Source organism: Artibeus jamaicensis, unplaced genomic scaffold (assembly GCF_021234435.1).
Source record: "Artibeus jamaicensis isolate MK-2021 breed Jamaican fruit bat unplaced genomic scaffold, CSHL_Jam_final contig_525, whole genome shotgun sequence".
Classification (NCBI taxonomy): Eukaryota; Metazoa; Chordata; class Mammalia; order Chiroptera; family Phyllostomidae; genus Artibeus; species Artibeus jamaicensis.
In genome coordinates, this window is record NW_026521874.1 from 4,517,392 (window position 1) to 5,089,758 (window position 572,367).

The 572,367-nt window shown below is 48.0% G+C and overlaps 6 protein-coding genes, 1 long non-coding RNA gene and 1 other non-coding gene across 20 annotated transcripts; 3 read left to right on the top strand and 5 right to left on the bottom strand.

The window, feature by feature from the left end:
* Nucleotides 1-50,272: 50,272 nt before the first annotated feature.
* On the bottom strand, nucleotides 50,273-54,076 carry LOC119040437 (uncharacterized). Of its 2 annotated transcripts, none has more exons than XR_005080862.2 (3): nucleotides 53,995-54,076; nucleotides 53,765-53,838; nucleotides 50,273-53,301 (listed from the first exon to the last, which is right to left on the bottom strand). It is a non-coding gene; the product is annotated as an uncharacterized LOC119040437 (long non-coding RNA). The 2 variants fall into 2 exon arrangements; XR_008392438.1 differs by having other exon boundaries at nucleotides 53,967-54,007.
* Nucleotides 52,618-82,201, top strand: CCDC63 (coiled-coil domain containing 63). The gene is made up of 12 exons (XM_037133439.2): nucleotides 52,618-52,646; nucleotides 53,525-53,619; nucleotides 53,999-54,168; nucleotides 60,375-60,564; nucleotides 64,971-65,090; nucleotides 67,503-67,684; nucleotides 68,510-68,691; nucleotides 69,419-69,639; nucleotides 73,358-73,432; nucleotides 77,091-77,283; nucleotides 79,899-80,102; nucleotides 82,042-82,201. Exons 2-12 carry the CDS (start codon nucleotides 53,611-53,613, stop codon nucleotides 82,155-82,157), a joined length of 1,662 nt encoding a protein of 553 aa, XP_036989334.2. The 5' UTR covers nucleotides 52,618-52,646; nucleotides 53,525-53,610; the 3' UTR covers nucleotides 82,158-82,201.
* Nucleotides 82,202-84,015: 1,814 nt separating this feature from the next.
* On the bottom strand, nucleotides 84,016-91,420 carry MYL2 (myosin light chain 2). The gene is made up of 7 exons (XM_037133500.2): nucleotides 91,349-91,420; nucleotides 89,972-90,061; nucleotides 87,687-87,762; nucleotides 86,661-86,765; nucleotides 86,034-86,112; nucleotides 85,889-85,937; nucleotides 84,016-84,364 (listed from the first exon to the last, which is right to left on the bottom strand). Exons 1-7 carry the CDS (start codon nucleotides 91,349-91,351, stop codon nucleotides 84,266-84,268), a joined length of 501 nt encoding a protein of 166 aa, XP_036989395.2. The 5' UTR covers nucleotides 91,352-91,420; the 3' UTR covers nucleotides 84,016-84,265.
* A 76,092-nt stretch (nucleotides 91,421-167,512) lies between these two features.
* CUX2 (cut like homeobox 2) lies at nucleotides 167,513-388,650 on the top strand. Its single transcript, XM_053669843.1, has 22 exons — nucleotides 167,513-167,596; nucleotides 305,723-305,833; nucleotides 309,273-309,320; nucleotides 339,464-339,542; nucleotides 355,862-355,996; nucleotides 359,151-359,274; nucleotides 361,052-361,128; nucleotides 361,969-362,035; nucleotides 363,264-363,312; nucleotides 367,149-367,253; nucleotides 370,074-370,265; nucleotides 370,359-370,417; nucleotides 370,893-370,941; nucleotides 371,035-371,134; nucleotides 372,144-372,818; nucleotides 373,595-373,696; nucleotides 378,160-378,941; nucleotides 379,705-379,864; nucleotides 381,586-381,855; nucleotides 382,757-382,945; nucleotides 384,258-384,531; nucleotides 387,248-388,650. Exons 1-22 carry the CDS (start codon nucleotides 167,513-167,515, stop codon nucleotides 388,047-388,049), a joined length of 4,533 nt encoding a protein of 1,510 aa, XP_053525818.1. The 3' UTR covers nucleotides 388,050-388,650.
* An 8,635-nt stretch (nucleotides 388,651-397,285) lies between these two features.
* PHETA1 (PH domain containing endocytic trafficking adaptor 1) lies at nucleotides 397,286-404,107 on the bottom strand. Of its 2 annotated transcripts, XM_053669891.1 has the most exons (4): nucleotides 403,918-404,106; nucleotides 402,385-402,472; nucleotides 401,563-401,706; nucleotides 397,286-399,813 (listed from the first exon to the last, which is right to left on the bottom strand). In XM_053669891.1, the coding sequence occupies exon 4, from the start codon at nucleotides 399,777-399,779 to the stop codon at nucleotides 399,111-399,113; it is 669 nt and encodes a 222-aa protein (XP_053525866.1). In that variant the 5' UTR covers nucleotides 399,780-399,813; nucleotides 401,563-401,706; nucleotides 402,385-402,472; nucleotides 403,918-404,106; the 3' UTR covers nucleotides 397,286-399,110. The 2 variants fall into 2 exon arrangements, with proteins under 2 accessions (XP_053525866.1, XP_053525867.1); XM_053669892.1 differs by lacking the exons at nucleotides 401,563-401,706; nucleotides 402,385-402,472 and having other exon boundaries at nucleotides 403,918-404,107.
* Nucleotides 404,108-418,199: 14,092 nt separating this feature from the next.
* SH2B3 (SH2B adaptor protein 3) lies at nucleotides 418,200-448,838 on the top strand. 6 transcript variants are annotated; one of them, XM_037133459.2, is made up of 8 exons: nucleotides 418,200-418,727; nucleotides 429,462-430,226; nucleotides 447,231-447,332; nucleotides 447,415-447,506; nucleotides 447,592-447,683; nucleotides 447,783-448,000; nucleotides 448,092-448,263; nucleotides 448,432-448,838. In XM_037133459.2, exons 2-8 carry the CDS (start codon nucleotides 429,489-429,491, stop codon nucleotides 448,725-448,727), a joined length of 1,710 nt encoding a protein of 569 aa, XP_036989354.2. In that variant the 5' UTR covers nucleotides 418,200-418,727; nucleotides 429,462-429,488; the 3' UTR covers nucleotides 448,728-448,838. The 6 variants fall into 6 exon arrangements, with proteins under 6 accessions (XP_036989354.2, XP_036989353.2, XP_036989349.2 ...); XM_037133458.2 differs by lacking the exon at nucleotides 418,200-418,727 and adding an exon at nucleotides 419,717-419,816 and having other exon boundaries at nucleotides 448,483-448,838; XM_037133454.2 differs by lacking the exon at nucleotides 418,200-418,727 and adding an exon at nucleotides 419,719-419,816.
* Nucleotides 448,839-450,554: 1,716 nt separating this feature from the next.
* ATXN2 (ataxin 2) lies at nucleotides 450,555-551,418 on the bottom strand. 6 transcript variants are annotated; one of them, XM_037133448.2, is made up of 25 exons: nucleotides 550,694-551,417; nucleotides 526,221-526,257; nucleotides 524,532-524,591; nucleotides 523,958-524,029; nucleotides 523,228-523,378; nucleotides 496,513-496,637; nucleotides 490,319-490,410; nucleotides 489,631-489,828; nucleotides 487,884-488,062; nucleotides 485,777-485,986; nucleotides 482,964-483,146; nucleotides 480,330-480,527; nucleotides 479,833-479,940; nucleotides 479,497-479,567; nucleotides 475,900-476,201; nucleotides 474,051-474,114; nucleotides 473,310-473,462; nucleotides 472,877-472,937; nucleotides 466,662-466,846; nucleotides 465,747-465,879; nucleotides 461,800-461,853; nucleotides 456,924-457,069; nucleotides 456,082-456,309; nucleotides 453,713-453,881; nucleotides 452,780-452,894 (listed from the first exon to the last, which is right to left on the bottom strand). In XM_037133448.2, exons 1-25 carry the CDS (start codon nucleotides 551,350-551,352, stop codon nucleotides 452,866-452,868), a joined length of 3,867 nt encoding a protein of 1,288 aa, XP_036989343.2. In that variant the 5' UTR covers nucleotides 551,353-551,417; the 3' UTR covers nucleotides 452,780-452,865. The 6 variants fall into 6 exon arrangements, with proteins under 6 accessions (XP_053525798.1, XP_036989343.2, XP_036989342.2 ...); XM_037133447.2 differs by having other exon boundaries at nucleotides 472,871-472,937; XM_053669823.1 differs by lacking the exon at nucleotides 453,713-453,881 and having other exon boundaries at nucleotides 450,555-452,894; nucleotides 472,871-472,937.
* Nucleotides 541,606-541,713, bottom strand: LOC119040483 (U6 spliceosomal RNA). The gene has a single exon (XR_005080866.2). It is a non-coding gene; the product is annotated as a U6 spliceosomal RNA (small nuclear RNA).
* Nucleotides 551,419-572,367: the final 20,949 nt, after the last annotated feature.

Genomic DNA, 572,367 nt, shown 5'->3' on the forward strand with positions numbered 1-572,367 from the left:
GGAATTCGAGGGTCCTGGAATTTACCCCTTCAAATAAACCTGGGATAGAGGTGGAGGAAAATAATAAAGAGAAATAGGTTGACTTATTTTATACTCAAATTTGCTGGGACTTGGGGAGAAGGGAAAGACCTCTCCCAGACAAATCAAAATGTTAAGTTATTCATTATGAGTAGTGGAGATACGGATATATATATATATATATATATATATATATATATATGTATTTCTCGTACATTCTGTAACTTTTACGTTAGGGAAAATTTTTTTAATCCACCCTCAATTTTTTTTCATTATCCACATGGTTGGATTATCCTTCTTGAACACGGATGTTATGTAGTCATCGAGACAGCTACCCTGATTTTAGCCAGAACGAAGGTGAACCAGCGTGGGCAGATATAGGGAGAATTTGCAGATTTCGCGCGTTGGAGCTGGAGGCCGGAAGAAAAGAGCAAGTTTGCAGGGGCGGGCATTGCGGGGCGGTCCTGGGTTCTGCGGACACTTTAGCCCGTTGCCCTCCACTTTCCAAGTTCGTCTCTCTCCGGGGGACCCCCAAAAGTTGCCACCTCCGGGGGCTGCGCGTTGCCTTTAGCTGGGTTTGGAAGTGCAACCCACACAGCAAACAAACACATCTGCTCTCTTGGATCCTGATCTTTTAATTTCTCTGGTTTTGTTTTGTGTGTGTGTGTGTGTGTGTGTTTACAAAGCCCTTTGCCTCCCCTGTGAAATTCATTTTGCTTTTCGAGGCACACAGGGAGCACGAATTCCTGTCCCCAAATGCCATCGATGTGATTGCGCCTCCCGAGCATCCATCCTCAGAAGCAGTGCCCTCTGGGGGCCCGAGCGGCGGCAGGGCACGGGCTCCTTGCAGGTGGACCTGTGGTCTTCTTCTGTCGCAGGACCTTTTGAGGCTGGGGGCTCCCTCTCCTCGGCACAGCTGCTCATTCTACTTTCCCCAGTTACCAACTCACTCTGCAGAGCTGTAGCCCATTCACCAGAAGACACACAAGTGTCGTTTGTCAGCCCAGGGAACACAGCCCAGTTCGTGACACTCAGAGGCGATGCCCAGGGCTGTTGTGAACAGCTGGACGTGGAGGTCAGGGTGGCTACTCCCCAAGGAGTCCAGACTCTGGCCTCCTCCAGGGCAGGGCATGTCATGGCAATACTAATTAGAGCAGGAATATGAAAGACAGCGATTCATTCAGTGGACAAATATTTATGGAGCACCTCCTCTGTGCCAAACATTGTTCTAGGCAGGGAAGCAGGGGTGAACAAGATAGACAAGGCCCTTCTCTCATGGAGAGTCATGTAGTAAGCCAGCCAGCCAAACAAAGATGCAAATAAAAATATCAGCGTCTGATAAGTGCAGTGGAGAAAAAAAAAGCAGGCACTGTGCTTATTTTCTTATTATGTGCTAAAAATCATGTCACTGAATCCCAAAAACAATCCTAGGAATTATGTTCTAGTCCTTGCGCACTGATTTTACAGATGAAGAAGGTGAGACACAGAGACTGGGTTGTTTGCTGAAGGTCATACAGGTAGTAATTTGCAGAGCCAGGGCTGGGACTCAGGACAGCCAGAAACCAAAGCTCTTCTATAAATCCCCACTGTGAACCCCCAGCGCCTAGCACAACCCTGGCACGCACTGAACAAAGCGAGTGTGTTAACATCTGCTGATGTCAGCAGGGCTGGAGGAGGACTTCAGACTGGACTGGGACATGGGGAGGGTCCCTGTCCACACGCCCATTCTCTGCTGGGCTACTCCCCTCCAGAGTCCAATTTGGCTGGCACATGTATATGAGAAGTAGCTGGCACTGAGCCTGAGAGTGGCATAAGCTTACAGAGTAGGCCTGAATGGCTCCCAGAACACAGCTAATAGCTCTGGGAGGAAAGAACGGATCCCCTATTGGCCTTTCTCTGACATTTTCAACATGAGTGACCTCCCTAAGGATCAGCAGACAAACACTTGCCAGAAAGGATACTAATGGGTGGTGTGTCCTTTCCTCTCTCCAGATTGCCTATTTGTAAAATGAGGAGAGTGGATGAAAATGTACTTTTCCAACTGTCTTCCTTGGATCCACAATGGTTTTTAGGGGCTCGCCGAAGACGATGGAGAGCTGATGGGGTTCTGGTCCCTAACCCCTGAAGTCAACCAAAGCAGAACCATGGCCCAAAGTAAACACTCAATCAAAATGAACTATTATTACTGTGAATTGTTTTAGACATTGAGCTTCCCTGTAAGATTTGAAGGGAGGGCTGTAGCTAAAAAAATATTTGAAAACCAGTAGTATTTCTAAGGATGCTGTAAGTTTTGAGGGAGGTCCCAGTGCCTAAAGGGGCCCCACTACTAAAACGAAAGAAGTGAGCCAGGTGGAAGGGTCTGTGGTGAACTGGAGCACATACGCCCCTCTGAGCAGTGGCCACTTCCCCGCTCTGGTCCGCTTTCGGAGAACTTGAACATATAGATTTTTATGTGAAATGTTCCAATTTTTACAAGTTGGTCATGAACTCAAATTCTTTGAAAACACTGTGGGAGACGACAAAGCAAATCTGTGGGTTACATTTGGCCCTAGGCCAACAATTTGGAACTTGGTTATAGAAGGTTGGGGGTAAACTCTTTGCTCTCCCCCAATTCAGTAAGTATTAGAATTATTGTTAAATGATTGAAAGAAATGTTGTGGATGGAACTCCCAGTCTAGTGGAAGTGATAGATAGGAAGAGAGGAACAGTCATAAGAAGATAATTCCAGAGAGTCATAAATTTTGTGATTGAATTGGGAGGGATCATGGGACCACACGGGAGAGAAACTCAGAGGATTTGACATTTGAGTCAAGATCGGAAGGATGAGAAAGAAAATCAGGGACGGACCATATAGAAGAAGAGTAGTCCTCACAAGGACCCAGCAAGTGCAAAGGCCCTGAGGCAAGAACAATCTCCCAGCATTAGAGGAATGAAAAAAAGGCTGGAGTGGCTGGAGTGTGAGGGGCAGAGTGTTACAAGAGGAAGTTGAAGTGGGCCAAGGCCAGATCACTGAGGGCCACAGGAAGGCGTTCAGATTTTATTCTAAGTCCAGTGGGGAATCGCTAGAAGGTTTCAGGCAGAGGAGTAGCATGATTGGATTCATTTTTATGTGAGCTTTTTATTTTAAAATAATGTAGGCTTACTGAGAAGTGGTAACGTTAGTACAAAAGGTCTCCATGTACTTTTCACTCAGTTTCTCCTTAAGGTTAACAGCTCGCACAAGCATGGCATAGCTCTGAATTTTTCAAAAGACCTAAGTCATAAACAAATGTTAGGTCTGGCTGATGTGGCTCATTCGATTGAGCGCTGACCTGTGAACTGAGGGGTCATTGGTTTGGTTCTAGGTCAGGGCACATGCCTGGGGTGTGGGCCAAGTCCCCAGTTGGGGGTGTGCCAACCGATCAATGTATCTTTTGCACATTGCTGTTTCTCTCCTTCTCTTTCTCCCTCCCTCTGCTCTAAAAGTAAATAAAATCTTTTTTAAGAAAGAAATGTTAGATCACAAAATATATAATATCATTACCCAGAGAACCTCTTTTAAATAAAATCAGATTTCATTTTCTTTTTAAGATTGCATTTTATTTACTTTTAGAGCAAGAGAAAGAGAGGGAGTGAAACATCAACTCGTTGCCTCTCACATGCCCCCCAGCTGGGTACCTGGCCCGCAACCGGGGCATGTGCCCTGACTGGGAATCAGGGCCAGCGACCTTTCTGTTTGCAGGCAGGTGCTCAATCCACTGAGCCACACCATCCAGGGCAGATCCAATTTCATTTTTAAAAGATCTCTTTGGACTGTAGGTGGGCAGGAGTAGAAACTGAGATCAGGAAGGGGGCTGATGAAAAATAGAGCGCCCATGCTCTGTGCCTCAGTTTCCTCATCTGCAAAACGGGGATGATATCGCCCATTTCAAAGATTGTTGTGAGCATGTACTTTCCAGGGTACTTAGGGAGATGACAGTAATAATGAGGACGATGACTGATGATGATGATGGTAGCTAGCATTTATTTACTGAGAGCTTCCTGTGTGCCAGTCTCCACTCATGACCTTTCACGCATGACCGGGGAGAGCAGATTCTTTGGGGTGCTCCCAGAAGTCTTCTCTGTGGAGGGGGGTTTAGAGGGGTCTTCCCAAATCTCTCGAACCATCCTTGGTTTCTTGTGGAGTCCACGTTGACGTTGGGTTGCCTCTCTCTGAGAAGGCTCCACGTGTACCTCCATCTGGACTTACCCAGAAGGGGAATGAGGATGATCAGCTAAATGTTCCTCAGCTTCACAAAATGACTCACTCCGTGGTCGGGGAAGCAGCCAGCTGTCCTGGTGTCTGGAGGGTGGATTGCACTGTCATTTGGAAAATGACAAGTGACAAACGGAGGCTCACTTTAAAGTCGGCTCACTTTAGAGCAGGGTCTCTCCACCTGCACCACTAGCGGCATTCGGGGCCAGGTTATTCTCTGTCGTGGGTGGCTGTCCTGTGCATTGTAGGGTGTTTAGCAGCTTCCCTGACCTCTATCCACTAGATGCCAGAAGCACACCCTGTTTTCCTAATCATGACATTGACAGAATGTCCCCAGGCACCACCACATGTGCCCCCGGAGGTTCAAAATCACCTTCCCCACCCTTGGTTGAAAACCGCTCTTTTGGAACATTTGGGGCCTGTGGCAAAGTGGCTTTGAAATTGTTTTGTTTTCCTGTCACTCTTAACACTTTGTTGTAAGTGCTTTGCCAGAGTAGCTTCTTTGACTACAAACACTAATGGCCATCATTCATTCAGAATTTACCATGTGCCAGGCATTGATGTAATCTTTACTTTAGATATATCTTCAGACTTCATTCCCACTTAACACATAGGGTCAGTCATTATTCTCATTTTATAGATGGAAAAACCAAGTTTCAGAGAGGTTGGGTGACTTGCTGAAAGACACACAGCTGAGAAATGACAGACCTTGGATTTGAACCCAGATTCTTCTGACTCCAGAGGCCATGCTCTCCATGGCCTTGCTGAGCCTTGGAAGGCACGGGTGTTAGAAAATCGTGTGGAGAAAAATATTTTATAAACAGTATAGTGCCATTCGAGTTATTAAGTAAGAGAAGCAACTTGAAGAGAACTTGTTCCGGACTCACAGGTTGGAAAAACCAAGTCGTAGTGCAGAGTCCATGTGACTCAGTGTGTGGCTTCTCGTAGTAAGTGAACTTGCTCAATAAGCCCCACCTCCCCCCCCCCCCCCCCCCCGTGGACTAGTTGGTAATGGGACCTTCCCAGCCAAACACAACACCAGGTATCTTGCATAAGTGCATAATTCAAGGAGGCACGAGCCCTCCCCCTTTTTAAAACGGAGATAAAGTTCACACAACATAAAACTAACCAGTTCAAAGTATATAATCCAGTACCTTCACAGTGTTGTGTAAACATCACCTTTATCTAATTTAAAAACATTTTCCTGCCCCGCTCACCCCGCAAAAGAAACTCTGCACCAATTAGCATCACCTTTCCTTCCAGCAGCGGCCACCACAGAAGAAATGAAACTTTATAGGACTTGAGACTGTGTTTGAACCCCTTTTCCCTCCTACTCACTTCCTCTCTCCCTCCCCAAGGAAGCTACCCTAAGATTGTTGTGTGGGTGATTGTGTTTTTACCAGTTTACAACCATATATAAACCAACCAACAATCAACATGGAAGAAAACCACCACCTTAACGCCCAGGAGCAGACAGAATGAGGGTTTTGTTTTGTTTTTTTTTTTTTATAAACTTAAAAGACTGTCTTTGATTCTCAGAGTAGGGCTTTCTGGTTTGATTTGTATTGAAATGTCCTTCCTAAAATAAAATGATGGTGATAGGGACAGATAGCTATTTTTAAACATGTTTTATTTGGCAAAAGAAAAACAATTCAATAATGAGAGGATGGAAAATGACGTAGCAATATTGGCGCAGTGATGGAATTGAGTGAGAGCTACATCTATCAATACGGATACTTCTAGGAGCTACAGCCAAGTGAACAGAAGCCAGCTGGGGAAGGATTGAGACTGTATGATACTACTTACATTAAAGTTTAAAATAATATCAGATATTTAGGGCAGTTTTTACCAAACTTTTGGGGGGACCACAGTGTCCTGTGGGAAAGATATCTTATAGTCTAACCCAGTACACATATACACAGATGTAAAACTTGAGGAAAAGTTTCACAAGACAAAACATAGACTTTACTGCATGTGATACACTTCGATTATTTTTATCCTGTCCTACCCTATGCTTATTTTTAAAATGCTGGTTGTGACCCTTGAGATCAATTCTAAAGGGCACAATGAGCAGTATAAAAAATACTGCTTTAGGAATATACACCAGATTGGAAAAGTTCTAAGACACAGGAGAAAGAAACATCCCATTCAGGAAAATGTTTCCGTGTAGCAAGAATCTAAAGACACATTTATGGAGCACATCACATTTAGGAGGAAAAGAGAAAGGAAGAGATTGGTGAGGGGCACACAGGGGGTGCAATTTTCTCTGTAATGTTTTATTTTCTAAATTGGAAGGTGATTCTGTGGGAGTTTGTTAGATTACGGTTTTCAAGATCAACTTTATTGACATACAACCCACACTGGATAAAATGTGCCCATTTTAAGTTTACAGCTCAATGAGTTTTAACCAATGAATACATCCTTGAACCAGCACCCCAATAAGATACAGAACATTTCCATCACTTCCAAAAGCTCCCCCCCGGAGCTTTCGTAGTCAATCTCCCTTCAAACAGCCCCCCCAAACCCAGTCCCAGGCAATGACTGATTTGCTTTCTACCATTACAGATTAGGTTCATTCTTTTTTCTAGAATTTTAGATAAATGACATCATAGAGAGTGGGTTCTTTTTGTGCCTGGGTTCTTTCACTCAGCATAACGCTTTGAAGTTTCATCCATGTTGTGTGTGTCAGTAGTCCATTTCTTTTTAATTCTAGTGGTAAACATAATGTGGATAGATATACAAGAATGTGTTTATCCACTCACCTGTTGGGAGGCATTTGGGTTGTCCATTGTCAGGACTATCTTTTTTTTTTTTATGCCCAAGATGGGTTATTAACAAATAAATAACATAATCTGAGATAGTTTCAAAAAATAAATAATGAAACACATAAAACAGAAATGATAATAAATACACTATGTGGCATCGCCTCCGCCCTGCACGCTCCCGTAAAATTCTGGGACTTGTTCCGGTGTCACTGCTTCCTCCGCACTGGATGCCGCCCACAGCGGAAGTACTGGGCAGAGACATTAGTGGTCCCTAGAGACCATCTGGGCTTCTGCACTGACAGGGCCTTTTCTCCCAGGAAATATCGATTGCAATAAGGGGCTGCTGGCTCAGCTTAGCCAGCTTGTGGATGCTGGATGAGTGTAGCCTGAAACGCCCGGCCCGCTGGCTCCTTTGCTGAGGATCTGAGCCACAGCGATGGTTTCTGGAAGAAGGGCTTCCCACCGGATGTGGTAAAGCATCTTATTATTGAATAATGGTTTTAAACATCAGGGATCCGAGGCCCAGAGAGGTGAAGTGACTGGCTCAAGATCACACAGTTAAGTGGCAGATCACGTAACCCGAACCCTCATCGGCTTGACTTTTCTTAGCTACTAGGCGGTCTTGTTTCTTTGGTTCTAGGAAAATGAGGACAGGTTATATGCAATGTCATCAGAACTAATGCTCATGGGAGCCCAAGTTCGTCCTAAGCATTTTGTGTGAATCATCCCGTGCAATCATCACAAAAGTTCTATGAAGTAAATATTATAATTATCCCAGTTTACAGACGTGGAAGCTGAGTCACAGGGAAGTTAAGTGAGTAGCCCTCGAATGGCTGAGGTAGGATTCAAACCCGGGCAGCCTAGCTGCAGCGCCCTCAGCAGACGCTGTCAGTACCTCCCCCACCTCCTTTCTGTGAAAGCCACTGTGATGGTTGAAACCTCCTACCCTGCACTTGCACAGCCCTGAGAATGAGCACCTCACTCCCCTCCCTCTAGTCTTGGACCTGCCAGCTTGGACCACACGGACTTGGCTCTGCCCCCCGGGGCTTGCTGGGCAAGTGTGGGGCAAATCAAAAGTGCCAGGGGGTTAACATCCCCCAGGAGCATCCCTCAACCAATGGCTGAGGGGCATTAGAGAATAAATACCACAGCTCCCTTGCAAGTCAGATGGGGTAACTGGGAGGCATGTTCCACGTGGTCCCTCCCCAGTGCTCCCTAGCAGACTTGAGCTCCAGCTGTCCACAGTGGTATTTTGCGTGATTAAGTGGACCCCTTCATTAGTTTCCTTCCCTTTCCTGTCTCCTTTCCCTACTCTCTTCTTGATATTTCTTGGAATCATCTCTCAAATAAACAATTTGCAATAGAATCTTTATCTCTTTGTGAGGAGCTCAAACTAAGGGGGGCCTAGAGTCCTAAGCTCTACAGAGGCTCCCGATACATAGCAACTTTGCTTCTAAGCGCAAACAAAACTAGCAACTTAGAAAGAACCTGGAAGTCACCTAAACAGGGAACTGGACAAATCAGTCTTTGTGTGCAAGTGTGTACACGTGCATGTGTGGTGCATGGCTATGAACTTGTGCGTGCACAGACTCCTTAGATGGGCTACTGGCACACCATGAAGACTTGCCTGAAAGTTCAAGGTCATCCAATCTGGCCAAGAGCAGGCAAACTTTGAAGAGTAAACCTACTTCTCTTCCCAAACAACCTAACAGGAAGGGCAACCCTTGATAAGGTCGGCACAAATGAATTTGAATTTGCTGTTCGTTGTGAATTTTTAGAGTTCATGCTAGAGTACCTCAAGCTGTGGGTTTTCTGTTGTGTGTGTGTGTGTGTGTTTTCATGCTTTTGTGGTTTTTCAGAGGCCTGGGGCTGGGGAGATGAGGGTAGAGAAGGAAGCTGACAGAGCTTCAACTGAAGGCCGTTGTGGGTTCCCGTCAACCTAAACGTTGCATCCATCTTCACCAGGTGAGTTACCAGTGCTGTGCCATAACCTGACTCAGAGAAGTTCCAGTCCCAGTTGGAGGCCTAGGATCAGGCCTGGGGACTGAAGTGTCAGCTGAAGGGGTCCTTCCACCCGAGGAAAAAGGGAGTGCCTCAGACTCTTCTCTCTCCTAACAGAGCCCCTTCTCTACTCCAAGCCCTTTAGGTCCATTGTCTCATCTGACCCTTACCTTTGTCCTGCGAAGTGGAAGCACTACTATTGTCCCCATTTTACAGCTCCAAGAGATACAGTGACTTTCACAAGGTCACCCAGCATTCGATACCTGGCAGAGCTGGGGTTTGAACCAAGGCCTGCCTGCCTGCGAACCTCTCCACCCTTCCCGGCAGCTGGGGGTAGATGTGTAAGTCAGCTTTGCTGCATAACAACCCCCGAAATCTCAGTGGTTTGTACAAGAGACATGCATTTCTTGCTCTTCCTAACGTCAGTGGTTCTGCGGGCTGCTCTGCTGCATCTGCGTCTTCACGTACGGAGCCCTGAGGGCTCTGCCTCTTCTCGGGCAGAAGGGAAGTGCAAGAAAGCAGGAAAAAGTTCCAGTGATGCCTCTTAAAGTTCGCACTTGGATGTGATGTGCGTCCCTCCCACTCACATCCTCTTGGCCAAAGCATGTCATTCGGCCAGTCAGTGGAGGCAGCGATGTACGATCTGTTTCCAGGGGAAAGGAGGAAGGAGTAAAAGACAGAAAACAATAATACAATCTACCACGCCTGTCCTCTTGGTCACAGATGTTTACTTCTCTCCCATCTGCACCTAAACTATACTTCCCCCTCCCCCCACTGCCACAGGAAGACACCTTGAAAAGTCACACCCAATCATGACAGGAAGCGTGGGGTCTCTGGCCTTGAGACGGTCTCTGTTACGTTTGCTAAGATATCATCGCCTTTGAAAGCTTCTCCTGCCAGCCCTCGGCTGTGTGGCAGGAATGAAATAGGCCGATTCAGCCTCCTGTGGGGACAACCTGGGAACCTGGTGCTTCCGTAGGAGGAGATGTAGAAGACCAGGGAGGCCAGTCAAAGCTGGAAATAACAATGACCATAGCTAACATACATTGTGGCCTTCCGAAAAACTGTTCCACTTCATCCTCACAAGCACACCTTTTTATCATTTTATCCTGTTCATTAGCCTCATCCGCCCATTTTATAGATATGGAGGCTGAGGCCTGGAGAGGTTTTCCCTGACCCCAGTTCACAGAATCACTTGCTTAACCGTGGAGAGAACTGCCCATTGCTTGCCCTGCAGAATGGTTTATTAACCTTTTGATCCCCACAGCGGCCAACCCCCCTTTAATGCCTCCAGGGCCATCTGAAGCAATCCAATGCCCCCGCTGGGCTCTCCTACCCCATGCCCCTCATCCTCCAGCCAGTCACTTTGAACAAAGGTTCCATATCATTAACACATTGATTTTAGAATATTATTAGTAATTTCCCTGATTTTTCTCACTGAGAATGTATACATGTTACTTATGTAAGTAAATGTCGAGAGAGAGAGGTAGAGAGACAGAGAGGTAGAGAAAATAACCATAATTTGGGGTAAATTCCTAAGAATTTGGACAGAAAACAGGGCAAGTGTGGGAACTGCAAAGTGGACTTTGGTGCCTGCTGCCTGCATTTGCACCCCAGCCCGGATGTCTAACTAGCTGTGTGATCTTGGACAAATTTCTTATGCTCTCTGGGCCTCAGTTTCTTCATCTATAAAATGGGAATGATAACGGGACCGACACCCCTGGGTCATTTGGAGGGTTAAATGGGTGAACACGTGTGTTAGGTGCTGTGATTGCGTTTGGCACCTAGAAAGTGCTCAACAGTATTTTGTGATTTTTGGTGGGGAAAAGGTAGCAGGAAACTCTCCTGGTTAAAACACAGGAGAGATGCCTGGGAGGCCTGGATGCTACGTCTGGGTCTGCTATTAACTAGTTTGTGTGAGCTTGGGCCTCAGTTTTATACTAATGCTAATACTCACAATAGCAACGTACACTTTTCTGAGTAGTTACCATCATCCTTGACCTCCAGGAACTTGACATGCTCTATTTCATGAGATCTTCACAACACTTCTCTGAGGTAGATGCTATTATTACTTCCCTTCCACAGATAAGTCTCAGAGAGCAAGCAGCTTGCTCAAGGCCATACAGTTTCTAAGTTTCAGTGGAGGAATTTGAATTTAGGGCTGCCTGCCTGATGCAAAGGCCCGAGGCAATGCCCACTGCACCACACTGCCCCATGTGTAAGCTTTGTGGTCCACAATGCTGGGAGTTCAGTTGCATGCTGGGAGCTGGGAGTTCTGGGTTAGAGTGCTAGTTCTGTTGAGCTTTTGGGCACCAGAGTTGGCCTATTGTTTTGATTTTTCTTTTCCCATCTGTAAAACAGGGCCAAGAATAACACAGTGCCCTGTATTTGAGGGCTTTCTTTCCAGGTTTCTCTAGGGCTTCCTTTAGACCCTCCTTCGTCATTTAATTTTATCTTTCCAAACTGCTCACTCAGGAGATCATGATGAAGATCACAGGATGCAGGTGGAAGGTCTCTGAGATGCTCAAACAGCACCGGGTTTCTAAGCCAGTCTACAAAAAAGGAGGAAAAAGAGGGAAGTTGCAGGAAAAGAAATCTGAATCTGAGTACATGAATGGATCCGCGTGGGGGCTTTGGGAGGCTGGTGACTTGTGCACAGCGTCTCACGAGGGAACACGTGGGTAACATTCACGTGCGTGTCCTCACTCAGACACTGTCTGAGACACCCAGGCGGCCGGCGTTCTGGGGAAAACAAGGGAGTCGTTAAATTATCCAGCTGTTCTGTCTAAAAACGTTACGCATCTGGTGGCCTGGAAACCTCTGGGTGACTTTTCACTTTATATTCACTGTCATGCTGTCTGGACCCAACCTCAGGCCTCTAGAAGAGGAAAAGGGGGAGGAAAAAAGAAACGAGGGTGCGTTAGAGGGGGGAAAATGGGGAGAGACTGCAGGGAGAGACAAAGGGGGTTGGGGAGGGAAGGGAGAGAGAAAGGGAGAGAGCGAGAGGAGACCCAAGCAGCGAGCTGGAGATAGATAAAGAAATTCAGACAGACAGAGGCACAAACACAGAAAGAGAAGGACAGACATGGGATAGACTTGCAAAAAGTCAGACGCAACCATACAGAGTGAGAGAGGTTGACAAAGATTGAGAGCAAGAGACCCACATACAGAAGTGGAGTCAAATACAGATACACACACAGAGAGAAATACTCTGAGAGACAGAGTCACATAAAGAGATGGGCTGCCGTTCCACCGAGAAGAAGAGGGGCAAAGAGATCGAGACTGAGAGAGACCGATACATATGGGGCAGAGACCACAAAGAGGCAGAAGGCAAGACGCAGAAACACAACAGCGATCCACACAGAGAAAGAAAACAAACCCTCTGAACAAAAAGAGCCATCAGGAGTTTCTGTTCTGCCAAAAAACCCTGGGAGTCAGATTGTTCTGTCAGGTCTTCATGCAAAACATTAATCTCTTCAGAGGAAAGAGTGGGCTTTAAAAAATGTTTCTGATATAAGTAATTGCTTCCCAATTATTTTACTCATTTTTAAATTTTCTCCTTATAACAGAGGAATGTCTGCAGAGTCCCCAAGACAGCATGCAAGTGTTTACCTACTTTGCACAAACATCAGGCATCCCTGGTTTCTCTTTAATGGAAGAAAACAGTTGTTCAGACAAGAATGAGGCCCTTTGATGATGCTGTGGGGCGCAGAACAGGCTGCCCTGTAGAAAGTGCTAGAACAGGGAAAGGAAATCCCCAAGCACCTCCCACGCTCCTGGGAGATTAGCGGTGGCTTCCCACAGCGCTGCCTGCGTGAGCCCGCACCTCAGGGGGAAGGAGTGCTGCGATCCATTACTGATGTCTGCCGTGGCCTGAGAGGGGGCAGTCCTAGTGGCCGCTTGCCATTCCTCTATCAGAATGTAGAGTCTGCCTGAGACATTGGCACAATATGGGATAAGTGTACAAATGGAGGCCCGTGTACCATGTGTCTAAAATATAAAAGTTAGAAATCAACTTGCACCCATGGCCTGGCCTGGGTTCTTGTTCACGGCCCTGGCAGCCCATGGGCTGAAGGAGCAGAGTGCTTTCCCTGCCAGACTTCCCAACTGCAATCCAGAGCGGGAGCTGGATACTCAGGCCAGGGCTGGGTGATTCCCAGGTGGTGCCTTGATCCGGAGGAACCTAGGATGGGGACTTACCCAGGGAATCTAACTCAGTCAGTTCTAAGTACCTCCAAAATAACACTTCGCAAGGAGAGGACAGGGAGGGATAGAGTTATCTAGGGAACGTGGTCAAAGACACTGATGGTGGGTGATTTGAGGAGGCCAGCTTTAAATCAAGGCTGCCACTTCACCCTCAGTGCCCAGCTCAATGTCTGGCACACAGTAGGGGCTCAGTGAATATTCATTGGGAAAAAAATGAATGAATTCTTTAACTATACTTCTTTGTATGCGAGTTCATGGAATCAGCATCAGGTCCCACAACTCAGTGATCCCTCCCAAAGGTGAGGGGCCAGGGAGAGCTAGGAGGCTGGGGGTGTTTGTGTTTTATAAAAGGTGGTTGGATAAGGACTCACAGGCAAAGTCACATTTGAGCCAAGACTGAGGGAAGTAAGGCGGTGAGACATGAAGATATTTGGCGGACAATGTTCCAGGCAGTGGAAACAGCCAGTGGAAAGGCCCTGAGACAGGACCACACCTGACATGTTTGAAGAACAGCAAAGAGGCTGCTGTGGCTGGAATGAAGTGAGTGAGAGCCAGAGCAATGGGTGACATGCTCAGAGTTGCCTGAGGCTAACTCCCATGGGGCCTCATGGGACTTCCTGACTTACATTTTAAGATGAGAGACCAGGAAGAAGTAGGGCACCAGTGAAGAGGTCACGACCTCGTCCAGGTGAAGGTGCTGCTGGCAGGACTGGGAGCATGGAGATGGGGAGAAGTGGGCAGATTCTGGACCTATGTTGGAGGCAAGAGATAACAGAATTTACTCATGAATCGGACATGGGATTTGAAAGTCGAGGATGATCCAAAGTGTTGGCTTGAGTAACCGGAAGGATGGAGCTGCCTGCTGCCATTTCCTGAGTCTAGGACAGACTGTAGGTTTGATGTCAAGCATGGATTCTGGGGCCAGATCTTGGAATCCAATCACAGGCGGTACTGCACCAGGATACCTTTCCTTCCCTGCTCCTGGGTCTTCTTGGGTTCTCTGTATTTTGATTCTCCCTATTCTCTCTGCAGATAGGTTTTCTCTGATATTTAGTTATTTAATCCTCACCCAAGCATGTTTACTGATTTTATTTTAATTTTTTAAAATTAAAATTTATTTTTATTTAAATTTTTTATTTAAAATGTATTTTTTAAAGTCTTTTTTTTTAAAGATTTTATTTATTTATCTGTAGAGGGGAAGGAAGGAGAGAGGGAGAGAAACATCAATGTATGGTTGCCTTCGTGCGTCCCCTGCTGGGAACTGGTCTGCAGGGAACCAGCCTGCAACCCAGTATGTGCCCTGACTGGGAATCGAACCGTGATTGTCTGGTTCACAGGCCCGTGCTCAATCCACTGAGCTACACCAGCTAGGGTCTTAAAATGTATTTTTAACATGTTATTGTTTATTCTATTACAGTTGTCCCAATTTTCCCTTTGCCTTCCTCTGCCCAGCCCACCCCACCCCCTGCTCCCACAGTAAATGCCCACACTGTTGTTTCTGTTCATGGGTCATTCATACATGTTTTGTCCAGTCCCTTCCTCTTTTCTTTCCACAATCATCCCTCTCCCCACTCCCATCTGGACATTGTCAGTCTGTTCCATGTTTCCATGCCTCTAGTTCCATTTTGCTCATTGGTTTATTTTGTTCATTAGACTTCTTTTACAGGTGAGATCATATGGTATTTGTCTTTCATTGGCTGGCTTATTTCCCTTAGCATAATATTCTCCAGTTCCATCCATGCTGTTGCAAAAGGTGGGAGTGCCTTCTTTCTTCCTGCTGTGTAATATTCCACTGTGTAAATGTACCACAGTTTTTTTGTCCACTCGTTTACTGATGGGCACTTAGGCAGTTTCCAGCTCTTGGCTATTGTAAATAGCGCTGCTATGAACATAGGGGTGCATAAGTTCTTCCGAATTGGTGTCTCAGGATTCTTAAGGTATATTCCCAGCAGTGAAATTACGGGTCAGAAAGCAGTTCCATTTTTGGTTTTTTGAAGAAATTCCATACTGTTTTTTACAGTGACTGCATCAGTCTGCATTCCCACCAGCAGTGCACTAGGGGTCCCTTTTCTCTGCATCCTCACCAGCACTTGTTGTTTGTTGATTTATTAATGACGGCCATTCTGACAGGTGTGAGGTGATATCTCAGTGTGGTTTTAATTTGCATCTCTCTGATGGCTAGTGATGTTGATGTTACATCCCGTCCTTGTGAGCAAGAAGGGTTGGAGACTGCTGGGTAGTCAGAGGTGTTTTATTGGCCAAAGTTTCAAAGTTTTACCTGCGCAGGGGCGAACTCTCGGGGTGCCTCCGGAGACACACGAGTGCCAAAATGGCTGCAAATGAGAGTCGCGCCTGGCGCTTACAGCCTGGGGTTTTTATTGGGGTGAGCAAGCAAGCAAGCAAGCAGCAAATACAGAAGCAGACGTAGCTGTTAGCAATTGGCTATTTTGAGAGGACACACACATATCTCTGCTTACTACAATGGATACTTTTCTGCAAAGACAAGGCCAAGTCTTGAGGTAAAAATTTTCCCCTAACGGGTGTCTGAGAGATTACTTCAAGGCCTTTGCTAAACTCCCTGGAACATCTGCCCACGGCCAGGTGTGGTTTTCTGCCTAAGTCTAAAAATAAACATCTAGTTTAAGCAAACATCTCGGCTCTTCTCCTCACCCCCTAACATTGAGGCTCTTTTCATTTGTCTATGTGCCATCTGTATGGAGAAGTGTCTATTCAGGTCCTTTGCCCATTTTTTAATTGGATTATTTGTCTTCCTAGTGTGGAGTTGGATGAGCTAAAACCCTTGTCTGATGTCTCATCGGCAAATATGTTCTCCCATGTTTATTGATTTTAGAGAAAGGGAAGGGGGAGAGAGAGAGAGAGATGGAGAAACATCAATGTGAGAGAAAAAACATCAATCAGTTACCTCCCTTATGTGCCCTAACTGGGGATCGAACCTGAAACTTTTTGGTGTACTGGACAACATTCCAACCAAATGAGCAACTTGGCTAGGGCTGATTATTTTTTTCAACATGCCTCAGCAAGAAAACAGTTTCTTGATTTCTACCACTTCTCTGAATCAAATGGTGTACCAAGGCAGCCTGGGGCTCTGCAGCAAACTCACAGGGGCACCATGGAACACTTCACATCTTCAAGGCCCCTAAGGTACCAGTTGACGTCTCTCAGGTGTCTTGTGAGCTGCTAGCTCAAGATAGTTCTGGCATTAGATTGCACGATGTTCCTTTCCATGAGATCCTGTCTTTGCCAGCTGGGTTTTCCATGGCTGCCATAATAAAAAACAAAACAAAACAAAATAATTACTTGAAAGCAATGACTTGAAAAATCAACGTGGCACAGGAAACGAGCTATTGTCCAATCTGCTTCTGAGATTTGAGAACTGGTGCGGTCCCAACAGACACACACATCCCATTAGACCGCAATTGTGGTCATTTAAGAACGGATTAGAATGTTTTTCTTTCAATTTACCCTTTCAACGTCTGCTACGGTGTTAGGCCACAAAAATTTAAGTTGTTTGCACCTGACAACTGAGTAAACCGAACTGTTAGGGATTTGTTTTGGCCTAAGGCCTCTCTGGGGAAAAAAAAAAAAAAAAAAAAGACCAAGACTCGAGGTCCACCACAAATTGGGGAAGTTTGGGAAACTGCGTGAGCGAGAGAGAGACTCTCATTGGTTCCTGGCCAGTCAATGGGTCACTTAGCTCGGGATCAGGTGACCAAGCCTGGCCAATCAGAAGCCCAGCTTCCCCAGCGCTCCGCCAGAAGAGGGTGTGGACCAGCAGGTGAGCAAAAGCGGCCAATGACTGTGAGGGTTTTCATTCAATGTGGCTGCTTTCCTTCAACGGTGGCCCGGGAGGGGAGTTCTGGGATTCTAGAACTCGGTCGTGTTTGAGAGCCTTCACGGTCCTCGCAGCCCGGGTCAGTGTTGGCCCGTCGTCTCCGCGCGGCCTTCGTGGCCGCACCCCGAATCTGGGACTTCCTAGGTTATGCCTTTCATTCGGGCAGGCGACGCCCACTCCCCCAAAGACGCAGAAGTTACCAGAAACTCGCTTTCTCGGAATTCCTTGCAGCCAAGTTGACCAATAGATGCAGCCATTGAGGATTTTTAACCTTGCAGTCTGTTGCACAGCAGGCTGGAGGAGAAATCTGGGGGGTGCGGGTGTCTAGGCCACTGGCTAGATTCTGGAGACAGGAGCCGCACCGAGGTCAGTGAGGCCACGGGCCCCAGCCGCCTGGGTGGGCTGCACCAGCCTCCGGGGCCGGGTTCTGCGGGAGGAACTGGGTCCCCAGCAAGCAGCCTGGTCCTGCCAGGTTTTTGGTGGAGGTGCCCAGCGTGTGCCTGTTTTCCGACCACCTAGTTCTCCGGACTTCTTGGCAATTCACACTTCGTGTGAACTTGCCACTTGCTCTCTCTGTCATAGATTCCGCTTCTGCTGAATTTAGTCAAAATCTGACTCTGTGCCCGGAGTTGCTACTAAAAATTGAGTAGATCCTGGAACTCACCTTGCTCCTCATTTATTGATTGAAAAACTATGACGAAATATATCATATTAATACATAAAAATACGTGTCTGGTTTCAAAAGCACAAATAAAACAAATACCCATGTTTACACCAACCAGGCCATGAAAAATAGAAAACTATCCCACCTCAGGAGGAGGTTATCCTATGTTCTGCTCTGTGTGGGACAGTTTTGGTTTGTAGTTGTTTTCTGCCGTGGATATTACCAGCACAGTCCTTTTCATGACCCAGTGAGGCAGTGAAATGTAGGGACACCTTACCCTGTGTGCACCCGCTCCCCATTTAGACCCTCCTTTCCTTCAGGTAACCACTATCTGGAAGTTTGCCTTAATCACCTGCTCCACCTTGTCTTTAGAGTTTGAACACCAAAAGTAATGCACTGCTTAGTTTTACCTATTTTTGAACTTTCCACAAATGTATTCACACTATTCATATTTTTTGTGACTTGCTTCTTTCACTGAATTTCAGGATTTGTGCTGGTTGTGGCAAATAATCGGAGTGTGTTCATTTTTCCTGCTATATAATATTCCCCTATGTGACCATAACCACAGTTATGCATTCTCCTGTGGGCGAACATTTGACTTGTTTCTAAGTTTTGTCATTATAAACAATGAAATGAGAGATATTCTCGTACATGTCTCCTGCTGAACATGGGCAAGTGTATTTTCAGGGCTTATACCAAGGCAAATTGCTGGCTCTTTGTTTTGCATATAGCCAATTTTATAATTCGGTTTTGCCAAACGGTTTTCCGGAAAGGAGGTACCAACTGTGTTAGTTTCTTAGGGCTGCTGTAACAAATTACCACAGACTTGGTGGCTTAAAACAGAATTTTATTCTGGAAGCTGGAAGTCTGAAATCAGCATCACCAGGCTGAATTCAAGGTGGGAGAGGGGCTGTACTCCCTCCAGAAGCTGCAGGGGATGATCCTTCCTTGCCTCTTCCAGCTTCTGGTGGCTCCAGATGTTCTGAGGCTTGTGGCTGCATCACTCCAATCCCTATTTTAAGGAACTCTTGGTGGCATGGGTGAGGTGGACAGGTGAGTCAACTGCTGTGATAGACTCAACTCTGAGGTGTTTCTAGAGCATTTGACCCTGGCTGGGAAGGTCAAGGGAGGCTTCAGTTGAGGTCTAAAGGATTAGACAAGTTAGGTAAGATGGGAGGAGTTGAGGAAGTGGGAGAGGGTGTCAGGAAGAGAGAGCAGCAGAAGTCAAGACCTGGGCGTGAGAAACAACATGACACATTTGAGGAACATAAGCAGTTGGATGTGGTTGGAATGAAGGATGTGAGCAGTTTCAGAAGTAGGAGGCTTTGTATGCTAAGCCCAAGAGTTTGAAAATGCAAATTAAAAAAAAATATATATATATTTCAAAAAGATTCAAGCTTGTGTGCTTATCCTGAAATATTCAGATATACATTGGAAATCAAGACTTCCCATAATCCCAACTGTCCTAGAAGAGGATATCTAATAAAATTTGGGGAGGTATATGTATTTTTTTCTTTAAAAGATTGAGATTAAATACAGGAAAGTGCCCAATCATTTAGTATAGATTGATTAATTTTCATTTATGTTTCCATCTGTGTAATTGCCACCAAGATCAGGAGACAGAATCAGCAAGTTTGGGGTCTTTCTATAAATTTTTCTAGTCATAGATTAATAATCATGTGTATGATACACATATATGAATATATATGGATATGCTTATATGCAATATAAGTTTATGTTCATGTAATTATTTTATTTTTCAAAAATAGGATCATTCCTGACTTAATATTCTGTGATATTCTTAACACATTTTTCTATCTCAGTACATAGAGATCAGGAGATAAAATGCATGGTTCATTCATGCATTTATTCATTTACTCATTCAACAAATACTTTTTTGAGCTTCTACAGCATGCTCAGCTCTGTGTCACTGAAGGGGTTCAGGGAGGAGTGGCATAAGGGGAACCTATAGAACCAGCTTTCCTTTTGTAGATAGATCATTCTGGGAGAAGTGTGCTCTCCCTCACTCCTTTGGTGGAAGAGGAGGGATCAAACCGTTCCCCGATGGAAATGCAGGGCAGCTGCATTTCCCTTTTCAGATTTTAAGCGTGTGTTTCCTCCACCACTTATTTCCGTTCTGGAGAGACAACTGCTGTCTCTAACTTCTCATGCACCCTTCCAGAGATAGTGACAGTCTACATTAGCAAACACGTGTCCATATTATTTCTATTTAGTCCTTCTAAAATTTATCTTTCCTTATTCAACAGCATCTCGTAGAGACCACTTATTTCAGTGCATAAAAAGCATCGTCCTTCTTTTTTAGTGGCTGCCGTTTTCTTTTGAGTGGAAGGACAACTTCTGTTTTTAAACTGTGCTCAGAAGCTTGGCGTCCTTCATTCCCTGCAGGACTCTCCTCCCCTGGCTGGTGGCCACCTAGGTGGGCTGGGTGGCAGGCAGGGCTCCGAGATCTGGAAATGTTCTTCGGCCCGACCGCCAGTCTTGGAGGCTGGAGCCTGGAGGCTTCTGGGAGACATCCCATGGCCCCAGGCTGTTTCCACTGTCTTTGCAATTTCAGGAAGCTGCCTTGGCTTGTTTATAGTTCTTTCCTTCTTGTTTCTGTGGCCAAGTAGGTCACCAATGGGCCTGAGGGTCTTCTTGTCCACATCTGCCCTTGATCTCTCTCCCACATGGGCATCCAGCTGTTCCGTGGCTGTCTGAGAGCCCCCAGGCTTGTGCCCCCATTTCTGGCAGACAGGGTCACCCTTGGTCATGGGCTGAAAATACTCATTCAGTGAATACCTACTGTGTACCATGCTGTCAGGTAGCTTTTTAAAAGTTAATTTTCTTTTTTTTAAAAAAAGATTTCACTTATTTATTTTTAGAAAGAAGGGAAGGGAGGGAGAAAGAGGGAGAAAAACGTCAATGTGAAAGAGGAACATTGATCGGTCCTCCCTCATTCACTACCTGACAGGGACCAAACCCGCAACCCAGGCATGTGCCCTGACTGGGAATTGAACTGGAAACCTTTTGATTAGAGGGAAGACACCCAACCAACTGAGCCACACTGGTCAGGGTTACAAGTTAATTCTTATGACAATCACACCAAATAGGTATTGTTCCCATTTTATGGATGAGGAAATAGGCTGGGATAGGGGGAGTCAGAACTGGGCAATGATGAATCCTGAATTTGAACCCACTTACATCAGACATTTTTAAAAATATTTTATTTACTTAATTTTAGAGAGGGGAAGGGAGGGAGAGAGAGAGGGAGAGAAACATGGACATGAGAGAGAAAAAATCAGGATCAGTTGCCTCTTGCATGCCCCCGACCAGGGACCTAGCCCACAACCTAGACATGTGCCCTGACAGGGAATCAAACCGGTGACCTTTCAGTTTGCAGGCCGGGGCTCAATCTGCTGAACCACACCCAACATGGTTTACATCAGCCATCTTGGTTATGCTTATACTCCTGTGCTTCTGGGTCACCTGAGTCTTTAAGCAGTAAGCACTCAACCAATGTGTGCTGACTGCCATGATCTGTGTAGCTCAGTGGGTTGGGCATTGCCCTGCAAACCAAAAGGTCACTGGTGGGATTGGCTTGAGACAGCAGTCTCCTGGGCAAAAACTGGGAGCTGTGGAGACACAGAAGAAAACATATTGGGGACACATTTTGAAAGCAGAACTTAAACGTTTGCAGATAAATTACGGTTGCGTGATGAGAGAAAGAGAAGAATCAAGGCCAATGCCTTGATTTATGACTGAAGCAACTGGGTGGATAGTGAAGGAACTGGTCATTGAAACAGAAGATGGGGGGAGTAGGTTTTGGTGAGGGCGGTTAGGGAGCCATAGGAGGACAGGAAGTTGCTATGCCCATTAGGCATCCCAGTGGACGTATCGGCAGGTGGATTATGAGTCTGGGACTCGGGCAAAGGCAGGCAGGAGACTGATGAGTCATATGGATGATATTTAAAGCCATGAGACTGGATGAGATTGTGTGGGGAGCAAGTGAAGACAGACCTCTTCCTCAGCAGATGGGGGTGACAAGGATTAGGTCACCCAGGGTAGGGGGCTGTCTGGAGCCTTCTGGCTTCCAGGATGCTGACCAGGACATCCAGCAGCTCAGCCTCAAACCCAGAGTTGCCCTGAGGGGCTGTGGCTAGGACAACGAAGTGTTCTGGAAGCTGGATCTTAGCTGGATCTTAGGTGCTGTCCGCAGGGCTTTTGACTTTCTGCTGCAGTGCTCTCATTCTGAAGGTCCTCAGACGGCATTACCTGGATTTGCTGTTTACCTAATTCCTTCTTCCAAGAACTTCAAAGGCTTGGCTGATGTCTCCAGGGAGCTGCCCGCCTCCCCTTAGAGCCTTTGCCAGAATGCGGGCTGGGAAACTGGGACAGCAAGTACCTCATTCAAGGTCACAAGGGCGCAGGGGCAGCTGCCTTGGAACCAAGGAGGCAAACCTCTCATCCATCCACGTTCACGGTGGTTTGGTGTCTCATGAGGCTTTTGTATTGCCAAGCAGAATATGAAAACAGGAAAGAACTTCCAGACTAATGAATATAATTAGCAGGGGAGGAGTGAGAGAGACACCCTGAACTATAGAGCCTGAGGAGAGAGATGTTTAATATAGAAGTTTCAGAACATTTGGCTTGTAATATGTGGAATAATACCACATATTGTCTCCACTTGGAAACTTCAGCAAAATCTGCTGTACATCAAGGCTCTGGAGGTTGGTTCTGTGGTTTGGGATGGAACAATGTGCTGAAACTGGCATCTGGTAGGTTCCAGGGTCTGATCATCACATGTGGGTGATGTTGAGAGTAATTTTCTGCTCCAGACGGGAGCTCCTGGAGGCCAGGGAACACAGAGGCTCAACTCTGTATCCCCAGTGATCAGTTTCCCCACATCTCTTAGACTGTGTCCTCAAAAATAACATTTGTGACCAAATGCAGTGACGCTTTGTAGATTGTGCTGCTGATGATATCAGAGATGGACATGCTTCTAGTGCAGGGGTAACTTGAGAGTGGGAAGTACTTAGGTAAAAGCAAAAACAAGTGAATTACCTGACAGCACAACTGTAAGGGACTCTCAGGCTTCTCCTTGCATTCCTGTATGTGGTTCTGGAGGCACTCAGGCATTAATGCAGTCTTTGCAACAACTGCTCATGGCGGCTGTGGGGGACAGACCCTAAAATGCCCCTCAGTGATCCCTGCCTGCTGGCATTCACACTCCTGTGTCATCCTCTCCCCTTGCAGGTGAGTGGGACCTGTAATTTGCTTTTAGCTAATAGAATATAGCAAAGGTGATGAGATTTCACATCTGTAATTTCCTCACATAAGATTGTAACTACTGCCTTTCTGGAAGACTCTTCTTATTAACACTCTCCTCTGTTGGCTTTGATGAAGTAAGTTGTCATAGGGAGAAGCCCACACGACAGGGAACTGAGGGTGACCTCCAGCCAACAGCCAGCCCATGACGTATTGACTCCTGAACCTTCCCCACTTGAGTCTCTGATGAGACCCGCCCCCCACCACAGCCAGTTTTCTGCTCGCATCTTTATAAGAGACTCGGAAGCAGAGAGTTCAGCTAAGCCCTGTCTGAATTCCTGGCCACAGAAACTGTGAGATAGTAAGTCTGTTTTATTTTAACCTGCTAAATTTATGGTAATTTGTTATACAACAACATATCATAGCAACAGAGGTTAACTTTGAAATATTAATTGATTCATGTTACTCTTAAATTTGAGTATATATAGATCCAGATGTAAAATGAAGTGTGTGATGTGTTTTTTTACTTCAACTATCTACATTGAACCCTAGGATAGTTAGTAGTTGTATTTTTAAATATTTATTAGAATTTAATTAAATTTAAAATGTAAGTAATTTATCGTAAATGTTATTTTAATGTTATATTTGTGTTTTGCCTTTTGATTTTCAAAAGTAATTTTAATTTAATAAGTAATTTAATTTTAACAGAAAAAAATAGGAGGAAAAATGACTTTTAAAAAACATATGTCCCTATTTACTAATTTTTACATTGACTGAATTTCCATTTCTGATGATAATATATTCAAACTTTGTATTCTTTAATATAATTTAACTTTTAAATTTTTTTAGATCATTGCTGTCAATAGCACAAGATGTAAAAATCTTGATTATAACACATGATGAATAATGTTGCTAAAATGAGGCATTTGGGCTTCATCATTTAGAATGATGTGTCTCAAATTTCAATCATTTGAAGTCCACTGGGGCAGAGGTAATGCTAAATGTTCACTAACCCTCTTCTTCTTGGGCATATGGCTACATCTCGAGCCTCCTTTGCAGCTATGTTCCAGTGTGGTGGTACACAAATAACTGATCTAAATCTATATTCAAAATTTTCCCTCCTTTATAAAATGTCATTTACTTGCTAACGACACTAGGTCATTGAGGATTGAGCGCGGGCCTGCGAACCATACAATCGGGGTTCGATTCCCAGTCAGGGCACATGCCTGGGTTGTAGACCAGTTCCCTGCAGGCCAGTTCCCAGCAGGGGATGCACGAAAGGCAACCACACATTGATGTTCCTCTCCCTCTCTTCTTCCCTTCCCCTCTAAAGATAAATAAATAAAATATTTTTAAAAAATAAATAAAGACACTAGGTCATTGGTTAATTTCTTATGTTCTAGATTTTTGTTAATTACATCCCATGTGTCATTTCATGTTAGTCCCCCATATTTCTTGTAATGTTAAAATTTACTTAGTGGGTTCAGCTAATACTTTTAGACAAGGTTGAGATACCCAAGGAGGCTTGAGTTGGATCTCTTCGAAGACAAGTAAGATTTAATTTCCTTTTTGATCCTCACCCCAGGACATTGTTTTCATTGCTTTTAGAGAGAGAGGAAGGAGGAGAGAGAAACATCAATGCGAGAAGAGCATCAGTTGGTTAACTCCCACACATGCACAAGGATCAGCGCCTGGACTGGGGGTCCTACGCCTCTTGACTGAGGGTCGCACCATGTGCCCACACCTGGACAGGGGATCGACCCATAACCAAGGTAGGTGCTCTGACCAGGAGTCAAAAACACACAACCTTTCAGTTCCAGGATGGAGCTCCCACCAACTGAGCCACACTGGCCCGGGCGACAAGTGAGACTTAGATGGGCCAAGAGAAGGAGAAAATCTTCCAAGTGAGGAGGGAAGAGTGAATAGTGTGAGTCGAGAGAGCTCTGAAAATCCAGAACAAAAACTGGTTAATCATCCTCATATCAGCTTTGTTGTTATCCCCTGGTCTGTAGAGGCCAGGGTAGGAACCAGATTTTATCTCAGGTTCTAATTCTAATGGATGGGTAATGAGTGCATGAAGAACTTTGCTGGGATACATTGTGAAGTCACATTCCTGCTCAGTGGGAGAGATTGCTGTGATCTGCTTGTGATCTCTATCATGGGTCTGGAATGCTGAGTGCTGGTACGATTACAACTAGAGGTTGGCCACTGCCCGCATCTCAGGGTCTTTGACGTTAGACCCTGACTTTGGAAGAAAATAAGGGCTGAATGGAATACCTGACCTGGACTCTGGCTGCCCCTGTTTGTTGCTTACCAACCTTCATTTGCTCTTTTGTCTTTGCTAATGGAACCTTAGGTATTGGATGACAGACATTGATTTAGACATGAACAATGACCCAGTTCTGGCCAATGAGAAATAAAGGGAAGTGTTTTTCCTGGGGCTTCTGAAATTTTTTTTTCTTTCTGCATTAAAAGAAATGTGTGAAGAGATGCTTCCAATCCCAATGTTCTTTGCAGGTGGTTGTATGAGGACATGATGCCTGGAGCAGTGGCAGCTGGTTTATGATTATGAGGAGCCATGGCCAACCTGTTAAGGAGGGTAGAGCAATTTGGAAAGAACCCGGGTCTTTGATGAGGTTGCTGAGTTATGAGCAAACTCTGAACTGCCTATTGCCAAAGCTGTTGTTATCTAAAAACTAAACCTTATTATTCAATCCATTCTTTTATTGGCAGGCAAAGACAGTCCAAAGAATACAACAACCATTCTCCATGCTTCATGGGTGTAGTCCATGCTAACATTTTCAAACTCTGGCAGAATCATAAAATCAAGTTAGTGGGTCATGACCAACTAAAAATAAAATGAGAATACACAACACAGAGAAAGATGAAATCTTGTTTTTGCAAAACCCCTTGTTTTAATTATGTGTGTCCCAGGTTAAGTTCTCTGAGGAAGCAGACCTGAGACAATTTGGTGTTTAGGAGATTTACTAGGGAGTGTCCTTGAGATCAACTCCTGTGGAAGGGAGGTGAAGGAAGCAGGAGTGGGCAGGGGTAGAGGTCAAGCCAGGATGGAGGCTCAGCAATGACCTTGTCTGACCCCACAGAGAATTCAGGATTGCCCTGAGTTGGGCCAAGATAGCTAGGCTTTTACCTTCCTCTCACTCATGAGCCACCCCAGGAAAGAGGTGTGACCTTGGGCAAGGTGACTCCCTGCAGGTGAGGCTGGGACTCAGCCCAAGGCACTGACAGCTGGAGGCTCTCTGCAGACCGCACTCCCAGAAGCGAGGACAACAAAGCCTTCCTTGGAAGAGGGGTTGTGTGTGTGTGTGTAAAACAACGAACCAAATTGTGATGCGGTCCTTATCGTGGGTCCTGGGTAAAGCAGTTTGCAAGCCTCTGGCGAGGCTGTATTACATTTCCATCCGAGTTTTCCTTCTGGTTGCCTTTTGGGGTGTAGTCACTTTCTCTGAGGTTCCATTTGCGAGAAGGCAGCTGTCTCTCGGTGAGATAGCCCCCTGACACATTTGAACACCAACACCAAGCTGAGCTGTTGGTGCCTCCCATGCATTAAGAAAAGGCAGCTGCTGCCAGTGTCCCAAATGAAAATGACTAAGGAGGATTAAAGCCAAGTGATGTCATCATTATTCCTGATGAAACACACACGCAGGAGCCCTCTGGTCCTCAGGGTGCCCCTTTAGCCTCCAGGGTGTCCTCTCGGCAGGCTCCTTCTTTACCCGAGTGAATTTCTATCTCCTTTCCCCAGCAGATTGTCTTTAGCAAATGTATTTTAAGTCATGTAATTATAAGTGGGTTAGAGGCTGGGAGAACACTCTGCTCTTGGGAAGAATCTGGAGGGATCTCTCAGGCTGTTAGCTTGCAAAACCCTCCATTAGTGGCTCCGTGATTGTTGCCTGAAACATCAGGGAAAGGAGGGGAGAAACCGCAGGGGCCGTGTCTCTGCCCTGCAATTGGGAAGGAAGGCCCCAGCCTTCTTCAGAGCTGGAATTACAGTCAGGCTTCCTGTGTGTTGGGATCCCCGGAGGAGCTGGCTGGAAATGCAGATCCCTGGGCCCTGCCAGAAATCCAGGGAGGCGGGCTCAGGAATCCAAATTTCAAAAACTTGTCACTTTGAAATAATTTCATTCTTGCTGAAACATTACAGGACTAGTGCAAAGGATTCGTGTATACCCTTTACCCTAATTCCTGCTATATTTGTCTGTCACTTCTCTCCTTCCATATATAAATATGCGTATTGTTTTTTCTGAACCATTTGAGAAGTTGCAAACATGATGTCTCTTTACCTGTGATTATCTTCTAAGAACAAGGAAATTCTTTTACATAACTATAGCATAATTATCAAATGCAATACTCTTTTTTTAAAAGATTTTATTTATTTATCTTTAGAGGGGAAGGGAAGGAGAGAGGGAGAGAAATATCAATGTATGGTTGCCTCTCATGCATCCCCTGCTGGGAACTAGCCTGCAACCTAGGCACGTGCCCTGACTGGGAATTGAACCGCGATACTCTGGTTCATAGGCTTGCGCTCAATCCACTGAGCTACACCAGCCAGGGCCTTGCAATACTCTTTTTTAAAAATATTTTATTTATTTATTTTAGAGAGAGGGGAAGAGAGGGAGAAAGAGCTGAGCCTCTCACGTGCTCCCTACTGGGGACCTGGCCTGCAACCCAGGCCTGTGCCCTGACTGGGAATCAAACTAGTGACCCTTTGCTTCGCAGTCAGGTGCTCATTCCATTGAGTCACACCAGCCAGGGCTCAAATGCAATACTCTTATCTAAGCCACAGTACATAGCAAATTTCCCTAATTGTTCCCTTTTTAAAAAATTTTTTTTTATTATATGATCTCACTTACATGTAGAATCTTTTTTCTTTTTTTAAAATTTTTTAGGGTTTTTTAAAAATTTAATTTTATTTTTTTATTTTTTTATTTTTTATTTTTTTATTGATTATGCCATTACAGTTGCTCTATTCCCCCCATTCCCCTCCACCCTGCATCCCTCTCCCCCACCATTACCCCCCTTTAGTTTATGACCAAGTGTCTCAAATTCTTTAGATTCTATATTTCCCATACTATTCTTACCCCCCCCCCATGTATTTTCTATCTACCGTCTATGCTACTTATTTTCTGTACCTTCTCCCCCCTTCCCCTCCTCCCACTTCCCTGTTGCTAACCCTCCATGAGATCTTCATTTCTATGTTTCCACTCCTGATCTAGCTGTCCTCTTAGTTTGCTTTTGTTTTAGGTGTGGTTCTTAATAACTGTGAGTTTGCTGTCCTTTCACTGTTCATGTTTTTTTATCTTCTTTTTCTTACGTAAGTCCCTTTAACATTTCATATAATAAGGGCTTGGTGATGATGAACTCCTTGAATTTGATCTTATCTGAGAAGCACTTTATCTGTCCTTCCATTCTAAATGAAAGTTTTGCTGGATAGAGCAATCTTGGTTGTAGATCTTTAGATTTCATGACTTGGAATACCTCTTTCCAGCCCCTTCTTGCCTGTAAGGTCTCTTTTGAGAAATCAGCTGACAGTCTGATGGGAACTCCTTTGTAGGTGACTGTCCCCTTCTCTCTTGCTGCTTCTAGGATTCTCTCCTTCATTTTAATCTTGGCTAATGTAATTATGATGTGCCTTGGTGTGTTTCTTCTTGGGTCCAACTTCTTTGGGACTCTCTGAGCTTCCTGGATTTCCTGGCAGTCTATTTCCTTTGCCATCTTGGGGAAATTCTCCTTTATTATTTGTTCAAATAATTTTTCAACTGGTGGCTGTGCCTTTCCCTCTTCTGGTACCCCTATAATTTGGATGTTGGAGTGTTTAAAGATGTCCTGGAGGTTCCTAAGCCTCTCCTCATTTTTTTGAATTCTTGCTTCTTCACTCTTTCTGTTTGGCCATTATTTGCTTTCTTCTGGTCCACTCCATTGATTTGAGTCCCAGTTTCCTTTTCATCGCTATTGGTTTCCTGTGCAATTCCATTCATTTCAATTAGTTTCGCCTTCATATGTTTGTCTAATTTGTGGCTATAATCAACCAGATCTGTGAGCATCCTGATCACCAGTGTTTTAAACTGTGTGTCTGAGAGTTTTGCTATTTCTTCATCGCTTAGATTTATATGCTCTGGGGCTTTGAGATCTTCTTGAGCCATTTTTGGTCTGTATGAGGAGCAGAGCCTTGGACTCCCAGGTTGCTGGGTTGTGACGCTGTATGTGGAGGCGTGGTCAGCCCCTCAGCAACCAAGGGCCACTCAGGCTGGAGGCGGGATCAGAGTGGGGAAATTGCGGTGCCCTCTGCTGCTGCTCGCCGCTGGGGCCTGCTGGGTCCCGTCCCTTGCTGGTCTACCTGTGCACAAATGGGTGACCACAGTCAAATCTCGGCCCTGCTCCCTCGCTGGTTCCCCGCGGTAGCTCGCTGGGTCGCTCACTAGGTCCACCTGTTGCACCCCTGCGCCTGGGATCCACGTGCCTGAGTCCGTCTGACCGAGTTTTCCTGTGCAACCCCGCTCCACCAGCTGCTGGTTTTGCCCCTCTTACCGGTCAGGCTGAAGAATTTGTTGTTATCAGACTTCCAAAAAGTTCAATTTTCTGTGTTCTGGCTGTGTTTTCTGTTGCTAATATTTAGTTGACTCTAAACTCGGTTGTGTGAGAAAGCAAGGTGTCTCCACTTATGCCTCCATCTTGGCGGAAGTTGTTTCCTTTTTAAATAATCCAGAATACACAGTGCTCTTCATGGTCATTTCTTCAGGGCTTTTTTTTTTTTTGGTGGTTTATGACCTTGACATTTTGAAGCATGTAGACCTGATGTTCTGAGTAATGTCCCTCCATTTGCATTTGTTCGGGAACCTGTAGTTTTACATTTCCCTTGACCTCGAGCCCTTTGAGAGGATTGGGCAGCCCTAAAATGCAAAATACTCAAAACTCTTACCTCTCAATAATGCTGATGGCTAAAGAACGTTCTGAAAAATAGGTTTGTGTGGCATTAGATTTAGCTCCTCGTGGGGTTTAGAGTTTGGGAATTTTTTTTAAAGATACTGTTTGCTTGGAACTCAAATCTGAGTGATTTCTTTAATTGCCTGGGTTGCTAAGCTGATGGATTCTGAAGGGATCCCGCTGGGCCTTTAATTTTTCCAACTTTGATCCTCTGGCAGGTGGGAGGGTTCCGGTGAAGTCTGCCAGATGCTGCTGGTTTGGGGTGGGAGGTGGCCCTGGTGGTGGTGCGGGGGGAGCAGAAAGGGACAGAGGAGTCAAAGCTGGTGGGAAGAAACGCAGTAACCGTTTCATGCAGGCAGCTGGGCGCTGGGGTGTATTTCCTTACGCCCAAGCGAGAAGCAGTTGTCAGTCCCATTTTGCAGATGTGGCCACTGAGGCTCAGAAAGATACCGTCATCACTTATCCCTCTTCGCTTAGTTAGGAAGTGGCTGAGCTGGCCTTTGAACCTAAGACTGTCTGACCATCAGGGCACCCCTCACCAGGGGACAATACACAGAGGCAACTCTGTGGTCCAAATGGGAATTTAAGAGATAAGCAGGCAGGAGTGGGTCAGCCCAACCCTGGTCTTGGGACCAGAAGCTGTTGGTGGCACTTCGTCTGCCTGGGTGGCAGGATGCCAGGTGTGTTGCTCTGACACGATGCCCAGGGCCACGGGCTCCAATCCCAGCTCAGCCACTTCTGAGCCTTGTCACCTTGGCAAGTCGCCTAACCTGTCCGTGCCTCGACCTTCCGTTCTGGGATACGGGGATAACCACATTACCTGCCCCGGAGGTTCGTCGTGAGGGTTGCGTTAACATGGTAAAGTGCTCTGCACAGCATCTGGTAAACAGTGTGTGTTACGTTCATGTTCATTCTTATCACCAACTCGCTATCTATTGCAAGCCCCTGGGTGTGTGGGGCTGAAAAATGGAGGGCCTTTGGTGAATTCAGTCTTCTCCCCGCTGCCTGGGTCTGAGCTGGTCCCTGCTGACTCATTTTACTTCTTTGTCCTCATCTGCCAAATGGGGACCTTTCCCCCACTATCTGGCCTTCAGACGCTCGCAGAAGGATGTTAACCTTGTCTGGCCTTGAGATTCCGAGTCCTTATGTTTCAGGATGGAGTCAAAAGCTCTTGTTAAACACCAGCATCTCCTGGAGGGCCAGCCTGGGTCAAGCTCACTGCTATAAGCTGCCCTAACACCCCAAGTTCTCATTCACTCACACACATACTCAGTGCCTTTATTTAGCACGTATAATGTAGCAAGGAAAATAGAAGACAAGGTCCCGCCCTCATGAAACTCATATGCTGGGGGCAGGGAGGTGATAGACAGCAGAGCTGTAAACAACAAAGAAATGAATATATAATAGCAAAGTGAAATAATGGCAGTGAAAACAAAAACAAGGCAAAGCAGAGAAAGGAGTAAGAGAGTGACCGTGAGTGGGGCAAGACAGGTGGTGTTTGAGTATTTTAGGCTCATGGAAGTGCCTCTTCCTGGGATGCTCTGAGGTGTTCTGAGATACCTGGGATAGCCAGGTAAAAATTCGTGCAAATTCGTTGCCGACACTGCCGTCCTTTCTAAAGTGTCTCCTGATCTCAGTGCTTTCTCCCCACTCCAATCCACCCATCCCACTACAGCCAACATGGTCTTTTCAGGTACAATCACATTGCCCAGTTGCTTCTCATTGTCCAGGATGAGGACTGAAGTCCTTACTGCAGCCTGTCAGACCTGCCTTGTCCAGTCCCTGTGGCCTCCAGCCTCAGCGCCAGCCCTGCACCCTCCCCTGGTGGGGCCCAGCCAGCGGGGCTGCCCCATAGCTCCCTGCTAGGAATCCCATTCCTGCTGTTTGCCTTGTTCACACCCATTCTTCATCTCAGCTCAAATGTCCCTTCTTCCAGGAAGCCTTTCATAACTAGGTCCGATTCCAATCATAAACTGCTACTGCCTTTGGGGCTTGCAATAAATCTGGCACATAGTGAATGCCATGTACGTGTTTTTCTGTTGAAAAAAATGATTCCTCTTTCCACCCTGCAGATTTAGAACTCTTGGAGCTGATCTCTGCCACCTGCGTTTTTAACAAGCCTCCAGTGCCTGCTATGTCATGAGACCTGCCCCCAACCCCCCCACCTCCACCCCGCAACGGAACTCCAGGGTACTCTAGGTCCTGTTAGGTTCTTGCTAGGGGGTTGGCATCCGAGCCAATTTGCTACTTTTGAAATCAGAAAAGTAAACTGCCCTCTTCCAAGAAAAACTTGCTCAGCTCCCAAGAGGGGATTTCTTGCCCAGGTTTGGAGCCCCGGCATTGAAGGTCTCCCGAAAAGACCCAGAGGCCAGTCCTGCAGAGGGTGTCCCCGTTGGCTGTTAAGGCTACTGGGAACCCCACCCCTATTTACCATCGTTGGACCCTGCCCTCTTTCGGAGGAGGCGAGGACAGGTTGGGGAAGCAAATGAATTGTGCAAGTGAATTCAAGGGCCACCTTTGGCCTCTTAGGAGTACAAATTGTTCTGAGCACAAATTGGCTCCCTTCCCAGAAGCAAAGGGCGACACTAATTTTCCTCTGACTGCTTTCTGGGCGTTAAAGCAGGTCCTCATGTTCTTTCTGGGCAGCTTCCTGTCATCTACCCAATCTGTGAACCGGCCTGAACCCAGGCACGTCCCACTTGGCGTAGAAAACAGACTTCTCTTTCTTCCCTCTTATATGCTGCTAGGATGTTTTACTAATCATTATACTAATCGCTAGCATTTAGTGCCGATTTACTAGGCTTTGTCTACCCATCAGCTTAATTCTCACAAGGACCTTAGAGGCAGAACTAGCGTTACCCCCGATTCACAGAAGAGGAAATTGAGGCCCGGAGAGCTGTGGCTAAAACTGTTTGGGTTCCCCAGTGTCCGTTCTAAAGCTTCCCTCTTCTAAAGGGAAAGAAACCCAATTTTTAGCAGGAAACATTAATAAGCTAAAAAGCATAGAATTGTACAGTTTAAATGGGTGAATTGTGTGATATGGAAACTATATGGCAGTAAAGCTGCTTGAAAAAAGTCAGTAGTGTGGAGGTTGAGAAATGCTGGGTTAATAGGTAATTATTGATAAGTTTGACAGGAGGAAATTGGGGACCAGTTTAGGTTACCAGGGCAGGCTAAGAGTTTGAACTTCATTACCACTGATGCGTGACAAGATCAGTAGGTTCATCCCTGGATAAATAAAGGTCCATATTTCAAATCCTTTGAACACCTCCTGTGTGCTGGGCATTTTCATGCTCATCATCCCATGTAATCGTCATGACGGATCTGTTGTTAGGCCTGCCACCTATTGTGGAGATGAGTATCCTGCGGCTCAGAGAGATTCACAGACTTGATTGAAATGACACAGCTGGTAAATCGTAGGGCTGGGGTCCAGATGCACTTGGGTTTGTCCTTGTCCCCATGGGCTTTCTAGGGCTGTGCATTGACTCTCAGCGAGCTGTCTGCCCTGGCTCTGTCCTTTCACAGCCCTGCTGGGGGGGCCCCAGCAGGCCCTCCCCAGGATGCCGAGGCTCCTTCTGGGCTGCAGTTGGCTGCAGGGGGGCTGGTTGCTTAGCAACATGGATGCAGATTCTGCTCTGTTCCAGGGAACCTTCTCTTCTGAGTCTTGACCGTGGGAACTTCAAGGAGAACTTCCTCGGGAGGGCCCAGGAAAGCAGAACAGCTATGCCCCTGGCGGGGGTGGTTTCTGGAGACTGAAACCCTCATTAAGGGGAAGACTTAATTTTAGGAGACCATGAATGAGAGTGGAGAGACTTGGTTCAATCCTATTGACATTATAATTTTTTAATATTTTGTTTATTTTCAGAGAGAGGGGAAGAGGGAAGAGGGAGAGAAACATGTGAGATTGATCTGTTACCACTCACACACCCTCAGCTGGGGATGTGGCCGGTAACCCAGGCATGTGCCATGACTAGGAGTCGAACCTGCAACCTTCCAGTTTGTAGGCTCAGTGCACTGAGCTACACCAGCCAGGGCTGGCATTATTATTATAACCACAGCTATGTTTCCTGAGCACCATCTATGAGCCAGGCACTGTGCTTAGTGCTTTATATTCTATTATCCAGCCCCAAACCTATGCAATTAGTTATTATTCCCCCTTTGCAAACAAGGAGTTGAGGTTCAGAGGCCAATTGACTTGTCATGCTGCACAAGGAGGGGAGATGGGATTTGACCCCAGGCCTCTCTGACACCCCCGGCTTGGCCCTCTTTGCAACCCTGGCTGGGCACTTGGTGGAGAAGATTTAATGAGTGGCTTCAAGACCCTGTGTGGCCTACCCTACTCTTCCTGCCACTCCGCTTGCCCCAGACATATTGTCCTTGCTCCATTTCCTCCAACACTTCAACCTTGTTCTGGCCACAGGACCTTTGTACTTGCTGCCTCCTCTACCTGGGAAACCCTTCCGTTCACTCTGTTTACTTGGTTTACTCCTATTCATCTTTCTGGCCTGCAGTGGAATGTCACTCATTAGTCCATTGATCTACAGCCATTGAGTGCCTCCCAATGTCAGATAAACATCAGTGAATAAAATATAGACGATCCTAGCCCTCTTCCAGCTTGTAAACTAGTGAAGGAGACAAGCCAATAAAGACGATTACAGACTCCCACTTCCACTGGGAAACATTCTGACTCCCTTGCCCTGTGGCAAGAAAAGATCAGAAACCCCCTTTTGATGCATTCATGGTCTTTCATAGTGTTTGGCCCACTGATAATTAATTAATCAATTAATTATATAATTATTTATTTAATGCTAGCCTCCTCTGCTGGCCTGTAGGTTTTGTGAGGCCAGGGACTATGCCGCTGTGCTGTGAGGGTTGTTACCATGTCGTCAGAGGAAACTGAGGCACAGAGAGTTTAAGCAGCTTGCCCAGGGTCACACAGCTGGTAAGTGGTAGAGCTGAGATTTGAACCCAAGTTTTCAATCAATAGGTTATGAGTAGATGAGAGAGAGAAAGGAAAGGAAAAGAAAAGAAGGAAGAAAAATAGGGAGAAAGGAAGGAAGAACTGAGATCCACATCAGGGTAGCCCCTCAGTTGTCATGCCTTCCCTGGCCAGTCAGATCCCCCTGGAAGCTGTCCGTTTCAGAGCCAGGCTGGGCCAGCTGGGTCCCTGCCTTCCCCGCGGCTGCGTGGCAGCCTAGGGTTGCACCACAGGCCAGAAGCTCCTTGTGTGCCACCCACCAGCTTGCTTTGGGCTCCAGGGAAGGAGCAGGAGAAGGCAGCTTTGAATGTCAGAGGGACCTTTTGGGACCAACATTCCATACTCTGCTTCTGAGTTGAGCAAACTGAGGTCTCGGGAGTGTGATCTCATAGCACCTGAGTCTAGCACAGGGCTCTAGAAAGCATTTGGTTACTCTGCTCCAGTGCTCCGGAGGGTGCCTTCTCACGAGACGGTGAGTCAGCACCCTGGGATTCCTGGAACCTTCTGTGTTCTCCTATCAAGGAAGGGCTCTGACCAGAGAGCCCTAGAGGACAATGTTATGCAAGGGCTGGGACCAGGGAACAGAAGTCTGACTCCGTGCGCCGAGCAGCAGGGTAGGAATTTTACAGGGCTCCGCATCTCCACTGGCATATAGTGAAGGAGGTCCTACTGCGTCTGTTTGACATCATTTTGTTCCCTTTCTTATCAGTTTTGTGACCTTGGCCTGCTCATGTTTCTGAGCTGCCATTTCTGTTTCACATTGGAAAGGGGAAGGCACTTACCCAAACACATGCTAGTGAGAAGGAAAGCCAAGTTTGTCCATCCACAAATTTCCTGAGTCCTTAATATACTACTATTATTCGTTAACTATTTCTGGGCAGGTTGTAGGCAGAGCTTATTACGACTCTGCTTCTACTCTCAAGGAGATTACAGTCTCGGGAAGGAATAGCATATTTTTTCCCCGGATAGTCTGAATCATTTGGTAATGGCTGCCTGCTGGATTGCCGCATCTTGGATCTGTGGGGGAAAGTGCCAGCATTGATTAGTAACGTTTGCCATATGATCAGACCTGGAGAATTAAGTATTCACCGGGTCTTGAGAGGGAGAGAGCAGAAGTGTGTTTGGAAAGGCCTTGGAGATGGCCAGACAGAGACTGATCAAGGCAAAGTGGAGGGTTCTACCTGGAACTCTGCAGGAGTGAGAAAGGAGGGAGGGGACGTGACCACCTGCACTCAGGGACAGCGTTGGACGTGTGCGCCGAGGGCGGGGAGTGGACAGGGGCTGGGAAGATGGGTGACGTAGCAGCCCTGCACACTGGAGGCCTCGGGGGAGACAGCAGGTTGGGAGCGCACTGGCTCTGGAGGAAGAGAGACTCAGTCCCAGTCCTGACTCAGTCACTTATTGAACATGTGACCTGGGACATGTCATTTAGCCTCTCTGACCCTTAGGTTTCCCTTCTGTAGAGTGGGGGACGGTTGCTGGAGCGATTGCTGAGTGAAGAGTGGCCACAGTGACCCAGAGAGGCGGCGCTGTCACGCCACTCCTTGTGGGACACAGGGGTAACCTTCACTCAGGGGTCTGTGTAAGGGGCACCCCCTGGCGCGCCCACGTGAGTGGTGTCTCCCAGAGCTGCGGGCCGGCAGCTTAGATAAGCAGACGGAGGCCCAGAGAGAGTAAGTTGTTGCTTAAGTCTCACAGCAGAGGTGGAATTTGAGCGGGGGTCTGCCTGATTCCACATGCCCTCCTGCCATATCCAGAAAGAGGTTTATCCACAACTAAATTTTGGGAGATTGCCGAAGCCCTGTAACTTCCCCGCGTGGATTTCCCTTCAGGGATACGCAGCAAACGAAGTCACACCAGCGCAATCCCAGACAGGAGGCCTGGCACAGAGTGAATGGAATTCAGAACGCTGAGGAAGCCAGTGGCTGGGAGATTGAACCCCGCTCTGAAGCTGAGTGCGAGAAGGCCACCCTGACACGCAGAGGGTCACAGCAGCATTTGCAAGGAAGGAAAGGCGGTGAGTCCTTGGACCCAGGATAAAGAGGTAAAGGGGGCTGAGAAAACAGATTTGGGGCCGAGAGGGCTGATCACCTCTTGCAAGGGCTGCGGGGGGTCTCCACCTCCAGGTGTATCTGTCAGTCAGGGTCCCATTGGAGACATGAGGGGACTGACGAGCATTAATGCAGGGACTTGTGACAGAGCTTCAGGTAGGGGCAAGGGAGCCAGTGGGGAAGCAGATGCTCTGGGACCGGCAGGAGCAGGGACCCTGGTCCTGCAGGAGTGAGGGGAGAGGCTGTTCTGGAATCCAGCAAGAGCCGTATAGCCTCGAGACAAAAGCTGGGCTGAAGGTACAGGAATTCGACTCCTGTTGGCCAGGCTACCTGCATCCCGACAGCACGCCCCCAAAACTCTCGGACTGAGACTGGGCTAGCTCTTCCCACAAGAAGGCAGGACCACTGGACAGATGTTTGTCATATGGCCCTGAGCAGGATGATTTCAGGACATTCTGGCCGCTCTCAAATTCTTTGTCGACCATTGACTTGATCAGCTTTTTTTTTTCTGGGTCATTAAATTATGTGGAATACGGTGGAACCTTCAAATGATGCAGATTCAGGCCGGGGTGGGTAGCCAATGACGGTGAGGGCAGGGTGGGGGGAAGAGGGTGGCGGGTGTGTTCAAGCCAGAGATATTCCCAGAAGATGGAAAAACATGCCGTTCCCAACCTCCCTGCTGTTATTAATCATGCAGTGTCTCAGGAGCAGGTGCGCAGGAGTGAATTTTGGGGTCACGGCAGATAATCCGGTCTGGCCAGGCTGAAGCAGGTGACCCGACTCTCTGCCTGATCCTGAGCCACTGGATAAGGGGATTAATCTAAATCCCTCGGAGGAGAGGATGATTTCTGAGAAAGCCCAGGACCCCAGAAACGGCAGCTGGACTTGGCAACCTTGGCGTGCTCACCGGGGTTACTCAGGAGAGCTGCCATTGTAGTCGAAACCCCCTAGAATGTGTGTTTGTGGGGGGAAGAGGGAACCCAAGGGGGCCTGGGAGGAATGGAAGTGGAAACTCAGTGCAGGGGGTGGGCGCGGAGAAGTGGGCAGCTCACTCCCTTCTCAAGGGGGCAGTTAGGACCCGGTGCTGGCTGGTTGTCAGCGAACAGAGCCAGCTGAGCTGCATTTGGGCCTGACTGCCGCTTACTGTTGTGACCTGGGCACCTCACTTCCCCTCCCCGAGCCTCAGTTTTCTCACCTGTAAAATTGGACAGTACGAGAGCCCACCTCGTGGAGACATTCTGAAGGAACTAATGTTTGCACATGCCCAGAAGAGTGCCTGAAATGTAGTGAAAAGCACTACCTGTGAATATTTACTAAATCAAAGGTAAATAAGAATGTAGGTCCTTTGTGGCCAGATCTTCCAACCTTTCAAGGGCAGTAAATCTGGAAATCCAAGTATTAATGATCATATTAATGGCAAATCCTCAGGCAGTTTAGAAACACCTCACATATGGACACAGCTTTTCTACTCATTCACACTGGACGGCTACTGTTGTGTTGGCTGCTGTCATTTTTTTTATTTGACCATCTAAGGGAAAAGAGGTCAGGGGTCCTGACCAAACAAACAGTCAGGTATTGCATGTTTTACAAATTCTGTGGCACACCGGTTGAAAATCACTGCCCTGGGCACGACCTACCATAAACTCCATTTCCGGCCCCTCTGAGGAAAATGGGGGTAGGGTGGGGGGACGCTGAAAACGCCAAGCTTCTAATCATGGCTCGGTCTTCCTGGTGACTATCCCCAGTTACTTGCTTATTCAAAAAGACGGAAGCATTTGGCCCCGCTCCTGGTGCCAAATTGAAATTAATGCTGGCTTCCTTCCCAGGCTGGCTCCCGGCTCCTCCGGAGGGCCCAGTGTCTGCTGCACGGAATCCAGCAAGGTCAAGGCTTGTCACATGGGAAGGTAGGGAGGGGCTGTGACAATGAAAACCCTGGAAGAAAACTGAATTCAGCGCAGATGGTCCAAGGGACTTAAAGATTTAAAGAACGGACTTCTCTCAGAGGGTGGGCAGGGTTATGGGATCAGAAGAAGGGAGGCTGAGGCACCAAGTGGTTGGCAACAGAGGGAAGCCATTGCCACAGGAAAGGTAGGAAGAGGCAGGGGAGGGAGTGTGACCGAAGCCCAGTGGGGGCAGGAGCAGTGGCTGTCGAGGTACGAGGGACACAGCTACCACCAGAGACCCCGTGCTGAAGCCAGGAACTCAACCCCCCCACTACGAGGCCCCGGTGTTTCTGCTCGTGGGCTCTGTGACTGGACATCCACCCAGCACCTCCACCCCCATCGTGTTTGTCACCCCAAGACCTCAAATGGGCTCACTTTATGTGCTCACTTTTTACAAGATTCAGTGTTTTCCTCTCAGCTCTGGAACACGAATCAGGATTTCCCCAGCAAGGCAGGCATGAGGTAGGGCTTTGTGCGTGGCCAACTTCTGAGCAGGGTGTATGGACACTGGGGGAAAATCTCTGCTCCAGCCCCGACTCCACACAATCTCTTGGCTCCAATGCCCAGCCCAACACCTATTAATCAGTCTTTTGTTTCCCAGGGAATTTTGTGTCCAAATTCCATTTCCTGAGAAAGAGACTCTGATTGGTCTAAGCTGGATGAGGTACTCTCTTCTTGTCCAATCAGCCAGAGCAGGAGGGAGGACTGGGTGACGCAGCAGGCCGCCTACATGGAGATTGGGCCACCTGGCAGGGCTGAAGGAGATGGAGCAGAGCTGGCACGTGGGTGGCCTCCTTTGCTGAGTTCCCTAAATACAAACTACAGTAGCACCTTGCTACTGTAGTGAAGGAGGGACACCCCCAATTTTTTACCTCTAAATAATTTGTTATTTAATTTAGAAAGCATCATGGCAGAAGTCAGAAAGCTGTCATACTGGCTGACCTTTGTCCATGGGTCAGTACTGTTCTTAGCTTGAACATAGGTGGGGTGAAATATTTTATAATCTTTCCAGGCTGTAAAGTTCTTAATTTCTGAAAACATTAAAGCTCAGAGAGGTCAATTGACTTTTTAAAGGGCACACAGCATATCAGTGGCAGAGTCAGGGCTAGAACCTGGATATCTGAATATTGTGTCCTGTGTTCTCTTCATTGCACCACTGTGTCCTCCCTGCCTGTGTCCCATTTTTTTAGAATAATTTTCACAGTTTCTGCAGAGGGGCTGTTGTGCCACCTGATCATGGCCCCCTGGTGAGGGGGCCAGCAGTGGACATCAAATCCAGACTGGGTGAGTTGGATTCTCTTTCTTGGGAAGTTGAAATTAGGACACTGATTTTGAAAAACTGGGCTCCAAAATGGGAACTCATAAGAAGTAAGCTGATTGGGAGAAGGGAGAGCAGAGAAAATAGCTTTTAAAAATAAGAGGCCATGTTGAGAGAGCAGGTGGTTCCAGAGGGAGAGCTGGAGAGAGGAGCTGCCTTGGTTTCTGACAGCTTTCTAGTTCTTGGTTCTTGTTCCTCAGGGGGATCTGCCTCCAGCTTACATTCAGTAACCCTAGTCTTCATATAATTTAGCATGCTTTTGGCTGCAAGTAATAAAAATTGCAATCCAGGGTATCTTAAAAAATAAGAAAACTTATTCATTCCTTTAACAAGTATAGAACCAAGGTGGGATTCAGGCATATATGATCAGAGTTCCAGCTACGCTGTTCTGCAATTATCTCTAGACGCTTTCCTCCATAATGTGTAGGCTTTGATCTTACACTGGCTTTCCTCATGGTTACAAGAGAGCTGCCAGCAACAACAGGGGCAACATAATTCCTTGTTTCCATCTGTGGAGCCAGAAAAAGCATCTTCCCTTCAACCTGGACTGTAAGTCTTTTCTTTCTGTTTGATTAGGCCACTGTCACTTACATGCCCATTCCTGGACCAGTTGCAGTCTCTAGGAGAATGCTGTGCACATATTGGCTTAAACTTAGGTCTAGATCCAATCATTGGCAAGGGATGGCTGTGACTGGCTAGGAGTAATTGAGATCTATCTATTCTCAGTCATAAGGAGATGTGTGTGAAACTTCTGGTCATGTAGGCTGAATGGGGAGGGATGGTTACCTGAATAAATTGGGATCTTCTAGAAAGGAGGAGGGAAGAACAGATGCTGAGAGGGGAAAAAATCACTTTGAATTATTTTGAGTGAGTTTCTGATCTCTGTAGTCACAGGGTCCTTGGACAATCAACTTCCTGGTCTGTGGCCAAACGCCTTTGCTCAGCACCTCTGCAGCTTGATTCTAATTTTCTCCTCCATTCTGTAGACTCTGCTATCGCCAACATTTCTCACCGCTAGCTCATCATTTTGGCAAGCTGACATCTCATTCTGCTCCAAGCCCCACTGATGGAGCTAAAGATCCCTTTAGCAGAATTGATTCTGGCATGTTCTAATTTTAAAAGCCTTGCACTTCTCTGCATGTGGGATGCTGAGATCTATGCCCATAAAGGCAGAAAGAGTAAATTCTTCTGAGGAAATCCTATTTTTAACAAGGCCTGAACCTAATTGAACTTAATCATTTTTCAGTTGTTGACACTTGAAGTATGTGAGTCACTGGGCTATGTATGGAGCTGAGGGCTAGAGTGGCCCTTTAAATATCAGCGAGATGGTGCATATCAATCAGCTTCCAGAAGATGTTCTGAGGTTTGGAACTGCAGGTGCACTGAGGTTTGTGGGAAAGCATGGAGCTCTAGTGAGGGAGAGCCATGGGTTCAAATATTCACTCCTCCACTGACTGCAAACATCACTCTGTTTCTCTCAGCCTCAGTTTCCTCATCTGTAAAGTGAGATGGTTACACTTGTTCTAAAAACATCTGTGGACCTTGAGAAGAAAAGACTCCTTATTATTAACTGGGTACAGACTTGTAACCAGAGCCTACCAGCCATTGCTGACAGAGGCCTCCCATCCATCCTCCATTTGGGGGAAAAGCCACAGACCGAGCTATCAGCCTCAGGGCCCCGTGTTCCTGCCGACTCATAAGGGAATTCCTGATGCCATCTCTCAACCATTGGGCTGAGATGCACTCTTGACCATCAGAACTGCTCTGACCCATCAGGACAGTGCTGTTTGGACCAATCAGACTGTGCAAATTTGGATTCCTCATTTGCATAGCATAGACCAATCAGGAAACAGGGTGGGAACCTTCTGTAAAAATCGGGCTCCCCCTTGTCTGGAGAGAGCACACTTTTGGTTTCCTCCTGAAGTGGTGATGTTGCAGGAAAATGAAGCAACCAGACACCGAGGGTTTCTGGAGTACGAGGTTTTATTAACGTGCACGGGCCCAGAGGAGTCAGTATCCAAATTCTGAGCCCCGAACAAAGGATTCTTGGGGTTTTCATAGTTTACAGGGTCTTCTTGTCTACATAGCAAAGCGGGATACAGAAGCGGAATGCGGAAGTTAGTTCTAACTATGGGGCAGAAGCAGAGTACAAACAAAGGCTAAATACGAAGGTCAGTTTTTAACAGCAGGGGTGTTAATCTCAGTCCTAGCTAATGCACTGTTGTTTTCTTATCCTAGACAGCCCCATCATTCTCCCTAGGGCGCCTGGGGCCTGGGCAAATAAAGGTTAAACAGAGGTTCTTCAAAGTTTCTCATATCATTCCCCCCTTTTATGCTAAACAGCACTAGTGCTTGTTTAAGCATAATAATATTTTTTTTGTAGGAATAAACAAGTCCCCCCTTTTCCTGGATTCAGAGCATTGATGAGGTTTCCTTTCCAAGCTCTTATACAGCCCCCCTCTCAGGGGCTCAGTCCTTAGTTATATCCTGGGTAAGTGACTTTATCCCTTAGTTCCAAGCCTGGCCATACTACCTGACATATTTACGAAACCAGTTAAAGGCCATAGATGTGTCAAATAATCATTCTAGAGGTCAGCTGTAAAACTGTTGCTACGCAAAACAGCTCTCAATGGCCTCACTCTATTCATCCTTTCCCCCTGGGGGGGGGTGAGGATATCTTAATATTTCTTGGACACCCTGAACTTCGGACTTTATCCTAAATCCTTTCTAGCCCCCCCCCCCCGCTGCATCCTGTATCAATATTCTTCTTTTCAGATTTATATCTACTTTATATAAAGGAAAATGGACGAAGGTCTTATCTTCTTGTAACTGCTTCAGGCTGGAAATGGACGCTGTCCTACCTACCCTGGGTCAGAGGTGCTCTGAAAAGGGGGGGGCGCAGCACAGAGAGAGCCCTTCCTGTAAGAGGAAAGACCTTACAGGGTCCTGGTCAGTTGGCTGTCACCTGGACGTTGTGGGCTTGGTGTCCAAAGGCTGGCATTACTGGACTGTTGGCATCCTGGTCAGGTTGTATTCTGGAGGTGACAGAGTAGGCAAGAAATTGGAAGCACAATTAAATTGTAACTATTAAATGACAAAGGCAGGGACTTCAGTAAAGAATGGCCTATCTGGAGGAAGGTGTACAAGGCATGCTACACCTATCCAAGACTCTTGTGGCTCACTATACTTTACTCAGGCTGAGGGGAATACATTAGGATTTCCCTCCTTTTAAATTTTTGAGCCCTTTCTGTCTAAGCTATCAAGGCAGAAAGGGGAAAATCAGTTCTAAAGTGAAGCCTACAGACTGCCTTAACTCTTTATCAATTTAGTTACTTAGTTCAATCAAACTGTTGAGTTTAAGGGGGGGGGTGACGATAAAGATGGGCTCCTTAAGTGAGGCCTATATTGTAACTAATCACCTATAGTCATAGGCAGGTTATAGGCATGCGCTTTATGAAAACAGAAGAACACACAGGTTAATTTATACAATACTCCCCAAACCAGTCTCTGTGCCTATGAGACTGTCTTTTGGGATGATGTTCCATTGCAAGGTCCTTCCTGTAATATTTAACAGTGGCAATTTGACAGGTCCTTTGTACCTGTAAATTGTACATCTTCAGTGACATTACAAACCTGGTTTCAACTCTTAAATGAAAATAAACTTTTAAGACAGCTGCACCATTCTGATGTCTAATATTGAGCATTGTGATTTTCCTTGAACTATAATTTTTCTCCTTAAGATTACTCTCACTGTTATTACAGGGACTACTTTGGGTCCTGCTTTTGATTTTGACTGTTCATTTGCATAAACACACTAAGAGCAGTCTGGATCATTTCTGATCCTTAAGTCTGCTTTGCTGGAACTTAGGGAACCTTCAGATGGACTTCCCAGTCCGCCCTTCAGGGCACAGAAGCAGAGCCACACATCTGCCATCTGGCTTCGCCTGTACTAGTCGTTTCACTCAAATCTTTGAGCCTCTATTGTACTTACAGGTTCCTTTTTAGCCGTCTTTCAGGAAAGCAACCTTCGTTCCTTCCCTGGAAAGGCTGGCTGGAACTACACAACTAACCAAAGTACCAGGCTTTTCTTGTGGGCTTTCGCTAGCTTCACAGGTCAATCCCAGTTCCTCTGAGCTTTCTGGTAACGACCAGAACCTATACACCTCCTTCAGGCGTGACATTCCAGTCAAAGTCCTAGTTAACAAGTCACTATTAATGACTGGTCTTATTGGATTTATGCAAAGAAACCTTATGTCATCACTCATTCCTTCAGAGTGCTAAATTCTGGAGGGTTCAGGTAGGGAGAAAAACATAAAGCTTGAAGGAAAATCTTTTTCCTTCTGATACCCACTAAGATTGCATCTTTATGCCTTATACTTTCTATTACTAATTCTATGTAATTTTTTTCTAAAACTTTTACATCTCTATTTATTTTTATAATTTCTCACAGACTTTTTGCAATATTCACAAACTTTCTATAGCCTTTTTACCTATTTAGATTCATCTATAATTTACTTTTAATCTCTGTTCTTTTCCTACACTGGGAAGGACTGTCCTTAAACTCAGTATCTGGCAGCTAAAAGTCCCTAGTGCTATAGGCATCTCCTATAGGTATCTTCTACTAAAAGTCCCTAGATTTGCAGGGACATTTTTCACCTTTCTGAAGCTTAGACCTTGCAAACATCTTGTAAATCAGATGGTCAGCCTTGGACCTCACCCTCAGTTCATGACCTTCAAAACTAGAGCTATTCCTATCAGAACCAGTTATACAGAGAACCTGACTGCTGCAGTGTTCACACAGCAGCAGCATACAGCTCATAATCAGAAAAGAAGCCTTAGCCAGTTCTAAGATGGTGACGCCCATGAATGCTCTGTCCTCCAGGTGGTTCACTCACATGGCTCATCTATTTTACCTAAAATAGCAGTACCCTGACTCTGGTTCTTCCTACCTGCAAAGGTCCTAGGACTCCGGTTTAAGGAATCCCGGAAGCCCTCAAGGCCCCTTCTACTTGTGGGTGTAGAGGCACCACAAAGCCACCCTCCACCCATTGGTGTGGTTTACTGAGGCTGCAGTCACCAGTGGAGGCGGGGCAGAGGTCGCGCCGGACTCTAAGGTAGGGGCCCTGCAGCTCCGTTTTCGGGAGTCAAGGAAGACTGGGTTAGTCTCCCTCCCTGTGAACGACTCCAGATCTCTGGCCAGTCCCCCTCCCCAGGGGAGTGGGAGAGTCTCTGAAGCCCTGTGGCAGTCCGGTCTGGGTCCAAGCCAGCTAGGCTGAGGGCTGTAGGTGCCTGTAACCCTGGCTTTTGTCACCTGCCAGTGGGCTCCTTCTTTTTCCTTTCAGAGTAGACACAGAGCAAAATCCGAAACACAGTTTCAAAACAACACATAGGCCTAGGCACTCTCTCACACCAATGGGTTCACTGGTGCCTTGCAGAGGCATGCTGCTTTGCCTCTGGCTGAAGCACACAGCAGACCCAATTAACCCTTCCTGGGCAGCAAAGATTAAACAGTAGATAACGTTTCAAAGAGGTCTGTGGGAGTGTCTGTCAGGAAGAGAGTTGCAGAAACCCTGGGAGACACACCCATCCCCCCTTGGACCCTTATTATATCAATGAAAGCACTCCTAGCAGAGCAGATTTCACAGGTTTATCAGCAAGTTTTTGTGACGCTAGATTTTCCCCAGGACACACTCGAGCAAGGCATGGGGCTGCACCTCTCCCCAGCAGGCATTCAGGCCCAAGGGGATGAGAGCCAGGAAATGCCCCCCCCTCCAGTACATGGGGACCCAGGGCTTTGTCAAAGCCAGGGGGGCGAGAGTCCATTGCTCCCCGTTGCAGTCCTCCCGAGTCCCTCTATGAAGGCCTCCCAGGGGATCGAGCCTGGCCCAGGCCGCCCCTCGTGGTGAGGGGTCCCACCCGCCACTGACTTCCGACCAAGCTCTGGGGGTAGGGAGAGCAACCTGAGGTAGTGTTTGCTATTAGAGACAGGCTTTGTCTCTTGCGGCTGGCCTTTTAGAAGTTGTGTCTCGCCCTTAGCCCCAAGGGGTAGAGGTACAATTCCTGAAATCAGGCAGAGTGGTCAGCAATATCTCCCTATTCTTGTTTATAAAATTAAATCAAAATAGGCCTGTGAAATCTGCTATTTGCTATTCTCAAATGCGATTACAAGAAACAACTTCTATATATATCATAGAGTACAAACAAGAATTAGAACTAGGCATTCTCAGGTTGTTATAACTCAAACTCTTAAATTCAGTCAGTTGAAAAATGATATAATAAACGCATGGGATAGACAAAAGTAACAGGTCTGGTTACATTTCAATTTTGGGAAGAATTAGCACAGACTTTACAAAGTTACTTTAAAGATATGCAGCAAGGGCTAGTATCTGAACTTAGGGTGAGACAGTTCAGCATGAAGAATCTGAAAAAACTCCTGCTTGGTTAAGTGTGAAATGTCCTGCAGCATTAATTTAGTCCCTTTAAGTTGGTAGGAAAAGTGTCTCTTAGGTGACCACTCCAGGGGTGTTGGTTGGAATTCCACACAACTTGGAGAAATCTGGATCAGGAGTGTCTATATGTGGAGATCCCTCACCCCTTGGGGAAGCCTTTTCTGTGATATGGCTTCACTCTCATCACCTGCAGTTCTAAAGGTCATTCTGAAAAGCAAACAGTGTACTCTCTTCTCTAAGTTAAGAGTTAAAATGGCCAATAAAATTAAATTTGGGGGAAAGGCTCAAGACTCTTAAGAGTATGATGAGCCCGTTTTACAATTGCCAGACCAGTTGGATTGTAAGGTCTTTATTGGCAAATATCTTAGAACTAAAAATTCCTGGACTTCCGCCAAGATGGAGAAGTAGGTGGAGGGTCCACCTCGCCTCTGTGCACAACCAAATCTAAGAACAACTATTTTTAACAGCAGTCACAACCAAGCCACACGGAAAATCGACAATACGGAGTCCAAAGGACAACTAGATACTCGGCTGGACCGGTACGAGGAGCGAGGCCAGCAGCGGAGCAGGTTAGCAAGAAAAAATTCCCGGGGCGGTGCGCGGTGCGCGCAGGCAACCGAGGACGCTGATCGCCAGCGAGCTGGCTGCCGGAGCGCAGAGGGAAGAGGCGCGGTGGGTCGGTCAGTTGCGCGCATTTACGTGCGGAGAAACCAGTGAGAAGGGAAACCCGCGCAGTGCAGCAGGCTCGCAAAATTAGGATCGGATAAGCAAGCCCGAGGCGTTTGAGTGACTGGATGCGCTGGGCTAGCGGAGAGGAACGCCATTGCTCCCTCTCTGACCCCGCCCCCACACAGCATCACAAACCAGCGACCTGGGTCGCCCCGCCCTGGTAAACAACTAAGGCTTCGCTCCGCTTACTTCACAGCACGAATAAACCAAAAATGGCTCTAGAACAACTCAGAGCCCCAGAACCGATAGACCTAAGTGATGAAGAAATAGCCAGTCTTTCAGATGCACAGTTCAAAACACTGGTTATAAGGATCCTTACAGAACTGGTGGATTTTAGTCACAAATTAGAGAAACATATGGAAGCTAAATTAATTGAAATGAATGCTGATACAAAAGATACCAATAGTAATGGAAAGAAAATTGGGACTCAAATCAAGGGAGAGGACCAGACGGAAGAAAAAAAATGATTAAACAGAAAGGAATGAAGAAATAAGAATTCAGAAAAATGAGGAGAAGCTTAGGAACCTCCAGGACATCTTTAAACGTTCCAACATCCGAATTATAGGGGTACCAGAAGGGGGGAAAGGCACAACCACCAGTTGAAAAATTATTTGAACAAATAATAAAGGAGAATTTCCCCAAGATGGCAAAGGAAATAGACTTCCGAGAAATCCAGGAAGCTCAGAGAGTCCCAAAGAAGTTGGACCCAAGAAGGAACACACCAAGGCACATCATAATTACATTAGCCAAGATTAAAATGAAGGAGAGAATCCTAGAAGCAGCAAGAGCTAAGGGGACAGTCACCTACAAAGGAGTTCCCATCAGACTGTCAGCTGATTTCTCAAAAGAGACCTTACAGGCAAGAAGGGGCTGGAAAGAGGTATTCCAAGTCATGAAAACCAAAGATCTACAACCAAGATTGCTCTACCCAGCAAAACTTTCATTTAGAATGGAAGGACAGATAAAGTGCTTCTCAGATAAGACCAAATTCAAGGAGTTCATCATCACCAAGCCCTTACTATATGAAATGTTAAAGGGACTTACCTAAGAAAAAGAAGATAAAAAAAGATGAACAGTGAAAGGACAGCAAACTCACAGTTATTAAGAACCACACCTAAAACAAAAGCAAACTAAGAGGATAGCTAGATCAGGAGCAGAACCATAGAAATGAAGATCACATGGAGGGTTAGCAACAGGAGAGTGGGAGGAGGGGAAGGGGGGAGAAGGTACAGAAAATAAGTAGTATAGACAGTAGATAGAAAAAGATAGGGGGAGGGTAAGAATAGTAGGGGAAATACAGAATCTAAAGAATTTGAGACACATGTTCATGAACTAAAGGGGGAATGGTGGGGGAGGGGTATGCAGGGTGGAGGGGAAGGGAGGGGGGAATAGAGCAAATGTAATGGCATAATCAATAAAAAAAAAAAAATAAAACTAAAAAAAAAAAAGAACTAAAAATTCCTCACACGGCAAGACGTGGCCCTTGGTAAACCAGCTTCGATGCTACCAGCCCCACCCGCTCACTGAAATCTTACCTGTTGCTAGGAAACAGCTAGTGCAGTGCCGCTGCTCTGGTCAGCGCTCTCAATCTCTTTGGTAGTATTGCCGGGGCGGTGAAGTCGGGCCCTGCCCGGGGGTCCTGATGCCGCTTCTTTACTCTCACCTCTGTGACTCTACTCCTCTTCTTCCTCCCTTGCGGGCATATTGGAACCTGGAACCCCGCGCGGCAGTGGGTCACCACCGGGGACACGCATTTGCCGGGCGGGGCGCAGCGCAGGGGGGGTCCACAGTGCAGCGCGCGAAGTGGAGGGCACTCCCAGAGAAGACCGAGGCCTCGCGCCAGTGGGGAAACCTCCTCCCACTCTAGGCCGGACAGCGCGACCAGCCGGTGCGCACTGCCGGACAGTCCGTCCTGCCCCTAGCCACCGGGCCCCTGGCTCCCGCCCACTGACCTTGTCTCCGGGGCTGGGGAGGGGGAGTGGGCGGGGGTAGGAGAGCGGTCGCGCTGGGAGGGGCGGCCCAGCACTTCGGCAATTCCGAGGGTCCGGGCTTCTCCGGGTGCTTGACCTGAGGAGATAGCCCTGCTCCCGGCGGTGCCCAGCCCCCACCTCTTGGTGCGGATCAGGGGGAAAGAGAAGGGGTCGCGCAGCCCCAGCCGGGTGCGCGCACTTTTCTAATCAAAGAAATTCTTTTCTGAGTTTCGGGTTTACTTACACAGCTGAGAGGGCTTGGAGCGCTGGATATGCGCTTACCCGCCGAGCCCCAAGATAGGGTGTGGACACACAAAGGACAGGGGCACATTCACTCACACTTTCACTCTCAGGCACTCTGAATTTAAACAATCCCTCTCACCTAATTCCTGGTGGCTGGACTAGAACCGGCCAAATTCTCCGGCTGTTGGACTCGAACCAAATCAGCCCCCGTGGCCGAACTCAGTATGAATTCGACCCAGAGCCCTACCAGAGTGAGGGCCAGGCGGTTGGGCTCAGCATGAACCCAACCCAGATTTCTGATTTGAGGTGATCAGCCTCTGTCTTGATCTCTCGGGTCAGGTCGCTGGGGCACTTACTGATTTGGCGCCCTTACCGATTTGGTGCCCCTGGTCTCAGGTCAGGTCGTAGTCCAAAACCCTCGCTTGTCGTCTAGAGTGCAGGCTGGCGGTCATGAATCCCAATCGGATGGGGCCTGAGAAATCTCAGGGCATGTGCATCCCCATTTCTCTGGTTGGAACTCTGGCCACCGCTCGCTTATCCAGCTGGAGACAAGTTGCCCTGAATTTGTGAAAGGTCGCTTCCCGGTCAATGCACCAAATGTTGCAGGAAAATGAAGCAACCAGACACCGAGGGTTTCTGGAGTACGAGGTTTTATTAACGTGCACGGGCCCAGAGGAGTCAGTATCCAAATTCTGAGCCCCGAACAAAGGATTCTTGGGGTTTTTATAGTTTACAGGGTCTTCTTGTCTACGTAGCAAAGCGGGATTCAGAAGCGGAATGCGGAAGTTAGTTCTAACTATGGGGCAGAAGCAGAGGACAAAGGCTAAATTCGAAGGTCAGTTTTTAACAGCAGGGGTGTTAATCTCAGTCCTAGCTAATGCACTGTTGTTTACTTATCCTGGACAGCCCCATCATTCTCCCTAGGGCACCTGGGGCCTGGGCAAATAAAGGTTAAACAGAGGTTCTTCAAAGTTTCCCATATCAGTGACTCCCTGGGTTTCCAAACCTGAAGGAAGAGCCTCCATTTCCACACCTCAGATTGGGAACTGTTGCCGACAACTTTGTGTGAGTCGTCAAGGCCTGCAGTGAGGCTGCTCATAATCTTTATTTATTCTGTTGGCATTAATTGGTATATATGTCCTTGCAGAAATGTTAATGTGTTTGATTTTTGACAAGTTGCCCAAACCCCATAGGTAATAAATATACTTTCACATTAACATCCTTCATGGTCATAACATGGCTGCCAGCAACACTGGCGGCCACAGGCTTCCCCTGTACCACGTTTCCTTCCTGAAACCCAAACTCGTGGCTGTTCCAAGACACATTTGTTCCGAGGGTTTAGGGGTAAGAGAATGCAGATCTTCGTATGAGTGAACTACAGTTCCCTCAAGGGGCTGGGAGGCAGGGTGGAAGTCACACGAAATCATAATTACCCTAGGAAACCAACCATTTCCCTCCAGCAGTGTGGCGGCTTCTTGAGTTTAGCCCCAGAGGAAGCGGTTGGCTTGTATAATATTCCAGGGCCCTTTGTATTAAAAAAAAATGTTTATCTTTAAACTACCAAACTCAGGCCGGGAGTCAGAAGTGCCTTGGTTCAGACTGAGGTTCCCCATTTCCTGCTCACAGAGAGCAGAGCGGGGCGGTGGGGGTGCCCCTGAGGAAAACCGGTGGGCAAATTCCCCTGCGCTGGTGAAGTGCTCTTATTTCTCTTCTCACCCCCGCTTTCTCTCTCTCTCTCTCTCTTTTTTTTTTTTTTTTTTTGCAGAGCAAAAAGAATTGGGTTTCTTTGAGCTAGAGCAGGTAAAGTACACCTGGCAGGTGGGCGCGGGTGTGAGAGGGGGCGGGGTCAGGAGATGGTGAGTGGAGATGCCTGTGAATGACAACTGAAAAGGCGGTGTGATTCGAAGGGTCAGGGAAGCTGAGCGTCCACTGAGTCAAGAAGTTAGTGCCATGAGGGTCGAGCTAGTTTGAGGTTGCTGAGAAGTATGTGATCACCCCCCCCACACACACACACACAGAGCAAGAAAAACACCTTTCCAATCACCAGCTGTTTTACGATCCCCACCTAAGAGCCTTGTGCCCCTCCCAGTGCGTTCCAGGGGAGAACGCCCCATCTGTCCGGGTCACAAAGGCGCCTGTTCCAGGGGGTCCGAGAACACCAGGGCTTGCGGTGCGGGGGTTGGTGCAGCGCGGGCAGCGCGACAGGGAGGCCTCCTGGCGCGGTGGGACACGCGGTCGCAGTGCTTCTGCAGCCACCCGGGTAAATTTCCCCGCCTGTACGGTTGCACCTGCTGCTCCACAGCGTCCCCTACTGGGAAAAAGCAAAGATGGGGCTGTCCTCAGCCCATCACAATTTTGGGCTCTCTAAGCTTGGAAAATACATGAACCCCTCACTTAAACACAAATTACAATGGGTCAAATAACCCCAAGAAAGTCCAGCAAACTTCCACTTCACCCCATAATGATTTCCCCAATTTTGTTTTAAATTTGTGGGTGTTATGCATCCCTGCGAGGCTGGTGCCCCAAGTTTATGTTTGGCAGTCCACCAGGTTCTGCAGCCCTGGCCTTGTTTTCACAGGCGCCTCCTCCTCCAGAGCTGGCATTTATAATCCAGGCAGTGGCTTCTCCCACGAGTCAAGCTTTTCTTTTAAAGGCAGATTGCTCAAATTTAGCAGCAGAGGAGGCACCGGCCTCCTCAACCCCAGCTAGTTAACTATTAGGCAGTAAAGATTGGAGCAGACTTCATTCATGCTAAGAGCTTCTTACATGCCTAACACTGCAGATACTGTAGTGGGTAGACTGAGGCCCAGGGAGTGAGAGGCACTTGGGTGATTCCCCTTGACCGGACCTCTGGGTTTCTCTGCATTTTCTGTCACACACAACCGGAAGTGGACAGCTTTGAGATTCTTCCTTGGAATTGCAAACTCAGATTCCTACTGGCTCCAGGCAGCTACAGGAAATGTGGAATTGGGGGAAGGAGGAGTAAATCAGGAGGAGTGGAGCCTGCAGCCAGGGGAGTGAGTACATGACCCACACACATTTTAAAACACTGCCTGTCAGTGCTAGGCAGAACTGAAGGCAGCCTGAATTTGCCCCGTAGGCCTTGGGTTTGAGACCCCTGAATGAGATGCGGGGCGGGGTCCAGGACGTTTTGGGGCCTTCTGAAGGCCTCGCTGTGAGAGTGGGGGTGGATTTGTTCGCAGGGAACAGAGAGGGCCCAGAGAACTGAAGTGGCTTGCTCAAGGTTATAAGTGACTGAAGAGGAATTTTTGCTGAGATCTGATGATTGACCCAAGCAGTGCTTAAACTCCTGCACTGCAGAACCCCTCGGTGGGTAGCAAAGCTGAAAGTTCCTGCCTTAGGCATCTAGCCCCTGAGGTTTGGGAGCAGCGGTGCAGGGGGTCTCACAGCCCCAGAGGGTTTGTAGGGTTAACATTGTGGTCCTCTTCCTCTGGATACCCCCAGGCCAAACGAGTTTTAAGTGATGACCCAATAAAACGCCTTTCAGTACCAATGGCTCCCGCTTTAGAAGACAGTGTCCCACACAGCTGGGACTGGATGAATCTCGCTTTAACCCCACGGGGGGACACACTGCCCTAACACCATTCACTCTTCTTTGGGAACACAGGGAGCAGGAGGGTAACGGACACGTCGGAACCATCTGCCCGGCTCCTAATAATAAATCGAGAGAGGAACAGGTTTCAGGCAAATGTTGCTTAAAAAAAAAAAGCCTATTTTCACACCCGGGCAGCCATCTGCCGTGTCCTCCTCATGTGCCAAGCTGTGGGAGGAGGAAGGGACTGCGGGGGGCGGGGACGGGAGACTGCGCCCCTAGGTTCCTGCACCACCAGCAGGGGTGGCTCACCAGTTCTCTCCCTTTTGCCACTGTGAACAGGGTCCTGCCGAGAGGAAGGAGTGGTCGCTGGGTTGGACCCCCCTGGGTCCCGTGTCTGAGCAGAGGAAAAGCACAGTTCCTTCAAGATGCCGATGGTAGGTAATAATAGCTCCCGTGTAGAGAGAGCTCACTGTGGGCCTTCCAGTGTGCCCACGTCAGCCTGTTTAATCCTAACAGCCAATGTGTGGGAGCCCGTTTTGTAGGTGAGAGACTGGAGGCTCAGGGAGGTTAGTGACTCACCCAAGGTCACGCAACAAGTCTGTGTTGTCAGTGTGCAATGATGAGGCCTAGCCGCTTTTCCATCCTGGCAGCCTCTGCAGGGAGGTAGTAGATAAGCATTAGACATCGCCCAAGGGTAGTCTTCCACCTTCAGCCTTGCCCCAGGCACCTGCGCCTGTCCTCTGCCCTTGAGCTGAAATAGGGGCTTCTCTAGTCACCTGACCTGTTTGTTGCTCACACCCCCATCTCACCCAGTCGAAGAAGCACTGGAGAAAAGACTCCAACAGTCTCCAGGAACCTTCAGAAAAGGCAAAAGAGCAGCTGGCCGAGGCGGAGCTTCGGAAGCTGAGACAGCAGTTCTGGAAGATGGTGGAAGGTCGGAAGTCCTTTAACTTCCGCTCCCAGCAGATGATCACAAACCAGCAGTAAGTGGTGACCAGAGTTTTGTACTAAATGAGCTTGGAGAAAAGTTTGGTTTCGGTTCCTTGTGGCTGGCCTTCTCATGTGGCCAGCGGGCCACGGACCTACTTCTGAAATCAATCTGGGAACCACTTGGGATAACTTCAGTGGGGAGGGGACACCAAGGGGAGCAGGGCACCTATGTCTCAGGCAAGGACCCTATTGAGAAAACCACTTCTGGGTTTTGTTTCTTTACACACATGGGTTTTCTCTCCCTGAATCTCAGCTGTGGCTGGTTGGAGGTGGCTGCCTGAGCTACCAAGGGCCACACAGAGAGACTGTTGTGAATCAATTCCACTCCCAATATCGAGAGAGGGAGAGAAACTGATTGGGTCAGCTTGGGTCAGGTGTCTGCTCCTGGAACAATCGGCTGTGGCCAGAGGTGGGGCTGGAGCATGGGGCACACAATGGCTGTGGGTACCATTCCCACGGTTCTGGCAGTGGAGGTGGGAGTGCCGAGAGGAGGAGAAACCACCGGGCTATGGATACCCCAAAGGATGTTTCCTGCTTGTGCATCCTGATGGGACCTGCAAGAAAGAATATTCGAAGTTGGGTTGCCCTAGAATGATGGTGTGTAGAGTTTCTTTGGGCAGCAGGAAGGTGCTCCCAGGGTTGAATGAACCAAAAAAAAAAACAGGTTTTCTTAGATTCCCTCCAAGGGAACGTGCTTCCTTAGCTCCACCCATAATGTTTGTACAGGCAGAAACCATTGTTAGAAAGAAGATCCTACCGTTAGATGATGCGTGACGTTCAGAGGACAGGAAAAAGGGGATTCTTTAGATTTTCCGTGGAGGTGACTCACTCACAGCCAGTGCTAGTCCATATGGGATCTTCATGGGGGTTAGAAGGAGGCGGGGTATGTCTGGTTGAGATGGCAGTAAACACAGCTCGCCTTCTTGCACACCGACATCACGATCACAACTACACTACAGAACAGCCATCCTTCAGAACCATCAGAAATCAAGCCGAATGACAGTCCTGCAACAACGGAATTAAAGAACCAACTACATGGTGACTGGTAGGAGGGGCAGAGATGCGGAACGGGATGGTCCCACACCCACCTGCGGTGGATAAACATCGGGAGGGATATCTCAGGATCAGAGGGTCCCAGCCCCACAACAGGCCCCCCAGCCCAGGGTTCCAGTGCCAGGAAGAGAACTTCTGGCTGTAAAAACCAGTGGGGGTTGAGGCTTTGGAAGATGGAAACTGCTGGAATCCCTGGAGGTTCCTCTTAAAGGGCCCACGTACAGACTTAATCGGACTCACTCACTCTGAGCTCCAGCTCAGGGGCAGCAAATTGAAAGGCACCACAAACACAGGGGGAGACACTGAGTCACCTGGCATCGGGGCGAGAGCTTGGGAACAGCTTTCTCCCAGAGGGAAATGTCCACAGAGACCACTGTTCCTTTTCTGAGCCCTCCCCCTGATAGAGCCAGGGACCTGGCGGTCTGGCTCCACCAACCTGGCTCACATTGTTCGTCCCACCCTGCTGATTCTGCGAGGCCCTGCTCCACCCAACTTTTGGGCCAACCTAAGCTGTTTCCGGGGGCTTTTCTGTATGAATGGCTTGTCTTGGCCCATGCCTCACATTTTTCTAAATTCTCTCAAACAATCAGCATCTGGCTTCACCAAGCCCCAGACCTCTTGCTAAGTTGCCCCAGACCTGGCACTAGCAGCAGCTGGCCTTGGTAAACATCTTGACCTTGCCTGAGTCCCTCCAAGCTCAGCACAAGTGGCAGCCATCTGCAGATCACTTTGTAGCTTATGTTGTGTGACCCTGCACAGAACACAGGTGGTGGCTGACCTTGGACATGCCAAGAGCAACCAAGGCTCAACTACAAGAGGAAGGTGTACTCAGCCCACATAATGGGCACACCTCAAGTACCCAGCTTGGGTAATAGGGGAGTCTGTGCTATGGTCCCTACAGGACACCTACGATATTAGGCCGCTCTAGCAAGCTTGGGACACATGGCAGCTCTACCTAATACATAGAAGCAAATGCAGGGAGGCACCCAAAATGAGGAGACAAAGAAACAAGGCCCAAATGAAAGGAAAGAACAAAACTCCAGAAAAAGGACTAAACAAAGTGAAGATAAGCAAGACAGCTCAAAACACTGGTTATAAGGATGCTCAATGAATTAGGAGAAGAGCAAATGAGTTCAGAGAGAACTTCAACAGCATAAAAAAGGACATGAAAACCATAACAAAGAACCAGTTAGAAATGAAAGATACACTAACTGAAATGAAGAACAATTTACAGGGAATGAGCAGTAGAGTGGACGAAGCCAAGAATCAGATATATGATTTGGAATATAAGGAAGCAAAAACCAACCAATCAGAACAGCAAGAAGGGAAAAGAATAAAAAAAAATGAGGATAGTGTAAGGAGCCTCCGTGACAACTTTAAGCAATCCAACATTTGCATCACGGGGGTGCTGGAAAGAGAAGAGAAAGAACAAGAAATTGGAAATCTGTTTGAAAAAATAATTAAAGGAAACATCCCTAACCTGGTAAAGGAAATAGACATACAAGTCCAGGAAGCACAGAGAGTCCTAAACAAGATGAACTCAAAAGGACCCACCCCAAGCCACATCACAATTAAAATGCCAAATATTAAAGACAAAGAGAGAATATTAAAAGCAGCAAGAGAAAAGCAGTTAGTTACCAACAAGGGAGCCCCATACGACTGTCAGCTGATTTCTCAAAAGAAACTTTGCAGGCTAGAAGCGAGTGGCAAGAAATATTCAATGTGATGAAAAGCAAGGACTTACAACTAAAATTACTCTACGCAGCAAATAGAATTGAAAGACAGATAAAGAACATCCCAGACAACAGAAAACTAAAGGAGTTCATCATGACCAAACCAGCATAATATGAAATGTTATAGGGTCTTATTTAAGAAGAGGAAAATCAATGAACAACAAAATGTCAACAAAGACATGTCTATCAACAAGCAAATGTAAACAACAACAATAAAAAACAAGCATAACACAAACTGAACCATAGATACAGAGAACATTTTGATAGTTGCCAGATGGGAGGGGTGTGGGGAGGTTGGGCAAAAAAGGTGAAATAATTAAGAAGTACAAATTGGTAGTTACAGAATAGATATGTAAAGTACAGCATATGAAATAAAGTAGCCAAAGAACATACCAGGTCTGTCCAGGAGGTATCCAGCCATGCAATATGAAAAATGGAGACATTTGTTGAAGAAGATACAAGCTACGAGAGACATTTGTACATAGGACAATGACCCCTCAGTCCCCTTCAAAGCAGGCACCTTGAGACCTCACACAGTTCTCCCAGTCGCCATCAGCTGCCCCCTTGTATTTTCCTGAATCTTGTTGGTGGTTTGAAATCTCTTCCCTTTCAAGGTAATTTTAGTTTTGGGAAAAGCCAGAAGTTGTAGGGTGCCAAATCTGAGCTGTGACGGGGCTGAGTCACCTGGGTGATTTGATGTTTTGCCTAAAAACTCTGCGGGAGATACGATGCATGAGCAGGTGTGTTGTGGTGAAGCTGCCAATCACCAGTCGCCCACAGCTGCAGCCTCCTAAATCATCCCAGTAGTTTCCATGAAGGAATGTTCAAGCTTAACATAAAATTTGGTGCAGATTCATTGCTCTACTCTCAGTCATTTTGAGTACAGCAGCCACACAGTACACATGCTCACTCAACAGCGCCTACTGCCCCCACTGACTAGTATAGTGAAGTCATCACTGTTCACGCATATACATCCCAGGTCACTCTCCTTGGCTGCCAGGTTACAGTGATGTCATGCAAACCGTTCTCATTATATTACCAATGGCTGGACTTTTTCCAGACTGACCTTGTATGTGCATGACGCATGGACATGGACAGTGGACGGGGGACAACTGAGGCAGTGGGGGTGCTGGGTGGAGGAGGCCAGAGGGGGAAAATCTGGGACAACTGTAACAGCATAATCAATAAAATATAATTAAAAAAAAAAGTAAAAGGCACCCTTTCTCAAGACATTTTATTGCCATCTGTTGGAAACATTGTCATTACGTAGGCATTTTGTTAGAGCAAGACAAAGTGTCTCCCAGGAAAATGTAATAAGTCAACAGATCAATGAGGTTTTTTTTTTCTGACAGACAGGGCTGCTCTGGGCTGTGCAGTCCAACACCTGCACTTCGGAGCCTGGTGATCCTCATTCGCAGTGGACACTGGGAAATGCCTCTCTCCCAGTGTGTCTCTGACAGTTTTTCTTGAGTCACTCTTTTGCACCCCACACTGTACCCTGCCCCACTCCGTTTGGTCTGGCGTCGCTGTGATAGAGCTGGAAGGGAGAGGAGTGGAAGAGTTGAGGTTTTCAGTTCTTCAAAGCAGAGCCCCCTGTCAATAGTGCCAGAACTGGGGTGCAGTGATTGAGGTGCCTCAGTTGCAATAGCGAAGGAAGTGCTTTTCCGCAGTGCGTCTCCTGCTCCTGAACCACCCTGAAGAGTGAAGACCTCCTTCAGCTTCTATGTGCCTCACATCCATCCCCTCACCCTGCCTATGGTTCAGACAGACCTTCCCTTGGCTGTGACCCCTCCCTCTGAAAGCCTGGGTCGGGGAGACTCTTATGCTCCCCCTGTCTTTTCTCTTCCCCTTTCCAAAGACACCCCCCCCCCCAGGGGCTTAAATGGGAGAGAAAAGTCCCAGCTGCCGGGTTTGGAAGACTAGACTCTAGAACTGAGTGCACCCTCTGGTGGCTCCCAGCCGCGTGCAGCTGTTTACGTTTGCAATGAATTAAATAAAATTGACAAATCAGCCCTGGCTGGTGTGACTCAGTGAAGGGAGCGCAGGCCTGCGAACCAGAGGGTTACTGGTTCGGTCCAATTCCCAGTCAGGGCACCTGCCTGGGTCATGGGCCGAGTCCTGTGGTGGGGGGCACGCGCGCGAGGCAACCACACACTGATGTTCCTCTCCCTCTGTTTCTCCCCCCCCTCTAAAAATAAATAAATACAAATCTTTAAAAAAAATCAGTTCTTCAGCTGCACTAGGCACATTTCAAGTACTCAGAGCCACACTGCCTAGTGGACGCTATCACATGGAGCAGCTAGAGGCCACATGTGTCACTGCAAACTGTTCTGGTGCATGGCGCTGTTTTCGAACAGTGGTGGGCAGAGGCTGGCCCTCCGGGAAGTCTGGCCGGCTGCCTGTTTTCGTAAATAAAGTGTGCCTGGAGCACAGCTACACTCACTTGTTTACGCATTGCCTATGGTTACTTTGTTGAGTGGTTGCAACAGAGAGACGTCTGGCGGGAAAAACCTAAAATATTTATTCTTTGGCCCGTTATAGAAAAAGCTCTGCAGATGCTTACCCTAGAACATTCTTTGCTGTTCCAGTGCGGTACTTCCAAAATTTTAATGGGCATAGGAGTCACTTGAGGACCTTGTTACAAAGCGGATTCTGATTCAATAGGTCCCGAGTTGGGACCGTGCTTCTGCATTTCTCCAGGCCTCCAGAGGCTGTTGAGGCAGCTGGTCTGCAAACCACACTGAGCACTGGGTGTCGCAGGAGGGTGCCCAGAGTTTGCCAGAAACTTGGCCTCTGGGCCATTTTCTATTGTTGAGTCATGCAGTCTCCTGAACCTTTTCTCTTTTCTCTATCCCCCTTCACCCACTGTCCCCCACCCTCTCTCTTCTCCAGAGTAGACAGAGGGAGAGAAAGAAAGGAGGAGACGCATGTCCGCCAATTTAACAAATCATTAGCACCCCGAGTAGAGAAACTGGTGGAGGTTAGAGGTTACTGTGCATCGCTGCGTTGGTGCAGAATTGCAAAATTCTGTCTGATGGGTTTGCCTCTCATTATCGGAGATAATTGGCTGTAAAGTCTGGAAAGAAAGCTTGCAAAATCAGACAGATGCCAGTGAGCTGGGGGCAAAAAGAAACCGTGAGGCGTCCTGCTTTGTCTGGATAATGGGTTTTGACAGGCACAGCTGCAAATTGTTCCCTAGGGGGGAAAAATGCCCCTCAGAGAAAGGCAGAGCGGGGAAAGTTGCATTGGCTCTCAGGCGATCTGAGTTCTAGACCTGGACCAAAGACTTGGGCAAGTCCCTCACGGCTTGGGTGGGATGTACCGCTCCAGTCCCCCTTCGCAGTGGAGGCCGGTGTGTCTGATCAGGGTGAATTCAAGCATTCAAGGTTAATCACGCACTGCTTCCCCGACAGGAAGGAGATCAAGACCCTGCAAGAGGAACAGGATGAGGTCACCCTGCTCTTGAGTCTCATCAAGTCCTCCAAGAACTTAGATCGGAATGAGAAAAACTACATAGAGCTGCGTTTCCTGCTGCAAACCAAAGAGGACTACGACACCTTGATTAAATCGATGAAAATACTCCTGGCTGAACTGGATGAGAAGGTGTGGTCTTTCGCTTAAAGGGTTAACTGGAGCACAGAGCAAAGGGAAGGGCTGGGGGGAGTACCCATGATGCCTCAGGCCAGACCTGACTTTCTTATTCACTTTCCTAAACAGGGGCTTAAATGGGAGAGAAAAGTCCCAGCTCCCAGGTTTGGAGACTAGACACTCTAGAAGAACTGAGTGCGCCCTCTGGTGGCTCCTAGCCACATGCGGTTTTTTACGGACCCTGGTCACTGTCTGCACCACCTTGTAGCCCTGATCTCCTGGCTCTATTGATCCATTTCTCCACTGCGATGTGCAGTGCTTCCCACTGCACTTGGAATAAATCCCCAAATTCATACTGTGTCAGTCAGGAGGTGTTTGGTTATGCTGTAGTAACGAACATCCCCCCCCCCCCAAACTCAGTGGTTTAAAATAAGAAAGGTTTCTTCCTCATTCGTGCTTCCTGTCTATCAGGGATTGGCTAGGGGCTCTGATATCTTCTCATCCTGGGGCCAGGCCAATGGGATGGCCACTGTCTTGGCCATTGCCAAGCACTGTGGCAGAAAAAAAAAAAACAGCCTCACACTGTTAATCGAATGCTCTAGTGATATTTGTGTCACTTCTGCTCGTGACTGATTGATTGGCTCAGAATGGTCTACCAAACCCACAATGGCCCCAGATACCCATACCCAAAGCAGTCCACTTTACCCATCCTCAGGAGTCCAGAACATGGAGCCCTCCCATGGATTTGGAAGGCAGAGAGTGAGAAATGTTTACTGAATAGCATTAATGACTCTACCCCTTACAAGGGCTTGAGAAGCCCTGTGTGATCTAGGCCCTGCTTACCCTCTGGCCACATTCCAAATAGTATCCTCCTTACCTTATCTCACCCTACCTGAAAGACTTATTTTTTCCCCCAAGTATGAGAAGCCTTTTCTCACCTCAGGGCCTTTGCACATGCTGCCCCTGCCCCCAGTCACCTTGGCTGCTTGTTTTTTAGGTCTCAACTTAAACGTGACTCTCTCAGGGAGGACTTACCTGTGCCCTCTCTGCAGTTTGCAGCATATCCTCCTTGTGTTAGTCAGGTTCCTGGCCGGGAAGGAACAGCGTGCTTAGTGGGGCACGTGGAGAAGAGTTTTATGAAGGGATGATTTTCAGGGGTGTGAGCGCAAAGTAGGGACATTGAAGCACTTGAGGGTAAGTGACAGTAGACAGGAGGGTCAGTCTGGAACCTGGAGACAAGGAGCAAGCCAGGGGGAGCAAGTACCCCAACCTCTTTCTCTTCTTACCCTCTGCTCCCCAGGGCAAGGTGTCACTGTGGACTCCTTCCAGGCCAGTCTTTGGGGAACCAGGTTGGGCAGGTGGAGCAGGGTGGAGATGGATATTACCAAGGGGGGGGCAAACAGGAGATCCCAGCCCACCCCCTCACCCTCTTCATGATACCACATGGCCCCTCCTCCCTTGCCCTTCTCCCACTGGTCATTAATACCAGTGTCACCTAGTGTCTCCCTCACCTGTCACCTCCAGGAGTGCAAGGACCACATTGGGTTTGTTCCCTTGTGTCTATTCCGGTGCCCAGAACATAGTAGGTCCTCCGTAAATGTCTACTGATTGAATGCACCTGGAAATCCCAGCGCACCTTTCCTCTGCTTCAAACTCTTCAGTAATTTCTATTGTTCTGGTGATGGAGGCCAAGCCCCCCAGGGTGGTTTGCCACCTCTGTTGCCTTGTGCCCCTCCTGCCCCCTCCGCCTTCTCTCCAGCCCCCTCCTCCTCTGTGTTGCAGCCACACTGGCTGGCTGGCTGCCTTCGTGACCCACGGCGCTCTCTCACTTCAGGCCTTGGCACATGCTGTTCCCTCTTGCTTGGATGGTCCTTCCTCGTCCTGTTGGCTTGAACTCCTGTTTATTCTTCCAGTCTCAGCTCAGATGTGCTGGCAGCTACTATAGATGTGTGCCTGGTGTGGACGAAAGCTGCACCACAAACCAGTCACGCATATGGTTGGCAGTGTTTGGAGATGACTTTATCTGCAGTGTTTGTATGCAGAACAATGAAGTGAGCTCTCTGCAAAGGTGACAGGGGGTTTTGGGGCCCAGAGAACTTGGCTGGAGTTACAAGGATAGACAGAGACACTAAGGTTCTTTCTTGCTGGCTGTGGCAGGGTGTATTTTACTTACCTGAAGTCAGGATCCATTATCCTTATGGATAGTCTGTGGTGTGTCAGGAATGCTTTTACTTACCAATTATTTTTAAATAGACTTTAAAATTTTAAATCATTTTAAATTGACAGGAATGTTGTGAAGATAGTTCAGAGTTTTCACATACCCTTCACCCAGTTTCCCCTAATGCGAGCAGTTACTGTATCCATTTGAACTGAGAAGTTAACACGGGCACAGTACTGCTCACTGAATGGCAGGCTTGATTTGGTTTCACTGTTTTTTTTTCATTAATGCCCCTTCACTGTCCCAGGGGCCAAGGCCACATTGCATGTAGGGTACCACATCTGTTCTTTGCTTCACAAGAATTCCTGTGGACATAGTTGGCCTCAGGGTTGTTTCACCTGCTTTAAAAGACTGTGGTAGCCACGTCTTCCCCTGCACCCAACCCTGAATTCTTCATCTTCGTTCCGTGGGCATCCTCAGAGGAAGGGGTGCTGCTGCCCTTCTGCAAGGCCAGGCCCCTCCTGTGTTAGGTGCTCTCAGCATCCTTCCCCCATGAAGGCCTGGCTTCATCAACGACCATCCTTACTGTTCTCTTTGCCACCCTCTGTCTTTGTCTCTTTAATCTTAAAAAAAAAAAAAAAAAAAAAAATCTCAGAGCCAAGCACAACCAAAAAGCAAACTAAAACACAATGCATCTGCAATTCCAAATCACTGCCAGCTTTTCCTCTTTCTAGAAGTGTCTAGAAGGGATTGTCTATATTCTGTGTCCCTTTCTCAGGTAGCCACCGTCTCCGGTACTGCCCCTAGTGGTCACAGCAACCTTCCCCGCCGCGTTCCCCACCGAAACTGCTGTTTCCGGAATCACCGAAGCCAGGGACATCAAATCTGTGAATATACTCATCTTTCCCTCTGGAAGTGACCTGCCAAACACACACCCCATCTCTTAGGACAGGGGTTCTTAAACCTGTCACTCCCAACACCCATTTCTTTGCCTTCCTTCCTGAGATCACTTCCTTTCTTCCTCCCTTGCCCCTTCCTCCTTCCACTGAATTATTAATGATGCCCAGTCAAGGGCACATATTTTAAGGTACACCTGGATGAATTTTTACACTTTTATAGACCTGCATAACCATTTCCAAGATCCAGATATAGAACATTCAGCCCCAGAAGGCCCCCTGGGTGCCCTCCCGTTACCTACCCTTTGAGGGGCTTGTCCTCTGACCCCGAGAATCATAGACTTGCTTTGCCTGTGAAACTGCCCGTGAGTGGCCCCTTCTAGTAGTGCTCTTCATGTCTGATTCTTCCACTCAGTGCTGCGTCTGCCAGCGCCCCTTTCTTGACAGTAAATACTTTGTAACCCCTGCTTCACAGTCCTGAAATAAAATGCATAGACAATGTAACCTTTTACCTTTATTCTTTGAAATCATTATGATGCTCTGAGGATAGTATAAAGGAGAAATAAACAAAAGTGATTTATACTAAGATTATTTATTTAAAGATTTGTAAAGTTATTTATCTAAATAAATGTAGAAGTGTGTATTTTGATATGTGAGTGTTCTGGCCTGACTTACCTAGAACAGGGCCTCTGCAGAGGGAGGGGGAGCAAATAGATTGGCTTTGTGGGCCATGTCACAACTGCTTCACTCTGTCTTTGTAGTGGGAATACAGCCATGGACACTAGATAAAGAATGGGCATGGCGGTCAACCAATAAAACTTTATTTACACAAACAGGCAGTGGGCTGGATTTGGCCAAGGGACTGATCTGAAAGATAGAGTCAGAGGCCTGCGGTTGATACACAGACTCACGGAGCATCATCGCACGCTGCCCACTGGTTCTTGTCTCATCCTCAGTTCAAAGAACACACTCCAGGTTGTGCTGGCCACACGACTTCCCAAATGGTGGCCCACTCTTGGGGACCTGGGGGACAGGGGTGTCCTGTCGTCGCAGGAGTTCCAAAGGGCTTGCCGGAGCGTTTCCGCTGGGAAGCATGGCTTTGTTCGGGTCAGGTGGAATGTGTGCCCACAGGGAAATGTGCCCACGGAGGTGAGAGCAAAAACTCTGCATGGCCCCATTTTACCCGAGACTGGCCAAGATTAAGTTGAGTGGAGCAGGCACCGGAGAGAGAAATTAAAATTCCCTTTATGGGAAAAGAAAAGTTGCGGCTTTTGTTTTTAGCACGATCAAGATAGTAAGCGGTTGAACTTGGACCCATATAGATATTATTAACACAGCTGGGTTTTATCTTTCTTTTTTTTTTTCAGATTATTCAGATGGAAAAAAAAGTTATAAACCAAAAACAGATCTTCACAAAATTGCAGGAGGCCCATAGCCCCCGGAAACTGCAAAAACAGATCCAAGCGTTGGAAACTCGTCTGAATCTTGTACGTAGAGGGTTCCCTGCAGCTCCGCCAACAGCCCGGCGAACAGCTCTGCCTCCCTTTGCTCAGACTAAAGGGTGATGATGTCCGGGGTGCCCTCGGCAGAATACACTAGTTCAGTCAGTTGGCTCAGGAGGCGGAGACCTAGTGGGGCACGCCTAGACCCAGCAGCCTATGAGAATTCAGCATCCGCTCTCTGTGTCCCACCCACTCTGTCCCAGGCTTTCTGCTTGGCCCACAGTTACCCAAGGTGCCTTTCTCCTTCGCGCCCCCTGTACCCTAGCACATGCCGTTGTCCCCACACTCTCTACCAACCCCGCCCTTCTGGGACACTGACTGCTAGTTCCCTGCTTCGGAAACTCCTACTTGTTTTCAGGAAGCAGTTCAAATACTGCCCTTCACCAGGCAGCGTCAGTTAGACCTGCCTCCCCTGTGCCAGTCTGCTCGCGCCTCTATTCAGCTAGTACCTTTTGGTTGTCGTTGATGTTTCTGAGCGAGATTAGGCATAGGCACGTGCATTAGTCAATTGGAAGAAAAGTGGTGTTTCCTGACTGCCTGCAGTCTGCAGTGACTTTGGCATTAAGCAGGAATCAAGTACAAACTGGTTTTAACAAAAACAGGTGATGGATTGGTCATAGAAGTGAGAAATTCCAGGGAGAAGTGGTGCCTTCAGCTGTCGGTGGGCCTAGGGGCTCCAAGCGTGTTTCTAGGACACCGTTATCTGTCCATCTAAACTCTGGGTGGACTTCATGCTTGGGTGGCCCCCAGTGTGAACAAACACCAGCAGACAGGGAGCATCTCTGCCCCAGAGTTCAATCGCAAGTCCCAGGGCTCCCATTGGGCCAGCTTGGGTCATGTGCCCCTTCCTGACCCAATCATTGCGGTCTGAAGACTGGAATAGTGGACTGGAGTCATGTGACTGCCTTGGACTGCCCTCCCTGCTCCAAGCTGGGGATGGCAGCATTATCCAACTACCTGGTCTGCAAGTCGGGGGGAGTGGTTCCCCTATAATAGCAAAAAGAAAGGGAGGAGGCACGATGGGCAGGTACAAAGCACAGATTCTGGTCTGGCTGGTGAAATTACAGCTCCCAGGAAATGACTCAGAAGAGAAGGAAAATGAATTGGTTTAGAGGGAAGCCTGTTACGAATTCACTCCACAAAGCTTATAGCTTTGCCACAATGCTGACCCCCAAGCTTTAACCTGGAGTGGCTGAAGCAAATTTGATCTGATCTCTGTCCACCTGCCCGAGAAGTCTGGCAGCTGCGGGAGGGCAGGGCAGTGTGTCTTTCATATCCCTGCACAGTGATTTGCAGCCTGGCCTCCGAATGCCTGGGATGCAGGTTGCAACGCAGGTTCATGGGTCTGCTCTACAGTTGGTGAGTCAGAACCTCCCAGGCTTGTATGTAGGCATCTGCCCTGTTATTAACAGCCCGGGTGGGCCTGAAGGTCCCCGTGGTTAAGAACCATTAATGCCTGGCATGGTGTGAGGCTCAGAACAGGTGCTCACCAAACATCTGTCGATTGAATGAGTGAATAAATGCATGCATGGTTTAAGGATGGCTTATCTGCAGAGGTCGGCTTTTGTGTTAGAGGTCTGTTCAGATTCTCGACTTCTCCCTGGGCCAGTTCACTATTGCCTTGCTCCTGTAACGCTCTGCAAAGCACAGGACAGCCCCCACCACAGAGAGTCACCCGGCCCACGATGTCACAGTGCCTGGTGCGAGAAGTTCTGCCTTAAAGCAGCCCCAGCTTACCTCTTCCCACGTTGCCAGCTAGTTGAAGAGCCCGGGTCAGTCAGTCGTCCTGTAGAAAGTTCTACTTTCTCCACTCAGCTGCTTGTTCCTCACGGTGTCATTTACTTTGATCCCCTCTTTTCTGCAATTACTGAAAACTAGAAGGTAGGTGTAAAAGTAGGTGAGAAATTCGCTCTGGCTGGTGTGGCTGAGCAAACTGAGTGTCAGCCTGCAAACCTAAAGGTCACCGGTTCGGTTCCCAGTCAGGGCACATGCCTGGGTTGCAGGCTGGGTCCCCATGCGAGAGGCAACTGATGGATGTATCTCTTGCACATCCATGTTCCTCTCCCTCTCTTTCTCCCTCCCTTCCCCTCTTTCTAAAAATAAATAAAAAAAACCTTTAAAAAGTATCACTGAACACAGAGTATAAACACATTTAACAAAAATAAAAGGATGTGAGAATTTTGAAGTCCAGATAAAGTAACTCACCAAAGGCCACGAAGCCAGTTGGTGGGCCAGTTTAAGCCTCTCACCCAGCAGCCCAAGCCACGGTTCGGTGGGCCTACAGTGAGTGGTGGGGAGAAGACCCTCCAGCCCTGGCAGGAAGCTTATCTCAGGCCCAAGGGATGAGCCCTGATGAGCCCCGTTTTGAACTACTGCCTACCCACCCCCGCCCCTCAGGTCACCGTGCAGTTTGACAAGGTGCTGACCACCAATGCTAAGCTCCGGAAGGAGATTGAGGACCTACGGTACGAGAAGGCTGCTTATGACAACGTCTTCCAGCAGCTCCATCGGCGCCTGTCAATGCAGAAGAAAACCATGAACGTGGCCATCGAGCAGTCTGCACAGGCCTACGAGCAGAGGTGGGCTGAGGGGAGGGGCCCTGGGGCAACAATGCCTCTTAGCCCCCTGCCGAGCATCTGACTTCCGACTCCGGGCCACCCCTGCCCCCTGTGCTTGTAGGACCTTAAATCATCCTTGTAACTCTGAGCACTGAATGTGTGCCAACGCATGATGCCGGGTGCTTTGGGTAAATAGTTCAACCCCAAAAGTGCCATAGGAATTACACCCTCATTTTACAGACCAGGAACTGAGGGCTTAGAGAGGCCAAGATACCTGAGATCCAGGTAAATGGCCGAAGGGGCGGAGCTGAGGTTCGAATCTCCGTGCTGTACTGTCTCCTCCAGGTGCCCCTGCGTCTATCCTGGGGGTCTCTCTCAGTCCAGGCTGTCTCCTGGTTTGACCCTCACGGGGCAAAGACACACAGGGCTGCGGAGATCACAAGTTTTGGAGTCAGTGAGATGTGGGTCCAAACCCCGGCTCCAACGCAACAACATCATGATCGGACCTCTTTGGGTGGTAGTGCGGATTAAACAATATCTACGTATTCTGGAGCCGCTGGGACATAGTAATAGACAAGTGGTGCTGATGGTGATGGCGGTGATGCGGTGATGATGATGGAGATGTGTGTGCTGGTGATGATGATGATGGTGGCGGTGGTTGTAGCGATGATGGTGATAGAAAAAGAATTTCCTGGAGGTGGGCTAGAGCTGGGAGCTCCTGTCATTCAGGTAAAAGGGGCTGTTCCTCCACCCCCGTTGGCGGAAAGTCCCCCTGGGCTGGTAGGGAGAGGGGAGCGGGAGGGAAGGTCCTCCGGGCCCTCAGGCTCTGTGGCCACCTTCCCCCAGACTGGAAGCCACGGCGCGCATGGCGGCCATGAAGGAGCGGCAGCAGAAGGACATCTCTCAGTACAACCTGGAGATCCGAGAGCTGGAGCGCATCTACGCTCACGAGACCAAGCTCAAATCCTTCCTGCTCGCCAAGCTGAATGATCGTACGGAGTTCGAGGAGCAGGCCAAAAAGGAAGAAGGTGCACCCTCCTGAGGGTGGAGGGGACCAGATCTTAAACCATGCTCGGGGGGTTTAACTCGGTCCCAAGGACAGGGGGGAGCCTCGGCATGTAAAGGGGTTATGGGGCCAGGTGTGACTAGAAAGGTCTAGAAAGATCCTTCTAATGGCCACACGGGGACCAAATCAGAAAGGTAAGGCTGAGTTCAGAAGAGTTGGCTATTGCAGGGGTCCGGGCTGGAGGAAGTAGGCTGGGAGAACGTCCTTTGTTCTAATTCCATGGGTTTACCAAGTTCTGAGCCTGCTCCCGGCCCTTTGTCCCCAGGGCTTCCTTGAATTTCATCCTGCTCAAATGGCACCTCCTTTGAGAGGACGTCCCTGACCGTCCAGCTGCCCTGTCACAACACCTCATGGGTCTCCTCTGTTGCTCAGGCCACAGTGGCAGTCACTGGATTTCTTTTTCTGTTTGGTGTCTGTTCTTCTTTTTTCCTTTATGTCTGATTCCTCTACCAAATCTCCGTGGGGTAAAGATTTTGTGTCCAGAGACCCCCAGCTCAGTATCTGGCACATAGTAGGTGTTCAGTTATCTATTCACGAGGCAACGAAGGAGTGAAACCCCTGCCACATCTCCTGGGAAAGGGTGGCCTCCTCCCCAGGGCACAGAGGTGACGACACAGAGCCCGTCTCTCCGGGGCCCGCACTGAGCACCTGCCTGGTCAGACTCCCTGTTGCTGCTTTTCCCTTTCTAGCTCTCAAGGTCAAGAGGCCCAGGAAGAAGAGCAAGGGTGAGAGTTTTGAGAGCTACGAGGTGGCCCACCTCCGGCTGCTGAAGCTGGCCGAGAATGGCAACCTGAATCAGCTCATCAAGGACTTTCTGGACAAGGAGGAGAAGAACTTCGCCCGGTTCACGTACGTCACGGAGCTGAACAATGACATGGAGATGATGCACAAGAAGATCGAGAAAATTCAGGTCAGGGAAGCTCTTCTCTCCTAGGCCCGAGGCCCAGTGGCTCCCGGAGCCTCCCCCAGAGGGGGCTCCTCGGAACTCTGCCTGGTGTGCCCTGCAGACAGGAGGGCCTCCGGGTCAAACCAGTTTGGGAAACCCTACATTTCCCTGGGCTCCCCTTGCCTTTAACCTTCCCGAAGCTGGCATTTGTCTTTCAATGGATATACACACTTAATGTGGTCCTGTCCCCTCGCTGCAAGTGACATTCAGAATCCAGGGTTCAGGAAACTGTAGCCTGGGCCAGCTGTGGCCTGTGGCCTGTTTTTGTGCAGCCCATGAACTAAGGGTGGTATTTACAGTTTTTATAGGGGTATAAGAAAAAAAATAAAAGGGGACTATGTAAGGCAGACCAGATATGGCCTGTGAAACCTAAAATATCTGCATCTAGCCCTTCGCCTTCATCGCTTGCTGACCAACAGCTTCACGGGGCCGAGATGAGGCAGCAGGCCATCTTGGAGAGACACGATGGGCGGGAGCAGAGTAAACGCCCTGACAAGTTCCGTTGTGAAGGAACCTGCCGGCCTTGGTTGGTCTTGTTATCTCCCAAGCTCAATACTCTCCAGGGCATCCATAAAGGGCCTTTGGGATGTCTGCAAAGTACAGAGTCTAAACTCAGGGTGTCACTCCAGGCTCCTCAAAATTTGCCTTTGACCTGCCCCTGCAGACTCAGCCCCCACTGTGACCCCCAGTGACCCCTCTGCAGCTGCCAGCTGCAGCTGTCCTGTGCATTTCCCTCCTCTGAGGCTCTCCCTGTGCCGTTCCCTCCTCCCCACCCCACTGCTTTACTTCTGGTGAAATGCCACTCATTAGTCCTCACCCCACACAAATGTCACCTCCTCTGGGACGTTATTGTTCCTCCTTCTAAGGCCCCAGTGCTCTGTTTACATGACAAGAGAGGCCACTTCCTTTTGTAATGGCACTGTTTCCTGAGTGTTGGGTTTGTGTGCTGGCTACAGACAAGTGGACAGCAGCTAGAATGGATAGATGACACTTTTAATTTCCTAGTGAGGAATTAATTATCATGAGGACTAGGAAACATACAGCTCGAGAGCAAACTTGTGACTTGGATATTGTTAGTGTGGTAAGTAGTAATAGTAAACAAATAGTGATGGGCACAATAAAATGAAATCTGGCTGACTTAAAGACTATTCATAGATAAGGATAGATTGATAGATAATAATAGTGCAGGGCACACAGACTGGAAGAGATGGAGATGGTCGTAGCAGGTAGGGCTGTCACAGGAACCAGATGGCGTGCCCTCAATGGGCAGACTGAGGTGAGTTCTTTAAGAGGGACTGTTTACAAAGGTCTAAGGAAACTGAACAGGGAGAATGCAGGACCAGCGAGAAGAGAGGGCTTCAGACCTAGAGGGGGAGGCAGCAGCTTCTGGAGTCAGGAGAGTGGTGCGTAGAGAAAGTTGTCTGCATGTCCTTCCCGGAGGGATGTGGCCAAACTAGTGACCTGCCCAGGAGTGGGCAAGTACCCCCCAACCTCATTCTCCTTCTACTGTGTGATTCCTCACTAGTGTGTCTCATGGGCCAAGCAGAGGCAAGGATGCCCCTGCCCCGGGGCAGAGGGTGGGGTGGGGAGGGGAGGATCCTGGGACAGATGGAGAATGTCCAGCCCACCGTGCACTCCCCCTGCATCCCTGATGCCCAGGAAGGCCCTGCACACCATGGGAGGCACCAGCAGTGGCTCCCAAACGGTGACTGACCTTGACTCTCCCGTTCACCTTGAGTGCTCTCCTGTCCTCCTCTTGCTGCACAGCCAGTCTCTGGCATTGGGACTGACCACGATCTCGCCCTTTCTGGCCCTCAGTCTCCTTGTCTGTAGAGTGACTACTTGGACTAGAGCGGTACTTTCCAAACTTTTACCAAAAAATTCATAGAACATTTTTTGGTTTAAACCCAGGTCATGAGGAAACACCACTGTATAGAACGTAACATGCAGCAGTCCCGGATGAGGCGTTGGGGAGACACATGTCTGAGACCTTACTGTCTGCCTTCTTGTGGCACCTCTGCTCAAACTAGGGTTCCGATTTTTTAAAAAAGTTGAAAACAGTTAGAATTCTAACATCTGGCCTCACCCCTCCCTGGAGGACTGTGATCAGAGGCCCTCAGCTGGACACATGCAGCCTTCATTCTTCTTTTGCTGCTACTTCACCACCTCCAACATTTTAAATCGATTGGTTGCCAGCATTTAAAAACCAAGATATTGCACATGAAATTGTGGATTTCTGATTTCACTTGGAAAGTCAGATTTGAGGACTCCGGCCCGCTTTCCCACCCACGGGAAGCTGAGCGCCCCCGCCCATATAAGCTTTCTTCCTAGAGTTCGCTGGGTTTGAGTTTAGGACCTCGCGTTTCGGTGATGCGCCACTGCCCTCTGGTGGCCATATTTAGTATCGCAGGGATGGTCTGCAAACATCTGAAGGAATGATGATGGAAGGATGGTTTGGGAGTTCGCAGGACCCTGAATTCTCATGTTCCAGGAAGGAGCACTTGCTAGTCCCAGTGGAGTGACAGAGTCAAACCATAGAGAGGTATTTGAGGACCCCGTTTGTAAGTCGACCGGCCAGGAGATGGTTCCCGAATAGAATGCACCTAGATCTTTCCCATTCGCCATGATGGTATTTTTTCTCTCAGCTACACAGCCTGTCTCTGGCGTTAGGATGGCTGTAAACTCTTCTCCCAACAGTTCATCCCAGGTACCTCCCAACACCCGCTATGTTCTTTTTAGTGTCTCTGGGGATTCTGGATGCTCTGTGATAGAATCACAAGATGCTTCTTAAAAATGCATTTTCCCCAGGCTGTATCCCATACCTACAAACCTAGCTTCTCTGAGAATGGACCACGACTCTGCATTTAACCATTCTTATTTGAGACCCTTCCCCTTCATGATATGAATGTACCATCACTGACTAAACTGACCCTCTATCAGTAGACATTTAGTATGTCCCTAGTGGGGGCCATTATAAATAATAACACAGTGAACAGCCTTGAGCGACCACCTTTGCCCACTCGTCCTATTATTTCCACGGGGTGGATTCCTAGGGATGGACTTGATCATTCAAAAGGTGCGCACCTTCTAGACCTGGACTAGAAGGAGCTGTTTAGCCAGGGGTTCTCAAATCTGGCCCCTAAACAGCAGCAGCGGCAGAATCTACTGGGAACTTTTAGAAATGCATGATCCTGGGCACCCGCGAAGCTGCTGGATCTGAGCCTTCGGGAGTGGGGCCGGCACTCTGTGTTTTCACAGGCTCCCAAGGGACTCCGATTCGAGAACCCTGCTCTGGAGCCACCTGTTCATTACAGTAGCCACGATTTAAGTTTAATTTAAATATTTAAAAATTAGTTCCTCAGTGGCACTGGCCACATTTCAAGTGTGCAATGCCCATGCATGGCTGGTGCTGTAGTACTAAATGGTGCAGGCAACGTTGCTACCAACTCAGGAAAATTGTGTGGACCACACTGTTCTAGACATTTATCCAGAAAAAAATGAGCCATACTGTTGTTTTGGTTAGGAGACCTCCAGGGGCACAAGAGGGGGGCTCAGGGGTCCTGGGCTCCTTGGGTGGGATAATTTAAATCTTCATCAACTCCTTGAGGTCCAGGCTCCTTTCCAGGTGTGGTGGGGAGGGAAGCACCCACTTTTCCTCACGGTCTGCTTTCCTCCCAAACAGAACGAGATCTCCCTCCTGCAGTCCCAGCAGAAAATGTCCCAGGATGACAACTACTCTGTCCTGAGGCAGCTGGAGGTGAGACCAGGATGGGGAGGGAGGGACACTGGGGTTTCCGTCATCTGTTTGTCTGTCAGGCAGCCTGTCAGTTGGTTCTCAGAAGTAACACGCCTGCCCTGTGACTGTCTACTGGCCCGACAGGTTCAGACCCTTTGTCACAAGCGGCCTCTACAGCAGGTATTGCAGCAGAGTTTTGTCCCTAGGGCCTCTTTGTCCCTTTCAAAGGCTTTAGGGAGCTTAGCCCAGGGCTGTGCACCTGTCAGCTCACTCCAGGCTGGCGAATTGCAGACTGGTGTCTGCCTCGGGCTCTCCTTCCTTCTCCCCCTTGTCCTAGCTGTAGCCCATTCTCAGTCAACAATAGTTATCACAAACATTTCTTGAGCAGTTACTACATACCAGTAGTACTAGGCTAAGGGCTTTGCTTGCACTATTTCATTTAATCCTCTCCACAGCCCTGTGAGGCACCTGCTGTGATCTCTCCATTTTACAGTAAGGAAACTGAGGTTCAGAGAGGCAAAGTCTCTTGACCGACATCATGGATCTGGGATACTGTATGAGCTTTGCATTGTACTTAGCCACTAATAATAGAGACTCAGAATAGCCCTGGCTGGTGTAGCTCAGCGGGAATAACTGGCCTAATCAAGATAGAAGTTTAGCCCTGGCTGGTGTGGCTCAGTAGATTGAGCGCTGGCCTGTGAATGGAAAGGTCACTGGTTTGATCCCTGGTCAGGGCACATGCCTGGGTTGTGGGCCAGGTCCCCAGTGTGTGGGGTGTGTGTGAGCAACCGATCCATGTATCTCTTGCACAATGACATTTCTCTCCCTTTCTCCCTTTCTTCCCCTCTCTCTAAAATTAAATAAATAAAATATTTTTTAAAACATAGAAGTTTATTTACTTTGTTAAGAAATAAATCTGAAGATAGGCACTTCAGGGCTGGTCATGACATCATCAGTGAGCCAGGCCCCCCTTTTCTGTTTTGCCATCCTTAGTGTGTGGCTTACATTCCCAAGGATGCCTCATAGTTGTAGTATGGCTGCTGATGGTCCAGCCATAACATATACATTCCAGATAGGAAGAAAGCGGGAAAGGCAAGACAAAACAAAACTAAACTAAACTAAACTAAACTAAAAAAAAAAAGGCCTTGCTGGTGTGTCATTTGGCTTAAAGTTCTTTCCCTGAAATCCCTTCCAGGGACTTCTGTGTTTACACCACACTGGCCTTCCCCATTGTGAAGAAGAATTGGAAATGCCCTAAGTACAATCAGGGTTTTGTTATCCAGGTATAAAGGGAGAGTAGCAAACATCTGCCAAAGATGTGAACTCAGGGAGTTGAGTGCAAAGCCATTTTAATCCAATAGTTTCTGGCCCAGGAACGGTGCTCCTAGGTCATTTCCCTTCCCTTCTCTGGGGCTGTTGTTAGCCTGCACCTGGTACAGCCATGGCGATGCCATTCTCTGATAGGCCACTGGAGGGCAGCAAAGCACATACTGCCCATTGAGCTGCTGCAGCTCAGAGAAGCCTCCCGGAGGAGTCCAGGAATGAAGAATTAGATTTCCAGGCAGGGCCCAAGTTCAAGGAGACCCTCCTCAAGTGAGGCACGGGCCTGCGGTCCCATGTCCTCGGCTTAGGGTCACCCAGCATCCAGGTGCCTTCTTGGGGTTGGGGCTAGTGCTGCCCTGCATCTCCGGATTTTGAAGGTCTAAAGCAGGTAGCCTCCTGGGGAAGCTGACCAGACAACCCCAAGAATGCCTCCCACCATCAGCTCTTCCTTCTCTGGATTTAGCAGGACTCCTGGAAGCCTTTTCAAATGCAAATACGCTATGCAGGAGAATTTGTCTTAATAGCCATAGGCTCACAAGATGTGTGTTTAGCTCCTGCTAAAGGTCACTTCCTTCTGCTCTGTTCTTGGGCCCTTTCCACACACCTTCCATTTTGCCATCGGCTGCCCCTCCAGGAGAAGTGGGGCCAGTTTCTAAGTGGGTTTTGCATAGGAGGTAAGCAGCCAGGCCCTGGGAACCAATGCTCAGGTATGACTCTCAGTAAAGTCCCTTCCTAGCTGTGTGACTTTGAGAAGGTGGTTCAACCTCTCTGAGCCTCAGTTTTCTCACCTGTAAAATGGAGATTATAATCATTCTCACCTCATAGGACTGCTACTTTCCTCTCGCCCAAATAAAAAGTTGAGCCCAAGGTCAGGTAGTTAGATGACTTGATACGGGGAGCTAAAAACAAGTTCACTTGTCTTCTCTGACCTCAGTATTCCTCATAGGAAAACAGGGACTGTTGTATGGATAAATTGAGATAATGCATATAAAATGCCTGGAGCATTTTAGGTGTTGGACACATGTTATCACCGTCACATCAGGCTTTTTAAAAAATTTTGATCATGTCAACTTCTGATGCACTTTTAGAATGAGAGGGCAGCTCTCGCTGTCCTATGAGGAAAATGCATCTGGAACAGGAAGCTGCCTGGTGTGGTGCTTGAGAGACAGTTGGAATCCTGGCTCCCTTCTCCTGGCTGTTTGCCTCACAGCCTCAGTTTCTTCACCTGGAAAATGGGTGTGTGGATGAGGCCGACCCCTGGGAATCATGATCTGAGACAGAGCCCTGGGCCCTACTGGGCCCAGTTCACCTTTGCAAGGGGAGGACTCAGAAGGAGACGCAGGAGGCATTGGGGCACTCAGCCTGGAACAGTGGTTCTCAGCCCGGCTGTGAGTTGGGACGCTTCGGAGACTTTAGCATTCCCGATGACGCCCAGGCTGCACCCCAGACCAGCGGCTCCGAATGAATCTCTGAGGCTGAGGTCTGGGCAGCAAATATGTTAAAGCTCCTAGGTGACGTTAACTTGAAGCTAACATTGCAACCCAGTGGACTCACAGAGGTTCTTAAGCTTTATTGTGAGTTAGAATCAACTGGAGGTTCATTACAGCACAGATTGCTGGGCCGCCCCCAGAGCCTCTGTCTGAACTGCAGCCCCTAATGTGCATTTCTCACAAACTCTCCATTCAAGCTGAGGCTGCTGGCCCTGGGACGCCACTTTGAGAACCACCGGGCTGGAGCAACCAATGCATTTTAAGCTGCGAGTGCTGAAGTTGGTTCGTTGGATTGCAGCCAGCATTTAAAAAATAACAAGGCTGAATAGAATAGAACAGAATAGAAGATATTAGAACATACAATAGGAATATTGATTTGTGAGACTTTAATTTCATTTGATTAGATAATATAAACACACACATGTATGTAGGTGGGTAGGCAGGTATTAGGCTGCAAATGTAAAATGTATTTTTCCTGCCGACCACAGTTTTTAAAAAAAATGAGTCGTCAGCTTTTAATAAAAAACAAATGAATCCAGCACACATGTAGGCACACATACATGTATGTAAGTAAAATAAAACCTACCTTAAACAATATAAGTGTTGTTATCCTTATTACCTGCAGTGCATACTAGTATTTTTCTCTTCCTTTCTCTTCTGTTCTAGTTAAGTCTTTTTTTTTTTTAATGCCAATTGAGGCTCATTAAATTGATCTCCCACCCCCTTTGAGGTTTGAAAACCTGGAGTTTGGAGACCCTGGCCTCACAGGATCCCGAACCCTCATTTCCACTGAAAGTCTGCAAGGGTGGGCTGACCCCAGGGTGGCAGCCTGGCTGACCTGGGTGGGAATCGGGGTCTGCCTCCAGGAGAAACTGAGGAAGACCACCGAGGAGGCAGATATGTATGAGAACAGCTACAAGGAGATCAGCAAGACCTTGGAGGGTCTCAAGAGCTCAGTGGAGAATCTTTTTCAGAAGATAAACTGTGATGCCACCAAGATCCTGGTGCAGTTAGGGGAGACGGGGAACATCACCGATACCAACCTTTCTCAGTACTTTGGTGAGTCAAGCTGGTCCCGTTGAACTCTTAGAAACCATTTCCAGAGCTTTCTGTAACCAGGCATGAGGACTTGTTTTTTTGGTGGCAGTGAGTCTGGTGGTGAAGCATGTGAGCAGTAATGTCAGTCTGTCTGGGTTCAAATCCTGGTTCTACTCTTATAAGCTGTGTGACTTTTGGCAACTTCCTGAACCTCTCTGTGCTTTAGTTTTTTTGTACCCCCCCCCCAAAAAAAAAGGAAAGAAAAGATATAAGAGGTAAACCCAATACCTACCTTATAAGTTTGTTGGGAAGATTGAGTAAATTAATAGTTCTTAGAGAAAAACAGTATGATCATTACAACAGAAGCATTTGACAAAATTCAACATTCATTCATGATAAAAACTCTCAACAAAAACACCTACAAGTAGCTGCACACTTAACGGTAAAAAACTGAATGTTTTTCCTCTAAGATCAGAAATAAAGCGAGGATGTCTGCTGTCTCATCATTCCTATTGGATATTGTCTTGGTTGTCCTAACCAATGCAACAACACAAGAAAAACAAAAGAAAAGCTTACAGATCGGAAAGGAGGAAATACAAGCGCTCAGAGCAGTGCCTGGCATGTGGCCAGTGCTTATTAACTAGAACGCACATTTCTAGTCATAGGCCTTGAGCTCAGCATAGAGAGGGAGGGTTGCCCCTACACAGATGATGACAATTTGGAACAAGCGGCTTCCACTGCTCTTAAAATAAAACCTAAGGTTCTTAGTAATACAGTTTGTGTTTGGAAACTCCCTAAGGTGGTCCCCTCCTGCCAGGTTCAGTGAGTCGTGAGGAGGGCTCACACACGTAGCATATAGTTGTACTCATGGCTGGGACTTAGTACAGCGAAAGGATCCAAAGCAAAATCATCAAAGGGAAAAGATGCTCAGGGTGAGGTCTGGAGGAAACAAGGAGCAAGCTTCCAAGGGTGCTTTCCCAGTGGGGTCAGACAGGACACAGTCCCCCAGCCACATGCTGTGACAATACGTATGAAACGTGTCAACCAGGAAAGCTTATCGAGACTAGTAGACACCTAAATCAGACTCCCAAGGAGGAAAGCAGGTGTTTAGCATAAAGCACCACATTTTTTTTTTGCACACACAGTTTAGGCTGAGTGAGCCACTCTTATTGGTTAATGGCAGCAGGCACCTTCCTGCAATCCACGTTCCCTGATGCCAGGTAAGGGCCTTTGGAAGGATAGCAATGAGGACATCTGTGTTAACTCTTTCCTGTCCACAGCCTATCTGGTTCTTAGAACTTGGGCCCAACTTATATTTCTTATCTCCTGTCCTGCTTTCCCTCCTTGCTCAGCACCTCCACCGTTCTCCTCTCTTTACTTCCAACCCTCCCCACCAACTCAATCCCATCTCTGGGCCTTTGCACAGGCTGTTCCTGGAAGAGTTGTCCCATATTTGGTTCTTCCTCAGCCTCAGATCTCAGCTTAAATGTGCTCTCTCCAGCACGGCCTCCTTCTGCTGCCTTGTCAGGGGCCGGTTACCCCGTCCCTCCTATGATTTCCTCCCATGGTAGGCCTGGTTCTGAGTGCTCACCCAGTTTGTGTCTAGGTGGTTCCCACTCTCAGAATCTGCGAGGTTCTTGAGATCTGACAGCCAGTTCCTGATGCAAATGTTTGGCCCCCGATTTACAGCAAGAATAGCAGCAGTATAGGTACTGTGAGATTTATCCTTCTCAGCTCATCCAAAGCCAGTAGTTACCGAATTCAGATGATGAGCATCTGGGTAGTAAGGGGTCCACGTGTTTATCTGTTGAACTTGTCTTTCCATCTTCCCGTAAACACCAAAGCTTATGATGTTTATCAGGGCAGGGGCTGCCGGTTTGTTATTGGATTTTCTTCTTCTTTGTATCCACAATCTCCAGCACAGTGCCTGGCATGGGAGGCATCCAATAATCATCTGTGAAATGAATGAGTGAACGAATGAATGACAGACTCCAGGGACCGCATGGGACTATGTAAGACAGTGAGGATGACAGTTCCCCCAACCTGGGCAGGTCAGGGAAACTCCTGCAGGTGGCAAGGCCTGACCTAAGTCTTCAACCAGCAGTAGGGGTTACTCTGAGGAGAGTGTAGGGAAAAGCATTTTGGGCAGAAGGAACAGCATGAGCGAAAGCCTGGAAGCTGGGGACAGAGCGAGGGACAAGGAAAAATCAGTGGTTTAAAGCAGGGCAGCCCACAGCTTCCAGTTTTTACTGTATACCCAGTGATTCTCAGCCTTCTAAGGAGCCTTTTTAGATACTTTTTTCCTAATTGCCCCATCCTCATAAAAATTTCATACTGTTAATACACTGTATAGTTGTCTATGTCCTGTATGTCTATCTGCATACTTACATTTGTACCTTATAGAGTCAGTTTATTTTTTGCCTCTCAACAACTAACTTGTACCCTTTTGGGGTGGTACTGCCCCCCCCGAAAAATATATGGTGAAATCCAAGAGAAAGCCATTGTCCTGACAGGAGCTCACGACCCCCCACTTCCTGTCCCTTCCCTTCCTCTGCAGCAGGAAGGGGGGCACCACCCCGAGATTGCCCGCAGCCAGGTCTCCTGGCAGTGACCTTCATCGCCTTGGTGTTTCCCAGCTGTCATTGAAAGGAAGACCAACGACCTTCTGCTGTTGGAGTCCTACAAGCGGATCCTGGAAATGGAAGGGGTGGAGGCCGAGCACCCGCCGCACTTTGTCAACCCTTTCTGGGGTGGCACCACCCTCCTGAAGAGCGCAGAGCCCCTCAAGGTCCTCCCCCCAGTGCTCGGGGCTGACCCCTTCAGCGACAGGTTGGAAGAAGGTGAGTTCTCTTTCTCCTCTGATCCCCGCCCGTTGCTGGGTTAAGGGTTCATAGGAAGCTTTTGCTCTTGAGGGTCTGCAGTGTCGAGCCTCAGTTTGCCCCCTTTTAGGAACCCCATGGGCCTGTCACTTTCACTGGGCACCATCTTGGCTGTGGCCACATGACACGGTTCTCTGGGGACAACGTTCCCCCCCACCCCGTGGCCCTGTGGCCAACCCACAGATCCTAAAGTTTAGTTATCCTGGATATTTTTAATTCACAGCTACTTTGTGACCATTTACAATGAACCTTAAACTGTCCAGAAGTTTCCAAATTGGAAAGTTGTGGCCTCATAAGATTCCCTGATCTCATCTCTCACCCTCACCCTCTGCTCTTGAGTCTTATGCCATCCATGACCTCCCCGGGCCCTGTTCCATTCGAGGACCCCAACCCCATGGCTGAAGCAGCCGCACTGTGGTTCATGCCAGAAGCCTTCACTGTGGCCCTTCTGGCACTGGCCCACTGGCTGTCCTTCCCCTCTGAGGCAGAAGCTCATGACGCTCACCCGTCACAGGGGGCACCCAGCCCTGATCTCTGAAGCTGGGGGTAAAATCGGCCCCACCTGTCATTGGAGGGCAGTTTGGCAACATGCGTGGGAGCCTGAGAGACCACTGCACCCAGTGAGCCCGTAATCCCACCTGTGGGAGCTGGTCCTCCAGGAAAAACGTCTTCAGGGGTCTAAGATGGAGGTAGGGGGAGGTTCACTGTAGCCCCAAACTGGAAGTGTCTGAATTGTCCATCCGTTAGAGACTGGTCGAATAAGTTACGACTCATCCCTACGTACAGTGGAATATGAGGCAGCTACTAAACAGGATGCAATGTATATAATATATATGATATATATGTACATTCAGTGGTTCTCAGCCGAGGGTGAGTTCCTTCTCAGGGGTAGACTTGGCCAGGAAGTTGCTACAGTCTTGCAATGCACGGGGCATGCCTTCATAACCCTGATGTATGACAGGAGGAGAGAGAGAGGGAGAGAGAGAGACGAGGAGGAGGAAGAGGAGGAGAGCAGGAGGTATTGCGATTATTAGAACAAGAACAATGAGGGTGTATGGGCTGTACAGGGGGTAGTTCTGGGCGGTAGTTTGCAGAAAGCTTTACATTTCTAAACGAAACAGTTCTGTGTTGTTTGAATTCTTCTTTTACAATGACCTTGTGTCACTTTAGTGATAGATTTTGAGAAAGCTGCCCCTCTGAGCAGCATTTCAAGTATGTGGGGCATCGAGGGCGGGGGAGGGGCTGCCAACACACACGTGCACACACGCCTTCACGTTTGGTTGCGAAACAACGGAAACGTGGCAGGAGCGGAAGCCGGGTCCAGCGTCAGCCCGCCTTGGGACAGCTCCCCCTGGCCCTTCGAGTTCCTAAGGAGGAGACTGGCTGGGCAGGGCTCCCAAGGTCAGGACCTTACAGAAGAGGTCTTCTCTTGTGTTGAAGGGAATGCTGGTGAGCACTGGGCTCTCCAGGCTTACGAGCCTCTATGGCTGCTGTGTGTGAACTGGAAGAGGCAGCCCCTTTGGGAACGAACATTAGTTAGACAAAAGTGCCCCGTCTGGGTAGACATGGTTTGGCAATCAGGTGGGGGCTGGATTACAGCTGTTCATTCACCTGTCTCCACCTGGTCCTGCGTCCTGAACAACTTCACATGGTGGCCCTGTGTCCTGGAGCTTAAATCAAACTCACCTGGGAGAAAAAAACCCAGTTTTTGTCTGGGCGCTCCTGAGCCTATCCTCTTCTTCCCTGAACCCTAAGAGTGGTCACACTCCATCCCTCTGTGCTGTGAAGGACCCCCAAACCAGGCACGGACGTCCTTGCCTTGGGCCCCCGTGGATGGGGCCGGGAGGCTCTGGCCCTGGGAAGGAAGCGGCCTGGATCTGACGCCTCCTTTCTGGCGCAGTGGACCAGCCCCTGGACCACAGCAGCCTCCGGCAGATGGTGCTCAGCAACAGCGCCACGAGAGAGTCTCGAAGGGACTTAAGCTGGATAGCATCCATGAAAAGGGGGACGAGCTGAGGCCCGAGAAGAAGTTAGCAATCTGACATGGATGGGGCCGCATTTGCCACGACCAGAGAGAATAAACGTTTTGTTCTGTAACCCCAGTGCCTCTTCACACTCGCTACCAGGAGGTGGGGGCCACCCCGGAACAAGGCCGAGGAGCGGGAGGGGTTGCCTTCCAAAGCCGGCACAGGAGGCCCGAGTTGAGTGAGGTCACCATGGCCCCAAGGACCTGAGAGGGTGCCCGGCACGGGTCACCCCCGGACCACTCCCCTAGGGGAAGCAGGGATGAGTGAAGCCTAGGGGGCTGGGGGGGGGAAGGCAAAGTGTTGATCTTCATGCCCCAGAGTCACACAGGTGCTGCAGCCCCTCACAGGCAGGAACTGGGAGCCACGTGACCTCTGTCTGAATCTCTGTGCGTATTTGTGTGTGTTAAGGATGAACGTGTCACTGCAGAGCCGTGTCCAGGACGTCGTGCCCAGAAACACATATTGCACTTGACTGACCCAAGCTGGGGCCCCTCCAAGGTCTCCCAGGTGCCTGGCTAGGCTTCTGCAGGAGCCCCAGGTAGCAGGTTCTAGGCGGTGTGTGGAACGGGGTCAGTCACCATAGGATGGGGACCTCCGCATCCCTGCCTGTCCAGCTTGCCCTTGGCTTTGAAGGGCCCCAGGTCTAGGAAGCCAGGGGTGAGGTCATGGTTCGGGCAGAGGGAGCGGATGCAGAGTGCCGCCTCCAGGGCCTCTGCTGCTGTTCTTGAGCCTGGAGGACTTGCTCCAGCTCTGGCTCCCCCAGCCGCCTGGGCCCCATCGTGCCTTCTGGGTGACCCCAGCTGCTGCCCCCACCCCGTCATTCACTTTGGCTGTCCTGAGTTCTTGGGATTCTCTTGAAGACGTGTGAGTGTGATGTTCACTCCCCTTCTTCCTGAAAGGCATCTGGCTTTGCCTTTGGGGGACAGCCATGTGGTTGGGGAAGGGGCTGATTTTAGCCCCAGGATGAGGGTTCATCATGTGGCCAAGGTCTGCCAGTCAGAGCACTACACCTGTTTCAGGTTGGTGAGGTACCCGGGAGGCCCTCTTCTGGGACTGGCAGGGAGCTGGGGGAAACAGACAGGCCCTCTTTCCAGGAAAGTTGCTGAGGGGAGAAATGGGAGCTATTTTGCTGCTGCTGAGAGCAGAGCAACATGACAGAAAGTAAAGCAGTGGTGAAGCCTCCTCAGGGACTGGTGGCCCTAGCCAAGGTCCTGGATGTAGCTATGCCTGAAGGCCTTTGACTTCTTAGTTATGGGAACCCATTTGTTTCCTAAATTGGGGTTCTTACAAGCCCAGGTAGACCCAAATGCATTAACAATGACTTTGATCACTCAAAATCAAGAGTGAATTCAAGCCCAGTCCTAGTTCTCGGACCTCAGACAGGGTCAGAAATTGGTACTCCTCTTAATTTGCCAGGAGAGAAGTAGAGACAAGTTCTACTTTATCTAAAATTAGAAATTGACCTCCTACAATGAGTGGATGTGATTTTTTGGGGGGGAGGGACAAATGTGCCATATTCTTATGCATGCGAGGCCTCTTCCTTTTAAAACATCATGGGGCCTGTCGAGCGCATCTGGGAGGAGCGCTCCACTGGTGTCCTAGAGGAGAAGGTGTCGGGAAGCTGAGCTCCGCAAATGCTGGAGCTCTTTGGGAGAAAGGGCTGTGCTCCCCTTGTTAACATTCCCATAAAACGTGACCCTGGATAGCAACAGCCCTGAGTGACCGCAAAGGGTCTGCGTTAAATAAAGAGCCTCCGAGATTCAGCACTGAGGACAGTTGTTCGCTGCCTCCATGGGAACTAGCAAAGGGCCAACCTTACTCCAGGCACTTCGGTCAGAGAAACGCTGTGAACAGGTACACGACCTCTGGTTTATTTGAAGAGGCTTCTGCGTGGATTTCCACCTGCAGAGTGTGTGGCCTCATGGCATTGCTGAGCTGCCCAGGCTGCAAGGAAGATGGAGGTAGATGATGTACAAGGCAGCCGTAAGGCTAAGAGGACAGGGGCAGGGACGGTGACCTTTCTGGGCCAGGGGTGAGGAGAGCAGGGGCCACCCTCCCCACAAAGACAGGCCCAGGCCCAGCAGTGAGCCCCTCCCTTTAGTCCTTCTCTTCTCCGTGGGTGATGATGTGCACCAGGTTCTTGTAGTCCAAGTTGCCAGTCACATCAGGTGGGAAGGCAGCAAACATCTGGTCGATCTGAAATGAACAAGCAAGAGGTGCAGAGGATGATGGGAAGGGAAGTGGGAGGGGATATGGGATGGGGCATGAAGGGCCTGTGTCAGGGAGGTGTGGGGGGTCGTAGACGTGGAGATGCGCTACTAGATCCCCCCCAGGAAGTCCGTGTCACCCAGCTGCGGCAGAGAGCAGCAGGACCCAAGGTCACACCCTCCCTGGAGGAGCCCATAGCCACCTGGTCAGTGTGGAGCTCAACTTGGGCCCTCTCAGATGGGCTGCTCTAGCCCCAGGGAGTGCTGACCAGGGTATCCTTTGGGCCTGAATCTCAGGCCCACATCTCCCTTGAGCCCTTCTGCTCCCTCGCCCTTCCTTCCCAGGGGCTGAGCCCAAGGGCCACCTTGCAGGGATGCTTTCCAGAACCCAAGCTCTGGCAGGTAAAACAGATTGTGAGGTTGTGAGGGAGTCTGGTGGGCCTGGTGGGGACTGTGGCAAAATGGGGGGACACATGGGCCACTTACAGAAGTGGCAACGGCTGAGGGCCAGCTGCATGTGGCCATGTGGGCAAGGAGGTCAGACTCTGAGGGACTCTAATTCTAGGAATCTAGATGATTTTAATGTGATTTCCACATTTAAAAAATGACTGGTTATTAAAAATATATACAGACTATTAATAGCCAACACGGGATAACACTGCCCTGCTCACGTGTCAGCACTTTGTGCACATTACCTCGTTTCACCCTCCCAGTGTGCTGTGAGGTTGGCCATGTTGCTGGCCTTACTTTACAGAGGAGGAAATTGAGGCCCAGGGAAGTCAAGGAGCTGGTCCAAAGTCTCAGAGCTGGTGGGAGGCGAAGGCAGGCTCTTTCAACCGCCTCCGTGTTGGAGGGCAAATCTAAATAAAATTCTTAGTGAAACGTGGCACTTGATGGGATCAGGCCTGTGAAGGGTCTGTTTTCAACATTAACAGTGACAAGACTGTTGCTTGTTTATCCAGGACTCGTGGCGAATTATCAAGTGTCCCTTCTTCCAGGCACATCACTGCCACCTGCCAGAAAACTCATATAGTCTGATTTTAAAAAACAACAACTATAAAAGACACTTTGCTGCCATCTGCTGCAACACTACCGCAAAAACACATACTCTATGATACATATTACGAGACCGGCAGCCCGGAGAACCGTGCAGGGCGCAGCCTACACGACAGTGGCCGGTACTCTGCACACCACCTTTACTCCCTCAGATGCCTGGACCAGGCGCCCTGCATTGTGGGAAGGCAGACCTGGGGTCAGACAGACCTGCAGTCAGCATCCGTGATGCCCTTTCAGGCAAGCGACTTTACTTCCCTGGGCCTCAGTTTTGCATCTGTAAATGACAATCATACTCACTCTGGCCTCACGGGGTGACTGAGAGAATGAAACGCGGTAAGGGCCTGTAAACAACAGCAGGCTCTCTCCCAGCGTGGGGTCGGGAGCGTTTTAGAGAAGAGGGCGACGCAGCCCCTGGAAGGGAACTGGGGTGCAGAGAGCGCCCAAAGGGCTCTGTTACCTCCTCCTTGGAAAATCTCTCCGCCTGTGTGGTCAGCATCTCCTTAACACTGCAGAGAGAGGAGAACAGTGTTGGTGCCAGGTGGGCCGGGCTTGGGGGGAAAGCAGGGGAGCACCCACGTCCGCCCCCCACAGATGCCACTCACTAATCAGCCTTGAGCACCCCTTTGCCTTCGGGGTCAAACACTTTGAACGCGTTGAGAATGGTCTCCTCGGGGTCTGCCCCTGAAATAGAAAGCAGGGTTGAAACATGCCTGGGAACCTGTCGGACCCCAGGAGGCGGGACCCAAGCCCCCCAGGGTGAAGGGTAGGCCGCAGCCAGCCTATGCTGCTGAGACCCTGCCTTCCTCTGAGCGCTGAGCCTTGATATTTTAAAAGAGAAGGCTGTGAATCCGATTACTTTTGAGCAAAACCCAAGTTCAAACATGGATCTAGAGAATCCGGACTCGAGCATTTGTTAGGTACGTGACTTTCTGTCTCTGAGCCTCAGTTCCCCATCTGCACCCTGGGGACCAGAACAGAACCTGCCTCCCAGGTGCTATTAGGTGAGGTTGTGCCTGTAAATGCTTAGCCTGAGGCCTGGCTCAGGGCAGGCTTGGAGCACTGTTAGCTGCTGGTGGTGTTGTTTGGTTTTGTTTTGTTTTTCCTTTTTTTCCCCCCAGTGTCACTCTGCCTCCCTCTTCTGGCCATCTTTGTCTATTCTCCTAGGGCTCGAATTCATACCCAAAGATGAAGAGACATAAAGACAGACACACAGACGCACACAAACTTACCCTTAAGTTTCTCCCCAAACATTGTTAGGAACACCGTAAAGTTGATGGGACCTGGCGCTTCCTTTATCATGGCGTCGATTTCATCATTTTGCACGTTCATACGCCCTAGGACAGAAAGCACGCACTCAGCGCCCCCGGGTGGGGACAGAAACAGCTCTCAGGACGCTGGCATTTGCCCTTGTAATTCCACTCCGGGGCACCTGGTCTGAGAATCATCGGAGACCAAGTGGGTGGGCCAAAGATTCACGTGAGAAGATGTTCTTGACAGTGTTATTTATCCTAGACACCTGGAAGCAACCCAAACTCCAGTGTAGGAGGGGTTCGTTATTTTTAAAGTAGTGTCTTTAGAACCTGGGCATTGTATACAGATATTTGAACATTATACTCAAATGGGAAATGGTCATCTTGTAAATTAGCTCTTCCCAGCTGGAGGTGGGAGAGGCAGGTCAGAATTGCTGTGGGGAGCTTATTCGGGTTACACCTGCTGTAACCCACACAGCTGTGGGGATTCTGGTCACCTTCCTGTGCCAGCCCTTCCCACAGGCCTGTTTGGCACCACTGTGCAAATCAGAAAAAGACCCCCCTTCTTAAGACAATTGATGTTTTAACTATGAAAACCCACAGTGGCCCTGAGTTCAGGGAGTGGGGGGTGGGTTGATAAAACATCTTTGGTTGATAAAACATCTTTAAAAAAAAGAATGATTCCAATTATTAACTCCCCACCCCATTTACCTAGAAAACACTGGGAGGCTGAAATGTTACAGTGGGGAGTGGCCTAATGGGTAGTGTTTCTTCTTTATACTTTTCTAAAATTTCCAAGTTGTCTATAGTGAGCCACCACTGCATTAAATCACATAAAGAAAAAGTTACTAAAAAATGTGAAGACACACAAAGAGTAAACTCCCCTTTGCTATCCTCTGAAACTTGTCCTAAATGGCAGTCATGCCTGAGCAGTTTCTTGGGAAGATGACAAGCTCTTCACTTTTGCGACGGTCCCACCTCCCGGTCCTAGAGGGGGCAGCCTACCGAGAGCAGCAAAGGTGTCCCTCAGATCGTTCTTGTCGATGAAGCCATCCCTGTTCTGGTCCATGATGGTGAAGGCCTATGAAAGGGAGGTGGTTGGCTGGTCAGGGCGGGAGAGACTGTGGGGAGGAGCCCCAGAGGCTGGGCCACCGGGTGGGGGGAATGGGATTCTGGGATTTTCACGGAACACCGAAGGACATTGGATCCAGAGTCAAAGGCTTAAAGCAGCCTGGCTGTGCCTGCAAATGTTAGGCATAGAGTTACCGTGTGATCCAGCAATTCATTTGCCGAGTTTCTAGTCAAGGGAATTAAAGCATCTGTCCACACAAAAACCTGAACGTGAATGTCCATTGCAACACAACTCGTATAAGCCCCAAGCTGCAGACAGCCCACATGTCCATCGGCAGAGCGATGGATAAACCAAATGTGGTCTCTCTCTGCAGCGGGGTGCTCATCAGCCAGCACAAGGAAGGAAACAATGACATATGCTACTGTATAGGTGAGCCTGGAAACGGGATGCTAAGTGAAAGGAGCCAGGCACAAAAGGCCACCTATTGTGTGATTCGATTTCTATGAAATGCCCAGAACAGGCACATCCATAGAGACAGAAAATAGATCAGTGGTCCCCAGGGGCTGGGGGAGGAGGAAAGTATGGAGTGACTGCTAAAGGGCATGAGGTTGCTTTTGAGGGTGATGAAAATGTTCTGATAGGAGGCAGGGGATAACAGTCACAAAACCCTGTGATTATCCTAAATAGCCACTGAATTGTACACTTACCTAAAAACTGCAGATGTGTGGTATGTGAATTATGTTTCTATAAAGCTGTTGTTGAAAAAAACAAGTTAAAAACTAGGGTCTCATGTCTGCTCCCCAACTCGCCAGCCCACGTCATCTGGGGTGATCTTCCCCAGTCGGCAGGCACGGGAGACTCCCCGCGCTCTGCAAATGCCCAGGCCCTTTGCAAATGGCGTGTCATCTCGACATTTTCTGAGTTCTCTGATGCAGCTGATGTTGAAAGTATTTGTAGCCCCTGCCCACTCCACTGGGAGCTGATCTCTTCTCAGAGGGTGGGAGGGGGTGAGGGAGAAGGTGACTATTTCAGGGTCAGATATGATATTTCATCCCAGGAATTCCTCCTTCCCTGGTGGCCTATGGGGCATGACATTCCTATGATCTGAATGTTAGTGGGGACTAGTGGTGCAAGTTTGTGTGTCCCATTTGGAAGTCCCTATGGTTTCTCCTTTGCTATCAAACACACTGGCTACACATCTAGCGTAGCTTAGCATGCCTTCCTCCGAAGGGCCAGGTAGGAGTGTGGGTGACTCGGGGCGCACTCGTCACAGCTGCTGGAAAGCAAGGGAATTGTGTGTCCCCCCAAATCTTCAGGAGGTGGCACGCTTTCGCCCAGCTGGTACTTCATTTGCTTCAAAAGGCACAGTCCTGTAGCACGTGATAGGGTTTCAGACCCCACTGATTTTTAAGAATCAAGGACTGTAAAATTTGAAATCCAAGAGATGCTGCTTTTTACCTTTCAGACTGGCAAAAATAATAATTTAGACTATTAATGCCCAATGGAGAGAGACATGTGGGTGGGGGGGGTGGGAAACATGTTCTCCTCTTGGGGCCAGTAGGAGTAGGAATTCACACCTCGTTTCTGGAGGACAGTTTGGACCAGTGGTTCTAGTTGTGTTTTTTTTTAAAAAAAAATTCCTTTGACCGAGCAGGTCTGCTTTTAGGATTTTACTCCAAGGAAATAACCAGAGATACAAGCAAAGATGTGTTATGTATAAAAGTAAAGCATTCTAAACACATGTAACATCCCACCAGAGGAAGTGGTTTAAATAAATGATAGAGAATATTGCTACTGAATTGCTCAGAGAAAAACATCACGCACTAATCAGCATGTGCAGAAGGTTGTAACTTTCATTAAGAAATATATACACATATAACAAAAGTGATTTGAAGGGTATGTACCAAAATGTCAACTGATGATCTATCTCTGGGTGGTAGAATTACGGGTCGTTTATATTTTCTTTATGCTTTTCTGAAGTTTTCCTACATTTTCAACAACAAAAAAAGGCTTTACTTTGATGACTAGCAAAAGTTATTAAAAATAATTTCTTCAAGTGGGTCACACACATGTGCAGACTGAATCTGGGGTTGTTTGGAGGATAAAGACATCTAAGCCAGAGGTCCCTGCAGGGAACGTGGAAGAGGGGAAGGTGCTCCCAAATTGGGGGGGGATGGGGAGTCTGCCTCCAGGCCGATGATTCCACAGCTGTACCCACCTCCTTAAATTCCTGAATCTGGGTCTGCTCGAACATGGAGAACACGTTGGAGTTGGCTCCCTCTATTCTCTTCTTGGCTTTCTTGGGTGCCTAGTGGGGAAAAGCATCAGTTCAAAGGGTCAGAAGCTGGAAATGAGAAAATAGGGTCAGGCCCTATCTCTGTTCTGGGTGAGCCTCAGCTGTTCATCTGTGAAATGGGGATACAGCATCCACACTCTTCTCTAAACGGTGATGCTGGTGGGATGAAAAGACACCCGTGACATTTCCCAAAGGCCCCCTGGCTCTCGTGGATCATAAGAGATTGTGGATCTTGCGGCAGCTCCTTCTAAAAACTCGGAGAGGTGGAGCTGTGTCTCTGAGGATGGAGGCCACCCTTTCAGATCAGCCCTGGCTGGGTCCAGCTGCTTCTGTTCCAATGCACTTCACAAAAAGTTCAGCAATGCACAGAAGGAGAATTGATTGGTTGGGGTGGGTGGGGGGAGTCAGGCTCACAAAACCATGAGGAATGCAGAGATGAAATGACACTTTTTCAGGGTGTTACAGCTCCTCCACCCCTAGACATGATTTTTCCTTGATCCAAATGGCAGCGAAATCTCTCTAAATGTTCTGGCCTTGTACCGTGCAAACTGCAGAGAAGAGTGAGTTCACATTTCCCCCCACACTCTTCTCTCTGACTTTAAATAGTGACAGCAAATGCTTAGAAACTGTACATACATTACTTCATTTAGTCCTCATGACTGCTCTGCCCAGTGGATGCTATTGTTCCTACACCATTTTACTGGGGAGGCAACTGAGTCTCAGAGAGGTTGGGTCACTTGCCCAAGGTCACACAGTCACCAAAAAAAGCAGAGCTGGAGCTGAACTTGGGCAGTCTGGCTCCAGAATCTGTGCCCCTCTAACCCCTCTCCTATGCTGCCCCTAATTTGAGGGCTTCCTGCTTTGGGAGGGGGACACCCAACCAAACAACACATGAAGAAAGATTTTAATTTTGCAAGTTCAAAAGGTGAAAACAAAAAGATCTTTTCCCCAGCTGCCTGAACAAGAGAAAAGAATTACAATTTGATCCTTAAAAGCGTTCAATCCCATTTTGCCAGCCCTGGGAGTTATTGATTCCTCCAGAGGTCAGTAGACAAGCCATAAAAAAGCCAACTCTCTTATTTTGTTTTTGTAAGTCCCCAGGAGCTGCTGTTATTTGTGGCTTATCAGGGCATTGATTGGGGTTCCTCGGTGCACACACAGCAAGCAGCGCTTTTTCCACCAGGGCCTGGGGTCCTCGAAAGCCACCTCCCCCGGGTCCCCTTTGGTCCTTTGCTGGTTGGTAGCATCCCCTTCTCGCCCACTGAGCATCACTCCGCTCCCAGAGCCCTGTCTACTCACCATGGTGGAAAGGACTCAGCGCTGGTTCTCTAGAACAATCCCACAGGCTGCCCGCCCTCTGCAGCCGGAACAATAAATACTTCCTCCGCATGTTTAAAAATAACCCCATGACCACTTTTGGCAGTAATAGGTGGGGCAGACGCCACCTAAGGTCCCCCCAACCCCCGCCCATGCCATTCTTCTGAAGTAAGGGCAGCTCACTCACCACCTGGTGACACTTGAGACCCAAAAAGGCATGCAAGGTTGAAGAGGCAGGCGGCGGGGTCGTGGCGAGAGATGCTGTCAGCGGCGCTTGGGCGGGCAACACTTGTGCTTGTCAATTTTGAGAGAGAAAATGGCAGGGAGAGGGGACTTAAAATTCTCCAACGCTATCAGGCACAGGCCCCACCTCAGGGCCTTTGCACCAGCAGTTCCCTCTACCTGGAATGCTTTTCCGCCCGACACCCTTTCCCTCCTTCAGACCTTTGCTCCAAGGTCACTTTCTCAGTGAGCCCTCCTGCCCACCTTAGTAAAGCAGCCATTCTCACCCTGCACTCCAGCCCCCTTTTCTGTTTTTCTCTGCAGCATTTCTCACCCCCGATATACTATGGAATTCACTTATTTCTTTCGTTCCCAGCTCATGACCAGCTCAAGGCAATGGCCCCACAAATACTTGTTGTTTGACTGAAGAAATGACTCACTTACCAAGCACTTACTCTGTGTCAGTCACCAAGAACACATGTCTTGGGCTTGTATTGAATTTTCCAACCACCTGTGTGGGGTAGGGACCACCTCATCCTCTATGTTCCCATTTCACAGATGGGGAAACAGGCTGGGAAGGGAAGTGAGCTTCCCTGGCTGGGGTTGGGCAGCGGTGGAACTGGGAGTGGATCTGAGGCCTGTTTGCTTCCAGAGCCCGGGCTTCGCCTTAGTCTTGGAAAAGGCAGCTTGTTGTCAGAACATGGGGTGTAGTAGTTGTTGCTTTCTCTCCCAGGACTGGTTTCCTCCTCTGGCCTGAAGGCAGCCTTGGGACCCAGGGAGTGAGAACTCGGGGCTTGGCATCAAACTGTGGCCTTATTTAGTGGGTGTGGGTGCCAGGCCCGGAGTTCTTGCCTCTAAGGAAGAGAAAAACAAAACTTAGGGAGGCACAAGTGAAAACCAAAAATGACTTACTGGATTTTAAGACCTGATTTCTGAACTAGAAAATTAAGGAGATAGATTAACAAAAAGGGTGGTCCCTTTTGCAATCCATGTAGTGGCCAGGAAAACGATGTGCAGGGAATAATACCTCGGAGCAAAATCACAAAGAGAAGCGGATAATAAATAAACGGTTCAGAGGGAGAGGCCGAACATAAGCCCATACAAGTTGGCCCTTGAACAACGGCAAGGTTTGGGGTGCCAGGCAGCCCCCCAGGAAACCTGTGTGCAACTTCTGACTCCACAGCCCTTCACCTCCGCAGATTCGACAAACTGCAGGTGGAGCCGGCGTTCACCCTGCCGGTGGGAATCCGCCGCTGCGAATGCGAAGACACGTTTCCCGGCCGCGGTTGGTGGAATCCCCGGATGTGAAGGCCGCGGATATGAAGGGCCGACTGTACCTTGAGGGGAGAAACCCATGCAGAAGTGGACCCCTGCGTTCAAACACGGCCCGTGCAAGGGGAGAAGGACACCTGCAGGACCCCCACGCGGGGTGGGCCGCTCACCATGGCCTCTGTCCAGGTAAAATCCGCAAATTGTCGCCCTGCCTGGCGGAAGGACAAGGCTCCAGCCGGAGAACTATGACCAGCCCCAGGCTCTGCCTGGGTCACCATGGATGCGAGGAGGCAGCGAACCAGGGGGCTGTGGCCCACGGAGCCGAGTGTGTCCCACCCTCCCACTCCCCTCCTCAGCAGGAGGACAGCAGAGAGATTTCCTTTTGATTCTCCTCAAAATGACCCGGCGTGGCTGCCCCAGCGTTTGGGAATCGTATAAACCAAGGCGTGAAGCCAGGCCAGCTGTGTGGCCTCAGACAGATGTGTTCCCCTCTCTGAGCCTCGGTTTCTTCATCTGTAACGTGGGGATATCAGGAGGATGCAATCGAACGAATGCGTTGTGAGCACGTGATAAATGTCAGGCACTGGGATTATTTTGGGGTGCTTGACTGTTAGACCTGCCCCCCCCCACCACCACGTCTGAACTGGGACCAGGAAGTTACTAACCATTTCTCAGGCCTGGAAAAATGTGGCCCGACCGCGAAAATCCGGGACGAGCTCCTCTCCACCCACCGCGTGGAGCCTGCCCGGAGCGTCTCGGCACCGGTTCCTCCATTTGAACCTGGATCCAACGCCTTTGCCTGAGTCCGCAGTGTTTTCCGTGTGATGGAAGGAGGGCTCGGAAGGAGAGGAGAGGAGACAGGTAAGGAACGTCTGCATTTCTATACGCCTCCGATTCCCGCTTTACAGATCACTGCTCCTGATACTTTTCAAAAGCGAACATTAACATTTTCCGTCTCACAGTGATATGTGGATGAATTGGCAAAAACGAGTCTGGCTGTTAGGACAGTGGAAGGAAGTAGACACCAGGAGCCATTGGCGGTGGCTTGTCAGGCTTAGCACACACACACACAAAACAAGCTGTGTACAGAATGCCATAGCATTCTAAATTGGAATTTGAGAAAAATGAGGAGTAACTGGGGGCACTGGGATTGTATCTGGGTGTGGGTGCTGGCTGCCCTGATAGGTGACATATGGGAAGATTCACCGAGCTATGCTTCTATGATCTGCACCCTTCTCTGCATGCATGTTACATGTCTGTGGAATGTTGAATTAATACAATATAAGTGGGAATGCCTTCATAGCATAAAACAGTTTAAAACGTTACAGAGATAGTTTGACTGCCGATAGAATACTTCCTTTCTGTCACTTTGGCCAGAGCCTCCCCAGAGGACACTGGTGTTTGTGATTTGGTGTGAAATCTTGACCAGAGTTTTTATTCTTTGTGCTTAAAAAAAACAAAGACAAAGACAAAAACAGAGCTATGCCTGTAGTGAGGCGCACAGCTCTGAAGTGCCCAGTGTGGTGAACTTTCACATGTGCACCCACCCTGTCACCACCCCCAAGCGAGACGCAGGACACTCCGGCTCCCAGAGCTTCCCATGGTGGCCCATCCCCACCAGCAACACCCACAGGGAACATTTTTTTTTTTACCTCAAGCCTGTAGATTAGTTTTGCTTCAGGAACTTTATAAAATTCCTTCCAGACTTTTTAAAAATAAAGTTTTTATTTTAGAATTGACAGAAAAGTTGCGAAGTTCTCATACACCCCGCACCCAATTCCCCCAAGTGTTAACATCTGATGTTACTGTGGTTCATGGGACAAACTAAGGGATGGACGTTGGTATGTTCCTATTGACTGAAGTCCAGGCTTGATCTGGATTTCAGTTTTGTTTTTTCCCCCACTATTGTCTTTGTTTCTGGTCCAGGATCTAATTCAGGATACTACATTGCATTTTCTCACTCCTTCCCCCCTCTATTTGCCCATAAAAATATGCCTTGTCTTCACACGACTGTTATACCATGTGCCTACATACATGTACATAAAAATGTACTTTTTCACAGAGTAATGGCATCAGAACTCACGTACACACACACACCAGCCACCTGGGCCTTTTTACTCCATGACTGATGAACCTGTAGACCTTTCAAGGCGTCCCGAGCCCTCACCTCCCTGATGAGGATGGGATGTGTGTCTGGGATACATGTTCTCCTCTCTGGCCGAGGAGGTTGGTGGCAGAGCCAGCTCTCACAGAGGGCACGGCTCATACATGCTTAGAGCACTGGCTGAGCCAGGAACAAAACAAAAACCAAATAAACCTTTTTTTCAGAAGGGATTAGATACAGTTTTACAAAGGAGTGATACAGTCACCATCAGGAGATCGAGGGACATTGTGGGAAGATCTTCTGCTGGTTTGGCCATTTCAGAGTTTTCGTCTTTCATTTCATACAAGGAGGTGGGAATCCACATCTTCAGTTTTGGGGTTTTTAGAAGTTTTTGTCCAGCTTCAACTGGAGGCGTTTTTAAAATTCCTTTCTTCTGCATATACTTTTTCCTCTTCAGTTCCCTGAGTTCAAATTAAAGTCATTGTATCCTACCTTGTAAGGTAAAAAAGAAACCCTTCTCTCTATATGGTTGTTTTTATAAAATTCTTCGGCAGATCAAATGAGTCCATGCACTGACATCGGTAAATTAAAAGTTAACTTAGCAACATTCATATTTGGGAGAGTGTGCAGAGGTGTTCAATGTGACACCATTGGAAGTAACTACCTTAGTGGGTCTGCTTGCCTTGGAGTGTAATGCCCCTTTAAGGAGGGTGGGAAGTCAGCCCTCCCCCACGGAACGAAGGCATACCGGGCTCTGCCAGCCCCAAGCGGGGTGACTGATAGACTCTGTCGTCAAGAGATAGCGCCTATCTCCCTGTGTCAGGGCGCCCAGGCGTCAGCGAGAGCTGCCAAGGGGGGAAGGCTGCTTCTCCAGGAAGGGGACCAGGCCTTGTACCCGGGGCAGATGAGCCGGCCACCTTGATGGGGCACCCACTGTATACCAAGTTCAACTTGGCCAAGCGACATTAGCAAACCACAGCTCGGTTTCCTCATCTGTGAGATGGGGCCAGTAGTGGTTCCTGTGAGGGTCTGATGAGTTCACTCATATGTGTAAGGTGCTAGGGCACCGCTGGGCACACAGCGAGTGTTTGTTCAGTCAGTGTCAGCTTATTCCAGAGTGCTGGCTGTCACCTGTGTCCCGGGGGACAGGGGATAAAAGAGATAGCAAGTGCAGATTTATTTTCTTTCCTCTCCCTCACCCTTTTTTTCTATTAATGACTTCATGGCCCTCTTAGGCACCCAGATCAAAATCCTCAGCCATCTTGATTCTGTGCCATTGGTGACAAAATCTGTCTACTCTGCCTCTAAAATGTCTTGCAAATCCTTTCCTCCCCACCCCTCCCCATCCTGCCCTAGATCTGGCTTATAGTAGTAGCTCCTGATTGGTTTGGGGCCTCCCCTCTCTTGCCTCCAGTAGATTCCAAATACTTTCCCTGATACCCAGTTCTGATGATGACCCATATAATGTTCCAGAACACTCATTCAGTGGTTCCCCACTGCCTCAGAAAATCTCCCCTCCTTGGCTTGGCAGTTAAGATCTTTGGCCACTTGACCCTGGCCCACCAGAATGGTACAGTGATTGACAGCTGGGTGCCAGGTCAGCTCTGCTGCTTCCTCGATGGTGGGTCCCTGGACAAGTGACTTAACGACCCTAAGCCTCCAATTCTTTACTTGATAAATGGGGGAAACAATGGTGCTGACCTTAGGAGATTGTCTTTAAAGTCAGCCTAGATAATTGCAACACTAATGGTAGCAGCTAACGTTTATCGGGCGCCAGGCACTCTTCCAAGCGCCCTTCGTGTGCTGGCTCATGTGGTACGTCTGAGGGGCTTTGTGCAGTGCCAGGCACAGAGCACCCTCGCCACAGGTTCAAGTGCGCATGTGTACACACACGTGCCCGGCCTCATTTCCTGCTCCAGCCCCACCTCACCTTCCAGGTTGCTCATGCAGAGCTCCTGGGAAGATGCCCTGGGACCCTTGCTGGACACTTTTCACTTGTGGACATGTCCCTGCCTTCAGTGATGCCTTCACTGAAGGGCGGAGGAAGGATGCACATGAGCTGGCCGAGTCCGGGAGGGGATATTAAGGCTTGCGCCGGATCCCTGGGGGAAGGTAATGAAGACTGGGGACAGCCTGCCTGCCCACCATGGCCGCACCCAGCTGCCGCTCTGTGAGCTCAGCCAGCTGAAGTCCCCGAAGAAATCAAGTCGCCACTGTCCCACTTCTCTAGAGCTTCCTGTGTGACAGGCACTGTGTCCAGTGCTTTGCCTACCATCTACTTCATCCTCACAACATGGCGAGGAAGGAACCAGTATTAGTATCAGACCCATTTTTCAGATGAGGACCCTGAGGCTCCAAAGAGCAGTCACTCTGTAGGGTCCCACTGCCAGTGTCTGTCGGACTCGAACCCTGAATATCAGGCTCCACAGCTGCATGAAGGTTTCTGTACCCTGGTATTGGGTTTCAGGGTTCAGGGACTGGACACCAGCTCACGCCACTCCCAGGGAGCCCCAGGGGTCAGATCCAGCCCCAGGGAGCCAGGCCTTTTGTTCCTGGTATTTTTAGCCCTGGATGATCTGCTTTGCCTGTGTGGGGGGCAGAGGCACCCAGACAGCTCCATCCTTCCCAGTGCCCTTCACATGCCCGCCCCCCACCCGCCCACCCCAGAGGCTCAGCTGTCGCTGTGGTGTGCCTGGCATTCCGGGGACATTGTTCTTCTTGGTAAGGCTCCTATTCCAGCAACAGCTGCTGCCCCGGCCTCCCCCCACCAGCTTGTCCGCACTCTGCCTGCCTGTGGGTGCCCCTTTGCTGAGACAAGGCATCCTGACAGCTGAACCTGTCGCTAATGCCCTGCTCTGGAGCTGCGTATAGGTCGTGCTCCCGACTCATTAGTCCTGTGACCTGAGGTTCTCAGGTGAAGGATCTTTCAGCGTGTCTTCAGCTAACACACCGCACTGCAGGGCCCGGCCCCCTCTGCCTTCCTGGCTCAGAGGCTGGTGTTTCTGAGGCTGTGGTCCTGGAGCAGGAGTTGCAGCCACAGGTCTATTGACATTTTGGGCCAGGTCATTCTTTGTCACGGGGCTGGGGGTTGTCCTAGACCTTCTAGGACGTTGAGCACCATGCTTCTACCCAGTAGATGCCAGTAGAAACCCTTCTCCCCCACCAAAGATGTCCCCCGATATTGCCAACTGTGCCCGGGAGGGAGAAATCAGCCCTGGTTGAGAACTGCTGACTTGGGGAAGTGAAGGGAGAGACTGTTCCCTGCCAGGAAAGAATCGGAGACAGTCTAGGTGCTGAAGTCCACTGGGCACCTTTGCCTTTCCTGCTGGTGTCTCCTGGCCTGGTCCAGGGGAAGGAGGGAAATTTGGGGGCATGTCTGGGACAGCAGGCCACTGATGTCAACTGCTTGCTGAGGGCAGAGGGCTAGTGGCTTTTTCTTGTTGAACCTGCCTTTTCTCATCTGTGAAGTGGGTTGGGTAAGAATACCAGCTGCATGGGGGCTGCTGTGAGGCTGGATTGAGATGACGCTGAGCAAAATGCAGCTTTGCCTTCCACTGTCTTCATAAATCCTGTCTCCTCGGGCAATCTATGCCCGCCACTGGAGGAGAAGTTGAGACTTTTCTGCCTGTGGCTTTTCTGCTCACTAGATGGTCATTTAGTCCCAACTATAGCCTTACTTCAGTATTCTGAATGTCCAGCCCCGAATAGTAACCAAAATTCAAAACCTGTCCCTAGAATTCATGTTGAGACTTCTGTCCTCTCTCAGTGCAGGCCTGCAGGGGGCACACAGCTAATCTGATCAGACTCCTGTGGCTACCTGCCTGGGTGGCTCCTGTAGCCTCTCTAGGTGTATCCTGCATCCTGTCCTTGGCCCTCTGTGGTCTGTTGGCCCATGGCAGCCAGCAAGACCTTTTCAAAGCCAGTTGTCACTACCCATGCTTTTAAAGGGCTGCCCACTCTGCTAGGATAAAAGCTCTTCCGTCATCTGGACCTTTCTTCCTCCCCTCTTTCTCTAGGTCAGGGTTTCTCAGTGTCACCATGCATGGCTCTGGAACTTTGCTTCTACATCAGGTCTCAGAGGACCCCTACAAGGGAAGGATAGCACATACATGGCACCTGGCATGCACACACCACTCCTCAACCCACTGTCCATGGCAGACATTGCTAAGCAATCATGGATGACCATGCTGAATTGGAATGGGCAGGAGAGATGAATAGACATCCTTGACCTCTCAGGCATGATTAGGGGTGGGGTGGTAAAGAGTGAGCTCATCAGCACTATTGACATTTGGGGTCAGATAATTTTTTGTGGGGTGGCTGACCTGTGCATTGGAAGATGTTGAATAGCATCCCTGGCCTCTTCCCACTAAATGCCATTCAGTCATGCAATAAAAAATGTCTCTGGGCATTGCCACATGTCCCCTGGGGTGTAAAATCACCCCCTTTGGAGAACCATTGGCCTAGTTAACTTTTGTTGATTGTTTCCCAGCTCCTGAGAGGAAGGTCTCCAGCACCTGACTCCCTCTGCCCCCTCACTACCACAGCCCCATTTCTCATGTATTTGTCTGATGATTTGATGAGCATCTGACTCCTGCGTGGCTACAGTGCCACAGGGCAGAGACCATGCCCTGCTCACTCACCATCTTCCCCAGCACCCAGCACAACACCCAGCACGTAGTAGGCACTCAATAAATACTTGTTGAATGGCTGAGTGATGTTCTATTGCAGCGTTCACTGCACTCTGCCTTATTGTCTTGTCACCTTCTAGGACAGAGGCCAGGATTCATTCACCCCTTCAGGGCTCTCAGTCCTGATACACAGTAGGCAATTGCTATAGTCTTGTTTCATGGAACTGCATTTAAAAAGGACTGAGGATGGTCCCAAAGTGAGTCCAGAACACAGGTGGGAAAGGCCTGGGCAAACTGCCAATGCAGTGTCTCGGGGGCTGACATCACTGCTCCTCACACCCACCTGTCCAAGGCTTCAGGTTGGGCCCCCTGTGGCTGAGTAACAAGCATCAGGGTGACAGGCAGGCCTCAAAGAAATTTTGAGTTGAGTGTGGATAACACTCTTTATTCCCTCCCACCAATCTTCCAAGAGAGGTCAAGGATGTAGCTCATTTCTCCTGCAGCCCCAGCTGGGCTGTAGTTGACTAGCAATGTCTGCCATGGACAGTGGATCAGGGAGTGGTGCATGCATGCCATGTGCCATGTATTTGCAATTCCTCCTTTGTAGGGGTCCTATGAGACCTGAGACCGAAAGGAAATTCCAGGGCCATGTGTGGTGATGAGAATAGGAGAGAATTTGGGGGACACATGATGGAGAGTTTCATTTCCCTAGGAAAAGCCAGGCAGAAAAAGCTACATTTGCCCTGTTCTCCTGCGTGACTTTAGACAAAGGAACAGGAGCTGGGGGGTTAAGGGAGAGTGTGTACTAATACCTCTGTATCCTGGCCAGGGGCCAGGGCATTCTACAAAGAACAAAAATAGACTGGTGAAATGAGAAAGACAAAGAGGGGCGGGTCATGGGATCTGATCTGGAATGAAGGTGAGAGGCCAAGAAGGGCCTCTGAGGTGAGCTGTGCTTTCACACAGGGAGCGGCAGGGGGAGGGGGCGGTTCTGCCTGATACCACGCCCAGAGGCTGTGCTCAGAGCACATGAGGGGGTGTGAACACAGAAGGTGAAGGTGAGGCTCATCTAAATCTTCGGCAGGGAGCTGGGGCCCTGGAATCAGTAAGAAACCCTTTGGGCTGCAGTTGACAGAAATCCGTTAGTAGCTGCTTAAACCAGTGGGAGATTGTTGTTCTCTCATGACAAGGAGCTTGGAGTCACAGGCAGTTCTCAGGTTGTTCAGCAGCTGGACATGAGCAGGGACCCTGGTGTTGCCTTGTGATTCTATTGACTTCGTGCTCCCGAGATGGTGCCCACAGATCCAGGCACCCGGGGGTGGGGGTAGGGCAGTGCTGCTTTACACACACATCTGCTGTATGTGTGCACCCATGTATGATGCGCACCCATGTACTTGGCCCAGCCTTTCAGGGAAAAAAAAATCTTTTGGTTTAATTTGGTAATTCAATAATGTATTTATTTATATTTAGATACTTGTTTTTTGCACTATAAAGGAATATTAGCATTAATTTTGAACCTACTATGGTATAAGAAATTTTGTGCAATAAATAATTATAAAACCCAAGAACCAGATACAAGGTATTTCAGGTACTACCCATGTATAATGCACACCCTTATTTTCCCCCCAAAAATTTGGGCAAAAATTGCCCATACACAGCAAAGTACAGGAGTTTTTTTTACATTATTTTTCAATTACAGTTGACATATGTTATGGTTTTACAGTAGTTTCAGGTGTGCCACATAACGATTAGACATTTGTATACCTTACGAAAGGCTCACCCCAGTAGGTCTAGTCCCCACCTGACACCATGCGTTGCTATCACTGTATTGCTGACCGTATTCCCTGTGCTGTGCTTTGCATCTCTGGGATCATTTCTATGCCTGGCAATTTGTACTTAATCACTTACACCTTCTCCATCCGTCCTGCAACCCCCCACTTCTGGCAACTATTGGCTGCTCTCTGTAAGTTTTTTTCTGTTTCATTTGTCCAGTTATTTTGTTTTTTTTAGATTCTGCATATAAGCAAAATCATGAGGTGTTTGTCTTTTCCCATTTGATTTATTTTACTTAGCGTAGTACCCTTTAGGTCCATCCATGTTGTTGCAGATGGTAAGAATCCATTTTTTTTTATGGCCAAGTAGTATTCCATTGTATAGGTGTACCACCTCTTTACTCATTTGTCTATCAGTGAACACTTAGGTTGCTTCCATACCTGGGCTGTTGTAAATAATGCCACAGGGAATACAGGGGTGCATATGTCCTTTTGAACTAGTGTTTTGCAATTCTCCAGATAGATACCCAGAGTGGAATTCTGGGTATTACGGTAGTTCTATTTTAAAATTTTTGGAGGAGCACGTCGACTTCTCATCAAGGAGAAAAACATCTTTCCCAGAAGCCTCCAGGAGACTCCCCAAACGTTTCACTGGCCATTACAAAGTGCGGTACCCTTGTTTAGACCAAGCCTGGCTTATCTTCTTTGAGATCAAAGGCTTTTTAGCTAAATCCTGAACAGAATTCTGTTAGCAAGAAAAAAGATGGCAAATGGATTTGGGGCAGGCGACAAATAGTGTCTGCTTATCCCCCGCACCCAGTATTGCTAAAGTCATTTTCCCCAAAATATAGTGCTGTGCAAAATGTTCAACAACAGAATGTTTCTGTAGTCAAAGAGCAAGTCCAGTTAAATAGGTTCTTAGTTTTAGAACTTCTCAGAGCCTTTAATAATAATTAGCATTTATTGAGCGCTGACCCCTTGCCAGGCGTGTCCCAGTTGTTTCATCTGCATCATCTCAGTAAATCCTTACACTGTATCAGTGGGACGAGGAAGTGGAAACCAGCAAAGAGAGCAGAGCCAGGATGTGAACCCGGGACTGTGAACATAGACCACCATGCTACCATACCATTCCCCACGGAGCAAACATCTAGTAAAATGGACACATTATTCCTCTCTGGGTCGATACTTTGCCAAGGTTGCAAACCTGGAAGTTTCCTCTCTCCCCTCCACACTCCCCTGACCACTGGGAGGAAAATTCAAACTTAAATATGTCCTCGAATGGTCTTCCCAAAATGGAAGTCTGCCCCTGTTGTTCTTTTTCACAATACCCGGTTCTTCTCCCTCAGAGCACTTAGCACAGTTTTAAATTAGATACATATTTGAATGTATTTCTGTGCTAAGCATCTGTCCACCACATTGGAACATCAGAGACTTTGGTCTGTCTTTCCCTGCCGTAACCCCAGCACCTAGAACTATGCCTGACAAACAGTGACTGCTCGGTAAAAGTGCTGACTCAGTGAACAAACTTGGCCTGGCCGATCCATTGCACTTTCTGTAACTGAACTTGCACATTCATTTAAAAGTCTTGGTAAAAACCGGGTTGGAAATTTTTGTTTTGGGGAGTGATAGAAGACACAAAACCTGAGAAATACCTTAGACCTGGAATGACCCCAGGGGAGCCAGAAGTTCCAGAAAAGATCCCTGGAGAGTGGACTCTGAACTGCAGCCAGCTGATTTTCTTCCAGGTCAGTCTTGGCCAAACTTCTCAACAGGAGCAATCTACCCACTGGGACAGGCGAACTCAGGACCCTGCATGTGAGAGAGTGGGCCCCGGTTCCTTCTCAGCTCCTCTTCCAGCCAGAAGAAGCCTCCACAGATTTATCTGGTTGCACAGAGGAAAATATGGGGCCTCCCTCTCAATAACCTTCCTACTTGGTTTCTTTCCAAATTCCCAGGTTTAACAGTGTGCAATGTTACAGGAGGCCACAGCTGAACATTGCAGTTCTTCCATCTTCCCAGAAGGGGGCGGTGCTGTGTTAGGGCTCAGAACAGCTGTCTACTCCTTTGCAAGTGAAGGGAGAATAATCTGAAAAGGGAGAGGGACATCTTTTCTGCCACCTGTCCCTCAACAGCCTGCCAGATCCATTCCATCCACATCACTTCGGAAAATCGGAAAGGTGAGGATGGAAGTCTTTGTACAGGAAAACCATTTGCTTGTTTATATTCCATCCTTCCTTCCTTCCATCCATCCATTCATCCATCCATCCATCCATCCATGCCTCAGATACTTACTGCACTTCTGCTATGCGCCAGCCTCAGTTCTAGGTTCTGGGAAGCAACAGGGAACAAAGCAGACAAAAATCCTTGCCCTCCTGGGGCTGACCTTCTCTCTGGGGACTCTGGGGGAGGGGAGGAAATTACAGATGGTAAACATAGTAAATATGCAAATTATGTGTCAGGTTAAAAGTTGGTGAGTTCCCTGGAATAAAGGAGGGGGATACAGCTTGGGAAGAGAGAGGCCTGTGGTGGCAATGTTAAATAGAGTGGTGAGGGAAGGCTCCGGAGGAAATGACATTTGAGCAAAGACTTGAAGAAAGTGGAGGAAGCTGGGGAAGAAAACTCCAGGTGGAGGGAACTGCCGGGGCAAAGGTCCCCAGGTGGGATTGAGTGGCCATGTTATTTTGGTTTTAGTTTTAAAAAGTACAAAGTAATACTCACTCCTTGTGGAGAAAATCAGATATTGAAAAAGAAAAATATCATTTGTCATTCCTACAGAAAAATAACAACTGTTAACATATTGGTGTATATTTTTGCAGTCTATTTTTAAGAATACAAATGTATGCTTAAAAATGCACAAATATATACTATATATACACACATATGCAAAATAATTATGAAATGGGGCCATCCATACATATGGTTTTATATTATAACCGTTTATTTGCTTACTAATATAACCAGAAAATCACTTCTTGCTGATAACTATTCATTCACACCTTTAGTGTAAGAGCATTAAAATCCCATCATATGGATGTCCCATGTTTTCTTCAACCATCTCCCCCTTTAATGGGCTGTCTCCCTCTTTTCTCAATTACAAATGGTGACGCAGCCACCGTACTGGTAACAGTTTTACATTGTCCGAGTATCCAGTTCCTTCCCTCGGGAACGCTTCTGCAAGCGGGAAGGCTGGGCCACAGGTCGGCGCACTGTCAGCGCTTTCATATGTGCGAGCTGTGTTTCCTGAGAGAGCCTTTGGGACAGTCTCTGGCCCCCTGCAGTGGCCTGAGGGTGGCCTTCTTGCTACAAAATTGTCTTTTCTGAAGAGAAGCAAGTTCCCTACTGCAGACTTGCCTCTAGGGGCTGGCCATATGGGCAATTTTTATTTTAATTTTATTCTTTATGCATTTCTATATTAAATTTTTTTATTTTGGGGCATGCATTGCTTTTTATATTAATCTTTCTCACAAAAGAAATGTGTGCTTTTTATAAAAACCAAACACAAGACAAGTATGTAAAGTAGAAAGGAAGGTCTCCAGAAATTGCCCCTATGGATTGGTGTGTCCAGCTTTTAGACATGGTCCAACCCCCATCCACACGTCTGATTTTATTGACGCATCTCTCTCCCATGTACTGACTCTGCCCAAGCCACACTGGCCTTCTCCCTGCTCCTGGAACACCCCAAACTCATTTGGCCTCGGGGCCTTTGCACCAGCTGCTCTCCTTGCCAGGAGCCTTTCTCCCAGATCTGTACATGGCTGGCCATTTGTTGTCTCTCTGTCTCTACCCACATGTCCCCCCCCCCCAGAGAGGCCTCCCCTGGCCACTCGGAGGAAAGAAGTCCTTCTCTCCTGCCTTCCCTTCACCTTACCTTACTTTCTTCTTAATGCTTACTGTGACCTGAGTAGATTTTGCTTTATTTGTTTGCTTCTTCATTTTCAGTCTCCTGTTAGACTAGAAGCTCCCTATAGGCAAGCATTTTTGTCTGTTTTGCCCACCACTGTACCAGTGGCTGGTACGTGGTAAGTGCTCAGTAAACATTTATGAATGCTGTTGGGTGAATGACGTGCGCATACTTACAAAATCAAGTGGAGAACTCTTACAACAAAATGGCAAATGACCCTACTTAAAACGGGGCAAAAGACCTGAACAGACATTTCTCCAGAGGAGATATGCAAATGGCCAAAGAACACATGAAAAGATGCTCAGCATCTTTAGTTGTTAGGGAAATGCAGCTCAAAACTATAAAGAAATAGCGCTGCACACTTATTAGCATGGCTGCAACAAAAAAAGGAAATAAAATAAAAAGTGTTGGTGAGGACGCAGAGGAACTGAAAACTTTGCATGTCGCTGGTGGGAACAGAAGATGATACAGTTGCTGTGGAGCACGGTCTGGCAGTTCCTCAGCAAGATAACCGCGGAGGTCGTGAAAGGTCCGGCAGTTCCACTCCTTGATGGATGCCCCGCAGAGCTGAAAACAGGTGCTCAGCCGAACACTCATAGCAGCACTGTTTGCATTAGCCAAAAGCTGGCAATCACCCACATGTCCGTCAGTTGATAAATGGACAAGCAAAATGTGCTTTACCAAGACAATGGGATATTATTATTTAGCTAATTAAAAAAGAATGAAATCCTGATAACCTGCCACAACACGAATGAACCTTGAGATCATGATGCTAAGTGAAAGAAGCCAGACATAAAAGGCCACCTATTGTAGGATCCCATGTAAACGAAATACCCAGAGTAAGTTAACCCGTAGAGACAGAAGGCGGATTAGCGGTTGCCAGGGGCTGGAGGAGGGGAGAGTGGGGAGGGACCGTGTCACGGGAAGGGGGCTTCCTGTGGGTCGTGAGAATGTCTTGGAACCAGGTAGAAGTGGCAGTTGCACAACATCGTGATGTACTACATGCCCCTGAAGTTTTCACTTTAAAATGGTTAATTTTATGTTTTGTGAATTTTACCTCACTAAGAAAAGATACTGTCACAACAGTAATCAGTCAATCATCAATGAAATTAAGATCATGCTGTGCATTTTAAAACAACCAAATAGGCTCATTTGAAACATGTCTTTTGTTCTTGCTTTCTTCACTTAATAATATCCCTTAGATACTGCTCTCTAAGGCAGTGATTTTCAACCGGTGTGCCACAAGAATTCTTAGAACAGGCAATACCTGACTATTTAGTCAGGGGCACTGACCTCTTTCCCCTTCGATTGTCAAGTAAAAAAATGACAACAGCCAACACAACCATAGCCATCCTGTGTGAATGAATCAAAAGTATACTTATTTTTTGTCGGATTAGCAAAAAGTGTTTTTTTGGTGTGTCACAGAATTTTGGTAATTAGTTTACATGTCATGAGATGAAAAAGGTTGAAAATCGCTGCTCTAAGGGGCTGCTTTGTTGTTTGCCGTGGCTGCAGAGATCTCCGTTGTGTAGAGGTCACGTGACTTATTGTCCCCCCCCCCCCCCCCCCCGGGGACAGACAGCCAGTTGTTGCGCCATTACAAACAGTGATTCATGGACTATGTCTGAGCTCCGGTCTGCGGTTTCCTGGAGGGCAGGATCAGACTGAACAGGGCTGGGTGGACACACAGACTCTAATAGGCCCCCTCCTGCCCCGGCTGGTGTGGTTCAGTGGGTTGGGCATCATCCTATAAACCAAAAGGTCGCTGGATCAGGGTACATGTCTGGGTTGCAGGTTCGGTCCCCAGCTGGGGCCTGTATGGAAGGCAGCCAATCGCTGTGTTCTCTCTCACAATGCTATTTCTTTCCCTCGCTTCTCTTCTCTCTAAAATTAAAAAAAAAAGGTCCCCCCCCCCCTCTGTGTTCTCTGAATGCTGAGCACAGTACTTTATTTTAGGGCTTGTGCAGAAGGGGAGACAAAGGAAGAAATAAAGCAGAGGGAGGTGTGAGATGGGAGCTGGGAGGGAGAGGAAGGCAGAGCAGAACTGTGGTCCCAGCATGGGCTTGGGAGACAGGCCACCTGGGCTCCACCCTGCTCTCTACCACCTCCTGGCTACTGGACTGTGGGCAGCTCACCTAGCCTCAGTCAGTCTCCACCTCATAGCATTGTGAGGATTAGGTGACCAATGACTGCAAAAGTATGGGGTTGGGCACACAGTAGGCTCTCAAGAAGTAGAGTATATAAGCCCTGGCTGGTGTAGCTCAGTGGATTGAGCGTGGGCCTGCGAACCAAAGAATCATGGTTTAGTTCCCAGTCAGGGCACATGCCTGGGTTGCAGCCTAGTCCTCAACGGGGGACTCACGAGAGGCAACCATACATTGATATTTCTCTCCTTCTCTCCTTCCCCTCTAAAGATAAATAAATAAGATATTTAAAAAAAGAAGTAGAGTCTAATAGAATTCCTGCTGGTGTTGCTATTTCACCTCTATGAGTAGCTAGAGAGGTCCAAAGTTCCCATTTTACAGGTAAAGAACTCACAGGAAAAGGCCACCAGCAAGTTCACATAATCCATAACCTAAACATGGCAAATGGGGACCCAGGCAGGGATGCACCCTGTTTTCCTGCTCCCCCACCTCAGCTTCTCCTGCAGCATCTTTCCTGGCCTTGAGGAGATACCCTGGACGTTCAGGACGGGAATCCCAGCGCTCCCGGGAGCCAGCACACCACTATCCAGAGAACAGAGTCAGACTTCTCTAGGTGCGATCGGACCATTTCTGCCCAGGGCAGACACGCGCCACCAACTGGAGGCACGAAGAAGCAGCAGAGCACAGTGAGATGGGAGGGCGACACCTGGGCAGAGGCAGAGCAAGGGACAGCGGCTGAGATCTGGGTCCTCGGGGACCCCATCTCCTCCACATGCACCAGGTCAGGGAGGACTTGAGGAATGTCCATGTGGGAACTTTGTGGGCAGGACTGAGACCCAGGGCCCTCCTCGAAGGAGACCTTCCCGCGCCCTCCCCCCCCCCCGCCAGGGCAAGGGGACACTGACCAAGACATCTTCAGAGCCCGCCAAGACCTCGGCAGGCGTTTTGTGATGCGTTTTGAGATGTTCATGCGTGAACAGCAGTGGTATTCACGGCCGCATCTTCAGTTTCCAGCCACGTCCTTGCTGGACTGTAGGTAGTTGTAGAAAATGAAAGAGTCCTTTCTAAAAATTTTTGATAAGTAATATCTGCTCATAGCCCACAAAAATGTTAGAAAGCACAGACAAGTATAAAGAGGAAAAATCATCTGCATTTCTCCCACCCAGAAATGAGGATGGTTAACATTTTTTCTACACATGTAATGTATTCAGAAACATGCACTCCCCCCCCCCATACTGTAACATATTGCTTCTTATTCTGCATTTTTTACACTTAAAATATGTCATGAGCACCTCTGTGTGTCCGTAAATGTAGCAGAATGGCACGCTGTGTAGGGACCGCACAGCCTGTGGGTGTACAAGAGTTTCCGTGCAAACTCCCTCCAAACAGGCCTCTTGGTGGGTTCCAGCGTTGTCTGACGATGCACCGTCCTCTCCTGCTCTCCATGTGTCGGATCTGACTGCTTCTTTAGTATGTATTCCTAGTAGTGCCATTGTGGGATAATGGCACTTTCTAAAGAGATTTGATGCCTAGAACCAAACTGCCTTCCAAAAAGATGCTAATTCACACACTCACCAGCTGTATACGGTGCTATCCCACACCCTCACTGAAACTGCTTACTGGAGAGACTGAATGTATTTCCAAAGTGCTTTTTAGTCATTTTCATTTCTTTTCTGTTTCCTCAGCCTCATTCTTGTGTCACATCACATGTTCCTGTCATTTTCCCATGTTCAAACAAACTAGCACTATCTTAGTTCTCTTTGCAACTATGTTGCAACTATCTTTCCAGTTTTCCATTTGTCTGTAATAACTTACTTCATTTTTGTTGTGGCGAAATACGTGTGTGTGAAGTTTACAAGTATAATTGACATAAGGGCACAGCTCAGTGGTGTGAGCATGTTCACCTTGTTGTGCAGCCGTCGCCACCACCCGTTCCAGAGCTTCCTCGTTTTTCCCAAACTGAGACTCCGCACCCATGGAACACCGGCTCCCCCTCTCCCCCTTCCCCCAGCCGCTGGTGGCCTCTGCTCTTCCTCTGTCTCCGTGGATTTGAAGGCACTTCATATAAGTGGACCAATATGACATTTGTGCTTTTCTGAGTGGGTTATTTCACTTCGCATAATGCCTTCAAGGTTCCTGTGTGTTGTAGCAGGTGACAGAATTTTCTTCCTTTTTTTAGGCTGGACACTATTCCTTTGTGTGGACAGGCAACAGTCGTCCACGAGTGAGCACTTGAGTTCCCACCTTTTGGCTCTCGTGCATAACGTTGCTATGACATGAGTGTGCGGCGTGTTTGAGTCCCTCCTTTCAGTTATTTTGTGTGTAATCCCAGAAGTGAATGTCCTTAACTTTTAACTGTGTGTGTGACTCTTCTTTACACGCAGACATTTTACAGTTTAATGTATTTATCAGTCTTTTCTTATTGCTTAGCCTCTGAGGTCATTTCTATATTATTATTTTTAAAGATTTTATTAATTTATGTCTAGAGAGAGGGGAAAAGAGGGAGAAAGAGAGGGAGAGAAATATCAATGTGTGGTTGCTTCTCACACACCCCCTACTGGGGACCTGGCCTGCAACCCAGGCATGTACCCTGACTGGGGATCGAACCAGCGACCCTTTGGTTTGCAGGCTGGCACTCAGTCCACTGAGCCACACACCAGCCACGTATTATCCGTGAGGAATGGCCTTCAGGTCCTTAGAGGGGCTTTTGTCTACTCACAGGTTCTGCGAGGCCCTGACTTAGATCCTCCTGGTATCTAACAGGACCTCTCAGTCCCGCCTGCATTCGACATTTGATCTGAGGTTCTTCTTTCCTTAAGTATTTCCTCCCTCCCTCCCTTCCTTCTGTCCTTTTCTTTCTTCTTTTTCTTTTCTGTTTTCTTTTTTTGCTATATGTCTCACCTCTTCTTTTACTGAGTCAAATTGATTGAGGCAAAGTGTATACATAGTGCAATGCATCCTTTTCAGAGGTATAGTTCCATAAGTTCTAACAAATGCATACAATTGTATAACTACTACTGCAATTTAAATGTGGAATTTCTATCACCCCCAAAAGTTCTCTTGTACCCTTTGTAGTCGTTTTCATGGCCCACCCTGACCCCTGAAATCCCGCTTTTATTTTGTGTCCCTCTAGCTCTGCCTTTTCTAGAATGCCACATAAAGGGAATCATGTGGTATGTATGGTGAGCATCTCCTGCATGGATAGCCCATGATCTGTTTACTCATTCACCATCATGAGTAAACAAATATTCACCAATAAACCTGTTGGTGGATATTTGGCTATTATGAATAAAGTTGCTATGGACATCGGTGTGCAGGTCTTCGTATGGATATGTTTCATGATAGTTCCATATAGTTGCTATAACAAATTACTACCAATACAGTGGCTTAAAACAACACAGATTTTATTATCTTATAGTTCTGGGTGTCAGAAGTCCCCAGATGGTTCTCACCGGGCTAGAATCAAGTGTCAGCACACTGGCCTCCCTTCTGGAGGCCCTGGGGGAGAATCTGTTTCCGGGCCTTTTTCAGCTTCCAGGAGCCACCTGGCCCCTTCCTCCATCTTTAAAGGCCGCCGCGGCCAGTCAGGTGTTCTCACCCGGCGTCATCTGGTGCTCGTTTGCTTCTCTCTTTCACTGACAGCGACCTTTGTGATTACCTTAGGCCACCCAGATAACCCAAGACATTCTCCCCATCTCAGGATCTGTGACTTAGTTACATCTGCAAAGTCCCTTCTACCATGTCACTTAATAACATGTTTACAGGTTCTGGGGATGAGGGCAAGGACATCTTTGGTGGGGGAGGGGGCATTAGTTTCCTCGAAAACTGAGTTGTTTGTTTTTTGTTTGGGTTTTGAGAGTTCTTCATATACTGTGGATGCCAGTTGTTTATCAGATGTATGATTTGCAAATATTTCCTCCCAGCCTGTCGCTTGAGTTTCCTTTCTCTTAACAATGTTACTCAGAGAGCAGACGTTGTACATGCTGAGAAAGTGCAATTTACCAGCTTTTTTATGGCTGAAGCTTTTGGTGTTGTATCTGAGTAACACTGCTTAACCCAAGGTTACAAAAATTTTCTCTTTCTTCAGGAAGCTTTAGAGTTGTATTTGGTTACATTTAGGTTTACGGACTATTTTGAGTTAATTTTTGTACATGGGATAAATTATGGGGTGTCTGCTGTCACCATTTCTGTTCACTGTTGTACTAGAGGTTGTGGCCACTTTGATGAGGCAAGGAAAAGAAATAAAAGACATTATTATTAGAAAACAGGAAGTAGGATTTGCAGATGACATGATCATCTATGTAGGGAAATCTGATGGGATCTCTAAAAATGCTGATAAAATTAGAAAGTGAGCAAAGTTGCAGGACACAAGGTGATTATACAAAAATCAATTGCATTTCTACATTATAGGCAATGAACAATTAGAATTTTAAAAAGCAATGTCATCACCATAGGTCAAAAATAAGAAATATTTATTAGTAGATCTGAAAAAAGACATGGAAGATTTGTAGACTGGAAACTACAAAGCTGAGAGAAATTAAAGACCTGAATAAATGGAGCCGTATCTTGTTCATGGGTCAGAAGACTCAATACTGTTGAGATGTCAGTTCCTCCCACTGGAACTACAGATTCAATGCAATTCTGATCAAAATCCCAGGAGGCTTTTTATAGAGATTGACAAACTGATTCTAAAATTCATATGAAAATGCAAAGGACCCAGAATACTGAGAACAATGTTGAAAAACAGTAACAAAATGGAGAACAAACCCTACCTGATTTCAAGACACAAAACTACAGTATTCTGGACAGTGTGCGGTTGGTGTAAAGATCAATGAAACAGAATAGAGTCCAGAAATAGATCCAAACGTAATGGACAACTGATTTTCAGCAAAGGTGCAAAGGCAATTCAGTAGAAAAACAGATCGTCTTTGCCCATTCTAAATTGGATGGTTTGCTTTATAATAAAATTGAATTTCTTTTTAAAATTGGGTTTTGAGCGTTTTTATCTATTTATCCTGGACACAAATCCTTCACAAGGTATGTGTTTTGCAAATGTTTTCTTCTAACATGTAGCATCTTGGCTTTTCATTTCCCTAACAGTGTCTTTGAAAGAGTAGAAGTTTTAAATTTTGATGAAGTCCAATTTCTCAGTTTATTCTTTACAATTATTTTGTGTCCTATATAAGAAATCTTTGTTTAACTTCAGTCACAGAGATGCCCTCCAAAGTCATCTGGAAGTTTTACAGGTTTAGGTTTTACATTTAGTTCTATGGTCCAATTTAAGTTAATTGTTGTTTAGAGGGTTAGGTGTGGGTTGAGGTCTTTTTGCTTTTGTTTTACGTGTGGATGTCCAGTTGTTCTAGCATGATTTGTTGGGGGAAGAAAACCCTATTCTTTATTGAATTGCCTTTGTACGTTGGTTAAAAATCAGCTGGCCATTTATGAGTGGGTCTGCTTCCGGGCTCCCCCTTCTGTTCCGTTGATCTGGGTGTCTACCCTTTCACTGATACCACACTGTCTTGGTTGCTGCAGCTTCATAGTAAGTCTTGCAAATCAGGTAACAAAAGCCTGAGATTTTTTCTGAGTTGGAGTTTTTTTTTGTCACCTGGAGAAGCTGGGAATGAAAAACAGTTTTGTTAGCTGGCCCAGCAGGTCCTGGCTGCTTGATATTTAGTAGTTTGTTCTTTAGTCATCTCTCCCCTTTTACATTTTTATCATAAATAACAAGAAGAATCCAGATTACACTCCCAGGATTCTGCCATATATTGAGTTCATTACATACATTTTTTTCTTTCCCGCATTACTGCAGGTGACAAACTTTCCACCAGCACATAACAAGGCTTTGCTTTCTTCCAGTTTCCAGGAGCGTTTTTCTTAAGAGCCTGCTGACATCCTCCTCCCAGCTTCACAGGCTTTTAGTGACTCCAGGGCCCTGGGTCCCTCTCAGATGTGTGGTTGCAGCTTAGTCTCTAGTGCAGTTGTAGTTTCGTGGAGCTGGAGCTGGAGACGGGGGCAGCTGGACGCTGACCCAGCATCTCTCCCTCACATCATGGAGTCCTGGGGCCTCTCCATGTGGCCTCTGTGTAGTCCAGTCTGGCTTCCTCACAGCGTGTTGGTCCCAGGGAATCCAGGCTGCTTGCATGGGAGCTGAAGGCTTCAAGGGTGTGTTCCAACTCACAAAGAAGAAGCTGTGCCATCTTTAATGACTTAGTTTTGAAAGTGACATAGAGGTGGAGGCGACTCCTGCCATGCTGTGCTGATCCAAGGTGGCAGCAGGGCAGATGGGAGGGAGACGGCCCTGGGAGATTTCAAGGGGGTAGGACGGAGGGGAAGAGGGAGGGGGCGAAGGTGACAGCAGGGTTCTGATTCTTGACTGTTCGGTGTCAGCTCTGTTTAAAGAAAGAGAGATAATTCAGAACAGTATTTTTAAATTGATTTTTTAGAGAGAGAGATGAAGGGAGGAGGAAGAGAAGAAAGTGGGGGGCGGAGATATCTGTTTGTCACTCCCTGTATTCATGCATTCATTGTTTGACTCTTGTATGTGCCCTGACTGGGGCCACCTTGGTGTATCAGGATGATGCTCTAACCAACTGAGCTACCTGGCCAGGGCCCAGAAACATGTTTTTGAGGCCTTTATGCAGTGGCTTTATGAGAAAGAAAGGAGCAAGCGATACAAAGGAGCTCAGACTTCTGCTTCGTAGTCAGGCTTTGCCTTGTGTTTGTCCTGGAAAGTTAACTGAATTAATTGGACCTCAGTACAATTATCTTAATTTACAACATTAGGTAAAATCTATAAATGTCAAGATGTGAAGTGCAAGAATGTACTGGGGATTGTCAAAGAGACCACTACATCTGCAATATTCTCCCGTAACTGCCAAGGAAATGCTTGAAGACTCTGGGAGGACGTGGCCCATGAGCTATGGGGGAACTGCAAAGGGAACGGGGCCTTGACCAAAAATGATGGGGACTGTGTGTGCCTGGCAACCCCTGGGGCCACTTCCAAACAATCTGTTTACCTATTTTTTAATTTAATTTTAATGTTTATCAAAATATTGCAGATATGCTGATGAAACAGTCAAAGAAAAAAGCACAAAAATAAAAATTCTTGTATCTGCGATGGCTTGCATGTGACTACAACAGAAAACCCACATGCTGGTAACATAAGCTATGAAAGATGATTTTAATTTTGTTGTTGTTGTTGTTTACAATCAGAGGTCCAGAAGTAAGCAATTGGTTAATTTGTTCAGCAGCATTAGGTTGATGTTTCTTTCTTGGCCTTTCCCTCATGACCACAAAATGGTTGCTGCAGCTCCTTGAGTTATCAAGTAACATCTGTATTCCAGACAAGAGGAAGGTGGCAAAGTCTTTCCCAGAAATCTCCATCAGGTTTCTGATTATGTCATCTTCCAGAACTGTGTTTTGTGACCAGTCTCAGCTGCAAAGGAGTCTGGGTAGGTGAGAGGTTTTCTTTCTTTCTTTCTTTTTTTTTTTTTGCTTGCTAATTCTTTTCCTTTTTTTCCTTTTTTTAATGTATTTTATTGTTTATGCCATTACAGTTGTCCTATTCCCCCCTTCACTCCCCTCCACCCCCCACACCCCCTCCCCCACCATTCCCCCCTTTAGTTTATGACCACGTGTCTCAAGTTCTTTAGATTCCATGTTTCTCCTACTATTCTTACCCTCCCCCCATCTATTTTCTACCTACCATTTATGCTACTTATTTTCTGTACCTTCTTTACCCTTCTCCTCCTCCCATTCCCCTGTTTCTAATCCTCCATGTGATCTTCATGTCTATGGTTCTGCTCCTGATCTAGCTGTCCTCTTAGTTTGCTTTTGTTTTAGGTGTGGTTCTTAGTAACTGTGAGTTTGCTGTCCCTTCACTGTTCATCTTTTTTATCTTCTTTTTTTTAGGTAAGTCCCTTTAACATTTGATATAATAAGGGCTTGGTGATGATGAACTCCTTGAATTTGATCTTATCTGAGAAGTACTTTATCTGTCCTTCCATTCTAAATGAAAACTTTGCTGGATAGAGCAATCTTGGTTGTAGGGAGAGGTTTCCTTTTTTAGTTTCTCAGCCTCTACAGTGGAAAGGCAAGGAAAAGAAGGTTGGGATGGGTGTTGAGTGGATCAACCATCAGTGTCTACCACTGATCCCAGGAGCTCATGGGATCCCTGTCCCAACCCACCTTACCACAAACTCCCACTTCCCTGTAGCAATCACTTTCAACTCTTAGAATGGCCTCTCTTTCCCCTATGTATTATCTATCTTTTACTAAATAAAATATTTATTCTGTTATTTCTTGATTCCCCCCCATGCATATATCTATTGTCTCCCAGGCATGGAAGGTAAAGATTTATCTTTCCTCAGTCCTACCTCACCTGCTCCATACACATACACAAACTTCCTTGTTTCACATTCCAAGTGTAGTTTTGGTAGTACTTAATTTTTGAAATATATTTTAAATTCACATTTAATATTTAAAAAATCTTGAACCAACAAAATTATCTTAATCTGGTGATCAAGGTCAATATCAACAGTAATAAATCAGGTTGATAGTAGGTACCCTTGATACGATGGGATGAAAGTGCACTTGATCTCCCTGGTCTTCCTCCCAAATGCCCATGACCCAGTCTAACGGTAGGGGAAACATCAGCCAAACCCCAGTGGAGGGATGTTCTATGAAATATTTGACAGGTACTGCTTAAAACTGTCAAGGTCATCAAAAACGAGGACAGTCTGAGAAGTTGTCACAGCCCAGAGGAGCCTCTGGAGACACGACAGCCAGTATGATGCGGATTTCCCAGAACAGAAGAAGGCATTAAGTAACACTAAAAAAATCCGAAGCAACTATAAACTTTAGTTCATGATCATGTATCAGTATCGGTCTGTTAATTTTAACAAGTTTGCCATATTAATGTAAGATGTTAGTGATAGAACCTGGGTGTGAGGGTCTGGGAACTCCAAACTGCATGATCAATTTTCCCTGTAAATCTAAGACTTTTCTAAAAAGAAATCTGTTACAACACTGAGTTCATGTTCAGTGTTTTTACTGTGATGATCATTTACATCATTTGCAAAGCAGGCCTTGTGCACTGCAATTGCATCGTTTTGTTTTCCCAGGGTTAGCAATCGCCTCCGTCTTCCAGTCACACGAATCTCTCAATATAATCAAGCACTTTGAGTGATGCATCAGCTTAATTTACTTTTTAGCTCCAAGCACCACACCACTGTCCTCTTAATCCTCCCTCAGTTTTATATTTTCATCTTACCATTGCTGGTGGGGAACGACTCGTAGAGTTCATTAGAGAAGGAACAGGAAGCAGACGCCTCTCTAACCACTGGCCACCCTTCCTTTCCAGCACCTGGTTCTTCTCCCAGGGTCCTTTGTGAGCGGGGGTCAGGAAGTTGGCAGGGCACTCAGCTTTCTTGGGACTTGGCAGTCTTTGTCCAGGATTCCCCATTAGGCAGACAAACGCCACTCACGGCTCCTGTTTCTTGAGTGCCGCCCAGGTGCCAGGCACTGTGCTGAGCACTCACGTGCAGGAGCTCATGGGATCTGTGAAGCGGCGCCGAGTTTGTCCCCTTGGGTGGGGCACATGCCCACTCCGGTGAGGCACTAGTCCCGGATCCTCATTTCACATCTGCCCACTTTATGCATTTCCTTCCCTTTCGGGCCCCCTAAGAGCCACGTAAGTTTGAGACCCCTCCAACTCCCCTCCTAGGGAAGACTATGTCTCCAAGTCCCAGAAGGAAGATGACCCAGCCACAGTCAGTCCCTGTGGCCTCCCATAGCAGCTAAAAGCCCTCATCTTACAGGACTCTGTGGGCTGCCTCTTCCTCCCGTATACTGGGTGTGATGACAGCTGTCAAGAGGGGTCAGGCATTTGAGGTGGGAAACTTTCCAGGCCCAAAGAGGGGATTAGAGTTCGTTGCTGCAAGCACCAGGGCTTGCCTAGGACTGACTTCCCTCAGAATAATTTCCTCTGAGGCCCATGCTTCCCATTAAGGACCGTGGGAGGCACCTGGTGTGGGTCTGGCCCTTTATCAGGCATCCAAGCCTCTACTCCACAAGGTCACATTCCTCTAGCATCACACCTTACCTCTCATGTGTTTCCATCCGGTCATGTCCCAGCTGCCTGCAGCCAGGGGCAAATGCCATTCCAGCTGATTCTACACACTTTCAGTGAGCACCTACTATGTGCCAGGCATCAGGCATTATCTCAGCAAACTACATCCATTATAGTTTCCCATCACAGTTTTTGGAAGTTCCATCTGTACTATTTTTAACCTAATAGTTTTCTTTAAATTAACTCCCCTTTTATTTCAATAAACATGATTTGAAAAAGAACTTTAGAACACTGCCATCAATGGAAGACAAATATCACTTGCCAAAAGCAAGTAGTAACCTTAAAAATAAAAACATAACTGTTAAAATAAAAACCATGCCCTGACTGGTGTGGCTCAGTGGGTTGGGCATTATCCTGCAAACCAAAAGGTTGCGGCTCTGTTCCTGGTCAGGGCACATGCCTGGTTGCAAGCCAGGTCCCTCTTGTTGGGGGGGCACACAAGAGGCAACTGATGGATGTTTCTCTCTCACATCACTGTTTCTCTCCCTCTCTTTCTCTCTTCCTTTCCTTCTCTCTAAAAATTAAATAAAATCTTTAAAATAAATAAAAACCATTAATCTTTGTCCAACCCCTGATTGTGTACATAGCCAGGGCGATGGTACTTCCTCTCTTTACACCCCACCGTGTCCCCATGGGGTGTGTTCCATCCCTGTGCCCACTCTGCAGATGTGGGAGCTCAGGCTCAGAGGGGTGAAGGCACTTGCGTAGGAAAGAGGGCTGGGAAGTGGCAGGACTGAGATTCAATCCAGGTCTGCCTCAGTCAGAAGGCTTGAGGCCTGTGAGGCCCAGTCCTGGGCCTTGAGATACCTACATAGGTCTTTTTCTGTCTTCCCGGCTGTTGCTGTCATAGCAACTGAGACTCATCGGGGCCATGAGAACGTGTTTTTATACCCCGAGGGCATTCATCCACACAGGCAGAGGTCAGTGTCTCCCAGAGAGCTTCCTGATGATGTGGGAGACTTCAGTCTCACATCATGCGAGCCAGCCTGGTTCTCCACCCATCCCCTCAACCACCATCTTCAATAGTCTTTTCAGGGAACCTTCTGTCCTCTGGTTATTCCAAAAGCCTCCCCTTCATTAGCTTCAAGGGGATAGTGCTAGTTGAGGGTATATCGGCTGCTGGTGCAGGATGTATCAGATGTTGCATCATTTATGACTCCTTTGGTTGCAAAGTGGCAGAACCCTAACAGTGAATGGCTTACATAAAAAGGGGATTTTTGGACCTCTGCCAAGATGGAGGCATAGGTGGAGGCATTGCACCTTCTCGCACAACTAAGTTTAAAAACAACAAAGTTTTAGCAACAAAAACACAGCCAAACCACAGAAAATTGAACTACATGGAAGTCTGACAACAACGAACCCTTCAGCCAAACCGGTAAGAGGGGCAGAGCCAGCAGCAGAGTGGGATCGGGCAGGAAAGATCCACTGGACCGACCCAGGCGCGTGACCTATGTGTGCCAGCAGCCGTGGGCCAATCCCAGGTGTGGAGAAGCGAGCAGACCCACTGAGGGTGCAAGGCATTGGACCCACTGAGGGCGCAAGGTGGTGGACCCACTGAGGACTGATCGTGGTCACACATTCCCGCAGATAAACCAGTGAAGGAGCTAGCAGTGAGACGGACCACGCAGGCCCCAATGGCAGGAAAGGGCAGAGGGAACTGCCACGTCCCTCTCTGACCCCGCCCCCATACAGCATCACAAACCAGCGACTTGGGTGGCCCCACCCTGGTGAACAACTAAGGCTCCACTCATACGTAACAGGCATGAACAGATCAAAACAAGGCTCAAGAACAACTCAGAGCCCCAGAGCCAATAAATCTAAGCGATGAAGAAATAGCTAAACTTTCAGATGCACAGTTCAAAATACTGGTGATCAGGATGCTCACAGAACTGGTTGATTTTAGTCACAAATTAGAGGAACATATGAAGGCGAAACTAATTGAAATGACAGGAAATACACAGGAAACCAATAGTAATGGAAAGAAAACTGGGACTCAAATCAAAGGAGTGGACCAGAAGGAAGAAAAAAATGACCAAACAGAAAAGGATGAAAAAAGAAGAATTCAAAAAAATGAGGAGAGGCTTAGGAACTTTCAGGACATCTTTAAACATTCCAACATCCGAATTATAGAGGTACCAGAAGGGGAAGAGGAACAGCCACCAGTGGAAAACTTATTTGAACATATAATAAAGGAGAACTTCTCCAATCTGGCAAAGGAAATAGACTTCTAGGAAATCCAGGAAGCCCAGAGAGTCCCAAAGAAGTTGGACCCAAGAAGGAACACACCAAGGCACATCATCATTACATTAGCCAAGATTAAAATGAAGGAGAGAATCCTAGAAGCAGCAAGAGATAAGGGGACAGTCACCTACAAAGGAGTTCCCATCAGACTGTCAGTGGATTTCTCAAAAGAGACCTTACAGGCAAGAAGGGGCTGGAAAGAAGTATTCCAAGTCATGAAATCCAAAGACCTACATCCAAGATTGCCCTATCCAGCAAAGCTTTCATTTAGAATGGAAGGACAGATAAAGTGCTTCTCAGATAAGATCAAATTCAAGGAGTTCATCATCACCAAGCCCTTATTATATCAAATGTTAAAGGGACTTACCTAAAAAAAAGAAGATAAAAAAGATGAACAGTGAAGGGACAGCAAACTCACAGTTACTAAGAACCACACCTAAAACAAAAGCAAACTAAGAGGACAGCTAGATCAGGAGCAGAACTATAGAAATGAAGATCACATGGAGGATTAGCAACAGGGGAATGGGAGGAGGAGAAGGGTGGAGAAGGTACAGAAAATAAGTAGCATAGATGGTAGGTAGAAAATAGATGGGGGGAGGGCAAGAATAGTAGGAGAAATATGGAATCTAAAGAACTTGAGACACGTGGTCATAAACTAAAGGGGGGAATGGTGGGGGAGGGGGTGTGCAGGGTGGAGGAGAATGAAGGGGGGAAATAGAACAACTGTAATGGCATTATTAATAAAATATATTTTAAAATAAAAAATAAAAAGGATTTTGACTCATGTCACTGAGAAATTCTTGTATGAAGGACTTCAGTCATGGCTGGATCCAGGCTTTACACTATGTCATGTGTACTTAATCCATCTCTCTGTCCTGCTGTCATTCACTCATCTTTCTACCTGCTTCCCATGTCTGTTCCCTCTCATCTTCTGTATTGGTTCATTCTCCTTTTGCAATGCCAAAAGTGCCTACTGGCAGCTCCAGACTAACAATTTCCCAGCTCAACAACTCCCATAGAAAAAGAACACTTCTTTCCTGATAGTTTCAGCAATAGTCCCAGGACTACTCTTACTGGTCCAGATTAGATCAAAGGTCTCTCCCTGAGACCATTGTGAAACCAACCAATCCACATGGACCAAGAGTGGGAGAGGGGAGGTCTCCAAAGGCAAATTAAGATGCTGTTACCATAGGATGGAAAAGACACGTCCTGGAGGCCAGACAACACATAGCTCCTATGGACATAAAGTTGGCATTTGCAAAACAGTGCAAGACCCAGATGTTCCAGTTAATAGGACAACCAAGAGCATCGCCTTCTCAGTTCTTCCGGCACTGTGGGGTTTTGGAGGAGAGGCTACCAGAGCCCACAAAGGTGTGTTTTCTTCAGCTGCCCTTCCTGGTGCCTGAAAGCATTGGCCTGACCCTCCCCATCCCAACTGGGAGGCAAGCAGATTCTGTCCAGGCAGGCGAACCATCTTTTGGTTGGTTAATCCGGAGATCTTTAATGAGTTCTTTCTCTCTCACCACAAACCTTCAGCCAAGAAACTGTCCTCAGGCCAGAAGAATTTAGACACAGCAGAAAGAGGGTAGCTCAGGAGGGAAAGACTAAGAACAGGGATTGGCAAAGAGATGGTGACTCATTCATATTCATTCATCCCTGCCTCCCTCATCCCTGCCCCCCCCCACCCCTTTTCTCTCTCTCTCTCTCTCAGTCTTTCTCTGTCTAGGCCTCTCTGCAGCCCAGGCTCTGTCGCTTCCCATGCACATGGCCCAAGAAGTCTTTCCCAATTTCCTCTCTTTAAGATACCAGCACAACCTATGTAGCACCCCTGAATCTCATTCATAAACAAGAGAATCTGATTGGCCCAGCTGCAAGCCATGGAGCCACATCCTGAGCCAATCAGCTCCAGCCAGGATGGGCTCCCGTGATCTCAGGCCCCACCCCAGGGAAGGACCCAGGTCTCCTGCAGGAAAAGGTGAGACCTAGAACCCCATCTCCAAAGAACCCATTGACATCCACTAGCATTCAACTGAAATCTGGTGACTTTTTAATTCTATTTTAAAATCAGGGCTTTTGTGAGGTGGAGGGTATGAGGTTTGTCAGCCTAGTGATAGCAACGAGATTTAATTACATTGTTAAAATTTCGAAAATCTCTACAGTACGGACAGCCGCCCTTCTGAGAAGACAAGGAGAGGGAGCCACCATGCTCCCCTGCTGAGCACTCCGGGGCCTGATATAACATTTATTTGGGCGCTTGCATCACACATGTGCCGCATGACGGATTGCTGGACGTTGACAGCATGGCTCCGATACTAAAAACATATGACTCCATATGGAATGCCGCGGTATGGGGTGGAAATCCTGGACGGCTCGAGGCTGCAGATGGCCATGTATAATTCACGGGATTTGTAAGACTCTGCATCTGCTTCGTTGCTCATTCTTCAGTTGTCAGACAGACATAATCCCGAGCCTCTTATTTTATAACACAGATCTGCCAACGGGAGTGGGGAGGGGAGGTGAGGGAGGCTGAGCCGCTGCCAGGAGAACTCAGAAATAATTTGGGGAGAACATTCGGCTTGCCAGCGAGGACAGAAGCACGCACCGCAGGAAGCTCAGGCGAAGTTGGAAACCGGCTGCTGGTTTCCTGGTCCCTTGTGGAAGGCCAGGTTCCTGAGGAGACTTCTGGAAACGGGTGTGTTTTGATTTTGCCTCAACTGTGGGCCTCATGGTGGGATTTTCATTTAGCCTGGATCAGCCTTGATCATCCTTGTGGATGAGCCAGCAGGTCAAATGGCAAGGTATTCAGGCTTTTTATTACATTAAGTCAGCTTTTCATGTCACGTCACAGCGTTATGTGGCAAAAAGAGGTTCGATTTAGTGTCACTTCCTTCTGCAGCCTTTCCTGAACCCCCTTCAGTACATTAAGTACCTGTCTCCTTCACGGTTAGGGTACGAATCTCCTCAGCCCACGCGGGTGATCTGCACAGTTCTGGCGAGATCCGAGGCTTTCTTCCATCAGTCTGCCTGGGGGCTTTGCTTCAGAAGCCAGAGCTCGTGGACCTTGACTGGGATAGGCCACGGTGCCAGGGGGTTGACACCCCAGGAGCTGGTCACAACCAACAAGGGAGGGGCGGGGTGAGTAAATACCCCAGCTTCTCACCCCTAGCAAGGCAGCTCTGAGCTGCGTTCTGCACAGTCCTCCAGAGGGCCCCAGGGGCTGAGCCCCAGTGGCCCAGAGCAAAAAACTTGCTCCTCATCATACCTTTTATTAGCACATATTCTCTGTCTTGACTTCCCTCCTCTGCTGGCATTTCCTGGGTCACCTCCAGGAAGCCCATTTGCTTTCAAGTTCTTGCCCCAGGGCCTGCTTTGGCGGGTAACCAAAATTATGACATAGACCCTCTTTCATGATCCCTCAGACCCCTAGATTTCCTCTTTCAGAGCATTGTTCATATTTGGTTGCTGTCACTCATTTAATTGTCTCTTTTCCCTTCTACTCCCTGAGGCAGGGACTCATTTTTCATTGTAACCACAGTGCCTGGCACCCAGTAGGTGCTTAATAAACATTTGTGGAGGTTCTCCTGGCTTGTTCACTCAGCAGGTTGCTTAATACCTCTCAGCCCTCTCCATTCCCTCAATTGTAACCAGTGGACAATAAAGCTGTCTTGTCTACTGCATGGAATTGTGGTAAGGAGTAAAAAATAAGACGAGGGAGGAAAATATGATTAACTCCTGAAATGCTCAACCAAAGTAAGGACCTACTAGGTTGGAATTTCTAAGAAGTGTAAAACTCTCCTGGCTTACAGGAGTCAATTTCAGATGGTACCCCAAAGCAATTTTATTTGAATAATTGTATGTTTACTTGACTCAAACTAGAAAAAAATAAGAAGCCCATCAAACTCAAATGTATTAATTGTGGGTGAATTTGGTTTCAAATAACTGAAAATTCAACTAACAGTGGCTTTATACAAATAATGGGTTAATTTTTTTAGATTAAAAAATATTTATTTATTTTAGAGAGGGGAGGGGAGGGAGAAAGAGAGGGAGAGAAACATCAATGTGTGATTGCCTCTTGCATGCCCCCTCCTGGCCCACAACCCAGGCATGTGCCCTAGACTCGGAATCGAACTGGCAAGCCTTTGATTTACAGGCCAGCACTCCATTCACTGAGCCACACCAGCCAGGGCAGGGGCTAATTTTTTTCACCCAGCGAGATTTTCAGGCATCAACAGTCCACTGCTGGTGCAGCTATCTGAGGATGTTGCCAAAGACCCAGGCTCCTTCTAACTCCCTGCTTTCTTTCATCCTTGTCATGAGGCTTTTATCCTCCTGGCTTCAAGAGGATTGCTGTCCTCCAGGCATTGCATTCTCATTCCAGGCAGGGAGAGGGAACAGTGGGGAGGGAAAAGACTGTACCAGCTGAGTCTGTCTGTGGTCATCGTCATCAATTTTTCAAATTAGGAAAGCAGTAAGTTTTCTGGGAACTTCACCCAAGAGACTTCTGCTTTCATTTCGGTGTCCAGAACTAAGGTCCTTGATCACTCCTAGCTACATGGGAGTCTGAGAAGGAGATTTTAGCTGGGCACATTGCTTCCCTGACAAAATTAGTGAGGGCTCTGGGACTTCAGAATAGCTTAGTAAAAGAAAAGAAACAGGTTTAAAGAAAGATATCGAAGAAACAATAGTACTGCTGGAATCAAGTTAGAAACTTCCGCTCCCTGTGCTCCATTCTTCTCTTCTTAACTTTATGACTTAGAATTATACTTTCTCAGCCTCAGAAACCTGGCAGTGTCTGTCCCTCAACTTGATATTATGAATCAAAACACCTCGAAATTCAAACAGGAAGTGTGTCATTTCAGGAAGTGTATTACATACCCAGTCACCTGAATTGTTGCGTAGTTCCATGGGTCACCAATGTAGGCAGGGCTCAGCTGGGTGGTTCTTCTGTTCTGCATGGTGCTGACAAGGGATCACTCAGGAGCTTTCAGAGGGGCCGCGCTCACATCGGTGTCTCACTGCGGATGCCTGGAAGGCTGCACTTCTCCGAGGTCTCCTGACTAAAGCTCCAGCGCGTGGCCTTTCCAGCATGGTAACCTCGGGCTAGTCAGCCTTCTCCAAGCATGAGGGATCCAGCAAAATAAGATGAAAGCTGGTGATATTTGGTGACCCAGCTTCAGAATTCACAGTGGCACTTCCTCCAGACCCAGCCCTTCCAGATTCAAGTGCAAAAAAGAGAGACTCCACCCCCCACTTACCCACCTCAGTGGGAGAACTATGAGTTTGCACTGTCTTGTTTTAAACCACCAGTCTCCCACCTAGACAGATGGTGGTTTGCCTCTTATCTGCCTCCTAGCCTGTCCCTCTAAGCGAGAAAGAGAAAGAAGTTTCTCATCTCTGTGCGGACAAAGAAAAACGAAACCGGGGCCTTACTCAGAGAATACTTTGCACTGTTACCTGCTTTCACCCCAGGCAGCAAGGGCAGCCTTTGGCACAAGCTGGAGCTGGGAGAGCCGTCAGATGCCCTGTCGTCAAACTGGACATTGTTACAGCTGACTCTACCCCTCCTGCCCCATCTCCGTCCTTGACCTTTTGACTTGGAGTCACCCACTCTCCCTCATGATCTTCCCAACTCTGCTCAGCCCAAGCCTCCCTCTCTGTCTCAGGACTGAGTAAACCCTCTTACTTGGGGACAATGGAACCTTTGTTATCTTTTCCTTCCTCAGGTAGGCCACTGTCTGTATGAAAATCCAGATTACCCTCGCAGGCTGCGCTGGCGATTACCTCTGAGAATCTGCTCCTAGCGAGCTCTCCTGGCAGGCTGGGGCAGATTGGGATGCACAAAGGGAAGAATGTTATCACGTCGCACCAGGACGGGCCGGGCTCCGCTCCGTTGCAGAAAACACACTTCACTCATGCAGAACACGCCAAATTGAAAAGATCGTGGGTTAATCAAATCCCTTTCTCCTCTGTTTCTATCAAACTCAAGAGGGGCTGGCCTATTAATTAGAAACGCTTTTTTCATGTAAAACATGGGTGCTCTGGAGATAAGGAAGGAAGACCCCTGATTGTACAGTCACAGTGATGTTACAGTTATTTCATTACAAGGTGCCGCATTCACTGCCAGCCTTGTGGACACAGCACGGACCTCGACGCTCCCATGGAAAAACTCCCTGAGACTTGGAAAGTTTCCCCACCAGCCGCCAAGGGCGAGAGTTTCTTTTTCTGAAGTCAGGTTGCACTGAAGTCACATTTCTATACAAGGCTAACAGAAGAACTTAGCAGGCTTTGATTCTGTGTTGTCCAGTTACACCGGGCATTGGCCTCAGGGGGCTGCTTAAATGAAAAGTAATTAGAATTTAACATTTGGTTTCTTGGTCCCACTGGACACTTTGCAGGTGCTCAGTGCATGGTGGCTAGTGGCTCCTGCACCGGGCAGCACAGAGGGCGAACACTGGGCGGTCGGTGACAGAGAGTTCTGTTGGGCAGTGCCGCTGCCTTCAACAAGCTGACAAACCTCCCAGTTTTCACTAGGGAGAAATAGTCAAAGAAAGTCAGGATGGCCCAGTAGGATCTATTGCCTCCACTGGGAAAAAACCAAGAAACAAAACCCTACTCTGTTTCTATAGTGACACTGTTGGTGTGTCCTGCTAAGTGCCCATCCCCTTCTTCTGGTGCAGGTGGGGCTGGTCCCACTGCCAGCTCCGGGGCCAGGCCCAGCACCTAAGCCTGACCTCTCAGATATCCCTTGGCCATAGTGAGTGGGTCCATCATGTTGACCCAGCTGGAGTAAGCTCTTGAACTTTGTCTGGCATTGGTGGTGGTGGGGTGTCCTCTTCCTGTTGGGGTTGCCAAGGAGGTAAGATATGGGACTGGATCTGCTGTTGGCTGTCACATGTCATTCTGGAGAGAGTCAGTCTGCCAGTGACCCCATTGCAGAGGAAAGCAGAGCAGAGGGTGGGTAGGGAGGAGAGAGTCTGTTGATTCTTGGATCTAGCTGTGGCTGCTGAGGGATCAACCCCTGAACTTGCCAGTCATGGGAAGCTATTACCATGAACACCTTGGTGCTAATGACGCTCCCCAACGCTCCTGCTTAGGCCTGTTTGAACTGGGTTTCTGTCGCAGCCACAAGAATTCTCATTAGTCTATGTTCTGAGAATGGCAATCATTTACAAAGGAAAAGGAGGCTAGTTTTTCTCTGTTCTCAAACGATTATTAGGATTCAGTTTAGCTCTAGCCAGGTGCGTTGGTTGGTTGGAGTGCCATTCCGCACACCAGAGGGTTGCGCGTTTGATCCCGGTCAGTGCACATACGGGAGGTGACGGGTCGGTGTTTCTCTTTCACATTGATGTTTCCCTCTCTCTTCCCTCCTTCCTCTCTCTCTCAAATCAATATGCGTATCCTTGGGTGAGGACTTTTTTGAAAAAGAATTCACTTCATGCGATACGAAGGTGTCGATTCCAGATGGGTCCACGCTGCTCCTCCCTGACTCATGAAGCTCCCTGCCCCTGGGGAGCCAGTGGACTCGGCTGAGACCGCACCACGCAGACCCAGTTCTTGAGAACTGGGCTACAGTTGAAACAGAGACGGGCTGTGTTGATGGTGGAGTCGCATCAGTGGGAGCAGTAGGCTGAAAGACCACGCCGTTCAGCTGCTGAGAACCCTCTTCTCAGCCTTCACCCTGCCTGGGGCCCGTGTCCTTTTCAATTTTTGTCCTTTAATTTGCGCTGCCTCGAGTAGGTATCTCTTCCTGACACTCAAATATTCCTGGTTAAGAGAGTATCAAAAGCCTGCCAGGTGTTTTATTTGGACCAGGCAATTCTATTCCTGGGAATTTATTTCCAGAAAATAATTCAAGTTTACAAAAATGTTTAGAAGATTTCTTCTTTTTGCTTGTTTGCTTCGTTTTCACTTTAATTCCTGGTAATGTACATTGCTCTTACTGTAAGATACTCCCAGCCTTCTCCTCCCTCATATAAAAGTCAAATGGTAAAGTCCATGTCAAAACCATATTAAACCTTCAACTGAATTTAAATTCTGGGATTACCGAGCAAGGAATTTTACTTACTCTTGATAATTAATGAGTAGTACTCTTGGAATGAAGGTCATACCTACTTCCCTTCCATTTCCTCCTCCAACCACCACGCCATGTGATTTGGGAGGAAGGCTGCCTGTAGCAGAGACTCAGGAGTTCAAATCCCTGCTCCACTACTTAATAGGTATATAATTGAGGGAAAGTTGCAGAACCACCTAGGCCTCAGTTTCCCCAAATAGAAAGTGGGGGTAATAAATGCATATACTGCAGGGAGTTGCCAGAGGCTCTGATGAGCTGATGCAGGTAAAGTTCCTAACATGGCGGCCAGCACATAGCCAGGGCTCCACAAATAGTACCGCTGTTGTTTGAAGTAGGGGGATGGGAAAGGAAACAGAATTCCCATATGACCAAGTGGTTCCACTGCTAGACATGCACCCAAAAGAATGAAAAACAGGTGCTCAAACAGATACTTGTACGCCGATGTTCATTGTAACATTATTCATAATCGCCAAAAGGTGGAAACAACCCAAATGTCCATTAACTGATGATGGATAAACACAACACTGTATATCCACCCAATTAGACATTACTGGTCCTAGAAGGAAAAGAAGTACCCACACATGCTTCACTATGACCAAATCAACACTGATTGCCAAATGCAGCCAGCCATACCAATTTACCTCCAAGTCAGGCACGGGGGCCTGCCCAGGGTTGGAATGGGGTAGAAATGCATATTTCAGTTTTACCAGTCAGTGAGATGTTTACTGAGCATCTACTATGTGCCAAGCACTTAGCTAATTGTTGCAAATGCAGTAACTCACACTATCTCTGCCCTCCTGGAGTTTCTGTTCTGGGTAAAAATTACCAAATGATCATCGTGGCCTTGGAGGAAGTATCGGGGACTCTGATAACCTGGAGGCAAGCTACTGAACTTGGTAGGGAGGGCACAGGCACGGGAGGTTTCCTTGGTGGGGCAGGGGAGTTGCAGAACTGAATCTTTTTGCGATGGTCAGAAGAATGTTCCAGACAGGGAACAGCAAGTGCAAAGGCTCAGAGGAAGAGTGTGCATGGCTATTCAGAGGAGTTTTCAGTCCTTGAGTAGTGGAATCATAGCGTGGGAAGGGAAGTCAGACAGGTATAAGCTGGACAGGTAAGCAGGGCCCGGTCATGAAGGGCCTTGTAGGGCAGTTAGAGTTTCAACTTGTTATTCAAAGCCATGGGAAGGGCATCGAAAGAAATTTAAGTTGGGAGATGACATGTTATAGTATTTTTTAAAAGACCTCTCTCCAAGTTAACAAAATGAGATATTATTAGCCATAGTGGCTAGGGAAATTGCTTGTAAAAAAAAAAACCTCCCAAGCACAATTTTCAACTTGACAGTGTTTTGCAGACATTCTGGAACATTTTAAAAATTCGTTATGCTGACACTAACTATCAAACCCCATTCCCTCGAGCTCAGCTGTGTTGTAGCTGAAAACTTGCTCAGTGTGTTTACTCTACATAGCACCCAATTTTCTAAATCTCGGCAAATTTGCCCTTAACAGTAAAATACTGGGTACAGAGCATCTTGCCACTCCACCCAAATTATCCCTCTTGGTGGGTGCTAAGGGCCTGATGCTGTGACAGTTGTTACGACATGACAGGTCGGAGCCACATATTGTTTGTAAGCCTTTCTGGAGGAACTTGCGGGAGTTTTCCTGTTTAGCATTGTTGATATTGCAGAGTAGGGTCACTGGGAAATTCACTCGCCCTCTGAAACAGTCAGGAGAGACTGGATTATGCTGCTGTAACAAACATCTAGGTCTCCATGGTTTACATCAATGCAGGTTTATTTCTCACTTGTCACCTATCAGTCATGGACAGGTTGTGCCTCTGTTATGCCTCTGTCATCTTCTTGTTAGGATCCAGGCCAGTGGAGGGGCCTCTGTCTGGGTCATCACTGGTCTCACGACACAAGAAAATATGGTGGAGCGTGTGTTTGCTCTTAGCTTCTGCTGAAGAGAAAATGGAATTTCTCGCCTTCCTGTCCCTTCACTCTCCCTCTATTGGCTGCCTTTTAGGTATGTTTAATATTGTCCTGTACAATTATCAGGATAATAAAAATAATTACACTAAGTCTCATTGACCTACTGAGCCCCAGCCCCAGACATTACGGTATTGTCTTACGGGCCTCGTCTCATTTAATCCTACGCAGCAGGTGTTCTTATTACCACCAATTCAAAGACAAAGGTGTAAGTACAGACATGGCCCAAGGCCCTGGAACGGAGTGTTTTCTTCTTGGAGGCCCCAGCCACCTGCCTGCGTGGTCTCAGTGGAGGAAAGAAAGAAACCCTGCCCTGTAACCGGGTTCAGGGATAAGCTCCGGGCCAGAGGGGAACAGGCCTTGCAAAGCTGAAGTCTGACCCTGTCTCTTCTGAGGTTGCTTGCTTGTCACTGACCCTTCGAAAGTCCACATCACTGCTCCTGCTCACCAGCTCTTTTTTAAGTGTAAATGACAGTATTTCAGAGTTAAAATTACTGAGGAGGCACAAAGTTCAAAGGCCAGATTAGTTTTCCAGCTAATTTCATGTGATCGTGTCTGGAGGGTAATTATTAGCTTTGAAGAAATATGTGGTCTTTCTGAGGATCTGGAAGCCGCAGTGGGAGGCAGATGATGCAGCCTCCAGATCAGTGAATTGGGTCATGCTCAGGGTCTGGCCTGGCAGTGTGCGCACAGTAGGCACTCCCTACAAGCTTGCTGAGTGGAAGAGACAGAACAGGACAAAGAGAGAGAAGGAGAGAAGTAGACAGAAGGAGGAAGGAAGGTAGATGGGAAGGGAGAGAAAATGGAGGAGCAGAGAGCAGGAAGGAGTGAGGCAGAGAAGAAGGCTGGCGGGCTTGGCAGGCGGACGAGGGTCTGTCTTTGCCCATGGTGAGTAGCTGCAGACCAAAGAGGCCAGCGGCGGCTCCCACCTCCAGAGACACAGATCCTTGCCTGACTGGTGTGGCTCAGTTGGTTAAACTTCGTCCCTCAAAGCAAAAGGTTGATGGTTCAATTCCTGGTCAAGGCACCTGCCTGGGTTGTGGGTTTGGTCCCTTGTCTGGGTGCATACAAGAGTTAACCAATCGATGTTTCTCTCTCACATTGATGTTTCTTTCCTTCTCTTTCTCCCTCCCTTCCCCTCTCTTTAAAAATAAGCAAATAAAATCTAAGGGAGGGAGGGAGGGAGAAAGGAAGAAGGGAAGGAAGGGAGAGGAGAGGAGGGGAGGGGAGGGGAGGGGAGGGAGAAAGGATCTCTCCTGCCTCCTGATAGGGCTGGCAACCCAGAATGAAGAAGTCCAACCAATCGAGAAGGGATTCTTGCAGAAATGAACTATGGGAGGACGTTAAAAACTACAGTCCCCACGTGCGCTCCATCTCTGTCCCTCCCTCACCTGTATCACCCCTGTATCTAAGTACACAAAATGCTTTTGACACTCTTCCCTCCATTCCATCCCCCTGACCTATTTCCTTCTGGAAACTGAATGGTAAAAGTGTAGGCCAGCAAGAAGGAAGAATATTTTGCCTATAGCATTGCTCCTCATACAGTGGAGAACACTCCCTCTCCTCCCACCACCCCAGCTTTCTGGTCGGCATAGGCTCTGGGTCTCGTTACTGTCTGGGCTTGCAAGTGGGGGAGGAGTTGAGTGTTTTCCTTTTGCCCTGGAGGGTCACCCTGTTTCAGGAGATAAGACTTGAATAGGTTCCCAATTTTTTTCTCTCATCCCAGCTACATCTGACTTATATTTTATGGAAATTCCTCGCAGATTCTGGCATGAGGCACCTGTCAGTCTTGGGGGTCAGCACTGTGAGCTTTCAATTCCCACTGCTTTCTTAGGTATTTCAATGGAAACCTGGGAAAATCTATCTAAGGGGCTGCGACTCTGGGCCAATTTAAATCAACCACATCAAACCTCTTCCTTTTACAGCTTCACCCACTGTTTGGCTCCCTGACTCATTCAATCAACAAACACATATAGAGCACCCAAAATGTGCTGGGCACTGTACCATGCACCAGAAATATGAAAGTGAACTGAGGTCTCACCTCGCTCTTGAAAGGGACCATCTTTTGCAGGAAGAGATTCATAATTATAGCATTAGTATAAGAGTGGTGTGTGATGCTGAGACCTGGATAAACAGGGTAAGTGACCTGCGCAAGGCTGCACAGTAAAGATCCAGAGAACAGACTGGTATCCTGGGTCCCCAGTCCATGTTCCTGCCATTGTGCCCCCTGGCCTCCTCCTTTCCGTATCTTGCGGTCCCTTCTCCAGCTCTCCTGCTGCAGGGATAAGGCATAGCCATCGCTCCTTTCCCCATAGATATTTAAGGGTGCAGTTCTATCTCCTCCCAGTGTTCACCCCAGTCCCGGTCCTTCTCACCCTACAGCCTCTTGCAAGTCATGAACATCTCATCCCACGAACTAGAGCAGGTTTCCAGAGGTCTTTTCCACCTCCCTCTTTAGGTGTTGGCCTGTGGCTTAGTCCTTTTGCTTCTCTCTGACCAGGGAGTTCTCAGAACACACGATGTGAAGCCAGTGGCTTCAGCATCCAGAGAATCTGACTTGTAGCTGTACTCTGCCGCCTCTTTGCTGTGTGCCCTTGGCTGAGTTGCTTACTGTCTCTGCACCTCCTGTCCTCACCTGCAAAATGAGAATAATAACACTGATCTGCCTATTTTGGTATTTAAATGAATGTGTTTAAATATGCTTTTAACACAGTGCCTGGCAAATGGTAAGTGCCTAATAAATGACACCTGCTATTGTTATTATTATTACCATTGTTATTATTGCCAGTGTTCTCCCTATTAGACTATGTTCCCCTTGAGGGAAGGGACTACATCTTTCCCAGGCTGCCTGCCACGCATTAACAGAGTAAGTCCTTGATAAATGTTCACTCGATGTGTTGACACATTTAAGTCCAATCAGAATGATCAGGCTGCCCCTTCAGTTGTGAGGAAGTAAACTTGGAGAGGATGTTGTAATCAAGTGATTTCCAAAGTAAAACCCTGGAAACCCCAGTTCTGTAGGTGGCTCAGAGAGAAAAGGTCCCCTCTGCACATCAACTTGGGAAACTCTGATCTTCCACTCCTTTCTGGGAAAGTCAGATGACCCTCAGACTATAAAGGCTCTGACAACTTCTGCAGAAAGAAACCTCTGGAACTTTGTGGTCCCCCTGTTACCCAGACTTAATTGACCAAGGAACTCTTTTCTTATGAAACATCTATTATTAAACTACTAACTGTGTGTCCTAGAGGTTACTGTCTCAGGGCCCCTGGTGCACACCATTCCTGAATCCCATCCTGCAGTAATAGACCTGTTGTCCTGGGGGGATATACCACCAGTCTGACTGCCTTTAAGAATAATCAGTGGGGCTGAACACCTGAAACCAATACAAAATAATATCAAATGTAAACTGTAATTAAAAAAAATAACCGATGGGGGCTAAGTGCACATTTGATATAGCCTTTGCAGGGCACTGCTCACGAAAAGCTCTGCCAACATCCCTCATGAGGCCAGGAGCTGATGGGAAAGCCAAAGGCATCATAATTTCCTTTTCAACAACAAGAGTCATCAATATATATTTAAAAAATACTTCATTTATTGTACAAACAACAGTGCACCATTTCGTTTTCCATAGAGACAGAATAGAGGTAGTTCGTGTGCCCTGCCAAAAGTTTCTTGGAACAATGGGACATTTGCAACTGATCTGAAACCCTACTCTTGTCACAGTCCCTTTAAAAACATCACACACATTTAGGTTCCTGGCAGAAGGGCTGTTCTCGTTGTCTGGTAAGAAGTATGACCTGAAAACTACATATTTGTTTTTTGCAATACATGCTATGGTCAGGTGAACTCTGAGGACTCCTGGATTCCCTTCCATCATGTTCAGTTGGATCCAGAGAGAGGCCAGTCTCACCCCGCCCTCCTCACGCGCAAGGTCACCAGTCCACTTTGCGATCTCCATCCTGAGCCACATCTCCGCTTCACTCTGCCTGTGCCATTGCTGTTCCTCTTGTCTTCAACACCTTTTCCCTCACCGGTAATAACAACAACCGCCGTTCGCTCATCACTTACTAGGGGCCGGGTTCTGTTAATAGCTTCACAACTAGTACCTGATGTGATCCTTCTGGCAACTCTATAACATGGAATTTTATTACCCCCAACTGGCAGGTGAGGAATCTGAGGCCTCAAGGGTTAAGGACCATGCACCTCTTCACACAGCTGGGACTTGATCCCAGGAAGTTGGGGTCCAGAGTCCCTGCATTTGCCCTTAAGGGCCTCATGTTGATTTTTGTATTTATTGATGTAAAATTCACATCACGTAAGGTGAGCCATTTTGAAGTGTACAATTCTGTGGCGTTGAACACACTTACAGTATTATGCAGCCATTATTTTTTTCTGTTTTTCTTTTCTTTTTTTAAATTAATTTATTTTTTATTGATTATGCCATTACAGTTGTTCTATTCCCCCCTTCATTCCCCTCCACTCTACCTCCCCGTCCCCATTACCCCCCTTTAGTTTATGACCATGTGTCTCAAGTTCTTTAGATTCTATATTTCCCATGCTATTCTTGCCCCCCATCTATTTTCTATCTACTGTCTATGCTACTTATTTTCTGTACCTTCTCCCCCCTTCTCCTCCTCCCACTCCCCCTGTTGCCAACCCTCCTTGAGATCTTCATTTCTATGTTTCCACTCCTGATCTAGCTGTCCTTTTAGTTTGCTTTTGTTTTAGGTGTGGTTCTTAATAACTGTGAGTTTGTTGTCCTTTCACTGTTCATGTTTTTTTTAACTTCTTTTTCTTAGATAAGTCCCTTTAACATTTGATATAATAAGGGCTTGGTGATGATGAACTCCTTGAATTTGATCTTATCTGAGAAGCACTTTATCTGTCCTTCCATTCTAAATGAAAGTTTTGCTGGATAGAGCAATCTTGGTTGTAGGTCTTTAGATTTCATGACTTGGAATACCTCTTTCCAGCCCCTTCTTGCCTGTAAGGTCTCTTTTGAGAAATCTGCTGACAGTCTGATAGGAACTCCTTTGTAGGTGACTGTCCCCTTATCTCTTGCTGCTTCTAGGATTCTCTCCTTCATTTTAATCTTGGCTAATGTAATTATGATGTGCCTTGGTGTGTTTCTTCTTGGGTCCAACTTCTTTGGGACTCTCTGAACTTCCTGGATTTCCTGGAAGTCTATTTCCTTTGCCAGATTGGGGAAATTCTCCTTTATTATATGTTCAAATAAGTTTTCCACTGGTGGCTGTTCCTTTCCCCCTTCTGGTACTCCTATAATTCGGATGTTGGAGCGTTTAAAGATGTCCTGGAGGTTCCTAAGCCTCTCCTCATTTTTTTGAATTCTTGCTTCTTGACTCTTTTCTGTTTGGCCATTATTTACTTTCTTCTGGTCCACTCCATTGATTTGAGTCCCAGTTTCCTTTTCATCGCTATTGGTTTCCTGTGCAATTCCATTCATTTCAATTAGTTTCGCCTTCATATGTTTGTCTAATTTGTGGCTATCATCAACCAGTTCTGTAAGGATCCTGATCAGCAGTGTTTTAAACTGTGCATCTGAGAGTTTTGCTATTTCTTCATCGTTTAGATTTATAGGCTCTGGGGCTTTGAGATCTTCTTGAGCCATTTTTGTTTCTGTTCGTGCCCTTTAAATGTGAGGAGCGGAGCCTTGGCCTCCCAGGTCGCTGGGTTGTGACGCTGTATGTGGAGGTGGGGTCAGAGTGGGGAAATGGCGGCACCCTCCGCTGCCGCCTGCCGTGGGGACCCGCTGGATCCCGGTCCAATCGCCTACTCGCTCACTTGTCTATCTGCGCACAAATGCGCGACCACAGTCAACCCGCAGCCCTGCTCCCTCGCTGTTTCCCCGCGGTCACTCGCTGAGTTACTCACTAGGTCCAACCCTGCGCCTGGAATCCGCGAGCCTGAGTCCGTCTGACCAAGTTTTCCTGTGCAACCCCGCTCCGCCAGCTGCTGGTTTTGCCCCTCTTACCGGTCAGGCTGAAGAATTTGTTGTTATCAGACTTCCGAAAAGTTCAATCTTCTGTGTTCTGGCTGTGTTTTCTGTTGCTAATATTTAGTTGTCTCTAAACTTGGTTGTGTGAGAAGGCACCGCGTCTCTACCTATGCCTCCATCTTGGCGGAAGTAGCCATTATTTTTATATAATTCCAAGACATTTTCATCATCCCCAAAGGAACCCATACCCATTAAGCGGTCACTCCCCATCCTTCCCTGCCTCAGCCCCTGGCCACCACCAGTCGGCCTTCTCCCAGTCCTGTCCAGCATCCAGTTCCCTTTCTGGAACACCTCATTTTCCTGTCTGAATCATTGGTTCTTCACACAAAACAGCTGGAACTTGAGTTCATGAAGGGCTGGGGCTGGGTGTTGCTTAACTCTGCATCCCCGGCAGTGGCTGTGAGCGCAAGACATACCTGTTGAAAAAACACGGTTGGCAGTTTCACCTAGTTTTCAGTTGTTCTTTATTACCTATTCAATTTATTGAGGCCCTCCTGTATGCTACTCTGAGAATCATCAGAAAAATTCTACAAGGAGACAGAAAAGACTCCCCCAATACCAACGAGGAAACGGGCTCGGGAAGTACGTGTTAACCATCTTCTTTTCTTCCCTCTGTGCCTTTGTATCAGCTTTTTGCTCCTAATGCTCTTACCACCCCTCCCCTGTGTGCATGGAGTCTGGGTTCGTTCCTGTGTTAAAAAAGCAAAAACCCAGCACACAAAGGGAACTCACACATTTGCTTTCTATAAAGCGGCCCAGACTCCTGCCGACACCCAACCTCTCTGCTCTGGGCTGGATTCTCCGGCCCCGGAGCCTCCTGCTAATCAGAAGCCCTGGTCTGTAGTTCGTGGGTCTTTGATGAATAAAAAATGGGGAAACGAATTAATTATTACTTAATAAATTCAGTTTGGTTGACAAAAATCTCCCAAAACATAAGGCCCCCAAGTCGGAGCCAGCCCAGATGTCCAGCAACGGGTGGCTGGTGACACAAAGAAAAATGCCTTCATGTGGTGGCCAGGGAGGGGGACTATGGGGCATAGACACAGGAAGGCAGCCGCATGTGGCTTTACGGGGAAAAAATTGCAGGAGAATTTGGATGGCACAAACCCATTCTTTTGGGTAGAAAAGAATTGCACACCTGCCTGCATGTAAATATAGATGTATTCACGGAGGAAATTCTAAAAAGAACACCAATTTGTTTAATGGTGGTAAAAGACATGTAAAATCTGCTATCTTAATATTTTAAATCTGCAGTTTAATGGTGTTAGACACATATATACTATTGTGCTGCCACCACTACCTTCCATCTCTCGAACCCTTCTAGATTGTAAAAGTGAAACTCTGTACCCATCAAACACCAACCCTCCTCCCCAGTCCCTGACAGCACCACTCTCCGTTCTGTCTCTGTGAATGTAACTACTCTTAATACCTCACACAGGCGGAATTATACAGTGTTTCCATTTTTGTGACTGACTTATTTGACTTAACATAACGGCCTATTTTTATTCATGTTGTAGCATGTGTCAGGATTTCTTTCCTCTTTTAGCCTGAATAATATTCCATTGTATGGACAGACCACATTTTGTTTATCCATTGATCCACTGCTAGACCCCTGGGTTGCTTCCACACTTCAGCTGTTGTGAATAATACTGATAGACATGGGGAGAATACCACATTTTTTTAAGAAAACTAATCTCTGGGTAAGAGGATGGAATTATGAGAAAATTTTACCTCCTTTCCCTTACTGCAGACAATTTATTTCAGTTACAAAATGTACAAAAATACATTAAATCTAGAGAAAGCCCTGATCCCCATATACCACTTACAGAGGTGTAACCACAGTTCGGGGTATATTCTTTCACGTGTGAACAGATAATATGCATGGGAGTACTTTTCAAAGGTGAAAACTGAAGCGTAGAAAAACTCAGAGTGCTCTGACCATGGAATGCTGTTTCAAGTCAGTGTCTGTGGATCTGCTCCACGCTTTGTAACTATTTCCCGATATTCCATTGCCAAATGCATTTAACCAGTTCTCTACCGTGGACACTTAGCATTTAAGTTGTTTCTAGTTTTTGCTGTTATAAACTGTGGTGCAGTGAATATCCTTGAAGAGCTATCTTTGCAAAGATGTATAACTAGTTGTCAGGCAGATAAATTCCCAGCACTGGCTGGTGTGGCTCAATGGGTTGAGCACCGGCCCATGAACTGAAACGTTGCCCGTTTGGTACCCAGGCAGCGCACAGGCCTGGGTTGTAGGCCAGGTCCCCAGATGGGGGTGGGTGAGAGGCAGCTGGTCGATATTTCTCTCACATTGATATTTCTTTCTCTTCCGCTCTTTCTTCCTTCCTCTTCCTCTCTCTATAAAAAGAAATAAAATCTTAAAAAAAAATAAATTCTCAGAAGTGGACTTGCTATTCCAAAGGGTGTACCCATTTAAAATGTGGATGGGTGTTGCCAAATTGTCCTCCAGAAAGGTTGTCCTGATTTACCTCATCTTTTGAATGGGAATATCTTCCCGCATATCCTCAAGCAACACCAGGTAAGCTTCCACTTTTTAATTTGATAAAGGCGAAGCTTACAACGGTTTCAATGTGCCACTGTGCCACTTTCAGTTACAAGTGCAGTTGAAGGCTTTCCAAGTTTAGTGGCTAGGTGTTTTTCTTTTCTTTTTAAAGATTTTTTTCATTCATATTTAGAGAGAGGGGAAGAAAAGGAGAAAGAAGAGAGAAATATCAATGTGTGGTTGCCTCTTGTGTGCCCCCTACTGGAGACCTGGCCTGCAACCCAGGCATGTGCTCTGTCTGACTGGGAATAGAACTGGCGACCCTTTGGTTCACAGCCCACGCTCAATCAATCCACTGAGCTACACCAGCCAGGGCCCCAGTGGTTTTTCTTCTGAGCGTATTTAAATGCTTTGCCCACTTTTTGTTTAAGGGGGAAGCCTTTTATGTTTCTTTAAGGCTTTCACTTTCTACATTATGTCCTTTCACTTTTTTTTTTAAATTACAACCAGCAAGTTCAGGTTTACAGTCCCTTATCTGAAACTCTTGGGGAAGATGTGTTTCAAAATGCAGAGTCTGTTTGGCTGTTGGAAAGGCATCGGGGTTCACGTGCCTTATCTTACACTCCCAGCGAGGTCCAGGGCAGCCTCCCATCATCAGACACATTAATATTTCTGCAGTGAGAGGTATAAACATTCCCACACCGTGGGATGAATAAGGAATATAAATAGCCTCATATCTGCTTAAATCAGATTTTGCCACCAAATGTGTTAGCAGTAAAAACTCACAGTTTTCAGACCTTTTTGGACTTTAGAATTTGGCTAACAAGTTATGGACCTGTGTCACATTTGTTTGCAGGGTGGGGGAAAGCCCATGAGAGATAACTTTAGGATTTAATAAATAAGGCTCACACAAGGGAATGAACGGCGAGTGACAAGATCAGGATTCCTTCCTCCAGCTCCAGGCTCTGAGAGGACAGGGCGCAGACGTTTTCACTAACCCCAGCGCTCAGGGACGGGCACATACGCTCCGGTCACGGTGGGCTAGCTCGCAGCAGCCCTCTCCTTTGCCCGCTTTTCCTTTTCCAGCCCAGCAGCCCTGACCCCACACCACCTGCCCTGTATGTATTCCCGAAGTCTGCCTCCTACGCACAGCCCGGCCAGGACCGCCCTCTCGGCGGCCCCTCTTGTCTGACTGCTGGTGTGCAGTTTCCTTTGCTCCGTGCCTGATGCAGATGAAATTAGTTCACTCCCACGGAGTCCCCCAGGATGAGGTCCTCTCGCCTCCCCGCTGTCCAAGGACGGCAGTCAGTGATTTTCCTTGCGGAGACGCTGATGCTAATTCTTCCCCCAAAGTATATAAAACCAGGTGCTTCCAGGAACTGTAAATATGAATCTACTTTAGGCTTTTAGAGCTACTGTGGAATTGAATAATCATAAAAGATACTCCTTTCATGGAGATTTATGGCCTCCCCTCACCCCCACCTCCAGTTCTCAACCGATAAAAAAAACATATTTTACCAAAATATATCTCCCATCAGTGGTCCTGGAACACCGCCCTAACTGACGATATTTATTGGGAAATGATTCACATTAATTTCAGGCATCATCCTAATATCGTATTTATGACAGACTGTGTGAGCACCAGAAAGGGCCTGCGCCTCATTCCTGGCACACACCCTCTGTTTCTGCAGGTACATATTGTAAACACTGCCTGGAGACGGGATCATAAAACTAAAATGGGTTATCTTCGGAAATTCTGTTAATCCTGATCAAATCAGACAGCCGCTGGCCTAGTTTGAGAAGCGGGGAGGCTTTGCCCAATGTCTGTGGGAGTATTTCTCTTGGAATTTTCTCATTCCAACCCGGCCCCCCACTCTAAGACGTGATGGGACTTTTTTCATGCTGTGGAGACCCTCACAGCGAACAAGTCTGGACTGACAAATCCTGCCAAGTGAATAGTTGCTCAGTGTGCAGAAGAAGAAACTGAGGAGACCAGGGACATGGTAAGATGGAGGCAAGTTTGTTCAGTGAATCCATTTTGTGTGGCTTGAGGCAGCAAGCACAGGCAGAGACCCGGAGAGAGAAAACGCAGGCCGCCTGTCTCTGAGGATACTATTGCTTTGGACAAGCCAGAGGAAGAGAGATGAGCAGGGGCCATCCTGTGATGCTGGGAGGGAAAGGCTCAAGGGTTTATAGGAATAGACGGCCCTGGCTGGTGTGGCTCAGTGGATTGAGCACCAGCCTGTGAACTGAAAGGCCACTGTTTAGATTCCTGGTCGGGACACATGCTTAGATTGCAGGCCAGGTCCCCAGTCGGGGGGGGGGGGACACGTGAGAGGCAACCAATCGATGTGTCTCTCACACATTGCTGTTTCTCTCCCTCTCCTTCTCCCTCTCTTCCCCTCTCTCCCAAAGTAAATAACTAAGATCTGAAAAAGAAAAAAAGAATAGAGGGATATAATACTAATCTTTATTGTGTGTGTGGTGGGATGTAGTCTCCCCTGCCCCCCAATACCCGTACACCATTGCAACTGTCATGTCTGCTAAAGGCCACCATCTAGGACAGCCTTAAGTGGGAGATGTTCTGGGGGAAGAGGACAAAGGGCTTTGTTCAACTTTGAGCTGCTACAGTCTGAGGCAGCTGTTTTCACCTGCTTTCCATTCATTTCAGTACCACCAAACAGCACCCCTCACCCTCCTGAACCATAATCCAAGCACTTGGGTGAAGACCGCCTCAACCCTTGGATCCAAGGATGGGCACATGACTTAGACCTGGCCAGTCAGAGCATTTTATCCTTTTAGATACAATGATTGGTTCCTGATAGTCATATGACACAGACCTGGCTAATCAGAGCATTTTATTCTCCTACAATGATTGGTGTCAGGCCTGGCCAATCAGGGCTTGCTATCCTTCTGGCTACATCAGTTGCTTCCAGGATTGACAGGTAACCTAGAACTGCCTATTCAGAATAGCTCACCTCCGTGTTCTGAGAGGTTGGTACACGGAAGGGCAGAGCCCAAAGCCAGGCTGAAAAAGCCACTCCAGAATTTGTGCTGGTACTTTGGGGAAGGAAAACTCAAACTCTTTTAGGCTAGGACTTTTGAGGGATAGGATGTAAGCTTGAATGCCTAGCAGCATCTTCAGCCCTAGCAGACCTTCAAAAATGTCAGGGGTATTTTTAGCCCAGAGAGTTGGTGCATCCAGTGGCAGATTGGAGAAGTGAGACTGTGCTCTGGGGAGATGAAATGTGAAGCCACAAGAAACTCTATTTCAGAAGAGGGGCTGGGCTCAGGGGAGGCTTGGGGGCTTCAGGGAGGCACCAGGAAAGAAGCCTGGCTGCCAAGCATTTGGAACTGGGAGGGGAGGGACGGCACACTCAGAGGACCCAGGACCTGGAACCTCCTGTGGTCTCCTTCCAGGAGGGGGAGTAACACTCACAGTGAGATGGCCAAGTGAGCACAAACATGGGTAGGAGCCTTTTAATCATTCAACAAGCCCACAAGCTACTGTCCTGGAGCTTGACATACAGCATGAGGGCTCAAAATATTTTGTCGAACAACCGAGTACCCATGACTGAGCAAATGTCCACAGTGGTTCAGGACTACACCAGGAGCCAGGAAGACAAAGAGGAAAGCACTGCCCTTGCCTTCATGTTAGGTGGGCCATGGGAACTCAGCAGAGAGCCACTTCACCCATCTTGCAAGGTCAGGGAAGGCTTCCTGGAGGAGGTGACTCTTCAACTGGAGACTTGAAAGACAATCTGAAGTTATCCAGGAAAAGAAGGGAGTCAAGTGCAAAGCATAGAGGTGTATTGAGAAAAATAATAAATCAAAGTAACAGCTCCCTTATGTCAAACTATCCACGAGGGCCAGGCATTGTGCCAGGTGTGCAAAGGCCGGCCCTCATTTAATCTTCACAGCAGCCATAGAAGATAAGTGCTGTTATCACCTCCAGTTTGCAGAGAGGAAGCCTGGCCCCTATGTGTTAAAAGCATAGACTCTGGAGCCCCAGGGCCCAGGTTCAAATCCTGTTTTTGATACCAGCTATGTCACTTGGGCAGCAATTTCCTCTCCCAGGACCATAGGCTCCCATCCATAAAATGAAGATAATAACAGCACCCACCTCATTTAGGGCTGTTGTGGAAGCCACATAAATTGCCATGAACACAGTGCTGAAAACACTGCTTGGCATCTAGTCATTGTTCAGTAAGTGTTGTATGAATGAGTAAGTGAATGAATGAGCGAGTGAACGAACAAATGAACAGATGAAATTAGGGCTTGAAAAAGTGTAACGACTTTCTAAGGCCACAAAGAAAGGGACCATTTTTAAGTCCACTTCCCCAGACCTGCAGGACCAGACAGGCTGGGTGCAGGGTCTATAGACCGAGGGGAACACTGGACACCACGGAAGACACCCAAAAGCTCTGAAGAGCCCAGGAACTCCCTCCACACCCCTGTAGCTTAGTCCCCTCTCTGCACAATGGCTGTTTCCAAACTTGAAGGAACTTACTTGGTTCCGTGTCCCTGAAACAGCCACCTGAGTACCATTCTTCGTAGTGTTTTACTGTATCCACAGACCACTGCTATTGTCGCTTCATATTTCTCTTCAAATTGACTTGCTTATTTTATTTTATTTTTTATCCTCATCTGAGGACATATTAGTTGATTTTAAGAGACAGGGAGAGCGAGAGAGAGAAAGAGAGAGAAACATCAGTATGAGAGAGAAATATTGATCAGTTGCCTCTCACATGCACCCCAATCATGGACTGAACCTGTAGCTCAGCCCTGTGCCCTGACTGGGAATTGAACATGTGACCTTTCGGTTTATGGGACAGTGCTCCCACCAACTGAGCCACATTGGTCAGGAGTTGACTCATGTTTTTAAAAATTTTAAATAAAAACAACATAAAAACAAACAAAAAATAAAAATAACCTTTATGTGTTTTGGAGGAGGAAACTTTATGGTGCTATAGAATGTAATATAAAAATAAATACATAGCCCTAGCTGGGGTGGCTCAGTGGATTGAGTGCTGGCCTGCAAACTGAAAGGTCATGGGTTTGATTCCCAGTCAGGACACATGCCTGGGTTGCAGGCCAGGCCCCCAGTTGGGGCGTGTGAGAATCTGGTGTTTCTCTCCCTCTCTTTTTCCCTCCCTTCCTCTATCTAAAAATAAGTAAATACAATCTTTAAAAATATATATATATATATAAATATTAAATTTTTAAATGTTTTAATTGTCAACTTGACACAGTCTTATCTATAGCATCTTCCCCATGTATTTCTCACTAATTACAAAGGGAAAAAATTATAGTGCAGTAACCTGGCAGATACCACCCCAAGCAAGAGGACAGAGTTTCCCGCCCCAGAAATGGGGCAAACTGACGTCAGGCACCTCCTGATATCATGCACCAAGGACAGGGCAATACTTCAGTAGAGTTCTTGCCAAAAGTGCAAGAACATCAGACAAATTCAACCTGAGGGATGTCCTCCACAAGGACGCTCCAAAAAGGTCAAGATCGAGAAAGACAAAGAAAGGCTGATAGGCACTGTCCAGCCTAAAGGAAGCCAAAGAGACTAATTTCAATGTATGATCCTGGAATAGAGCCTGGATTGGAAAATAGAGTTCACTTTTGGGCCAGTTGGTGAATTGTGAACATGGAATCTAAAATTCAGATTCTAGGCCCTAGCCGAGTAGCTCAGTTGGTTAGAGCATCGTCCCAATAAGTCAAGTTTGTGGTCAGGGTGCATACAAGAATCGGTCAGTCAATGTATAAATAAGTGGAACAACAAAATTGGTATTTTTTCTCTGTCCCTCTTCTTTTATCTCTAAAATCAATTTTAAAAATTCAGATTCTAGAACTGTACAAATAATTGCTTCTCAGCCTTTTAGCTAAGATCAAGTGCAGAACTGTACCAATATTGTTTCCTGAATGTGATAATTGCACAGTAATTCCGTATGAATGACCTTGTTCTTAGGAGACACATACTGACTGTGTGTGTAAAGGATCGGGTAGTGATTGCATTAACTCACAAATGGTTTGAGGGGCTACATGTACTATACATACAGACATATATACACATATAGACAGAGATAAATAATGCAAGTGTGGCAAAATGTCAACATTTGGCAAATCTGGAGAAGTTCAAGGAGTTGGTTGCGCTCTTCTCGCAACTATTCTGTTACATTTTTTTTCCAAATAAAAAGTTTTGAAAAACGTCCATCTGTGGAGAGTAAAAGCAGCAGCTCACATGTCGCCAAGGGAGGTGCAGTTTCTCCATCTCTTCCCCTTTCGTGGTTCTTACCTTCTCAGGTTAGTCTCTCTTGAATAGGCTCTGCCTTCCTACTCATTTGCCTTTCAGATTCAGGACCCACACGAGCATATTAAAGGTTCTGAAAAGTCCTGCAGCCACAAAAATGTGTTGAATACTTTTTGTCAGGATGAGGGGCTATTGTTTTTTGAGCCCCTACTATGTCCCTGTTGCACTGAGAGCCTTAGAAGGTGGATGCTGCCAGTGTATCCATTTCACAGATGAAGGAACTGAGGTCACTTATCCAAAGTTCCAGGGAAGCAGAAAACAGGGATTAGATACCTCCCTTAGTTATCATGATATGCCTGCTTGGGGAGTTGCACAGTTAATGGGGACAATCTGGTGACTGAGAGGAAGCAAATCACTTGCTTGATTTTGATCTGGAACAAGTCACTTACCTAAACAGACCTGGAGCTGACAGAGTTGGGAGAGACAATTAAATATCACAGGGGTGATGACAATTAAACAAGTCAGTACATTGAAAGCACTTAGAAGCAGTGTCTCACACAATGCCTGGGAGAAACAGAGACTCAGAGAGGTCAGGGAACTTGGCCAGGCACACACAGGAAGTGGCAGGCTGAGTTTGAACTCAAGCCTTGCAGCCCCCCGAGACCCACCTATGATCCTGTGTCCTGTTGACCCTGAGCTCTGGGTCTAGCTTACCCTCTGGTTCTGGTCCCCATTTGCCCCCTTTCTGGCTTCCCCTGCCCTAGTCAAGGCCTACATCCATTGCCTTATCCTGGGGTGGTTCCTGTCAGCCCTCATGAGGACAGGAGACATTGCTCCTGGGCCCTTTCCTTGGGTCTCCAGCTCCTACCCAACACCCAACCTCCATGGGGAAGCTGAGCACACCTTACCTGCCACCAGGGGAGTCTTAACTGCAGCTGAAGCCAGCCCATCCACTCACACACCCAGGGGTTACCAGAATGTTCCTCAGGCTCACCCACCTGCCAAGTGGAATGGGCCACATGAAAGCCAGCAAGGGAGATATTTATTCAGCAAAGAGAATAAAACAACAACAACAACACCAAAAACAACAGGGTTGGAATCCATTTCAGCCTAACCGATATTTTACACGATTGGATACGTTTGACTAAACTAATACATATGTATGGGGACTGGTGCATTTCCATTCAAACCAATGTAAATTACCTTTGACCAATATATTTTCCTGGAAATCAATGCATTTTAACATGAGATAATATTTATGAAATTGAATTTTTTTATTGAAGCTAATGCAATTCTATTTTATTTTATGCATTTTTATTAAACTAATGCATTTTAAATTAATCCATTGTATATTAAGTACAACAGACATTGGTACTTACAGTAAAATAATATATGCCTGCTGAAATCAATAGAGTTTTAAAACTGGGTGTTTTCCATTTAACTGAGGGATGTTAAGAATATGCAGTCGTGAGTTCAGGGCATGTGAATGTGAAATTGTGTCTTTTTTTCCCCCAAATCATTATCACGTAAAAGATCTTGTGCCTGAGGATATGGCTGGAGGCCCAAGGATTTAGGATTAATTCACTATTATGACAGCCAACTCAATCAAACATCCTACTTGACCGACTTTTTGACCAAGTGGACTGGTGATTCTTAATCATGAGGTGTGACACAAGTCACTTGTCACTGCTAATAAAATACTGAAGTTTACAAATAATTTACCTCGAAATGAAAGCTAATGTTTTGAATCAGTCAGGATCCTGCAGGAAAAGATGATACACTCAAACTGACATTTTGAGAAGAGTTTAATAAGGAGGCTATTTATTAAGATGGGGGCAGGCTTAGAAAAAGCAGCGTTGCAGCCCCCTGGGGTTAGTAATCATGGGGGCTGTTGCCATCTGGGCCTCCTGGGACCTGCAGAGAGCAGCTGGCAGAGAGAGAGGAGCTGTGACCATCACAGAGCAACTCAGCCACCCTTGGCAGTCCCACCAAGAGGTGGGGTAGCATAGCCTCTGTCCTCCCTCCTGAGCTCTTGCTGATACTTTCCAGTGGCCAAATTAACCTGAGGCAGAGGATGAGGAGCCTGTTGTTGCAGCCCTGGGGCAGCAGGGGATAAGCTGGAGAGAGGTGAAGAAGGGTAAATGTGGACAGACGAGTGGAAGATACCACCACACCCACTAATTGTTCATTGCATAACAAGTGTTTTCTCATTTACATCTTACAACACCGTTTGAGGAAGGTGCTGCTATTATTCCCATTTCCAGCACGGGGAAATTGAGGCTTGGGAATGCTAGGGCTTGGACAGAGGTTTGTCCAACTTTGTGGATGAAGGGGACAGTTTTGGGGAAAAACCTTTCTCTTTAATAAAAGAAGACAAAGTTCTCTTTAGCCTCATCATACCCCCTTCCTTGCTGCTTGTAACTGTGACATGAGGGCCTGATGCCTGGATCTGCGGCAGCCATCTTGTGACTATGAGGAGAGTTGTCACCAACATACTGAGTAGAGTAGGGCAGAAAGAGCAAAGGAGTCCGTGTTCTTGTTGATATTATTGAGTCCCTAAATCAGGTGCAGAACCTCCTACCTTTGGGTTTCCTGGTAATTAATAGTAAACACTCTAGTCTTTTAAGCCAATGTTGGTTGAGTTTACTGTTATCTGTAGCTAGAAGCATTGCTAACTGATACACCATTACAGACAGATACATGACTTTAATTTTTAATAATAAATATGTTATCTTTGTAAAAACCACAAAATCAAATAACAAATAACAGTTTAACCACTCCAGCTCCACCAAACTGGTCAGTGGGATTTTTTTCCTTCAAGGAAAAACCCAGATGCACATGGTTTATAAGACTGCATTCACAGACACATTTTACTACATTTTTATACATTTTTCTCATCACGCACATTTGGCTGGCCGAACAGCCTGAGCATTGCCCCCTGTTGTTGAGGACCCTGTTTGCAGCCCTCACAGGGCATAGTTGCTGTTGTTGCACCTCCCGTGAAAGAACCTTAAAAACCTGCTCTCGCCCAACTCTGTCAGCTCCAGGTCTGTTTAGGGAAACTTCTAGGGTTCCTGGATCCAACCACAGAACTCCAGAAGCCTGGAGGGAGTTCAAGGCACTTCCTTAGAACTCTTTGCTGACAACAAACTCTTCCTTCTGTGAGAGGAGAGTTTTGTTCTAAATTTCCATCTTGCTCCTTTGTTCGAATATAAACTCAGAATATAAACTCGAATATAAACTCCAGGGTCTCAAGGGTTTGAGAGATTTACTCCTTTCTCGAAGGATGTACACTGATGAGATTTCTTAATTTCACTCACACCCATTGCTTTAGCTCTGCCTAGCCTTGGTTTTCTCATCTTGAAAATGAGAGTGATGCTGGGACCTACCGCATAGGCTTGTGTAGGGAAAGGAGTTAAAACATGTGCAGCGACTGGACAGAACACAGGCTCAACACTCTAGGCTCTTATGAATAGCAAATGTAACATCATTATTATCTCTGAGAGTCTAAATGCATCCACCCACATCACAGCCAGCTTCCTCAGCGCTGGCTGTCTTTACCATAATATCTAAACTTTGGTTGAGTATCTACTTTATGAATTTATCCATAGCACTGATTAGCCAAGGGAGTTTGATGGAAGTTAAGAGCTTGGGTGTTAAAATCAGAGAAACCTGGGTTCAAATCCCACCTCTGCTTCCCAGCTGTGTGATCTTAGGTAAGTCACTTTGCCTCTCTGAGCCTCTCAGCTTCTTCATTTGGACAATGGACTAATAATGGCTGCCTCATGGACTGGCTCGTGGAATTAATGAGTTTATACATGAAAAGCTCTGAACACAGGGCATTTAAGAGCATCTGCCATCTCTGTTTATAGCTATCATTTTTTCCCCTTGGTGTTCATGGAAATAAGTCTAAAGAGATAGATGCAAAGTTCTATAGTCTACGTGCTATTCTGTCTCTAGAGACAGATGGAGAGAGGAGGAAAGTGCAAGGAGGTTATTGGTTGAGTTGGAAGTTTCTTTTCTTAAATAAAAGTGATCTCAAAGTTTATAGAAAATATGGCAGAGTTTCTCTATTAATATTTTAATATCGTTTCTAGATTCCAAACTCTTTGTGGTCTGAGACCCAGCTAAAGAACCTTAGTATAGGGTCTAGTACAGAGCGAGAGTCCATCAATGCTGGTGGTCCTAAATTCATCCCGGGATTAGTCTCCTCAAGCTGCCATAACAAAATACCATAGACTGGGCGGCTTAAGTAACAGACATTTGTTTTTGCCCAGTTCTGGAAGCTGAGTCCAAAATCAGGTTACCGTCATGGCCAGGATCTGGTCGGGGCACTTTTCCTGGCCTGGAGGTAGAGATAGAAATAGAAAGAGAGGTCTGGTGTCACATCTCCTGAGAGTATTAATCCCACCATGGGGGTTCTACCCTCATAACCTCATCTAAACCTAATTATCTCCCAAACTCACCCTTTCAAATACCATTACATTAGGAATGAGGGCTTCAACATATGAATTGGGGATGGGGGATACAATTCAGACCATAGCAGTCCCCTAAAAGTTTGTGCTTCAGCTATTAAACATAGCAAACCTCAAGATGAGAAGAATGCGTAAGAATCCTTGGAGAAGGATGGGGGATAAACAGAAGTTTAGCATGGGCATTACAGGAAACCACAGGTCTACCCACTGTCTTGGCTTTCACTAGCAGGTGGTATACTGGCAAAGAGTTTGGGAGCTAGAGTTCATGGCTTGGATCCACTTCTGTGACACCTTGGGCAAGTGTCTTACCCTCTATGGGTGTGAGTCTGTCAGTAAAATTGGGACTGTACAAAGTAGTGGTGTACCGGCCTGCATACCATGCCCCTTCCTGGTGAAAGGAGCACCTTGGTTCTCTTTTAGCTGGCTTATGCCATAGTGGCTTGACCCCCCCAACACCACCCTGCCCAGCATGCAGTCTGGGTCTAGTCTAGCAGAGAGTCAGGGGGATTAGTTCTGGCATAGGCATATGCTGTGACCTGGACCAGTGAGAGAGTCTTCCGCAGGATTTCTGATGGAACCTCCAGGAAGAAGCTCTCTCTTTTCCCTGAGGATGTTAAGAAGAAAGTATGGAAGTACGGGCTGAGGACACCCAGAGGAGAGAAGTCTGACTGAGAAGAAACCAACACAGAAGAAATCAGAGCCCGAGGAGGAGAATAATAAAGCCTAAAATTCAACCGCAGAGGCTTCAGCTATGTCTGAAGCTCATAACATCATTAAACTTGCCAGTTAAATAAGCTGATGAACTGTTTTTGATTTAAGCCAATTTGAGTTGTTTCTGATCATTGCAACCAGAAGCATGTGACTAATTCAAATGCATTGGCTAGAACTGTTGACGTTAAACAAATAGACGACCAGATATTTCTCCGACAAAACGGGTTTATTCCAAACAACAAAGAATTGCATTAGACATGCAGTCTAATGGCAAACCAGACACACAAGTCCACAGAAACAAAGGAGTGGACCAGTCTTTAATAAACTTGGGAGCCGCTGTTCTCAACAGAGAGTCTATTGGAGGAAACGGAACTTTCCAACTATGGTGAATGCTCATTGGCTGGATTATGGTGGTCTCCCATTGGCTACGCTGTTACTGGGCTAAGGGGACTCTTTTCTTCCTCTCTTGGAGCTAATGAAGTAGCATAACTTCCGGTGGGAGACTCAAGTCTCTCACTCTGGGGTTCAGTAGGGTGTACCGACTGACCTGAGGTGATAGTTCTCTAGCCTCCAACAGCCATTTTAAAGGAGGTTTCTGTTTATGAATTTTTCTCAAGCTCCCTCAGTGTTTCTCCCTGGGCAGCTGCCATCCGAGTCTCTTGGGTGGGACCGTCTGCCCCATACTTGCCTGCAGTCTTCCAGAGCCAGAGCATGAGGGTGTGTCTAAATCTCCATAGACAACTGATCAAGGACAGACCCCTCTGTGGGCCCTCACGACACTTTTGTACAGTGGCTGAGCTATTCTTATCTTCTGGAAGGGACGCAGTGGTGCCAGCCCAGCATCCTTTCCTGTCTCCCAGCTCCCATTCTGCTCAGGTTCCGGCACCACTGCCCCTTCCCCACGGATCCGCTTGCCTTGGGGGACGCTGAGCCCTAACCCTCCAGTCCAGATGACTCCCCTCCCCTCAGCTCCTCAGTCTGCAGTGGGCATGTGACTCAGTTCTGCCCAATGAGATGTGAGGTAAAACCTGCTGGGCGTGGCTTCTGGCGGAAGTCTCCTGAACCGCGGGAGGAAACTGCCTGTGAACTTCGAGCTGGAGGATACGTGGCGCCATCTTGCTTTGCCCTGAGGTGCAAACCGCGAGGACAATTCTTTGAGGCCCATGGAGTGAGGAGCTGGAAAGTGCCCACATCTTGTCTTGAACTGACCCCCCCCCCACACACACACACATCACCCACCTGGAGGTCTCCACCTCTGCACTCCCAGGTATGTGAGATAACGTTGTATCTTCCAACCAATTTTGAGTCAATACTCACACTTAAAAAACCACCTTGAGTAATACACTTCCACTTTACAGATGAAAGAAGTAAATTCAGAGCAGGGAACAGGCTTTCTCTGAAATATTGTCGGGATTATTTTGGTTGCAGTGACAGAAACCTAACTCAAACAGCTTGAGAAAAGAAAAAGGAATTTATAGACATTCAAGTACATTCAGAGCACCAGAGTAGACAAATGTCTTTCAGCTGGTGAATGGATAAACAGGTACAAGCCTACATTGTAGTATTATTAGTCAGCAATAAAAAAGGAACTAATTACTGATATACCACCAACATAGAAGAACCTCAAATGCATTATGCAAAGTGAAAAGTCAGACTTAGAAAGGCCATATACTGTGTGGGTTATTTTATATGACATTCTGGAAAAGACAAAATTTTACCAACAGGAAACAGATCACTGGTTGCCAGGGGATTGAGGTGCAGTGGTGGTGGGGGGGCAAGGGAGCAGAATGAAAAGGAGGATGGGGGACTTGAGGGCTGAGGATAGAACTACTCTGGATCTTGGTTGCGGTGCAGGTTAAACAACTGTGTCTTTGTCAGAATGCATAGAACCACACAGTAAAAAGCGTGAATTTTACAACTCAAAAATAAAATTGAGAGCTCTGAGGTAGGATGGGGAGTCACTGCTTAATGTGTATATAGTTTCCATTGGGGTAATGAAAAGTTTTGGAAATAGTGGTGATAGTTGCACAGCTTTGTGACTGTAATGCCAATGAATTGTACATTTAGAAGTGGTTAAAGTGGCATTTTATGTTAAGTATATTTTATCACCATTTTTAAAGTAAAAAAAAAAGATAAGAATCAGGTATAGATTTCAGGCATGGCTGGATCAAGGATTCTCTCCATCTCTGAGGTGCTTTTTCTCCTCCTGCTTTGCCTTTATTTTCAGCAGGTTCTCCCCAAGTGGGGACAAAAATGGCCTTGGGCAGTTCCAGGTATATCCCCTCCCAGCTTAGCAACATGAGCAGCATGGAAGTGCTTCTTTTCCAATACTTCCTGAAGGTCCCACATTTGAGTCTCATTGGCTTGCCTTGGGTCATGAGCTTGCCCCTCAACAATCACTGGGGTCAAGGAGTTGCAATAATCTGATTGGCCAGGCCTGGATCATATGCCCACTACCAGGTCTGGGGGAAGTAGCCCTACTCAAACCCCTCAGAGGGAGAGTGGTGAGGGGAAGGATCTCAAAACCAAGCTAAATGTTGAATGGCCCAGCCCCACTTCTCTGCCTGACATTTATGCAGGCTGTGCCATTCTGTCCTTACATTTTCTACAGCAAACCCACGTAGGTACAACATATACTCATCATTTCATCCCTGGGTTTGCATAAAAACCCACGTCCACGAAGTAGCAACTGCAATGTTTTTCAGTCACACAGCAAAGATATTTAAAAATATCACCCATATGTGTTTTAAATACAGGCAAATAGCTGGCAAGGCAGCCGGCTTCACACCCGCGTGCCATTCTGAGTTATAATCTTCTCGCTTCCAATTCTCGAAATCACACGTTGAAGGCCAGACAAGCCCAGAACATGGCTAAGGCTGTGCTTCTACCCAGAATCTTTCTGATCTGAGAAGCCCAGCTTTCTTTTCTGGTGGGGGAAACAGCTATTGATCCTGGGAAGGAATTTAAGGGCTCCTGGGCGTGAGCTGAATAATTTGCCCTCTGCTGAGAATACAGAATTAAAGCTAGGACGTTTTTAAATGAAGTCCCAGGAAGTTTCAACCTCCTTCATGATACTGTCTTTCCATTCCAGTGCTCTTGCTTCTGCCTGCCCACAGTGTCACTTAACTGGTATTGAAGTCTTTCAAATCCAACCTTGCTTACATGTTATCTTATAACTTGAGACTCTTCACGTTTTTTCATCTTCTAGAGTTATTCTTCCCTTTAATATCCAAAATAATCCCCTTCTGCTATGAGTAACATGATTCCAATTCAACGTGGCTAAAATGATAACAGATTGCCTTACAAAAGATGTGCAAAAGTAGGTGAGTCCAAGTTTGGTGTAATCAGTGGCTATGTAACATCAGCTCTCTACCCCTGCCATCCTATCTGTGGCCTTTACCCTCAGCCTGCTTCTCCTCGTGGCTCCTTAGTGGCTGCCCCTGCACCAAGTATCACATCTAGGTACAGAAAAGTCCGCAGAAGCACTTCCGAAGATTTTCTAGGGAAGATCTCGTTGGCCAGAACTTAGTCACATATTCACTCTGAGGCAATAACCAGCAAGGGCAACGGGAAGAGGAGCACCAAGAAGAGGAGAAAGAAAAAGGGGGAGGAAAAAGAAGAGGAGGTAGAAGAGAAGGGGCAGAGTCACAGGGGAGGAGATTTCTGAGAAATCTTGGGTAGCTTTTGTAATACCCTCTTTATCATTTCTCTTGGGATCGATACGCATTTTGTTCTTGGTCTCCTGAACCCTTCTTCCCTGGCTCTGGCCCCTTTCTGCTCTCTCTGCCCTGGTACTGCATAGACTTGATTAAGGTGCTTTAAGTGTCTCTAGTCTGGTTCCAAGAGCTCTGGAATATGAAAGTTTTTATTTTCAAGTTTGTGGCAAGCTCATTTGGCTATAAAAATCTTCCCAGGACTGTGAAGTGTATAGACTTAAGAAACAAAACAACAATAACAACAAAACATTCTTAATGTGAACATTTTGCTGCAGAAATAGCAACATGCTGGGCCACATGGTCCTGGCTAGGCCTTGCATATAATATAAGGTATGTGGTATTCTAAAAGTCTGAATTATTCTCAAATCCAAAATACATCTGGTTCCAAGGAGTTTGGATAAAGTGGGTTATGAAGTTTGGCTGTTATCATCGTCTCCATTTTATAGAGAAGTAAACTGAGACTTTAGTAAGTTCAGTACCATGCCCAAGTTTATATAGTGAGTGTGGCCTGGATTTAAACTTGAGTTAAAGCCAAGGCTATCACTGAATATATCCCTTTATTCCTTTCCATTTACAGGTACAACTTTTGCCATAGTTGTGTACCATATATTATTATGTACTTGAGTTTTTTCTCTAACCTGGCTTACTTTTTAAATGTGTTTCGTAAAAGAAACTTTCTATCACTACCCTAAATGGAAAACTGGTACCAATTAACACCATCGCCAGCAGTGCGTGAGGGTTTCAATTACTCCACATTCTTGTAAACACTTGGTATTATCAAGCTTTAACATTTTGGCCAATCTGGCTCTGGCTGGGTAGTTTAGTTGGTTAGAGCATTGCCCAGATATGCCAAGGTTGTGGGTTCGATGTCCAGTCAGGGTACTTATAAGAAGCAACCAATGAATACATAAATAATTGTACCAACAAATCGATGTTTCTTGCTCTCAAATGAAAAATAATAGTAACATGTTGGCCAATCTGATGAATGTGAAATGGTATCACATTTTAGTTTTAATTTGAATTTTTCCTAACAGCTAATGAGACTGAGCAGCTTTTCAGGTATCTGTTGGCCATTTGAGTGTCCTCTTCTGTGAACTGCCCATTTGGGGCTATCATGTGAAACTTTAGAAAGGGATCTTTGCAGGCAGGGCCACTCTTGGGATATTTAAGTCTTTGTTTCTTCTGAAGCACCAACTTGCCAAAGAAGTTGACATTCAAGGCCTTACCAGAGAGGAGAAACAGTGAGAGTTAGGGAGAGGCCCAAGGCAAAGGAAGCAGGATTCTTCTCTATTTCTCTCAGGCCCTTAAAAACAAGTGTCGAATGATGGACTTCATGACAGCTTCTAGTTCTGGAAGACTCACAGTTTTGAGTTTGGATCTTCATATACCCCCAATGTGGGTAAAGAAGGGAGCAGCACTCCCCTTGAGGTAGGTGACTTGCTTAAGGCCACATGGAGTCATAATTCTGGCTGGGGTGCAAGACTAGCTGAGACCCCAGAACCAGTGCTGGAGGCCACCAGGAAGACTGGTTAAAGACCAGGGAACCTCACTCATGGCCCAACATGGGTCCCTTCAGGGCAGTTGGATGGCCTAAGGGTGTCTCAAGAAGAACCAAGGTCTGATTTCAGGGAGCTCATGGTTTTAGGTCAGGGGTCACACAGGCTGAGAATAAAAAGCCCCATGGTGCAAGACTGGGTATCTGTAGGGGGGAAATAAGGTTGATGAAGGTACAGGATGCTCTCATGTAGGGGTGCAGAGTCCAGCCTGTCAGTGGGACAGCACTAGATCCACCTGCTGCAGTAACTGATAGGCCCTTAGTGCACAGTGGCACATGAGAGGCGTGTGTTTTGCAGCCATGGGACAGCCTTTGGCAGGTGTTCTTGGGTGATGGAGGCTGTCCTCTGTGTGTGATCCAGGAAGCTGGCTCCTCCCTACCTTTGTGTCTTGCATCCTCCTCCTGAGACCAGTGGGCTAGCCCCAGCGCGTTCTCTCCATGGCAAAGGCAATAATAGTGAAAGAAGGCAAGTGGAAACATGTATCTTGAGATGTAGGCTCAGAACTGGCACACCAACACTTCCACCTCATTCTGTTGGCCAAAGCAGGTTGTATAGTGAAACCCAAGGTCCAGTGGCAGGAATGTATGCCCCACCTACAGTGGGAAGGTCACTGCAAAATTACATGGCACTGAGCATGAATAGAGGGAAGGGTGCAGAATTGGGGCCAATGACACCACTGACCACAGGTAGATATTATTCTTCCCATTTTCTGGATGAGGATGCTGATGTCAGAGAGGTTAAGCCTCTGGATCTAAGCCACGCAGCCAGACAGCCACAGATTGAGAATTTGAGCTCCATATTTGTTGAACCCCCAAGTCCAGGCTTCTGCACCACAAACGCCATGTGACATCAAAACCTGGCTCCCCTCTCGCTGGCATCATCATGCAACCATTTCCCAGTGATCGACTTTTAAATAAAATGTGGCACACACAATTTCCTGCACCTAGTCTCTGTTTTACATTTGCCTCTTGTCTGGGCCACCATCTGTCCCCCCATGCTGCGGTGATGCTTCAGCAGTGGGGCGAGGCCTCGCCAGCCAAGTTCCTCCACCTTCTTGCCACTGAGCAACCTCCAGCAGATGCAAGTTTTCTGACACAGGTTCCCATGATTAGCAGATGCTCTTTAATTAGTGTTATTTTCACTGAGTTGTTGCTTCCCTGAGATTATCTTCATTCCATAGCCCTCCAGGATACACATGTCGCTTATGTGCCATTTGCCTCCCTGGGGATTAGGAGGAAGAGTGGGACTTTTGGGAAGTCTCATGGTGAGGGACTTGCCCTCTAAAATCAGACTTTATCCCCTAGAGAAGTTTTTCCAGACTTAGGAGAAGCCAGGAGGTCAAAGATGATAGAACCGAGCTTAGTGGAGCAGGGAATGGGAGAAATCCAGAGGACTCAGAATTAGCCTGCCTGGGTTTTAATCCACTCATGGGCTCTGTGAGCCTGGACAAGTGACATTACCCCTGCGCCTCATATGTAAACTGGGAATACTAACAGTGCCTACTTCATGGGTTTGTTGTGATGTTAATTGGGATAATTCTTAGTGCTTAAAACACTGATTAAATTATAACTAATTATAATGATATAATTATTATATTGGGCTCCATAGGGTCATCTGTCACCCATTGCTCTAGGAAGCCCTTGTTCCCCGTGGACAGACTGATGCCAGCAGCCAGCATTTATAGAGCGCTCCCTGACACCAGGTTCTTTGCACGTGTCATCTCGTTTCATTCTCACCTGAACACTGAGTTCCCCATTGTACAGATGGGGTTCAGAGAGGTGGTGTGACTCACCCAAGGTCATGTTTATAAAGTGGCAGAGCTAGGATTTAACTCGAATTTAAATTGGGGTTCTTCTGACTCCAGCCCTGCTTCTCGTTGTCCCCTAAACTATTTTGATATTTAGTTTGAGAGAAATGGAGATAGAAGCAGCTGGCTTTGCTTCCGTAATATTGTTGGCTTCTTTCAACTACCTCGTTGGGGGCTTTACCCCATTTTAAAGTTGATGAAATAGCCCTGGCTGGTGTAGCTCAGTGGATTGAGCACAGGCCTGTGAAGTAAAGGGTCGTTGGTTTGATTCCCAATCAGGGCACATGCCTGGGTTGCAGGCCAGGTCCCCAGTAGGGGACACATGAGAGGCAACCACACATTGATGTTTCTCTCCCACTCTTTCCCCTTCCCTTCCCCTCTCTCTAAAAAATAAAGGAAGAAAATATTTTTTTTAAGTTGATGAAACAAGTTCAGGGGTATGGAGTGACTTGCCCAAGGGCACAGACCTAGGAAGGGGAACCAGGATTTGCACCTTCATTTGAACCCAGCTCTGAATTCAGCCTCGTCTAGGCTGTCTGTCCCTGAGACACATAGCAATTGATTTTTGTGCTTCCTTCAAACACCTGCTTGAGAATCTTAACCCCACTTTACAGCTGAGCATTCTGAGGCGTGGGAGAGAAGCCAGCAACTGGCAGAGCCTGTGCTTCAAACCCAAGCCTCTGGACCCAATGCTCTTTTTCCTGCCTTTGGTCAGGAAATTGCTGCTCAGGGAAGGGGATAGGAGGAGAGAAGGAGCTCTGAAGGACCAGGGGGAGCCCCAAAGTCTAGCTTTTGGTTCACTCACTTATTGCCAGCCCACCTGGGGGCTGCCCAGAGCCCTCACCCTAGTCCCAGGGGCACTCAGGCTTGGAGGTGTATTGGCATATACAACAAGTGTCCACCAGGTGGGGCTTTTGCCTCACTGCCCCACCCTAGAAAGGTAAAACCAGGCACATCCTCTCTCTCTCTCTCTCTCTCTCTCACACACACACACACACACACACACACACACACACACACACACACACACACACACACGTTGTGTGTCTGCAAAGGTATGTTCACCCAAGTGCACACACAGGCTGTGAAAATATGTGTGTGAGCACACAGATGTGTCCAAGAGAATCTATTTAGGCTTGCATGCAAACATTCATGAATAGATGTGTGTACTGGCCTTCCGGTGTGTGTATACATGTGCAAACATGTACACATGTGAATGTACAGAGAGGTATAGGTGAACAAAGTGAGCACATATGTGTAAGTATGTAGGTGTGCACACACGAGCAAATGTGTATGTGTGTGTGTATACAAAAAGGGGTGCAGCACAGAGGTGGTAGGTCTCCCTAGCCTGAGGTCCTGAGGATAGAGTTTCCTTCCTCGGCTGTTTTAGAGGCAGGGGGCTGGGACAGAAGGCCTCTCAGGGTCTCTGATGCCTGGCACATTTGCCAAAGACCCTGATGGACACCAAGGATTTAGAGGGAGAAGGGTCATAGGAGAAGGACTAGATTTGCTGCCTGGGTTGGGAGTGCTTTAACTGTGGTGGGGGGACTTTGCTCCCTTGACCCTGAGTTCTTACTCCACAGCAATTTCTGTGGTTGGAGGACTGGCGACCCAGCCTTCAAAGGACAGCACCTAGAATCTTCACCCTGTCTCCCAGAGCTCTGGAGAGTGCGGTTGGAGACTGTGAGTACAGGAATGTCGGCTTAGGGTCCTCTGACTCTGCCCCTCACAGCTTGGAAGTGAATTCAAAGCCCTGTGGAGTTAGAGGCTGTTGAGAAAGGAAAGGGGGTGGCATGCAGAGTTAGAACTTGAGCCCCGGCATCAAACAGAACAGGACTTGACCTCCAGCTCTGTTGCGTACAGGCTAGGTGACCTTGGGCAAGTCATTTACCCTCTCTGAGACCCCATTTCCTCAGCTATTAAAGGGAGGAAATGGCAGTGCTTACCTCCAAGTGCTGTTACCAGGAGGAAATTAGATAATGGGCAAAGCGAGCCTTGCTTATGGAGAGCAGGCCATAAACTAGCATTATTATTATTTTTCTGTCCTTTGGGGGCCAACTGAATCATCTTTTGGTTCCTGGAAACCAGGAGCTGAGGAATCAGAAGCTCTAAGAAGGCTGAAGAGAGTGGTAAATCAGGGACTGGTTGCCAGGGTGGCAAACACAGCCCCCGTGGCTCTGATATGTCAGAATGGCATCTTCTAGAAGCACCCTTATTCCCTTCTTTCCTGCCCTGAGCAGCCAGCAGGAAAAGCTAAAGCTGGAGTCCAGGCTTTTGCAGCAGGACTACCAAACAGTGTGTGCTTTCCCACACAGCGTCCTAAACATGCTCAGTAATCATTGTCCTGTTGAGGGAACTTGGGAGATACTCTGTCTGTCCAAGCCTCAGTTAGCTTGTCTATTAAATGGACACGGCTGTGAGATTTGAAGAGCATGTTGGTGAGGGCCCTGGTGCATTGTAGGGAATTATTAGGGCAATGATGATGGCAAAACGATTGGGCAGGGACAAAAAGAAAAGTGTAAGTACTTATATTCACATCTCCCCATCTTACCAAAGGAGGAAAATAATTCCTTTTGTGTTTGGTTACCAGTGGTGTTTTATTGACTGGACAAAATGTGAGAGCCTCAGATTTGAAGATGAAGAAACGGGAGAGAGGATGCAGAAGTAGAGAAAGAGGAGAAAAGTCTGGGCAGAGACAGAGAAACAGAGTGAACAATGAGTGAGGGAAGATGGATGGGCAGTTCGAGAGAGAGAAATTAAAAATAGAAACCAGAGTGGTACTTTGATGAAAGAGACTTTGGGGAAAGAGAGAAGCAAAAAGGATTTTAAGGCATTAAGCCCTTCGTGTCCTGCCCCTTAGGAAAACCTGTAGTAACAGTCTGTACTCTCCATTGTGGTCCAGTCTGTGGAGTTTTACTCAGGTGGGTGGGTGGAAGGTGCTGGAGGTCTTGGTGGTTCTGAGAGCACGTAGCCCCGGGAGCCGATGGAGGAATGGGCATAGAGCCAAATTCAGTCTCTCAGGCCAGTCGTGTGGCATCTGGGAGAGGTGGAGATGCCTCTGCCTCTGAATGGGTGCTCTGGATTCCATGGTGGTCATTTCTGAGGACTTAGGTCACTGTCTGGTTTGCTCACTCGGCTGCGAAAATGAGAATGCAGAACCAAAAGGCAGGTTCTTGATCAGGGGCCAGTTTCTTAGGGGCTCAGCAGAGCTGTGTGCTGAAGAGCCTGAGCCAGTCTGGAGTGGAGTTCTAGAAACTCTAATTAGCTAATGTTTCTAAAGCTCCTGGAAGTTGTCAAGTGCTAAGTGGTGTTTTATTCCAGGGATACTAAAAAAAAAAAAAAAAATTCAGTCCTGGTCTGGCTCTAAATTTAGCTCTGAAAGGGACCCTGGGCCATTACGTGACCAGAGTTGTTAGGATGACTTTTCAATAAATAGACGTGTAAGATGAGCTTAATAAGGATATAATTTTTACTTCAGATGTTCTCTGCTGTTGAAATAGAAAGGAACATGTTGAGTTTCTTTGCTTCAAGTCCATGGTGTGCAGGCATCTCCACCTAGAGTTGATTGTTACATGTGGTGTGAGGGTAGGGATCTAATTGTACTTTTTCCCGTATCACAGCCAGTTGGCCTAGCACCGGAGTGGGAATAAAGCGTGTCCTTCCCCACTAGTGTATAATGCCAGCTGTGGCATCTATTTGTGTTCTACACTTGCGTGCATCTGCTTCCAGGCTTTTGATTTTGTCCCCTGGTCCTATTCGGCTGTCCTTCAGTCTCACTGTCTTTATTATTATTACTTCATATAATTTTATAATTCTTCAGACTTGCCCTGGCTATTCTTAGACCTTGCAGTGCCATAAGAACTTTAACATGGGCTTGTCAAGTTATGTGAAAAACCTTCTTGGGATTTTGATTGGAATAGTCATAAATTTTTTATTAATTTGGAGAGAAAGGACATCTTCACCACACTATATCTTTTAGACCATGAACATACTATAGCTCTCTATTTAGTTAGAGCTTTTATAGATATCTTAGATGGATGTGCTATTCTATGCTATGTGTATCAGCCAAGAGCCCAGGAGAAAATAGGTCCCCCACCCCAACCAAGTGATAAAAGTAATTTGTGTTCATAAAAGAAATTAAGATGATGTGGGAATTATAAGAGCTCTCTAAGCCTATTTTTCGGAGCTAGTGTCTGTTTACCATTTGATACATTGTTTTCCTTAACTTTATCCTAAGTATTACGTTTTAAACAAAGATGGGGTTATTTCATAATACTGTTTTGTAACCTGCTTATGTTCATTTTACCATACATCCCAGACATCCCTTCACTTCAATACAGAGAAACAGCCCTCATCTTTCCTAAGAGTTGAGTAGTACTCTGGAGTAAGTGTATTGGTCAGGGTTCCAATAGGTACACCCACCTGGGAGGAATGTACACTATTTACAGAGGTGTGGGCAGGAGAAGGTTAAGCCACCTGGATGCTAACAAGAGGGGGAAGTTATTTTCAACCCAGATAGGAAAAGGTCGGGGGGAGGGAGCCGTACTGGAGACCAATGAGAGCAGGAGGACAGCTTGACAGGGGCTGTGGCTGGCTGTAAAATGACCCAGGGACATCCAAAACTACAGCGAAGTAGAGAGGGAGCTGGGGAATAAATACTCTGACTTTTTTCTCCTCCTGCTTTATCTTCTACTAGGGTCAAACCCAACTGGAAGCAAGGGAGTCTGGGAAATACAGTCCATAGCGGTCAGGTTCTAGGGAATGGGGGCCGCTAACCAGGGCTGAGTAAATGGGGAGGGAGAGCAGAAGGAGAGTAATCAGCACAGTGGGCACGCATGATTGTACATCTAGCTGGTCTCCGACACTGGGAGGGAATCAGGCTGAGGGAGCTGGCCCTCTCGTCTTGTTCCTTTTCAGTGAGACTGGTCATTGAGTCTTGGCCTGTAGTTAAGGCAGCAGGCCTTGCTTTCTGGGCATGTGCCTTTCTACTCATTCTTCTTCCCGATTAGAGGCAGGGCATGCTCAAGTGCAAAGAGCCTCATTCTTGATGTGAGTGAACCCAGGCATTTGTCCTGGTTTTGCTCATTCGCAGTCATGTGACCATGAGCCAACCTCTTCTTCTTTCGGGGCCTCAGTTTCTATATCTGTAATATGGGAATGCAGATCCCTGTCCTGTCCATCGTGAGGCCAGTAATCATGATACCTAATAGATAAAGCAGTTATCATAGGGCTTTGTATAGACTAACACATTTAAATCTCATTGCTTTGTGCAATTATTATCATCATTGTACATAAGAGGAATATAAGGTAGAGAGAGGTAAATAAACAAAACAAGACAAAACCCCCAAAAAACAACTTGTGCAAGTTTACAGAGCTAGTTAGTGGCAGAGCTAGAATTTGCATTGAAACAGTCTGGCTCCAGAGTCATGCTCCTAACTATTATGTTTAGCTAATGATTTATTTGTAAAGCATCCAGCAGCTAGTAGGTGCTTAATAAGGGTAGTGGTTGACAACATTGTGTCAGGTGTTTCACACATAAGGAATTGCTGGCTTGGTCCTTGTAACTCTAGCCTCTGGATCTGGGACCTAACCATGGGCCAGCCTCTGGGAGCACACCTCTGTAGGTGTCTGCCAGAGACTCCCATATCCCTTACTCTCCTCTTAGAGTTGTTTAATACTTCCTGGTGAATTTGGAGTCTCTAGTTGTCTTTTTCCCTGTCTGCAGCTGCGGTGGGCAATGCAGAGCTATGGAAGGACATTTTCTTTTGTTTCAGCTTTGGTGCTGGGGATTTTGCATATCATTATGTTCATGGTTAAGGACCTGCCATTATCTTCCCTGGATTCTCGCACAGTTTATGAATTTCCTAAAGGACCTGGCTCTCTGTCTAAGCAGAGGGTGGCTTGGGCAGCTTTCGAGATAGGCTCCCAGGCTGCCCGCCCTCTGCTTCCTCCTGGCTCAGTGGGGAGGGCTTATTCTTTTTCATTGTAATTTTTTAATACTCACCTTGATCCATGTGTCTTTACAAATCCAGAATCAACCAGGAACCTGCTTAAGTTTTTGCATATCTTTGTATGTGTGTGTATTTGTGGCAGGGAGAGAGTGCTAAGAACATATAAAATAGCTTTTCACAAAAGTGTTTAATATTTTAGTACTTTAGTCCCCAAATCCAAAGCTGACTGTTGGCTGAGAAAGCCTGAATTTCTTGGTTTACTACTTTTCATTAAGGACCACCCATAATAATATTATATCCCTGGCTAACTCTGTTTAGGGGGTAAACGCTCAACTGCTGAATTCATTGTTGCTGAGCCTGAGATGGTAACAGATGCCTTTGGAATATAAGCCCCCACATCTAGTAAGGCACAGGCTCATGATGCTCTTGGAAGATGGTGGGGAGAGATGGCTGAAATTTATTTTGTGAATAAAGCAATAAGCCACTAAGCAAAGCTAATATGTCTCAGCCCAGACAGAAAGACACGATCATTCAGTATTTATGTAGCAGCCCGTTCCTCAGTGGGACTGCAAGCTCTACCATTAAAATCGTCAGAAGTCTTCAGAGACCCACTGCATTAAGTCATTTAAAAATATCACAGACTTAAAACAATCTGAATTATTGGATTTTCCCGCTGCTTCGAGGTAAGCATGTTTGCTGTGGCAATTTCCTGCTCGGTCAAAGGTGTAGCCTGTGTCAGTCAGGAAAGCAGGAAATTTCCATGCAGAATTTTTATTCAGGAGCCCAATAGTCCATGACAGTTAAACAAAAGTCAGACATAAATTTAATTTCTGTTTTTCTCAAACTTTTCCTTTTGACATAACTTGATATTCCCAGAACTATTGCAAGAAAAGTACAAAGACGTTCTCTGTAGAATGCATCTAGAATCTTCAAATGTTAACATTTGTTACATCAGTCTCTCTATATAAGTAGATATAGGAAAAGGCATATTATTTTTTGTCTGAACTGTTTGAGAGTTAGTTGTAGACATGACGCCTATCCCTTTGTCCCTAAGTACTTCAGTGGGTTATCTAAAGAGGGTATTTTGTTATATAACCACAATACAATAATCAAAACCAGGAAATTAACATTCATACAATACTATTATCTAATCTACTGGTTTTATTTTATTTGTGTTGTTGGCTCTAACGAATACACCTTAGAATTAAAAAAATCCCGGGTCATACATTTTAATCACTTGTCAAGTCGACTTTGCTTCCGTTAATCTGAAATAGTTCCTCAGTCTTTCTCTGTTTCATGTGAAATTGACATTCTTAAAAGAACATGCTGTTTATTTTATAGCATTTCCCCTTTGGGTTGGTCTGGTGTTTCTTCACAATTAGACTCAGATGATGCACTCTGAGCAGGAATACCACAGGCGGTGTTACTGTGTCTTTCTCAGTATGTCGCATCGGGAAGTGCATGACATCAGTTTGTTCCATGCCTTCAAAGTCAGACGAAATTTGAAATAATCTTTCATCAGAACCTTGGTTTGTTAAGAATTGCTTTGAAGGATTTCAGACTCATTCCACTTTTCCCATCACAGGTCTTTAAAAAACAGACCCAAAGACAAGGAAGCTGAAAGCTTTACAGATGCTCAGGAGAAAATGTAGCCGTTAAGGAAATTGCCATGTGAGAGTTATGAAATTTCCCTAAATTCATTTTGCAGAATGAGAGCTGTAATTTAAATGTGAAGTTATCAAGAGCTGAGATAAACCACACATCACGTGCAATTTAATCTGGCAAGAAAACAGGCCACTCGGAATTGCTAACTAGGCCTAATTCATTACATCTTGTAGAATGCTGTACTTTTGGCCTTACGAGTCTTTCAACTTGTACATTAATGTATTTACCCACACCTCATGGAAAATGTATGGGGATGGTAACAGAAATACTGCATCCTTGTTTAAATCACATTACATTTTTAAACAGCACCAGTGATTGCTCAGAAAGATCACACCTTCTTCTGAAGTATTTATGAAACAATTATTTACATTACATTAATAACTTTAATTGCCCTGAAACACGTGCTCCAAGACATAGTATTGAAAAATCATCAAAAATACCCATCACAATTCTCTCTCCTTTACAACTCTTCTAAACTTTATCTTCTTTATAACCTTCTGTATTGATCTATTGTCCCAACCAAGAGTGATGTCAAAATTCCAAGCTAGGCCATAAAAAGGGAATATAATTTCCATTTGCTACTATAAAAGCAAATCTTTTTAACCAGAGAAAAAAAAAAGGAAAATGCCCCCCTTTTTGGGTGGGGAGGTGAGTGGAGTAGGATTTGGCAGAGAAATATACCAGAGAGGGAGAGTGTCCCCAGGGTGTGTGTGTGGAGAGGGGAAGTGGGTTAGTGATGGAGGAGGATGGGAGTGAGTTCTTCCTGGGTGTGTGTGGGGGGAGGTGGGTGGGGGGCACTGGCAGGGGACTGGGGACCTGTGTCTTGCACAGCGGAAAAAGAGGGAAAATGTAGAGGAAGAAACCTGGTTAACTCTATTGCCCAGCGTCTGAGAAACAGCAAGATAGGAATCTCCCTCCACTGGGCTGAAGACCTTCTGCCAAAAGACAGTCATGATAAGGATCCTTATACTGCAAAGGACTTGGGGTCTCCAGCTAGGTGAAGGACCCCTGAATAATAATGGTAAGAGCAATAGCAGAAACCTCTGCAGTTATTAAGGATCCAGAGCCCCTGCAGCAGGGCTATAGCCCCTTCATAAAAGCCAACCCTCTGTTTTGTATTTCGGAAAAAGTGCTCCAGAGGTTTTTCTAATAACCCCCTCCATTAATGATCACAACAGTAAAAGGGCTTCCCATTTTAAAGTTGTGAGGAGCTCTTATAATTGGGCTGAAGACTCCCCCAAAATAACAGGAATCCCAACTGCAAAGCATCTGAGCGTCCCCCGCCCCCCCTCCGCTCCCGCGAAGAAACCTGAGCTCTGGCTAAGGAGCTCCACGCCCCCCCCCCCATAATAATAACTATACATATAATGGCGTGGAAAACTGTGTGCAGGCAGTGGTGACATTTCCCACGGCCCAGTGGCGCCCCTGGGCGGTTCCCACCCGCTCGCTGGTCTGCTTCCACAGCCCACCAGCGAGTCAACACTGTCGGAGCTTCGGGCTGCTACCCTCGGATCTGTGGCATAGCTGGCGGAGGAGCGGCGCCAGCCCGAGGCACGTGTTGTGTGTGCTCCGATTGCAAAAGAAAAAAATGCGATACAAACTATTAACTTTTTTTTTTAAGTATGCAGTGCGGGGGGGGGGTAGACAGGTGCGGGGAGGAGGGTAGGTGCCCCGCGCGTTGGCCTCCCGAAGCCCACCCTCTCAAACTTCCCTTTGCATCGATCAGCACGTTACGTCAGTATTGATAAGTTTGCAAAAAGCCAAAGTCAAGTGCAATCGCGCGGCACACCGACCCCAGACTTGGGGAGGGGAGATGCAGCGAGCGCTTCTAGGGCCCTGGAACCGGCTGCAGGCAGGGCAGCAGCGGCGCCGGCGCCTCTTGAAGAGGCTGCCTCCCCCCACCCCTCCCCTCCCACCCCATCCCGACAACCTCCCCCGGGCGGGCGCCGAGCTCCCCGCCCGGCGCGCTCCGCCCGCGCCCTCCGGGGGTCGAGGGGGGGGGCGCGGCTCCCGGCCCGGCAGCAGCGGTGGCGGCAGAGCAGTGGCGCCGAGGGGCAGCCGGTGGCAAGAGGCCGGGGGGCATCGGAGGGGCCCCGGGCGTTGGCGCGCAGAGCCGGAGCGGCCGGCCGCGGCCCCGGGGCTGGGGGGAGTCCAGCCCGGATATTGAGTGCAGCCATTGAGAAAAGCCAAACTCTTGTGTGTGTGCGTCTCGAATAGCCCCCAAGATGGCCGCCAATGTGGGATCGATGTTTCAATATTGGAAGCGATTTGATCTACGGCGACTCCAGGTTAGTGCGGGCAGCTCCGGCCGCGCGGCTGTGGGGAGCCCTCGGGCGCGCCCTGGGCGCATTGGGGAGGTCTCTGGGAGGGCGGGCGGGCGCCCCGGGGCGGCGGGCGGCGTCTGCGGGGGCTCGCCTCGGCTCCGCTGCCCGCTGCCCATCGATAGGTATTAGGAATTGATCTCGCCGCTGCTCTTTGTTCGGTTCAATCATCGATTAGCCGCCGCGACCATGGAGAAGCGCTAGTGAGCCCTCGGCCGTGGGACTGAGCCGGCTGGCAAACGGCCGAGCAAGGCGCGGGGAAGGCAAAGACTGGGGTTTCGGGCAGGGGGCTGCCGGCGGGATCCCCGGCAGCCCCCCTCACGCCGCACTTTGCGAGCCTCCCAACTTCGCTGCCCAAGGGAGGCCGCGGAGCGCGCCGTGTGCTTGTCTGCGCCCAGCTGGGGCTGAGGTGAGGTGGGAGGGAGCTGGCGGGCAGGGAGGAGTCGGAGAGAGGAGGAGGCAGCAGGGGTTGGCGAAGAGGCGGCTCCGCGCCCCGCCGTCCGTCTGCACCTCCGCCGCCGCCCTCCTGTCTACGCAGCCCGGACGTACGGTCACCCGCGGGCCGCTGCTGCCTCCCCAGCCATCATCGCCGGACTGGTAGCCTGCACCGGCAGACCTCTCCTCGGGCAGAGTTCTCGGGGTTCGTCTTTGCTTCTTGCCTCTACCCTCCTTTGCCAAGTCTAGATGGGGACGGGCGATGGAGATGGGCTCGGGCCGCGCGCAAGTTTGCGCTTCTGCCTCGGGGGCTGTGGAGAGCCCGGAGCGCGCTGCGGAGGAGCAGGTGACTCCCGGCTCTCGCGCCCTTGGGAACTTTTATATAGGAGATTCCCTCGCTGTCTTCTCCCTCCTGTTTTTCCTCCCCGCCGCTCCCTGCTTTTTTTCTCTTTCCAGTCTCTGTTTGTCTTCTCCCATTCTCCTTTCCCCCTCACCTTCTCTAGAATGCTCCCGCCCAAACCTCCCACTTATCCCCCCTCCACCTGTCTCGAGGAGTCTCCCCCAGATTTGGGGCTGTTCTCTGCCAACCTCCTAGTAGGCAGGGTTGGGGTGGGAGCTCAGAGACCCCTGCTGGAAGCCCATCTCCAGCCTCTGCTCTTTCCCGGGTACCCCAGGACACTCAGGATAAGCCCTCCAAACCCCTGGAGTCTGGCAAAGCCTGGGCAGACACAGTGGGAACAAGGGGCAGGGAAATGGTACTGATAACAGGGGATTACAGCGTCCTGTCTTGGCCTTGACATCCTCAGAAAAAGCGAGAGCATCAGTCTGGAGATAAAAAGGAACCCACTTAAAAAAAAAATCCTTCGGCAAATCTCGTTAAGTTTCTTCTGATAAGTGGTTCCAGTACTCCCCTCCTCCTGGCTTCTTCCCAGCCCCCCTTACTCCCCGCTGGCCCCCCTTTCCTAAAGCCATTGAGCTGGAGAGAAAATCGGGGCACTCAGGCATGCAGTTAATAACAGTGAACGCCTTGCAATTCCAGGTCCTCACTCAAGTTGGGGCTCAGTTAGATGGCCAACTGAGGCAGGCAGGGCTGCGAGCTGTCCTTGCTGCTTTAAAGGATGCTAAAGTGGCTTCTCTGGAAGAGTGGTGTGTGTGTGGGGAGGGGGGAGAGAGAGAAAAAGAAGGGGGGAGAGAGAGTTGGGCGGCCACATTGAGCTTGGCACGAAGGCCAATGGTAATCGTATTCCCTGCTAATGTTTGTAAATGAGACCCGGGCATGGCTGGGGGACAGCGTCTTTATTTATGATTGATGTTCTGTAACATAAGGAATGACAAGAACGTGGCAGACAAGAGGAGAGGAACCAGAAGGGCTGGCGAAAGCCCTGTGCGGGGTCCTATTGTTATTCTGGGCTGGAGAAAATTTCTGCAGCGAGATTTACAGCGCTGGTATTTGCTCCCGGTTGGCTGGAATGTCAGTTAACACAATTTTCATTAGATAACTTGTTTTCAATCTGAGGAGCTCAGCCTGCAACGGGGAGGGCGGGGTGGGCTGGGTGGGCTAGGGCTGGGTGCTGAGGGGTGGAAGCAGCGCCCAGGGGCTGATTTCTGAGCTGTGGTGGGAGGAGGGTTTAAACCTCACTCTCTTCCTTCTCTGGTTCAGGGGTCTTTTGTGGGGCTGTTGAGGTCACCCAAATCTTGATTCTATTTGGACTGCCATTGATTTGGGACCCTTTGTTAGGGTTTTAGAAGATGTGGAGGGGGAGAAGCAGCTTTGAACTGGAAAGGATGAAGGTGGCAGGGTCTTGTTCAGGTGATGGGGAGCCGGGGCTAAGACCTGTCTTCTCCCAGAGTGTATACATGGGGGGGACATTCATTAAGACAATGGCTGGTGTGTCTAAGCACAAAAGGAGAAGGCTCTAGGGAAAGGGGGTAAGCTCATTTACATGGATATTAAGTGGGGAGGGGCTCCTATGGGACTTTGAATGGCTGTACACTTCTAGAGAGCAGAGAAATAATTGTGGCAACCGTGGCTGTGTGCAGACATTTAGGCCTTCACATCTGCCATGGTCCCCACCCTCATCCTGAAATGTTCAGTTGTTCCCCCACCCAACAGACCTGCACCTTCCCCCCCCATATTCTCACTGATGGCATTTTTGTTGGAAACGGATTATGAGCCTAAGCACTTTCTCCCAGGATCATCTCTTGTGCATAATGCTAATGACTCCTATGCCACACTTTTATTTTTATTTTTTTCCTCTTCCCATTTTCCTCTTATAGGGAAGATAACCAGAAACAAATGCTTCTACTGGCTCATTCTGAGATCCAGGTAGGAGAGATGGGCCCCCACCCCAGGTCCCATATGGACTGAAAGCTTTGGGCCCACTCATCACACGGCCCGGCTGCCTGTGAGTGTCAGGAGGTGCTTTGCTTCAGTTCTTGGTTGTTCAGGTTGAGCGGCTTCACGCAGCCTGGTTGCTGAGTGTTAAAGTGGCAGAGGCAGCAGAGACAGCCAAAGCAGCTAGTGTCCCCAGGCCAGACCATGCTGCTGACGCTATCCCGATCTTGGCAAGAAAGGTGACCTTGTGCTAGCCCAGCGCACAGGCCTCTGGAAGTATATATTTTTCAAACATGGAAGCAGTCCAGTTATTATTCCTTCCAGCGTGATCTCTAAACACAATAGGGCTATTGTCCTAGGATGGAAGTGAGTCAACAGACTTAGTGGCTTGTGGGCTGATGGTAAAGACCCCTGACACATGGTACCATGTTTCAGGACCCCTGCAACTACTTCCCCTCTTCCTTTTCTTCCTTTTGCTCTGCTGCTAACAGTCCAGGAAATGAGAAGAAATAAAATTCCATCCCAAAGATAATGCTGGACATATTTCATTTGGTTATAAGATTGCTTTATGGTGAACATTACTAAACGCAGTATTTTTTTATGACTTTGCTGTGTATAATCGTCGTAACTGGATTCATACCTTTATGGCTTTCTTTTTCTGCTTTAATTTGCCACTTTTTTAAAATGATGCTCTGGGTCCACTCTATTTTTCCACTGGAGAGGGTTAATCAAGCTAATAAGAGTTGCAGATGTCCAATCAAAACGAGGGCGCCTGGTCCCAGTGCATGTCCGTTCCTTGGGAGGAAGAGGATTGGCTGGAGGGATCACATTGTGTGAGTTTGGGAGGAAGAGGCAAATCATGCTTGAGGTATGAGCCCTTAAGGAGGGAGACTGACAAGGCTGGTGAGATAGGCTTGACTTCTGTAAGGAGTTTGGAGAAATTTCTGGGCAGGCTCAATTTTTTGGCGCACAGGAGATGGGACTTGATGGAATGTTTTTTTCCTGCCCAAAGTTTAGAAAAGAGCGTGGATGTGATTAAAATATTATAACCTTATGATATTCTGAAGTGCATAAATTTTACATATCAGCCACAGAGAGTTTAGACATCCATTAGAGCCTCTGACAGCTTGACTTATCTAAATGTGCTATCATTTAACAATGTGTCAAAATTCCTCTTTCTGTAGATGACAGCAGTAAATAAGCCATCAGCCCTGTTGGCGGAATCCTAACTTTGGAAACTTCGCTGTAAGAGAATCACTGCCAGGGCAAGGAGCAGGAGCAGCCCAGGCTTGGGCTTGGCCTGGTCCACGCCCACGAGACTGGTTGGCATTAGGTGGGGGGCTGCGGGAGGGGGAGGACAAGGAGAGGTGGGGCACGTGGGGTGAGGGGAGATTTCTAGCGGCAGCTCTATGGATAAAACACCAAAGAATCGGCCAGCTTCCTGGACCCTTACAAGTCTAATCAGTGGGTGACCCCATTCCATCTGTTTCTCCAGTTCATCAGAACCCACGTCTGGGGTCCTTTTCTGCAGAAGGAGCTAGAAACAAGTGTTGAGAATTTATTTAAAGAATCCCTCAGTCTTTTCTGGGTGGCCCCAAATTCTGGTTGCTCAACTCAGCAGAAGTTTCTTCCCAAAGGTGGGCTTTGTCTTTGAGTGCTAGAGGAAAAACAAGCAACATCTCATCCTGATCCCCTTTGCTATTGGAGGTCTCGAAGTCTCTTTTATTAATACCTGAATTCACTGTAGAAAATTAAGAAACCACAGATAGTGTCTTGGTGGGTTATTTCAGATGAGCACTGTGCTTTTTTGGTTAGAGGGGACAGCTTTTCTGATGGCGGTAGTGATTTTTCTCCTCCCTCCCTCCCTCCCTCCCTTTCTCCTCTACCTTGTCCTCCTTCCTCTTCCTTTTCTTCCTCCTCCTCCTCCTCTTTCTTTTCTCCTGTCATAAAGAGGATTCTGTCTTTGAACTTGACATTCTGTTGTGGTAACCCTGCTTCCAGCACATGGGATTGCAAACGTGAACATCTTGGCTGGTGCTAAATTTGGTCCTGGATAGTCGTGGCCGTCCAGAAAACCTGGTTTTCTCTGCTGCTTTCTGAAAGTGCTGAGTTTCTGGCAGCTTTTCCATTATCTAATTCAGAGGCCGAGCCTGGGAAAGGGACTGAAGTGGGGACCTGCCTTTGTCCCTGGCTTTGGAATTCAGGGTCCATCTTCTGTTTGATTTTTTTCTCTCCAAGGGGTGCTCTTCACTTATGACAGGTGTCAGGGAAGGTGGTGGTAATGGGCAGAGGGCAAGGGCTGCATTACCTCTAGTCTGTGTGCCTCCAGCACTCTCAAATGACTCACACCACATCCCAAGTCTCTGTTTCTGAATCCACCACATGGGCTGGCTGTGCCACGTGGCCTGCCAGATTGGGTTGTTGTGAAGGTGCTGATGTACTCTGTGGGTCAGTGTCTTCTAACGACCTTGGACCCTGTGGTGGTGGTGGTGGGCTGCTACTGACCTTTTGAGCAAATTTTTGACATATGAGAGGGAGTTATTTGGTTTCTAAGCCTTGATGAGTCCTTTACAAAAATGGTTTGTAGTGTTTCATAGGATGTGGACAATATATTTCTATCATACTTGGATTGAAATCTAAAGTCCTTTGTGGATTTCAAGGTTGCACATGATCTGTCCCCCAGGTACCCTCTGGCTTTATCTCCAGCCTCTCTCCTCTGAGTCACTCTGCTGCAGTCACAGTGGCCTTCTTTTTGTACTGCGAATGGATCTGGCACATTCCTGCCTTAGGACCTTTGCACTTGCAGTTCTATGTCTTTCTTTCCAAGAATCTTTTCCTCCAGATCTTCCCATGCAGGCTTCTTCATTTCATTCAGTTTCAGCCCAAATACCGAGACCCCTCAGCATCACTAAGGATGGTGTTTCACCCGAGGGTTTTGACCTCATAGCCTTCTCTGGGGGTGACATTCTAGGAAACCATTAGGCCTATCATCGGGGGCAGCAAACTTTTTCTGTAAAGAGTCATAACAATATGATTCAGGCTTTGCAGGCTATATGGTCTCTTTTGCTAGTACTATGTTCTGCCACTGTAGCATGAAAATAATAATCATAGACAATGAGAATGAATGGATGTGGCTGTATTACAATAAAACTTTATTTAAAAGACAGAGGGCCAGATTTTGACTTGAGGGCTATCTTTTGCTGACCCTGGCCCATTGGTCTATGTGATAGCTGTCGTGTAGGCTGGGGCATGGCTGAAGTTTTTCACTTTTCAGTTAAAAGTAAGAAGGTGGATCAAACTTAGTTCCAGAAACTTGTTGTTTACTCTTTCCCTCAAGAGGGATATATCAGGAACCGGGACAGTGAGGGGGCCCCTTCATGGCTTCCAATCCTGTTAGCTGTGTCATTTTGAATAGGTCACTTAACTTCTCTGAGCCTTGCTTCCCTGGTCTCTAAATGGAACTAATAGTAGTCTTCATCTTTTATGTTATTCTTGAGGATTAAAGCACCATGAACCTAATAAATGTACTTAGTACAGTGCCGGGCATCCAATTGCTGTTCTGTAAGTTCTTTTCTTCTTATTACTGTGATTGGTATTTGTGGAGAGGAGAGAGGGGTAAGAAAATCAAATTAACAGCAGCTCCTGGAGCTCGTTGACCTTCCAGTCTGTTCCAGAGCTTTCTGGGCAAGTTTTCTCTTTTACTCCATTGGGTCTTACTCTATTAGTATATTACTAATATTGTATGTGATGTCTTATATTTTGGGAGCTTATATTTTGCAACCCCTGTCTACAGAGGTTGCAGACTGGGAGCTATGTCTGGCCTGTGGATGTGTCTGTCTAGGTTAGTGAAATATTTTTAAATGCTATATATAAGTTGTCAGCATTTAAAACACAAGAAATGTTAGCTATGACATCCCAATGGCCAATGTCCTTAACAAATCGAGAGCTCTGACCACACTGGGTGGGGAGTGGAGACCTGGGAAGCATGTGCCAGGCAAGGGAACAGTCAGTACAAAGGCCCTGGATTGAAGGTCCTCAGTGGGTCAGGCCATCTGTAGGGGGTCATGAAGTGGGTCATGGGGAAGGTAGCCGTGGAGCCCATTGGCTGACACTTTCCCCAAGTGCCCAGTGTCAGAAGAGGCTGGATTTTCAGAAAAAAGAAAGGTCCTTGAACAACTCCATGAAGATATATGGCAAGTGGGCACAGAGCCCACTGTCTCTGCAGTGGCTAAGTCACTCCCAGCGTGGGCTTGCGGTGTGCCCCTCTTCCTTCCCAGTCTCTTTACTGCGCCCTCCACCTCCAGCCTCCGCCATCCTTTAGTTCAGCCAAATGAAACAGCAATTTCAGGATACGCATTTGTCATTAAACAGAAAGAAAAAAATCAATCCTTTGGCCTCTTTGGCTTGAGCTGGTCGTCTGCCCGCGACGCCGGGAGCCGAGCAGTGCTTAAGACTCTCTGAGCCGACGTTGCTCCAAGTGGACAGGGTAAATGGCTCCCCGGGAACCATTATGGTCGATTGACTTGTCCAGCCAGCTGTTTGGAGCGTGGGTGCTGCAGATGGGGAGACCACAGGGGTCACTTGGGTGGCCATTCAGGGGCAGCTTCTCCTGAGCAGGGTAGTCACTCAGAGGCCACTCTGCTGAGGGCACCTATTTGGGCTACCTCTTGTCTCTTATGTGTGTTGATGAATCCATATATCTGAGGGGGTGTGTGTGGGCTGCAGAATCAAGGCCTGCACTCTCCCACTCCCAGAGACATTTAATGTCTGGGTTCAAGTCCCAGCTCTGTCACTTAACAGCTGTGTGACTTTGGGTAAGTTGCTGAACCTTTCTGAGCCTCAGTTTTCTCATATGTACAAAGGGATAATACTACAATTACCTCCTTAAGGTTTGTTGTGAGAATTAAATGAGTTAATGCATGTGAAATACTGAGTTCTGTGCCAGCATGTAGAAATGCTAAATAATGTTAATATTAATAATTACTGTTGTCCTTCATTCTGGAAATGTATATTCATCACTCACAGTATAATTATATTTACAACTAGTAACTTTTATATTGCTTTAAAAATAATATTTGTAGCCCTGGCTGGTGTAGCTCAGTGGAATGAGTGCGGGCCTGTGAACCACACAATCCCGGTTTGATTCCCAGTCAGGGCACATGCCTGGGTTGCAAGCCAATTCCCTGCAGGCCAGTTCCCAGCAGGGGACTCACTAGAGGCAACCATACATTGATATTTCTCTCCTTATCTCCTTCCCTTCCTCTCTAAAAATAAATAAATAAAATCTTAAAAAATAATATTTGTAATTAATGGTTATAGAAACAATAAGTAGCATAAATATTATAACTAATAGTCATGTACTAGAGATACGGTGAATGAAGAAGGCAAAGTGCCATTTCTCACTGAGCCCACAGGTAGTGGGGAAGTGGATGCACAGAATGAACAGCTGTGTAGTCACATGTTGGGATTAGATTCTGAGATACTTCCTGGAAAAAGTGACCCTTCAGCCAACATCTCAAGGGTAAGGTCAGGGAAAAGCATCCCAGCAGAGGGAATAGCATGTGGTAAGACCCTGAGGTGAGTGGAAGAATAGTGCATGCGAGTAACTGAGGAAAGGCAGATTCTGAGTGGGCTGTTGAACCCACCTCCATCTTCACTCTTGCCATCTGTCAATTTGGAGTAAGGATGGAGCATAAGATAATGTTATTTAGCTGGCACATGCATAGCTTGGAGTGAATGATCTCTCAGTGGGCACTTTTAAAAAATATATTTTGTTTATTTATTTTTTTGAGAGAGAAAAAGGGAAAAAGAGAGGGAGAGAAACATCAGTGCGTGGTTGCCTCTCGCATGCCCCCTACTGGGGGCCTGGCCTGCCATCCAGGCATGTGCCTTGACTGGGAATCAAACCAATAACCCTTTGGTTCAAAGACTGGCACTCAGTCCACTGAGCCACATCAGCCAGGGCTCAGTGGGCACCTTGCAAAGTGTCAACCACCATAAAAGCCTTAGGTGTTAATTTTATTTTGTAACAGGATACTGAGCCCAATTTTTGACCTGTTGCGAAGTTTGCTTTTTTCCTCTTTCTTATTCTTATATAAGAAATAAGAAAGCCTTTTTTGGCTTAAATAAGCCTCTTGCTTATTTCCTCTTTCTGTCTCATAATCATGCACCAGGGCAGCCAGGGTTCAAATCCAAGTTCTGCTCCTTCCTGACTGCACATGTCCTTCAGCAAGTTATTTCCCCTTTCTGAGACTTGGTTTTCTTGTCTGTAAGGTGGGTATAGTAATGGCACCTCCTATCGGTGGTGCCATTAGAATGGTTTTGCAGATCCCTGACTATAGGGAGTGTGATTGGCCAGTGGCCCCAGAGTCTGCTCTCAGAGATGCAGTCCTGGCAAGGGATTGAGTGTAAGTCTAAAGAGATCATATTCCTGGGACACACAGGACTACTTGAATGCATCTGGACTCCTCAGCCATGTAAGACGCTTCTACCAACCACCCTTCCTCCCTCCCTCCCTTCTTTTCTTCCTTCCCTCCCCCTTGCCTTCCCTCCTTCACTCTGGTTCTCTTCTGTGAGCATAGGCATTGACTGGCTTTGTCTCTGTGCGTTTTAGTCCTGGTTTGTGTCTGCTTCTCAGAGTAGACTCTCAGACACCTATCTAAGGCACCCAGTGCATAGGAAGCACTCCGTTTAGGTGCCTGCTCTGTTACTGGGAGCTTGGGGAGCTGTCACTCTCAGCATTGCCTCTTCTGAATGGCTGCCTGTTCTTACTTGGCCCATAGGCTGTGCATGATGAGGTGCCTCCTTCCCTTTGTCAGCCCCCTATTATCTCTTACTCTCATCTCCTGCCACTGTCCCCCTTTTTATTCAAGCCACCCTGTCCTCCTCACTGTTCCTTAAATACGCTAGTGCATTCAAATACTAGGGCCTTTGTACTCGCTGCTTCCTCTACCTGGAAAACTCTTTCCCAGACATTCTGCAGATTTTTCTCTCTCTCATCAGTGCTCTGTTTAAATGTCACCTCTTCAGAGAGGCCCTCCCTAATCTCCTTCCAGCATAGCCTGCCCCAGCTCCTCACCTGCTTCACCCGGTATAATAATGCATATTTATTTGTTCATTTGTTTACTCTCCTCTCTGCCTTCCTAGGGAGGGCAAGGACATAATAAGTTTCCAGTAAACGTTTGGGTGGTGAAGTTGATGAGTTCCATAGGAAGGGGAAGTGGGGCAGCTGCCTTTACTTCACCTTAGGGGGGTGGCCCTGGGAGACCCCGCTCCTCCCAGACCCCCAGCCACTTCAGTCCTCACTGGCTCTTGAAAGTTGCTCACTCCACACCTGGGAATTGGGTCCCAGCCTCAAGCTCGTGGCGGACGAGGGTTTATCTTTAGCTCTGCTAGTCTCTCTTTAGAAACTGGTGACCCCAATTCCAGCCTGGGAGGTGGCTCCCCTCCTAATTAATAAATCCATTAATTAATTGCCGGCAGGCTGTGGGCCATTAGCAGTGGTGGCCTCAGTTACAGCTCAAAGCAGGTCCCTGCAGCGTGTGGGTCAGCTGATGTGGGGGACAGGGACAGCCAGTTAAGGTTTCTGAACCCAGATGACATTCTTCCGATTCGGGGTTCACAGGCCCACTTGATCAGCCCCGCAGGCCTTTAAAGAGGACAGAAGGTCTCTGGACAGTGACCCCAGAGTTGAGGGGTTGTCCTCCTCAGCATGTCCTGGGGACCCTAGTACAAAGCAGGGCAGGACAGCAGGACAAAGCCTCCCCTTTCCTTCGTGGCTGAGACATCCTTTCTAGGCATCCATGTTTCTGTCCCAAATGGGGTTTCCCTAGGTTGTTGAGACAGGTCATTCGTTTGTTCACTTAATGAACATTATTCAGCACCTGCTATGCATCAGGCGTTGTGTGAGGTGGTGGGGGTGAAGCAGTGAACAAAACAGACTGAGTCCCTGCCCTTAGAAAGCTTCTACTTTGTAATTATTTTGAGGTGGAAGGACTTTTCCTTAAGGGTGTGAGAAGTAGAGTGACAACCCAGTGTATACACTTAGCCTAGGGCTGGGAATGCTGTAAGCCTTCCCTAAATGGTGACTGTTATTATCAACAACAATAACGTATCTTTAGATCTTAATAAGAATCATCATCGAAGTGTGGGGCTGTCTCCTTTGAGTTCCCGCTGCTCTGGGAGCAGCACCTGAACTGGTTTGGAGGGTGGAGTTGCAGCCGTCAGGCCTGCCTTTCTGTGTTGCTGCTGCCTCACAGGGAGGCCTTCGTCAACTCCCTAGACTTTGCTAAGCCTCAGTTTTCTCACCTGTAAAATGGGAACTGAATATATGCGTCCTGTACCTCATAGGGAGACGGTAAGGGTTTGATGAGATCCTTGGCATAGCGCCTGGAACCTGGGGCCATTCTGAGGAAACAAGGCCATTATGTTATTATAATCGCCATCATCAACATTGTTGTTTGTCATTCCCCTCCTGGGCCTCACCTGTCATCTCAGAGGTGCCCAATGCTGAGTGGACCTTGGAGGTGTGATTTGTTTGCAGTGCTGGATACTGAAGTATCTGATGAGAGAAACTGGCGTAAACTTCCGCCAGGCGCAGGGGCCTCTGCTGCATCCCACAAGCACAGGAGTCTAAACACCAGCCTTCCTTGGCAAGTGCCAGGGTCTCCCAGCCCAGTGCACCCAAAGCAGCGGCCAGGTGGACAGCCGGTCTGCTAGTCTCCGCTTCCTTTCAGAGAAGCATTGAGCAGGGGTGAGGTCTCCCCCGATGCCACTTAGCTGGCCCCTGCAAGGCCAGGCCTGAGTTTTACAAGCTTTGGAAGGTAAGAAGGAAGCTCTCTGCACGAGGAGGCCTGGCAGTCCTTCAGCAAATAGCTATTGAACCTTTAATGCATGCCAGACGGTGTTCAGAGCCCTTATCACACATTGTGTTTAATTTTCACAGTAACTCTAGGCATGGGAAACCACTACCTTCCCATTTTTCTGCTGAGCAGACCGAGGTACAGAAGATCAGGGCCAAGGCCACCTTGTCAGCAAGCTGCAGAGCTTGGACTCAAACCTAGGACCAGACTGTTGGCTAATCATGTCCCTGCCTCTCCTCAAGGGCTCCCCCATAGGTAGTCACTGTGCTTGTATTTTTCTGTTTAGGATGTTTAAAAATCTCTTAAAACACTTTGCCACTGTCAGCTAATGGGAGTGAATCCAGACCCACGAGCCTGAGAGGCCTGGGGTGGGGTGGTTAATTAATAACACAAGAAGGATTCCCGTCCGCTGTTCTGGAGAATGGGTGCTGTCCATCCATCCATCCCGCCCTGCCCACCCGCCCGAGTCTGGAGCCACGTGGTGCGCCCTGTCGTCGGGCCTTCGTTCCGCAAGATGGAATTCTCAGCCCGGTCTGATAATAAGCAGGTATTGATTGCAGCCTTGGTCATTATCAAGATTTATTTAGTCAATATGGCCTCTTCGGTCAATAAATCGTGTCGTTGATAAAGAGGGAAGGGGATAGACTTGTAGAGTTTATTAAAAAAGTTTTTTAGATTTTTTTAAGCAGCTGAGTCCAGCCCCCCTTCCCCTGTCTCTGTCAGCTCCGCTCCATTTCATATTTGGCTGCATAAGCTCTTTCCTTTCATGGAGGAACTGCCCCTTATTGCTCTGGTTTCTGGAAGCAAAGACTCAGAGCCAGGGCTGGGTCTGCAATGGCTCCTGGGACTCAGATGTCCCCTCATTCTTTTGTCCTCACTCCCTGGCATATCCAACCCAGTCTAGCCAGAGTCTTTGCTCTGAACCTGACATATATATTCAGCAAATCACAAATATTTACTGAGCACATGCCATGGGCCCAGCATGATGCCTGGTGCTGGGTATAGAGGAAGCTGAGACACAGGGTGTGTGAAGTAGGTGAGACGTGGGTTCCCTTTCCTAAGAAGGCTGAAGAGAGGAGCCCCTCACCCCATATCCTCCCCCCATGACTTTTCTAGACCAGTCTGGCTCACACTCCATCTCCATTTCTCTCTCTCCTGCCTGTACTCTAGCCAACCTCTCCCCCACTTCCAAAGGAGCTTCTTCAGTTGGCTCCCCCCGGCCCCTGATGCTACACTCTATTTTCTGCCGACCTGTGGCCACCATTTCTTCTCTCTCCATGGCCATGCTCCTCTGCTGGCCTCTAAATATGTTAGTCCCTCTAAAATTCATGTCTGCTCTCTCCCCGTCACCCTGTGTGGCCTCACTGGTCTTTTTAGCCCCACTATCCCCCGTCTCTCCACTTTCTACCTCAGGGCTCCAGTCCTGTTGACTCAACACACTTCCTGAATGCTTGTCTCAAAGATGTGTCCTACTCACGATATTCAAAACCTAACTCGTCTCCTACCTGGTCTTGAGTCAGGTCTGCAGGACAGAAACCTGGGAGCTGCTCTGACCACCTCCCTCTCCCCATGCCAGTGAAGATTTTACCTCCTAGATGCCTCGCACATCCCCTTCCCTACCTCTATCTCCACCACTGGCTCTCGGGCCCACATCCCCGTCAGTTCTCCCCTGGACTCTGGCCTCCCTCACTCTTTCTGACACATGGCAGCTGATGAGATCATTTAAAACCCGCTAAGAACCATTTCCAGGGGCTCTCCATTGCCTTCGGGCAAAGGCCCCTGTGTGACCTTCCAGGCACAGCAGTGCCGTGGCCAGGCCTCCGTTCTTGGCTTGCAGTGTTGCTGCCTAGTTGTTCACTCCACTCTGGAAAGGAAGATGCTAATCCATCTGTTACTGTTGAGTTAACTATTTCTCCCCTCACTTCTGTCCATTTTGACTTATGTGTTTTGGTGCTGTTATTAGGTGTATATATGTTTTTAACTCATATTTTCCTAATCGATTGACCCTTTTATCATTATAAAGTGTTTCTCTTTATTTTTAGTGACTGTTTTTTTGTCATAGTCAGTTTTGTCTGATAGCTGTAGAGCCACTCCCACTTTCTTATGGTTGCTGTTTGCATGATACATCTTTTCCATCCTTTTGTTTTTGGTTTGTGTCTTTCAATTTAAAGTGTGTCTCCTATAGACAGTGTATAATTGGATCTTGGTTTTATTTTTTTAATCCAGTCCAGAAATCTCTGCCTTTTGATTGGATTGTTTAGCCCATTCATGTTTAATATCATTGATACAGTTGGATGTACATTTGCCATTTTGCTTTCTGTATATCTCATCTCTTTTTTGTTCTTCAGTTCCTCCTTTAATGCTTTCTCTTGCATTGAGTGATTATTTTCTAATGTAACCCTTTAATTTTATTAGTGATTTTTAACTATATTTTTGAGGGTTTTTTTTTTTTTGTAGTTGCTCTAGGGTTTGCCATATACATCTTGACTTAGCAGAATTGACTTTGGATTTATATTAGCTTAACCTTGACCTTGAGCCATATTTCCTGTGCCCTTCATGTCTCAGATACATTGTTTCCTTCATTTTCCAGTGCATCACACTCCTGTATGCATGACTTATGCCCTCCCACTTGGGACATTCTTCCCACATGCCCCCCGTGAACTCCTCCTAGACCCTGGGAGTTTACTTAGTGTCCTTACCTTGGGGCAAGGCGAGGACCTTACCTGCTCCCCTTGGAGACAGTAAGCTGAGTCTGCATTGCCTTACCACAGTGAGGATGAGACATAGTCCTGTGGATTATTGATTAGTGCCAGCCTCCTTCTGCAAACTTGGAGCTCCAAGAGGGCACACGGCAACTTGTACCCAGAACCCAGCAGCAGAGAGCTGAGCACATGGTGGGCCCGCAAAAAGTCTCAGTCAAATGAACAAGCAGGGATGGACGTGAATGTCACACAGCTGTATTTATGTATTTATGTTAGCTGCATCTTTTTTTAAAGATTTTATTTATTTATCTTTAGAGGGGAAAGGAAGGAGAGAGGGAGAGAAATATCAATGTATGGTTGCCTCTTGTGTGTCCCCTGCTGGGAACTGGCCTGCGGCCCAGGCATGTGCCCTGACTGGGAATCGAACCGCGTTTGTTTGGTTCACAGGCCCGTGTTCAATCCACTGAGATTCACCAGCCCAGGCCCTATGTTAGCTGCATCTTTGTGTGTGCCTATCTTTGAGTGTGTTTGTGGGTCTTTACACATACATGTGTGTGAGTCCTTGTATTTGTATCTCAGTGTTTCTGCGTGTTTGTGTGTCTGCGTGTTCTGAGTGTCTCTGAATGTGTGCCTGCGTGTCTGCATTCTCGTGTGGGTGTCCGTGAGCGTGTCGTGCTTGCATCAGTGTGTGTCTTTGTGCGTGCACCTTGGCAGCTCCTCCTGACTTCTCCTGGCAATGCAATTATTTTTTGATTAGTTTGGTGTAGCACTTAATGATTTCCCCAAAGCTAAACACGACCCCCCAAGTATTGATCTCACTGTGGTGGAGGTGACATGGGGTAATGCAGGGCTAGCTGGCGGGTGCTCCTACCTTAGAATTGGCCTCTGCACCTGCCCATCTCTCCCAGCTCTGACTTGATTCCTTAGAGGGAAAACTCAGGTTGTTAGCTTGGTGCAGGGGCAGAATGGGGCTCGTTTCCCTCCTCTCATCTCTGTGCGATGTAGACAGGGGACTGCTCCTTTGGGTGCCTCGGTTTCCTTATCTGTGAAATGGGGGTACCACTTATAGTTTTCTCATAGTGGGGTAATAGTGTGGAGGAAATGAAGTAATTCACGTGGTGGGCCCAGCACGGAGCCTGGCATGCCCCAGGCGCTTCATAAAAGTCACCCTGCCACCTGCCCTCATGCCTGCTCCCTCTTACCTCTGCCTTGGCAGTGGGAGAGATGATTTCAGGCAATGGAATGGAGGCAAATGGCTTCAAGGGGGCCCTCTCCAAATGGCTTCTCTGGGGCCGTCCAAGGGATTTGCACCTGCTTTATTGAGAGCAGTTAACCCGCAGGTACCCAGAGAAGTTCATGAGCTGCCCATAGATACACAGCTTTTTCACCGTAGAGTTGGGATTTTGCCCCAGGAGTTTCCGGCACATGGAAACCCACCAGGGCCTTTCATAGTCTCTGGCCCCAGCTCTGTGCTTTACTCCTCAAAGCTCTGTGTCCTCCCTTAACCCCCAACTGCTGTACTCCTCACGCTTTCCAGCCCTTGCAATTGCCATTCCCTCTGTCTGCAACACTGTTCCCCTTGTCCTTTCCCGTTCCCAGCCCTCCTTCCCTTACTCTGCGCTGCATTGGGCACCATCCTGTCTCTCCCACTTGTACATCCCTGGCCTGGGCTGCTTTTCAAGCCACCGGGTGAGTCCTTGATTCTTTGTTGATCTTCCCAAGGTGGTGAGCCCGTCGCCATACACTGCAGCCCCAGTCACTGGCGTGGCACTCACTGAGTGCTGAAGGCCCGGTGCTCTGATCAGAGGTCACATTAAAAACTCGGATTCCTGGGTTCTGGGCCTGCATTTCACGTGGGACAACAGTCGTTGAGCAGGGTGATGGAGGTGGGAGTGGAGGATGGGGCTTCCCATTTTGTACAACCTACACTGAGCCAAGTCATCCCATTGATGCTCGCTCTGTGGCCCCTGTAGGCCTGTGTTAGCTGGTGTAGAAACTGGATCCGCCATCTTTGACTAGTGGCCTCAGTGTAGCCATTCCATAAAATGGTCAGAATTGACATGATCATTGAGGCATTAGAGGGGCTCTGAAGGTTTTGTTTTTTATTTTTGTTTTATTTATTTTTCATTTACTAACACTCATCAAGGGTGGCTCTGTGCCAGGTATAACTCTAAGTGCTTCTGAAATACCATCATTTAAAGGATTTAATTACCATAACAACCCTATGATGCTGACACTGTTCATATCCCCACTTAGTGGAGGAGAAAGCCCTAGGACAGAGGGGTCAGTGACTTGCCCAAGGTCACACAGCAGAGCCAGGTAGTCTGACGTCAGGGTCTGTATTGTAGGCTGTCTTGCTCCTTATCATTTCTGTGAATATGCAAAATACAGACTATGTATGGTTGGGAAGAGGCAACTGTGCAGGTTTACCTTGTAAAGGTCTTATAGGATGGGGTTTTGCTCACATTGGTCAGTGTGGCTGGCCGGAGTGGGAGCCTGGGCCAGCATTCCCAGAGTGGGCACTGACAAGTAGCTGGGGTGTCGATTCCAGGAGCCAGGGCTGGAGCTGGTGACTGGTCAGAGACTCTGGGAGGACCCAGGCCTATTTCCTGCCCTTCACTTGCTGGCATGGCTGGACCCTCAGCCCTGTGGACCAGCAGCCTCAAAGCCTCTCTGAGCCAGCACCATCCCTTGGAGGGCATCCATCTCAGCCTCTGTGAGCAAGAGGGTTGGTCCCCTGGCCCATGGCCTACTTTGTGAAATTCATCTCTGGAAAAAAAACTGATACTCCAAGCAGAGCAGAACATCTTGACAATTCATGGTAGGTGAGGCCTTCTGAGGCCTTCTGCCTCCTGGGAGCCAGGAGGGGAGAAACTGAGGCCCAACTCCTGTGCCCACTGACCGCCCAGGCTGGGCAGTACAGGAAAGTGGCTTCCCCAGTCCTCCCCCGTGGCCCCATGAGTACCTGCTCCCTTGCCCGGGATGCCCCTTTAAGTGGGTCAGGGCAGGCCTGGCCACCAGCAGGTGAGTGGGTGCGAGTCTGAGCATAATGCGTTTCTCGTTGAGCTGCCCTAATTAAGCACCTTGCTAAAGAGAATCAAACCATGTTACCGGTAGTCGGGTGAGCCTGGGCCTCACTCCGCCGTGAACCAGGATGGGTCTGGGCACGCTACTGAGCTGCATGGGGGTCTCAGCCATACACGGGCCTTCCTGTGCTCTCTCTCCCCTGCACGCCAGGCCCCAGGGTGGTGGCTTGCTGTGCCCTGCCTGCCGCTGCACACAGCAGGCGCTCGGAGAACTTAAGGCTATGGAGAGCGGGCTAAAGAAGCTGATGGTGGCTTTCTTCGAGAGAAGTTCTTGCCATGGTGGTCAGGTCTATTGGCCCGTGTCCTGTGCTGGGCCTCTCTGATGGGTCTGCGAGGAGTGGAGGGTGTCTGTGGTAGGACGTTTCTTACAGTGTGTGACTGTGTGTGCCTATCAGTACAGCTGTCATCTCTTTCTGTGTAATAAACCACCCCCAAGCTAGTGGGGTGAAACAGCCGTTTATACTTACAGAGTCTGCAAGCCAGGAAAGAAGACAACCCAACTGGGTGAGCTGGTCTTCATTTCGTGATATCCAGGGCTTCAGCTAGCTGGAAGATTCAAAGTTTGGGGTAACTCAAGGACTCACACATCTAGTGGTTGATGCTGGCTGTCTCCTGGGACCTCGGCTGCCAGCCAGAACGCCACGGGGCCTGTCTGGGCGGGCTGTTCTGTGCTTCCTCACAGAGTGGTGGCTGGGTGCCAGGGGCAAGTATCCCAAGAGAGCAAGGTGGAGAGGAAGGTGTTTTCGTGATCTAGCCTTGGAAGTCAAGAAGAGTCACTTTCTTCTCCTGTGCTGGTCAAGGCCTGCCCAGGGTCAAAGGGAGGGGCCCACGGGAGGGACCACTCCTTGGGAGGAATGTCAAGGTCATGTTGCCAGGAGAGCACATGCGATGAGAGAGATTGTGGTGGCCACCTTTGGAGAAAAAATCTGCAGTGAGGGTGGTGGTGGTGATTCAGTGCCGAGTGTGACAGGCCGTGAAAGGAGTGAGTGTGACAAGAAGTAGCTGAGTAGAGGAGTAGGTGTGACAGGAGTGTGTGAGGAGAGTAGATGTGACAGAAATGGTGTGTCAGGGGAGTGCGTGTGGCAGGAAGTCCCCAAACGGGGAGATCTGGGTTTGCCTGAGTCCAAGGGGGTGGGGATGGGCTGCGTGGTGACAGCACCCAGGATGCCGGTGGCACCGTCTCCCCTCACTTTACAAGCCGTCCCTTTGACGGCCTCAGGGTGGCTGGGCCAATTCCGCCTGGGGACCCAGGCCTGGCCAGCTCCCTCCCAAGGCGGCTGGTCTTGCTCCCTGTGCCAAGCTCCACCCTCCTCCTCTCTTCCTGGGGGCCCCCAGGCACCCCACTCCCACCAGCAGCTTTCTCGTCTTCCAGAAAGAGTGACTCCCACCACTACAAGCTGGAAGCGCTCCAACTGCCGTACTTTTCTTCAAATAAAAGCAGCTAATTAACATTATTTTTTAATTATTGCCTTTATCAACAAGGGGTCTGATTTGTACCAGCAGGATAGTTGCTTTCCCTTCAACTACCCAAGTGAATGCTTCAGTTCCTGGTGCTTTTGAAATGAATTTGATGTCATCTGCCCAGAGTCACTTAATGGGAACGCCTGGGTAATGACTGAACACGCTAACTCCGTTAGCGGCCCTGGAAGCATGTAATTTGGCCCCTCAGGCAACAGCACTCTTGAAATCTCTGGATAGTTTTGAACTCTCTGTTCTTAATTAAATATGCAATTTTTCACGGTAACCAGGTTAATTCTTTTGTGTTGTGTTGTAATACTGTTAGGAATTTTCATAGTTCTTATTAAACATTATTCAGGCATTGTGAATTCCATAATTAAAAAAAATGAAAAGAACAAAGCTTGATTCACTTCTTTCTTTTCCCTGGCTAATTTATCAAATGAATTTTGCAAATTTTTCTTTCTGTCCCCAGACAGTGTGGCAAGTGTTTTAAAGGGGAAGGATTTAATTGCCCTGTAGGGATTGGCTGGTTATGAAGGATTTGGCTGTTTGATTAGTAAACCCAGTTGGGAACGGTCTAATGCTCCATGATCTTAAAAATTGTCTGATTGTACCCTCTCCAAGGAGGTCGCTCTTTTTCGTTGTGTAGAGCATCAACTTCACACAAGTGTAGTTACTAGGTAGTGAGGAAGGGGAGAGAAAAAGATCTGACTTTATTTTAAATTGGGGGTCTTGGGAGATTTCCCCCTCCCCTTGTCCCTGGCTGAGGAGACACAGGGGAGAAGCAGAGAGAAAGACAGAGACAAAGCATCTCTCAAATCTCAGGTGCCAGAGAAGGTGGGCAGCCACCCAGAGGAAGGGGCCCAAGGGAGTGCTTTACTGCATCCTTGCAGGGGGTGGCACCAGGGGAGCCAGCGAGCTGCAGAGAGGGGGAGCTCATGAGCTGAGGAGGCCCCTCTTCTCGGGGTGTCTGGGGCAGGAGGGTTACTTTTTCATTTCCAGAATTGGGCCTGGTCTCTGAAAAAATGTGCGGACCCTCACTGAGCGTGGCAGTTAATGGGTGGAGAGGATCATTTTCCCCAAATGTCTTGATAAGACCAGGGCCCCCTGTCAAGGGAGGCTGGCAGAGATAGCCAGGCTCTCTTAGCGAGGGGAGTAGGACCACTGGCTGATTCCTGGACCTTTCTGTTTCCATGAGAGCCACATTTATGCCTCAGTTTTCCCCACCTGCAAAATGGGGCACACTATTGCCAACTTCTTCTTACTGGCCTGGGTCCCCCAGCCTTATCTTTCTGTATCCTAGAGACTGGAAGGTGGGAGCTAGGAGAGATGGCACGGTCAGATCATGCAGGCTCTTGAGGGCCACTCCATGGAGCCAGTACCTTTTTTTAGGCCAGTGCCCTATAGCTGTTGGAGGAAAGGAAGGATGACTTGGAAGGGATGTTATCAAAGAGAAGGTAGTTGTGAGGGTGGGGGTGGGGCTCAGGCCTGGGTGGGGGTGAGCAGAGGGGGCCGTTGTGCCTGAGTGTGGGCTTTGCCACACAGCCCTTCTCTCCCCCACTTGCCCCTTACCCTGATTTAGCATCTTCAGCCCTGAGCTTCGGGAAGCTCCCCACCTTGTGGTCACCCTCCACTGGTCTGACAGCTGGAGGCTGGGGGTGGGAGACCTGGCTGACTCCTGCGGGGGCACCTGAGGGGCAGCGCAGCAGTGGGTTTCAACAGGTGGCTCAAATGTCCAGGAGAAGCCAGAAACGGGACTTGTGAACATTGAAGATGAAAATGTAGGGAAGAAATAGAGAAGAATTGAGTGCTGGGCACACAATAAGTGCCAGATTGGCCCCATGGCCCCTGGGCCCCCTTGTCCACCCCAGTGCTTAAGGCGGCTCTCTACTGGTAAAAAGAATCGTGTTGATAGTGATTATTTATTGAGTGCTTTCCCAGCACCAGGCACTGTGCCAAGCCCCTGATGGGTGTGAACTTGTTTAATCCACACAAATTGAGGAGGCAGGTGGAGTTTTATGCCCATTTCTCAGATGGCATGACTGAGGGTGCGAGAGGTGACTCATGGAATGTGGACCCTGGGCCTTGATCCCAATTCACATGGTCTTTTTGGCTGGTCATAGGACCCCGTGTATTATAGAAGGCAGTCCTGGGAATCATGGTAGGGAGGTGGCAGTGACTTAGGTCACATGGTCATGCCCTTGCTTGATTTTGAGGTGAAAACCCAGTGTTGAGAACCATGAACTCTGCCTTGAGTGATCTTTACTGAAAAAGTGAAATCAGGTCACCATTCCCTCTCCTCCACTCAGAAATTGTCAGTAGCTCCTTATTGCTTGCTTATGGGATGAAGTCCACGTGTTCCCCTTCGCTTCACAAGGCCTGTTGTGATCACCTCCTTCCACCCTTACCCGCCTCTACCATCTCATCTCTTACCAAACTCCTTCACCTCTGACTCCTCCAGCCAGACTTAAACTATTACCTGGTCCACAGGCTAAACTATGATGTGGTCCAGACCCTGGCATGTGCTGCCCCCCTTCCTGGAACTCTTTCTTCATCGCTCTGCCTGATAGCCTTCTCTCATCCTTCACGTTTCTGATCTAGGAGCCTCTCCCGAACCTCCTTGTGCTGGGTCAGGAAGTCTCCCACCATAATTGGATCAGAAATCCCATCACAGCTCATGGGGATTTCTCGCCTTGTCTCTTTTAAGACCTACGAGGGCAGGTTTGGGTCTGTCTTGTTGACTCATCTCAAGCACAGAGCTTGGCACATATGAGATGCTCAGTCAATATCTGCTGAGGACACCGCAGTCTCGCTGCTCTGAGGAGGAAGTATGGGACAGGGGTCTCCTAAATTTCTGGAGCTGCTGTGACCATGTGGAGTCCGACTCTGTTTGGTGAGCGGCAGGCCCACAGCCTCCTCAGCTGCACACTCGCACATGCGTGCAGGAAGGAAGAGAAGCACCTCTTCCCAGTCCTGTGTCCCAGCAGGCAGTGGCACCACGGCCTCCTTTGCTCTGCCTTCTTCCTATTTTCATTTCTGTTTGAGTTGTTAGGGGACCAAGAGTGGTCAAGGACAGCTTTTTGGGTTGTGGTGGGGAGGGAGGCAACAGGCCACAGAGGATTATCTGAGAATCCTGTAACTGAGAGGAAAAGAAGGGGTTTTAAAAGCATTTTATTGTGTTTATGTATCTGGTCCTGGTAATGTGAACATAGATAGCACTTTGTAGTGGACAAAACAGGATCATGTGGCAAAGGCCTGAAAATCTACGGAGCCCAACTTAGCTAAGAGGCAGCTGGTTGACAAAGCAGAGTGGGCCTGGGGTGATGGGATACATTCATTCAGTCAGTCAATCAGTCGTCTGTTCAGGGAGTATTTCTCCAGCATCTACTATGTGCCAGGGCCTAGACCATGTGCTTGGAATGCCCTGGTGATCAACACGACATGCTCTCTGCCCTCATGGCCCTGCTGGTCTCCATGATATTTAGAAGTAATATCCCTTAAGAGACAAACATTAATCAAATAATCACACATATTTGAAATGGCAAATCTTTGTCTGCTAAGGGCTGCAGAGAAAATGAGCTAGGATTGATGAGATTGTATAATAAACTGGAAGTCAGGGAAGGACTCTTGAGTTAGTGAAGTGAAGAGGGGCCATGGTAGTCCAGAGTGAGGAAGGGAGCAGCTTGTGCAAATGTCCTGGGGTGTGAGGAAGTGAAAAACAGCCAGTGTTGCTGAAGCACAGGGCAAGGGGCCTAGAGGTGGGTGTAGCTATGGAGAGTAGACAGGTCTGGCTCAAAAGGGGCTCATAGGCCCTGCTGAGATCTTTATCCTGAACTCAGGGCATGTGGGGAAGTGGGGGTTCAATGGATGAAAGAGGAGGACAATTGGAGGGATTTGAAGGTCAAGAGCCTGAGGTGTAGAGAAGGGGCTCTACAAGGAGGCTTGGCTGCTCTCACCACTGTCCACTGGTCTGAGACTTCATGCCCAGCCTCATCCAGGAAATTCACCCGTCTACAGGATGGATAAAGCCAAGGTAGGGACCGCAATAAAGCAATTTCCCTGGACAGAAGGGGAGGGGGGGCGAAGGAGAACCTCACCATATTCAAATATATGCTTCTTTTCTGCCATTTATTATTTACCAAGGGGCTATGAAAAGAGAAAGATATAAAAGGGGGGAACCCCCCCACCAAATCTAACATTGCTCCAGGCATGCAGCCTGAGAGAACAAGTATTTTTCCTCAATATTTGTGCATGTTAGAGTGTGTGAAATGCCATGCAAACACTCGAGGCCCCGCCAGTACTGGGGGCTCTGGGGCCTTTGAAGCTGTCAGGAGGGGGGCACTGTGGCCCTCCACATCCCAATGAGGGCTGGCATTGTGGAGCCAGTGCTCTGCAGAATGGTGGGCTTCTGTTTCTCATCTGTGTCTTGCCTTGGGAGCTAGCGGTTACCAGGCAGGCTGGTTTCGGGGGTAGTGGAATTCCCAAATGCGAGGTTGGGAGGTGCAGAGAGTCCAGGGAATTTGGCGGCTGCCCTGGCATAGTGATATTCTGTGCCTCACACATTCTTATTAGCATCGTAATAGCTCCAAAGTACTGATTCATTATTGCACTCTGAGCTACAGACTGAGGCAGTGGGGTTTAATAGTTCCATATGAGCCATTCTGGGCTGTTGAGTAAATACTGCTCATTCTGAAAAATTGGGTAAATGTGTGTTTATGCTGGCAATGAGCAAGACATGAGCCGAGTAGGTAGTTGGGGTCTGGGCTGGCACTAGGCAAAGTGGTGGGGGATGGGGGATGCTCACACCCTGAGAAATGTCCGATTCATGCCTGGCAGACCTTGGAAATACTCTTCTGGACGTGGAGATTGGGGTTAAGAAAGGGACTTTGCCCTGAAATGAGAACAGAAGGACCCTCATGTTTTCTGTGCATGTGGCAGTGGCTTTGAGGTGGACAGGAAAGACACAGGCCCGCTAAGCTTGTATAGGCATGTGATTGGGTTAAGAAATGGAGGGCTGGCTACTGAAGGCTGCAGAGGTAGTGGGGTAGGAGTTAAGAGTACAGGTGAGTGGGTTCCACTCTGGTATCCCTGTTCTGCCACTTGATAATCGTGGGATCCCAGGAAGGTTCCTTGGCCCCTTTGCATTCTCAGTTTTCTCCTCTGCAAAATAGAGGTGGTAAAGATACTGTCTTTGAGGGGTGTTGTGCGATTTAAACAAGCACAGACTTACAAAATTCACAGCTACTTGGCATTGTGCATAAATGGCCTGCAGAAAGGTTTGCATTTGGTTCTGTGTCGGATTCTTTGACTTCGAGAATCTTGTAAAAGCTATGGATCCTCTCTTTAGAAACAGGATAGAGAGAACGTTTTTTGCATTTAGTTTCAGGGGTTGTTGGATCCTCTAAATCTAGCCATGAACTCTAAGAGCTCCTGATGACTATTGTAGATCACCTCGTTTTGGAGTAGAAGTGAGTCATAGGCTCTGGAACCTGCTACAGCTGGGTTTCAGCCAAGGCCTGGGTTTCACCCTGGCTCTGCTTCATATTTTCTGTGTAAAGTTAGGCAAGTGAAGAGACACATAGGAACCCAGTCTCATACCTGATGTGGAGTTCTTTACATGAAGAGGATTTGGACCATGTAAAGCATTCCTAATACCTTGCGCACAGTAGGTCCTCAGTAAATATCATCATCATCATCATCATCATCATCATCATCATCATCATCATTCCCCTGGATTGAAAACCTAAAAGTTGCTAAGTGTAGAGTCTGCACTCTGTTATGTTTATAGAATATGTATAATGATCCCCTTACCTGAAATTCCTGGGCCTGTTGTTGAGTCTCTTGATTCTTGAATGTAGCAGACTGTTTCTCTGTGTTTTATAATTTTGGGGTGAGAGCTCGTCTTTAGTAGGATGCTTTCTCTTGGAATTTTGAGTGGTTGGGTTACTCCTAGGGTAGAAGTTGGCAAACTTTTTCTGTGAAAGGTCCTATAACAAACATTCTTGGCTGTGCAGGCTGCAGTCTCTGATGCAGCTAGTGCACTGCAGTGCACCAAAAGCAGCTGCGACACCTGCATGTTATAACGGGTATGGTAGGATTTGACCCGGCGATCACAGCTCGCTCACCCCTGCTCTGGAGAGGCTTTGCGTTTGTGTTTGCTTAATGGCCAGGGGTGTTACCAGAGGAGAATGATACTGCTGTGTTCATTTCTTGGCTGAGAACAGTATTTCTCAGAGTGTGGTTGCTCGACCAACAACATCTGGGAACTTGCTAGACAGGCAGATTCTTGGACCCTGTTCCAGATCCTTTGAATCAGGAGCTCTCAGGGTGGGGCTCACCAGTCTGTGTTTTAACAGGTGATCTGAGGTACGCGAGTCTGAGAACCCCAAGGGTAGTATAAAATTGAACTTCAGATCTACGTGCGTGCAGGCCCATGCTTGCAGATTCTCTGGGGAGGCTGCTTTTTGGTTTTCCCGCCTAGAGGCGAGGAAGGCTGAGACAGACCCAGTGCCTTCTGTCCTTCCTGTGTTAGTGGACAGGTGTGTTCTGACCCACACACACTGAGGGGGAGGGCTCTGGACTACCAGGATGGGCGCCTGCCTTACCTCTTCCTTGCCAAGTACCAGTTCACATATTAAGCAGTCTGATTTTGAGTTTCCTCTTTAGTTTTGGCCTTTGGGAATTTCTCTTAATTTCTTACTGAACTGACCCATATATTTAAAGGGATGTTGGTATATTTTACCCAGCCTCTCTGGGTGTTTTGTAGTGGGAGCGTTTTTAGGTTATCTTTCTCCCATGTTACTAGACACGGAAGACCTTTCAATGTAGTGAAAGGTTGTTTCTCCTCTAGAATTCTTCTTTAGAATGTCTGGTAGCCCACTGCTTCACAGTTGGCCTTGTACTTGTCACTTGCCCTGGGGTCCAGGCCCACATTGTCACTTCCAGGGACCACAGGCCACATGTCTTATTGGGCGAGGGTGTTCTCCACCTTACCTTTGCCCAGGGCTTGAGTCCAGTTTGTATTTGTGGAGTACCCACTGGTGCCAGGCCCTGGGTGAGGGATGAAGGGGTTCAGCTCTGTGCAAGTGACAAGAGTCTGTGCTAGAGGGTGGTGCCCCATGGTCATCGTATCTGCAGACCTTCCTCTATCCCAGCATGTAAACCCCCTTACGTTTCTCGAGGAGAACTTGACTCCTTTAAATGTCTTTTTCTAAGGGTCAGAACAGCACTGACTCTGAAGTCCACTAGAATCAGGTTCAGCTCCAGCTCTGCCTCTTAGAAGCGATGTGATCTTGGGTGAGCTCCTCTCTGAGCATCAGCTTCTCTACCTGTAAGGTGGGATGACAGAGAGTTGCTCTAAGGACCCAGTGAGATTGTGAATGGAAGGCACTTGGCAGAGTACCTAGTACCCAGTGAGTGCTCAGTGGATGTTCCTTTTTGTGACACAAATGACCATTGAGTCTGTCTCTTATGATAATCAACTTGGAGAAGTCAGACCAGGGAGGTGGCAGGGCCCTCAGGCACATGTAGAATGGGAAAATCAGGTAGCAGGGCAGATACCACTGCCCACAGCGTGTAGCAGATACACCTGGAGGTATCTGCCCTGCTCCTTACCATTCTTGTAGTGGCCTTCTTTCTTCTTACCTCATCCCTGGAATCTTGTGACTCAGCCCAGGGAGGAGGCGGAGCTGCCAATCATAGTACTCCATCCCCCTGGCTACTACAGTGATTGATCCAAGAGGAAGTCTTGAGTCTATCTTGAGCTGGGCCAATCAGAGGACTTCCTTGGGATCTTTCAATTGGAGCAGAGTGAGGTGTGTAGCTGAGACGCTAGGAAGAAGGGAAGCCTGCCGAGGGGCTGGGCAGTAGTGACTCAGCCACAGTCATATCAGTCACCCACCCAGAGAGACCACTCATGGGAGCATAAGTAGATGTGGGATGCTCCCATACTGTGGGTCTCAGATTCTCTTCAGAGAAGCCAGTGGAGACCCCCTAACAGGGTCAGAGAAGCCAGTGGAGACCCCCTAACAGGGTCGTCATTTACCCTCCTTCCCAGTCACAGCCAAGCCCAGCCCAGCAGGGCCGGCTCCTTGGGAATGGATTTTCCCATTTTTAAACATGGCCCACAGATACCCACAAAATCTCACACATCTCCCTGCGCCTGCTGCACCTGCTGACACTCAGCACAATCCTTCCCCCTCATCTTTGATCTTAAAAAAAAAGACCATCTTGAAAGATTGTTGGGTGTGCAGTTTACCCAAACACCACTTTTTTCTCATTTTGCCAGAGTTGCTCTTTTCCCCTCCTTCCTTTTATTTCTTTCTTGGATTCACTCTGGGGTTGGCTTCCTCAAACCGAAATAACTCTTACAATGCACGGGGAAAGCGTTTCCTGTGGGTGAATGACGTCCGTATGAAAAGACAGCAAAGCTGCTGATTTCTGTCCTTTGAAAACACTTGTCAGCCAGTGCTGTGGTGGAGTGTCAGACGTCACCCGGGGTGACTGTTGAGATGCAGGCAACAGTGAGCTTTTTTTCCAGAAAGCCTCCAGCCCAAACTTGGGGCTCTCCGGGGACCCAGGAGCAGCATCCATTTTCTGAAGAGATTAAAGGCGTTGCTGGCTGGAGCAGCTGGTATTTTCTGCTGCACTCCCACAGGGCCCTGCAGCAGCGCTTTGTAGCTCACCTGCCCTGCCTTGCCTGGGCTGACTTGTGTGCCTCTTGAGGGGTCTGGTAGCTCCAGGCAGACTCCTGGGAAGAGAGAGGAAGAGAGGAGAAAGGGGGCTGGAAAGTGCCGCCATGGCTGTCCTGTGGGAGGGGAGGGAGAAATCTCATGGTTAATAAAAATGTGGCTCTGGAGTCAGGTTCGGTCTGGGTTCAAATCCCAGCTCTACTGTTCTTGCTAAGCAAATCTTGTCACTTCTCTGAGCCTCGGATTTCCCATCTAAGAAATGGGGTCATTGGTTTCAGTAAAAATAATATAGGTAAAGCACTTCCTTAGCAAGGTACCTGGCACATAGTAAGTGCTCAGTAAACTTTACCTGCTGCTCACCTCTTCAGATGCACCCTAGGTGATCCTGCCACCCACCCCCCTGCCCACGCACCAGCCATGTTGAGGTTCTTGCAGCTTCCAGAGGGCAGCCTCGTTCCCCATTCTGTGCTGTTCCCCTGGCCACAGGAGTTTTCCACATCTGGTCTATCCAGTGGATTCCTGCCGTCTGTCAATACTGGCTTGGGAGTTAACTCTTTTTAATTGTTTGTGGTCAGCCACCCCTAAACTAAGGCTGACCTCAAATAAAACCTTGCTTTAGTTATATGGTAGTATTTTTGTCTGTATGTGTTTCTGTTCCTCTGAGGAGCAAGTCTCTCTGCCTCTGGGTCTCCTTTCCCCTACACAGTTTTGCTTCCTCTGTTTCTATAATCCTCTGTCCATCTCTCAGAGGACAGTGCTGATTGCAGTCTCCACTTCAGGGAATGGCAAACTCCCAAGGGCACAGGCGCGGGCAGTGAACATCAATGCTAGATTTAGCCCTGCATCAGGAAGGGGAAGTTTGGTGGGGCAGCAAGGGTGCAGGATGGCAGGGGAGACCTGCCCCTGCCCCCGAGAAAGCAAATTGGTTAATGCACTGGGCTGGGCAGATAAACTACCTGACTGTCCATGGCTGCGTCAGTGGCCATGGCCTGGCCCCAGGTGGTTACATGCCCCATCCCACGCCCCCACGAAGACTGTAAGCTCCTTGAGGACAGGAGTGCTCACTCCCTGCCCTGCCCCCAGTGTCCCATGCTGAGCACAGTACATCCCGGTGGGGGAGAGGGCAGCAGATTTTTGATGAAGAAATATAAATGCATTTGCTGATGGCCTGTTCATTCACTAAAAAAGTAAGACATTCTCAGCATGGCAGTTGTAGAAAAAACAACTAAGAAAATAAAACCCACCCACTTTTGAGATAAATCTTTATCATGTCTTTAGACTTTTTGTCAAAATGTAAGAAACATCCAGAAAAGAACACAGATCAGACAGGCTCAGCTGATGAATTGTTGAGAACTGAACGTGCCCACAGAACCACCATTAGGTGAAAAAATAGAACATCCCCGCCCTCCACCCAAGCTCCACATGCCCCCTCCAGCCACTGCCAGCCTGCCCAGCAAGCGTGATGCATCCTGACTGCTAACTGCATTCGTTATAGTCACCTGTTGGTGAACTTGATGTAAAGGGAATCTCCCAGTGTGTGCTCTTGTGTGTCTGACTCCTTTTGCCAACGTTGTTATTGGGATTCATCCGTGTTGCGTACAGTATGGCTGCAGTGCATTCGTTCACATTGCCATCTAGCATTCTACTGTGTGAGTGGATCGCAGTTTATTATTCATCCATTCTTCTGTTACGGCCATTTGGGCATTGGCTTCTACGGACAATGTTAGGATTGTTTGGTACCTGAGCATCTCTTGGTAAATGGGTGCACACATTTTTCTTGGGTATAAATCAGGGTTTCTTGATCTTGGCACTGTTGACATTTGGGGCTGGATGATTCTTTTGTGGTGGGGGCTGTCCTCTGCATTGTAGAATGTTTGGCAGCATCCCTGGCCTGTCTAATAGATAGATACCAGTAGCATCCTCCAAGCTGTGGTAATGAGAAGCATTTCCAGGGATTGTGCAGTGTCCCCTAGGGGTCGGGCACAATTGCCTCTGGTTGAAACCCACGGGTGTCTATTAGGGTGTGGAATTTGCTGGATTATGGGGAAGCGTGTGCATAGCTTTAGTTTAGTGGTTTCCCAAGTGGTTGTACCAGTTTACACTTTTGCCAGTTGTGTGTGACCTTCTAATGTTTCTCATGCCTTCATGTATAATTTACACATACATTTTATGAAGTTAAGTCATGCTGTATTTTTCTACCCCTGTGCTAGATTACCTGGTCTAGTCCTTTATGTCTTTTATTGTTTATTCTTCCATTAGAGAGCAGTAAAGTGATTAAGTCTGTACTTAATTCTGGAATCTGATGTCTTGTAGTTTAGTACCTGGCTCTGCCACTTTCTAGCTGCGTGGCTTCAGCCAAGTGACTTCACCCTCTGTGCCTCAGTTTTTTCTTCTGTCAAACAGGGGCAGTAATGCCTGCCTCTGCTATTTGGAGGATTACGTGAGTTCATTGATATGTGTGAGGCATGTAGAACAGGGTCTGGCATGTAGCTAGCGCTGTGTAGACTGTTACTGTCCATTCAAATGGCTGAGCTATGTCAGTAGTCCTTCGGTGTGGGCTGGTAAATGGTTTTCAGTTTCGGTTGCCAGATGTAAAAAATAACAAATAACATGGGATGCCTATTTAAATTTTATTTTCAGATAGACAGCAAGTAATTTTTAATATAAATATGTCCCATGCAATATTTGGGACATACTCTTACCAAAAAAAATACATTGTTTATCTGAATAACTAGGTGTCCTGTATTTTTTACCTGGCTATCCTTTTAATTCCAGTTCTTTTCTCTTCGGAGCATCACAGTGATTAGCATCTGGGAGCTGCATCTTTGCACACATACTGTGTACTTCAAACTTGGCTTCTTACTTGACTCATCTAGGGGGCTTGTTAAAGTGCAGAATCCTGGCCCCACCCTGCATCTCGTAAAACTGAAGAATCTCCAAGGCTGGGTTGAGAACCTGATTTTTTTAACCAAAGTCTCAGGTGGTTCAGACAACCAAGATTTCAGGGTGTGCTACTGGCCCATGTTTGTTCTGTGCTAAGTGTAAAGAAGGGCCAGGAAGACTCTCCCTTTGCTGCTCTCTACCTGGTCAGCTGTCTCCCGGGGGGGTGAACATAAAAGGCCTGGCCTGGCTTTTCCCTGGATCTGCCTGGACAGGGGGCTAAGGTGGTGTCCCCACCTCGGGCTGCCCCTCAGCTCCACTCAGAGCCTGCCCAGCTTTATAGGAAGCAGTGCTGAACTTTGGTGGTGGGAGGGAGAGGTGGTGGGTGTGGGCACCAGGACCAGCGCATTGATTTCTGTCTACAGTTCTTGGAAGGCCTGTCATGAGGAAAACAGGCAGAGGATGAGGCAGCCCTCAAAGCAGGGAGGGCCTGGCTGGCCTGAGAGCCTGTCTCAGCTCAACATGCACTCCAGGTTCTGGCCATCACTGTAGGGTTTGTGGTGCTCCTTGGGCCCCAGCCTGAGGCCTCCTGAGACTCCACCCTCTAGCCAGGTAAGGTCAGGCTTGGCCCAGGTATAGGGCTTGGTGTCCCGGAGCTTCCACCCTTCCTCCATCCCTGCCTGGCCATGCATTCCCCACCATCCTTCTCTGGTCCAGGAGATGACCACTGTCAGCTACTCTCCCCACCCTGAGCCCTGCCCACAGAAGCAGCCACTCTCTCCAACTTTAGAGGGCAGATTTGATTTCTTGTTCCAGCTGCTGACAGGTACCCCTGGAACTGCCAGGCCATAGCCTACTGGACAGGCCAACCCCGCCTTTTTAACTCAAAGCCACAAACTTACAGCTTAGACAGGATCGATACGATCAGGTCCAGGGCCCTTCCGAGGCTGCTGCTGCTTTGAGGAGAGGTCACGGGGGCCTCAGACTTATACATAAATTATTATTTAAGAGAGGATTCCTAGTGGTCTGTAGGAGTTTGTTGTCAGCTTCTCTCTAGTCTCCTGTGTGCTGTCTGGGGCAGAGCCAGAGTGTCCAGGTGGTTTAAGCTGGGGCGGACGGGATTCTTCCCTCGGCTCCAAGGGGTTCCTCAGGGTTTGGGGCTGGGGAGGGAGATGTTCACCTTCTTTCCTTGTCCGCCTGCTACTGATAGCTTGTTCTGGGCACAGGCATTTTCTGGGGAAGAACTCATTGAATATGTTTAATTTTAGTGTTTCTTTCTTTACTAAACTGTTTATCGTAGGCTGGGCATTGTTCTAGATGGAGAGAATAGTGTCATGACTAAGCCAGATGGGGACCTTGCCCTTCGAGGTTTATGGTTCTTATTATCTACCCTTTTTGGAGAGGAACCCAGAGCTCAGAGAGGAGGAGTGACTTACCCAGAGTCACTCAGCGAGAGGCTCCTGCCAGTTTCAACTCTCACCAGTAAATGAACAAAATAATATCCACTTCATCAAGTGGGAAACTTAGTCTGAATAATTATGATTGTAATTGCTATAATTAATTGAGGAGTTACTATGTTCCAGGTGTTGTGCTAAGTGAGTTTTATGGGGTCTGTATTATCATCCCATTTTTTTAAACTTGTGAAAGCTGAGGCTCAGAGAAGTGACTTCACTTTCCCCAAGACACACAGCTAGCTAGTGGCCAACCTGGGATTTGAACTTGGGACTTGGCTTTGAAGCTCAAACACATATTGTGTAGGTGCTTTCTGGAATTTCCACTAAAGCCGTATACACTAGAGAGGAAGGTTGGAGTCATCATTTTTATAAAGGTCAAGCATTTGGGTTGGGAGTGTACACTTCAGGAGGATACTAATTCACCACTAACCTTATCAGACACTCCTCTAAGGAATGCAAAACACCTGGTGTAACAATAGCAGTAATTTTAACAATGACAGCAGATGCCATTTATTCAGCATTTGAGTAATTCCCATGAAGGGATTACCTTAAAATACATATGGAAGCTTGAAATACATGCAGCTTTATGGTTCCCATTTGATGGACCAAGGCTGAGAGAGGTTGAATCACTTGCTCAAGCTCACACAGCCAGGAAGTAGCAGAATTGGGTCTGGGACTCAGCTTGCCCAACACACAGGGCCTTTCCCCACCTGCTGTTCCGAGAAGCCCATGGGAGGACCTGTACTCCTCTGGGGGTCCCCCAGAAGCTCAGAGCAAGGAAGTGGCTCTCTTCAGTCCCCTTCATCACTCAGGTGACAGTCCACCTTCCCATCCCCTTTCAACTATGCCTGGGACTCTTACATTTTTCCCTCCTAAATTCTTCTTTCTAATCAGGTCAGCTGTGGAATACGTACTCCAAAATAATAATGCGAAGTGCAGCCTTTGCTGCTGCTTGATTTCCTGCTTGCTTAGCAGCATGGAAACCTTTATTTACTCTGCTCTTGTTTTTATAAGATATGACTCTTAACGAGGCTTTAATTCAAGGTCAAAGAGCCTAGAAGTTGGCAAGGAAGCCCATCGCCCCTCTGGGCCCTGCCAGACACATTAATAGCCAATGGTGGCTTTTTTCATCTCCTCTTTTAAACACTTCCCTTGCAACAGAGCACTTCCTTGCAGGAGGAGGTAAAATATTTGAGCTGGCTGTATTGCTTGACCCTGTTTGCAAAATGCAGCCAGGCCCCCCTTCATCTTTGCTTATTTTTTTTCTTTTTTGTAGTTCAAGGAAAATAATTTATTAACTTGGGAATTAGGGATAATATGGTTCCCCAGCCCTCAGCACCCCCCGAATCCCCCACCCTCCCTCCCAGGCCCTGGCCTGCCTGCCTGCCCGCCCTGCCCCGGGAGTGGAGAGAGGCTTTTCTATCAAAGGCACAGCCGTGGCGAGGCCCAGGCGGATGCGGCTAATGTATTTGCAGTCATGATACGAAGACCCAAGTGTCTGGAACCCCAGCCTCCCGGGACTGGCGAGGCCATGCCATCGACCTGAACCCCCTGGACTGTGCCCCCTTCTAAATCCATCAGGCCCCGTAGCCCTGGTCTTGGACCACTGAATAATTTACGGTCCCGCGGAGCGGCGAACACCGGGTCACCGGAGTTCATGGGTTAATAACAGGTTTGGTTTTCGATGTCAGCAGCTCTCTTGATAACGTATGAAAGAATCCTATTCTGTTGATTAGATTTTGAAATGGATCAATTTTTAATCAGCCAAACACCTGACTCACTCAATAAGAGTTGCATTGTGGAGAAAGGATGGAGGCCGGCTTTATTTACAAGAGTGTTTGTTTTTTGGGGGCCATACGCAAATTCCCACCCAGATCCCTCCGCCTGGAAGGAATTGACCGGATTATCTGCCACCTCAAATGGCAGCGTTTGATTCACCTTCTGATTAGTTGGGAAATCCATGGGTCTGTTTAAGAGATAAGAACAGCAGCTCAAGGTTTGATTTAGTCATCTGTGGTTATTGATGGAAAAAGCATTTATTTGCCAATGGAGAAATTTTGCTTAATGTAACAGCAAGGAAGAGGGGAGGAGACAAAGGGAGTCCTGGCGGTGGTGGGGGGCGGGATGGCAAAGGCATTTTAACTCTAGAGGGGAGCGGGGGTTTCCAGCCCCGTCCTGGGAGATTTTCAAGACAATGGTATGGAAGTGGGCCAGTGAGCAAACGGAGTGCGTAGGAGACTCATTGCAGAGGGGTGTTGCTTCTGGTCATTTTATTTACTCATTCAAGAAGCAGTTGAGCGCACATGGTGTGCCAGGCACTGTGCTGGGCATCGCGGATGAAGCCGTTGTTGAGACAAGGTTCCTGCCCTCATGGAGCGTCCCCTCCGCGTGGGGGCGGGAGGGCAGGCAGTGAAGAAAAAGCAAGGTGCGTGATTACCAAACACTGAGGTATTGTTGAGGAACCTCTGAGAGAAAGTAACAAGCATATCGGATTTCAGTTGTGGCCAAGGAAGTTCTCCCCAGTGAAGAGAAATGGAAAGAGAGTGTGGGGCAGGAGGGACAGCGAAGGTCACAGCCTGGAGGCCCGCGTGCTGGAGGAGCCAGGTAAGGCCAGGTGGCAGGGGAGTGCATAACCAGGGGGAGCTGGACGGGGAGGCCGGAAGATAAACAGGGGCCAGGTTAGGTAGAGGAAGGACTTTGTTTTTTTTCTGCAGTGCTGCAGGGAGCCCTGGGAACGTTTTGAGCAAGGGTGTGGTTTGTTCAAATTTTACATTAGAAAAGGTCTCTGGGAGGAGAGTGGGCTGTGGGTCTGGGAGACTGCTGAGGGGTCTCGTGTAACCATAGGTAGTGAGGGGGGCATGGACCACAGACAAGCATGGAGTGGGGAGAAGGGGATGGATGCAGCAGTCCGGGTCGGTGGCCAGGTGCTTGCACCAGCTGGGGCTGTGGCCTGTAGCCCCAAGCGTGAAGTAGTGGTCTGAGAGGAAGGGAGGATTCTTTGGGTCAGAACATCTGTCTGAGGGCTGGGGACCCTGTGGCACAGAGGTTGAGGACATGGGCTGTGAAGTCAGAGTGAGGTGGGGGCTTCTCAGCACAGCCTTTTATAAGCCAGTGACCTCAAACAAATTGCTCTCTGCATGGACAAATGAGCGAGAACGATTTTTGATGTAGAAATTTCCAGAAGGACTTATAAGAAACTGCCACCGGTGGATGCCCCTGGCAAGGGGGACCTGGGGTGGGTGGGAGATTGACTTTCTCATAACCTCTTACTTTATGCCACAGGCATGTGTTATCTAGTGAAACTTGGCCATACCCTTTGTGACTTTCTGTGGCACTTGCCAGGGTGCACCTTTGGTTGCCTGGAGCACAGACTGGTTACCACCCCTGTTTACAGGTGAGGCTCAGAGAGGCGCAGTCACTTTACCTCAGGGGCTGCAGCCTCTTCTTGGGCCCAGAACCCTCTCTCCCTGGCTCAGCTTGTCTTCCCCGCTGTTATTGGTTGAAGTCGTGGATTTGGTGGGACTTGGAGGAGCTGGCACGAGGAGCGATTTCTTGTTCCCCAGAGCTCCAAGAACCATTGATTGGGCAGCTTTATTTATTAGCTTAATCTTTGCACACCCCTCAGTGATGCTGTTCTTGTACCTGCTCTGTCAGGGAGCGGAAGGGCCTGCATACTCACCTGCTGTGTCTGTGAGCCTGGGAGTGTCCCTATGGCTTTGGGACTGTGTGGGAGGACACCTCACTTCCCAGCTCTTCTTGGTGACAGGCTGGCTCTTCCAAGCATCCTAGTCCAGGTGGCACACAGTAATTGCTCACTGAGATCTCAGTGGAACCATCTGGTCTAGTGTCAGAAGTCCCGGGTTCTAGTCCTGGGACCTTTTCTTTCTTGCTGGGTGACCTTGAGCAAGTCACTTCTGTTCTCTGATCCTCGGTTCCTCACCTGTAAAATGTGAATAACAGTATCCAGCCTTCTCCTTTGTTGCTCTGAACGGGTGGGGCACACTCCCATGTCAGGGCCTTTGCACTTGTGGTTCCCTGTCTTCTCACAAGTCGGCCTAGCTGGCTCCTTCACTTTGTCTGGTTGTTCCTTAAAAGCGACCCCTCAGGGGAGCCTCGTCTGGTCACCTGAACTAAAATTTCACCGCACGGCAGCACGTGGGCATACGCACCATTCTTTCCTCCCCTGCTGTATATTTTTCATCTTTAGTACTGAACATGATTGATCATATTATATCTTTTAACTATTGATCCTGTTTACTGATTTCTTCCATTAAAATGTCAGCTCCAGCAGGGCAGGGATTTTTGTTTTACTTACTGCTGTCTTCCTAGCACCGAAAATGGGACTTGGCATATAGAAGGTGCTCAGCAAATATCTGTTGGAGAAATGAATGAAATACTGTAAATCAATGTAAGGCACTTAGGATAGTCCCTGGTACATAATATGCTCTCAACAAATATGAGTTATTATTAGTACTAATATCACTGCCATCAGGCTTTTCTGAGCCTCAGTTTGTTCACCTGTATATTGAGTTGCTGTTGATAATAACCACCATACCGTAGAGTTGTGAGGATACGATGATGAGGTGTTGAGTTCTTGGTACAGCTGACACAGGCTTCTTCAATAAATAGGAGCTATTATAGTTATAAGTACAAAATGAATGATAAAGCCTCCCCACCTGGTTATGGGAGCATTTCTGGGAAGTGGGGGTGGTGTCTGGGGTACAGGGAGCAGCCCACACCGCCTCACCACGGGGCCCCAGTGAGCTGGGGCGGCGGTGGGCGTACGGTGCCTTGGTTCGCCTTCGGCTGCCATCCACCCGGAGTGTGCAGCCAAGGTCAGCAAACGCCCTCTGGCATACCAGCTTCCTCAGGGTGGGGCCCCTCATTCCTCCAGACAGTTCTTTTGATTTTGCTTTCATTTTTTTAAGTATGGGAAGTTTTAATTTTTTTTAGAAGGGAAGGGTCAATTGACAGTTACTGTCTCAGGGTTTTTTTGACATTTATTATTCTCTGTGTATTACTATGTGGATAAAAGCCAGACCTGAGAAGCACATAGTATGTAGTTTTTGTAAATCAAAAGACCAGAGCCTCTCTCAGCCAGTGAGATTTGTTCATTGGCCTAGTCCAGTCCCGAGCTTCCCTCTAGCGTGTGAGAGGACCCCCTTCCCAAGGACTCTTCACTGCAGGCAACAGAAACCAACTCAGCTTCCTGTCCGGACTTCTGTGAGGAGGGCTTCCCCACCCACTAGGAGATTCTGATGCTGGCCGGTGGAAGAGGCATGGCAGGTGTCTCCGACGGTTGGGAGGGAGCGGGATGGGACAGGATGGGGATCCCCAAATCACAGTAAGATGCAGTGTGGGTTGGCGCTGGGGCAGTGGTCGTGCACTGTGCAGCCTGAGACAGAAGAACAACCAGATTAGCAGGTGCTGTCATTACAGTCACTGTTCTTTTGAAACTCTTCAGTGATCTTCGGCAGGCTTTTTCCGCTGGCTGATGAGGTTGGTCTGTGTCCTGGGGGCTTTTGTCCAAAACCACAAGGCCACTTTCCCTGAAGCTGGGGCAGGAAAGAAGTGGTGGAACATAACCCTTGGGGACAGTCCCTAATCCCAGGAGTTGGTGTGTGAATACCCCAGCTCCCCACCCATGAGCAGGGTGATTCTGGGGTCTCTCTTACATTTTCTTGGGTGGTAGAGATTATAGGCAATTTTTGTGTTAGGCTTTCTTAAGGAGATTTTAGGTTTTTAGAATTCAGAATGTGTTATTTTGTCATTTGAAATCAGCCTGCTGGGAGAAAAACAGGAATATCGCCAGGAAGGTTGGTGGTGTCTGTGTGCGGACAGCAGGTGATTTGGTAGCATCTGTGTTTCTGCTCACATTGTGGATAAAGCAGTTCAAGCTTTTGTATCGAGCTGAGATGAAGGGGAAAGAGAAGGCGAAGTGTGGAAATCACAGTACACCGTAAGGCGAAACTAAAGGGATTGGAGTCAGTCCAAACAAAATGCCAATGGCCTGAACTGGCATTCATCTGGGGAATTTTCTGGACTTGAAACTTCAGTGGGAAGAGATGTTTGAATTAGCACAACAACTCTTGAACACCTACTGTATACCAAGTACTGTGCTGAGCTCTTTTGGGGGGAGAGATGAGTGATACCAAGTTTCCTAAGCAGTCTTGGAAAAACCCACAAGCAGCAGTGACTGGAGTGGATGGGGTGGCAGGTGGCCTTGGGGGGGGTGAAGCCCAGGACGTGGGAGCAGAAGAGAGACAGCTGTTAGATCAGCTGGGGAGTCTGAGAGAGAGGATGGGGCATTTGCAACAAGCCTTGAAAGTTGGAAGACCTGACAGGCCATGAAATCATTCTGGGCAAGGGCCACGCCTGGGCAAGGGCCATACTTTGGAAGCCCTGAGCAGGTGGCTAGGCTCACCTGTGGAATGGAGATGTGGGAAGTAGGTAGGGAGAATATGGGGTCTCATTGTCATGAAGAGCATCACTGAGTGGCTTGCTAGGCCATAGGGAGCCATAGAAGGCATCAGAACGGGAGAATGAGATATTTGGAGCTATGCTTTAAAAATTCTTTTACCACAAGGTTTTTCAACCTCCACACTCACTAACATTTTGGGAAGGGAAACACAAAGGGGTTTGTGTGTTGGGAGCTGAAGTCGGGAGGGGAGGCCCAGCCACCAGTTGAGGGCTGTCCTCCATAATGCAGCCCATGTTTGGCCCAGAGAACCTACTCATTCAAGGTCATTTTATTGGGGGCAGGATGACAGGCCACCCCTTGGCACAGCAGAGTAGTGAGAGCAGACCAGACAATAGGGCAATTACCTCGATTACTGGGGTGGGGGGGGTGTAATCAGGAGAGGCTTCTTTGAGGAGGTGACATTTGAGCTAAGAATTGAAGGGTGAGTAGAAGTTTGCAGGGGGAAGTGTGAGGGAAGAGCAGATACAAAGGCATCATGGCCATTTGACAGAGACCGGGGTGTGTGGGGCAGATAGAGCCTTGACTCACCTTCTTGCCAATAAATTTGATTTCCCTCCTGGCCTCCACCAGTAAGACCTAACTGGGGCGGTGGGCATTCTCAGAACCCTCAGGTGTTAGGTTTTGCTGCTCCCTTTCCCTTCCACTCCTGTCCATCTGTTTCCAGGGGAGCAAGTTCAGGAGCCACAAATGCCCCACCCCCTCAAGTCTCAGCGGCTGGCAACCTGTGGATATTTTGAGAGTGTGATTTTTTAGTTCCTTCACTGCACCGCCGGAGAAAGCAAACTTAACTTTTTCCCTTTTTTTTTTTTCCTTAAAGCCAATTAAACAAACCAAAAAAATTCCCCCCACAGAGCAGGCTACCAGCTATTACGGAAATAGTAAACAGGAGTCAGCGCCAGGGCATAAGTGGTCGGTTTTAATTAGAACATTAAAGTATTTTAACGCTTACACTTTATATTTTTGCGAACTTGATTATATAGCATTTTAAATACCTGTGAACATTTTAAGGACTCTCGGCAATGAATTATTTGCAATTTCACAGGGAACTTCTATTTTAAAAGCAAAACGGTATGAAAGTGGCTGCGCAGGCTTGGCAGCAGCGACTACACTGTATAATGAGGCGCCACGTGGTGGGCGGGTTGGCAGACGGCCCACAAGGCCCAGCGTCACTCAGGCTCCCTGGCGGACCCCCTTCTGGAGAGGCTCCTGCTGAGTGTAAGGGATTTGGGGAGGCTTCTGGATCCCGCTGGGGTCCCCGTGCCCCCTGAGGACTGAGGAGTGTGCCCCTAGGATTTGTCTCAGGGGTGTCACTTGGTCTCTTTCTCCCTTTGCTACTTGGAGCTGCCATAGAAGTGCCTTCAGGGGGCCCTCCTGGCTTCAACTTTTGTCCCCTCCAGGCTTCTCCCCACCCAGCACCCAGAGGGGGCTTCCTGAAACGCGTGAGTTTCGTTGCTCAGAAGCTTTCTGGGAGAAGGTCAAAGCTCCACATTAGAGTCTACCAGGCCCTGGGTGATGGGCCTGCCGACCTCGAGCCGTCTTCTCCTGCTCTCCCTCACATCGCTGCAGCCCAGCCACATGGGCCTCCTCATCATCCTTTTATGCTCTGAATGTTTGAGCATCTGCTGTGTGCCAAGCATTGTTCTGGACACTGGTGATTTAGCAGTGAATGGGCCAGCAAAATTTCCTGCCTTCGTGGAGCTGCCGTCCTAGTCAGGGGAGACAGGTGGTAAAGGAACCAGTGAGTTGCAGGTGTAGAAAAGTAAAACGGGGGAGGGGACAGTAGGGGCTTAGAACAGGTTTCTCCAATGAGGTGACATTTAAAGGCCTGAATAAAAAGGGGAACAAGCCGTGGTGTGCTGGGATTGGCTTGTATAAGGTGCTCATGAGAGCCAATTGCGCCCATCTCTCCCTAGCTCCTCATTCAGTGACGTCTGGTTGGCAGCTTGAAATCAGCCACGGTGGGAGAATTTGCACCGTGGAAATTGGTAAATGCCACAAATTAGGGTTTCCTTCCCAGGGAGCTGGTTGTTAAGCATTTACCAGCACACATCTGGGGCAGGTCACGCAGGAAGCCGTGGGAGAGCTTTCCAGGCATTTCCCGAGGAGGGAACGTGTTTGGGAGGTTTGAGGAACATTGTGGAAGACAGTGTGGATGGCATTCCGGTCTCCCCACAGAGAGGCCTTCCCTGACCATTTTTACTACAGCACATTTTCCCTTTATTCTCACGTGATGCACCTCTTGAGTCCCTTTCTAGCAGTTCTCTCCATTTGTAATTGGACATGGAGTTGTTTGGTGCCTCGGGATCTTTCCTCCCCATTGGATGTAAGCCCTGAGAAGTCTTCCTGTTCCTTGCTGTCTCCCCACCTTCCTGCAAGGGCCTGCACAGGACAGAAGCTCCAGGCATCACTGTCACGCGAGTTCATGTTAGTGGAAAGCCTTCCCGGTGCTCCTGCACTGGCTTGGGAGTTGTCGTTATGGCATGAGATCAGAAATCAGGAAGAGAAGCAGCCAGCAGAGAGTCCGGAGGTTCCTGCTTGTGCCAGGCTGATTTCAGCAGCGTAACTCCTGGTCCCCTTCGAATTAATCTGGATGTGACATGGCAGCGATCGGGGCCCCTCAGATAATGGCACAGGAATCGTCCCTTGGCTGCCGGCCTGTGTCAGTGAGAAAGCGCAAGCTCTCTGTTCCTGCTGAAGACGTCAGGGACATCAGAGGTTAAATATTCCTATTATATCATTTCTGGCATTTTTATTGTCACAAGAGCAGTGGATGTCAGGAGTTTAGGACTTAAGACCAAGTCTGTTTTATGATGGAGAAAGTCCTTAACCCACTGGCATCTGGGATGGTGGGGACAAAGGTGTGTTGAGGAAGGAAACATTTTGGTCACAAGGAACAGGTTTGGCCGACCTAATTATATTTTTTATAATGATGAAAGCTTAGAACATATTGATCGAGGTGATTGGCATTTAGATTTCTCACAGTTAATGAGGAGCTATGCAATTTATATTGGAAATGGTCACCGCCCAGGGCCTCTAATGAGGTGTGCGGTGTGCGAGAGGAAGACAGCCGCAAAGGAGTGGGTGCCATTTTGGGGCCATCAGGTCATCTCCCCCTGTGATTGGGAGTTCAGATCCTGGCTCTACCTTTCCAAACGTATCTCCTTTGGCAGGTGGCTTTTTAGCCTCTTGTAACCTCAGTTTCCTCTTCTGTAAAATGGGCTCCTGGAGGAGTGGTTTATGAGGATTAAAAGTGATGATGCAACGTCAGAGATGCTACATGTCAGGAAAATGTTTATCCAAGCTGCCAAGCGATGGTGCCGGTGCTTTCTACAGCCAATGACATGGGAACACCGTAGACTCATTCCGGTGTGACAAGGTGCTTCCTGAAGAAAACACCCTGAGTGGAAAGTGGCCACAGCATGTTCTGTCCCTTGGAGCTGTTGCATGCAGGTTAACCAGAGGTGATGGTTTTTCCTCGAGAAGATGTACTCAAGTGCTCAGCACTTGACCTACCTCATGGGAGCAGCTGCTAATTTTATCATTAATCAGAGAACTCTATCCATGCCTGCGTATTGCTGTAGAGCAGACTTTGCTGTAATTGTCTGCCCAATAATTCAGTTTTGTGTTACCCGAGAGGGCAGGGGTCTTTGTTTGCTTCATCTGCTGCTTCGTCCTTGGTTCCTAGAACAGCACCTGCACACAGTAGGTGCTCAATAAGTATTTATCAAATGAATGAAATTACGTGCCTATAGGGGTTTAAAAATGAGAGACTGTGTGTGACCTAGAGAAATGGAAACTTAAGTTCACATAGAATGTTCACAGCAGCATTATTTGTGATGGTCAAAAAGTGGAAACGCCCCAGGTGTCTTTCAGCAGGTCTGTAGTTAAACTGTGGTGCACCCATGGAACATTACTCAGCAGGGAAAAGGAAGGAACTGTTGCTACACTAACAACTTGGATGTATTTTGAAAGAATTATACTCAGTAAAAAGCCAGTCCCCAAAAGAATGACATGTTATATGATTCCATCTATGTAGCATTCTTTATTTTTATTTTTGCTACTGGGAGAAAGTGGATGAAGGTCCCAGAGATCTCTCCGTATTCTTTGTTACCACTGCACAGGAACCTACCATTACCCTACAATAAAAAGCTTGATTCTAAAAAAATGAAGGACTGAAGCACTTCAGTATCTGTCCTTAGAAACACGGTGGACTGGATTCCTATTCTGCAATATATTAATTCAAGTCTTTATAGCAGCTGTTTGAAGTAGATGGATGTGACGTCACCGTTTTCTGGAAGGAAATAACCTCAGAGAGGTTGTTTCTTCAGATGAGGTTGAGAGCAGAAGTATCCTTTTCAGTCTGAGCTTTGTTTGGAGTTCTGCGGGGAAGAGAGAGAGGGGTGACTCCCTCTGTCAGGGGAGGAAGAAGGGCTCCAAGTGTCAGCCTTGGTGCGGTGGAAAAACAGAGGCTTGGGTCTTGGCTGCCATAGGGAGGAACAGCAGAGGCTCCTGAGCAGCGGAGCTGATGCCAGAGGCTGTTTGTGTTCCTTAGTGTTTGCCAGCTTGCTTTGCCCTGAGCTTCAGTTTCCCTTTCTGTAATTTGGGGATAATAACAGTTCCTTCCCTATGAGACGGTTGTAAAGACATCACATGCAGATTTTCATGCTAGAGACTGATGCGTCTGAGGAACGGGAGGATGGCCTTGACTCGAAGGGACAGGTCTAGACTCAGGATGGGATGTGCTGTTCCAGGAACTGTGCTCCCTCCTCTCACACCCAGGCCTATTCCTGGCAGTGATTGGCTAGAAGGGTCTGAGCCTTTTAACAGCAAAACTAACAAGTATGAATTTAGAGGCTGATCTTTGCAGTGAGCCAGTGAGGTAGAGATGGCCACAGTCCCCATCTGTACATCAGGAACCTGAGGCTCCAGCAGGTTTAAGCTGCCCACCCAGGGCCTCGAGGCTCAAAGGTGATGGAGCTGAGATCCGAATGCAGGTACATCCCAGTTCATGTCTCTGGTTCTCTCTCCCTTCCTTAGGCTCCTCTGTGCCTCAGTTTCCCCATTTGCAAAATGGTGTCTACTCCAGGTTTGCAGCAGCCGTGGAACTGTGCTGAGTACGAGACCTGGAGTGTTACATAAACCCCGGTTTGCCCAGGAGCGGGTCTCGGCTTCCTCATCTCCTGCCCCTCACACCATGGCGACCTGAGATTTTTACAAAGATGGGAACTGTGTGTGGGGTGCTGAGTGAGGGAGTGTATGTGCGTGTGTGTTTGCAACAAATATTTTATAATAGACAAACCTCGTCTGCCACTTCTAAAAGTAGTGGGGAAAAAACCCACTTTGAGAAAGTAAAAATAATCCAAAGCCTGAGTCACTAAGTCACTGGACTCAGCTGGAACCAGCTTCTCTGAGCTGCGGCTGCTTCATCTTGCTCAGGGACCATGGTCAGGGCCAGAATTTGAGGGGACAGACACCTGGGCTTTTAGGGGGAAAGTCCCAGTGATGAGTGTGCCAGTGAAATGACTGTCCAACCACCTTTTATTTGTTTGTTTGTTTGTTTATTTTTTTATATGGCAGGAGGAAATGTCTTCCAGAAATGCTGCGTCCTCCTCTTTTAAAAGTGATTTGACAATTGATAATTTTGCCTTGGCGACGGGTACCTTAGAGCCTTTATTTCTTGGAGGCCAAACATTGATGTTGTGTGAAATGGGAGCTTGGCGGAGCCTTTGTGCGGATCTCGAGCTTCCTGAAAAATTTATTTACTGTGACTGTGATCTGCAGGAGCGGATTGATGTTTATCTACAGTCGTTTGCGCCAGCAAGGAGGGGGAAAATGCATAACTGCACTTCCCTCGGAAGCCTTGCGAGGCTGTTTAAATAAGTGTATAATAGTGAACTTTCAGTAGCAGGCAGCCAGCTTGATGGACAGGGTACAGTGTATTATGAACCATAAGCAGGTTTAATCTTTCCCCCATGTTTTAGAAGAAGCGTTATAACCTTCTGGCCGAAGAATTCATGAGAACCAGGTATTTAAAGCTAAGCAAAATTATCTTGGCCGTTCCAGTGGCAGAATCAATAATTCTGAGAGCCACACAACAGAGGAGAGGCAGGGACAGCAGCTGGGTCCCCCTGTGGGCAGCCCCTGCCACCTCCTTGTGTCTGGAAGGTCAAGAGACGTCTTACAGGGACCCCAAGCTGGCAGGGGGAGGTGAGGGTCGTGCCAGGAGCCTGTTTGTCTTGGCAGGTGGGCAGCTGCTTCTGTTGCGTCCAGCTTGGAGAGTCTCTGGGGACAGGTAATAGGGAGGAGTGTCGTCCTGCCAGGTCTCGGCTACAACAGTGCCTGGCCCTTTGGTGGCACTCACCACTGTAAGCAGTACAAAGGCTCTGTGTTCAGTTGTTCAATGAATACCTCTCTTGCCCATTTGGACCAGAATTGTTATGCAGTTTGGGAAATGCCTTGTTCAACCTGGGGGCTCTCTTCACCTCTGGGATGAACTCCTTTCCTCATCTCTCAACCGGCCCTCCTCACCCTTGGGAGGATGGAGCCTTCAGTATCTGTCTTTCCCCCATTAGCTGGCCAACCATGAGAGCTCTCAGGCTCATCACATTCGCCACAGCTTCCCCAGCCGTGAACAGCTGCTGGAGTTTCTTATGAGCTTGGCCACTGTTTGTGGAAGGACTGGCAGTGGTTTTGCTGGGGAGGAAACAGCTGTGGTTAAGAGCATGAAGGTCAGTAAGCCTGAGATCCGATTCTCGTCTGTTACCTGCTCCTGGTCCTCGGGCAGGCAGCTTGCCCTCTCTGGGCCTTTGTTTCCTGATCTGTAAAATGGGGTAATCGAGGATGTGACGATGCTGCCTGCCTTCCTGAAGGTCCATGCGGAGGGGTAAATGATAGGGTGCTGTTGGAGGAGCCTGCACGTGGTCTGGCATAAAGCTGGTCTCAGTAAGTTACAGCTGTTATTTTTTTTAAATATATTTTATTGATTATGCAATTACAGTTGTTTTATTTCCCCCCAGCCTGCATACCCCCTCCTCCACCATTCCCCCCCTTTAGTTTATGATCACATGTCTCAAGTTCTTTAGATTCTATATTTCCCCTACTATTCTTGCCCTCCCCCTATCTATTTTCTACCTACCATCTCTGCTACTTATTTTCTGTACCTTCTCCCCCCTTCTCCTCCTCCCACTCCCCTGTTGCTAACCCTCCATGTGATCTTCATTTCTATGGCTCCCTCCTGATGTAGCTGTCCTCTTAGTTTGCTTTTGTTTTAGGTGTGGTTCTTAATAACTGTGAGTTTGCTGTCCTTTCACTGTTCACCTTTTTTATCTTCTTTTTCTTAGGTAAGTCCCTTTAACATTTCATATAATAAGGGTTTGGCGATGATGAACTCTTTGAATTTGACCTTATCTGAGAAGCACTTTATCTGCCCTTCCATTCTAAATGAAAGCTTTGCTGGATAGAGCAATCTTGGTTGTAGGTCTTTGGATTTCATGACTTGGAATCCTTCTTTCCAGCCCCTTCTTGCCCGCAAGGTCTCTTTTGAGAAGTCAGCTGACAGTGTGATGGGAACTCCTTGGTAGGTGACTGTCCCCTTATCTGCTGCTTCTAGGATTCTCTCCTTCATTTTAATCTTGGCTAAGGTAATGATGATGTGCCTTTGTGTGTTCCTTCTTGGGTCCACCTTCTTTGGGACTCTCTAGATTTCCTGGAAGTATATTTCCTTTGCTAGATTGGGGTAGTTCTCCTTTATTATTTGTTCAAATAAGTTTTCCACTTGCTCTTTCTCTTCCCCTTCTGGTACCCCTATAATTCGGATGTTGGAGTGTTTAAAGATGTCCTGGAGGTTCCTGAGCCTCTCCTCATTTTTTTGAATTCTTGTTTCTTCATATTTTTCTGTTTGGTCTTTTTTTCTTCCTTCTGGTTCACTCCCTGGATTTGAATCCCAGTTTCCTTTCCATCACTATTGGTTTCCTGTGCATTTCTCTTCATTTCAATTAGTTTAGCTTTCATTTCTTCCTCTAATTTGTGACTAAAATCAACCAGTTCTCGACTTCCACCAAGATGGAGGCATAGGTGGAGACGCCCTGCCGTCTCACACAACCAAGTTTAGAGACAACTAAAGATTAGCAACAGAAAACACAGCCAGAACACAGAAAATTGAACTTTTTGGAAGTCTGATGACAACAAATTCTTCAGCCTGACTGGTAAGAGGGGCGAAACCAGCAGCTGGCGGAGCGGGGTTGCACAGGAAAACTCGGTCAGACGGACTCAGGCGCGTGGAATCCAGGCGCAGGGTTGGACCTGGTGGGCAACTCAGCAAGCGACTGCGGGGAAACAGTGAGGGAGCAGGGCTGCGGGTTGACTGTGGTCACGCATTTGTGTGTGGATAAACAAGCGAGGGAGTGGGCGATTGGATGAGAGCCAGCAGCCCCAGTGGCCAGAGGCAGCAGAGGGAGCTGCCATTTCTCCGCTCTGACCCCGCCTCCACATACGGCGTTATAACCCAGCGACCTGAGTGGCCCCACCCTGGTGAACCACCTAAGGCTCTGCTCCTCACCCAGCCTCGAGAAACTGCAGAGGGGCCGCCATTTCCCCGCTCTGACCACGCCCCCACATACAGCATCACAACCCAGCGACCTGGGAGTCCAAGGCTCCGCTCTTCATACTTAATGAGCGAGAACAGACCAAAAATGGCTCAAGAAGATCTCAAAGCCCGAGTCTATAAATCTAAGTGATGAAGAAATAGCAAAACTCTCAGACACACAGTTTAAAACACTGGTGATCAGGATCCTCACAGAACTGGTTGATTATAGCCACAAATTAGACAACATATGAAGGCGAAACTAATTGAAATGAATGGAATTGCACAGGAAACCAACAGCGATGAAAAGGAAACTGGGACTCAAATCAATGGAGTGGACCAGAAGAAAGCAAATAATGGCCAAACAGAAAAGAGTGAAGAAGCAAGAATTCAAAAAAATGAGGAGAGGCTTAGGAACCTCCAGGACATCTTTAAACTTTAAACGCTCCAACATCCGAATTATAGGGGTACCAGAAGGGGGAAAGGCACAGCCACCAATGGAAAACTTATTTGAACAAATAATAAAGGAGAATTTCCCCAATCTGGCAAAGGAAATAGACTTCCAGGAAATCCAGGAAGCTCAGAGTCCCAAAGAAGTTGGACCCAAGAAGAAACACACCAAGGCACATCATAATTACATTAGCCAAGATTAAAATGAAGGAGAGAATCCTAGAAGCACCAAGAGATAAGGGAACTGTCACCTACAAAGGAGTCCCCATCAGACTGTCAGCAGATTTCTCAAAAGAGACCTTACTGGAAAGAAGTATTCCAAGTCATGAAAACCAAAGACCTACAACCAAGATTGCTCTATCCAGCAAAACTTTCATTTAGAATGGAAAGACAGATAAAGTGCTTCTCAGATAAGATCAAATTCAAGGAGTTCATCATCACCAAGCCCTTATTATATGAAGTGTTAAAGGGACTTATCTAAGAAAAAGAAGTTAAAAAAACATGAACAGTGAAAGGACAGCAAACTCACAGTTATTAAGAACCACACCTAAAACAAAAGCAAACTAAAAGGACAGCTAGATCAGGAGTGGAAACATAGAAATGAAGATCTCAAGGAGGGTTAGCAACAGGGGAGTGGGAGAAGGAGAAGGGGGGAGAAGGTACAGAAAATAAGTAGCATAGACAGTAGATAGAAAATAGAAAATAGACGGGGGGCAAGAATAGCATGGGAAATATAGAATCTAAAGGACTTGAGACACATGGTCATAAACTAAAGGGGGGTAATGGTGGGGACGGGGGGGTAGGATGGAGGGGAATGAAAGGGGGAATAGAACAACTGTAATGGCATAATCAATAAAAAAATAAATAAATAAAAAAGAAAAAAATCTTCCAGTTCTGTGAGCATCCTGATCCCCAGTGTTTTGAACTGTGCATTTGAAAGTTTGGCTATTTCTTGGTCACTTAGAGTTAGGGGGTCTGGGGCTCTGGGTTATTCTTGAGCCATGTTTTGGTCTGTTTGCACCTATTATGTACGAAGACTGGAGCCTTAGGTGTTCACCAGGGCGGGGCAGCCAGGTCGCTGGTTTGTGACGCTGGATGTGGGGGCGGGGTCAAAGGGGAGAAATAGCGGTCTCCTCGGCTGCTTCCTGCTGCTGGGGGCTGCATGGTCTGTCTCACTGCTCACCCCTTCGCTGGTTTATCTGCGCGTGAATGTGTGACCGCAGTCAGCCTGCCGCCTTGTGCCGTCAGTGGGTCTGCCTGTTGCTACTCCACACCTGGGATCCACCCACGGCTGCCTGCGCACCGAGGTCCCACACCTGGGTCAGTCCGGTGGATCTTTCCTGCCCCATCCAGCACCACTGCTGGCTCCGCCCCTCTTACCGGTCTGGCTGAAAGGTTCGTTGTTGTCCAAGTTCCATATAATTTAATTTTCTGTGGTTTGGCTGCGTTTTTGTTGCTAAAACTTTGTCGTTTTTAAAGTTGGTTGTGCGAGAAGGCACAGTGTTTCCACCTACTCCTCCATTGTCTACAGCTGTTATTGTTAACGTTTTGTCAATATTACTAATACCGCACTACTTTTGCTCTTCATGACCCATAAGAACTCACAGTTCCTGTCCATTTTGTCTGCTTTCGGTTCTTGTCCTCCTTTCAAGGTCTCAGGGCCATCAAGGGGAAGACACATGGCACAGGAACTGGCCCAGAGTGAGCCTCCCACACACTGTGGCAGCTCTCGAGGTGTGCTCACGCTGGGAACTCATGCCCCCAGAGCTCAGGCCCTGAGCCCTGCTCCCACCCTTTCCTCCAGCATGAGCTCAGGGACCAGGGGGTGACCTGTCCCCCAGGACCAAATAGAGCTGGCAATGAGTGCAGGGGGCAGGGGCCAATATACAAGGGGCTCGGACACACCTGATGAGAGTGGCTCATGGATGAGTGACGGCCCCTATGTTATCCGTGCCACTGAGGCTCCACTTGGTGTGGAGAACCAAGAGCTGCCTCGCACTCAGAGCATTTCCACTACCAGAACCTGATTCACATTTCTGCACTGCCCAGAGGGTCCAAAATGGAGCCTTTCTGGGAGGCTGTTGACCTCCCAGGTCTCAAGTTTCCTAAGTGCCCAGGCTCTGTGTCTGCCCTGAGCCACTCTCTTCCCCTCTGTCCTTCCTTCCTGCTCTCCAGAAGCCAGTTGGGTTTGCCCAAATCATCATCGTGATGTCCCCCACATGTGGAGCAGGCTGGGTGCTCCACTGTGTGGGATCTCAGGAGCCTTTATTTCTTAACACCCATTTCCAGGGGAGGAAACTGAGGCTCAGATAGGTGAAGTCACTTGCCTGAAATCACATGGCATTTGTTTTGCCTGTCCCTCCTCTCTGATGCTTTAAGTCCCCTCTTCCAGCCTCGCAGGGTCTCCAGCCTCCTCTTCCCCTCCAGAGAGCAGGGCCAGTGCAGCTGCTGGTCGGGTTTGTGAGTCAAGCTGGTTGGGGAGACTCAACCAGAGGTTGGGCAGCAAAGACCTTGGCCGCAGAGCAGGATGAGTCTTTCCTCAAGATAAAGGGTTACATCCTAACAGTGGGGTCAGCCCATTGGGCAGAGCCCAGCAACCCTGGGGACTAGCCCTGCAGTCTTTGCCATCCCTTCCTCAGGGTCCCACCTGTCTTTAAGAGCACACAGCCTGCCTCGTGCCAACCCTGTCCTGACTGCTGGCAGGAGCCCCAGGAAGGTGATGTGGGGGGCCTCAGATCCATGCACTCCCTCAGACCCATGTTGTTCTTGGCTGAGCCTGAGGGTCTCAGATACTTAAGTACCTGTCTTGGGGCGGTTAGTCCCATCACTCCCCCTCCTTCTTATGTCATTTCTGAGGGAGCCTTTCCCCCACTGCCCACACGATGATCCCCAAATCCTCTACCTCCAGACTAGATAGAGCATGGGGACTCAGAAGGGAAGCAGAAGCATCTGGATCTTTCCTTTTGTCTTGATTTATTAGAAACAAACTAATATGAGAACTTACATTCTTGCTGTAAAGCAAGGCACCAGGCTTAGAAAGAACTTAAAAATTATATTCATCACAGCAGTAGTCACTAACACACATTAATGTGTCTGCTCTGGGCAGATCTGGAGAGCCCCTGGGTCAATAAGATGGGACTCCTGCTCTCCAGGGGGTCCTGAGGAGAGAAGACCACCCATGGCAGCATAAGGTGGTGGTTTTCTTCGGGCTGGGTACCTGCCATGCAGGTGTTTAGAGCCAGGAGCTGCAAAGAAGCCACATAGGGATCGTTTGCTACAGGACCAGAAGGATTAGTTTGCCAGCAGAGAACTATGGGTGGCCATTTTCCACCAAGGAACAGTGTTAGACCCAGGGAACAGTTTGGCTTTGGCACAGAGGACGAGAACCAGGGGCATGGGGGACTAATGCAGCATTTAACTGGGGGTTGAGGTACACTCAGAGCAGGTGTGATCAGGCAAGGCCTCTGGGGCCGCTGGGTAGAGTCTGGACTTTTCCTGGAGGCTCAGGGTGAGGATTTGGGGGTTTAATTCTGAGAGCTACAGCAAGGCATGCGGGAGCTGGAGCCTGGGGTGGCAGTGACAGGATCTGCTGCCTTGGCCTGGAGCCCTCGGGCAGCCCTGGAGAGGAGGGGTGGTGAGGAGAGACCAGAGTTGGGAGGGGGGATGAGCTGCTGCACATGTTCCAGCCTGCCCCAGCCTGCCGTCTGGGGTGCCTGGGCCCTGTGGTGGCACTGGGGCTGCAGGACTGATGGAGGGGTCCTGCAAAGGGAGATTCAAGAGGCCCCGGAGGGAGGCTGCTGAGGGTGCTGTGAGCCATCTGCTGACGTTTATTTTTCATCCAGTATTTTTATGCTTGGGGCCCGAGGAGCTTCAGTTGGTTATAGCAATGCGTAAACAATTGGGAATGGCCGAAGGCAGCTGCAGCTTCAGCTCCTGGGCTGAGCAGACAGGAGCCAGGACCCTGTGTCCCATTCTGTCTCTAGCAAGGGCTTATCTGAGTCTCCCTTTCCTGGTTTCTCTGAAAATCCAGAGGAGGGAGACTGAGTTGAGCTTCCTCCTGTGTGAGCTGTTTGTTCATTTATTTACTCAGCAGCCATCTATTGGGCTTAGAACTGGGGGAACATGGCAGACCGCTCCCTGTCCTGGGGGACCCCTCCTCATAGCTACTGGAGACAGACAAGGACCAGGCAGGTGGAATGAGCCTGGGAAGAGCTATTCCCTAAGTAGGGAGCCTAAGAGGCTGTGAGAGCTAAGGAGAGGCACTCTGCACACAGTCTGGGAGGCTGAGGAAGCTTCCAGAAGGAGCTCACCTACTTTATGGCTCGAATGTGGCTTCCCAGACCCCCAACACTGTGGGATGAAGTGACTTGGAAGTTGACACCTGAAGGATGACCAGGCATAGCTCGGGCAAAGAGACAGAGAGTGTGTCCTAGGAGTAGGGAAGATCTTGCGCAAAGGCGTGGAGGTGTGCTTTGCAGAAACCACCGTGAAGGTGAGCAGGGTGCAGCAAGAGCTCAGGCTGGAGGGCTTTCATTTGGGGGTCTAGGCTTCTGAGCTCATAAAATAACCCACTCTGCTTTCCCAGACTGGTGTGTGGTTTCCCTTTCCCTTCAGTCCTCGCCCAGAAATCCCCATGGGGTCACTACTGGGAGGTGTGAGGGGAGACTCAAGTTTGCAGGCTGGGCGATTTGTGGGGTGGGGGTAGGGAATGGTGCCCTGGTTCACCTGGAGCCCCCATTTGTCCAGGACAGACCCACCATTTGAAAACTGCCTTCCCTTTGTATGGTGCTGATGTTGGAGGATGGAATTGAGTCTGCAGGGATTCTGGCCAGAGGGAGACAATTCTCTGGGAGAAGTTTGGGGGTATCTCTTTGCTTTATGGGGGCCTGCAAGGATGATGTAAAATGTGCTCAGGTGGCCAATAGGTCCCTAGGTTAGGATGCATCATGTTGGGTGACCTGCAGGCTTGGGGTGGAAGCCTGGGACCCTGTATCCCCTTGCTGCCCAGTGTGGCCGGTGGGCAGCCTAGCAGGCGGGTACCGTCTGGCTGGATTGAGAGCCAAAGAGGTAATGCTAATGTCTTTTAAAATTAGAATGAAATGTTTATTGCAGAGAGCAGAACCTGCGTCAGCGCAGAGTCCTGTGGGAAGGGGACTGCTTTATCGCAGCCTTTCGGTTTTATTTTTGCACATTCGCTTTTTATTTGCTGGTGGTGCTGCTGACAGGCCCTCAGAGTGGGCTCAGGCTGCTGGGCCAGGGTTGGAAGGACCGTGTTGCCTGTGTCTGGACAGTCCTACCCAGGGTGAGTGCCGGGACCTGCTGTCCATTGGGAGGACTTGGGGGTGTGGAAGCAGGAGGTTGTGACTTTGCGTGTGTGTGTCCCTCAGTCTGTGTGTGCATCTGGCCCACTGTTTGTGGCTCCCTTTGTGTCTCGGTGTGCTCTGTGGCTTTAGTGGCTGTCCATACTCAAGACTGGGTGTGGATCTTTGTATGTGTGTATCCTTGAGTGATGTGTGTGTTTTCTAGGTCTGTCCACGCATGTCTCTGGGATGTGGTCATAGGTGTGGCCAGCTGTGTGGATCTGGTGTGTTTCTTTGGGGTTGTCTTCTGTCTGCATGGATGTATGTGAGCCTCTTGGGAAGGCATATGGGTGTCTGACTGTGGGTCTGTATACCTATGTGTGTGCATGTAAGAGTGTGTATATGTGTGAGCATGTGCATCAGAACATGTGGGCACACGGGAGAGTGTCGTGTGTCACGTGTAAGAACATGTGGGTGTGCATGGCATGTGAGTGTGTAAGGCACACTGTGTGTGAGTGCATCTGTGAGAGAAGGTATGAGCACATGTTGAGTGTGAGTGTCCTGCGTGAGCATATTGCATGTGAGAATGTGTGCAGCTCTCTCTTCCTCTTGCATTTGGAACCCCAACACAGTCTTGCGTGACTCTGGGCCAGAGAACACAGTGTGGCCAGCACTGTCGAAAGGCACCCAGGCTCCTGCCAGCCCCATCTCCAGTCAGAGATTCTGGAACCTTCATGCTGCTGAAGGTGGCACTGTGGTCCACCTTGCTCCTGCTGAGAAGGTTCTGTTGAGCTTCACGTCTCTCTGGAGCTTGGGCCCTATAAGCAACGGGTGTCTTGTTTCTGGAGGGGTGCTGCTTTCCAAATATACAACTATTTTATAACATACAGATGTGCTTTTCCAAGGCCTGTCTGCCCCTGGTGATGGAGCCCCTGGTGGACAGTAGCTGATCTGACCCGGGGAGACCAGCACCCTGGGTGAGGTTCCCGCAGTTGAGCACTAGGGTTGTGACTTTGGCCATGGCACCAGTAATGGTCAGGGCTCCCCCAGATAGCCACACCACAGCGGTCCTGAACCCCACCAGCCACAGGGCATGACCTGCACAATTGCCTCTGTAGGGCAGGAAACCCATGCCCTACAGGGAATCTGCTGGCTGCTGGGCCTCTCTATCGGCCAGAGGCCCCTCGTCCCTGTCCGGCTCACCTCTCTGTCGTGGGGATGGCTGGGGTGGGGGAGTCAGAGTCTACAGAGCAGAAACCAGCCGCTGTGCAAGGTTCAGTATGGTCAGGAACCAGTGCTGAACGTCTCTCTGAACCTCGGTCTTCTTTTTTTTTTTAAGGTTTTATTTATTTATCTTTAAAGGGGAAGGGAAGGAGGGAGGGAGAGAAACATCAATGTATGGTTGCCTCTCATGCGTCCCCTGCCCGGACTGGCCTACAACCCAGGCATGTGCCCTGACTAGGAATCGAACTGCAGTCCTTTGGTTCGCAGGCCTGCACTCAATCCACCAAGCTACACCAGCCAGGGCTGAACCTCAGTCTTCTCATCTGTAAAATAGGAGTTTGACGGTGACAGCCTCGGGGCTGTCTCTCACTTGTCACCTCAGGGCCTTTTTTGAGCACAGCAGATTTGCACAGGCAGCCCGGGCTCAGTGTGGCCTACCTCGGTGTGATCTCAAGCAAATCATTTTGTCTGTTTCATTTCATTTTTATCTGTAAAATTGGGCTAATAATAGTACCTACTGCAGAGGATGTTGCGAGGGTTAAATTCCGTACTTTACAAAAAAGGTTAGATAGACTGAGCTATTATTGTTATTTCTGGAATGCCTGAACCCAGATTAAAACATTATATTAGCACACAATATCATTAAAAAAACCCCACCATTTGTAATCCACTCTTCCTGCAGCCTTGCCTGCTCTGTGCTGTCAGGCAGCTGCTCTGCACTGGGCACCAGGCTGGGAGTGCCCAGGCGTCATGGCACGGGCTGTGGGGCGGCTACTCTGCATGGGTGGGCCGGGCCAAATGCTGTGCTTTTCGCTGCTCCAACAGTTTGTCAAGGCAGCTACAACTCAGGTTAAGTCACTCTGGGCACTAGCCAGGGGCAGGAGCCAGCCGGCAAGACAGCCACCTCGCAGTCCTCCCCACCGGGAGGTCCAGGAAGCTTGGGCTTATGGTGGCTGTGGGCACCCAAAGCTGTTCTGTGCATTTGTCAATTAGTGACTGACATCCAAGCACTGGTGGCAGACGGCAGAGGGGAGAGCTGTGTGTACAGAGGGGTGTTCCCCCGAGCCTGGCACATGTCGTGCCCTGAGCCCACCCGCCTTAAGCCTTGTTAGGGCCACTTTGATGGTGGAATGCTCAGTCTATTTGAGTGAAGCCCTCCCCATGGACAGGGTTGCATGCAAAAACATTTTGCATGCATATTATCTCATTTTGTCTTTGTAGAAACACCTGCAAGCACATCCTACTTATTTTTATTTTGCAAAGGAGAAAATTGAAGCTTGGAGAAGTTTTGGAATCTTCCAGGGTAGAAGTCCTGACTCCTCCAGTTGCTGAGTGACTTTGGGCCAGTTACTTAACCTCTCTGGGCCTCCAGTTCTTCACTTCCCAGAGTCGTAGCATGAATTCAGTGGAACAATGTAGCTAAAACATTTAGCCTTGGCAGATGGCACAGTAAATGGTTTTTTAAAACGTTGTCGTTACTATTATTTTATCTTTTTGCAAGGGAACGTTCCTTGCCAGTTTAACAGATATTGATAAGATTCAAATCTGATGCCTTGATATCTACAGGGGGAGGTTTGTTTTACAAGGAGAAAAACATTCATGTTGGCGTCAGGTAAGTTTGCAAGCTCCCTGCCCAGCAGGGGCACTACTCTTATTTTGAGGATCTTACTATCTTCTGCAGGCAGAGCCTCTTCTACTTCACATAAAAGAAACTCCCCTGGGTTTTCACCCCTGTGCCCAGTCCTATGACCAGACTCATTTGGACACTTGGAGCAGAAGGTTGGGTGTGTAGTAGGTGCCCCAAAGATGCATCAGGGATGAGCGATGGGTTAGGGTTAGAGCACTCCATTGGATTCAGGCGCAACCTGGAAGCTGCCCGTGGAAGAGGGGGCCTGCTCTGGGCACCACTGCTCCAGCACTGCACACTTTGCAGAGCCATGGGGGCCTGGAACGTCTCCTGAAGTGAGCCGCTTAACTACGATTGTGGTGACCAGAGGTAGGGGAGCTGGTAGAAAACTCTGATAGTCACACACCTCGAAGACCACGGGAATGGGTCTGAGGCAGTGAATGTGACCTTGGTGTGTACTGACTGTGAGGGGAACTTCCTTCCTCCTTCTCCCCCCCTCCCCTGCTGCACCTCCCTCCCTTCCTTCAGTATTTCTGTGCTCAGTGCCAGGGTCAGGGATGTGGGGCGAGTGGCTTCATCTCTCTGTCATGGGTTCCTTATCTATAAAATGAGGTAATTTGAGTAGTGCATTTAAGGAAAGGGTTTGGCACACAGCAGGTGCTCATTGGCGGCTCGCAGCTGTCGTTGTTCTCAGAGTCCCAGGTAGAGAAGGAGATCGTCAGCTCCATTCCTACTTGACAGAGGAGGAATAGCAGCCCAGGGAACCTCAGAGACAGTCCCAAGATCACTGAGTGTCGGAGTGGCCCCACCCCATCCGCCTTGACTCCTGCTTCAGTCTTTGCTCTTCACCTTGGCTGTCCTCACTGGGGCCACCTGGAGGGCTTGCAGCCCACTTTGGCCCTCAGAGAATATTTACATTCCTTTATTTATTTAAAATGTTTTTTAAATCCTCACCAGGAGATATGTTTCTTGACTTGAGAGAGAGATACAGAAGCATCAGTGTGTTGGAGAAGCCACCCCCTGTAGGTGCCCTGCTGGGGATTGAGCCTGTAACCCAAGTATGTGCCCTGACCAGATATGGAACTTGCAACCCTCTGGTGCAGGGTGCCAATGCTCCACCCAACTGTGCCACTGGGCCAGGGCTGTTGACAGTCCTTTAGAAGGAAGAAGGCGGAGGGGGTGGTGCCTTGTGGCTCACTCAGAGGATAAACGGGACCTCAGCTTCAGGCTTTGCCCAAAGTGCCATTTTTCTCCAGTCAGATTTTTGCTGCTATGTGTTGAGATCTACTCTCCTCTAAGTAGCTGGTATTGGCCAGTCTATCCGGCAAGTGAGATTCATTACTGCTCCCCAGATAGACCTGGGAGCCACGCCGAGGTGCCGTCTCTGAGCACTGAGCCGCGCCCCTGTGCTAAGTTAAGGTGCATCGTCTGGACTGCTCCCCGGTCTCTCCTCCTTCTTTCTGCCTCCTCAGAAATATTTGGGGGCGATTATAAGGAGATGTTCTTTTAATGGTAATGAAATAGGGTTTGGAACTTTGGGATGATCAGGAGTGGTCTTGTGGGCCGATGCCAGTCGACTTGATAATCGGGTTGATAGGCAACGGGTATTGATTTCTGTATCCCTCCTCCCAAGAAAATGACTGTGCAGAGGGGAGATGTTTGGAAATTCAGGATAGGGCTACTGTGGGAAAGCAGAAAGCTCTGTGCGTGTGCATCTGTGTGTACACACACACACACACACACGCGCACGCTTCTCTGCCTCTCCCTCCAGGGCCCGTAACTCTCAACCCCCAGGAGATGGGGATGCGGGTCCCACCTCTTCAGCTGCCTTTCCAGCCCCCATGAGAATAGCAAGGACTTGGGACCCGCACAGACCTGAGTACAAAGCCTCTCTCTGTCACATCCTGGCTAGGTGGCCTCACACAAATGCCTTCACCCCTTTGTGACTTGGTTTCCTTGTCTGCAAAGTGGGGAAAGCAGTAATGCCTGCTGCATGGGGCAGTGCAGAGGATTAGCAGAGAATTCCCCTTGATGTGGTAATCAGTGGCAGCTCTGGTTGCAGTGATGATGTTGATAACTAATAATTGGTATTACTTGCCGATAGGTGAGGAACACAGTGCTGTGGGAGTGCCAGGGTGGGGGTGATGGGTTTGTGATGCCTCTGGGACGGAGTTATCCTGGAAACTTTCTGAGAGAAGGGCCTCGAGTGACAACACTTACGACGTGTGATAGGGGAAGGGGTGGGAAACACTTTTCTGTTTCAGGGATTCAAAGGCAAGGAGTCAGGGCTTCCGGTGAGATGAGGGAGCAGCTGTGGTCCTGCATGGCTGGGGAGGGACGGGGATGCCGTGGAAGTAGTATTGTTCTGGCAGCTCGGGCGCAGTGGTGATGGAAGAGCTCTGTGCTGCAGGGCCACGTGTTCCGTCTGAAATTCAGAAGCAGTGACAGAGTGCGCAGTGCCACGTCCCTTGGTGGAGCATTAGTGACATGCCAGCCACTGTGCTCAGCATATGCTGACAGCACCTCACTGAATCTGAATCCTATCCCCACTTTACAGTCGAGGAAACTAAGGCTCTTTGCAACATCCGCAGCTGCACCCAAATGCACAGTTTTCTGTGACAGCCCCCCATTCCCTCAATCAAGGCCTGGCGAGACCAGGCTGTCCTTCTGCTCTGTGGTCGAGCCCACAGATCCCTCCCGTAGCCCACCCACCTGAAGTGCGTTGTACAGATCCTTGGGCCACTTAAGTATCTCTTTTGTGGGAATGATTTTGACATTTGTGGGGGCACATACTTGTTTCCTCAAGATTCCCTGCCTAGTTCTGAATCAGGTAAAGGTGTCATGTAGACGTCATGATTCTTTTCTGCATGGTCTCCACTGGCTTTTCTGTTGCCTTGGGGAGTTTATGGGAGTTGCACGCCTCCCCTGGGCAGGACCTGATGTCCTCCCTGGCTCAGGGGAATTCAGAGGAGCAGGGTGTCTGTCCTGGCAGGCAGGGAGGATGGAATACTCATTCTTTATAGGTGGGGTCCTGAGGGTGCAGGGACAGCTCTGGGATGGGGCCTATAAGCCACAGCAAGAAAGCACATGCCTGAAATTAAAAATGCATAAGGAGGAGAAACGTCATACACACAGTCCCTTTGGGTCAGGCACTGCCCAAAGCGGTGACAATATGGGGACGTCCCAGGCAGCCAGGTCCCTGCCCTGGGGAGCTCCTCTGCACAGACACCCTGTCCAGAGTCCACCTGTTTCAACTCCAGAATCTTTGTCACGTGCCCCACTCCTCACCCCCACAGGTACCCACAGTCCAAGAAGGTCCTAGAAGGTGAGAACTGGGCAGTTTAGATAGGAGTATCGTCTGTGTGTCACTTACTTGCTCTCTGACCTGAGCACTTTTCAGCCACATTCCCCAATGTATTCATAGCACAGCCAACTCACATGTGGAAAACTGGGGCAGGGAGCTGTTCGATACTTGCCCACAGTCTCTGAAGAAGTGGCCAAGCTGAGATCTGAACCCAGGGCTCAGATCACACCACCCACCTTCCTTTACAAATGGGGAGACTTTGGCCCAGAGAAGGGTTGGACTTGCTTGTCTTGTAGAGGTGGAATTCCCCCATACTTGGTGGGGAAGAGGATTAAGTTGACTTCAAACCCATGAAACAAATAGAGGAAAATGGAAGATAAAGTATAAAATAGTACCGGACGCCATGGCACAGCCAACGGCATGCTCTCCTCGGTCCCTGTTTCAGGAACTGCCTGGGCATTGGAAGCAGATTTGTGCACTGTGCGGCACTCCTGAGTGTGAGGCCACTTTCGTGTAAGTTTCTTTGCTCATCAGTACCTGGGCACAGTTGCTCAATTCTGAGGGAATGTTTCTATGCCTGCCCCTATGGGTTCCAGTGAACCAGGAGAGGGGGTGTTCAGGAGGGTCCATGTGCGAGTGAGGTCGAAGGAGGCCCAGCAGTTGTCTAAAACTGGGCAGCTGTTGTAGAAATGTCTCCTCTCCTCGGAGACAGTGGGGCCTGCACAGGGCTGAATGTCAGGGGACTGGGCTCTGTCTGCGCTCTAAGGCCCTTTATTTCTTCATTTCTAAACCAAAAGCTAATCAAGGCTTTTTTCATGTGTTTAGGCAAAGGCATTGTACACCTGTTTGGCTAGAATCAATGGGAAAGAGTTCTGGGACCCATTAGCCATGTCTGCCATAGGTGTTGGAGGAGGTAGTGGTGCTGAGTATGCCATTCATCCCTTTATTCATCCAGTGAGCACTTTTTGAAGGCCAACTTGTGACAGGCACTGCAGACTGAGTACGAAGCAGCAGGAGTGCACTCTCACCCCTGGGGTTTTGGTCTGATGGAAGAGATGGAGTAAAGCTGTGTGAGGGTGGAAGTTTTGTGTCTTCAGATCAGTGCTGGGTTCTCAACACCCAGTGTTGGTGCAGCATACCTGTGCTCTCAGGTATTTATTGACTGGAAAGATGGATGAATGAGCCAAGTGGAAATGGATATGTGATTATGAAGAGTGATAAAAACTGCGCAGGAAGGGAAGGCGATAGTAAGAGAGAACAGCAATTCTCTCTGATAGGAAAGTGCCCTGTGCTCAGAGGGTCATATATAGGCATAAGGCAAAGACGCCACAAGTGAATTTATAATTCGAATGCTGTGAATTGAGAACCGTTGTAAAATGTTGTGTGGGGGAACCTCTTCAGGTAGGGCAGTTAGGGAAGGCTTCACATTTAATTTATTTAAAATTTTTATTTTTGAACTTTTTATTTTGTACTAGTTACAAAGTGATTTACAAAAACTTGCCAAAATAGTATAAAGAATTTCTCATATTCCCTTCACCCAGATTCCCTAAAATGTTAACATTCAGCATGACCACAGAACAATTAAGAAATCAGGAAACTAACATTGCTATGATGCTGTAACCTACTGGGCTGATCCTATTCAAGTTCTGCCAATGGCCCGCTATTGTCCTTCTCTGGTCCAGGGTCCAGTCCCGGGTCGTGCACTGCTTTGGTTGGCATGTCCCTTTAGTCTCCTTTAATCCAGAACAGAGTAAAGTGTACGGATGCAAGTTAAGTCTAAGCAGAGTGAATCCTGGGGCTCCTGCTAGAGCTGTTGGGAAAGAAGTGCTTTCTTCTCCTGGGGGCTGCCAAGCTGGGGAACAAGAGGTGCCAGGGGAGAGAGCAGAGCTGCCCGTACAGAGGAAAGCTGAGCCAGGAGATGAACAGGATGAGGTGACGTCATTCAAGTGGCTGGATGCAGCCCTGTCCGAAACTGTAACCTGGAACTTCCAGGTCCTGCGAAACAAAAATCCTTTAGTATACGTTTAAGCCGTTTTTTTCTTCCTGCACTCAGTGCCAGGATGCAGGGAGATGCCCTGGAACCAAGTGAAGAAGGAGGATTGTTTGATGTATGAATGAATCTCAAATACACTTTTTAGGAACTGGTCTCAATAAGGGAGAATTAGGAGCCACTCATTAGGAGTAGTAAGGGGCAGGCTCTTGACGCTTTTGATGAGAACTCACTGTTTATTTTGTAGACCGCCCCTTGAGTTGGGGATGCAGGGTGTTTACTCATGATTAGCTGCAGGTTATGCATTTTTGGCAGAAATGCTACTGGAGTGATATTGTGTCCTCGGTGCGTCATGTCAGAAGGCGCATCATGTCTATCTGTCCCATTATCAGTGATGTTAACTTAGTCACCTACTGAAGAGAATGAATGTTTGCTGCTATTCTGCACTGTGCAGGTATTATTTTTCCCTTTGTAATCAGTACATATCTTGTGGGGGAAACACTTTGAGACAAATGTAAATACGATGGTAGTTATCATTCTTTTTCCCACTAATTTTAGCATCTATATTGACACTTCTTGCCTGAAACAATTACTGCTGTGGTGTTTGCCAAATGGTGATTTTCTCTTTGTCTCATTTCTATATTTATTAGTTGAAGAGCTTTTGCTTCTCCCCATTTACTTACCTATTCAATTATTTATGTCACTATGGACTCTTGGGTCATATTTTATCATCTCCTCTCTTCCCCTGTCTTCTCTCTCTCTTTGTTCACCCTGTCTTTCTGCCCCATCCTGTTTCTCTCCCTCTCTTCCTCTTTTATCTCTCTTACAGTCATTTCTCTTGCTGAAGAAGCCAGGCTATTTGTCCCATGGAGTTTCCCTCCATTGGCCCTGGCTGAGCGTGTCCTCGAGGTATCAGTTAGCACTCTCCTCTGTCCCCTGGGCCCCGCTGTGAACTGGTGGTAGCCCCAGGGGCTTGATTGGATGCTGGTTTGATATTTTTGGCAAGACCATATCATAGGTGGCGGTGTGCCCTTCTGTTCAGAGGTACACGAGGTCTGGCTGTCTCCCTTTCTGTGACATTGAGATTGGCCTGTGGGTTCAGGAGCTGCCAACCTGATTCATCTATGGTCAAGTTCCCCATCAGCTCTTTGTCTCTGGGTTTGGTGCCCACTAATAATCGTTGCCTGGGTCCATTAATTCACTAGGGGTTGCACAGTGTTTACATGTTGATTTTGTCCCTCCTTCTCTCTTTCTTAGCTGGACAATTTCTCTACAGAGAAACCACTCCTCATCAGTTATTTACTTACCCTGTATCCAGGAAAGGGAGGATAAATGGGTAATTCTTTCTCTGTATTAGCTGGTTTCCAAAAATAAAGAGTTGGTTCCCTGGCACCCTCCAAAAGTGGCCCATGAGAGTCTTTACAATATTGTTATAAATCTATGGATGCAAGCTTCATTGGAGTGTCTTCATCCATTCAGCTGTTGTGCTCATTGTTCCTGCTCAGATGGTCCCATCCCTGCCATCTCCAGTAGCACAGTGGCCTTGGACACCCTCCTTGCTTCCCAGGCAAACTTACTGTGTTTGTTGGCCACCACACCTTTGGAGCCCTGGCCCCTCTTACTGGGAAATGGCGTTTAAAGACTACAGTCTGGGTGCTAGATGAATGTATGTACAAACACATCGTGAACAGTGCAGCTGGGGATATTTTCAGTGTCCACGGTTGAGGGGATGGCAAGGAAGGGGGCAAGGCAGTAACTCTGAACTTGGAGCTCATCTCTTTCTTCCTCCTGTTCCAGGTTAATGATCTTCTAGGAGCCATTTATTCACTTTCACTACCCACCCCCAACAACTTCTTCATTTAGAAAGCAAGGGTGAAATTTCCCCATCTCCTTTCTCTGGTTTGACACTTTTGTGGGGAGGTCTTTGAGGTCCAAGAACCCCTGGAAAAATGAAGCCACTTGTGGTCCATTGATCCCCATTTGGGTCCTGCCATGCTTCGTTTGGCCACTCGATGTGCAAAGGGGGCTGTCCCCACCGTTTGCCTTTTAGTATTTCGGGGGGCAGGGTGCAGTAGGAAAGGTCGCTGAGGAACCATCAAATCTAGACCAGACAAACGACAGATAATGTCCCTTCACCAGAGCAAGTTTAGAATTTATAGGAGCCTCGGAGTGTTACCCCCGCCTTTATTTGAGCAGCCTGCATGTCTCTGTTTGAGATTAAAACTCACATTTCATTTTTATATGCTGTGCTTAATCCAATAATGATTTCATGTTACAAACAGCAATAATATCTTTCAGCATAGTTAATCAGAGTAGACTTAATGCTGTCACTATTTATTAACCTTTGTTGAAAAGCAAGAAGTTTCTCTCTAATCTGTGATTGTTGGTCTTGTCAGGCTCTATCAAGTAAAAAAACAGTTTAGGCATTCATTAAAACAGTGCGGATCCTGAAATGACAATTGGAGCCGGATGGTATTTGGTGCATGAAATCTTTGTGTGTTCACCAGGAGATCTGAGAAGGCAGGGGGGCAGGGGCACGAAGGGGGGACCCACATGTTCAAAAGACCAAGTGTTTCATCTCTGAGTTCCTCTTGGATAAAGAAACTGCTTATGTGAATTGGGAGGGTGGGCCAAAGGGAGTGGGACAGGTGAGGTGAAGGGCTGGACCTGTTGAGGTCTGTAGCCGAAGAAACACACCAAATACCATACAGGGCAGTGGATTTGAACCTGGATCCCAGATACCTCATACTTTCTTCACTTTTACTGCTTTCCCCCAAGTTCTTCATTTAGAGAACAAGGATCTGTCTCCCCATCGAACACCAGCTTGAATTTCTGGATTTCCACTTCACTGGAGTCCTTTTGGGAAGAGGTTGCACTCTGTAGTCTTCAGACTTGAGTGTGCACGAGACTCTCCCAGAGAGTGTCCCCGGTTCCTGGGGATTCCTGGGGACTCAGTACACCTGGGGTGTCCTGCAGGGCTGCATCTCTAACCACTTCCCAAGTGATGCTGGGGCTCTTGGTCTGGGGACCACCTCCTCAAGGGAGTTGTGCTGAAGGCTCTGTGGTTTGGGGTTTTCTGACCCCTGTCATGCCAGGACATCACTGCTGGGTCAGTGGCCTTGTTGGAAGTTTGGTCTGAGAGCTATAGTGGTCCTTGGGATGGCAGGGCTGGGTACCTCAAGCAGGCAGGCTTAAGCCAGGCAAGCAGAAGGCACTGTTACTCTCCTAACAGCTATGTCCACAGTCCCTCCTCGTTGTTACCTCCCTAAAACAGACCACCTAAGCCAGTTCTTTGCAAACTTTAATACCTCAGGATCATGTTTAAATGCAGCTTCTGATTTATTAGCACTTGGATAGGGACCAGGATTCCACATTTCTGACTCCAGGTGATGCTCAGCTACCTTAGCAGACCACACTTTGAGTAGTAGTGTTCTGTCAAATTACAAGAAAGCCCAACAGTATACTTAGTCAATTCTTGCATCTTCATGGTCTTGAATCACAGAGTTTGAACCTTGCTAAATCCAACAACTCCCTTAATGGGAAATTTACCTGTAAAAAAGAAGGAAAAAGAAAGGTTTCAACTTGCACAAGCCTCCCACAAAGGAAAACACTCTCCCAAGGGGCCCCCCTTTCTCTTTTCCATCTCATAGAACCCAGACATCTTTTTCAGAAAGTCCCTGTTGGGTTTTTTCCTCCAAAAGGTGATTTGGAGAAAAATCTAATCCAGCAAAGAGGTTCCAAAGCTGGGAGGCATGGAGGAATATTCCACATAGCAAATACTGGTTATTCAGGGTTGGGTGGGGGTGGCAGAGGTCAGTGGCCGGTTGATCTCTCCTCTCATAAGGAGAGTCCACTTGGGCATTGAGAGGCATGGTGAGCTTTACCCATATAAATGGGGAGGTGAGCAGGTGCTGTTAATTATTTAGGAAGAATTAAGCAGTCTGGGTGGGTGGGTTCTATGCTCTGTTTGTTAATAAAGGTTGTGGCAGAAAGGAATTTTAATATTCAGTATTCTCATTTGCCTCATCTTGCGAAGAAGCTGAGCCTCGGTTTGACTGGTGGGAGCATCTGGAATTAATGAACCAGCTTCTTACAGTGCAGAAATCAATGTTTGCTGCATTAATTGCATGATGCTGAAACCCTGCTTTTTATTCCTGACTCTCAGAGCCACAGCCTAAGAAATTTCTGTTAGGAGGTACTGTCGGGCTTTACTTTTGCCTTCACCTGTCTGGGTGTGGGGAAGGAACTGCTTCTTCACCATGAACTTATGACATGGGAACATGGAGAAATGGGGACATGGGGGAAACTTAGGACAAGCTGTGTACTTTGGATGCCCCAAAGGGGTAGGTCTGGCAAAGCCTGTAGCAGACCTCAAGGATCTATTCCCTCTTGAGTAGCTGGACACAGTCTGCATTTCCATCTCCTGAGAGTTTCCAGCTTACTGTGTTTCTTCAGGTTAGAATAAATCTTATGAAGAAAGTCTGTGTTGTTCAGCTGGACACATGTCGTTTGCCTCTCTTGCTTTCTCCACACCATAACCCTTGGAATGTAGACACCTGAACCCACGATGTAGCTTGGCCACCATCTCCTTTGGTACCGGGGCACTGGACAGCATCAGTCTGCCTGCCTTGGCTGGGCTTAGCATTTCTGCAGACCATGCCTTAGTGCCAGGTACTGTGGACGGACTCCCAAGGAGGTGACACTTGAACCATGTTTAGAGGAATGAATAGGAGCTTACCAGGGAGGGAGAGAAGTAAGGACAGTCCAGGCAGAGGGAACAGCATTAACAAAGGCTCCGAGGCAGAGAGGTTCTGGCCCGGAGCCCTGAAGTTTCTGCTAGCTGGAGTGGCAGCAGGAGTAAGGGAGTATGGGTGAGTAGAGAGTGCTGGCTGGAAAGGAGCCTTGGAAGATGTTCTGAGCCCCTGAACATCTGGCTGGGAACTATCGATTCTCTCTAGTAGGTGGTAGGGAGCCTGGTAAAATGCTTAAGCAGAAGGTGAGATGCCTGGTGAAATTTATTTTTAATTAACATGCAGTAATTTGTTTTTCAGTTTAGTGTACAGTTCTGTGAGCTTTGACCACAATCAGAGTATGGAACAGTTCCATCACCCCCTCAAATGTCCTTGTGCTACTCCCTTACGGTCAAACCCTCCCCCCACACACACATACCTGGCAGCCACTGCTCTGCTTTCAAAAAGCTTTGCCTTTTTCAGAGTGTTACATAAAAGGAGTACTGTATATGTGTGTGTGTTTAGTTTTTAAAATCTCACTTCTTCCATTTAGCACAACACATTTAAGATCCCCCCTGTGGTGTTGCATGCATCAGTGTTTTGTTCTTTTTCATTGCTGAGTAGTATTCCACAGTGTGGTTATACCACAATTTGCTTTTCTAAAGTAGCTGTACCATTTTACATTTCTTTTTTTTAATATATTTTATTGATTATGCCATTACAGTTCTATTTCCCCCCTTCATTCCCCTCCACCCTGCACACCCCCTCCCCCACCATTCCCCCCCTTTAGTTTATGATCACATGTCTCAAGTTCTTTAGATTCTGTATTTCCCCTACTATTCTTGCCCTCCCCCCTATCTATTTTCTACCTACCATCTCTGCTACTTATTTTCTGTACCTTCTCCCCCCTTCTCCTCCTCCCACTCCCCTGTTGCTAACCCTCCATGTGATCTTCATTTCTATGGCTCCCTCCTGATGTAGCTGTCCTCTTAGTTTGCTTTTGTTTTAGGTGTGGTTCTTAATAACTGTGAGTTTGCTGTCCTTTCACTGTTCACCTTTTTTATCTTCTTTTTCTTAGATAAGTCCCTTTAACATTTCATATAATAAGGGTTTGGCGATGATGAACTCCTTGAATTTGATCTTATCTGAGAAGCACTTTATCTGTCCTTCCATTCTAAATGAAAGCTTTGCTGGATAGAGCAATCTTGGTTGTAGGTCTTTGGGTTTCATGACTTGGAATCCTTCTTTCCAGCCCCTTCTTGCCTGCAAGGTCTCTTTTGAGAAATCCGCTGACAGTGTGATGGGAACTCCTTGGTAGGTGACTGTCCCCTTATCTGCTGCTTCTAGGATTCTCTCCTTCATTTTAATCTTGGCTAATGTAATGATGATGTGCCTTGGTGTGTTCCTTCTTGAGTCCAACTTCTTTGGGACTCTCTGAGCTTCCTGGATTTCCTGGAAGTCTATTGTATTGCCAGATTGGGAAAGTTCTCCTTTATTATTTGTTCAAATAAGTTTTCCACTGGTGGCTGTGCCTTTCCCCCTTCTGGTACCCCTATAATTCGGATGTTGGAGTGTTTAAAGATGTCCTGAAGGTTCCTGAGCCTCTCCTCATTTTTTTGAATTCTTGTTTCTTCATATTTTTCTGTTTGGTCATTTTTTTCTTCCTTCTGGTCCACTCCCTTGATTTGAGTCCCAGTTTCCTTTCCATCTCTATTGGTTTCCTGTGCATTTCTCTTCATTTCAATTAGTTTAGCCTTCATTTGTTCCTCTAATTTGTGACTAAAAATCAACCAGTTCTGTGAGCATCCTGATCACCAGTGTTTTGAACTGTGCATCTGAAAGTTTGGCTATTTCTTGGTCGCTTAGAGTTATTGGCTCCAGGGGGTTGCATTCTTGAGCCATGTTTTGGTCTGTTCCAACCCGTTACATATGAGGAGGGAAGCCCTAGGTGTTCACCAGGGCTGGGCCACCGAGGTCGCTGGTTTGTGACGCTGGATGTGGGAGCGGGGTCAGAGAGGGAGCAATAGTGGTCCCCTGGGTTGCTTCCCGCTGCTGGGGGCTGCACGGTCTGTCTCACTGCTCGCCCCTTCACTGGTTTATTTGTGCACGAATGTATGACCGTGGTCAGCCTGCTGCCTTGCACCTTCACTGGGTCTGCCCATTGCTACTCCACACCTGCTATCCACCCTCAGCTGCCTGCGCGCCTGGGTCGGGGGATCTTTTTTGCCTGACCTGCTCTGCTGCTAGCTCCGCCCCTATTACCAGTCTAGCTGAATGGTTCGTTGTTGTTGGACTTCTGTATAGTTCAATTTTCTGTGGTTTGGCTGCATTTTTTGTTGCTAAAACTTTGTTGTTTTTAAAGTTGGTTGTGTGAGAAGGTAGTGTTTCCACCTGTGCCTCCATCTTGGCGGAAGTCCTCTTCATTTTACATTTCTAACAGGAAAATTTAAACATTCCAGCTGTTCCATACATTAGCCAACACTTTGTAATATCTTTTTTTCTTTTTTAATCTTAAACACCACACAACATTCTAATAAGTATGTAGTGGTATCTCATTGTGGTTTTCAATTTGCATTGCCCTGATGACTAATAATGTATGGTTGAGCATCTTCTCATTTGCTTGCTATTGCTAGCTAAATGTATGTCTGTTTTGGTCATGTGTCTGTTCAAATATTTTGCCCATTTTTTAAATTGAGTTGTTTGTTTTCTTATTGTTCAGTTCTGAAAATTCCTTATATTTTCTGGAGATAAATCATTTGTCAGATACGTAATTTGCAATATTTTCTCCCAGTCTGTGGCTTGTCTTTTCATCTCTTAAAATGCAGGTTTTTAAATAAAGATCACTGCAACAGGTGGTATTTTTTAAAATTTATTTATCTTTAGAGGGGAAGAGAAAGAGAGAAGGAGAGAAATATCAAATGTATGGTTGCCTCTCATGGGTCCATGCTGGGAACTGGCCTGCAACCCAGGCATGTGCCCTGACTGGGAATCGAACCGTGATCCTTTGGTTAATAGGCCTGCACTCAATCCACTGAGCTACACCAGCCAGGGCAGCAGTTGTTATTTCAAACTCTGCTTTCCTCATGCCAGCCATGTTGTAGTTCCTTAAAAAAAAAAAATCAAACCACTTCCTTCTCTAGGGTCTTGCCCAGGCTGTTTCCTCTCTCTGGAATGAATATTCTTCCTCTGTGCCCAAAGGAATCTTTGCCCCAAATCATGAATCTGTTCTCATGTGTTTTCTTTTAGAAGATTACTTGTTTTAGCATTTATGTTTAGGTCTCTGATTCATATAAAATTAATTTTTTGTGTGGTGCAAAGTAGAGATTTAAGGGTCATTTTCCCTCCACATGGGTAACCAGCCAGTTGTTCCAGTGCCGTTTTTGTTAAAGAGATTTTCTGTTTCCGTCTGTATTGCTTTGGTCCCTTTTTTCAAAAGTCAAATGAGCATCTATGTGTGGGTCTATTTATGGGCACTTTATTCTGTTTCATTGATCAATATGTCTGTGCTTACAGCAATGCCACATTTTATTGATTACTGTATCTTCACAGTAAGTTTTGAAATAAAAAAGATTGTCCTTCAACCTTGTTTTTCTGTTTTAAGATTTTTTGGATATGTCCTTTGAATTTCCATATAAATTTTAAAATTAGCCCTGACCAATGTGGCTCAGTTGCTTTGTGGAACATCATTCCACAAAGCAAAAGGTCACTGGTTCAATCCCCAGTCAGGGCACATGCCTGGGTTGTAGGTTCAGTGCCCAGTCAGGGAATGTACGAGAGGCAACTGATTGATGTTTCTCTCTTACATTGATGTCTCACTCCCTCTCTCTTTTCCTTCTCCTCTCTCTAAAAGTAAATTAAAATAAAAAAATTTTTAAATTGGCTTGTCAACTTTTATAAAAACAAAAACTGTAACCTCCTGACATTTTAATTGAAACAACATTGAATCTGTAGGTCAATTTGGAGAGAATAAAATTTCTTAACTCTTCTGAGCCTTCCAGTTCATTAACATGGTATGTCTTTTTTTCATTTTCTTCCCCTGGCTTACTCTTACTTCTCTTTCAGGTATCAGCGTAAGTGCCATCTGCTCAGGAAGGTCTTTGTTGCCTCCTGACAAGATGATCTAGTTCTGTTATATCCTCCGGTGCCCCTTCTCTTCCTTCTTGGCACTTAACACAACGGTAACAATCATTTGTGTGATTATCTGTGTCGTATCTTCCTTCTTCCTCAGAGACTGAAAGTTTCATAAGGGCAGAGATCAGGTCTGGCACACAGAGATTTATGCATGAATGAATGAATGCCCTCTTATTTTGGCGTAGGTCCGCAGGTCACTGGCTACTGTGATTTACAGTGTGATAGACACCTTGGTCTCTGCTTGCTAAGGGAGAAACCACGGCCTAACCCTCCCACTCCTTCTTGGCCTTCTGCCTAACATTTAGATCCTGCTGACATGCAGTATATGCTGAGAACCCTGTTCACTTGAGAAGTAGATGTGGGTAATTACAATTTTTAAAGTGAAATATATCTACAGAGTATTTTAAGGTAATGATTATAATACAGACGTTTGATTTATTTGGGGGAAAAATGTGTTGCTTTCACTGCATCACTTGGAGCACTTGAAAACCAGTGGCAAAATCTTGATTGAATTAGACTGTGCTCATAATTAGAAAATGCTAAGCCCTGCAAAACGTTGAGAAGTGAGTGTGGACAAAGTGATGAAATTAGGAACCTCTTTTTTTTTTTTTAAAGGTTTAAGAAATCGGTTGTTAAGAGGCATTGTGGTGTTAACTAATTGGTTTGTGGATGTTACTTGGATGTATAGATTTCATTCTGTATTTTGATTGTAAATCAATGTATAGGTCCCAGCATTAATTAAATTCCAGGGTAAACATTTCTAAGGAAGATTTTAGAATACTTTCCAAGAGGAGTGGGATTGTTGGGTCAAGTTGCCAAGGGACATGATAGAATGTTAGTGATTCAGAGAGAGAGAGAGAGAGAGAGAGAGAGAGAAGGCGCTCAAGAATGTAGATTCCTGTGCAGGAGCCCTGAATGGGAGACCAGAGGTATTGTTTCCTCTGAATTAAATCTCGAAGTGGTTAATACCAAACAAGTAAAAAGTTGACAGGAATTTCTTTGGCGCTTGATGAAGATCAATGGAAATAATCTAACTTTATCACAATAAGAGATTGTAATTTCCTTCGATGATAGTAGCTATGTTTTATATAACACACTATCATTATAGTTGTGCAATAGCCTGGTAAAGCGAGAGAAACATGATCATCATTATTATTCCCATATCACAGATCAGCAAACAGGCTCAGGGAACTGATGAGATTGTCCTGAGATTGTGGGGTTAGCAAGTGGCAGATTGAAATACAGTCTTTGGAAAGTTAGTACGTGGTTTGTTTCCTACACCTTGTCAGTACTAGTTAGTTGAGGATAAGGTGGGAGTATAACATTGGTGGTTTTAAAGACTAGTTTTTAAAAGATTTTATGTATATAGAGAGGGGAAGGGAGGGAGAAAGAAGGGCAGAAACATCAATGTGTCGTTGCCTCTCACACACCTTCTACCAGGATCCTGGCCCGCAACCCAGGCATGTTCCCTACACTGGGAATTGAACCAGTGGCCCTTTGGCTCATAGGCCTGCATTCAATCCACTGAGCCACACCAGCCAGGGCTAAAGACTATTCTTAATAGTAGCAATAAATGTTATTTAATTAACAATGTGTCAATCAATATGGACTATATTATACTGCAGTAACAAAAGATCCCCAGTTTCAGTGGCTTAACCCAACAAAGGCGTATTTCTTGCTCCTCCAACAGGTCCATTGACGATATGTCCATCGTGAGCTCTGCTCATTGCTTGTGAAAGTTACTTAGGAACCCAGGCTAATGGAGCAGCTACAATAAAACGTCTATCCTGGAAATGACACATCACTTCTGCTTTCAGCTCATTGGCCAAAAGTAGTTATATGCCCTCACTTGACCACAAGGAGCCAGAAGTGCAGTCCTACCTTGTGCATGGTAGGGAGAGAGTCAGAAATATATGGCAAATGGAATTAATGATTGCCGTTGGCACCTGATAAACAACAAGTAGTTCATGTGATCCTACAACAGGCCTGTAAAATAATAATGAAAGCTAATGTTTATTGATTGTTTACTATGTGCCATCTTCTAATTACCTGGAAGAGCACATTTAACTACCTGGTACACCAAGTAGTTAATGTAATTATCTTCAATTTACGGGTGAGGAAGTTGAAGTTCAGAGAGGTCAAGTTACTTGCTCAAGGTCACACAGGTCGGAAGTCGTAGAGTCAGTATTTGAATCCTGGCCCACTTGACCGAAGAGCCCATAGCACAGTAATCCCATTTAAAAGATGAGAAATCTACAGGCTCGGGGAGTGAACCCCGTTGCCCATCCTCATCCTGCCAGGAAGTAGCAAGCCTCAGTGCCTATACCTGATCACATTTTCTGTGTAAATTTTCTACTAACTACCAGCCATTCCTCTCTGCATTGCTTTCCTGTTTCAACAAGTGCAAAGTCTTGGCCTTCTGAGCCCCAAAGTGACAACTGTGCTAAGGCCAACTTATACCAGCTCAAGTGCACCCACTGTCAAATTTCCAGGACTTTTATTAGAAATTACAGATTAAGTGATATAAACTTGCTACAGTTAAGTAAATTATATTTATTTCAAACCAAGGTAATAAATGCTCAAAACTCATTGCTTCCTAATTGTTTTACTATACTGTTATATGCTCTCGAGGTTATTTGCATCTATCATAGCAGGGTGATGGAAATACTATATGGCCGTGTGCTACTGTACATCTCTTTCTGGCTCTGAGCACAGTGACGTCTCTTTCTGGCTCTGAGCTCAGTAGTAGATTGAAGTTGGCTGTGGTAGAAGTATTTACACCACAGAAATTGGCAAGCACTACCAATTAGGACTTTTTCCCCTGGAGAGTCCGTCCTTAAATATTTACCAACACATTGTTGCTTGCCCTCCACCTGCTTTCCCCATTGGGCAGCACCATCAGTGTCCCTCCATTACAAAATGGGCCTCTCAGTGGACCTCACTGGTCCTAGAGGTGGGCCAGCTCCCACAGGGCTGCTACATTGGACCAACTGTCCACATTCATCCTTCAAAACTTAACACAAGACTGGCTCCCTTTGTTCCTCCCTTTGAGCCAGTGGTTTGCAACCTTGGTTGCCCATTGGAATCACTTGAGAGAGCTTTTCAATATACAGATTTTTTTTTAGAGGACCCATCACCAGAGGGTCCGATTTATTGGTCTGGTATGTGGCCTGGACATGAGGGTTTTTAAAAGCTTTCTAGCTATAGCCAAGGTAGAGAGATACAGCTCTAAGCAAACTCAATGTGTTAAAACCAGGCCACCAAAGAAGGTAGATTGGGGGTTGGTGACTTAATGCACAGAAAACTTTAAACTTTTCCTAATAATATAAAAAAAACTATAGGGCAGGGAATGATGAACTTTTTTCTTTAGAGGGCCAGATAGTAAATGTTTCTTACTTTGTAGGGTACGGTCTGTGCCCCAGTACTCAACTCTGCCGTGGTAGGGTGAAGGCTATAGACAAGACGTTAAAGGATGAGCATGCCTGTGTTCCAGTAAAACTTTATATAAAATTAGGTGAGCTGGACTTGGCCCATGGGACATAGTCTGCCAGGCACAGTCTGTGGTGTCCCTTTAACCGGTGGCCATGGCCATCCAGAGATTGTTCTTCAAAGCTACGCACACAGTCACCTCACCTGTTCCTGCTGAGCTGACAGGTTATGCTGGTCTCTTAAGTGTCCCTCCAGTGCCCCCAAATTCTTAAACAGTTTTAACTGTTCTCACTCATTTGATAGGTGAACATCTACCATTGCCAGAATGACTTAAAGGCACAGAGGCCCCTCGCTTAGTGCCTGACTCCTGGGGCTCCTTTAACAAATATTTGTCAGTTGAACAAATTGATAAAATAAATAGCATTTACTTGTTTTCTTTAAACTGTGCTATGGAGAATTTCGCATGCCTACAAAAAGAGAGAATAGTGTGGAAAATCTGTACATACCCACTTACCCAGCTCCAGGACTGTATTGAAGTTGCTTGTTTGGTTGTACTTCTCTCAGTTCCTTAGGGACTGGGACCCTCTCCACTGTCCTGTATTTCTTGATGCTGTGAGCAGGGTCAGGCATGTAGATGGTGCTCAGTAGTCATGTGTTGGATGAATGAAGGAATAAAGGAAAGCTCATGCATTTTGATGGGCTTTATAACTTCTGCTGGGTTGGACACTAGCTATGATTACATTGACTTGGAAATGTTGTGGGTTAAATTGTGGCTCCTTGCACTTAAAACCACAAATAAACATGAGTTGGCATCTGCAGGGGACATCAAAGTCCCTGGAGACATTCTTATTCCTCTTGGTTCCCAGGCCTCACTTCTGGGAGTTGGGCTGTTGAAGTCAGTCATTTGGGGAACCGGGTAGAATCTCACAGGTGAAGGAAGATCTAGCTCCCACCCTTCCCACAACTGCCCAGGGCTATACGGATGTCCCCTGTCCTGAAATCCTTGATACCTTCTCTTCAGTGTCCTGGTAAGGAAAGAAGGTGAACACACACACACACACACACACACACACACACACACACACAAAATCTGGTCTAATCTAAACCCCTTTAAAGTTGCCAAGCTGCTGCTGATTAGCTTAGAGAAAATATGTCAGAATCTTCTTTGATTTGCAATTTGAAATAAATGTGGGAAACGTGTTTTTGCTTCCTGGGAGAGGATTATGTTGCTTTGCAAGTTGGGTCTTTGTCACTTTTGATTTTAGAGTACTTGCTTGTGCTTCCAGTAATGAACAAAAACCCAGACACACTGAAGCCAGCGCAGGAGGTCCTGCTGTCTGTATACCCAGAGAGAGTATCCTTGTTTCCCCCGGCTCCTGTGTCTGCATTCCTGCCCGCCACCCCTTAGACTCCTGAGGGTTCTGCTCTTGGGCTGCACCAACACCGATGTCTTATTTCAGACATTAAAAGAATACCTTGTTTAAGTTGTTTTAAAAGAACTAACCTGATATCTTTTATTTTGGGGTGAATTGTTCTTTACCATATTGACTTAACATGTAGCCCGAACTCAACCTTCTTTATAAACCACCCAGAGTCCTCAACCAGGGATTGCAGTAAACATAGTCAAATTCCAATTCAGTGAACATTATCACGGAGCTTAAACTAGGAGGCAGAGAATGAAGTAAACATATCCTATAAATAATTCCTTTTTCTTTACTTTATCTACTAATTGACCAGCTAAGAGACGCAGGGTTTTAAGATAATTTTTCCAATTGGAAGACATCTGTAGACGTTATAACTAACCCATAGATGCTTACAGCAGAGGTGTCGTTATAGGTGTGACTCTGGCACCCCTTGAATGGTGGGGCATTTGGAGTGAGGTCTCGCTTTCCCAAATTCTTAGGGTTACTCTCCACACAGCTCTGGCTCTGAATCTCTTTCACTGACACTTAAAATGCATGCTATTTCCAGGTGCTGCATGCGCCTCAAAAACAAATCGCTCTTAGGTGGTTAAATCCCATTTCCGCAGCCAATACCGAAATGCCAGTCTCCAGGCTGCGTGCAGTCCCCTGCTGGAAGTTTCTGGTTGGGCTGCCTGAGTGCTCTGTGGTCTAAATATAGCCATTTGAAAGAAGATTACTGCCCGTCCACTTGGGACTGCTAAAAAGCCTTTCAGGATAACTCTTGAAAGCCTGATGCCTTTAATCCTTAACTTTAATTTAAAGTAAAGAAATCTTCTCGACTCATTCTATTTTTCACATTCTCTCCCCCTACCCTTGTCTGCCCATACAAATCTTTCTTAATTCCCCTCCCCTCTCTGCCATTATTGAGGAATAAGATTCTTTACAAGGAGCTTCTGTAGCAAGTATGGTCTAAGCTGTTTTAATTTCTTGTGAGGATGTTTTTATGGAAGAAAATCAAGTCAGCACTCAAGAGTATACACAGCCCTTTACGGAGTTGGGAAGAATTAATCAGGCCAGAAAGTTCGGAATATAAAAAGGGAGGGGGTGGGATATGGGAAGGACGTTTCATCAAACTGAACTGCTCTGGGAGATGCAAAGATGAAAGGATTTCCCTCTCTGAGTGCCTTAAATATTGGCAGGCAGTGGGGTCAAGACTTTTTCTTTTGTTGTTATGGAAAGCCATACAGATAATTAATGCTGTTGAAAGAAGATTGTTCTGTTGGCGTCTGCGAGGCTGTCTCCCCCCCCCCCGCCAACCCCAGTCTGGGATCTTCTGGAAAGAAACAAGTCAAGGAAAAAGTTATGCACCGGGGGAGATCCTGCCAATTTACACCAGCCATAAATAACGTCGGGAGAGCAAACAGCCACTGGCTGCTTCCTCGTGGCCGCAGATACTTGATGTGGAGGGCACAAGTCAGTGCGTGCAGTGAACTTGAAGTAGAGTGGGAGACCCACCCATCTACTTGCCCCCAACCCCTCAGCCCACCCCTATTCCAAATTTCTTTAAACAATAATTATTAAAGAAAGGAACAGAAGCCCAGGAAGCTTATGCATTGGCTTTGATATTTACAGTTTTTATTTCTTGCTAGATAAATGGCTATTGCTTTAATTTAATGGGCAGGAAATGTTTGATATCTTCCCTGGATGTCAGATGTAGCCACGGGGTCTGGGACACCTGGCCAGCCCTTCTAGGCCCCCAGGCGCCTCTCGGGCCTCTGGCTGACACCAGTCCCGAAGGAACTGATGATACTCAGCATCCCTCGATGGTTAGCATTTACCACTTTATTTTTTACTTACTGATTTTTGAGAGAGAGAGAGAAAGAAGCATTAATTTTGTTCTACATTCATTGGTTGTACCTTTTGTATATGCTCTGACCGAGGATCCAACCCACAAGCTTAGCATGTTGGGGATGACTCTCTAACCAACTGAACTACCTGGCCAGGGCCTACGTTCACCACTTTAGAATGTGCCAGATCTCATGTACTTTATATGCTTTGGTTCACTTAATCCTCATAAAGCCCATGAAAGGTGGTGCTATTTTTGGTCCCATTGTACAGATAGGGAAACTGAGGTTCAGAGGGGTAAAGCTCACACAGCTATAAATATCAGAACTGGAATTTGAATCTGGCCCTAGTTGATACTGTTTTAAAATCAATGTGAAATTCACATAACATAAAATTAACCATTTTTAAATAATTTAGTGGCATTTAGTACATTCAAAGTGTCGTACAACCACCATCTCTGTCTGGTTCCAAGACATTTTTATGACCCCACAAGGGAACCTCATACTCATTAGCAGTCACTTGCCATTCCCCCTCCCCCTAACCCCTGGCAACCACCAGTGTCCTTTCTGTCTGTGGATTTGCCTATTCTGGGCTTTTCCTACACATGGAATCATATACGTGGCCTCTGTGCCTGGCTTCTTTCGTTTGTCATGATTTCAGGCTTTATCTGTGTTGTAACATGTGTTAGTGCTTCATTCCTTTTCATGGCTGAATTAGACTCCATTGTATCCCTACAGGTTCCCAGTGGGTGGGACTAATGAGGAAGGTGGAGCAGATGCAAAGCTTTAGTGAGTGGTAGAAACTGCCACTAACGTTAATGAGAGAGGAGCGCAGGTGAACGGCTCTAGATGGTGATTGTCAGGAAGAAGTGCAAGCACAGTGTGGTCAGACAGTCCCTGTTTTAAAAAGGAAACCAGAATTTTGGATATTTGTATAAAATCTGTGATATCTCAGGTGCAGCAGAAACTAAATAAGACACCTAAGGGGTAAATGAGCCATCAGGTTACAAGATGTATTAGACACGATTCTCCTGAGAAGCGGGAGACCCAGGAAAGCCAGTGATGTAATTCTAGTCCAAGTCCAAAAACATGAGAATTAGGAGAGCCAGTGGTTAAGTTCCAGTCTGAAAGCTGGCAGGCTCAGCACCCAGTGTTTCAGTTTAAATCCAAAAGGGGGATGATGATGATGATGATGTCCCAGCTCAACAGTCAGGCAGGAGGAGTTTCTCCTTGTAGCAAGAGGGTCAGCCTTTTGTTCTGTGCAGGCCTTCTACTGATTTGACAAGGCCCCCCCACGACGGAGGGCAAACAGCTTCACTCAGTCTACCAATTTAGGTGTCAGTCTCACACACACACCCAGAACAGTGTTTGACCAAATATCTGGGCACCCTGTAGCCCAGTCAAGTTGACACTCAATATTAACCATCACAAATCTAGCCCTTGTCAATGTGGTACCCATATGCTTCTCTTTAAACCCTGCTTAATCTCCAAATACAGATAATAACAAGGCCGTAAGTCCACCTAACAACCCAATCATCCTGCAAACCAAACTGCACTAGCTCCTTCCGTAGAAGAGGAATTAAAGTCCTTGAATGATGCTAAATGAAGCTACTTACTTTAGAAGGGATAAAGTCACTTTAGAAGGGATAGCTTCACATGACCTGCACTACGGGACCCCTGAAATTTAATGAGGTAGAAGACGCCTAATTTTTTTGTCAGGTTTATTTTCCACCCTCTGTCACACAGGTCTTACCAGTAAGTCCAGAATAGTTGCTACTCCTTGCTCACTAGGTCTAGTCAACATGATGTCATCCTCTTGATGGATGGATGTCATCACTTGTAGAAAGGATAGGAGATCAAAATCCCTGAGAACTAAATTGTGAGGTAGGGCTGGAGGCTTGATTTGCCCTGAGGTAGGATGGCAAAGGTATATTATTGGCCTTTCCAGCTAAAAGCCACTGCTTCTGCTGGACCTTATCACTAGGTATAAAAAAAGAAGCATTTGCCGGGTCAATAGCTACATGCCAGGTACCAGGGTGTGTGTTAATTTGCCCAAGCAATGTAGCCGCATCTGGTACAGCAGCTGCAGTTAGAGTCACCACCTGGTTAAGCTTACGATAATCCACTATCATTCTCCAAGATCCATCTGTATCCTGCACAGGCCAAGTGGGCAGACTGAATGGGAATGTGGTAGGAACCGCCCCCCTGTGTCTTTCAAGTCCTTGGTGATGGCATCTATCTCTGCTCTCCCTTCAGAGAGCAGGGTTGCTTTTGATTAACTGGTCTCCTAGGCAGAGGCAGGTCTGGTGGCCTCCACTGGCCTGTCCCACCCTACTGGCCCTCCCTGCATAGGTCAGAGTGCCAGCATGGGGATGCTGCCAGCTGCTGAGTTCATTTACTCCAATTATGTGTTCTGGGATTTGGGGAATAACCCCAAGACGGGTTCTGGGACCCATTGGGCTCATTGTGAGGCAGATGTAAGCAAAAACTCCATGGGTCACCAGATGTCCGTGAGCCCTGTTATGGTGAAATGCAATAGGTCCCTTTGGGAAGCCTGGGAGAAAGATTTCCCAATGTAAGATTTCAGTAGTACTCCAGAGTCCTCCCTTAGGGGACCCAGCCGCCTCTTCATTCAGGGGGTTCTGGGTCTGTGAACTGGCTCAGCTCTGGGAATTGACTGAAGGGCTGTGACACTCTGTTTTTATGGTTCAGATTAGACTTGTTCACTTGACATAGAACTTACAACTTCCATAGATCAAATATGAGTTTAGTAGGTTCTCCATCTGTTTCATGTCTAGGAATGATTGATCACCTAGCCAGCACCATAGGTCTGGGTGAATCAGACAGTTTTGCTTGCTGCTTTGACCCTGCACCTTGCCCTCCTTGCCTTTAGTGGTTGAGCACCACCACTTGGCTTCCGGGGTCCAGTTACTCCCACTGCATTTAGGATTCCCAGTTCAGTGAATGCGGTTCCCACTGCGAGGTCCAGCCTATGGAGAACTGCCATCACAGAGCTCTTTGAAGACTGCCGGGGCCCCTCCGAGTTTATTTCACAGTTGTGGTGAAAGGTCTGTCTTCTGGATCCTCCCGGGTGGGGGGTGTTGGTCTTAAATGAAAAATCCACTCAGTTCTGGCTGGTGTGGCTCAGTGGATTGAGTGCCAGCCTGTGAACCGAAGGGTTGCTGATTCGATTCCCAGCCAGGGCACATACCTGGGTTGTGGACCAAGTCCCTAGTGGTGGGTACACAAGAGGCAACCACACATTGATGTTTCTCTCACTTTCTTTCTCCCTCCCTTCCTCTCTGAAAAACAAATAAATAAAACCTTTTTTTTAATCCACTCTAACATTCCCATCACCCTAAGCCTTTGAATCACTTCCTCGACATTAAACTAAGGCAAGTCCACATTTCCAGTTCACTCACCGTAGCCACTTTTTGGTCCACATTTCAGCCAACCAACCAACCAGCCCCTGTTGGAGTCCTTTCTGACTCCTTGAACTTGCACGTTAAATGCCGATGGTCTGCTTAGTGAGCCCATATCCATCCATTCTGCCCGATCCAGCTTTATGTTCTTTCCACCATCATCCCGCATCCTCAATATCCATTCCCACATATATGCCAGGTTTTCTGTCTGTATAAATTAGAAAACTCAAGTATTTCTTTTGGAGTGTCGCACACCTCCTCAAGGGCCATACTTAGTGCCTCACCTTACGGGCCTGCTGGGACTTGAGTCTAGTTGCACATCTAGCAGCAGAGAGGCTTGGAGAGGTGGGTCCCGAGGAGGGTCAGCTTTGCCTCAAACGGCAGCTGCCTCCAGGGGAGGCTGGCCCGGTTTCCTCTAGGTGCAGGGCTGATCACACCCAGACGGACGGAGAAGCCCGTCTCACGGGGGTGAGGAGGCTTCTTTCACTGGCAAAGAGCGCAGATTGGGGGTCACCAGGGGCTGGGTGAAAAGGGAGTGGGTGGGGAATGAGTGCTTACTGGGTTTTGGGGTGATGAAAATGATCTGAAACGAGATAGAGGTGATGGTTGTACCACGTTATGAATGTGCTAAATGACACTGAATTAAATGCTTCAAAATGGTTGCAGTGTGAAATTTTACGTGATATGGACAATGAGTACCTGTCGACTGAAGAAGAGTGAGGAGGCCAGTGTGTCTGAGGCCTGGGCCAAGACTTCAGCCATGACAGAACAGTCTGGAAGGGAAGACACCGAAACATTCCTAGAGTTTGTTCCTGGGTGATGAGATTTTTAAAAGCTTTTTATTGTGGAAAATTCCAAACCTTCACAGAAATACAGAGTACAACACAATGAGCCCCTTGTTCTGGTCCCCCAGCACCAGCTGCGGTCAGCATCCCGCTGTTCGGGTCCCACTTATCTAACTTCTCACTGCCCCTCGCCACCTTTTTTGTTTGTTTTAAGGAAAACCTCAGAGGTTGTTGCACTTGTCAGTGTGGTGGGAATTTGATTGATTGTTATTTTTGACTCACTGGGTTTCCTAGTTTGTGTACAGAGATGTGTAATTTTTGTCTGACTTTAAAAATTGCTACAATTTCATGGTGCTCAGCTCTGGGCACCTCTGTTGGTTCATCTGTAAAATGGGGCTGCTAATAAGAGTCAGTGGGCTCATCTTGGTAACAGGCTGGCGTCAGGGCTGCCACAGCGTGGGTGCAGTGTCTGTGTCATTATTTTTAAGGTGTAGATTCTGCTTTCCGGCTCTTGCCCACAATTTGAGCCACTCTGCTCGGACCTGTCAGCCCCGCCGCCCTCTGAGCGGACCCCATGGCAGGTATGCGCACATTTCACGGTGAGAGCCCAGGCTCTGTGCTGTGCTGCGGGCTGGGAGACCATGGGCTGTCCCCTGGCTGGCCTCTCAGTTTCCACGTCTGTATTTCGAGATCATCCTGGCACCCACCCCACAGGGCTGTGTTGTGCAAATGGAGTAAAGTAACATGAATAAAGGCACAGTACAGTGCTAGCACAGTGCCCCATAATTGTTGACTGGCACCTTCTCTCCAGAGTTTGCTCAGTGATGAGCATGAGACCAGGGCTGAACCGAGGTATAGGGCCACCATCCCCCTGCTCCTGACGGTAGCCACTGGCCAGTGGAACAAGCTCTGGCCACGAGTGTGTCAGGTCATCTGCCCTGCTGTGGGGCTTTGGACACGTGTCTCAACCTCTCTGGGTACCCATGTGAAGGGCTGTAGTCTGGGCTATAGAAATATGCAGAGGTTGGGGCTCCAGCTGTTGGGGCTCCAGCTGTCGGGACTCCCACACCCCTTTTCCCTCTTTCCCCCTTCCCCCAGAGCAGCAGCCATGGCCAGGCAGGCCGGCAGTGGGAGGGGCTTGGCATGAGGACCAGCAGATGCCAGTCTCGCTCTGTGCACAGATGTATCTGCCAGTTTCTGATGGGGAGAAGCGATCTGGGAGTCGCTCACTTCATTGATAATTAAATTCAAATTAAGAGAGATTTGCATTTATCAAAAGCCTATTTGACAAGGTGTCACTGTTCCCATCCAGCACCCGGGCTCTGGAGAGCCCGCAAAGGGAGGTGCAGCTACGTGAAGGTGTGGGGAGGGTATGGGTGGGGGCAGGAGAGGAGGGAGGCCCCAGCAGAGAGGGTGTCTGTCAGCCCTTCATTATTGCAGGGTGTCGTGACTCAGTGGTAAACAGGTGAAGCGCTGTGTGGCCTCAGTCAGACTGATCAACCTTTCTGAACCTCAGCTCCCACAGCAGCCCCTAGGGTCTCCCTCCCAGGAGATGGCTGCGACTGTTTGGCTTCTGGTTAAGCAAGGCATTCCAACCTGCCTCCCTTCTTGGCTGACTTCTGGGAAGAGGGAGGGCCCCAGTCTGCTGGGGATGTCGTTGGTGGCCCCGCAGGTCCCTTTGCCTGCTGCTGTGAGCCTGTGGATAGCAGCTTCCCACTGCCACTTTTTCCAGGGGAATCTCAGTCTCCAGGAGCTGCCTGTGCAGAGATACTGCATCCCAGCTTAGCCCACTCTGGAGAGGCCTCCAGCCATTGACAGGCCAACAACCCGGTGCCCTTCCCTCAGGGCAAGGACCCCCCTTCAGACCTGCCCCTGGGATCAGCAGGGACTAGACTTCTGCTGAGCCCACCTCACTGCTCACCTCCCACCCCTGACTGTGCCTGCTGGCCACACCCCCTCCCCTTCCTCCCGAGTGCCTTCTCCCCATGACTCAACTGCACCAGAATCCCCTCGCCCTCTCGGGTTCTGCTTGTGGAGTGTTCTACCTAAACCAGGACCCTGCCTGGACTCAAGTCCCATCTTCTGTGCTGTGTGATTTCCAGCAGGTTGTCAGTGTCCCTAAGTCAGGGCCCTTGGTGGGGGGCCCGGGGAGTCACGGGGATGAAAGGGGCCCCACTCTTTTGGGTTGCTCACAAGGAGGATTGGGGAAAATCGTGAATGTGACATCCCTCTTTGTCAGCGGGAGGCTTTCCAGAGCTGAGGCAGATCCTGCTGGTCTACCTAGTCTGAGTCCCTTGGGGAGAAGCGAATGGAGAGGGTTGGGAAGCAGAAAGGTGTGAGGTATGTGCTGGGAATGTTTTCTGCCTCCTCAGCCTGGGATAGGCTGCGGTGAGTGGACATGCAGGGTCAAGGAGTGAGGAATAGCTAGTGGCATTTGCGGCCAAAGCAACAGCATGGCAGAGCCTGGGATGTGAATGATGCCCAAAGCAGGCCCATGGGGTGGAGCCAGGACAGGGACAAGCCCAGTGGCAGGAGGAGTGGGCAGGGCCATGGGGTTGTGGTGAGGGGCCAGGCTTTATATCTGGTACAGGGTTTGGGTTCGGACAGGAAGTCCTTTATATCTGGGCAGGTTCAGACAGGAAGTGCTGCGGTCTAAGTTTTGAACAGGTACAGCATTCCTCCTTATCCTTGGGGGTTCCATCCCAAGACCTCTGGATGCCTGAAATCACAGAGGGTGCTGAACTCTCTATGTACTCCTATCATGTTTACTCCTGTGCATACATACCTGTAATAAAGTTTAATTTATAAATTAGGCCCAGTAAGAGGTTAACAACAGTAACTAATAATAAAGCAGGACAATTATAACAGTATACCATAATAAAAATTATGGGAATGTGGTCTCCCTCTCAAAATACCTTATTTTGCACTGTAATCACCCTTCCTGCGTTGATGGAAGATGATTTAATGCATCTACGTAGAAGAGATGCAGTGAGGTGAATGAGACATGATGAAGTAAAATGAGGGTGACTCAAACCCAGGTACTGTGATACTGCTCCCGCCCCTTGGAGCCCTCCAGGTGCAGAGGCACGTGCTTGTGTTGGGGAAAAGTGTGACTCTCACTTGCTGTGTGACTCTGGGCAAGTCAGTCCCCATGTCTGGTCCTTAGTTGGCTCATCTAAAACATCACAAGAGTCCCTCCTGCCACTACCAGTCACGGTGTAGGCTAGATGAAGTGGTATTGTCATCACCAAAGGTATTTCTCCAAGAAAGGCCTGGCCTCAGCAAGAAACACTGAGGTCAGATTCCATAAGGAATGGTGCGTGCAGTGGGTCTCTGGGCAGTCGTGAAGTTCACCTCCCTGGGAGACCCAGTGAGCCAGGAAAGCAGCCCCTGAGCAGTTGTTTCAGGAAATGGGCTTTTATGTTCGGCAGTACTGGCGGTCGAGGTCATGGTTACTGAGTTTGTTGTTATCATAGCTCTGCCCTGGGGTGAAGCCTCCTGGATCCTCAGGGGGTGCTCTTCTAGGGCAGTGGGACCTCCTGGCTTTATCTGATCCATTTCCCCACCTCATCTCGGACCCAGCCGATTGCTTCCCCTGCCTTGAAAGGCTTTTTATATTGTGGCAAAGAAAACCTGATATAAGAAAATCTATCATATAAAGGAATGAACAAAGGGATGGTTATACACATTGCACAGGCTTTTCCACTCCTTCCACGGGGCTTAGCTTCCCAAGGTCATTTCCAGTAGGATAAGATTTTAAAAGAACATTTCCCATCCCACACCCCCCCCCCAATTAGCTGCCTTTTGTATCATAGGTGTGAGCCCACCTTTACTGTACTGAAGGGATGTTCCTGTTCATAGGTCCTTGATGTCAAAATCAGACAGACCTGGATGCAAATGTCAACTCTGCCCTGAACTAGCCGTGTGACCTTGGCTAAGTCACTTAACATCTCTGAGACTGCACTTTTTATCCATAAAATGGGCATATGAGTGGAGTGATTGGGAAAAGCAGTGAGGTCATGAAGCCTGACCCAGAGTAAATGTCAGGATTTGTCATTTCCACTAACTTCTCTGTTCTTTTTCATCTCTGTTTGGATTCAGCTCCCTACCCCCCTGCCTTCCTCCTTACAGAAATGTTCCCAGTGTTGGGACCTTCCAAGTTAACTGTACTTGACAAATGGCAGAATTGTTGAGGGGAGCTAGAAGCCTGATTAACAGCTTTCCAAGCATCAGTGTACCCAGTGGCCTGATTTCCTGGGCAGAGGAGTGAGAACCGCAGCTCCCAGAGCCTGTTGGTATGGAGGCATGTCTCACTTTTCCATCAGTACTGTAGATCGAGCTGGCAGCAAAGAGATTTTTGGAGTTTTATTGAGGGTTTTTTTAATGAGTTATAATTATTGAGAACCCCCTCTCAGTATAGAAAAATGTGTACAGAGGGTAATTTTATTTTCCTGACCACGGAGAAGGCAGGTCTTCGAAAGCAGTCAGCTTCCAGCTTCGTGGTTGGGTGCACCCTTCTCTTTTATATTAATAGGCTTCATCCAGTTGATGTTCTCCATTCATATAGAAAACGGGAAAAAACGCGACAACTAAATATAGCCCCAGCACAGGAGGGCTGAGGTGGTCTGAGGTCGGGGGAACAAGGGTTATGTGTTCTTTCTGCATAATCAGAATTGGGAGAATCTGAAGCCCTCTTCACACCAGGATGGGACTCCAGGGCTGCAGCAATCCTAAAGTGACCTCCAGAGCTGTGTGACCTTGGGCAGGTTATGCCACCTCTCTGAGCTTCTGTAAAGTGGCATCATAGCTTTTACTTTTCCGTGGCTGTTTTTCCACCTGGGGACAGTGCCTGAGAAGGGAGTGGGGAGCCACGGGACTCATTCTCTGGTTTCATTTTTGTGTGTGTGTCATCTCAAGGGATGAGAAGAGACAGTACATGAAGGTGCATTTTTGTTGACCACTGAGCCTTTATTTCTTAGTCCCTTAGAATTAAGATTATAATTTAAATCTACATTTTAGGTACAAATTAGGGGCTCAGAGGCTTAGCTCAACATCCTCCCCCCACCACACACAAAGACACACACACTTCTTGATAGAGGTGCCCCGTCTTCTTTATTCAGAGGGGATGCTCTTTTGTGGTTGTTAAATGAGAAGCTCTAGACACAGATACCTGTGCCTGCAACTTCCTTGTTCAGTAATCTGGGTAAAGTGTTTTCCTTCTCCAGGCATCAGTTTCCCCATCTGGAAATGGCATGGTGCCATCTCCTTGGGCTAAACAAAATGATATAAAAACAACTGGCATTTATTGAGCACTTATTTTTTATTCAGCCCCACCCTCAGCATCATCTAACTATGTAAGCATCTAAGAAGAGTTCCATAGGTGGATACTGATATTATCCCCATTTTACAGGTGGGAAAAACTGAGGCTTAGAGAGACAAAGTGACCTTCCTCAGGTCACACAGCAAGTAAATAGCAGAGCCGGGCAATTTCAAAGCCCGTGGTCTTGAATCTCTCAAGTTATGTAACTTCCTGATGAATGTCAAGGTCTCAGCTCCATGCTGGTACCGAGTAAGCACCCAGTAAGTGCTGGCTACAGTGACCATGACAACAGTGGAGATGCTTGGGCAAACCTTTGCTTGGGGGCAGAGGAACAGAATGCTGGATGCATTTCTTGGCGAGCTCTGTCATGGATTCATAAATTTCCATCAGATTTCCAAAAGGGAAGGCTCATGCTGAGATGAGCCACATGCGAAGTACAGCCTTCCCATCCAGAATAAAAGGGATACATTTATACATGCACAGGCTCACACTTTGGTATCTCAGAAGCCAGGCAGAATATTGTAAAGCAATGTACAATGGCATAAAATATCATCCCAACTTAATCCATCTATCTAGTGTTCCATCTAATTACTATATTAGAAAAGTCTTCAGACCATGTATTGAACATTATAAATGGGAATAAAATGATTCTGGTAATGGCTTAATAAAACAGGTGAGGTAGCTCCGTCTGTCTGCCTGTATCCTTGGACCATGGCCAGATTGATTTGTCAGGGAAAGAAAAAAAGAAAGAAAGAAAGAAATGGGCTTGTGTTGTTGCACTTTGGAGATTGTCTCCATTAGGAGCCTTTGATTTTATTCTTGTTTTTCCTTATGAGAAGTGGTTATCGGTTCCTTTTGTTAACAGCAAATATGTAGAACTGATGGAAAAACTGACAGCAGTCGTTTCATATTTTATAAAGCTGCTCCCGGCTTGCAATTTGCCAGTTGGGATGAATCAAGGAACCCTGAAACTCCTGGAGAATGTGCAGCCGCCGACTGCAGTCTCGTCTGAGGGCATGTTTAACCACGGGGATTTAGCTGCTCTGAGAAGCTGCAGCTGGGGGAGGTGGCAGGAGGGTCAGGAAGTTATATTCCAATCCCCTGGGGCTGGAATTGGGAAGGGATCTGAGCCTTTTGTGCATCAGATCCTCTTTCTTCCATGTGCCTAGAAAGGTGCTTGCTTTTTTGGCATCTCTGAGGCTTTCTGTATAGATAAAAATGACTTGTACCCTTCCCTCTCTCCCAAGGCTCAATGTCTTTATACCCAGGGTTCCCGCCCCCTTTCCGTAAAACCTGCCATTGCTGCTGAGACTTGATGCATCCCTGCCTTAATTTGCTCCTGTCTTGAGAGATGGTATCCAGCAACTCGAGACAGGCTGGCCACACAACCCATAGGTGTACATCCCTCCCGCTTTGGAGGTGCTGCACGTGATGGAGAAAAAGCACCCCTTTCCGAGTGCCATGCATTTCTTCAGCTCCAAAATCTAATTTCTTGCACCGAGTAGACTAATAAATGGGTGTCGAAGGTTAAATTCCAGCATTCCAGCACACCAAGGAGGTGCCCATCCTTCACGGAGCCCTAGTGTTCACACTAGGCGTCGTCCGCGTTGTCATGGCTACGTGGGCCCTGGACCCTAGAGACGAGAGAGCAGAATTAATGGCAGTCCTGAGTAAAGGATTCCTGTCTTGGCGAGGTTGATGGATTACATTGATGTACCATTTGTCATACTGTAATTGTTCTGGCAAATGTAATACCCACTAGTATAAACATTGTACTGCTTTGCTAATAAAACCCAAAATAGGAAGAGAAAGGATGATACAGTGCTATGCTCACTTAAAGAGACAATGCCTTCTTTCCAAGTTGGAGCCCACTTCTGCCTGAACCTTGGTGCCGGACTTCTTCCCCATTCGTGTGTGTGCGAGGGCTAAGCAGCTGTCCAGCACCCACCTTCCCAGCATGGGTGGCCTGGGATGTGCATGCAGATATGTTCTCTGATACTCCTGGGACTCAGTTTCCCTCTGTCAACATCTCCTGTGATTTCTCTTCTTGAGGGTTTCATCCAGTTGGGCTGGGGGTGACTAGTCAAAACATCTTTTCCTGGATACCTACTTGGTGTCCTGATGGAGCTGTTTGTCCACACCGACTTGGCACGTAAGACTCTGCTGTAGTGTGGCCTCTGCCTCCCAACAGGCTTTCCTGGCTGGCCCTGCACTCTTGGAACTCTCGTATCTCCTAGGCTTGTAACTCAGAGTGAATCTACTGCTACCTGGTGCCTGTACTGCTTTAAGTTTCCTCCCCATTAGATCATGAAGCCCTTGAAGGCCAGCACTGGGTACTGAATGTCTCCCACACCCACCCCCGGTTATGCCTAAAATGGTATTTGGGGCAAAGAAGGTACTTAACAAATACTCTGAATGCCTGACTACTAGTTTCTCACTGGGCATGAGAAGCTTAAATAAACAACCTCATTTGCCCTGTCTCAGCCTTCCAGAACCCCCAGACATCCCCCCGCCTCTCCCTCAGCCCCCCTTGAGCCTCACTCTGTGGAAGCACAGTGCACACATTGGGAAGACCATGTGCACTTCCCTCTCCTGTGCTTCTCTGAGAACACCTGTAGGTTGTCACGTTCCATCCTGTTCACCTCTGGAGGCCCAGCGACCAGTTTGAATCCCTACATGCTTAAAGAGGAGTGAATGAATGAATGAATGAATGAATGAATGCCCTAACTCGCCACCACCTCCATGGGTTGAACTTGACTGCCCTTTTGCAGGGAGGAGGTTTTTGAAGGCAGCAGGTGGGGTTGAAAATCTTGGGCCTATCCAAAGGTATGTATTTGTCCAGCTGCCTGAATGTGGGGAAATCGTGGGCCATGGAAGCAGCTTTCTCCTGTCACTGAGTCAACCTGTGAGTAAGCTGAGTCCCGGGCTCTCCGATTGCACCATTTCCCAGTGGGAGTTTCTGTTCCACTGGGGCAAATGAGGCAGGGCTTACCACTGGGATCTTGGGAAAGGATGACCTTGGGGGGAGGCCCTGGGGGCAGCATGGTCTCCATCTTTAATCGTGCCTTCTGACCTTGAGTTTGAGTTCCAGCTCTCCCAAGAGCTCTTCTGAGCCATCAGTGTTTATCTCCTTGACCACCCCTTGACCACCCTCACCACCTTCCCCTGATTATCAGGGCAGAAGGGCCCACACAGGATTTGCAGTCTCATATAATGTTTGGCCAGGCTCTGATGGCTTCCATGCCTTAACAAGTGGGTTCCTTTGGTCTGCCCAAAGCCCCTCTGTTTTTACAGGGTCCAGCTAGTGGCCCCGGGTCCCTCTGAGGTTCTGCTCCTATAAGGAATGCAAATAACTGGAGACAGAGCCTTAAACTCATTAAGTTTACATTTTCTTTTAAAATAGATTTTATTTTTAGAGCAGTTTTAGGTTCACAGCAAAATTGAGCAGAATGTACAGAGAGTGCCCTTTGACCCCACATATGCACAGTCTCACACATCAACATCGTGCACCAGAGTGGCACATTTGTTGCAATCAAGGAACCGACATTGACACATCATTGTCTAAAGTCCAGAGTTTACATTAGGGCTCATTCTCAATGTTGCACATTCTGTAGGCTGGACGAGTATGTACTGTGGTGTACCCATCATTAACAGTGCCATACAGTGCATTTTCACTGCCCTAAAACCCTCTGTGCTCTGCTGAATTCATTCATCCCCACCCCAACCCCTGACAACCACTGATCTTTTCACCGTCACCGACATTTTTCCAGAATGTCATGTAGTTGGTCATACATATGTCGCCTTTTCAGATGGACTTCTTGCACTTTATAGTATGCATTTAAGTTTCCTCCATGTTTGTCATGGCTTGATAGCTCATTGCTTTTTAGCGCTGAGTAATGTTTCATTGTTTGGATGTGCCCACGTTTCTTTATCCATTCACCTGCTGAAGGACGTTTGTTTTTCTCACGTGACAAAGTTCAGGGCAGGCGATTCTTCTGTCTTTCCATTTCAGCACCTTGGCTTTCATCTTCATAGCTGAAAGATGACCGTTCCTCCTCTCGGTCTCATGTCTGCAGGCCAGGAAGGAGTAAGAAGGCAAAGCCAACAGGGGCAGAGGGCAAAAGCTTTACTTCCAGTGAGGACTTTGCCTTTTAATTCATGAAGCAAAGCCCTCCTCAGGGATATCTGAGCTTCACCACATTGTCCAGAGCTCTCACTGGCCACTTGAAGCTGCAGGAGAGGCTGAGAAATCAGACCCTGTAGTTTTCCAGCCTCTGGTAGAAGATGGTGCCGTGGGATGTATTACATCTCTTCAAAATCCCTGTGTTGGATTCTAACCCCCAGTCCCTCAGAATGGAGCTGTATTTAGAGATAGGTATTACTTTTACCTTTGAGGTAATTAAGTTAAAACAAGGTCATTGGGTTGAGCCCTGATCCAGTATGGCCAGCATCCTTATAAGAAGAGGAAGTTAGGACACATACACATATGTACAGAAGGAAGACCATGTGAAGACCCAGGGCAAAGATGGCCGTCTATCGCAGTTCAAGGCTAGGAGAGCGGCTTCAGAGGAGTGGACCCTGCAGACACCTTGATCTGCAACTTCCAGCCTCTAGAACTGTGAGAAAATAATTTGTTTTTTAAGCATCCTAGTCTGTGATACTTTGTTATGGAAATCCTAGCAAGCAAATGCAGATGTAAGTGAAGAGGGAGTTGGGATAGTTTCCGATGAATTCTCTTGTTACCCCATTTTACAAAAGACTTATCAGAGTCGGAGAGGGTTAGTAACAGGTCTGGTGCTGCAAGGCCACCTACGGGATTGTCAGAGCTCAGGCTCCTGAGGCCGGCCTCCAAGTGCCCACTGATGAATGAATGGATAAACAAAATGTTTTATACCGTGGAATACAATTCAGCCTTCACAGGGAAGGAAATCCCGTCACATGCTGTAACATGGATGAACCTGTATGATTCCACTGAATCACATGGTCTGGTTGGCACCTAGAGGAGTCAAGTTTGTAGCAACAGGAAGTATAACAGTGGTTACTCAGGGCTGGGAAGTTGGTGTCCAATTCGTCTTGTGTTTCAATTTTTCAAGATGCGTGATGGTAATGTCACTGAATACTGCTACTGCTGATGATGATAATTAACACAAGTTATCTTACGTAATCCCCATGTTGATACTTTTAATAATAAGTAGGTAAGGACACAAAAGAATACCAAGGTTCAGAGAGGTTAAGTCATTTGTCCAAGTTCACTCAGCTAGCCAGTGGCTGAGCTAGGCCTTGAACGTAGCTGTCCAAAACCCAGTCTCTCAATCATTCTGCCCTAAACTGGCTCAGCCTTTGGTGAGAGCAAGGTCTAGCTTGATACTGTTGACATTTGCGGCTGGGTAATCCTTTGTTTGGGGCACTGTCCTGTGCATTGTCGAGTGTTTTACAGCATTCCCGGTCTCCATTAGATGCCAGTTAACACACACTGTCCCCCGGAAGTGAGATGACCAAAACTGTCCCCCAGGAGGCGGAATCACCCTGGTTAGACCCACTGGTGTAATGGAGGCCTCCTGGAAGCACAGAGGAGGTGGGCAGTTGCTGCTACCCTCACCAAGGTGGACTCGCTAGCCTGCAAATAGCAGATGTTCATGCTGCTGCTGCTCGTAAGCTTGTGAGGGCTCCCAGTTTAAAGCTGCGCCAATCCGTGGAAATCAGCTTGTATGCAAAAGACCATTGAGGGAAGGGTGCAGGGGCACAGATGCTTTCTTTGCCAGGTGAAACGGCTTCCCACAGGAGCACCGCCACTCTCCACACTCCCTCACCCTTAAAATGCCCAAGTACGTGAAACATCCTTTTTGACTTAAGGCTGTGCACACCCTTACTTGTAGCCTGAATAATAGCCATTTGTCAGATGGTTCGTGTTAGCAGGAAAATGGCTGTGCAGGTCTGGGTAGTTACATGGTCTCCACACACGGTAGAACTGTAGCCTTTCAGTTAAACGTGTCCAGCACACTTTGCTGGGGAATAAAAGCAAGCAGTAGAATGGGATCCCATTTTTGAAAAAACTCTACAAATGCACATACGTGTTAGTTGACACACAGAGAAGAGCCCAGAATGGTTTTGTTTACAGCTGTAGCCCCGGGGTCCTGGCACACATTAGGTGTTTAATCATTTTTGGTTGATAGCTGAATGCAAAGTGGAAAGATAGGGCCGTCAAACTTTTTTTCTTTGTGTGCTTTTCCATCAATTGAATTTTAAAATTATGAGCATATATTAACTTTGTGGTTACAGAAGGGGGAAAACATTTCCCTCAAAGAAAGGAAATTTTGGAAAAAAAAAAAAGAATCATGCCTTGAACTTGCCTAGCTGTTCCTACTACAGAGCTCAAAACCTGTGTTCCCATCTCGCCAGAGCCACACAAAGAAATGAGGTTGGTGTTTTATGGTCCCTGTTCAATCATGCATTGATAACATTGGACTCCGGGAGAAAACAGCTTCGGGTTTTCCCTTGGGCTTTGCTTCGGGGGGACACCAGCAGCTGGTGGGCGTGGACAGGAAGGCAGTTTAGGAAAGGGAGTAGGAGCCTGGAAGATTCTGTCTCACTGCTGCCCCAGACAGGAGTCACAGAGCTAGACCAAATGACCCTTTGGTGGGGAGGCAACGCCCACTCCTTGTGACTTCCTCCTACTGTGGCTCCGAGATCCTTCCAGAGCTGCCCGAGCTCTAAGAAAAACTTGGGGGCATGTGAAGGTCAGAGAAGAAAAATATGGACTAAATAGATCATTTGAGGGAGCAAGTTTCAAGACCACAAGGATTCAGTGAGGGAGGATGGTGAAGCAACACCCCCACACCAGCCTTCTGGTTCCTAAATATCCCAAAGCCCTTTGAGTTTGTACAGTCGCACCTCAGATGTTTTTTAAGTTTACAACTGACCTAATCCGTAGGAAAAGATAAACACCCTTTCTATGTTTGGAGTCATATGTAATTTTTATCTCTTGACCTTTAAATGTAAGCAGCAGTAAAATGAAGAACTATTGCAGTCATTTAACACTCCGGCTGTACTAACTGGTTCCTGCCTGAGAACCGTGGTTTTAAATTGGCTAATGCAGAATACTTGCAGAGCTAATAATAATTCAGATTACTCCTGTCAGCTATTCCGGTTTCATGGGTAATTTAGTAGTTGAATAAATTTTTAAAAAAATTCATTCGTTACCATGCACTGTTATGAATCAGTAGATGGTTTACCATTGGCAGCAGTAACTGTAAGAAGATTTAAATTGCTACTGAAAAGGATTTGAGTGAAGGTAATGTTTTATAATGTTCTAAGCCATATGCACTACTTTCAGGCCTCATCAGTTTTACATTGATTCCTAGTGAAGTGTTTAATTGCATCATGAATGCAATATAATTCAGTTCTTTCTGCTAATATGGTATATATCTCAAAGTGATATACAGCACTGACAGGGAGAACTCGCAGTTTCGTCCAGATTTGGGAGGGCAGTAGGAACTGGGCGCCTCCTGGATGCGTGGAGGGCAGGCGGCGGGGGAAGGCTGGGTCTCAGTGTCATCTTGCTGAGACTGATGGCCCGGGGGTGTCGTGAGCATGTGTGGGGAGAAGTGGACTGTGTCCGTCACCATCTCTCAGTGTTGACGGCCAGGCAGAGCGGGGACTGGTGCTGTGGCCTCCCCTAGGAGCGCAGGCAGATCTGTCAGCTGGCTGCCGAGCTGCCGAAGGCTGGCTGGGCCCACTCCCACCGTCACATGTTCATGGATCAGGTCTGGCATCTCGCTGGCCATTTCTAAGTGATTATGCAGGGCTGGGCTTTCTGTTGCCATTATTTAGTAACTTGATGGATATTTATTGAGCACCTAGGAAAATGGTGGTGGAGGGGCCAGCATTCTCTTGCTTTTCTTCTCTGCATCTCACAAAGCATCGGAGGTGCAGGGGTACGCTTGCTGGGGCAGGCCACTGCAGTCTGTTTTAAGAGGCATCTCTGGCTACCACCCTCCCGGGCAGAAGGATGCGTCCTTCCAAATTGCAGTGTGTAAAGACAAACTCATTCTTTCTGGCATTCATTCACTTACTCCCTTATTCATTTAACAAATTAATGTTACGAGTTGGTCACTATTCTATTGCTGGGGTTACAGCAGTGGACAGATACGCCTGACCTCATGGAACTTCTGTTCTAGTGGGGCCCGACTGACCATAAGCAAATACGTAATTCAGAACATAAAATTAGCTTCAGATGCCAGTAATAGCCACATTCCAGTAGGATCCACTTGATAGCTTGTTTCCTGCTTTTAAAAATGTGTGTCTTCTGTATTCCTTGGCTCAGGCCGCCATAACAAAGTACCGCAGGCTGGGGGGCTTAACTGACAGAAGTTTATTTCCTCACAGTTCTGGAGGCTTCAAGTCAAAAGCAAGGTGTCAGCAGGGTTGTTTCTGAGGTCTCTTTCCTTGGCTAGGAGAAGACTGTCCTCAGCTTCACAAGGCATCTTCCTCCCCTGCATGACTGTGTTTTACTTCCCCCTTTTTAAAGGCCCCCAGTCTTACCGAGTTGGGGCCCGACATAACAACCGAATTCTAACTGGATGCCTCTGTAAAGACCCTGTCTCCAAATAACGCACATTCTCGGGTCCTGGGGATTTGGACTCCAACATATATCAACTTGGGGGGCACAATTCAGCCCACTGCACCCTGTGGGAGAGAGTGTGTATGTGTGTGAGGGTGTCTGTGTGTGCATGTGTGTATGTGATTGTGGCGGGCAGGATAGGTGCTCTCGGTGAAGGGACCAAGAAAACAGTGCTAAATGCGCTCTAATCAGAGGGCTCCTTCTGTCAGCCGTCACGACCGATGTGAAAGTCAGACCTGCTTGTCACATCAGTCCCTTCTCCAGCAGGACCTTAAAATCAGAGTTCATGCATTTTCAGATATCTGATTGTCATGCAGCCACAAAGCAGAGGCCCCGGACCCAGGTCTCCCCCCTCCGCCTGGCGCCTTAATGTAATCAGAGCCTCTTTTTATCCCCACTCTCGAGGAAGGCCAGCCAGGCCACCTTTTTGATCAGCGTAACCTTGATGCAAAAGAATAATTTATCCATGCCCCCAGATGAGGAAATTGCAAAATATTATTTATGAAGGCAAACTGACGTGTCGTAATTCTGGCCCTGCATTTCTGGATGTGGCTGACTGGGACAGGGAGATGCTGGTGCTGTTTGATGATAAAATGGGACATCGTACCCATGAGATGGAGGTGTTGGGAGTCAAGAGACTCCCAGCTCCCTCAAAAGAGAGTCCAGAGAATGAGAATTGTTTCAGAAGCTGACCTACACTGCCCTTCCAGTGACTTCCAGGGCAGAAGTAGGAAGAGAAGTCTCCTGGACGGTACAGAGCAGCTAGAGTGAGAGGGCCCGATGAGCAGAGGTATGGGCACCTTCCTTTGATGATAGCGGCCTTGGTTTGGGGGACTTGGGAGGTTGTATAGTACAGTGGTTACCAGCCCTGGCTTTGGAGCCAGCCAGCCTTGGGTTTGAGTCTTGGCTCTGTCACTTCCTATGTAGTATGTGATATTGAGCAAGTTAGGTCAGTTTTTTGAACCTCAGTTCATTCATCTGTATAATGTGTATAATAATAGCAAATCTACCCAAGAATTGCCTCACGACTAATGTGAAATAATGCAGTTAGAGTGTAGTTGTCTGGTAAACAGGTCCAACTCCCTACCTAGGTAGCAGTTAAGTTGAGTGATAAATGCAGCTCTGTATCCAGATGGCTTGGCTTGGCTTCCCAGCTCTGCTCCTCAACAGGTTGTGTGACCTTGAATGAGTCACTTTACCTCTCTGAGCCTCCATTTTCCTCCTCTGTCAAACAGGCATAAATAAAGGCTCCTACTTCATAGGGTACTCTTGAGGGTTAAGTGAATGAAAGGAAAGAAAGCATTTACCAGGCACCTTTTTCATAGTAAATGCTCAGTAAATGTGGGCCTTTAATATTAACTTCTTAGGACAGTTCTTCACGGTCTGCCTTCTAAGAAGCCATTCCCAACCTTGACTCTGATCTGCCAACACCATCCTATTGAACAACATAGTTAGTTTTAAAACCCAAAAGGATTTGCAGTCCTTGTTTTGAAAAATTGTTTTGAGCATCAAGAAGTCTCTCCTAAGGGGACCGGATGTATGTCTCCTGGGAGGACCAGCCAAGCATCTGTCCACCACAGGGGAGATGACAAGCCCCAACATCTCTGACTACCCAGTTCACTAGATCGGATCCACCAACCCCTGGAAACGTCACCACACTCTCAGGGACCAGCCGGGAAGTTCAGCACAGTGAATGTTTTGCAGCCTCTCAGCAATTTGGGGTTCTACTAAATTAGTGTTTGGTATTGAATTAGTATTCATTTTCTCTAATATGATATAAAAGTATAATCACATTAGTGACTTTTATAGCACATTAGATTATACATTTGGAACATGTGCCTGCCTGAAGCAGCTTAAAAAAAAAACAACCAGCAACAATATTCAGGGAACCGTCTTCCACCCTGGCTCACAAGCCCTGGCTTTCCAGCTGGGTTGTAGCAACCTGGGTAGAAATTCTTTGCTCTCTGCCTCCTGGTCCCAACAGGGAAAGAATTTTCATTCCACCGACCTGATCTGTGAAGCATTGAATCTAAGAATCTAATAGTCATTCCAAATGAATGTTTCTTCAATCCCGGGGCAGAGACATAGGCTGTGGTTGAGATGTAATTAATAGCACTAATTACTCTTCTCTCCCTCCATCTCCTTTTCCTTCTGCCATCATCCCTGTTCCCCAAGAAACCTGGCGAGAGCAACAGAAATATTCACCTTTAGCTCCCAGATGTCCCTGGACGGAAAAACTAGTCAGTGAAACTCAGAGCCCTCCCCAACCCCCCTGTTTGGAAAGGTTTTCTCTCTCCCTTCCAGTTCTGAGACTCCTGGGCTTTCCAGAGTTTAGATTTTCTAGAACTGCTTTCCAGCCGTCTTGATGACTGACTCAGTGAGTTGTGAAGAGTGGTGTCCTACGGCGGCGGTGGCAGCAGCGTGTGGCCTGACTTTCCTGAGCATCTCCTTCTGCGGTGCAGCCTCACTGATGTTTAGTTTAAACACAGGTGGAGCTCCTCCGGAGCTCCTCACTGAGTCGCCAGGGTCAGGGCCAACAGATGCCCAGCACTGAGGGACCCCATCCCCAGCCCTGTTGAGCTCGAAGCTCAACCCACCAAACCATTTTCCACTAAAAAGTTTTCTTCATAGAATGAAAGTCAGTCGGTCGAGAGGGCTAAAATGATTTACTTATACGCTCATTCCCAAGTAATTAGAGGTGTGTAGACCAGCCCAGACAGGCTTTGAAAGTAGGTTGCATTCGGCATGCAAACTCAAGAACTCAGTGGTAGATTCCTGGGCTACCACCTTGAGAAGGATTCCCAGATCACATTTTGGCTCAGCAAACAAATCTCATTCGGTCGACAAGCATTTGAAGTGCCAGGTACAGCTCTAGGCACTGGGGCCACTGAACTGGGCAGCCAAAACTCCTCCCATAAAGGGATTTGCATTCCAGTTGGGAGGGGCTGACAATTGAGACCAACGAGGTGAGGCAGCTTACGGGGCAGCTCACAGAAGGCCTGGCTACAGATAGAGTTGGCATCCTGTTCTAATTGCAGTGGAAAGCTATTGGAGGATTTTCAATGGGGAAGTGTTAGGATCTGGTTTATGTTCAAAAGATTGAAGCTTTAAAAAAAAGAAAAAACACTCTGGGAAAGGAGACAGGAGGAGAAGTTAGAAGATACAGTTCAAGGTTATTGTAGGTGTCTGAGTAAAGAATGTTGGAGGATGGAAAATGGGTAAGAATTACTTGATTTGAGATCTACTGTGTAGGCCTAACTGAATTCATCAGTGGGTTGGATTGTAGGGCAGGAGTGAGTGATCTGTTAGTAATGTCTGCCATGAGTAGGAGGTGGCAGTGGCTGCATACATGCATGCTATATATTTGCCATCTCTGTCTTATAAGTCATTTTTAACCTAATAGAGGGAGTTGGGGAGGGTGAAGTGTCATTCACGGATAGTAATTTGTGGCTTTTGCAACAAGCACAGATATTCCACGTGGTGCATTTGAAGGAGAGGATTCACCAGCTCTTCACAGAGACAGGATGGGGAGGGGGTATGAGATGCCACATTGTCTTAACATTGTCCAAGGATCAGTAAGGCCAATGGGACCCTCAAAAGACATAGAAATTAGACCAAATTCCCAGAGAAATGTGCAAAGGGCCGACATGATTCCCGACAGGCAGAGTCAGGAGGGTTCACAGAAGAGAGGCAAGGCAAGACAGCCATCGATGGAGCAGGTTAATGGAAACCAGTTTTCAATCATGTCAGGTGAGAACAGAGGATCAGAGACAATCCCCTCTGCTCCCCACTCCACCTACAGGAAGGACCCAGCGGGGTGGAGGTGGAGGCAGGTGTTTAACAGCAAATGACCAACTGGAAGCACCTTTGGGTTTTTTTTTCTATAAACCCTTATTTTCTCTAAGAAGATTGGCTGTGTGCAGACACTTGGAGGAAGTACATCGTGTGATTAGGCTGGGGAAAGACAGCCTGCACTTGGAGAGGGAACAGCCACTTGGAGTGCCTGGAGCACCCACCAGAGAATGTGGGTTGGGGCCAGTGAACCTTGTTACTTGTTTTTTGATTCTTTCAAGATAGGGGAAATACTGTGAGATTATGACTCAGGACTGGGATAGCTGTGTAATGTGTAACTTTCTATTTTTTTGAAAAAGCTGTGAGGACGGACTTTGGGATTACAGGCCAATCTGCTCAGCTTCCATTTCTGCAAAGAGTCTAGAAAAAGCTGTCAAACAATAAACTGCAATCTCCGCCCTTGCACCTCGGTTCTCGCAGCCAGCCCTGTGTTTCAGGAACACCCAGCCCTGGACAAACACAATCTCCTTCACTGACAGACAGGCTTGCCACAAGGATGGAAGGCATAGGAAATGAGGCCCGTGTGAGGCTCACACCCAGGCCCTTCCCCTCCCTCCTGGGGAGGGCCGTGCAGAGCCCCGGTCCTCAAACCCAGCTGGTGTTTGGACACTTCACCCCCATCCAGAACCCAGGTGTTGACAGCATCCACCTGGGAGCCCAACCTGCTGTCTCCTGCCAGGATGCTGCGCCGGCTTGGAGAAGTGCTGGGGTAGCCCATTTAAAAATAGTAAATTTTAAAGATGCATTATTCTATAAGCAATAAACGTGTCGTTTTGAAAAACAGACATGAAAGATGAATGTGGGATGAACAGTCTCCTGAGCATCCAGCCCTGTCCCGGCTCTTCCGCAGTTCTTTGTCCAGCGCATTTTAACCCATCCACAAGCATGCAGGTGCAGCCCCCTTTTTAAAATAGAAAGGGGATGTCTTTCTTCCTATAATATTAAGCACCTACTGTATGCTGGGTGCTGAGAGTACAGCGAGGGACATGGGAAAATGTCCCAGACCTCCTGGCACAGACAGGCCAGGAGGAGGCTGGGAAGGTGAATGTGAAGCATGGAAACATATAGGGTCACAAGCCTACAAAGAAAATTAGCAGTGTGCTGTGGTGGAGCAGCAGGTGGGGTCGGGGGTAGTGCGTGGACCACGAAGACTGAGGAGTCGTCCACAGAAAGAGGCACGCATCCCTGTGTGAGGTGTGTGTTGATGGTGTATGTGCATCTGTACAGTGCAGGGTGTGTCTGGATGCATGTGTTGCCATCTCTGTGTGTCAGGGTGTGTGCCTCTTTGCCTCTGTGAGCGTGAGTTTGGACAACACACACATGTGGCCTGCCTTGGGAGGGTTGCTCTGGGGTCTGAGAGCTCCTGAGAGTGTGGAGGGGTGGGGAGAGGCAAGTGGAAAGCAGGGTGGCACCCAGCCCTGCAAGCCCCACTGGCCGCACAAAGGGGTGCAGGCGCTCAACTCAGTGCCCTGGGAGCCAATGAAGGTCAAGGAGAAGAGCAATGCTCTCCTTCAGCGTTGTCATGGTCCCTGTGAAACAGCATCTTAGGGGGCCCAGAGAAGTCTGGGTGGTGGCAGAGGATGGCTTGGGCTTCGATAGCTGTGGAGCCAGTGGTGCTGGTGGATGGCTTAATGTGGTGGAATGGAATGAGTGGAAATGCCTCCCAGGCTCCTGGCCAGAGCATCTGGGTAGATATAGTGCTGCTTCCCTGGATGGGGCAGATGCTGAGAGTAAGGCTGGGGAGCAGGTGGAGGCCCAGGGCTTCCTATTGACCCTGGGAAATCTGAGGTGACTGTGGCCTCCCTGAGGGAATGTCAGGTCTGCAGTGGGTGTGCAGGTGGAGCTCACAGTCTCGTGGGCTGAGGGTGAGACTGGAGCAAGACCCCCAGAGGTCCTGGCCGTGTCTTCAGACGTGGCTCTGAGTCCCTGACCGGAGCACTGAGGGCCCCCATCAGTTGTCCCAGCACAGCCCCAAGACTAGTGTCAGAGGCCCATTAGGGGAATGTCTTCTGGGGATTCAGCCCAGACCACTGCGGCAAGGGGGTGCGTGGAGTTTGGGTGTCTGCAGGGCTGGCTTGCTGGGACAGTCTGCCTGAGGCCAGTTCATGTCACCTTTAGCTCAGAAATTGCATTGCTGAGAGCATCATTTCCTGCATGCTTTGGTTTGTGGTCATCTCAAAAGCTAAAATTACTGAGCATTTTACTGTGTTGGCCCTGACCACCTACAGGCTCGGTTAATCCTCACGGCAACCCATAAAGCAGGTTTTACAATGATTCCCATTGTGCAGATAAGGAAAGTGAGGCACAGTGAAGCGGCAGCACAGCAGTGGAGTGTAGACAGAATCTGAGGCCAGGCCTTTCTGACTATAAGGCTCTGTTCTCTTAGTTTTCACATTCTTTGCCAAATACTTGTTATACGTTGTCCCTTAAAGTTACAGCTACCCTTCATAGAGGTGTTGCCATTACACCATTTTACAGACAGGGAAACTGAGGCTCAGAGAGGAAATGCCTTGCTCAGGGTCACACAACTGGTAAGTTGTAGCACCAGGATTTGAACCCAGGCATGTGAGAAGCCCTGATTCCCTTTTGGGTGTAGGCATGCGCCTGACACCAACCCCTGCCTCCCTCCATTGGCAGTAAAAGTCTGTCCTTTCAGTTACCCGCCAAGGGCAGGAGATGGGACCCTATCTTTGGGGCTGCCCAGCAGCTTCCTAGGCAAGGCTCTTGAAATTGAGAAGCATCTCAAAGGTTAATGGGCTTCTTGGAGCCCTGTGGCCAGAACTGGAGAGAGCCTGTTCTGAGAGGCCGGTTTGTCACTAGAGCCGGTGCCCAGAGCTGGTGTTCACATTGGGCTCAAGTGTCATTAAGGCCCCACTTCTGGGACAGGCAGCCTTGGTTAGTTCATGAGCGTTGAAGGACAGCACTGAACAGCTCCATAGCAGAGGGAGCTGTGTAGGATTCAGTGCTTGCTTCAGCCAATGTGTGTGTATGTGTTTGTGTATTTCTTGAACCATTCTTTGGAAAATCATACCCTGGTTTAGAAACTTACCTACTGAAGCTTCCTGAAGACCTGTGTTTGGTTAGCAGAACTGATATGGGTATGGAATTTGGGGTCAGGCTATTGAATTTGAGTTCCGTCTGTGCTGGTGGCTGCCTGAACTTGAGCGTGACTACGCTTAACCTCTCCACTCCTCAGTTTTCCCACTTCATAACATTAGTGTAAGAAGCAAGCAAGTGCCTAACACTGCATCTGACATACAGTGTGTACCCAGTGTCTGTTAGTTTAGCTAAGCGTTGTTGCTGCTATTATTGCTGTCTAAAATAGGTTTTTCTGAAAAGGGCCAGATAGCAAACATTTTATGCTTGACGGGCCACATGGTCTCTGTTGTAACTACTCAAGTCCTGCTGTTGTAACAGGAAAGTGGCTGTGGACAGTACATATATGAATGAATGTGGTTGTGTTTCAGAACTCCCCTATGTCTTACACATGAACACAGAGGGAGAAAAGTCCTCTTCTGGGAGAGTGTGACCCTGGGGCTGCCAGCAACCATTTTCCCCAGATTACTAGGGAAGATAGCCATGGTGAGAGCGAGCAAGGACAGGTCAGAGGGAAGCAGAGCCAAAAGGAAGAAGGCAAACTCTGTCAGTACTGTTTGGGCTGCTGAATCCAGCCATTCCTGAAGCTACTTTTACACTGTTAAGATATATGAGCAATGGTTTCCCTTTTATGGCTAAGCCACTTTGAATGGGGATTCTGATGCTTGCAACCAAGAGCACTAAATAATATTAGCCTCCTCCCTGTTCACGCCAGCTAGAGCCACTTGCCAACTTCCATCTGGTGCTCATACCCACCCCTGCCTTCGTGGGATCAAGTGCATGTTACTACCCAAGAGCATTTCTTAGTCCCCAGTATATAAACACATGCCACACTTTCTTTTCCTGTGGGGGTTTAAATAGTTTCTTTTTCAAGTGTGGATAACTTTGAGCAGGTAGGTGACTTCCTGCTCAAATGTTTTTCAATTCCGTGAACCTTAGTTCTGTCTTCTGCAAAGTGGAGTTAATCATTAGACCTACTGCGCTGGGTGGGTTATAAGGTTAACATTTATAAAGCACTCAGTAAGCCCTACCTACATGTTTACTGTTACTCCTACCTGCAAACCAAGCTCACAAACCCTCTAGGCATTTTCTGTCCAGTGGAGGAAACCATCCACTCTCTGTGGCAGGGACTGGGTCTTTTCTTATTCCCAGCAGCAGCCTGGGCCTGGTATTGAGTGGGCATTTGGTGTTTGCTGAATACAAGTTAGAATAAGCCAAAGACAATCACAGAAATTAACCATGAGGGAACCACAGGGATTGGGGCTGATGCCAAGGAGTTTGTGGTTGGCAGTCAGGCTGTCATTGCTTTGGGGTTTATAGAAACTTGACACACACAGGAATGAATGTGAGGGGTCCCACAAGCAGTTTGGGGATTTGGATGTTTGGAATTGAGACCATTGCTACTTTAAATGTGGTCCACCACACACCATTAGTATCAGTGTCACCCCCATGCCTGTTGAAGTGCTGGTGCCCAGCCCATGTGGGGGCCCCAGAATCAGAATCCGTGCTCTGACAAGACGCTGAGTAATTCTTATGCACACTAGAGTTGAAGAAGCCAAGAGAATGTGTAGATGCTGCCAGTAGGGCCCCTGTGTCATGAGGTGCTACTTACAGAGGTAGGGACATAGGGGGTGTGGGCGTTTCAGCTGTTTTATCAGGAAAACGTGGGGTTCCAGCTGTCTGGAGTGTGGAGGTGCGTCCCTCACTGCCAGGGAAAAGAGAGGTGGGAAGGTCACTGAAGTCACAGCAGATGGGACCTTCTGCTGTAGGAGGGTCTGCAGAGCCAAACCAGAGTGACCTAGCTGGGAGAGTGGCCCCCAGACAGAGAGCAAACAGAAGCGGGCTCACAAAATGCAAGGGCTTGGGGAGGAAGAAAGTCAGTATTGCTTGCTAACGGGGAAAATTTGGGCCAAGTGCAGAGTGTGAGCTTTAAAACCCACACAGGCCTAGATTCAAAGCACTGTGCTGCTGCTGCCTTCTCACTGTGCCACCTTGGGCAAGGAAGCAGGTGTCTCTGAGCCTCCCCATCCTCATCTGGACAGTGGGCCTAAAGTAGCACTGATGTCACAGGGACATGGGAAGGTTAATGCAGTGGTGACCAGAGCTGACAGCCTTGCTTCGTAACTCCAGGTATAGTGACGTCACAGTGGGAGTTCGTAGTTGATGGCGGTGGGGGATTTGCACCATGGAAACACTGCCATCAGAACTTTCTTTTTCTCCAGAGACCTGGTTGTTAAGCATTTTCCAGCACATCACTGGTTAAATCACAAGATGTGTTTGGATCGTCAGGTGCAGTGTTTGGGGGTAGTGGTTACTGATTACTGTATTGCCATTATATTACTAATATTGTATACAGTGTTTTTCATGATTGGACTTTCTGTGTGTTGGTTCTGACATTCATTTTAACTGCTTGGAGGCCTTTTCTGCTAATCCTCCGGTCCCCGGCCCCAATTCCGGATAGCTGGTATTGTCAGCAGAGTTCTAGGTAGATGAAGCATCTTTGAGATACTGGGCACAAACTAAATGCCAGGTGCTGGGAAAGCACTTCTCATATATGATCTCATTTAATCCCCCTAAGAAGTCTGTGAGATATGCATCCCATGGGGTGGACACAGAGGGGGCTCAGAAAGGTCAGGGGGCTTGCCCCAGGTTGCACAGCTGCTCAGTGGAGGGCTGGACTTCAAACCTGTGCATTTTGAGTGCAGAGGCCTGCTCTCACCAGGCGGATCCATGGAGGTTACACGTGGAGGGAGCAGGTGTTAGGGTCCTTGTGGCACGGACCTTCCTCCTGGCTGGGAGATTTGGGGAGTGGGGGGCGGGCATTGGGCAGTGCCAATGAGTCCTGACAGTGTCATCTGCTTGGCGGATGGCAAACAGTCCAATTTTCCGGGTTGTGCGCTGGCTGCATTCTGATTGGCAAGGGGATGTCTCTCTTGGAAGGAAATCTTGGCCACTTGCCTCTTGGCAGCAGGCTCTTGGCTGCTACGTGGAGCACCGTTTGGAGGCAGGGGAAGTTATTCCACAACCTTGTAGCTTCAAACAGGCTGAGGGCTCTGCCGGTCACTCGGGTAGGCAGGCAGAGAGACACCCATACTCAGTTTCTTCACTGCTCTCCCTGGCTCTCTGTCTCTTGCTGTCCCTCGGGCATCTCTTTTTCCTAGGACTGAAGGAACCGGTAAGATGACAGGTGGTTTGGCAGCGAGAGAGGCAATGCCTCTTGTCCTCACAGGCGCTACTAAAACTTGGCTTTGGCTTCCACAGCTCCCAATTTTTCTCAAGACCAAGTTCAGACTCCTTGGTTTGGCCTGGAGATCTCTTGTGATCTGACCCCTGCCTCTTGACTGTGTATCATGTCTCCTCGAGAGGGACTGTACTGTACTCAATTTTGTTTTTGCACAGGGTCTAGAGTAGAGCTTACCCAGAACATGGGATGCACTTGCCTCACTTTGGGATTTGCAGTCATTGCCATTACTTTGTCTCAAGGCTGATTTACCACATGCCAAGTGCTGTGCAAGCTTCTACGTGTTTTCTGTTCTCTCATTTATTCCTCATATCAACTCCATCGGTAGGTCCTGGGGGAGTAGGTTTTCCCCATTTTACAGAGGATGAAACTGGCACAGAGAGGTTAAACTGCATGCCCAAGATCACACAGCTAGGACATGACAGCGATGGCTTTGAGCCCCAGTCAGTTCAGAGCTGGCTTGAGATGGGTTTTCCTTAAACTACTTTGTGACTGCCTGTCATCAGCTGTGGCACCTCCCCCACCCCAGGGCCTTGTCAGCACAACAACCCAGTTTACCGGCTCCTCACGTCGCCTGACTCCGCTGTGTCCACACATCCGTGATGAATCAGCCTTGGCAACACTGCCCTGCCCTGTCACGCCAATAAAGTCCGTGCGGCGAGGACTGAGCTGCAGAAGGTGTAATGGGCACTCTCTCTGTCTTGTCTCCTTTTCCCTGCAGATTCCAGGGTTGGAATGTTCCTTATGGGGGGCAGAGGGAAACGAGAGACCCCCTAAGTTGGTCCACTCTAAGGGGAACCTTTCTCCATACTCAAACCTCATCCAGTCTGTCCAGGGTGGCCCACGCGGCTCTGCTCTCAGGGGACTCCTCATCCCACTGTGTCCCCGCTTTGCTCAACAACAGGCCAGCATTCCCGTGCCGAGGTACAGGAGAGTCAGATGGGGTTAGCTTCTCTCCGTCCGGCTGTGTCACGATTGGACGGCACTGTATTAACAGTTGTTTTCGCTAATGTGATGAGAAAGTTGCTAATCTGAGAAGACTCTTGCATTGTATTAGGGAAAGCAAATATTAATATGATTCGATGGGAAGTGGCTAATAAGAAACTAAGTTGCTAATATGACGTGATGGATTGGTGAGAGGAATTTGGGTCGGGTGCCTGAACTTTTCTGGAATGTTCAGTGGTGGGTGGTTAAGGGGGAGGGAAGAGGGCAGGAGCTTTATGTTACAGTCCCTCACAGTGAAACCTTCACATCAGTGTGGATTGCGTGTCTCCCAAAAATTCACACCCACCCAGAACCTCAGAATGTGGCCTCGTTTAGAAACAGAGACTCTGCAGTCATAATTAGTGAAGGTGAGGTCGTGCCAGGTTAGAGTGGGCCCGAAATCGCCTGACTAGTGTCCTAGTGAGAGGGCCACGTGAAGAAGGGGATACATGGCGGGGGTGAGCTCTGATGACAGACGTGGAGATTGAAGTGACGCAGCTACAAGCTACAACCCAAGCAGTGCCGCGGATTGTCAGCAGCCACCAGGGCTGGACCAGGCGAGGGAGGATTCTCCCCTGGAGCCTTAGGAGGGAGCAGGGCCCTGCCGACCCCTTGACTTTGAATCTGTAGCCCCCACAGCTGTGGGAAAACACATTTCTGTTGTTTCAAGCCCCCCAGTTGCAGCAGCCCCAGGACACTGCTCCACCCTCTTCCCATCACTCCCTGAAGAGGAGAAGCAGGTTCGGCAACTCCCATCTAACTCAAAGACAGCATGTCAGCTTTGGGGCATCCTTCCAGCTTCAGGGGTGGCCCCACTGCTTGACCAGACCTGAGGATGCAGGCCCATTCTCTCTCCCCACCCTCACCCCCAACTTTGTTTTTGTTCAGAAGGAAGAAGCCTCCCAGTGTCAGAGCTGCTGGCATATGGGCTCCGCAACCTGCTTTGCAGCATGTTAATATGTGATTAAAGGGGCCTTAAAATACCCATTAGTCCCCCTCTGGTATCTAATAGTGCCTTTGGATTTAGAACAGAATATTATTTACTCATTAGCTGATAATAGACCCTGAGTACTTGTTGTATATATTGGGACAATTATTAGAGGGTGGGTTCCACATAGAAACACGCTTCCACTGGTGTGGCTGGTGGCAGGGCAGCATGGCCCACAGGGCCCAGGAGCACAGAGTGTCCAACCCATGTACCCTACGAGGAAAGCAGGGGTCTGCTAAAGATGGTCTGCCATTGGAATGCCCAGGTAGAGGGTGGGTATGGTGGGGATAGAACTTGAACTGACCACCATTAGCAATGGGGATGCCCATAATAACGGCCCCACAGTGGTGAGGGGTTGCACCTGTGTGTCATCATCCCAGGCCTCCCAGGACAAGCCGCCATAAGGATCAAAGGGATAGGGTGACTTGCCCAGGACACAGCTAGCAAGTGGCCAAAGCCAGGTGCAAACTCAGCTCTTTTGATAAGACCTGGATTCTTTTCAAAATTCCTCTTGTGCCCTCTGGGGAAACTGCCTCATGATTCCAGTCTTCCCTTTCTCCAACGTAAGGAGGAACTTCAACATCATTTCCTCTTCTGTTTCTTTAGTGTGTTGGAAAGACAAAAATAGCAGCACATTGCCCCAGCTCAGCGTCTGGGTCCTAGACCTCCAGCCCCATGTGGTGGGGAGGCCAAGGTGGAGGGAGCAGGAATAGAAAGAAGCATAAATGCCATAGGAATAGTTCGTCCATCTCCCAGGAAGCGGGAGGAAGCCCTGGCGGAGTGACGGGACAGGCCTGTGTCTGGGATCCGTGACTCCAGTGGAGGTCTGGGAATCAGGGGAGAAGCAGGGAGAGTCCGGTGAGTGTCTGAACTAGCCAATGACTTGGGCACCAGGAGAAGGGAACGGATGCTGGTGATGCCCCGCGTCACCCTCTCAGGCATCTGATTCAGTGGAAGGTGAAGACGATGTGAAGGTAGGGCTGCCCCGGTTTGACGGACGCAGTGTGGGGTGTGGGAAGAAAGTCTCCAGTCCACCCTTGCATGTGCCTTGATTTTGGCCAGCTCAGTTTTCAGTTTGCAGTGATTTGGGGAACAAACTCATGGACCTCTTAGCGAGATGAGTGACACTTCTTAAGAGTGTGACACCACTGAACTTAAAGGAGGAGCAGCACCGAAACCTCACCTTTATACTCAGAATCTCCCCTGCTTGTCTGAGATGTGACACAAGCAATGACAAGAGGGGCTTCTTGTGTGAGGGCAATTCTTCTTGTGGCTCTCCCTCCAGCCAGTGCCAGCAGCTTACCTCCAGGTGCCCAGGGTGTGCAGCGAAGCCTCGGCCCGGGTTGCTCTCGTACGCAGGTGGCCAAGCAGCTTCGTGGGCCTCCAGAGCACGGCACCTGTTTGTTGCGAACACAGGTAGGAAAGGCACGAGTGCCCTCTCTGGTGCGTCATTCCAGCATCTGGCCACAGAGACACTGAAAAAGCCAGAGCTGTTTGCCGAGACGCAGGCCACAGGCAGAAGCCAGATGTTACTTTTGTCTGCTGCCCAAGTGAAGAACACGGCTCCCCCGTGAAAAGTGAGCAGGGTCCCCCTCCACATCCCTGGAAAGGAGCCAGGAGAGAAAGCAGAACTTGGCAAACGTGCCCTTCTGTCCATCTCTCACTCTGGATGTGTGGGCCCACGCCTCAGCCAGGCCAAATAAAGAGACCACTTCCCAATGGGCATGTGGCAAATGGGTGAGTGTGTGTGTTAATACAGCTCACCATGGGCCAGATATCAATTTCTGCCAGAGAGATGCAGAGCATCTGAACCAGAACTAAATAAAAATAAACATTAAACAATTATTGGATTTAGGTTTATTTTAAAAATCAGCAGGGCTGAGGGAACAAGCCACCCATTAGCAAGGCAGAACTATCGGGCCTTTTAACAACCCGCTGGTTCTTGGCTGCCAGGGAGATTTGGGCTGTACAAACCGTGGAAACTCCGGATCCTATTGATTAAAGATGATGCAGTAACAGGCCAATTATATCGTCGTGGCTGCTTGTGGCGCTGGCCGATGCCCGCTACCCATTTGTCTTTATGGAAGCAGTGTTGTTTGGGGGGCTGCGGGAGGACAGTGCCGTGTCCCCGTCCTGGGCAGTGCGTTCCACCCCCTCTGCTACCTGCAGTGAGGGAGGCCTAAGCCGTCCTGGAGTCTTGCGCTTTTCTCCTCCCTGTCCCCTCCACGGACATCCGTAGTTCATAAGGAACCTGTGTCTTGTCAACCAAATCAATGCAAATAACCGGTGAGCGTTTCTCGACTTTTCAGTAATAATTGATCTTCCCAGAACTGATACCGTTTGGAAAACGTAAGTAAGGAGAGCAGCAGCGAGCCAGATGTCCGCGTTTAGAGACTATAATTGCTCTGAGTTATAGGAAAGGAAATGATTTCCTTCCAGCTTTAGCTCAAAGAGCTGAGCAAACTGCCATGGAACATCAAGAAGTTTCCAATACACTGGGGCTTAGTACAGACTTGGTCTCTCAGCCAGAAGATACGAAGGCTGCAGGGCCGGGATCTTCTGAGCTGACTGGCAAATCTGCTCCCGCTTTTGTCAGTCTGCAGGTTTTTATTTGGAATCTTTCTGCACAGCCACTCGCTGTTAGGGGAGGAGAGGTTTGGGGGATGATCAGGTTTAGTTCACCCACTGGATGGGATTCTCTACTCTGCTGGTTTGTCTTTTTCTTTCTAATTTAATGGTCATTTTCATGCACCACCGTGATTGGCTCCTGACCTGACTGTGGTGATACTTAGAAAGTTGGACAGGGATGCTCTATGGATTGGCGGATGGAGAATAGGATTCCGGGGAATACGTTCTTTCTTTGTTTTTGTAATTTATTGAAGAGATTGAGAGAGAGAAACATCGATTTTTGTTGTTCTCCTTATTTAGGCACTCATTGGTTGATTCTTGCATGTACCCTAACTGAGGATCAAACCTGCTACCTTGGCATTTTGGGATGGTGCTCTGACCAACTGAGCTACCCTGCCAGGGCCCAGGGAGCACTTTCTTTTTGAACATCTGCCATCCTTCCAATGCTCATTTATTTGTTCTGTATTCAGTTATTTGCTCATCCAGCACATAATTACTGGACACACATTCTTTGTCTGGTGTAATTAATTCGGTGCTGGGGCACATTGGTACCTGCCCTCATGAGGCTTCAGTCTAGTCAGTAAGAGACACAGACATGTAACAATTATTACATCACAGTTGCCATAATCCTTCGCATAAATGAGGAGGGGAGAGTATGGGCCCACGATACCCAGAACCTGACCTTGTCTTGGGGTGCTGGTCTTATGGAAGCAGTTTATTAGCTGAAACTTGACAGGGGGCGGGACTGAGCCAGACCAATGCTTCTCAAACTTAAACGTACATTAGAATTACCTGAAGGACTTGTTAAAAATATTGCTGGGCACCCTCCTCAGAGTTTCTGATTCAGCAGGCCTGGAACAGGTCTAAGAATTTTCGTTCCTAACAAGTTTTCAGGTGACACTGATGCTGCTGGTCCAAGGACCACACTTTGGGAACCACCAAACCAGGCCAAGGACTGGAAGGAGAGGGCTTCCAGGTGCACGTGCAAAGGCCCTGGGGCTAGTATGGGCCTGGCAGTTTCCCAGCACAAAATAAAGGGGCAGAGCAGCAAGAGCAAAGTAAGGGAGTCTGTGGGAGAAGATGCATTGGAGGCAAGGGCAGGGTCCGGACCAGGAGAGCTGGAAAATTCAGTCTATCTGAAATGGGTGGGGAGCCTGGGAGGATGTAAGCAGGAAAACGTCAGCATCCCATTTGTATATTGAAACACTCTCTGGCTGCACAGGGGAAATGGGATGTTGGGGGCATGGCTGTGTGGACCTGTCTGAGAGTGTCTGAGTTCAGGTATCCACTTTCTGGAAAGCCTGCCTAATTAATTTGGGTCCACTCTTCAATCCCTGAAACCCAGTTTCTTACCTGAGAGGTCACACATTCATAGTGACATTATCAGTTCCTCGGGGGCAGGGCTATGTGTGTCCTATCCACCTTGTATAGCCCACCTGCAGCCCTGTGGTTGGATGTACAGCCAGTCCCTTATACTACCTGGTTCTGAACATGTGACAGTTTCCTAGTTAAGGTCACATCTGTTACCTCCTTCGATTTTCCAGATACCCTGAGCAAAAGGTGGAGTTGTACCTATTTACAGATGAGGAAAACTGAGGTTTGGAAAGGGCAGGAGGTAATCCCAAACTCACCCAGCTGGGCTGGAGGAAAGGCAAGATTCTCACCCAGGCCCAGAGCTCCCTCTGGTGAGCAGACAAAAGGACCTGTGACACCTCCATCTGGAATCAACAGCCAATGAATCTTCCTTTATGTTGTCATTGGCCTTCCCCAAGTTGACAAAGCCAGTCCCCAGGAATATTCGGATACAGATGAAACTGTCATTTTTTTGAAAGTCCAAAATAGTCAAGTATCAGCAGTTCCTTATGTTTCAGTCTAAAACAAAGTATGGGCAGAAAAGGTTGCGTTTCTAGAAAATTCTGCCACCGCCTTTGGAGGAAGAGCTGCGACGAAGTCTAAACTGTCTCTGAAAGCAGCTTCCCACACACACAGCAGCTGATGAGGGGGCCGTACAGGGATGCAGCATCTTAGAATCAGTCTATAATGCAATCAATTTTGTATATCCCTGGTGAAACAGCAACATTTATTTAACGTCTTTTATAGAGCAGCTGAGTTTTATCACAAATCACATTCCATTTCTATTCAGCTGGGACTCCTTGAAGGCTAAAATGCACTTACTTTTCTCGGAGGAAATTTACCAATTCCTCAATAAAGACCCATTTGCCTCTGTATGTAAAATTGACACATTTATTGAATATTAAACATTTAAGGTCTTTTTTCCCCCCCAGCTCCCCACCCTACTCCCCCCACCCCCGCCCACACATTTTGGGACTTTTCAACAAAGCTGCTCAGTCATTAAGGGAGACTTTCTCGAAGTGGTGAGAAATACACATTTTTGTGCAGAAATGGCCAACATTTAAATTCGAGGCTTTCTTATCACTGAGAAGTGGTCAGGTTGTGGCATAAATTCATAAAGTGAAATTCACTGCCTTGGAGCAGCCTCTTTGAGCCTTGTGCTTTTCCCATCTCTTTGTGGCGGGTTCAGCTGTCTTGGTCACACAGCGACACCGTCTCGGGTTCACGACAAAAGTTTTTTGTCCCCACTTGTAACGTTTACAGAAGGCAGGGGCGGCCTCTCCGACAATAAATTGTGCTAATTAGCATGAGGGCCTATTAATAAAGCGAGTTTTCTTTCATCCGTGTTCCTGAATGGTCGGGGACATCAATTAAAGTGTACGCTGGGGAGAATGTCTTTTCACTGCTGGCAGCAATGTTTTTGTTTAAAAAAAACAAGTGGGGGGCTGAGCGATGTATGAACATGTTTTTGTGTCCTTCACATGAGAGAGGGCTGAACTGTTGAACTTAGGTCTCACATGTCGGTTGGGTCCAGGTTTTTTAACCGATTCTAAATCAGAGCAGTGACGGACAGGGATGGGGGCTGTGGCTTATCTTCAGGAGAATTGCTGAGTTTGAGGGGAATCTTCAATAATTCCAGCCCTCACTTCCTTCTCCCACCCATTAGGACCTTTGTGATATCAGGCAAGCGAGTTTACTTCTCAGAGCCTCCGGCAGGGTGAAATGGGATAATCCATGGAAAGTTCCAGAAGTAACCTCAAACTGCATTGCTGTTTTTCTGAGGGCTTTTTTATTTTATTCAGCGTAAGGATGGGACAGGCAAAGGTCGCTGTGTCCAACCCCTTGTTCACAGGCTGCCTAACCAATTGACCAGTTTATGCATGGACACCTTTGGGGACAGGGGAACTTGCTTCTGACCCTCAAGACTGCCTTCCTGATGTTGACTGAAACCTGTTTCTGTGTAACTTTCTTTGCCCACACAGCTCTGAGCTCCTCGTAAAGAGTCTCCCCTCCCAAGTCTTTTCTACTCTAGGACAAATGTCCCCAGCTCTTTGCAGATCTGGGTCTCTCAACCATGCACAGTGTTGACATAATGGACCAAGTAATTCTTTACCGTGGGGGCTGCCCTGTGCATTGTCAGGTGTTTAGCAACATCCCTGGCTTCTACCCACTAGATGCCAGTAGCTTGTGACAAATTCAAAAGTACCTGTAGACATTGCCAAAAGTCCCAAGGGGCAAAATCACCCCCAGTGGAGAATCACTCTTCCACAGTCAGGCCCTCTGCATCCCGAACACCTTCAGCCACGAGTGCTGCCTGTCCTGCGAGGATCCACATCCTTTCATTGCTGCCCCTCCTGGCCTGCCAGCATCCTGCTGGGATCCTGAGAAACCAAAAGCAATTATTATCTTGAGAAACCAAAATAAAATTGCCTATTTTTCTTTCTGTCTCCACAAAAAGCAGACACTCCCAGGACTGGGAGGAGGCTGGGGCTTCCTCACTGGAATCTGTTTTCAGAACAGTAGTGATGAGGTCTGAGTTTGTCCCGTAGCTTTTGTCTAAACAGGTAGAGCTAACTTCGCAGAGCAGTAGGTCAGTGAAGGTTTCTGACTGGGGCTGGCTCCAGGTTAGCATTCTGACTTTACTGGACTATCTGCGTGAATATACTTCTTTGAGCCTCGGTTTTCTCATCAGTATAATGGGGATAAAAATAGCAACTGTCTCAAATGGTTGTCACAATTCAAAGAATTGGCCCATACAAGGTGTCCAGCATATAGCCACCAACTGATAAATTATAGCCTCTATTTCATGTTACTGTTATTGTTGTTGTTTGCAAATGAAAACTTCGCATCCAAGGAATGAGAGTAATTCACTCAGGGTCAGCCAACAGGTCATTGTGAAAACAGTGGGTTGAGCAGCTTCTTTTTCTGGAAACCCCGGGGGGGTTTGCAAAGGTCTCTCTGTGCGTGCACAGGAAGAGATTCGAAGATGATCCATTTTATGTGATTCTCACCCCATTAACAGCCCGTGGCTTTGCCAGAATATCCTCTCTTCACTTTCATTTTAAAAATCAGCCAGGGTAATAAATCTTGCCCTGAAATCTCGGCAGCACATCTTGGCTGGAGTGTATGATAAATCTAATACACTGTGGCCTCTCCGTGTGCAAGACCCCTGCACAGATCTGTCCTCTCGGTGGACAGCCCCGTGATCAGGCAGGATTATAATTTGCTCCCAGTTTGACAGGCTCGGCCCTCTGACTGGCTAGCCTTTGTTGCACAACTTCCTTGGCTCGAAGGTGGAAAGATGACTCTGTCCCCTCTCTTTACTCTTTACTGGGTTGTTTTCCTCACAGAGCCACAGAGTTAGCCACCCTTTCTCCACATCTAGAACAGCAACATGGCTTAAAACTAGGACTGAGCTGATGGAGGTACCATTGGTGGGGGGTGAGGGGAAGGCTGCTAGAAACTCGGCATGAACCTGGATTCTTTTCATGGGGAGTTTGGGTTCTGCCACATGTGGACTATGTCACCTCAGGGGACCCCACTTTGATCGTTCAACAAATATTTCTTAAGCACCTGCTATGCGGCTGGGTATACAGCCCAGGCGAACACGACAGAGTCAGGTTCATTGGGACAGACATCTATGAGATGGCTACGTAAAGTGACTTCAGATTGCCTGTGCCTGTGCTGAGAGAGCTCCAATGGGGAAATGCAGAGGCTGTGGCGGCCCAGGTCCATTCTTGAAGAAGTGGCATCTTGGAGCTCATGGAGGACAGTGGGTGTTTACAAGATTTAGTGGAGGACAGTAGGGAGGGTAGTGGTCAGCTCAGGGCCAGGGGAGACTGAGAGGGAGGCCGAGCAAAGACCACCCAAAGGACAGACTAGACAGGACAGTAGTGGAACCCAGGAGCTCATGAGGGGCCATGGACTCCCCTCCTCATCACAATGATCAGGGAGGCCCCTGGGAGGCCAGCAACAGCCCCCAGCCCCCAAATGTGTCCAGGACTTTGGAATGGATTCTCGTCCCAGCTCCACCACTACTGAACTGCTTAAATCACTTCTCAGAGCCTCAGTTTCCTCACCTGTAAAATGAAGGTAATAACAACACCTACCTGGGAGAGGTGTTTTAAAAATAAGTTGAGAATGCATGTAAGATGCATGGAACAGGAAGCAGTTTCTGGCTCTCAGTCATCACCCAAGAAATGATCAGTTCGCCTAGAAAGACTAATTTTACTACTTTGGGCCTCAGCTTCCTGATCTGCAAAATGGGTGTAATAATTATTCTACCAGCTTAAGTAAGCTAGAAGAGTGGCTGGCACCCAATCTGGGCTTGCAGGCATCAGCTGTCACCACTGGTACTACTATTTGTTGCCGTTACTGCCCTGTTCCCTGTGGCTCCTTGCGCCATTGTCAGGGGGCCCGTGGTTTCTGTCCCAGTTCTGAATCCACCACATTAGACATGGTTAATCCTCCCCAACCATTCCCCTCCACCTCATGGGTTCTGCCTTCCAGACCCCTGCACCCCAGGTAGAGTTTGGGCCCCCAGAGCCCCCTGGCCTTGGCACAAGCCTACCGTCTGCTTGCCCAGCCCTGCCATTCAGTGTCCTTTGTTCTCTCAGAAAGTAAGCTCAGGAATCCTCGTCCTCACTCACTGAGCCCCTTTCTGTGCCTAGCATCATCTCTGCACTTCACAGCAGATCCCAGGGTGGGTATCATCAACCCCACTCAGCAAGTGGGGAAACCAAGGCACAGAGGGACTGGCGGTGTTCTTGATCTTTCTGGTGTTCGCAGGCTGTTCTTCACTGCAGAGGTGTTCAGTCCACTTCTTTTTCTTCTGCTGCTTCCACGGAGGTCCAAATGCCCCGACTTTTCCAGCTCAGGATGTGAACAGACACTTTTAAAGGGAGGGAAACAAATCTTGCAGACCTTTGAGAATTGCTGCTCTCAGCCCTGGAGTCTGCAGACCTCCACCAAAGAAAGATTGACAGATGACATTCAAGTCGTGGGCTATGAAATGATCTTTCAGCAGCCGCTATTTCCAAGAAAGAGAATCAGGCCTTCACAACAGGCCAAGGAGCAATTTCCCTGGATTAGTGTCAGCATAGAAATGCAAAAGGAAAGGTTCAAGGGGCCCCCAGTTTGGGAAGTGCTGCCTTTGGCTGGCCTGTTTTCTGTTGGTGTATTCCGGAACTTTCTTCATCCCTGTCATACAAGACTTAGAACAAAGGGCTTGTCGGCGTCTGATGGGATTGAGGCCTCCTGATGCAGTCCTCCCTGGACCGGTCAGCTCTGCAGCTGAAGTGGCCCCATGCCTGGGTCCCAGGGGAAACGGTTCTCTGCTGGGACCCTGGGGGCTGCTGAAGTGATAAGGCCACAGGGTGAGGCTCCTGCATGTTATTGAGGGAAGAAATACGGCCTAGAACCCTTTCTGTAAAAATAACCTCCTGGCTCCTCCTTTATGGGTGAGGGAAAGTGCTTAAAATGCTTAGAGGGAATAAACAGCTTTTAATGAAGTTACATTGCCACATAATGGGTATCATAAAATTGCCTTCATACTACAGGGTCCCAGGATGGCATTTATTATCGACTGCGCCGGAATAGTCTTTGCAGAGCTCTGGCAGCTGCAGAGAGAAGAATGCAAAAGTCTCCTTAAATTACCTGATTGAAATAACCGGCGGAATATTCCGAGGGGCGGCCGCGTGCCAGGGAAGCTGCCTTTGGGGTGGTCTGTCAGAGGCGGTTTGCGCATTCTGAAGAACACAGGAGTTTCATTGCAGCAAAACAGATGTTCATCTTGTTTCTCCATCGGCTGTTTGATGAGAAATTTATTGCTCTTCCGCTGGGCAGGAGCCCCTCTCGGCTGTGGAGTCTATTAGGCAAGCCATCAGCTGGCGGGAAGCCAAGGTGAGGCTGTTTTGATGAAACCCATGAAAAGCCTTGGCTTGGAGGCGCCGGTAATAATGCACTGGCTAGACTCTCCTGATTGGGCGATTGATTGGCCTGATTTGATTTATTGATCAATACCCTCAAATTTGGCGTCTGAGAAGCTGCACTAATCTTTAACTGTTGTGAACATCTCTACCTGCTGGAGAATTAGACCCTGATAAGGAATGTATGAAAGGAATCGGGGCTTATCTTAATCACACACCGGGCCCCAGCACTGCCCGCGCCGGCGAGGGCCCCCGTGCACCGCGCCCCATCGCCAGGCAGGCCGGCGCAGATCTATAAATTGATGGAATTCAAAGCCTCCAGCATCGATTACCGTTATAACAAACAGTGGTGCACAGAATGTCTGATTATTTTTAGACAAAGATTCTGTTCTCTCAGCAGCAATTTTGCTGAGGCTGTCACTGTGTCAGATGTCTACTGTTGATTGCAATTAGATGCAATACAAAAAAAAATTAAACTATCTGTATCCTTAGTCTTATTTCCAGTTATTAAATCTCTCTCTTTGTTTGCCATTTCCTCATGATATCTACAGCTGGATGAAATATTTGGTTGGCAGGAGAAGTCCTTGTAATTCAGTGGGGGTGCCATGGCCCACTGGCTTGTTGGATTAGCTCTGATGGGGTGCACAGAACCTTGGTGGGAGGGGCATTGAATTGGGAGGGTATCTGTTTAAAAGTGTGCAGGGTGCTGGCTTGATGCAAAAATGTTTCAGGGAAGGATGGGGGGATGAAAACCAATCTCCAAGGCCCTGCAGAGGGCCGGCTTTCAGTCTCCCTGTTTCCTTTCACATCGGGCGGGACCTAGCCAGGATGTGCCCCCATCACTGGGTGAGGGAAGTTATCCAAGCAGCAGAGCTCAAAGATTGGCACCCCTTGAAATAATTAATTCCTGTAAATGCAGACCACACTTGGGACTCTTTTTGTACTCAGTCATACCTGAGGAGCAGGCTCCAGGTAATTGTGACACTGAACAAATTAAGCATTCCCTTTTACATGCGGTCCGGTGGCCAGCATCCTGGCGTTGGGCACCCACATCCATCATCTTGGCGCTCTCCAGTTGATCTCTCATCTCAGAGCCATTAGCCCCAGTGTCCTTGATGGTGGAACAGCTGTAAACACAAGACCATTGGTGGGGTGTCCAAGACTGACCATTCATTACTCGTTGGGACAGAGACGAAGGCTCCCAGCTCCCAGAAGCCAGCTCCTCTTGGAATCTGCAACTGCTGGCTAATTTTAGAATGTTTATAATGGAGGATGGAGAAGGAGGAGGTGGCAGCTTTGACCTTGGGGTCACCCAAGGTCCTACTGCAAGAACTGGAAGGCAGACCTTGGTCCCCACAGCAAGAGTGGGTGACGACCGTGGCCCATGATCCCACCCAGGCACACATCAATACCCCTTTAAGGACACTCCGGGGGAGCTGGTGAGGTTGACTTGAAGCTCCCTGAGGGCAAGGAAGGGGGGTCAGCCTTGCTCAGTAATAATCAGAATAGCACCTACCACATACTCATCATCCATTGCTCCAAATCCTATGCTGAGCACTTCAAATGCTCCTTCCTTCCTCAACTGCCTGGTTACCTTAGGAGGTTCATTATAATTCCTGTTTATCAGATGCGGAAACCAAGGCTCACAGGCGTTGAGTGTCTTAGCCAAGGTCACATGGCTAAGTGGTGTAGCTAGAAGTTAAGTTCAGGTTGTTTTCTGGAGTCTGGGCTCTTAATCTCAATGGAGAATGCTCAGTAAATACCTGCTGAATGAATGAGTGAGTCCCCACCTCCAGTGGGGACCCAGCTGGGCTCCTGGGTGGCCAAGGCTGGCAGCACCAGGCCATCTCTGCAGGGGAGGAAGAGAAACCAGAAAGAAAGAAATTCCAATGACTTCCATGGGCAAGCCTCCAGGACTGCCGGAGACAGCTCCTGCCTTGTCTTCATGGGCATGGAGCTGTGCCTAGGCTCCAGTTCCCTCAGAGAAAACAGTTTGAGGTCACCAGGAAGCTTCCATGCAGGGAAGTCTCAAGGTTGAGGCATCTGGCAATAGGAGAAAGCAAAAATGAGGTCTCAAGGATGGGTGAGCTCATTGGTCACCGGCCTGGGAGCAAGACAGCCCTGGACTGGGATAACCCAGTGGTTAAGGCTTCAGACCCTGAAGATGGGTGACCTGGGGTCACCACATTCTTAGCTCTGTGTGTCCTTGGGCAAGCAGTTGATCCTCTCTGGGCCTCACTTTCCCAGTCTGCAGATAGCACTAGTAACAGCACCTTTCCCTCAAGGTGACTGTGAGGTGATACATGTCTGCCCACACACAGTGCCTGGCACATGCTGATTGGTAGCAGCGATCATTGGTCCAGGGCACTCAGGCACACCCAGCACCTCTGCCGACATTTTGACTCCCAAGCTCATATAGCTCAAGGAGAATTTCAGACCAGGGAAGGAGGTGTCAAGTGGCTTCTCTGACATCATAGAGCAAGTCCTTGGCACATTCAACATCTTCCTTGACACTCTCTTCTGGACATACTCCAATTGTGCATGTCCCTCCTCTTTTTCCCTTTCACGTCCCTGCTGTCCTGACCCTCTGCTAACAAAGTGTGGCTGGTAGTCAAGGCGTGGCTGTGGGAGAGGCAGTCCTTTTTGTGGTCAGTGGGAGTGACAATCAGTGCCTTCCCATTGGAGGGCCAGCAGGCAGTATACATCCCATTTACAAATGCACCTGCCCTGGGGCCCAGCCTTCTTCATCTGCGAACTTATCCTTGAGATGCATGTCTCAGTGCACTGGTCTAGGATCAGTATCGTAATAGCAAAGCCTGGAAACAACCTAAGTGTCCATGAATAAGGGGTCAGATGCACAAAATAAGGTACCTCCATGTGGAAGAATACTCTGCAGCTGTAACAAGAAGCCAGATGCTCTTTATGTACTCATAAAAAGAGTAGGTGAGATAAACTTCGTGAAACTGGCATGTTGCAGAACATGGTATGTAGCATGCTGTATCTGAGTAAAACCAGAGAAAGATTATGTTTATGCATTTGCCTGAATATGAATATCTTTAAAACGACACAGAATAATAGTGAACAAGCACCTCCAGGAAAAAAAAAGACATTCTAAAAAAGATTTTATTTGTTTATGTTTAAACAGAGGGAAAGAGAGTAGAGAGGGAGAGAAACATCACTATATGGTTGCCTGTCTCACGCCCCCTACTGGGAACCTGGCTCACCACCCAGGCATGTGCCCTGACTGGAAATCGAACCAGCAACCCTTTGGTTCGCAGGCTGGTACTCAATCCACTGAGCCACACCAGCCAGGGCAAAAGAGGCACCTGGCTTGGCTTGATTCTTCCCCCGGCTTTTTTTCTTTTAACCAGATTTCAGAGCAGCGAGTTGGTTCTCCACCCTCCCTCAACGGGACACATGAAGGGTTTTGCAATGGGTTTTTTTTATTATTATTATAAACTGGATTTAAACCTCTGGTGGATTTTAATCCATGACAGTTAGTTTTTGATGCTCAAATCATCCCATCTCTCACCCATGGGAGTCCCCTCAAATCAGCTGGTGGGGTCTGGAAAGTTTCCTCACCTGCTGTGAGAGAATCGCAGTCCATTTCCACCGAGTTTCCCGGAGGCAGGCGGGCAGGACAGGGGTTGGCACTGTGGAGTTGGGTTCATGCAGACCCAGATTCAATGTCTGGTTCTGCCCATTTCTGGCACTGTCCCAAGCCTCTCAAAGCCTCAGTTTATGCATCTGTAATAACCGGGGTTAATAACAGTGGCAACATGCAGTTAATAATGACAAATGACATAATATGTGTAAAGCCTTGAGCACAGGGCTTTGCACACAGTGAGTAGTTAATAAAGATGACCTGTGGAAGCACCTGCACGGTGCCTAGTTTGTAGGGAGAGCTCAGCAAGTACATATTCCTTTTGTCCATTTTCGATGGAAAGTTTCAGAGTGTCTTCAGACCCTCCCAATCCTCCAAACTGGCGAGGGTTTCTCAAGGGGCACATTCAAAGCTCTCTCCAATGTCACACTTTCTGATGAACCTTTTTGTACTGAAAACGCTGGCCAGAGAAAGAGAACGAGTTATTTTTAGAAGTTGTTGTCCCAACCCCTAAGGTAGCCTACTGTTTCCAGGGCTGAGCCCCAGGGAAGGCCGAGGCCTCTGAGACACATTGCCAGGCCTCCTCGGAAGGCCCAGGTGACCCCTCAGGCCCTTACCCGAACTCTCCTTGACCACATCACCTCCATCTCCCATAACAAAGCTGCCTTCTGGCTCAGGTCACTGGCGGATGTGGCTGCTGGTCACCTCACAACCCAAAAGCCATCGATTAGATATTTTTACTGAACACTCTGTTTTTAAACCTGGCCTTTCTGTCTCATTTTCTTAACGTCCCTCAAGGACAGATTTTCAAAACCTTAAGTGGGCCAGCCAGACTGTGACATAGCCATTAAAATCAGTGACAACTGAGCATCAGGAAGTGCTCAGGAATGCTTTGCAAATAAGTCTTTGTGTGTTTGAGCCCACCTTTTGCCTTGTTCCTTCAGCAGGTATTTATTGAACACCTACTGTGTGTACTTTCCTGAATAGATGTTCTACCTCAATAAAGAGGTTACTAACACGAAGAACCCGCAACACCAGAAATAAAGGACAGGTGAGGAACGGCAGGCGAGGAAGAGGATTGTGGTGCATTGGGGAGAAGCAGTGAGAGGGAGGACCAGCTCTTTTCCTTCTGCGCAAGGGGGCCAAGCACTGCGTACACCAGGTGCTATCACAAGCCTAAGACGCAATAGTGAACAAGATACACACAGATTCTGCTATCAAAGTAGAGCAGGGGAGACAGCAAGAAGCAAGCAAGCACAGGTGTATCAGGATGCTCCGAGCCTCCAGGGGCCGAGAGAGAATAAGAACAGGGTCCCATTTAGGTCTCATGGTCAGAGAAGACCTGAAGGACAAGTTATAGGAAAATCTAGGGGAACAGAGGTCCAGGCAAGAGGAACAGCAGGTGCAAGGCCCCTAGGTAATCAGATGCTTGACTGGTGAAAGTCAGAGTGGCTGGAACACAGAAGGCAGGAGGCGTGATCACCAGCAGAGGGGGGGCAAGGCCAGATCACACCCAGCTCGCTCGCTGGCTGTGGGCAGAATTTGGGACGTCAGCATCCAGAGTGATTGGAATTCACTGAAGAGTTTTTGGCCTGGGAGTGATGGTGTTTGACTCACATTAGTGCAGACCCCCTTGGGTGCTGTGTTGGGAGGTAGGAGCATCAGGAAGATGCATGCCTGGTTACTGCACCAGCCCAGGCAAGTGATAATGGGGCTTGATGGCAGTGGAGATGGCAGGATGCAGATTCCAGGGTATTTTGCATATAAGGAAAAGAGCTGGACCTCCCTCCCCCAACTCTCCCCTTCCCGCCCCCCAGAACAATCATTCAGATAAGTGTACAAATTCCAAGGATACAGCTCGTCAAATTGCCACAGCTGAACACACCTGTGAATGAGCACTGAGGTCAAGAAACTAACTGTTTCCAGCCACCCAGAAGCATCCCTTGTACCCCTTCTAGTGTCCCGCAAGATACAGCCACTCTCCTGACTTCTCACTGCATTGATTCATTTCCTTGTTTTGTACGTATGTAAATGAAATCATCGAATGTGTACTCTTTTTGCATCTGGCTTCTTTAGTCCCACGTTACATTGGTAAGATTTATCAATACTGTTGTATGTTGTTGTAGTTTATTCATGTTTGTAGTTATACTGCAATATGCCACTGGGTGAATATATTGCAAATTTATTTATTCATTCTGTTGTTAATGTACATTTGGGTTGTTTCCAGTTTGAGGCTATTATGAATAGTGCTTCTAAGAACATTACAGGTCAGTGCTTCTCAAACTTTAATGTACTTGTGAATCACCTGGAGACCTCGCTAGAATACAGACCCCAGTGGAGTAGATCTGGGTGAGTCCTCTCAGTTCTTACATTTCTCACAAGTCCTCGGGTGAAGCTGATGCTGCTAGCCCACAACCATGCTTTGCATAGTGAGCTCTATTTTGGTGAACATACTCTCTGGGACAGGTACCCCGAAGTCGAATTGCTGGGTCATACAATGCATACGTAAGCATATTTTCACTTTAGTTGACACTGCCAAGTAGTTTTCCCGAATACCCGTCGACACCCCCACCAGTGGTATATGCGAGATCTAGTTGCCCCACATCCTCGTCAATACCTGATGTTACCTCTTTCATCTTAGCTATCCTAATGGGTATGTAGAGGTATAGTGTTGTGGTTTAAATTTGCTTTTCCCTGATGATAGTGAGGTTGAGCATTTCTTGTGCGCTCATTGCTATTAGAATCTCCTCTTTGAAGAGGCACTGGTTGAAGTCTCTAACCCATTTTTCTATTAGGTAGTCTCTCTCTTTTTTTTTAATGAAGTTTTAGGCATTTTTATTATTCTGGACACAATCTTTTTTAGGTAAAGGCACATACCTTCTTTCACTCTGTGGCCTAGCCTTTGCATTCTTATTTCATCTGTTCTTTTTAATTCAACAATTACTGCTTAGGACTTGTGAGGCGTGAGGGCAGAGTCCTATTTTGCCCACCGTATCTAACTCAGAGGCTGTCACCAGAAGGATCGTCCTCAGCTTCTTGCTTGCTTACACAGTCACACTCGTCACTGATCTTCGGAAGAGAGGCCTCTCCACATCAATGGTGGACATTCCTCCACCCACCCTCCTCACAACTCAGGCTGTCCTTAATCCTGACACCCCTTTGACATCTTTCCACCTCAGATGGTTTCTGACCACCTGATTCGTTCATCTTTCCTGGACATCCAGAGAAGTGCCCGGCATTATTATCAGCTCCACAGAAGCCTTATCTTGGACCCCAGAGCCACACCTCTGGGCACGGCTGATGCCAGGCCCGCAGCCTAGAGGAGCGAAGGCAGAAGAGGGGCAGACAGGCTACCTGTGTTCGTGTGCGCCTGATCTGTTCTCCATCTGCGTAAGAACCTTCACTCTTGCACTTCCTGCACCCCCACAGCCCATTGCCCCAACTGTCAATCTGGCGTGTGTGTTGTGAGAGAACTTGCAGTGGAATCTTCCAGAAGCTACATGATGTGGGATGGTATCATCACTGTGATGGCTGATGGGATGTGTGCGTGTGTATTCCTGTGCTTTAAATTTTCTCAGTTTTAATTTTGGACACAGTAAATACTGATTAATAATATCTATGTAAACCAAGCTCTTTGGGGTCCTCAATCATTTTTAAGTGTATACAAGGGTCCTGAGACAAGAGTTTGTGCTGTGCAAATGAAAAAAGTAAACGAGTGTGTGAAGGAAAGAATGAGTCAATGAATGAGTGAATGAATGAATGAAGTGTGTGCTAAGGAGTTTGAACCTTGCTTATCTTTAAGCGATGGTGGTTGGAGGCCAGCATTCTTCCATCTGTGTGGAGAATAGATTGGAGGGAAATGGGAGGGATGAAGGAGGTGAGGGGTGGGAAGGGATTACCCAAGTCCCTGATCACTGTCTCCAAATAGGCTTTGACCAGCATAAAAGTCCCTGACACAGCTGCCAACTGACTGTTCCAAGGTGTTTCCTACAGCAGAACAATTTGAAATAATTAGAACTTCACAAAATGTCTTTAAACACACTGGTAATGGGCATCAGAAAACACTTGTAAAGTGTAATCAGTTATTAGCAGCTGATCAATTATCTTCATGGATAGCTGTTGGGTGGGGAGGGAGAAGAGAAGCAATAATAAGCCCCTTGATTAACTAATTTGAATATCTTTGGAGCACAAATTCTGAAATTTCTTTTATTTTATTTCCCCACTATTGTAACACCACACAGCACATCTGCCGAGAAAAGGAGGGATAGAAATGATAATGAGCGTTATGTTGTGAACTGGCTCTCTGTTTGGGAACCTGGGAGGAAGGAACTGGAGGTATGGGGGTCGCCAGCCAGCCAGTTTGGGGACCCCATGATGGCTGCAAGGTGGTCACCTCTGCCCCCCACTATAGGGTGTGTTTGAGGGTGGGGGGTGGCTCCAGTGGGCCAGATGGGGGAGGGGTGGGGAGGAGGGTACTGGGAAACAGCACAGATCCTCCTGAAGACCTTCCAGGGCCAGCTGGTCTGGGGCAGTGCCAGGGTAGAGCGGACGGCAAGAGAGACCTACATTCTGGTTCCTCGAGCTCCTCCCTAGCCTCTCTGGGAGCTGGGTTGTAAAAAGTGGGTGTGATGAATCTAGACTGTTAGGACCCTCTCATCTCCAGGGGTCTCTGATCCCACAGGGCAGCGTGGGCATGTTGTACCAGCAGCCCCCTAGCCAAAAATCCCCTCGTGGTTAAATCAAGGCTCTGGCTGGAATCCATCTGTGCCCCCTCAGCTGTGTGACCTTGGGCAAATGACTTAACCCCTCTGTGCCTCCCCGTGCGCCTCTCTATAAGGGAAACTATAACAGTGCCCACCTCAGAGGGCTGTTTTATCTCAAGGCCAGGTACATCAAAAGCACACTGTAAATGGAAGCCAATATTGTTTTATTCCCTCCATCCTGTGTGATTAACAGGGTAGACCGGGGTCTGCAAACTGGCAGCCCAGCGTCCAAAGCCCCCAGTAAATCCATTTTGTTTGGCTACATTGTTGATTTTTTTCCCCTAAATTTGTTGCCACCAATTAAAAATCGAGAGATTTTCAAATTAAAAATCTGGATTTCAAATTTGGACTTTTCTGTAGAATCTGACCCTACTGTGCCCACAAGCTTCTGGGCCACCAATCAGCCAGAGCTGAGTATCACTGCCCCTTTCACAGGGACACTCATCTCTCATTCTGTGTGCCACACCCTTGATATCACCTGCCAGGCCCTGGCTCTCACCCGTCAGCCCCCTGAGTTCTGCAGGGAACACGGCAGCCTGGACTCCTGAGAGTTAAAGTACGTTTCAGTGAAGGTGCATCCGGGTGAGAGTTCGACCTAATGGGGCGGGTTGCCCTCTGCACTTCAGTGGTCCTGCCCGGGAGAGAGCTGCAGACTCCAGCCTTTGCCGTTTCTACTGTTTGGGTCCCCTTCCCTGTGTCCCCCCAGCTCCTGAAGAAAGCCCTGTTTCTGCCTGTCCCCTACTCTCTTCTCCCCTCTGTCCTCCCCTCTGGACCCCTCCCCAGATGGTCTGCAGGCCCACACACGTGGGGGTGGAAGTGCCTCCCTGGCAGCCTGTCTGAGGCCCACGTTCCAGCCACGTACCAACGCATGGCTGGTGCCCACAGCTGCGGGTCTAATTCATCTTGTTCAGACGAGACCTTCTTTATACTTAGTTTGAAACCATTCAAAAAAAACACAACTGTCTGAAACCACCTTTAAAATTCCTACCTCCTTCTCCCACCCAACAACTTTTTTTCCTCCCCTGACTGTTCCGTTGCTTAAAAATGGCTTAACCAATTTGGGTTATTTTTAGAAAAATGCCTGGCATGTTGGCTGACAACCTGTATTCTAAGTTTCAACCTGATACAGAAAAGACAGAGTTTATAAACCCCTAGGGGAAAAAAAGAGAAAGAAAAGAAACGCAAAATGCTGCTTCAGAATAGAAATCATCTGAAACTGACCCCATGGTTCCCGGCCAGCAGAGCGTCAGGTGACACAAGGGACAGGCCCCAGCCACCAGCTCATGGTTTCAAGGGCACGGGATGAAGTTTGTTCTTCTGAGCCTTCACCAGCATCTCTGGGAGAACTGGAGCCAGTATCCTGTGGTCTGTAGGACAAGGGACAGACAGGACACTGGCCTGAACTCTGGTTCCTCCACTCCCTGTGTTCTTGAGCCAGAAGTGCCTTCTCTGAGCCCTCAGTTTTGCCATCTGTGACATGGGGGTTCTGGGAACCACTCAGGTAAAATGCTGACCACAGAGCCTGAGGCCCAGGGACACCCAGCGACGTGTCCTTAAAAGTCTGTTAGTATGATGACAGTCTGACAGAGGACAGAGGGCTCTGAAGAGAGCGCTGGTGTGAGCTGTGTGGATTATAAGCAGCAGCTGAGCAGAGCGTTCCCTGCCTCCTGTTTCTTCTGAGATTTTTACAGCTTTACTGAGCTACAGTTTACATGTGATAAAATCTGCCTATTGTGCATGTATAATTCCCAGTTTTTAGTGTTTACAGAGTTGTGTACCCATCACACCATCCAGTGGGAGAACGTTGTCATCACCCAAAAAGGTCTCGTGTGCCCATTTACAGTTGCATCCTGATTCTACTCGTAGCCCCAGGACGCCACAAATCTACTTCGTGCATCTGGATTTTCCGGTCATCTCATGTAAATGGGATGATACGCCATATGCTCTTTTGTGTCGGCTTCTTTCACGTGGTAGTATGTTTCCAAGGTTCATCCGTGTTGTAACAGGTCTGAGTATTTCTGTTCTTCTTTCATTGCTAGATAATATTACATGATATAGATAGGCCACGTTTTGTTTCTTCACCACTTGATGGGCATTTGGGGCGTTTCCACTGTTTGGCTGTTGTGAATAGTGCTGCAATGAACACCCGTGTACAGCCTTTGTACAAACGTGTATCTTCAGTTCTCTTGGGTAGAGGAGGGCGTTGCTAGGTCATAAGGCAAATTTATGTTTCACTTTTTAAGTAACTGCCAAACTGTCTTCCGAAGGTACCATTTCGCCTTCCCCCCGGCAGCATGTGGGTGCACGGGGTGCTCCACATCCTCCCCAGCACTTGGTCGTGTCTTCTCAGACTTGAGCATGTGTTTTTGGCCCCTAATTTCAATCATATCAGGGTTTGGTCTGGGAATTCTGGGAGCTGCCAGGGCTTGGAGAGATGAATGACAGATGGGGGCATGGGATGCATGGTAGAAACCCTCACGTCTTAGGTGCGGTAAAGCAGTGCTGCCCCGTAGAGCTTTCTGTGGTGACGTGAATGATGGGTACCTGAACCGTCCGATGTGGTGGCCACTAGCATCTGAGGTTACTGAGCACATTGAAATATGGCCTGTGAGACTGAGGAACTGGGCTTGTAATTGTACTTCGTTTAAATTAACTTAGACGTATTAAATTTAAATAACCACACAAGGCAAGTGTTTACCATACTCGATAGTGCATTTCTAGAGGTTCAAGATCACTGTTCAGTATGTCCCAGGTCCCGGGTGAATCTTTCCAAGGATTGGTCAGAACTCACCTCTCTTTGTCACAGACAGCTGGGGTAGATGTGGGGCACAGGGATATGGGTCTGCATGTGTCCCAGAATATTGTGTCTAGCAGCACACGTGCCTCAGGGCAATGCCATAATTCTGGGGATTTAGGTCAGGATATGCTGTGACCTGGGACAGGTGACCCATTCTTTCTGAGCTTCTGTTTCCTCATCTGAAAAGTGGATTAGAAACATCACTTTCAAAGGACTGTTATGAGGCTCAGGGAAGAACAGCTATAAATCCCTTAGCACCATGTCTGTCACTTAGTACGTGCAGAAGGGTATCAACGTCTGTCACTATCTTTACTGCTGTCATTCTGCCTGGTCCCCAGAACTGTATAAATGCCAGATAACCCCAACAACATGGGCAGTGACTTTGTCTACTCCTCCATTGCTGGATCCCCAGCACTGGAACAGCACCTGGTACATAGTAGGCACTCAAATAAATGCATGTCTAATGGGTGGATGGATGGATGGATGGATGGATGATTATTTGATGTGCCTGCCCTACCCCCTTTAACAGAGGAAGGTCAAGGGCACAGGGAGAAGTTGCCCAGCTGGACCAGATGTGTTAGCCCTAAGAGAGTACATAAGGATCCCCAGCCCCTCACTCGACACCCACCAGAGTGGGGGCTACTTTATTTTCTTGGTGCCATGAGGTTTTGCATTCTGAGAACTCTGGAATATAAAACAGTAATCAAGGGCAGGAGGAAGTGATCAGATGTGGCTCCCAGTTTGTGGCAAGATAATTAGGTGTTTGATTGGCATCCTCTCTCAAGGACAGCCTCCTGCAGCAGGACCAGGGTTGCCTTCCTGCCTGATGCATGAGGGTGGGAGTGGGGCCCTGGAGGTGGGGCAGAGCACTGAGGTGGGGACAACTGCAGAGGATGGGGGTTTGGGACGCGAGTTGGCCAGTTCGTGTTTTATTTGTTCCTTTACTCATGCATTCATTCAGCAAGTATTGAGCACCCGCTGTTGTGTCCAGCATTGAAGATAGATACGTCAGTGACCCAAAGTCTCTGTCCTGCTGAAGCTGACATTGGAGGGGTGGGGCTTGAAGTAAACATGATGACTCCAGTGCTGTGGAGGAGAGACAAGCAGAGAGTGACAGGAGTGGTAGGGAAGGGTGCTTGTTGTTTTAAAAGGATGTTAAGATGGGCCTCTGTGAGAAGGCGACATGAGCCAAGATTCAGAGGAGAAAAGGGGCAAATCCATATGGGATGCAGGGAGAGGGCAGGGAACAGGAAGAGGGAGCTGCCAGTGCAGAGGCCATGTGGAAGGAATGTGCTTGCTTGAGGTGTTCAGGAGCCAGCAAGGATCCCATGCTGCTGGAGGAGAGTGAGTGAGGGAAGAGTAGAAGGAAGTGAGGCCAGAGGTAAATCACGTGGAGCTTTGATGTCCTGGTGAGCCCGTTGGCCTTGAGGTGGGGATCATTGAGGGGTGTGAGCAGAGGACAGACAGGATGTGACTTAGGTTTAACAAGATCCCTCTGGCTGCTTCTTGGGGAAGGGACTGTAGAAAGGTGAGGGCAGCACTAGGGAACCCAATGAAGAGGTTCCTGTGGTCACCCAGACAAGTGATGACAGTGGTCTGGCCCAGGGTGGCCGCACTAGAGAGGATGAAAAATGGTTGGATTGAGCTATCAGGATGTGCTGATGAGAGCAATGTCCCCACCACAGTTTGGGGCCTCAGGACTGTGGTGGCCCCAGCTCAAGCACCAGGCTTGTACCCAGAGCACCCCGCCCTTCCAGACACCTCTTGTAGCCTAGGCCCCCTGCCAGCCATGAGTCTCTCATCCTGCATGCACTGCTGAGAGGGAGGGGTCCCCACGGCTCCATTTAACAGTGGTGAATCCTAGATGCAGAGAGGCCGAGGGTCTGCCCAAGCTCACGGAGCCAATAAGCAAGAGCCTCAGGCCTCTAACCTGATCTTTCTGCCAAATGCAGGCTCTTAGCCTACCTCCAGCTAAAAGCAAGTTGCCACCTGGATTTTCTGGAAGCCAGAGCTGGGGGAGCTTCTAGCAGAGCCTGAAGGACTGTAGCCTTAATAGTCTGTTTGCTCTGTGTGACCAAACCCTTTATGTGGGCAGGACCTGAGTCTGGCTTCTTCTGGCAACATTGTGGGTACTTAAATAATAACAGAGTGAATGAATGAGTGGGTGGCTAGGTAGATGGATGGATGGACAGACAGATAGACTAACCAGACCCAATCATGCTCCTGCTTTTCAGGCCACATGAGTCCTTGTTGAGGGAGACCCAGGAAAGGATGCACCATCAGTATCTGAAGGAAAGAACCTAGAAAGACATAAGTTCACATTCCCACGTAATTTTCCAGCTGTGTGACCTAGGCAAGTGGCCTTGTCTCTACAGGTCCCTTGTGTAAAATGGTACCTACATCATAGGACCATTCATTTGCTCCCTCAGCAGACATTGTAAGCCACTGCAAGCCAAGTATTATTGGGAGAATTAAGTGAACTTTTGTGTGGCAGTTAGCATGGACAGAGTATTATATAATAAGCTCTATGGAACAGTTATTATATAAAATTCACTAAGAAGTTGGCAGTCTCACCCACACACCTAGGCCTCAAGGTTGGGCTCTTTGACCTGACTGTGAACTATCACCCTGGCCCAGCTGATGGAATGTAGTAAAGCCTGCCTGGCTGGAAACTCTTTCACATAGACACCGCCCCTTGCCCCGGCCTCAGATAATTGGCCCAATACATCTTGGCATCTGAAATTTACATACGGTGCAGGGAGTGATGGATGGCTCTGGCAACCCGGGCTGTCTCTCAGCGCGGCTCAGTTATCCATCTCAGCAGGTTGCAGAACCATCCATCTTGTCTTGTCCCCTTGCTCACGGCAGGCCAGCATGTGCCCTCCACCCCAGGTCATCCCCCCTCCCAGCCGCCTCCAAGAGCCAGCCTCTGAGGCCCATTTGAAGGCAACACTTGCCCTGTGCCCCACAGTGTCCCCTGAAAACCCTCCTGCTTTGTGTTTACCTGGGATTCTGATGGCAGAGCCACGAATAGCTCCATGAACCTGAGACATGGAATGGGACATTTGGTGCCCCAAAGGGGGCCCTACCTAGGTTCTACCACAAAGGATTTCTCATGCTTATATCTACTAACAGTCATTCATTCACAAATGTACGTTGAGTGTCTACAGTTAACCTGGCACTCAGAAGAGTTGTAGCTGTGAGCAAGACAGGCCCAGTCCCCACCCTGAGGGTCTGACATTTCATTGGGGAGCATGAACACTGAAGACGCTAGACAATGCGCCAAGTACTTCACTTCGTTCTTACAGTCTGGTTCTCAAGGAATCCTCTTAATAACACTATGGGCTTAAAATTGTATCCTCATGTTAAGACACAGAAATTGAGGTTGAGTCATTTGCCCAAGGCCATGCTGCTAGTAAAATGTCAAAGCTAGAATCTGAACACAAGTCTGTGGTCTCTGAACCACATCATTTTTACCCAGACAGACCAGGCTCTTTCAGGGCTTCTGATACATAGCATTCATTTATTCATTCATTTGACCAACAAACATTTCTAGAGTGTCTACTGTGTATCAGAAACTGTTCTAGGCACTGAGTATGTAATAAGAAGGGAGGGGCCAGATTCTCTGCCTTGCTGTCATGGAGTTTTCATTATAGTATATAAAATAAGTAAGTAAAATGCATAGAGTATTTGATAATGGTACATATTAAAAAGAAGAAAATGAAAGGCAGGAATAGGAAGACCAGTTAGGGGGCTGTTGGTGATTATCCCATTCCCTCTGCCTGGGATGTCTGTCTTCTTCATTCAACACACTCATTCTTCTGGACCCAGGTCAGAAGTTTCCCCAGATCACGAGAAATCACCGTGCTCTCTTGTGTTCCTTTGATGCTTTATTTATACTTTTCATATCTTAGGCACACCACATTCAAGTTGACCTGTTTGTCTTCCCCACTGCACTGTGAACTCCCTAAGGACAAGGACTTAGTTGGTTGATTTCTATATACCAATACCTAGCCCTGTCCTGGCACAGAATTTGAGCTCAGTAATTAGTTGGATGAATGGATGAGTGGATAGATGGGTGAGTGGGTAGATGGATGGCTGGGTGGCTGATTGATGACTGAGTGAGTGATTAGATAGATGGATGATTGGATGAGTAGATGAGCGGATGGTCGGTTAGATGATTGGATGGAGGTCAGATAAAGGGCTTACCAGCCAGGGTAAGCCCCTGCCCACGTTGGGAACCACACAGTGATTTAATTAGAAGAGGTGGGTGAAACTCTACCTCTCTCCCTTGTCGAATTTGTTTCCATACCCATCTCAAATATAGGAGGTATATCAGGGTTTCACACTCCTCCAAGCCTGCATTGGAATGATATCTCAACACGATGGCCTTTGTCCCCTTTTACCTGAATTATTTATGCCCTAACTTGTCTCCTTTGGTTTCTGAACTCTTGGACCATACAGCAGTATCTGATTCATCACTGCTGTCTCCCTTATCTAAAAGCTAGCACATCAGACAGAGATGATGGTTGGATGGATGGGTAGGTGGGTGGATGGTTGGGTGAATGAGGGTCCAGCATCTCTGGTTGCATCTCCCTATAGTGAAGAGAAAGCAGAGTTCTATGTCTGTATTTGGGGAAGTTGGAGACTATATTAGAAGTTTGTTCATCCTGGTTTCCTATACCTGTCCTGGAATCTCAACTGTCACTTTGCTCACAAATCCTTACAGGATATAATAATATAAATAAAATATTTAGTATAGTCAATAAATATTAGTATACGAGGTTTGTCCAGAAGGTGTCTAGCCATGTAGTATGAAAAATAGAGGCATTTATTGAAGAAGTTACAAGATACAAGAAACATTGTACATAGGACAATGATGCCTCAGTCTCCTTCAAAGTAGGCACCTTGGGACCTCACACAGTTCTCCCAGTCACCATCAGCTGCTTCATCGTATTTTCCTGAATCTCATCTGTGGTCTGAAATCTCTTCCCTGTCAAAGGTGATTTTAGTTTTGGGAACAGTGAGAAGTCGGAGGGCACCCCAGATCTGGGCTGTGGAGGAGCTGGATCCCCTGGGTGATTAGGTGTTTCACCAGAAAACTGCACAAGACGTGATGACACGTTGCCCTAAGCAGACACATTGTTGTGATGAAGCCGCCAATCATCAGCTGCCCACAGCTGCAGCCTTCTGAATCATCTGAATGGTTTCCACGGAGGAATGTTCAAGCTTAATGCAAAATTTGGTGCAGATTCATTGTTCTGCTTGCCCAGTCATTTTGAATGCAGTGGCCACACAGTACACATGTTCACTCAATGTCATCTACTGCCCTCACTGACCAGTGCAGGGAAATCGTCATTTTTCACACATGCACATTCCAGTCCACTGCCCTTGGCTGCCAGGTTATATCGATGTTGCACAAACGTTCTCATATTAACAGTGGCTGGACTTCTTCTGCATAGCTTTGTCATATATATAATAATAGGCACTCAAAAATGTTAGCTATGATTTCTTGATTTCTATAAGGAACTTCTGTGTAAGAATTCACCTGAAGGAAAGGTTCTAGGGATTTAAAAAAATAAAATTGGAGGGAAAATATCAGAAAGGGTTAACAGGCACAAAGGAGATGCCCAGGATTGGAGGGGAGAGTCCAAGAAGCCTTCCTGGAAGAGGGGACATTTGAGTCCAGACAAAAGGATAACTAAGATTAACTTCAAAGACAGAGTGAGATCATCTAGATGATGGATGAAGTCTGTGGGGCCATTGAGTTGGGAGACCTCAGTGCACTTGGATTTCTACAAGGAATTCAGTCTGGTTGGGAAGGAACCAAGGAGAGGAGAGAGTGGGAGGGGCTAGCAGGAACCCAGTGATGCTGAAATCCGAAGGATGGAAGTTGTGTTAGGGCAGTGGAGAGCCCTAAGTGGGTTTTGAGTAGGGGAGGGACATACTGAGGAAGAGTTGTTTCCCTTTACAAATCCCTTCAAGCCTTGGAAACACCCGAGGTTCTCGCTTCCGTAACCCTGATCCCTAACAGTTACTGCATTCTTTTAGAAGGTCTCTTCTCAGAGTTGGTGTAAATTAAGGTGATGATGTGTTGTGTGGAGGTGTCTTCAGAGCTGAGAAGAGTGTGGACATATATTGGGGGAACTGACATGCATATGCACAACACAGATTGTGTTTTGTGTGTGTCTCCCCTATAGTTCAGTGGGTTGAGTGTGGGCCTGCAAACCAAAGGGTTGCCAGTTTGATTCCCAATCAGGGCCCAGGCCTGGGTTACGGGCCTGATCCCCAGGAGGGGTCATGAGAGAGGCAACCACACACTGATGTTTCTCTTTTTTTTTTCCTCCTTCCCTTCCCCTCTCTCTAAAAATAAATAAATAAAATCTTAAAAAAAACACAGCATCTAGCTCAAAACTGTATACATAGTTGACACTTCGGGATCAGGTGTTAAATTTCTTTCAAAATTATGAATTCTTGGTAATGTGAGTCCCAGTCTCTCCTGGTTGGGGAGACAGTTGAACTAAGATGCTTGAACTTGCCTCCCCATAGATAACCAACAATTTTTCTTCCCCATGCAAGACCCACCGTCCCCTCTGAAGAAATCCAGCCTCTTACATCAGCTCTGTGGCTTGGGCAGGTAGCTAAGTTGTCTGCTCCTGTTTCCTCATCTCTAAAATGGAAGAATCAGATTCAGTTAATGTTTGCCAAAGTGTGGGGAGCGCACCCAATGACAGGACATGAGATGGTTATTAGCAGTAAGTAGGTCTGGCTTTAGAAGGGCTTGACTCGCATCAGGAGGAGCCGTGGGTTACACTGCCTCAGCCCTTCCAGAAAGTCTGTTTGGCAGCTCACTACCTGGACCGCCCCTCCAGCTCTTGCCAACCAACCCTCTGTTTTAACAATGACAGGCGGCAACGCTTTGTTTTCACCGAACTTTTAACTGCTGCAACCTGTTGGTGGCATAAGATTCTCTAGTTATTAAACATTTCCTTTTTAAATGCATTTACTTAGATTTTAAAAACAGAGGTTCTTTACATGCAGGTCAAGAGAAGACAGAACTTATCTTTGATGCTCGAGTAAGAATACTGGTTACCTTTAAGCGGTGCTCACTAGAAGGGGCAGGAGGACATTCTGCTGAGGTGCTAGAAATGTTGACATTCTATACCTTGATCTGGCCAGTGGTTGCAAGGATGTACAGTTCTGTCTTAAAATTGAACTTGAGGCTCTGCACATCTCAATCAAAAAGAAATAAATAGGAGTTGTTTTGAAAATATAACAATTAAATGGAAATTCATGTGGAGTATCAATATGGCAGAATGCATGCAGAGTGGTGTGTGCAGTTGAAGTTTGGACAGTAATTCTGGCTCAGATGTTCTGAGACTCTGAGTGCCTTGGAGGTCTAAGCCTTCAGGTTACCCAGCACCTGGAACTAGGGGCATTCCCCTGGCAGTGGGCACTTACAGCAGGCTAGCAACAGGGCTGTCCCTCCCATCAGAAGAGCCCTTCCTTGCCACCCCGGCTTTTTCCTGCTGCTCCTAGTCCTGGGTGCAGTTCAATCCCAGCTTCCTTTCTCTCTGCATATTGGCCCAAGCCTCAGCTGCATCTATCATCTGCTTCAAGCTCATTAAAATTATTTCTTTTTAGTTGCAAATGGGCTGTTTATGATGATCATTATTTGAATGGTCTGCGCCGGGCTCCGGGCTGTCTGTCTGCTGCTGATGGCCGGTTAATCAGATGAGTCTCCACCCCGCCTGGGCCTGGCCCAAAGTCTGGGGCTGTGTTAATCATAGCTCCCTGGGGCTGGGGGCTGGGGGCTGGGCGGGGATCTGGAATTCTGCTTGATCATCAAAGGAGAGGCTAGCTGTGTGTGTGCACCGTGGTTCACTCAGTTTCTAAAACTTTACTCAGACTGCCTCTGGTTTATGTGGACCAGAGGGGTTTTTTCTGTTCCTTCAAAATACAGTGTTGTGAGCTTTTTATTTTAAATGTGTTTATTTTTAAAGATTTGTCATTTCTGTCACTGGCCCACTTGCTTTGTTGATGTTCAAATATCCTATCTTTTAGGGTGGGAGAGAGTGATTTTTAATGTCTTTGCTTGATACAGACTTGGCATTAGCCTGTTGGTCTTATGGGGTTTTTTTTCTTTTGGTGAGATTTTTACTGATCTGTGAAATGTAAAACTGTTAGAATCAGTGATCTAGCACGGTGTTTACTGAGCTCTCAGTTTATCTAAATATAAGATTAATACCGGCCAACATTTATTGAACACTTGGTACTGTATTTGATGCTTTTCTCATTTATAGTGTTTCAAATGAGCTCCCTGAACACCCCCCAGCTAGTGGGAAAGTGGAGTAGAAGCCCTGTGAAGAGCGGGGCGTTACAATTTTGCCTTTATAATCCACCAAGGAGATGATTCACACCTGAATTATTAGAATAGACTAATTTACTTCTTAGTTCCCTGATTGAATCACCTAACAGACACATTAATGTGTTTGTTACCTGAGATAATGTTTGCAAGGAGCTAACCATGATGCCTGATGCGTGTAAGCACCCAATAAATGATAGTTGTGATCATTATTATTGTTGTTGTTGTTAGTAAGCTTACCATAGAAATTCGACAAGAAATTAGGGTTGAAGGATGAGCATATTTAGACAGAGCTGAAAAGAATATGGACATAAGTCATACCATCTACTCCTCTAGGGTTGAACAGGAAAGACTCCAAGATCTGGGCTTACATGGGGCCAGGGCTGGGGCCCTGCTGATATTCCCCAGCCTGATCTCACCTCTTCTCATTGGAAATGTGGACAGAGCAGACAGATTCACACCCCCCAGCATTCTAGGAGGTTTGGATGGAGGGAACCGGGGTAGTCGTGTCAGGCAGGTGAACTTACCCTCCTCTGAGATTTCCTCTCAGAGCCTGGTTCGGATGTTTTGAATGAGGAGTCCAAGTCCAGCCCCCACCAGGTATATTGGTTGCTGTGGTGCAGAGAGGGACGGTAGTCCAGAGATAAGAATGTGATGTCAGATACTCGACCATCCAAAATCAAGTGATGTCAACTCAAGACCCAGTTCTGATTGTCCTTCAGCAATGTAAAAAATCACATCTTTGTCTTCAAGATGGACAAGAAAAACTAAGGACAACTGTGAGCACTCTGCCACAACCAAATTGACTGTGACACTCTGGGTTCTTCTTTCCTGCCAGGTGAGGTTCTGTCCACCTGGCTGCACCACCTGGTTGGTGTTTGTCTCCCTTTTATTTGTCTTATTGCTGAAAACACAGATCCCTTTCCAATCATTCAATTTTTTTGGTTGTGGTTGATTGTAGTATCTTTATTGGAAAATGATTATTTTTAAATGATGGTAAACCAAAAATCTCCATTTTTCCCCCTTCTGTCACCTCGGCAGGTTGTTAGAAACTGTTCTGTTTCTCTCTCCTATGGCACCTTGTTCCTCACCTGGCTCAAAATTCCACGGGGCATTTGAGCCCTAAGTCCCTGCACCTTCAGGTTGGTGTACCTACTACTGTAGCACAGAATTTGTTTCAGCACCTTGGAGAGCACCACAGGTCCTATTCCCAAGCCTATTTTAATCGCTACTTTATGCCTGGACCTTCTCTCTTCTGGTTTCATGAATCTCCAAAGAGGTTGGACATTTGTCCAAAAATAGAAATTCTCTCCCTGATTTCTCCCAAAGGCTCCATAGGCAGACACACATCCTGAGTTTGGGGCAGGCTTTCCAGCTTCCGATGGGTGTGTTTTATGGTGCTATGGTGAACTGCTATTGAGCAGATTTACCGACTCTCAGACATGATATAAGACAATTACCATGCGTTTTGTCTCTTAGAGGGAAAAGGATTTGCAGCGGTTAATAGTACTTTTATTTCATTATCTAATGGTAAAAGTGTTTCATTGTGTGTGCAAGATGAATGCATATTAGCAATGACAAATGGGGTCTTTCAGCACGGTGCTGGGCCTCATCATACATATGTTAGATTAAAGAGTTCACCCTAGAAATACACCCTTGCATCTGTGTGTGTGTTTTTAATAAATCTGATTGCAGAAATTTATTGCATCACCGGATTTAGGAAATTATAGGGCTTGATTGCTGCAGATATAATCGGGTGATAGATACAGAAATGCTCCTCGAGTTATGGTCCAGAAAAAAAGCCCATCTCGGGATGGTGCAAGAAGGCAGCAGACCACATAAACAGAGTATTTCCTGAATTATGCAAATGAAATCCATGACAACTCGTGGTGAATTGTACTGCCTGTGTGAAACTGCCACCGTTAAAGTGAAGAAAGCTACAAGAGGAGTGATCAAATACACATGTACAACCAGGAGACGTTGGCCATGTGAGCTGGAGACCCCCCCACTCCACCCCTTACTCTCTTTTTCCCCTCCATGGTGTGTCCTGTAAAAACCTGGCCTGACGCCTTCATTGCACATTAGCAAGGCAACCTCCTAATTCATTTCTCCTGAATCTGGGCATCTTCAGCGAAATATTTCTTACACTCGAAGTGAACCGTACATGATTTACTTCAGGATACACAAAAGGTCAGCTTGCTTCTTATTGGCACCTTCATTTTTCCAAAATCTGCTGAAATTAAAAAGCCATCTATATCTTAAAAGGCGTATTTATGAACCCTTAAGTGTAAGTCAGTCATAGTTGGAACAGTTCCCACCTCTGATATATGAAAGCTGTCGACAGCACTTTCTTCCACTAGGATATGCCCATACAATATGTCGCACTTTACTATTTTGACACGGTTTGGAGATGTTTTTCTACAGTTACTGACAAGCTTATGCCATCACTCCTTTGGAAATTTAAGAGGTGGTGCAGGAGGGTGGGGGAGAGATGAAAAAAACAACTCCACCCACTTTATGGGAGATTATCGATCTGCCCCGACTGCAGACCAGCAAAAAGAGCTGTCCTGGATTTTTTTTTTTTTTTTGGTTGCATCCCCAGTTTCGTAAATTATTCATTTGTACCAGGAGTCAATATCCTGTCTTTTCTCAGCTTCGTAAGTTAAGAAAACTTGTTCAGAATACTATTTTATATGATGATTAAAAAGGAAAAGTAGGAAAAAATCTTTTTCTTTTCTCTCTCTCTCTCTTTCTTTTATTGTTCCAGAAGGAGCTTAATTCCGTCGCTTCTGAGCTGTCTGCACGGCAGGAGGAGAGTGAACATTCTCATAAACATTTAATTGAACTCCGCCGGGAATTTAAGAAAAATGTACCTGAGGTACAGTATATTTGCTGTTACAGAATTAACTCAGTAGGAATGCATATTTTTCTCTGTTCAAACTATATTTTGAAAACTGTAGACATAAGTGACTAACAAGAAAAGAAGCTAATTAGCCCCAAAGAAGAATTACGGCCCCCAACCTTTCAGGGTTTCTTGGCCCTGTGGTGCTCAGCGGCCCTGTCTCAAGTAAGGGCGGATGCTTCTGCACCAAAGCCATTGTTTTTGAAGGCTCTATAAAACACCCATTTTCTCCCCACATTCATATAAGTCAAATGCTTGGCCTTGATGGCAAAAGCTATTTGTATGGAGTTCTTGATTTTATTTTGCTTTTCCATTGGCGTCTGAGAGATGACAGCTACAGCCACCCACTTCCTTCTTCCCTCCGTCTCTGAAACCAACTCCCACCCCCACATAGATGCCTCGCTCTTCCCCTCCACCCTGTCCCTTACAGCCCCAGCCACCAGCTTTGTCTTTCCCAGCTGCCAGGAGGGTGGTCCAGATAATGACTAGCCCTAAACAATGTAAGGGCCCCATCAGGAGAAGGGGCTAGAAAGGACTTGTTTCTGTTCTTCACAGGGGTGAATGTGTGAATTCCTTTCCCTCCTCTCTCAGGCCCCCTGTGGCTTCTCAATTTTTTTTTTTTTAATAATGGTAAAGTAAACACAGATAGGAAAAATAAAGCCTTCTGACTGCATGTAATGTTGGCGGCTGGGTGGCACCTCAGAGTCATTATGGGAAACAGAGGCCCCAGCCACCCCCAAAGCTGGCTGTGCTCCTCCCAGCAGTTTAGCTGAGCTGCCTGTCCACACCTGCTCAGGTGGCCCTGCTCTTGGAGGAGGCGAGAGCTCCTGCTATCAGACCTGGAGGTGTTGATTCCACTCTGCCTGCTGGAATCTTCTAGGGGTCCTGGTGCCATCTCGCTGATGGAGGAGGGGTCCGTGGAAAGATGGAAAAGACGCAGGCCCACCCAGGGGTTGGGCCATGTGGACAGTCTCTTAGCTGTGAAATCCTCTTCACCCAAGTCACGAATATCTTTGATTCTTCAAGACAAGAGAGGGAAGTAGGATCTAGCTAGAACTTCGCCATGGAGCAAGTCTGTCAGGAATCGAAGGTGTGAGAGCTTAGGAAATGTGCGCTCAGAGAAGGAGCAGGAATCTCAGATCTGTTTTCTATGCTGTGGCTTCAGAAAGGCCACAAATACAGTCCTTGGTTTGACTCCAGGAGCTAAGAATGGTGATACTTAACGACTTTCCCTTCCCTTTTAGAACAGAGAACAGCTTGGTCTTTCCATGGATTTTTCTGCCCAGAATGAGTACCAGAGGCTTTGCCTCTGTCCCTCCAGTCTCTGGGAAGCAGCAGAGATGAAAGGCAGCCTTCCATCTCGTCCCCCTTCCCTGGGCCCAGGCAAGGAGGGAAATCCAGGCCAGGTTTTAAGCCTCGAGTTCAGCTTACATAATTTTAATACTGCATAATTATGCAATTATGTAATTAGGAGGAATAAGTTTCCATTTCTATTATAGTCGTGCCTCTGAAATTTTTCATTTTTGGAGCTAGTCTCTCCTGATGGGGAGAGTCATGCTAAGGCTTTACTTAAGAACATCATCTGGCTGGTGGCCAGCACACGGCCCACGGGTGCCTTTGCTTATCTCCTTTGAGGGCTTAGGCAGACAGTGCCCTGGTCCAGAGTCCTGCTAACCCCTCCCTGTGGAGCCTCACTCACACTCGAATCCCCTAAACTCACTTGAGCGTGGGCTTCTGAAAGAAGCCTCTTTGGGGAATCTGTAGACCCACATCAAGTTCCAGCCATGTCACTCAGGACTTTGAGCAAGCCAGCCCCCTGTGTGGCCTCGGGCCCCCTGTCTGTAAATTCAGGAGGCTGGAAAGTTGGTTCCTGAGTCCTTCCTGGCATTGCCATGTCCTGAACCTGAACCAAAGGTGTCCTGCCCAAGTGTTTTATTGCTCCACAGATTTTACAGTAAGTTGTCAATGTTTAGCATCTCAGGAGATTTTACCCAATAACCTGGGTTTCCAGCATCTTTGAGACTGCTCAGTAGATCTGGCCACACAGAGGCTCCGTGCCCACGTGACAGTCACCACACAGAGTTGAGCAGCTGCCACCCCCATTAGGCTTGTGTTCCCTTAAGAAGTTTGCCATGGGACCTCCCGGTCTGCCTCCCTTGTGTCCACTTCCCCATCTGACGGCACTTCGGCTGACAACCTTTGACCTACGTTGTCTTTTCCATTGCTGTGGTTTCTTAAAGATCAAATCCACTAGGTTCACACGCACTCCCTGTGTCCCTTCTGAAGATGCCTAACACATATCTGTATATCCGCAGCTCTGAGAAGCCCTATGGGACACATCTGTCAGTGAGGAGAGGAGCCCGGGACCCAGAAGAGGGATTTTTTTTTCCCCCAGCGCAGAAGCCACACTACCTTATTCTTTACCTGAGCATTGGTATTCTTCTGCCCATCTCTTTTCCGTCCTGCTTCTCTCTGCTGTCACCTCCTTCCCCATGCTCTCAAGTACCCCCAGCTCCTCCTCCTAACGGGGTGCGGCACATTTCTTGTGGGCCCTGGCTGAGGGCAGTAGGGCAAGTCACCAGTGGGGCTCACAGGGAACTGGAACATTTAGGGTCCAGATCTTGGGACACTTGATTTTAAAACCCCCTCTCTTGCACACTGGGGAGAATTCCTAGGAGTTTACCAGGGGAGCTCTTGGGACTTGGAGCCTCAAGGTCACTTGTGCAAAGCAGGAAATGAGGTTCTAGAAATAGGGGGCTCCCTTCCAAAGGCAGCCCCTTGTCACAGAGGTCATCAGACCTTTACAGAGCCCTTCCACTGAGCTGGATGCTGTGAGGGGTGACCCAGCCAGGGTGCCAGAAGCCCTGTGCTCTGGTGAGGAAGGAAAAGCAAATGCAATGTGATATCACTAAAGTGCTGGGTGGGGAAGCAGAGATGGCGACCTGACAGAGATAGCCCCTGAGCAACACCGAAGGGACAGGTCTTCATGAGGGGACTCTGGTGACATAACCCCAGGTGTGGGGAATTGGGGTCACCTCTCCAGTCCCCACTCCAAAGAGTACCCACAGTAGACCACCAGTCGCACAGGTCTTTTGCATCAAAGAGGATTCCATGATCAAATCCACTTGAGAAATGCCACTTCTTCTGTCCCTCTGCTGGAAGTTCCCTGTGTTCATTATGGCTCAGGCTCTGAGTCCTACAGGGAAGAAACTTGGTGTTGGACTTGATATGTCCCCTTGTGTGTGTGTCCCTGTGTAGGTGTATACAAGAGGAACCCGTCAAGGTGCCACTGAGTGCCGGGTCCACGGTACACATTTGGGGAATGCTGACCTAGGGGACGACAGTGAGCTGCAGTCAGGGGCCATGGTTGTCCCACCTGGCACTGTGGTGAACTCTTCACTGATCTCTTTTTCAGGAAATCAGAGAGATGGTGGCTCCTGTATTAAAAAGCTTCCAAGCTGAGGTAAGATTCAAGGCCCCTGGCATGTCCCAAACCCAGTTCCGTCTCCTGTCCCACCTGGAGTTGCCAGAGGAGGCCAGCAGCCTCTGGAAGCTTGGGAGGAATTTCTCTACCCCATTCCCTCTAGGTCAGCCCGTGGTGTTGTGATGAGTCTGAGCTCTCTGTTGGGTTCAATGGAATTCCTGTCTCCGAGCCCAAGAAATCCCCCTCTTCCTGGACATCACCCAGCCTTGCTCCAGCTCTGCCATGTGTGATACCCATGGCCTTGAACAAGCCACCTCACCTTCCAGGCCAGTTTCTCATTTTTGGAGGCTTGTACTTGCTGACCCTTGCTCTCCCCCAGCATTCCGTTCGGCTTTGCTTCTTGAAGTAGGCAGCCTTGCATATAAGTCCAAACACTTACCTGCCTGTTCTGAAATCCTCTCTACCAACCCACCCTCTGAGTAAACAGTTGATGTCGTTCACATTCTTTCCATCCCACCCATTGGGCCCCACTTCCTCTGGCAACAGCTGAGCTGTCCTCTGCCAGTTTCTCTTGCCTGCTTGGAGCCCTGAGATGGGACTGGACCTCCCCCACTTCTCCTCTTGATTTGACTTTGTGGCTAATGCTCTCAGAATGCCCACTCATCTGGCTGGTGCAGAGGTAGGCTAGGAAAACAGTGAAATTGCACTGAGTGGGGGGGGGGGGCGGCGTTTCTCACATGCCCCACCCTCACAGGCCTGTCTCCATCTTCACGGGATGCAGGCAGGGCCCGGAAGGACTGCCCCTTCTCAGCGCCTGCCGGCAGAGATGCGTTTTAAGTCTGTTGTCCACCAAGCACCATGTTACTTTAGATCTGTCTCTTTGGAACTGCATAAGCATATAAGCCAATATTAAAGTAAACAGTAACTGGATTTACACAAATGTCGCTGATTTCCATATTTTTCATCCCTTCGTTTTATTACTGAGTTGACTGATATGCTTATTTATTTATAGGGCCATTCAGGATTGATTCATTTGGTTGTGAGGTGCCTGAGCTGGAAGGGAGGGGGAAAAAGAGGAACAGAAAGAAGACTAATAATGTTGGGAATGTGTTGTCATGGCTTTGTGTTTTTGTAGAAAACAAAGGTCCCCGTCTGCCAGCCCCTGGCCCCATGAGGCCCACGCAGCACACAAGCCCTCTCGGGCAGCTGGTCCCTCTGCTCAGTCCAGAGGCAGGCACCGAGTTTTCTGCACAAAGCATTACTGTTTTGGTTGTTCCATCAAGTAGGTGGGTGTGGCGGGGCTTCTCTTAGCCACTTAGAGCCTCAGTTTCCCTGTTAGGTGGGCACAGACGCTATCGACTTTTCTCGTGTCGTTTTGAGAATGAACTGAGATATAATGCAGGGGAGGGGTTTCACATAATGCCTGGCACAAAGAGCACAGACTGCAGAGTCAACCTGGGTTCGAATCCTGCCTCTGCCAGTTACTAGCTGTTTGGTCTCGTGCAATTTACTTGACCTTTCTGTGCCTGTGTTTCACAGTCTGTAAAATGAGATGATAATCACATCTACTCCATACAGTTGTGATTGAGGAAGAACTAAGTTGATGCCCATGGGGTGTTTAGAAAATTGCCTTGAGTATTAGAAGTCTTGGTTGTTTATTATCCCCATTACCAATGACCTCCAACATTGGCTTCTTTAGCCTTCATTATCTCAGGGTTGGATTCTGCCTCTTTCTCTGGGTGCTTAAGGCTTTTTATCCAAAAGAAGGAGCCTTTCTGTCCCTGTAGAAAATAGAGAGGACTTACGTCATTTTTTCACCAAAAGAAAGAGTTAAACCTTAGGTTTGGTTGGTAATCCAGAGAAGACCCATGTTCAGGGTGGAGGGAAACAAGGCAGGAAGGACAGAGGTCTGGCTTCCGTCTCAGCCCTGCTGCTTACGGTGGTTGTGTGGCCTGGGGGACGTTTCTTAACCTCTCTGGGCTGCAGCTGGCTTTCTCTGGCAAACATGGCTAACAGGAAGGATTTAAAGAACTAAGTAAAGGCAGTCACAGGGTGTCTGCCACACCGCTGATAGTCAGGGTTGGGGGAGAGAAAATCTTAGTGGGGCCAAAAGGAAAGACAAAGCTGAATTCTCACTTCCGAACCTATTTGGCTTGTTGAATAGACACTGTTGTAATAGCTGGGGATCTTCAAAGAACTTCATTACTTTTCTTAAGATGGCTTTCCATTGTCCCTTTAATGTACCAAAAAGACTACGTTTGTCTGGAGTTTGATTTCTGAAACCCCTGCTTTCCTGAGGATCTATTGACTAATCTGTTGCAGCAGCCTCACCACCCGCCGCCACCACCACCCGAACACACACCTCAGGGGAGACACACCACCAAAGAAAGGTGCTGTTCAGGAAAAGCGTCCTCTTCACCCAAAGCAAACTGCACATGCACGGCCCGTTCATAATCCGAATTTTCATTTTAATTTTTTAAATAAGGGTTCATCCTTTATGCCGCTTTCCTCTCATGATCTACCAGGCCCTGGGCTCAGAGCTGAGGATTTCCCAGTGCACATTAATCACTGCCCAGGAATATTCCCTGAGGCAACCCCTTCCCTGGTCCCAGAAACTAGCCCATAAAATGCCACGGGGCATTCCTTCTTCCCTAGAGCGGGCCTCTTGTTGAAAATGTAACGTGTTCAAGTTCATCCCTCAATTTCACTCCCCCCGCCATGGCGCACACAGAATCCGGGCATCCCTTTTATCTTTTCATGCTGTACATGTGAGTGTGGGCCTTGTATTTACTTTTTTTTTTTTAAGTCTGTGTGTGTGCTGGTGGGAAGGGGGCGGAGAGGAAGTGAATTTGCCCTGCTGTGAATCAAGGAAGCTTTTCCTCTCCGCCTTGATTGCTCACAGGCCAGCCTTGATTCCCCCGCTCAGGGAGACAAAGACAGCCAAAGAAGGTGGCTTAATGGAGACAGCTTGAAATGGCCAAAGTTTGAATATCCTTGCTCACAAAGAAAAGAGCAAGACGAAAGCCCCGCTAATTACAAAAGTTGCTTTATGGAAGATAATTCAAAGCAATAATTTAGCAAACATAATCAAGTCGCACAGATGGGGTTGTTGATGGATGGATTGCAACATGCAATTAGCAGTTCTCGCAGTTACATATCATTAACCCTCCGAGCGCAAAAATTATTTTCTCATTATTAGTTGAAAAGGTAAAATTAAGCTGACTAGACAGTAAAGGAACAAACTGCAATTAATTACCTTCATTTATTACAGTCATTATTTTAAACTTATTTTTACTTGGAGAGAGAGATGAAAACATCTAAATTAAAAGTTTGGTTATGCTAAACCAGAGGTGAAACTTTTCAGAGGGAGCGCGTGCAACCGTGCAGCCTGGAAGTTGGCAGGGCCGCTGCCAGGGGAGTTTTTTCTCTGTTTCCCTCTCCTTGTACTGTGACGGCCTGTGTGGCCACGTGATAGCAAGCCTGTTGGGCTGAGTTGAAACAGACACATTCACCTGGTCCTGATCCAAACACAGCAGTTTGCCAGCCAATGGGGCTTTATGTCTCTGAGCCCCTGTCCTCATCTGTAAATTGTGACAGCTCATGGGATTACAGGAGCTTCAGTGAAACTTCTTTCTCAAGTGGCCAGTGAGTCATTTGTTCTTATCATCGTGGGTGTGTCTGGGTGCCCTGGCTGTGGTGTGACCACTTTCTAGGAGCTGCTAGAGGAGGCCAAGACCCTGCTTACCAAGAGATGTATTCATCATCAGTTGAGTCCGTGCAATCATTTATTCACTCACCAAACATTTATGGAGACCCTCTGGCCTACCAGGTGGTGTTCTAGATGCTGGGCCTGGTGAACATCACAACCTGTTGTTAATTCGACCCCTCTTCATGTGGGGCGAGGACAAGTTTTGTGCTCTCCCAGAAGGGCCACTCTTCTGCCTGGCACCTTGTAGGTCCTCTCAACAAATATTCATGGGACACCTACCATGTGCCAGGCTCAAGTGAGAGCTGTGGAAGGTCCACAGATGGTGGGACACCATCCATGTCCTCAAAGAATGTCCCTTGGGTTCAGTCCCTGTGACTGAAACAACTTCTAGGAATCACATCAAGAGCCTGTTGGTTTCCTCCCAGAAGTTCCTCTTGTTTGCTGAGCTTCACATCCACACCTGTCCCCATGACGGCTGCACAACTGCTGCCATCTACACACATCTGCATTATGTCATGGCCATCTGCCATCAAGAGATGGAGCCTGTGTCTCCATCCTTTGAAGCTGGCTTATATCCACTCCAACCAATAGAATGTGGTGGAAGTGACCCTGTGCCAGTACCAGAGGCCTTAGCTGGCCTGACAGCTCCACGTCCCGCCTCTTCCAGCACACCTTCCATAAGAGATGTGACCACCCTACCACCACCCCGCCGTGAGCAGCTCAGCCTACCAGGAGAGGCCCCGGTGGGTGAGAGAGGAGCAGCACCCAGGAGGCAGAAACAAGTCAAGGAGCTATGCTGGACACAAAACCCAGCTGAGCCACCAGGTCACTGCAGCTCAGTCAACCCAAAGACAGGTCAGATGAAGTCATTCGGAGCCACTGTTCTCTAGGTAGTTACTTACAGCAGTAAACCACCAGAACACCCACCTTTACAGCACACAGCTCCTCTCTTCTCCTTCCCACGTCTCCTCACTCTCCTCACTCTCATCTCCCTCTCCTCTCCCCTCCTTTCACTTCTACCTTCTCCAAACATTTTCCCCCAGCACCAAGTTCTTCGTCCTCCATCTCTGTGCAGAGTGCAGCCTTCTCCCCTCCTCATTCCCGAGGGAGAGTAACAGGTGCCCCTGTGGCAGAAACCAGTGCCCACACATACAAGCCTCCACAGCTTCAGGCCTGGCATTGCCCTCCTGGGCCCAGGAAGGGCATGTCAACCGTTCTGAGGCTTTTGTCTCTCCCCCTTTGCTTTCCGTCTAGTGGGAGCAGGCGCATCTCTGAGACAAGCTCCAATGGCTACAGCGGGTGGGGAGCAGATTCAGTAGGAGTTCTGTTTGTAGAGGAACTGGGTGTGCACTGAGGCACGGGGAGATCAGAGGGGGCATGAGAATTCAGGCACAGGGGGGCGGTGTTGGATGGAGAGAGCCCTTAGGGCAAGATTCTAAGGCCTGTGCTCACTGTCTAGCCCCTCCCACCTGCCCCCCTCAGCCAGCAGAGGGCCCAGCTCACCCACTTCTGCGTGTTTATGCTCCCTGTTCTCTGCCTGGGATGCTGTCTGCCCTCCCTGCCCCCTTGCTTAAGTAATCCCACTCAGGAAGTGGGGAAGCCTTCCCTGACACCCCCTAAGCCTCTGGTTGGGCTTAGAGCCTCCTGCCATGGCATTTGGTGTTAGTCATCCTTATGTGTCTGTCTGAAGGTGAGGGGCACCAGGTCTTTAAGGGCCTTGGGGGCCCGTTAGATGCCCCAGCCATGACTTCGAATGGGGAGGGAGCCATGGGAGACCTGACAGCGGAGGAGAGACCCGCACTGAATGAGGTCTTAACAGCCTCCCTCTACTGCTAATCCAATGGCATGTAGGGGGTGGTCTGACTTCTCAGAAATGATGGAGAGGAGGAGGCTATACCCCTCCTGCCTCCCACTGGAGCCCCCACGCCCCACTCGAGCCTCTTGTCATGGTCCACATTCATCACCCAGGGCCTGAAGTCATCAGTCTTCCACCCACCATCACTCCCAGCTCTGGACACAGACCCCTGCTTTCCATCCCAGGCAGTTGTGGGTGGGGAGGGGGATCTAAACCCAGAACAAGGTCCCGAGGGGTCAGGTTGTGTCCTGCAGTGAGCTGCCCGAGAAAAGGCGTGGAGGGCATCCATGCAGCCCAGGTTACCTGGGCCCGTGAATGGATGGGCACATCCCTCCCTGCCTGGGCCCTGGGTCCCCTCTTGCTCTGCATCTGCCTGCAGGACTCCTACAGTTTAATTACAGGGCTTTTTTCTTCCTTCCTTCCTTCCTTCCTTCCTTCCTTCCTTCCTTCCTTCCTTCCTTTCTTTCTTTCTTTCTTTCTTTCTTCTTTCATTCATTCATTTAACATTATTTGCTCTTTAATGTCATAATTTTCTTGCTCCCCAAACTACCCTTCTCTGTTGCTCCCAGCACTGGCACAACCATTCCTTTGTATGTGGGGCCCCCTTGGGGCCACAGCAGACATTCGACATGTGCATTCCTGAGCAGCCTGCAGGGCTAGGAAGAAGTGGCCTCGCTGGCCAGTGGGACCCAACGGGGAAGACAAGTGGTGGGGGCGGACACGGGATCTGAAGCCAGATTGGCAGCCTAGCGTCCTAGCTCATCGACTTCCTAGCTGTGTGATCTGTGCAATTCACTTCACTTCTCTGGGTCTCAGTCTCCTTGGCTTCCCCTCTCCCTTTTTTGTGAGGTTTAATTCGCATCCAACATTATATTAGTTTCAGGTATACAACATAGGAATTCAGTATCTATACATGTTACAAAATGATGAGCACAGTAAGTCTGGTTAACATCCTTGGCAACTTTTAATTGACGATGATAGGGCCTACCTCATAGGGTCGATGTGAGAGTTAAATTTGTCGATACTGGAAAACCCCAAGAACAGAGCCCAGCATATAGTGGACACTCCTTGAACTTCAGGCAGCATTCCCAGCAGACAAGCTGAGACTTGCCTCATCACGTTCATTCCTCCCAAGAGCCCCATGAGGAGGCTTCTGCTTTCATCCTTTTCTCCACTGAGGTAACTGAGGCTTAGCACCCTGCACATGGCGGCAAGTGGGAACTCAGGCTGGGCCACCAGCCAGCAACATTTAGGGAGCATTTGGTGATGCCTCTTGTGCACCACCACCTCTCAGCAACAGGGCAAGGGAGGTGCTGCTGGTATCTTCTTTTACAGGTGAGAAACCAGGGCCAGAGAGGTCAGGTGGCTTGCCTAAGCTCACATAGCTCTTCCACAGAGGAGATGGTGGAAGAACATCATCTTAGAAGGCTAATTGGGGTCCGTGGAGGGACCTGGGGGTGCAGGAGTAGTACAGGAGTAGTTGAAAAGTTAGATTCTAGTTTGAGGGCCTAAACAGGACCTATGCCTTTCACCTGTGTCTTTGCTGAGCTTTTTCAGGTGGAATCTTCCAGGGAAGCCCCACCCATACAGAGAACTAGGATTCAGACCCTGGTCTGCGTACCCAGTCCAGGACTTGGTATATAGTAAGTGCCCAGTAAACAGGGTGTCATTTGCAGCTTAAGTCAGAGGCAGCAAGAAGGACTTCTGTCCCTCCTTACTGCCTCCAACCAGCCCATGCACGCTCACACTGCCTGCACCTCCTCTTTGATGACTTAATAATGTTGACAGTGCGAGTCTTCTTGGCTCCCCTAACTGAGTCTTGCCCCTCTGGCTTCATCTTGCTCAGCTTGAGGTAAAACTTATAATGAGCCGAACATCCTTCTGAATTTCATATTAAGAACCCACCAAAGCATCATTGAACCTGTCATGCCGTATTACAACCAAATTAAGAACCAGCAGCGATCCTCTTTCGTCCGGTATCATATGCCTTATAAAGTAAATTATTAATGCTTTTCCCCCCAGTTAAGCAGTTATTTGCAGTTGTTCCGGGTATTTCTCATTAGAAATAACATCATCTAAAGAATGATATTGATTGATTTTTTTAATCTTGGAATCATGGACGTGAAGCACATATTTATGTGACATTCCCTTTAACTAGAATTCTCATGCTTTATTTTTATATTATTGATCTTTTTGACACGAATTGCTTTTTGGCCTTGCACGCACGTTGTAAGCTTTCCGCCTGCAGAGGAATGGGCTGAGCTGGGAAGAGCGATCGTTCCAGCGGCGTGGCGGTACCATTCCCGCACATTTAACAACAATTAGTCTATGCTGACGCCACGGTCGGCTTTCGTGTATGAAAATTTACAAGCCTTTTAATGGACTGCATTATGGAAGGCCAGGCGGGGCCACACCGTGGGGAGACGAGGCCGCAGGGAGCACATCCATCTCGTGCTGCTGTCGGCAGCCAAGCGTCTCTTGGCACTCACGTCAGCCTGGGCATCGCGGGTTGGGGTGGGCGGCAAAAGCAAAAGCTAGTGCAGCAGCCACGCTAGTGTCGTGGGACATATGGCCATTCACACGGTCACTTTTGCATTTGTTAATTCATAGTTGTGTATCAAGCACCAACTGTGTACCAGGTATGCTGCCTGGTACCAGGCTAAGGTGGTAAATATTATTGTTTAGTCATGTGTTTGAGCAATAGTTGAGCACCTATTGTGTGCAGACCTGTGCAGGGCCCTGGGGATACAGCAGGGAACAGGACAGACAAGGCCCTGTCCCTGGGGAGCTCACAGCACAGTGAGGGACAGGCACTCAGATTTGAAAGGTAATATGTGCGGTGGTTAGGAGCACAGTCTGAAGCCAGACTGCCTGTGTTCAAATCCCAGCTTTGCTACTGAGGCAAGTTATTTTTTTCTGTGTGCCTTTGGTTTTTCAAGGTATAAAATGGAAATCATAATAGCCCCTGACTTATAAGGTGAATATGAGGATTAAATAAGGTAATAGAGATAAGTGCTTAAAACAGTGTCTGGCACAGAGAAAGGTAGATCAGTGTCAGAGGCTATGGTTATCCTGATTACTGTGATTACGATTGTGAAGTCATTCCCCGGTGCAGTAACTAATTATGGATGCGCTGAATACTTCCAAGGCAAAATGCAGTTGTACCCAGAAAGACCCCATTCTTGCCTTCACCTTGGCCTAGCTTAGACTGTGTGGCCCCCTCAGGTCCTTGCCAAGGCAGGGAGCCTGAAGTGCCATCCCCGGACGTAGGTACTAGAGAAGGAACCTTTCTGAACGTGGGTGTCCTGGGTGAGGGGTCCCTGCAAGAGGCCCTCCACCATCTAGTATCATGGCCAAATCCTCCCCATTCCCTGAGCGACATGAGTGAGGCCCAGAGGGGGTGAGTAACCTACCTAAGGTCACACAGTCAGGAGAAGGAAGGGTCCCGATACTATTTCGGATTCATGTAATTTCTACACCCAGACTAGGCAGCTGGTGAAGGCAAAGGAGCAGGATTTGGAGTCTCGGAAAGCCAGGTCCAAGTCCCACTACATTCCCTACTGACCTAGGCAAGTTACTTCACCTCCAGCCTCAGTCTCCTAGCCTGTAAAATGGGTTCTTGTAATACCCACCTTGTTTATCCCAGGGACATGGGAGTGGGGAGTCCACACGATTACCCAGACGAAAGGAATTTGCAAACGAAAGTGGAACCCAAAGGAGGGTTCCACAGTGTGGTCCATGGGCTAGCAGCATCTATGTCACAGTTGAGTACAAATGCCCTTTTGCCCCCCAGGTCTCCTGAGTCAGAATCTGCAGTTTGACAGGGTCCCCCAGTGACTGGGTGATTTGTGTGCACATTATGGTTTCAGACGCTCTACCTTAGGCCCGCTGGCTTTAAGCCCTGGCTGCCCAGTGGAATCTCCTGAGACCTGGTCCCACCCCAGAGTGTCTGACATTCTTAGTCTGGTGTGAGTCTTGGGCACCGGGATGTTAAAAGCTTCTGCTGGTGTTTCCAATGCAGGGCGTCAAACTCATTTTCACCAGGGGCCACATCTGCCTCGTGGTTGCCTTCAAAGGGCCAAATGTAATGTTAGAACTGTATAAATATAACTCCTCCTTAACAGTTAAGTGAGAGCTCAGCGCTGCTGCTGGGTAGAAACAGGGTGCTGGGCTGGAAAAACAAGGTTCGGCCCATGGGCCTTGCGTTTGCCACCTGTGTTCTAATGGGTAAGCCCCTCTGCCCTGGAAGCTCATCGTCTGATAGGGGAGGAGACAGACACCTGGCATCAATGAGTGGTTGCTGGTAAATGCTGAACCACTGGCTGGGGGGAGCAGGGTGCTGACTTGCAGCATCTGCTGACTGGCGTGGTGTAAATGCTCCCACCGCGGAAATTTCAAGTGGCCCGCGTGGAATTGAAAAGAAATGTGCAGTAGTAGCATCTGTAGCATTTCCACCATACAGACAGATGATAGCTGTCCATATCCTCAAAGCAAGGAGAAGAGTAAAATATAATCGGGTAATTAGGAAGTGATGAGTACTGTTTCCCCTTTTTTTCCATTTTTTTGTGGAAAAATGTACATAACGTAAAGTTTACCATCTTAGCTATTGTTAAGTGCACAGTGGGGTGGTGTTAGGTCCATTCAAGGTCCATTCACCTTGTTGAGCAACAATGCCTTTGCCCATCTGCAGAGCTGTTCTCGTCTTACCAGACTGAACCTGCGCCCATTGAACACAAACCCCCCACCCCACAGCCGCCGTTCCGCTTCTGCCTGCTCTGAGTCCTTCACAGAAGTGGAATTGTTCCACAGTTGTCTTTTTGTGACGGGCTAATTTCACTCAACATAACATCCTCAAGGTTTATCTATGTCGTAGAACCATTATTTTTGATATAATTTATTTATCATAATTATAGGTTTATAGGAAGTAATTTTTAATAATGACTACATTTGACAACCAGTTTGCAAAATTCCTGAAAATCTTAACAATCAGCTTTTGCAAGCTGCTGCAGACCCCAGCATACCACCAGAAGTAATTCTAAGCCATAGGTACAGAGATACAAATGGCAGGCTTTAGGAGGAATCTGCAAACTATGGCTCTTGGGCCAAAGTAAAGTTTTATTGGAACTCAGCCATACCTGTTCGTTCACTTACATGTTGCCTGTGGCTGTTTTCCCACCACAATGGCAAAGTTGGGAAGTTGCAACAGAATCTGTATGGCCTACAAAGCCAAAAATATTTATTATCCAGCCTTTTACAGGGAAAGTTTGGTGATTCCTGCTTTTAGGTGTGTAGGGAATGGGGCAGACTGAATCGACTTAGTCATTCATTTACCAGTGAATATTTACAGAGCACCTTCTGTGTGCCAGACACTGTTCTAGGCACAGGAGCAAACAAGATGAAGTCATTCCCTCCCTGAGCTGACCTTCCCTCAGAGCTGACCTTCTGAAGGAAGACAGATGTCATTCAGACACTCGAACAAGTAAATATATGCTTACTGTCTACAGCAGGGGTTGTGACGGGGAGCCCTGTGGGGCTAGGAGAGCATCCTGGGATGTCAGGGAGGGCTTCCAGGAGGAAATGACCTGTGAACCGAAGAAAGAGTAGGAACCTTCTAGCCACAGGAAGGGCAGAATCGCTTGCCAGGGAATTACATGCAAATGCCTGAGGCAGGAGGGAAGGTAGGCATTGCAAGGGCTGGAAACCAAGGAGAGGTGGCTGGAATCCCCAGATCCTCACCTGTGCCAGCCTCTAGCCCCCCCCTCCCAGACCCATCTGCCAACACAGAATTGCCTTGCGCCAGGCCCATCCTGGCACGCTATTGCCTCCCTACCCTCAAAGACCACCTCTAAAACCCCTTCCACCCCCCTTCTTCCTGGCCCTGGAGCCCACACGGCCACAGACAAAGGTCTCTTACTTATTTCTTCCCTGGGATTCATGAACTCCAGCCCTGTCATAAAATTCCCAGCACAAACACAATATAACATTTAATTAAAATACATAAAACTAGATATTCATGGGGACAAGTAAAGATTAAAATCAGCCAGGTCCTATGTCCCAGAGCTAAGCAGAGGTCCTGCCCTGAGACCCTGCCCTGAAGCAGGCCGTGGGGCAAGGGAACAGGTGTGGGTTTCTGTGTCCCGAGCCACATTCAGGTAGGGAGGAAACTGAGACTCGGAGAGGGCAAGACATCAAGATCACACAGCTAAGAAGCAGAAGAGCTGGGATTCCAGCCTGCGCTCATTCCTGCAGCAACAACACCAAACACAGCTGGGGCTTACTTCTCACTCTTCACAGTCCTCACTGGTTGATGAGGGGAGGAGGAGGGGGGCTGCACTGCACACAGTCATGCAGGGATCCAGGCTTCTTCCACCTTCGGCCTCTGCTCTTCTCTCTGTCCCAGAGTCCCCTTCATTTAGTCAGTATGTGAGGGAAGAGGAAAAAATCGTGGATCTCACGGGAGGTTCCCAAAGGCCAGACCTGGAGATTGGCCACGTCATTTCTGCCCACATTCCCTCGGCCAGAACTCAGTTATGAGGCTGTGTCCAATTTCAGGGGAGGGTGGGAATATAGCCTAATTTCGTGTGTCCAAGAAGGGAATGATAACCAGGGTTGTGTGAGCCCAGAACCTGCCTGCTGCCCTGCGGATTCCCCATTGGGTGAAGCACCCACCTCATTAGCTACTGGGGACGGCACTGGCACACAGACCCTTTACCCAGTAGGGTTGGCACATGTTGGACAGGTGATCGGGAGATGGAGTTCAAGGGGCCTGCCAAGTCCAAGGGGCAGCAGAGCCAGAGCAAGGAAGGATTTGAACAATTTGGCAGGTTTTATAAAGCTCCTACTGTGTGCCCTACTCTGTGCTGGATTGGCTAAGAGAAGAAATTAAGCTCTGTCTGACAAAGAAACCAAGCCACCCATCCGAAGCCCACATTCCCACTGTCCAGTAAGAAAAAGGCAAGAAAATCAGGGAAGACTTCCTGGTGGAGGTGAAGCCCCAGCTCAGGTGAGGAAGCCTTGGGCAGGAGGGAACACAGAGAGTAATACGTGGTGATAAGAGCACAGGCTTCGGTGTCAGGCAGACCTGGATCCGTGCTCCAGTTTGATCAGTAGCCCAGTGATCTTGGACAAGTCACTTCCCCTCTTTCTGAGCCTGTTTCCTCATCAGTAAAATGGTACAGGGTTTCCATGAGGATAAAATGAGATAGTCATGTGTGGCGTGCTCAGCCCAAAGCATAGCACATAGAAAGTTTGAATGAAGACTGTCTTTCATTGATGGTTTTGTGACTGTCACTGACCCTACCTTGAGCTGTGATATGTGGGCATTGGGGAGAGGACAAGGCCAGGAAACACGTTTGGGCAGGACAGTGGAGCCCCTGAATACCAAGGGAAGTCTGAGATTTGTCTCATGGACAGAGGAGGTGCCACAGGTCTTTTTATACATGAGCACAGCATGACCAGAAGCCTGTTCTAGAAAGACCTCTCTGGAGCTTTGGGGATTGAAAGGGGACTGACTCAGGAGTCAGGATTTGGAGCGCTTGAGGTACACAGCAGTAAGTATGCCCTGGCCTGAGGAGTGGCAGAGAGAGGGAGACTTTGCAGGCCGTTGTGTTCCCAGGGTACTCCTGGTGCCCGACAGGCAATAGGTGCTGAGTAAATATTTATTAACTGGATGTTGACATGGTGATCTTGGCAAACATTGCTATGGCTCTTGCTGTGTTCCAGGCAGCATTCTAAGCATTCTAAATACTCTGCAGACACCAGCTCATTAATCCCCATGACCAGCCTACAAGGTAAATGTTGTCACTATCAGCATTACAGATGAGAGGAATGAGGCACCGAGAGGTTAAGTAACTTGCCCAAGGTCACACAGCTAGTAAGTTGCAGAGACGAGATTTAAACCTAGTCAGCCTGGCTCCAGAGTCCTTGCCCTTAATCATTATTTATTAAGTGCCCTAGATTTCATAGTCATGTGACAGGAATCCCCCTTGCTTCCAGAGAGGTGGCTCTGTTTATAGGTGCAGGTGCTCAGGTGCAGTGTTGCTTAACCACTGAACAAGGTGCAGCCAGTCGGTGGTGGGACACCTCTCTGTGCTCCAGGCTTTCGTGCTTACTGCTGCACCCTGTGTCCACAGGGCAGGGACACTTTGACGATATAACCAGTCAATTACAATAATACTTTTCTCATGGAATGTTTAAAAGAAAAAAATTTGGCTTGCTAAGGTATAATCATGGCTCAGAGGCCAACCTGACATTAGTTATTAATTAGGCCATTATGCATTCCACAGTGATAATTGCTTTGCTGCAAAGTCACCAAGCATGAAACGGACCTCGCGCAGAAACGCAATCTATCAATCTGAGAAGTCGCAGCCCTGTTGTGTTCTCTCACCTTGAGTCGGGTATACGCCGTAGTGGGAAACAAAAAAAAAAATTAATGATACATCGATAGGCAATAGCAGGGAGGACCCTGGAATGATCACGTGCCTGGGCACAGGGACAGTGTCGAAGCCAAGTTTATCAGCAAAAATGGCCATTTCTCTGCTCGCCTAGCCAGTGGAAGTCTGTTCATCTTCTTCCCCCCCCCCCCACACACACATCTTGTTATTTAGGGGGAGGAAAAAACCATCTCTCTGCCATCTGTCTGCCTTGCCTGTTGCTTTTTGCAAAGAGTGGGCAGGGGAACTGCAATTGCCCGGCTGCCTGGGCTGTTGGGAGCAATGCAGCACCCCGCCTATGTTCTGTCTTCAGCTCAGCTCTCTCTTCAGCCTTGGTGGGGGAAGAAAGGAGACCCCAACCCCACCATTACCTCCGACTGGGAGGGGTCGGTGCCAAGGGCAGCTGGAGGTTCATCTTAATGAAAATTCTTAGGTGCAAGAAACAAAAATCCACCCAAGTTAGCCTACACAAGAATGTATTATAATATTAGCCCCCAGGTTTACCCCACAGACATTGAAGCTAAGAACTCCGCCAGATCAAAGTCAGCCAATCTCAAATTCAGACTGCTGGGATAATGACTACACCAAGGGCTGACACTGGCCTCAAGATACTCATCAGCCCAGGAATTTGAACTTAAGACTGACTAGTTGAGGAAGCACTGAGAAAACCTGCCTAGAAAGAGGGCAGAATGAGGACCTCTTCCCTTGCGGCGGGAGCGGCCTCGTTAGCTGTTCTGGTTCCTTGTCCACCCTCCAGAAAGACCAGCTGCACTTTTTTTGGCGTCTCATGCAGTCTCGGGAGTGTGCTGTGCTCAGGAGCTTGGGTTCAAATCCCACCTCTACCACTAGCTTTGCAACCTTGGGCAAGTCACCTCGCCTGTAGCTGAGACTTTGCTGATTGCATCCCTGTGGCTTGGTTTACTTGTTCTTCTGTCCCTTGTATTTGCTCTGCACTGGCAGTTGGACCCAGAGGCTTGAGCACATTCAGGCTCCCTGTTTCTGACAGGCCTATTACTAGGTGGTGCCGGGCACTTCTGCACATCGTACCTCCCAGTTAATTCCAGGATGGGGCGGGATCAGCTGGAAGCAGGGACCAGCCTGATTAGTGAGAAGCCAGGTATGGCAGCTGGGGAACACCTAATCCCCCTCGCCAAGCACGCCAGGAAGCCCCCGCCAGCGTCCTCTGATAGTTAACATTCATCATTAATAACGGAAGCAGAAACCAAGAGATTTCATAGCTGTGCGAGGTAATTAAATTACTTACATGAATCTACTCACGCTTGATGATTCCCACATTTCTTACCAAACATATGCCTTTTCCCTCATGTGCTGCCATCCTGGGCTCTCCTCTGGGAGAACGGGGGCTGTGGGGGCTTCACAAGGGCTGCCTGTCTCTGAGAAAGAGCAAAGAAAATGGGAGTCCCCTCCCAAGGCCTCTCCCCTGACAAATGGAAGTGCCTTCTCCCAGCAGAGGATACGGGATGCGGCGGCATTTCCATCTCCAGCCTAAGGTGAGCTGGGTTCGATCTTTTTTCCCCTATGAATCATATTTTCAAATTTTGTTATATGGAGTGGCAGGAGAGGAAGAGGGGAACAAAAAAATTGCTTTCATTAAATCGTTGCTGTTAGTACGCCTGGCAAAGAGAGAGTAAGAAAAAAAGAAGGGAACACTTGAACTAAAAGGTTTGCTGACATTTCATGTCACGGCGTGCTAAGAGACGGGGTCAGGACAGAGGGAAAGCAGCTGGCTCTCCGCCACCCGGGATGCCTTCCGTTAGTGTCCAGGTGGGGTTCCCAGAAGTAGGGGGAAAGTGGGGGCCAGCGCAGCATGTCATACCCCAAAGCAGGGGTGCAAGCTTCGTTGCCCACAAGGACCCTGCAGGTTAGCTGAAGGAGCAGCACAGACACAGGTGAGGCAACAGGGAACAGTGGAGGCTGAGACAAACTGGGACTGTGTGCCTCCTGAGGAGTGGCCTCTGCACAGCCGGGCAGGGGATGGCGGTCTGATCGTGCGGCATGTTGTGAGGGCTGAGGGTGCAAACTCCAAAGTCAGGCTGCCTGTCTCCAAAAACCTGCTCCGCCCACTCTCCTAGCTGTGTGACCTTGGGCAAGTCTCTTGACCTCTCTGTGCCTCCGTTTCCTCATCTGAAAAATAGAGATGATAACTGCACCTACCGTTCATGTGTACTGAAGAGGCTCATACAGCGAACTCCTCGGTCAAAGACAGTTGGTAGCTTAAAATCGTCATGGTGGGAGTGCTTGTACCATGGAAATTGGCAAACACGACAAATCGGGGCCTCTTCTTTTTCACCAGATAACCAGTTAAATCTTTACCAGCACATCACTGCACCCACATCATAGGGCTTTCGTGAAGACTGTTTTGGACTCCGTGTGTGAAGCACTTGGAGCAGTGCCTGGCATACTCTGACTGACTCGGTGTTTTTTGTTGATGCTGTTGTTATGCAGGAATGTGAGCCTGCTGTGGCCACATTTTCCAGGGTTTTTGTTTTTTTTTGGACAGGCTGGAAATCTCAATTTTCATGTAAAATCTGATTTTTAAATGTTGGCTTGAAATGAACATTTTTTTAACCTGAAAAAAAAAAAAAACAAGTGCATGTGAGGACATGGACCTTGGGCCCAACGTTGGCAGCCTTGGACTTGGAGGGACAGTGAGTGTTGTCTGTTTACACCAGGCCTTTTCTCACCTCCCACTTTGGCACATGCCACCTTCTCCTCCTCCTCTGCCAGTCAACCCTCTTCTCATCCTTTGTAAGCCAGGGTCACTTCCTCCTTGAACCCCTCCTCTAGCCTGCGCCCTGCAGGATAAACCACTCCCTCTTTTATTCGCCCTCCTCAAATACTGCTTGCCTTCTGCCCTTTTTCTTGGTCTCTTTCTTATTCTGGAACTTATGGGCTGGGGCCATAGTTTATTCATCTCAGGATAGTGCTGTGCACTTTGAAGGTGATAGTAATTAGTAATAGTAAAAATCAACACCTATTAAGTGTTGTCTGTTTGCCAGGCTGTGTGCTAAACAGTTTTTATGTATATCACTTTTCACTGTTACTGTTTCAATTTTCACTTTTATTACAATCTTCAGAGAAGGCCAATGGCCACCTAAGGCCACAGTAAAGAAGGGGAACTGAGAATGGAACCTGGGTCCCTGGACCCTGCAGCCCAGCCCAGGACACCAAGCCCATAGCCCAGAACTACGGCCAGGAAGATAGGAGTAGAGCAGTGTCCCCTGTGTCTGGCTGTGGCTCTCATGGGGCTGTCTCGAGCCCTACTCCATAGAGACCTCCAGAAAGACCACTTCTATATTTAATAGCCTGGGCAGGGCGGTGCTTGCACGACATTTGGGTGGCTGCCTCTCTATAAAGGACACGCTTGCTCTTTTAACTCCACTCTTCTGGGCTGGCATTTTGGAGAGCGTAGGGGATGCCTCAAGGGGAGACTGCAGCGACCTGGGACCCGTGCAGCCCTCCCTCCAGGGTCAAGGACACCAGAGCACGTGGTTGACGGCATGGGACAGCAAGAGCTCAGAGGTCAGGTCAGGGTCACCGAGCCGGCTCCAGGAGCAGCTGGTGTCATTTGGGCCTGGCCACAGACCTAGAACAGCCCTGTGGTTAAGAGGGAGGGTGCTGGTTGCCGGAGCGGGAGGGGGTGACTCTCGGTATCATGACTTCCTGCCTGCACTCCACACTCCGGCAATTTGACTCCAGCCCTCATAGTCCAGGGGCTCCCACCCGTCTCATCCCCCTTGGGTAACACAGGCATCTAACAGCTGGGGAACCCTTTGCCCAGAAATCCCAAGAACCTTTTATGGCTTGCCCGCCTCACCTCATATTTAACAGTAAGCAAAGAATATCTTTAAACTGCTGGTGTCTGACACCCAAGCTGGAGAAATGGAGGCACAGGAAGGTCGAGGAAGGATGCTCATTCACTCACCCAGTGCACATTCATCAAGTGCGGGCCACGTGGACACTGGGCCAGCTGCCTCACCTCCCTGATCTGATTCTCCAAGCAGCTCTTCACATCACTGAACCCGTTTTCCAGCTGAGAAAGCTGAGGCTCTGCAGGTTCAGCAACTTGCCCAAAGTCACACAGCCAGGGATGCAGGTTCTAGGCCTCAGTCACACCAGCCTGACTCTGAGCCCTGGTGCTTTCTGGCCCTTCCTTGAACTCCCCTGTGATCTCCCCTCGCCCTCACCCACTCACCCATGTCCTCTGAGACCCACCTTCCTTGCTCCACCAGTCCCATCAGAACCAGAACACACAGAGTGCCAGGCCCTGCTGGGCTTTTCTCAGCCTTGCCTACGAGTTTCTCGTCACCCAGGAAGGCACAGAATCACCCAGATGCTCTAACGTCCCGTCCTTCCAAGCCCAGACGAACCTGAGTCTGCAGGGCCTCACGTTCTGTGTGTGTGGCAGTTCAGAAAGGCAGTTTGCTAGCCATGTGGGGCTACCTGGAGTGAGAAGTAAGACCGGTCCAGGTCACCCTGTCACCACTCCTGCTTTTTACCTGGCCTGTGAAATCACTCATTGAAGGAAGGAAGAAGGATCGAAGATGCAGGGGCTGATAGCACTCGAGCAGAGTGGGGGGACCACAGAGTGCTGGGAAAAGGGTGTTGGTGTGGGCCAGAGAGAAACACTAAAGCTTATTGTGGGCCCTGGACAGACCCACACCTGTGCTGCAGGGGCCTGGGCGGCCTGGGGCGCACCTTGGACTCCCCCCCCACCCCGGTCTTTCCCAGCAGGAGGCTGCACTTGGGCTCCAGGCGGGTGTCAGTGGAATGTGGGCTTAGGGCGGCCAGATCCTCTGATTTTCTAAGGGAGCCAGCAATTTGGATCTCTTCTGGTTTTTAAATGTTGGCTCAATATACATGCACATATTTTCATGCGCACAGTGCTTTATGGAGGTACAAATTTACATACGGCAAAATGCGCAAATCTTAAGCATTTAACTTGATGAATTTTGATGGCTCAAATATTTTTAAAACACTAGGAGATCCAAGAAAATATGTCCATGGGGTGTGTCTGGCCCTGGGTCCGTCGTTCACGACCCCTAGACTGATGTGCTGGTGACACCCATGGGCAAGATGGGACACCCACACAGGGCAGTATCCCATAGGGAAGGGGACAGACTTCGGATGACAACCCAGGGATACTCCCACTGTCACTGCTAAGGGCACAGGTTCTGGAGCCCAGGGTGTGGATCCTAACTCTGTCATTTGCTGTGTGATTTTGGGCAAATTACTTAACCTCTCTGGTGTCTTTTTTTCCCAACTAGTAAAACCAGGAAGGTAATGATACTGTCCTCACAGGGCTGTTGTATAGATTAAATGAGTTCATGTGACAAATGCTTAGAGCAGTACCTGAAACATAGTAATTGCTTTATACCTGCTCACTACTGTCTTTAATTTTTTTTAACTACTAGGCTATTTTTTAGAGCAGTTTTAGGTTTAAAAAAAATTTGAGCAGAAAATAGAGAGTCCCCATGTATTCCCTCTTCCTTCCTCCCAGCACCCTATTATTGAGGTCCCCGATTTGGGTACATTTGTTACAATTGCTGAACCAATATTGATACATTATTATTAACTAAAGCCTACAATTTACATGAGGGGTCGGTCATACTTTGTGCTGTACATTCTGTGGGTTCTGACAAACATGTAATACGTATCCACCATCACAGTATCATTCATAATGATTTCACTGTTGTTTGAAATCAGGAATCCCTGTGAGTCCTACTGCGGAGAAAAGACCGGCTGTGGCTTAGGAATAATAACTCCTGTGGGCTCGCAGGAGCCCTGTTCCTTCCTCCCTCTCCCACTCAGGAAAGCACAGCGCATTCAGACATAAGAAAGGCACATTTCAGGGGTGAACCTGAGTCTGTTCTAATGTACCCAGAATGGAAGCTGCTCTTCCACTTCAAGGGGAAAGTCACACAAATCCCAGCCCCAAATTCCCTGCCACATAGCTGGCTCTGAGACCAAAGACCCTGTTCATGACCTACCTCAGCCCCTGCTGTGTGACGCTGAGCTGCCATGTCAGCCTCTCGGGGCCTCTCAGCACGACCCTCCCTGCCCAGGGCCAGCCCTCAGAGCGTGTGGAGGCTCAGAGGTACTAACTCCTGTGAAAGGTCTTTGTAAATTATAAAAAGCTCCAGATTAAAACTAGAAGCTGTAAAGATCATAATCAGTGTGGCAGAAAAACCGAGCTGTTGTCAAAGGGGGCCTGGCCTTCAGCAGCTGAGCCATGGGAAGTTGGCTGCATGCAGGGGCTCCGTGGCCGCCTATGTGGCTGGTCCCTCTTAGGGAGGTAGCCAGGAAGTCAGACACGCAGCCGGAGCGGCACGTTCCAGGCTGGGGCACCCATTCCTGCATTGTTTCTGCTCTCATAGCCAGCCGGCCAAATGCCAGTCAGCACGGAGCCACGGCCCTGGTGTCAGCAGCTCCCCAAAAAGGACAAACGGACACGGGTGCTTCCAGCACCAGGAGAACAGGTCTTCCAGTCTGTACACTGGCCACGCCCTGGGCAGGGTGGGAAACAACTTCCGTCCTGCCCTCCTATGGCTATATATCTGCCTTGATGGCTTTTTAGCTTGTCGTGTGAGTGGGTAGCTGATTTTTTAAAATACCCCAAAGCAAAATTTATTTGCGAGACATTTTAAAAAGCCTCCTGTCCCTTTTATGCTGGGAGCCCTTGGAAGAGAAGGGAAATTGTGTGTTCGCTGCTAAAAAAAGCTCTGGCTTATACAATTTTAACAATAGAAAAATGATCTTTGTGCTTCAGTGCATGGATGCTTAAAGGAAAACAGGCAGTCTGTTCAGGTGGCTGGTGAATTACAAATGAGTGGTTCGCCTTTGTTTTGAGTGACAAGCAATTTAAATGCAGTCTTACATGGAGGCCTGGAAATTCTTTTTCCCAGAAGAGAGTGAGAGAGAGAGCAAACAAGAGGAAAAGGAAAAGAAAGAAAAAAAAAGGGGGGGAACCTTTCTTTTTGAACTGAAAGATTATATTAGTTGCCACTGAGTGGAGGTGAGAAGTTAGAACTTCGTTTGATAATTATAAAATCAGTAGTTTGTGATTGGACATAATTGATGATTATACTGTTGTTAATAGCAGGCCTGCCAGCTTGCGCTCGTGGGACATTTCATTTTTGCGCTGCTTCCAAGCCGTGAAAGCCAGCCCAGTGTGGGGTGTCGCTCACAGGATCTCAGGGAGCCTGACAGAAATGCCTGTATTATGTTGCATAAAACGTGTTCATTAATGCCGACATTTGAAAACACTTTGCTCTGTGCCCTGTTTTTAGCCTGGGAATAATTACAAATATTAGAATACAGTTGCACAGTGTGTTTCTCCCCTGGCTCCCAGTCTCCTGGCAGACCTCCGGCCGGCCTGGGTGGGTCTGCTGGGGAAGCAGGAGGCACGGGAGAGAGGCTCTGCGCTGTCTTCGATCAAAACCTCGGTGGCTGCAGATTGATGTGTGGGGAGACAAGTGTCTGTCTGTCTGTCTGTGTGCTTGGGGAGATTAGTCATTGCACAACTGAATTGGAAGGGTTCAAGCCCAGCACCTTCACTTTACAGATGGGAAAACTGAGACTCAGAAAGGAAGTATAACTTGCCCGTAAGGTGAACAGGGATGCAAGGCCCCAGCTGAAACCAGAACCCAGGTCTGCTCACTCCCAGGTCCAGTTTTCCCGTTTCCCACCCTGCTGTCGGCTTCCCAGAGACATGTGCTCCGGCCCTCTGGGGCAGATCCTGGGGTTTTGCCCCCCCTCCCCCCCTCCGCCCCGCTGAGTGCCCTGGCAGAGCGCTTGTGAGAGGCCTCCGCAGAGCCTCTCCGCATGCAGCTCAGTTTGATCTACTTGGAAGCTATCATTCTGTCGTCTTCTACATTCGGGGTTTTATTTAAGTTTGTAGTTCAGAAGAATTAGCTCATATAGCCTCTTCCCTTCCTTCCTTAGCGTGTCCGTTCATTCGTTTACTCCATCAGTGTGGATATAATGTCCACTGCTGACCTGTCCCACCCTGGACTCTGACGGGGGCAAAAATCATAGCAGTGGCAGCTTGAAAACATCCAGTTGTTTGCACCCCAGACCGTGGTGTCTCCTTGACTCCCCTCTTCCTTTCACCCTTCTCCACATCCACTCTGTGTTCCCCAGGAGCAAATCAGGCGATCGGATGCAGAATCGAGCCGAAGCCTGAGCGCCTCTCCCAACTGTGCCACTGCCACCCTGCCCCGAGCTGCCGTCCTTGCTTGCCGGGGTTGTTGCAGGGCCTGCCTCTCCTGTCTCCCTGCTTCCACCCCGGCCCAGCCCATTCTCCGTGCACCAGTCAGAGGCAGCCTGTTAAAACAGATATTGGTCATGTCCCTCCTCTGATCAAAACCCTCCAGTGACTCCTCATCCCCCTCAAAAGAAAAACAACCTTCCAAATCTTCACAGCAGCCTACAAGGTTTTACCCCTGCCCTTTGCCGCCCTGAACCCCTCTCTTCTTCTCTCTTCCTCTTCCCCTTCACTCACCTTCTCCTACTTGTGTGCTCTTTGCTGTCACTCAAACCAGCCAAACACACTTTTGCCCCAGGGCCTTTGCACGTGCTCTTCGCTCTGCCTGGAATACTCTTCCCCAGATCTCCACACAACTCTCCCCCCGCACCTTCCCTGGCCCCACTGGGCGCCATGCCCCAGATGCCTGTCCTCCTCCTGCTTTATTTTCCTCGCGCACTTGCTCGCTTTCTCACACCCCCTACCATGATTGACTTCATTGCCTGCCTCTGCCTTTAGAATGTCAGCTCCACGAGGGCGTGGGTTGGGCCGGTCTTCTAGAAACACCGAAGGCCTAGGGCCTAGAAGGGCCTCGTTTTTAGGAGATGCTCAATAAATATTCACTGAGAAAATTAATTTATTAGACATCTGTGATGTGGCAGGCACTGTGTTAACGCTGCACATGCATTATTTTATTTCATTTTTTGAATACCAGTTCATCCCTCTGGTGCTCCCAGTCTGGCTGGGGAACTGGAACGACATCCAGATAAAAAGGTGGCATCAGCACAGGCCTGTGCTCGTCAGGGGCTGACTGAGGGGTGAGCGCCGGTCTGCAGAGGAGGTTGTGGCGCTCCACACATGGACGGAGCACGGACTCACTGTGAGACAGAGCTCAGCCCAGGTCCCCTGCCAGCCCGGCCTCTCCAGCTGTTTCAAATATTCCAGCCCCTTCCACGAACCTCCCAGTCCCAAGCAGGGGCGAGAAGTGTGGGCTTTGGAGTTCGGCTAAGCCGGATCTGAATCCCAGCTTCAGCACACTGTGACCCTCACCCTCTGTGCCCCATATCTTCATCTGTTAAGTAGGTGGTAACAACTCCTCCAAAACTTTTGTGAGAATTAGCCCTGGCTGGTATAGCTCAGTGGATTGAGCGCAGGCCTGCGAACCACATGATCGCGGTTTGATTCCCAGTCAGGGCACATGCTTGGGTTGCAGGCCGGTTCCCTGCAGGCCAGTTCCCAGCAGGGGACGTGAGAAAGGCAACCATACATTGATGTTCCTCTCTCTCTCTCCTTCCCCTCTTCCCCTCTAAAGATAAATTTAAAAAAAAAAGTTTTGTGAGAATTAAGTGAATTGTTGTGTGTCCAACACTTAGCACTGTGCCTGACACAGTCAGTGCTTAGTAGTCACTATTATTATTAATAACAATTCTTATATTAACCAAACAAGGCAAATGTTATCCCATATTACCTGGAATGAAATCAGGTTAAATCAGAATATCACTACATAGTAATATCAGAATGTTACTATAAGGAAAAGTAATCTGTCACCAAGACTCTTAATGTAAGAGTTGAGCCTTCTGGAGAATCTAGCCAAACCTCCCCATGTGCAGGTCTCCCTGTGTGCCTTCACAGCCTCACAAATGGATGGTTAGGTACTTGGATGCCTCTTCTGATGGGAAGCTCAGTACCTCATAAGGTAGTCCGTTTTGAGGATTTAGAACTTTCTAAGGCTGAGTCTCATTGAAATGTCTACCCTTTCTCTTCACCCCTGTCACCCCCCCCCCACCCCCTCTGGAATATTCACAGCCCGGAACACACCTGTTCCTCTCACCAGAATAGACTGAAAGGTCTTCAGGTAACTGTAGATCGCTCTTGTGTTGTGTCCCCCCATGTCTGCTGCCCTCCATGTCTGCCCCTCTTTTACTCTCCATGGCCCCCTTCTTCTCTGTGCTCCCCCGTGTCTGGGAGCCCCCAAGTTCTCCGCATCCCCTGCTTTCTGTGCCCCCTTGCTTGTAATGCTCACTCTCCATGTCTCCCCTCATTCTTCTTGCCCCTCTTTGTTCCCCAGGTGCACCCCCAGGTCCACACACTCCAGTAGGGGAGGCAGGCTTCAGAGGGTGTTAAGGTGCCCCCTGCTCTCCTGGACTGATCCCTTTTCTCCCAGACCTCAGTCCTCTGGGCTCCTCCTCAGACGTGCTGATTCTGAGACCCTCTGAGACCCGCCTCCTCTCAACTGCCCATCGGTCTTTAGTTTCTTTCAGAATTTTGCTGCATCAGATCCCCCCACCCCATCTCCACTCTCCCCAGAGCCCAGGACCTTGTGGTAAAGGGAAGTTGTTCTCAAAGTGTCCCAAGTGTCATGGAACCCAAGTGTCCAGGTTTATTTTCTGAAGGAAAAGGTTCAGTGGCCAAATGCATTTGGGAAAACACAGGGCTAAGCCACGGTGAAGGGGATTTTTTTCCTGCAACTCTTGTCTAAGTGTCCGATGTGTTGACATAGTTTACACACGTCTACGCAGAAAGCATGTGTGCACTTGGTCACATATCCCACTTTTCATACCTGCGGGGCTCTGCAGCACACTTTGAGAAGCACAGGTTTTCTTGGAGCAAGTCTGGGCCCTGGAATGAGAGGACTCTGGGCTCAGGTACCACCTCTGCCACTAACTGGTTCCTTCATCTTGGCCAAGGAGCTTGGCTTCCTGAACCTCAGTGTCTCCCTCTGTAGAACAGAGGTAATAGCCAAGTCTTTGGGAGGATTCCAAAGATACAGCACTGAGGACAGTTCAGGTTCGGGTTCGGGAAGCTCTGACTGGTCCTTGAACAGATCCGGGCTTGGAGCCCTTCTCAATAGCCGGCAGGTGTCACCGCTGTCTCAGACAGTTGTGGAAGCTCAGTCTCGAGGGTGGGGTGAGGGCATCCCCACATTTCCCAGTTTTAACCACTCAATAGATGAAAGCTAGGCAGCTAGAATTGGCTTTTGCCTCTTTTCTGGCTTAACCGGATCTGCACCTGTTGTTTCCATGGTGGGGGACCAAACACGCTGTCACCCGTTCTATCACAGCAGGTGGTGGAAATGCTGCGTGCTCCGTCAGACGCTAAGCTATTTCTGATGGTGACCTTCTTGGTGTCTGTAGCTGGCCGCCACCTCCTCCTCCTCCACGTCTCCTTCCTCCTTCTCCCCCAGATGGCCTTCAAAGATCTGCCTGTCACAAGCCAAATCTGTCATTCTGAGCACTTTTCTCTCACCCTTTGCGTGGTAGGACCCAGCCCTGGCGCAGAAACACATGGCCTTTTATTTATGCCAAGCTCACCTGTTCTGGACACATGAGTGAAATGCGTGAGAGCTATACACTGTGGAAAAGACATCCTTCCAACATGGTTGGAAGAAGAAATACCTGATGTACTAGAAAACTTTGTGCAGTCTTCCATGGGACTCTTTGCCACGTGTTAGCTCATTCCTCTCCGGTAGCTTCCTAGGCAGATGGAAATTTTCCTTCCCACCTGATGGAGGAACACACTGAGGCCAGGAGACGCTACATGACATTTAGGCCCAGCAGTGAGCAGGGCCCTGAGCTTTCAGAACTGGCCTGGACGCAGACAGGGTCATCACTCTAAAACAAGGCTGGATGGGGCAGGACATCCAAATGGCTGTCTCTTCTAGACTCACATTTGTTATAGGAAGCTCTAAACTTGAATGGATTCAAACTGCATGCCAGTCCAGGATGTGTTTCTGATCTCTGCTTTCTAAAGTATTGTCCAGCCCTGACCATTGTGGCTCAGTTGGTCGGGTATTGTCCCACAAAGCAAAAGGTCCCCAGTTTGATTTCTGGTCAGGGCACATGCCTGGGTTCTGGGTTTGGTCCCCAGTCGGGGTACGTACAAGAGGCAGCTGATTGATGTTTCTCTCTTACATCCATGTTTCTTTCCCTCTTTTTCTCCCTCCCTTCCCCTTTCTCTAAAAAAAATAATAATAAGTAAAAATCTTCTTTTAAAAAAAGAGAAGAAAATATTGTGTGTCATTTAGATAACCTGTAAAAAAGGGATCAGCAAACATTTTCTCTACAGGGCCAGGCAGTAAATATTTTTGACTTTGCAACCTGGCTGTCTGTCACAAGTATTGTTTCAGCCATGGTAGTATGAAAGCGGTCATAGATAATACATGAAAGAATGTCCCCCACTGTGTTCCAGTAAAACTTTATACACACACAGGAAGGGCCATGTTTGGCCTAAGGACCATAGTTAGCCAACTCTTGATCTACAGAAGCACTGTCCTGTTGAAATATAATGCAAGCCACATGTAATTTTAAATTTTCTAATAGCTACATTTTAAACAGTATAGAGAAACAAGTGAGTTTAATTTTAATATTATATTTTATTTAATCCAATAGGTCCAAAATATTATCATTTTTAATATAAAATCAATGTAAAATTTATTGAGCTATTTTACAACCCCTTTTTACATTCTAAGACTTAGAAATTCCACAGCCCATACTTAGAGCCCATCTGAACTTGAAATCGTCACATCTCAAGTGCTCAGTGGCCACACATTCTAGTGGCTGCCGTGTTCACCAGCACAGCTCCAGGGGGGAGACCAAATTATAAGGAGTCACACACAAACACCACACCATTACACACTGACAGGCACAGTCCACTTCATGGACCGTTGGATGGAAAGTAGAGGGTACTGCAGGCAGGGACAGGGAAATAGTAATGGAATCTTTGGGTGCCTGCCCCTGCTTCTGCCCAGGGTTCCTGTTAGAAGTCCATGGAACACTGACACCTTTCCCCAAACCCCAGCCACTGCATGCGCTCAGCATTGACAGCTGGAAGGCAAAGCATTCGGGCTTTCCCCGGACCGCTCATAGATAATTCTCCACCCAGGGGTCGGGAGACGAATTGCTTTTATTTCTCATGGCTTTTCCGGGGTTCTGGGTGGGCAGCAGGTCCGCGTGACTGTGTTTGCTGCCTGGGAGGGCTTTTCCACCCAGGAGAAAGGGGCCAGTATCCGAAGTCAGACCAGTAATTGGAACCTCCAGACCTGGAGTGAATCTTGCTCTACAAATCACTGAGTAATCACAGGCCAGTCACTTAGCCTCCTTGAGCCTTGGTGTTCTCATCTGTACAGTGGGGATCATGACCGCAGCTTCCTTCAGTGATCAATGTGTCTGTGGAGAGAGATGATTGTGTGCAATATTACATTTATCATGATTAGAATTAGCCCATCAGGGTTGTGCCCCCCCCCTGCCCCCGCCTGAATTGCCTGCCCTCTCCTTGTGTGACTCTGGAGGCCTGGTGTCTGCAGCACCTCCTCCCACATTGTGGTCCCTCTGGGGCGTAGCTGTGTCTTGCACTGAGCCGTGATTCCCCAAAGCAGGAACTGTGTCCCATCCATCTCAGAAGGAATAAAATCTGCCCACACTTGGTGATTTTTTTTCTTTGCCTAGATTCTAGAGCATTCTTTCTGTCTACCACCACTTTGCCCTTCCTGGGGAGACAGGTCCTGATGTGCTGCCCCCCAAACTGGGTCGGGCTCCCCGACCACACACTCCTTTGAAGCATTTAGCTCTTGTAATTAGTGAATTATCTAGAGAATCTGCTCTGATGTCAGTCTCCCCATTGGGAGTCCCCTGAGGGTGGAGCCTGAGGCGGCATCCATTGGCATCCTTCATCGCTGAGGGCTCAGCCCCCAGTGCCTGGCACGTAGCAGGCGCTGAGGAAATGTCTGTTGAATGAATGAGAGACTCATTCACTCTGGAAGGCAAAGGATCAGAGACTGTTCTCAGAATAACCGAAAACCTAAAGGAGCTTTCGTAACTGACCTTTTTAAAACCACTTGCTCAACATCCACCATACATTTCTCTCCACCCCTCTCAAATAATGAGTTCAGTATAGACCTTGTAAGACCCTCAAGCTGTGCTGTCCAATGGAAATGCCGTGTGATCCGTGAATATATTTTTATATTCTATAGTACCTACATTTAGAAAAAGTAAACAGGTGACACAACTAATAATAATAATAGGTTTTATTGAACCTGTGATATCCAAAATGTTATCACTTTAACATGGACTCAATATAAAAAATGTCAGTGATCAGGGTACATGCCTGGGTTGCAGGCCAGTTCCCAGCAGGGGACACACAAGAGGCAACCATACATTGATATTTCTCTCCCTCTCTCCTTCCCTTCCCCTCTAAAGATAAATAAATTTTTAAAAATATCTTTAAAAATGTCAGTGAGCTATTGTAAGTTTTTTTTCATACTGTCTTTAGAATATGGTGTTTTGTACTTACATCACATCTGTGTTTGGACTCATCATGTTTCAGATGCTCAGTAACTACATGAGGTTCATGGCTACAGTATTGGAAGCCTTAAGAGGAACTATTATGGTTTTCAGATTTTTCTTCCCAGAGTGCATGTGGGTGCTCTCCGTGGGAGACCAGACATGATTACAGCTGAGGTTGATCACCCAGCACTGGGCAGAGCCTGTCCCCATAATAAGGGGTAGGTCATCCCAAGAGGTGACATGTCTCGGGGGCTTAATGCCAGGAGTTTTGCACAGGACTTTACATGTGTTAAATCATTTGATCCTCTCATGAATCTTTGAAGCAGGTTGTTGTATTATCCCCATTTTATAGCTGAAGAAGTAGAGGCACTGGATTTAAGTGACCTACCAGCCAAAGTACACAGATAGTAAGTGGTAGGGCTGGGATTTGAACCAGGTGGCCTGTCTCCAGGGCCTGTGCCTCATGTTGGCCACCTCTGTGAACGGACCCTCAGAATTGGCTTCTGTCCTTTCTCCCGGATGGTGTCAAACAGGGCCTGGAGTTGGTGCAACCCACCTGGATTTGTTCTTTCAACAAATTACATTGAGCACTTTCTGTGCCCCCAGCACTGTGCTCCCAGAGCTGACTTCCAGGGGGTGGAACTCAGTATAAACACCCTCTTCATTGGCATCATTGGGATTCGTAAGAAAAGTACAACTCTGAAAGAGGGTGGTTGACAAGGAGATGCTCCAATAGAGTCATCGTTTAGGAAGGGGGCACCAGGCGGAGAGGTCTGTTGGTGCCGAGAATAAAGCCGTTCTAGTACAAAGGGAGATTCCGAACCTAGAACGTCCTCGAGGAGGGTAGGGATGGTGGCTCATGGGTGCCAAGAACTCATGTGCCAGGAAGGCCCAGGACTAAACCGAAGAGGCCAAAGCTCAGAATTCTGAGCCCGGAGTGGCCCAATGTGGTGCCAAGCCCCAGCTGTGTCTCGCCCAAATGCACCTTACAGAGTCTCACTGGCAGAACAAGACAAGCCTGTGAGCAAGAGAATGAGTGTGTGAATGTGTGTCGGGAGTTATTTAGTGACCCATGCATTCACCAGGCAAGAAGCATTTATTAGCACCTTTGGTATACCAGGAACCATTTCATACATCTCTTGCACCCTTGACTTTTATTGAAGCTGTTTGATATCTTACTAGAGATTTAATGATTTCTCTTTAATTTTCAGTGGCAAGAAATATTCCCCAGATGTATCTCCTTTGTTTTCAAAACATATACCATGTTTAAACCCCCCAGTGTGGCCCTTTAATAACAAGAATAATCATAGTAACTTAATAACTGACCCTGTGCCCCATGCTAACTGCTTATATGTATCTTCATTTATTCCACACAGCAAGCCTAGGAAGTAGGGTCTTTTATTTACTCCCATTTTACAGATGAGGAAACTGAGTACCAGAGAGGGACAGTAACTTGCCCAAAGTCACACAGCCAGAATGCAGTAGAGGAGCTAGAATGTGAACCTGCACTTTTTAACATCTTGCTTTTAACCTTCATTTCCCCTCCCATCCCATGTTTGCACAAGAATAAAATGATCAGATTTGCTTATAGACTCAGCAATCATGGTAACATGTGACTTTTTTCTTTTTGTTTCCAAAGGTGGTGGCCCTTAGTAAAAGAAGTCAGGAAGCCGAGGCTGCTTTCTTGAGCGTTTACAAGCAATTAGTTGAAGCACCAGGTAAGAAATGCTTGGGCTCCATCATTGAGTAAATAATGAGAATAAATAGCCATTAGGCCATTAGACAGGGACGTCCTCATGGTGGGATCTGGGGAGAGGCTTAGATTCTCAGGCATAGCCAGGCCCTCCATGAGTGAGGGCATTGGGGGTGACACCCTCTGCCCAGTCTTGTGTGACATTACTACACAGCTCCTGCGTCTTCCCCCTGCACCTTCCAATGTCAGCCTAGGGAACTTATCGGGACTTCTGGCAAGGTCTCCCATCTGACTTTCTTGGGAAGCCAAGAAGTCTGTTTGACCTGCCAGAGGACAGATGGTGGTGCCCAGCGCTTTCTACCAGCAGAGAGTGCTGCAGGAAAGACCTCAAAAGTTTCCTCTGACGTGGTGCCAGCGACCTCAAAAACATGATGTAGAATAAAAGTGGAACCCAAAAGAACACATACTGTATAATTCTTTTTACATAAGACACGAAGACAGGCATAATTAACTTGTCAGCACTAGTCACAGTGGCCAAAAGGGGGAAACAAACTCAAATGTCCATCAGTGGATGAATGGTTAAACAAACTGTGGTCTATCCATTCAATGGAATACGACTCAGTCATGAAAAGGAATGAAATGCTGACACCTGCTACAATGTATATGAGCCTCAAAAACATTGTGTCGAATGAGAGAAGCCAGACACAAAAGGCCACATAGCGTAGGATTACATTTACATGAAGTGTCCAAAAGAGGCAAATCTATAGAGACAGTAATCAGATTGGCAGTGGCCAGGGGCTGGGCCGGGGCAGGGGGAGCCCAGGAAATGGGGAGTGAGTGCTTAGTGGGCACAAGGTTTTCTTTTGAGGGGATAAAATGTTCTGGGACTGGACAAAGGTGGTGGCGGAGGCACAACATCATGAAGGCACTAAATGCCGCTGAACTGTACACTTTTAAATGGTAGGTTTTATGTTCAGGAATTTCACCATGATTTAAAAAACAAACAACAAACAAAAAACATTAACCTGTGTTGTTAGACACTGAATGGTCGCAGTTCCTGGGAGAGGCCTGTGGGGACTGGAGGGGCCGTTTCTTGATAAACTTGTATGAAAAGTTTGCCTCTTTAAAAATGGCCCATCCTGTGCCACCTGGTCACGTACTGACTCAGAAAAGGAAGCCTAGAACGGTGTAGGGAGGTGCATAAGAAGAGCGGAGCTGGGAAGGGCCCCTCCACCAGGACAGCAGCCTAACCCTCTCACAACTTCTTCCTCGCAGCTGCAGAGGTCAGCGCCGCCGGGGTCGACTGGGGCTGAGGGTTTATGAAGAAGACAGTGTATTTGAAATGAAAGCTGTTTGTGGGATCTTTGTAGTAAGGATGAGAAAGTTGCTTGTTTGTTCTGCCTTGGACAACTTGAGAAGATTGAACAGTGCCCTCCCAAAATCCGTGTCCACCTGAACCTCAGAATGCCACCTTATTTGGAAACAGGGTCTTTGCAGGTGTGATTAGTGAAGGTCAGGTATGATTGAGATGAGGTCGTCCTGGATTCAGGGCTGGTTTGCAGCCACAGCCCTTCAGTGTCTACCTGTCTCCACCCAGTCTTCTGCTCCCCTGTGTCCCAAACCTCCCCTTCCTTCCTCTAAGAAGGATTTGGGGTCACTGGATTTGGGGCCCACCAAATAGTCCAGGATGATCTCATCTCAAGATCTTTAACTTCATTACATCTGCAAAGACCCTTTTTCCAAGTGAGGTCACATTCACAGAGGCCAGGGGTTGGGACTTGGCGGGTGTTTGGGGGCCACCATTCAGCCCACTGCAGAGGCATCTGCATCCTTTGATGCCCCCTGCCCAGCCCTGTGTTCTGTCCTGATTCTGTACTTCTGGGAAGACAGCACGGCCACATGGCTTTCTCAACAAGAATGCTTTGGCGGTGAGAGCGACTGGAGCTGGACAGCACAGCCCTCGGGGCCCTGAGTATCCCCTCAGCCCCAGATGGTGTGCCCTGCGGTGCGAGGCTGAACCGGCCTTGTGTCTGCGGCCCGGTTATTACCCTGAGAATCGTACCACGCACGTCTCTGAGAGGCCCTGTTCCTTGCAGCCTTTTAATTTATAGTCTCTCCACCCTCACCAGAGTTATTTGGGAAGATATACTCTCTTATTTCCCATTCTTTTCAGTCTCTTAAGACTCACAGTCTCAGCAACAAATGACATTGGGGAGAACTCAGTTATAGACTCCAAACTCGCCTCCTTGGAGTCCTCACACCAGGCTCCTTCCCTGGGCACCATAGTGCCTGACCCGTAGCACCAGGAGGCCGCAGTGACACGGGCTTGTGTTTCCAGGCTTAGGGCCAGGCCCTGGTTGGAATCCTGCCTGTACCACTTACTCACTGGGTGACAGCAGATGAATTAATTCACCTCCCAGAGCTTTGGTCTCCTCTTTTATAAATTCGGAATAATGTGAGGACCTGCCTCATATGGTTTGGGGAGGCTTCAGTGTGCCTGGCACGTGGTGGTACTTGGCTACATGTGACTACTGTCACGATCATGTATGTGTCTGGCTTCCCTAGGAGAAGTAAGATTCTCCAAACCTGGGACCGAGTCCTGTTAAATTTGTATACCCAGAACCCCGTACACAGTAGGCACCTAATAACTGTCCGGTGAATGAATTAGAAATACAACTCAGCCACAGGAAGGGAAGGAGGGGCCGTTTGAACAAAAAGGTATTTTTCCAACTAGAGCCCTCTTCCCGTCACGTGTTTATCCACCCAGACAGCACTTACTGAGCACCTGCCTGGCACTCACTAGGACGGGAACGTGACATGAACCCACCAATGCAGACAAGGGCCTGGCCCTTGGGGAGTTTGCATTCTGGCGACAGAGGTGACCAGTTTGTCACCCACTTAACCAACCTGTTGTCACAAACCTGAGGGAACACCAGTGGTTCAAGGCAGTGAGAAGGGAGTTACAACCTCCCCTTAGAAAAGAGACATCGTTTTGGGGGCTCACTGGAGGACCCTCACTTTTCTGGAGGTAAGGCTGTTAACAGTCACAGGGCCAGGACTGCAGTGCCAGCCAGGGGCCTTGAGAGCTCCCAAGACAGGTGGGAGGGAACTTTCCAGAAGGTCCTCGTGCCCTCCTGCCCTCTCCCCAAAGGCCCGTTCCAAGCCTGGTGCTGACTCCACGCATCTGATTTCCTGACTCTCTCCCCGGAAATGGAGGGGCAGCAGGAACGTATGTCCCCAGCTGTCACCGAGTTAGAGAACGAGGAGCCTTAACTGATGGAGACATACCACGCGAACAGCCCCTTCAGGGGCTCTAATTCATTCGGAGACATTTAAGAATAACAAAATGTTTTAATGATTTCTTGGGGGAATTAGGAAGACATATTTTTGTTCTCATTAAATTTTATCCTCAGACACAAGAACCAAATGTCAGATGTGTTTTTGGTGCTCAGAGCTCCCCGGCTTGCTGTCTTCACCACACGCACGGCCCCCACCCCCTCCATAAAAATAACACTCCTGGAAAATTTGCCAGAATGCACTCTCCTGTTTTTATATTTCTTGACAGGCAAATTATTTGTCAAAATCCTCCCCCCCCACCTCCACAGCCACACAAGTCCTGATTCAACATTTTTGTTTTGAATGACTGCTGCCAACACAAATCATTGGCAGAGCATGCGATGCGGCGTGATTGCTCAGCAAGTATTTTGATAAGTGTGCAGCCTGGATGTCTGTAATTACGAAAGAAAACCGTAAATCTTGTGGATATTGTTCACACAGATGTGGCGTGAAGTGAGAAAAAAAGCAGTAAAACGTGTTAAAAGCATAATTAATGTCATTGTTGTGGAAGATGGTTTGATTTAAACCTTTCTGACTTCTGTGTCGGTGACGGCTGATTTCTTCCTCGCGCGTGGAGTCACTAGGTGCCGACCCAAGCTTCAGCAAGCTGACTCGTTAACTAAGTGATTAGTTAAAGACAAAAATAGAGAAAAGAAAAGGGAAAAAATCAAAACGAGCAGAGAGCGGGGTAAAAGGGCAGGCTGGAGGAATATTGCTGAAGAGATGAGACGAGAGGTGAGTGCCCCAAAACGTTTTCTCTGCTTCATGTTGGTTTTTTAAAAGCTGAGGCAGGAGACAGCAAATCCTGGCAGGTATTTCTCTTCCTCCTCCTCTTCCCAGGAGGCAGAAGGCTGGTCTGCTCAGGTGCTGGAGCTCCAGCGGCAGGTGCAGCTGCTGGGCCTGTCAGCTTGGTGTTTTTGAGCTGTGTGACCTCGGACAGGGGCCTGAACCTCTCTGAGCTCCGGTTTCTGTGTCTTTAGCAGAGGGCCAATAATAGAACCAACTCGTAAGGTGACCTGAGGATTTGATAGGCTGTGCAAGAACGCATTTGGAGGGTTTAGTGATCAGAGGCCCATTGCAAAGCTGACATCAGGGTGTAGGTTACGGGGTCACACGTGTTTGCTGTTGATTTCACAAGGTTCTGTCAGTTGTGAAGGGTGTGAAGGGAGTGGTTTAGCCAACAGGGTTACTGAGTCTGTGAAATAGGAAAATGCGTTATCATATTTAAGGTTTTTAAATTTTCTCCCCAATTATAAAAGTCACCTCTGCATACTATCAAATTCAGAAAGTAGAAAGAAGAATGACAACTACCTACTAGAAGAGCGGTGGGAATATTCTGTTGTTTTCTCTCTGGCCCTTTCCCCTTGCACTGTTTCCAAACAGCCCTGTATTCTGCAGGTGCCGTTCCGCATCCTGCTTCCCTTCCCTTCCCCCAGTGTGAGCATCTGTGTCTCCGTGCCATTGAAAATCCTGGGTAATTTTGGTTCTTTGTATGTAACTCTATTGTGTGGCTGTTGTGTAAGTTGAAAACACAACTCACCGGTGCTGTGCTCTGTAGTTCACAGGATAAAGAAGGAAACTCGGGAAGGAAAAAACATTGTAGCCATGTACCGGCCAGAAGCTCAGGGTCAGTGGTCAGAAAGAATACGAATTTTTTCTCTTTGATTGATTTTGTACTCATTTATTTATCAGTTACACTAAATATCTTTTTGTGTGCTTTGAACCACTCATATTTTATTCTTCTGCAAATCACTGGTTCCTGTACCCTTCCTTAGTCCGTTTTTCTATCAGAGAGATCTCTTTCTTTACTTGCTGATTTGTAGATAGATGCTCATCATATGGTAGGAATATTAACCTCTGTCCTGGTAAATATGTTTTCTGTATTCTCTCCTGGTTTGCCTTTTGTTTCTTAACTTTGTTTACAATATCTCTTGTAGACGGTACATAGCAGGCATTCAAAATACGTTTGTGAAAAGTAAGGAATTTTACTTTGCTTTATGACTTCTGGATTTCATGTCATATTCTAAAAGCCTATTCTCGGCTCAAATTCATAGGTTTATTTAGTACTTTTGTGATTTTAATGTTTAAAAATCTGAATCTTTGAACCATCTGAAATATACATTAGTATATATAGTAGTGAGGGAGATTAAGAATTGGCTTTGCGTTTGTCCCAAATGACTCGTTCTACCGCCATCTAGTGGATAAACCGCCTTCACAGGTCAATATACTGAAATAAGGGTTTCAGTGTAACAAGAAATTGTCTCTGCCTGTCCTCCCCTCCCTCCCCTCCGTTGCCTCTGCTCAGTTAGGACTATAGGGGTCAGGAGAGCACCAGAGGGTAACATAAGAGTATTTAAGCTATAGAAAGGAAAAGCTTAAGGATGGCAGATTTTCCCAGGGGTGGTAGATAACTTTAGAAGGCATCACCCCACTTTTCCTGTCACACCCTTGCCCATGCCATTTTCTCTGTCAGCAGTACCCCTTCCCCATGGCCACCTGTCTAAATTTCACTGCTTCTGGTAGATATGAGCTGGAAGAGGATTAAAGCAAAGCATCTGGTGTGCTGGTGCCCAGTAGGTGATCCATAAATAGCTGCTCCCTTTGAGAAGTAAGGACAGGCATTTCAGCTACAGCTGTTCATCAGCTTGTTCTCTGAGCACCTACTATGTGCAGTGAGCCCTGTGGACAACCAGAACGCACAGCAGAAGAAGGGCTCTAAGGAGGGATGGCTGGAGGAGTGTCTCAGAAGGAGCGGTGGGTTTCAGGCATGGGCCACCATCCTTGTGGGACTCTTTCCAGAGTGGTGCCTGCATGTTGGTCAGTGTGTTCAGTCCCTTCCAGAAACAAGCTCACCGATACCCTCAGCTCCCTTGAAGGAAGGTGCGGCCATCCTGCCCACACTGTGCAGCTGAGAAAATGCAGGTTCAGAGGAGTCAAGCCACTTGTCCAAGGTTACGCAGCAGAGAGAGGTTGTGCAGCAGAGAGAGGTTGTGAAGCCTGAATCGAGATCCCTGGCTCCTAACCCAGAAGCAGGGTTAATTTAAAAATTGAAAAGGTTTGGGGAAAAAAAAACGTTTGAGGCTTGAGCTCTAATGAGTGAAAACCAGCTGATGGTCTTTGCTGCCAGTGGGTTGAGAGGTTCTGAGCTGAGAGGATGAGCTGAAATGTGGGTATGTTACTCAGGGGAGCCCAAGTGACCCTCACTAACCAAGATCCTGGTCCTCCTGGCCAGGGCCCCAAAGCCAAGACCTCAGAGGGGTAATTTTGTTGAAGGGGAACAGTCACGGAGCTTCAGATCTGGGGGCAGAGTGATGCCAGGAGGGGCACCACTGCAGGGACTGCAGGCTGAAGCGCCCTGCTGTAAGTGGGGCCACGGCCCATCCTGCCATTTCACTTCCCATAACACACTTGACTCCTCTGGGCTTCCGTTTCCTTACTTGTAAAACATGGATAACGATCTCACCTAATTATGGGCCTGTCAGGTAGGTTCGGTGAGAAGGGAACACCTAGCCTGGTGCCTAGCATGGCACAAAGGAGCAGCCCGTGCGGTTCATTCAGCAGATACTGAGGGCCTGCTCTTTGCCAGCCCCTCTGCTCACAACATCGGGGGCACAACACGGAGCAGAGCAGACGTGGGCCCTGCCCACCTGGAGCTCCCTGTGCAGCTCCACATGTGGGGACTTTATTTTCATTACAGTCGACGTGGCTTTGCGTGCTGACCTTGAATAACTGTCCTTACCTCTCTGAGCCTCTGATTCCCCTGCTGGAAAAGCACACCTACCTCCTGGTACCCCTAGGAAGATTGAATGAGGTGACCAGGGTCCTAGGCTGAGTGTCTGGCACATAGTAAATGCTCAGTAAACCATGGCTGTCATTGTTATTGTTGGTGCTGTTATTACCATCACCACCCAGTGCCAAGAAGGAAGACCCTCTTCAGCCTCTTTGTCCATTCTTAAGCCAGGAGAGCCCACGAAGCAGCCACCCTGGCAGTGGAGGGATGGAAAGGTGGGCAGACATAGACCTCACAGCTGTGTATAAGGGACCCACACCCCATCTGCTATCAGAAAATTGAGATGAAAGGATCAAAGTTATTCTCACTGCCGCCTCCATCAGTAGCCTGAGCCTCCCACCCACACAGGAGCCCAGAGCTGGGGCCCAGATGGGAGACGGCTTCTGTCTCTAAGTATTTTGGAGGGACGCATGCATACTTCTGCATATATGTGTTTCTAAACAGCCTCTCGGACAGCTTTCACGGTTCCAGCTTTCCCAAAAAAGCTCTGAATGCCACTTTGCTTCAGATGGACGCAGTGGGAGGAATGAGACAGCTTCTCTTAGATTCCTGACTCCCTGCCCCCCACCAAAACCCTATAGACACTTAAAAAAACACCAACAGCATGAGCTATTGATGAAAGATGAGAAGATGGTGTCTTACCCATCTCATCCGACTGTGCCTTTGGAATGCCTGGTGTGGTATTACAATATTATAAATTTGTTGGCAGTATTCTCTAGGGGTTTAGATCCAGTGTAACCAGAATGAATTAGTCATTTTATTAAGCAGTTTATGCATAAAGAGCAGGCTGATGGCTGTAAGACAAAGGCACTCTGCTTCCCAACGACGTCCCCCTCCTGGTGCGCCTCGCAGGACCTGCCACCTCGGATGGTTCCTATTTGATCGTCCGTGTCTGCAAACGTGCTCAGTTCATTCAAGCAATTTGCGGCAGACACTCTGATTTGGGGTCCCCTGTTTGGGGAGGCTTTAAGTCTGATCTGATCCCCGCTGCCACTGCCCTTGTCTGTGTGTTGGCTGTATGTTGCAAAAGTGAAGGGAGGGAAATTAAGTCCTCCCTCATGTCTCTGGGCAGCTGCGGGTCTCGGCTGAAAGGGTTCCGGTGGACGTGCTGAGCCCGGCGGAAACCTGGGCTCCCTGGCTCCAGATGAGCCGTGGCAGGGATGTTCTGTCACTTCTCCTGACACCAGGATATGAGGCTTGCCAGACACTGGGGGTTTACAGGGGGCACACAGGCCATTCTGGAGACTGGGGACTCGACAGGACCCAGCACTTCCCCAAGTGGGGTCATGTGTCATAAGGAGCAGCTGTGGTGTACCTGGCACAAAACTGAACACAGCGTGTGCCTGGTGTCACCTTTCTGCTTCCTTCCAGGTGATGTCTCAGTCAGGTGCTGAGCATCTGAAACACCTGTGCGTCTCCCCTTTTAACCAAGGGAGAGCTGGCCTCGGGTTCAAGGTCTTGGACAGGCAGAAGCGTCTAACTAGAATTTAATAACATCGTTTTGTTGTTTTGGTTTTTTTCTTTGTGCTTATTTTTAGGGTTAAAGTAGTTCTATTTATGGTACAGAACACCAATTATCTATTTACAGTAGTGAAACAAAATACTTCTTTAAAGTATATTTAAGTTAAAAACACTAGTCACATAAGGACACGTGTTCAGTTGGTCATCTTTCAGAGGCAGGTAGATGCAGCAGAAGGTGTGACGCGAGGTTGCCCGTACCTGGTGTTTGGGTCACGCTGGGCTCAGATCCAGCTCTGCCTTTTTCTAGCGTGGTGACCTTGAGCAAGGGGATTGCCGTTGCTGGGCCTTAGTTTTCTCATCTGCCCCAGGCTTGTGGGTGTGGGTGCCACTTCTGTACTAGGATGGGTGGGTGCTAGACTTTGGAAATGAAAGCTAAAAACTGGGGTCGGGAGGACCAGAGGGAGGGCTCTGAACCCCACCACCAGCCTTGGCAGCTGTGCCCGGATGAGCCTACCAGAAGGGGGTGTGAAGCTGCCCCAGAAGGCCCCCGGTCCTCGTCTGTGAAATGGATCAGGTGTCGTGAAGATTGAGCTAAGCCATGCTTCTAGGACAGTGACTCAGGAGGGTCGGCCACCCTTCTTGGTCTGACGGGGCTGTTTATCCTAGTGTTTCCTGTGTCTGGATTATTCTCTCTCACTCCCCTGCTGACTTGTCATTGCGTCAGGGCTCCGCTCAAACATCCCACTCCGCAAGGCCTTCCCGGACCAGGCTGCCTCAGCACCATCCCCCCAGACACACACACCTCAGGCCACTGTCTCCCCCAGCCCTGTTTGATTCTTCTTCTCAGAGCCCCCACTGCCACCCGTCTCTTTGTCCTTTGCCTGAGTCTCCCCTTTAGAATGTCAGCCCCAGGAAGGCAGCAGTTTCCTTCCTCACTGCGGTGGCTCCAGGGCCCAGAAGCTCCCAGCACACCCAGGTGCTCAGGTGGCATTCGGCAACTGAGGAAATGGTGTCCAACACAGAGTAGGTGCTCGATAAAAACGTACTAATAAGATAAATGTCTGTATTAGAGATCATATTCGTTTCCTATTGCTGCTGTAACAAACTGCCACAAACTTAGGAGCTTAAAACAAGACACACTAATTACCTTACAGTTCCAGGGGCCAGGAGTCAAAAACAAAACAGATCTCACGGCACTGTCAGCAGGGTGTGGGCAGGACTGTGCTCCTGCTGGAGGCTCTGTGGGGAGGATTCATTTCCTGCGCTTTTCCAGTTCCTAAAGCCACTCCCATTTCTTGGTTCTGGCCCCTTCCTGCCCCTTCAAAGCTACACAGCATTTCAGTCCCCGACTCTAACCACCTTCCATCTGCAGCCTCAGTTCCCTTTTGCAGGTAACATAACACATTCACAAGTTCTGAGAGTTAGGAGGGGACATCTTGGGGGCATTATTCTGCCCCCAACAGAGATACCCCAAGGGAGGACTGAGGATTGAAAGCAAGATTTCTCCAGGCCCTCCCCCCACAGCCATCAGGTTCTCTGAGAAACCTCTTCCAAACAGTTTAAAGATCTTTTGTCATTTCTCTCTCTTTCAATTTGTGTTTGTAAGAGCAGCCAGTGACATTTAGCTGATGCATTGAATAACACCATTAGACAAGGTAAGAGAGAGCCCTTGGATTTGCCAGCCACCGAGCATTTTACCTACATATAATTTGGTAGAATCTTCCAGCCTTCCAGATGCTAGTAATTTTTTTCCTCCCTGACCCAACTGTAACAATGTAGCTCAGGGCTCTGTGAATTTCTTCCAGATGGGGGCAGTAGGAGAAGTGAGTTTACTCATGACATATAAGGGCTGGGAATTCCACAGTGTGCTTGGGAGTGGGGGGATAAAAAGTAGAAAGTACCCAGGGAAGTAAGTGATTGCTCAGTACTTTTCAGAGCAGGGACCCTACACAACCCACAGCCTAATTCTTTAGGAGCTGAAGAGGATGAAAATGTAGGAAGATCAGAGCCCAGGCCTTGCTATTTCCTCTTAAGAAACAGGCTTGTCTCCCTGAACAAAGGGTGCAGTGGGTTCAGCAGGAGGGCAGTGGGCTAGATTCAAGGGAGGACTTCCTTCCTATGACATCTGGCAGCTCTTGAGTCCTATGTTTTTCAGTTTGTACCTAGTTACCACATGTTACAGGTTGAATTGTGTCTCCTGTGGTACCTGTGAATGTGACTTTATTTGGAAATAGTGTCTTTGCAAATGTAATTAAATGAAAAGGAGATCATTAGGGTGGACCCTAATCCAGTGTGACTGGTGTCCCTATAAAAAGAAGAGAGACACAGAGAGGAGAAGGCCCTGAGACAATAGAGACAGACACTGAGGGACACTGCTACAAGCCACGGATGCCAGCGACACACGGAGCCAGGAGAGCAGCATGGAGCAGACGGAGGCATGGCTCTGCCAGCACCTTGACTTTAGACATCTGGCTTCCAGAGCACAGGGTATGAGTTTTCTGGTGCTGCTGGGGCTGCCATACTAAGCCACCACAACCTGGTGGTTTAAAACAGTGGAAATTCATTCTGTCACTTCTGGAGCCTGGAAGCCCAAAATCAAGGTGTTGGCAGGGCTGGTTCCTGCCGGAGGAAGCTCTGAGGGAGAATCTGTTCCAATCTGATGCCCTAAGAGGCGAAAAAGCAGTCACGTATTGGTTTGGGGCCTCTGGACGCACACAGACACCAAGAGAGAACTGGGTGTGCAAGAGATGCTTTGGCAGGGAGGCGCCCGTGAAGGGGAAGGAGATGAGACGGGAGAGCCTTCAGGTGGGGATGCGGGTCTGACACCTGGGAAGGAAGGGGAGGAGGGAGAGAGTAGGGGGAAGGCAGCCAGCAGTGCCATTCTGAGAATGCCTTAACCAGGCTGACAGGGAGCCCCAAAGTAGGGTGGAGTAGTCTGCGCAGGCCTGTAACAAACTACCACGGATGGGGGCAGGGGGGCTCAAGCAACAGGAATGTATTCCTCCCTTCTCTGGAGGCTGGATGTCCAGGGTCAAGGTACCAGCAGGTTGGTTTCTGGTGAGAGCCCTCTTCCTGGCATGCAGGTGGCTGCCTTCTCGCTGTGTCCTCTCCTGTGTGCGCAGAGTGAACTCTGGTGTCTCTTCCCATTCTTACAAGGACACCAGTGCCATCAGAGGAGGATCCTCCCCTCGACCTCATTTAACGCTAATTTACCTCCATAAAGGCCCCATCTCCAAACACATTCACGTCAGGAGTTAGGGATTCGATGTACAGATTTCAGTCCATTACAGAGGCGGTGCCCGTGCCAGCCTTGGCAGGAGTGACCCTGCTGCCCGTCAGACTCTGTCACCGGCTGGGAGCAGCCCGGGCGAGTGTGGCCTTCGAGTGAGTGCTGCGGTGGGTCTGAAGGTGCAGCACCTGGAGACACACGGTCACCACCTTCTCACGGGAGGGTCTCTCCGGAAGGAAAAGCTGGGTGGCCCGTTCCACTGCTGCCACATGGAATAGGAAGAACGAGGGCACACACACCCGGGACCTGCTGGTGCTGGCCGTCACAGGGCTCAACCTGCTCCTGCAGCCCCTGCACAGCCCCAGACAGCAGGGCCCTCATCCCCGAGTTACTGACGTGAAACGGAGCCTTGGGGGGGGGGCTCAGCAAGTCCCCGGAGGTGTCACCACCAGGCCGCCCACCCCCTTATCTGAGGGTGGCTTTGGGAATTTGGAAGATTTACAGTGTTTGCACCTCTCTTGTCAAGTTCGGCTGCGAAGGTGTTTAATAATCACCCTCCCTGAGCATCCGGCTCTAAGGGGCAGTCCCAGGGCCAAAGCGCTCATTTCAACAGGACTCCCCACCTTTATCTGGTGACACCCAGTGTTGACTGTGTGCCCCGAAATACTCATAATAGGAATTTGAGCTCAGAACTCAGAGAGGTTTGGTGCTTTATCCAAAGTAACACAGCAAGCCAGTGGCAAGGCTGAGAACAGAGCACTCAGTCTCATGCTCTTGGCCTCACAGTAAGAAATTTCCATGCCCTCCGTCAAGGCAGCTTGGCCCACAGCTGTCACCTAGGTTCGAATCCCACCTCGGCCACTTCTGAGCGAGGTGACCTTGGACACATGGCCCGTCTTCTCTGGGCCTTCATTTCCTGTCTGAAAAACGGAGATAGCAGCATCTCCCTTACCAGGCTTTACCGTCACACACTCCCTGTGCCTGTTTTCCCATCTGTAAAATAGGGACACAACAATACTTACCTCACAGTGTTGTGGTGAAGAGTAAATGAATTCTAAAATGTTTAAAGCAGTTTGGCTGTCAGGATTTGTCATAGCCTGACTGGCTGAATGATCTGAACCCCTCCCTCTACCACTCCCTCCAGCTGGGGAGCCAGGAGGCGTGTAGTGTGGGAAGAAGAGACCCAAGGGCGAGCTCAGCTCTGCTGCCAGTGTGCTGGCAGACTCCAGGGAAGTCACTGGACCCCGCTTTTCCCTGACTGTGCACTGGGGTGAGGGGTGTTGGGCAAGTCAGCCTGATAGGCCCCACCCCGTGGTGACTCTCTGAGCGGAGCCTTTGGGTCCCAGAGGAGCATTCGAAGCAGGACTATTGGATTCTGGAGCTCCCAGGGACTGATGAGAGTTTATGAGGCTAGACTCTGTCCCAAGACATCGTGGAAGTCACCATGTGGACAGCTGGCCCCCAGAACACCACAAGACCAGGCGTGCAGCCTCCGCTCAGCAGTTAATGCTTAGCAAGCCCTGCTGTGCACCTCGCATCGTGCAAATCTCTGTACATACTCTCTCCCCTGGTCCTCGCAACCACACTCTGCATGTGCAGCCCCATTTTGCAGGTGAGAAGGTAAAGGTTCTGAGAGGTTAACTATCTAAAGGTCCTTAAATTAAAGGTCCTAAATACAGACTCAGTATTTTTTTTACTCTTCCAAGTAGGCATCGTTGTACTCTGCTCATTTTCTTATAAGTAGGGAAACTAAGGCTCAAGGCCCCAAGGGATGTGGACCCAGAGCTGGACTTCCACTTCTGTGAGCTGAGCCACCCTGTTCTGCTTTGTACCAGCAAACGAAGGGGAAAGACAGAGCCTTGGAACCTGCCGAACTTGTGCTGAGCCTCTACCCAGTGCCACTGCTCCGGCCTCCCCAGGGGCCACCTGAGGTCAGCTTCCCCTGGACAGAGCACACAAGCAGCACCAGGTGACCTGCAGGGCCTCCAAGCAGAACACAGCGTCACTCCCCAACCTTGGGAATGGCATCAGTAACGTTGTTTATCACTCGAGTGTACCCTGGCCTGGTTGGCCAGCACTCGAACCAGAGCTGGCTCTTCTCCTCCTGCTCGGAGCCAGAGTGAGCCCACCAGGGCCGCTGGGAGCAGTGCTCTCCCGTGTTTATCTGACTCCCCTGACCCTGGCAAGCGCCCGTTGCCTTTTTCTCCTTTTCTCAAAAACCAGAACACAATAGGAAGCATTTTCTTGAACTTATTAAAAAATCCAGACTTGTAAATTAATTTGTCCATGTTGTACAAAGGCAGTGCAGATGAACTCATTAGCATGCACACAACAAATAATTATAGATGAATTTTTAGCTGGCCTGCCTAATGCGCTCACTGGGTTAATTATGTCAATGTATAATTACATCAGCCCGGGGAGACATAATGGCATACCCCGCTGAGCAGGCCCTGCCTAATGACAGGGCGTGGGGGAGCGCCGACAGAGGAAGACAGCAGCCTTCCCACACACCTGCTTACCTCGGCACAAACGCCCATTGTCCGAGCCTCCCGCCACCTAAACAGATGGGTGGCAGTGGAGGGACCTTGTTCCAGCTGGACCTGAAGGTCCCACGCATGGGTACTATCCCATTCCTCCCATCAGCAAATACTTATCAGGTCAGACTGTGTGTCCATCCACAAGGAGTCCAACAAGTGAGCAAAAACAGATAATGGTCCTGTGCCTGCCTTGTTGTGCGTTTCGGCCAGGTGTGCTTTAGTCAGGTGGACTTGCGACTCGGTGACGATTATAAGTACAGTGAATGCTGTGGTAAAAAGGTTGTAGGCAGCTGGGAGAACTCATATTGGACGACTGACTGTTCAAGGAAGGCTTCTTAGAAGAAATGGCATTTGAGGGGGAAAGACGAGGAAGCAGTAACTAGATGAAAGGGCTAGGGGAGGGCAAAGTGTTCCTGGCAGAGGTTCCTGCCTGTACCTGGGGTGGGAAGGTGCCTATGAGGGACTGAGGGGAGAAAGTCAGTGTGCCTTGAGCCCAGGAAGGCAGCAATAGTGAGGGCTTCCATTTGTTCTGAGCTGACCAAGTGCTAGGCGCCGTGTTGAGCACTTCACCTGGATCCTCATCACAGCCCCATGAGATGGGTACTTTGCTGGTGATGCACAGAGGGTTAGAGTTTCTTGCCAAGGTCACACAGCAATCCCAAGAAGCAAGTCTGGATTACACCGGGACCCAGGGGTCCATCTTCAGGGCCCCTGCTCTTCATCCTTCTGCTCACCGCTCCCCTGCCCCAGAGGGCAGTGGCCAAGCAGATGCTGGCAGGGGACCACAGTGGAAGGAGCAGGAAGAGTGAGAGCTCAGTGCTTTTAAGGGGCTGAGGAGCAGAGCCAGGCCCCTCGACCTGGAGAGAGGAGGCCCTGGCTTCCCCAGGCCCCGCGAGCCCTCGCCCGTAGCTGCTGAGGTTGAAATGGCCACACCACTAGGCATCAGAGAGAGGGAGTCAGACCCAAAGCGTACCTCCACTCTTCAGCAAGTTACCTGGTTCTTTTGAGCCTCAGTTTCCTCATCCATGAAAGTGAGCTGGATCCAGGGCAGCCTCCAGGTGATGGAACCTGTTTCCCGTGGGCAGGCATTGTAACCTGGAAGATGCCACACCAGCCTGGGGCATTATCTAGGTGTTCTTCATGCCTGCCCAGGTGGGGAGTTGAGCAAAGGCACCTGGAAGAAGAGGTGCCGGATTTGAGATGTGAAGAAGGGACATGCTCTCCAGGTGATGGTGGGAGAGGGAGCAGAGTTCCAGGCAGAAGGACCTGCATGCTCCTCAGTTTTTAGCTATTGGTAGGTGGGGAGGCATCTAACATTCAGGTAGGCATCTCCAAAAAAGCCCTGATTTAATCAGCCCCACGTATCAAAAATGATTAGTCCAGGTCCACTGAGAAGCACCCAAGGATTCTATGGGCAAGGATGCTATTAGGGAAATGGAGGTAAAGGAAAATGGGAGGGAGCTGGATCAACCGGGTGAAAGCATCCAGACCCCATGCAGCCTAAGGCGGAGTCCCATGCCCGTGCCCGCAGAGCAGCCCCACGTCCCCAGGAGCAGGTCCGTGTCCGTCCTCGCTGCCAGGGAGCCTTACCTGGAAAGGCCTGTGGGAAGGCCGTCCTTGGGCTGGAGGGTTTCAGAGCAGAGTCTGTGCCCTGTGGTTGGAGGCAAGCAAGATACAGTCTCATGGCCACCCCAGATGGCATCGGAGAATTTGGAAAACGCAGTTACGGTGACAGTGTCATTACTATTCCCAGCTGTGCAGGACACACACGCCTGGGGGGAGGGCACACGTTCCCTGGAACCGGTGCTTGGAGAAGGCTATGCTCTCATAAGGCAGAAAGTCTGTGTTGCTTCCCTAAGCCATCAGCACAACTCCAGGGACCTCTTGTGGATCGGCCCCCCATGGAGGGACCTGCCAGGTCCCACGGCTCAGCCTGGGCCTCTCTCAGCCCTCAGGCCCCCCACCACCCATGTCCTCCTCTCTCTCTGCAGACCCCGGGCCTGTGTTTGAGGCAACACGCAGCCTAGAAGACAGACTGCAGCCCCCCAGCTTCGACCCCAGTGGGCAGCCGCGGCGAGACCTCCACACTTCGTGGAAGAGGCACCCCGAGTTCCTCAGCCCTAGAGGTACTGATGGGGCCTTCACAGGACGTCCCTACTGAACAACTGGTCTGTGGGCCTTGGGCAGCCAAACTCTGCCAGGGGCAGGGGGTGCACAGGGAACTGGACTTCATAATCTTATTTTTTAAAGGTTTTATTTATTTATTTTTAGACAGAGGAGAAGGGAGGAAGAAAGAGAAGGAGAGAAACATTAATATGTGGTCACCTCTTGTGCGCCCCCTACTAGGGACCTGGCCTGCAACTCAGGCATGTGCTGGGAATTGAACTGGCAACCCTTTGGTTCACAGTCTAGCACTCATTCCACTGAGCCACACCAGCCAGGGCATTTTTTTTTTAAAGATCGACTTTATCATTTTAGATACAAGATGGGGTAAGGCACACTTCTGCTGCCATAGACCTAGCCCAGATGCCAAAGGCTTCATATATTTGAAGGGGAATGGCAAGGGACTCAGGGACTCAGCCGCTATGGTCCTGCCATCTTCAACATGTGACATCCAGTGTCACCATGAATGTTGACAACCAGCTAACAGGTAGAGACAGAACATGGAGAGTCCTACCAAAGCTTATGGGGTCCAGGCCTATAAGTGGCGTACATACCACTTCCAGCCACATCCTGTTGGCTAAAGCACAGTCATGTGGCCATACCTACCACACAGGATGCTGGGAAATGTCATCTGGCCGTGTGCCAGGAGGATGTGGTGAACACAGCACTGTCTCAGCCCCAGACGAGATAAGTTGAGAAACTCATGGAGCTGAAAACGTGTTTAGGTGTACATATATTGTGATTAAAATGTTTAAAAGCAAAACAGTGATGAACGAAGTTCGAATTGGTTACCTGTGGTAGCCGGTGTTGGGGGTCACTGTGGGCAGGGCGGCGAATAGGCACAAGAAAGCTGTTGGTGACCATTTAGTTCTGTGCTCATCGAGCTGCAAGGCAGACACTGTCCTAGGCACTGGGGACACAGCCAGGCACAAACCAGACAAAAATCCCTTTCCTTGTGGTGCTGACCATCTACTGTCAACCAGTAAATTAGTAAAATATATAGGATTTCAGATGATGAGAAAGGCTTTGCGGAAGCAGTGAAGCAGTGAAGAGGGAAACGGATGTAGAGATACTTGTCTGAGGAATGAACGAGCAGGATTACCTCGCATCTGCAAGATTCCTCAGTCATGTGTGAAAGCAGCCGTAGGAATATGCGCATGAGTGGGTGTGTCTGTGTTCCAGTAACACTTGATTTATGGAGCTGGTGGGCCGGACTGGGTCTGTGGGGAGGGTAAAATGGGCTGGGGCCTGCCAAGTAAAGCTGGGTGCAAAGTCGCTTCTCAGGAAATGTCCACTCTCACACACCGCCCGTCTCACAGCTCCCTGCCTGCCACCCACATGCCCAGAGAGCACCTACTGTGTGCCTGGTCCTGGAAGAGGTCTTCTTGTGATTAAAATACAGTACTTTGCCAACTCTGTTCCTGTACCCGAGTGCCCTTCCAGCCATTCCTCCCTGGCAAGCCAGGACAGGGCAGTGCTTTCCCAGCTCAGACAGAGGCACCTCTGAGGTTCTCCAGGACTGTCCCTCCTGCTTCTGAGGCTTCTCTGGCATTTGATCTTTCCTCTATCAGAACAATAGTTATTGGAAAGCTTGCCCTCTGAGAGCATGTGTGGTGTGTCGCGTGCCTTTCACACAGCATCCCACTGTCTCCTGGTTCAGCCTGAGGTGTCACTGACCCCATTTTACAGATGGGGAAACTGAGTCTCAGAGGCAGCAGGTGGCCAAGTGGGGATTCAGACCAAAGGCTCCCATCCTCAGCTCTGGGCTGCATCTCTCCTCAAGGACATGTAGCACTCTGTATCGTGATGGTCAAACCTTGTCTATTTGTTCACTGCCATGACTTCAGCACCTGGAAAATTCCGTGTGTGTGTGTGTGTGTGTGTGTGTGTGTGTGAGAGAGAGAAAGAGAGAGAGAGAGAACGAGAACAAACTACCCAGGTCCTGACCACTCTGTCAGCCCCTCAGAGGTCTCACTCTGCACACCGCCCAGCTCGGCACTTACTCTTCTGTGCCAGGCTCAATAACCGGGCCAGGCAGAACTTCACTGAGCCACTGGGATCAAAGACCAGGAGCCCAGATTTTGGAATTCTTGAACCACCCTCCCTTGACAGCTGGACCCTGAGCACCCTCTCCCCTCCTAATGAATTCAGGGCCAAAGGCATACACTAATCCCTACGAGGAGCCTGCAGAGGTGTTCCTGGCGCAGGGCCTCTGCATGGAGGCAGGTGACAATTGAGCGGCTGAGTGTATGCTGTTGGGGGGGGGGGGGTGAAGAGAGCCATGGTTCCTCAGTCAGGTAACCCTAGTGACCCTGTGACCCAGCCATTCTGCTCCTGTCCCAAAGAGTTGAAAGCAGGAGCTCGGACGAAAATGTGTACACCGGTGTGTATTAATAGTGCTACTCACGATGGCCAAATGGTGGCAACAGTCAAATGTCCCTCCACTGATGAATGGAAAAGCAGATGTGGCATAGCCAAAGGATGGACTGTCACTCAGCCGTCAGAAGGATGTTCCTTCTACACACTGCAACCTGGATGGGGCTTGGAAACATTATGATAAGTGAAGAGGCTCATCGCAAAAGCTTATATATTATGACTGTATTTATGTGAAATGTCCAGCATACAAAGTCCATAGAGACAGAAAGCAGGACTGGTGGTGGCCAGGGGTGGGTGAAGGGGGGAAATGGGGGTGACTGCTTAATGGGGACAGGTTTCCTTTTGGGGTGGTGGCATGTTCTGGAATCAGTGCAATATTCTGAATATACTCAGTGTCACTGAATTGTACCCTTTAAAAATGGTGAGTTTTATGTATATTTTACCATGACTTTCAAGAAAAACGAGGAGCCAAGGTGGCAGGGACGAGTCTGAGAGGGCAGAGGAAGCCTTTGGGTATGCTGCAGGGGGCGGAACTTGACCTCTGTGTGCATGCCTTCGCCATGGTTGCGACCCAGCTGACCTCGGGGACAGCGGGTCCCACCAGCTGCGCTCTCTCCAGCACTGAGTTCAGGAAATCGATTCTTCTCACAGCACTTTCGATTGATCTGGTTTGCAGAAAACGGCTCTGGCTGTCACACCGCTCTCAGCAATGGGTATTTTTCTATCTGTTTCTTCCCCCAGAGCAGAGAGAGGGGACGTCTCCAGCCGGGCCCACGCTGACCGAGGGGGGCCGCCTCCCGGACGTTCCCAGCAAAGCTCTCCCGACAGAAACTTTGCTGCAGAGAAATGAGGCGGAGAAACAGAAGTGAGTGGGGAAGGGACAGACGGGCTTCTGCTGCCCCACCTGGCCGGGAGGCGGGGCCCAGAAAGCCGCCCCTGCCCAGGACAGCTGGGGAATCCAGATGCAGGTTGAGATGGAGGCACAGGCCTGGGTCCGAGCTCCGTCTTTGAAGCTCAGTGGCCAGCTCTGGGCCGGTCACGTCACCTCGCTGAGCTTCAGTCTCCCCATCCGGAAAAAGGGGCCAACAGTGGTATATCAGTCAGAGTTCTCCAAAGAAACAGAACCAGTAGGATTTTTAAAAGTTAACTCAGAGAGATGTAATTCAGGGACTTAAACCACCCAGTTGGGGCTGGTGAGTCTGAATGAGCAGAGCTGCCTACAGGCTGGAGACTGACAGGCAGGTAGAGGCCAGTGTTGCAGTCTTGGGGCAGAACCCTTTCCTCCGTTTTGTTCTTAAGACCTTGGACTGGTTAGATTAGGCCTGCACACACCATTGAGAACATCCTCCTCTACTACCATCAGCTGTTGTAGATGTTAACTACTTCTGCAAGGTGCCTCGCAGCGACACCTACGTGAGTGGTGGGATTGGATCACTGGGTGCTATGGCCCAGCCACGTGGACACATAACACTGACCACCACCGGGGGCACCAACGCCTGCTCGGCCGTGGGAGTGAAATGAGGTGACTCCTGCCTGCGCCTGGCAGGGCGCTCGCACAGGGGAGCGAGTACCAGCAAATGGTGTCCTTACGGTCGGTGCCCAGGCAATCATATCTGGATTCTTCGGACATTTCTAGGGCAGTTTTGCATTGGTCATTACAATTACCCTTTTGTTTATTCACTTATTCATTTATTCCACATATTTATAGAGCCCCCTACTCATACACCGGTCACTGTTCTAGAGACACAGCAGTGAATGTACAAAACACTCTGCTCTCCTAGAGTTTACTCTGTAGTGAGAAAAACAGAAATGGGTAAGATAAATAACATAAATGGTGTGTTAGGTGATGATGATGAGGGGTGTGACATGGAGGGCTGATGGGAGAGGCGTCATAGAGAAGGGAGCAGAGTCCTGAGGAGGCGAGTGAGCCTTGCAGGTATATGGGGAAGGGCATTTCAAGCAGAGGGAACAGCTGGTGCAAAGGGTCTGAGGCAGGAACATGGCCAGTGTGCTTCAGCAGCAAGGAGACGAATGTGGAGTGAGCGAGGCAGGGGTGGGGGTGGGGCAGGATATGAGATCAGAGGGAAAGGGGGCTCCTTTCCTGGAGTCTCTGACCCTGATGACATAAGGCCCAGGCTTTGCTTCAGCCCTCCGCCAGTCCAGGTAGGGCCTGTCCTTCTCTGTGTTACACTGATCTGGGCCCCAGTGGGCAGGATGGGCATCCCAGACCCTTGCCAAAGGGAGAGGAGAGTGCCTCCTGGTGGTAGTAACAGTACTGACCGTGTTGAATAGCACGCTGGGTATGCCTCACAACACCCACTGGGGCAGACCCTGTCAGAAACCCTGCCTCCGAGACCCGGAGACTGAGGCCCAGAGAGGCGAGGTTGCTGGCTGCTGTAGGCCCCCAAGAAATGCTGTCGGAAACTGAACTGGGCCAGCCATAATGGGGCCACATATCAGAAAAAGAGCAGGGCAGCTAACTGCCCAAACATCGAGTTTAAGGGCATGTGCCGTGTAGTGTGGAGGACAGAGGTGCCGGTCACAGGGAGAGGGCGAGGGGCTGGGAAACGGGGGTGGGCCGGTCAAGGCCCGTCCACGCAGATGTGAGCAGAGCTGGCGCCAGCAGCCCGGTGTCTCCGCAGGGGCCTTCAAGAAGTACAAATCACTTTGGCAGCCAGACTGGGGGAGGCAGAGGAAAAGATCAAGGTCCTACATTCAGGTATGTGGCACGTGACCCTGGCCCAGCCAGACCAGGAGAAGAGGGGACACTGACACTATGACCATAGGCTTGGGTGTTTTAGAATCAAGACGGCAAGAAGAGCATTTAGGTGGGGGAAGAACAGGCCCACATTATCCAGTGGGGGTTTGAGCCCTAGTCCCCAGAGGTCATACTACTGTGGAGAAAAGGCTTCAGATGGAATTAACATAGAGGTGGCAAACATCAATCCTTCAGCAGCCCAGCACACAACCAAGCTGGTCAGGTTAGGGAAGGCAGTAGGGAAGGGTCAGGTCTGGGGCAAACTGGAGAGCCCAGCCTTATCTAAAGAGGTAGCTACTGCTGAGCACCAACCAGACACTTCCTTATGGCCGAGTGCAGCCAGTTCTTTCAATTTCCTGCAGAAATCAGAAATCTGGAATTTTATGCGAAACCCCTCATTTATTATAATACTTATATACTTGTATCTGTTGCATTTGTTACTCCTGTCAGGTCCAGACCTTAGGGTGGCTGAGCTGTGGGTGGGTGGTCCTACCCTGGTCCTGGAGTGACCTAAGGGTGCCGGTGGGCTCATACCCAGGTCATGGGACACAGCCCTCAGATTGGGGTCCTCCAAGATTTACAGGGTCATCTTATCTGCCCTCCCCACCCCGGCCACTCCACATGCCTCTCGCCAGCTTGAAGTTCGTCTAGGGCCAGGAAACACTACCTGTCACCAGTTCTAACCCAAAAGAAGGGTCTTCCCTCACTACCCTGGACCTCATTCTGCCTTCCAGGCCCTGCAGCAGTGGGTTCCACCTCCCTGGGGGTGGGCGGCCTCACCCTGCTCTTTACTTTTCCCAGCGTTAAAGGCCACACAAACAGAGCTGCTGGAGCTTCGGCGGAAATACGATGAAGAGGCAGCATCCAAGTAAGTGAGCACCCTGCTGAGGTCCGCCTCCTCCCTCTGACCCTCCCAGACATGCCTCCTCTTTCTGACTCTGCCTGAGGTACCCATTTCATTAAGCACCCTCTGCTCCCCACCTGCTGGTCATTGCTGTGCTGTTTATGCACCGCAGACTCAAAATGACATTCTGGGTCGCAGGCTGAGCAGGGTCTACTGGGCAGGACCTGTGCCTCACCTCAGCCTCCTGGGGCTGCCTCACCCCCAGCTCCACAGTCCAGCCCTCAGGGCTGAGTGTCATTCACTTAAGTTACTCTGTACTCAGTGTCCCTTCAGGATTTAAGACATCACTTATTCCACAAACGTTTATTTAGTGACAACTGTTTACTCAGTGCTGTGCTGAGTCCCTGGAGGAAAGGTTAGGACATGGCCCTGGCAGACACTAATGTGCAGCGATAAATCCGTTCGTTCACAGACACCATTGAGCATTTACTGTACGCCTGGCAGTGTTCTGGGCACACGGTGAATGCTGTGAAGGGAAGAACCAGGAACAACAAGAGGGAATAACAGGGAGGGGTGGTCCTGTTAACGCAGGCTAGTCAGGGAGGACTGCCCGGAGGAGATGACTTGCAGAGTGAGACCTGCAAAGTCAGCAGGAGATGGCCTCGTGAAGAATGCTGGGAAGGGTGCTCTGGGCAGTTGGAAGAATTTGTGCAGAAGAGGACCCTGACCAGCATGAAGCCCAGGTGTGGCTTTTAGTCACCAAATACTCCCCGACCCCAGGCAGAGGGGCAGCCAAGGTGGAGGAGGCCTGTCCCGACCCCACTAAATGCTAGAGGGAGGAAGGGAGCAAAATAAATGAAGGACCACCTCAAGGGTAGTTGAGAGAGGGCTCCAGGACAGCACCTTGGAGCAGGGTTTTGAGGCGTGGACCTGTTCTCTTGAGGCGGGCACTCCAGGCGGAAGGCGGAGCAGCGCCGAAGGCTGGGAGGGGCAGCTCTGCGGGCAGCTTCTGCGTGAGGCCCCTGGGGGGGATGAGAGGCCAGGCTGCTGTGCTGGGGCCCCATTTCCATTTCCCCGTGGCCTGGGTGCTTTCTCCCAGCCTGGCTTCTCCAGTAGGAGGGGTGGAAGGCAGCCTCTCTAGGCCTCCATGTCAAGACGCTTGGGTTCAGGCAGGGGCTGGGGGTATCAGGATGGGCAGGGGTCCTGGCAGTGGCCCGGATTCCTTCCTTAGGGCCTCATCTTTCTGTCTCAGGGCAGATGAAGTCGGCCTGATCATGACCAACCTGGAGAAAGCTAATCAGGTGAGGAGTTGTGTACTGGGGACTCGTTCCGCATGTGGTGGGGGGCTTGGCCAGGCCGGGAGGACAGGACTGTGCTCAGCTGGTGTTTATTGAACTACTTGCCATGCAGAGTGCTGGGGCTGGGAGATGTCTGGGACCCCGAGCCCCCCGGGGATGGAGAACAAGGGTACAGACAGAACTCTCAGGTATAGGATGATCCTGGCGGCAGCAGTCAGGGAAGGGGCTCCCGACCCAGACTCGGGTCAGGGAGGACATCCTGGAGGAAGGGCCATGGGCTGAGACCTGACAGATCAGTCCAGATTGAAAGCGTGGTGGTCCAGGACAGGGAAGGGCCCGGGCAGGGGCCTGGAGGCGGCCCGCACGGCAAGTGGCAGACCCCTCCAGGTGTCTTCTGGCAGCAGGAGGGAAGCAGAGTGGTGTCCCGTGATCCCAACCTGCAGGTACCCGTCTCCAGGCCAAGTTGGGACATGGGTCTCTCCCAGCCAGATTGAATGAGACTAGGGTTGGTGAGGAGGGACAAGCCTATGGCTGCTTCTCTCCCGCCCTCCCACCTGGGGTCTCCTCCAGCCTCCTCACTTGATCCCAGCCACACTGGCCAGCACCGGGTAAACCCAGCCTTCCCTGCAGCCTCATCTTCTAGTTCCAGCCCAAGTCCTTGCAAGCCCTTTGGTCTCTCACAGTCTCAGTTTTCACGTTTATAAATGGGGCCCCTTACCTCCCTTCCTCTGGCTTTGGACCTGGTGGGCAAAGCTGGGCAGGACTCGGAAAGGCGGTGAGGCATGGCCACGTGGGCCCAGTCTGAGATTCTGTGGGTCCACTACATCTCCACCGCAGCTCGGGGCACTGCCAGTGTGGGCCAGCCTCAAGACAGGGCAAGTGGTCAGTTCCCTGGGGCAGTTGAGGAAGGCCCCCAGAGGGGGTCACTGCAGCTGGGCAGGTGCTCCAGGCTCAAGGCACTGCAGAGGCGTGGCTCTCCTGCAGAGGCAGCGAGGGAAAGGATAGCACTTCTGGGTTAATGTTTCAAACAGGTAATCCACTTACATAGTTCAAAACCCGAAAAGGCTCCCAGAAAGCTCCGTCTCTCCCCCTGGGCCACCAGCAGCCTCTCTTACCACTTCCCCACATCTCCTTCCAGAGTTATTTTTACTCCTTTTTAAAACAGAAACAATAGCATGCAGCCCACGCCCCGCTGAACCTTCGCCTTCTTAGAGCTCTGTCATCTTTGGACATAAAGCAGTCTCTTCTGTTTTATTGCTGTGTGGAATCGCACCTCCAGACACACCATCCTCTAACCCAGGAGACAGCAAACTCGCTGTAAAGGATCGGAGACCAGATAATGTCAGCTGTGCAGGTCCCTGTCACACCGTTCGTTTGGCCATTTACAGCGAAAGCATAGACAGTATGGGAGCAAGTGTGCGTGGCTGTGCGGTCAGCGGCTGCAGTTTGCCGACCCTGGCTCCCCATTGGTCCAACCAGTTCCCTGTTGATGAGCATTCGTGGGGTTTCCCGCCATTTACCACCGTCACCAACACTGCTGTGAATAACTGTGTACGGTTAGCACTGTGTGCATACCCGAGCCTCTACATCGGGTAAATTCCCAGAGTGGGATTGCTGGGCAGAGTATCTATGCATTTGTAATTCACCAGATGGGACCAAACTGCCCTCCACAGGGTCGTGCCCCCAGCAAAGTAGAAGACGGCCTGTCTCCTGGTTGCCTGGCCAGTACCATATGTTGTGGGACTTTTGGATCTTTGCCAGTCAAATTGGCTAAAGAAACGGGATCTTAAAGTAGTTTTTTTGTTTAGTCCTCACCCAATGATATGTTTATTGATTTTAGAGAGAAAGGGGAAGGTGGGGAGAGAGAGAGAAAGAGAAACATCAATTGGTTGCCTCCCATATGTGCCCCTCCCTGTTGGGGGTGGAACCCACAACCCAGGTGTGTGCCCTGACCCAGAATCGAATCCACAGTCCTTTACTGTGGGGGATGATGCTCCAGTCAACTGAGCCACCCAGTCAGGGCAGGAAATTAGAGTAGTTTAAATAGGAAGCACTTTTTTTAATGGGTTTTTTTCTGATTATAAAATTAAAATCTGCTCATTATAGAAAGTATGGAAAAGGAAAGAAATGTCACCCCACCAAGTTTTTAATACTCTGAATGTGACCAAGAGGGTTCTGGAGCAGAGCAGGGCAGTATTATTACTTATATAGCAGCGACCCTGCCCGGTTGCCCCAGTTCTGATCCGGGGTGATGAGATGAAACTTGAGGTCACCCTGCTCATGTTTGTGCTGTGGGCAAGGGACCCCTTGACCGGGGAGCCTGGGTGGTTAGTTGGGAGAGGGGTCTCTGGAGAGCCGGAGATGAGTTGATCCCCTGAGTGACATGAGGAACAGGAGGGCAGGGGTCCTAGGTTTTTAGCATTTGCAGTGCAGATGTTTGTCACAGGGGAAGACAAGACCTTGAGCTGTGAGCCCAGCTTTGCAACCCAAGAGACGCATGCACGGCCTGGGTCTCATTCACCCTTGAACTGCAAACACGTACCTTCTAGGAGGCGAATCCCTGGAGTCCTCGAGCTCATCAGTCATAAACTGACTTCCTGGGCTTGTCTTTCAGCCCAGATGCCAAGTTTCAGTCACATTTGCTCCGAAAGCCCTAACTGCAGAAATGAAAATATTTTCTCTGCAACTGCACACCCCGAAAATAACTGACTCGAGCCTTTTCTGGAACAAGGCTGGATACCAATAAATAAATAAACAAATTATTAAAAATGAATTAACAAAATGAGCCAATGGACGTGCGTGGCTCTCTGTGTGTACGGAGTGGGCATAGTTTCTTGATTGCCAAGATCAGTGTGTAAGATAAACATAATCACTTGGGCCTGTGTCCCCAGCGGAGGGTAAAAATAAAACTGCAGCTGTTCTAATTTTTCACATCGTGGCTCAAGATCCCACATACCCTGTTGCTGTCAGTCAAGTTAACCAGTTATTGACACATTTGTATGTGTCAGGCACCAAGCTACGATGCTTGATGAGTTGTGTTTAACCAAATCACTTGCTTAAAAACAACCACAGGAGATAGTGCGTTTATAATCCCCATTGTGCCGACAAGGAAACTGAAGCTGGGGAGATGAAATCTCTTACCCAAGGTCACACAAGCCAGGCAGTGACAAAGTACAGATTTTTCTCCAGAGCCACGAGGCTAGGTTGTTGTTAACATTTATTTAGATGCTTCCGCCCAAGTTTTCTTTTTTTTCCACAGAAATGTTTGAAGAGTTAAGATCCCCCAGAGACCCAATTAAATAAACTGCCTCTTTCCAATTTAGAAATATGCCAACACGCCTCTGTGAGAGATAGGTTTCATTTCCCCCACTTCACAGGAAGAAAACTGAGGCCCAGGGAGGGCAAGTGACTTGCCCAGCGGCCTGCAGCAGCTTGTGGGCTGGGGTGCCACCTCAGCCGGTGCCCCATCCAGGATTCCACACCAGGTGGCCTGGGAGCTGGGGACAAACTCGCCTTCTGACCAGAGCAACCCGAAGTTTACGTGACAGACAGGAGTGGCCCGGAAGGGTGTGGAAATGTACCCGTCCCATCGAGACAGCATCTCCCCTCCCGTCCTGGTGGGTGGGGATGTTCTGACTCCTCGTGGGATCCCGAGAACCCAGGGGGAAACAAAAGTCAAGTCCAGGATCCAAGACCCAAAAAGCAGGACCCTGGGCCCTCAGAGCCCTGCCTGCCGAGCCTGTGCCTGAGACGGTGCAGGGAGATGGTGGAGGGCCCGCGGTTGACGGCCAGTGAGGCCCCCTCACCTCTTAACCCCACGTGTCCCTTTCTCTCCGCAGAGAGCTGAGGCTGCCCAGCGAGAGGTGGAAAGTCTTCGGGAACAACTTGCCTCTGTCAACAGCTCCATCCGCCTGGCCTGCTGCTCCCCACAAGGCCCCAGCGGGGTAAGAATGGTGGGAGAGCCAGAGGGAAAGGCTGAGAAGGGCCACGGTGGTGGGTATGGAGGTGTAGGTTGACCATGCGCACCTTTGTGATAGTGTGCACATGGATGTGTGGGTCTCTCTGTGCTCACAGTGCGTGTAGCATCTTCATTGCCAAGGTCACTGTGTAGTCAAACATAGTATCTATGACTTGTTTTACCAGCTAAGGGTAAAAATACAGCCCCAGCTCTTAACTTTTCAAGCTCAAGCTTCTTCTATCCTGATGAACTGGAAGTCTGGTATCTTCCTTTGAGGGTCTCTTTACCCCGAGTTGTCCAAAAATGCCAGGAACTTACTCAGACTAAAGAGGATCATCATTCCTATTGCCAGATGCCCGCCCTGCAAGAGGGCAGGAAGGGGTGGGGTGATGGGTTTGGTTAATAGAGCAGTGGTGCAGTTGTGGTGGCTGCCACCAGGTGTCGCTGTTGGCTGCTGTTCTCACTGCTTGGTGAATGCATGGTGTTCTCCCAGACCAAGACCAAAGTGGGGCCACATACCAAGATCTGAAGTTAACGCTTATACTCAGCCATTGGTTCCCAAAATGTGCCAGGGTGACACCAGTGTGGTTTCCCAAACAGCCACATGCCGTGAAGAACCAGTCTTCCGTCACCAACCTCAAGGTCTCTGTTAAGCCTGGTTAGTGCATCTTTGTCTCTCCTCCTGGCTGGCATCCTTTTGGGGTCCTGGGGTCATTGCCTGCCAAGGGACTTAGTCAGAACCACCCCCGCCTACCCTTCTGCCCATCTCTCTTCTCTCAGAAAGCCTTGGGTTTCTCGTGTAAAATGGTCACCTGCTTACAGACCTCTGCATCCGAGGCATTTGATCCACAATTCTTTACATAGCAACGGGTCTACCCCAGGGTGGTTTGCCATCTCCACCCATGAACCTGAAGTGGCCGACGTGATGTTTATCTCTCCGGACGCCCTGGCGCACGGGCCCATGTGTCTGTGTCTATCTCTCTCTCTCTGAGTATTGGAATGAGTGTCTACTTGTGACCTTTGGAAAATGACTGTATCTTTAACCTCACTGTGCCTCAGCTTTCTTCATCTGTACAAGTAAGATCTACCTTATAGGATGTTAAGAAGATTACATATAAAGTACCTAAAGTGGTGCTTGGCTCAGTAACTGTTGAGTGCTATTATTATTGTTATTATTATTACTATTACTATTATGTGTCTGGGGTTCTGCCTACAAGAACATATGGTCTTTTTGAGCACATATGTGTCTGTGTGTATCTGGTGATGCCCTGATGCCTGTGGATTTCTATGTGTGTGTCAGCATGAGTGTTCAGGCAGGCAGGTGTGTCAGTGCATGTTGTGTCCGATAGGTGTGACCCAGGAGGCAGTGTGTATGCGTCAGGGGGCCCGATATCTGCACGACACAGAGAGTGAACACAAGAGAGACTGAGAGAGCACGAGAGAGCCCGTGAGGGTGCCTAAGAGAGAATTTGCTGATGGTTCTTAATTAAGCCCCGTAGAGCCCAGCAAAGGCCCGTGCTAATCAGCCACAGGGAGCTTTGCTGGTTTGGGGGGTGAGCTTTCCTGAGTGGCGCTCGATGCTAATTAATTTAATGTGTTCATGGCATCCGCTTCCTGTTTTAATTGTCATTTATCTCCATGGAAGAATACCGGAGTTGGCAGTGTTTTGTTTTGTTGTTTTTATATTGCTTCTTAGGTACATTTGTAACTGAGCCCAAAATCTGTGTGACTGCAGGTTCCCTCAAACAGCAACCTCTTCATCCTCAGCCAGGACCAAAGGACCATTTCCTAAAACCTAGAGAAGAAGCAATGGGGGCTCAGGTTGGTGGCAAATTAGGAGAAGGAAGGAGCCACCCCTAGTGTTGCCTGTGGCAGCCAGGCCTCAGCTCTAACCCTACTGGACTCTTTCTGCCTTTGGCTGTGCTGTTCCCTCTGCTGGGAACATTCTGTTCCCACCACTTCCTCACTCAGCTAACTGTTTCCTTTTTTTGTTGTTCTTTTTAACAGATGTCTTATTATATAATACACATAAGGGAAACTGTGCATATCATAAGCATGCAGCTCACTGAATTTTTCAGGATGAACAAACCCCATAACCAGCATCTAGATCAAGTAGAGCATTCCTGGCCCTCAAGAAGCCCCACTTCAGCCCCCATCCAGGGGTCACTCCACTGATCTCTAACACACAGATGGTTCTTGCCTGTGTTTGTATCTGATCTTAAGTGAATAACACACACACACACACACACACGTGGTATCTGGCTTTCACTCCGTATTGTGTCTGGGAGTCATCCATGTTGTTTCGGAGTAGCTGCAGGTTATTCATTTCATTGCTGTGTAGTACTGCATTATGGGAATATAGCACAGTCTCCCCACATTCTGTCGTTGGTAGACATGTGGAGGGTTTCCAGTGGGCTTCCGTGAGCATTGGTCGGGTGTCTTGGTGCACAGGGGCCTGCGTTTCTCCTGCACACATACCAACAAGTGGAAGCGCGTATGTTCCCCTTTAGTGGTTGCTGCCGAGCAATCTTCCAAATCCCTAATGTGTTCTTGAACTTCATTACGGTCGAGACACATCTTCCTCCAGAAAACCTTCCTGCTCCTTTTCCCTCCCACCTGTTTAGTTTCAAGAATAGAGGGAAAGACATCTAGGCTGGTAGGTCCAGCCTCAGCAAAGGTTCAGAGGCCAGAAGAGGAAAGCTACCAGCCTGTCAGAGGGGCCGAGTCGTTCTGGGGCGTTCAGCACAGGGACTCGGGCTTGGAGAGGCCAGCCCTGCAGCCCCTCAAAGCCCTACTCTGTCCTCAGGACAAGGTGAACTTCACGCTGTGCTCGGGCCCGAGGCTTGAGGCGGCCCTGGCCTCCAAGGATCGGGAGATCCTGCGGCTGCTGAAGGATGTGCAGCACCTCCAGAACTCCCTGCAGGAGCTGGAGGAAGCCTCTGCCAACCAGATCGCTGACCTGGAGCGGCAGCTCTCAGCCAAGTCCGAGGCCATCGAGGTAGATCATGGGGAGGAGGTGGGCAGATGGGAGATGGGTGGGGCATCCCCAGGCAGGACAGCCCAGCCTCACCATCTGTATTTGCTCCTCTAGAAGCTGGAAGAGAAGCTCCAGGCACAGTCCGACTATGAAGAAATTAAAACAGAGCTGAGGTACTAGGCAGAGTGAGGCTCCACAGCCGCCCAGCCCTCTTTCCTGGCTGGGGCAACCGGTGCAGGCAGCGAGGGCCCTTAGCAAAGTTCATCACCTTGCTCCCTCCCACCACACTCCACTTCCTGGTGTCCTTGTCTCCTCACCACTGGTACCTTGGGTGTCATGCTTGGTCCTTTGCCATTAAGAGCTATCTAAAGGAGAACAGGAAAGGCAGCCTTGCTGGGGGTGGTATGATGGTAGAGGGGAGGCAGGGAGGAGGCAGAAGCTCAAGCGGCCGGTGTGGGAGTGGGATAGCACAGCACCCCTCCTGGCCACGTTGGAAGCCGCTCACGCCCGCTCCTGACAGCCCCCATTACAATGAACCCAGCGCCCTGCGGGGCCCAGTGGGGTGAGCCATGGGAAGCACCTCCCCGGGGCCTCTCTCCCAGCCAGGCAGAGCCTGGCTGGCCTCACTGTCTCCACTTTCCCTGGCAGCATCCTAAAAGCCATGAAGCTGGCCTCCAGCACCTGCAGCCTCCCCCAGGTGAGCGTCCCTGCCACTATTACTGTGGGGCAGGCTGTCCCTGAGAGCCTTCCCCCAAGCAGGCCCGCTCAGCCTGGCCTCTCGTCTCCTCAGAGCCTGGCCAAGCCCGAAGACTCACTGCTCATGGCAAAGGAGGCCTTCTTCCCCACACAGAAATTTCTGCTGGAGAAGCCCGGTCTCTTGGCCAGCCCTGGTAGGCGAGGGGATGTTCTCGGGGCTGAGGGGCTCAGGGGGCAGGGGTTGCCATTCGTCTCTGGCCTCCTCCATGTCTGTGGACCACTGCTTTCCACTGGGGCCAGAGGATGATGGGGAAAACGGGTGCATGCTGATCGAGCACCTGCTGTGTGCCGGGCGCTGAGCCAGCACCACCCCTGGCTAAGCCGGCTGTCCCAGAGGAAGTCCACTCATGTGCACACATGCTCAAGGACATGCCGCTCGTTCAGTCCCCCAAAGGCTCCACTCAGCCCCAGGCCTTCATGAGCAGTGGGATGAGGTCACGGGTCAGGGAGGGCATTCACACCACACATCAGACCCCTGCGGTTGGCCTGCAGACGTTACTCTCTCCAAAGTCACCTTCTCAGCCCCTTGTCCCTTCTCCGTATGCATGACACCATGACTTTTAGCTATGTGGCCCCAGCCAAAACTCTGCTGCCTCTATTTCCTCACCTGAAAAATGGGAAGGGGGGTGCCAGTGATGGCCCTACTTCATTGATGAGGCAGGTACAGGGTACCTGGAAGTGGGCCTTCCTGCTGGGTGGGGTTAATCCAAACTCCCCGATCCCAGGCAAGGAGCTGGGCCTGGGACAAGTGCTCAGTTAAAGTTCTTCACGGCAGGAGGGAGGGCTCCCCAGAACAGGCATTTGGACCAGGCCTTGAAGGATCGGGATTTGAGGATCGGGGAGGGGCTGCTGGCAGACACGGGGTCAGCGCTGGACGCCTATAGCGCTTCTCCCCCCCCTTTTCTCCTTCTCTCCTCCCCCTTCCTCTTCTCTCTGTCTCTGCCTGTCTCCCTGTGTCTGACTCCCACTGTCTCTCTCACACGTCATTTCTCTCTCATGTCATGTCTCTCCACCTCTTTCCCTGTCTCTTGTGTCTTTGTTTCTCTATGTGTGTGTGTCTCTCTCTCCCTATCATCATCTGCTTCTCTGTCTTACTTGCTCTCCATCTCTCCTCTCTCCCTCTGTCTGTCTGTCTGTCTCTAGAGGAGGACCCATCGGAGGAAGATTCCATCAAGGACTCTCTAGGCACAGAGCAGTCCTACCCGTCTCCTTCACAGCTCCCACCCCCGCCAGGGCCAGAAGACCCCCTGTCCCCAGGCCCTGGGCAGCCCCTGCTGGGCCCTGGCCTGGGCCCCGATGGCCCTCGGACTTTCTCGCTGTCCCCCTTCCCTGGCCTGGCCTCAGGGGAGAGACTGTCAGGGGACGTGCTGCTGTCTAAGCACCTGGTGCCCCCGGCCGCCTTCAAGGGAGAGGCAGGCAGCCTGCTGGTGTTTCCCCCAGCCTTCTACAGCGCCAGGCCGCCCACGGCCCCCGCCACCCCAGCCCCTGGCCCTGAGCCACCCGGGGGCCTCGAGCCGGCTGATGGTGGTGGGGGCAGCACGGCCGGGGCAGGGGCCGGAGCCGAGGAGGAGCAGCTGGACACAGCCGAGATCGCCTTCCAGGTGAAGGAGCAGCTGCTCAAACACAACATCGGGCAGCGGGTGTTTGGCCACTATGTGCTGGGGCTGTCGCAGGGCTCAGTCAGTGAGATCCTGGCCCGGCCCAAGCCCTGGCGCAAGCTCACGGTGAAGGGCAAGGAGCCTTTCATCAAGATGAAGCAGTTCCTGTCGGACGAGCAGAACGTGCTAGCCCTGAGGACCATTCAGGTGCGGCAGCGAGGTGAGTGCCTTTGCTGCAGCCAGGCCCGGGCTGGGCCTGAGAACACGGGCTCTGGGTTCAGAGCCAAGCTCAGCCGCTTCCAGCTGTGTGACTTGCAACAAGTGACTTTGCCTTCCTGTGCCTTACCTTCCCCCTCTGTACAGTAAGGAGACACATCCTCTCTCCCTCCTTCCTGGGCCTGTGGCTGCCCCCTGCTCTCCACCTGGCCCTCATGGGGCAGCTCAATAGTAGTGGGAAAAGGCTGAGTCTCGGGAGCTGCCCTAGCAGCTCCCCCCTGAGCCTAGTAGGTACCTCAAAGCTTCAGTTTACTCATCCATTATGTGGCCTGGGTGACCACGAAACCTGCCAGACTTGATTTGCAGGCTAATCCATCTGAAGGGCCCACGCCTGACCTCACAACACCAGAATTTGCCCCTGAGTTTGCCCCAGCTCTGCCCTTTATCCATGGGTTCACCTCAGGGAGCTCACTTGAGCTTCCTAAGCCTCAACCACCCCATCTATCTGCCTCCAAGGGGGTTACCTGAGTGTAAAGCACATAGTAACTGCCTGAGGACTGTGAACTGTGGCGGTGGCTGCCACCATTGTCATTATCTCAAGCCAGAGTCACTGGGGGGTCCACAGTGTGTCACACAGACTAGCTGGCCTGCCACACGCACTCGCGGTCTGGGCCTCACTCCCCCAGCCCTGGGAGGAGGGGCCAGCCGTTCACCCCCCAGCCCCAGGGACTGCTCCCCTCGTGCAGATCCCCATGGCAGGTGCCCCCGTGCCTCTCCCAGGCAGCATCACCCCGAGAATCCGCACACCGGAGACGGGCTCAGATGACGCCATCAAGAGCATCTTGGAGCAGGCCAAGAAGGAGATCGAGTCACAGAAGGGGGGTGAGTGTGGCGGGTGAAGCCGGTGGCCTCTGGGGCCTGGTCTGAGCGAGAAGCGGGGTCTGGGCCCCTCATTTCCTGTCGTCCACCCAGAGGGGATTCCAGCCTCTTCGCCTCTCGCTCTGCCGCCAGGCAAGGTCTAGGCCCAGAAAGGGCGGGGTCCATCCGTGCTGTCCATTATAAAGCCAGTAGCCACACGTGTCTGTATCCATTCAAATTAATTAAAATTAAATAAAATGACAACTTCTTTAGCTACACTAGCCACATCGCCCGTGTGACAAGTGGCAGCCGTATGGGACAGCACAACTCGGAATGTCTCCTCGATACACAGTTCTGGCAGCACTGGCCTGGGGTGGTCGGTGTCCACCTTTCAGGAGGCCCCAGATGAGTAATCACAGAGGAGCACGTCCCACTCACCATCGCCGGAGCCTCACCTCAACGGCCAGTCTGCCTCCTTGCACCGTAGCTTCTGACTGCCACGGAGGCACTGGTCCGGCCTCTTCACTCATCTCAGGCCACACCGTCCACACCTTCCCATCCGGAGCCATCTCCCAGTGCTACTGTTGGCCTCAGACTCAGAGGCCAAAAACCACACGAATTTGTCATCCTACAGATCTGGTCAGAAGGCCAAACTCCACCTCCCTGGGCTAGTCAGGGAGTCGGCGGGGCTGCCCACTTCCGGAGGCCTCAGGGTAGAGTCCACTCCTTACCTTTCCAAGTTCCTCAAGGAGGCCCACAATCCTTGCCTCCTGGGCCCTTCCTCCCTTGTTAAGTCCAGCATCCCAGCCTCTTTGAGTCTCGGATCTTCCCAGCTCCCTCTTCCAAGTGCCCTTGGGATTATGTAGGGCCACCCAGATAATTCAGGATAATCTCCCCACTTCATGGCCCTTCACTGTAATCACATCGGCAGAGTCCCCTTTGCCATGCAAGGTAACATACTTAACCAGTCCCAGGGATAGGGATGTGGATGTCTTTGAGGGGCCACCTCTCATGAGTCCCAGAACCACAAACCAACTGCTGGGCATGCCCACCAGGGTCTCCACTGGTGTCTCAGACTCAATATGTCTGAAATGGAACTCATTGTCTTTCCCTGCCCCTCACTCACCTCTTCAAAGTCACCCACTCAGGGCTGGGAGCCTGTCACAGACAGTGCTAGAAACTCAGAGTGAGTTGAAGGGCTACCCTTGACCTCTCACTCGTGGCAGCCATTCAGCCAGCCCATACAGGGGACACTCACCCTCCAAGAGATTTTTTTAAGCTTGTCCATCCCCCACCCCAGTTGCCACCAGCTAGTGAGCCACAGTCATCACTAGCTGGGACAGCTGTAAGAGTCTCTTCGCTGGTCTAGGCCCCACTCCACCTGGACATCAGAGGGGTCTTTTTAGGGCACACACACAGTGATGTCATGACTCAGAATCCTTCCCTGGCTCCCCGTTGCCCTGAGGATGAAACCCCAGCTCCGCCACAAGGCCTGAGGTCTCCAGAGCCCTCCCAATCCCTCCATGTTCCACATGTGAGCAGTTAATAACCATCCTCATCCTCATTCCCTGCTGCCGTTCTCGTCCCAGGCACCGGGCCAGCTCCTCACACTTTATGTCTCAGCTCAGAAGTCAGCCCCTCCAGGCGCCCTCCCACCCCTGTACAGATGGATTGGATACTGCCGCTCCTCGGATCCCCCAAGTTACATGTACGCTTGGTGCAGAGGAGCCAGTGTGCTTTGCTGCGAATTCTGTCTGGCCCTGGTGTTGATTAGCTGTGTGACCCTGGGCAGGTTTACGTAGCCTCTCTGTGCCTCCATTTTCTGACCTATGAAATGACGACAGTGTTAATAGTCCTTAAGGTTGTGTGAGGGTCAAGTGAGATCATCCCTGGTAAGCACTCAGCCTGGGACCTTGTGTATAGAAGGCGCGCATAAAAGGTTAGCCTTTCTTACAGGTAACATAACCATTATTATGTCTCTGTTCTTGCATTTTTCATGTTACAAATGACCCTGCTGATGTGGCTGTTCCTCCCACTGGTCTAGGGGCTTCTTGCAGCCAGGAACCGGCTGCATTCCTGCACCCAGCACAGTGGAGTGCAACATGGTTATAACACGGTTGCTGACTTAGAACAGGTTTCAGCGCTCCCATGCTCTTTTGCAGTGTCTGCTGCCCCCTGGTGTTGGCTCAGAGCAAGTGTCCTGATTCCCAAGCCTCTGCTTGCTGCTGGGGACCATGAGATTCCCAGGGACCCTCCCTTTGCCTGTTCCCTGGGAGGGCTGGAGGGTGGCTTACCCTGCTAGGAGCCTACAGTGCCCCAGCCATGTAAGTGGCCGAGCCCCTCCTGTGTATACACCCATTTCTTCTTGCTCAACCACAGCAGTGAGAGAGGGGCAGTCATTCTGAGAACATTTACTGTGTGCTCGACGTGGGTTACAGATGTGGATGAAACACTCTATTGGGGCAAAAGAACCACGAGAAACAGTCTGATCTACTCACCCACAGAACAGACAGGACAGCCAAGGCCAGAGAGGGTGAACCGTGCCCAGTTACACAGAGACCAAAAGAGGACCCAGGGCTCCTGGCTCCCTATGCTGTGACCTCTCTCACTGGGTGTCAGCAGCAAGGCAGCATCACCGCAGAGGGGCACGTTTGCCCAAGAGGGCCAGCCAGCAGGTGTGCATTCTGTGAAGAGCTCAGCAAGAGGAAAGAGGCCAAGGTTATGGCCCCACACCCCTGGCACAGTCACGGTCGGTGCTGAGCAGAGAGCGACTAGCAGTCCCCCAGGGAGGGTATGAATGTGGATGACTGCCAACGCAGATGTTTTACTTCTGGGGACCGGAGGGAATGCCCACGTTGGGCACAAAGATTTTTAGACAAGTCTCCTTTGTCATTGTCACAACAGTGACAAACTAGACACAACCTAAGTGCCCAGAGTGGGGGGATCAGGTGGTAAAGCAGAGGCTATCCCTTCAGTAGGGCACGCCACCATCGAAGATACGAAGGGAGAGACAGGCCTCGATTTGTTGCTCCACTTATTTACACATCATTGGTTGATTCTGGTATGTACCCTGACCAGGAATCAAACCCACAACCTTGGCGTGTTGGGGGTAACGTTCTAACCGGGGTTCTAACCTCAACCGAGATATCCAGCCAGGGCAAGAGAACTTCTAATCATAGGAGAAAATAGTCACGTGGACACAAGCCAGGAGACACTCCCACTTCAAGTGTGATCATCCCACGCGTGGTGTCGAGAAACAGATCGAGGGAATACCTGGGAACATTTTATGTGGTTTCCTCTGGGAGGTTAGAGGGGATCTTTTCATTTCCGCCTTAACTTACTGTGCTTTCTTAGCTCTCTACAAGATGCACATATTATTTTTTAATTGAGGTGAGTCACATAACAATTAAACATTGTAAAGTGAACACTTCAGTGGCATTTACTATGTCCACAACGTTGTGCAGCCAGCATTCCCTTCTCCCCCAAGCCCCAGGCCACCGCTAGTCAATCCTCTTTCTGTCTCCATGACTACCTATTGCGGATATTTTGTATAAATGGAAATTATACAAAATGTGGCCTTTTGTGTCTGGCAGCTTTCACTTAGCAACATTTTTTCAAGATTTTTTTTTCATGTTGTAGCAGGTACCTCTGCTTCATTCCCTTTTGTGGCTGAATAATATTCCCTTACTGTATTACTTTTTAATCAGAAACGCAACAGAAATTATTTTTAATGGGGCTGTGGGACCCACCGGGGTGGAGGCAGTACAACGAGGTAACAGAAAGGACTGTGTTGATCTGGAGTGGTCTAGGGGTGGGGAGACCCCAATGTGGGAGAGGCCACTCGTGGGGCAGAGGGAAGCATCGTTCTGTTGTTCCTTTTTGTGTACTAGTTTAAAAGATTTTTTTTACTAAATAACATATTGTTTATTTTTGCTTGTCTTGGAGCTCTAAAGGAAGCAGATTATACTGTGTATCACCTTCTGGAGCTTGTCATTTTCATTCAAGATTCATGTGTGGTTTTACACAGTGACTTTCCTTTTTATTGCTGTATAGTATTCCATTGTGTGCTTTTACTACTATTTATCATCCACTCCCTCCTCACTGGGCATTTGGGTTTGTGCAATTATTTTGCCGTTAGACTAAATGAAGCAGCCTCTTTTGTGTGCAATAGTTAGTGTTTTTCTTGTCTTCGAACATGTGCATAGATGGATCAGAGCATATGTAAAAGAGGAGTCTTTTTTTACATTACATTATCCCCATGAGTATTTTCTGAACATATGCTAAAATCTCACTGTCTACCCATCTTAACGGCTGCCTAATAGTCTGCCATGGGGACAGACCATAATTTACTTACCAGTTCCCAGCTGGTGGACACAGAAATTGCTTTTAGCATTTTGCTGGTATAAATACTGGTGCTGTGACCATCTTTGTCCTTTAAGCCACATCCTGACAAAGGGCCTCTGGCCACCCTGTCATGCACCCCACAGGTGAGCCCAGGAGCTCAACAGCCCCCCTGAGCGTCACCAACGGCACAGCGTCCGCCGGCACCTCGGAAGACGCCATCAAGAACATCCTGGAGCAGGCCCGCCGGGAGATGCAAGCACAGCAGCAGGCCCTGCTGGAGATGGAGGCGGGCTCCCGGGGCCGCTCAGTGCCCCCCTCGCCCCCAGAGCGGCCCTCACCGGCAGCTGTGGGCCAGAGCGGGGCCCCGACCTACGTCAAGCAGGAGGACAGCAGTGGCAGCGGGGGGACCAGCAGCAGTGCCACACAGACGCCCCTCACTGTCCTGTCTCCTGCTGCCTTCGTGCAGAGCATCATCCGGAAGGTCAAGTCCGAGATTGGCGACGCCGGCTACTTTGATCAGCACTGGGCCTCGGACCGCAGCCTGCTCAGCCGCCCCTACACCTCGGTTTCACCCTCACTCTCCTCCTCCTCCTCCAGCTACTCCAGCCAGCCCAACGGACGGGCCTGGCCCCGTGGGGAGGAGGCCCCCACGGCCCCGGAAGACGAAGCGGCAGGGGGTGAGGATGAGCCCCCTAGGCTGGGCGAGCTCAAGACTGAGGGGGGCGTCCCCGAGTCGGGCAGCGGCGGGAGGCTGGCCTACTACCCAGCATACGTGCCCCGCACACTGAAGCCCACCGTGCCGCCCCTGACCCCTGAGCAGTACGAGCTCTACATGTACCGTGAGGTGGACACACTGGAGCTGACACGCCAGGTCAAGGAGAAGCTAGCCAAGAACGGGATCTGCCAGAGGATCTTTGGGGAGAAGGTGAAGATGGTACAGCAGGGGGTGGGGAGATGGCAGGAAGCTCAGGGCCATGGGACCAGGGAGAGAGGACCAGCTAAGGACCCGGCCCCCAGTGCTTGTTCTGGACAGAAGTGTATATGGGCGAGAACAGGGCAAAAGCAGCATTTGAACCCAGGTCCTTGTGACCACAAAAGTCCATTTTTCTGTAACTAGCTGTCTCTGGGCCCTGTGGGGAGGGGAGGGCCACGGGCAAAGCATTCAGTTCTGTGGTGTTAGATCAGTGAAGCATGTCTGTCTGGTTAGGAATAACCACTGAGCCAGTCCCCCCCTCCAGGACACTCCCTCCCTCCATCGGTCCAACCACTGAAGGGGTTAAGGTTCATACCAGCCAGGGGTCTCCTGATTGGCTGGTGCCCCTGCCACACAGGAGTGGTTACTTGGTTTTTTAGCATCACCTCTGCCCAGGCAGAGGGGCAGGCAAACAGTCAGACAAGCCCAGAGAAGGGAGAACTGACTTAAGTGGGAGATACAGGAAAGCTTCCTGGAGGAGGGGGCCCATGAGGGGCCTTAACGGCTGGGTCGGATTTTTACATGTGAGGAAATCAGGAGGGGCACTGCGGGTGGGGGTGCAGAGCAGGCACCTGGGAAGGAAGACCAAACGAAGGCAGCCGTGGCCTCTCAGGGAACAACGTGAACAGCGGCGCCTAAGGGTCTTGGTGGGGGGAGGTGATGGCCTGTGTGCCTGGGGCCCACTGACCTGCCCTTTCCGCCCCACCGTCCCCAGGTGCTGGGCCTGTCGCAGGGCAGTGTGAGTGACATGCTGTCCCGGCCGAAGCCGTGGAGCAAGCTGACGCAGAAGGGGCGGGAGCCCTTCATCCGCATGCAGCTGTGGCTCTCGGACCAGCTCGGCCAGGCCGTCGGCCAGCAGCCCAGCGCCTCCCAGGGTGAGTGCCCACAGGGCTGTTCCGAAGGGCACTGCCAGCCCCCGGAACTGCAGAGAGCCCTCATTGTTCTGCTGTGTGGTGGGACGTGCGTCTGCTTTACTGCCCACTCTCCCAGCCCTGCCATCTGGCCACCATTACTGACCCCCTGGAGGACTGCAGTGAGCTCCTAGCTGGTGTCTCTCTCTCACGCGTCCTCCCTGCTCCCAGCAGGATGCATCTGTCAGTCAGTGGTTTCAAACAATGAAGAAAGTAGTGTGCATTCGGAGCTCCAGCCTCCGATCCCCTGTCAGAATCCATCGGCAGTATTTAATTATGAATACTTTATAATTAAACTTTTTCATTGAAAAACTCTGACCCGGGCTGGTGTGGCTCAGTGGATTGAGTGCCAGTCTGCAGACCAAAGGGTCGCCAGTTCTATTCCCAGTCATTGCACCTGCCTGGGTTGTGGACCAGGTACCCAGTTGGGAGCATGTGAGAGGCAACTGATTGATGTTTCTCTCCCTCTCTTTCTCCCTCCCTTCCCCTCTCTCTAAAAGTAAATAAATAAAATCTCTTAAAAAAAAGGAAGAAAAGAAAAAGAAAAGCCTGCTCCATAGGTTACTGTGAAGACAGTCTATTGTTGTCCCAGCCTGGCCCTTCCCCATTAGCATTGTGTCTGTGCTGGTGACAGTGACTGGGGACATGTCAGCTCCCGTCAGCTCCAGCATCACAGGGATGTCACCTGGATGTCCAGCACCAGCCAATTTGGGGGGAGGTGGGACCGTAGAGTCCTTGAGACCCAAGACGCACGCTGCCAGCACGTGGAGCTGTGATGAGCTGCTCAGAGCTCTGCAGCTTCACTGCGCACCTCTCAGGCCAACCAGGGGTCCCGGCCCAGGTTTGCACGCAGCACCACACTGGGCACGCAGGACGTGCTCAGTAAAGGAGGCTCTGCTGGTTATTGTTATCACCATTGTCGTTGTCGTTGTTGCCAGCTGGTCAGGGAGAGGCCTGGCACCAGCAGGAAATCGCAGTGAAGCTGGCTGTTCTGCAGACCATCCTGGCCGGGCTTTGTCAGAAGCGTCCTCGTCACGGGGCTCAGGCCACCTGTGCGCTTCTGGCGGGGGTGTCGCAGCAGCAATGCTGAGCCTTGCTCGGCGCGGTCAAACCTCGGTTCTTGAAATCTCCCACCTCGGACAGGTCGGTTCTCCACCAAGTGGTTCACGGACAAAATGTCTCAGTTGTCAGACAGAACTTCAGTTCTTGACCTGACAACACTTTCATGCTGCTTCCTGTATGATCAGCCTCGCGCCTCTCGGGTGCCAAACAAAGGAGATCCGGTTTCCGAACAAATCACTTCTTGAACAGCCTTCCGGAGCGAATTGAGTTCCGGTGGGAACCGAGGTCCCACTGGATGTGGTGTCAGGAGGCAGCAGAGGCTGATTCGGCCCTCGATGGGCGATGCCATCTCAGATCACTTGGCCGGGGTGGCATCAGCCAGCTGTCTTTACTGTACAGCTGTTTTTCCCTCTGTGACAACTAACTTCTTTGTGGAAGGGCACTTTGCGACCAAGTAAACTTCCGTCTGCCGGTTTTCCCACCTAGGACGTTCCCTGAGATACTGTGGTGACTGCAGAAGGGGTCGCCGCCAACTCTTGGTTCTGACAAACAGGACTGCCCAGCCCGTGTGTGTCTAGGCCAGGTCGCAGTCACCACCTTCTCTGTCTCTCTGTGGCCTGCAGCCAGTCCCACCGAACCGAGGTCCTCGCCGTCCCCACCCCCCAGCCCCATGGAGCCAGAGAAGAGCTCCCAAGAGCCCTTGAGCCTGGCCCTGGAGAGCAGCAAGGAAAACCAGCAGCCGGAGGGACGCTCCAGCTCCTCGATGAGTGGGAAGATATACTCCAGCAGCCAGGCCACGGGGGGCATCCAGGAGATTGTGGCCATGTCCCCTGAGCTGGACACTTACTCCATCACCAAGAGGGTCAAAGAAGTTCTCACCGACAATAACCTAGGTACGGGCGGTGGGGCGGGGGGATGCTGCCTCCACCCCGGGTGGCTCCTACTCTCCTTGAGAAAAATGCCCTTGGTGAGCTCCCAGAGTGCGGGGGTCCAGCCTGCAGGCACCTGTCTGCCCCCGCACACCCAAGACCCTCCAGGAGGCATCCGACTCCACCCTGGGCCCCTAGAGAATCAGATGAAGCAAGTAGATAGATAAAATCCACCTGAGCCTCCCAGTCACAACCCAGTCTTTCTGTACCTTTGACACACATTCTGAACACATACAAGAATATGTGTGCACTAGGGTCTTCCCTTCTCTTTTCTGCGTAGGTGAAGTTGTGCACACACACGCACACTGACCTACAGCTTGCTTTGGAAAATTCACACTGTGGACACCTTGCACAGCAGAATAACTGGGCCTCCTGCGTTCTTTCTCACTGTTGTCAAGGGGTTTAGACCAGGACGCCCTGTGTTTCCCACCCAGCTGGTGGATGTTTTGGTTGTTCCCAGTCCCCTGCTGCCTCTGAAGCCATGTCCAGACCCACCTCTGCGTCCCTGGGCAGGCACACTGCAGGGCGGATCCCACCAGATCCGAGGCTGTGCACACTAAAACTTTGGTAGAATCTGTCAGATTACAGTCCAACAAGGTGACAGTAAAATACACGTGAAGTTTGCAGACAATTTCAGGGACCCCCCCAGGAGGGAAAGGCGTCTGAAGTAGGAAAGCGTGTTTACTGGTAGCTGTCTGCCCTGCCCCCTCACAGCCTTCTATTTTGCAGAAAGTCCCCTCTAGGTCCACGCTGGGTGGGGCTCCCCTGTGTCTGAGTTAGTGCAGGCAACCTGGGTTCTCCACTCGGCCCCTCCCCCGAGCACCTCAGCCAGGCCTGGGGTAACAGCACCCCTCCCTGTCCCCAGGGCAGCGGCTGTTTGGGGAGAGCATCCTGGGCCTGACACAGGGCTCTGTCTCTGACCTGCTGTCCCGGCCCAAACCCTGGCACAAGCTCAGCCTGAAGGGCCGGGAGCCCTTCGTGCGCATGCAGCTGTGGCTCAGTGACCCCCACAACGTGGAGAAGCTGAGGGACATGAAGAAGCTAGAGAAGAAAGGTGAGCGCCGGGTCCTCTGGGTCTGGCCTCGGGTTTCCCCACTGGAACCATATGTGGTTGTGACCCAGATACCCCCCGGGCCCCTGCGGTCCAGTCTTAGTCTGGTGTGGGACCACAGGGAATAGTAATTCCACAGAACATAACGGAAAGCAGTTAAAATACTTACTGCGTCCCCCGTGGGAGGGGCGTCTCCCTCAGCACCCTCCCACACACCCACGGCTGCTGGAAGGCCTTCAGCCCACCCCACTGCCACGTCCCAAATGCTCCCTCTCCAACCCTCCGTCCTCTGCACCAACTCCCTGACGTGTAATATACGGGCAGGTCCCCCTGTGCCCATAACCCAGATTCTGCGCAACAAAGCAAGTTCAACCCAGCCAACAAGACTCCCGGGGGCGGGGGCGCAAAGAGGTGGCAGGTTCTTACATTGTTCATTATTTATTACCTTTTATCCCTGAAGAGATGAGCCAGCAAGCACCTGCCGTGTGCCGCCCAGTCCCATGCTGTGCACAAGGGATTCCCGGTTGGACCATGGGGTTCAAGGAGTTTACAGTTGTCCCCCAGGGCACCCCAGGTGGTACATGAGGAGAGAGAGCCCCCGGTCCCACCAGACTGTGAGGGACACGTGGGCCAGGGCCAAGGCTGGGCTGTTGGCTCTGAAAACTTGGCACTTGAGGACTTGGCCCACCACTTCCCAGCTGTGTGACCTTTAGCAAGTTACTGCCCCTCTCTGTGCCTCCTTATACTTCGTCGGAGATTATGTGTCAGTAGCATCTACCCCACAGTGTTACTGTGAGGGTAAGTGAGACCCTCATCCCTTACATTCTCCCTTCTGAAGTAGGCTTACCCCCCACATTTTGATGAATTGAGGTTAAGATGCATTTGCTGGGCTCCCCTACCTGCAACAAGACCTCAGTGAATTTTAGCAATACTCTGTCAATCAAGAGAACACCTCATAGCACCCTTTTCTGCGCAGTTCCTGTGTGTGAGGTGTCCTGCTAAGCCCTCAACATATGTTAGCATTTTGGGGGCTAATGCCAGTCCTTAGAAGCCAGTCGGGCTCTCAGGCAGCTGTGGCCGGGTGAGAGCCTCAGCCAAGGGGCGGGGAGGGTGTGGAAGGAGAGCGGGGAGAGAGAGAGGACAAGACCGGGAGCTCGGCCCCCAAGTTTGGGGCACAAAGGGCTCTCAGCGGGGTTGGCTGGTACAAGTTCAGCCCCAGGATCCTGCTACTCCTGCTGTCCTGGGGTTGGTGGGGGTACTGGGGTGCCTCTGAGCAGGCCCCTCTCAGCCTTCCCTCCCCCACTGCCCACCCCAGCCTACCTGAAGCGCAGGTACGGCCTCATCAGCACCGGCTCAGACAGCGAGTCTCCAGCCACCCGCTCCGAGTGCCCCAGCCCCTGCCTGCAGCCCCAGGACCTGAGCCTCCTGCAGATCAAGAAGCCCCGCGTGGTGCTGGCACCGGAGGAGAAGGAGGCCCTGCGGAAGGCCTACCAGCTGGAGCCCTACCCCTCCCAGCAGACCATCGAGCTTCTCTCCTTCCAGCTCAACCTCAAGACCAACACCGTCATCAACTGGTTCCACAACTACAGGTGAGGCAATGGGGGTGGGCCCACAGGGGCAGGGAGGGGCAGGCAGGGTCCCCGCCAGGCTTCCTGAGCAGGAGCTATCTCTGGTGTCCACGTGGAGCCAGAGAGGAGAGAAGAGTCCATGTGCATGTTCCAGGGGCAGAGAGAAGTTCTCTTGACCCCCAAGGGAAGAAAGGTTGGAGAAGCCTAGTGGAGTGAAGCACTTGAAATCTCTCTCCACAGCCCAGGCATAGGCCTCACACAGACCTGAATTCAGGTCCCGCGGCAGCTGTGTGTTCTCGGGCGAGTCACTGTACCTCTCCGAGTCCCACCCCCATGTTATAGATAAGGAACCTAACACCTGACAGTGCTGAGTCAAGGATCCAATGAAACACGAGACACAAACACAGTGTAAAATACTGCTCATTATTTGGCTTAGAGCCACAGCCCGGCAAACATCAAATAAAGCAGATTCTTAAAGCCTCACAGCCTTGGTTCCTCCCCGGGATGTACAGGGATGTCCTCACCTGTTTTATTCCCCACAGGGACTGAGCCCTCCGTTTTTACCCAAAGGATTCGTTCAGCCAGGGTCTGGAGAAACAGGTTCAAAGCCAGTATCCCTGCCTTTGGGGAGCTTAAAATCATGCCCCACATAATTTTACTACAACCTAATAAATGCTGTAAAACAGGAAGGAACAGGAGCCAGGGGGGGAAGAGAATTCTGCGTCCTGGTGAAGAGTTTACAGAAGAGGTTGCATGGGAACTGGGTTTGGCAAGGTGAAGGAGTTGGCCCCAAAGAGCGAAGAGAATTGCACTCCCAAAAGAGACCACTCTCAGAAAGTTTTCGTGATGGAAGAGCACTTTGGTTCATTTAGAAAATGTTTACTGAGTGCCTACTCTGTTCCAGGCACTGAAGAGAACAAGACACAGTTCTCACCGCCACATCTCTTACATGAGATGTAAGGTCCCTGTTAAACAGCCACTCGGTCAGTGTATCGTTACAGATGGCAGTGAACTCTGGGAAAGACGAACAACCTGATGTGTTGAGAAAAATTACCAGGGTGGTCCTGTCATAGATTCGGGGGGCAGAAATTGCAAAGACTACTTTATACTATAGTATAAATAACAATTAGCTTCATATTTACATTTAATCTATAGTTTGGAAACCCAAATTATGGAGCTTCAGGCAGTGAGCCATCCGAAACTCGCAGGGCTGCTCCTGGTCCCAGCAGCTCTTCCCGTTAGCAGGGCCTGAGGGAGACGGCAGAGTCTCTGTAAGGTGGACAAGGCCACCTTTGTGGAGGGACTGGGGGCTGAGAGAGGGGGGAGTGAACAAGATCCCTCCCAGTCCCTCTAAGCCCAGGGTCCTGGGGTAGAGCCCCATTCCCTGCCCCGGGCAGAGCCAGGGAGGCAGGAGAGTGTAGCCAGACTGCTGGGCTCCAAGCCCGCCCGGGCGGCTCGCTGGCTCTGTGATGGGGAAAGTCCCCATGTCTCTCTGAGCCCCATCTCCTTTACCAGTGGGAATGGCCATGGTAATGTCCCCTGCAAGGGCTATTACAAAAAGCAAATGAGATAATCTGCACAAAGCACTTGACCCAGTGCCTGGTATAATACGCACCTATTGTTATGATGTTTATAATCATTAGAATGGTTATTCCTATGTATCAGTAACACAGGGGATGTGTTATTGATATCTATTCAGATATATATTTATATAAATGGGCGGAAGGCTACAGCCTTGGAGCGGCTGAGGGAGCCCTGCTGCTCGCCGGCCCTGGATGAGTCATTCGACCCCTCTGGACCTCATTTGCTACATAGGAAAATAATTAATAGGCTTAGACCCAATCCTGGCCCTTCCTGCTCTGAAATGTGATGGGCAAGACTCGGTTTCCCTCCCACAGCAGGGAGACTGTTGAAATGAAGAGAAAATGGGTACCAGACCCGAATTTGGGGTACCAGACTCTGGTCCCAGCTCTGCCCCCTTCTGTGCTGTGGCGATCTGGACAAGTCACGCTCTGTGCCTCGGTTTCCCCTCTGGGCTGATGTCTAAGAGTCCCTTCAGGAAAGGAGCAGGGAGTTGTCGCCACAGACTAGACCCGAGTTTGACTTTGAGAACTCACAGTCCGACAGAAATGTGGTGCAAGCCACGTGAGTCATTCAAAATTTTCCCGTGGCCACATTTAAACAAATAAAGGAAAAGGATAAAAGTTCATTATAGTAATATATTTTATTTAGCCCAATATATACAGATGTAACCATTTCAACATTTAATCAATATAAAAACTTTATTAATGATATCTTTTACTCTTCTTTTTTTTGGATGAAGCTTTGAAAACCTTACCCTTACGTCACATCTTAACTCAGACTAGCCGCATTTCAAATGCTCAAGAGCCTCCATGGCCAATGGCTACTGTACTGGACAGTGAAGGTTTAGATCATGAGCTTTGGAATCCAGCAGTCCTGAGTTCAAGTATTCGTTCTGCCATTTACTGGCTGTGTGACCTGGGGCAAGTCACTCAACCTCTCTGTGCCTCGTTTTCTCCTTTGTGAGGTGGGGATGGTACTAGCGCCCACTTTGTAGTGTTGTGGAGGGGACTTCCTAAGATGCTGCATGTGGGGGAGCTTAGTGCCTGGTGAGCCCCCAGGGAAGTGGGTAGGTTCAAAATGCCCTTCCGTGGAGTGAGTCCAGGGTTAGCTGGTTCCCCCTCTGCCCCCTCGCTCACCACCATCTCTGCCCCAGGTCCCGGATGCGCCGGGAGATGTTGGTGGAGGGGACCCAAGATGAACCAGACCTCGACCCCAGTGGGGGTCCTGGCATCCTACCACCAGGCCACCCCCACTCAGACCCCACCCCACAGAGCCCTGACTCGGAGGCCGAGGACCAGAAGCCTCCCGTGAAGGAACTGGAGCTTCGGGAGGGCCCCGAGGAGAGCGCCAGACCCCTCACCGCCCAGGATCAGGCCCAGGTGAAGGTTAAGCAGGAGCAGACCGAGGCCAACGCTGAGGAAGAGGCGGCCAGCCAGCCCCAGGACTCGGGGGGGGCGGACAAAGGCCACGGTTCTCCCAAAGAGATGCACCCCGACCCTCCAAGCAATGAGGGACTCCCAAAAGTGGCCCCTGGACCCCTTCTTCCAAGCGGGACCACACCAGACTGCCCCTCGCTACAGCCCCCACAGGAGAGCAGGGGTGGAGAGCGGCTATACCCGGACCCCCTGAGTTTTAAGTCGGCTTCAGAGTCCTCGCGCTGCAGTCTGGAGGTGTCCCTGAACTCGCCCTCGGCTGCCTCCTCGCCAGGCCTCATGATGTCTGTGTCACCTGTCCCCTCCTCCTCAGCTCCCATCTCCCCGTCCCCACCTGGCGCCCCCCCTGCCAAAGTGCCGAGTGCCAGCCCTACTGCCAACACAGCCGGGGCCTTGCACCCCAGCGCCAAGGTGAACCCCAACTTGCAACGGCGGCACGAGAAGATGGCCAATCTGAACAGCATCATCTACCGGCTGGAGAGGGCTGCCAACCGGGAGGAGGCGTTGGAGTGGGAGTTCTGAGGGTGGGCAAGGGGCCCGGCCGGCCGCCCTCACCCTCTCACCGCCCTTCCCCCAGACAGCGCAGGGCCCCGGAGGGAGGAGCTCAGCCACCAAGACGTGGACAGTGATGTTCTGCCGTTTACATTTTTTGTTGTGACGCTGGTTCTGTAAAGTTGTGCGTGAGCAGGTGGGGCACACGCCACCGCCTCCTCTCTCTGGCACCCCCTGCCCCAGGGGGCGCCCTCCTCTCTGCCCCGGCCTCTCCGCACAAGGCAGAAGCAAAGAGGCACCACATTTTCACCTGGAAACTCCCAACTCTTTTAGAAAAATAAATAAATATTTATAGACCTCTTTTAGATATTTTAATAAAGGATCCTTTGGAATTTATTCCCAGCCGATGCTGTTTTGATATGACAGAGAGCTATAAAATCAGGATGCCGTCACAACTGTTGCGAAGTGTACACTGAAGTTGTGTCGTTTTTGCCACTAGATGAGATTAAAAGAAGACAATTGTTCAAAGCCATCACAAAACACTCTTTAAGACCGACCAAAACTTAGATAACCTTGGAACCATGGTTTTACCCCACGTCTGTCTGTGAGACACGGCACGTTGCTGCTGCCCTCCCGGAAACTGTGCTGAGGGGACAAAGTCTGGAAGACTCTAAATGGAAACCTCGGTGCCACTGAGGCCGCGTTTCATTCTGGCGGTTGGTCTGCAACCTCGGTAACGCAGAGCTCCCCGTGCTGTTGTAAATGTTGTAGAGACATGGGCTGTGGCCAGCTGTCCCACCCGAGAGGTGTGTGACATGGCGCAAAACAAATGGCCTGCACTCCCGCTGGTCAGACACCCGTGGGCTACGGAGGTCAGGCATCCATCTCATCCTTATGTAGACAAGATGTGTGTCCGCACCTTCTGGAAAGCCAGGCACAGGGGCAGGTGATTGGAGGGTGGCGCTTGAGCCAGGCCCCATGCCCCACCCCGAGTCGTGTCCACAGCACAGAAGTTTCACTGCTGCTTGTCCAGAGTGAGACTGGCCGTCATCCCGTTGTCATGTTTTTAAGAAAACAGTGGCATCAGTCACCTCACAAGCACCTGGCGCCAAAAAGGAGACTCATCGCACCGGACACCCCAGCTCCCCTTCTCGCCACCTCTCTCACGGGGGCCCTGGAGCTGCTTCTGGAAGGTGTCTGCAGCGCCAGTGAGAAGGCCAAGTTCACCGCAGCCTGACTGCCACGGCCCAGTTCTCCCAGCCCACCCTCCTGCCTTCCGACACGTAACCTTTTGGGGAGCAAATACTTCACCTCCACAACCCAGAGAAGCCTTTCCTCCAGCATCGTCATGGTTTCTAGGCGGAGAGTCCCCACTCTGGATGGGACAGCCACCACACCTAGTGTCCCGTGTTTCTTTTATCCTTTTCCAAACCCGCAGGAAGGCTGCATGGGGTGCCTCGGCAGCCAAACCCGAATGGTGACAAGAAGGTAGCTGTAATTGGTGTCCGTCCACTGCGGGGGGAGAGAGGGCCGACGGGGGCTTCAGGGATGCCACCAGCATCTTGCAGCCTGGCCAGTGAAACCCAGTGACCGGAAGGGGACACCAGGGGCCGTTCCAGAACTCGCAGTTCTCACGCACCCAGCCCGGCCGCAGCCTCCCGCCCAGCAGTGAAAGACGACGCAGACCCTGCGGGGAAATCTCCTTTTCCACACACCAGGCTATGCATTGCAGAGTTTCCCACTGTATACATTTTTATCCAGATGAAGGTATTTTTATATTTTGACAATAGGAAACAGCGACCAATTTTCAGAGTCATCAGATCTGGAACAAACAAGATGTCTCCTTTCAGTTACCACCGCCCCGTGGCAGTTCGGACAACCGTGGGGGAACACACCACTTTTTACTGCTGAGACCCGCAAGCCATTGAAGCCTAGGGTTACAGGCAGACCACGATCCTTGGAGGGCCGGAGCCGGCTCTCGTGCGGCGGGATTTGATTAAGCACTTAGTATAGTCTCTCGAACACGGAGGAGATCCTGTCGTGCTGAAAGCTGGCGGACCCGTGAACGGCTCTGTCTGGGTCACGTCCTATGACGCTACAAACACAGCAAAAACCCACACAGCCGTTTCTATGAGAGATTGATGAACTTTGTTTAAAATTTAAAAAAAGAACACGTTCTGTAAATGCGTCGCTCAATACAGAATTGTATAATAACGTCTGGGTGTCCTGCTTGCTTTGTCCTGGAGCTGGGGTGCAAGTTGGGGGTCACAGCTGGCCCTCAGAGGTGTTTTTAAAAAACTGGTTTTTTAAATTAATTTGCTACCATTAAAATCTGAGGAAATGTTGCATAAAAATTACAGTCACCGGCTTCCCTGGAATACTGTTAAGATCGGGCCACAACGGACTAACATGACAACAGTCAGCCAAGGAGTGGCTGCCACTGGTAGACAGGACACGTGCCCGTGATGTGCCTCAGTGCTCACCTGTGCCGCCCGTGCCACGTGCCTGGGCACTTGGACAGCTTGGTGGGCGGCTGTGCTGTGGGCTGGAGCCAAGGAGGATGGAAGAATTGAAATCCATTTTCCACCCACAAGCAGGGTGGAGACAGGTTAGACCCCGGGGCCAAGTAGTCAAGATCATGCTTTGGACCCAGAGCAGTGGCCACAGGCTGCGTGCCCCCCTCCGTGGGCTGTGAGTGGCAGGTGCCCCATCCTCCTGAGACCAGCACAGCATCGCCTTTCTTGGCTGTGTATCTAGGACCTCAGTTTCCCAATCTGTAAAACGGGGCTGTTGCAGCAGCCAGCTCAGAAAGTCAGTGTGAGGAAGGATCATGCATTTGAGACACACAAAACTGTGTATGGTGTGTGAGGGCTTGGTATCCCTATGCTCATGCGCAGGGGTGGGTTCCTTTATCCCATGAGGATGAGTCTTCTCTGTGCATGAGCTGCAGAAGGTTTGTTTTTCCTTAACTAGTCATGTCAAGAGTGTCCCTGAAGTCCCCGAAGTGGCATTAAACATTACTCACTGTGAGCCAAGGCCACATGGTACCCTGAGACAGACCTTTCCTCCGTGTCTAGAAACCTTCCGGTTGCCCAGTTTTTCCCCACATCCTCGCAGTGGGAACTGAGTGATTAATTGCCTCCCCTTTGGTTAGAATAACTAATTGCTCCAAAGCCGGCAGGACGGTCCCCTGGGATGCCTGAGTAACCCCCACCAAGCTGGGGAGGGTAGGGGCAAATAGGGGCAAGGCCCCACCGTCCCTGGAGGTCCCCATCTAGCCAGTAAGAGTGACATTTCAGGCAGGCCCAGCCTTTAGTCAGAGCTGGAGGGGAGAAGGATGGGAGCCAGGAGTTGAGGACATCAGGCCGGACCACCTTTCAACCCCAGCTCCCCCTGTTGGGACCATATGACCCCAGCCCAATGTCTAGACTACCCTGGGCCTCCATTTTCCAAGCTGTAAAGTGGAGAATGAAAGTAACGGTGCCTTCCTTACAAGGTGGTTGTAACAACTCCAGTGAAGCCAGAGGCTGGCCCTTTGGAGCCTCGGTTGACAGCCCTGGAGAAGGTCAGAAACCCCCAGGATGCGGCCCCATGGTGTAGGTGGGAGCAGGAGTGGAGGGGGGAACTGCCTCTGATGCACACCAGCCGCCTCAGAACCTGTGGAAGCAGGTGCTCCGGGCTGAGAACTAAAGCTCCGTTCTGGGCCATCATCTTGTTGGTGTGGCGCCTGCAGCTGCTGGCCATCTGAGGCTGGAAATGTAGCACAACCCAGCGACGTGGAGTTCTGGACCAGGGACTGGGGGAGAGCAGGGGGTGGAGAGACTGGAGGAGAATGGGAACGTGGGGCAGGCGTTGCAGGAGACGGCAGGTTCATGTCGGGTTTATGTCGGATGTGGGGGAGCGGAGAGCCGAGTTGGGGCAATTTGGCAGCTGTTCACCAGGTGCTTAGTATTTCAGGAGCACCTACTATGTGCTCGGTGCTCCCCTGGGAAACACTGGAGGCCATGAGAGCTTGAGTCATGGGGTCCAGGAAGGCTTCTCAGAGGAGGGGACATCTCAGCTGACAGCTGAAAGACAACAGGAGCTAGAAGAGAAGGGAAAAGAGGGCAGGAGTGGCAGGCAACATGGGCAACCAAGTCCAAAGGAGGGTGGAAGGTGAGGGGAGGGTGGAGGGAAGGAGAGGGACCCAGGCCAGCCCCTGAGGCCCCCTGGGGCACGGCGGGAAACCCGTCTCTCCCAAGGGCACTGAGGAGCCTTGTGAGGCAGGAACTTGCTGTGGTCAGGCCTATACTTTTAGGAGGTTGGAAGGTTTCGTCTGCGTGGGGAGGCGGCAGCCTGGGGAGGGTGGCCGGGCCCGTTCCCACCTTAGCCCTGAACCTCAGGCCTCCGGGGTCCTCGCTTCCCATCTGTCCACATAAGAAATGGCCAAGCCTGTAGAGTCTGTGTCACATTGACGACCAGGGCTGGGGAACAAGAACTCTCATGCTCCTGAGAATAACAGTTTTGCAGCTTCTTTTATGCATTTGAAATTAAGGAGGAAATGGAAAGAAGATTCCACGGAGGTGGGGAGACACCAGGCAGGGACTGGGTCACAGGACAGTTCAGGTTAGGTACTCTCTCGAGGGTTAACACGTCTGGTATTTCAAAGGCGGATTAACCTGGATGCACAGGCAGGCTTGTTGGAAGTGAAGGTAAGCCTTCACTGAAGACATCAAAGGCCTGGCCGTGACTTCCCCTCATGACCTTCCCAGGTGGAATTTCCATCAGCTCACCTTGCAGGGACTTAGTGTAGAACCCGCCGCACGTCCCTGCCCTCCTTTCCCTCCTAACGAAGCCACTCGAATTGCCTCAGCAGCCTTGCCTCCTTGCGCGTCCTCATCAGTGGGAACGCACACCTCAGTGGCTCGTGACCACTGGGTTGACTGTCTAGGGGTTGTTCTAACGGCCAGGCTCTCCGCCGCCAAGGAGCAGGGTGTGTGTCGCTCTAGAAACTGGGCTGCCTCTGCAGGCGCCCAGGAGGCTGCAGCCACCCACCGAGACCCAGGATCGGGGGCACTGGGCAGGGAGCCGTCCTGAGGGGTCTTAGCCAAGGTGACTTCTCGCTCTGGTGGGTTGCCCCGTCTGCGTGGAGAAAACCATTGAGCTCTTTAATAGTCTGTGACCTTCTCCAGCCTCCAAGGGCTGTTAAAAGCACTGGCTTTGAACTCAGCCTGGCCTGGTTTGACTCCACTATCAGGAAATCTGGGGCCCTTCAGTGAGACTCAGTTTCCTTATCTGTAAAGTGGAGATGATCATAAAAGTATCTACCTGTGTTTGGTATCTATGGATGCATAACAAAGAGTGCTAGAACTTAGTGGCTTCAAACAGTAAATACCTGTGGGTCAGGAATTTGGGAGTGGCTTCACTGGATTAGTTCAGGCTCCTGGGTCTGTCCTGTGGTGAAGCCCTCAGCTAGGGCAGAGGCCAGTTCTAGGGCTGCAGGATTCACCTCCAAGATGACCCCCTCGCGTGGCTGGCAAACGGGTGCCAGCTGCTGGCTGTGTGAGTGGGCCTCCCCAGGGGGCTGCTGGAGGGTCCTCACAACATGGCAGCTGAGAGTGGGTGAGGCAGAGGCCTCGGTGTCTTCCGGGACCCGGTCACTTCACAGCATCCGCCTGGCCACACAGTGTGGGAGGGAACTATACAGGGGTGTGGACACCAGGAGCTGGTTACCACACTGCCTGATACGTGTCTTTGAAGATTAAATGAGGTGTTTTTTTTAAGGTTGTATTTTTTTAGAGAGGGGAAAAGGGAGTGAGGAAGAGAGGAACATCGATTGGTTGCCTCTCGCACAACCTGGGCACGTGCCCCGACTGGGTTGATCAACCCTCTGAGCCACACCAGCAGAGGCTACATGAGCATTTCTTAATCTGCACTCCTAAAGCCCCTCATTTCCTACTCAAAATATAGCTTCCTGGGCCCTGCCCCAAACTACTGACCCAGAATTCCTGGAGCCTGGGCCCAGGGATCTGCATTTTTAAGAAGTATCTCAAGCGACGAGACATCATAGGCCTTAGTAACTGGGAGGCAGTACTGATTCATCTCATCGTCTTTGGCCCCACTGGGCATGCGAGGCCCTGGGCAGGATGCTGGTGGAACAAGAGAACGGGAGAAGGAATGATACCCACTGGGTCTCTTGGCATAATCAGGAACTGGTGGGTTAAAAGAACCCATGGTCTCCTTAAAAATGTGTGAACAGTTTATGGGGGAGGGGACAGATCCAGGGGAAATCTGGAGAAATCCAAGGCAAGAAGTTCATTCAGCTGGGCTGCAGGGCACTGCACCGTCTATCTTGATTCGTTCGTTCTCTCTCTAAGGCCACCTCAGACCTTAATCCGTTCCCCCCAATTCAAGATTCCCAGGACTCTGATTGCCCAGCTTGTGTCTTGGACCAACTCCTGCCCAAGAGGCTAGAAAGGGAGAAAAGGATCATGGGAGCTGAGGGGCAGAGGATGCAGTGTTCGGTGGCTCCGTGCTGGGCACTGTGGCGGGCCCTGGGAGGGAGGAGCGCGGGAAGCAGGCCTGGCCCCTGCTCTCCGGGAGTGCAGTCTAGGGGCCTGGGTGCACTGCCCTGGGCTATCGCGGCCCCAGCCAGAGCAGCAATGGCAACAGGGTCCCTGGGCACTGAAGAGAGGGCAGTGGCCACAACGTTCAAGGGCTTTCAGAGCTGTGCTTAGCAAAAGCAGCCACAGCCACGGCCCCAAAGATGGGCAGGCTGACGGAGCTAAGACAGCCCTGAACCCTCTGTCAGGACCGTTCGACTGTGCTGAAACCCTGAGACAAAAACAGTTCATGGGCCGCCTTTTAAAAAGTCTTCATCAGAAAGTGCTGGGCTTGAGCCATTCATTATTTTACCGCCTTGGAAGTTTCATTCTGGACGCGGCAATTTTAGAAATTGGGACCAATTGCAGGGCCTTTTGTATAACAAAGTCTGTGTGAGGTGAAGTAAGGTGATCCAGGGAGGGGTTGGCGAGGGTGGGACAAAACAGCGCCATTTAGGAACAGACAAGGCGCAGGGCCAGGAGCAAGTACAGCAGAGTGCTTGCTGCTCTTCCAGTATTTGTTCACTCTCAACACGGGAAGGTGGGAGGGTGCCAGGGAAAGGGTGAGAAGCAGCGGCCCCTTTACTGCTCCAGGGAATCCCACTGCAGCCCTAATCTTCACCCCACTGAGCCGACAACTGAGCTGACAAGAGCCGTGACATTGGTCAGCCACAGCCACGCTCTGTAGAGGGAGAAGCTGCCATCACTCAAGCTTATCCATCAGGAAACCTGTGTCTGCAAATAACAAAAGTCTCCCCGAAAGCTTTAAACAAGGCCATTTATTACTGCAAATAACAGGCCTTCCAGAGGTGGGGTTGATTCAGAAGTTCAAGAATATATTCAGGTGTGCGCTGAACTTGGAGGATGCTTTTCTTCGAGTGTCCTATTTCATGATTGCAAGATAGCTGCCATAGCTCCAGGCCTCAGGCATAACTTTATCTTTTCAAAACAATGAAGAGCTCTTCTTTGTGTCTCTTTTAGAAAGCAAGAAGTCCTTCCACTCACATCGCATTGGCCAAAATTGGGTCACAGAGTCATTCTTTAGCAGCCGAAGCTTAGCTAATTCCTACAAGTCAAATGGGAGCGGCACAACTGATTGAGGGGTTTTTGTTTGTTTGCTTTGTTTTAGTCCTCGTCCTCCAAGGATATGTTTTTTATTGATTTCAGAGAGAGAGGAAGGGGGAAAGAGAAACAGAAACATCAGTCGGTTGCCTCCTGTACATGCCCTGACCAGGGATTAAACCTGAAACCTAGGTAGGTGCCCTGACTGGGAATCGAACTCTCAGCCTTTCGGTGTACAGAACGACGCTCCACCCGGGCCCCTGGGCCAGGGCTGAATTCGACCAGCCGTTGAGGGTGGAAGGATGTTGGGCGGCCAGCACGTAACCTCTGGCCTGATGGTCCCTCTTCAGGTTTCCGTCCCCTGCCCCACATGGCTTCTCAGTGTCCCTTCTGAACCCAAAGACTGTTACGGTGACAACAGTTTTCTCTACTTGGTCATGCTCCTGGGATGTCTGAATCCTTAGACATGAGCCCTGAACACACCCCCTGGGTCAAGGAGACACTAGCACACTAGCTGGTAGACACACGTGGCCCAGGTCTCGGCTGGCTCATCTTCCTCTCCCGGTTTCAGTTGGATTCATGGAAACAGTCCAGCCCTCCGAAGCCCAGCAGGTGACCCTCCCTCTCGGAGCTAGCCGTCTCTCCCCTGCTCCTTCCCCATTCTGCGCCCTGTGGTGGCAGTGGTCACAAGGGCCACAGGCACTGACTCAGCCTGTGCAGAGAGCCACTTCCCCAGCCCCCGCCTGTCAGCTGTGGTCTCAGGAGAGGTGGAAGGAATTAGTCAGCGTGGCCTGGATGTGCGCGAGTGGCGTGATTCCCAGACCTTGCTGTCTTTCGTTTCTTGTTCTTGAACATGTTCCGCAGGCCAGGGACTGTAGGTTGCTCATCCTAAGCCATTTTCCTCGGTGTGCATGATTTTTCCCAGGCTGACAAGGAAGACGTGAGCCAAGCTCTGCTAGTCCATCATGCTGGTCGGCCTTGGGCCAGCCCCTTCCCCTCTGTGATCTCCCATTAGCCCAGTGAGTCTGAGTCAGCGACAGGAGAGCCCCCTCACCCACCCAGGCTCATGAGGACACTACCACAGGACCATTTCCTCTGAACTAGCGTTGTTGCCCAAATCCGAACTGCAGGCCCCCAGGGCAGCCCCGTGAACTGACCAGTAAGAGCCAGCTTTTGACTCTTCATTTGCCATCCTTGATGGTCCTCCCAACAGTCAGGCCTTCGGCCCAGCCGACTTTCTGATCCCCACCCTTTCCTCTGCCTTCTCTCCCCTCTGGAAAGGAGCCGTGCGACCCCATTTCCCCGTATTGCTCTGGAAGGCCCTACCCCTCCTGCTCAGGGCCCCAGGGGTCCCATCCCTGCTCTGACACTTTCTGGCTGTGTAAACTTGGCAGATTTCTTAACGTCTGTGAGCCTCAGTTTCCTTAGGGGGGAAGGTACTGTCCCCTCTGTAAAGTGAGGCCAGTACCCCCCAAAAGAGGTGGTGAGGAAGTGCCTGGAAGAGTAGCGACCATGGAGGGTGCGCACACACACTGGCCACTAGTCCTGCAGGGCCTGTCCCTGGCTCTGCTGGGCAAGTCAGTCCGGGATTTTGATGGGAAAAATCACACAACCAGCCATTCCTTGACAAACGTTTGATTATTTTATTTTAGCTTTTACAATACCCCCTCCACGGCTGCCTGATATGTCTCCCTGCACCCAACTCTGAAGGCAGCCTGACCCCACCTTGTGCTTTGGGGATGGGGAGCAGGAGTGGGGGTAATTCCCACCAGACGCCCATGGAGACCAGGGCACAGTACCCTCAGAGCTTGTAAACTTACACCAGGACTGGGGCCACCTCCTGACACCCCTGGCGACCCAGGGCCTGAGGACAAGAGCCACAGCCCCCACCACTCAGGACTTGGGAAACAGGGCCAGGAGCACACCAAGGCCTCACAAGCACCTGCCCCGACCAGGGCTGGCCTGGAAAAGGCAGAGAACCCGGGGAGATTCTTGAGATGCCTCTGTCTCCAGCCAAGATTCCGGGCCCTGTCCCTGGGGCGTTCGAACGGTGCTCTCCCACTCCCACCCCAGCCAGGCTGAGAGCCTGACACCCGGCCCCTTCCCAGCAGCCAACAAGAAACGGAAGTCATAAAATGCCAGGCTTTGTTTGTAGCTTAAAAACAAAAACACCTCAGTATCAAAAATTAAATTAAAACAGGGGCCAGTCACCCGAGCCAGCGGTGAGCTGGTGCCTGCAGGCAGATAGCACGCCCGCTCATCCCCTGAGCCCCAGGGTCTCTCAAAGACGCAGGAAGGGGTCTCGGGCCACGTCTGTCACCAAGAGGAGTCGTCTTCTGGAGAATAAAGGTTGGGGGGAGGTGTCCTCGGGGAGTCCCCAGCATGGAGGACTGTAAACATAAGCCAGCCCCCAGAGTCTCCCTGGACGAAGAGCAGCCACCGTGGACATGAGAACAATGGCCTTACCATCCATCGGAAAACCGGGGGTAGAGGGAGTCCCAGAAGCCAAACACAGCTTCACAAGTACTTCTTAGCCCCACGGATCAGCACCCGGCCCTTTCTGGGCGGTGAGTCAGCTGGTGGCCACCCCTCCCCAGTGAAACCTGCTGGAAAGGCAGCTCCGACCACGGCTGCCCGGCCAGGCTGAACCGGGTCAGAAGAGCTCCCACAAGGTCTAGTCCCAGGGAGCGGGAGACTGAGGGCGTGGTTGAGGACTGTCAGGAGAGCGTGTGAGAGCCACCACTGGAACACAGATTGGCTCGAGGCTGGAGAGTCGCTACTGCACCGGGAGTGCCACCTCCAGGCCTGGCCGAGGCCCAGGGCAAAAGTCCTGCCTGGGCCCCACTCCAGCCAGGAGCCCTGGGGACCAGGCAACCTCACCATACTGGTTAGGCATTAAAACCTGCCGCCACCTCCTCACCTGCCACTTCAGGAGCGAAAGGAGGTCCCACCCAGGAGTGTGGCACACCCGAGCCTGCCTTCTGTTGTGGAGACCCGGCCAGGGACCAGGCCTGACAGGGCATCTGCCTTCGGACCACAGATCCTCGTCAGGTCCCAGTCACTGCAGCCAGGACCTGACGCCAGCAACAGGCCTTTGCTGGGTGATCCAGGCTGGGTCTGGGGCTGGAGTTCCAGCCCTCAAGCTTCCAGAGGCTCAGCCAGGCCCCTGACTCTTCTTAAGAGGTACTGTGGCCTCTTCTGAGTCCTAAAGCACCCCTCCCAGTCCAGCATCTTCCCAGAGCTTAAGTCCCCTGAAAGCAGGCCACACAGGGGCCTCTGTTCTCCTTAGGACTTGACCAAGGTTTCCCTCGGGCCCAGGCCCCAGTCTTTCAGGGCTGAGCCCGTCACAGCGGGGCCTAGGACTAGAGTCCCTCCAGAACCAGGACCACTGGTGACCTCAGGGCTGGCTTTGACCCCTGCCCCTCAGCACAGGCCCGCCCCCACCCCCTCAGGGCTGAGCCCGGCTTCTGAGCCACTGACTCCTCAGGGCCCTGACCTCCCGCCCGTACCACTCATGCAGCTGGGCGAAGGAGGCCGAGTCAAGAGGCCCATTGGGCACTGAGACCCGCCGGCGGGGTGGCAGCGGCGGGGGCTCAAGGCCAGGCTGGGCCTGGGTGGAGGTACCTGTGGAGGCAGCAGGCCGCTCAGTGCTCCAGACCGCACAGCCGTTCTCCTTGGGCAGGAGGGCGCGGGGCCGGCGTGGTGGGGGTGGGCCGCCGCCAGCCCGCATGGCGGCCAGCTGCTGCTCCAGCTCGCGCACCACCAGCCGCAGGTAGTCGAAGCTGGCCCGAGACAGCGCCTTCACCCAGCCCTCCATGGCAGCCTGGCTCTCGGCGGCCAGAACGTAGGTGCGGACCCGGGCCCCCGCGAAGCGCACGGCAAAGGTGAACTCCTCGGCGGCCTCCACGAGCTCCACAGTGCAGCCTTCCAGGATGATGACGCCCACGGGCTCGCGGCTGGCTGGGTCCTCAAAGTAGAAGAGCATGTTGCCGCGGAGCACGAACCAGCGCCGGTGGTAGGCCGCATGCCGGCCGCCCTTCTTGTACAGGAAGCCCGCGTTGTCCACTGGGGCGTCGCAGGTGGCATAGAAGGCCAGGCTGCGCTCGTTCAGCTTCATGGCGGCGAGGATAGGTCTGCAGGGAGCTCAGGGCCTGTCCCACCCCAGCCCAGCTGTCACTCACGTGGCCACCACTACAAGGTCACCCAGAGCCTCACCCTGACCTCCCAGCCACCCTTGGGCATCACAGAACTCAACACCCCGCCTTCACAAATAAGGAAACTGAGGCCCAAAGAGCGGAAGCAACCTGCCCAGGCTCACACAGCTCTTCAGGAGCAGAGCCAGACCCGTAACCCTCCTGCACCCTTCTCCCCAAAACAATGTTGCGGATTCCTGTGTGCCAAGCATTTTATGTATCTTAACTCATCTTGCAACGAACCTTAGCTGGCAGGAAGTAGCCTGACCCCCATTTGACAGATGAGGAAACAGCAGAGGCTAGTCACCTGCTCCAGGCCACAAAGCGAGTTGGGTGGAGCTGAAATTCAAACCCAGGCCTCACTTCAGGCCCTGCTGTGTGCATCATCCCTGGGGACCAGGTGGGCCGACCTTTCGTCATCCCTTTCAGGTCCCGGCTCTAGTTTCATAACTCAGCTTGGACCTGCCTGTCCATGAAATGACATGAACAGAACCTATTTCAAAGGGTTATAGGGACTTCATTCATCCAACAACGAAGCACCCACTGGGTGCCAGGCACTGTCCCAGACACTAGACACCAGCAGTAAACAAGACGGAGAGGGTCCCTGCTGCCAGGGATGCTGTCACTGATGCTAGTGGCCAGTGAAGGGGACAGACAAGCAACAAAGGGACAAAAATGCATCTGCCTGATGTCCGGTCTTCAGTGCTGGAGGAAAGCCAATATGGAGAAGGGGGTCAGGAGTGTTTGATTTTAACAGGGTGAGAGGGGGTCAGGAACAGCTGTACTGAGAAGGTGACATTTGAGCAGAGACCTGAAGGAGACGAGGGAAGGAGCCCCTGGGACATGCCAGGCAGAGGGAACAGCAAGCACAGAAACCCTGAAGTGGGAAGTTGCTGCCGTGCTGGACAACCAGCCAGGCCAGTGAGGCTGGAGCAGATGGGGGAAGGGGCAAGGCGGCAGGTGCGGCCAGACAGACAGAAAAGGCTGTGGTGAAATAATCCAGGAAAGGGGCCCAGAGCTCAGCCCGCAGTTACAGGGAGGGGGTGGGCAGAGAGCATCGGGTACTCAAAGTAGAAGGATCTATGCCCTTGGCTCAGTGATTTTTTTCCACTTTCCCCAAGGAGCACATGATGGGGCCACAGAGGCCAGGTAGGACTTACTGGGAGGTGACACGTGGGCCCCTAATGCAACTACACCTTCCCTTGGGATTCTCCACGGCCACTGTGAGGACCCACCCTGTGCTCCTGTTTCAAGGCCTCACTCTATATAGGACAGTAGGTACATTTTTCAAAAGATAAAATATGTGAAGTCCCTGGAATGCAGCAGCTGCTCAGCAAACGTTCATTCCCAAGCCCGCATGGCACCTTGCTCTGAGCCTGGAGGAATGTGGTATATGGGTGGTAGCTCAACCTGACCCAGGGTGGACAGGTGATTGCTCCCAACTGAATTCACCTCGTCTCACCTGCCCAGGCCATCAAGGATGGCTTCCTGGAAGAGGCACCACACACTGATTTCATAGCAGGGTCTTAGTCCCTGCTCTGCCTCCTTGACCTGTGACTTCAGACAGGCTACCCTTCTCTGAGCCTCAGTTTCTGCCTCTGCAAAATGAGACTCGTGCCTTTCCCCCAGAGCCCAACAACTGCACGCGGACCCCAGTGCCACTCCTCACAGGAAACGCCCACACTGCCTGCCCTGTTTCCCTCCTACCTCTCAGGCCACCGCTCGCCTCCCCGCCCTCTGCCCAGTCTGCTCTTGGCTTGCTCTTCTCTGGGTTCAAATGTCGGCTCTGTAGCGTCCAGGCTGTGTGACCTCAGGCAAGCTTTAAGCCTCTCTGGGCCTCTATTTCCACATCTGTAAAGTGGGATCATAAAAGCACCTAAGTCAGTGTTGTGACAATGACACAGTGAATTAATTACACAGAAGGCGCTAAGCATGGTGCCAGGCATGCAGTACCTGCTCAGCAGTGGCAGCTGTTGCCACTCGGCCTCCCCAGACGTCCAGCTCAGCGCTCTGTCTCAGCAAATGGCCCTTGGCGTCTCCCCTCACCCCACCCTGACCACTGATCCAGTCCAACTGATCTCCCTCCAACCTCTTCCGAATCAGTGGCCTAATCTCTACCCACTGCCACCTCCCCATTCTAGGTCCCCCCAACATTGCTCGACTGGATGGTTCCAGTGGCCTCCACCCCAGCCCCTCCTTGTCCATGTTCTTCAGGGTTAGAGCCCCACTCCTTCCAAGGCCCCTCCCCCGGCCCCACTAAAATCCATGCCCCACAGAAAGATCCTGTTTAAACCCAAATGCAGCCACAGCCCTCCACCATGCCTCCGTCTCTCATTACAAAATTCAGTCCTCCTCTCCCCCTCAATCACTCAGCCTCAGTCAGCCACACTCGCTGCTACTCCTCAAACATGGCAGGCACGTCCTGCCTCGGGGGCTCTGCCCTGGCTGCTCCCAGTCAGAGGAGTACCCCCAACCACCCTGGACACCAGACTCCCCCAGTTCCTCTTGGGCACCCCAGCCTGAAATTACCTGGGTCGCATTCGCCTGTTCTGGGAGAGCAGAGTTTTTTTTGCCTCAATTCCATCCCAATGTCACAGTGTAGTTGGTGCTCAGATACCTGTAGAATGAGTCAGTTGTCTTAAACCTCTCAACACCTCCTCCAGAAGGTGTGCGTCCCTGTCCCGTGTTAACAGATGCGGAAACCGAGACACAGAGAGATTAGGTTAAGTTGCCCAAGGGTACAGTGCTGTGCCCAGAATTGCATGCTCCAGACAAGTGGCCCAAAGGGGCTAATCCTGGGGTGGCCCCACCCTATTAAGGCCAAAGAACAAGCGATTCCCCTCACACTCAGCAGCCCTCCTCCCCTCACTGCCCAAATCAGGGCCGGCTGGGTCTTGGGTCACCGGTGACACAGGAACCAGTTCTGTCCATGGCTCCCACTGCTTCCAGCCTCAGCAAGGAGAAGGCGGCAGGGCAGAAGGGGGAGGAGCAGGGTCTGGGGCCTGCCCTATCTCCCCTATTCAAGTTACTTCTAACAAGTCCAGAGTCCACTGTGACTTGCGCTGTTACTGACTCACAGCCAAAGGCCACACAGAAGATTGTAGGGCCCCACCACCACCACCATCACCACCGCAGCTCCCTGATCCCAAGGCCTCGCTCTCCGCCAGTCCAAGCTGGAGGGCCCTGAGCAGGTTGCTTCCCTTTCCCAAGCCTCAGTTTCCTCATCTGTCAAATGAGCTGTAGAGAGGATTCAATGAGCTAAAATGAAAAAAGCCCCATGGCCAACTATGGGAAAGGCACCAAAAATACCGCCTCACCTCTAAAATGAGAACATTAACATGCACCCCTCTGGGAAAGGTTGAATAAGTTAATCCTAAAAAGCCATTTTGCAAAAACACTTAGCAGGTAGTGAGCACTCAGGAAAGCTATCCAAAATAGGCAAATAATTAGCTCCAGGTCTCCAGGGACACAGCTGGCCCAGAATGGGAGATTCTGGAGCAACTGACATGGAATTCTGGCACTCAGTTCCAGGAAAGAAACCACACCACAGGTCCTGGGGTTGAATCCGGCTGCCACAAGTGTCCCTGCACAGTGGGCACGGGGGAGAGGGTGTGGCAAGCACAGGGATGAAAAGCAGGGGTCCCCGGGGCGCTCCCCCACACCACTGGGGTGGAGGCAGCCCCACGCCCCTTGTAAAGTCTGGATCTACAGGTCGGCCCCGCTCCTAGCAGCCCTCTGTCCCTTTGTGTGTCGTGTGGGGAGCTCTTTCCTGGGGGACAGTTAAAGCCCCAAACAACAAAATGTGGATGCCTAGTGGAGGGAGGGCTTATCTCAGAGTTCCCAGCACAGAGGCCCCTTCTGGGGCGGGGGAGGGGCAGTTCGTCTGCCAAGTTCGCCCCGGACCGCCGGAGTCCTTAAAGGGAAGAACACTGCTGACGTGGAGTCGCAAACAGGTAGATCCCCAGGACAGGTTTCTCCCGCCGGCCGCGGGACCCGAGGCCCAGGGCGGCCCGAACTCGGGCCCGGGTCCCCTCGAAGCGCTCCCCGCCGGGCGGGCCTTACCTCGCGGCGCGGCCTAGGGCGGAGCCGGCGGGACGGAAGGCGCTGGGCCAGGGGGCAGCCCGGCCATGGCCCGGGATCCGCACTAGCAGAGGCGGCGGCGGCGCTTTGTCTCCCCGGCGGCCTGGCCAGCGCAGCAGCGGGAGGGCAGGGCTCGGCTGGAAGGAGGCGGGGCGGCGGGACGGCCGGGGACCCGCGGGCGCGTCTCTTCAGCCCTCGCGCTGGTCCCACCCCCGGATTCTCCCCGCCTCTGTGGGCCCCGCCCCGAAACCACTCTTAAGGGGACCGCGACGAGCTCGCAATCTTGAGTGACGGCTGATCCCAGGAATGAGGACGGGGTCCCCGAGAGTCCGCGGGTTTCCAGGGCTAAGGACAGCAGGGAGATTCGCCCGGAGAAAACAGCAGGGACCTGAAGTCCTAGGACCAGCGTCTGAGCCCTTCCCCGGCGAGGGTTTGCCAGACAGGAAATTTAACACCCAACTCAATTGAAAAATAACTCCACATGCTGCAAATTTGTGATTTATTGGAAAAAGAAAAAAACTGAATACAGGACATTTCGGGCGATCTGACAAAGTCAGTAAAGGACTGCAACCCTAGCTCCTGCCCCAGGGGAAGAGGGAAAGTTCTGGAGGGCCTTGGAGAAATGGCTTCACTTCTCTAGGCGTCAGTTTCCTTACGAGTAAAATAAAGACAGTCGAGTTACACAAAGGTCATGGCACACAGTAGGTGACCTCAGCAGACCGGTCTTTTGCTGTTCTTTTTGTTCTGCACGAAGTAACACAGTCCACCTCCCTAGACCTGCGTTTACTTCCTGCTCTTGCTGCCTCCACCTGGCTGCCTCCAGGGCTCAGTCAGTGCCCAGTCCTGCCCTGAGGGCAGGAGACCAGTCAGACTGGTCAGCACCAGGTATTCATTCTGCAGCCTCTCACTAAGTGCCTACTGTGTGCCAGGCACTGTGACTGAATCAGTCAACAAACAGCACAGATAAGATGAGCTCTATAAGCAGTTCGTGCCAGGAAGATGATTCACTGTCCATGGGGTGGAAAGGGCTGTGAATGCCGTTTCAGTCAAGGTGGCTGGTCAGAGGAAGCTTCTCTGAGGAGCAAGGACCTGAAGGAACTGGCGGAGGGAGCCGTGGAGATGTCTGGGGGTCTCCCAGGCAGCGGGAACAGCAAGTGCAGAGATCCTGAGACGGCCCATCCTAGGCATGTCTGAATGAAAAAGAGGCCAGCAGGGCTGGAGCCAAATGAGCAAGTGCAGGGATAGTAGGCCCAGTAATGTCCCGTTGCATGCATGGACCACATTTTTGTCTAACTTAGCATCCCTCCATGAGCATTAGGTTGGTTTCGCCTTTTGGCTACTATGAATAGCCAGGCATCTTTGTGGCTAGAACTGCAGAAAAGAGACAGTGATTCACAAGAATTTGAGAACCAGAACTGGGTCGTGGCTTCATTACCTAGTCCTGGTGATGTTACCTCAAAATCGTGTCTCGAGTCTGTCACTTCTCCATTTCCGCATCCGCTTCCCCATCACAGGCCGCTGGTCATACCTCACCAGGTGGGCTGCCGTAACCTCCTCTCAGGTCTCCCTTCGGCCACTTCAACTCCCAAACCCCCGAATCCAATCTCCATGGAGGAATCCTCGTAAAACTTAAATCAAGTTACAGCACTCTCTTGCTCAAAAGCTTTTTCAGATACACAACTGTGGCATATTGGGCTGATGCTCTAACCAAGTGAGCTACCCAGCAAGGGCCAGAATACAAGCTAAAAAGACAGACAAGCACATTTTCATAGCAGCACTACTCACAATACCCAAAAGGTCCACGGACGAATGTAGAAATAAAACATGGTGCATCCATGGAATGGAATACGACTCGGTCATAAAAAGGAATGAAGCTCTGATGCCTGCAACAGGGTAGATGAACCTCAAAAACGTGATGCTGAGTGAGAGAAGCCAGACACAAAGACTGCATATTGTATGATTCCACTGATATGAAATGTCCAGGACTGGTAGGTCCTCAGATACAGAAAGCTGGCTGGCAGTCGCCGGGCACTAGAGGGAGGGGGAAATGGGAAGTGAGTGTTTAATGGGTAGGAGGTTTTACTTTTGGGTGATGAAAATGCTTTGGAGCTAGAGAGAGGTGGAGATTGCATAGCACATTGTGAATTCATTTCAAAATGGTCAATTTTTTTCTCAATAATTTTATTTAGTTATTTTTCAAGTACAGTTTTTTTGCTTATTTCTCCCATCCCAGCCCCCCCTCCCCATGCTCCCCACCTCCCTCCCATTTCCACCACCCCCCAGTTCTCATCCCTGTATCCTTCATATTTGCTTCTCCATAAAATGGTCAATTTTTAAAAGGGTTTTATTCATTCATTTTTAGATTTTATTTATTTTTTTAAGAGGGGGAAGGGAAGGAGAAATAGAGGGAGAGAAACATCAATGTGTAGTTGCCTCTTGCACGCCCCCTACTGGAGACCTGGCCCACAACCCTGGCACGTGCCCCAACTGGGAATTGAACCTGTGACACTTTGGTTTGCAGGCCAGCACTCAGTCCACTGAGTCACACCATCCAGGGCAAAAATGCTCAATTTTTTGTCATGTGGATTTCACCTCAATAAATGATTTTTAAAATATTTTATTTATTTATCTTTAGAGAGAGGGGAAGGGAAGGAGAAAGAGAAGGAGAGAAACATCAATGTGTGGTTGCCTCTCATGTGTCCCCTACTGGGGACCTAGCCTGCAACCCAGGCATGTGCCCTGACTGGGAATCAAACAGGCAACCCTTTGCTTTGCAGGCCTGCGCTCAATCCACTGAACTACACCAGCCAGGGCTCAATAGATTATTTTTTAAATGACAGCCAAGTGTTTCCACCCTCCCTCACCAGAGGGGAAAAATAAGGAAGCAACACTCGTGCAGTGCATCAGATGACACTAGGAATTGGGGAGAAAAATAAACGGGCAGAGTGTGTGCATTGTGAATGAGAATGATGGATTGGCCGTTTTCGAGAGGAGGGCCACAGAGAAGGCAGCTTTTGAGTAAAGACCTGAGGAAATGAGGGCTCAGACCAAGCCGATACCCAGAGGGAATGCATTCCCAGCACAGGGACCAGCAAGGGTAAAGGCTCAGAGGCAAGAAGCATGTCAAAGGAGCCGTGTGGCTGGAGCAGAGAGAGCAAACAGAGGAGAGAGGTGGGAGCAGGGGGACCTGTGGGCTTTCCTCCAAAGGCTCAGGGGAGGAGGGGCCCCCACAAAGGAGAGGAGAAGGCGCAGACGGTGAAATAGGCCGAAAACCGGGACAGGCCAACCGTAGGCAGTGTAACTGGATTCGAAGACTCTGTGCCTAACCTGTGATGCGCCCCCGCCCCCACCACCAGGTAGAAGGTAGGTCTGGGAGTGCAGGCAGTTTTGTCTGCTTTGTTCTCTGTGGCATCTCCAGTGCCTGACACAGTGTCTGGCAGATAGTAGGTACTGGGTGACCGGGACATGCACGACTTGGGCCCGAGCCAGTTCCTCCCAGGAAGGTGCCCGCGGGACCTGTCAGTTTGCATCCGGACCTCGGCCTCCCCCCCTTTCCAATGATCCCCCACTTCACTCAGCCACCAGCAGGGAAAGGCAGTGCTCCAAGCTGGGCTCTGGGGCAGCGTTTCATCCCACAGTGGCTGTTCCACCCCCGAAGTGGCTAGAGCCAGCCAGCCCCAAGGAGGAACTGAAATTGCCCACAGCCACAAACCCCCAGCCCAGGCCACAGGCTGGGAGGGACTGGGGGGAGGTGAACTGTAGGAAGGGGCAGATCCCTTCAGGGGCCCTCCTCCCTTGGTACATGTGGAAGAGAAATGGGGGCCTGTGCGCACCAGCCTGAGGCCCAGGTCCCATGCATGAGCGAATTTTGCTGAAGGTGTGGAGACTGGGAAGGTCTTGCCAGCTCCTTGCGTGGTGTCAGATGAAGGATTTGAGAGCCCTGCTTTAAAAGGTGGCATTGCCAACTCCTCTCCTCATCCCCTCCATCATTTATGGGGCTTCTCATCCACCCTCCCTAAACCCTTTCTTCTACCTTGCTCTGCAGACCCCCAAATTCCTAAATACTTCCTCCCAAGAAGCAGTTTAAACTTCCTCTGAGTTTCACCCGCTCCTTAATAGTAACCAAGATGTACTGCATATCAGCTCATGGCCAAGTTCCTTTCACAGACCCTTATATTGACCCTCAAGCCAAGGTTCAGAGAAGGTAACACGCCCATAGTCACACAGGAAGGTGCAGAGCTGAGGCTACAATCCGGGCCTATTGGCTACCAAAGCTTGTATTGCTAAGTACCTCGCTGCGTCCTCTTCCAGGTTCTTACTGCCCTAGCAAAAGCCACAAGCCAATAGCCCCCTCTTTGAGATAAACCACGCCCCTCGCCCTGAACACCAGAATGGCTGCCTTTGGGGGGATATTAAGCGGGCTATTTTTTCTTCCTGCTACATCAGGTTAGGACTTGAAGGGAGATAGGGCTGGTAGTCTTGGTCCCTGAGCCACCCCAGGACTGCAGAAGGCCAGGGAGAGGTCTTTCATTTGCCTAGGAAGCCCCGACTCATAAAGCAATTTGTAATCTTGCTTGGAGCTGGCAATTAAGGGACTTAACCTGCATACTTGGGTTCCAATCCCCACTCTGCCGTTTTCAAGCTCAGTGACTGCCCGCAAGTCCCTTCACCTCCCTGTGCCTTGGTTTCTTCGTCTGTAAAACTAAAGAAATGCCAGTCCCCATCTCAAAATGTGTTATGAAGCATTTCGAGAAATAACAGTTAAAAAAAAAAAAGAAAAGAAGAGTAACAGGTAACACTTACTGAGCACTTATTGTGTGTTTCGCTTCTCAGGACAACTCAGAGCAATAGGGCCAATTTCACCATCCCCATTTCACAGGTACAGAAACCAGGGTGAAGTGGCTAGCCTGAACTTACACGGCCAGCAAGTGGACTCGAATCCAAGCGGTCTGGCGTGTGAGCCTGCGCCTTGCTGCCCCTCCATGTAACGCTGTAAAGCCCTCAGAACGGCACCGGCACATAGTAAGGGCTTAATAACTGTTAGGTGTTATTACCTTGTCGTGCTTACAAGCTTTGGGTGAAGGTTCAAACATGTTTGAGTAATGGAAAATTGAAAGACAACTAAGTCAGTAGCTGAGAAAATATAGCGCTTGGAGATTAAGAAAATCAAAATAAGCCCTGGCTGGTTTGGCTAAGTAAATTGAGCACTGGCCTGCGAACCAAAGGGTCGAAGGTTTGATTCCCAGTCGGGGCATGTGCCTGGGTTGCAGGCCAGGTCCCCAGTAGGGGGTGGAGAGAGGCACCTGCACATTGATGTTTCTTTCCCTCTTTCTCCATCTCTTCTCCTCTGTCTAAAAATTAAAATAAATAAAATCTTAAAAAATATATAGAACCCTTGGAGAAAACCCATAATTTAAATTTTTTAATTAAAAATATATGCCCTAGCCCTGGCTGGTGTAGCTCAGTGGATTGAGCTCGGGCTTCGAACCAAAGAGTCACCGGTTTGATTCCCAGCCAGGGCACATGCCTGGGTTGCGGGCCAGGTCCCCAGCAGAGGGCGCATGAGAGACAACAACACACTGATGTTTCTCTCCCTCTCTCCCTCACTTCCCCTCTAACAAAAATAAATAAAATATTTTCTTATTAAAAAGCCAATTAAAAATAAAAATATTAATTAAAAACTAAAAAGTTTCTTGGGGTATAACACAAATTAATAAGTAACTGCCCCGTAAAGAACAAGCCTGCTCCCTCTTAAAGGCTCGATACAGAGGAGGCAACGTCCCCAGAAAACCGGGCAGACTTCAGGCAGAGGTCACATTTCAGGTGGTTTTAAAGGGTGTGTAGGAGTTTGCCCAGTGGAAGAAAGGGAAAGGGACTATCAGACAGTGTGACTAGGGTAAGCAAAAGTCTGGAAACATGAAACAAGGACAAAAAGAAGTCTAGCGAGGCCAGGGTGCAGGTGGATATTGTCATGAGATGAGGTCTTTGCAGTTGAGACTGTGAAGAGGCTTGAAATGACAGGCCGAAGTGTCTGAATGTTACTCATAAGTTAATAGGAACCATGAATGATTTAGAGCTGGAGAGAGACGCGGCACATAATCAGATTTGTGCCTTAGAAATTAATGGTAATAATAAGTAGCAGCAGCATTTATTGAGCACTTATTTAATTTTCACTACAATCCTATGAAGTAAGTTCCTCCCTTATTCCCATATTTTTTTAAAAAGATTTTATTTGTTTATCTTTAGAGGGGAAGGGAAGGAGAGAGAGAGAAACATCAATGTATGGTTGCCTTTCATGTGTCCCCTGCTGGGAACTGGCCTGCAACCCAGGCATGTGCCCTGACTGGGAATCAAACCGCGATCGTGTGATTCACAGGCCCCCGCTCAATCCACTGAGCTACACCAGCCAGGGCCTCCCTTATTCCCATTTTACAGATGAGAAAACAGACTCAGCTCAAATCGCTTGCCCCTGGTGACACAGCCAGCACTAAAGAAAGAAACCAGGTAAACTGTGCCCCAAGTCTGTGTTTTTGGCCTTGGTAGCTATTCGACTGTGGCTTAGAGGCATCAAACCTGCAGCTTGGAGGCTTCTAGGAAGCTTGGGGGGAAATCCAGGAGCGCCGGTGTCTGGGCCAAGGAGGGTCGCATGGCTGGAAGCCACTGCCAGCCCTCCACCACCCCGAGGCCACCAGGGGGCGCCAGAGCCCCGCGCAAGCCTGCCGGCCACACACACCCCGGCCCACACCCCACCCCTCCACTGTCTCAGGGTGCGCAGCACCCGGCAGTCTGGGACTCTGGCCAAGCTGGCGCCCGGGAAGCTCGTGCGCCCACGCTGAACCCGGGTAGGGGCGGAGACCACGGGAGTAACTAGGTTGTCGGTCCTCTGTGGAGCCATTAGGGCCTTTAATTACCGGGATTGGAAGTGAATAATTATCTGCGGGTCCTGAAGCTACTGAGTCACTTCCCCCGCAGAAACCGGATTCCTCCGCGGAAGAAGGGGTGGCTTGCAGCTCCCTGCTGGGCTCGGGGTCTGAGGAGTGGGGGTGGGGTGCGCAGCCACCCGGCCGAGGGCGTAATTCTGGAGCCTGAGTGTAAATCCCTGCCTGGCCTTGGACCAGCCTTGCAATTCGGGCAGGTCACTTCCCCTTTCTGTGCCTCAGTTTCCTTCTCTGACAAGTGGAGGGAAATAATATTCTCTCCTTCATAAACTGTTGGGAAGATTAAATCGTTAATCCGTGTAAAGCCCTCAAAATAGCGCTTGGTACATAATGCTTTAATAATGGTTAATTCTTTTTTTTTTCCCATTGGTTAATTCTGTTATTAGCAACATCGTTATTACTATTTGGGCATAGAAGGTAGTTAAGAGCTGGAGTTGTGCAATCAGACAGGCCTCGAGCCCAGACCAGCTACCGTACTTCAGTCTCTTAAGGAGTCGTGTGGCTTTGGACACATCACTTCACTGCTCTGTGCCTCAGATTCCTCATCTGAAAAATGGGGAAATTCATAGCAAACCCCTCCCAGTGCAGAGGGTCTGGGAGTATATAATATTGCCTGTGATGGTCTCAGCACGGTGCATACTTTTGGAAGTGCAGTCCAGATTACAAAAACTGTTCATCCTTTTCTTAGGCAAGGACTAGGAGCTGTTTTAGACTCAAGGTACTGGGAGGACAGAAAAGGGAGCCAGCCTCAGGCTGCCAGCTCAGTTGGTTAGAGCATCGTTCTGATACACCAGGGTTGTGGGTTGGATCCCACGTCAGGGCACATACAAGAAGCAACCATTGAATGCATGAATGAGTGCAACAAGAAATCAGTGTTTCTCTTTCTCAAATCAAAAAAAAAAAAAAAAAGAGAGAGAGAGAGAGAGAGAGAGGCTCTTGTGGCTCAGTGGATTGAGCATCAGCCTGCGAACTAAGGGGTTGCTGGTTCGGTTCCCAGTCGGGGGGGCGCATGCCTTGGTTGCAGGCCAGGTCCCCAGTGGCGGGGTGCACAAGAGGAAACCACACATTCATGTTTCTTTTTCTCTCTCTACCTCTTGTCCGTCTGTCCAAGGGAGGGGGAGAGAGAGAGAGAGAGAGAGAGAAGAAAGGAAAAAGGAAGAAAGAGAAAAGGGAACCGAAGCTGCAAGAAGGATGCAAGGAAGCATCAGGCACCTCTGCACAGCAGACGGAGTCCTCCCCCATACCATCCCAGGGATCCAGCCAGGGGAGCCCCAACTGCAGGGTGGAAGGAGGACGGCCTGGTTATAGGAGGAATTCTTTTCTGATGCCCTTTCCTGACCCTCTCGGCCTCAGCTGGACCTTGATGGGAAGCCCCAGAGCTATCTTGAACGCTTTATTTATTAGTTAAGTGCAGTATAACAAATGACTCTCTAACTTGGTGCCCTCAAAGTCCAGTCCCATCTAAATCAGTTATGATACTCAAAGTTGACCCATTCATTCTGAGGCAAGTTTCTCTTTTGTGAAATGGAATGTGTTACGGGCTTCCGAATACAATGGTGGGACAGGGTTAGGGTAGACATTCCCTTTCCCAAAGGGAGAAATAGAAAAGAAGGGAGTGATAAGTCCGGGGGCTCTTTGGCTCAAGCTCTGCCCCCTAGGACACTGAGGCTGTGGTCCTGCCTCTGGACCCACTGGGCAGGAAAAGTCCTGTCTCTGGCCACATTCGGACCGCATTTGTGATCCAGAATTCTCTGTGCATAGCCATGGCTTTATAAGGCAAAGCCCGGGGAGCAGAGTTCCTGGGCTGGAATTGTAGCAGGTGGCTCTACCAGCCTGGAGGCATGCCCTCATGACTCTGGGGGATCGGGAGGGGGTGTTTGCCCTGGTCTCAGAGGTGGCTGTCTGCCTAGGCAGCCACTTGGAAGTCTAGATGGAGGCAGCCACGCCCCCCACAGCTTTGCTGGCACAGCGCCTGCCCCTGGCGGCCTGCTGAAGCTGTTCCTAGGGTTAGCGGCTGAGTGTCCAGCTTCTCCTTTGAGATCCTCCCGCCAGAGAGCCTGCGAGCCTTCGTGCTGTGGGCCTGTGATGGGAGGGGAGCTCTGGTGGTCTCCTAAGACCTCTGGAGTCATTCTCTAGCCATCTCAGACATCTTTTTCTACAGCCCTCCTCTTTTCTTTCTGGGCCCTCACCAGAGTCACCCTTAGTGGTCAGTGCATGGCAATACTTTTTTCTTTTAAAATTTTTTAAATTTATTTTTAGAGAGAGGAAAAGGGACAGAGAGAGAGAGAGGGAAAGAAACATCAACATGTGGTTGCCTCTCATGTGGCCCTCACTGGGGACCTGGCCCACAACCCAGGCATATGCCCAGACTGGGAATCAAACTGGTGACCCTTTGATTTGTAGCCCGTGCTCATTCCACTGAGTTACACCAGCCAGGGCCATATAAGTTTTTTCTAGCATGCACCCCAAAACTCCTGCAGCCCCTACCCATGACCCAGTTCCAAAGCTGCTTCCATCCACCGTTTTAGGTATTTGTTATAGTAGCACCCTCCTCTCTCAGAGCCAGTTTTCTGTTTAGTCTGTTCCTATTGCTGTAACAAAATACCGTATAAACTGGGTGGCTTAGAAGCAACAGACATTTATTTCTCACACTTCTGAAGCCTGAAAGTCCAAGATCAAGGGGTCAGCAGATGCAGTGTCTAGTGAGAGCTGGCTGTTTGGTTCAGAGATGGTAGCTTTCAGCCGTAACCTCACAGGGCAGAAGCAGAGAGGGGCCCCTTTAGGGTCTCTTTTATGAGGGCACCAACCTGGTGCATTAGGACTCTGCCCCCCATGACCCATCACCTTCCATAGGCCCTACCTCCTAACACTGTCACCTTGGGGGATTAGGATATCCACATGAATTTTAGGGGGACAGCAAAGTTCAGTCCAATTACCAGCCCTTGCCCAGCTAGGGGACAAAGTAGGCCCTCAGGCCTCCTCACAGGTGGCCCAGACTTCATTCTCAGGAGGGAGGGGACCAGTTTCCAGAAGTGTCGTGTACAGATGTGGACAACAAGGCCTCCACTCACTGGCTGAGTGACCTTGGGCAAATCTGTATACTCAAGCCTCAGTGTATTCATCAGTAAAATGGGTGTGGGGGCATCCACCCTCGGGGCTACTCTCCCTGGCCACCGCTCTTCACACTCTTTGAAGAACATATGACTTGACTCTTATGCCCAATTATAAATTCAACCAACATTCTTTAGCCCTGACCGATATGGCTCAGTTGGTTGGCTATCATCCTGCAAAGCAAAGGGTCACATAGGGTCACTGGTTCCATTCCCAGTCAGTGCGTGCCTGGGTTGCAGGTTCAGTCCCTGGTTGGAGTGCATACAAGAGGCAACCGATCAGTGCTTCTCTCCCTTCCTCTCTCCCTCCCTTCCCCTCTCTCTCAAATAAATAAAATTAAACCAACATCCTTCATTGAGCATGTGTTATGTGGAACTTCCACCTACACTCCTAAGCCCTTAAGATAAGTTTTCTCATCAAATTCTCCCTAGCAACCCAAGGAGGTCAGCCCTGTGATTGTCCACATTTTGCAGGTGAGGAAACAGAGGCCCAGAGAGTCCAAGTGACTACCCAGCTCGGAGGAGCCCAAACGGGATTATAAACCTGTCTGGATGACCCCAGAACCTTTGTTCTTTCTTTTTTTTTTTTTACTCATTTTTAGAGGAAGGGAACAGGAGAAAGAGAGGGAGAGAAACATTAATGTGAGGGGGAAACATTCATGGGTTGCTTCTCACATGCCCCCATCGGGGACCTGGCCCACAACCCAGGCATTTGCCCTGCCTGGGAATGGAACCAGTGACCTTTCAGCCTACAGGATGACAACAAACCCACTGAGCCGCCCCAGTCGGCAAGTCTTCGTTCTTAATTAGAGGGTCCCTCGACAATGGCACCCTGCCTGGAAGCGTGGGGAGACTCTGCTCAGGCCTAACACCTCCACTTCCCAGTGCCTCAGTCTCCTTACCGTAACATGGGGGCAATTATAAAAATGATAGCACCTACCTTAGGGCTGCGGTGAGAATCAAATGTGGTATCACATAAAATGTCCAGAGCTGTGCTGTCCAGTACAGTGGCCACCAGCCACATGTGGCTATTTAAATTTCAATGTATTAGCATGAAATAAAGTCACAAAGTCAATTCCTCCGTGACACTAACCACACTTCCGGTGCTCAGTAGCCTCGTGGCCGGTGACTGTACTGGACAGCCCAGATAAAACACTTCCATCGCCACAGAAAGTTCCACTTGTCAGTACTAGTGTGGAGGGTGCCTGGCCTCAAGCAAGCCTCAGAAATTGTTAATTATATTATTAACCCTGTATCTGTTAATTACCATAATGATAGGGTCATATCTGTCACTGTTAATCCTGTCGCAGCTAATCGTTATCATTATATTTATTACTAATCCTGAAACTAAGTGCTGAGTTGTTAGTCCTAGAACTGTTAACGATGACTATATTATTATTATATTACATTTATGATTGTTATTACCAACCTATTGTTATATTTATTTTTATTAATCCTGTAACCATTAGTTCCTATTATTGCTATTAATCCTAAGCCTACTAACTGTTATTATCCTATTTATTATAACTACTAATATCCTATTATTATTTTATATTTCCTATTAACCCTGTAATTCTATTATTATTCATTAGTCATTAACTGTTGTTACATAATAATAATAATTATTATTATATTTATTGTTAACCCATTTATTATTAATCCTGCACTGTTTAACTTCCATTTTGTTACTGTTATTGTTAAAGGTTAATATTATTATTAATAATATTAGTAAGTGTTTATCAACTATTCTTTTGTTGTTGTTCTCAGCCCAGACAGCCTTTAGCACCTGGAACCTGGCAGGCAGCAGGTGCCTTCACCCACTGGAAGGAAGGACGGTGGGAACAGCTTCCTTCAGCCCACCTTGCTTGTTTTCAGGGGGAATTCAAGCCTCTTTCTCTTGTTGGGGCCCAGCGACCTGCGGAGGGGGAGGAGCCACCAACCGCCAGCCTCCGAGAAGATGAAATCGCTGCTCCAAGCCGCGATGCTCTCAAATCCAGGGCCAGGCGAGAAGACAGAAGGGGTATTCCTTATAACCCTTTGCCTTTCTAAGGAAAGACAAAAACAGCAAGTGAGACGTCTCTGTCACAGAGAACATTGAAACCGGAGACTGGACGCTGGAGGGGACGCTGGTGAGAAGAACTTCAGGGAGAAAGGAAACCACTGTGGGCCTCAGAGAAATCTGGCGAGAGAGAAGGCGTGCGCGGTGATTAAAAAGGGGAAGAACCACAAGTCTCCATTTAAGTCAGCAGAACAGCCGTCTGGGCAGTGAGAGGGAAAGTGCTTGTGGCTGGCAGACTTCAGCGACCCTTTGACGACGGCTGTGTACCTGGCTGCTCTGTTGGCATCACCTGGCACTGTATTTCTGCAGGCAAGTACGTGCTCTCTCCGAGCCTCTGTCTCCCCAAGTGGAATAAAGAGATAATAATATAGGGGGAATAGTTAAGCCTTCCCTGACACCTTTCCCCCTCCCCACCCTCCACCCCCATCCCACATCCTCAGATGGAGTGTGAGCATCACTGGGGCACCTCCTGATGGGTTGCCAACAGCCCAAATCCAAAGTTAGGATTTGAGCTTCAGCAGGTCCTCCTCAAAACACTCCATGGCTCCCTATTGTCCTCGAAAGAATTCCCAAACTCACCACCAGGACCTTGCCATCTCCATATGACGGGCTCACCTTTCCATTTTCCCATCTTTTCCCATCATCACTGTCTTCTTGACTTTCCTCCAACACTCCCAAGCTTATTCCCCTCAGGACCTTTGCACTGGCTGTTCCGTGGCTCTGGAATGCTCTTCCCTCGAACCTTATCAGGCCTGGATCCTTTTAGTAGTGGGATGGGGTGGAGGTGTGGCCTCAGCTCCAGAGTTGGCTCTTCAGAGAGGTCCTCTCGGAGCCTCCAGTGTGAGCCTCTTCCCACTCTCCACAAGTAACTGTTTTGTCATCTTTATAACACAGTACCCCATTCACCTCTTTATGCTCTTCCCCCCCTGGAATGTCAGCTCCAGGAGCACAGGGGTGTTTGTCTTGTTCACTGCTGTGTCCTCAGTACCTAAAACAGCAGTGCATGCACAGTAGGTATTTAATACAGATTTGCGGAAAGCACGTGTTTGTGGCCAGTTCCTTCAAGGTTATGGGGCTCCAAGGTCCCCCTCTTCCCATTTGGGTGGAGTCTGGAAATCCCCACCTTCAGGGGAACCCCTTCCTGTAGTTCAAGGGCAGGAGTAGGCTTGATAGTTTCAGAAAGACTCATGTAGCAGTGTTTTCCCCTGGGCAAAGTCCCACGCTAACTGCTTTAATGCATGAACTCATTTAATCCTCCCCAGAACCCAGTGGAGTGGGTACCTGTATTGTTTCCATTTCACAGATGAGGAAATTGAGGTATGGAGAAATCTAGTCATTTGCCCAAGGCTAGTAAGACGGGGGAGGCAGTGGAATGGAGGAATGAGTATGGTGTCTGGGAAGGGGGGATGTGGCCTCTGCAAGCTAGATGCGCGAGCCACTTGTTTCTTGTGTGGGCGGGAGGTAAGTGTAGGCATTCCTCTCTCCTCTCCTTCCCATGCATTGGGGGAAGGGCTGCCTGAGGCTATGCTCCACCTCAGACTAGGGGAGAACCTGTTGTCAATCTCCCCCAACATAAAGCATGTACAGAAAGTGAAAGTAGACCTGGGGAGAGCATAGAAGCAGGCTCAGAGGGCATGGGAGCCGGTCCAGGAGAGCTTCCTGGAGTAGGGGGACCAGTGTTCCTATAGAGGCCCGTTGGTACAGGGGGTCGGGACGGAATCAGAATGGGGGTGCTGGAGTCGTGGCGGGTCGGCTCAACAGAGACGCGGATGATCCGGGCCGGGTGGGGTTGGGATCCTTCCCTGAGTGATGATGAAAGCTGCGGTCTTTATTGCACCGACCGGCCGGGAGCGCGCAGATAAGGCCCAGCAGGAGGGAGTTGGAGGGGGCGCGCCCCCTCCAGGCTAGGCAGCTAGGCCCGGCCCCGCCCGCCATGCCCCGCCCATGCCCCGCCTCTCCAGCATTTGGCTCCGCCTCCGATGGCTGAGGCACTTGATGGTCTGTGGGCGCTACGTGGGTGGGGCCAAAGTCGTCCCGCCCCTCGGACCTTTCCTTCCCTTCTTTAGGCTGCGCGTTGCGAAATCGGGTGGGCGAGATGTGGGCGTGGCCTAACAACGCCCCTCCTGTTGCCGGGCCACGCTGGAGACCCCAAGACCAGGTCAGCCTGGGAGAAACGGGTTGATGGGCGGGGTCAGGCCCGGCTCGAGCCCCTTAGGGCTGAGTCTGGCTCGCGGTTGACATGGGCGGAGATCTTGTGGCCCCGCCCAGGCCCCGCCCCTGCCGTGGTCGCCCTCCCCCGCCGGGCTGCGCTCTCACAGCCGGTTCCTCTTTACATAACGGCGCGGGGCGGAATGGGCTCGGGCCACCGCCTCCGCCCGGCGGCCCGCCCGGACTATCGCGGCCCGCGGTGGCGACGGCGGCAGCAGCAGCAAAGTTTCCCCGGCGGCGGCCCGGGGGCTCATCCCCCCACAGCTGTCAAGCTCTGGCGGCGGAAATGATGAGACGCTGGCCATTTTCCGAGCCCGGGTTTCCTGCCTGAGCCCCGCTTGAGCGAGCCGAGAGCCAGGAGCCGGCGCTCAGAGGGAACGAGCCCGGGGCGGGGGCCCGCCCGCCCCCTCGGGATTTCGTGGGGCCAGGGTCGCGCGACGCCATGGGCCAGCCGGGCCCGGACCCCCTCTCTCTCAGGTAAGCCCGCCTTCCCAAGCGGTCGCGTCCTCGGGGACGGGAGGGCTTTAATGGGGGAAGAGGAGGCCCGTGTCCAGTTCTGCCCAGTGTCTGCGCACTCCTGCAACAGCCTAAAATATTGTCCCGCACCTAACTCGGATGGGGGCGTTCCCTAGGTGACCCATCTTCAGCGCCCGCGACACCCTCCCAGTGACACCCCCACCCACACACGTGCTGGGGATGTAATGGGGGTAGCCCAGGCGGCGAGGGAGACTCTGAGAGGGTATGGCCAACACTGCCAGTCCGCCTCTTCCTCAGCCCAGCCGGTTGAGGGCAGCAGTCCCCCTCAACTTATGATCCATGAGGAAGGGTGGAGGGGGGGTCACCGCTAGGTACCTTGAAAGTGAAAGTGGTCCAACTGAGGCTGTGGGAATAGAAGAGCCCTCTAGCCTCGGCTCACTCCCGCTCCCAGGCCAGGCCATGTGGCTGGTAGGGTAGCACCCTAATTTGGGAAGCCCCTCTCCCTACTTCTTGCATTGTGGGGGTAAGCGGGGTCAGATGCCCCCATGCCACTGAATTTGGAGGTCCACAAGGCTTAGGGGATCCTAGAGCCCAGGTCTCTTTGGGCATGGACCCTCACAACCAGGACCTGGGGCTCCAGGGGAATTTTCCCACCAAAGAAAAGGTGGGGTGGGGTGTGGGGCATTGGACTGATAGGTCAGCAGGGCTGGGAGGGTATTTCAGAGGCCTTCAATGCTGAGTGAAGAAACCCCTCCCTCCCTTCGGCCACTGGGGCTTTTGGAATGATGGGGACTGCATTTGAGGAACTGTGTTTGCTTGTCCTGGTGCTGCTTTTTCTCTTTAGTTTCCTCATTCCCCTGTTTCTCTTCCCCATTCCCGGGGCCATGATGATGTAGGTGAGGAGGTCACTGCCTGCAGCTGGGGGCCTCCAGGGAGGGGCCTGGCCAGGCCGGACCTAGAGGGAGGAAGTGAAATTGGGGTGTGGGCAGGGGCTTGAGAGCAAAGGGCCTGGCGATGCAATGTCTACAGGGCCACGGTCCAGCTTTGGGGGCAGGAGGGGCTGAAACCTGCGCCCCCTTTGCCTGGGAGGTGAGCATCCCCTGACACCCGCCCGCTGCCAGGCTTAGCTGGGGCCACCCGCCCATTCTGCATTCCCACTTGTAGTCCAGCCACAGGGCCCCTGCCAGGGTGGTGGGCGCATCGGTCTCCAGGGCTGTGGGCTCAAGTCGTGTCTGGATTTCTCGTCACTGACCTGGCTGCCAGAGTGAGCGGAAACGGCTCTGGCGGCTCCTCAGCGCCTGTGGGGGCTGGAGACCCAGCCCTAATAGGGGGGAGAGCAGGCAGAGGCCGCCTGAGCGGCCTGGGGTCAGTGAATGAGAGGCCAGGGCCTGCTGGGGAAACTGGAAGGGTTTTTAATACACTTTTTCTGAGCCTTTTCCCACAACCCCCCTTGGGGAGGGAAAACCCTTCTGAGCCAAAGGGTGAACATTCCTAGAACTTGTTGGAGTCCCTGTGGGCTACAGAGGCCAAGGCAGGGAAGGGAGCTGGACTGAGGACCTTCAGGGGTTCAGCAGTGGCAGTGGAGTGTCCAGGAGGCTTAGATTTGATTTTCTCACTGCCTCCTTTCCAGCTGAGGGGGGGGGGTGGCACTGGTGAGCCTCAGTTTCCCATTATGTTAAATGGGGTAATAGCAGATTTGTGGTGGAGACTAACGGAGCCAGTGCGTGAGAAGTACCTGCTGCCTGCCAGAGAAGGGGTTCGATTAGAAGTGGAGGTGGCGATGTTATGGTTGCCGGCACCAGTGTTACCAGCTATGGGCTGTGGAGCGTTTGTTAATGGGAGCCTTGGGTACCTCCTGCATGGTCAGCTCCGGGCTCCCTGAGTCTTGGGGAGAAGAATTCTGAAGACTCAAGCAGGTTGAGTAGCTGGTGCTTCCTTGGCTATGAGACCTCGCTTAACCATGCCAGCCTCAGTTTTCTCATCTGTCAAATGGGAGTCTACCTACTTCTTAGCTTCCTTGGGACCATACATATGTGAATTCACCAGTGTTTACAACTGTATGATCAGGAGGAGGAGGAGTAATAATGATGAAATTGTTATTATACTCTTTGTTGTGGATGTTAGCTCTGCTGGTTTTCCTATCAGGTCCTCCCCATCCCCACTCTTCTGGATGCTGGGCATGAGCTTTCTCTGATAGAACTTTATTATTTTTTTACTTTTATTTTATTTAATTTTTGGAGAGAAGGGAAGGAAGGGAGAAAGAGAGGGAGAGAAACATCAATGTCTGGTTGCCTCTTGTGCTCCCCACACCAGGGAATCTGGCCTGCAACCCAGGCATGTGCCCTGACTGGGAATCGAACCGGTCACCTTTGGTTCACAGGTGGGTGTTCAATCCACTGAGCTGCACCAGCCAGGGTGGAGCTTTCTAATACAAGCCAAAGTCTGGAGAGCCACTCCAGCAGGTGCTGGGTAGGGAGCCCAGACGCAGCTCAGCCTATGGGGCCCCTTGGATGTCTGGGCCCTGCTGTGCTACCCGGACACCCTCCACCTCCTAGATGGAACCTCCCTTTGGTCAAAAGTGGGTGGGGCTGGAGGCACCTCCCACTGCCTGTCCTAGCACCCACCCCCTTTGAGTGGCAGAGGCAGGGTGCACAAGGCACCTAGTACTGGGCCTGGCGCTTAACAATAGTGTTGTTGTTGTGATGATGATGATGATGATGATGATGAGAGGCCTTTCCTGTTAAGACCCCGGTTCTCCCTGGTAGCAGCGTGGGCTTTGAAGCCAAATATGGGCTCTGCCAGCCTGTAGCTGTGAGGCCTCAGGCAAGTTACCTGACGACCTTGGGCCTCACTTGCCCATCGGGGGCCGAGACTCCCAGCCTCTCCAGGTTCTGTGAGCCTGTATGTGAGCTCATATTCTATGTGTGTGAGCCTGGCAGAGTGTTGGGGGTAATTTCTATGGCTCTGTGACCTTGGGCTTGTACCTTAAGCCCTCTGAGCCACAGGTCTCCTCCTCTAGGACATGAGAGTACAAATGACTTCACTCACAACAAGGTTGTTTTGAGAAGAGGCAGGTACGGAGCCTGGCACATAATCAGCGCTCAGTAAGTGAGCGACTGCTGTTAATGCCCAGGAGGGGCCGGCACTGAATTGCTGGGTTTCCTGGGAAAGGGTCCCTAGGGAGCCCTGGTTGTGTGGCGTTTGGGGCTGGGAGGGGCCGGAAGCTGCTTCCGTCTGGCAGGCAGGAGGAGTCCGCCTCACAGAGTCCAAAGGTGTAACGCAAGTTGCGAGTTCCCAGCTACCCCTCCTCCCTGAGGAAACTGAGGCGGGCTGGCCGCCCAGGGGAAGTGACTCAGCTGGGGTCACTAGCTGAGTCAGGCCTAATTGGACCCAGGAGCCCTGTACCCCAGCTCCCTGGCTTCCGGGGGCCTGAGGTCCCTTGGGAATTAGGCAGATCCAAAGGCCACAGCTGGATACTGCTTGCTCAGGCCCTGAGGCCTGGGTGACCAGCTTTCCTTGGTTTAGGGCTCCAGGGTCTCCCCCCCGGCCACCACTGGCTGCTCAGCCCAGCATCCTTCCTCCCGGCAGGGGCAAGGGGCACTTCCCCAGGAGAGCAGGTCCTCCTGGCGGCGTCCCCGGCTCGCCCAGGCCGGAAACACGGCAGCTGAGCAGATGGCTGGAAGATTTTTCCTCCCACGCCACCCTGTCAGGGGTCGGCAAGGGGGGCCGGGCTGCAGGCTTCCTTGTGAGCCAGGCCTGGAGCCTCTGGGGGCCAGCCCGGATGTGGGCCCCCACCCTGGTTGGCCAGGGGGAGGCTGCCGCTGCCCCAAGGGTCCCCAGGGAGGCCTGGGAGGGAGGAAGTTTGTGCCCTGCTCACCGGGAGCTGACTCACAGGGCGCCTGACAGTGGGGGGTGGGGGAGACTGGCCTTGGGGGACCAGGGGACTGGAAATGTGATTGGCGGAGGTAGACACAAAAGGGCCTTTGGCAAGGAATCTGGCCTTCAAGAGCTGGCACTCTGCTGTCACATCACAGGAGAGGGTGATGAGTGTGAGGAGAGGCACAGGAGTGGGGAGGTTGGAGGGCACCTCTCCTGAATTGCCCCAAAGCAGCCCCGCTGACGGGGGAGGGGAGCTTGCTGAGCTGCTTCCCCTGGTTGAGGTCTCACCCTTCTCTCCCCCACCCAGGGGCAGTTAACAAGAGAAAGTCACAGGCTGGGACTGAGAGGGGGTGGGGTTTGGAGAGCACTGCCCATTCTTGGGGGGATGGTCCCTGTCGTCCCGCCTCCCCAAGCCTGGCTGGGCCTGGGTGTCAGTCTGGGGCGGGGGCAGAGGAAGCAGAGGACATTTCCTGTCTGGCAGACTGTGCCGGTCTGATAAATGTCCCTGAGCACGAGGGGACCCAAGAGAGTGCATCAGGGCCCCACTGGAAGCCCGAGGGTCTAGGGCAGACCCCACCTCTCATCCTCCCTGGGGCCCCAGAGCCTTGGTTCCCTACTCCACAGGGCTGCTCCATCGGCCCCACTGGCTTGAATGTGTGAAAGGGCCATGGGCCACCTGCCCGGCAGTGTGTGTTGGGGTCCCCCCCAGCTCCCTGGGCCTCCCTGGGCAAAGGGTCTCAGCTCCTGGAGAAGTTGGTGCTGTGGGTAGGAAAGACAGAAATGCTCCCTGTGGCCTGGAGTCAAACCTGGAGGCCTCCCCAGAGGAGGTGTCTCTGAAGGTTTTAGACTTCCTGCCCAAACATCTGTGAACTGGGGGCAGGGCTGCTGGGGACCTAGGGGAGGGTGGAGGCTGTGTTTGGCTCATTGTAACTTCATTTACCACAATTTAAAATATCCTCCCCCAAGCCTTGGCAGGTAGAATTCCCACAGGTGGGTAAGAGCCTTCTCTGCACCTGGGCCTGATAGTTTAAAAGGAAAATGGTAGCTTGCCAAGGTTACATTACCCAGGGTGATGGGATGGAGGTGAGTCTGAGAGCCCCATCTCTGGGGTCCTGGGCCCCACACTCGGAGCCAGGACCCCCAGCTGTCTCAGAGCCTGCTGTCTCCCTGACTTGGTAGAGGCCTGAGGGTCCCTGAGGATGGATATGCTTGACTGAGGGATACCAGGCAGCAGCCTAAGACTTCAGTGCCCTCGCTAGGTCGCCCTTCGCAGGCACTCCAGTGGACATGGTTGTTCTGAACTTGGGGTCCTGGGAGGCAGACCCGCCCCCACCCTGACCCCAGGCCGGGCTGGAGGAAGCTGTCTCCATCTCCTTGTTTTTGCCGTGGGGGGTTGGGAGTGCGGCGCCAGGAGGGGATCTTCTGGCATCACATCCTCTCACATCCTTCTCGGCCCTTACCCTGCTGTGGCACCAGGGGAATCTTGGGGTCCTCCCCCACAGCTGGGGCGTCCCTGTCCCAGAGGCCAGACTGAGCAGGCAGGGACCTCTGGATGTGCAGGCCCCTCTGGGTGGAAAGCTGTTCGTTCCACTGGCTGCCCAGGCTCCTGGATGCTCCAGTCGGGGGACAGAGGTGCCCAAAGGTCCCTCCAACTCCTGCTCCACAGCCTTAGCCTGGGGGCTCCTGGGAACCCCCAGGTGATTAATAATTGCTTTCTGTCCAGAGCTTTCTAGCCCCTGACCCCAGGGTTGGCATGATCTGATCAATTGCTCTTCTTTCTGGCTTGGCACATAGTAAGTGCTCAATAAACAACCACCACCTGAGCCAAGGCCCAAGGAGACCATCTTCCTGTGGCCTGGCTGCCCAGAGCACCAGAAACCTCCTGGCACCGCCGCCTCCCTGGTTTGGGCCACAGCTGGCTGTTTCCTGCCTGAAGCAGCCGCCTCTCCCCTGAGAAGGCCTTTTGTTTGGTTCCCATGATGCCCCTGCCCTGCCCACCAGGCCAGACTCTCCCCGTGGTTTCTCCTGGCCAGCAGGCCTGGCCTCCTCTGGAGCTGGCCCTCCTCCTTTCTAATAATAACAGTAATAAAGTGGCAATAGCCACGCGTTTCTGGAGCCCCGGGCCAAGTACCCTGCAGACATCAGTCCCTAGAATACTCCTAGCAAATGCCCAGAATCAGTAAAATCAGCCCATTTTACAGATGAAGACATTGAGGCTCAGAGGGGGAAGCCCCTCTTCTGCAGCACCTGGCAAGGAGGTGACCCCAGGTTTGGTTGGCGGCTCCACCACAGAGAGGTCGTCTAGGTGGGGGGTAGGGGTTTCGGTGGGTTCCTCAGACCTCCACTCACTGCCTTTTCTGTCAGCCCCCCTGGGTCAGCGGCATGGCTCCGGAGTTCGCCGTTTGCAGCCCACCTGGAACCCAAGAGGTCATGATTCATACGGCTGGTGTTTCTAAGTACCTGCTGCGGCTGGGCCCTGGGGAGCGGGCAGGGATGAGAGGGCCTCTCGGTTTGCTGGCTTCCCGGCCCTGGTGGAGTGAGGTAAACGGTAGGCAGCAGTGCTCATGTTTACCGAGAGCGAGCTGAGTTCTCATCCCTGCCCCTCAGCAGTCCCATGACCCCAGGAGAGCCACCCCTCCAGCACCTCGCTGTCCTCAGCTGCAAGTTGGGCACAGTGCTGGGACTCCCCCTCTGACTGAACAAGAGAACAGTGCAAGCATCTGCCGCAGAGCAGAGCACACGGCACGAACAAGCATCGCCTGTTTTGCTTCCTTATTTTCACCCTGTGGCTATTTTCCTGACCACCTGGTGCGTTGGGCACCAGGGACTGAATGAGACCTTTATACTCCTGCCTGGATCACACTCATCCATTCCACACACACTCACTAGGAAGAGTCTTCTTTGTGGTGTGCAGTCGGCACCCACGGGTATTTTGGGGGTGCCCCCTGCCGTTCATCCTTAGCTGGGGTGCCTCTCTGTGCTTAAGTTTCTCCGCCGGTAAAATGGGCGCAGTTGTCGGCCCTGCCTCTGAGTGCTGTCATGAAGCTGGGGGGGTCCCCATTTTGCCAGGGCAGTCAGAACAATGTGTGAGATGTAGCGAGGGCTCAGGACATGTCATTCTTGTCGAGAAACTGGAATGCGGGCCATGGCGAGGAGGGTGGCCAGCCATCGCCTGTGCAGGGACGGAGCTTGGAGTGGACACAGCTGTTCTGAGAAGGCTCCTGCTAGGGTTTGGCCCTGCAGTTGGACTTTGAGACTGACATGCAGAGGTGGACAGGGACAGGTGTTCCAGGCAAAGGGAGGGGCAGGCAGAGGCCTAGGGTGCACAGGAGGTAGGTTGGTCCATAGGTGGGTGCTGGCCACCATGTGTCTGCCAGAAGAGTGAGAGGTTGCAAATTCAGCTGAACTCTTGCATTCATTCATTCAACAGGCATTTGTTGAGCTCCTGCTCTATGCTGGGAGCTGCAATAGAATGGGGAGCTCCTGGCCTCGTGGGGCTGTTTGGTGGGAAGATAGGCACCGATCACATAATCGTAGCTGCTGAATGATAGTATCGTGCTGTACGGGGTTGGCGAGCTCAGGGAGGGCTGCTCGCCTGTGAGACTTGAGCAGGCTGAGAGCGGGCAGGGCTGCAGAATGCTAATGCAGTCACCCAGGGGTGGCTGGAGCCTGTGGGGCAGTTCCATGGGGCCCCTTTGGTGGGGCGGGGGCCTGGGCCTGGAATCTGACAGCTCTAGTCCCCAACCTGAGAGGACAGTGCCTGCCTCACCTGTGTCAAGGCATGCTGCAGGGTTGCCCAGGGTCCAGGCCACCGCCACATGCAGGTGAAACCCTTCCTTCAGCAACGGGGCGTGTGTTGTCAGGGTGTGATGGTCAAGGGCACATGCGGCTCCTCGCCATTCCCTCTGTCTGGCAGCCTTTATTGACTGCCTACTCTGCAAAGAGCCTAATGTGTGTAGGTGCTCAGCTCTGTGCTGTCTTGGGTGTCCTTTGACCAGCTGTGGCATCGCCATCATGGTCTGGAGATGGTGAGGTGACAGAACCCCAGTTTCCGGGCTCAGATTTCCATTCAAGTCCCCTTTTTAAGGACCCCTTGCAGCCATCGTATGAGGCCGCCACCACACTGCTCCCTGTTTGACAGACGAGGAGCCCCAGGTTCCAAGAGGTCCAGTCAGGTGTCGGGGGCCACCTAGCCCGTGTGTGTGTGTGTGTGTGTGTGTGTGTGTGTGTGTGTGTGATGCAGTCTCAGGAGAGCGGGCATTTCTGTCTGGGTCACTGCTGCATCCCCAGGGCCTGGCACAGTGTCTGGCACATAGTAGGCCCTCAGTAATATTTTGGGGGCAGGTGAATAAGCAGCCATGATTATGTGTCCCCAGTGGGGGCTCTAGCCCAGCCTGGTCCAGTGGGAAGGAAGGCCAGCCCTGATGGTAACTAGGGTGCTCTGGGGTTCAGCACCGTGGACAGCACAGGGTGGGGGGCTTCTGCCCTTCAGATGTGCCAGAGGAGGGACCTGGGGGGTGGAACAGAAGGGAGCCCCAGCTGGGAAGTAGGGGGTGCAGCAAGGGTTGGCTGAGCAGGAAATATCTTTGCGAGTCTAGGCAATCTATTCCTCTTCATTTGTTGCTTTGTATTTATTGGCAACAACACGCTGTCATCGTAACATTCAAATAACAATAAAAACAGCCAGCCCTTATTATGCTTTTCCTAGTTTCTAAGGCCTTTACATTAACTAACTCAGTCCTCATAGTGCTCCAGTAAGGCAGGTGCAGTCATGGTCCCCACTTTACAGCCGGGGACGTAAAGCAGGGAGAAGTTGAATCACTCACCCGAGGTCACACCACCAGTAACTGGTGGACTGGGCTCTGGGCTCAGCTTCCCGGCTCCCTGTTTTTGGTTTTGGTTTTGGCTTTCAAAAAAGAGAAACATCAAGTCTGAATACCTGTGCATGGGGAATCCACATAAACCAGAAATGCCAAAGACAGGCCACACTGGGATTTTGGACGAAGGGTTGGAGGGGTATTAGACTTCAGAAGGGAGAATGGGTGATTGACAGGTGGCTGAGGAAGAGCCGGACACACCTGGCAGGAAAGTCCTCCAGAGGAGACAGAAACCAGGGACTCGGGGGAACCGTAGCTGACCGGCTCTGTGTTGTCAACCACACTTTCTGGCAAAGAGTCGTCACCACTGTCCTTGGTTACTTTTCGCCTGCACCCAGTTCTGGTTCCCCCGCAGAGGTTGCCACAGTGTCTGGATGGGCTTGCTCCAGCCACCCCTTCCTTGCCCACCGCTCACGCCCATGCACGTGCCCACGGAAATCGGCAGTTGGGCTTTGTGTGTGTCAGCAGGACCGCACAGCTCACACTGCTCCGTGGTTGGCTTTGTTTGCTTCGCGGTGTCCCTTGGAGATCTCGCCGAGGTGGCGGCGTTGGTCTTCCACATCCTTCCTTGCCCGCTGCTGCAGGAGAGTCCGTCCAGACCTGCAGGTGCCCCACAGTCTGATGGGCAGTTAGGCGTGACAAGGCAAACGTCCGAGGTGTCCTAGGTGACAGCGACGGGCTGGTGGTGGAAGGGGCGGAACAGGGCCAGCCACGCCCAAAGTCTGCTCTCGCTCCTTTGCCTCTGTTGACATTGAAGATGAATTTCCAAGTGACTATCGAACCCCAGGAGCCTCTGCTTCTAATTTACACGTGAAGTTTCTAATGCGCTGCCCACAGGGGCAAACACTTCCTCTTTCTGGGCAGGGGGCGGGGGGGGGTGTTTGCATCAGCTTCGTCTGTGGCTGGTGTAGTGTAAATCCTTTCAGACCAGGCTGAACTCACCCCCCACCGGCCCCCACCCTCGATGGGTAGAAGCCTTTGGGGTCCTCCGGGACCGGCACGCGGCTGTCCTTCCCACTTCACTGTCCTGCTGCTGGTTTAGACCCCACGCCCCGGGACCAGCCATCCACTGCTTTCTCCTTCTTTCCTGTTTCCTGTTTGCCCAGCAATGGTCTAATAAACCCTTTCTTTTAAAAAGACTTTCAGCCATGGGAGTTTTTTTAAAAAATGTCATTATGTTTATTTATTTTATTTTTTAAAAAGATTTTATTCACTTGCCCTGGCTGGTGTAGCTCAATGGATAGAGCGTGGGCCTGCAAACCAAAGGGTTGCTGGTTCGATTCCCAGTCAGGGCACAGACCTGGGTTGCAGGCCCAGTCCCCAGGAGGGGACCTCTGAGGGGCAACCACACGTTGATGTTTCTCTCCCACTCTTTCTCCTTCCCTTCCCGTCTCTCTAAAAATAAATAAATAAAATATAAAAAATATATTTTATTCATTTATCTTTAGAGGGGAAGGGAAGGGGAGAGGAAGAGAAATATCAATGTATGGTTGCCTCTTGTGTGTCCCCCACTGGGAACTGGCCTGCAACCCAGGTATGTGCCCTGACTGGGAATCGAACCGCAATCCCTTAGCTCGCAGGCCTGCACTCAAGTCCACTGAGCTGCACCCGCTGGGGCATTCAGCCGTGGGAGTTTGCTTAACAGTTGTATCTACTTTTTCCCTATTTTAAATGCTGGGCTAGGAAACGTCTAGCAGGGGTCGTCCTAAGATTTCTCTTGAATACTTAAAAGTGGAATTATTGGGTCTGAAACTGACCCGGCCACTCTGCCCTCCAAAAAAGGCTGTACCGCTTAATGGTGGCCGCAGCTGGGTGGGGAAGTGCCTGTTCCGCTGCACCTTCGCCAGCACTATGTTGTGAGTGATTTTCGATTTTTGGTGTTGGGCTTGGTGACCGACAAGTCCCCGGCGGTGGGTTTAAGGGCTCAGTTCTCACCTGTTTGCTCACTGCCTGCTCCCTGCTACGTCCTGTTTTTCAGCCCGGCCGCGCCACCCCGATCTCCGCCATGAACGGGCCCGCCCTGCAGCCCTCCGCGGCCTCCTCCACGCCCTCCGCCTCCTCATCCACCAGCGTGGCCTCGGCCCCCGCCCCACGGGGCTGGAGCGAGTTCTGCGAGCTGCACGCGGTGGCCACGGCGCGAGAGCTGGCCCGTCAGTACTGGCTCTTCGTGCGCGAGCACCCGCAGCACGCGCCGCTGCGCGCCGAGCTCGTGTCGCTGCAGTTCACTGACCTCTTCCAGCTCTACTTCTGCCGCGAGGTGCGCCAGGGCCGCGCGCCCGGGCCGCCGGCTCGAGACTACCGGGAGGCGGGCCGCGGGCCCCCGGCCAAGGCCGAGGCCCCCCGAGCCGAGGCGGACCCGGGCCCCGCCGCCCCTGCCCTGCCCAAGGCCCGCAGCTCGGAGGAGCTGGCCCCGCCGCGGCCATCTGCGCCCTGTGCCCTCCAGCACCTGCGCCACAGCCTCCGCCACATCATCCGCCGCCGCTCGGCCGGGGAGGTGCCGGCGGCTGGAGCCGCGGGGGAGGCCCGGCCCAAACCCGGCCTGGCCAGGAAGTTCCTGCCCTGGAGCCTGGCCCGAGAACCGCCGCCGGAGGCCCTCAAGGAGGCGACCCTGCGCTACAGCCTGGCCGACGAGGCCTCCATGGACAGCGGGCCGCGTTGGCAGCGCGGGCGGCTGGCCCTGCGGCGCGCCGGAGGCCCGGAGGGCGGCGCGGACCGAGTGCTGGAGCTCTTCGACCCGCCCAAGGTAAGCTCCGCCGCGGGCCGCGTGCGCTCGGCGCGGGCGTGGATGGTGGCAGATGGGGGTGGGACCTCGGATTTCCGGCAGGTGGCCGCAAAGTGCCCGGAGGGAAGAATACCTTTCCAAACGGAACTTTTCCTTTGAGAATCATTTGATGTGCAGAGAAGTTGCCGAGATAGTGCAGTTTCCCGGTACGCGGCGCCCAGCTTTGCCTAATGCAGCGTTACTGTGCGTTCGTCACTGGTGCGCCCACGCTGGTCACTACTATTAACGAAACTTGGCGGTCACTTTGGATTTTGCCAATTTTCCCCAAGGATCCACTTCTGTTCTGGGATTGGAGTCAGTCGTGAGGCGCCTCGTGGCTGTGACGGATCCCGTCTTTCTTTTGTTTGAGACGCCCTCCACAGTTTTGAGGCTCACCCGTCGGGGACTTTGTAGACCCTCCAGGGACACCCTAAGTGCTGTCACTTGGGCTGTGGCGGGTTGGTCCAAGGTCCTGGAAACCCTGACCCAGACTGACCTTGACATGCAGGAGACTGTTTTCTAGGGGGTTCGAAACCGCTGCGGGATTCCTTTGCGCGTGCATGCGCCCCCCCCCCCCAATGCGTGTGCATCTTATTTTCTTTCCAGTTTTAAGTTTTGTCTTTCCCCTTTGCAACTAATTCAGTGCCAGCCGTGTAGTGAGACTGAAGGGCCGCTGCTCCACACACCTGTTCCATCTCTGACCCAGGTGTGGCCGGTTGATGAGACCGTGCGCTTTCGTTAATTCCCTTCTGGCTGTGGTCCAATCCCGCGCTCCGGGAAGCGAGCCGAGCAGACGTGACGCAGCCCTCGGGGCTCGCAGGCTGGGTCAGGAGGCTGACAGTTGCACGTTCACTTGTTCTACAGATACTTACTGAGCGCCTCCTAGGTAGGTCCCAGGCGCGTGCTAGGTACAGGGGGAACTGGGAGGTGGTGGGGCGGTGGAAGGAAAAAGCCGGGTGCACGCGGAGTTATAAACACGCCCCGCCTTCTGGAGGCAGAGCAGTGGGGCCGCCAAGAGGGGCCCTAGGGGCCCGAACCGGCGGTTGGGACGCGGTTCTGCCGAAGCGTCCTCTCGTGTGACGTGTGGGTCCCTCGAACTTCCCTGCGGCGTCAGGTGCGCACACTCGAGTGTGGGACGTGCACCTGAAGCTCCGTGAGTGTGTATGTGTGTGGGGGGGCCCCCTTTATCAGTGGCCCCCACCCTCGCTGGGCCCCGCCCCCACGGACCACAGGCCCCTGTTCCTGAACTTCATGCACGTGCAGTCACGTGGCATGCGGCTGCTTCCGCGTTTTGGGGTCGCGCGGTCCGGCGTGTGTGTGGACCCGCCGCTTCTCTCGCCCCGGCGGTATTTCCTTGTGGACGCACCGCCCCGTGAGTTCACCGAGAGTTCATCCCCTCGCCTGCTGGGGGCCGGCGGGTCGTCCCACTTCGGGACTTTGGCGGCCGCCGCCGTCCTGGGGGACAGGTGCCTCCGTCTCTCTGAGGCCGGGCGCTAGGAGCCGGCTCGCAGGCTCACACGCCGAGTGCGGGTTTCACTTCCTAAGACGCTTCTAAACTTTTCCAAAGTGGCTGCGCGCTGTCCGCCTGCGCGTTCCGCTCGGCCTTGGGGGGGGGGGGCGGGGGGCGGCACTGTGTCTGCTGTGCCTTTAACTGGCGTTCTAGATACACCTCCTTTGTATTGTTAACACCATCTTCTGCTCTGAGTTGGTTACCTTACTACTCCTTTAAAACAGAACTTTCCCGTGGACAGACGGTCTTAATTTTCACGAAGCCCTGTTTACCAGCTGCTTGCCTTCGTGGTCAGTGCTTTGTAACTAACCCTGGTCATGAGGCTCAGTCTTGGCTTTTCGTTCAGAAGCTGTGTTGTCTGGGCGCCCCCATTTTGAACGAGGTCGACTTTGAATTAGCTTCTGTGAGCGTGTGAGGTGCGGGGCTCCATTCTCCGCGTTGCAGAGCCATTTGCTGGGGCGCCACTTACCCCTAAAGCCAGTGTCGCCTGCGCGCTCCGGACTCGCCTGTCCTTGTGCAACGCGGCACTGGTTACCGAGCTTCCGTGGGGAGTCCTGAGAGGGTGACTTTGCACTAAGATCTTCCCCTTGAGCTGAGACCCTCTGGGGACCCCAGGCCAAGGGAACAGCACCGGCAAAGCCCTGGAAAGCGTTTTGTGTGGTTTGGAGAAAGAATAGCAGATGAGGCCTCCCTGTGTGTGTGTAGCGGAGAGGGACGATGGGGACCATGGTGTGAGGGCAGAGGTCCCCGTCAGGAGTTCACATTTCATTCCAAACACAGTGGCACGTTGTCGAAAAAACACAAGTACAGATAAAAACTCAGTTTCTCGTCGTTGTTGGGGCCCGTGACGCCACGGGAGGCAAGTAGCGGCCGAACACGGCCCTTCATGGCAAGGCGGCGCCGGCAGCTCTACGCAGCTTCACTCGCAAAAGCTGCTGCTGCAGCAAACAACCCATCCTGGCAACCCAGGTGTCAGGGGTCAGACGGCTGAGTGGGAATAATGAGTTTGTTCTTTCCCGGCCTGGAGGCCTCAGGCAAGCAACATCAGTCTTCTGGGCCTCAGTTTCCTCCTTCGTACAAGGCGCCTATTCATAGCGCCCGCATCGTGCGGCTCATGTGGTGTCTGGGGCGTGCATCTGCTGAGCGCCTGACCGGGCGCGCTCCGTGTGGTCGCTGTGGTTGCCATGGCAGTGCCTCTGGGGCTGGGAACAGGTCTCTCCCCTGTCAGGGCCCCTGTTCTTTGGGTGCCCTGAGTTGGAGCCCCGGTCTGAGTCCCTGGGCTCAGCGTTCGTGGCCTGGCCCCAGAGAAGCCAGGCGCTGGGGGAGGGCATCCAGGTGGTGGGGCTCTCTCCCCCGAGGCTGCCCCGGGCCTTGTCCTAGGCTTGGTGGCTGCCATAGGACCTGCAGTGTCGCCCACAAAGGGAGTGGTTCTGGTGGGGCCTCCCCCAGTCTCTCCGCAGTGTCTGCCCTGACAGAGAAGGCCTGTCTGTCAGCTGCTGACAGCTTGTGGGAGCCGGGTCCCAGCTGGGCCTCTGACCCTGGTTGGGTCACCTCCCCACTCAGAGCCTAGTCTCCTCACCTGTAAAGCAAGCTCATCTGGTGGCCTGCAGCAGGAGGACTCCTGTCCCAGGGGCCTGCAGGGACACCGGTGGCTGTCCCCCAAGTTCCAAAGGGGGCAGGGAAGTCATGGTGGCTTTCCTGCAGGCAGATGGGAGGTGGGCCCTGGTGGGGAGTGGGGAGCAGGGAGGGCTGGGGGTGGTCGGTGAAGGCCCCTTGGCAGGAGGTGACCTCTGAGATGAGAGAAGGTGCTGGTCTCGGAAGATCTGGAAGGAGCCAAGGACCAGGAATCTGAGGGACAGTCAGACAGTCGGGGCTGGGGTGGCAGGGGACGAGGAGGGACGAGGAGGGCAAAGTGCTGTGGCTGGCTGGGTGGGGTGGGGAGGATTTTGGCCCAGAGGGGCTGAGACACGTGCGGGGGCAGCCCAGCGAGGGGCGGGCCGCAGGAACCCTCTGGGGCGGCCAGGGCAGAGTGCGGCAGGACTCTGCTCCTAGAAGATCCTTCGGCAGCCGCTCTTCCTGTGGCACCTGCCTCCCCTCCGATTCCCCTGACAACAGGAGGCCCCGCTCCCAACCCCCAGCTCACATCGGAGGAGGCAGAGAGCCAGTCCAGCCAGGCCTATGAGGTGCTATCCTACTTGACAGTTGACAGAAAAAATAAGAAAGTTGGATTGGTTGCCAATATTCAAAAACATAAAATGGAGAGGTTTTACATAAGCATCCAGACTCCTGGTTTCTCTTACAGAACCGCCTGGCCCTGCCCGGACTCTGCAGAGGGAGGCGGTGGGGAGCTGGCGGCAGGGAGAGGTGACGGCGGCAGCCACCAGGCCCAAGGGTGGCTGGCCTTGGGGCAGGGACTCCGGGCACTGGGGTCCGTTTGCAAGTGGAGCAGACTGGCTGGCCGTCGCCTTTGGTCCAGCCCCGGCTCTTCTGGGCCTCAGTTTCCCCCTTTTCCCAGGCCTCTGGGCTGTCTGAGATGATCTCAAAGCCTTGGCAGCCTTGCCAGGCCTGGGGGCAGAGCCTCTCCTGCACAGAGGGTGAGGCTGGAGTTCTAGCTGCGGTTGCAATGGCCTTCGTAGCCACCGTTGGTCTGGCACCTGCTCTTCCACCCGGCACCGTGCAGACCCGGCTTCATGCAGCCCTCACCGCAGCCCCGTGAGGTGCCTCGCACTGGGTGCTGACGGGGTGAGTGAGGGGCACCGGGACACCCAGGAAGGAAGCCACCTGGGTGCAAGTGTTCAGCACAGAGTTCAGCTGGGGAGACAGCCTGTGGGACTGGGTTTGTGATGAGAGGCCCCCCCCAGGAGGCCTCAGCTGCCCGCCTGTGCCCAGGGTCAGCCCAGGACCAGGCTGGGGCACGTGGGCAGTGGGTGCTCGTGGAAGCCTAGGTGAGCGCCCAGCAGCTTGCAGGGGGACGACCTCGAGGGAGCAGCCCACCTGATGCCCCCCGAGAGCCTTCAGGGTTAACACTGGCCCTGCACCTACGTCACAGACGAGGACATCGAGGCCAAAGTGGCGGCGGTGTGGATGCTGGGGCCTAGGCCTGGAGCCGCGTCCCCGAGTGTGGGAAAGAGGAAGCAGAAAGAAAGGGACGTCCGTCCGCCGGAGGCCTGGTGGTTTCCTCGAGGCAGGAGTGCGAGGAGGAGGCGGAGGAGGAAGGCCGGGCAGGAAGCTGCGGGCGGGAGGGGCAGCTGCAGCGGCTCCTGCCTCTGCCCTCCCTCTCCCTGCCTGTTTTCTCCAGTGAAAATGGGCGCCCGCCCGCCCAGCCTGGCTGCTTAGGCGGCATCTGTACTTGTCAGTTTCTGACGTGACACACGCCTCAGCGGACACATCCATGGAGTCACCACAGACCCTGTGGTGTGGGGACAACGATCAGGGCACTGGGGCACAGAGAAGCAGAGAGACTTGTCCAAGGCCACACAGCAGGGAGGTGGCAGCGCTCAGCAGAGGGGCCACCTGCCTGCAGCCTCCAGCCTGGTGGCTCCTCCTGGGCCAGCGCCCTGCCATCCCAGTGGGGACAGGAGCTTCAGAGGCCAGTGGCTTCCCAGTCCCACCGCCCCCAGGAACACCAGGGGCAGAGCCTCTGAGGGAGACGAGGTGCAGTCCTTGCGCTGCCGTGGCTGCTGTGTGGCCCACGTGGGACCTGCCCCTCTCCGAGCTGCGTAACGGGCAACCACGGGGCTCAACCCTGGCCTCCCGGGCCTGGTGCGGTGGAGGGAAGGAAGGGCAGGGCTCCCGCGGGGCTGCCGACGGCACGCACGGCCGCCCCATCTGGCCGTGGGAGATGGGGTTCTGGGGGTTCCGTGCGAGATCGTTTTTGAAAACTGCTTTGCCGCTTAGCAGAAAGCCCCGACCGCGCTGAAACCGCGGGCAGATGGCATCGCCGGGCTTCCTCTCAGCTCGAGTCCTGTGAATCCGCAGGCAAGAAAGGGCCCCGATTCCAGCAGGGGGAGGGCGGGGACAGTGTTCATTCCTTATCGTTTATGAAAGTCTCCAGCGCCGCCGGGGGCTGTTCCACGTCCCCTCCTGCTGCATGGGGCCCATCTGCTGCTGCCAGCTTCTTGGAAGTTCATCTTCTATGGTGTTTGTTTGGGGGACTGGGTTTTAGGAGGAGCCTGGCACTGCGGAGTCTGGGCTTCCGACTGGCGGCCAGGGAGGGGTTTGGTTGATGGCCTGGCGTCTCTGAGCCTCAGTTTCCCAATCTGGAAAATGGAACCTCAGTCCTTGCCTTGCTGGGCAATTAAGAGTCAAAACAGGCTCAGGGAGGCCTGGCACAAGGTCCCCACCCTGAGAGGTGGAAGGAGGGGCTTCCTGTGTAGGAAGGGGCCACATCCAGAGGTGGGTCCCCGGATGCCCTCCCAGGGATGGGCGGCCACCTGGCCGGCCTCACCGAGGCCTGGGCACCAGCCGACAAGCCCGCAGGCTGGGTGGCGCTGCTGGAAATCCCCCACCCACTTCTCTGTGAATGGAAAGGAAACCAAAATGCACAAGAAGAGATCTCCGCGTTCTGAGCGGCCAGCCCTCACTGTGGGGGGGTAGCTTCCTCCCCCAGGGCAGGAGGGGCCGCCTCAGCTTCCTTTTCAGGGCCCCATACCCCTTTCTCCTATGTCCTCCCTGAGCCAGGGAGGAGGCCCCTGTGTTCCTCAGGCCATGCACCTCAGCCTCTGGGGCCAGTGGGTACTGTGGATCCCGTCATTGTGGCTGCTGCCAGGGATCATCTGTCACAGGCCTGACTTGACTCCCGACAGTGCTGAGTGAGTGGGGGTGCTGAGGGTCCCCAGCAGCCGCCGTCGCCGCTGCCAAGGGGGACTTCTCAGGGACCCATCGCGGCTGGGGGCTCTGCCTTGTCTCATGTCTCATCTCAAACCTCCGCGTAATCTAGGAAACTAACCCGCCGGAGGCCTCCAGGTTTGAGTTCCTAATGTTTCTGCTCTTGTTTTTTTCAATGAATAAAGCTCATGGAAGGAGTTGTAAAAAAGTAACTGAAACACCACCCACAACGCGGCCACCGGAGAGAGTCAGTGTTTCCACTCTGAGTCTCTTTCTCTTCTGGTCCTTCAGCTTCTCCCCCAAACTGCCGTCCCTCCGGCACCCTCTCCCTTAGCGCTGCCAGGCACTTGCGGAGGTGCCGGAAACACAGGTGGGAACTTCCGGACAAAGCGCCTGCCTTTTTTTCCGCTTGTGTGTTTTGAGCAGTCTTCTGTTTTCTCAAATATTTTCCAAGAATGCCTTCTTTATTTTTTTTTATTTTTTTATTTTTTAAGAATGCCTTCTTTAAAATACTGGCTGCCCAACATTTCATTTCTGCAGTTAGGTCACGGCGCGTTTATCTGTAATCATCTAGGTTCCCATTCCAACCATTTCTGACGTTTTTGTTCAAATAGACAGCCCTGTGACGAACATCGTGCCCCTAAATCTTGGTGCCCATCGCTGAGTATTTCCTCAGGCCACGGTCCGAGAGGGGGACATGCTGGCCGGGGTGGCCGTAGGAGCCTGGCTGAGCTCTGCCGAGACGCCACGGACATGCCACGGAATCACCTTGGCTCAGGTGTGCACTGGGTTTTGGCCTGGACCGCCCGCAGGCCCTACCTGTACAAGGTCTTCATCATCTCATAAAGAACCAGAGCCTTCAGCAGTCCCGCCCCCGGCCCCCGGCCCCCACTCATCTGCTTTCTGCCTGTCCATTTGCCTGTTCTGTTCTTTTCCCGCCAACGGAGTCTGACAGCGCGTGGTCGTTGGGGACTGACGTTGACTTCGTGTCGGGTTTTCAAGGTTCACATTTTGCTCTTCCGCTCGTCTCAGGGTGGATGTTGTTGGGTTTTCACGTCTGGGTGGTTTGGAGCACTGCTGCCGGGCACACAGGGCTGCGGGCGGACCTCGGGGACACTGCGGGCTCCCTTCCAGACGGGGCGGGTCGCAGCCTTCGCGCTGGAGGAAGGTCGTCCGGTTTTCAGGGTGCAGACAAACGCAACCCCTGCGATGCGTACTGAAACGGGGCGTGTGGGGTGTGTTCCGTGTGGACGCACGGCCTCTGGGCCGCATCTGTACAGCCGAGTTGCTGGGTTTGGCACCAACTGGGTGCTGACCCAACTGGCCTTCAAAGCCCTGAGCCATTTACGCTCCCAGCCAGTGATGTCTCCAGCTTCTCCTGACACCTGCCGCCGCCCGCCTTTCTGATTAGAGCTGCTCTCCCTCCCGGGGTTTCCACCCGAGTCCCCCTGACGGCTGGTGGCCCCGAGCACCTTTTTCTGTGCTTACTCGCCATTTGTAAAGCCTGTGAGGTCTCCTTTGCAAAGAGCTTTCCAGAACAGTTATACCCACTTATCTTCTTGCCAGTGGCTCAAGCACTGGGTGTTGGGGGAAAATCCTTTGCTGGCTTCCAGGTGGAAAGTGGTTCTCCCGCCCTTTCCGATCCCCAGCAGGGGTGAGATGCAATTTGGATCGCACGAAATTGACGTCACCCCAGGGAGAAACCCTGAGCCGATCAGCAGGCAGGCCCACTTCCTGTTCCCAAACCCCAGCCCCTGGCAACCACCAATGGACTTTCCGTCCCTGCCGATCTGGACGGTTTCCCTTCTGCTTCTCGGGCATATGCATTTTGGGGGACTTGCAGGCCATGTGCTTTGTGTGCTCGTCTCCTGCACCGTCTGCCTCTCTCTTGTCGCTTGGCGAGAGTCCTTGCGTGACGTTAGCTCCCCGTCATGTGTTGCGGGGATCCCCCTAGTTTGCCATTTGACTTTTTAAGTTCAATCTCGAGTTTCTTGGCTTATGTAGGTTTTTAAGCCTGGACAGGGAAACCCAGCGACTTTTTCCTTCATGGCTTCATTCTTTGCTTTTTCTGCTTAGAAAGGCTTGGGCTCAGATAATCATTTAGGCTTTGTCTTTCACTTTTAATTATTTAATCCGGCTGGCTTTTATTCTTTGTGGCTGGTGTGATTTCCTGTTGTGCTTTTGATGTCAGTAAGAGGCTGTGCTTCAGCATATCACATAGTAAGTGCTCACTAAACGCAGGATAAACTGGTCAGAGAGGGGAGAGTGTTGGCGTGGTGGCCGCAGCTGCGACCTGGCCAGCTTCTGGGGCTCCTTTTTGTCGGCTCAACCCAGGTTCTGTCAGCTCCGAGCCTTCCTGGTATCCCTGCAGCCCCTCAAGCTCCAGGGGCCCTCACTGTCACCTCTTCTTCTGAATCATCATTCTTCGAAGGCAGCTGGCAGCTACAGTCCACGGCTTTGGGGATCTTAGTGATGATGAGCCCCCCCTCCTCTGGCTCACCCCCATCAAGGCCAGTGACAGAGGTTTTTGTTGTTTTTTAACCACAACTCTCTACCCTCTGCAGGTGCAGGGCAGATGCTGGGTCTGGCTGGACCATGGGGCTTCCCCAGTCTGCTGGGGCTCAGCAGCAGGGCTTGGAGGTGGGCACCCCATTCAGGCCCCTGGGGGCTGAGCGGCTCTGGCCTCCCCAGCCCTACGATGCCCATTGTGGTCCCCCACAGGCCACCGTGGGCCCATCTGTCTTCCCAGGGTGTGGGGTCCACAGAGCCCGCAGGAAGGCTGGGGGGGCAGTGCCAGGTTTGATGCTGGGCATGTCCCCTCCCCACACAGGGCCCTGGACACGTGACATGGCCTCACAGAGCCATGGCTTCCCCTGCTCTCTGGAGGGGCTGACGGCTCTCATGGCCTGGAGTGTCCTAGGACTGAGTGGCCGTGAATGGCACTGTGTGAGGGAGGTCTAGGCTGGGTAAAGGTGTGGCTGGGGACAGGGCACACTGGCCTGGGGGCTCTGGCCACATGGGGACAGTGGGGGACAGGAAGGATTCCTGGCAGGGACACCAGGAGCAGGATGTGGTCACTTGAGGTGTGGGTGGTGGCAGCTAGTTTGCAGCAGGGGACGGGGTCTGGCTGGGCCTGCAGGGTGCCGGTCAGGCGCTTCTGAGGCCGCTGTGCCCACGGTGACAGTCCAGGCCCACGGCGCAGGGACCACCGAGGCCGGGTGCCAAGCAGCCTGTGACAGCCCATGACAGCCCACTCTTCACAGCTGGTCAACTCCAGAGGCCAGATGGCCATATTACCCTCCTATCACCTGAGAGCCAAAGGCTTGGCAGGAAAGGGGGCCTGTGTGGAGGGGACAAAGGCAGGGGGTGTCCCTGGGTGGCCTGGCCCCCTCATTCCTGCCTCACAAGGCCCTGTCCCAGGACTCCTGGCCCCAGCTGAAGCCGGGCTGTGGCCTGGACGTCTGTCACCCTGAGGCGGAGACGAGATGAGCTGGTGAAGGTGCCCGTGGGTGATCGGCGCCCAGACTCACCTGTCCAGTCCTGCCCACGCGGACTTTCAGGGGTGGCCCCTTTTAGGCACCGTCACCCTCACCTTGGGTGTGGCCCTGCCACGGGCAGGCCTCAGGGCAGAGTGCAGGCCGGTCCTCGCAGCTGGGGGCAGGGCGGGTGGCTGTGGGATCCCAGGCTGGTCCTGTGTGTTGGGGGGGTCTCTCTCTATGGGGGTCTCTGTCCCTGGGTGTTTGTCTCTGTAGGGGGAGGTTGCTCCAGCATCTGAGAGAGGCTTTGTGTTCCTGTCACTGTGATTCTGTGTGTATGTGGGGTGGTCTCCATCTCTCTGAGAGGGGGCTTTGTGACTTATGTCACTGTGAGTCTGTCTGACGTTGGGGGACCTCCCTGCAGGTGGGGTTCATCAGATAAGCCCCAACCCAACAGTCCTAGCGTCTCTGGCTAGTTACCACCCCCAGCCTCCTGGAGCCTTGGAGGGTCCAAGTGTGGAGGACCAGGAGGGGTCCAGTTCCCGGTCACTCAGGGCGTGCCCGGGCACCACCTGCCTGGAGGAGGGAGGCAGGAGCACGGGGAGACCCTGTCTGTGAGCAGGCTGGTTACATTTGGGGGTCCGGGCCTCTCGTTTTACCCTGGTTCTGGGGAGGTCTGTTTCTGGCACTTGGGGGGACTATCATTTGCCAAGAAAAGGGGGAAGCTGACCTGATCCACATGGCTTTTCTGGAAGCTTCTCTGGTTCCTTTCCTGCTCTGTGGGGGCAGCCCAAGGGGGAGACCTGGCCCGTAGGGATGGGGGGGCAGTCTGGGAGGCTACCGTGTGCTCAGGGCGGCAGGCAAGTTCCCTACGGAAGCCTGGAGGGCGCGTGCCGCCATCACCTCCGTTTTGCAGATGAGGAAGCAAATGCACCGAGAAGCAAAGTGATTTTCTCAGGGGTCACCCAGCAGAAGTCGCCGGCACGGGCATCTGAAGCGAGGGGCCCTGCAGCCCCAGCCCAGGGCAGGGGAGGGAAGGGACCCGTGATCCGTATGTCCAAGGCTGGTTCAGTCCCTGGGGCTGGCTCCCTGCCTTCAGTTCCCCCCAGAGGAGCCCGGGAACAGGGGCAGGGGGGCAAGATAACTGGCCACACCCCACGTCCGCCTCTGCTCTCCAGACCTCTGAGGGCTGGGGCCCCAGGCAGCCACCCAGCTACTCCCCATCCGTGTGGCAAGCCCTCTGCAAGGACCTCCTCTGGGCCAGACCTGGTGCTGGGCCCCAGCTGGGAGCAAGGCTGGGTGCCCTGTCCCCGCCCTCAGAGGAACTCCCAGTCAGAAGGTGGGGGCGGCCACATTGTCAGGAAACGGTGGCCGGCCCGATAAGCCCCAGGCACAGGCATCGCGCCGACCGTGGCGTGACCAGAGAGGGCTCCCTGGAGGAGGGGAGGTGTTCTCCGCCAAGACCTGCAGTGGGAGAGCCCAGAGCCGGGGCCCAGGCCTGCCTCCGCTCCTCCTCTGCGGCAGGGCAAGTGCCTTTGCCTGCCCGGACCTCCATTCCTCCACCTGGGGCACGCGCTTGCTCACCGTGCTGGGGTTGGGGGTCAAGTCCTCAGCCAGTCTCCTGTTGCAGCAGAGTGGGGGCAGCCCTCACCCCACCCCCTGCAACACCCCCCTCCTCCTCCTCAGCCCATGCAGTGTGGGGTGTCTGCAGTGCCTCACTGACCTCCAGCACTCATGACACTCGGTAAACAAGAGGCTGATGCTGATGACCAATACTTGAGGGAATAAAACCGAGCAGGTCCGACCCACCAGACCCTGTGCTTGGGGCTGGGGATCCCCCATGAACAAGATAAAGTCCCCCCAGAGCGTGCCTCACAGGTGGTAAGGGCAGCGAAGGAACCAAACGGGGCTGTGACAGTGAGGGCGCGCATTTAGACGCTGTGTTCAGAGAGGGCTTCCCGAGGTGACACTTTAGCTGAGGGTCTGAGAAGAGCAAGGTTTGGTGGATTCAGAGGAACTGCCTGACAGTGGGGGCAGCAGGTGCAAAGGCCCTGGGGTGGAGCACGCTTGGTTCATTTAACAGCGGAGGCCAGTGTGGCTGGAGCAGAGTGTGAGGGAGTGGGGCTGAAGTCAAGGCGCTAATAAGGACTAGGCCGTGCAGGACCCCTGGGCCCACAGTGAGGACTTGGGCTTCCTTGCTTAGTGCAGTGAGGCCCACAAGGGAGTTTTGGGGGGCCAAAGGGAGGCAGCACCTCAGAGGGCACAGGACGTCACCCTGTTTTCCAGCTCCTCCCCCCGTCATGGGGGATCCCTGCGGGCAACTCCTCTGCCTCCTTCAGGTCTCCTGTAGCTCCCTGGTGTCTGGGGAGGGGTGGTGGGCATGGCCCCCTTCCGCAGGCTCTGGGCCGGCAGAGGGGGCGTGTTCCCTGTGCTGTCCTCAAGGAGGTTTTCTTAGCCTCCTCTCCTCCTGTGGGAGGTGGGGACAAACCGCCAGCTTCAGGGGCTGCTGTGATGATGGGAGGGCCCCTCCTGCGGGTCCTCAGATGGCGGAGAGCAGGGTGGTGATAGTTTCTCACTAGAGCATCACTGTGTACTTAATGAACATCCAAGACTGTCCTTTACTTGGGAACAATGACCTTCCTACTTCCTCGGTCCCTGGCACCTACATTCCTTGACATGATGCTCTTTGCTGTGAAATTTAGAACATGTTCAATACGGGGCCGGTCTGTGAACCCAGCTGTCCTGAAGCCACCCGCAGAGCCGAGGTGCCCAGCAGGTGCTCACCAAAGGGTGCTGTGAGGGTGCCGGCCAGTCCCAGCCCACTGCCCTGCCGTCCCGTGAGCCTGGCAGCCCTTCCTGGCCGCTGGGTGTGGGCTCTCGCTGTTCTCTCATCCTCCAGCTTTCCCTCCGCTGTCCCACCCTGGAGATTCCAGCAGACGAGCGCAGCCACACACTCTGCGCCCTGCCGGACAGAAAGGGGGGGTGGGCAGGGAGGCCTTGCTGAGCCCATGGTCCGCTGAGGGGGAGCCAGCCCTACGACAACAGGGTGGCAGCGGCGACGGAGGACACTGTCCTCCGGAAGCAGCTCTTGCTTCAGAGCAGGGCGCCCTGAGCCTGGGTTTCCGAGGCTTGTCCTGAACGGCTGCCGCTCCCCGGGGCTCTGCCAACCCTCGGTGAGTGCCGCTGTGCTCACTGTCTTGCACAGGAGAGTGGTGGCCTTGTTAGCCGCCTTGCAGAAAAGCCAGGCGAGCCAGGGCTTCCAGCAGGGCGCTGGGGCCCAAGGCCGGGGACACGGGGCTCACCAGGGTCCTCTGCACCAGCACCTGTTGGAGCCTTTAGCGCTCCGCTGTGACCCGCAGGCTGCTTCTCCGGAAAACTGCTTTGCGTTGGCTGCAGCGAAGCTGAGTGAACTTGTGCAACTGGGATTCCGGCTGGGTGCCCCTGTAAGCCGCCTAAGATCCTTTTTGGAATAAGGACGTTTCCCTTCTGTTTCAGGCCGTTCTGATACCAACCAGGGAGACTTTAGTGCTAGTTTTCCGTGATGACTTTTCACCTGCTCGTTTTGCTCATTCATCCTGGTGGCACCCACTGTGGGCCCTGGGTGGGGGCGGGGGATCGGCGACAGGGAGCTGGGATTGGCTGAGCCGTTGGGTTTCCAGGGTCTCCCATCCTCCCCTACTCAGGGAGGCGGGCAGGGCTCCTCTGCCTACTGTTCCGTGGAGACCGAGGCTGCCGTCGGCACTGTGCCCAAGGCCCAGAAGATGCTGAGCTGTGCACAGAACCTGAGCAGCTCAGGGGCACAGCAGGTCTGGCCGAGGCGTGCAGCATGAACCTAGACATCGGGCCCGATGCTCTGTCCTACTTCCCGGCCACTGCCCCTCTTTGTGGGACAGGCGGGCCCAAAGCCCATGGAGACAAGGCTGCCAAGAGCTGGGGTGGCCTGGGGGACAACCAGAGGCGGGGTGGTCTCTCCTCTAGACTTTTGCTGGAGGACAGAGGCCCCTTCGGTGGCCAGGCGGGCCACAGTAAACAGAACAAGGCAATGTGAGAGTCTGGCCTGCTCCTCCCTACCCTGGAGCCCCCGTGCTGGGCCCTTTGCTGCTCCAGAACTCGCTCTGTGTTGCACAGAAGTGCGTGGAAGCTTCTGCCTGGCGTCAGTGCCCACTGAACAGACTAACCGTCCTCCTGGGCTCTCCCTGCCCTCTGGCTCCTTCCTGTTCTTTGGTTTTTGAAAACAAACTCAGAGACACCCAAGTATATCATGGGCACAGTCACAGTGAAATGCATTTTATTTTAATGTGTTCCTTTTATCTTAGGGTATGTCGGTCACAGTGGGTGTCACTGCAGGATGGTGAAGGGCACGTTCTGAGTTACAAGCAGGGATTACCACACTGGGGGGTGGGGTGGCAGGTGTGTGCCCTGGCCCCTGCAGGGCAGGCTGGAGCGCCCCGCCCGGGAACACTGGGCTCTGACGCTGCAGTGGACCCTCGGCCGCAGGCCCGGCCAGTCACCACACCAGCCCCGTGGAGAGAGGCTATTCCGCAGCTCTACCTTCTGGATGAGCGAATTAACATTGGCAGGAGGGCTGAGCCACTTGTCCAGAGCCATGCAAGAAACAGAAGGGTGAGGCCTGGACCCTGAAGCCTAGAGGGATAAGGGGATCAAAGCTCAGACAAGAACAGCTGTAAAAACGCCAGCCCTTCTGAGGCCAGCGCCGAGAACGGGTTATTCCCACTGGAGCCACAGTGGCCGTGGGGGGCCAGACGTGCTCCCCGGGAGTGGACGCTGCAGGACGTGGTGGGTGACTCAGCTGCACGTACCACAAGCACCTCCAGTGGTTGGGGTGTTTTGATTACCTAAGCAGTGTGACTCTGAGGGGGGGTCCCCAAAGCAGCTGCTTGCAGGCAGGGCTTGCTCTGCAAGGCAGGTGAACTAGGGCACATGAGGAGGGGAGCCTGGCACCCCAGTGTTCCTGAGGCTGCTCGGTTTGGGTTCACTTCTCTCCATCACGGTTCTTGGTCAGCACATCTCTCAACTGGGAAGGCACCCCACTGGAAGGCACCCCACACAGGCCGGTGCTCGGAGTCCTGCTCCAGCCCGACCGCAGGTGCGGCCATCCTATCTTCGTGCCCCTCCCACTTGCCCGTCAGATCTGGGGCAGCATGGAGTCAGGCCCAGAGCCACTGTGAGGGTCGGAAGACCCCGTGTCAGGCTCACCCCGCAGGCAGACGGGAGCCAGGAGTCAGACATCATCTGTGCAGCCGGGGCCCTGAGGGTGCAGAGGGGAACCCTGTCCTTACCGCTGCCCGCTAGGTCAGCAGTTCCTCAGCTGCTGGGGGCGGAGCTGGCACGGAGGGCTCCACATTCAGAGTGAAACCAGTGGCTTTGCTGCTTAATCTCCGCACTCACTAGGGCTGGGCCCGCGGCCAGGCCTGGAGCAGAACTGAAAGGGAGACTAGGCCTGTTCCCCTCTTGGCCTGGCCTACTTCCTCTCCGTGATCCTGAGGCCTGGAGCCAGCAGGGAGGGCGGGGGCCAGGCAGGGCCAACTGCAGAAGCAGGAGAAGGAAGGAAACAGCCCTTTGTACCTCACCTATTTTGCAGACAGGAAACGGGGGCTCTGAGGAACCGGCTGGCTATGGAAGCTGCCGGGGCACAGAGGCCCCGCTCCCCAAGTGTGCTGCTGTGCCCCCCACATCTGACTCCCAGGCTGAGGTGTCGGGGTACAGGGGACATGGGAGAGAAACAGGAAAGGTGAAAAGGCTGAGGCTGACTAGGTGTACAACCCCTCATTTCCTCATTCACACCATTAGTGCAACGACGCTGCAAACCCTGGCAAAGGCTAGTGTTTCCTTGAGGGCTGCTGCTGTCTGCAGACCGCTGTGTCCAACGGGGCAGGACTGGGACCTCCCAGGAGCCCTGGGGGGGGGGGCGCTGAAGGCAGGCAGAGGTGCCCGGCTCCTGCATGTCCACAGCACAGTTACACACATCTCTGAGAGATCAGTTCTTCCACCACCTTTTGGAAAAGGCAGCTCCTGGCCAAGATGTGCCCTTCTGGGCAGAGGAGGTAGAAGTTGGCTCCTCCAAAGTCTGACTTTTGTTTCTACTTCCCCACCCTGTGCTGACTCTTTAGGGGCCACGGTATTCCCCAGGAGTGCCTGCTACCTCCTGGCCCTTGGAAAAACAGCTTCTGGAGACAGGGGAGCTCAGCTGGGCCTCCTCTGTCCCCAGCGCATCTCTGGCTCTTTCCAACATTCTTACCTTCTTCTGGCCTCTGCTGGAAGTAGCCACCATTGCTGGCCAAGGGTTTGGGAACTGCTTCACACATACTCTGAAGCTTGTGTGTGCTGGATGTCAGAGCAGACTCCTGGGCCCGAGGCTGTGACTGGGGCCAGCCATGCCGGGCTTGTCCCTTTGGGCACGCTGATGGACCTGAAGGCCTGAGGCTAACTAAGCTACCCCTCCTGAGACTTGTCCTGAGACCTGAAGTCAGGACAGATTAGTGAGTTTTGGGAATTGGATGTTCTGACATTCAAAACCTGCTCTTCCCTTCCCAGAGTCAAGTGGCTTCACCCCCAAGATCTGCGTTTCTTCCAAAAGCTGTAATGACAGCATCTGCCTCCTGGATGCTGTTAGGCCAGAAGAAACCTGTACTAGTGGGAAGCTAAAGGCATGACACAGACTTGGGGGTCCTGGCAGCGCCACTCTGCACCAAAGAGAAATGTGACTTGGGTTAGAGACCCTCATGTCATATGCCCTCTCTGGGCTTGTGACAGGGGTCAGGCAGTCCACATGACATGGCTGCATGAGGACCTCTCTGCTCCAATGGGGGAGCGAAGAGCTGTCAGCAGGCAAACACACTGTCAGTGCTGGACTGTCCACATGTCCAGGTGGAGGGCAGTCAGCCCTCAGTCACACAGGTCTTTGGGGACCTCAGTGTGTGTGTGTGTGTGTCTGCATGTGCACATGCGCTCCAGAGGCTAGAAGGACCCTCTATGGGCTCCTGAAAGCCAGAATGCAAGAGTTTCCTCCAGACCTGGGGTGCCCGCTTAGCAGCACCCTGCGCACGCACTCAGCAGAAAACTCACAGAGGCTTGGGCGGGGGGGGGGGGGGGGGGGGGGTTGGGCAAAGGGCCACCAGGGCCAAGCCTTGAGTCTCTGCCTTGGTCACCCAGAGTTCAAAGCCCAAGCTACAAGCAGCCTGCTCCAGTGTCCAGGAGGTCCGGCGATGCACACGCCTGGAGATGCCCGACAACCTCTACACCTTCGTGCTGAAGGTGAGTGACACAGCTTTCCACACCCCGGGGCAACACCCTACCCCCCCAAAAAGGATCCCATACAGCCCTTCCTTCCCACCAGGTGAAGGACCGGACAGACATCATCTTTGAGGTGGGAGATGAGCAGCAGCTGAATTCATGGATGGCTGAGCTCCGGGAGTGTACAGGCCAAGGGTGAGGTGCCTCCAACTCTGCTCCTGGCACCGTTTCCCCTCCAACCCTGAGCTGCCCAGAGCCTTAACCCCAGCCTCTTCTCCAGCAGGCTGGAGAGCGTGGACCCGCACATTCCCTCAGCTCCCGAGCCCGGCACGTCCAGCTCATCAAGGGGCAGCACAGAGTCCCTGAACCAAGGTCAGTGGGTCTGGGCCCTGGTGCTGAGTATGTGTGAACCCAGCCTCATCCCAGGGTATAAGGTACCCACAAGGGGTCACCATTCCCCATCTTCTCTAGCAGGGGCTTCTCCTGGGGGGTTGCTGGACCCAGCCTGCCAGAAAACAGATCACTTCCTGTCCTGCTACCCCTGGTTCCATGGCCCCATCTCCCGAGTGAAGGCAGCTCAGCTGGTTCAGCTGCAGGGCCCTGACGCTCACGGAGTGTTCCTGGTACGGCAGAGTGAGACGCGGCGCGGGGAGTATGTGCTCACATTCAACTTCCAGGGCATAGCCAAGGTACGGGGCCAGACAAGTGGGGCTGTACCCCCACCCCAAGTTCAAGGTCCTGAGGGGCCACTGCCTGAGCCACCCCCTGCTCCCCCCACAGCACCTACGCCTGTCGCTGACTGAGCGGGGCCAGTGCCGAGTGCAGCACCTGCACTTCCCCTCGGTCATGGACATGCTCCACCACTTCCAGCGCTCACCCATCCCACTCGAGTGTGGAGCTGCCTGCGATGTCCGGCTGTCCAGCTACGTGGTCGTCGTCTCCCAGCCGCCAGGTGTGAGCCCGGTGCCCCCTGGTCAAGGGGGGTGGCCGGCCCAGGGACCCACAGAGGGTGGGGGCCCGCTGCAGACCCAGGGACTCGGAGACCTCGTTCTGTGTCCTCCCAGCACATCCCTGCCCTGGGAGCACTGACGGTCTGGTCTCTTTGTCACTTGGTCCCCAGGTTCCTCCAACACTGTCCTGTTCCCTTTCTCCCTCTCTCGCTGGGACTCAGAGCTGGGCCTCCCCCACCTCAGCTCCACCGGCTGTCCACGCGGGCCTGGCCCGGAGGGCCTCCCAGGCCGGTCCTCTCCCCCAGAGCAGATCTTCCACCTGGTGCCTTCACCTGAAGAGCTGGCCCACAGCCTGCGGCACCTGGAGCCGGAGCCCACCAGCCACGCCCGGGACTCAGACTATGACAGGGACTCCTCCTCCCGGAGCCACCTGCGGGCCATCGACAACCAGTACACACCTCTCTGACAGGCCCCACGGACGCGCTGGGGGAGCAAGCACAGTGAGCAGAGACAGGACTTGTGAATGTAACTGCCTTTCCTTCCTTTCAGAGAGAGTTAAGGAACCCTGTTACCTGTTCTTCCAGTCTGGACGTGACCCTTCCATTAGGCCTGTTGAAGGGCCTCTCTACGTTTCAGCCTGGCTTTCTCCTTATTGTTTACAGATGTAGTTCTTGTCCGCAGATGCCACTGGCTCCCGACCTGGGTCCCTGGGACCAGTCCCCATTACTCTTAGAGGAGGGGCGGGTGAGGGCCTGGCAGCGGAAACTTGTTCTCTTTTTCACTGACACTGTCATAGCTGATGACAGACTTTCCACTCGAGGGGAGGGGGGTCATCAGGAAGCCCAAAACACTAACCAGCCCTGGATTCTCCCGTGGTTTTCCCGTTGTAGCTTCACTGCACACGCGGTGCCCACCACAGGTGACCACACCTATCCTGCTTCGACACTCAGCCTTACGATTAAGTTCAACAATGATGTTAAACATTTTACCTCATAAATTTTTCAAAGGATTCAGGTTTGAAAACTAAACCAAGCATTGCTTATTTCGCTGCACTGTTCGAACTAACACCCAGGTTTCTGCAGTCGGAGACAGCTATGCAAACCCCACCTGACCAGTGCCCGGCCGAGCCAGCCGCTTGTCTACTGCATCCTCAGGACAGTCACCTGATTCCGAGCAGCCACTGTCCGTCCTAATGTACAGAAGTGAAGCGAGTCACCCTTTCAGGGGAATTCAGGCAGTTACTGAAATAGGGTGGCAAGTTATTGTTCCAGCCTGGTGCCTTATGAGTAAAAAACTGGATTCTGCTTCAAAGCAGCTTTAGGGTAGGAGTTAAAACTGAGGGGTGAGGGAGTGACAAGCACGAAGGCTCCTGGGCCTGTCTCGTAAACCCTTTACCAGCAGGGCCAGCCCAGAGCTCCCCAGCTAATGGCTTATTAAGTTATCTCGCTGAAGGTTTCCGGAGCCAAGATGGAAGCTAGGACTCCGAGCCACAGCGCTGCAGGGCCTCCTGTGACGGCCAGCACTCTGTCCCCGCTCCGCACCAGGAGGAACTTGGGCGCACATGTCCCCAGGGACCCTGGGGTACAGCCTCCTTCCTCCCAGACAAAGCTCTGTGATGGGGTGAGGGGGGACCCAGTGACAGAACGTGAAGTCAGCTGCTTCCAGGGCCAGCAGAGCCCTTCTACCGCCAGGTTCACTGAAGGGGCCTCTCGGAACTTGAGCCTAGGGAGTTCAGCATAGTTCTAATGTGTATCGATACACCCATCAGTCAGTCACAGGCTGAAGGTAAACCTTGGCCTAAAACTGCTGCCTGCTTTATCTGGGGTGAGGGTTTGGTCCGCTCCCTCCAGCTGCATTCTGTACTCTAAGAGGCCAGACTTTTGCTTCTAGAATTTAATTTTCTGTTTTTTCACTGGGGGGCAAGTATCCACCTCTTTACTTTTACTTTTACAACCAACATTCCTGGGTGTTTTCACAGGCTGTAAAGCAGATCCAACCCTGATCCAGATTTTTGGTCCATTTCTAAGGACAAATTTTCTACCCGACAAGCAGGTTTCTCTAAGTAATTAATGCTAAGCAAAGGGTAAACCAGATAACAGGCACTATTTTGAATTTCTCTTTTAAGAGAGAAAGCTCATCACAGAAAGTCAATGCTGACAAGTCACTGGTGCAGAAAAGGGGTCAAACCCTACCCACCACATCTGCGCTACGACATCTTCAAGCCGGGGCACTCACTTCTTAGTAACCATGCCACACAGAGTCCTCAGGCAGTGCCGAGAGGCACACAGACACAGTAGACGAGCAGCACTGACCCCTGGCTCCAAAGTCCAAGCTCAGACTGACAGAACTAGAAGTCACCCACCTGCAGGCTGCTTCCATGTGAAGTATTCACAAAAAGCATTTTTCCCTAAACATCCGAGTTGCCAGGACGACTCAAGTACATTCTGACAGAAAGCCCTGTCCTGACCTGGGAAGAAGTAACACCGAGCCCATGCCTCTCCCTGATGCTAGAGCAGGTCAGGGTGCACGAGAGGGAGCAGTGGGCCCCTTGGCTGGACGCCCTCACAGTGACCCTGCAGGTAGCAGCCAGCCCCCCAGCACGATAGCACATGCCGCCCTCCTTCCAGTCCTGACGTGACCACCGCTGGCAGCAAGAGGCCAAGGCTGCAGCCTCCGCTGAGAGCCCACGCTTGGTGCCAAAGGGACAGTGCACCGCGGTCCCGTCGGGTACCCCTGGTCACAGACGCCAAGGGGGGCCTGGCTGCCCTAGCACCACCACTCCCTTAGTCTGACTCTAACGGACTTTTACAAACTAACAGTCACCAGCACCAAAGAATTAAGTCAACTAACCTGCCTTGAATTTTAGACCAGCAATCCATATGGCTGTATCTGGTATAAATCTTCTGCCTTTGATCATTTCTGGACTGGGTAGGAAAAAGGAATAGCAATCGTTAAAATCTTAGACCAGAGAACACTATTTTTATATAACAGTTTCTTAACCTAAAGTCAAGGCCTTGAACTCTTCCCTTCCCTAAGGGTTGCCCGTGGTTTCTTCATGCTTGTTTTCATTCAGGGCTAAGTCTCTCATCAGAACTTCACATGAGCTCTGGCACCTCCCGCAGGAGCCTGCAGCACCTTACCCACCGCCTCTCCACAGGGACGCATCTGGCTCCAGTGTTTGGTTGGAATAAGAGCACATTGTAACAGCACAGAAAATGGGTTCATCTTGTACCATTATAGGCAGAAGGTCTTTGGCAAATTTTTACATATTGTTTTATGTACTGTATAAGTAACTTATTCTTGAATAATGCAAATTTTGCTATAGTGTACAAATTGCTAAATATGAATTAAAAAAAGTTTTCAGGATCTTGACTTGTTGCCAACAAAATTTAAAGGCTCCATCCATCACAACTCGGTCTCTCTAGAACCTGTGCCCTGCTCAACCACTTGCTGTCTCTCTGTCCTCCTCCCACAAGCTGGGGACATTCACAAATGCTTAGACACCTACAGTCACAAGCTACTCTGTACATCACTGCATCTTTTATGCCCTCTGGGTTTCTTTATCAAAGTTTTTTTCTTTTCTCCCCCCGCACCATCTGGTTTTTTAAAGTGAATTTTTATTTTTCAATTACAGTTGACATATGATATTAGTTTCAGGCAAATCTAAGATCACAGCTTTTTAAAACAGTATCTCCTGCCCCCTACTGGTAAAACAGATGCCTTAATCAGGACAACCGACTTAACACACACATTCATCCGGGTTCCAGAGATTCTAAAAAGGAAGCTTACAGAATCAGCGTCAGGCTGAGCATGTGGATTTCAGTGCTGCCCACCTTCCTCCTGAAGCAGATCTCTATCCACCAGAGAGAGTATCTCAGTCTTGTCTTTTTCTAGAGAAACCTTGAACCAGAACTAAAGGTGAAGAAGAAAAATCATTTGACAACTAACCTTCCACACTCAGCCCTCCTGCCTTGATATTAACTAGCAGCTTATACAAACACACACTAACTGGATATCAGTTTTTAAAACTTTTTTTATTTTTTGATTTTTTTTTAAAGTTTTTATTTTATATTATCTACAAAGTAAAAGTTTTTCCCTTAACTTAAAAGTTGAACCACTGTAGACAGTGATCACTTCATCAAACTTGATTTATAAATAATAATCCATCAGTTTGACGGTAAGAATTTACTGAAACTTTGTCAAGTTTAGTGGAAGGGTGTTCCAAGTCTTGATTTTTTTTTTTTTTTAGCAGTAATCGCAGCAAGAATCACTCTTGTTACTTTTGCTAGCTGATGTATTCATGACTTTTGAGGGTCATTAAAAAATAAATAACTTCCAGTTTCAGCAAGCAGAGCTGGGCACTTGCAGGACTCTGAAACAGCATATGGAAGTGTGGGAGAGCCCCCGAGTTCCTAAATGCCTCTACTCGGTCCAAGTATCTTCCACTGCAAGTGAACTGTTAGCATTCCTATCAGATGTTACAAGAAATCAACATATATTTTTAAAAAACAAAACAAGTGAAATTCTAGTTTTCTGTGCCTCCAGTTGGTAGAAGCAGGAGAAGGGAGGAGGGAGTTGGGCCTTTCGGTTCCTCCAGGGCAGCCTTACAACTGCTGCTGGTGGTGGGCTTGTACTGTAAAAGAGAAAAGTGAGTGTTTAAACAGAAGACTGGCAACACCGCACATCCGCCTAGTGTCTGCAGCACGTGACTGTGGACTATCCTTGTGCTAGCTGAACAAGACTCAGAATTCGGTTCACTCCCCCCCCCATCTGCACCAAAATGGGGAGGGGGTAGGTGGAAACAAACCAGTAAGACATAAAACCACTTCAGATAAAATTCCCAGAAGACTTGTTGCTCATGGGGTAGAAACAGGCCTTAACATACCCCCTCCCCAATGCTAGCCAACACCAGTACTGCTCTCAGAGGAACAGGTCAGACTGAAGCCTCACCATGGCAGCCATCAGTATTACAGCACCACCGCGGCCTTCTCTCCCTGTCAGGGCGTAGCTGGAGCTAACACTACTCTCAGAACCGATCCGCACACAGCGCTTTCTCAGCACTAGTTTTCTCCAGAGCTACAATCAGACTGTCCTGGTGGTCGCCCCCCACGTCAGACTTTGGGACTCAGGAAGGAGACGCTGCCCTGTCCAACCTGACATAAACAAGGACGGCCGACTGAGCCCTAGGGACCAGCTCCACAGAATAATGCTGCTGCTGCTGCTGCTGCTGCTGCTCAAGCCAAACCCTGTACCATCAGAACACACACAGACTCGGCTCCAGAAGCGTCAGGCCCTGGCACTGGCTGATTGTCACAGTCCCTACTGTGCACACTGACGGGTCTCGCTAGTTCTCAAATGCAGGGTTTGAAGCGCTGGCCCTGCCTGCCATTTGACCTGTGCGAGCAGAAATGCTTTGGGGTGCCCGGCGGCCCCTGCACACACACGCCTCACCTGAAGGGTGCGTCATATAGGGGAAATGCGCTGTTGTCGAGACTGGAATGGGCTGTAGTGCACTTTGAGCGAGGGCGGCCTGGGGACCGCCGGGTGGCTGTGTCGTCATTAGCATCATTGGCGCATGGGCAGTTGGATGAGAAGGAACCATTCCTGACTGTACATGAGCCTGAAACAGAGAGCTCTTTTACGCATACAGGCAACATCTCCAGCTTAAACAACATGTCAACTGTGTTCCTTTCACGGGGCTGGGGCTCTCAGGAAAAGGCAACAGTGGCCCTTGGGGCCGTTTCTCGGGGGACACTCCCTAGTAGAGCATAATTGACCTACAGACATGCTTTGCCCTTTAGCAGATCAACCCTGCAAGGCTGAGCGAGCAAGCGCCTGGAGAGCCTGGGGGGAACCAGGCTGCAGTGTCCTAGCCTTCAGCGCTCCTGATCACTGGATGCTACTTGTGAGGCATGGTCTTCACCAAGGTCAGGCCTCCGACCCAAGGGCCACGCGTTCAACTACAGAGACAAGATGTAATCATGCTTCAGAGTCTGGCTTCCGTGTGGGGCCTGAAGAAGTTTTACATAGGACAGAAAGCAGATCATTACCTTATGAGCAAGGACTGTCGAATTCTGTTCTATGGATGCTCTCCTTGTTTGCCCCCTCAACGCCCACCCCTCCACTTCTCGCCTGCTCACCAGCACACCTCAGTGAAGAATGAGTCAGGGCAATGAGAGAAGAGACTGGGCCCCCTCTACTCTGCTGAAAGATATGCTGATGCAGCAGCAGGAGGAGGAAGATGCAATGAATGGCTCCAGTGAGACAGGGAGGAGCAGTAAGACAGAACCCAGGCCAGCCCAATGTCCCTGTACCATGCGACAGTGAGTTCAACCTGGTCTCACTGTCAAGTCCAGAAGGTTCCTGTCAACCCAAACAGACAGACCTCAGTTTTGCAGGGACGTGGCAAGGCCAGGAAGAGCCATTCCCGTGCCTCCCGTGCCATGCACAATTCCACACCACGGTAAGCCTCGAGTGAAACGCTGTTTTTCATCATCTTACATATTCAAGTGGGCCCATGGCAAACCTGGGCTTTCCTGTGTTAATCCATTTTGCTCTTTCAGCCCAAGAACACAAAAGTGAGGTTTTTAGGAGTCCCAACCTACATGTAAATCCACATACCGACTCAGCCACCAGCCACTGCTAGACATCTACAGGCCCCAGCTCTCACAGAGCTCCTGATTCAGCCGAACGGGGCCGGCCCACACCTGACCAACGAGCACCCCTCCCGCCATCGAAAGCAGTCGGCCCCCGCAGTGCGCCACACTAAGCAACTCCCCAGAGCTGTGAAACTCTGACAAGGTCATCTGAGAGCGCCAACCGAGTCGCACCTCCAGCCCCTACCACGCCAGAGCCTCGGTGGCACGCTGTGTCACATGACATGGAGTTCAGCAAGGCAGTCTAGCTCAGGCCCACCTACATGCTGTTGTGAGAGCGGCAAAGAGGGACACTGAATACACAGCAGATTCACCCTTCACACTTCCGGGGCGGACCTCACGGACAGCGCTAGAGCCCGGCTTCGGTGTGGCTCCAACTCCTCATTAAGATAATCCAACTTGGCCCTGGATTGCACTGGACTTGTGTCAGCTGCTGATGCAGACAGCAGCCACTGCGATGGCCACCACACCTCTCCCCCATTAGAAGCTGACACGGGGTGAGCTCCGGAGTGCACCCAGGGCTGCTCAGTAGAAAAAGGAAGACCGGGTGCTTGCGGCTTCTAGTTATGCTGCCCCAATGTACAAGGCCAAGCCTTTCCAAGAAGTACAACACGGAGTCAAAGCAGATGCGTGGGTGACCGGAGAAAACAAGAGGAAAGGCTCCTCTGGGACTCATGTGACTAACACGCGGGCTGGCAGGCCCAGGGCAGTCAGAGGGTTAGAAACTTGTTCTGGTCCACCCTCCCTGCCACGCTTTCTGCGTGTGTGCATGTGTGAGCGCATGAGAGATTATATATATGTATGTCTACATACATACATACATACATATATATATATATATATCTCAATGAAGCTATTTAAACACAGCGAAAGCAGACACAGGAAGGAAAGGAGGACTGGGTTGCATTCCAAAGTCAAAGATATTGATACACTCTCAGCTGGGAAACGTTAAAGGAACTGCCCATTCAGCAACTTCACTGATCCCATTACAAAACCACACGAACATCCATGTAGGGCCAGATGACATGTATTTGAGCGGGAAAAAAGAGACAGGCAAACCACACACAGGGTTTCCTAGCTTGGAGAGCATCTGGCTCTGCTGCTTATCTGGTAACCTTCACACTCTGCCTGGTCTTTACAGAAAGTTGCCTAAAGCTGGTTTACCTGAGGTACGTGGGCCATATGGGGTGGGTTGGTGTATGCCGGCTGGACATGAGAAGGATGAATTGTAAAGACGGTCTGTTGTGCTGCTGGGAAACTACTCTGTGGCGACTGCGTATTGGAGGCGGGTGTCATGGAAGGTGGGGTTGGAGCGAGCCCCGCGTGGTAAATGGCTGACTGCTGCTGTGGACCGGCCAGATGGAGAGCCTGTGCGGCCTGGTGCTGATGGTGCTGCAAAGGGACAGGACAGGATGAGGAAGACCGCTCCTTCAACGAAAAGCAGCGAAGGGTCTCACACACACAGCTGAGCTTTGTGCATGGAAAAGCTCCCCCGCCACGGCCCGTCTAAGATGAGGGGCAATGGCCAGCACAGAGGACGTACAGGGTGGTCGGAGCAGGGTGGGACCCACTCAGAGACCTCCTTTCTGGGGTAAAAGCCCCATTCTCAGCCTGGCAGTTATAAACCCTCAACCAAAAGCACGAATAATGCCCCAGGGAACTGACAGATGTCAGAGATCCTTACCTTGGGTAATGATTTAAGAAACTAATAGGAAAAAACACTTATCATATACACATTAGGAATGGAATGGAAAAATAAAGTCCCAAGCAAATTTCTTGTTCCATGGTAAATTAGATTTTTCATTACTGATGTTTCCAGAACTCAATCATCTAATTCTTAACATGTACCTTACTGTGCCTGAAAACCAACCCCGGGGACACAGCCTGCAGAGCTGTGCGACGGCTGTGGGGGGGGGGTTTTGATCGTGTGCTGCCTGGCTGCTGCAGGGCGCTCTCAGCAAGGAGAAGAGGAAGCAGTGCCCAAAGGCCTCTGAGCCTCTCCTTACCTGAACAGGACTGGGTGCAGGGTGACTTCCGCCGTGCTGGCTTTGCTGCTGTCCGGTGGGGGTGGCTGAAGGCTGAGGATGTGGAGTATGTGGGTGCAGGGTAGCATTAGGGTGTGCGTACTGCTGAGCAAGGGAGCCGGTAGAAACTGGAGTGGAAGAAAAAATGCAGGGTGTACAATTGACACCTGATGATCTTAACAGACCCTCTACACCTCAGCTACTGAGTTTCGTGAAGCTCAAGGCCTAACTTACGCTGTTACCACCAATCTCTATACTTGACTCCATTCAAACCATCAATTTCCATAAAAAAATAAGTGATGTTATTTCTTAATATTAGACTAGCATTTATTCACATAACATAACTGTACACTTTACATTAAAATCTAATTGGTCTAACTGGTTTAAATTTACTCAACATAACTAGATTTTCCTGAAAAGGTAAAATAAGCATAAACACTTCAAACAACCCCTCTCTCTCTCTCTCTCACACACACACACACTCTCTCTCTCACACACACACACACACACACACACTTTTGCTCTGTCTCTAGCTCAAGGCCGTCATCTGGCTAACCTCACCATGCTACTGCCCTGGAGCTGGTGCTGTGTCCCGTGGGCACAGACTGTATTGGGGCTGGGGATAAGGGACTGGATCAGGTATGTGGCAAGGTCAAGGTTTTATCTTTAGGGTCAACGACCACAATTTTTCTCAGCTTATCACAGAAGCCACCTCGGCTCTCCCTGTTCCAGGATCTATCACCTTGCTTTATAAAATCTAGTACATAGAATTATCTGAACTATGTAGAAAAGGGAACTCTCTCCAAAAGCATTTCAGCCTTTAGAAAGAATTTTACTAGTAAGAGTAACCTCAAAGGAAACATGAGGAGCCACTTTATGTAACATGTTCATTAAAGATAAGAATGCAAAGCCAATTCTTTGTGAATCTCAGCATGGACCATACCTTGGTAATAAAACAAGGAGATTAGGTATAAATGCATTTATTCATGTCTTCCCAAAGCAGCAATTTCAGAATCAAAAGTATAGAATCAAAAGATGGGTCCACTGTGTCCAGTGACTATCAACAGCACACTGATACAAAACAAACCACGATGGAGCAATGAGCTGAGGTCGGTGTTCCAGCAGCCCACGACTCTCAGCCTTGTCTACAATCACTGCTCAAGTCCTTAAAAAGCTAAGCCCAAATGTATACAGATACAGAGGGAGCTGATGGGGACAAGCAAGTACCACTTTGGGACCAGGCACCCTAACTTCAGCAAGCTAGAGGGCAAGGCTGCTGAGGACTATTATCAGAGTAAGGGGGTGTCACTCAGAGGGTTGAGCACACACAGCAGTTCTGTAATGCCCGGCATTGCGGGGCCAAGGGCCACCAACACTCTAGCCCAACTGCTATCTCCCCAACCTTGTGTATCTTTTAAAAGAGGAAAGGACAAGGTAAAGAGTCAGTGCTAGGATCACCTGTGCATCCACTGCCAAGGCCACAGCGGGTGTCAACGCTCAGATTAGATTAAACAGAGGGCGCACCTGCGTTCCAACCCTGGGACAGCTCCCTGACTTGTGCGAGTTCACACACACTGAGACACAGTCACAGGATGACTGTGGCAACACAGTCACTGAGTGTTTTTTCTTTCCTTTAAGAAAAAGTTTTCATTTAAACATTTTCAGTATAAGTTGGTGTTTTTAAGAAGTGACTATTTTCTGGGAGCTAGGAAAAATAATGCACTAACTGTGCTAGACTCGTTGTGCCCTGAGTCTATGAAAGCAGTCAGAGACTTCAACTTCACTGGCTCATTAAAAGGCCATTCTTCACCATCATGTTCATAAACTTTCTGATCCCCCAAACTGTCTAGGCAATGACTTAAGTCTGAAATATGTGACATAAATATTGAATCTTATTTTTCAAATTTAAGTGACTAAAACAGCCACCCACACATAGCTAGTCAATGGTCAGACAGCACAATTCCACCACCACAGAAAGTTCTACTGGACAGGGTGTCGGTGTCTAGGGTCCTTCCTGCGCCCTCATTTTCAAACCCTTAGTATTAAAATATTTCCTACCTCCAAGCTTCTTAAATGTTTTATTTGTAGCAATACTAAATCTGGGCAAAAGCAATTCTCGAGTCCCACAGTCTATTTATGAGGTTTCATGAAGTAGAGAATCTCAGGGTTTCTTTTTTTTTAAAGTTTATTTGTTCAAGAAATTTTTGTACTAACGTTTAGATTTCACTTTTAATTATCTTATAACCAAAGTATTAAGAAAATAAGTAACAACAACAACAACAAAAACGCCCATCCTTCCCCTACTCTAAACACCAGGAAACTACAATGTCCTATAAGAAAAACTAAGCAGATATAATATACGGGTCTCAAGCAGCAAATAAAATTTAAGGCAGCTAACTGGAAATATTTTCCTTTGTTCATCTTCTTGCTTAAGAGACATAAAGCAAGTACATTGTCCAGGAACCACTTTTCCTCCTCAAATACACAAATGGAATGGATGGCTAATTAAGTCAATACTAAACAACAAAATATAGTTTGGTTCCTTGAAAGGCCAGAAGAATGAGACCAAAAAAAAAAAAAAAAAAGTGGGATAGAAGGAAAATTAAAAGGCTGGGAACAGGGGGAGTTGGAAGAAAAGAAAAGAGGCAAGAGGAAGGAACCAATATAGAGTAAATAAGAAAAAAATAAAAGAGGATCAGGGAATAAGAAGTGGAGAGCAAAGAGCAGTAAGTTCTGATCTTCGAGAAGTGTTATTATTTCGCCCTGGCTGGCGTAGCTCGGTGGATTGAGTGCTGGCCTGTGAACCAAAGGATCATGGTTCAATTCCCAGTCAGGGCACATGCCTGGGTTGCGGGCCAGTTCCCAGCAGGGGACACACAAGAGGCAACCATACATTGATATTTCTCTCCCTCTCTCCTTCCCTTCTTCTCTAAAGATAAATAAATAAAATCTTGAAAAAAAAGTGTATCATTTAACCGCTTTTATTACATACTCATTAATTTAGCTATAAAGACTTCAGACAGGTTAACGATAAATTGAATTTTCTTCAAAAGTCTGACTTAGCTATTCATCAGTTAAACTCCTGTTTATAAAACTTAATTTGCCTCCATGAAACCTGGATTAGGTCAAGCAAATCAAAGAGGTACTAGCCAGACCTTGTCCAGAAGTTTCCTACTTGTTGTGTTCCTTGAAATAAATGCTTAAAAGTCTAAATACAGGATTTTAAAAATCCTCCTAACCACATTCCAAAAATAGTTTCCTAAGCCATGATCTTACTGAAGTCAATTCAGTCCATAAAGCTAGCTGTGTGTTTTCGTTTATAAGTAGATTTTTAATTTTGACCTTGGATGCACAAGTCATGAGGGGTCACCAGCACTGCAAAGCTTTAAAAAGAAAACAAAGCAAAACAAAATCTTCCAACTTTTAAATTTGGTGTTAAATTTAGAAAGATGAAGAGAACGACGGTCGAAAACTATTCAAAGGGGAGTAGAAGGCAACTGGACCAAATCATGACCAAAGGGCTCAGAAAGGGGACGGGGTAGGGAGAGGGGAGTTCAAGCAGCAAATTAAATGACAAACAGTAGCCCCACTGTTCGTTTCTTTTAAAAAGTGCTGATATTCATTTTTAAGGGAAGTTGTACTAAGGCAGTTAATGCTTAGGTGTGATGATTAAGGACCTTTCAGCTTACTTACCAGGAAACGGCTCCAAACTAACAGAGACAGTAAGATGGTGAGGGTAACTACATCTGAGACCTCAAACTGTGTGCACAAAATATGAATTCCTGACACTGTCTTTTACATACTGTATCACACACATAGTTTCCCTTGAGTAGTATTTATATACAGCAAGACTCCTTTTTAAAGAGTATCTATTAAAGGATTAAATTTGTTAACATTTCCTAGCACCACATAAATAATATTGATACACTTATTTTTGGATACCAAGTCATGGCATAATTAATAAAAATTTTAAGTCAAAATGTTTTCTAAATGCTTTTTGAAATCTGGCATTTAGTAGATTCAGACAGTGAGTCATTCAAAAATAACTCAAAATTTAGTCTCTAAAATAAAATTTTAATCCTTAATATCCTGGAGAATATAGTATTTCACATAAAGTGACACATTACTGGCATAAATTTTAAACAAATTTGTGCAAGTTAGTACTGTTCCTATTCAAATACCAAAAGTCCATGACTAGCTTTATTTAAAAACTGACCTACAAATAGAGAAAACACACCTTACAAGTTCACTTCCAAAAGAAAGCTCTGTCCAGACTTTCTGCCTTTAGGAGCAGTCATTTGCCTTTTCACTGGTGGTGAGAGGGGCCGGTGCTGCCAAGACAATCTCTGGTGGGTCATGCTTTCCTGCTTAAACCCAAATATTTTAAACCTTCAGTCATGCAAAGACTAAAAAGACAGAAATGTTTCTCCCTTAGTTTTTCAACCCTATTCAATTCAACATCCTGGGAAGAATGAACTTCTTACCAGGACAATAAAAAAACCTAACTTTTAAAAGTTTTTTTTTTTAAATACTAAGTTTGTGGCTTGGTTTAAAAAAAAAAAAAAGGCTATTTAGGAAAAGCGTCTCACATATGGAAAATATCAGACATTTCCAAAAGTCACATGTTTGCTTGGTATGCAAAAATTGATTTCTGAAACAACTCAATTTTTAAACTCCAGCTTTCTTAAGCTGGGTTGTATTTTCTTTTTTAAAACTCTGAATTATTTACAGATATATTTTTAGTAATTTTGTCTGGCACAGGAAAATACCGCTCAACAAGTCTACTATTCCCTTAACACGTATTCTTTAAAAAGTGTTTTACTGTTCAATTAAAATTAGTATAAAAAACCCAACTCACTGGCAAAGTAGAAAGAAGGGCTTGTCTCCTTGCTGTATGGTAATTTGGGACATGCTGAATTTGGGAAATAGAAAGGTAAATTAGCCTTCTGAGGTCTGCATTTTCCTAATTTTCTGGAAAGGTCGACATATTTAGTCATTTCTTTTTGTATCCATGCATAATTCATTATTCTTATTTCACAAGACATGGCAAGCACTTTAAACACTGCTATGAAAAACTAAGTAAGATAGGGCTGAACGAAAAGACACTTTTCTTCTGTGCACTGAAGTGTCAAGTTCTGCAGGCTGACTTGCTTAAAAGGAATAAAATTATTATCTAATAAACAAAGCAACACAGTACTCCACTGATTAACCTGGATACCAAAAATGTACCAAAATAAAATAATATTTAGCAAGTTTAATTCAAAAGACAAACAATTTTGCACATCACTATTAATATGTCATTATTCTGTAAGATGTTTATCAGGCATTTGGTAGCGGATCCAAAAATTCAGAAATGTAGTAACAGCAATATTAAGCATGGGTGCAATACTGTTTTTACTGAAATGACTGCACGGGGGTGGTGTGTGTCTGTGTGTGTGCACGCGCACTCGGAAGGACCCGCACCCAAACATTAACAGATGTTGTTGGGGGCGGGGTAATAGGTGCCATTTTAAACCTTTTTGCCTACTTCTTTTCTAATTTATCTGCATTTAACTACCAAAAACAAACCAAAGAAGATTCTAGATCTAACTCTTCCTGATGGCTTTACATAGAAGAAGTTCCATTATTACTATTTGTGAAAGGGAAAACACCACCACCATAAAATGAAGCAGATGAATTAGAAAACTAGATGTTAAGGAGGGAAGAAAGGGACTTCTTTGGAGGGAGGGCACAGAGGCAATGATGAAAGTCAGATTAGGGTCAAAGAGCTGAAGTCTGTGATCAAAGTCCTCTCTAAGATAGCTACTAGAATGTATACATGTATCTTCTAATAATTAAACTGTTTGGTAATCTGTTAGCATATTTATATTAAATACACCAAAAATGTAAAAACAGTATCAGTCCTTCATTTCACAGTTATTAGTGGTCCTTTCTATTCTCAAAGCCTTTACTATGACCCCATCAATTAACTGTCACCAACATCTGGGTGCGTATTCCTTTGTTTACATAAAAAGCTTTAAAAATCTATAGAAAGGATATAGCTTAAAAAGAAACAATTCATACTCAAAATATTTGGTTCCTTTCGATAAATTGTTCAAGGAGGATGAGTATATCATTAGTATTTCTACACAACAGTTTCATCTTAGTTTGAAATAATGTACTTAAAATTTGTATTTGTTAAAAATCTGTATTTGGCATACGTAGGATTTAGAATATTTAAAATAATCAAAATAAGTTACTGAAGTATCCAGTGAATTTACCTTAGCAGATTAAATTACGGTTTATGACAGCAAAGAACAAAGTAATTCCCTAGTGTTTTCAAGGTATGAAGTATCCAAATGAACCTCAAGTCGTCAGCAAAAATCATACTAAATGCACAGCCTTGCTCTAGCCAGCCTCGTCAATAGACATCAATTAAATACAACCTGTGTAAATTGTGGGAGAGTCATTAGTATTTCGTTGAGTAACTTTCTCCTGGCATTAAGGAACTGGCTTTGATGGCTAGTAAATTAAGTTCAGTGTTTCGCTCTGTTTGCAACATTTCCTATTTACCCATACTTGAAAGGACTTCAGGGTCCAAGGTCAAGTGTTTTTCAAATGAAATGTTCTGGGAAAGTAGTTATAAAAACCACTAGTACTTCAAATAACAGTATTTATTGCACAGACTGCTTCAGATCGGTGAGGCTATTTCCACCAATGAACATCCATCCGAAAGACAAAGCCAGATGCTGGCACCGAGGAAAAAGGCCCTGCTCAGCACCACAGCATCACTACAGACCTTCAGAACCAGGGTGCACAAGAGCTGCTCCCTGAAAGCCAGGGAGGCTTTAGCTCATGAGTTTCAGATCTTAGTCCAAGAGGAGTATGCCAGAAAATGGAAATACATCGTTTTTCCACTCGTTATATCATGATGTATTCACCAGAAATAAAAAACAATAATAATGAACTTTTCACCTAAGCCTTTAGCAAACTAAAAAACTGTTGAAATGTGTACAAACTGCATAAAAACCAATGTGAGGAATCAATGGTGCTTTTTCATACATACTCAGTCCTGGTGACGACAACTAAGGACAAGCCAACGACAGATCATAACCAAAATCGTAAGTCAAATCAGTCTGTCCGTATATATATATTTTTAATTTATTCATTTTTAGGGAGAGAGAGAAAGAGAAATTTGTTGTTCCACTTATTTATGCATTCACTGTTTGGTTCTTGTATGTGCTCTGACTGGGGATCAAACCAACACAACCTTGGGGTTTCAGGACAATGCTGTAACCAACCAAGTTCCTGGCCAGGACTACATTCTTCTTCTTTTTAAAAAGATTTTATTTATTTGTTTTAGAGAGATGGGAAGGGAGAAAGAAAGTGAGGGAGAGAAACATCGATGTGCAAGAAATACATCTATTTGTTGCTTCTTGCACATCCCCAACTGGGCGCCTGGCCTGCAACCCAGGTATGCACCCTGACCGGGAATTGAACTTGAGATGTTTTGGTTCATAGGCCAGCGCTCAATCCACTGAGCCACCCTAGCCAGGACTGCACTACATTCTTGAGAGAAATGTAGTCATTATATCATTTTTATCTAAAGGGCATAATCTACAATAGAAGGTCTGAAGTGATACTGTAGAAAATTAAAGTCAGACCTAAGCATTCTGTAAAATTAGTCACAGCCCTTCCTGAGCCTGTGGGGCAGGAGCCCACCTCCAGGAAGAGAGCAGACACGCCGGGTGATGGGTGCCAGGAAGGGTGAGTGCGGCTGCCCGAGTCCCATGAGTCCCATTCCTGCTCACCTACTAATGTTAGAAACTTTTATGTAAAGTTAAAAAACCTTTACACTCTTAGTCATTCAAAAAGTTTACAAGAGGTTTTAAAAAATGAAATGTCCATGTAGTTACATGTGACTGTGATTTCATTCTCACAGTGGTTACTCTTTTCAAATCTCTCTCCCCTCACTCCAAAAAACTGAGATGCCAAATCCTAAATGACAGTATGGGAGTTCTCGGCAAAGTGAAAAACAACACCTACATCTTAATAAAACTGGTACTAAAAGTATATGTTAAAACCATAAATATGGTCAAATCCATGAATTCTATATTACACAAGATATAAGTGGAGTTCTTGTTTCAAATTCTCAACACTGAAAACCACATTATTTGAGAACTTCAGACAGCTGCTAAACTGACCTGTACAAAGTTCTCTGCCTATAATATTAAGGTGTAACTTTTGCTTATTATTAATTAGTCTTATATGCATTTAGTTTTACACACAATACTAGTCATTTTCATCTTACCACTGTTTATACTTAAAGTGTAAATGTTTAAAGCAGATCTACTATTACATAAAACCGACCAGTTAAAATACAGCATGATGCAGAAAACGGTAACATTATAGAGAACAGCAGTGAGACTATGTGACACCAGGAAGCCCCAGAGCAAGAGGTGGAAAGTGCTGGAGAGCGCTTTCATCAGTCAAACTTTCCCGCATGCCTTGCACAGGGCGCAGCAAATGACAACGCTGATGAGAAGAGGCGAAAGGCACCTTTCTCCACAGAAGATGCTGTTCCACACGCCACTACACTTACGTACAGGAGAGACATTTGAACAGAGGACTTTCAGGACAGAAGTCATTATTAGCCAAAGACTTAAAAAAGCAAGTAAGAGATGGAAATGGGCCCATCTTTTCTTTCATTTCTTTACCTTCAATGTCATAGAAGGCCAAGTTATTCCTAAAAAGAGTATCTTTTCAGAGCTTAAAACAAATTAAGAATTGTCAGTCACATGCTAAAAAAGACAAAGTGCTTCCTACCATACATTGCATGCGTCTGCTCGTGGGCCCCGTACTGCGCTGCTGAAGAAGATACTAAACCAGGCTGGGCGTGTGCTGCCGGTGCCATCATTCTAGCGTTACCCTGTATTACAGGACTGTAGACATGAGGATGCTGTGTTCAAAGAAGAATAAAGAAGAAACATTCAAGTATCAAACAGACTCACTCAAGCAGATTTTAGTTAGATGTTTTAACTTCACAGTGTCCACATTTCCAAAACACTCTGAAAAATCTTAAACTTGCCTTGGCTATTTCTTTCGAAATACTTAAAATAATCGGCAACCTTCTAATATATATTAAAAAACCCCTTCCCAATCCTGTTATCAACCACAGAATTTAAAAATGACAGATACAAAGAAAAAAACTCTATTAAAAGTTCAAATTAAAGGTTATTTAGCCTTGACCGGTGTGGCTGTATTGGTTGGGCGTTGTCCCACAAAGCAAAAGGTCGCTGGTTTGATTCCCAGTCAGGTCGCACGGGTTGCAGGTTTGGCTCCTGGTCGGGTTGGGGTGCTTATGAGAAGCAACTGATCAGTGTTTCTCGTATTGCAGTTTCTCTCCCCCTTCCTCCCTCCCTTCCCCTCTCTCTAAAGATAAACAAATAAAAAGCTTTTTTTTTTTTTAAATATTTTATTTATTTTCAGAGAGAGAGGAAGGGAAGGAGAAAGAGCAGGAGAGAAACATCAATGTATGGTTGCCTCTCATGTGTCCCCTACTGGGAACTGGCCTGCAACCCAGGCATGTGCCCTGACTGGGAATCAAACCGCGCTCACATGGTTCGCAGGCCCGCGCTCAATCCACTGAGCTACGCCAGCCAGGGCAAATAAAAAGCTTTAAAAAAATTGAAAGTTATGTGAATGGAACAGAAATGAGGAGTTAGGTGCCATCAGCCTTACCTGCGACTGATAATGTGGCACGTGCTGAACGAGAGGCTGATTTGGAAACTGCTGAGGACTGTAGGCAACATACTGTGTGGAATACGCTGGTGGGGTGGCTACGATCGGAGGGCCTGCTGCCGAGGCTGGGTGCATCATGGTGCTCTGATGATGCTGGTCTTGCCGCTGTTGGGGCATATTTGGTACTGCAGAAAAAGACAGCTCCGTATGAGAAAACGGCATCTCTGTGGTACGAATGCATGAACATGGTCCATGTTCCTCCTCTGCAGGATGTGACCCTCCTGCTTGCCTCTCCAATGCTATGTTACATGACTCCCGCCACCGCTTCAGCCATTCTGGGTTGCTTTCCTATACACATGCTATTCCTGAGCCCCAAGCACCGATTCCCACTCCCAGCGTTGATAATTCTGACTCTTTCTTCAGGAGCCAGTTTGAAAGCAACTTCCTTAGACCCCCTTTATGATGGTGCCAAACTGGATCAACCTATGAAACGTTTCCTTCAGACTACTTCTCAGATAATCCCTGTCTTATAATAGCAAACCATGCCACTTGCTAAAGGCATTGAATTTATTCAAAAACAAACAAACTCATAACAAAAAAGCCAAAATAGATCCAACATTAATCTTAACTCCATCTTTCTTTGCTTTGCAGGCCCATGCTCAATCCACTGAGCTACACCAGCCAGGGCTTTTAATTCCATCTTTCTTAACTTCCCACCACTGAACTCTCTCCAGTCATGTCTTGCTCTTTCTCCAACACAGAATCACATGCTATCATGTAGCAGGTGTCCAAATAACTTTTATTTTATTTCTTTAAAGATTTTATTTATTTATCTTTAGAGGGAAAGGGAAGGAGAGAAATATCAATGTATGGTTGCCTCTCATGAGTCCCCTGCTAGGAACTGGCCTGCAACTCAGGCATGTGCCCTGACTGGGAATCAAACCGCGATCGTGTGGTTTGCAGGCCCACACTCAGTCCACTGAGCTACACCAGCCAGGGCCAAAATAACTCTTTTAAAAAATTACTTTATGTCCACACAGATTCTGCTCTGGTCCTCCCCCTGTTAAAGCTGAAATTGAGATTTTTGCTCCCATGTCATTTTCTCTATAATGTTCTTTCCAGTTTCCAAGCTCTGTGTACCCTTTCCTCACACATCAATTGTAGCACTGACTGTTTTATGTGTTGAGTTTATGGTGTGATAGTAAATAAGTCACTTGAGGGAAGGAATCACAAGCCACGGCTTACATCAGGTATGGGGCACAAAAAAGTGTAACAACTTAGTATGTTCATAAAATCATCAGAACTATATAAGTAGCTGGTAGTTTAGATATAGAACTTGGTTATTTTAAATATTTGAAATTCTTTGTTAAAAATGCATTAATTGCTTTTGAAAGTTCAGAAAGCCCTTTATATAGTTTTATTTACTTAGAAAAGCAAGCTGTTAACAGAAGAAACCAATACAATAAATATTTTTCTGAATTTAATCTTGAGATTCCTCATATCAAAAAAGCATCTCCTTTTAGTAAAGACACCTCAAAATCAAGCATCATTTTTATCAAATGAAAGTTTGTGTGATTAAGTTCACTGAGTCTCCCTGGCTGGTGTGGCTCAGTGGATTGAGCACTGGTCTGCAAACCAAAGAGTTACAGGTTCAATTCCCAGTCTGGGCACATGCTTGGGTTGCCAGCCAGGTTCCTCAGTTGGGGGCATGCAAGAGGCAACCAATCAGTGTATCTCTTCACACTAAAGTATCTCCTCTCTCTAAAAAGTAAATAAACTCTTAAAAAAAGAAAAAAGTTCAACTATACAAATCTTTTGCTCTTTCTCTTGGTTTTATAATTGAGATAGAGGAATTTTAATTATATTTTGGATGTAAATTAAAAAAAAAAATTTATTTATTTATCTTTAGAAGGGAAGGGAAGGAGAGGAGGAGGGAAATACCAATGTATGGTTGTTTCTGGTGCATCCCCTGCTGGGAACTGGCCTGCAACCTAGGCATGTGCCCTGACAGGGAATCGAACCATGATCTTTTGGTTCGCAGGCCCGTGCTCAATCCACTGAGCTATACCAACCAGGGCCAAAATAGTTTTTTTGATAGAAATATTCCAGCTAATAATTGAGGAAGGATGACAGAGGTTGTCATCATGTGCGACTCAATGAGATAATGGCTCTAGGCCTAGACAACTGTCATCAATGGCTGCTAAAACCAACATGGGAGACCTGGTAGGAAATGTTTGGTCAGGTTACTCCTGCTATCACAAAAAAGAGATGACAAGACATTATATGACTCCTAATGAAAATATACACACTATCCATAAAACAGTCCAGATTAAGTTTTAAAAAAATACAACCTAATCTTATCTAATAACAGTTTATAAAGAGACAGAGGGTCACTTTAAACAGAATTGCACAGGATGCAATCCACAAAATCGAGATGATGGAAAAGAACACAGGAAAAAATAAGCTGGATTTACATAAAATGTTAAGGGAAAACACTCTAGGGAAAATTACAAATCAAGAAAGACTTATTAAGAGAGCTACTATTGTCAATTAAATGAACAGCATGGACTTTGGATTATGGTTCAAGAAGCCAAGTATTAAAAAATGTGTAAGACAGTAAGGCAAATTTGTACTCTCGATATTTGATGAGCAAGAAATAATTGCTGGTATTTTCAGGTGTGAATAATGGTACCATAATTACTTAATGGTAAAATTACCATTAAGTAATTTTAAAAAGAGTATAGACTTCCAGCCAAGATGGAGGCGTAGGCAGATACGCTTTGTCTCTTTCCACAACCAAAAGAAGGACAACAAATTTAAAAACAAAAACAACCAGAACTGTCAGAAATTTGACCTGTATGGAAGTTCAACAACCAGGGAATTAAAGAAGAAACATTCATTCAGACTGGCAGGAGGGGGGTGGAGAGGAGCAGCTGGGGCAGCTGGAGGGTTGGGAAGTCCCACGTTTGTGTGCAGATAAACCAGGAGGAACAACCAGGGAATGAGACAGACCATGCGACCCAGAGTTCCAGTTTGGGAAAAGAAAGTCCCAAAACTTCTGGCTATAGAAACCTGTGGGGGTTGCAGTGGCAGGAGAAACTCCCAACCTCACAGGAGAGTTTGCTGGAGAGACCCACAGTGTCCTAGAACGTACACAAGCTTGCCCACCTGGGAATCAGCACCAGCAGAGCCCAATTTGCTTGTGGGAAGTGAGGGAAGTGACTGAAAGCTGCCGAGAACTGAGCAAGCAGCACGGTTCCCTGTCAGACCCCTCCCCACAGACAGCACCACACACAAAGCAGCAGTGTGGGTTACCCCGTTGCAGTGAATACCTAAGGCTACTACATAACAGGTGTGCCTGCAAGACAGATTTTTGGCCCAAATGAAAGAATACATCAAAACTCCCAAAACAGAACTAAGCGATGAAGAGATAGCCAACCTATCAAATGCAGAGTTCTAAACAATGGTGATCAGGATACTCACAAAAATGGTTGAATATGGTTGCAAAATAGATGAAAAAGTGAAGGCTATGAAGAGTGAAATAAAGGAAAATGCACAGAAAACCAACAGTGAAGGAAGGAAACCGAGACTCAAATCAATGATTTGGAGCAGTTCAAGGAAGAAATAAACATTCAACCATAACAAGTAAAGAAACAAGAATTCAAAAAAATGAGCAAAGGCTTAGGAACCTCCAGGACAACTTTAAACATTCCAAAATCCAAATCACAGGGGTCCCAGAAGAAAGGGAAGAACAAGAAATTGAAAACTTATTTGAACAAATAATGAAGAACTTTCCCATTCTGGCAAAAGAAATAGACTTCTAGGAAGTCCAGGAAGCTCACAGTCCCAAAGAGGTTGGACCCAAGGAAGCACACAGCAAGGCATATCATAATTACATTACCCAAGATTAGGGTAAGAAGAGAATCTTAAAAAGCAGCAAGAGAAAAGGAAACAGTTATCTTCAAAGGAGTTCTCCATAAGACTATCAGCTGATTTCTCAAAAGAAATTTTGCAGGCAAGAAGGTGCTGGAAAGAAGTATTCAAAATCATCAAAGGCAAGGCCTACATTCAAGATTACTCTATCCAGCAAAGTGATCATTTAGAATGGGAGTGCAGTTAAAGTGCTTCCCAGACAAGGTCAAGTTAAAGGAGTTCATCATCACCAAGCCCTTATTATATAAAATGTTAAAGGGACTTATCTAAGAAAAAGAAGATTACGACTATGAACAGTAAAATGATAACAAACTCACAATTATCACCAACTGAACCTAAAAAAAAACCTAAACAAACAACTAGAACAGGAACAGAATTACAGAAATGGAGATCATATGGAAGGTTATCAGTGGGGAAGTAGGTGGTGGGAAAATGGTGGAAAGGGTACAGGGAGTAAGAAGCATAAATGTTAGATACAAAATAGACAGGGGGAGGTTAAGAATAGTATAGGAAATGGAGAAGCCAAAGAACTTATATGAACAACCCACAGACATGAACTAAAGGGGAGGGGGAGCTGGTGCAAGGAGGGTGGAGGGGAATAAAAAGGAGAAAAAAATGGGACAGTTATAATAGCATAATCAATAAAATATACTTTTGCTGTGGCTGGTGTGGCTCAGTGGATTGAGCATGGGCCTGTGAAGCAAAGGGTCACAGGTTCGATTCCCAGTCGAGGCACATGCCTGGGTTGTGGGCCAGGTTCCTGGGCCCGTGTGTGTGTGTGTGGGGGGGGGGGGGGCCGCACGCGCACATGAGAGGCAACTACACACTGATGTTTCTCTCCCTCTCTTCCTTCCGTCTAAAAATAAATTTTAAAAATCTTAAAATAAATAAAAATATATACTTAAAATAAAAAAGAGTGTAACTCTTGAAGATACACACTGAAATACACACTGAAATACTTGAAGATACACACTTGCTAAAGTCTTTGTAAAGAGTTAGCGCTTTCTGGTGCAACATGTCCATCAGAACACATTTTCTGTTCATATCTTCCCATTACAAAATTAATGCCTTTCCCATCTTAACACTTATCATATACTGTGACCATGACTTTTGGAGTTTGTAGTGTAACAGCAAAACCAGCACCAATTTCTTTTTCCTTCTTTGTAATTTCACAGGTGGGAGACTTGTTCCTGAGCAGCCTTTACGGTGAGAACTTTCTCCCTTTTCACATAAAGAAACCATTTTAGCCCTCGCCAAGTAACTCCGTGGTTGCAGCATCGTCCCAATACACCAAGGTTGCGGGTTCAATCCCCAGTCAGTGCACATAAAAGAAATCAACCAATGAATGCATAAATATGTGGAACAATAAATCAATGTCTCCCTGCTTCCTCTCTCTGAAATCAGTAAATATTTAAAAATTCAACAAAAGAAAAGCAGTTTATGGCTCCTTTGGGCATATCCAAGTTGTCAACACCACTACTCTTACACCTCAGGGCCGTTACTAGGTAAAGTAAGATGGACTCAGACACAAGCACCGTGACACCATGAGAGTCGGTCCGATAACCCAGAAGAGTCTACTAGGTGCCTAGTGAGGTGTGTGGGTCTGTAGCATATACAGCGTGGACACACTGGACAAAGGTGATGCATGTTCCAGGCGGCACAGAATGGGGCAGTGCAGTATTTCACGACGCCACTCAGAACAGCATACAATTTACAACTTATAAATTGTTTATGAAATTTTACATTTTTATTTTCAGGCTCTGGTTGACCGAAACTGCAAAAAGCCAAACTGGATGGGGGGATTACTGTATTAGAAAACCACTGTACTATTAATTCTTTTAAGGTGTGATAATGATATTGCAGGTGTTTTATGGTTTTTTTTTTTAAGATGACAAAACCCCCTTTAGTGGAATTTTGATGGTTTCTGAAGGGAGCCACCCTCTGCTTTAAAAGAAATTCGGGGCTTTGGAGGAAAATTATATGTTAGTAAAAATAAGAATGTCAGGAACCTGGTAAATTAATTTAGCGAACCCTCTTTTCAAATTAAACATTGAAAACTTTAAACATCAATTATTCTTTTTGAAGATCTTGAACTATCACAACCGATGAGCACTTCTCCTCCCGTTTTGTTTACAAAAAATGCATCTGAGTACCTCGTGTAATATGTTGGTCATCCAAAGTCAAAGCTGAACCTTAAGCAGTTCTTCATTATAAACTGAGTTACTCATTCATGCAGCATGCAGACTACAAGCAAACACAGGCAGGATTATTCTCACCTTTACCTGCTCTATATGTCTTGGCTTGATTCACTGGCATGGGCGTCATTGGTATAGGGTATAAAGGCTTGAGGGATTAAAAAAAATAGATTAGGCTCTGAGGACAGTAAGAACATATTTTTACCACTCTCTCAGTTGTATATTGCTAGGAAGCTAGCTCTGAAAATCAGTATTCCTGATTTTCATCATCAAAAACACTAAAACACTCATAGCTAGAAGGACAAACCCTGAACTACAGTAAATCTAAACCATCTTTTTCACCAGAAATCAGTCTCTCAGTCTCAGATATAGGTCGTTACACTGAGACCAGCTCATGCCTTCCCTTTTCAAATACTTCTGTTACACCATCAGTGCCTCAAATCACTGCGCACCTACAGAGTGCCTAGTGTCAAATACAAATAACCAGGGTGAGCAAAGAATATCAAACTCCATGACTTACTTGCACGCCTGGGCTCACTGGGACTGGATACATCATATTTGGTGCAAAACAAACAGGCTGAGTATAAACTGGGGTTGGCTGCTGATGGCCCACCATAGACGGGCTGGGCTGTGCTTGAGGGCGAGGCGAAGTTGGGGTGGTAGACGGCTTTGGCTACAGAAACAAAAATCGACTATCTTAAGGTGAAAAGCTAACTATTATTGTAACTTGGAAACTAATTTTCCCCATCTTTCTAAGTTTTAGTTGCTTTCAATTGTCCCTTTTAATGAAAAGTCTTATAGAAAATAAACTTCACACATGTCAAATAAAAGAGAAAAACACTTTGGTAGAAAAAGTAAAGTTTTGCCAATAATCAATACTACTACTAAAAATAGTGGTGACTTTTAAGACACTCAAAAAAGTGTTTAAAAAATTAAAAAATAATCTATTTTCTTAAAAATTCAGGAGAACAGATAACAACAGTATGTCTATGAACCTGACAGCCTACCTAGACTCTTCCAAGTCTGAGTCACAAAGACCGAAAGATCTGCCCCAGATGGCACACTCTTGATGACGACACAAGGGTCTCTCTTATGGCTCGAAAATGCTCTTTAGTGACCATAAGAAACCGTAAAAAAAGGGAACTGAAAGTCGTTTCAGCACACTGTAACTGAATTTAAATGTCAGGTATGAAAAAAGAAACATTACTACTAATAATAAATTTATTTTTTAAAGGCTAGATTACTTCAAAGAAGAAATTACCTGAGAAAAAGAACGAGGGTTGAACTCCTTTGCATTGGGGTTCAATGTTGATTTCCTCACTTGCCTAAATCAGAACAAAAATATAAAGGCCAATGAAAGATGCATGGAATTTATGGGTCTCTAAAGCCCTCTTTACCTGACAGAATTTTTTAAAAATTGCTAAACATACAATTCTCACTATCATTGATCCACTTCATTAACACACACACACCACTCCTTAATTTGATAATAACTGACCAAACAAGGACACTTAAAAAAACCCCAACAGTATAATGTATAATGTTTCTCTCAAAGGCAATCAACAGATACTTTAACTGAAAAGCAGTAGTAGCCCCTTATAAAATATCCTGAAAGGCAATCTTTAATATACCAATTTCGTGCATGCACTATTTTTTAATGTGACGAAGTGTTTCATACATGACATACCTTGGAAAAAAGTGTTAATAAAATTCTTTTGGCCTCAAATCAAGAATAAGCACTCCCCAACTTATTAACGAGCTGCATTCCAAAAGTTCAGCTATAATCAGACTGTATGGGACCCATAACAAATAAATCAATGGTGTTTAAGTCAGGCTCTGTGGCTAGCCCATGAAAGTCCATTTAATTGATAATACAGGGGTAGGCAAAGGTAGGTTTACAGCTGTGAGTATATTCTTATATTATCATTTATTAACTATTATATTATTTGTCTTATTATTTTATATCCTTACTTATGGTTTATCTTTTAAGGTAATAATGGCTGGTAATTTAACCTCCTTTTGCCCATCTTTGTATGAAGGGGACCCAAAAACACTTGGAATTTACTTATAAAAAATTGTGTATCTAGTCTTCCATGTTTAAACTTTAGTCACTTTCAAAGTACTCTCCATATGATGCAATACTCCTATTGAGACATTGCTCAAAACAGGTTTTGAACTTGTCGATTTTGTCGCTTTTTAGTGCTTCTGCCATTTTTTTTGTTAGTTTGTTTGACTTCTTCTGTATCTGGGAAACGTTTCCCTCTGAGGATTTTTTTCATCCGGGGAAACCAAAAAAAAAAAAACACAAAAAAAAAACAAACAAACAACCCTCATTCAGGGTAAGATCAAGCGAATAGGGAGGGTGGGACATGAGGGTCATGCCATTTTTGGTCAAAAACTGTTGAACACTCAGTGGGCAGATGCGCCCATGAATCACCCATCATGAATGGGCAAATGTGTTGAGTCTTCAAAAAAATTTTCACTGAGGCTGAACACAGCCTCTCACAACAACGCCAGCTAGTGCACTGATGCAGATGGGCTCCTAGAACACTCACCTAGTGGGGGAAGCCTGTACTACAAGGGGCCCACCCTCCAGAAGATAATTCCAGGGTTTTTGGGCCCTTCTCTCATATACTGAATGTGCAAAATTAACTCTACTTTATCAAAGCTAACCGATAACTAAAACATTGTTTCTGATGGAAAATGATGACTTCCAAGTAGGGACATCAGATACTCCTCTCTTGTACTGATGGTGGCAGTTCTTACTCCTAGCAACAGAGCCAGGACCTAACACCGGAGGGACATAGGTCCCAAAAGTCAGTAAGATTTCAATCCCCTATACATCTACAGAAAAAGCCTTTCTTAATTTATACCTAAGGTTGTTTTTTTGTTTTGCCACTGGGTACAAAAATGGTGGGGAAGGGAAGAATAGTTCGGGGTACAACGACCTATTTACTTAAAATGTCCTTTGTTTAGACAAGCTGTTATAATCTGAAAGCTACTTATGAAACATTCTAAAAACCCAAATAAATTCTTGAGTTAGAAGGCCCTGGACACCTTAAGAAAAAGTTAAGTAAGTAACAGGACATGTAAATGCCAGGTTTACTCACTCAGCTGCGTCTTTTTTCTCCTCTTTATCATCTTTCTCTTGTTTACATCCTGGACTGGAAGTCTGAACCCCTTGGGATGTGACCTCAGGTCCCCTCTTGTGCTCCGTGTTACTGAGGATCGAGGGGGAAATGCTGGGGCTGTTTGGTTTGCTGCTGCCACTGGTGCAGTTGCTGCTATTTTCAATGAAAGAATCCTTAGCATTTGGTTCAATTTTGTCTTTCATCAAATCTCTTGATTTTTCTCCCTCTCTACTTTTGGTTAGCAGTTGATCCATAGATTCAGAAGTAGAACTTGGCTGCAACTAAATAAAGGAAATAATTATACTTGATTTTAAGCAACTATAGTAGTCAATTTTCTCCATGCGCACAACCACACTAATGTTATTTATAATCAGGAAATACATGGAATAAGGCTTCTGCGTACTTTCACAGTAATGTCTTCATTGTAAGGCAGTAACAGAACCATAGTCATCTTGCACTCAAATGTCCTAACCTCAAAATTAAATATTTACCGACTGTCTACCACGTGTTAGAAACTGTGCCTGCTGGGTATGGAAAACATTAAACTTGTGCCTATCCTCTCAGTGCTTACCATCTGGGTAAGATCAGACACTTCACATGGTGAGGGGAATGCTATGGGGTCCTATGAGAAAAGCAATTTACAGAAAAAGAAGGCTTCTCGACGATTAAGTGTCATCTAGTCTAAAATGTGAAGAGGTCTGGGGGAGGAGGGGAGTTTGCAAAAGGGAATGGTCTATGCAAAAGAAATATGTTTAAAAAATGCAGGGGAAAGGAAAGACATGGCCCCACTGTGCAAAAGAAGAGCACTTGTGCCCACAGCAAGGGTGGGCACATTGGCGGGAGTGACTGACTCATGAAACGACAAACTCACCCAGGAGGAACTGAGAAAAAAAGGAACTTGGAAGCTATGTTAAGGACTCTAGCTTTTAATTCACAGGTTAATGAGAAGTCACTGAAGATTTTTAAGCAGGATACAGTGTTGAGCAGAATCAATAAAGATGAGCACAGCAGCTCTGTGGAAAATAAACTGGAGGGAAGCAAGTGGGGTGCAGAGACACCATTATGGAGGCTGGACCAAGACCAGGGCCTGGCCTCGGGAAGCAGTGGCTTAGAGAGTCGGAAGTAGACGGATTTCTGAGGAAGACCTCATTAGACATGTTGGTCCTCAATATACCTTCATAGACCTTCTAACTTGTAAGTAAAAAAAAAGGAAACCACAAAACACAAGTACCAAACAGCAAGAACAGAAGTAAAAAGGTATTAGTGAAATAAACAATGAGGTAAGTTTATAGAACAGAAAAAAATCAACACTAGTCCCACCTGAAGATGATTTAAGATGTCATACTCCACAGAGGAAGACAGGGACAGATGAAGAAAATGGCGAGGAAAAGAGAAGGAAAAGTAGAAGTTGTAAAGGTGGAAATGAGAACAAGTACAAGCAGCAGCCCTGGGCAGCTGCACAGCAAAAGGGGCCATAAGGATGGAGAGAGAGAACTATATCCTCAGCCTCGAAACGGGCAAAACAAGGTCAAAGTGCCACTATTGGGGCCCTTGGCATTCTGGGAAGCAGCATTATTTGGCTCAGGGGCTCTCATGGCTAACTGCATCACCACCATAGCTGACGGAAAAGGGTGACAGGACATTTATTTGGACCCAGGAACAATTTAAGTCACAATATAGGCACTCCATTTTTAAGCCAGCATTTGTTCATAAAAATTTTAGCAGCGGCTACACAGATCAACCATGTACTACATACAGAAGACTTCTCCAATGTTTACCACAAGGGTCTTTCAGTAGGGCAAAAATAAGACTTTTGTTGTTGTTATTCATATAATGGTAAACGTATCTAAAGTACTCACTATTTGCTGGACACTTCTAAACTACAACCTTACTCAGTAGTTACGACAGCCTTATTTGATGTATATACTATTACTGCCAACTTACATATGGGAAAACTAAGGTGTAATTAATGCTTTTGAGCATTCTGCTATATTTCCTATCTGTAGTATATTAAACAGAAAGAAACCAAGATTTTTTCCCCACCGAATAGGACTACTTTTTAAAAATAGAGATATAATTGACACATAGGAATGCATTCATTTCAGGTGTAAAATATAATGACCCAGTGTATTTTGAAATGATCACAGTATGTCTAGTTAATAACTATCACAGTTACAGTATTTTTCTTGTGATGAAAACTTTTTAAGATCTCTTAGTAATTTTCAAATACCATACACAACACAACAGTGTTGACTATAGTCACCATGCTATACATCTCATCCCTATAACTCATTTATTTTGTAACTAGAAGTTTGTACCTTTAGACAATTCTCACTAATTTCACGAACCCCTGCCTTTGGCAACCACAGATCTATGAGTTTGGGCTTTGTTTTTTTCAAGATTCCACATGAGTGAGATCAGATGGTATTTGTCTCTCTGTCTTATTTTGCTTATCGCACAATGTCCTCAAGGTCCATCCGTGTTGTTACAAATGGCAGGATTTCCTCCTTTTTATGGCTGAGTAATATTCCCTAGTGTGTACACACATGCACACACACCTTTTCTTTATCCATTTGTCCACTGATGGACACCTATGTTGCTTCCATGCCTTGGCTATTATACATAATGGTGCAATAAACACGGGATACAGCTATCTTTTCAAGTTAGTGTTTTTGTGTCCTTTGGATAAATACCCCAAAGTGGAACTGAGTTATAAGACAGTTCTATTTTTAATTTTTCAAGGATTCTCCATACTGCTTTCCGTAGTGGCTGCATCAATTTACATTTCCATTGGAAGTACACAAAGGTTCCCTCTTCACAATCCTGGCCAGCACTTGTCATTTTTTCTCTCTTTGATAACAGCCGCTCTAACAGGCATGAGGAAATAATTCACCGTGGTTTCGACTTGCACCCGCCTGCTGATTGGTGATGGTGAGCACCATTTCATAGATCTGCAGTCATCTCTATGTCTGTTTTGGAAAAATGTGTATTCGGACCCTATGCCCATTTTTTAATCAGTTTTTTTCTGGGACGTGCTATTGAGTTGTGTGATTTATCTATTTTGGAAATTAACTCCTTATCAGATTTATAAATATGTTTTCTATTCAGCAGGTTGCCTTTTCATTTCATTGATGGTTTCCTTTGCTGTTCAAAGGAAAAGGTACAAAACGTCAATCTGGTGTGCGTCAGCACCCCACAGTGCAGGGCGTCTTCCACTTGCCACATCGCATTAGACAATTAACACCTTGGCCTTGCTCTGCTCTTCAGCAAATACACTAACCAAATAAATATAAAATAGTAACTTCTAGTAGTTTCAAACATCAAAATTATATTCTTTCATTTGATATTTTTTATTGTTCTTATCAAATCTCATGATTTTAGTTACTCTAATTAAAGTACAGGCAAAGACAACTTTAAGAATGTTTAGCTTTCTATACACATGGTTCAATGTTTGTGGTTGTATATACAATCCATTTTAGTAAATAGATCACAGAATAATTTAGTAACATTTAATATTTATGTTTTTAAATTCTAATGCAAGAACAATGAAAAATAAAATTCAAATGCAACACTTACCCTAAAATCATTCTTAAATTTCTTTAAGTCATCAATCTGTTTTCTATGCTCAGAAACAATTGGTGATATACCTGTAAAATTAATAACTGTTAGATACAAATTTATTTCTAATCTTCAACTTAAAATTCTTTTAGGATGGGATGTTAGAAGTGAAAATAAATTCTGTTATCAAAATAATAAAATTTTTAATAATTATAGACTTTGGGACTTGTTAATTATGCATTTAAATATATATAGTATTAAGAAAAATAATAAAAAATACTTTATATCAGCATGAGATTAGACATATTCCTTCATGTTTCTGTAGTTACACCTAAATATTTTTTAAACTCTAACCTTTATTTTCAGCTTTTGAGAAGCTAGGCGAGGTCTCATTAGGTTTTACATTTTCTTTATTCCCTGCGGGAGAGTTCTGTCTCTGATCTTGAAGCCTGGAATCCTTAGCTAGAAGATAATATTTTTAAAAATTCAAAGTTACATACATGATAGAAAAGTAAAATGGAAAAATACTCAACTATTTTTATCTCCTATGTTTTTGGAAAATATTACTTCCATTTAAGAAGGCCTTTCTCCTTTGTCAACATATGAAATACCAATAACTTACTTTATATTAATATTTACTACTCAGCAATGTTACCTCTTAACAAGACATTAGAGAGTAACACATGAAATCAGCAGTATTAAACAGATCACTTCATTTACATAAAATTTTAAATGTGCACACAAACACCCACCTTTGAATAAAACATAGCATTTTTTGTGTAATGTTCAACTTGTAACAACACTGCAGTCTACAAATGGTATTATGGACCCGGGAGCCCTTTCTCACCCACCCTCAATAGACGGGGTAACAGCTCTGTTGGATGCAGGACTGGCAGGTGCAGGAGATGCAGCTGGAACAGGCACAGCAACAGCTTCAGCTGGAATAATTCCAGCTTGGGGAGAAGCAAGAACTGGTCCACCAGGAGTATTGCCAACACTGGTCTGTCTGGGAGACCTGGGTCTGTGAGTTTTGGGGGATAATCTTGGAACTAGAAGAAAAAGAAAAGTTACTCATTACATTCTCAGCTCCAATGGCACGTCCTCAAAGAGGTTTCTTTTAAGGCCTCTTTTCTACGTAAAAAACAGTCCTATACGACCCCCATTCCCAATTACTCTTTATCCTATCACCTAATTTTTCTTTTCCAAGGTCTTAGGAATAGTAGTGGTGATTAAGAATATACTAATACCTAAGTACAACTGTAGTTTTTCTTCTAACTAAATATATTACTTCTAAAGGCAGTAGTATATTAAATGAAGTTAGAAACTATTTCTAAGGCAAGATAAATGCCACTTAAAAAGATAAAGACAGCAATATTCTCTACTAAGAAGTGAGATGCTTTCTTTTAAAAAAGTACAGGTGCAGGATCCCTAAGAATTAGGCTTATACACTTCTCCTTCCAATAATAAACTCAAACACCTTTTAGCAGCTCGTAGCCAGCCAGTCCTGTATGCTCCTTCTCACCACGTCAAGACCCATTCTGCAGTATCTAAGGAAATCAGGGACCAATTTAGCCAAGAAGGGAAGATAACCCAAGCAGGGGTTCTATGCCACAGCTTCAAAATAAGTATCTAATGGGTTTCCATTCCTATTATAATAGGAATAATATTCCATTATAAGCCCATTTATAGAGCTCAGATTCAAAGGTTTAGAGAAAATAGTTCAATTTGCTTCATGTTGGTGGTTCTTTATTTTTTTTGACTCACAGGATCATAGAGGGAAACTATTACTGAATAATTACCATTTTCTAATTAGTATAAAAAACAAGCTGTTACACTGTTCTGTGTGTTTTTATTTTTTTTAAGATTTTATTTATTTATCTTTAGAAGGGAAGGGAAGGAGAGGAGAGAAATATCAATGTATGGTTGCTTCTGGTGCATCCCCTGCTGGGAACTGGCCCCTGCTGGGAACTGGCCTGCAACTCACAAATATGCCCTGACTGGGAATCGAACTGCGATCGTCTGGTTCACAGGCCCGCACTCAATCCTCTGAGCTACACCAGGCAGGTCTTCTGTGTATATTTTTTAAAAGATTTTTATTTATATATATATATGTAGAAAAAGGGGATGGGAGGGAGAAAGAGAGGGAGAGAAACATCAGTGTGCAAGAGATACCGCGACTGCCTCTTGCACAACCCCAACTGGGGACCTGACCTGCAACCCAGGCATGTGCCCTGACTGGAATCAAACCAGAGACCCTTAGGTTCACAGGCTGGCACTCAGTCCACTGAGCCACATTAGCCAGGACTATGTGTATTTTAAAAAACCATTTAAAATACATATTTATTGATTCTGGGGGGAAGAGAGAAGCAGGAAGGGTCAGGGGAGAGAGAGAGGAAAACATCAATCAGTTGCCTCCCACACACACCCTGACCAGGAATCAAACCTGCATGCAATCTTTTGGTCTACAGAACAACGCTCCAACCAACTGAGCCACACTGGCCAGGCCTGTGTATATTTCTAACAACTACATTTTTACTCTTTTACATCTATAATTATGTTTTACTCTCAATATTCATTTCTAGATCACCTGAGTATGTCAAATGATTAACAGTAGAAATGAAGAAATAAAGATACTTAGAAATTCTATTTTGTTCCTTGAATTATTTCCTTATAATTGAAGACAAAAGAAAACAGAAAGTGTTAAAGGAATTTACAATATAATTATACATACATAAAGCTGAGCAGTGCACACCAACACAAGACATTTAAAAGAGCTGGATATCTTTTTGTTTGTTACGCTTAAAGATATATTTTTTAAAGGTTCAATGCACTAAGACAAGATTGTGACCAAAATACCCACAATCATTACATGTTCTAACTCCCCACAGTTACCATGAAAGCAAAACGTAAATAGCAAAAGCAGTCTTAGTTTAATGGTAAGATCTTGTCAAAGTGTAATTTTTACACTTTTATAGCTGCTGTCAGCACACTCCTCAGGCTACTCACAGATAAAACTTGAGTCCCTCGTTGTATGTATGTTTAACATTCCTCATAAGGGAAGCATAGTCAGGAATTAGCACCATAGACAGATGCTACAGAAACACACAGCACTATAAGCCTCAACAGGAATAGAAATGCAACCCCTGCAAACATTGTGACATCCTGTATTTGACTTAACTTTCAGTGGCACTTTAGAAAAGTATAGTCATACTTATGAGTATCATGAATCTCATCACAAGTCCATAAAGTAGACTCGGCAAAAATTATTTTACTCGCTGAGAAAACTGATCATAGGATTTGCTCTAACACATGGTGAAGTAAGTTGTGGAGCCCAGACTAAAAAATACACGGTTTCCAATCCCTGGTTACCTAATTTTTAATATGTACACTCACACTTCCTCAAACAGCTTGAGCACTGCCCTTCTTACTATAGTAGAATTACAAAATAAACACTGTCATTATGCTCTAAGCCAAGTGTTACTCACCCCCGCTGACCACTGACGACCAGGTGCCCCCTGCAGGACTGGTCCTTGCTGCTGGAGGGGCAGCTGCTTCACTTGGTGGGGTATGGGACACAAATTCTAGGCCACTGGAAATGGAACCCCTCCCAGCAGAAACTCTGTGATTTCGAGGGTGTCGCTGGGCCTTTGGGGACATCCTTGGAGGCCCTAAGAAAGGAACAGTGAACATGACATAAATGCTACAATGCCCATCAGTACAACTTTTGTGCTAAATACACCCCCCCCATTCACACATATTCCATTCATATTCATTCATTCTGTTTTCCTTGGTTTAAAAAAAAGGGGGGAGTAGGGAGCAAGCCATACATATTTTTGGTGGCATTCTTTCAGAATTATTTTGTAGAATGCTACAAAGTTTTACAAATAAGTTTTATTTCTCTTTATTTTTAAAGAAAGGGAGGGATAAAGTTGGTGGTAAGAAATCAATGTGATGTCATAACTCTTCAAAGATTTGAACCATGTGTTTAACCTATATTCATTATTTGTAAGCATATAAAAATAAGTAGAATAAAAATGTTAGTAGAAGTTACAGCTACATGATGAAATAATTTTTATTTTACAATATACTTTTAACTTTTCCCCTGAAATTTTCTATATTACTTCTAAAATTATAAAAACAATATTTTAAAACAAAAAAACCCTACTAACCCCTATATGTTTTTGTGTTATTAAAATTTACACGCACCCTCCTTAGATTCTCCAAAACCGTAGTGTGTCTCCCTCTCCTGCCATGGAGATCAGTTTTATAGCCCATGGCTTAGGCTGCCCTTGCCTGCAAGCAGCTCCTCAGCTTCAACAGGCTATGGGCTGAAAATTCTGTTAAGGTATGACTTTTAAAACCAGAATAACTGACTTTTAGGGAAGAAATTTGTACTCTATGAATTGCCAAATTCTACACTGTTAATTCTGCCCCCTCAGTAATGACTTCTGTTTCTAAAGAAGTCTGTCCTTCTGTCACACAACACCGGTGAACACTGTGCAGACGGCTCTCATCAGAGAAGCCGACAGTTGACACTGGGCAAAACTCACCCGAATGTCAAAGCCCAGGCTCCGCACCCTTGCCTTTGCTGCCATACTTTTTATAATGTCACATTAATTTGCATCCTCAATAGAAATTTAATCATGGATACAGTCTTAAAAAGAATGTTCATCTTATATACAACAGTTTTCAACTGGAGACAGGAGTGATTTATAACAAAGAATGATTAAGAATTGGGTATTTACATATTTTTTTACATCCTATTAGAAAAAGACCAATAATGTAGGATGGCATAGCTCAAGAAAATCAAACTACAACTTTTAAAAAATGCACTCTTTCTGGTAATATAGCAAATACAGAAACAAAACATATTCTCCTCTATTAAGCACAGAAAACCACTATATTTAATAGTTTTAATTTTGAAGTTCACACTTAAAAAATGCTTCAGTGTCACCTAACTGCACAACTACATAACACATTTTAACTCAAACTAGTTAAGAAAAAACCTTGAACGTAGCATCCCTGAGTATGCAGAAGGTGTACTTCTGCAGAAGCAGTCCACGAGCAGTCCTTACATCTTAGTGTCGTGAAGACGTTTGCGCTCACTGAGGAGTCCTGATTTATCGAACATATTCTCACGATACGAACATCAGGTATTTAAACAATGGACTGTAACAAATACTTAGATGGATTAGCTTCTTGTGTAGTGGCCATCAACACAGGTGCTTTTGTGTAAGAAAGTCACCTTGATGGTCAGGTGCAACGGTGCTGCTGAAGGTTAGCCTCTTTAGTCAGAATCACATGACCTCCCTGCCTGGATGGCAACAACTTATTAAAGAGCCGCCAACACAATTTTCTCCAGGGAAGTGCTTTCTGCCAGAAGACCATATTAGTCTCGACATTAGCTGTATCAATGCCAATTTTAATGAACAAATCTGATTAAAATTTTAACACATATATCTGAACATCAAAAGGACATTATCACTCAGAACACAGGTTTTAAATTTATGCACTGCATTTAAATTAAACTGTGATCTTTCTACAACATATCCATATATATGATATGTAGCAATGGTGAATTAGCATCAAATATTGAATGAGAATGACAGGATTTTATTTTTTTAAGGGCAAAAAATAGTTAAAAGATTAAAATTTATACATGGTTTTTATTAAATCAAGAACTTCTTCCAGGTTCAAGTAGACTTTCATTATAAAATATGGCAAAGCTAATTTTTGAAATTCTCCAGACGTAAAACCAAACATGACTGTAACCTAAAGGCTGACACACAAAGGCAGCTACATGGAATCTCCCTTTCAGAAAGTGCCCCTAAATCACCACTCCTGCCTACGGCCAACAGGTGGGTTCACTAGCACCTGGGCCAAGGAGCTGTGAAATGAACAGGCTCTGCAGTAGTCTGAGCGGAGGCTAAAGAAAGCTCACCGTGCACCATTGGCCACCTTATACATTGCGGACTGGGAGGGAGAAGGTCCTGAGGCAGGCCTTCCGGGGCTGCAAAGGAGCCCTAGCAACGGATCCCTCCCAGTGATCCCTGGTAACGGACTACCAGGCAGAGATAAACCCCATTTTTACAATTTGGGATAGTTCACAGTTTCACACAGCATTTTGTCAAATTTCTCTCTAATGAACAAAAGGTTAATAGAAACAGTTTAATAAACTAAAGTTAAAACACAGAAATTATAGGTTATCAAATAATGAAGAGGAAACTTTTCTAATTATAAACTCACATAGGAGTTAAACAAAGACAAACAAAAACATGAACAAATTGTGGTATTGTACCTTCTGAAGACATGCGTTTAGGCATAGTAGAGACAGGAGCTGGAGAACCATGAGCAGAGGGGTGAGACGGGGGTCTGGATGGCCGCGAGGGGGGCCTGGAGGGCGGCCGTGTAGGGGTGGCTGCCCGAGGTGGAAGAGAGTTGGGACCTGACTGGTAGCGAGAAGGTGGGCGAGAGGAAGGAGATGGGCAAGGCGATGGCCAGGGAACACCTGACAGAACAAATGATATGAAGGAAAGTATAAAAACTAAAGAAAAAAATGAGGGAAAAAAGTAAACAGAAAAAAAAGTAAAATGATAAAAATGATTTCTTGTACATTTTAACCCTTTGAGGACAGTCATTTGATTTGTGATAAGTTTTAGCATAACTTAAACTGACATAAATTCACATTTTACTTTAACCTCCTTAAAAGTAAATCTGTTTAAATGAATACACGTTCCCAAAGGGTTAATTAGGATCTACACATACTACTGAAGAAGACAGTTAAGACTTTGCCTAATAATCCTGCTTCTTTAACTGTTTCTGAGTAATCAACAGATTAAAGGAATATAACATATACTAGATAATTTCACACAATAACTCACAAAAACTCAGGAATAAGATTTACATTAGTTTTAGCTCTTGAGAAATAATGAAAATAAGCAGCAGCTATAAAATCCCATTAAAAATGCCAGTTTCTCATAACCATCTGTGATTTTCATCTAGTGTACACATAAGCTTCAGTCTGAAACCTCATTAAGCAAGTTAATTTAAGTAGAAATAAAACATTACTTCCACTACCTTCTCAAGTCACAGGAGTGACAAAGGTTAATAATAATTGCCTTTTCAAAAAACATTTTAATCTTTTCAAATTAGGCAATGTGGGGCCTGCTGTATCATTATGCAGTTTTTATTTAAGAGAGAATTAACTTATCTAAGAGACTGCGTAATAAACAATGCAACTACAGAGCAGTCTGACCAAATCAACCAACACTGACACAGATGTGCACAGGCTAGAACACCAGTAACGCGTGAACACAACACGGCACTTACCGTAACGTCCAGTCTCCTCTCCATAGGCTTCCACACACTTGAGTATCACACATTTCCCAGCCCCCTTCAGGTTTTTTATTTTGAAAATTCTGTTCACGAAAAACTAGAATTCTTTACTCAGTGAGCAAAGAAATCTCACCCCAATTACTAACTATAGAAATACTCAAGAGTGTTCATTTGGAGAGGAATTCTGGAGAAAGACTCAATGAAAATAAATGAAATTGGAAACTTGGAGTTCTCTATTTTTCCTCTTAACTTTCCAAACTTAAATACCTAAAACTGATTGCTCACTTTCCCCCCTAATTAGTAACACACTATTCACTTTCATTAATTACTGGATTCTCATACTGTCTGCAGTACCGCTGAAACCCGTACCACTGTCTAGTATCCCAGACTTAAATGAAAAACCATGACCTACGAGCTACATTCAATCTAGACTTAGAGTAGAAAAATCCCTTCCTACTGAAGATGCAAGTTTCTTTTACTTAAGCTAAACTACAATATCCACAATTACATCGAGAGTTGTTTTTTAAGCACATTTCACTCCACTTTCTTCACAGGACTCTTGGTCGTGTCTCATGTTAGAAGTCCCCTCTAAACTTTCTTGAAGCAAGCAGAACGTAAATGTATAAGCACACAGTAAATAAAAATAAATCTGTATTAACACTGAGTGTTCCACACAGGTTAGAATTTTCCACTTAAATTTTGTGTAAATAATTTTATCAACAAGTATTTTTAAAATTGAGAACATACCCAAAGTTTCCAATTTCTTTATATGTGGAGGTTTTTTTAAATTTTATTTTTTTGCAAAGTGAAGACATTTGCCAATGTCTCTGGTTGAATTTAGCACCTTATCTTAATACACGAGTTAATACATCATGTTAAATACATTCCAATGACTTATACTAATTTTACTAATTATCCACCAGGTAAATTTAAATTAATTTTTGAAGTGAAAACTACTTCACAGAAATCATTAAAGGTGTGCACATTCTTATCATTATGTAAACTTGTAAATATTTAGAAAGCTGTATATCTGGTCAATGACATTTGACAAATTTGGTTAAAATACTTGCCTCCATTAACTACTCTTTGGTCTGAACCAGAATTCGGGTTGAAATCTGAAGTGTGAGAGGTGGATCTTGACGGCATGGAGCCTGATCCAGGCTGGCCCATACGCGGTGAATTCTGTCTCCCACTTCCCCAGGATATGACTTCTCTATTTCTTTGTCCAGGAGGAATATATTTATTTTCCCTGAAAATGAGAGATCCTCTAAATTATCTTATCCTAAAAGGTACCAGGCCAATGAAACAAACCTTAAAGTAATTTAGGAAGAAGGGAATTCTTGTTATAAAAAGGTTAAACACTAAACCTAATGGCCTCACTCCCAGACAACCTTTCTCTTCCACTTTGCCCTGAGTTCTAGCCTCCTGCCCCTCCTTTCCCTCAGACTCTCCTTCCTAAGCACAAACTTTAACAGGTGTGTGTTCGTTCTAATCCACTTGGCCTCTTACATGGATGATTCTATCAGTCATGGTCTATCTTCCTGAAACTTTCTTCCTCCTTGGCCTTCTCTTTGTTTCCTCTGAGATCTTTTCTCTGTGTCTATTCATGGTTTTTCATGCTTTAATAGCAGCAATGCTAGTGAATGCCAAGTCCTCACTGCCAGTTGCCCAGTCTCGGCATTTCCCAATGAACACTTTAGTTCAAATCACCAGACTCTAAGCTATAAGTGTCTTAAAACAAGATGTGTATGTTACTCTAACAGGTATACGGCAGGTGGCTTTTCAACATATTTGTAAATAAATAAACGAAAGAGCCCTTAGACCCTCAAGTGCAATAAATTGCACGAATGGCCCCAGCTAGTGTAGCTCAGTGGATTGAGCACAGGCCTGTGAATCAAAGGGTAGCAGGTTCCATTCCCAGTCCGGGCACATGCCTGGGTTATAGGCCAGGTCAGCTCCCCAGTAGGGAGCAGGTGAGAGACAACCACACATTGATGTTTCCCTTCCTCCCCTCTCTCTAAAAATAAATAAAATCTTTTTAAAAACTGCACAAATGGACTCACTGTATTTCCCCTCAAACTTGCTCCATGTTTTCTAGCCCCATTACCAGTACAACCATCTGTTTACTCAGCTGTCAAATAAACCTCAGGGTCGCCCCTGGTCCCGCTAGTTACCAGGTCCTCACCCTTGCACAATTTCAAAACATTAACTGATCTCCATGTTTCAGCCAGTTCTCAATGTCCCAGAGTTTCCTTATGTAATCCCCTGCCTCCAAGGTGCTCTTTCAGTATGAAATGCAAAGTCCTTTGCTACCTCTGTCCCTATCACCAGTGTCCACCATCACACTGTTGACACTCACCCTGTATTCCAAAAACACAAAACACTAGCCTTTTCCTCAGCTGGTTGGGTTCTCTCGAACATCTTTTCACCATGCAAGGAATTCTTCTCTTACTTCTCTTTGAGTGACAGATTCACTACCCTATCACAAAATGTCACTTCCTCGGACCCTACAGGCTCTGCCAGTTCCTCCGCACACCAGATGTGCCTGGTACTCTGAACACACCTCTAATCTAAATGAGCTCTTCTAGACCTCGGCTTACTCACAATGTATACCCAACACTTGGCTCCACAGAGCTGAGGCTCCCAAAGTATTTTCCAAGATTACTATAATCTTTTCTTTAATAGAGCCTTAAACCAATTCCATTTGCATTCTCTACCTAAGCTACATTAAAGGAAGATGAAATATAATAATACACCTTGTCACACAGACCTTGAGTTGTGTATCCAAAATACTGCATCATGATTTCCTTTAAATACCTAGTGTTTATGCTGTGACCCTCACGTTCACTGGAATTTCTTTGAACTGCTGTGTATTTTTCTTCTTCGCTCCTCTCATCATTTTCCAGGGCCACCCGTGCTTTGTACTGGGCACTTGATTCAATTTCTTCTGCTAATTGGTTTGCTCTTGCTTCTCGTTTTAAAAATTCTTCCGAATTATCCCTTTCTAAGGGCACCCTGAAACATGGGGGGGGGGGGAGCAAAGTAAGTGTTTTAAAGTCATAGCTTATATATCTGTCACATTCAACTGTTAAGGGAAATTTAGAGTTTGAAATAAAACTCTGGTAAAACTGTAAGAGAGTTACAGTTATCTATTTATTTGTAAATAAAATTTTGAATTATGTTGTTAACCTTTTCCCTAGAAGAATATAACATTTTCAAATCTGGTTAAATTGACTATTCCCCCATAACCTCTACACTTGAATATTTAGTTTTTACAATTTAAAAACCTAACAAAAATAAAATTTCCACAAAGCATATATTTATAGTACAGGTAAACCACATTTATTCTGTTTTAATGGGAATTTATCAACTTAGGCAGTAACGAGATAATGCTTTCACAGACTTGTTTAATTTACAATCCAACAGAAACATTTACTCAATATAATTTGAGTTGATGATAAAGACAAATGCACTAAATATATAAAACCAAACTGTTTAAACTTACGTATATGAAGATAAACTGCTATCGTATGTAGACACTACGCCATAGTTTTCTTCATTATATCGAAACATATCATTGGGATCCCATCCATTAGACTAGAAAAAAATGAAGCTCATTTTTCAAAATGAAAAAATATTTGTCTTTTTTAATTCAGTTATAATCAATATCTGTATTAACAATATCATACTATACCAGCACAATCTAGCAAATTAAAAATGTAAGCAAAATATTCTTTTAAAAACTTTTTTTTTTGCCCTGGCTGGCATGCTCAGTAGATTGAGTACAGGCCTGTGAACCAAAAGGTCACTGCTTCAATTCCCAGTCAGGTCACATGCCTGGATTGTAGGCCAGGTCCCCAGGAGGGGGCATACAAGAGACAACTACACACTGCTCTTTCTCTCCCTCTCTCTAAAAATAAATAAATAAAACCTTTTAAAAAATGGTATTTTGTTTTGTTTAGAGAGAGGAGGAGGGAGGGAGAAAGACAGGAAGAGAAACAGCGACCGGTAGACTCTTACCTGTGTCTTGACCTGGGAATGAACCCACAACTCAGGCATGTGCCCTGAACAGGAACTAAACTGTTGACCTTTTCATTTTGGGGATGATGGCAAACCAACAGATCCATACTGGTCAGGACTAGAAATGTTTTAAGGAAAAACTTTTCTTCTATATCAACCCCTACAAGCTGGCAAATAACTATATAATTATTTGAGAGATTGTCAGTAAAAGTTTAGAATATTTATTACTTCATAAAATATGAGCCTTTAGGTCAGGATTCTTTCTTTTCCCTTACAGCCATCTTTCTTTTTTACTTTTGAGAGTAAAGTAAGTTTTACTCAGGTAGAGAAACAGAAAAGAAGCCAGGAAACAGGCACCCTTTGAAAAAAAGTGAAAACTATGCATCCAAGTGTACACAGGCCAACTCAAGAGTGAGTTGTGGACTTCCGGCCAAGATGGAGGCATAGGTAGACACACTGTGCCTCCTAGCACAACCAAAATTAAGGACAACAAAAATTTAGAAACAAAAAACAACCAGAACTGAACTGTATGGAAGTTTGACAACCATTCATCTAGATCAGTAAGAGGGGCAGAGTTGGCGGCCAGAGGATAGAGATCACACCTGAAAAAAGCGGTGGCTGGCGAACCCGGGGGTACAGGAAGTGGCTGGCAGACCTCGGACACACATTCGCATGCAGATAAACCAGATGAAAACAGGCAGTGAAACAGACTGCGCAGCCCAGGGCCCCAGCACTGGGAAATAAAGCCTAAAAGCACCAATTAAAAAAACTTGTGGGGATCGAGGTGCCAGGAGAGACTCCCAGCTTCATAGGAGAGTTGGATGGAGAGACCCCACAGGGTCCTAGAATGGACACAAGCTCACCTACCCGGGAATCAGCACCAGAAGAGTCCAGTTTGCTTGTGGGAGGTGGGAGAAGGGACTGAAATCCAAGAGAGAGAGAGAAAGGAGCAAGCACCGCTGTTCCCTCTCTGACCCTCCCCCCGCCCCCAACACAGCATCACAACCTGGCCACAGGGTTGCCCCGCTGCCCTGGTGAACACCTCAGGCTCCACCTCTCATTCGTAACAGGTATGACCAGAAAAAAATAAAATAGACTTCTGGGAAAGATGGAGGCATAGGTGGAAACACTGTGCCTCCTCACACAACCAAGTTTAAAGACAACAAAGTTTTAGTAACAAAAACGCAACAAAACACAGAAAATTAAACTGTATGAAAGTCCGACAACAATAAACCATTCAGCCAGACTGGTAAGAGGGGTGGAGTCAGCGGCTGGTGGAGCGAAGTCGGGCAGGCAAAAGCAGCCTGATTAACCCAGGAGCGCAGGTGGCAGTTGGCAGATCCCAGGTGTGGGGTGACAGTGGGCAGACCCAGTGGGGGTGCAAGGTGGCTGGCTGACTGCAGTCACACATTAGTGTGCAGATAAACCAGGTGAAGGAGCAAGCAGTGAGACAGACCGCCCAGGTTAGAGCCCCAGCGCTGGGAGTTAAAGCCTGAAAGCAACTAACTGGAGAAACTTTCGGGGTCAAGGTGCCAGGAGAAGCTCCCAGGCTCACAGAGAGTTTGTTGGAAAGACCCACAGGGTCCTGGAGGGTGCACAGGCCCATACACCCGGCAGCCAGCACCAGGGGGGCCTGGTTTGCTTGCAGGAAGTAGCAGAGGGGACCAAAATCTGAGAGAGCGTGGAACAAGCGCCATTGCCCCTCTCTGACCCCCCACCCACATACAGCATTACAACCCAGCAACCCGGGTGGCTCCACCCTGGTGAACACCTAAGGCCCCACCCCTCATATGTAATAGGCGTGACCTGACCAAAACACTATGGCTCAAGCAGTAAAAGAGCTCAAAGCCCCAGAGCCAATACTTTTAAGCAACCAAGAAATAGCCAACCTATCAGATGCACAGTTCAAAACACTGGTGATCAGGATGCTCACAGAACTGGTTGATTTTAGTCACAAATTAGAGGAACATATGAAGGCTAAACTAATTGAAATGAATGGAATTGCACAGGAAACCAATAGTGATGGAAAGGAAACTGGGACTCAAATCAAAGGAGTGGACCAGAAGGAAGAAAAAAATGACCAAACAAAAATATGAAGAAACAAGAATTCAAAAAAATGAGAAGAGGCTTAGGAACCTCCAGGACATCTTTAAATGTTCCAACATCCGAATTATAGGGGTACCAGAAGGGGAAGAGGAAGAGCGACAGGTGGAAAACTTATTTGAACAAATAATAAAGGAGAACTTCCCCAATCTGGCAAAGGAAATAGACTTTCAGAAAATCCAGGAAGCTCAGAGAGTCCCAAAGAAGGTGGACCCAAGAAGGAACACACTAAGGCACATCATCATTACATTAGCCAAGATTAAAATGAAGGAGAGAATCCTGGAAGCAGCACGAGATAAGGGGACAGTCACCTACAAAAGAGTTCCCCTCAGACTGTCAGCTGATTTCTCAAAAGAGACCCTACAGGCAAGAAGGAACTGGAAAGAAGTATTCCAAGTCATGAAATCCAAAGACCTCCATCCAAGAGTGCTTCTCAGATAAGGGCAAGTTCAAGGAGTTCATCATCACCAAGCCCTTATTATATGAAATGTTAAAGGGACTTATCTAAGAAAAAGATAAAAAATATGAACAGTGAAAAGACAGCAAACTCAGTTATTAACAACCACACCTAGAACAAAAGCAAACTAAGTAGACAGCTAGATCAGGAGGGGAACCATAGAAATGGAGATCACATGCAGGGTTAGCAACAGGGGAGTGGGGGGAGAAGGTACAGAGAATAAATAGCACAGATGGTAGGTAGAAAATAGACAGGGGGGAGGGTAAGAATAGTATGGGAAATGTAGAAGCTGAAGAACTTATGACACATGGATATGAACTAAAGGGGAAGAATGTGGGTAGGAGGGGGCGTGCAAGGTGGAGGGGAATGAAGGGGGAAAATGGGACAACTATAATAGCATAATCAATAAAATATATATTTTTTTAAAAAAGAGTGAGTTGTGCCCTGACAGCTATCTTTCTATAGGGTATTTACTGGAAATCTTCTAGAGTTGACTGATCAGTAGGTCTGTGTGAGACAAGTGGTGTTTTCTGATAGCCAAAACTATTTCCAGTGTTTGGGGGGAAGGAAGGGAGAAGCTAAAGCTTCGCCACTACACCACTGCTTCGAGGTGGAGCATGGTATTAGATGCCCACCATTGTCCCCCTCCTCCTGGGCATGCTCAAAGGGAAAGCAGCATGACAGAGTGAACAAGTAACCACTGTACAAAGTCACAAGAGCTAGGTCTGAGAACTAGCTTTTGCCATAAGTAGCTGTGGATCCTCAACAATGAGGTTCTAGGGCTTGGTGCCCTAACCTGTAATCTCAGTATGCATAAGTCTACAATTCCATGAGGAGGCTACCATTCTCTAAAGCTAAACTATATATTTTTAACTACATTCCTTAATCTATAAGAATCAATGAATCAGGGACAGAGGTAGGAAAAATCTTCACTGGTGAATATTAATGTCTCGGTAATCACTACTCTCTATTACCGTATTCTTAGGACTATAAGACACACTGGACCGTAAGATGTACCCAAGTTTTAGAGGAGGAAAATAGGGAAAAAATTTTTGAAGCAAAAAATGTGGTAAAATATTTAATAAATTGTGACCCCGCTCCACCACTGTCTCTCCACCACAGCAAGCCAGGTAAGCTACTTTCGGACTGTAGATGCACTCCCCCTTTCCTCCCAAATGTGGGCGGAAAGTGTGTCTTATAGTCTGAGAAACGCAGTAGTGTACTTCAACTCCTCTTTTAAAGTCTGACTGATGAAAAAGGCCAGATACAGTACTCAATCGTAACCCATATCTCGAAGAGAGAACACAGAATCACCCAAGCAATGTGGATGGCAGTTAACACTGAATCTTGCCTCTAAATCAACCATCAACTCTGGGTCCTTCTGCACTAATCCAGATAAAACTATAATGTAATTCCACCACTACCACAACCCTTTAGTCCTAACACATGGACAAGAATTCAGTTACCTATGGAGGTTTCAAAATTACTTAAATAGTATGTGCTTCATGTAACAAATCTCAACCGTGCAGAAAGACATACAACAAAGTTAATGTCTTCCAATTCCAGCATGCATAACTACTATTAATAACTTCTTGGGCTTAATCTAGACAGTCTCTGTGTATATATAAGAATATAATCAGCTTTCCTAAAAATTTCAAATAGAATCTTCTTGTTCTAAAACTTGCTTTTTCTTTGATTAACTCTTGCATATCTTTCCACATCAGAATACTATTCTTTTTAGTGGACACAGAGTATTTCAACTGAACGAAGGTACAATTAATGTACTTAACCTACACCCTTCTAATAGACAGTGAAGATGTTAACCAATTTTTCACTATCAGAAATGGCTGCCAAAAACATCCTCATATATAATTATTTTAACATCTTCTGAATATATTAGGGAAAAAAATAAATTCTCAGAGGTAGAACTGCTAAACAAAGTGTATGTGTATTTTAAATTTTGATAGATAATTGCTTGAAAGCATCTATCAATTTTTCTGCCTATCATTAAAAAAAAGAGTGCCCGCCTGGCCAGGTAGCCCAGTTGGTTAGTGTCGTCGCAACACGTCGAGGTTACAGGTTTGATTCCCAGTCAGGCAGGGCACATATCAGAATCAACCAATGAATGAAAGAATGGGTGGGGCAGCAAATTATTAGGTTTTTTTTTTCCTCTCTCTGAAAAATTAAAAAAAAAAAAAAAAAAAAAAAAAAAGGAGTGCCTACTTCTCCATACCTTCCATACAGGGGATGTGCCACACAGGCCTCAGGAACCTTCACACGAGGTTATATTTGCTTCTTTAAAGTCTGAAAATTAATAATGATGTGCTGCCTATGTCACACCCAAAAAATGTTTCCTATGTATTTTGACTGAACAACGACTTAAACGATAAAAGATTTGTTATAAAGACTTCACTGTAATGTTCCATGGAAGAGTCTTCATCCAATTTAAATTTTGATAACTAAACACTCCCTTTTGGCAAGAGATTTTGCTTTCTATCTCTATAGTTTAGAAAATTAATTTATAGAATCCTAAAGACAGAGTCTTTATTAAGCATTTTATTTACAGATGGTATGTATGTTACAGGAAAAGTAAAAATATTTGCCAAGAGGCTTTTAAAAACAGATTTTTGTGGAGAATAATCTTAATTTAAGCCCAAGAAATTTACCTGTTGCTTTAATTCTAATGTTACCTAACTATATACCTTAATCATAGGCTTCCTCAGAGAAGCCTAAAGGTGTACTTGGACCTCACCTAAAATCAAGACAAGATACCACACCACTTGCCTTGGGCTGCCTTATTGGGGCAGAGTTCTCAAAGCAAAACGGGGTGGCATTTCCAGTTTCCCATGGTTTCTTATTTAAATTTCTAAGTTGCTTGTTATGACTTACTTTAAAAACAGAGAAATAATTTGTAAGCATCCCAAAGAAACATTTTTCTGTATATACTGCCCTGAGGTAGAGATGGGGAAAACAGAGATGACAGTCTTATTTACACAACAAAACTGCTGCTTTAAATATACCTATAACAATAACAACATACTTAAGTTAAAACCAAGTGACAGGATGTCATACCACATCATGTGGCCACAGACTGATACCAATCCAAACACATTACTTACAACATCATTTTCCAAAGCTTCTAGTTCCTCATTAGCAGTGAGTTCACCTGAATCCCAGGGTTCCAGGTCCTTCTCTTTGTGTTCACCATTCACTTTAGCACTGATTGCAGAATCAGTAAAAGCATCTGTAAAGGATATTTTTGGTTTAAAGATCATACAACCAACTAAAGAATGGACTACTATACACACATAAATTATCAACAAAGAAAAAAATCAACAAAGACGTATGCTAACAAATAATTATGAAAAGGAAATCTCTAATACAGAAAAAATAACACTCATTAACAATATGCTTTCAGATGTTTAATGCTCCTAATTCTATAGCCTTCAAAAAACTTAATTGCCATCATAGATAATTATTAATGAAGGTATATATTCTCATATAATTTTAAGCCACATAAAATGTTTCTTATGTATTCACAAGTCATTAAGTTATATCAAAACGAGTTACTCTGTGTTTTAGAAGTTATCTGGAAAATTTCTATCTATTCACCTAAAACAAGACCTCTTGTTTAATGAACCCAGTACTTCTTGATATGCTCAGAGCTCCTGCAGCCAGACCTAAGATTTTTTAACTTTCTGAACATATATCTACATGCAAGTATCAGTACCCTAACACACTCTTGCCATCGGTAACTGAAGCTATTCTAAACGACAGACACCATTCTTCCCTATAGCCACCCTGTTACAAAATGCAGGCCCTGCAGTGTTGCCTGTCCCCAAAAGTTACAGGCAGCAGGTCTACCAATTCTTTCTCACTTGTGCCCTCTTCTCCTCTCTTCTTGTTACTGAGGACAACTACAACTAGCTTGTGAAAACCACACAGCATCACTATGTTCAACTGACAGGCACTATCTATATCTATAGTTGTCCAGCAAAGAAAATTTTCCTCTACTTGGGGGGTTAGGATCCAGCTAAATCAAGGTTCGCTTGGGCAATGTTAGCATTAGAGAATGGTACGGAGATAAACACCTGCGTTTCAATGACTGGATCCGCAGGGTATTGTCTAGCACAGGGCTAGGCACCGACACTTCTGCTGATCTGGCTCTGCTAGAAAGGACTGGCTCCCAGTCACTGTCCCTCACCCTTACTGCAGTCTGCCACCAAGGAGGAGAAGGAAGGGAACAATTAACATCTGTGTCTTCTTCAAAAGAGCCATTTCCAGAAGGATTTTTGATTTGGTACTACTTGTATAACTATTGCCTGCTCCTTAGTGGGCTAAGTGATGACAAAATAAGAAATTTGAGCCAGGGATTTTAGGAATGGCACTACAAATCTAACTAGCTCTTTCCTCCTCTTACCCCAAACTAGAGGTATATGGGTGTGTACAGGTGTGCACACACACTAGGGAATAAAAGCATAGTTGTACTATCGGGCTTAGATGCCAGCTCTACCAGCAGCACACCTCCCACTGCTATCAACTGCATAAAACAAGAGCACACAGAGAGCAGTCCCCAGAGCAGCACACCTTAGCTGGGAGTGGGGTGCAGCAGTCACTGGAAGATGACTGCACTTGGAACGGCTTTCTAAGCAGTTCAGACAGGCTGATGCCGTCTTCATAATGCCACCTTCAGATGAAAGCCTCTGATGGTTCTAAAAACTTGGCTTTACAAGACACTCGCCTGAGTCAAGCCCTACTCTGTATCATCTTAAAGTTACAAAAATTCTTGGTAAAAATTAATTTTGCCATGTGTATTTTTAAGAATGTGAAATGCTCCAAGAAAACATCAAATAGTAACTTACATTAGGAAGCTAAAATTCCCTATTCTAATTTTCACAAGACTAGAACAGACAATTAGGCTACAGGAAAATTCCAAACCAGTAATGTTATTTTCTGCAAGAAGCAACAGGATTATTAATTTATAGTTAAGATCCTGTTAATGTTTTAATCACACTAATTTTTGAAAAGCATCTATTTATGTGAATAAAGCATATATTTAGGTGGAAATCCAGCATTAAAAGTAGCAGTTTTTATTCACAAAATTAAAGCTTAAAGCAGCAATAGATTTTTTCATAGAACCACATAAATGGGCCTTTTCTCACTGCAGGTATGTATGTCTACAGATGGCAAAGTGTTCAGGAAAGACTAGAAACAGCTGATTCTGACATAAAATTGAGAGACTGAAATACACAAAAATAGCCTCAATAACTTTTATCATTGATATTATTCTAAACAAAACAGAAAGGCTCCCTCAGTGGGAGCCAAGGTGAAAAAACAAACCTCACTGAACCAAGTTTTATTCTGCTGATCACAGTTTGGGTTGTAGAGTAAGAGGCTATTTATTCAATAACCTATTTCTTTCAATACTACATTTTTATCTTAAATCTTCCGTTTACAATACCAAACTTGTAAAAGAAATAGACTATTTACATGTTTTTACTTAGCATTATGGTCTTCTCTCAAGGCAGAAATGGGGGAAGGGAAAATGCAAAAGTGTTCTCTTAATAAGGAATAATAGTCCCTTTAAAATTTCCCCCAAAGAAAAGTCTCTCATTGACGATGAGTAAAGAGTTTAGGGAAGGATGTGCAGAAACGAAGTCAGCACAACACGAGGCTATAGTGTCAGGATGCTGGGGAACACCCTGCTCATAAATACTTTATTTCAGATCAGCACTGTGTCACTAGCTAGAAGGAAGCAAGGCCTGCCTATTCCATTCTACACTGTTACAATTATCCACTCCGTAAATTCTAAAAATGCTGTTTTATTAACAGCCATGTTTGGGTTTTTGAAAAAACATGGTTGGTATTACATAGTGCAATGTTGTAGCCAGAATTTCTGCGAAGTTCAGAAAATCAACTGGCTGTAACCTAATTGCAGTTGTGGGAATTTGCATGTTGATTTCCCAAAGCCATAAATCAGAGTGTATTAACTTTCCATTATCCTCTATGGTAAGAAACAAAAGCATTATAAAGGCAAGATGCAAGAATACAAAGTGACTGTTAGAAAAATGTTACCTGTTTCTGAAGGAACTACAGGTACAGAAAGAAAAAAAAGAAAACAATAAAAATTATCAGATGAAATAACAGATATAACTTCATCATGTGCTTCATTCCCTGCTTTATAAACATTCAATTTACAAAAATCTCTAAACTAGAAGGAAAAAAAGGTACAAGATTATCAGATTCCCTCCCCAAGTCCCCCTATTCTACCCCCACAGCATGAGGGCTCTCAAAGCCTCCCTCCTTTCTGATTCTGGGCAGAAACCCAGTCATTTTGGGCCAATGGAGCCACCTGGTGGTGATCAGAAAGAAATGTCTTAATCAATTCATGCCCCACCCCATGATTATCCCTCAGCCCTAAACCCAGGAAACAGGATAGGTGCTCTCCTCCTCAAGTTCCCCTCTTTTACTTCTAGTCAATTATGACCCTGAAAAAGCAGAATTTTCTGAGAATATTTTAAAGAGCCAAAATAATAGTGAAATTAGATTAATCGCTAGTAATGTGCTATAAAATATAAATTAAAACCACAAAATTACATAACACTATTTGAAGCTTAAAAATCATTATCAGACTTAACATCAGAAACCCTCAAATATACTTCCAGAAAAGTCTTCACCAAAATTCTCAAACCATTTCCTCTCTCAATTAAACCTGCTTTTTCTCAAACACTGAAATTTTAGATAAATAAAAAATGTTATTTCAATAGTTTTGTTGTTTTGACCAATTATTAATACTGTGACTTTTTTCAATGACTTTAAAGAGTATTTTCTCATCATGTACCATGAGTTACTTACACAAGGACCAATCTGCACACAACAGAATCTCTGTTACAGTGGGTGCCAACGAGGCAACTGATTAGCATTTACTGGGTATCACTGAGTCTGGATGAGCTAGGGAGTCAAATGTGACTAAGATATAATCACTGGCTTTTCCTGCAGGAGTTCCTAGGTACAGAAAAGTAGTTACAGATACGAAGCACATCTTTTAGGATCAAATGTGTAAAGTATTGATTGAAGTGTGAGAACATAGTTCTGAGGAACAAAAGGCTGTAGCTTTAAAAGCAACAGCTGATCAGGACTTCAAACACACAAGCAAAGCCCTGGCCAGGTAGCTCAGTGGGTTAGCGCGTCCTCCCAGTACCCTGAAGTTGTGGGTTCAATCCCTAATCAAGGCACACACAAGAATCGACCAATGAATATGTAAGTGGATGGAACAACAAACCAATGTCTGTCTTTCTCCCCCCTTCCTCTCTCTAAAATCAGTAAATTAAAAAAGCAAGAATTAAGTAGGGAAAAGTAAAGGGGCTGTAACAGACTAGAGTAGCACTAAAAATAAAATTTCTCCAAATGTACACAAGCCCACAGATGAGATTACCTTTGTGTTTTATATTCATCTGCTTTTATGAATTTACACACTAAGTATATACTCAACCATGAATTTTATTATATAGATAATATTAAAGAACACAGTATTAAAGAACAGCATGAAGAAAAGGTGGGGATAATGAACACGGCGTGGGCCCAGGATGTGTGAGTAGGAACGAAAGGACCCAGGGGACAAGTGGAGGCAATGCCCTCAGGCAGGAGGGAAAAAAGGTAAGAGAGGACTGCAGGGAGCAAGGGGGTGGTGCACAGGCAGCCTGTAGATTAGGGATTCTTAAACCTTTTTTCTTTGATTCATGTACCCCTCTCGCATTTTTGGGGAGCTGATGAATTTAGTTGCATAAAATACACAGGAAATCAATTATATGAAACACAGTTATCAACATCTAAAAACCCAAATTTGTGCCATAGTAATATACGCTTTTTATTAATCCAGTAAACAATGAGATCTAACAACAAATCTAATAACTACTGCAATTTTAAAGAGGCAACGAGCATAAGTATTATTTTGAGATATCCATATCTATGCAAGTGAAATAAAATTAACTGAATTCTATAGATGCTAAAGGTGCAAACACTACATTTGCTGCCCATATTAATAATGGAGAAGCCCTGGCTGGTGTAGCTCAGTGGATTGAGTGCGGGCCTGCGAACCAGATAATCGTGGTTCGATTCCCAGTCAGGGCACATGCCCAGGTTGCAGGCAGGTTCCCTGCAGGCCAGTTCCCAGCAGGGGATGCACAAACACAACCATACATTGATGTTTCTCTCCCTCTCTCCTTCCCTTCTCCTCTAAAGATAAATAAATAAAATCTTAAAAAAAAAAATAATGGAGAAAAATGCTAAATCTGAATTAAGGGTTAATAAAAATAAAAATTTAGTCTTTTCCCCCATCCAAGTTCACTGATGCTCTGAATCCACTTCACCGACAATTTGGGAATGCATGGATCCAGGTTAAGGACTCTGCCTACGTGTTCTAAAAAGTAGGAAAAAAGAGCATTCCGCTGTAGATGAAGGAAATGAAGTAGATGGAGTACATAAAAGGAAGTGGTCATTAAGCTTGCAGAAACAGGTAAAAAAAAAAAGGTCTGCTGAGCTCTCCTGAAGCTCCAGCATGAACCAGAAACTATACTAACCAGCACCACAATGGCATTTTCCTCAGCCACACCCGCACACCATCTTTATTTATAGGAGTAGGCAGAGAGGAGTAGACAGGAGTTTAAAAATGGAGAGCCAGAGGAAGATGGAACGACCCAATTTCTTCATTTAAACGAACGGAAGGCTCGGGAAGGGTTTGAGAGCCTGTGAGGAGCAAAGAAAGGGAGCAGAAGAGTAAAGGCTGGCTGTCGTCAGAGTGGATCTTGAAGGGCATTCTAGAAGAGAAGCAGTTACAAGTTATGACAAAAGTCATGAAACCAGGCTGCTGAGATGGGATAGAGATGAAAAGATAGGAAATAACAGAGCTCAGAAGGCTGTTTCTACAGGAATAGTGTTCTGTTCCAAATGACTAACTTAAAAACAAATTTTTGTAACAGCTACCATTCACATACTAACATCTGAAAGCATCAAGGTCCTAGCCACAAAACTATAGGAAACTCGAAAGTCTCTGTTCTAAATACCAAAAAGTTGTAATTACATTACAAAATATACCAAACAAGCACTTGCCTATTTAAAAATGGAGGCATGGATCCTGCTCATTTTGAATGACAACTATTTTCCAATTATAATTCTGGGCCTATCAAGCAGAACTATTTCATACTTAAAATGTGAGAAGTGGTTTGATATACCATGGAGACGATGTTATATAACAATAAAATTCAAGTCTTTGAGGTTGGATCCATAAAAGTTAGTCCTAAAGTTTTCCCTTCAAATAAAAATTCCTTAGGAGAGAGTAAATCAGGGAGCGCTAGTACAAAGTAACAGAAATATAGCACAGGTCGGCCTGAATTTGCACTTGGTGGGAGTGGGACAGGAGACCGGGACCTGTCTCTGCAGCACATGTACCCCCCCAACAGGCAACAGAGCCTTCCCTGCTTATAATCTCTTCCTGTCCCAGCAGGTGAAATTCCGAAATGAAGCAAAAACCAGTAGTGACAAAACCGTGACTTCCCAGTAGATGGAGATGTTACCATGAAGAACACACCACGGAGCAGTCGCGTGACTTCACAACATGGACACTAAGACAACAACCTAAGACAGGACTGCCCCAATACAACAAAATTAAGAAAAGGCCAACTGTCTAACCTCTCACATTATATACAAAATTTTAAAATAATAATTTCTTACTTAATAGAAAAATATGTCATTTTTCCAGAGACCTACCTACCTAATCATATCTTTGCCTCCAGAGCACTTGAAAGGAAAATTAACTTCGTGACCTTTAAGTAGAAAGGGGGCTGTTTTTACCCTGGTTAGCACAAAAAATCAATGTACCATGTCTGTCCAGAGGGTATCCAGCCACATAATATGAAAAAGAAACATTTACTGAAGATACCACATTGTACACAGGACGATGCCTCAGTACCCTTCAAAATAGTCCCCTTGACACCTCACACAGTTCTCCCAGTTGCCATCAGCTGCCCCATTGTCCTTTCCTGAGTCTCTTGAAAAGAGATTCTCTTGACAGTCTGAAATCTCTTTCCTTTCAAAGGTGATTTCAGTTTAGAGAAAAGGCAGAAGTCTCAGGGCACCACATCTGGGCTGTAGAGGAATCTGAATCACCTGGGTGATTTACTATCTTGCCTAAAAATTCTGCATAAGATGTGATGTGCATTTGGCAGGTGTGTTGTTGTGATAAAGCTGCCAATCCTCAGCTGCCCACAGCTGTGGCCTTCTCCATCATCTGAATGGTTTCCGCGAAGGAATGTTCAAGCTTAAGGCAAAATGTGGTGTGGATTCATTGTTCTATTCGCTCAGTCATTTTGAATGCAGCAGCCACACCGTACACATGCTCACTCAATGGCGCCTATTGCCCCCACTGACTAGTACAGTGAAGTCATCATTATTCACACATGCGCATTCCAGTCCACTCCCCTCAGCTACCAGGTTACACTGATGTCACACAAGCCATGCATGTTATATATTAATGGCTGGACTTCTTTCGTGACAGACCTCATCTCTCTAAGGTATTGTAACCTTTAATTGTATGATTTCAAACTGAACGGAAATAAAGCTGATTTATTTTTGTTTCTGTAAGATTTTATTTATTTATTTTTAGAAAGGGGAAGGGTAGGAGAAAGAGAGGAAGAGAAACATCAATGTGTGGTTGCCTCTCGCATGCCCCCTACTGGGGACCTGGCCTGCAACCCATGTATGTGCTCTGACTAGGAATCAAACCAGTGACTCCCTGGTTCACGGCCTGCACTCAATCCACTGAGCTATACCAGCCAGGGCTAAAGCTGACTTCTTCCTATTCTTCACTAATGAAAACACTAAGGTACACAGATACAAATTCAAGTATGTGTGCATTTCTAACACACAACAGCTAAGGAAAATTAATTACTTAAAAAAACTTTCAAATAGCCTGTATACAAGCTTAAACACTTAACCCCCTCATCTATGCTCTTAACTTCTCTCATCTGAGTTAAGAATCATTTGGGGGTTTCTTTCTTCCTTTTCCTTTTAAAGATTTTATTTATTTATTTGTAGACAAAGAGGAAGGGAAGAATGAGAAGGAGAGAAACATCAATGTGTTGCCTTTCACACACCCCGACCAGGGACCAGGCCGAAACCTAGGCACATGCCATGACCAGGAATTGAACTGGCAACCTTTAGCTTTGCTGTATGACACCCAACCAACCAAGCCACACTGGTCAGGATGGGGGCTTATTTTCAAAGTTAACACTTGGAGTTTTGTTTTGTTTTTTCAAGATTTTATTTATTTATCTTTAGAGGGGAAGGGAAGGAGAGAGGGAGAGAAACATCAATGTATGGTTGCCTTTCATGCGTCCCCTGCTGGGAACTGGCCTGCAGGGAACCTGCCTGCAACCCCAGTATGTGCCCTGACTGGGAATCGAACTGCGATTGTCTGGTTTGCAGGCCCGCGCTCAATCCACTGAGCTACACCAGCCAAGGCGGAATTTTGTCTTTCATATTTCAAAAGTATATTAAAATGCCTATCAGAAGCAACTTCTGTTAGAAAAACATATTCTGGATATGTCATACTGTAGGAAAGCTGTTTTTAGATTTGTCTAGAAATGACTGTTTTTTTGAGTTTCCTATAAATGAGTGGTATTTATAATTCTAATCAGCTATGGCAACATGTCTACATAAAAAACAAAAACACACTAGTTATTCCCTGGTTTGGTAGTGAATGTAAAAATATATAAAATTTTAAAAATATCAGTTGAAAGAATAAATATACACTGAGTACCTACTATTTGTAAGAAATAGCATTCTAGACACCATAAAGAGTACACATCCCTAGTTTTATACACAGGATTTCTATTCTCCAGAACATTATGTGTGGAGAGAGACAAAATACACTGGCAAAAAAATATCATACACTGCTTTATAAAGCTAAATGTTCAGGATGAGGCAGACAACTGGTTCTCCAACTGTGCTCCAAGGAACCCTATGATTTCTTAAGGAGACTTTAAGCAGACAAAGGGAAAGCTGAGTAAGTAAGGTTATAGGATACCTCCCATTCCTCTCCTCCACCAACTGCTTTGTTGTAGCTGGGATTCAGCATAAGACTTCATTGGGGGCAGAGAGAAAGAAGTATTCTGTTTTAAAAATAAAATGCAGTAAAGTTTGGTAGCCATTGGGGCACTTCCGCCAAGATGGAGGCGTAGGTTAAAGCACTGTGCCTTCTCACACAACCAAGTTTTAAAACAACAAAGTTTTAGTAACAAAAACGTAGCCAAACCACAGAAAATTGAACTACACAAAGTCTGACAACAACGAACCCTGCAGCCAAACCAGTAAGAGGGGCGGAGCCAGCAGCAGAGGAGGTCGGCCAGGAAAGATCCACCAGACCTACCAAGGTGTGCGAACCGAGTGCGCCAGCAGCTGTTGGCAGATCCCAGGTGTGGACTAGTGGGCAGACCACTGAGGGAGCAAGGTGATGGTGATCTCACTGAGGGCTGACCACGGTCACACATTCACGCACAGATAAACCAGCAAAGGAGCGAGCAGTGAGACAGACTGTGCAGGCCCCAGTGGCAGGAAGCAACAGAGGGGACTGCTATTGTCCCTCTGACCTAGCCCCACATACAGTGTCACAAACCAGCGACCTGGGTGGCCCAGCCCTGGTGAACATCTAAGGCCCCCTTCCTCATACATAACAGGCACAAACAGACCAAAACATGGCTCAAGAACAACTCAGAGCCCCAGAGCCGATAAATCTAAGCAACCAAGAAACAGTCAAACTTTCAGATGCATAGCTCAAAACACTGGTGATCAGGACAGTCACAGAACTGGTTGATTTTAGTCACAAATTAGAGGAACATATGAAGGCTAAGTAATTGAAATGAATGGAAATGCACAGGAAACCAATAGTGATGGAAAGGAAACTGGGACTCAAATCAATGGAGTGGACCAGAAAGAGGGAAAAAATGACCAAACAGAAAAGAATGAAGAAGCAAGAATTCCAAAAAATGAGAAGAGCCTTAGGAACCTTCAGGACATCTTTAAACATTCCAACATCCGAATTATAGGGGTACCAGAAAGGGAAGAGGAACAGCCACAAGGGGAAAACTTACTTGAACAAATAATAAAGGAGAACTTCCCCAATCTGGCAAAGGAAATACACTTCCAGGAAGTCCAGGAAGCTCAGAGAGTCCCAAAGAACTTGGACCCAAGAAGGAACACACCAAGGCACATCATCATTACATTAGCCAAGATTAAAATGAAGGAGAGAATTCTAGAAGCAGCAGGAGATAAGGGGACAGTCACCTACAAAGGAGTTCCCATCAGACTGTCAGCAGATTTCTCAAAAGACACCTTACAGGCAAGAAGGGGCTGGAAAGAAGTATTCCAAGTAATGAAAACCAAAGACCTACATCCAAGAGTGCCCTATCCAGCAAAGCTTTCATTTAGAATGGAAGGACAGAAAAAGTGCTTCTCAGAGAAGATCAAATTCAAGAAGTTCATCATCACCAAGCCCTTATTATATGAAATGTTAAAGGGACTTGCCTAAGAAAAAGAAGATAAAAAAGATGAACAGTGATAGGACAGCAAACTCACAGTTATTAACAACCACACCTAAAACAAAAGCAAACTAAGGGGACAGCTAGATCAGGAGAGGAGCCACAGAAATGCAAATCACATGGAGAGTTAGCAACAGGGGAGTGGGAGGAGGAAAAGGGGGGAGAAGGTACAGAAAACAAGTATTATAGACGGTAGGTAGAAAATAGATGGAGGGAAGGTCAAGAATAGTAGGGGAAATATAGAATCTAAAGAACTTGAGACACGTGGTCATAAACTAAAGGGGGGAATGGTGGAGGAGGGGTGTGCAGGGTGGAGGGGAATGAAGGGGGGAAATAGAACAACTGTAATGGCATAATCAATAAAATATATATATTTTTTAAAGTTTGGTAGCCACTGGTATAGGCAATAATGAAAAATTAGGTTGAAAAATGAGAAGTTCCACTGGGAAGGACCCTGAACGCCACGTATTTATCCAAACTTATTCTGTAAGCAATACAGGCCATCGAAGATTTTGAGATGGTATAATAAAAGCAATGCTTAAGAATTTATTTGTGATAATATCCAAGATTAACTGCAAGTGACAGAATTTGGAACAAAAATTAAGAAATTACAGTAATGCCTGGATACAAACTATCAAAGGGAACAAAGAGGAAGGCAAGAATGTGAATGTAATATTACCAAGGAAAAAGTTTACAGAACAAGGTAAAAGAAAAGAAAACTACAACTTCCTTCCTAAACTTAACCAGAAAGAATCCTTTTATCTGTATTATTTCACTATAAGCAGCTGAATAATGGTTGAAAATGAAGCGAATCTTCTTTGGAAGTGCACTATGTTGAGCTAAAAGAATAATCTACCTCAGCTTGCTTCTAAAAATCTATAATAGGTATTTTTATATGTCCAGTCATAAAATAAATGACCACTCTACTTTATCATTTGCTTCAAAGGAAAAGAAATGATAAGGAAAGATTTTTGCTTTTATCTCCAGAAGTTGTTTCATAAAATATCGTTAACTTTGAAACTACAAAGAAACAAATAAAAATGACCCCTCAAAATAAAAATCATGAAATTGTCTGCTTATAACTAGAGGGAATTTTATGACGCAGACTTGCATAATGGCACTGCGTGTCGAGGAAAATCAGTAATTGAGCAGAAGGCAGTAGAGTGGATGTGCTCCAAGTGTGTTCTCACTTTGAGAGGCTCAAAGATTACAATGCCTACCATGCTAAGAGTCAAAAGAAAAACTTGTATTAGTCAGGTATAAAGACTGCAAAACAATACTGCTCCAATCTGAAAACAAAATTAAAAAATATATAAATGAAAAGACATGCATACAATGTTCTTGGACTAGAAGATTTAACACTGTTAAGATGGTAGTACTCCCCAAATTGATCTACAGATTCAATGAACTCCTCACTGTCATTTTGAACAAATTGGCAAGATGACTCTAAAGTTCACATGAAAATACAAGGGACCCAGAATAGCCACAACAATCTTGGAAAAGGACACAGAACATAGGGCTTTAAGGACTAACACATCTTGAACTCAAAACTTACCACACAGGTAAAGTAATCTAGACAGTGTAATATTGGCATAAAAACAGACATACAGATCTAAGAAAAAGAATTGTGAGTCCAGAAATAAATGCTTAATTTATACAGTCAACTGATTTTTAACAAAGGTGCCAGAACAATTTAATGGGGAAAAAAGTCTTTTCAACAGGTAGTTTTTGAACAACTAGATATCAGTATGTAAAACTATGAAGCTGGATCCCTACCTCACACTTTATATAAAACATTAGGTCCAAATAGATCATACATCTAAATATATGTATTTATATTACATATAAATACACTTAAAAAGTTGTGGAAAGGTCTTCTCTTCCTGGTAGCTATCTATACACAACTACCAGGAAAATGCCATTATTCTGTTCTCTAAGCAGCAGTTACGTTGGACTGTGATCTCCATAAAAAATTCCTGAGCCCTGTAACTCAAAGTAAATATACTACTCAAGAAACAAATGAGAGAGAGAGAGCCTTAAGCAAGACAACTGACTTCCGGCCAAGATGGAGGCATAGGTGGAAACACCATACCTCCTCGCACAACCAAGATTGAAGACAACAAAGTTTTAGTAACAAAAGTGCAGCCAAAACACAGAAAATTGAACTGTGGAAGTCCAACAACAATGAACACAGTTATTAACAAACACACCTAAAACAAAAGCAAACTAAGAGGACAACTAGATTAGGAGTGGAGCCACAGAAATGCAGATCCCATGAAGGTTTAGTAAAGGTGGAGTGGAAGGAGGGGTGGGGAAAGGTACAGAGAATAAGAGCATAGATAGTGGGGAGAAAATAGACGGGGGAGGGCAAGAATAGTATGGGAAATATAGAATCTAAAGAACTTGTGACACATGGATGTAAACGAAAGGGGGGGAGGAATGATAGGGGAGGGGTGTGCAGGGTGGAGGGGAATGAAGGGGGGAAATAGGACAATGTAACAGCATAATCAATAAAATATATTTTTTTAATTAAAAAAAAAAAAGCAAGACAACTGAGGCAGAGGCTACTGGAAGAGCTGAGGTATTAGGCAGAGCCCTAAAGGCTGTCGGCTTCAAAGGGGCACATACAGCAAGGAGAAAGCATAAGTAATGAGCTCTAAGAAACACAGTAAACCACCTGAGTAAGTTCTTTCCCGAGCAACAAGTAGCTCCAAGGAAAAGGGCAGTATGTGAAGTCTTTAGTTTCAGCCCAAATGTCATCTGCTTTGTTTTAAAAAATTAATTAGGAATTAAAAAAACAATCAAATCAAACCACCCAAGTCATTTGCTTTCTTTTGAGATCTGACTTCAGTACACTTCTGACCAAAGTCTGGAAAGAATCAACTTATATGAAAAAGCAAACCCAAAAGTACTGTTCTCGTTGAAAACATTTAGTTTGCAATTTGTGTCTCTGTCCTTCTTAAAGAAACCGACAAAGCAACCTAGAATATGACTAGAAAATAGACGTCTCAATGTACCATTCGCAAAGAACACAGGGTAGAGGCTTCACAAGTGACCAGCTATTTTTGATGCTACATTACGTGATCCGAAGTTTGAATACCTCTAGTATCCACTGAAGTCTTACGAAGAGCAAATATGTTAAAACTAGTAATAAAGCAGGGCAGTGAAAGAATGGATAAATTGTCTCCATTTTAATTTCTATTCCATCTGACTAAATATAAAACTGATTGCTTTTTTAATCAGTTAATCTAGTTTTTGTTTTTTTTTTAACTAGAGCTAGTATAGCTCTAGCTTGCTTCAGATTGTATTAATTAATTAAAAAAAAAAAAAAGCCCTGGCTGGTGTGGCTCAGTGGATTGAACGCGAGCCTGCGAACCAAAGGATCATGGTTCGATTCTCGGTCAGGGCACGTGCCTGGGTTGCAGGTCATGGACCTGCATGCTGGGTTGCATGTCCCCTGCAGGGGACACACGAGAGGCAACCATACACTGATATTTCTCTCCCTTTCTCCTTCCCTTCCCCTCTAAAGACAAATAAATAAAATCTTTAAAAAAAACAAACCCTCATGTTCTTTCTATATAAAATGAATTAAATTTTATACTAGTATAATAAAATGACATAAAAACAGAAAAATATGCCCGAGAGAAAAGTATTTCCTACCTAAAAAACAACAGTTCTTATTTTTCCTACTAAAAAAGAAAATCTATCTGTGAGATGTACAAACTGGATTCTGTTGTTAAAATGTTAAGCAAATTATTTTTCAAATAAAATATTTCATCTTAGTTTTCCTAAGCCTTCTAGGGACATAAAAGGAACTGTATTCAGTAATTTAACATTTGGAAACCAATTCAAAAGTTAAAGAATGAGAGAGAAAGGAAAAGAAAATAAGTAATTTTGCAGAAAATTTAAGGCAAAAAAAGTAAATTCAGAAATATTCAGGAATCAAAAAATGAAATTTAGGAACTGAACTGCCAGTACTATTTGCCAACACAGTAGTCTTTTTGAAAAACTTACTGTCAACCCTATAGCCAAAGTGTTCAGAAACGGGTGAAGAAAAAGTAAATGAAATAAATGAATTCCGATTCTTACAGCTACATGCATGCCTTTCTGTTTCCTTGGTAAACATATAAAACATTTTACAGATTCAGGCTGTTCTGTTCTAATATAAATTACAAGAGCAACTGTTCGAATGCACATGCTCACTTAAAACTCTTTGCCAGTGCTATCTGGATTAAAAAAGCAATCAGTTTTATATTTAGTCAGATGGAATAGAAATTAAAATGGAGACAATTTATCCACATTCTTTCACTGCCCTGCTTTATTACTAGTTTTAACATATTTGCTCTTCGTAAGACTTCAGTGAGACTCTGCAGAGCAAGAGAAAATAAACCCCAAACCAGACAGCAACTGGGTATAGTAGCATTACACAATACTAGAAGTAAATTGTCCTCCTGAAAATGTCCTAGACTCGTTCTGAGTTAAATACTAGACGGTCTGACAACATAGAGTGTAAGGCATTTCTGAGTCCCTCACTGTCACAAAGTAAGTATTAATCTTTCTCACTCTTACCACTCAAGCACGCTGAGTGAAAAAAAATCACATCCGACTGCTTTGAAACTGCATTTCTGTGACTAGACTAACTATTTTTCCATATGTTCACTAGCCATTTGCAAAAATTCTTTTATTCTATTTTTCCCAGTTTGCAGAATGTCTTCTAAAATTTATGGTATTTTACACGTCTTTAACTTTTTTATAATCAAATATTTCAGTATTTTATTTCATGAATTTTTGCTTTGATGGCATGCTTATAGAGTCTTTCCCCATGTCTAAATGATATCAATTCATAGATTTGTTCTAGAATTTCCGTAATAGTTTTAATGCTTTTCCCCTTTAACCATTTAAGTTTCATGTTGGTGCCCTCAAACTCCCAACACCATTAACTGCATAATCCACCTTTACTCCATATTTAAGTATTATCTTTATCATATATTAATAAAATACCTATATAAATTATCTTTTTGGATCATGTATTCTTTACCACTATGGTAACTATATTTGTTTTTTATCCTCACCCAAGGAATCTTCACTGCTTTTAGAGAGAGAGAGAAAGGAAGAGAAACATCGATGGAAGAGAGAAATATCAACTGATTGCTTCTCGTATGTGCCCCAACAGGGCAACAAACCTGCAACCCAAGTATGTGCCCTGACCTGGAACTGAACCCACAACCAAGCCACACAGGCCAAGGTGATAACCACGTTTTAATTCTAATACATTTTACTGTATGATAGAGCAACTCCTCTTTTGTGACTCCTGTAGAAAAGAACTTTAGAGACATTTCATCAATTCTACAACACAGAGATATTATCTTTAGAGATGTGAGGACAACAGACAACTTCACAGAGTTACATATTTCCATTCAAAGCATGGAACTTTTCTCCACTTGGCCAAACATTTTAGGTCCCTCTGCAGTGTTTTTATAATTACCAGCTTATCCATATATGTGATGTTTATTTTTACACACTTTAAGTTCTGTTCCTATTATGAATGTTTTTATTTTATATAGTCTAGCTAATTAATGCTATCAAATAAAACAGAAATTTTAGTTTCCATACATATCTTGAATCAGACCACCTTACTCTTATTAGGACTAAATATTTTAATTTTGGGTAAATTAAATTCTACTTTATGTTATATTCAAGTTTTTTTGCATTTTTAATAAATAAAAACATATTTTTAACTTTGGCATACAAATAGAGCAGAGAAATTCTACATCCTATCAAAATATATAAACAAAAATTTTAAGTAGAAGATCACCTTATTTTAATAAGCAACTTCCTACTATGTATCTCAAATTACTCCATTTAGCTTTCCCTCACCTATCCTACCATACCATATTTTTGAAATTTATTTTATTTTTTAAAAATATATTGTACTGATTATGCCATTACAGTTGTCCTATTCCCCCCGTTCATTCCCCTCCACCCTACACACCCCTCCCCCACCATTCTTCCCCCTTTCGTTTATGTCCATGTGTCACAAGTTCCTTAGATTCTATATTTCCCCTACTATTCTTGCCCTCCCCAATATTTTCTACCTACCATCTATGCTACTTATTTTCTGTACCTTCTCCCCCCCTTCTCCTCCTCTCACTCCTCTGTTGCTAACCCTCCATGAGATCTTCATTTCTATGGTTCCCTCCTGATCTAGCTGTCCCCTTAGTTTGCTTTTGTTTTAGGTGTGGTTGTTAATAACTGTGAGTTTGCTATCCTTTCACTGTTCATATTTTTATCTTCTTTTTCTTAGGCAAGTCCCTTTAACATTTCATATAATAAGGGCTTGGTGATGATGAACTTCTTGAATTTGATCTTCTCTGAGAAGCACTTTAACTGTCCTTCCATTCTAAATGAAAGCTTTGCTGGATAGAGCACTCTTGGATGTAGGTCCTTGCCTTTCATGACTTGGAATACTTCTTTCCAGCCCCTTCTTGCCTGTTAAGGTGTCTTTTGAGAAATCTGCTGACAGTCTGAGGGGAACTCCTTTGTAGGAGACTGTCCCCTTATCTCGTGCTGCTTCCAGGATTCTCTCCTTCATTTTAATCTTGGCTAATGTAATGATGATGTGCCTTGGTGTGTTCCTTCTTCGGTGCAACTTCTTTGGGACTCTCTGAGCTTCCTGGATTTTCTGAAAGTCTATTTCCTTTGCCAGATTGGGGAAGTTCTCCTTTATTATTTGTTCAAGTAAGTTTTCCACCTGTTGCTCTTCCTCTTCTCCTGCTGGTACCCCTATAATTCAGATGTTGGAGCATTTAAAGATGTCCTGGAGGTTCCTAAGCCTCTCCTCATTTTTTTTGAATTCTTGTTTCTTCATATTTTTCTGTTTGGTCATTTTTTTCTTCCTTCTGGTCCACTCCTTTGATTTGAGTCCCAGTTTCCTTTCCATCACTATTGGTTTCCTGTGCATTTTCATTCATTTCAACTAGTTTAGCCTTCATTTGTTCCTTTAATTTGTGACTATAATCAACCAGTCTGTGAGCATCCTGATCACCAGTGTTTTGAACTGTGCATCTGATAGGTTGGCTATTTCTTGGTTGCTTAGAGTTATCGGCTCTGGGGCTTTGAGTGTTTTGGTCTGTTTGTGACTGTTATGTATGAGGGGCGGAGCCTTAGGTGTTCACCAGGGCTGGGCCATCCAGGTCACTGGGTTGTGATGCTATATGTGGGGGCCGGGTCAGAGGAGGACAGTAGCAGTCCCCTCTGCTGCTTCCCGCCACTGGGGCCTACACGGTCTGTCTCACTGCTCGCTCCTTTGCTGGTTTATCTGCACGGGAATGTGTAACCATGGTCAGCCTGCCACCTTGTGCCTTCACTGGGTCTGACCGTTGCTACCCCACACCTGGGATCTACCCACTGCTGCCTGAGCACCTGGGTCGTAGGATCTTTCCTGCCTGACCCTGCCCCACTGGCTCAGCCCCTCTCACTCATCTAGCTGAATGGTTCGTTGTTGTCAGACTTACATATATTTCAATTTTCTGTGTCTTGGCTGTTTTTGGTACTAAAACTTTGTTGTCTTTAAACTTGGTTGTTCGAGGAGGCACAGTGTTTCCATTTATGCCTCCATCTTGGCAGAAGTCCCATTTTTTTTTTTTAAATCTCAATAATCTCCGTGCTACCCACACCGTGACCTCAGTAAATGCTAGTCTACTTGCCCCCAGTATGGACACACAGCCGCCTTCTACTAGCCCACAGCAAAGCTGAAGCAATAAACTTTGTAATGGTTCTAACAAAAGAGCATCAGAATATGAACTTACTTAGAGCTGGCTCACTAGAAAAGTGACTCCCAAAAGCCCAAGCCAACCCTCCATATAGGGCATTCCTGCCCACCTACCTGGACAGCCCCCAGCCATTAGACCACCTGCCTATCCACCACGCCAGCTGCATACCTACCACAAGGCCTCTCCTCTCTCCTGCCCAAAGGGCAGGTTGTTGATCCTGATCAACCAGCTTTAAAGCTGGACAGTCCATCCAACTTTAGCATTTCTTGCCCATCTATAAAGTCTACTACTACACCCCTAGCTCCAAGAATGTGCCTACTCAACTGCAAGCCTGTGGCCTGCCCACCCTACTAGAGTACAACCATAAAGAAATCTGAAACACGTTTAAATCCCTCAGAACCCAAGGTTTCCCAAGCCAGGTCATCTCCAGCTCCAGGATCTGACTCTTCCTAAATGGCTGCAATGGCACTCCTAATGTCCCACCCTTCAGAAGATATCCCTCTATTACTCACAGGACCTCGCCCTATCAGACCTACAGGGCAACCACAGGAGAACACAACAGTGCAATACTGGAATAAAATAATCTGTATAATATTATTTCACACTGCTCTCTAAACCACACATCCACATCTCAGCTATGCCTAATTACGACTTTTCTAAGGACTCCATTTGGAAAGCTATGCCACCAATTTCAATATTCCATTTTTCTTGATTTTTTTCACATGGTTTGGTGCCCCCAACTCTGAAAATGCCTAGAGCAGAGCTTCTTAACATGGAATATATGAACTCCCTAGGGAACTGTGATATCATGGAATTAAATGTAGGAGTCTGTATGTATGTTCTTTCTAAGGTGAAGGTATACAGTTTCACTAAATTCTCAAAAGGGACCCAAAATAGATTAACTCTTGAATTTCTCTGTACTATCCATAGTGACAAACACAGCAATGTACACACTCTACAGCTCAATAATATTTGCTGCTCGGCTATTTACATAAGACCACTTATAGCTTCCTCACTCTTCACATGAAGGCTCTAATTTCATTAATTTAAAAGACACTTATTTTACACCTGTACTATGTGCCAAAACACTGTATTAGCCTCCAAAGATTTTTTTTTAAAACGTAGCCACATACAAGGAGCTCCAAGTATAATGAGAAACAGTGAAACATCTAATTATAGTACAGGTTATCAGTAAATGATACGGCCATTATGGGGGATATATGTGCTAGCTGAAATTATGAGTGTATACAAGCAGCTGATATGGGGTGAGTGGAGGGCAAAGAAAAACACTGGGAACAGAAACACGTTAAGGGCAGTGTGACGGCAATAAAGCCCAAAAACAAAGTATTAAAGGAATGATTAATAAGATAAATGAGAAGAGCAGATTCTGAAGGAGGCAAATCAGCAATGTCAAATGCAGCAAAGATTGAGAAAGAGTACAAAAACATAAGCAATTAGAGGTTACTGGTAGCCTCAGAAGTTTCCAAGTTGTGAGTATAAAAGGCAGATTATAATGGCATGAGAAGTCCAGTAGAAAAGAGTTAAGAAGTCTGGTTAAGAAAGGAAGAAAGGCAGTATATCCACTAGAAGAATTCAAGATAAAAAGGGATCTTTTTAGGATGAGAGGGATTTGAATAAGTTTTCAGGCTAAAGGGAAAGAGTAAGTAGAGAAGAAGAGGTTAAGAGTTCAGAAACAGAAGTGATATAAAAGAGCAAGAACCTAAAAATGGCAAAATGAACAGAGTCCAGGGCATGATGGAGAAGGTGAGATTAAACAGGAAGTGAGACATTCCCTCTACATGAAATTACACAGTATCAGACTACAGTCAAAGCATGAGTTTAGAGACAAAGTACATATTCTGTGTTATTTCATCAAAACCAGTATGGTATGTACTTTTGGATCAGACCTAACAGCCCAAATGCAGTGGGGAAAATGATCCAGGACTAGAACGGGCAAACTTTTTCTATAAAGTGCCAGCTATTAAGTGCTTTTTGGCTTTGTAAGCCATATACTCTCTATTTCAACTACTCAACTGCATCACTGTAGCATGAAAGTAGCCACAGATGATGCATAAAGAAATGGCATAATTGTGTTACAATAAAACCTTGTTTACTGATGAGTGGATTTGGCCCACAGCCCTTAAGCTTACTGACTCCTGTTCTTTAGACTGAGAACACTACAATAGAAATAAAGCAGTAGAAAGAATAAGAAAGAATAAAATAAAAAGCCACAGAACTGAAAACATAATTGAGTTGAAGTATTAAATCAAAGAGCAACAAATGAACAAGGAGCAATAATGGGAACAGCAGAAACAGGATGAGGGAGAAAAGCAGGTGAGAAAGAGACAAGAAACCAAGTAAAAAGCAAGTTGAAATGATATGCCAATTGCTTGAAAAGAATATTTTTTAAAAAAGAAGAGAAAATAATGAAAATATTCCAGATCTGTTACAATTCAAAAAAAAAGGATAATATGCTAATTATGTGTGTACAAAAGGAACCCACAGCTTACAAGATGTAAAACTATTTTCATTTTGCCCATAAATCAAACTGGTACATGTATGTGTAACATTCAAGAAAGCAAATGAAAGTTATTTACCATATCATAACAAAATTATAAATTATTTCTAGGACTCTTATTCATTTGCATTTTTGTATATAAATATGACAAGTTTTAAAATTTATTGAAATCAATGAAGCTAGCTAGCATTAAGAACTTAAAAGCCACATTGATTTTACTAACTTTAAAAAGTTTCTCCAAAAATAAAGCCAAAGACTAAAAAAAGAAAAGAATCTCAACCCATATAAAAATCTGAATTTTATACTACGTTGAAAATTTTGGTTTTACTCTATTTGTAGGGAAATCCTTTAAGGTAAACACAGATTTATTGACACAACTCAGCTCAACAAGACATAAGACCCTCTCTAATTTGTCACTATAGCATAACATTTAAGAACAAGAGAACACTGGGTTTGTGTCTTCATTTTTACCAACGTACTTAAAACTATTACTCAGTTTCCTTTTCTACAACATATGAATAATGATCATACTCACTTTCAGAAAGAAATTGTAATGAGCCGGCCACGATGGGGGCATAGGTGGAAATACTGTGCCTCCTCACACAACCAAACTTAAGGACAACAAAGATTTAAAAACAAAAACACAATCAGAACAGACAAAAAATTGAACTATACCCGAAGTCGGACAACAACGAGCCATTCATCCAGACCGGTAAGAGAGGCAGAATCGGCGGCCAGCACAGGCCAGCACAGAGGGGTCTCGGCAGGAAAAAGCGGTGGTTGGCAGACCCGGGCGTGGGGAGGAATCAAGCAGACCCAGTAAAACGCACAAGGCAGCTGGCAGACCTCTGACACACATTCACATGCAGATAAACCAGGCAAAAAATGGGCAGTGAGACAGACTGCACAACCCAGGGCCCCAGCACCAGGAAAATAAAGCCTAAAAGCACCAATTTAAAAAACTTGTGCGGGCCCTGGCTGGTGTAGCTCACTGGATTGAGCACGGGCCTGGGAACCATGCAACCATGGTTCGATTCCCAGTCAGGGCACATGCCTGGGTTGCAGGCCAGTTCCCATCAGGGGACTCAGAAGAGGCAACCATACATTGACATTTCTCTGCCTCTCTCCTTCCCTTCTCTTCTAAAGATAAATAAATATTAAAAAAAAAAAAAAAACAAAAAACCTTGTGGGGGTTGAGGTACTGGGAGAGAGTCCCATCTCCCAGCCTCAGAGGAGACCTCGTTGGAGAGACCCCACAGGGTCCTAGAATGGACATAAGCCCACACACCCGGGAACCAGTACCAGAAGGGCCCAATTTGCTTGTGGCAGAAGGGACTGAAATGAGCAGAGCAAGCACCATTGTTCTCTCTCTGACCCTGCCCCCAAGTACAGCGTCACAACCCAGCTACTGGGTTGCCCCACTGCCCTGATGAACACTTCAGGCTCCACCTCTCATATGTAACAGGTGCAACCAGACCCCAAAAAATAAATAAATAAAATAAAAATAAAAATAAAAATAAAATAGGCTCAAATGGAAGAAGAGATCAAAGACCCAGAACCAATACAGCTAAGCAACCAAGAGATAGCCAACCTATCACATGCACAGTTGAAAGCACTGGTGATCAGGACGCTCACCAGTTGACTTTGGTCGCAAATTAGATGAAAAAAATGAAGGCTACACTAAGTGAAATGAAGCAAAATGCACAGGGAACCAATAGTGATGGGAAGAAAACTGGAACTCAAATCAAGAGAGTGGACCAGAAGGAAGAAAAAAATGACCAAACAGAAAAATATGAAGAAACAAGAATTCAAAAAAAATGAGGAGAGGCTTAGGAACCTCCAGGACATCTTTAAATGCTCCAACATCTGAATTATAGGGGTACCAGAAAGGGAAGAAGAAGAGGAAGAGCAACAAGTGAAAAACTTATTTGAACAAATAATAAAGGAGAACTTCCCAAATCTGACAAAGGAAATGGAGAACTTCCCAAATCTGACAAAGGAAATAGACTTTCAGAAAATCCAGGAAGCTCAGAGAGTCCCAAAGAAGTTGGACCTAAGAAGGAACACACCAAAGCACATCATCATTACATTAGCCAAGATTAAAATGAAGGAGAGAATTCTAGAGGCAGCAAGAGATAAGGGGACAGTCACCTACAAAGGAGTTCCCATCAGACTGTCAGCAGATTTCTCAAAAGAGACCTTAACAGGCAAGAAGGGGCTGGAAAGAAGTATTCCAAGTCATGAAAGGTAAGAACCTACATCCAAGAGTGCTCTATCTAGCAAAGCTTTCATTTAGAATGGAAGGGCAGATAAAGTGCTTCTCAGATAATGGCAAGTTCAAGGAGTTCATCATCACCAAGACCTTATTATATGAAATGTTAAAGGGACTTGCCTAAGAAAAAGAAGATAAAAATATGAACAGTGAAAGGATAGCAAACTCACAGTTATTAACAACCGCACCTAAAACAAAAGCAAACTAAGGGGACAGCTAGATGAGGAGCGGAGCCACAGAAATGCAGATCACATGGAGGGTTAGCAACAGGGGAGTGGGAGGAGGAGAAGGGGGGAGAAGGTACAGAAAATAAGTAGCATAGATGGTGGGGAGAAAATAGACAGGGGGCAGGGCAGGAGTAGTTCGGGAAATGTAGAAACTAAAGAACTTATGACACAAGGACATGAACTAAAGGAGGGAAATGTGGGGGGAGGGATGTGCAGCGTGGAGGGGAATGAAGAGGGGAAATGGGATGACTGTAATGGCATAAGCAATAAAATATATTAAAAAAAGAAGTTGTAATGACTAAAATGAAACCAACGCACACAAAACACACAGCAGGGAGTCTGACACTCAGATTATGCACTCAGAATTCAGTTATTATCAACCTTAAGAACTAGACATCGCTATGACAAAGAAAATTAAGAGAAAAGCTCAGAAAGAAAAGAGTGTCTTCCTTCTCACTTACCTCTATAAATCCTTAAAAAAATTTAAAATAAAACCTCAATCTACTTAAAATGCAGAGAAGTACAATCAAACTAACACCAGCAGACTATTCAAGATAATTTCCAATTCTGAGAATAAATGACACCTATCTGTGAGGCAGGGAAGTAAAGTACCAATCCTCAAGACACACAGAAAAGAGCCATTTCTAGAATCTTACATGAAACCAGTGGTTCACATTCCTGACTGCACCTCAGGAACACACGCCCAGAGCCTCTGTGAGGTTAATTATAATTAAGTCAGAACCTCTAAAAACAAGTACTAGACATCTTAAGAAAGTCCATGGATAACTAAAATATGAATCCAGAATTAAGAATCAATGGTTAGCCCTGGCTGGTGTCGTCCAGTGGATTGAGCACAGGCCTGTAAAGAGCAAAGGGTCGCCGGTTCAATTCCCAGGCACGGTACATGCCTGGGTTGCAGGCCAGGTCTCCAGTAGGGGACCCAGTGGGGCAACCACGTGATGATGTTTCTCTCCCTCTTTCTCCTTCCTGTCCCCTCTGTCTAAAAATAAATAAATAAATCTTTTTAGAAAAGAATCAATGGATAAACCCAACCTTCCTTTACTCAAAGGGACTAGAAATCTGAGTCTTTAACACAAAATAAAAGGAGTACTAAATTCCGTGATTTCTATTTTTTATAATTAATGAACCACGCCAACTAATACTCTAAAAAAGTTTTCTCTATACCGACATTATCTCCATCATAATATATTTTTCTTTTTACATGTTTAAAGATTTTCTTTTTTTAATTACATCTTATTTATTATGCTATTACAGCTGTCCTGATTTTTCTCCTTCGGCCCCCCTCCACCCAGTACCCCTCACTCCCTCATGAGGTTTTTTTGTGTGTGTGGGTTCTTTAAGAGGAATAGCTTGGGGCTCCAGCTTGTGTTTCTTCCATCAACACAATCCATGCTGATTTTTGCAGCCAAAAGTTGTGGGGACTTATGTTCCTGGCACTGGAACCCTGGGCTGGGGGTCCTGGTGTGGACCTGGGCCTCCTCAGTCCCAAGATATCCCTCCTGAATTTTTATCCACCACACGTGGATGTGGGACCAACCCGTTCTGTGTCTGCACCCCTCCTACCAGTCTGGATGGATGTGATTTTTTTAATTCCCTAGTTGTCAGACTTCCATTCAACTCGATTTCTGACAGTTTTGAGTGGTGGCTATTCTATATTTTAGCTGTAATTTTGATGTGGTTGTGTGAAGAGATGAGCCATGTCTGCCTGTGCAGCCATCTTAACCAGAAGTCCTGTAGTACTTTCATAGAAGGCAACTTCTGCCAGAATAGTGTTAAGAATCTGGTGTAAGAGACCAGACATCCTAAACATGTGACTTACTACTATTTTCAGGATACTGTGCAATGAAGACAAATGTATAATTCACTAAACCTCTACAGTCTTTAAATAAAACACCTAAAATTACTCCACTATTGTATGTCCTCATGAAGAAAACCATATAAAAATGAATCTATTCACTTAGTGAGTGTACTAAACATTGTCAAAGTTGTCACTCTGATCTGCATTTTCTTGCCCTTCTACAATAAACACAAATTACTTGAGTAATAAAAATAATAAAATAATAAACAAAATAAAAAATTTAAAGATGAATTTTGAAGAGGATCAAAGAATGGGATACTGTATCTCCAACTAACAGTTATGTTCCAAATTTAGGAAATGCCAATTCACTTTAAGAACAAAAAACAAAGCATATCATGAATGGCTGTTAGCTGAATGCCCTGGTACCCAACAGAACAGGGAACATTTTGTTGTTGTGGCCACTACATTTTTCAGAGTGCTATGTATAAAACTAAAATTTTATCTTCCCTTTGGCTTATGTTCCAAAGCCAAATTTTATATTTAAAACAGTGAAATACTTCAACGGTATAAGTATAAATTTATGTTTGAACCCCTACCCATAAACAAGATCAACTCCAAAGGCCACAAGTAAAAAAAAACTTGTTTCCTTGTATGGGCCACTGAAGGACTCTCAAAGAGTTGTGGATCAAAGACACAGACACACTGCAAAGCAGAGTCCCTAGCACTGCTAGCTTCTGAAAGGCAAGCTGACTATGGGTGAGAAACCTGTTAAGAGGTCCAAGAGAAAGGCTTTAACCTTTGGGTGGCTTGCAACTTCTAAATAACAGTGTAAAAAAAACAGCACAATAAAAACAATTGTAGTCATAAGCTGAATCATAAAAACGAACAACAATTAAGTTACAATTTGCAAGAGAAGTGACTATGTAATTTGACCAAAAGAAAAAAAAAATCAACTTACGAATTTTAGAACCAAGTTCAAAGTTGCCCAGAAGAGTCTTTCAATGTTCCTGAACCAACTCAGCACTGCAAAGTACACTCCCTACGTGAGTAACAGCAAGTCCTACATTTTCATCCTCAATGGATACTTAAAACATAGTAAATTTTTACCATAACTACATCATTGCTTTTATATTCTCAAAATGTAGTCCAACACTCTCTGAATGTTTTTTCTAATACACATGATCTACTTTACTATTTATCTTCATTAAATAATCATTTTCTAGCTACAGCTCTCTGCCTTTCTACCTTAGTCCTGTGCTCTCCATTTCTTTCCAGAACATTTATAGAACCATAAGCGTAATAAAACTATAAGCATTATAAAACTAAAAAATTAGAACAAATGGGACAAGAAATTTTTAGTTGCATAAAATCAGTAGCATTCTTAACCATAAAACTATAGAAAATCCTTTATGAACTATTTTTTAAATAAAATGCAAACTCTCATTATCCTACTAAAAGTACCATGAAATCTTCCACTCAACTTTTAAATATTTTCCAACAAAAATGCATTCAAGTTCCCATTTGTTTTAATCAGATTATTTTTAAAAGCCCGCATTTCTTTTTTAAAAAGCCTGTAGAGTCTGTTTGACCAAATCTTATAAACCATGAAGTATGTTTAGGAAATAAAAACTCACCTCTTCTTGCGTAAGTGGAATCCATATCTTTAAACTGTACCACAACAAAGTCTGAGCACTTGAACAAAATACTCTCCATTATTTCTTCACGTTTTGGCCCTGAACTGGATTCTGTACTTTTCTCATGTGCAGCATCGAGTACCAAATCACACTAAAATGAAAAACACAAGTAAATAAACATTTATAAAACCTGACAGGCATTCTTCAGCACATCAAAGTACTATTCTTACATACCTTTGGCAAAAATAATCTATCTCAAGAGAATTTATATCTTTTTCTCAGAAATACAATCTGTTATCCTTTCCATCATTCTAAAATCCTTTCACCTGAAAGCCGGTCTTTGCTACCATGGTATGTCTCAAGCACATTAACAGTAATAAAAAGGTAAACAAATGGAACAATCCAATCCCTCCCTCTTCTGGTCCACAATGCTTGCAAAGGTCAAAATATTTTCAGAAGCACCTAGAGCAAGAAGTCTTTTTGATTACACATACCATCTATAAAATAATCAGTATTTGAAACTGAAGAGCAAAATCATTCAAAGTGGTTTTAAGAAGTGCTTTAAAGGTAAAGCACTGAGCATGAGAATGTGGCAAACACACCCACCCCGTAACTACAGACTTGCTGAATCAGAAACTAAGTAGACACTGTCGGGAAACCACACAAACATATGGCAATTGATGATTCATGAGCTTTCATATTTAACAAAAAGGAAAAGAGTAAAAATTACCTTAGGACTGTATGTTTTAAAAACTCCTTCATATATACCTCCATTTTTCACTTGTACTTCACATTTGGATCCCTAAAAACATACAATGAATTTATCAAAGAAACAGTATGCTACTCAGTCATGGGGGGGGGGGTAACTGTTTTCAATTTACTTTTTATAGCTCATCAGGCTCCATTCAACACATCCAGTGTTCAGTTGACAGAGTATAAAAATTTTTAAACATCAATAATATACGGAATTCTCAAAATTCTTCAGAGTATGCTGCTTAGAATTTACAGTAGGAACTGAAATACTGAAGTTAAGCATTTCTAACTCCAAATTTATTAGGTGACAAGATAATGCACTAAAAAACTACCAATATTATTATGTACACAGCAGGTTTAACAAGAATACTTTTTATAATGAGAGTTACAATAATTTGAGTAGAATTCTTATCTTTTTTTCCTAAATTATCCTGACTAAATATTACCTAAAAAATGTTACATAGAGAATCATTCACCCACGTTTTATAACTTCATAAGATTACTTTCTTGCATTCCCAAGGCAGTTTCTCCCCAGTAATCTGGTAACTTACGACAACTGATGTAAGTATATGAACCATCCTCATATTTGCATAGATTCCATCAAAAGTTATCTGGAATATTAAGAAAAACATTATTAGCAATTGGTATTATCCTTGCATATATATTAAAATTAACATTTATTTTGTTACAAAATGTTTTTAGTTGGGTTCGTAATACCTTAAATGCATTAAAGAAAGATTTGGTTTACTATAGTCTTTTACTTCCTTAGAGAATAGAAGCTTAGATGTACAAAAGAAAAATCAGTCACACCAACCAACCATGTTTCAACTACACATAATACAAAAAGCAAAAGTGAATTTACGTATGTGAGGAAGGACAAGACCATAGGAACAGACTACACAGATCAATGGCTGGGGAGTAGGTTTCACTATAAAGTAGCATAGGGGATTTTGGGAGGTGATGGAACTGTTCTACTATCTTGATAATGATGATTGTTACGAAACTGTATGCACCAAAATTCAGAGACCTGTACACTGAAAGGACTGAGAATGTCTTACTAAATCAATAGGGCGTAGTTGAGGTCCTCCCTATAGAAGACCCTTGACTACATGCTCTTAGCACATATGAATCAAGGATAGTGCTATATGGATCAATCAGCCACACCACTCCTTATTACATACCACATTAAGTGTGTGTCCCCCGACTGTAAAAAAAGAAAATCAGTCCAAAAAAGACAGTCTCAAAAATTACTAGGCTTCTCATCTATCTTCTTCCATCATGTGGAATTTATACCTTCTCCCATTCATGCCCAATTTAATTTCACTGATAAAAAGTTCTGAAATTTAAAACCAAAAGGCACTAAGAGAGAAAGGTGAAAGGAATAAAAGATAGCACACTAATTCCAAGTCAAAAACCCAAATTGCTCTGCAAACTCCAGTTCTGGTGTTCCACTTACTTTTTAGGAGTTAGATCTACCGTCAGTCATTTATAAAAGAATGTATGACATCATTATACATGAAAAATATTATTTATACATAATTTCACCATTTATACAGTCATCGTCAAAAACCACATATATAGCTAATAATTTTATACCAAGCAATATTGATCTATTAAAGAAATCTGAGCCCTGGCCTGTGTAGTTCAGTTGGTTGAAGCATTGCCCCATAACTAAAGGGTTGAGGGTTTGATTCCCCATCAAGGCACATGCCTAGGTTGTAGGTTCAATCCTAAGTCAGGTGCATGAAATCCCCAGTCTGGGCACATATGGGGGGCAACCGAACGATGCTTCTCTCTTGCATCGATGTTTCTTTCTCTCCCTCTCTCTCTAAAAGCAATGGGAAAAAAAAAGTCCTCAAGTGAGGGTTTTAAAAAAAATTATGTATATACACATATCTAATTAGCTACCTACAGGCTCTGGCAGAAGTAACACTATTGAGTGTGGCTGGTAGGGTATGTGAATGTCTCGCACAAGATGGACAGCACTTTGAACATTTCACCTAAAATGTCGTATTGTATACTTGAGCGTGATATTGTTATGCTACAGAATTACATGCTTATAATTTTGTAATAAAAAAATTTTATGTAATAAAAAAGGGCTGTTATTTGTGCCGGTCACTCACTGTACATATGAGCTATAAGAGTGAAGAGAGGGGAGTTTTTTCCCTTGGCTACTGGTCTATGGTGTAGAAATCACATTTTAGTTATCAATTTTTCCAAACAACATGCAAGTTACTCACCGTAGACTGAGGCAGTCCCTTGTTATTGTTTCGACCTCTGAAAAGATTAAATATTATGTTTATTAAATTCAACAGGCTAAACAAGCTAAAAATATTTTCAAATTTAAAATATCTTATAATCCAGCCCTGGCTGGTGTAGCTCAGTGGATTGAGCATGGGCCTGCGAACCAGACAACCGCGGTTTGATTCCCAGTCAGGGCACATGCCAGGGTTGCAGGCAGGTTCCCTGCAGGCCAGTTCCCAGCAGGGGACGCACGAAAGGCAACCATACATTGATGTTTCTCTCCCTCTCTCCTTCCCTTCCCCTCTAAAGATAAATAAATAAAATCTTTAAAAAAAAAATCTTATAATCCATTCAAATAAAGCCCAGGTGCTCAATCTGAGGGGTGGGTTCATCTAATGGTGAGTGTAAAGGCCATCTAAGCACGGTACGGCTCTCTCCAAGCTTTCCTGGCTCAGAGGCCCAGAACAAGTATGGGTCATGAAAGGGAGGAAGGAGGAAAGAAAGTGAATGTTATCAACCTAAAATAAATGAAATAAAAATAAGAATAGACCACTGGCAGAACCAATACTAAATATAATAATCTTTACTCCAAAAGCAACCAATCACTGTTATAAAAAGCTACTCAGGAGCAAAACAGATTCTATTCCTGATGTGCCTGACATCAACTCACCTCCCATACTTCTCCCTCACCTCTAAAAATAGGCACTGTGTTTACAACTGCAGGAAAACATCTGAAAATAAGTTAAATTATTGAAAGTACTTTCACTTCGAAATAATAAATGCCTCTGTCAGAATCTATGTAACAAGCATCTTTCCCCTGCCTCCCAAACAATGCAGTACACCCACAAAGCTGGCTATCAAGTAGTTTCCAGTAATACGAACTCATTTTCATATTAATTTAATTAGAGAACATAATACACCCTAAGGCTTGTTCCATTAGGAAAGATTAGGCCCCTTATAAAATGAAAAAAAATTAATAAAATGAAATGTTATATTCCTCATAAACATTAGTTACTCTGGAATAACAGAACTGGAATCTCATTTTGATAAAATTACAACTCTCAAATTAAGCCACAGACTTAAAACATTCAAAGAGAAGCACAATGCAGGTCCAAAAAGTCTAGCAGGACAAGTGGTGCCCATCCCAGGAAAGTCGCACTGATCTACCGCACTCCGGGGCCAGGGCTGACTGTGATGTAGTCTCTTCTCCAGCTCTGTCACCTTCTCTCATCTAGAAAATAATGTCTTGAACCAAATCACCTGAGATTCCTTCCACTACTAACATTCTGATTCTGTAACTCTTTGCCTCACACATAGCATAGACAGAGAAATTCCTAAAGTCTAAAGAATATGACTGATAATGTATTGTTTATAGAACTGACTACAAACCAGACACTACAGAAATACATCAGACCTCTCACCTTTATGTTACATACAGGGGAGGAAACCAAACCTTAGCAATTAATTAAACATCCTGACCAAAGCCGCCCAGCTCATGAGCAGCAGAGCAGTACTTGAACCAGGTGTTCCAAAGTCTAGACTTTTTATTTCTAAGTTATGCTGCCTCTCTAAAATTGCATCACAGGTAATAAGCTAATCTCACAATTTAGCCTAATAAAATTTGTACATTTTTTCAAACATTATTTAATGTACCAGTTTTTTCTATTTATTGTAGTCTGTAGCCAAAGGGTAGAAAATGGCTAAATCTTGCTTAAAAGGATTATCTTTAGTGATTGCTGAGATCCACAGGTAAAAGACTTAAGCAAATGGCACCAATTAAATGCTCTTAAAACCCTGTGGCATCCCCACAAAGCTATTTTAGAGTTTAAAACATAAAATTCTTTTATAATAGTCACACTATTTTTTCATTGATTGTACACTTATGTATTTGACTTACAAGAGCACCAATTGTTTTGACAATCCAATTTACTTAGAATAAATAGTTCGACAGGGAAAATAGTCACCATGGTATAAAGTGGTACAGTGTGGCAACTGCTGGCTTCCCTTGATATACCAGGTGGTTGGACCCCCACGGGGTATGTTAGCCTATCACAGCAGTATTCTCTGAAATTGCTATGATAAAATCCCCAATGCATTCTTGTTTTTCTCTTTCTGGATCCACTTAGGATATGCCTTACTTTTGTTTTTTCTTTAGTATTTTGAAACAAAGCATATTAACATTTCATACAGTAACAAAAATGAACATTAAAGAAAAGCCAAGATCACATTCTAGTCCTAAATATACTTATGATTAGATTGATTAGATTTAACAAAACTATATTCAGGATTCTCAGTTTCCAATAGTCATTAAATGAAGTTTAAGTGTTATTCAAAATGCCAAATTAACACCAAGAAATTTACAAAAATAGTAAGTTTATACTGCTTCAACATAAGGCAGGAGGGAGAAAATTGATGGGGTTAAAAATGAAATAAGATGGCATGAATTTGAAACTGTTGAAGATAGGTGACAATTTCTCTTACTCAAAAAAAAGTGCCTTCTGATGTGCTGCAGTCAGAGCCTAGATTTAATCAAGTTTGGAAATCTACCAGTTTACAGGAAACATGGGCAAAATGTTAACTGTATCATGAAGTTATGAATCAGTTAAATCCAAAATGTGGTAAATTCAAACTAACACATGACAGTTTCTTCAACATAGAAATGACATGAGAAGGAAAAAAGTATGAAGAGAGGAGTAATTATTATAAACTTCAAGTCACACAAAAGCCCAGTGGCTTCCCAATTTCAAAAACTTATTACAAAGCTACAGTAATTAACAATGTGGTACTGGCATAATGAGACATAAAAACCAATGGAGCCCTGGCTGGTGTGCCTCAGTGGGCTGAACGCCAGCCTGTGAACCAAAGGGTTGCCAGCTCCATTCCGGGGTTGTGGGCTAAGCCCCTAGTGGGGGACGCATGAGAGGCAACCACACATTGATGTTTCTCTCCCTCTCTTTCTCCCTCCCTTCCCCTCTCTAAAAATAAAATAAATAAAATCCTTTACAAAAAAAAGGAAAAAAATAGCCCAGAAATAAATTCTTTTTAAAAAAGTCTTTTTAAAAAAAGAACGGGAAAGAAACATGGATCAGTTGCCCCTTGCATACTCCCAACTGGGGACCCAGCCCACAACCCAGGCATGTGCCCTGACAGAGAATCGAGCTGGCAACCTTTTGGTTTGCAGGCCGGCACTCGATTGAACCTCACCAGCCAGGGCTAAATCCTCATGTTCATGGACAACTAATTTTTAACAAGAGGATTGAGAGCATTCAATGGGGAAAAGACATCTTTTCAAGAAACAATTCTGGAAAAAATGGATACCCACATGCAAAAAGATGATGCCAAACTGTTACCTTATATGATACACAAAATTAACTCAAAATGGATCAAAGACCCAAACTTAAGAGTTAAAACTATAGCACTCAGAAAAAACAGAGAGGAAAATCTCCACAACCTTAAACTTAGCAATGATTTCTTAATTGTGATACCAAAAGCATAGGCAACGTAAACAAAATAAGAATGTTATCAAAATGTAGAACTTTTGTGCAAAGGGTGCTATCAGAGTGAAAAGACAACATGCAGAATATTTGCATATCATGTATCTGGCAAGAGGGTAACTACCCAGAATACGTGAAGAACTTCAACAACTAAACAACAACAAAAAATACAATCTAATTCACAAATGGGCAAGACTTCAATAGGCATTTCTCCAAAGAAATAATGCAGTTTGCCTAAAAGCACACGAAAATATGCTCAACACCACTAGTCACTAGAAAATGTAAATCAAAAACATAGTGAGCTACCACTTCAGCCCTAAGATAGCTAGTATTAAAAATAAATAAATAAACAGCATGCTGGCAAAAATATGGTGCAACTAACTGGAACCCTCCTTGTGCATTGCTTATGGAAATGTAAAATGGTGCAACTGCTGTGGAAAACAGTATGGCAGTTCTCAAAAAACTAAACACAGAATTACCATACGATCCAGCAATTTCAAACACATACCCAAAGTAACTGAAAGTAAGGATCTGAACAGATATTTGTACACCAATATTCACAGCAACGCTATTTACAATAACCAATGTGTGTGTGTGTGGGGAAACCCTGAATGTCAATCAATGAATAAACAATGTGGTACATCCATACAATAAAGTATTAGTCAGCCTTAAAAACAACTGAAGTCCCGATATATGCTACAGCACAGATGAACCGTGAAGAAACACTAAGTGAAATAAGCCACACACAAAAGGACAAGTGTTGTATGGTTCTACTCGAGATGTAAGTAGAATTCAGAGATGAGAGAGTAGCATGGTAAATGCCAGGGGCTAGGGAATGGTTAAAATAGGAAGCAAGCAATTGCTTAATGGGTACAGGAACTTTATAGAAGTGGTGGTAGCACAATAATGTGAATGTACTTAATGCCACTAAACTACTTTTTAAAATGGTTATACCACTTAGACATAAAAATAGATGAAACACTGCCATTTGCAACTACATGGATGTATCTTGAGAGTATTATGATAAGTGAAATAAGTCAGATGGAATGACAAAAACTATGATTTCTCTCAGCTATGGGATATAAAACAGAAAGTAACAAACAAAACAAGCAAGTAAAATAAACCTCAGACAGCCAACAGAATGGTGTTATCTGGGAAGGGAGTCGAATATAAGGTGAAGGAAGGAGACTAGACTTGGGTGTCGAGCACAGACTAGAGTATACAGACGCTGTATTTATTATAAATTGCACACCTGAAATTTATATAATGTTATTAGCCAATGTTATTCCTCCAATAAATTTAATAAAAACAGATTCTAAAAAACTGGTTAAAATGGTAACTTGCATGTTATATGTATTTTACCACAATTAAAACAAAACAGGAGGGTGGGGGGAGGTGAAGGAGGGTATAGGAGGGTATAGGAGGGATGAATGGTGATGGAAGGAAACGTGACTTAGGGTGGTGAACACACAATACAGTGTACAGATGATGTGTTGTAGAACTGTGTACCTGAAACCTGGGCAATTTTGTTCACTAGTGTAACCCGAATTAATTACAAACAACAACCACCACCTCAGGCTCTCTTCCCAAAGTAACTTCATTTGCAACTGTGTGTAGGTAAGTTCATGCCTACGCGTGCTCCAAAACCAGTAGACGTTGCCCTGGCCAGGTGGCTCAGTTGGAGTGTCATCCATATACCAAAAGGTCACAGGTTCGATTCTGGGTTAGGGCACATACTTAGGTTGCAGGGGTTCAATCCTGAGTCAGGGTGTGCACAGGAGGCAACCAATCTGTTTCTCACACAGAAGTCTGTTTGTTTCTTTCCTTCTCCCCCCCCCACCTTCCTCTCTAAAATCAATAAACATATCCTCAGGTGAGGCTTAAAGAAATAAAACAGTGGAGGCTGTAGTCAAAGGCAACTGGTACATTATTAGTAGAATTATCAGAGATACAGGCTTACCTGGATAAAAAATAAGATCCAACTATACATGGTCTATAAAAAAAGATACTTTAGATTCAAAGATATGAGTACTGAATCTGGCACAACTAACACCCCTTTTTTATTACGAAATCATAAGCATGTAAATCTATAATATAATAATATCACACACAAGCACACCATATGACATTTTAGGTGAAATGTTCTAATTAAAACTATGAATTACTACACCCATATTATTATCCTACCAACCGAACTCAAGCAGACATTACTTCTGCTGGACCCTGTAGATTGAAAATACAAGGATAGAAAAAGACATATCATGCAAAAAGCACATACAGGATCACTGGAGTGGCTGTACTAGTATCAGACAAAACAGACTTTAAACCAATGTTCCCTGGCTGGGTAGCTCAGTTGGTTAGAACGTCATCCCAATATGCTAAGGTTCCAAGTTTGATCTCTGGTCAGGGCAACCAATGAATGCATAACTAAGTGGAACAACAAACTGATATTTCTCTCTAGAAATCAATGTAAAACTCTGGCTGGTGTGGCTCAGTAGGCTGAGTGACAGCTGGCAAACTGAAGGGTCGCAGGTTTGATTCCCAGTCAAGGCATATGCCTGGGTTGTGGGCCAGGTCCCCAGTAAGGGGCATGCAAGAAGCAACTGATAGAAGTATCTCTCACACATGAATGTTTCTCTCCCTTTCTCCATCCCTTCTCCTCTCTCTAAAAATAAATAAAATCTTTTTAAAAAAGCAATGAAAAAATGTTCAGAGATAAAAGGGGATATTTTATAATAAAAAGACTGACCCATCCGGAAGAAGAGGCATTCCACCTGGACTCTGTACTTTCTCACAGGTCCTGGGCTGTGAAGGGTAAGCTTTTCAGAGATACCGTGTGTGCCACCAGGAGCCAGAACCGCATACTCCTTCACCTGGAGAACTCACCTCATGCTCCATCTCCTCTCATCACACTACAGACCTGACAGCTGAATTCCAACTAATAATGTACAAGGAATGATGGTATTAGTAGGTTACCGTTTGATAACCACCACCATAACGGTTTCAAGCAAAAATTGCCACTGGATGCTAAATCTAGTAAAGGAAAAACGGGGTATTTAAATGAGTATAGTCACAAAATAACTCCCCACAAGATATTCATTAATGATAAAGTGAAAAACAACTTTATAGTGAAGGAACCTAGCAGACACCATCCTAATTAAGTGATCCAAGTTAAGCACACTTACAATGAGACAAATGCATACCATGTTTTTAAACTCCTGATATCATACAACAGAACACATGCATCACTTTCTGCACTATTCCTGTTAAAAATGCATAATCTGAATTGAATCACAACATCAGACAAGCCCTATTTAAAGGACATTCTACAAAACAACTAATTTCCCAAAGTGTCAAGTGATAAAAGACAAAGAAAAATGAAGGAAGTACTTCAAAGAACCCATAAAGACATGACACCTGAATGTAATTTATAATCCTGGAATGGTTCTTGGACCAGGAAGAAAATTATTTATTTGCTGTACAGAGCATTAGAAGAACAACTGGTAAAATTTCACTAAGGCCTATAGATAATAGTTTGACATAACATTAATTCACTGTGGTGTTATAAAAGAATGTCCTTATTAAAAAATACATTTTAAAGTATGTTGGGCTGAGGAGCACCATGTCTCTCACATGTTTGATAAAATAATTTTAATATATTAAATTACATATGTATATTTTAACATTAGAGAAAATTAAAAATTTATGTAGTGAAATGTTACTTGAGATAGGTGAAGTGTATAGAATTATTTGTACTATTGTTGCAAACTTTTCTGTTAAGTCTAAAACTATTTATAAACAAATATTTTTAAAAATTAGTAACTATTGTAGCCCTGATGAGTGCAGCTCAGGTGGTTGGGCATCTTCCCTCAGTGCAAAAGGTCACTGGTTCCTGATCAGAGTACACGCCTGGGTTGCAGGTTGGTCCCCGATTCAGGGCATGTATGAGAAGCAACTGATTGATGTTTCTCTCTTCCTCCCTCCCTTCCCATCTCTTTAAAATAAACAAATAAAATCTTTAATGTAAAAAAAAATAATAAAAATTAGAAACTGCTGTTATTTAAATAGACCTTGTATCTTATTTTACAGTTAACTTCAAAACACTGTATTTCATCTTATTTAAATATACTGGGTTGGCCAAAAATTCATTTGGTTTTTTCCCCTAAGATGGCTCTAGCAGCATTTAGTTGTCTTAACTTCATTCAAAACAATTTTCTTAGATTCTACAGTGACAGCTGTCATATCAGCATGCATTTAAAAAAAAAACATCAAAACTGGTGAATTTTTCTACAGCCATTTTAATACTGAAGATGGAAGAAGATATGCAACATTTTTGGCATATTATGCTTTATTATTTCAAGAAAAAGAAAGATAAAAACGCAACTTAAATGCAGGAAAAAGATTTGTGCAGTGTATTGGGGAAGGTGTACTGAACGTGTCAAAAGTGATCTGCAAAGTTTCATGCTGGAGATTTCTCGGTAGACAATGCTCCGTGGTCAGGTGGACCAGTTGAAGTTGACAGCGATTAAATCAAAACATTAACTGAGAACAACCAACATTATACTATGTGGGAGATAGCCGACATACTCAAAATATCCAAATCAATAATGTTATTGGTGGAGATGAAAAATGTGTCTTTCATTTTACGGAAAAAACTAAACAGACTTTTTGGCCAACCCAACACAAGGAAGAAAGCATTACTGACTGCAAATATCAGACTGAAAATAAACATGGTAAAGAGAAAAAAATTAGAATCTATGACTTTTTATTTTACTATCCAAAATGTCTATTTTGGGGAGGGAAATAAAAATTTAATCCCACCCCACCTACTCAAATGTTACCTTTCCAAGAAGCCTTCCTCGAACCATGCCATCCCGATCAAATATATGGTGCTCTAAGTCTCTAGATTGGAATTTAGCATATCTGCCTTGCACTACAGTTGCTGATGAACCCGCCATATGCCCACTACTCAGTGTCTCATCACATGGTCCTTTCTGTGCAAAGCAGAAAATGATGCTCCCATAGGGAGCATTTGGGTCACAGACCCAAACAGGAGAAAACTGTTTGGTCCACAGCCATGCATTCTTGAAAAGTAGAAGGTACAGAAACAGATGTAGCCCCAAACAGCACATCGTGTGGCAAAATAAACACCTAGATTACTACACCCATCATGCCTTTTCTAGGAGCTCTTGGATGAAACAAAACCCAAACCACCAAGGTTGACAGCAGTATCATATTCACCTTTATATCATCTACCAAAGTTAGCACAGAGGACCTGTACATTGCATATGATATACACTTAATACATGTTTAATAAGTCAGTACATGAGTCAAAGCAGAGGGGATAGAAAAAAAGGAAATGAAAGCTTTCAGAATAATCGTTCTCTAAATCAAGGGTCAGAAAACTATAGGCTTGGCAACCTGCTTTTATCTGGCCTCTAAAGTTAAGTATGGTTTTTAAGTTCCTAAAGGGTTGTTTTAAAAACGGAAGAAAGGGTTGTTTTAAAAAAGGAAGAAAATCCAGGAAGAATATGTAACAGATAAGTTATATGGCCCATAAAGCCTAAAATACTGGGTTGCCAAAAAGTTCATTTGGTTTTTTCGGTACAATGGCTCTACTAATGCTTCATTTTCTTTTATATCATTAAAAACAATTTTGTTAGACTGTATTGTGACAGCTGTTATATCAGCATGCATTAAAAAAACTTTTTCAAAATTGGCAAATTTTTGTGCAACCATTTTAAATATTGAGGATTGGAAGGAGATATGCAATATTTTCAGTGTATTATGCTTTATGATTTTAAGGAAGGTAAAAATACAACTGAAATGCAAAAAAGATTTGCGTAGTGTACGGAGAAGGTGTTGTGACTGATCAAAGGTGTCAAAAGTCGTTTGTGAAGTTTTTTGGTACTACTGACATTCTGGCCAAATAATTCTTTGCTGTGGGGCTGTCTTACGCACTGGAAGATGTTTAGGAGCATCCCTGGCCTGCACCCACTAGAAGCCAACAGCAGAAGATAGCCAGCACACTAAAAAGACCCAAATCAATGAAGTTGTTGGTGAAAATGAAAAAAATGTGTTTTATTTGCAGAAAAAAATAAATGAACTTTTTGGCCAACCCAGTGCCTACTATCTGGGTCATTACCAAGAAAAGTCTGCTGACCTCTGTGCTGAAAAAAATGTGGCTGCAGTGTTAATGACTGCAATTTAAACAGAGTCTATTGCTGTTTTACACAAACCAGTACTTCTAAAAAAAACTTCTCAATAGCATTAAATACTTGTCATAAAAGTTTAATGTATACATAATAGAAAATTGTCATCATGAGTCCTGGCCAGATACTCAGGTGGTTGGAGCATTGTCCTAATAAGCCAAGGTTGCAGGTTTGATCCCCAGGTCAGGGCACATGCAAGAAGCAGCTAATGAACGCATTAATAAATGGAACAAGAGATCAATGTTTCTTTCAGTGTCTGTTTCTCTCTTCCCCTCCCTAAAATAAGTATATTTTTTAAAAGAGAGAAATGTCATGAAAGTGCCCTTATTCTCATTTAATTATTTTTAAGCTTTATAATAGAATCCAATTGAGGTTGATCTACCTATTGATAAAACATTAAGTGTGTATTTTAGTCCTGTATGTTTGATGACAATGCTATGAGCAAGTTCCATAAACCCAAGAACTTTGTTCTGATCACTAAATCAAAGCACCTAGCATAAAATAATGAAGGGTTAAACTGCAGATAGATTAAAACAGACTTGAAACATACAAAACAACTTGTAAACCTCATGTGAATCCTGATTAGAACAAAATGTTAAAGAAAAATAAACTGATGAAACACTCAAACTGAAGCTTCTATCTTGTACAATAAAAAGAAATAAAAGGCACAATGATTGGAGAGGAAGAGGAAAAACTGTCTTTAAAAGGCCACATGCTCATTAAGGCAGAAAATCCTATGAGAATGTACAAAGAAGCTGCTATAAATAAGAGGTTAGTTAGCAAGGCTAACTCAAAATGGATCAATGACCCAACCATAAAAATTTTTAATTAAAACTTTTAAAATATGGGAGAAAATCCTCTTTTAGAAAGATTTTATTTTTATTTATGTTTAAATAGAGGGGAATGGAGGGAGAAAGAAAGGGAGAGAAACATCAATGTATGGTTGCCTCTTGTGCTCCCCATACCAGGGAACCTGGCCCGCAACCCAGGCATGTGCCTGACTGGGAATCTAACTGGTGACCTTTCGCCTTGCAGGAAGATGCCCAACCCACTGAGCCACACCAGTCAAAGTGGGAGGAAATCTTTATGACCTTGGGTTAGACAAAGATTTTAGAAAGGACAGAAAAAACAGAAACCATAAAAGCAAAAAATTGATACATTAGACTTCATTAAATTTTTAAATAGTCTATTCTTTGCAAGACACTGTTAAAATGAGAAGTCAATTCACAGATGAGGAAATATTTGCAAAAGATATTGATAATGGAGGAACAAGTATGAAAGACACAGAGATGAGGACTGGGGGGGGAGAATGGGAGGGAGGGGGGAGACCGGGGCGGGGGGGGGGGGTGGGATGGGAGAAATAGATAAAAAAAAAATGTACTTGAAAAGTAACTAAATAAAATTTAATATTTAAAAAAAAAGATATTGATAATGGACTTACACACAAAACATATGAAGAATTCATATAACATTAATAAAAAGATTTTAAAAATCCGTATAAGTGTACAAAAGACATATTCATTTAACCAAGTAAGATCTGAGTAAAATTAAAGACTGACCATAGCAACTACTAGAGGGGATGCTGAGCAACTGAAACTTGCAGACACCACTGGTAGGAAGGGAAAATGGTACGGCCATTTTGGGAAAAAGTCTGGCAGTTTCTTATAAAGTTAAACATACTTATACAATGTAGCATCCCACTCCTTGGTAATCATTCAAGAGCAATAAATGAGAATGTTCAAAGCTGGTTTATTCATAATAGCCAAGAACTGCAAACAGCCCACATGTTCCCTATCTGGCAAGCGAATAACAAACTGGGATAATACAGCAGGCCCTCTGTATCAGAGGGTTCTGCACCTGCAGATTCAATCACAGGTCAAAAACACGCAGGAAAAAATGGCTGTGGCTGACATGCACTATGCAGTTAGGCCTAGAATTGGTGTGTCTATAACGAAGAGGTGCAGACTTTTTTTTTATTATTCCCTAAACAATACAGTATAACAACTATTTACACAGCATTTACATGGTACTAGGTATTACAAACATGCATGTGTTAATCGACTGTGTTTTCAGTAAGGCTTCTGGTCAACAATAGGCTATTAGTAGTTAGGTTTTTAAGGAGTCAAAAGTTATACATGGATTTTTGACTGTGCAGGGGATGAGCACCCCCAACGCCTGTGTTATTCGAGAGTCAACTATAATTTTAGCATTCCTTAAATCCCGCACAAGTCTTCTTCCATTGTTCTCACCTGCATATGTCTTTTCAGAAATGTTAAATACAATAGTAAGTCATTCCACCTCTGCTACTTTCTAACCACGTAAATCTAAACAAGTCATTTAGTCCCTCTGGGCCTTAGCTTCTTCGTAAGTAAAATAAGACAGGGCAACAGATTATCTAGGAGCATTGTGTGTGTCGTAATAAAATGGGGAAAAAATCACACACACAATCCCATACATATACACCCTAGAAGAATAGGAAGCTTATGATGTGGTCCACTCACTGTTTCCCCTTCCTTTCAATCATGACCCTGATTGACTTTCACAAGTTTAGATCAGGAGGCTTCTCAAACGTACTGATTTCTGTGACTAGCCAGTGGCTATCCCCAAAACATTAAAAGAAATAAAACCCTTAGCAATATAGTAGACCTACCTTCTGATGAAAACAGTCAATCTCCCCCGCAAGATTTCTTTCAATTGTGTAAGACAGAAGCAACCATTAGCAGCTGAAACATACCAGAAATGGCAGGGGCAGTCTGAATTCTCTGACTTGTCTCCCGCACTAGCACGTAAGCTCTAGGACAGAAGAGATCTCGCCTGGCTTGTTCACTACTGCATCCCCAGAGCCTGGCAAACCAAGGTACTCAAGAAGAAGAAAAAGTTTAACTATGGAATGCCTAGAAAATAAATGTCACGTTCTTCTTGAAATGACAGCTTTTCCTTGGCAGGGTAAGCTTGTCTACTTAATAAAGGAACCAATGCTCATATAACCAATAGGTAATTTGCCACTCATCAAGTATACAAAGTTGTATAAGGCACTTGCCCCTCCATGCCCTCAAGATGCTCTAAATCTAAAAGGAAGGCAACCCAAGAAGCTCCTTTACCTCCAAACAAGTTAGATCCCAAATACTTTGTTATCGAATGTGAGATACACATGAAAAAATCTCACACATCACTAGGCATTAAAGAAATGCACATTCAAACCACAATGAAACACCACTAAATGACTGAAATTAAAGATTAACACACCAAGTTTTGCCAAAAAATTAGAGCCGATAGAAATCTCTACCTGAAACTACTAATACTGTACATCAACTGTAATAGAAAAATAAAGTACTTAAAAGAAATCTCATCTATTGTTGAGGGGAATATAAATTAGTAGTCACTTCAGCAAACAGTTTGGAAATTAACTTTTAAAATTAAATACTTGCCCATACAACCCAGAAATCCTATTTCATCATATTTAATCAAGAGAAATGTAATTGTTATGATCACACAAAATCTGCACAAGTATTCACAGCAGCTTTATTTATAACAGCCAAAACCTGTAACTCAAATGTCCATCACTCAATAAACAAACTACGGTGCATGCACACTGCTAACAGAATACAACTCTGCATCAAAGATGAAAAGCTACTCTTAACATGAACAAACTTTAAACTTCTGTTATGAGAGAACCTAATCACAAAAGGTTATACTGTCTGGTCCCATACATATGGCATTCTAGAAAAGACAAAACTATAATAAGAAACAGATCAGTAATTGCCAGGGCTGGAGGAAGGAGGGGACTGACAGAAAAGAGGCTCAAGGAAACTTTATGGGGCCGTATTTTGTGTGTGGCAGTGGCTACATGATTATATGTCTCTCAAAACTCAAGAACTATACACAAAAAGGATGAACTTTATGTAAACTATATCTCAATACATCTAATTAAACAGCAATCTGCCGCAATAAGGAATAGAACTACCTAGTAATTTGAGCTAAATCACAGTGCACTGAGCAATGAAGAAATGTTTAGTATTTTGTGTAGCTACATGTTCCTAGATCCAAAATGGACAGGAGGAGGTTATGAAGCTTGCAGACCCAATACATGGACATTCTACGGGGCATCTCTTAGTAACTGCCTCATGTGTCACTGTAGATTGCCAGGGCTGTCCAACCTTTTGGCGTCTCTGGGCCATACTGGTAGAAGAGGTGTCTTGAGCCACACATGAAATACACTGAAACATGTAATCACAAAAAAACTCATAATGTTTTAAGTAAGTTTATGGTTTTGTGTTGGGCTGAATTAAAGCCATCCTGGGCCACATGTGGCCCTCGGGCCACAGGTTGAACATCCCTGCCGGCTTAGACCCTTCAATCAACGGACTGTGAAACTGTAGCATTGCTTGTAGGTCTTGACAAAAGTTTCAGCAGTCAAACTGTAACTACTTTAGCCTTCCCCCAAATTTCTCCCATCCTTAGCTGCAAACTTCCCAGTTTTCCCATTTCGTTCACTAATTCTTTATCATTTGCTGATTACTACTGACTAAACAAAAATGGTACTTTTGGATTTCCGTCCTTCAGAATAATTCGTCCTGTCCCAAGCCATCATTTTCTTACTACTTACAATTTTTTAAATCTCTCATTTCAACTATGACTAAATGCTGACACTGTCAATACTCAGTACTGCTACGCTTGTTGAAAATGATAGCTTTGACAACAAACTAAGCTCACAGTAAACACACAGAATTTAAAAACAGCCAGAATGGTTGCCTGTGAAAAGTCCATAAAGAAACAAATGAAACACCATCTACTGGTGGGGTTAACCCACTTATGCTGTGGGGTGTAGCTTTGCTCCTATCTCAGAGTTCATCCTAAGGAGAAAGTCTGTCAGTGGAAGAGCTGCTGCACTTGAATACACGGTGCTGTGCAATGAATGCCAAAGCTCCAGGAAGAGGAAGGAGTCACATTTTCCTAGAGCAAATATGGTGAGACACTGTGCAAGAGGGAATCTGGGCTAAGTCTTTAAAGACTTATGTTTAAGAGGACAAGGCGACTAGATTGGAAGAATCTGATTTATGCTGGAGAATAAATACAGTGTGGGCAGTTTGTTGAGGGACTTGACTTTCAGGCTGAATAGTCTAGATTTGATTCTATGAGTAATGAGAGCCACTGAAAGTTTCTCAATAGAAAGGGGACACAATGAAAGGTACTTGGGGAGACTGTCATGGCTGTGAAGTATATATGAAGTATCTGGACAAGAAGTGACCGATCAGAATCTTGCAGAGGTACAGTCGGTCAGCAAATACCATCTGGTACCCAGGACAAAAAAAATCACCCCACCCCCTTCTCTATTCATGGCTTCTCCGAGGCCAAAAGAAATCTCAGTATCCTCTACACAACACTCCCATCAAGGAGAACTGGCATATGAGGTAAAACCTGTTTGCCATCTAGGCTAAGAAACACAAGATACCCACAGAGGAAAGAAAAGGAATGTCTGGTAGAAACACTATAGTTACTTTACTTTTATTTTGCTTTATTATTGTTCTATTACAGTTGTTCCAATTTCCTCCTATGTCTCCCCCTCGCCCCACCCTGTTATCCTGTCCACGGGTCATTTATACTTGTTCTCTAACTAGACCCTTCCCCTTCTTTCCTCCTCCCCCCGCCCTCTGGATCCTGTTTGTTCGTTTCCAAAAAATAGGGAATGCTTCAAGAATCTGCGTCATCACCCTTGCACAGGAGCCATACTGATCTTCCTTGTATCATTCCAATTTTAGTATATGTGCTGCTGAAATGAGTACGAGTTACTTTATTTTTTAAAAAGAACACACTTCCACTTAAAATATATGTGACAGAAAACAAAACAAAACAGCCATGGCTGGTGTGGCTCAGTGGTTGGGCACCAGCCTGAGAATCAAAGGGCTGCCGGTTCGATTCCCAGTCAGGGCACATGCCTGGGTTGCAGGCCAGGTCCCCAGTAGGGGGTGCATGGGGGTGACTGCACACTGATGTTTCTCTCCCTTTCTCTCTAAAAGATAAATATTTTTTTAAAAAACAGCGAAGTGGAGCTTTTGCTAACTGTAACATTTAGAAAATGATTTTTTTCTGGATAGGTGAATCTTTTCTTAGATTACTAAACAAGAAATTTTGAAAACAAGTCTTAAGAAATACATTAGGAAAAAAAAGGAACAAGATTCTAAAGCCAGCCATGCAGCCAATGGTGGGAGTACACAACAAATGACCTCTGTGGCCTCAGATTCCTCACCCATAAAGAGAATGAGAACTAAAAATCACCAGGGCCACTCCAACTCCAAGTCTGCATGATTCTAAACTACTGAGGGTTTGCTATGTGCCACGAGTGGAACGTAATAAAAATGCAGTATCTCACTTTTGAAGAAAAATATTCTTTTCTTCTTTTAATAGATACGGATACTGAGCCTGAGAGCGAGTGGCTCACCCATTCATTCAAACTCATAACTAACTCACTGGTGAGCCTGTTCAGGGAAACTGGGATACAGTAGTGAACAAAAATAAAGTTTCTGCCTTCCTAATTTTTAAAACTTTTTATTTACTGATTTGAGAGAGGAAGAGACAGACAGAGAGAGAGAGACATCAACTTGTTGCTCCATTTATTTATGCATATATTGGTTGATCCTTATTGTGCCCTGAGTGTGACCAAACCCACAACCTTGGCACATCAGAACACTCCAACCAACTGAGCTATCCAACCAGGGCTCACAGAGTTAAATTTTAGTTACCAAGGGGTGAACCCCAATTCTATCCTGGACTGGGGTTGCCATATAAAACAAAGGACGCCCAGTTAAATTTGGATTTCAGATAAATAATTTTGTCTTGTCTAATGAAATCTGGAACATTTAAAAAAATATTTTATTTATTTGTTTATTTAGAGAGAGGGAAAGGGAAGGATAAAGAGTGGGAGAGAAACATCAATGTGTGGTTGCCTCTCACATGTCCCCTGCTGGGGACCCAGCCCGCAACCCAGCAATGTGCCCTGCCGGGGAACCAAACCGACAACCCTTTGCTTCACAGGCCCGTGCTCAATCCACTGAGCCACACCAGCCAGGGCTGGAACATCTTTATACTAAAAAATCAGTCACTGTTTATCAGAAATTCAATTTTAGCTGGGTAATCTTTATCTATTTTCTCAATCTGGCAACGCTGGCCTACACATAACCACAAAACCTTCCTCCATCCTGTTACTGCAGGACATCTACATGGTGACTCTGACTACGTCAATGAAAAATTACTTTATACTGCAGCACAGCATAACACGAAATAACACAGAAGTTCTTTAAAACAATTCTTATGCCCTTAACAATGCAATGCGTTTTAACATCATCCATTCTTTTTCATTTTTTCGAAAAATGCTTGTCATGACCCACTAGAGTGGTTTTACAATCTACTAAGGGGTCATGACCTGCAGTTTAAAAAATACCTCTTTGAGAGATATGAAAAACAAGTTAACCTTGTCTTATGAGTCGCCCTTACAAGAGCGCCAATTAACTACATTGTGCTGTGAAACAGTAATGCCTCTGGGGTCTACTACGGCACAGAGCTAGAAACTCACAGTCAACCAGGATGCTGTGCAGTCATGGGTCACTAATAACATTTCATTCTATGACAGATCACATATATGACAGTGGGCCCGTAAGATGATAATGAACTCGAAAAATTCCTATCACCTAATGTGACGCATTACTCACATGTTTGTGCTGCTGCTGGTGTAAACAATCCCACTGCACCACCAGGGGTATAAAAGTACAGCACACACAATCACAGCAGTAGGCTATACCATCTAGATTTGTGTAGGTCAACTCTGATTTCACCTAACACAGGCTTCTCGGAATGTATCCCTATCAATAAGCAGCTCATGACTACTTTTTGAGCCCTCCTATCCCTTTTTTATAATGCTCCTATCTCTTAATTATCATGCTGTTATTTCTAATGGCAGTCAATATGTTTCCCCCTAAAAGCTTTACCTCTCTACTGGCTATCTGTAAATCAAAAAAAAGCAAACTACATAGAATCATGTGCAAAGTAAAAGCAAATAAACTCTGAAAGATGCCCTCAAGGTTTACCTTTCTGTAATCTGCAAAGATTTTAAATCTTTTGTGTACCTGATTTTCAAGTGTGTTTCGGGAATAAACAGTTAAAACTACACAAGGTCCACAAAAAAATGTTTACAAGCCCCAAAAGAAAAATCCATGATCTGGTTCAAAACCAGCCCTTTCTTTTTTAAAAACTAAAACTATAATCAAGATTAATCTTGACTACTTAAAAAGCTTACTGCTAAGAGTATTTTTTAACGTGTTCCATAAAAAGCAGTACAAACAAAAACTGGCAATCCTAAATACTGACAACAGGGTTAGATAAATCCTCTCAAGGTAATACTTAACCAGAGGACAACATTCTAAAGGTCTGATACACTTGATAATAATAAGCCACACTCATTTATAATTACCTTGCAGACAAGCCTCCTACCACAAACTGATGGGATTTATAAAGACTCCATTACAGGACGCCACTTTATTCAGTCCCGAAGAGCAGTTAGCTATTAATCACAGCATGAAATTGATGCTTTATAGTCACTTGCCTCAACTTCAAGGCTTAAAGTATATCTATGTAAGAAGTTTTTAGAAGAAAATTTCAAATTTTCATATGCATACAACTGCAAATAATTTTCGGCAAATAAAACCTAAGGTTAATAATGGGTGTGGCACATCTTCATAGATAACTAAGATCCATAGCAATACTAACCCATTAAAAATAACAAAATCAAGGAATTAGCACTGAAGTAGACTTCATATCACATATGTACAGAATTACACTTATTTTTTTAGACTGCCTATTTTAGTAAGCCAAATTCAAGGTTACAAAAAGATATACTGAAGGACAAGACTATATGCGGTTTTATATTCTTTAAAATACACAACATGATTTTGTTTACATCTACATTTATTTAAAGGAAGGGAGGTCATAAACTCTACAAATCCCCTACACTAAGTCCCCTAACCTTTCAAAGCTTAGGGTTTTTCCCATTTAATTGTAAAATAAGATTTTGTTATTTCATGCTCTGAAATGCTCCAGTTTTAGGGGGGAACAATTTAAGACAATGATGCACACCGCTGAATCCGACACAGTGTACCAAGTGATGCCACTTTGTTTAGGATCCGCATGTGCACGTACGTGGACACTCACGAAGAGCCCCAAAGGTGTATGCCAAATTTCTTGCAGTGCTTCTCTCAAAGGAAAGATTGTGGCAATTTTAATTTTATGGGAATTCGAGTTTTTCTTGTTTTTTGATTCTCTGCATTCTTACTTTTCTACAATGAGCATTTAAAGCTGTTTTTCAATTTACTAGATAGGACTTTCAAATATAACTGACCTAGTACTCATTCAAAGACTATCTCAGTTTATTAATTTCAACAACGAATCTATTCTGGACACTGGTTCAAGTACATCTCTTTTCTGTATTATACTATAAGCAGGTAAATATCAAGAACCACATCTATACATGTCTGAAAGCTCTAAACCTATACATATGTAATACGTATTACACAAAATACTTTGAATTGGTGTTTTAAGTAACAGGAAAGTAGTTTACAACACACCTGCCTACGAAATTACAGCTCTGCTTTATTTGGCAAACATCTCTGTGCAGAATAATACTGTTCTACATAGAATATTCATCTCCAAAAGCAGAAGAAATTCTTTTTGAATAGGAAACCATACTTTAAGGATATTGAAAACAAAATATACCTCAATCTATTTCCAATCATAAGTCATGCTAGTAAAGGTTATGAGTTCAAAACTGTCTATATTACAAATTCCAGGTTTAGATCCTAAAATTTTTCGAAGGCTTTACACCAGCTTCCTATTCAATGATAAGTAAATTTTCTGGTACAAAACATCCCTTTTCTCCAAGTCTGTCTAACATCTAAAGAGGCATAAAAACCTAGAGAGGAAAGAGCACTTTAGTTTACTTTAGTTAGTTATAAAGACCATTGTATCAACCTCTTAAAATCTTGGTACAGTAACAGTCATAGATGACCCACATACACTGTTAAAATTAAAAAGTACCTTCACTTAAAAAGATACAGTAGCAGGCAGGCCTGTTAACAAACTCTATCTCCACTGAAGTTGTCACAATCATTTGAAATAGCCACAAGAATTTCGTTCAGGCTCAACATTTTATACAATTATCAAAATACTATTATTATTTAGCCCAAATAGAAAATTACATTTCCAGGAAAAAAATTCTAAAGGCTTACAATTCATTTCAAGGTATAAAAACACTGTTATGATTAATCTAAGTTCTAACACAGCTGTAGCTATTTAGGACTAAAAAAATCAGATCCTCCTTTAAGTCGAAACATATGGCTATTAAATAGCTATGATATGAGTTAACATCCCCTGTGTAAAATTGTAACTGTCTTTCTAATTAGAGAAACACAGAAAATACAAGTTTACATTTAACAACAACAAAAAAAGGAACACCATGACTGATACCATGAATGTTTTGACTTTTCAGAAGCAAATCTTTAAGCAACTAGAGACTTTTCTTTGATAAGCAATATGATGTAGGCTTCTGCCCAATGTTAAAAAGTGAATTTTCTAGTCCTGGCTCCTAGGTGTGCCTCAATGGATTGAGCACTGGCCTGCAAACCAAAAGATTGCAGATTCAGTCCCTGGCCAGGGCCTGGGTTGCAGCTGGTCCCAGTCAGATTCCTGAGCGAAGCAACCTATCAATGTTGTTATTTCACATCAATGTTTCTCTTCCTCTCTTTCTCCCTCCCTTCCCCTCTATAAATAAATAAAATCTTTTCTTTTTTAAAGTATATTTTCTCTAGATATTGGAATGGAAAGTTAAACTGATAAATAAGCCAACAGAAAAACAAAAATGTGCCTTTTAACAGGCAATCACAGCTTGCCTCTAATGACCTAGATGCCAATTAACTTCTTTGGTTCAACTTCAAATGTGGTTATTATCAATACCCACATTAAAAAAAATGAAATTAACAAAAGATGATGCAGTTTAAACCTTATACATTACAAATGGGGCTATGTGACTAACTAATCTAGACAAAGAGCAAATGGCTACCTACCTCACCTTCTTCAAAACTTTCCTCAAATGTTAGCTTCTCAGTGAGGCCTCCCCTAATCCATTTAAAATCAAAACCCACTCTCCTCCCCCAACCTCCCATATTACACCCTTACCTTGTTCCCCTCTCATCTCTTAACTCTTATCTAATGATACAGAGTTTGCTAATCTAATGTCTTGTTTATGGTCTGGTTCATCCCATTAGAATGTAAACAGCAAGGCAGCAGCTATCTTCTATTCACTGATAGATCACAAGCACCTGTACCTGCCTTATACATATATTTTCAACACTTGTGTTGAATAAACGTAATTTTTGGCTCTTCTAAAGGCATTTAAAGAAATGAACATCTCACTGACATTTAAATGGAAGCATAATGAACAATGAAACTAAATTGTAGCATAATTTCTAAACTGCAAGGCCTTCTGAGAAAGAAGCAATAAAAGCACTATCGAAAATTACTAAAACTAAAACTTTTTATTCACCCTTAATCCCATCAAACAAACTCTAATGTTGAAGTATTTAGACGTGAGACTTTGGTTAAAGGCTGTAAACCCACCCCCCTTTTTTAAATGGAGAAAAGGAAAAGATACCGGGTTAACCAGTAATAATTCAATGGTGCCATGAAACTATATAAAAGTTACCAAAAATAAATTAGTCATAGGGTAGTAGCTAGTAAAATACACTCTGATGAATGAGAGAAGGTAACAAAACAACAAACCACCAAAAAGCTCTAGAACAAGTTCCTCAGGACTTTCATTCTTCTAGGTAGTAGACATCAGCATAACAGATAAGAAACCGTGTTTCCTCATTAATACTAACAGTCAGTTTTCGGTGCAGCTTCACACACACCATTTCATTAAATCCTCAGAGAAACCAAAATCACAAATATCATCAGGTAACTGACAAAAGCACTTAATAATGTATGCACTTTAACAGTTAAGTGTAAGGTTCCCCTTGAAAATCCCTCACTGTGTCTGACACACTACAAAGAGACCATCTACAAAAGAACTACCCCCTTAACCCAGGAAACTTTGCTACAGGGCACAGCTAGCAAGAGCCTTGAAAACCTTCAAGCCCTTTGACCTAGTAAAGTCACTCCTGGGAACTCTCTTTAAGGAAATAATTAGACTGAACCAGAAAGCTATTAGTATAAAGATGTTTATTGCACCATTATCTATAGTAGCAAAAATGTGGAAACGCAATTCCCAACAACGGAATGGTTAAGAAGAAATTTTTTAAAAAGTGATGAGGGAAAAAAAAAAGCTGAACACAAAATACGTCACTAAAACTACATAAAAATGAAAAGGTAAAAAGCCACAATAAGGATTGAATGAAGGTAAAGTTATGTTCAAACTTTAATATTGTGGTTACGTTGTTCTAAAGGAGTAAAAGCCACCTTCTGAAATGTGACAATTAAAGGCAGAATTTTTGAAAGCCATTCAAACCAACTATTCACCCTCCCCCACAAAAGACCCAGAAGTCAAATATGGAGAAATGTTGTGTTGTATTACTTAAAGCAGACACGTGAATTTCCAGACTTTCAAGAATATTTTCTATCTCTAAACACGTCAAACCCAATGCTGCATTTTCTTCTTTACCGTTGGACCCGCACACTTATTTAACTGAAGATACATTCCAACCCCAGTAAAGACGCTCTCAAAAGTTTAACTGGTTTATAAAGAACCCAGATAAGTGAGTCAGAACTGAAAGAATTCTACACGTGCATTAACTAAATATCTGCACAAGAATAGAATTTCACATCACATGAGTCCAATAAACAAAACATGTCTTTATCAAAAAGAGTAGGGCTACAACTTATGTCTCAAGAACTTAAAGTCTGAGAGCCAATGCAACTTAAGTCTTAGTTTTAATTCTTATTTAAACGAGTTGACTCTGCTAGATTTCTGATTAATATCTAAGGGGGGGGAATGCATCATCCTTTTGTAGAAAAATTGTATTTAAACCTTCCCCACCTTTCTCTTCGGATGCCACTGACAAAGGGCAACGAACTTTAAGTTACAGAATCCTAAATGGATTAGCTAGAAAAACAGGCACACCTTTTAAATTAGTTTAGCTGGATACATCTGTAGGTGTTTCAGAGAAGGGAAACTGCGCGCGAAGGAGGGTAGGAGTCAAAAAACCAATGTTCTCCCCGCCCCGCCCCCCCCAGGCAGCAGCACTACAATACTTAAAATTCAGCTCGGTTCCTTCTTGATGGGTAACTTCTGCTGTAAATGAAAATTCTTTGGAAATGGACTGCTAAAAACCTGTTTTCAAAAAGAAATGGGTGAAGAGGAAAAATGTCCCTTTATCCCACCTTCCAAGGCCTAGAATGTCCGTCTGCTTGAGGAGGACCCCGGTCACCAGCCGGCCCCGCCGCCTAGGCCCGGCGCGGATGGGCTCGGGCACGCGGGGCGGCCCTGCGTGCCCTTGGTGCGCTCTGGCGGCGCTCCCCGAGTTAAGGGCACTGGCCACAAAGGAATGGAGTCTATTGACATTTGCTGCCCCGTCTGAACACTAAGCATTTTCTCACTTCTTGAAATACGAACTGACCCCCACCCCCACACTCACCCCCTCCCAGGTCAGACCCGGTTACCGGAGACGACCCTGCGCCCCCCGTTTCTACTACCAACCTGAGTATCGGGGGTCGAGGGGGAGACCCCGCAAGTAAACACCCGCACTTCTGCATCCAGGAGCCCGGCCACGTCCCCTGCTGGAACCCCGCTCCCCTCGAAGTCTCCGAACTCGGGGCGGGGGTCGGGGGGCCACGCGCTGCGCGCCCGCCCCCCCCCCCGGTCCCGCCCGGACTTCTGACGCACGCCGGGCCGGCCCCCGCCCACCGCTCCCCAAAGGCGCCTTCTCTCCCGCGGCCTCCGCACGGCACTGCGGCTCGGCCACCACCCGCGCGGGAGGCCTTGCGGGGGAAGCAGGGAGGCCGGAAGGGGGCCGGGTCCTCCCCACCCCCAGGTGCGGGAGCTCGGAGCCCGGCCGCCGCCTTCCCTTTGAAGGCGGAAGGGTGCAGGGACCCCTGCCCACCCGCCTCAACCCAGGAACAGGCAGGGGGTGGCCGAAGTCACGGGACGAACCCTAAGGACCCCAGATGTGCCCCGAGGCCGCCCTGATAACGGTGAGGGAGGGACGCTGCCCTAACTGCCCCCCCTCGTTAATCCCTCGGGGGGGGGGCAAGTTTCTGGAGAAGGAACCAGAACCCCAAGACCCTTCCACGTTAATGTTCAAGCCGAGGGTGGGGGCGCTGCCCCAGCACCACCCCCATCTGGAGCGGAGGAGGCATAAAGGCGGCGGAACAGGGGCTGACAATTGCTGAGACCTGTGAACCGCTCCCAAACGCCTAAATGGAGAGGGGGAGGCTGCCCAGTCCTTCCATCTTGACCGTTCGGGGGAGGGGGTGGGGTGCTGCAGGCGGCTGGACACCGCCTGACATTCCCGGAGGAAACGCGCGGCGCCTCCCACCCAACCCCCGGGCTCCAGACCCAAGCGGGGAGCCCCACCCCCACTGCGGGCCCCCGGCCCACCGCCCCCCCACCTCCGAAGCCCGGCCGGTCACGGGGCGGGGACGGCTGTGCGGGACGCGGGGGAGGGGATGCGAGGCCCGGGCTGGGCCCGGCCCGAGCGGAGGGGGTTGGGGCGCGACACCCACCTGCCCAGGCCCGGCCGCCCGCCGCCAGAGCTCGCCGCCACCGAGGAGGAGGAAGCCGCGGCCGAGGATGAGACTGAAGGCGATGACGGCGCGGCGGCGGGCGACGTGAGAAGGCCGCCGCCACCGGGCTTGCGGGCATTGGCGACTGCGGGTGGTTGCTGCTGCTGCTGCTGGGGCTTCAGCGACATGGTGAGGGGCCCATATATCGGCCCGCACGCCGGGCGGGGACAGCCGGGAGCCGGGCGCGCCGAGGAGACGCCGGAGCGCGGCGGGGACGCGCGGGCGCCGAACGGGGAGGCGCGGGTTAGCGTGGCCGGGGGGGCGCCCGGGCCCGCGAGGGGGAGAAGGAGGACGACGAATGGGCGGGGAGGCCCGCCGAATCCAAGGAGCTGCCGGGAGCCGGGCCGGGACGCGCCGCCGCCGTTGCCGTTGCTACCAAAACAGTCTGAGGCGGAGGGAGGCGAGCGCTGCCCAGAGGGAGGGGGGCCGGGGCCGGGCGGAGGAGGGGCGGCGGAGGGATACGGGTCCGGAGCTGCGATGCCGCCGCCCCGCCGCTCTGGCCTCGGGAGCGAGCGCCGTCCGGGCCACCTTGCCGCAGGTAGGCGGCGAGGCTCGATGGCCGCTGCTGGGCCCCGAGGATCTGCGGCCGCCGAGCGCATCGGGGGCCGGACAGAGAGAGGCTCCCCGTAGCGTTGCCGGGTGGGCGCGGAGGTGCGGGAATGGGAACTCTTTACCGGAAGTCGGAAGGGTCGGACGGAAGCAGAACGTGAGGCGGCCCCAGGGCCGGGAGGGACACGTGAGAAGCGGGCGCCGCGCTGGGCCTCGTTCGTGGGGGTCGGGCGAGGGCCCGGCGGCCGGCCCTGCCCAGGTCCGCCCTCCTCGAGGCGGGTCTGCCCTTTGGAGAGGGCGTGTCTGTCTTTGCCTGCGGGGCCAGCCTAGTACGGAGGACTTGAGGGAAGCGTTTCTTCCCCGCCCCCCAATATTCCTTCAACGTCCTCAGACTAAGAACCCGAGATTGCCCCCACCTGATGCAACCTAAAAAAAGTACTGCGAATGCCGTCAGGGCGGACATTATGTCTTGCAAAGTGTAAAGCACCTTGAACGCAAGCATCTCATAGTTTTCTTTGTATCCCCAGCACCTGGCACACAGTAGGCTCTCTCGGTGTCACTTGGCGTCTCAAAGGCAGGCCGTCCTCTCTTTCCCTGCCAAGACTAATGGTTGGAATCAAGCAACCTCCCGGGGCCACTCACATATGGTTACCTTTTCCCCACTTTTTCACCCCTGCAACACAGTAACCAGAAAACTCTTGGGTATCTGACCTTCATTTGAACCCATTTCCCCTCACTTGAACTTCTTGTTCTTCATTCATGAGACTCAAAAGGAAGTGTACGTGATTGGTAGAGCTACGGATAATGGGGTCTCCTTCGGTGGAGACAGAACAGACCTCACAAGAATGTGAACTTTAGACCTTGGCCCCTTCAGAAGTTTTACTTTAACTTAGATTGTTAGCCAGCACAGTAGTCCGTTTTTTAAATGTGTTGCAATTAAACTGGAAGCAAGTACGTAACTTCACTTTTTTAAGTGAAGAATTCAGTGTTTAAAAAAGCGAAGTTACTTTAGGAAGTGATAGGAAGAAAACACCAAAATTCCCCTCAATATTCCAGATAAAAACATAGTATATTTAGAGAATGATTAAGCCACGAGTCTCCAGTAGCCAAATTGAAATTAATCTCCTATTTAGTCCAGGCAGAAATGATCATTATACTCTGCAAACACCTGAAAAGTAGGAAAATCAGCTTTATCTCCTATCTGAGTAAAAAGGAGACTGGGGGGACAGGGAGGGGGGGACTAGTATTCTTTTAAATCAGTAGTTGCAAAATCCTTTAAAAATTAACCCAAAGGAAATTGAGATTAAAAAACCAGAGGAAGAAAAAGAAATAGGACCATAGTAGAAATACAATAAACTTTTCTGTAGCTTAATGATTTGACAATTAGCCATATCAGGGACCAAGTTCCCAGAATTCAATCTTAGGACCAAATTTCAGACAGATGGAAGGAAAAAGGGAAGTGGAATAAGAAGGCCTGAAACTGACAGAATTGAACTTGATTTCAGTTGTCATTCGATTGTTCAATTGATTTCATTCACGCTGAGAAAGCTCAAGTTTTCACCCATTATCACTCAAAATATTTTTATCAGTTTTACTGAAGTATAATTTATGTTATGGAATTTACCCATTTTGTTTATACAACTCAATAATTCTCAATATGTTTACAGAGTTATGTAATCATAACCACTAATTTCAGAACCTATCCCTCACCCCAAAAGAACCCTCATTCCCATTTGCAGTGACTCCTAGTTCCCATCCTCAGCCCCAACAACTAAGTTACTTTCTGTCTCAGTGGACTTACCTGTTCCAGACTTTCACGTAGAATCTTACAGTGGGTGGTCTTTGTCTGCCTTCTTTCTCCTAGTGTATTGTTTTTTTTTTTAATAAATATTTATCTTTAGAGGGGAAGGAGAGAGGGAGAGAAACATCAATGTATGGTTGCCTCTAGTGCATCCCCTGCTGGGAACTGGCCTGCAGGAAACTGACTTGCAACGCAGGCATGTGCCCTGACTGGGAATTGAACTGCGATCCTCTGGTTCGCAGACCTTTGCTCAATCCACTGAGCTACACCAGCCAGGGTAGTGTATTGTTTTTTGAGGTTCATCCATGCCGTAGCATGGACCTGCGTTTCACTCATTATCACCAGGTAGTACTCGGTTGTATATTTGTGTATCTCCTCACCATTTGGTGGGCATTTAGATAGTTTCAAGTTTTTGGCTATTATGAATAATGCCGCTGTGAACCTTTGTAAACATTATGTCCATCACATCTTTTCATTTCTCCAGAGTAGATTCCTAGGAATGAAATGTTCACTGATATGGTAAAATTTACATTTAACTTTTAAAAATACTATCATGCCCTGATTGGTGTGGCTCAGTGGATTGAATGCCAGCCCACAAACCAAAGGGTCGCTGGTTTGATTCCCAGTCGAGGGCACGTGCCTGCGTTCCCAGCCGGGTCCAAGGCAGGGAGTGTACAAGAGGCAACCACACAGGCCCTGGCTGGTGTAGCTCAGTAGATTGAGTATGAGCCTGTGAACCAGACAATCGCGGTTCAATTCCCAGTCAGGGCACATGCCTGGGTTGCAGACCAGTTCCCTGCAGGCCAGTTCCCAGCAGGGGACGCACGAAAGGCAACCATACATTGATGTTTCTCTCCCTCTCTCCTTCCCTTCCCTTCTAAAGAAATAAAATATTAAAAAAAAAAAAAAAGAGGCAACCACACATTGCCAATTGTTTCTCTTTCTCCCTCCTTCCCCTCTCTCTAAAAATAAATAAAATCTTTTAAAATAAATAAATAAATAAAATACCCTCAAACTTTTTTACCCCAAAGTGACTGTGCCATTTACGTTCACACTTGGAGTGTTTGAAGGTTCATCATTAAAATTTGATTTATGTTTTCCTATTAAAATGGCGACCAAGAGAACCTCTACTGTCATTCTATTTTATACACTCCCCCGCCCCCATTTTTCTGTATTGGAGATGACCACCCAGAACCAAGGAATCTCTATTGCTGTAAACTCTTCCCCTGAATCCTAAACACCTGCAGTGATGGTTCTTTAGCTGCCACTGTGGCATGAGAGGGCTTTCCCTAATGACAGGGTAATACGCCTTATGACAAAGTGGCGTGGCAGGCAGCCCAAGATGACCCCATATGACCCTGTCCTGGTGTTCAGAGCCAGTGAAACACCCTCCACTTGAACATAAGCTGGACCTAGTGGCATCTTCCTCACAAAAAGAAAAAAGGAGGGGTTCTCACTTCCAAGATTAGGTTACAATACACTGTGACTTTCAGTGGGGACTGCCCTCTGTCACTCACTTGCTTTGAAGAAAGACAGCGGCCATGTCAGAACTGCCCTCTGGAGAGGCCCCCCAGGGTAGAACTGACATCTCCACCCACGGCAGGGAGGGGCTGCCTGTCGGCTGCCTACAGCCCTGCCAATAAGATTGGAAGCAGATCATGCCCCATCAGTCCTTGATATGACCTCTGCCCTGGTCAGTGCACCTTAACTAGGCTTTGTTGGAGACCCTGAACTAGAGATGCTCAGCCACACCACACCAGATTCCTCCTTACTCTTTTGTTGTTTAAGTTAACAGATTTGGGGGTAATTTGTATGCAGCAAAAGATAACTAATATAGACAACCAAGAAAAAAGTGATTTCCTGTGATTTCCATGTGCACTCAGAATTCTTTAAAGACAAATGCTGAAGTAGTCAGGGACTAATATTGTATCCAATAAATGTTAAATTTTTTAGTACGCCCCACCCCAAATGATTTGGGGGGCACACATTCAAACAAAACCAAGTACCATTGGAGAGTTGTCATTGCAGGCGATGAGAAACACCCATGAAAGAGTTCTGATATTAAGAAGTGTTGCTACAATTTTATCCCCTAAAAAAGCAGTGGCCACTGCAACCACTATTTCAGAAATGAAGATTAGGATCAAGGGAGAAACCAGGTAAAGACTTTCTAACTTGGGCATCTAGTCCTACGGATTCCGCACTTGCTTTCTGCTTCTCTGTGACCCTTCGGCAAGGCACGTGGCACTCTGATTTTCACCACTTCAATGATTAATCAAGTCTAGGTGGGGATTTACAAATGAAAAACTGATGTCACCGAGCAAAGCAGAAGTGCAGACGGTGATTCGCTGCCACCCGGTACCGCAGCGCACATCCGGTGATCCAGGATTCCCAGCGATTCATTTATCTGCAATCATTTCTCTTCAGCTCGCTTCGGCTGATCATGTTTAATGTATGATGCTACATTATTCACTCAATACTCTTGATTTCGCTTTCAAAAGCATGAAAATGACTTCAAATCAAAACTAACACGCACTCCCCTCCCCTCCAAAAATCTATCCTCTTGAAGTTTTTGCAAAGACCAATCCTCATTTGAGAGAGAGAAAGAGAGCACATGCAGATGTAATTTCAAAAATAGGACCATGGCTAATTAAACCAGTGTTTTTTTCTAACCATGGTTACTCAGAATTCTTAGAGGCTAATCTATTTGTAGACACTCCAGGAATCCCAAAAGACTAAAAGCAGTTTAAAAAAAGGTGTGTGTGGGGGGGACTTCCAAGAGGCATTATTTATACACCTTGTATGCAAAGTAACAACTTTCACATAAATTTGAAAAAAAAAACAAAACCCACGGGTGTGTGGGAAAATAGTAGGGAACACAGCAACATGATTTGAAAAAGCTTCCCAATGAGCCCTTTCCTCCCCACAAGCACACTTCTGGTTATTAAGCTGCTCATTTTGTTTTACCTTGTGGGACAGAATAACGATGCGGTGACATTATTCACAAGGCAAAAGCTGGATGCCAGCTGAAACAGACACAGAAGAAAGAATTCTTTATTTTTCATTGGAAATGCTTCTGCTGCACGGAGCCAGAAATTTAAAGAAACTCGGCCTTTTTATGCTTCCTCTTTCTCCCTTTTTGTTTTCGGATGCCCCCTTTCTGGGGTGAATTCTGCAGGCAGCCTGTTGTTTTAGGGGCCACGGATTTATGGAAAGCTTAGAGGTGTTGTGAAGCAGGCCCCATGTGGGAAATGCAGGAGGGGATGTAAAAGGGACGTGTGCAGCACCAGTGACAGCTGACCTGGCCATTAGCAAGGGCTCTTGTTAAGTTTGCTACAGGGTACCCGGAGCCCCTCAGTGGAACCCCAGAGGATCAGACTGTGATTAATACTGACATTGCTGACCCATGATCTTAGAAGAGGGACCAGAGTCTTGTTCCGGAGTGGAATCAGATACGGGTTTAACACTCCCTGTCTCGCTCAAGCCCACTTATTACTGAAGCTATTTTCCATAAGGTAAGCCTTAGCACTCAGGAATGATAATAATTGCAGACCTTTCTATAGCATTTACTATGTACCAACTCTGTTCTAAGTGGTTTCTGCACAATAACTCACTCATAGAATCTTCACAGTGAGCCACTGATGCTCACCCAGGAGGGGAGGATTTTGCCCCGCCCTCAGAGGGCATTTGGCAGTGTCTAAGACTACTGGCATCTAGTGGGTAGAGGCCAGGTATGCTGCTAACCATCCACAGTGCACAGCAGAGCCCTCCCTTCCCGAGCAGAGGACCGTCCAGCCCTTCCTATCAGTGGTGCCGAGGTTGGCTGAGAAACCCCAAAGGGGCTGGGATTGTTCTCATCTGACTATTGGGGGGACAGAGACACAGAGAGGTTCAGTCACTTTGCTTCAGATGGCGCTCAATGCATGGCAGAGCTGGGATCTGACCCCTGGCGGTCTCTCTCCAGTGTGTGGGCCCTAAGCCACTTTGCCACATGAGACAGTGAAGGCCCGAGAGGGCCCTCCAGGAAAAATAAACTCCTCTGCTTGGTTTCATCAAATGCAAGCCCCCGACGACTGCCTGTTTCTTGATGAGACAGAGAGCGTTCTCTTGTAAAAGTCACCATCTGCAGGGGACAAGCTAGCAGCGCCTATCGAAACTGAAATAGCACCTTCCCAACAAGGGTGAAAAGCCGAACATACAAGGATAATTGCTGCAGCGCCGTTCAGAGCATGGCAAGAAACTGCATCCACAGGAGACAATGGTCAAAATGCCCTGCAGGGCGTCCCACAGGCAATGGAATATGGAGAATCCTCAGCTGCTCAGGGGGGAAGAGCAGATCTTCACACTGACCCAAAAGGCCACCGAAGCCTTTGTTGCTACAAGCAAGCAAATTCCGAAGGTAACTGCGGGAACGGATAGGTGTGTCAGTTCACTGGATTGTGGTCATCATTTCACAATGTCTACAAACATCAAATCACGTTGCATGCTTTGAGTCCATACAGTTTTATTTGTCAATTACACCTCAATAAAGCTGGGCAGGAGCAAGACCTGTTGTTAAGCCCAAAACCAGAAAATTTTAAAATAATAAAACAGTAAGTATAGGGTATTTTTCATGGTATACACCAACTTGTGTTAAACCAAAGGGAAGTATGAATGAGTATTTGTGTGTGTATATGTACATATACACATATATATATTTATTTTACTATCTATAGGTGCATAAAATATTTCTAGATAGGGCACAAAAAAACCTGGTCTCAGGGAAAAGGAAAACTTATTTACCACATCCCTTTTGACCATCTGAAAATTTACTTTTGAAAATTTGTTTTATCATGCACATGCCTCCTTTTCTAAAAACATAACAAAATAAAATGTTAGGGTGTCTACAGGCATAATCTTTGTCCAGTGCTCCACGGTTTACAGAGTGCCCTTATTTGCATTGTTTCCTTTGGCGCTCACCCCAGAGATGGCAACACCCAGGCAGAGAAGTGGCACGAGCCACCCAAGGTCACTCCCTGCCAGCCCAGACACGTGCTGCCCATCCTTGCTTCCCACCCTTGGTGCAATTCCTGTCTCTGCCACTTCAACGGTGTTGTATTCGGCCGCAAGCTGCCGTTCCCACAGTGCCGGCAGTGCATGCTAGGTCACTGAAATGGAAACGAGAAGCCTGTTGCGGGAACTTTTCACCCCGGCCTCCCTTCCTGTCACATCTCGATTGCTTTCTGCGGAGATGCCATGTTGGCCACACAGAGGTGCTGCCGGAGCAGGTGCTTCACTCCCAGCACCTAGTCGGAGTCCACCTGTACCTAATAGGCACTTAATGAACCTAAGCTGCTTTCACCTGGTAGAGACTAATCCTCCGTTTATACATGCTTGTTTATTTGAACCTGAAATGGCAGGCGCTTCCTAGTCATACCTGCTAACTGCTACCAGCCACGGGCTTCCATGACGGGCCTGGCATCCAAGGCCACCCCCTAATGACCCAAGCATGTCTAGGCAGTGAGGGGACAGGTGGACAACTAGCCTTTCCAACCCACATGCTTCCATCACACGTGGTCTGGGCAGGGTTTGCCTTCAGCCCTGGGTAAAGCTTACCTCCCTCCCCATTAATGTGGCCTCGGAGGCCTTTGGGACAGTGTCTGTCTAGTCCATCAGAAGACCCTGGAGCCAAGCAACCATGCGGGGTCTTCTGGGGAACTGCTGAGTCTCCAGCCTTCTATAGGTTTAGAGGAGTCGGAGCGGGGGCCCTGCAACCACTGGTTCCCCTCTCCTCTGCGCAGGGTTCTCTTGCATTGCGCAAAGGGTTCCTCTCTGGCCTCAGAGGGCCAGCACAGTGCAAGTCTTTGCATAGCGGTAAGCAAATGCCGGGCTTCTAGTTTCCTGAAAATGACTCAGGAATCCCGCATGAATGCTTTTGAAAGTTATAGAGGCCTTTCTAAGAACATCCTGAAAGTTCGTGTATCTGTTAGCTTTTGCTGTGTGACAAACCACCCCCACAACATGTTGGCTTACAACCACAAACATTGTTCTGTCTCTTCAAATTCCATGGGTCAGCTGAACAATCCTTCCTCCACTCTGGGCCGGCCCAGCTGGGCTCGAATGGTCTGTGGGAGGCCTGGTGGCACATGTGGCAATCAGCTCTATGTCAGACAGGGGCGGTAAAGACAGCTCGCCGACACGTCTCAGCAGACGAGCCTGGGCGTGTTCCAGGGGCAGTGGTCACAAGGTTCCCAGGAAAAGCAAGAGATGCCTCAAGGCACAGGTACTTTCCAGATCTGTGCTTGCGTCACATTTCCTAATGTCACATTTAAGTCAAAGCCAGACACGTGGCTCAGCCCAGATTTGAGGGATGGGGAAATAGACTTCAAATCTCTATTTATTTTTAGAGAAAGGGAAAGGGAGGGAGAGAAACATCCATGTGTGGTTGCCTCTTGTTCGCCCCCTACCTGGGGTGGGGGAACCTGGCCTGCCACCCAGGCATGTGCCCTGACAAGAAATCGAACTAGAGACCCTTTGATCTGCAGGCCCACGCTCAATCCACTGAGCTACACCAGCCAGGGCAGACTTCAAATCTCTTGATAAAATAACCTGTAAAATCCCTTTGCATAGGCAGGGAGTGCAGGGAGGAAAGAATCTGTGGCCCTTTTTTGTTACATAGCTTAGTGAGCTGGGACATTTGAAAATCAGTTTAAAAACTCCTCCCAGCATTCAGAAGACAGCCAAGAAGCCTCCGTTCAGCAGACGGTGGCATTCAGACCCCCGTCACCTCATCAGGACAGCGAGAGCCATCCCCATGAGCACAGCAGGGGGGTAGTTCCTGCAAACCTGCTTGTGAGGGTTAATTTCATGCATCAGCCTGCCTGGGCCATGGGGTGCCCAGGTATCTCATCAAACATTGTTGCTGGTTGTGTCTGTAAGTGTTTCTAGAAAAAAGTTAACATTTGAACTGGCAGGCTTTGCAGACTGCCCAGTCCAGTGTGTGTGGGCAGAGGATGCATTGAGGATGTGAACGGAGCAAAAGGCAGGAAGGGAGAATTCTCTCCCCCTCTGCCTGACACTTGATGGGACATGGGTCTTCTGCCCTCAGACTGGGAGTTTGGCCATCAGCTCTCCTTCTTCCCAGGCCTTTGGACTCGGACCAGAACGTGTGCCAACAGTTCTGGTTCTCAGGCCTTGGCCTTACACTGGCACTATACCTCCCACTTTCCTAGGTCTCCAGCTTGCAGACAGGCAGCCTGCGGGACTTCTGAGCCTCTGTAATCAAGCAAGCCAGTGCCATCTATACGAGGCGGGGACCCCAAAAAACAGTATTCTTACATGTTTAAACTTCAGTCACCTTCAAAGCACTCTCCATTTGATGCAGTACACCTATCAAGACATTTTTCCCACTGCTCAAAACAGTTTTTGAATTCGATTTGGATGCCTTTTAGTGCTTCTGTCATTTTTGTTTGCTTGTTTCACCTCTTCCACATTGGCAAAACGTTTCCCCTTGAGGACCTTTTTTATCTGGGGAAACAAAGAAAAGTTGCTCGGGGTGAGAGTGACTCACCCCGAGGGAGGGTGGTGCATGGGGGTCATACCCTTTTTGGTGAAAAACTGCAGTACTCCATGCAGGGAGGGCAGGGCAGGTGTGCTCCTAAATCAACCATCATGAAATGGGCAGATGCATTGAAAGAGCCCACCCCCCCAAAAAAAACAACATTCACTGAAACTGAGCACAGCCTCTCACAACAACACCAGCTGGCATACAGCTAGAAATGGGTTCCTAGAACAGTCACCTAGCAGGCGAAGCCTGTCCTACAAGGGGCCCAACCTCCAGAAGATAATTCTGGGGTTTTGGCTCCCCCTCCTATATCTCCTGTTGGCTGTTTCTCCGGAGATCCCGGCAGTTAGACTGACTGGTTCTCCAGAAGTGGGATCACATGACTTTGCGAAGGTCCTCCTCCTCGTCCTTGACCAACAGTGAGAGCTGTGGCAGGTGTTCTTGAGGGGCACAGCAGCTTTCAGAGATTGTCCTGCAGGCAGATGACAAGAGACCCAGCCAAATGACCTAGGCCCAGCCTGTGGAGATTAGGTGGCCAGGCACGGGGATGGCATTTTCAGCTTTCATTCCCATTTTTGGCATGGGCTCCGAGTTTCTGATTTTCAACTCTTCCTCCTCCTAGGCCTGATTCAACCCTCTGATCTCATTTTATTGAGCAATATTATACCACCACTTTACAAATGCACCTTTTATTCCAGGCTGACCTTAAAATCCTCTCCTTTCCCCCATTCCTTGAAGGGCGTTCATGGTTAGCAGAACACTCCACAATACTATATTTAAAAGGAGGAAAGGCGTAGAATGGGTGCTTGAAAGCGTTCAAGGCCAGGAAGCGTTCGAGAAGTGCAGGCCAGGAAGAGGGGAGGAGGAGCTGGATGGGAGAAAGGCAAATGGATGCTGAGAACCTGCTAACTTTGGGCCTTCCCCGAGATGTCCAACAGGGACTATTCTTTTCACAGCTTCGCCGACATGTCGTTCACATTTTATGTCATTCACCTGCTTAAGTGTGTGCAATTCAGTGGTTTTTAGCACATTTGCAGAGTTGTGCACACACCACCACAGTGTAACTTTAGAGCATTTCATCGTCCAGAAAGGAAATCCCACCCCCGTTGGCAATCACGCCCCTTATCTGCTCTCTGCCTGTCTGCTTACTTCTCCTCCCCCTGCCCCTCCTCCCCTTCCTCCTCGGTGGTGCCCAGTACATTCACGTTTTTTATCACCATCACCACCATCCACCTCCAGAACTTTCTAGCCATCTCCCACTGAAACTCTGTCCCCACTAAACACTACCTCCCCACTCCCCTGCCCCCAGTCCATGGGAACCACGGCGGTGCCCCGTCTGTGTGAACTTGACTCCTCTAGGGACCTCGGGTGAGTGGCATCATGCTCTGTGGTCTGATGGTGTCTGGCTCCTCTCACTGAGCATGATGTTCTCAAGGTTCATCCGAGTTGTGTCACGTGTCAGCAGTTCTGTCCTTTTTAAGGCTGAACAACATCCCACTGAACTGATCTATTACATTTCACCTTAGGCTGTTTTATACTAAGCTTTGGGACTCACCTCCAGCGACTGAGTAATGGGTTCATTCATACTCTTCTCCATCCCCTTCCAGATGAAAAATAAGAGCTGGGCGGAGCTTACCCTTCTGGAGCCTCCATGACCCCAAGGAGAGACAGGCAGGGGGCTGTCGGGGAGGGAGAGGGCGTGACCGGGCAGCGGGGGCCTGTGCCTGCGTGTCTGTCTCCCTCCAGACTGGCCCTTCTGGCCCTCTCCACCACAGGCCCACAGAGGCCCTGGGTGTCCTGCACTCAAAACACAGACCTGCAGCAGCTCAGGTGACAGGCCACCCACAGTGGCCAAAGCCAGGCCTGGCTGGTGCCAGCTGGACCTCTTGGGAAAGCCTTGGGGAGCCAGGAACCGAGGAGGCAGATTTATCACTTCTTAATCCCCCTTTTTGTGTGTGTGTGTGTTTGAATACGCTGACCTGAGACTGCACCAGGAGGACCATCCTGTGGTTCTGTGTAATGCTGACACCCACGTCCGCTCCCATGGTGTGCCCCGCCCCGGCCTGCACCGTGTCCGCTCTGCTCACATGTTGGAGCCAAGCGACCAGCGTCACCCAGCAACCTAACCGTGCTGCCCGTGACGACGAGGGAGCAGCAGGTATCAGAACCAGTCCCTGCTAAGTCCACCGGCAAATAGAGGTGGAGATCTAGGTCTATAAATAATATACGATATATAAAATATATAAGTATATAATGTATACACTTAGCCTATGCCAAGCTCTTCTCTAAGTATTTTAGGTAGATCATGCCATTTCATTTTCATGACCCACTCTTTTTATTTTTCATTGTGACAAACTATATGTAAAATTTACAGTTTTAACCATTTTAAGTGTGCCATTCCTCAACATGAAGTACATTCATATTTTTGTGCAACCAGCACAGGTCCGTGAACTTAACCTCCTAAATGCGTTTATTTCCAACCTCAAACTGCTCAAAGGCCAAGCCTTATTAGCATGAATGAAAGGTAGAGGTCTAGGGTTTTCTCCCCCCATTTTTTTTTTAAGGAAAAATCAAATGCAAGAGTTTTGACCCTGTTGGTTCGACATAGATAATTAGGTAGTTAATGGACACCCCTAAAAGCTACCTTGCCACTTGGTACCCACTAGCATGGCCACACTCAAGACAACTGGAAATGGCAGGTGTTGACGAGGATGCGGAGAAACCGGAGCCTCCAGACACTGCTGGTGGACGTGGAAAATAGTGTGGCTCTTTTAGAAAGCGGTTTGTTGGTTCCTCAGAAAGTTAAAGACAGAAGCACCCTATGACCCGGAAATTTCATTCCTAGGTTTACAGCCCCCCCCCCAAGTTGAAAACAGGCACTCAAAGCAATGTGTGGGCATGCGTGGCCGTCACAGCACTGTCCACAGCAGTCAAAAGGGAAACCATCCCAAACATCCGTAATTGGGTGGGCGGGTGGACACAAGAGGCCTGTCGAAACAATTCAGCCATAAGAAAGAATGAGGTTCTGATACATACTGCCGGGAATGAACCTCAGAAACACTGTACCAGGTGAAAGGAGCCAGACACAGACGAAATGTCCAGAGCAGGCAAACCCACAGAGACAGAAGGCAGACTGACGGCTGCCAGGGCTGGGGTGGCAGGTGGTGGGTGGTGGGGGTGGTGGAGAGTGGGGGGTGGCTGCTAATAGCTGTGGGGTCTCCTTTTGAGGAGACTAAAATGTTCTGGAACTAGATAGAGGTGGTGGACATACAGCATAGCAAATGTACGAAATACCACGGAACTGTTCCCTCTTAAATGGTTAATTTTATGTTGGGTGGATTTCACTTCAGTCGAAAAACAAAACCTGCCTTGGCTTCGCGTTAGATCCTTTAACTAACACAGCCTTGACTTTCATGATGAAAGAGCATTTTTGCAAAGACTCAGTGATAAAAAGGATTATTGTATCTTTGCAGAGGACACAAGTTACGAAATTTCTAGGGCAGAGGGGACAAAACAGGGTTCCAAGTCAGAGAGGAATCTCCATTCATCTTCTTTCCCTCCCTCTTTTGGTCAACACACATTAGTACAATCTGGGACTTAATTAAGTATTAAACCTAGCTCCTCCTCCTTTGAAACACCTGCTTATCACCGTCACTCACCCCCAGGGTACTCCCTGAAATGCTGGCTGTTGATTCCCCACAAGCACCCAAACCCCCATTGTGTTCAGGTGTCCCCCTTCTCCCGCACAGCCTCGGGCCTCTGGGAAGCTGAGCGTGGCCCCAGAAATGACCAACTTTAGGATCATCCATCTCCCTGACCAGGGACTGGGCGGGAGTAGTCACGTGACTCAAATGTCATGAATGAAGTGTTAGGGGTAAGCGTGACTGGTGGGGTGGTGCTTTAAAAAGCATGCCCACAAATTCTCTGACATGCCTCTTTAAGAAATGGAGCTTAATCCTAGTCCCCTTGTGAGTGGGCTGAACTTCGGGACCGGCTTCAAACAAACTGAACGGTTCCGAACTGATGCTGTGGCCCCTCCCAGGTTAGGTCAGTAAAAGGCTGCGGCTTCCCCCTGCGGCTGGTGCACTTGCTTTTTCTTCCTTAGGTGGCTCACTCTGGGGGAAGCCCATGGCCGGGTCGTGAGGACACCCAGGCAACTGCTGCCCCGTAGACATGGCATGTACATGGCATGTACAATAAATCCCCACACCTTTCCTTTTCTGAGCTCCATCCCCCTCCCACCCACCCGCCCTCCGCCTGCTGTTCATTTCCTTTCAGACGTCCTGTGGCACCTTCAGACCCACGTGCCCACCATCACAGCCATGACCCCTTCCTCCTCCTGGCCAGCATCACGTCCCTCCCAAGTGAAGACTGCCCGGGGTTCAACGCCAGGCCTACTTGCCCAGAGGTGACCCCGGGCAAGTAGTTTCACTTTTCCGAGCCTCAGTTTCCTCATCTATGAAATGGAGATGAGTATAGCACCTGCCTTCCAGGGCTGACTGAGAACGTCCTTCCCCAATCCTGGCCAAGGGCTTAGTGCAAGGGTTGCCATGTGATTCGTGTCTTTGTATCAGGCAGAGAGGCAAAGCAGGATGGGGAAGGAAAAGAGGCCCCTGCCCTGGGCCTTGAGTCGCTGGCATGAGTGTCTCATTGATTAAAGCTAAAAAGAACCCTGTTCCTTTCCTTCTGGCTTGCTCTACCTCAGCTCCCAGGAGCACCGTGCCCCTGGCCATGCACACAGGTCACCCCCAGGCAACGCCCCTCCCACCTACCACCCTGCTACCCTCCCCACCCAACCCCATCCCGCAGCGCTCCCTGATCCAGCCTTTGGACAACGTGGAAACAACTTCCCATCCATCTCTGCCTCTCCGCCCCCACTGATCTAATACTGAACATCATCGCTCCGAGCTTCTAAGAACCTCACTGGGCTTCAGCCTCTGGTCCCCACCTACCCCTTCCCCACCGTGCTTTCCACGACCATGCCAGACTTATCTCTCTTGAACACCCAACTAATCAGGCTGCCTGTACCAGTCCCTCATTTCCCTGTCCTGTGGGAGAGGAAGTCCCCACTTCTTTGCTGGGTAGACAAGGTCTTCCTAACCTGACCCTTCTCCCATTGCCCACCCCACCTGTATTAGTTTCATTCTGCAGCTGTAACAAATCGCCACGAACTCGGTGGGTTAAAAGGGCACAGATGTATTATCTTACGGTTCTGGAGGGCAGAAGTCCATGATGGGCCTTACAGGGCAAAATTCAAGGGGCTGGCCTGTCCGGTCGCTTCCTTCTGGGGGCTCCAGGGCACAGTTCACGTCCAGCACCCTTTCTCGTCCTGCTTCCGTGTCCACAGCACCTCCTACTGACTCTGCTCTCTTGACTCTCGCGATTGCCGCTCGGGCCCACCTGGGTGACCCAGGCAACCCTCCTGGTCTTAGGTTCATGGACCTAATTCCTTCTGCAGGGTCCCTGCTGCCAGATACAGGAACATGCACAGGTTTGGGGGACTAACATGCAGCCATGTTTGAGGGCCCACCGCCCTACCCAAATGCATGACACCCCACTTTAGCCAGCTGGGAATCCCCTGACCCTCTCAGGGCCCACCAGGCACTTCCCCTCCTCTGTTCCTTTGCTTCTGCTGTTTCCTCCTGCTAAAGGAGCCTGCCCCACCCCTTTCTTTCCACCCGCCAGTCTCCCTACTTCAACTGCGAGGCTCAGTGCAAAAGGCACATCTCTTTTGTGGCCCCCCTTCGCCCCACAGCAGGTCAGAGAGAAGGGCACGGCCCCAGAGCACTGCATGTTACGTTGTTGGGCCCCAGTGCCTGAGCTCCACGTCTGCCCACGTGTCCGACTGGGAAGTCTTCAGGAACAGGGACTTTTGCTCAATGGTGTTTACTGCCCCGGCTCCTAACACATAGCTCGTGGCACCAATTAGGGTGCAAAAGGTACTTACTGAATGCAGTGAAATCCACTGAGAGTTCCTAAAGTCCCAGCTGGTGGTGGGTTGGTTTTTTGGTGGAGGATGGTTGTTTGCTGTGCCTGGCTCTGCATTCCTGAGCCAGCCTCCCCCACCCGCCCCATGCTTTCCTATCAGCTCCCTTCCTCCCACTGGGGAGCTCCCGCTCCCTGACAGGTGCTTGTGGACACAGTTGCCCTGAGACCCACAGCACGCTGGCACATGGCAGCAGAGAGACTCAGGTCCCCGGATTTTACTTGGGAGCTAGAGAGGGGAGGGACAAGCGTGCTCGAGCTGGTGTCAGGAGCGCCTGCATTCGTGCAGGGCTCTGCTGCTCCCCACGGAGGGAGTCGACCCAGAGGGAGGACCGAGCTCTGGGTGGTTAGTGAGCTCGGCACATGAGGGGCAGTAGTCCCCAAGGCCAGCCCCAGCCTGGACCTCTCTAGACGAGAGCTAAGCAATGCCCCATTTTGCAGAAATCATTTAGGGTTGAATTTCCGACTGAATGAATTTTGACTAATGCAAGCTCTAATGTTGTAAAAACATACAGGGTCTAATGCTCTGCCCCGTGAAAGACGCAGCAACGACCACTTCCCAATGCCCTGATGTGTCTCCTCCTTTCACCTCTTCTGCCCTTCTTTGGATGGAGCTAGAGATGCTATCGATTAGGAATGTTCAGTCTGTTTAAGTGATAGAATACCCTCCTAGCAGGACTTAGCCGATCAAGGCTTATTCATTGCATGCATTAGCTGTCTGGAGGTCAGTGATTCCAAGACCCCAGGTTGCTTCTCTCTTCCTGCTCTGCCATCTCAGCAGGTCAGCACACTGTGCCACTGGGTCACAAAATGGCTGCTGAGACTCCGAGCACCACATCCTTACACAGACATCCTGAGAAGGAAGGAAGGAGGCAGCAGCAAAAAAGTGCTCGTTTTCACCTTTTTTTTTTTCCTCCCAGGGAATAAAATCTTTTCCAGCAGCCCTCTCTTTCCATCTCACTGGCCAAAGCTGAGTGCAATGACTTTCCCTGACCAATCTGTCACATAGAGGAATAGGAATGAGATGATCGGCCACAACTAATCATGATTCTTCTCTTTGATAAGAATGCAGCACAAGTGTCCAGATGTGTCCTGGGGTGGCGAGGCCCTTCTCAAGTCCACTGGGAGGTGGAGCGTGGCTGGCCTCGTGGAACATGGGGGGAGTGTCTTGGGAGTGCTTGCGGACCAGGGCTTTGGAAAGGTTGCAGAGCCGCTCATGTAACCAATCCAGACCTTGACCTTCCTCCATTCTTACTTTGTGAGATCATCACTCCCCTCCTCGTGGGAGCCTTTGTGAGTTGGGATTTACAGCTGCAGGAAGGCACGTCTCAGATGCATCCCTCCACCTGACATGGAACTTGCTCCAGGCGGTACTCTCCAGACCTGCCTTGGCTCCAGACCTGCCTTGGCATTGCAGAGACAGAGGCCACAGGGCAGGCCAGCAGCTCTGTCCTTCTGGACTTGTCCCAAATGCCACCACGTCCCTAAGTCATTCCTGGCGTGCTCGGTCATCCTCGCCTTGACCCCTTCTGAATCCCTCTGGCGTTTTGTGCGCTCCCCTCATTGGCCTTCCCGATGCATCCCAGGTGTTTATGAAAGCCGTGCACACTCCAGGGGCTGTGCCAGGCGCAGGCACCGTCCAGGTCACGCCGCCCCTTTCCTGCCCTCAGTTGTGCAGAGTCCGCTGGGCTCTACTCTGCTGCGCCCGTGTTCACACCTTCATCCCATCCCACAGCCCCGTGTTGAGGGGCTCCTCTGGGCCGGGCCCGGTGCAGATGAAGAAAAATGGTCCCCGCTATCAAAACGCATGCCATCCAGCTGGGGGAGTGGGACAGAGACAAGCCCAGGAGCCGCTAACACAACAGTCTCATGCGGGGCAGCTATTACTATCACCCCCATTTTGCAAAAGATGGAATCTTCTTTCGGCTCAGAGGTGACGGCCCCTAGACCACTCAGCCAGGCAGTGGCAGAGCTGGGGTCTGAACCCCGGGCTGGCTAGCTCCAGGCCGAGGCACAAACCCGTGCACCCCACTGCCTGCCCAGGCACAGCGGTACCCCCGCCGGATCTCTGCTTGCCAGGGGAGCCCTGGAGCAGATCTTCCCTCACCACCCTGGGGAGGAGCCCACCCTGCGGACACCTTGATCTCAGCCTCTGGCTTCCAGACTGTGAGACAGTCATTTTCTGTTATTTACTTCATTCAGTTTGTGGCCTTAGCAAAGTAACAAACTATGCAAGTCTCAAGGTAGCTGGGAAGAAATAAAGGAGGAGAGGGATATGAGATAAAATTAAAAAGGTAGGTCAGGCCCTGGCTGGGTGGCTCGGTTGGCTGAAGCATCATCTGGATATGTCAAGGCTGTGGGGCTGTGGGTTCAATCGCTGGTCAGGGCACCTACAGGAAGCAACCAATGGATGCGTAAATAAGTGAAACAACAAATCAATGTCCCCCTCTCCCACTATTCTCTCTCAAATTAAAAAAAAAAAAAAAAAAAAAAGGCAGGTCAGGGGCAGCCAAATCAGTGTGAGATGAGATTAGAAAAGCAAGTCAGGGCTACATCACAGAAGACCTTGTAGGCTTAGGTAAGATTTCAGATTTTATTCTGAGATCCAGGAACACCGTTAGCAGGCTTTGTAACTGTTTTAAGCAGGGTTTAAAGTCCAGTCAGAGGCACGAACAGGGAAAAGAGTCGTGGTCGGAGGGAACAGAAGCAAAGAGCGGTGTGTTAGTTTCCCCCAATAACAAAGTGTTGCAAGCTGGAGGGCCCAGACCAACCAAAGTCGATCCCCTCACAGTTCTGGAGTCCAGAGTCCGCATCAGCCTTTTTTTTCCCACACAATTGACCATAGAGGCATTCCCTGACAAGCCTACCGAAAAACAGCCTTGCTCTCCTTTCCTCTTTTCACACCATGTCATTTTTCTTTCTAGCACTTACCATTGTCTGAAGTTTGTTTGTATTTAGGAAGGTAATGAGTGGGGCTGTTACAGTTGCCGCTATATTCCCCAGAATCCAGACAGTGTCTGGCACTTAGTAGGTCTCTAGTAATCCCTGAAAGAAAAAAGTAAACCATATAAAAACAGTTATTCCTGGAAAAGGCCAAAAGAAACACACTAAAGTGCAAATGATTTCTTCTGTTGAGACAAGGGTGCTTTTAAATTTTCCTCTATTTTTGGTTTAAAAATAAAATAGCCACCGCAGCTGGTGTGGCTCAGTGGACTGAGCATTGGCCAATGGAGTGAAAGGTTGCAGGTTCGATTCCCAGTCAGGGCACAGGCCCTGGAAAAGGTTGGGGTTATGCGAGAGGCAACCAATTGCTCTTTCTCTTGCACATCATGTTTCCCTCTCTTTCTGCCTCCTTTCCCCTCTATAAATAAATAAATAAATAAATAAATAAATAAATAAATAAATAAATAAATAAAATCTTTAGTGAAAAATAAAATGGAATATCCTGCTTTGGGAGGGAGATGGCAATGTTCTCCTTCCTGATTTGGGTGGCAACCACACCACTGTGTACGAAGTGTTGAATCTCATCCAGCTGCGTGTTTAAGAGCTGCATTCTACTATATGGTAATTACATCTCAGAAGTAAAAAAAAAAACCACAGGTAATATACTTGTGTATTTTAAAAGTTAATGTTCTTGATGGAAAGCAAGGACCTACAACCTGGATGACTCTTTCCAGCAAAGCTGTCATTTAGAATGGAAGGCAGATAAAGTGCTTCCCAGATCAGGTAAAGCTAAAGGAGCTCATCATCACCAAGCTGTTATTACACAAAATGTTAAAGGGACTTATCTAAGAAAAAGAAGATGATCAGAACTATGAACATTCGAATGGCACTGAATTCACAACTATCAATGTCTGAATCTAAAAAACAAACTGAGCAAACAAGCTCAGAAAGAACAGAAAGAGAATCATGGATATGGAGATCATCTGGATGGTAGCCAGTGGGGAGGGAGGAGGAGGAGAATGGGGAAGAAGGTGAAGAGTTTAAGAAGTACAAATAGGTAGTTAGAGAACAGGCAGGGGGATGTTAACAGTATAGGAGATGGTGTCGCCAAAGAACTTACATGCATGACCCATGGACATGAGCCAAGGGGGAGGGGTTCTGTGGAAGGGAATGGGAGATACTGGATGGAGGAGGGCAAAAGGGGGAAAATTGGGACAACTGAAATAGCATAAACAACAAAATGTATACAAAAAATAAATGATAATGTTCTTGCTACTGTTTTGTAGCATTTAGAATATATCATCGTAAATAGGATAAATGGACATACGAGTGACTTGGGTCTTGGATCTAAGTTATAAATGAAATTTGACTTGTTAAAAAAACTTTTTCTTTTTAAAAAAAGGAGCTGCTCTTGGGAGACATTTGCATGCGGCACACACACACACACGTTTAGACCTACCAAATTAGCACAGCTTTATGATATCCCCCAGTAGTTCATAAAAATGTTGTCCTAGGCTTTCTCTCTCCCCCGTTTCTCTGTAATAAATCGAAGCCACAGATTAAGCTGATCCCACCAGAATCTAAAGTTTCCCGTTGGCCTGTGTGTGCCTCCCTGACTGTGCCTCTAGGGGCGGTAACTGAGTCGACACTGTCAAAGAAAGAGCTCCTCCAAGTCGAGACAGTTTTGTTCCTGAAGCCAACTTTCCCAGCTAGGGAAGCACCTGGGTTTCCATGCAGCTCTGCAGAAAAGAACGGAGGTGTCAGCCTAAATGGTTGGTGTGGACTGGGCCCCAAGCCTCCCAGGGCGAAGGGGCCACAGCAGGCATCCATCACGGCGATTCCCCAAAGCCAGCCCTTGGGTCTGTGCATGGGGGCGCCGAGGAGCCACTGGCATTTTCTCTCTCCTTTATTATCAGCTCTGGCTCCAGTCCCAGTGACGTGGGAGAGAGGCCCATAAGAAGTTGCAAAGTTAGTTCCATGAACACAGTGGGTACACAGGACTGGTTCAAGTCCTCACACAAAAGTGGTCTTAACTCAGTAGTCTGCGAACACAGTTCAAGGAGCCGAGTGGTGAGGAGCCCTGATCTGGGGGTCAGACAACGCTGAGACTGCGCACTCCCCTGTCACACACTGCTGTGACGCCAAGTCCACGCTGGTGGTGTCCTGGCCTGTCTTCGCTGAGCGCTGGCTTCCTGATCTGTGAAATGGGGTAACTACCTACCGCACATGCTGGCGTTGAGGACTGTGGAACAGTTCACAGCAAGCGCTCATTGCTGTCACTGTAGTTCGGTAAAAGGTTCGAAATTCAGGAAGTGGGGGCAGTCACATTATGTCAAGACAGGACAGGTCTTTCCTCCTCCGGTTCTCAGCAGGTGCAAGATGCTTGCCTCTGTCAGCTTTGGGTCCTACCAAATGAAACGAGGATTTTTGGGTCCGCCCCTCTGGATGGCCTACCTGGGGTAACCGGCCCTGGAAAAAAGGCCTCTCGCAGGAATGCTCTTCCAGGTGTTTCCTGGTCCGCTGCGGTTCAGACAAGTGACCGGTAATCCAATCAGTGCCCCTCGGCGTCAGTTACCTCTCATCTCACAGGAACGTCATCTCAGAAAGTGGAAAGAGCACTGGTTTTAGGAGCTCACCAAACGGGCAGGTCTCTCCTGAGGGCTAACCAAGAAGATGGTAGGGCTCGGGGTGGGTTATCTTTTTTCAAGATTATTCTGCTTCTGAGAAGCAGAAACATTTACCACGGTGAGGGGCAGAGGGGCTGCGGGGAGAAAACACGGCACATGGGGAGAAAAA

Coding starts and splice junctions, on each gene's coding strand:
- PHETA1 (XM_053669892.1), bottom strand. CDS start 399,779: ATGAAGCTGAACGAGCGCAGCCTGGCCTTCTATGCCACCTGCGACGCC.
- SH2B3 (XM_037133454.2), top strand. CDS start 419,742: ATGCAATGTCTACAGGGCCACGGTCCAGCTTTGGGGGCAGGAGGGGCT. Junction 447,333..447,414: donor TCTACACCTTCGTGCTGAAG/GTGAGTGACACA, acceptor CCTTCCCACCAG/GTGAAGGACCGGACAGACAT. Junction 447,507..447,591: donor CGGGAGTGTACAGGCCAAGG/GTGAGGTGCCTC, acceptor CCTCTTCTCCAG/CAGGCTGGAGAGCGTGGACC.
- CCDC63 (XM_037133439.2), top strand. Junction 54,169..60,374: donor CAGATGATCACAAACCAGCA/GTAAGTGGTGAC, acceptor CTTCCCCGACAG/GAAGGAGATCAAGACCCTGC. Junction 67,685..68,509: donor GCACAGGCCTACGAGCAGAG/GTGGGCTGAGGG, acceptor ACCTTCCCCCAG/ACTGGAAGCCACGGCGCGCA.
- MYL2 (XM_037133500.2), bottom strand. Junction 86,113..86,660: donor GTTTGGGGAGAAACTTAAGG/GTAAGTTTGTGT, acceptor TTTCTATTTCAG/GGGCAGACCCCGAGGAGACC. Junction 84,365..85,888: donor AGAGATTTTCCAAGGAGGAG/GTAACAGAGCCC, acceptor TGTTCATTTCAG/ATCGACCAGATGTTTGCTGC.
- CUX2 (XM_053669843.1), top strand. CDS start 167,513: ATGGAGATGGGCTCGGGCCGCGCGCAAGTTTGCGCTTCTGCCTCGGGG. Junction 367,254..370,073: donor CCCCACAAGGCCCCAGCGGG/GTAAGAATGGTG, acceptor CTCTGTCCTCAG/GACAAGGTGAACTTCACGCT. Junction 371,135..372,143: donor CGGTCTCTTGGCCAGCCCTG/GTAGGCGAGGGG, acceptor GTCTGTCTCTAG/AGGAGGACCCATCGGAGGAA.
- ATXN2 (XM_037133447.2), bottom strand. CDS start 551,352: ATGCGCTCGGCGGCCGCAGATCCTCGGGGCCCAGCAGCGGCCATCGAG. Junction 465,880..466,661: donor TGCCACATTATCAGTCGCAG/GTAAGGCTGATG, acceptor CTTTGAACACAG/CATCCTCATGTCTACAGTCC. Junction 456,310..456,923: donor CTGCACCCAGTCCTGTTCAG/GTAAGGAGAGGC, acceptor GTCCCTTTGCAG/CACCATCAGCACCAGGCCGC.